This window comes from Sorex fumeus, unplaced genomic scaffold, assembly GCF_029834395.1.
Source record: "Sorex fumeus unplaced genomic scaffold, SorFum_2.1 ptg000054l, whole genome shotgun sequence".
In the NCBI taxonomy this organism is placed as follows: Eukaryota; Metazoa; Chordata; class Mammalia; order Eulipotyphla; family Soricidae; genus Sorex; species Sorex fumeus.
Window position 1 is genome coordinate 148,238 of NW_026606111.1, and position 487,587 is coordinate 635,824.

General features: G+C 62.4%; 19 protein-coding genes across 22 annotated transcripts; 7 read left to right on the plus strand and 12 right to left on the minus strand.

Moving 5' to 3' along the window:
• Positions 1-66,246: 66,246 nt before the first annotated feature.
• Positions 66,247-95,085, minus strand: NPHP4 (nephrocystin 4). Its single transcript, XM_056125398.1, has 28 exons — positions 94,936-95,085; positions 89,514-89,689; positions 88,432-88,496; positions 88,093-88,248; positions 86,498-86,634; positions 85,880-86,043; positions 84,750-84,876; positions 84,118-84,288; positions 83,376-83,499; positions 82,466-82,527; positions 81,590-81,682; positions 80,875-81,023; positions 80,611-80,802; positions 80,052-80,239; positions 78,913-79,070; positions 78,252-78,432; positions 76,059-76,184; positions 73,678-73,880; positions 72,966-73,192; positions 72,669-72,855; positions 72,247-72,336; positions 70,553-70,706; positions 70,274-70,359; positions 69,415-69,500; positions 68,538-68,709; positions 67,572-67,751; positions 67,347-67,490; positions 66,247-66,443 (listed from the first exon to the last, which is right to left on the minus strand). The coding sequence occupies exons 1-28, from the start codon at positions 95,083-95,085 to the stop codon at positions 66,264-66,266; spliced, it is 4,128 nt and encodes a 1,375-aa protein (XP_055981373.1). The 3' UTR covers positions 66,247-66,263.
• Positions 95,086-115,271: 20,186 nt separating this feature from the next.
• Positions 115,272-140,187, plus strand: KCNAB2 (potassium voltage-gated channel subfamily A regulatory beta subunit 2). Of its 2 annotated transcripts, XM_056124962.1 has the most exons (16): positions 115,272-115,389; positions 115,986-116,027; positions 120,145-120,415; positions 127,180-127,223; positions 127,860-127,897; positions 130,613-130,692; positions 132,229-132,273; positions 132,648-132,692; positions 132,992-133,035; positions 133,506-133,592; positions 136,264-136,349; positions 137,965-138,085; positions 138,580-138,674; positions 138,988-139,108; positions 139,259-139,347; positions 139,852-140,187. In XM_056124962.1, exons 2-16 carry the CDS (start codon positions 115,994-115,996, stop codon positions 139,939-139,941), a joined length of 1,290 nt encoding a protein of 429 aa, XP_055980937.1. In that variant the 5' UTR covers positions 115,272-115,389; positions 115,986-115,993; the 3' UTR covers positions 139,942-140,187. The 2 variants fall into 2 exon arrangements, with proteins under 2 accessions (XP_055980937.1, XP_055980938.1); XM_056124963.1 differs by lacking the exon at positions 120,145-120,415 and having other exon boundaries at positions 115,278-115,389; positions 139,852-140,185.
• On the plus strand, positions 118,384-418,307 carry ZBTB48 (zinc finger and BTB domain containing 48). Its single transcript, XM_056124957.1, has 11 exons — positions 118,384-118,388; positions 411,965-412,675; positions 413,108-413,304; positions 415,748-415,859; positions 416,353-416,445; positions 416,538-416,624; positions 416,717-416,871; positions 417,280-417,416; positions 417,502-417,666; positions 417,864-417,952; positions 418,047-418,307. The coding sequence occupies exons 2-11, from the start codon at positions 411,989-411,991 to the stop codon at positions 418,302-418,304; spliced, it is 1,980 nt and encodes a 659-aa protein (XP_055980932.1). The 5' UTR covers positions 118,384-118,388; positions 411,965-411,988; the 3' UTR covers positions 418,305-418,307.
• Positions 144,289-183,670, minus strand: CHD5 (chromodomain helicase DNA binding protein 5). Its single transcript, XM_056124971.1, has 41 exons — positions 183,455-183,670; positions 175,233-175,360; positions 171,224-171,403; positions 169,711-169,829; positions 169,248-169,486; positions 168,319-168,440; positions 166,788-166,911; positions 166,086-166,252; positions 165,778-165,999; positions 163,954-164,160; positions 163,127-163,338; positions 162,588-162,719; positions 162,015-162,123; positions 161,127-161,318; positions 160,838-161,038; positions 159,994-160,131; positions 159,755-159,876; positions 159,084-159,257; positions 158,830-158,971; positions 157,277-157,408; positions 155,206-155,323; positions 154,523-154,647; positions 153,743-153,974; positions 153,550-153,660; positions 152,923-153,095; positions 151,805-151,979; positions 151,351-151,443; positions 151,140-151,228; positions 150,919-151,052; positions 150,652-150,796; positions 150,329-150,488; positions 149,047-149,126; positions 148,797-148,929; positions 146,947-147,036; positions 146,506-146,643; positions 146,228-146,336; positions 145,350-145,482; positions 145,032-145,227; positions 144,613-144,776; positions 144,401-144,512; positions 144,289-144,322 (listed from the first exon to the last, which is right to left on the minus strand). The coding sequence occupies exons 1-41, from the start codon at positions 183,531-183,533 to the stop codon at positions 144,315-144,317; spliced, it is 5,859 nt and encodes a 1,952-aa protein (XP_055980946.1). The 5' UTR covers positions 183,534-183,670; the 3' UTR covers positions 144,289-144,314.
• RPL22 (ribosomal protein L22) lies at positions 189,485-202,158 on the minus strand. Of its 2 annotated transcripts, none has more exons than XM_056124969.1 (4): positions 202,084-202,158; positions 193,907-194,011; positions 191,928-192,052; positions 189,485-189,683 (listed from the first exon to the last, which is right to left on the minus strand). In XM_056124969.1, exons 1-4 carry the CDS (start codon positions 202,141-202,143, stop codon positions 189,539-189,541), a joined length of 435 nt encoding a protein of 144 aa, XP_055980944.1. In that variant the 5' UTR covers positions 202,144-202,158; the 3' UTR covers positions 189,485-189,538. The 2 variants fall into 2 exon arrangements, with proteins under 2 accessions (XP_055980944.1, XP_055980945.1); XM_056124970.1 differs by lacking the exon at positions 202,084-202,158 and adding an exon at positions 195,147-195,234.
• Positions 201,603-212,916, plus strand: RNF207 (ring finger protein 207). Its single transcript, XM_056124973.1, has 17 exons — positions 201,603-201,793; positions 202,353-202,485; positions 205,037-205,181; positions 205,264-205,345; positions 205,414-205,489; positions 205,562-205,687; positions 205,829-205,875; positions 206,291-206,363; positions 206,430-206,498; positions 207,371-207,439; positions 207,511-207,608; positions 208,477-208,663; positions 208,733-208,918; positions 209,014-209,065; positions 209,259-209,376; positions 211,480-211,560; positions 212,239-212,916. The coding sequence occupies exons 1-17, from the start codon at positions 201,603-201,605 to the stop codon at positions 212,396-212,398; spliced, it is 1,893 nt and encodes a 630-aa protein (XP_055980948.1). The 3' UTR covers positions 212,399-212,916.
• ICMT (isoprenylcysteine carboxyl methyltransferase) lies at positions 212,819-220,022 on the minus strand. Its single transcript, XM_056124965.1, has 5 exons — positions 219,788-220,022; positions 218,107-218,195; positions 217,607-217,776; positions 216,777-216,994; positions 212,819-214,882 (listed from the first exon to the last, which is right to left on the minus strand). The coding sequence occupies exons 1-5, from the start codon at positions 219,980-219,982 to the stop codon at positions 214,700-214,702; spliced, it is 855 nt and encodes a 284-aa protein (XP_055980940.1). The 5' UTR covers positions 219,983-220,022; the 3' UTR covers positions 212,819-214,699.
• Positions 224,161-228,501, plus strand: HES3 (hes family bHLH transcription factor 3). Its single transcript, XM_056124967.1, has 4 exons — positions 224,161-224,221; positions 227,710-227,805; positions 227,883-227,964; positions 228,173-228,501. Exons 2-4 carry the CDS (start codon positions 227,725-227,727, stop codon positions 228,499-228,501), a joined length of 492 nt encoding a protein of 163 aa, XP_055980942.1. The 5' UTR covers positions 224,161-224,221; positions 227,710-227,724.
• GPR153 (G protein-coupled receptor 153) lies at positions 231,179-235,306 on the minus strand. The gene is made up of 5 exons (XM_056124958.1): positions 234,939-235,306; positions 234,277-234,706; positions 233,128-233,320; positions 231,988-232,169; positions 231,179-231,883 (listed from the first exon to the last, which is right to left on the minus strand). Exons 1-5 carry the CDS (start codon positions 235,292-235,294, stop codon positions 231,230-231,232), a joined length of 1,815 nt encoding a protein of 604 aa, XP_055980933.1. The 5' UTR covers positions 235,295-235,306; the 3' UTR covers positions 231,179-231,229.
• On the minus strand, positions 241,497-279,016 carry ACOT7 (acyl-CoA thioesterase 7). The gene is given in 10 exon segments (XM_056124964.1): positions 241,497-241,630; positions 247,781-247,965; positions 251,265-251,381; positions 255,107-255,193; positions 257,202-257,316; positions 257,999-258,090; positions 258,461-258,617; positions 260,463-260,583; positions 278,851-278,924; positions 278,927-279,016. Coding segments are annotated over 10 exon segments (1,137 nt in total). The 3' UTR covers positions 241,497-241,531.
• On the minus strand, positions 303,543-310,711 carry HES2 (hes family bHLH transcription factor 2). The gene is made up of 9 exons (XM_056125399.1): positions 310,667-310,711; positions 310,476-310,562; positions 310,398-310,401; positions 310,232-310,336; positions 309,971-310,143; positions 309,799-309,874; positions 306,926-307,039; positions 304,321-304,501; positions 303,543-303,633 (listed from the first exon to the last, which is right to left on the minus strand). The coding sequence occupies exons 1-9, from the start codon at positions 310,709-310,711 to the stop codon at positions 303,543-303,545; spliced, it is 876 nt and encodes a 291-aa protein (XP_055981374.1).
• Positions 315,353-343,930, plus strand: ESPN (espin). 2 transcript variants are annotated; one of them, XM_056124955.1, is made up of 15 exons: positions 315,353-315,646; positions 317,943-318,136; positions 326,895-327,081; positions 327,184-327,366; positions 327,462-327,593; positions 329,677-329,878; positions 330,599-330,807; positions 332,571-332,732; positions 332,813-333,008; positions 334,255-334,281; positions 335,262-335,407; positions 335,489-335,761; positions 340,973-341,052; positions 341,141-341,152; positions 343,783-343,930. In XM_056124955.1, exons 1-15 carry the CDS (start codon positions 315,353-315,355, stop codon positions 343,928-343,930), a joined length of 2,445 nt encoding a protein of 814 aa, XP_055980930.1. The 2 variants fall into 2 exon arrangements, with proteins under 2 accessions (XP_055980930.1, XP_055980931.1); XM_056124956.1 differs by lacking the exon at positions 334,255-334,281.
• On the minus strand, positions 345,057-348,417 carry TNFRSF25 (TNF receptor superfamily member 25). Its single transcript, XM_056125400.1, has 9 exons — positions 348,227-348,417; positions 348,001-348,135; positions 347,399-347,569; positions 347,242-347,320; positions 346,425-346,489; positions 346,211-346,318; positions 346,030-346,067; positions 345,600-345,738; positions 345,057-345,446 (listed from the first exon to the last, which is right to left on the minus strand). The coding sequence occupies exons 2-9, from the start codon at positions 348,059-348,061 to the stop codon at positions 345,121-345,123; spliced, it is 987 nt and encodes a 328-aa protein (XP_055981375.1). The 5' UTR covers positions 348,062-348,135; positions 348,227-348,417; the 3' UTR covers positions 345,057-345,120.
• On the minus strand, positions 349,081-359,811 carry PLEKHG5 (pleckstrin homology and RhoGEF domain containing G5). Its single transcript, XM_056124954.1, has 20 exons — positions 359,709-359,811; positions 358,120-358,222; positions 357,905-357,965; positions 357,590-357,681; positions 357,369-357,505; positions 357,033-357,178; positions 355,998-356,174; positions 355,722-355,910; positions 355,221-355,316; positions 354,651-354,701; positions 354,411-354,560; positions 354,174-354,284; positions 353,424-353,573; positions 353,187-353,324; positions 352,989-353,108; positions 352,314-352,446; positions 352,111-352,226; positions 351,845-352,029; positions 350,154-350,909; positions 349,081-349,241 (listed from the first exon to the last, which is right to left on the minus strand). The coding sequence occupies exons 1-20, from the start codon at positions 359,749-359,751 to the stop codon at positions 349,232-349,234; spliced, it is 2,964 nt and encodes a 987-aa protein (XP_055980929.1). The 5' UTR covers positions 359,752-359,811; the 3' UTR covers positions 349,081-349,231.
• Positions 398,390-406,200, minus strand: NOL9 (nucleolar protein 9). Its single transcript, XM_056124972.1, has 13 exons — positions 405,889-406,200; positions 405,706-405,768; positions 405,407-405,623; positions 404,247-404,374; positions 403,766-403,910; positions 403,586-403,682; positions 402,352-402,449; positions 401,281-401,442; positions 400,904-401,204; positions 400,421-400,532; positions 399,925-400,102; positions 398,750-398,883; positions 398,390-398,603 (listed from the first exon to the last, which is right to left on the minus strand). The coding sequence occupies exons 1-13, from the start codon at positions 406,198-406,200 to the stop codon at positions 398,436-398,438; spliced, it is 2,115 nt and encodes a 704-aa protein (XP_055980947.1). The 3' UTR covers positions 398,390-398,435.
• Positions 418,308-418,966: 659 nt separating the features above from the next.
• KLHL21 (kelch like family member 21) lies at positions 418,967-428,323 on the minus strand. The gene is made up of 4 exons (XM_056124959.1): positions 427,274-428,323; positions 425,323-425,728; positions 421,495-421,567; positions 418,967-420,660 (listed from the first exon to the last, which is right to left on the minus strand). Exons 1-4 carry the CDS (start codon positions 428,292-428,294, stop codon positions 420,367-420,369), a joined length of 1,794 nt encoding a protein of 597 aa, XP_055980934.1. The 5' UTR covers positions 428,295-428,323; the 3' UTR covers positions 418,967-420,366.
• A 9,328-nt stretch (positions 428,324-437,651) lies between these two features.
• PHF13 (PHD finger protein 13) lies at positions 437,652-442,011 on the plus strand. The gene is made up of 4 exons (XM_056124966.1): positions 437,652-437,786; positions 439,417-439,518; positions 441,165-441,678; positions 441,762-442,011. The coding sequence occupies exons 1-4, from the start codon at positions 437,748-437,750 to the stop codon at positions 441,986-441,988; spliced, it is 882 nt and encodes a 293-aa protein (XP_055980941.1). The 5' UTR covers positions 437,652-437,747; the 3' UTR covers positions 441,989-442,011.
• Positions 442,012-445,893: 3,882 nt separating this feature from the next.
• Positions 445,894-448,533, plus strand: THAP3 (THAP domain containing 3). The gene is made up of 5 exons (XM_056125401.1): positions 445,894-446,029; positions 446,697-446,889; positions 447,746-447,808; positions 448,115-448,361; positions 448,469-448,533. The coding sequence occupies exons 1-5, from the start codon at positions 445,956-445,958 to the stop codon at positions 448,531-448,533; spliced, it is 642 nt and encodes a 213-aa protein (XP_055981376.1). The 5' UTR covers positions 445,894-445,955.
• A 586-nt stretch (positions 448,534-449,119) lies between these two features.
• Positions 449,120-476,303, minus strand: DNAJC11 (DnaJ heat shock protein family (Hsp40) member C11). The gene is made up of 16 exons (XM_056124961.1): positions 476,170-476,303; positions 467,893-468,022; positions 465,861-465,934; positions 463,373-463,474; positions 458,233-458,361; positions 457,375-457,497; positions 456,451-456,524; positions 455,449-455,638; positions 455,261-455,346; positions 455,071-455,187; positions 450,982-451,137; positions 450,599-450,668; positions 450,413-450,470; positions 450,187-450,329; positions 449,509-449,638; positions 449,120-449,412 (listed from the first exon to the last, which is right to left on the minus strand). The coding sequence occupies exons 1-16, from the start codon at positions 476,239-476,241 to the stop codon at positions 449,387-449,389; spliced, it is 1,680 nt and encodes a 559-aa protein (XP_055980936.1). The 5' UTR covers positions 476,242-476,303; the 3' UTR covers positions 449,120-449,386.
• Between the last annotated feature and the right edge of the window lie 11,284 nt (positions 476,304-487,587).

The window sequence follows — 487,587 nt, forward strand, 5'->3', positions numbered from 1 at the left end:
TCACGCCCAGCAATGCACAGGGGTTACTCCTGGCTCTGCACTCAGGAATTACTCCTGGCGGTGCTGGGGGGACCGTATGGGATGCTGGGAATCGAACCCAGGTCGGCCGCATGCAAGACAAACACCCTCCCCACTGTGCTATTGCTCCAGCCCCTGTAAATGTTCTAATCCATGTAAACAGAAGTAGGAAAACACAGCACTGCTAAGGCAGCTTGAGAGTAAAAATAATTCCTACTAAATGCATTCAACAACAAAACATCCCAATCACCCAACTTTCCCAGTCAAAAACCGAGGGGAGAGGAATCTGGCAAGACAGGCCATGGGTGGTAAATACGCCTTGATGCATCTGACCTGCGCTGGAACCCTGGCACCACCAGGAATGATCCCTGAGGAGGCCTGAGCACAGTTGGGCGTGGCCCAAAAGAAAACAAAAACCAACAGGAATGAGAGAGGAACAGAACGCTGAAACAGGCAGAAGGAAGGGCAGAATACAAGGGCAGAAATAAATAAAGCTGAAAACAGGAATTCAGATTATCAATGAAGCAAAATGTTGGCCTTTGAAAAGATCATTAAAATTGATAAAACCCTAACAAGATTGACTTGGAAAATATACAAAAGACACAAATTATAGGACATGAGGCATGAAACAAGGCGAGCCTTTGGAACCTGCAGGAAAAAACGGACTTTGCTCAATACACATAAATTTGCCCACTGGCGCCAAGTAGAGCCATCCATGACGAGCGTGTGCCTGTGTTTGACAGGGAAATTGGATTTGTCACTTAGAACTTTCCGAAGAAACATTTCTCCAGGCCCAGATCATTTCACTCACCAAACATTTACAGAAGAACCGAGAGCACTTCTACACAATCTGGAAAATAGAAGCAAATAGCTCCCAATGCATTTCTCAAGTCCCCAAAAAGACAGTTTATAAAAGAAAAACAACAGGCCAACTTCTCTCCTGCACACAGGCGCAAAAATCCTCAACAAAATATGCGTAACTGGCAATATGTGAACGAGAGTGAGATGCCATGGCCGGGTAGCTTATTCCGGGAGGCAAGGCTGGTTCAACATCTGAAAATAAATCACTGCGACCATATGGCACACCATATCAGCAGGTGGAAGGAAAAAAAAAATCACACGACCATGTGAACCGATACATACAAAACGCGGTGTCCGCACCCATTCCTGATGAAAACTCAGAATTTCAGGGGGAAATGCGACGTTCGTTAGCTGAGAGGCAGACATACTGGAACACTATGCTCATGTTTTGCCAGGCGGTTTTAAGACTGGATGTTTCCTTCATCTTGGCAATACTGAAATTTAAAGCATAATAAAGCCTTGGGGCTGGAGAGATAGCACGGCAGGTAGGGTGTTTGCCTTGCATGTGGTTGGCCTGGATTCGATTCCCAGCATCCCATATGGTCCCCTGAACACCACCGGTAGTGATTCCTGAGGGCATGATCAGGAGGAACCCTGAGCTTCACCAGGTATGACCCAAAAAGCAAACAACAACAACAACAAAAGCATAAAGCCTTAAACAGTCCCTGAAAACTCAAAAACTTCATTATAAGTACAAGAAAACAAGTATAGGATTTATATGTTGAAGTGGTACCACTGAGATGAAAGAAACTAAAGAATTAAGTAAAGGGGAGAGGTGGCATGTTCATGGTAGATTCAGCAAAGCAAAGCTGCTATTGCTGCGTAATTCTCCAGACTCACGAAGGGTTTAGCCCGATTCCTAGCAGAATCCCTCCAGAAGCAGGCAAAACGCTCCCATAATTCGCTTGAAAATGCTGAGGAAATAGCCAGGAAGTCACACACTTCTCAAAAAAAAAAAAAAAAGAGAACAGAATCAGAGGACCGAGTCTACCCAATTTCCAAACTTGCTGCCTAGCGCCAGTGCCAAGGACCTGGGGTGAGGGCAAGAACAGACTCACTGGTGGCCAGAACCCAGGCACAGGGTCACGCAGACAGGCCTGGTGGATTCTGTGCCAAAGTGCCGCAGAGGAGGAAGGGCCATGATCAGACATTCTTCTACCAAAAGCAACTCACAAGGCGCCAGAGGAAAAGACAAATACAGTCAGAGGAAAGATGGAGAGCATCCGGGGGCTTGGGACCAGGCGGAGGGCTTAGCCCTGCTACCAGGGCACATTCTCAGGCTGGGCAAGCTGGAGCCACACTCCAGTGGCCAAGGACAAGTGGGCAAGGGTGTCGCTCAAGTAAGAGCCTCCAGAAGAAGAAGACGACAGAGCACCAGCACACACCGCCAACCACAAATCTGACGGGCACACAGACGTCCAGCGCAGAGTCCTTGGTCCCCACGCGGGGACAAGTACCCTTCTCTGGCTTCCCCTGTGGGGCAGGTTCGAGGTTGCCTGTCACCATCCTCCACCCCTGGATAGACTCCTGTCCCGAGGCATGTTAGTGTCCTTATCTCCATGTAAGGAACCAGAGGCTTACAGACCCGCGAGGGGTCTGGGGTCTGCCCTTCAGCTAGAAACCAGGTAGGATTTACCGTGGTGGCTTCTCCTGTAGCCCCAATCCAGTGGCCACAACCCCCCGCAGAACACTTTCCATCTGCCAAACTGTCATTACGGCCCTGCTGTCCTTGGCCGTCTGTGCCAGCCTCAGCCACTGAGCAGGCGTCTTCCGGAGCTGCCACATGGTAGCAGGCATGGAACCCACTTTCCTTCCAGGCTCAATGATACACCCAAATTGGAACACACACACACACACACACACACACACACACACCCAAAAAAGGTAGCCTGCTCTCTGACAAGCCAGCCTGGCCAGGGGAGCAGCCCTCAGTATCCCAGGGACTAATGGTTCCTGCCTTACTTTTGGCAAAGCATTTGTTCTAGACGGGCCGAGAGCCCGTGGAGGGAACCTGAGCTGGGTGGGAAACTAGGGAATGCAAGAGACATTGGTCTGGGGAAAGCCACAGCCAACAGGGCCAAGAGAGAGAGGCCAGGGCCTGGGTGAGGCGGGGCAAAGGGGCTGGTGGGGATGGATGGGCTTCCGGGGTGCCTTGGGGGGCCATGCCAGCCGCATGAAGGATTCGGCAGTGCCAGCTGGGGCCCAGCCTGGGAGGGGTCTGGTGGCCGGTTTGGAAACCCCTCCTCGTCTAATTATGCGGAGCCTTTGAAGATGAAGGTCCGCGTAATCCTGAGAACAGCAGAGACCCGGGAGGCCGAAGTCCTGGTGAAGACCCATCCCCTGCGCACAGCGGGCCCGGCGCACAAAAGAACCGGCCTTTCAAAGAAAACAGCCTTTCATAACATTTCTTGGAAATCCAGCAAAGCAGGTGTGCGTGTCTCCCTCAGATAACACCGCTGTCTTGGAGGCACTTAACTGGCTCCCGGCCCCGGAAAATAAAACCCCCCCGACGAGGCGGTGTCTGGAGAGGCAGCCGCACTGCTGTGCCCGGGCAGGCTCTGGAACATTCTGCGGGGGCGGCGGTGCGTGTGAGCCCTCTCCCTTGGGGTCTGCAATGGACCCGGCAGAGGCGATGCGGCCCCGCCCACAGCCCCTGGGTGCCTTGAATAGGGCCTTGGATGAAGGGGAAAGAGGTGAGTCTGGTGCAAGGGGCATCCCCTCCTTTCCCTCCCGTCCAGGAAGGAGTGGGGGTCCCAGGAGACCCTCGAGGCCTGACCCATGTCCCCAAGAGTGTGCTGGACAATGGAACAACTCAGCAATGACCGAGGTATCTGCGGGCGGGCAGGAGGGACCTCAAGCCTGGGAAAGACCATCCCCTAGAGCCGCTGGAAAGTCTTCCCAGGAGATCCTGAAGGGATCTTTAGGGGAGCAGGCCAGTGTCCCCAACAGGCAAGGCCCCGGGGAGGCCCTGGGCAGGTGGTGACGGGGAATCTGCAGAGCCCCAGAGCGCCCAGCTCACACCGCACCCTCCTCTCCCCATCCTCAACCAGGAAGGACCCTGGTCCCCCGAGGTCCTTGACAACTGAGCCAGCACTTGGCGTGGACATAAGGGGGATGCTCTAAGTCCCTGCCAGCACCGCACGTGGGTGGTGCCTCCTGAGAAGAGCTTGTTTGCGGGGACAATCAAGGACAGGCCTTGGAGTCTGCCAAGGGGGGCTAGGCCTTCCGAGGTTGAAAGCAACGGCCACTGCAAGCAGAGGGGACAGCTCCCTGCTGACCCTGACCGCCTGCACTCCGTACCCAGATCCACGCAGGCTCCCGCGGTGAGACCGTCAGCAGATGTGGGTGAGAACGTCAGCAGATGTGACTCCGAAAACCCCGCCCACACCCTCCTCCTGGGCTTCCTGGGATACGCAACCCGCTTTCTAAGTGGGCCAAGAAGCACCCAGCTAAAAGACTACATCTCCCAGCATCCCTCATGCCGGGCATGGTCACGTGGCTTAGTCTGCCCAATGAGGCACGAGCAAAGCTTAGCACTTCCGGAAAGCCTAAGGACGACAGGAACTTAAAAGAGTGGCTGAAAGGACCAGAATCCCACCAGCCCCACCCTCAGAAGATGAGAATGCAGGCGTGCTTGGGGGGGCGAGGCAAGACTGGGAGGGGGGGGTGCTGAGACCCTCGTGTGCCTCATCTTTCCAGCCCTGCCAGCCTGGACAACGCCGGTTGGGGACAGCAGGGCTGGGTCCACTCCCTGACCTGAGTTGATGCATGCACTCTTCTGAAGCCCCTCCTGATGATGCCGGGGCAAGGGACAGGTGGTATTAGCTGGCTGCGGGGTCAACAATGTTCAGCAGGAGTGAAACCCTGAGCTGGGACCGGGCTGGGACTCCCAGGTCATGGTGTGGGGCAGCGTGTCCACCCCAGCCTGGAACGGCCCAAGGTAGTTTGGGGGGGTACATGAAACACACTGGTACTATGGTTGAAATGCATCCCCCAGAATGTCACAGGGAATTGGCCCCACTCTCCCTCCACTGCTTCTCATTATGGCCCTGGAGATAGTCGCTGCAGGTATAATTAGGAGTAAGTAGAACGATAACGCTGAGATTTAGAGGCTGGGAGAGAGGGACTTAGAGAGAGGGTGGTCCCGCCAGTGTCCCTCGCCGGCGTGGTTGTGGGGCTGTGAGACGGAGTATCTCAGTGTTGTCAGCCACTCGGGCCATTGCTTCAGCAGGGACACACAGTAAGGGCCCCCACCCTCCCGCAGTTCACATTCCAAGCAAACGTCACCCTGGCTGACACCCGGTGGGGGCTGCTGACCAGTGCAGAGATGGAAGTACTTAGATGAGTGTGGAGGCAGCTGGTGGGTAGGTGGATTCATATGTGGATAGATGAAGGGATGATGATGGATGGACAGATGGATGGATGGATAAATGGATATGTGTATGCATGGAGGGATGGCTGGGTGGATGGATGGATGTACAGACGGATGGATGGGTAAATGGATATGTGTAGCATGGAGGAATGGCTGGGTGGATGGATGGACTGATGGATGAATGGATGGTGGTCAAATATAGAAAGAAGCTACCATAAGTTGTAAGGACATTGCAAAACTCATCATGTGCCTACAAAGTGTTCGCACATCCGTCCGCCTGCGCGTGGAGACCTCACGCCTCGGTTTCCCATGGAAATCGGTGGAACTTCAACAGCAGGAGAAATAAGTCACTATTTCCTGTGCAACTGGCCCAGCAGTGCTGACTCATGGCCGCATCCATCTGTTTCACTTTCACACTATCCACTCCAATCCTCACAAACTGCAGAGAGGTCTCAAGGGAGGAAGCGGGAGCAGCGGGCACGGCTGTGCTGGGGGACCCGCGCCCCAGGGCAGGGGGGAGGGCTGGTCCCTATGAAGGGCGCCTTGCTGGCTACATGACATGAACCAGACCCGGCAAGGAGACGCCAGTCCGGGGGCACCCTCGTGGGACGCACCTGGGGACTGAAGAGCACCCCCATGTCTTATTCACCCCAAGACCCTGGGCACAGCCCCAGGAGCTAGAGAAAGAAACGCATCAGCCGCAAGCCACGCCCCCCCGCGGAGTCCCAGCATCCAGGCCACTGGCGGCATCTTCTCCGAAATAAGAAGTGCTGGGGAAAGGCCGGGTGGGCAAGAGAACTCTCTGGAAGCACTGCCAGGAGAAGCCGTTCATCTACTGCTTCTGAAGCTCGGAACTCATTTGGCTGGGCTTATGAGGCACTCCTTGCCAGCCCAGCCTCGGCTAATAAGTAATTAGGAGATAATTAACATTTGTAACATACAATGGGAAACATCTGGACCTAGTGACTTATTAAACCTAAGAACCTGATTAATCAATTGTATAGCGAGACAGGAAATAGGTCGAGGACGGGGGGGGCAGGCTTTCCTAAACTCAGTCTCCCCACACCTCCACCAGCCAAGCCGGTCAAGTCTGCGACACTAACCATGGACAGCTCTGGCTTCCTCCTGCTCCTGCGGCGCCCCCCGGATGGAGGGGCGCAGACGCCCAGCCTTCTCCCACGGACCAAGGGTCTCCTGGGACAGAGAGCAAGGCCGAGGATGCTGTGGGCGGCACCACGGCCCCACCTCTGTCTTTTCCTCCTTCCCAGTCGTCCACAGGGAGACGGGGAGCCCCACTACAGCCTCCACCTCGAGCAGCGCCACGAGTCCCGGCCCTTCCCAATGCTCGGGAGAGACAGAGAGGAAGAGAAGCTCCCACACAGGACCTCGCAGGAGACCACCCCGCCCACAGGAACTCACCACTGTAACCCCCCCGCAATGGGCCAGGTGACAGTGATTCCACTGTAGTGGGACCACGTGATGCAATAAGTCCTCCCACAGAACCACGTGATGTGGTAGCACCGCCCACAGGATTACATAATACAGTAACCACTCCCATAAGACAGTGTGACGTATAACCCCACCTACAGGACCATGTGATAAAGTAACCCCACCCACAGGACAAGCCACACAGTGAGCTTGCCCACAGGCCACGTGATACAGTAACTCCCACACCACATGATACAGTGACCCTGTGCTACAGTGACCCACACAGGACCACGTGATACAGTAACTCCCCTCCAACCACGTGATGCAGTAACTCCCCCCCACACGATACAGTGATACTGTGCTACAGTACCCCCAGAGGACCACGTGATACAGTAACTCTGCCCAACACATGATACAGTGACCCTGTGCTCAGTAACACATAGGACCACGTGATGCAGTAACTCCCCCAACCACGTGATACAGTAACTCTCCCCCCCAAAACATGATAGTGACCCTGTGCTACAGTAACACACAGGACCACGTGATACAGTAACTCCCCAACCACGTGATACAGTAACTCTCCCCCAACACATGATAGTGACCCTGTGCTACAGTAACACACAGGAACACGTGATACAGTAACTCCCCAACCACGTGATACAGTAACTCTCCCCCAACACATGATAGTGACCCTGTGCTACAGTAACACACAGGACCACGTGATACAATAACTCCCCCAACCACGTGATACAGTAACTCTTCCCCCAACACATGATACAGTGACCCTGTGCTCAGTAACACATAGGACCACGTGATGCAGTAACTCCCCCAACCACGTGATACAGTAACTCTCCCCCAAAACATGATAGTGACCCTGTGCTACAGTAACACACAGGAACACGTGATACAATAACTCCCCCAACCACGTGATACAGTAACTTCCCCCAACACATGATACAGTGACCCTGTGCTACAGTAACCCCAGAGGACCACGTGATACAGTAACACCCCCCCCACCCTGTGCTACAGTGACCGTCTCACACACCCACAGGACCACATGGGAGCCGCATCCCTTCCGCAGGCCCATGCGCGGGAAGTGCCGGCATTTCAGGGGCTCCCGGCCTGCCGCCCCCATCTGAGCAGCAGGGCAGCGGAGACAGGTGGGAATGTGTGTGTCTGATGAGCCGAGAGTGCTCCTCAAGTACTTTGGTTTCCAGCCAAAATATTAGGATGTTGCTCTACCGACTAATCATCCTCCTTCAGACGGGAGGAAGCCGAAATGAAAACCTGGGATTTCCGTGAACCTGGGGAAGAGCTAATTAGGGCTGCTACCTCTCCCGGGTGACGCCGGCGGAGTGGAAATCCTGAGGCTGTCATATGGAGCCCTCGCGCGGGAGAAATCTGGGTCCAAATCTATTTTCTCCTCAATGAGAAGCCCTAAGAGAAGTATTTCAGGCATACAAATGAGAGAGGGTCCGACGCGCTAGCCGCCTCACTCCCGTAATGTGATTGGATGGGGCAGCTGCCCATTACGGCATTTGACCTCAGAACACGCACTGATTGGTCAAGGGACAGGCATGAGCCCTGAGCTGGCCAATAGGAGGCCTGTCCTGGGATATGTTTTTCCATCCAGAGAGGGGAACAGGCTCGCTTGCAGCGGTTAGAAGTTATGCAGGGGGCCCGCAGCCTGTGTCACCGTGACTCCTGGTTTGCATGACCCGAGGTACCAGGCAACAGCACAAGGTGGGTTGTTGGCAGAGGCCAAGACGAAAATGAAGAACTTCCTCCCTTTTCCAGATTTCTACGTGTCCCATCCCCGTGAGGGAGCCACCAGGCTCCTTGCTTTATTTGAGGCAGTTTGGACCGTGCTGCTATTTCCAGCCACCGTGGACAGAGCCCACGGGGCGCCCACGTTCCCGGGAAAGTCACTCCACTAACGGACACCGCAAAAGAAGAAACAGGAAAGAACGCCAACGTGAGAAAGCCCCATTCTGCACGTTCACTGCGGTTGCAGGGGCGAGGGCGGGTTAGCCCACGGGCTGAGGACTCAGAGGCTGCCTCCGCGTGCACACCTCCCCTCCCTGGAGCTGCGTTTCTAGAAGGTTCTTTTATGAGTGGCTTTTCACCGGGCTTCCCAAAAAAGTGGATGTAACAGGTGCTTCTCTGAGAGGTGGGGGTGCACAGATCCGATGATGGAGTGGCAGAAATCCCCTACAGGGGAGACAGAAAGTGTCAAGCACACAATTTTGCACAAGCATCCTTCCTGAAACACCAAGAGCAAGGAGAAACTCCCGCACTCTGAGGTCGGAGCACCCCTCCACCCCAGGTCCAAAATTCTGGGTAAGGAGGAGAGAGCAGAGACCACGCTGGGTAAGATGAAAAACAGCTGTGCCTACACCTTGTACCCTTTATTCCCATAGTGGGTCTCTCCCCCACAAGGGGGTCTGCAGGTTGAGGTCAAAATGTGGGTCCATCTGCTTCCCAAACTGGGTTCCTTCTGCCACCCACTCTCGGTTCTTCAGATTCACCCCTTTGGGGGCCACAGAAACCCCTCAGGGAGTGGCAGGCACCCCCAGCGCCAGCTCAACAGGCAGGCACCGAGGAGTCCTCTGCCAATCCCTAGAGTGCGCGTGACCAGCGAAGAAAACTCAGACACTGAGGGACACGGACGTGGCAGGCAGCTAATTTCCAGAGAGTCGGTTCTTAGCACGGGCCCCCGGCAAGGTCGGCCCAGGGAATTTGGGTCTATCAGAGTTTAAATTATAGGCGCCGGCGTCCGCTCAGCGTCCGGCCGCGCAGCGCCGCGGTGAACGGCTCGGCTGAGTGACAGCCCCAATAAATGCATCCCTACCAGGAAAATAGCATCAGCACGCAGAGGTGCCCTGCCAGGTATTGAACCTCGGGAAGAAATAAAATAAAAATAAAACGGCTCTAGCACTCCCGGGCACTCCGTCATTACTGCTGGACGCAGTGGGCAGCGGGGAGGGAGGGAGGTACCGACCGCCAGGCGGCCTGTCGCTGTCCTTGGCAGACAAAGGCGCTGTGTCACCGTGGCGGACCGTGGTGGTGTCACGGCTGAGGAAGTTGGAAGGGGGGGGGAGATGAGAGGAGTCCCCTCGGGAGCCACCAGGGCAGCTTCCTCGTTAGCAATGGAAAGGTTTTGGGGTGAGACCGATTGGGGGGAACTATGCGGTTGGGGGCCCTCATACTGCTGTGTTGGAAACCAGGGCAGCCCCCGCCTCCTCCTGATTCCAGAACCTTCTGTGAGGGGCTGTGTTGGCACCCGAAGGCACCAGGACTTTCCTTCCCCTGCAGATCCTGGCCCGGTCCCCCAGCCTCATTGTCCCCAGGACACGAGAGCCACTGAGGCTGGTCCTGGTCCCTCCCCGCTACCAGGGACCTGGGAAACCCCAGTGACCTCAGTTCTCACACGATGCCCCCAGCCGTGGCTATGGCCAGTGGCCAGTGGTGGACATGGGAATGACAGGCCAGGACAGTCCTTGACTCATCCCTTAACTTTGTGGGGCCCTAAACCTCCAGGTGCTGCCTGTGCCCCACTCTACCCAAGGCCCAGACCAAGGGACTGGCCCCCAGTGCCCACCATGTCACCCCCAGGATAGATGAGACCCCCATTTATGGCCGGTCCCACCGTACCCCCAGGAATGGGGAGACTGTTGGGCGCCTCCTCACTCACAAGGCCGGGCCGCAAGCCCACACTGCACCCCCAAGGCTCCATGTGCCCCCTCGAGTGGCAGGTGGAGGGAGAGGAAGGCAGGGCACAGCGGGCATGCGGGGGGCTCAGGAAGCACCACCATCACACAGGGGGCACCCCACTTCTCTCCAGATCCTGCCCAGAGTCCCGTGGCCAGGAGGGGGCAGGGGGATGGGGGGCCTTGGCCTTCACTGGGCACATCCCTGCTCCAACTGCTTCTCAGGTTAGGGGGAGCCCCACCAGCCAGGCCAGCACCCCACAAACAAACCGTGGCATCTGGTCACCTCTGTGAGGGCAGCAGGTGGGTCTGCAGGGCTGACGCCTCCCGGCCCTTCATCAGCACCAGCCAGGCTGGTGCTGCTCTGCCTCCCACTTCCGACTTCACTGCCTCTTGGGGTGCCAGACAGTTCTCCATCACAGATGTCCTAGAGTCAGGGGGTCAGGGCTGGATAGGGTCCACTGCAAAGATGCCTGTCCTAGCCCGGGGCTCATTCCCCCAGAAATGACGGAGCCTCCACATCTGCAGGATCTGTGCTTGAGCCCCACCCTGCAAAGCGAGGGGTACAGAGGTGTGGCCAGCATGTCCCTGATGACCCCGGGGCAGAGGACCTCAGCGCTGGGCCTCATGTGTCTGCAGGTGTGGAGACACCCAGGTTGGTCACTGGGTATTTTCCCTGGGTGTTTGTGCAGTCCCACGCCTTGGGATACGGGGACCCTCCCCTCAGGATGCGGGGACCCTCTGATCGGAATTTGGGGCCCCTCTCCCTGGGATGCAGGGACCCTCTGCTTGGAATGCAAAGACCCTCTGCTTGGAATGTGGGGACCCTCTCCCTGGGGTGCGGGGACCCTCTCCCAGGCCAGGGGCAGCGGCAGGGGCAGATGAATGCCGCCCATTTAACAAGAGGGTCTGTGGGTGCTGCAGTTCATGTTCATTAAACTTCGTTCAAGTGATGGCAGGCGCTGGGGACAACGTGCTTCACTGCTGGTGTTCACCAGCCCCCGTGGCCTGCACGGAGAGGGGACGGGGCAGGGTGAAGAGCTGCCCTCAAGGAGTCTGGGGACTGGGGCAGGGAGTAGATTCCGGTGTCTCCAAGGTGTCCAGGGATGCAGGGGAACCCCTGATCCTGTGTTCTGGCTACTGCTTCTATCCTGGAAGGGTCCCCAGCCGACCGTGGAAGGGCTTGAGAGCTGGTCAATGAGCCCGTGGCCCCCATGGCCTGTGGTTGACAGGAGCCCTGGCAGGACCCTGTGCCACCTCCCGCCTTCCTGTCCCCATGCCAGCCGCCCCCCAGAGCCCTCCCCGCAGCACACACACGGTGACAGGTGACTCTAGAGACCTCCCTGGGGCTGGGGGTTCCCAGCCTGCGAGAACAGAGCTAAGGCTAAGCCCCACAGCCCCAGGGCCCAGAGCCCAGCACCCAGCTGCACCCCGAGAAAGGAAGGGGGTGCTAGGCCTTGCTCCCTTCCCTTCCGGGTGCCGGAAGCTGGCTTACAGGAAGTGCCCAGAGGGAAGAGGCAGGGAGGGACAGGACAGGCAGACCCTGGGCAGCTGCCAAGGGAAGAGGCCCAGGCCACCCCCGGGCGGTCACTCGAGATCCTCTTGCACTCATCGGGTCTATCGAGGCAGAGACATCATGGACAGACACTATCTCCCACCCAGCTGGCCTTTCCAGTGGGGGGAGAGGAGCCACGGCCAGCAGGCAGGCCCCCTGCAACTGCCCGGCCCTCCTTCCTGGGAGGGTGCCCTGTTCCCTTTGCTTCATTTTTAATTTGACTCGCAGTCCTGGGATGGATCCCACGTATCCCGCGGGCAAGGCCACTGTGGTACTACCGAGCCCCCTCCCTGCCCCCAGATGCCCCCAGATGCCTCCCCCCACCCCCAACCTCGCCACCAAACACATCTGCCAGGCCCCACGAAAGTCGCTTCCCTGGGTGACATCCCAGCAACCCAGAGGCAGGGGAGGAGGGGAGGACGGTCCTCCCCAACAGCCTCCCCTGCGCTGGGCCCAGCAGCTCCTGTGAAGCAGACATAAGACCGGAAATAAACTTGGCTGTTACCCACCCAGCACATGCACTGCTCAGAATTCAAGAGCCAAGTCTCCAGCCAGCCTTACATCCAGCCCCGGGGGGGGGGGGGGGGGGGGCGGGGAGGAGGCAGGACAGTCGGGGTGCCTCTGGCTCCCCCCAAGTCCTACACATGAGGAAGCAGGAACAGGCAGGATGGCGGGACATGGACAGACCGGCAGGTCCTGCAAAAGAACCGCTGCTGGGCGGCTAGCACAGCGGGGAGGGCATTTGCCTTGCACGCGGCCGACCCGGGTTCAATTCCCGGCATCCCATATGGTCCCCCTGAGCACCGCCAGGAGTAATTCCTGAGTGCAGAGCCAGGAGTAACCCCTGTGCATCGCCAGGTGTGACCCAAAAAGAAAAATAAATAAATAAACAAAAGAACCGCCGCTGGGCCTCCAGTTTCCAGAACCTTCCCTGCACCCTAAGGACCCCTCCAGCAGAGGGACCCGCCCTCCAGCCCTTCCCACTGCACACGGATTGATTTCCCAGCTCCACACGCCTCTAATTCAAGTTTTCTCTAATTTGCTCTGCAAAGAAGTGAACCGAGTCCTCGGAAACGGCCCTTGATGGCAGCTTCTGGCACCTCGAAGGTGCAGACACACCGCGCCACAGCAGCAGCAGGAGAGCAAACGCCTCACCCGCTCCGCCACCTCACGCCAATCAAACAAATGGCACCGAAAATGAGATTCCTCCCCACCTTTCAAATTGATAAAAAAAAAATCGTTTTTAATAAATGTAAAGATACCACTCCGGGCAGGTAAAAATAGCACAGGACAGATGCTCCCGAACACTGAGCAGGGGGCTGGATAGGCAGAACCATCTGGAAGGCAATCTGCTGCTTTGTATCTGTCAGCACGCCAGCCCGGGCGACGCTGCAGAAAAGCACAACCGCGAGTGTGGCCGTGGCTGGTGCCGAAGCTCGGGTTCCGATTCCATCCCCGCGTCAGGCCGGAGCTGGCGGGGACCCGCGCGACCTAATCCCGGCACCAGGACCCAGCCTGAGGAGGTCGCGGGAGCGCCTGGGCTGGCGCTTGCCAGCCTCTGGGGCAGCAGACAGGAGTGGAACGAGATGAGAAGCGTCTCCACGCCCGACCCAGCAGTTCACGCACCGCGCAGGCTTGTGCTTGACTGCTCGCCTCGAGCCATGTGCTTTGGTCACTCGCGTAGCCACGCACCAAAGGGCCGGCAAAGGAAGGGAGGCAGACGGCAGGTGGGGTGATGCACGGATGGATGGTGGGTGGAAGGAGGACGGGTGCATGCACGCGTGGACGGTGGGTGGATGGATGGATGGATGGATGGATGGATGGATGGATGGATGGATGGGTGGGTGGGTGGGTGGGTGGATGGATGGGTGGGTGGGTGGATGGATGGATGGATGGATGGATGGATGATGGATGGATGGATGGATGGATGGGTGGATGGATGGGTGGATGGAGAAAGAAGGCATGCAAGGAGGAGGGTGGATGATGGATGGATGGGTGCATGGATGGGTGGAGGGATGAGTGAAGGATGGAAGGAAGGAAGGAAGGAGGGAAGGAGGGAAGGAAGGAAGGAGGGAAGGAGGGAAGGAAGGAGGGAGAGGGAAGGAGGGAGGGATGGAGGGAAGGAAGGAGGGAGGGAGGGAGGGAGGGAGGGAGAGAGGAAAGGAAGGAAGGAAGGAAGGAAGGAAGGAAGGAAGGAAGGAAGGAGGGAGGGAAGGAGGGAGGGAGAGAGGGAGAGAGGAAAGGAAGGAAGGAAGGAGGGAGGGAAGGAAGGAAGCAGGGAGGGAGGGAGGGAGGGAGAGAGGAAAGGAAGGAAGGAAGGAAGGAAGGAAGGAAGGAAGGAAGGAAGATGGGTGGTGGATGAATGGATGGTGAATGAATGGATGAATAAACAGAGGAATGGATGGGTGGATAAATGAGTCGATGATGGGTGGGTAGATGGATGGATGGAAGGAATACAGGTGGGCGGGCAGATGATAAATGGATCCTGGGGATGGATGGAGGAATGGGCGAGTGGATTTGTGGATGAATGAGTAGATGATAGGCTGATGGATGGAAGTAGGAGGGGAGGATAGACAGATGGACTTACAGGTGGAAAGACAGATGAGCAGATGGATGCGCGTGTGTTTGGGTGGGGATGGATGAATGATGGGCTGGTGGATGATGGGTGGGTGGGTGAAGGGATGATGAATGGATGGATGGGTGGGTGGGTCGACGGATGGATGATTGATAATGGGTGAATGAATGAGCGGATGGATGGGAGGAAGAGGGGTGGGTGGGTGTATGAATAAATAACGGAGATGCGCATAAAGCGATAAACGGCTGCGTGGTCGGTGGGTGCACGAACCACGGATGAGGCGTGTGTGCCGGAAGGTACACGGGTATGCGGATGGATGGACAGACGCATAATCCATGAGAGCGTGGATTTTTGTGGGGTTTTGTTTTCATAACATTTTTTCCCTTCAGTTTTAAGCAGGACTTGGAACAGGGAACATGTTTTGAAGAGCTGATGGATGGACGAGAGGCAAGAGCAGGGCAGGAGTGAGAGCAGGTGGGAACCGCTGAGAACGCAGCCCAGGTGCGACCGAGTGCTGGGGAGGGAGGTTGCTCTCCTTTGACTTGGCTTGGGTTAGAGTTCTGGGCCTCCTCCAGCAGTGCTCAGAGTCGACTTCCAGCTCAGGGCTCACTCCTGAGGGTGCTCAGAAACCTTGCCGGGAATGAAAGGTGTCCTGTGGGCAAAGCCTGCACTCAGCCCTGAGTCCTCTCAGCAGGCCCGCGGGAAGACTGTCCCCCAGACTGTCCCCCCTGTCTGTCCCCCCAGACTGTGCCCCAGATGGTCCCCCAGACTGTCCCCCCAGACTGTCCCCACAGGTCAGGTCCAGGGAACTGGGGGTGCGTGCTCAGCGGGACTCGCCTGAGAGAAGCCAGGAAAGGGGTTCCCGGGACCCCCAGGGACAGGCAGAGGGAGAGCCAGGCAGTACCCCAAAGAGAGGTTGTAGGAAAGGGTGCGGGGCGAGGGACTGGTGGGCAGTGTAGACACGCCCAGGGGCCAGGGAGAGGGCCTGGAAGGCCGTGTAGATGCGCCTGGGCGCCCACTGGAATAGCAGCTCGGCCTTTCGGGGGTGCAGCCCTCCAACCCACAGGGCCCCCCGACCAGGCTGCTCCACTCCATGTCCTCACAGCCCCCGGCTTTGTCCAGGACAGGAAGCAGCCTCAGTTCGAGAACTGGCAGACCCCCTCACTCTGCCAGCCCCAGCGCCTCCAGGAGCGACTGTGGGCTCCTCCACATGTCGGGCAGAAAGCAAGCCTTCCAGAAGTTTCCATAGAAAGCAAGTCTTCCAGAAGTTTCCATGTGTGGGGGTCACCACCCCCACCCCCCATCTCCTCAGCCCCAGTGACCCCCACAGCTCCAGTAACCCCCCAGCCCCGGGTGACCCCCATAGCCCTGTGACCCCACAGCAGCTCTGGGGAGACCCAGCTTTCTCTCGGGCTTCCCCAAAACAGAAGCACAAACAGACCCTGGGAAGACACCCCGAGCTGATGGCGTCAGGGACAGCGGATCTGAAGTGGGTCACCAGGACACAGTACGCAGGAGCCGGGCAGGCTGTGCCCACACATTCCCAGTACCCCTCAACCTTCCCTGGAGAGAAGCCTCCCGCCCACACCCATGGGCCCCCCCCCACACACAGATCCAACACACACACACAGACACACACACAGACCTACACAGACACATATACACAGACAGAGACACACACAGATCCACACACATACACACCGACACCCACAAAGACACACACGCAGATTCCCCCCGCACACACACATAGACACACACAGCCAGACACACACAGACAGACCTCCCCCACACAAACACACACAGAGACCCACACACACACCCAGGCAGGCCCACACCCAGCCTGCGTCAGGGAGGCGAGAGGAAACCCTCCGCCAGCGCCCCCCATGAGCACAAGTGTCCCAGTGCGGCTGCGTGTGAGTGGGGGCGGGTGGGGGGTCGGAGTGTCCGTGAGAGGGGGTCAGGGTCCTTTCTCTGTGTCCTTCCCCGCTGTGCTTCCCCTTATCCCAAGTCCGGGGGTCCAGGCGGCACTGGTGCAAGCTGCTCCAACCTTAGGACTTTCCGGCGCGGAGATCGCGGGCACTGGAAGCATCTGGAATTCGGAGGCCCCGGTGGGCAGCTCATTCCTGGGCTCTCCCTGCCCTGGACCCAGCCCCGTGACCAGCCCGCGATGAGAGCCCCGGGGACAGCCTCACACACGTGTGCACATGCTAGGAAGATGCAAACCCCCGCCCGTTGCCGTGGCAACGCGAGCGGCTGCAGCAGGAGCTTTAATTGGAAGTGCTTGTTTGGCTGGAACCCCGAGAACCATCAACGGGAGATTAGGAACACGCAGACCCGCAGGAGACGCGAGAGGCCTCTCGGAGGCCTGGTGCAGAGGGGGCAGCCCAGGGCCCCCCGCACTCGGGGGCCTGCACCAGGGCCTGCCCGTGGCTGCCGCCTGCGCGCGCGAGCGGGACCCCAGCCTGGGCCCCACCCCCCTCCCAGTGCCCCTCGTCTCCAATGGAGAGAGCAAGGCACCAAGCGATTAAGGTGGGAGGCCGGGCAGAGCCATCGCACCGCAGGTGGGCTGCACGCTACCCACCTGGGCTCCATCCCCGCACCCCCCGAGCCCACCAGGAGTGACCCCCAAGTGCAGAGCCGGGAGTCAGCCCTGGGCACTGCTGCACCCCAGGTGTGGCCCCCAAACAAGCTAGAGGCAGCGTCAGCCAGCCTGGGCCGGGGTCTGGAGTCTCGGTCCGGGCAGGGTCCCTGAGCCTGCAGTGCCTGGGAGGCGCAGAGCCCCAGCGCTCCCCCAAAGTCAGCGCGACCCTCCCAGGCCCAGGTTTCCAGCACTGCCCCCGCGCCTGGCTCTGCTCGGACCACGTCCACCCTCGGCCTGCTGCGGGCCTGCTGCCCCCTAGTGGCGGCCATGGGCACTGCGCCGAAATCAGGCGTCCTCCAGCTCCGGGAAGAGCCCGTCGGAGGGGGCGCAGGTGGGACCCCCACCCAAAGGTGCCCGAGGGGCCTGAAGCCCGTGTTCACAGGACAGGCAGCAGCGAGCAGGAGAGGACAGTGAGCAGCAGCCTCGTGGGGTCCCACGGCGGGGCCTGCATCAGCCCGGGATGAGCTCCGGAGGAGGCTTGAGCCCACTGTCCCCGCAGAACCGCCCCCGCCACGTTGGCGGGCTGTGGGTCCAGGCGCTGGATCGACTCTGGCTGCAAACCCCTTAAATCCGTCCCAAGCCCCTTAAATCCCCCCATCTTAACACAGGAGGTGCCGGTGCCCAGGCAGGAGGTCCCGGGTCTGCCTACAATGGAGAGGCCTGAGCAGACCCTGGCCGCTCCCCAAGGCCCTCTCAGAGGCTGCAGGGATGCACCCCCTCAAGGACCTGATCAGGGCCTGGGGAACCGCAGCCCAAGCCCATGCAGAGTGGGAGCCCAGAGGCCCCAGGGTCCCGCTTTGGTGTCCCACGGCACCCCCACGGGGAGCAGGAGCCCAGCCGGGACCCCCGCAGCCTGCCCTGGCTCTCAGTGGCCTGGGCAGCGGGCAGGACACAGCCTCCCAGGGAGTGACCGACAGAACCTGAGGACAGGCTGCCTGGGCACTCACCAGAGCTCAGGAACCCCAAAGTCCCAAGTCAGAGCTGCCTCTCCACCATGGAAAGGTCAAGGACAGGTCAGGGGCAGGTCAGGAAGAGGTCAAGGACAGGTCAGGGGTAGGTCAGGAAGAGGTCAAGGACAGGTCAGGGGCAGGTCAAGAAGAGATCAAGGACAGGTCAGGGGCAGGTCAAGAAGAGGTCAAGGACAGGTCAGGGACAGGTCAAGAAGAGGTCAAGGACAGGTCAGGGGCAGGTCAGGGATAGACCAAAGACAGGCAGGGTAGGGGACAGACTCTCAGAGCACATGGTGGGAGAGAGGGAGGAGGGGGGAGCAGGGCCAGGCTAGGGTCCGAGCACCCTTGAGCCCTGCCCTTCTGCTCCCTCTGCCCGGGGCACGCCCCTCTGCCCCGTGAGGCCTCCCTCACCCCAGGCTGCTCCCCCTTCTCCGGGCTGCGGGCTGCAGGGCCCCCTCAGGTGGCATCAGGCTCCAGTGTGGGTGCTCAGTGCTCCCTAAGGAGCTGTCGGCAGGGTGTGGGGCTGCGGCTCTGCAGGGGGAGGGATAGTGGGGGCAGCTCCCCCAGGCCCGGGCAGGCGGCGCCGTCACACGCTGCGCTAGCACCGAAGGGGTCGGGTGTGCACTGAGGCTGTGGGGCTGCCCAGGGAGGAGGGCCTGCCCCTAGGGGAGCACGGAGGAGCCTGGGCACAGGTAGGGGAGGTAGACACAGATGGGGGCAGCTGATGCAAATGGGGGCAGCTGAGGGAAGGTAGGGTAGGTGGAGGCAGGAGGGTGGTCTGGCCTGACGCTGTAGCCAGCAGCACCTCTGACTCTGGGTCACATTCAGCAGTGGAGAAGCTCGGGTGAGAAGCTTCGAGACCCCTGGCCATGCAGGAGAGTCTTTGTCAGGGCTGCATGCGGACACCCAGGAGACCCGCAGATGGAGACCCCCCAGGTGGAGACCCCATAGTTGGGACCCCCAGATGGAGACCCATAGTTGAGATCCCCGGGTGGAGTCCCCATAGTTGAGACCCCCAAAAGGAGATCCCATAGTTGAGACCCCAGTGTTGAGACCCCCAGGTAGAGACCTAGAGTTGAGACCCCCAGGTGGAGACCCCATAGTTGGGACCCCCAGATGGAGACCCAGAGTTGAGACCCCCAGGTGGAGACCCCATAGTTGAGACCCCCAGATGGAGACCCAGAGTTGAGACCCCCAGGTGGAGACCCCATAGTTGAGACCCCCAGATGGAGACCCAGAGTTGAGACCCCCAGGTGTATATCCCCAGGTAGAAATACATAGTGAGATCCTCATGTGGAGACCCATAGTTAAGATCCCAGGTGGAGACCCATAGTTGAGACCCCCAGGTGGAGGCCCCGTAGTTGAGACCCCCAAAAGGAGATCCCAGAGTTGAGACCCCCAGGTGGAGACCCAGAGTTGAGAGCCCCAGGTGGAGACCCCAGAGTTGAGACCCCCAGGTGGATATCCCCAGGTAGAAATATAGTTGAGACCCCCAGGTGGAGACCCCAGGCAGAGGAGGGTGAACCCCCGTGGCCACACGCAGGCTGAAATCCAGCAGGCCGTAGCCTTCTGCTCTGCCCACCATGGGAATTCCACAAGGGGGCTTCTAGGAGGAAGAATGTTCTGGTAGAACTGATGCCCTATGCAGGACCTAAGGGTGCCCGTGTCTTCCCCAGAGCTGCCCAGGGAGAGCTGGATGCCACACAGCAAGGGGACCCCGGCAGAAACCTCCTGTAAAGAGGCTGTGGGGCGGGTTCCAGGGGCCCACCTGTCCCCCCCCCCGCCCCCCCCCCCCCAGCCTCCCTGCAGAGCCTCCCATGCCCCAGGCGGACTCCACCCTGACTCTGGGGCCTCCCGTGCTGAAGCCAAGATGCAGACAGGCTGCAACCCTCCCGGACATTCTAGAAGAGAATCGTGTCCTGGCATCCTCAGCTTCCAGCAGCCAGGCCTCGGAACGGAGCCCGATGGATGGGCGGCTGCTGACCACGCACGCCTCCCGCTCTCCGCCCTCTTGCCCATGACCAGGCAGCGGCCACCTCCTGCCCCTCTGGCCTAGGCGCTGGCCCAGGGTCTCCAACACACCCATCCTAGGGGTCTGAGCACAGGAAAGGCCCCGTGACCAGGACTGAGTGCCGAGAGGGCTCAGGAAACCCACGCAACCAGGAAGACAGACACGCCGAGCCCGCGGCGACGTGGAGGTGGGCGCAGGCACGGCTGCGGAAGCCCGTTATTATCTCAGCAACTGCTCGGCGCGTCCCCCGCGGGCTCGGGGGCCCGGCCCGCGGGAACATCGCACATTCCGTGGCAACTCAAAAGGCGTCCATGTAAACACTTGTCACAGCTCTGGGCCAACTGTTAAAATAACTTTGGGGTTGTTATTACAAAGTAATAGGTGTTTGTTGTAAAAAAAAAATTTTTTTAGAAAATGTGGACAAGCCAAAAGGAGGGAATAAAATTACCCCAAACCCCAAACTGCAAATGCGCCACTTGACATGCTTGAATATCCTTCCAGTAATTTCCCAACTCGCGTCTCTGTTTTTCTAAGATGAGCTCTCTAAAAATGGGCTCCGACTTCTCTGCCTGTTTGGCAAGGCGCCTTTTCTCCGGAATCTGCCGGGGACGCGGGGGAGCGGCTCTGCCTCCTGCACACGCCTCCCCCATCTCCTCCCTGCACGGAGCGCTGAGCCCAGATCTGCACCCCGGTGGGCGGGGGGGGGCTGGAGGCCACGCAAGACCTGTGTCAAGACGCCGCACACTGCCACACGTGCACATGCCTTGCACAGACAGCTGTGTGCCCATGCACATGCCTGCAATTACAGGCATATGTGGGCGTGCACGCACACATGCAAATGCACCCACGGCTACAAGTGTGTACACACACGTGCTTAGGCACACACCAGACTAAGCACCGTGCACACGTGTGTACATGCGAGCACACCCACGATTCATATGTGTGCACATTTACATAGACAAACACAGACTAAGCATTGTGCACGTGTGTGCGGTGCAAACTCACATGTAAACCCATCTATAGAGGCCTGGGTACATGCACATGCATGCGCCTGCGTGTATTACCTGTGGGTATTGCGTGTATGCATAATATATATGTATTTGTGCATGCACATGTGTGTGTTTTCGCATATGTGCAGTGCATGGCACAACCGCCTGGTACAAGTATGTGTATATGCATGTCTGTGCAACCTGAGTGTGAGAGATAGTCACCACGTGGACACGCAGACACACGTGGCTCCCTCCTCGGCACAGCTCCTGCCCACGGTGCTCCCGGGGTCTCACGGGGCAGCCTTCCTGCCCTACGTAGGCCTTCCTGCCCTACGGCTCTGCCCACTCTGGGGGTCTCCCAGCCTCCGTTTTCTCATCTGTGAAATGGGCCATCCACCTCCAGGGGCATGATGAGAGTAAATGAGAGCAGGGCCCCAGCGCCTCCAACACCTACAGGCCCCTGCCCGCCCCCAGAAGCAAGGGATAGTCCAGCTGTGACTGCCCTGCCCACCCAAGGCGCCCGGTCCGCTCCACAGCTCCAGCCCAGAGCTGGCCCTCCCGGCGCACATTCAATCAGTGAGGTAGCTTCTGGGGCAGAGGGACAGCGAGGACATTAGCAGGACACGCCCTCCTGGCCGCGGGCCTGGGCTCGGAGCAGCCAAGTGTGGTTTTGTTTTTCCAAAAAGCAAATAAATGGGTCAGAAGCCAGAGGGGGGCTGGAAGTGGTCTCGGGGGCCCTCCCAGGGCCGAGTCAGGGGCTCCACCGAGGAAGATTTAATGAGTTTAGACGGAGATCAGAAGTGGGACAAACCCGGGGTGTAAATCAAATATTAATCATAGGAAAGGCAAGGCCTGCTAAGGCATAAATCAACAGCGCCCGCTGCCTGGCAAACATCTGCCTCTCAGAGAGCGTCCGGAACTGCGGGCTGAAATGTCAAGGGACGGGCAGCTGGGCGGAGGGGGTGGACACACGGGGCGGGGGGCAGGGGGCAGTGGCCGCTGCATTATGGCCACAAAGGTGCCCCTGAAACTCAGGCACCATGTGTGGACCCTCTCTCAGGCTGGCCAGGGCCGGCCATGTGCCAGCCACCAAGGAGGGCACTCCTTTCCCTGCAGCCCTACACTGGGGGTAGGCACCCTGGCACCTCTCCTGGCCCAGGGCCCAGCCTCTGTTCCTCTGCAGAAGCAAAGGCTCGGGGCTCACCGTCCCCTGGGTGCTGGCCACCACACCCGCTCCTGCCTCCTCTGGCCGCTGGTCATGCTTGGAGCCCTGGGGGAGGAGCTGGGTGGGGCCCGACCCTGTCTCTTTCCCTTGGGGACATCCCCCCTGCAGGCCGACAAGCCCCTCTCACTTAATGGGGCACACCGGGGTGAGGGGAGTGTCGCACTTCAGCCTGTTTGGGGACCCAACCAGTCCCGACTGTGTGTGCAGGAAGCCGCATCAGCCTCACCCAGGGACCGCCCAGACCTGCTGGGATCTGCACCTCCAAGAATGGGGGACCCCGGAGTTCCCCCCATGGCACCTACAAGGCCCCCACGGGGCTCGACCAGGGCCCCAAGCCCACCCCCTCCATAGGCCCTGCGGTCAGCTTGCCTCAACCGCTTACACTCACTTTCAACCCAGCATCTGACTTGGGGGATCCCAAGGGCACACGGCTATCTCCCCGAGACCCTGGGGAAACCCTGATCAGTCCCCAGCTCCCCCAGAAGGCAGCCTCGGGCCTTTAAACTGCCCACAGGAAGCTGGGCAGTGAGGGGCCAAGAATGGGGGGAGAGGGGTCCCTCAGCCCCAGCACTGAGTGAGCTCATGCATTGGAGGTGAGTCCGGGGTGTCAGGGGTGGGGAGGCCCCAAGAGCCTGGCATCAGCCCCTGGCAAGCAGCAGGCCTTCCCCCCAGCCCCGTCTCCCCCTTTCCACAAGGTGCGTGTGGGCCTGGGAGAGCAGCCCCCGGCACCCCAGCCCTGCTCTGCTCTCTGTGGCCGTTTCCATGACGAGATCTCCTTTGCCAACCGACTCTGAACAAATAAAGGGGCTCTGATCTGCCCGCCGGGGCTCAGAGTCTGCCCCCACGGCAGCGTCCTGCCTGTCTGGAAGCTTCCGCTCACATCTCTGGCCTCTTTGAACATTGCCCAAAGTGGAGCTGACCCGGGTCACTGGCCCGTGTCTGCTCCCCGCACACGAGGAAACCCCTGTCTGAACAGGGCGAGTGTGCAGAGGCCTCCTGCCGGCGCCCGCTCCTGCCCTGCCCAAACCCGCCAAGTTTCCAAGAAATTGTCCATGGGAAGTTTTCTGATCCTCGGAGAGAGAGGCGGCTCTGCAGGTGCCACCGAGACTGGGCTGGGAACGTCAGTGTGGCCGGTGACTCCGGCCACGCGAGGAGACAGCACCTCTGAGGGGTGCTGGGGACCCAGTACTGGCAGAGTAGCAGCTGAACTGAGTCCCAGCGGGCAGGATGAGTTGATGTCCCGGATGAGGGCTGGGCTCCCGCTTGCCCAGGCTCTGCCATGGCCAGGCATGGCCTGGGGTCCAGCTCTGCACCATGGAACTCACCCTCTGAGGGTCCCAGCCTTCCCGGCGGAGAGTAGGAGCAATGCTTCTACCTCCCCTGGGAACACCAGGACAGGCTTCTGACAAGACACTCGGCCACAGGCTGACAAAGGTGCCACTGAGGCTAGTGCCTCAGTGCCGGCTTCACCTGGCAGGTCGGCCTTCTCCACCGCCAGACAGGTGGCCACCAGCCAAGTGGGAGGAACCGCTTTATGGTCACACGGCCGATGACACAAGAGGGAGCAGCGAGGGAGGAGAAGAGGAAGAAGAGAAAGAGAACCTTCATCCCTCCCCTAACTCCAGCCAAAATCCCAAGCACGCATCTGATTGGTCCTGGTCGGGTCACGTGTATCCTCCCGAGCCAATCACCGTGGCTAGGGGGCGGGGCTCTACAGTTGGCCTCGCCAGAGCACTGGGGACAGGTTAAGTGATCATTTTTCACCACGTCATCATATGGTAAATGTTCCATGCGTGTCATTGCTCTTGCATTTCCACTCCGCGTGTCTTAAACGCCTGCTGTGTGCCCGCCAACACCAGCCAAGTGCCTGTCATCAGAGCGCCAGGCACAAAAGTGACCAGAGCCATGGGTCGTGCCCACCTACCTGCCCAGGCTGCCCGTCTACTCACCCCCTACCCCCGGCCAGACCTTGGTCTGGGGTCTCCTAGGAAGCCACTGACCCCCGGCCCCTGAGCTGGAGGCTCTCCTGAGTGTGCCCGGGCTCGATGCCCCCAGACAGGTGGCAGGAGCAGGCCAGGCCATCCATGGATGGGCCTCAAGGACCCATTTCCAGGGTTTTCCCAGAGGGCTGCTGAGGTGTCAGGGCTAGTCGTGTGGTCAGGCCAGGCCCTGACACCTGTCCTGGGTTTCAGGGACAGCGCCCAGGCCCTGCACGGCTGTGGGTGAGCAGCCCCCATCCCCCAGGCTCTGTCTGTCCCCGCATGCTTGGGGACACACTTGCAGTCGGGTCCAGAGCTCCTCCAGGGGACGGACACTCACTTGCCGCTAAGCCGGGTTTGTGGGAATTGTGTCTCCGTGGACACGTGCACTGACCCATCCTCCGGAGACCGTCCCACCATGTCCCACCAGGAGCTGAGCCCGCCTGAGGCTGCCCTGAAAGAGCACCAGCTGGGAGCCGTGGGGTCAGTGAACTCTGACCCTGGAGCAGGAAGGGGAATAGACACACAAGCCAGGGTCCCCCTGAGGGACAGGTCCACGCTGGGGAGGCGGAGCCAAGGTCTGTGTCCCCGGTTGGGGCCCAAGGCCCTTGCCTCCCCTAGTTAGGAGCATGTGTGTGATGGACACGGCCATCACTGGTGTCCACTCACCTGACACCCCCTCACCTGAGGCATGAGGGACTCCCCAAACCTGTGCCCCCTCCACATGGCAGATGGAGGAGCCCAGGCTGGCAGCTGTGGTCCAGCCAGTCCCAGCAGGGCTGGTGTCCCCGCACTGGGCGCCCCTGGGCTCCCCAGCCTGGCACCGTGCCCTGGGGTGAGTTCCGGAGTGAAGGGGTGGGCGGGCATCTGACGAGACACTCAGCCACAGGGAGACTGGGACTCTCCCGCGATGCCCCTCCCTCTCCTCACACCCAGCCCCCCGCAGCAGCGGGCGCTCTGCCCCGCTTTGTTCCTGGAGAGGCGAGTTTGGATCTGAAGAAGAGGAGGAGGCTTGAAGTTCCAGCATCTGGCCCTGGGGCCGGGAGTTCTGGCCCACTGGACCGTTGTCATCTTTGTCACTGAGATGCTGGGGGACCTCTGGGGGCTGCTGGAACACAGGCCGTGAGCTCTGGGGGGCACCCAGCAGGCCCAGGACCCTAACTTCCAGAAAGGTGGCCAGCAGTCTGTCCTCAGGGGCCACCTGCCCACTGCCATGCCCAGTTGTTCTGCTTGGCCCTGGAGCCTGGCCCCGGGGGCTCCGGTTGGGGAAAGGCAGCCTGAGGGACCGGGGTGCCCCCTAGTGGTCAACAGGGCACAGTATAAAGACCCTCAGGAACCGGGAGCCTGTCACTTTAGAAGGAAATGCATCTTCCTGGGTGCTGCTGACTGATGAAGGGACCCACATCCAGGGCGATCAGAAGGCTGGAGTGTGGTGGGGGGAGGGGCCCCACCTCTAGGACTGTCCAGCCCGGAAGCAGGCCACCCTGATCCTGCTGGCCACTGGTGAGCCTACACTCTAGTTCTATCCCCTTACATATTAAAATTCATATGTTATGCTACTCTGACTTAAGTTATGTTATTACACTGTAATTATCAGATCGTTATACTGCATTATGTTTTTTAATTATTATGGTATATGTTACATTGTTATGGTATAAATTATTACATTATAGTCATCAGCTTATATTATTATAGCATAAATCATGCTGCTATAATCATAACATATAATATTGTTATTACAATGCGACGGGCAGTCAATTAAGCGATTCACGAGAATTATCAGCTCATTAATTTCTCCCCACATCCCTCAGTGTGACCCCGCCTCCCTACTTTTCAGAAGAAACACAGCCTTCGATTGGCCTTTCTTTAAATGTTTAAGCACAGAAAAACTACACGTACATGCACCGCGGTTTGCTAAATCTCCCCCGCCCCGACCTGAGGCAGCAGCCCTGCAGCGGGCAGCAGGTGCCGGGGTGGGCGGGGGAGGGTACCCGAACGCCTGCATGCCCGGAGCCCCTGGGAGCCGGCAGCAGCAGCACCAGCTCCGGGAGCCCCTGGCCTGGCGCCACCCCTCTGGGCATGAGAACCAGCAAAGGGAGAGTAGGTGGACAGAGGGTGGCGACCCCAGGGGAAGAAGCAGGAGTGGGCAGCTGCTCAGTGGCCTCCAGGGGAGCACAGTACCTACAGGTTAAACCAAGGCCCTCACAGGTTTCTTAGAAGGGAGCATGAGGAAGGCGCCACTCTGCAAACCACGCCCACTCTGCAAGCCTCTCCCACTCTGCAAGCCCCTCCTACCATACAAGCCCCTCCCATGCCGCAAGCCCCTCCCCCTCATAAGCCCCGCCCAGCACGCATGCCACGCCCACCATGCAAGCCCCTCCTACCATACAAGCCCCTCCCATGCCGCAAGCCCCTCCCCCGCATAAGCCCCGCCCAGCACGCATGCCACGCCCACCATGCAAGCCCCTCCTACCATACAAGCCCCTCCCATGCCGCAAGCCCCTCCCCCGCATAAGCCCCGCCCAGCACGCATGCCACCATGCAAGCCCCTCCAGTGCTGCAAGCCCCTCTCCTCATAAGCCCCACCCACCACGCAAGCCACGCCCACCATGCAAGTTCCTCTCATGCTCTACAAGGCCTGGACCAGCTCTGGCCTACTTGCAAGTTTCTTCCCTAAAAGCTCATCCTGTGGGAGAATTTCCCTGGGAGGGAGGGAGAGACAAAGGGAGGGAGGGAGGGAGGGAGGGAGGGAGGGAGGGAGGAAGGAAGGAAGGAAGGAAGGAAGGAAGGAAGGAAGGAAGGAAGGAAGGAAGGAAGGAAGGAAGGAAGGACCGCAGAGGGAGCCCCCACACCAGAAGGACTGGGCAGTGAAGTCAGAGGGGACCAGGGCTCCTGGCGCACCCCCCCCACCCACCACCCCACTTGTTTCTCAGGCAAGAACCAGGAAGCAGGGCCGACACGGCCCCACCTCAGCTTGGCCGCTGAGTGCCGGCCCAGAGCAGGCTCCAGGGGGCCACCCGCACCACCCGGCTCCACTGTCCTCGCTGGCCATAGCAGAGCACGTGGGAGGACCTGCCGCCACTCCCACCCGGCGGATGCTGGCCTGAGCCCCCAGACTTGCATGCAGGCTCGGACACATCTGCGGACCCTGATACACCCCGAGCTCACGCGGCCTCCTGACTTCACCTAAACAAGAAGGTCCACAGCACAGCCCAGGAGACACGGGCAGTGGAAGGCCGGTCACCCTAAACAGAAGTGCAGAGGGCCTGGCTGCAGGAACCCGGCTCCAAGAACACAGCCCTCTGCGTGTCCACCCCAGCAGGGGCCTGGGCATCAAGGCCTGGCCTTCTCCCCTGTGCCAACGATGTTCACCTGCTCAGGTACCTGCCAACCCCTCCCATAGGTCCCTGCCGTCCCCTACCCACTCAGGTCCCACCGCCCCCCACCCCCACTCAAGTACCTGCCAGCGCACCCCCCCCCCCCCCCCGCCTGCACAGTTGCTCACCTTGGTGCTGGCGTCAGTGTCCCCTGGCTAATTCTTGCTGTTCCTTCTGTCCCTGGCGTTTCTATCCTTCCGCTGCACACGTGGTGAATGATCCGTCCCCTGTTCCTCTTCTGACCTATTTTGTGGCCCCGAATCCCACTGTGTTCCCTCCACGTTGCTGCAGACGCGCCTTTTCCTGGAGGGGATCACACCCGGCGGTGCTCGGGGCTCACTCGCTCCTGTTCAGGGATCACCCTGGAGGGGGCTCACAGGACCACCTGGGGTGCCAGGGCTGCTATTGGCCAGCATGGTGCTGGGGGCAGGAGCCGACGGTTGCAGTGCCAGGTGGACTTAGACGGTCACTTTAAAACTCCCCCATGGACCAGGAAGGGATAATGGGACGGCCAGGAGGGTGGGATATGGCAGTAGATAAAAGGAGCCCCCAGCCCCATCTTTGTTTTCTCTTCTATTCTTCTAGAATTCTCTTTCTCTTCGGGTATTTTTTTCTCTCTCCTGGTATATTTCCCCCCCTCTCCCGCCCTCCGTCTCTGTCTCTCCATTTCTCTCTCTCCCTCTCCCTCTCCATCTCTCCCTCCACGAAGTGGGCCAGTGGGCAGGCCCGGTGACAGAGCTGGGCTCTCTTCTCTCCACCCCCTCGCCAACATCTGTGTCTTCATTCGTAAATCGAGCATTTGCACAGGTGTTTCGGAGCCATGATGAGAATGTCTCCATCTGCCCCTGGGGCCTCCACTTCTCATCACAGAAGTGTCCACTCGAATCTTCCGCCCATTTTTTCGCAGGGCTTGGTTTTATTGTTGGTGAGTTACATACCTTTGACATTACTTATGAGCTATTGGATGTACAAATATCTTTTCCTCAACAGGATGTCTTTCTGTTCTGCTGACTTTTTCCTTGTAGTTTTTTAGAATTTGATGTGCTCCCAATAGCTTGCCTTTGCTTCTGTTTTCCTGGTATTAGATCAAGTCCCTAAAGATCCGGCTGCTTCCAAGCTCACGGAATACAGCACCAATTGTAGGTCTTACATTCAGGCGTCTGGTCTGTTTTGAATTTGTATTTCCTCGCTTCGTGCTCTGGCGTGTGGCCGCCCAGTGCTCGCAACAGCACTTGCTGGAAAGCGTTGCCACACTGCACTAGGCGGGAGGGCTCTGTCTGAGTTAACTGTTAATATCTGCACAGTTAATTTCTGGGCTCTCCATTCCATTCATTGATCTTTGTCTATATTTATTCCAAGCACCGTGCTATTTTGACTGTTTCTTGGTTATAGAGTTTGAGGCTGGCTAATAGGACACCTCCATTTTTATTCTTCTTAGGGGTACACCTAGCAGCATTTAGGAGCATGGGTGCTGCGCCTGGCAGTCCCAGGAAACCATGTGGTACCAGGGATCGAACCTGGGTCTCCTGTTTGCCAAACATATGCTCCAGCCCAGTGAGCTATCTCGCTGACCTGTTTGAATTCTTTAGATCTGCAGATTAGATTTGAGGGGTCTCTAGGGTTTCAACTTGTGATCAGGACCGCGTCGTTTCTGTATCTAGTTTCTGGTAAAATGATCATTTTGACTCTATTAACTATTCCCATCCACGGACGTGGACTCCTCTTTGCTTCTTGTTCTAGATCTTGTCAGGCTGTCAGGAAGTTTGTATTGTAGAGCTCTTTCACCTCCTTTGTTGAATTTATGACTGAGTATTTGATTCTCTCTGATGCCATTGTAAACAGAATTCTTTCCTTAATTTTTTCTCCAGAGTTGTTTGCATATAGAAATGCAAATGGTTTCTTGTCAGTTGATTTTGCAGTCTGCCATTGCATTGTCTTCAATTATTGTTTCTAACTGTTGTGTGGAGTATTTAGGGATTCCTACTTATTATTATCACATCTGCAGATAATAATGGTTTTGCTTTCTTTTTTCCAATAGGGATTCTTTTTATTTCTCATTGTCTAATTGCCCTAAGACAGCGAAGAGTAAATTAAATATGAGCAGTGGGAACGGACAACATGTCTTTTACTTGATCTTAGAGGAAATCCTTTTACTTTTTTGCCACTGGGTCTGATGTTAGCTGAAGTTTTTGGTATTGAGCCTTTATTATGTTGATTTATGTTCTTTCTCTTTCCGTTTCATAGAGGTTTGTGTCATAAATGGGTACTTGATCTTATCAAATGCTTTCTCTGCATCTATTATATGATAATATGATTTTTGTCCTTCCTTTTGTTGATGGAATGTATTACATTAATTGACTCGCATATGTTGAATCATCCTTGCATCCCTGAAATAATCCCACTTGGTCATGGTGGATGATTCCATTAATGTGTTGTTGAATTCAATTCGAGACTGTTTTGTTAAGAATCTTTGCATCTATGTTCATCAGAGATATTGATCTATAATTTTCTTTTTCTATGATGTTCTTGTCTGGTTTGGGAATCAGGTTTGGGAATCAAGTTGCCCTCATGAAAAATATTACAAAGTATTCCTTATTAAACCTCTTGGAACATTTTGAGAAGACGAGACTTATTAAAGGCTTGTCGAATTCACTAGCCAAGTTATTTAGTTCTGGATTTTTGTTTCCCGGTAGTTTTTTATTATTGTTTTAATTTCCATACTTCGTATTGCTCCATTCATATTTTCTATTTTTCCCTGTTCATTTGGTACTTTATTCTTTTTAGTTTTCGATTTCTCCTAGACTATCAACTGTATTGATAGAGAGTCCCTGCAGTGTTCTCTCACGAACCCTTTGCCTTTGGTTGATGGGGTGTCTCCTATCATTTGTAACTGTGCTACTGGAGTTTTTGTTCTTGTCTTTGTGGGAAGAGCTAAAGGTTGGGGATTTCATTTATCTTTTGGAAAAACCAGTTTCTCGTTTCACGGGTCTCTTCTACAGCCTTGCTGGTTCCCATTTCACCTATTTCTGCTGTTTTTATTACTTCCTTTCTTCAAATAATGTTTGGCTTTGTTCTTTTTCTCACATGTCTTCCAGTGTAAGGGTGAATTGCTTACTTGATGTTTTTATTCCTTTGGGGAAGGACTCCCGAGCACTGCTAGGGAACTCTCCAGAATCCAGAGTGAGTTGCTGCTCAGGTCCCACCACTAATGGGTCATCCCGGCAATGCTTGGAGACCGCTGAGCCATCCTGGCAGTACTCAGGGACATCTAGAAACACCAAGAGGTGGTTAGGGGCCACCTGGATATACCTGAATGCACTCAAGAGCCTCCATGGCTATACCTGGAAATGTGGGGCCATGAGGTGCCAGGGATGAGTCCAGGGTCTGCTCTGCATGCGTCTCTAACCCTGAGATAGCTCCCTGGCCCTGTGCTTCTTTGAGATTATTTTCTTCTTTGGGGAGAAATCTGGGGCATCACATCCAGCAGCACTCAGGGCTTGCTCCTAGCTCTGTGCTCAGGGCTCACTCCTGGCGGGATCAGGAACCAAACAGGGTTCCGGAGATCGAACCTGGGCTGGCTGTGGGCAAGGCCAACACATTACCCATTGCACTGCAGCTCTGGCCCCGGGAGATTCTTCTTTTTTTTTTTTTATGAAAGTCTGTGTTGCCGTTTCATCCTTCTCATCCAATAATGTGTCTATTCATTTCTCTTTTCCTTATCTCCAAGTATTTTTTAATTTAGATTCTGTGATTTACAAGAGCATTAATATATCATGGATATGATGTTGTTATACCCTCGCTGCCACTGGAGAAACAGCATCACCCAACACACACACACACACACACACACACGCACACCCCTCTAGATTCTGTCTGTCCCCATCTCCTCTGTCTCTCCCCCTTCCTCTCCCTGTCTCTGCCTCTTTCTCTCTCATGCACACGCACGCACTCACACACACACACACACACACACACACACACACACACCCCTCTAGATTCTGTCTGTCCCCATCTCCGCTATCTCTGTCTCTCCCTCTCCGTCTCTCTCTCTCTCTCTCTCTCTCTCTCTCTCTCTCTCTCTCTCTCTCTCTCTCTCTCTCTCACACACACACACACACACACACACACACACACACCTGATTAACCATCCAAGTTCTCCAGGCTGACTCTCGACCTTGTTATCACTTGTCACTGCTTACTCCCTTCCTATGTTTATAGTCCCCAGCTAAGTGTCTTCTCCCTTTGAGTGCATTTGCTCACAGTGACACCCTCCAGTTCCCTCCTTGCCCTAGCAAGCTGCAGGATCTCATCTTTTCTGATGACTGCGTAGTATTCCACTTGTATTATAGCTCTATTCGCTCATCTGTTTTTGAGCACTTGGGCTGTTTTCATACCATGGCTATTGTAAATAGTGCAGCAATGAACATGGGAATGCAAAAATCTTTTCGAATTAAAATGTTTTTGCTCTCAGGGTAAATACCACAGAGAGAAATCATTGGGTCATATCAAAGGCTAATTCTTGATTTTTGAGAGGTCTCCATACTGTTTTCTGTAGAGGCTGAGCCAGAGGGTTCCTTTTTCTTTACATCTGACCAATGCTAGTTGTTTTGCATCGTGTTGATAGAGACCATTCTTAATGGTGTGAGGTGATAACTCATTTCTGTTTTTTTTATTTTCAACTCCCTGAAGAGCACTTTTCCATATACCTGTTGGCCCTCTGCAACTCTTCTTTGAGGAAGTCTAGTCACCTGTCTTTATTCCAGTTTTCGTTGCAAAAGCTTGTCAAATAAATTAGTAAGAGAAATGTCTCCCAACTTTCCCTCAACTTTCTCCCAACTTTCTCCCAGGATTGGCCTGGCCGTTTGTGGAGTTTTATCACTTCCCCTAAACCTTAGTGGTATTCTCTGAGTACTTTTTAACATCTCTGCTCTAATTCCCTCATTGCCTAATGGTCAACAGAGAAGCACGTGCTCTAGTCCTCACGTTGGCATTTTTTCATTTTGTTTCAGTGGTTAAGTTCTAGTTTTACAGAGTAATGATCAGAAGAAATTCCTAGTAGGATGCAAATCTTCAGAAGGTTATTGACAGCTACCTCGCTTCCCAGCCTCCAGGTCGTCCTTGAGAAGGCGTCAGCTGAGGAAGGCGTCAATCGCACACTCTGCCCTGGAATATTCGATAAACATCTCCGCTGCCCACGCGGCCTAGTCTGCCATCGCAGGCTGAAGAGTCCTTTGTTGCCTGTCCTGGGGGTTCATTGCCCTCTGTTCTCATACACTGCTCTCGAGGGACATTCTCCACAGTGCAACTAGGATTGCTTCCTGTACTTTGATGTCCCGTCATCAGTTGCCTGTGTATTCATAAGTGGCCTGTCTTCTGTGTGTATTATGAAGCCACCACCACTGTGTAATATCCCTCCCTTTCTGTTATGCTTTTTTTTTTCTGCTTTTTGGGTCACACCCAGCGATGCACAGGGGATACTCCTGACTCTGCACTCAGGAATTACTCCTGGTGGTGCTCAGGGGACCATATGAGATGCTGGGAATTGAACCTGGGTTGGCTGCGTGCAAGGCAAACGCCCTACCCACTGTGCTATCACTCCAGCCCCATCTGTTACCCTTTCTTACAGAAAGTCTCTCTTATCACAGAAATATCTGGCTACTGTACTTGCCTTTTTTCAGGTTATCGTTTATAAGTTTGTCTTCCAACCTTTTACTCTGAAATGAACTAGTGTTTGGGTCCATTGTGAGTTTCTAGGGCCCAGAGCAATTGTCTTGTGCACTGTTGAGCTTCCCCGGGAGGGAGGGAAGGGCTTTCTATACGTTGATTGTGCTGTCTGACTAGGCATGATTGCTACCCCCAATGCCTGGAGGTTGGACTCCAGATAAAGGGAGAGTTGCATGGGGGACCGGAGGACTCGGGAATGAGGGTCAGTGTGAGGAGGAATAGGGCACGCTCAGTGTGACTGGAACAGGCGTGCAAGGAGAATGGAATAAATGGCAACTGATCACCAACCTGGAGCGATAGCACAGCGGTAGGGCATTTGCCTTGTGCACGGCCAGCCCGGCCAAGCCGGGTTCGATTCCTCCGCCCGTCTCAGAGAGCCCAGCAAGCTACCGAGAGTATCTCGCCCTCACGGCAAAGCCTGGCAAGCTCCCCGTGACGTATTCGATATGCCAAACACAGTAACAACAAGTCTCACAATGGAGACGTTACTGGGCCCGCCCGAGAAAATCAATGAACAGGAGGAAAGTGCTACAGATCACCAACCAGTCTGGCAGCCCTATTCCCTCCCTCATGCATCTATTGGCAGTGGAAGGGTGGGGAAGTGGCTCGTGGCCACCGAACACATGTGGCAGAAAAGAATGCGGGAGAAAGCACTGAGAGCTTCTTTTATTTATTAAATACACACCATGTCCGGTTCTGTCCTCCCCAGCCATTGGGTGCGTTGCCCCCAGGTCATCCTAACAGCCCGTTTCGGCTCCACCCCGGTGCTGCATACTTTAGGGCCGTATCTCGTGGCTCCCTCTCTCCAAGTCATCCCGTTAGTGTTTATTGCCAGGCTGGCTAAGCAGTGCTGAGCGTTTTTCGTTGTTCGTCCGTAAATCTCTTTATCCCCCTTCAATTTGGAGTGATAACTTAGCAAGGCAGAGTACTCGCCTTTGAAAATCCCTTTCTTCCCAACTTTAAATACACCTGCTCTTTTCTCCCCGCCTGCGAGGTTCCCATGGAGGGTGCCCGGCTGGCAGCTCCCCGGCGCGTTCCTCCAGGTGCTCTTCGTGTTTCCTCCTTAGTGCCGTCTACACCCCTTGAATGATGAACCGTGTCGGCTGCGTCTCTCCAGACCTGGTGCTGGGTCACAGTCCTCAGGGGGTGGGGTGGGGGGGTGTCTGAATGCCCTGGTTACCCCAGACCACAGTTCTAGGGTCGTTACTCTGTTGCTTACCATAACTACAAAGGGTTACTCAGGGGGAGATGCACCCCCTGGAAAGCTGGGGTACAGTTTGGCTCGCTTTGGGGGGCTCACCTAAAAAGATCTCTCTCTGGGGAAAGATCTGTGTTCCCACACATAGCCGGTGCCACTGGCGAAGTTCCTTCCCCACAGAGCTGGAGAGTGGGGTCACCTCCTTAGAGGACAGCAGAGGTGGGGACTTGCCAGGGGCCCCCCAGCCGCGGGGACAGGACAGAGGGGACAGAGATGGGTCTGCTGGGGAGGAGATAGAACCTGCCGGCACCCCCCCGAGAGCTCGGAGGCTGTTTCGGACCTGCTCGGCCTGTTTCTCGCGTGTCCCCTTCCTCGGCCCTTCTGGAAGCTTCTGTGTAAAGCCAGAGCAGGCCCAGCAGGGCAGCCTCTGCAGTACATGCCAGAGCAGAGACATGAGCGGGAGAAGGGGGTGAGCCAGCAGGCAGGGGGCACTGCCTGCGGGGGACAAACAAGGCAGAAGGGAGTGTCCTGGTGGGGGGGGGGGCGGGGGGGGCGGGGGCGGGGTGGTGGGAAACTGGCCACGGGGCTCTGGCTGCCGGCAGGAGGGGCAGTGCCTTCCAGCCCATCCATCCTCGGGATATCATGTAGCCATTAAAATCAATGTTGTAGAAAAGCATTTAATGACATGAAATATTAAGGGGAAAAAAGGCAATTTACAAAGGACGGTTTCTAATTTTCTTCGTGAGTCCCTGCTCCGCGTCTCAGCCACTGCATAACTGCCTTTGGCGTCTGCTCCCGGGTTTGGGGGGGGGGTACCCAGTGGGCATGGTGCCTCTCGCCCCTCAGGGCCCTCGGCCAGGATGGAGGGACCCAAGGTGGGGCCATCCTGACCTGGACAGGTTCCGGTGAGCCCCCAGACCCTTGCATGGGCCTGGAGTAGAGGGTTTGGGGTGGCAGGGACCCTCATGTGGTAGAGAGCACCCCCAGAGCCACGCCCCTGTCCCCTGCAGCCCCACAGCCCCAAGGACACCAACCACGGGGCTAGGACAGTGGGGGGTTCTCAGAAGGACCCTCCAGGAAATAGACCGTCAGCCGAGAGTCCTGGAGTAGATGCCCAGTGGACTAAGTGCCCACTACACTGCACGTCCCTTACCAGAGCACCCTGCCCAGGCAGAGGAAGTGTGTTTCCCCGTGGGTCAGATGCTGTATAAGCCACACACACTGCATCCTGTGGACACCCAGAGTACGGGGTGGCCAACCTGGCGCGCTCTGCAGCTCACCCAGTTCCACTGAGGGCTCAGGCTCCTGCCGGCTTCACACACATACACACCATCGCTCAAACACTTCCCTGACACATTTCTCCATTCATCCAACCCAGAATAACCCTCCCCCTGAGGCTGGGACTTGTTGCTCTCTTAATTCTCTTCTACACTTTCTAAGGTCAGTCCCATAAGGGCAGGACTGGGTGTCACGGGGGAAGGAGGCAAACATGGCAGTGCTCAGGGATTACTCCTGGCTCTGTGCTCAGGAATCACTCCTGGAAGGGCTTGGAAGACCCCATGAGATTTCAGGGATCGAACCCCAGTCTGCTGCGCACAAAGTAAATGCCCAGCTGGCTCGACCAGTGCTCCAGCCCAGGCTGTCTTTGTTCCTTGGTGTAACCTCAGCACCGAGAACAAGGTGGGTTCTAAGAGCCTTTCCAGGTGCTCCATTGACATGGGAGAGACAGAGGGAGGGAAGGTCAGGTGGATGTGTTAGAGTATGGATGGTGATCGGATGGTTGGATAGGGGGAAGATGGGTGAGTTGATGGACAGCAAGTGAAGGCATGCATGAGTGATGGAGGAGGAGCAGAAGGAGAGATGACAGAGTGGATGCATGGACGGTGGAGAGAGGTTGGCTTAATGATGGATGATGGATGGATGATGGGTATAGGATGGATGGATGGATGGATGGATGGATGGATGGATGGATGGATGGATGGGTGGGTGGATGGGTGGATGGATGGGTGGATGGATGAGGGTTGGATGATAGATGAATGATTGATGACCAATGGATGATGGATAGATGATTGATGATGTACGGATGATGGCTGAATGAATGATGGATAGATGATGGTTGGGTTATGAATGGATGATGAATAGATGATTGATAATGGATGGGTGATGGTTGGGTTATGAATGGATGATGAATAGATGATTGATAATGGATGGGTGATGGGTGGGTGATGGGTGATCAATGATGGGTAGAGATAACGGATGATAGAAGGGTGGATATGGTTGGTGGATGGATGGATTGATGCCCATGAATTCACACTTCCCCTCAGGCATTATTTCTAAGCCTGATAAAGACAAAATTCTACCCCTATCAATGTGAACCCCATCAATTGTCTGATCTGGCCCAGGTTTTTTGATGTGAGAAGATTTTCAATCACCTATTCTCTTGAACTTTCCCTAGTGCAACACCCCAGCTTCTGTGGTCTGTCCCCTCTGTTTCTGCCTGTGTCCCCAGGGTCCCTGCGCCCATTAGGAGGGAGTCCTCAAGCCTTCCCTAAGCGCTCAGCCTGGCCCAGCTATTCTCAGCATGCTTCTCAACTCTGTGGGGAAGGACACATGTTTTATTTCCAATTTGTCATGAACCGGTACTTTGTAAAAAGGCAGTAAAAATGAATGACTAGAAAAATGAAATGGGAAGAAACACAAAATACAAGCCCAAATTTTGGTATTAAATTCAAAAGACATAAAATTACCCTGAAAATTGCTACGAAGATTTCTAAACGCTGCCTCTCAATCTCTGCACTTATCTTGTCGGAATCGGTAATCGCGGGGGCTGGCGGTGACCGCAGGGAGCTGCGATGATGGCGGGGGGGGGGGGGGCACTGTGCCGGGAGCCCATGGGGTCTCTGTGAGGTGGGGCATGAGAGTATCTGGGACCATTGAGTACCACGGGCCAGGAAAGCTGAGACGGGTCCCCGGGGCATCAGGGTCACCAGCCCATACCGCCACTGTCCCAGGCCTGGCCCTGGATGGATGGATGGATGGATGGATGGATGGATGGATGGATGGATGGATGGATGGGTGGGTGGATGACACTTCTCCAGAGCCAACAAACACAGCCCTGGTCCTGCCTTCAGGAAGTTGGCTCTGCCCTCCACGGAGAAACCAAACAGGATAAAGCTTGGAATAAAGGAGCGCGTGGACAAGCAGGTCAGAAAGCCCTGCATGGGGTTCGCCGGGCCCGGAGGGTGAGGTCGTGCCAGACTGTCCCAGTCAGTGGGAGCCGCAGATGCGGAGAGGCCCTGACCAAGAGCATGAGAGGAATGTTCCAGAAACTCTTCCCTTAAGAAGGAGGCTGTGGAAGGATCCAACCCCAGGTGTGGAGCTCAGGCTAGCATCTCTCTCCACGGGGCCCATGGGGGCAAATCACTGGCCTTCGTGAGCTCCACAGCCAGGCCCGGGGGGAAGGACCACCACAGCACTCCGAGAATGCTGCGGGGATGGAAAGAGATGCCACCAGGGCTGGCATGGAAAGGGGCCCTGTGATACTCAAATCACAGCCTCAGAAGGTCTTCAAGCCTGGTCAGCCTCTCTCCTCAGGCAGGAAAACATGCCTGAGTCCCTGGACTGAGCTGGGCTGGGCCAGAGGCGGAGGGCTGGGAGGGCAGCCAGGCACATCAGGTGGTGCGGGCATGAACTGGACCATCTCTCCCAGGAAGGAAGGAGGCCAAGGGAGAGGCCTGCAACCTGCCCAGGGGGCCTGGGGACAGGAGATTCGCTCTCTGCTGGAGGGGACAGCTGTGGGCAGCAGGCCAAGTTCTCGGCTGGCACTGAAGCCCGTGTCTCTGCCACGTTCTCTCCTCCCGGGGTCTCTCCGGCCTCACAGGTGCTCCAAGGGACACACACACTCTTCTGTGCAAAGCCCCACGTCACTGCAGTGGGGGACCCTGGGGGCAGCCTCCTGTGCCTCTCTACTTTGCCCCCCACCCGGGATCCCCACTCATCCTGTCTCAGGATCCCAGAAACCCCCAACGGCAGCAGAGCCCCCATCTGTGGCCAGGAGTCAAAGATGCCAACAGGAAGTCAAAGGCATGACAGAATGTTCCAGTCAGGACAGCCCCAAGCAGCCGCCACCCTCTGATGCGGCTCTGATAAGGGGTCCTCATCATGGGACCTCTCTTCCCACCCGCTCCCCAGGTGGGGGACCCCAGTGTTCCTCTGGCCTTTGCATCTAACTCATGGCGACCACCTACTCATGATGGCCAACAGACACACATGGTCATCCCCACACTGGCCTCCCTGCAGAAGCTGTGGGCCACACTGCAGGGACAGGCAGGTCCAGGGCAGAGAGACACAATCTGTGACCACAGCACCCAGGAAGCTGAGGGGTCAATGGAACATCATCACCTGAACCACAGAAACTGGCAGCAGCATTTAAGCCAAGCCCAGGGCCGGAGCAACAGGAGAGCAGGTAGGACATTTGCCTAGCATGCAGCTGACCAAGATTCAATCTCTGGTACCCCGTAGGGTACCCTGAGCACCACCAGGAGTGATTCCCAAATGCAAAGGTAGGGGTAACCCCTGAGCATCGCCGGGTGTGGCCCAGACATCTGAAAACAACAAACAGCCAAGACTTAACAAGCTCCAGCCTGCGGCAGCTGATTTCTAGATCTTTCTCACTGAGATATGACTGACATGTGCCACCACCCAGATTCAGGCTGCTGCAGACCAGGGGAGACCCTGTCATGTGGCATTGCGGTGGCCGCCACCACCGTGACCCCTAGTCCCACACTTGCCCTGGTGGGCTAAGGGAGCCACGGGGCACCATGGCAACCCGGCAGACACACGCAGCTGTGTGAGAAGCTGTGATCAGTGACGGGTGCGACTCACATGGCTGGAGAGAGACCTGACGCAGCAGGGTGGGGGCCTCAGGGAAGGGCAGAGCCAGGGGTCGCAGGAAGCCCCCACCCCGTGGTCTGGGGCAGAGGCGGCGACGCTTACAGGGCCCTGCTGGCCACAGGGCGGGGGACAAGCGCATGCTCCTAGTCTCTTTGATGCTGTTTCTTTCATTCTGGGGCCACACTGGGCGGTGGTCAGAGCTTGCTCCTGGCTCTGCACTCAGGAATCATCCCAAGATGGTTCGAGAGACCCCGTGGGATGTTGGCATTCCAACCCAAATTGGCAAGGCTGGCATCCTGCCCACTGTGCCATCACTCCAGCCCTTGAGGCAAACTCGGGCACCAAGGTGGAGTCATACCACCAGGAGGGATACATTAGGCCCCTGCCTCTGCCTGCCGTCAGCCCCCAGGGAGCTCAGAGCAGATATCAAAGGCACAGCACAGGCTGTTCCTAATGACAAGGAAAGAGACTGTCCCCTCTCCTGGCAGGCAGGGGAAGAGCAGAGAGGTCTGACAGCTGGTTCCAGCTTTGATGCCATCGTCTTTGGGAACAGACCTCTGCGACTTTTGTCTGGTCCGCGGGAATCCAGCCCCCCATCTCCCCCCATGCATGTGAGCGGACACGGGAGAGAAGAGGGGGCGGCGGGCGAGCACAGCCCCCTTGGAGCCACTCCAGAGAAGACCGCGGGGTGGGGGGCACTCAGCCCTGGCAGCGGGAAATGTTCTGTTAAATTACTAAAAAGAAGGATTCCGGTTTCTTTGAACCTGAAAGATAGAGTAATTACTGAACCAGAACGCACAGCGGGCGATGTTTTATGGAATCTAATTAAAGCCGAGGGGGCGGAGCTCGCCATCAGCGGTGTGAGAACACGCAGGGCGCACGCAGGGAGGGGCCAGCGCCAGGCTCTCTGCACACGTCATGCATGCACATGTGTGTGCCTGTCACGTGCATGTGCTCATATGCATGGGCTGTCACCCATGGGTGCGCACATGCCTGTGGTCATGCACACACACATGGGTCTTATGTGCACGCACTGCCTCTGTGTACAAATTTATTTGCACACATCCACGTGGACACATGTATACCCATGAGTTAGTGTATTTCCACGTGCTTTACAGATCCACTCGTCTGTGTGCTCTATGTGCACATCTACGTGCAGCTTGTGTGTGTTCACGCATGTGCACACTGCACATGTGTGCACTCACAACAGAAGGGACCTGCACCCAGGGTGCCCGTAAGCACACGCACACGTGTCCCCACACACATGAGCACATTTGTGTGCAGTTATATGCACCCATGCACACATACACTCGTACATGTATACAAACATCCATGTGCTCACGCATGCACACAGATGCAAACAGCCCCTCCCTCCATTACTTGGCTCCAGCCCGCTGCCATCCGGACACGTCCAGCAGGACCCTTGGGATCCTGGCCGGCAGCAGCGGCAGCGGGCAGAGCTGGGCAGATGGCTGATTATGCTCTGTGGACACTTGAGCGCTGGTGTGAGCCAAGAGTGTTTCCTACCAGCAGACACCGGGGAAGCTGGAGGAAAGCAAATGGGCCTGCCCCAGGCCGGCGGACAGCAGGGCACCCCACGCTCCCGCTGGCAGGGGAGGCGCGACCCCACACAGGAAGCAGAAGGTGAGAAGGGGGGGTGAGGCACACCCGAGCCCGTGCCCCACAGCCCCCGCCACGGTGCCCGCTACATACCAGCTCCTCTGAGGGAACTCGAAGCTGCGCTGGCGGGAGGGCGCCCATCGGCCAAAGGTCAACGCCAGGGCTCTGAGCCCTAACATTTTTCGCGGAATACATCAAATGCTTCATCCAGAGGCCCCGAATTGGTGGAAGAATTTGCAACGCAGGACGGAATGGGGGGACATGCCCAGAACCACGTCAAGCTTGTCCTGCAGACAACATGGTACCCAGTGCGCATGCCCATCATGTAGCCACGCCCCCAGACGGCCCACGTGGCTGGTTAATGGCCACCACTCTGCCATGCTCCCAGGCTCTGCCTCCCGAGACCCAGCACGCTGCCAGCCCAATGGACACATCAAGACCCGTCCAGAGACAGCTGGACATGCGGACGAATTTGGCACCGCCCTTCAAGAGAAAAACTCAGGTGCCCGGAGCCAGAGAATAAGCCCCTGGCCTCCCCCAGGAAGGGTGTCCCGGCCCCTGCCGCCCTGCCCAGCGGGGAGACTGGACGGGGGGAGCCCAAGGATCTGGGAGAGATCACTGCGCCGGAGCAGGAACGGACCAGCGCCCACTTCGGGTCCTCCAGTGCAGCAGGGGGCCCGCAACTCAGGCACGGGCAAAGGGAGGGAGAGAGGGAGGGAGAGAGGGAGGAAGGGAGGGAGCAGGAGGGAGGGAGGGAGGGAGGAAGGGAAGGAAGCAGGGAGAAAGGAAGGGAGGGGGCCGGAGCAATAGTACAATGGGGAGGGTGCTTGCCTTGCACACGTCAACAAGGGTTTGATCCCCAGCATCCCATATGGTGCCCCAAGCACCGCCAGGAGTAGTTCCTGAGTGCAGAGCCAGGAGGAGCCCCTGAGCACCTCTAGGTGTGACCCAAAAAGGAAAAAAAAAAGGGGGAGGGAGGGACGGAGGGAAGGAGGGAGGGAGGGGAGGAAGTAAGGAAGGGAGGAAAGGTAAGAAGAGAGGGAGGATCTCTGTCTCTGAGCTGGCATCCTGGAGGTGGACTCTGTGGGAGGTTCTGTCCCTCCCCTTCAGTCCTCTGTAGCCACTGACTGTGTGACTCAGCCCCTGCCCCCAGCCCCGGAAGTGGCTTCCCAAGCGTTTCCAAGGCCCATGTCCTCGCTTTTCCCACCAGGGGCCGGGCCTCTCCCTCCACGTCCTCCTACCAGCATCTTGGCTTTGAAAAGGCCCCCCTGAGGGGCTGGGGAGATAGCACAGTGGATAGGGCGTTTGCCTTGCACACGAGCGAGCCGTGTTTGATCCCCGGCATCCCATATGGTCTCCTGAGCATGCCAGGAGTAATTCCTGAGTGCAGAGCCAGGAGTAACCCCTGAGCATTGCTGGGTGTGACCCCAAAAAAGCAAAAAAAAAAAGAAAAGACCCTCCCCCAGCCCCCAGCCCTGCTTCATGCCCTCAGCTGCGTTCCAGACACACCCAAGAGCCACAGGGACCAAGCACACGCCTGCGATCCTGCACATCTGAGAGGGTGATAATTGGTCCTGAAGTAAGTTCTAGAAGCAATTACAGCCTGGCTGAACCCGAGGTTTAACAAGAGAGGAAGGTTTTAAAATAGAAAACCTGGAGGCATCAAAGGACCCCCACCCCACCCCCGCGGCACATGGTCAGCAGACTCTGCTGGGCTGGTATCCCCTGTGGGGACAGAGACGCCAGCCACTCTGGTGCCAAGATGCCTCTTAATTTTCTTAGCCCCCACCCCAACACACGCAAGGGGCAGGTCGGGGAGCTCATGGCTAAGGGATGTCCCTGCTCTTGTGACAGGGTCCTCAGCACGCGGCCAGGCCCCTCCACCTGCTCACCCAGGGGGCGCAGGTTAAATCTGCCTAGCTACCTCCTCGCTGTGTGACCCGGGATGTTTTGTCGCTCGCCGTGGGCTGCCCAGTTTTCACCTACGTGTGGAGGAAGGCGCTGATTGTGAATCTGTCTCGCTGACCAGTGAGCACACGTGCGCATGTCTGTGAAGTGAGAACCAAACTCTGCGTGTCTCAGCTTCTCCATCTGTACAATCATGGGATGATCATGAAGCACAAGGGAACCGGGGCCGGCTGGTGATCAACCGTCCCCGGATGCTGTCCTTGATGGAGAAACTGTCTTCACCATCATCATCATCATCATCACGGTGGCCATTACCTCATTAACAGCATCTGAGCACCAACATCACCCGCCCATCAGCCCCATTATCTTTATCCACATCACCATCCCATTGTTCCCATCGTCCTCATGGACCTCGGAGGGCTGGGGGGAGGAAGGCCAAGTTAAGGGGTACCACAAATGTACATTATTTTTAGTTTCTACGCAAAAATTGAAAAGTAAAACTTGCACACTTAAAGAAGTTTTATTTAAAAGATCCCAAATTTCTGTTGTCAGGATATTTGCTCTTCGATTCTTAGTGATCTACAACTATATTATCTCTCCCTACGCCACTACATTTCTACAAGCCCGTCTGTTCCCCAGAAACCAGGCAGAATGTCCCAGTCTTCACTCAACCAGAATCAGGGTCCCTCAAATCCCCCCCTGGGTCTTTAATCTCAGAGCACTTTACCTCACGTTTTAGCCACCAATACACGCATATGCACATATGCACGCATGCGCACACACAAGCACACACACACACCACCACCACCACCACCATCTCAGTCAAGGAATTCAGGAATGATCCCAGAAAAAGATTGGACAAACACCAAAAATCTTCCCTCCACAAAGACATCTTTTTTTTTGTTTTTTGCTCTTTGGATCACACCTGGCAATGCTCAGAGGTTATTGCACTTAGGAATTACTCGTGGCGATTCTCAGGGGACCAAATGGGATGCTGGGAATCAAATCCGGGTCGGCAGTGTGCAAGGCAAATGCCCTACCCGCTGTGCTATGCCTCCAGCCCCCCACAAAGACATCTTAAATGTTTATATTCTCACCAGCTACAGCCAAAGCCCCCCCCCCAGCCCCTCTCCACAAGACCCTCTCATTGCCGAGACAGCACAGCCTGAGGCAAACACAACAGCACTAAAGAAGCCCAGCACGACTCCTGCGGCCCCCACCTTCTCGGCCATCGGCCCCAGAGCACAGGATCCAGCCCCCGACACACACCGCCCACAGGCGGCTCAGAGCCAGAGACAGGAAGGGGATGAGAGTACCGGGCCTGGGGTGCATGTGGTCCCTGCAGACCCCCAAGAAGCCACGTATTTCTCTCCGTCTACGTGCCTGTCCTCACCACCTTGCCTCTGTCCATCTGTCCATCCTGCTGCTCACTCTGCTACTGTCCACTTATTTGCTTCACTCAAAATAATTTTTTTCTCCAAAGGGTTTTGCGTGCACACACACACACACACACACGATCCCCTGCCAGCCCTTGGAGGTCTCCCTAATGTAGACCACAATTAGGGGGGTCCAGAGGATATTTTTATATAAAGATAAAAATGTAAAACTCTGGCCTATGTGTACTGTCCTCTCTCTCTCTCTCTCTCTCTCTCTCTCTCTCTCTCTCTCTCTCTCTCATCAGAAAAGGATGGCGACTTTTTTCCCCATCTCTCAGCAATAAAGCCGTTCTTTGGATTATTCCCACTCTGGGTTCTTCTGAGGCCATCACTGTATTTGAGAGCGATCTCTTTGGGGCTGATTATTCAGGAAGAGGCTCAGCTCTGCTTAGAAACCTCATCCATTTTCCTGAAGGGGACCCTACGGACCGCGCCTTCGCGGGGGCCTTCTGCTCCGTGTCGTGGCTTCCCTCCCACGGGCCCCTTCCCCGTGCCCACGGGGCATTCCACCTCACCTCCTCACCCTCTTTGCCCCCCCCAGTGAAGCGGTAATGGGTTCTAAGAGCTCAGAGTCACTGAAACAACCCCCCCAAAAAAAACTTATTTTGCTTGAGCTTCGCCCTCCCCCGAACTTAGCAAAATGAGCTGGCCCAAATATTTTGACTACCTCCATCTCTCTTTGTGCCATGTGGATTGATTTCAAGAGCCTTTCAGAATAGATTGGGTGTAATGCTGCTGTGTTTCACTATCGATTTCAGTTCCAGCATAAAGCACCAAGTTCGTGTCCACATTTAGAACATAAACACCGCCTCGGTGGCTAATAGGAGACCTCGCTGTCCCCGCGCGACAGTGACAGTGTAAACATACTTTTAATTGACCTTCAGGCACTTACAAACCCACTTACAGTAAGTGCGATTCAGGGAGACGCCGGGGTCAGAGACTCCTTTCAGCGCGGACGCCATCTCCTCCGGCTATGCGGACACTCCAAAGCCATTTCTCATCATTAAGAGGCAGAGACGTGCAGAAGCTTCCCTGGAGAAGGGCTGCCTTGAGCAGAGGGACAGTGAGCCCAGGAACCCCTGGGGCTTTAGCACCAACAGCTCAAAACTCTCATCACTGCCAAGAAATCCTGCTCTCTCTGTGGGCTGAGGCAGCGGGCTAGTAGGCCTGCGGTTCAGGACCGCGGACAGCGCCCACTTGCTCTCCAATTCCTTTCCCCAAGGAAGAATGTTTTAATTGACCTGTCCATCTTCTCCCCCCACGTATTAAAAAGTGGGAGATGAAGTTACATCTTAATTAGACTTTTTTTTCCATCGTTGATGCTTTATATTAGGCGCCAGAGATGTGAGCCTGACAGAGACGCTGTATTTCCCCTCCAGACCCCCTCCCCCATCCCTGCCATGGCAGCACGAAGAAGCCGAGACAAGACGAGCTGAGGAGGGGGTGTGTGCCCATGGGCATACACTGCCCAAGCGGGCCGGGACACGTGGGCTATGCTAGGTGCCAGCCGCTCTGCGTCCGCTGCGAACATTCCAGAAGGACCCACAGGAATTCTCGGCGCCTCTGGCTTGGGGGCAGCTTCGGAGCCTGGTTGGGCACACCGGGATCTTCCTCCTCGCCCAGTCAGCTCCCATCCCAGCTTCTCCGCAGGGACCGAAGGGGTGTGGCGAGTGTCACAGTTCCCTGTGCCTTGACCTTCTTCTGCCTGGCCCAGAAACCTTACCGCCCGCCCGTCAGACGTGCACCCACATCTTGCCACTCTCCCATTTGACCTTCAACACCCTTGATTCCTGTTCCCTGTTAAAGCCTTCCCATTAAACCACGTGGTTTTGGTTCTCTGTCTAAAAGAAATAAAGAAGTGTGTCCCCAAGAAGGATGCTGAGCCCAGCTCGTCTCTCTGCCCACCACTCCCCTTACCTCCACCCAGGACGACTTCCTGAAGCTGAGCAGGAAGGAGGAGAGAGGGGTGAGCCCCACTCCGAGCCCAGGGACCCACACCGATGCCCCCCCACGATAAGGTGCTGTGCTCAGTGGACCAGCAAGAGACCTCTAGAACATTCTCCAGGGACGAGACACAGCCAGGGGCTGGGAAGCCCTATAGCAGCTCCCATGCTTGTAGATCTGAGCGCCGCTCACTTAACTAAACACTTCTGCAGCTAATTGGCTTCAGCAATTAAAACAAAAAAAACTAGATTCAATTTCCACTCCCTTAAAACGCAATCTAGACAATTTATGAAAAGCAACCAGATATACTGCCGTGCTGAATGGACTTTTTTTTTTTGCCATCCCCTTTCTTAAAAGCACTTGGAGAGGTAAGAATATTCTTAAATCAAAAGGAACGCTGTACTTAATAAAATGGGAGTCGGTATAATTCATTGGGTGGTGCTTTAACTCCCCGAAAGGACAAATAAAAAGATGCGTTTCTAGCTGCGAGGTTTCTTTTTCCGTGAATCCATCCAGAATGGGCAATTAAAAATGAAGATGAATCAGCCGTTGAAGCACGCTTCCGGCCCCAGTGGAAGCCCTGGATGCTCAGAAGGGTAGGTGACCTCAGCGGGGGGCAGCCACACAGAAAGCGGGTGTGAGAGGGGGTGAGGGTGGGGAGGCAGGGAGGCAGGGCACAGAACCAAGGACATGGCTGAGCCTGCATCTGAAAGAAGAAGCCGTTTGCGAGACCCCAGCCAGGGCCAGGAGCACCCCAGAGCCCCCCAGACGGGCCACGCGGATTAGTGACAGCTGAATGTGTGTGCACAGTACAGCTTAGACACATGGACCCAGACATTCCCACACACACTGCCACACGTGTACACATGTACAGACACCCATGTGTCCAATGCCCCACATGTGTACACATGTACAGACACCGTATGCCACTGCTCCCCACATGTACACGTGTACAGACACCCGTGCACACACTATCCCACATGTGTCACGTGTACACACACCCATGTGTCCAATGTCCCACATGTGTACACATATACAGACACCCGTGTTCCCAATGCCCCACACGTGTACACATGTACAGACATCATATGCCACTGCCCCCCACATGTACACATGTAGACACCCGTGCACACACTATCCCACATGTGTCACGTGTACACACACCCATGTGTCCAATGCCCCACATGTGTACACATATACAGACACCCGTGTTCCCAATGCCCCACACGTGTACACATGTACAGACACCATATGCCACTGCCCCCCCACATGTACACATGTACAGACACCCATGCACACACTGTCCCACACGTGTACATATGTACAGACACCCATGTGTCCAATGCCTCACATGTGTACACATATACAGACACCCATGTGCCCAATGCCCCGCACGTGTACACATGTACAGACACCCGTATGCCACTGCCCCCACACACGTACACATGTACAGACACCCATGCACACACTGTCCCACACGTGTACATATGTACAGACACCCATGTGCCCAATGCCCCACATGTGTATGCACATGTACAGATACCCATGTGCACACTGCCCCCACACGTGTATACACATGTACAGACACCCTTGCACACACTGCCCCTACACATGTACACATGTACAGACACCCATATGCACACTGCCCCCACATGTATACACATGTACAGACACACGTGCACACAGTGCCCCCACACATGTACACGTGTACAGATACCCATATGCACACTGCCCCCGCACATGTACACATGTACAGACACCCATGCACACACTGCCTCACACACATGCTGGGCCTGCTGTGTGACTTACCACGCCTAGGGGAGGAGGTTCTGAGACCTTCTGGAGGCTTCCATAGCAGAGCATTCAGTGGGCCCTACCCATGGCTCCACAGCCTGCAGGGCTCACCTGCACACAGAGACGATCCCTCCATCTCATGAGGACAGCCTGATGGATGCAGAGTGGCCACACGTGACAGCATGGCCAGCCCCAGGGGGCTGCCCCCTGCCCAAGCTCGTCCCTCCACCAGGACCCCATCTTGGGCCCTGTTCTTGCCCCAGGGGAGCCGTGAAGGGTGACTTCCTGTGGGCACAGGAAAGGCCACGCAGTCCGCTTGCCTCCCACCTTCCCAGTCACTCAGCGTGAGACTGGGTTCGGATCCCTCCTCCCTCTCTTGCGCATGGACTCCCCAGCTCTCTTCCAGGAAGCTCTGGGGGAAGGGGGTCCCCAGGTCTGAGGACCACCTATTCCCTGCAGCACCTGAGCAAAGTAGAAACAGCAGCAACCAGGCACCCAAAAGGGCAGAACAGGAGGGGAGAGAGCCTTGGGCTGTGGGACTCTGGGGGCCAGAACAGAGTTGGGGTGCGAAGGTCATGTCTGGGCTCGGTGGGGATCTATCCCCAACACCCCAAAACCCTGCTGAGCTCCCCAAGGGACAGGCAGAGGGAGAAAGACAGGGACAGAGATACGGAGAGTCAGAGATGGGGAGAGAGACAGAGATGGAGAGAGCAACAGGGATGGGGAGAGACATGGATGGGAGAGACAGAGATGGGGAGAGATAGAGATGGGGAGAAATAGAGATAGGGAGAGACAGGGATGGGAGAGGCAGAGATGGGGAGAGACAGAGAAAGACAGAGGTAAGGAGAGACAGAGATGAGGAGAAACTGAGACTGGGAGAGACACAGATGGAGGGAGACAGATGAGGAGAGAAACAGGGAGAGTTGGAGATGGAGAGAGACAGAGATGGGAGAGACAGAGACAGGGAGAGAGGCGGGGAGAGAGTGGGGAGAGAGAAGACAGAGACGGAGCAGGAGACGCGCCCACAGCTGTGCCGGGAGCTCGCAGATGCCCACCTCCCGCCAGCGCGTCTCCATGAATTACCTTGGGCTTGGGAAAGCGATTCTGACATCTCATTAGCGTGCGCCTGGACATTTCCCTTCTGAAATCAGCCAGGCTGGGAAGGAGTGAATTGGAGAGCAGGAAGTAGGGGAGCAGCTCCTGGGGGGAGGCAAGACGTGGGGGGCTGGTTCCCCCGCCCTCCTGCCCCTGCACTCCTGGACAAGGCGAGATGTGGAGGCTGACCCTCACACGCAGACGAGCTGCAGGAAGGAGCGTCCCTGCCAGCAGGCCCGGGGTGGGGGGACTGGACACTCCGGCCAGGACCTGAACCCTGCAAATGCTTGGCTCCTCCACTGGTCACCAGCGATGGGGGCGGCCAGTCTCCCCCTCTGTGTCCCATAAGATCACATCTCGGCCTCTTACACTGGACTCTCAGCAGTGCAGCCGGCCACTCAGCCACAGAGGCCAACAGTCCATTAGCCCTGACTGCCCTCCATATCTGCCCACCAAGATCTACTTTGTTTGAGTGCAAGAAGCGACACAACCCTAATGGAAGAACCACCCCGTAAGCTCAGGTCAAAGGGCGCAGGCAGGCCCTGAACCAGGGCGAGGGCTCCACGCATGACCCAGGGACACCACAGTGGAAGGGGATGGAAGGGGATATCTTTGAGGGGAAAGGAAAGACCACCAGCCACCCAGACCCCCCAGAATCCTCCCTGTGAGGGGACGCACTTAGTGAATTAGAAAGAATCGCCCGCAGACTACCACAGGCACCATGGGGAAATAGCACAGAAGCCCACCATGAGGTGGGAGATGCCGGAGCCCCAGTCTCAACCAGGGAAACACACAACCTCACCTTAATTCAAACAGGGGCTGGAGTGATAGCACAGTGGGTAGGGCGTTTGCCTTGCATATGACTGACCTGGATTCAATTCCCAGCATCCTATATGGTCCCCCAAGCACCACCAGTAGTAGTTCCCGAGTGCCGAGCCAGAAGTAACACCTGTGCATCGCCAGGTGTGACCCAAAAAGCAAAAAATATAAATAAATAAATTCAAACAGCAGTATGGACATCTAATAAAATACAGGAGGATGTGAGAGAAACAGTGGTATGGACAGCCAATAAAACACATGAGGAAATGAGGGCAGAAATGAGAAAAGTACGAACAAATGTCAGCGTTTAAAAACTTGGTCAGTGAAATGAAAAACTCTGTGGATGTCCTCAACAGTAGAGTAACAGCAGCTGAAGACAGAATCGGTGAGCTTGAAGACAGATGAAGAAAACCTCCAGCAACAGTGGAAGAGAGAAAAGGACCTCAAAAGAAATCAATGACAGACATGAGAACTTTGCGGTGAATTCAAGAGGTGAATTCAACATAAGAATCATTGGAGTTTCAGGAGGGCAGGAAGGCAACCCTCATGAGGAAGTAACTCTCCCCTCAGACATTATTGCCGAGAAGTTCCCAGAGCTGGAGAACACGGGCATCCGGATCCAAGAGGCCCGAAGGTTACCAGCTAAAAAAGACCCTAATCAAAAAACTCCAAGACACACTCTAAGACACATCCTAATCAGAATGACAAACACCACAGACAGATACAATCCTGAAAACAGCAAGATCAAAGAAGGAAATTACACCCAAAGGAGCATCCCTTAATGGACAGCAGACTGTCAGCGCTAGGCCAACGGTGGGATATTAAAAAAATCTTAACGAAGTGGAGGAGGCCTCACCAAGATTACTTCACCCATCTAGATTCTCATTCAGATCTAAGGAATAATACACAAATTCACAGATACACAACAGCCCAGGAACTTCATAGACCCAAATCCAACTTTTTTTAGATATCTATCCCAATTTATTTTAGTGTTCTCTATCATTTTTTCAACTTTTTTCATTGAATCACTATGAAATAGACCCTTACAAAGTTGATCATTATCAGGTTTCAGTCATACGGTGTTCCAACACCTGTCCCTCCACCAGTGCACATTTCCCAGCACCAGTGTCCCCAGGTTCCCTCCCATCACCCCCCACCCCCCCAGTCTGCCTCTATGACAAGCACTTTTCTTCTCTCTCTCTCTTTGTCTCTCTGAATATATATATATATATATATATTCCCTTTTGGGCATTGTGGTTTGAAATATTGACACTGAAAGGTTATCAGATATATCCCTTTACCTACTTCTAACACTCAGTTCTTGCCTGCTGTGATCATTCCCAGCTATTATTGTCATACTGTCAAAACCAACCTTTAAAGAACTGAAAGGGCTACGATAAGGCAAAACAAACCCCACGAACACAACAATCCTCTAAATAAAGATGGCACAAAACCCCATGATAATAATCTCTCTCAATGTCAATGGTCTAAATGCCCCAATTAAGAGACACAGAGTGTCAAAATGGATTAAAAAACTGAATCCAACATTCTGCTGCCTACAAGAAACATATTTGAATAGTTAGAGCAAACACAGTCTCAAAGTCAAAGACTGGAAAAAATTCTTCAAGCAAACAATTCCTTCAAAAAGGCTGTGGTGGGGGCTGGAGAGATAGCACAGCGGGTAGGGCGTTTGCCTTGCACACGGCCGACCCAGGTTTGATTCCCAGCATCCCATATGGTTCCCTGAGCATCTCCAGGAGTAACTCCTGAGTGCAGAGCCAGAAGTAACCCCTGTGCATAGCCAGGTGTGACCCAAAAAGCAAAAAAAAAAAAAAATCAAGGGATACAGACGTCAGAAAGAAATTACACTCCTAAATGTAAATGTACCCAATGAAGAACCAGCAAAATACTTAGTTGTTTTTTGGGGTTTTTTTGTTTTGTTTTATTTTGGGTTTTTTTTTTTTGGTGGGGGGGCTTTTTGGGTCACACCCGGCAATGCACAGGGGTTACTCCTGGCTTATGCACTCAGGAATTATTCCTGATGGTGCTCGGGGAACCCTAAGGGATTCTGGGAATCGAACCCATGTCAGCTGCATGCAAGGCAAACGCCCTACCCGCTGTGCTATCACTCCAGCCCCAAAATTGTCACTGAGTTTCTTTTTTTTTTTTTTGCTTTTTTTTTTTTGAGGGGGTTATCACATCCAGCAGCGATGCTCAGAGGTTACTCCTGGCTCATGTACTCAGGAATTATTCCTGGTGGTCCTCAGGGACCATGTAGGATGCTGGGAATCGAAGCCGGGTTGGCCACATGCAAGGCAAATGCCCTACCCACTGTGCTATTGCTCCAGCCCCCCAGAAAAATACTTAAAACAACTGCTAATCTAGACTTCAAGTGGACATTGGTAGCAACACAATAGTAACTGGAGACTTCAACACCTCTCTGTTGCCTCTTGATAGATCAACCAGAATAAATTCAGCAAGGAAATTCTGGTTTTGAGGGAATAAAAGGAACAGAGGGAGCCAGTAGATATATACAGGATTTTTCATCCCCAAAAAGCCGAATACACATTCTTACCCGATGGACATGGGACATCCTCCAAGACGGACCACATGCTGGGCCACAGACATACCTCCATCAAATCAAGAGAACAGAAATTAAATCAACTATCTCCTCAGACCACGATGCACTGAAAATAGAAGTTAATCACACACAGAAACAGAGAATTAAATGAAACACCTGGAAATTAAACAGCTCACTACTGAACAACCAGTGGCTTAGAGAGGAGATCAAAAAGGAAATCAAAAGAAATCCTGGAAACAAATGAAAATGAGGACACGAGCTAACAGAAGTTCTGGGACAGAGAAAGCAGTGTTAAAAGGAAAGTTTATAGCTCTGCACGCATTCATCGGGAAGGAAGAAAGGGCCCACATAAATAATTTGATTTCACAGTTTAAGATCTTGGAAAACAACCAACAAAAGGAGCCCAAACCAGGCAGGAGGAAGAAAATACTAAAATTTAGAGCTGAAATTAACAAACTGGAATCAAAAAATAATAGTAATAATAAAACAATCCAAAAGATCAATGAAACCAAGAGCTGGTTCTCTGAAAAAATAAACAAGATTCATAAACCACCAGGAAGACTCACAAAATAAAAGAGAAAGGGAGAGAGGGAGACCCCTAATAAACTGAATCAGAAATGAAGGGAGGAACATCACAACAGAAACCACAGAAACTCAAAGGATTATCAGAGATTACTTTGAGAATCTGTACACCACGAAACAAGAGAAACTGGAAGAAGAGGATAAATTCCTGGATTCCTCTAACCTCCCAAGGCTAAACCAAGAAGATCTGGAATTCCTGGACAAACCTATCACTATTGAGGAAACTAAAATGGTTATCAAAAGTCTTCCCAAAAACAAAAGCCCAGGCCCAGATGGAATCACTAGTGAATTCTTTCAAACCTTCAAGGATGACCTACGGCCAGTCCTTCTCAAGGTTTTCCAGAAAACTGAAGAAACAGAAACACCCCCAAGCAGTTCCTATGAAGCAAACATCACCCTGATACCAAGAGATACCACAAAAAAGAGAGTTACAGGCCGATATCCCTGATGAACCTAGATTCAAAGATCCTCAACAATACACTAGCAAATAGAATCCAACCGTTCATCAAAAAGATCATACACCATGACCAAGTGGGATTCATCCTGGGAATGTAAGGATGATTTAACATACACAAATCAATCAACATAATATCATATCTGCACTGTAGCACTGGCCTCCCATTGTTCATCGATTTGCTTGAGCGGGCACCAGTAACGTCTCCATTGTGAGACTTGTTACCGTTTTTTGCATATGGAATACACCACGGGGAGTTTTCCAGGCTCTGCCCTGCAGGCGGGATACTTTCAATAGCTTGCCGGGCTCTCTGAGAGAGACGGAGGAATCGAACCCGGGTCGGCCACGTGCAAGGCAAACGCCCTATCACTATGCTATCGCTCCAGCCCAATATCATATCAATAAGAGAAAAATTTAAAACCATACGATCAGATCAACAGATGCAGAGAAAGCATCTGACAAGATCCATCACCCACCCATGATAAAAACTCTCAACAAAAATAAGAGATGAAGGAACTTTTTTCAATATGATCAAAGCTATTTACCACAAGTCCATAGCAAGCATTATTCTCAATGAGGAAAAACTAAAAATCTTCCTTCTTCCTTCTAATCTTGGGCACAAGACAAAATTGCCCACTCTCACCACTTCTAGTCAATATAGCACTGGAAGTACTTTTTTGTTAGGCAGAAAAAGATATCAAGGGCATCCAGATAGGAAAGGAAGAAGTCAAGCTCTCACTATTTGTAGATGACATGATGCTAAATTTAGAAAATCCTGAAGACTCTACAAAAACAATCTCCTAGAAACATAGATTTATATAGCAAAGTGGTAGCTTACAAAATGAATATGCAAAAGTCCATGGCTTCTGTCTATTCAAATATTGGGGGCAAAAGTTTATTTTCTAAAAATCCCATTCACAATTATGTCTCAGAAAAATCAAGTACCTCAGAATCAGCTTAACTAAAAGGTGAAAGACTGGAGCAAAGAAAACTACAAAAAACTGCTTCAAGAAATAAAAGAGCTGTCATCTGAGTGGGGGGCCGCAGGGCCAGATGGGGTCCTGCTCCCTGACCCCTACGTCCCCACCACGTGTGTCATGTCACGCCTCTGTCTGTTTTGAAGCTTCTGGAAATGTGTCCAAATCCTCCAGAACCTACAGAGGATGCACTGAGGGCAAATTGACAAGGGAGGAACGAAACTGAACCTCAACGCGATCTCGGGTCTCTGCGCCCCTCCCCCCAGCTTCCCGGGTCCTGCACACGCGGATTCACTAACCCCGGGTGCAAACTGTCGGGACCACCTCATGAGGGTGGCGCACACCCCCACGTCTCTTCCTAAGGGGTCCCCTCCCCCCAGCGGTGAGGCCACAGTGAGGACATGGTGCCCAGGAGTGACTGCCCCCCCAGAAGGGCAAGGTCACCCTCAGAATTCCCACACGGGGGCACCTCAGGGGCAGCGAGCACTGCCTTTTCCTCTAGAAGTAGGGGCCCCAAGTGGTCACCTTGTCACCACCCATGGGTGACCTGCTGAGACACCTTCCGAGCAGGCCGTGCCTCAGTTTCCCTTGAGACTGTGGGGAGCCCAGAGGGTGGGGCTGTCAAATCTGGTAGGGGACACTGGCCCAGGATATAAGACCCCAAAGGTAGGGGGCTGGAGCGATAGCAGGTAGGGCATTTGCCTTGCACGTGGCTGACCTGGGTTCGATTCCCAGCATCCCATATGGTCCCCCAGCACCGCCAGGAGTAATTCCTGAGTGAAGAGACAGGAGTAACCCCTGTGCATCACCGGGTTTGACACAAAAAGAAAAAAAAAGACCCCAAAGGTCCACCTTACGCCACCCACCTTGGCCACCGGCCAGCATTGACCACCAGGGAGCTGGTTCTTGGCCCTGACCAGCTCGAGGTCCCTCCTGGTGAGCCCTTAATTCATTCACAAATCAAATGAACTCCAAGTTCCTCTCACTCTCCACTTCCATAAGTTCGCTTTTTTGGTAAAACACAATAGTTTTATTAAAACTTAATTACTGGTGGAGGAGGGATGGATGTTCGATCTTTGTATGACTGAAATTAAATCGTGAAAGCTTTGTAACTGTATCTCACGGTGATTCAATTAAAAAATTAATTAAAAATTTTAATCTGATTAAACAAAAAAAACCTTATTTACAAAAATGAGAAGACTCTGGGGTTTTCTTGGAGTGGGGGTAGGCAGCCTCCCCAGATGCCCACCCCAAGTCCCTGACCTCCACAGCCCAGCCTCCCACAGCCTCCGGGTGTGTATCCTTGGCAAGGAGGGTAGACCCGGGTCTCTGGGCACCTCCTAACTCCTCAACGCCCCCAACCCAGTGGGAGCCACTGAATCAGACGGGGAGCAACCCAGAGGCAGACCAGGCTCAACAAATGACAGCAGAAATGCAGAAGGTGCCCAGCCACCAACAGCTCAGTAAAACCTCAGAGGATTTGCCAAGCCCATGTTGAGATACAATCTTGCCATTAAAAAGTTGGACTTTTATACTTATTGATTTTAATATTGGAGTTTTGTTATCTAAGTTCAACTCCAGAATGGTATCAACAGTTGTGACTTACTAAAATAAAGTTTTGAATCAATTGCTTTTAACTCAAAAGAGAGAATAGTGTGTGTGTGTGTGTGTGTGTGTGTGTGTGTGTGTGTGTGTGTGGAGAGAGGGAGAGAGAGAGAGAGATGCGCGTTTGGAGAGAGGTAAGGACTTCTCCCAGTGGACTCAGGTGACCGGGACAGCCAGGAACAGGCCCAGCGATGCAGTAGCACTGAGCGTGAGAACTCTGCGTCCAGCCCAGGTTCCTGCACACTTGGTGAGGCCGGGAAACCTAAACTATAGCCGAGACCGCCCTCTGCCCAGTGCGCCGGCAGCGGACACCGTGTTCACACCCTTTACAGAACCGGCTGGGGAATGGGCCGATGCCCAGCTCGGCCCTCCAGGAGGACCTGGCCGAGACGCACGTGTGAGGTTCAACTCACGCCCTGGCGCTGAGCTGGCCGGCAGGAGCGCGCAGGGGGCAGCAGGAGCCAAGCCAAGCCCCACCACCTCGGGCTGGGCACGAGGCGATGGTGCACAGCGGGCATCGCGCATGCCACCCCATGGCAGCTGCTCAGCGCCCGGTGAGAACTACACTTCCCAGAAGCCCTTGCGGCGGGGCCCGGAAGTGGGGGTTCTCGCGCCCCTCAAGTCTTGCCCCAGGGCTCACCCTGTGCATCCAGCACCCCAAGGAGTCCGAAAACCAGTAGAGCACTACGGGATCCGTCTACACCGAGACTGAGTCCCTCTACACCGATTCTGTGCTTGCTCCTGCCAGGGCTGCGGGCACCAGGCGAGCGGGTGGGGTCTGGTCATCTTCCCTGACCTGTTCCAGGGATGGAGCTGAGGGAGCAGGATGGGGGGAGGGGTCCCAGAAAGGGGGCGGGGGTGGGGCGCCACCCATGGGACCACATGGCCACCGTGCAAGTTGGGGCTGCACCCATGGGCCGGGGACATTTGTCCAGGCTCTTGTCCCTGCTGCAGTGGGCGGGAACCCATTGAGCTTGCGGGAACCCACCAGGAGCCCCTACGGGCTGAGGGAGTAGAGGCACCCCCGAACTCAGGCCCCCCCTTAAGTGCCCAGACTCAGGGGCCCTCGGACCCCCAGGTCGGCTCTGGGCCACCCCTGAGTGTGGTGGCCACTCCAAGTTTGGGCCAGCGGGTGTCCCTCCCAGAGCTCCAGGGCAACGTAGCCCAAGTCCCTTGGGTTTGGGGGCAAAACCAGGGAGGAGACGAACTTCCTCTTCCCCAGCGGCCTGAGCCCTGCAGGAGGTGGGCAGCCCCGCCTGGAAAGGAGGGTGTCAGGTGCAGTGGCAGGAGGGGCTCACAGGAGGGGCTCAGTCAGGGGGCTGCCCTCCCCCCACACTTGGAGCTGTGGGTATGACTGTCAGGACCCACCAGGGCCACTGCAGTGCTGGGGGTCCCATAGCTGAGCCCCCAGCTGCCAGGAATGGGACCCCAACTGCTCCCGAGCCCCTGGAAGGCGTCTGAAGACTCGGGTGGGCGCGTCTCTCATGGTGAGGCCAGATCCCCAGGTGCCGTCTGAGAGAGTCGAGCACCCCACCCGGGGGTCTGGCCCCGCGAGGAGCACTCAGCCCACCCTCTCATCCTGGCCAGGCCAGCGCTGCCCACTCTGCGGTTGGACGCACCAGAAGGGGGAGGAAGTCCGATCCGGACGGAGTCCCTGTCCACCGCCCCGCCTGGAGCTGAAGGGGGGGGACCTGGGGGGGTGTGGGGGGACAGTGAGGCTGGGCAGGTGGGAGTGGGGATAGGGACAGTGAGGATGGGGTGAGGACGGGAGTGACGGGATGAGGGGGTACGGAGTAGGTAGAAAACAGGGTCCCAAGGACAGGAAATTCTCAGTCAAGATGCACAGGAGATGCAGAGACTGTGGTGGGACCACGATGAAATGTGCGGCCCTGCAAGAGAACAGAGGCCCCAGGCTGGCAGGAAGCCCCCCAGGGCTGGCAGGAACCTCCCACACACACACACACACACACACACACACACACACACAGGAAGGCCAGCCCCACTGGCTGGAAGGCCCCCAGCCCCCTGGCAGAAAGCCCCCAACTGGGCAGGAAGCCCCTACTGACCAGCAGCCCATTTTACAGCCCACTGAGGCCGCGACTAGAACATCCATGGAAGCTCCTGGCAGTGCCAGGCACAGGCCGCCAGCTCCTGGCACCTGGCAGGGACTCGCAGGCAACCTCCATGCAGGCCGGGAGCGACCCCCGAGGTGCCAGCGTGCTACGGGCCTGGGGGCCCGTGGCCACCTGCTGGGCATGGGGGCAGGTAGCGCAGGAGGTCAGACACGCAGTCAGTGGGGCCCGGGACCCCGGAGGAGGAGACCCTCGCACCTGGCTCTCTAGGCTGGCAGACCAGGCCATCAGGGCCCCCCGAGTGCCCGCTTGGGAGACACTGCAGGACGGAGCTGACGGTCACCCCGAGCCAGGCCCTCGAGCACCCGGAGGCCTCCATGGCCAGCTGCCCCCACACTCCCCGCCCTCCTGCTCCCGCCGGCTGCCCGTGAAGCCTGGCACGGGCCAACAGCGCCACCATCAGGCGTCTCCGGGGAAAGCGCTGGCTCCTGCCACAATCAGGCTCTAGTCGGGGCTGGGGGCACAGCACTGTCCCCCACCCCTCACTGCTTCCCTGAGGGTAGTGACTCCAGCTGGCCAGGAGTAGCCCCAGGGCAGCGCGTGGGCCCAGCCTGAGGGGACCGCCGACTGCTGCCCTCTCCCCGTCTGCTTCTGCTCCCTGTCCCTCTGGCCCACGAGGACAGCTGGCCAGCGTGTCCGGCAGAGGGGCGCACATAGAGAGCCCCTTGTCCCTGGCCCTCCCCCCCCCCCGGTTCCAGCCTGTTGGGGACCCTCTGGTACTGTCAGGCTGGTTCTGGTCCTGACTGGGCTCTCCTCCCCTCCCAGAGTCTCCTGGGGCCGGGGAAGCCGCTCTTATGCCCAAATCAAAAATTAAAAAGGCCGCGATTGGGACGAGGCTGTGACCCACCGTTATGTGCATCATCCCGGGAGACCTAGGGTGATGGCAGGGAGTGGGGAGCCCACGCCCAGAGAATGGGCGACCCCACAGCCCCCATGTCCCCGAGACTGGAGATCCACGTGGCTGCCTGTGTCTCCTCCAGGAGGTGTCACTGTGCGCTGGGCTGTCATCTCCCCGGGCGGAGACAGGGAAGGACAGTGGTCTCTTGGGAGGGAGCCATCACTCCTGTGGATTGTCGAGTGACTAACGGGCCGTGCCTGCACCTGGCCTCTGGGTCCCGCTGGGGCTGGCCGGGCAGCCCCAACTCTCAGAGACCCTCCTGCTGTCAGCTGAGGGACCCCGCTGGGGCCAGGACAGAGCCCCCTCCCCAGGCGCCTGCCCCCACCACTCCCCCCAGCCTGCCTTCTCCAAGAAGGGACACCAACGGCCCCTGGTCCCAGAGCTCGAGAGCCTCAGGGGCCCCCAAAGCCCTCGCCAAGATGGAATGTGCCATCAGACAGCCAGGGATCAGGGGTCAGGGGTCAGGGGTTGGGCCCAGGACTCCCCCTCCCCCTCCCTGCCAGGCCCTGATTGGGGACACAGGTGATCGCGGGCAGCAAGGGCTGTCGGGCTGCCCCTGACTGGCTTCAATACTGGCCCTGGGGGCCCAGCTCTGCCCACCTGCCCCCAGATGGGGCAGGAGCCTGTAGGCTCCGGGGCAGGGGTCTGGGTTGTCCCCTCCCCCAGGGTTCAGCAGGCTGCAATTGGGGCCTGTGTCACCCGACCACACACCCAGGAAGCCGTGGGTGGAGGGACGGTGTGCCCAGCAGTGCTCAGGACGGCGACCACCTTACCCCGCATGGAGTGGACACAGGCTGCCCCGGGGAGGAAGTCTGGGAGAGGGCTCAGGGTGCGGGCCAGGAAGTCACCCAGCTCCTGACAAGGGCCGTGGGGTCAGAGGTCAGAGGAGACAGCCCCTCCAGCACCACCCCCACATCCTCTGGGGGACCCCCGAGGGGCCACACCCATGGATCCAGAGACCCTATGTGGCGGCTGGGCCTGGGAGACCCCAAGATAGTGGGGTCAGCGGACCTGAGCACCCCGCCCACCTCTGGCTCCCAACCCAGAGCCCGGCCTCGGACATCCCCGCGGCCTGAAGCTGGGAAGTACCAGCTCACCATCATGTCCAAGGGGTGATCTCCCTGGAAAACTCTCCAGGTAATCTCCTCTTGAGCAGCCTGAGGGCCTGGAAGCTGCTGGCTGAGAGTCTCAGACATACATAGCGGCCAGTCCCGCCCCAAGCAGCGGCCAGACGCCCTGGCTGGCCAGCAGCCACATCTCCCTCCATAATCTCCCTGGGCGCTGACCGCCCGGTGCAGGGAGGGCTTGAGAAAGCTGCCGTTCCGTCCTGTCCACCAAGGCCCCTGGGTGCCTGCATCCCTGCAGCCAAGGGGGGACCCAGGGACAGCACCAACCTCAGTCACTGTAACGGGGTGAAAGGCAGCTGACCGTGTCCACGGGGAGGAAACGGGGTGGGGTGGGGGCGCAGACCCCTCCTGGCACCTCAGTGACCCCGCGTCACAGCTGCTGAACACACAGTGGACGGCAGCCAGCCGACACCCCCATCCTAGCGCTCCTGAAGGGCTGTCATGGCTGGCGGCCCCTGGGGGACTACAGGGCTGCCCCCGGAAGCCCCGGCTGAGTCTCTTGGATCTGCTGCTTCTCGGATTAACCAGTCCCCAGAGCGTCTGTCCCCAGGCCTCATCGATTCCTGTCTGTCTCCTGCCTCCTGTGACAGCAGGCTCCCAGCTGACGGATGGACCTCCCGGCCAGCCAGCCACTCACCTGCCTCTCTGGGCTGGCAGGGAAGAGGGGAGGGGAGGGGCAGGGAGAGGCGGTGGGGGAAGGGCAGGGAGGGGAGAGGAGAGGCTGGGAGGGGAGGGCGTAGGGGAGGGGGGCGTGAGACTTGCTTATCCCTCTGCAGCAGCGCCCAGTGATCTGAGCTGAGGGACGTGCTGGCCTGGTGCTGGCGGCTGAGGGGCGGCTGGAGCAATGCCTAGCTGTGGGGTTCACCCCCGGCCCCCCGCCATGAGGGCCCAGGCCTCCCACTGTGTGTGCAGAGGGGCTGCGCAACCCCTCAGAGCCCAGCCGGCCGAGAGCTGGCACTGACCGGGGAAGGGACAGTGCTCACTGAGTACTCCAACCTCTCCGGGAGCTGGAGCGGGGACCCCGCTGCCCCTGGGGGCTCCCTGACTCAGATGCCTTCCTGCCAAGGTCTTGCCCCCCCAGAGGAAGCCGAACCCCCAGAGGGCACACGGAGTGTGTGAGTGGGGGGGGGGGGGTCAGCGCCTAGGCCGGGGAGCAAAGATGGTCATTAAGGAAGCTAACGGCTGACTTCCCCCAAACCCTCAGGACCCGAGGCAAGGATTCTAAAAGGCGCCTTAATTTATTTCTAAATAGAGACAAACACAGCATTAAATCATTATCCGCGCGGAGACTGCGAGGGAATGTGCCCTCATCCGCTCCATTTCCCGCAGCCAGCCGCCTTCGCGGGCGGGCAGGGAGGAGGGAGAGAATCCTGAAGAGGCCCTGGATGGAATCTGCTCCCCGGAAGGCGGGTGCTGGCGCTGGCAGCGGCCTTTCTCAGGGAAATCATGGCCCTGGGGACGCGGGACGGCAGCTTTGAGAGGACACGTGCCCTTGGGGGGCTTCTGGCGGCAGCCCGTGCTCAAGACGAGGGGACCGAGAAGCACTCCCTCCCTCCCACACCCGTGAGAGCCAGGCGTGGGCCCCAGGACAGCCATGGTCGCCGCGTGGGTGTTTATGTAACAGATCTGTTAGCAACTGGGAGGGAACAAGAGGCAGGGGCCGGGGCCGGAGCGACAGCACAGCGGGGAGGGCGCTTGCCCTGTGCGTGGCCGACCTGGACCCGACCCTTGGCATCCCGTATGGTCCCCCCCCCCTGAGCACCCCAGGAGTGATTCCTGAGTGCAGAGGCAGGAACAACCCCTGAGCATCACCCAAAAAGAAGAGTTGGGGTCTGTGCCCAGCACGTGTATGAAGCCCAGAGCTGGACCTTCACACTGCAGGGACCCCTGGACACTGCCAGGTGTGGCCCTGCTGACCCGCGGGGAGCGGCTGGGGTGGCCCTGAGTCATGAGGGATTCTGGTTGGCCGCAGTCGGTCTCCCACCCTCCAGGTGGCACGGCGCCCAGCACCATCCCAGCAGGCGCATGCCACCTCAGCTGCCCACTCAGGCGGGCTTCCTGTCCCCCAGCCCAGCCCTGTCCCAGGGGGTGACCCCAGCACAGCACGGCTGCAGAAACAATGGGGGCAGGCACAGAAGCCCACCAGGCGGGTGGGAGGCACCGACCAGCTCATGAAGCCCAGAGAATGACAGGGGATGCTTAATGAGCACAGAGAAACGATAGCCAGGCGGGGCAAAGCTCGGGCAAGCAGGAGCGAAGGAGAGACTCAGAAGGGACAGAGATGAGCAGTGCAGTAGGTGACCCTGCACACACACACACACACGCATATACACATGTATACATACACACACATGCATGCACACCTACACACATGCATGCACACCTACACACAAGCACACAAACATATGCATGTGCACACACGTACAGACACGAATGCACCTACACACATGCATCCACGTGCACACACATACACATGCATGCACACATGCACACACAAACACGCACACACATGCACACGTGAACATATACACATGCACACTGGTGCACATACATATTCACACACACATAAATACACACATACACATATGCATACATGCACGCACGCATGTGAGCATGCACACATCCACACACACGCGCGTGCAGACACATGCATATACACAGGCGTACATGCACAGGCACACTCATACATGCACATATACACACACTATACACACATGCACATGCCCATGCACACACACACACACACACACACACACACGTGTGCGCGCGCGCGTGCGCACATGCCCAGAAGGATGCTGAGGAGGTCTATGGGCTCCGAGATGAGATGCAGGAAGCTTCTAGCAACAAAAGCACGGGAGAAGGTGGGAAGGAAATCCCCGCAGGGAAGGGCAGACGCAGCATTTGCTGAACCACCACTAGTGATGGAATCCTGGCTAAGAACTTTCCAGAGCCAAGGAGCTCAGGCTCCGAGACCAGCGGCCTGAAGGCCCAAGGAAAAGCGACCCAAACAGAAAAACTCCCAGACATATCGTGTGGGGACAATAAAGCCAGAGAGAGAAGGTTTTGGGGGTTTTGGCTTTTTTTTTTCCTTTTTGGATCACATCCAGCAATGCTCAGGGGTTCCTCCTGGCTCTGCACTCAGGAATTACTCCTGGCGCTGCTGGAGAGACCATATGGGATGCCGAGGATCGAACCTGGGTTGGCCGTGTGCAAGGCAAACGCCCTCCCCGCTGTGCTATTGCTCCGGCCCCCACTACAGAAAATTTTAACCCGACCTTTTACTTATTAATGCAGTTGCTTAAGCATCAATCACCTATCATGCTTTCTAACATCAAGTCAATCTGCCCTTCTCAGTTCCAGCACACTTGGACACTTTCATGCACCCATTGAGATGCCCCCTTTACATTTTCCTGATTCTCCTCTTCCTACATTATGTATTTGAAAGATTTATCTAGCTCGGGTCAATTTTTAAATATAGCATGAATTAGTCATACTAGGTATGAGAGTTTTTGAAACAATTTGTCAGCTTATCATTGACAAATTTCAGAATTTCAGGAGCTTTGATCATGTATATGTGTAGACGTCACCGCTCACACACACACACACACACACACACTCCAGAAAGTTCTCATGTGTGGAGTATAAGGAAACGCAGAGAGGGAAGGGTGGGAACTGGAGACTGTCTCAGAGCTGAGCCCACAGGGAGAGGGCAGGGAGGGCCTGGAACCGGCAAGGTCTGGACTGAGGGATGTGGGGGGAAAGTATTGTAAATACTTTTTTTAAAAACAGTATTGTAAATCCCGGACCTCAATAAAAAGGGTCTTAAAAAAATTTGTAGGGGCTGATGAGAGTACAGAGGCTGAAAGGTCCTATACATGTGGCTGCCCCGGGTTCAAGCCCATCCGGTTCCCTGAGCACACAGCCACGAGCAAGCCCTGAGCACTGTCAAGCGTGGCCCCCAAACAAAAGTCTAATGAAAGCATTCCGATGTTTAATTACCACAGGTTAAAATATTATTTAAGGGGCTGGAGCGATAACACAGCGGGGAGGGTGTTTGCCTTGCACGCGGCCGACCCGGGTTCGATCCCCGGCATCCCACATGGTCCCCCAAGCACCGCCAGGAGTGATTCCTGAGTGCAGAGCCAGGAGGAACCCCTGAGCATTGCTGGGTGTGACCCCCCAAAAAAAATTGTATATATATACACAATTTAAGAAAAACCTTCGACTTACTTTTCCTCTCAGTTTTTGGGCTCCAACCTGTAGTGCCTGAGGGTGACTCCCAGCTCTGCGCTCAGAATCACTCCTGGTGGGGCTCGGAGGCCCCCATGTGGCGAGGGAGGACCGCGACTTGCCTCATGCAGGCCAGCAGCCTCCCCGCTGAACTCTCTCTGGCCCTAATGGCCCCGGATCTCTAAGGAAGATAAGGGAGACCGTGGGGCCAGAAGGGTGAAGGGTCAGAAAGCAGAAGCCCCCCCACCCGGGCGTGCCCCCCCGGGCCTTCCCACCATCTCCTCTCCCTGGAGGGCACTGAGCTCCGGGCGCTGCCCGCACAGCACACTCAGGTCCCAGCTCTGAGCCAATGTCCTCAGCACCAATGGCCTCCCACTGGGCCTGAGCAGCCAGACCACGGATGGTGTCACGGGGGGCGGTTCTCTGGCTGCACTGGGTAGGGAAGTGGCCAGCAGGAGTGGACTCGGGCCACACTCTGCCGCTGGGACTCCCTGCTGGGCCCTGCCCCCTGGGGCCCCAGGCTGCTCTCACCCCAAAGGACAGGGCTTCTCAGAGCCTGCACCTGGCCAGCTGCGGCCACTTCCGCCTGTCGGACTGCACTGAGGGAACGGACAGACGCCATCCTGGGCGATGACCCCCCAATCCTGGATGCTGACCCCCAATCCTGTGTGATGACCCCCAATTCTTGGCACTAACCCCCAATCCTGGGCACTGACCCCCCCTATCCTGGGCACTGACCCCCCAGCCCTCTGTGTGAGCTCCGTCTCCCCTGGTGGCACTCGCCACGGCTGGGTCAGGGCCAGACTCTCTGTGGGGCCCTGGCATCACCCCAGGTTATTGCGGGCGGTGGGGGGGGGGGTGGTCAGTGATGGAGACAGCCTTGGCCAGGCCCCCAGCCCTGCCTATCCTTCATGCCGTGGGCAGAAAAGCCCCAAGGATGCAGCGAGCACTCAAGAAGGAGGACCATCCCCAGCAGAGTTGGTGTTTACTGTTTAGGAGCTTGAACAGGAAACAGCACCCATGGGGGGTGGACACGGCCAGCGGACAGCGCGGGCACGAGCCCCAGCCGCTCTCGCGGGAACAGTCACTGGAGCAGGGTCCATGGCACAGGCGCTGGTGCCCGGCTCCCTACAGCTCCTGCAGATGTTCTGGCCACTTTCCAGCCCAGGAGGACCCAGAGGACAGGTCTGAGGGCGTCCCTGAGCACAGCAGAGGATGGCAGCCTCTCCTCTACTGGAGGAGTCCTGGGGGGCCCTCACAGGGGGGCCACCTTGACCTGTGACTGAAGATGACCTTGACCCATGACTGAAGATGACCTTGGCCTGTCACTGGGTGTGACCTTGACCTGACACTGGGCATGACCTTGACCTGTCACTAGATGTGACCTTGACCTGTCTCTGGGTGTGACCTTGACCTGTCACTGGAGGTGACCGTGACCTGTCACTGATGATGATCTTGACCCGTTGCTGGGAGGTGCTTGATCCATCAATGGAGGTGACCTTGACCCATCACTGGACGGTGAGCTTGACCCATCACTGAAGATGATCTTGACACATCACTGACTGTGACCTTGACCCATCAATGGAGGTGACCTTGACCCGTCACTGGGGGTGACCTTGACACAGAAGGTCTCCTCGGTCTTGTCTTCATGGTCATTGATGTAGATGAGGATCTCGGCCGGGCGGGGTGTGGGCAGGAAGTGGAGGCCCATGGTGTAGGTCTCCCCAGGGCCCACCTGGAAGCATGCAGACTCTGGAGGTGCCCATGGGTCCGGGGTCCCCCGGGGAGGAGCCCACCCAGCAGCACTTCTGGGAATTGGCCCCCGTGTGGCCGTGAGCCCCAGAATGGCTGTCAGGACCTGCAAGCCCCGCTGACAGGCAGGTGGGCGGATGGACAGGTGGACAGCATCACTCCTCTCCATCCTGTCCCGAGGCCATGCGAGGCCACGGGGAGGGGGCAGGGCTGCCCCCACGGCCCACAGGGAGTTCTGAGTGCCTGCTGTCCAGGGACGCCCACCGTCCTGCTGCCTGCTGATGCCCACCCACCTCAGGTGGGCTCAAACCCGAACAAGCACAGGCCCCACATGGGTGCCCACCTCTCAGGTTCCGGGAGGGGCAGCACCTGGCAGACCCCCAGACAGCTCTCACCTGCAGCCCCTATCCCACATCTGCCACGCCACAGCCCCACACGCCCTCTGCCACCACCCACAGCCCCCTCCACGCCTGTCCTCCACGCCCAGCTCCCCACTCCTCACCCCTGCCCCATGCCTGTCCCCCACATCCAGCTCCCCACTCTTCACCCCTGCCCCTGCCCCATGCCTCTGTCCCCCAATGCCCAGCTCCCCACTCCCCACCCCTGCACCCTGCCCCTGTGGCCCCCACTCCTCACCCCTGCACCCCACCTTGCTTCATGCCCCTGTCCCCCATGCCCAGCTCCCCACTCCCCACCCCTGCCCCGTTCCCCTGTCCCCCATGCCCAGCTCCCCAATCCCCACCCCTGTCCCCCACCCCCAGCTCCCCACTCCCCACCCCTGCCCCCCATGGCCCCCCACTCCTCACCCCTGCACCTCACCCCACTCCATGCCCCTGTCCCCATGCCCAGCTTCCCACTCCCCATCCCTGCCCAGCCCCCGGCCCACCTGGAAGGAGTCCTCGCGGAACCGCAGCAGGTCGGGCCGGTCGCTGTGCAGGTGGTAGGTACGCGGGGCGGGGTAGGGGTTGGTGTAGGTGATGCGCTTGTGCACCCCCTTCCCGTCGCCCGCTGGCAGCCGGATCTCAAAGGCCTGCGAGGGAGGCACGGTCGGGAGAGGCCTCCACGCGGGGCCGGGGTGGTCTGGGCAGCCTGGGGTGGGGCACCGGCTGACCTTGGAGATGAGCGGCGGGCGGCAGGAGAGGCCCACGAGCCATGAGGCCACGAGTTGGTGCCGGTCCACATCCACCAGGTGCAGGTGCAGGAAGCGGCTGCCTGCCCTCCGGGGCCGCAGTGTCACCGCCAGCTCCAGCACCCCACGGGGCGGCAGCACAAACACACCCTGGGGGTCCGTCTGCCGGGAGAGAAGGCGCCACAGGGACTGCAGGGCCTCAGGATGACATGTCCCGGGGCCACTCAGCGGCCACCCCCGGTCAACCCTTCCTGTGACATGGGGGTCTCGGGCCAGACCCGCCTCACCATCCACCAGAGGGACCTGCACGCCCCATGTCAGTCAGGGTCACCGTGTGTCACAGCACGTCCGGCAGGTCACGTCAGTCAAGGTCATACCCTGTCATGCGTCAGTCAGGGCATGAGAGTGTGACAGCGTAGCAGAAGGTGACGATGTGTCAGTCAGGGGTCACATCCTGTCACGTGTCACACAGCGGGTCCCAGAGGTCAGTCAGGGTACCGTGACATGTCGTGGCATGGCAGGCAGGGCGGCACCGACAGCACAGCCTGGTGTTCTTCAGGACGCCACAGCGTGTGGGTCTGACCCACACGCCACAGCACGGTCAGGGTGTCACGACAGATCACAGTGCGTCACACACATCTGGATGTCACTGTCCCCACACAGTGTGGCACGTCAGGGCACAAGAGTGCCACAGGTCTGGCCTTCACAGGCTGCCACAGCATCACGGAACTGTCACGGCTGTCACGGGCTGTCAAGTATTGGGTGACACCTAGGTCATCCCGGGGTGAGGAGACCCCTCACAGCTGCACTTGGGATCAGACAGACGCCCAGGGCGGGGCAATTACAGGGGCATCACGAGGGTGTCACAGAGGCTGCAGCTCCGGCAGCACCCTGGGGTGCTCACTCCATCAGCCTTCGGGGTCCAGGCCTGGATGGGGGAGCACGCACCGTCAGCTCCTGCGGGTGTGAGGTGAAGGCCTTCACGTTCCTGGCGGCCTGTGTCCCCCGCAGGACCAGGGACAGGCGGGTGCGCTGGCCCGTGATGCAGGAGGCGTCCACTCGCTGCAGGGCGTGCACGTGCACCTCCCAGACCTGGGCGGGTGCAGCCAGCCAGCGGTCCCTGCGGGGGGGGGGGCTGCTCAGGGGCCACAGGAGCACAGGGAGACCCGCAGGGGTGCAGGAGGTGAGAGAAGGGGAGAGAGGAGCCGGGCACGGACTGGGGGACAGGGGCTGGGAGCCAGGGCAAGCCCAGCAGGGATTGAACAGCAGGAGCACCATGGTCAGAGCACACAGGGACCCTCATACCCCCCAGCACACAGGGACCCCTGATCCCCCCAGCACACAGGGACCCCTGATCCCCTCAGCACACAGAGATCCCCATACCCCACACAGCACACAGGAACCCCCAATCCCCCCAGCACACAGGGACCCCCGATGCCCACAGCACACAGAAATCCCCGTACTCCCCAGCAACAGGGACCCCCGATCCCCCCAGCAGACAGGGACTCCCATACCCCACAGCACACAGGGACCCCATACCCCACAGTCCACTGGCAGAGGTGTCCCTCCCCCAAGGGCATGCCTTCGCCCCTACCCCAATTCAGGGCTGGCGGGTGCCCCCCCAAGGAAGAAGCGGAAGGGCAGGTTCATATGGTGGCAGGAGTCAGAGGAGGGGCCTGGAACAGTCTCCAGGCATGGCGGGCACAGCTGCCCCACTCCTGGGACCCCGCCCTCCCCACCTACCCTGCTCTGCGGAGCAAGGGGAGCCCGCCCCCCCAAATGGGTCCTCCCTGCCACAGCCCAGCCCTCAGCACTGCCTACTCACGTGTAAACAGCGACAAAAAAGTCTTTGGTCTCGGGGCTGGGACCACTCGCCACCTTCAGGAACACGTCCCGAGGCTCCCCGGGGCCCTGCCAGCAGCGGGTACATCATGAGCCCCCTGCCTGTCTGACCCTTGACCCTGAACCCCAAGGTCCCAGCAACAAAGCCAAACCCAGGAAGGGGCCAGGCTGAGCGTCTGGGTTCCTGTAGAGTCAGAATTCTGGCCCTCAGGCTGGAGCAATAGCACAGCAGGGAGGGCGTTTGCCCTGCACACGGCCAGCCTGGGTTCGATTCCCAGCATCCCACAGGGTCCCCCAAGCACAGCCAGGAGTGATTCCTGAGTGCAGAGCCAGGAGTAATCCCTGTGCATCTCCGGGTGTGACCCAAAAAGAAAAAGAAAAAAAAAAGAAGTCTGGCCCTCAGATGCTGCTTCTGTTTCCAGGATGCTGGAGAGACCTGGGACCCCTGCCCAGGCAATGCCGCCCATGGCGGCCACCCTCCCCTCCCTGCACGGCTTCTCAGGGGCCTTATCCTGCTGGGCCCACCAGGCTGTGCTCAGGGCTGACTCCTGGCTCTGTGCTCAGGAGTCACTCCTGGAGGGCTTGGGGGACCATCCAGGATACCAGGGACCTGACCGTGTGCTTGGCAAAGGCCCCCTCCCCTGGCCTGCCACCCTCCTTCATGGAGCAGGTGAGAAGGCGCGAGGCCAGCTCCCTGCGAGGAACGGGGCACAGGGAAGGGGGATGGGGGAGCGGGACAGGGGCGGGGATGGGTGCAGGATGAGGGGGGACAAAGGTCAGGGACGGGGTGGGGGGCAGGATTGGGGTGGGGCGTGGACAGGGGTCGGGATGGCCCAACTCACCACACTCTGAGTCTCGCAGATGACATTGGGGTCGCTGCACCGAACGTGGACCGGGGGCTCTTCCCCGGGCATGCCCACGGGCATACCTGGTGGGGGGAGCAGACACCCTTCCTGACAGGCCCTGATGAGTGGCACAGTGGGGGCAGGAGGGGCTGGAAACCCCCTCCCCAGGGACCCTGTATGGACCCCCTCAAGGGCTCAGCAGCCCAGAGCACCCCCAACACCGGGCAGAGGCCGCAGTGCCCCCAGCCCCCAGGGGAAAGCACGGAGGGCACCTGCCTGGCAACGTATGCCAGGGGGGCAGGCGGATGGCCTTCTTCAGGAATGTGCACTCGGGCTGGTAGAAGCGGAAGATCTGGTCCACCATGTGCGGCAGGGGCATCACAGTCAGGCACAGCACAGCCAGGGGCTTGCCGCCCGCGCGGAACACGGCCTGCAGCAGGGAGGCTTCCAGAAGGATCCGCACGGCCACCCAGTGCCCGCAGTACAGCCATCCCACCGGGCAGCACGGCCATGCCACAAGCCCCGGGGACGCAGGAACTCAGGAATGGAGCCCCGGGGGGTGGGGGGGGGACACACTATCCAGACCCCGCTCACAGGCCCCTGGGGCAGCTGGGCTCAGAGCCTTCAAAGGGGACGCAGTACTCAGAGCGATCAGCATGGCCACAGGCCTGAAGTCACCATGTGGCTGGCCGGGGAAGGGGAGCAAGTCCAGCCGGAGGATGGGGGGTCGCAGAGCTGTCGCCCCCACTCCGGAGCCACCACAGGCCCCTCACAGAGCCCCCCCAGAACATGGGGCCAGAAGGACAAACATCGAATGACCCCACGCATCTGGACAGTAATGGGATGAGGGGACGCAAGGGATCCCCGGGGCTGAGCCCTGGAGCCCAGATTACAGAATAGGAGGGTCAGAGGTGAGGAGAGATGGACAGGAAATAAGGCAGGGTGGGGGGAGGTGCCCACATCACAAACTGGGGGGCGCCAAGCCCCCGGCACGGCCTGCAAGTGGGGAACCCGGACTCGAGAACATGCCTGGTAAGGTATGAGGGACAGGACGGGGGAAGGTGCTGGCCATGCACCGGGACTCAGTCCCCAGCACCCCGAACGGTCCCCCAAGCACCACCAAGAGTGACCCCGAGCACTGAGCCAGAAGTCACCCGGGCATGGCAGGGTGTGGCCCCCCACATAAAACCACCACCACAAAAATGTGCCTGTGAACGGGGCAGGATGGGGTGGGAGCCTGGGGTGGCTGCGGCGGAGGGCAGCTGGCCCTGGGGCGGGGCACGGCCCTCCTGGAACTCTATCCACAACCTCTGGCCACGACGCCTCCGTGCAGGAATAAAAACCACAAAGCAAAAAGCAAAGGCAGGGGCTGGAGCGATAGCACAGAGGGTAGGGCGTTTGCCTTGCACGCAGCTGACCCGGGTTCGAGTCCCAGCATCCCATATGGTCCCCTGAGCACCGCCAGGAGTAATTCTTGAGTGCAGAGCCAGGAAGAACCCCTGAACAGTGCCGGGTGTGACCCAAAAAGCAAATTAAAAAAAAAAAAAAAGCAAAGGCAAATGGGGCTGGAGCTATAGCACAGCGGGGAGGGTGTTTGCTTTGCACGCAGCTGACCCAGGTTCGGTTCCCATCATCCCATATGGTCCCCCGAGCACCACCAGGGGTAATTCCTGCATGCAGAGCCAGAGGAACCCCTGAGCATCACCAGGTGTGACCCAAAAAGGCAAAAAATAAAGCAAAGGCAAAGGGGTGGTGGCGTATCTCCCTGGCTGCCGCCTCCCCAAAACCTCCCCCCGGAAGGAAGCCCCCGAGGGTCGCGGAGGCCAGTCGCTCCTGGGGTGGTGCCATCAGGAACAGCCGTGCCGGGCAGCCGTGGCAGGGGGAGGCCCCAAGGCCACTGCCTAGCCAGCCCCCGAGTCCCTGAGCTTCGGGAGGCACGGGGACCTGCTGGGCGGCCATACCACACTCACCTTGGCGTGCCGGGACATGTCCGGAGAGGTCCCTGACGTCAGGGGGGACCCGGCGTCTGCGTCCTTCTCCATGCTCAGCAGGGCGGGCACCTGCAGGAGGCCCCCACTGACCAGCCGCGCTCCCCAAGCAAGCGGGGCCACACAGACCTGACCCCGGGTCCGTCTCCACTCAGAGTCACTCCGCACCATCCCCACCACGTCCCCTGCGTGCCCTGTCCTGTCCCTCCTGTCTCCCACGACCTCTGCCCGCTAACCCCCACATCCCTGAAAGACGGGGCAGATGAGTGGAGTGCAGGGGAGAGGCTGCTGGCCCCTGTGCCTGGGACTCCTCGGGAGACAGGGGCCTCGCTAGGGGGCTCCAAGCCCAGGGTGCTCAGGGGACCCCACCCTGGGCCTGGCTCCACCCTGGGAAGGCCCTGTACCTGTGCCCAGGCTGAGCAGCCCAGCGAGAAGCTCTGGAACTTGAAGGGGATGTGGGCCGCCTCCCGGGGGCGCAGGTAGAGCTGGGGCCCAAGGCCGCCCCCGACGTGGAACATGTCGTCCTCCACCGCCGAAGTCAGGCCGGCCGCGTCCTTGAAGTGCCTCCACTCCTGACCATCCACAATGACGCTGGAGGGATGTGAGTGAGATACGGTCCTGTGGGGCTGCAGGGCAGGTGCTGCCCCCTCTCCGTGCCCCCCCTGCCCTCCCCGCCCTCTCCACCCACTCCAGGGCCACACCTGAGCTCGGGGTTGTCAATCTCCACCGTCACCGTGTGCTGCGTGTTGTGGGGGTTCCTGAGCACGAACTCAAAGAACTCGGCGGTGCCCAGCGAGGCATGGAGCGTATGCCGCGTGGTGACCGCCCGGCCCAGGGCGCCTGCGATGCTCGCGGCCTTGGTGCGCTCCCGGTAGGCCGCGATCACCTGCAGGTCCCGTGCGTGCTGGGCGTGGACGCGCCGCTGGGCCTGCGGGAGTGGACGCCTGAGTGCCGGCCCCGCCCTGCGCCCCGCATCCCCCGGTGTCGCCCGAGATGTGAGTCTGCCATGAGGCGTCCCTGGCCGGGAGGTAACGGGAGCAGGAGGGTCGCGGGACAGAGGAGAGAACCGTCTCTGACCCAGGACAGTCCCGGCCAGGTGCCCCGTGTCCACTCTGGACTGCACCAGGCTGGAGAGAACAGCGGCACCGTTCCCCGCCACCTCCCTCGGGGGGCTGGCCCGCTGGCCCTGGGGGTGGGGCCTAGTCTGGCCACTCAGGGGCCCCCGAGCCCACCAAGACGAATTCTGTCGCAGAGCCCGGAGTGAGCCCTGGGCGACACTGGCCAAGGCCTGCCAGGAAGGAGGGGGCGTGGCCGAAGGCAGGCGGGGGCGGGGCCTAGGAGAGAGGGCGGGACCAGAAGAGGGTGGGGCGGGCCGAGGCGGGGCGGGGCCGAGGGCGGGGCGCGCCTCCTCACCAGCGCGCTGGCCCTTGGGCTGAGCTCCCCGCCGGCCTCCTGCACACGCACCGCCCGCATCCGGTCAAGCTTGCGCCTGCGAACGGCCTCGGCCTCGGCCAGTCGGGGGCCGGCACGCTCCTGGGGCCGGGGGCTGAAGAGCAGGGCGGCCAGCTCACCGTCCAGGTCCACCAGCTTCTGCGCCCGGACCACGTTCTTCAGGGCTGAGATCCAGGGGGGCGGAGGTCAGGGCACGGGGTCAAGGGCCACCCGTGACTCCACGGCACCCCCAGCAGCTGCAGGCCTGAGCCCTTGTGCTCCCCCATGCTCCCCACTTGCCCCCCACGTGCTCCCCCGTGCTCCCCACTTGCCCCTCCCCGTGCTCCCACATGCCTCTCCTGCTCCCTGAGTGCCCCCCATGCCCCATGCTCTGTGCCTCCCACTGACCAGCACTCAGGGCTCTCGCTGCTGCTCCCAGGCCCTGTTCTCGTCCGGGACCCCCACCCCCATGCAGCCACACCCTCCCGATGCCCAGAGCCATTCAGGGCCCTAGAGCCTGGTCCCAGCCATGCCCCCTCTGACAGCGATCAGGGATCTGTGGTGCCCGGGCCTGGCCCCCCACTGCTCCATGCCCACATCCTCCTCTGCAGCTCATGGCGTTCCCCCGCCCCCCCAGCTGAGCAGGCTGCAGGCGGGGTCGCTGCGCGCAAGGGAGATGGCCTATGGCCATCACACGCCTGGTGAGTGGTCCGTGGGCTGGCGGGGGACACCCCAATGGGGCGGGACCTTCAGGACCCTGGAACCCGGGAAGGGGGCAGGTGCCAGTTGCTTCCTGCCGGCCGGGAGCAGGCAAGCGCACGCCCCGCCCACAGTCCCCGCTGTGTCTGCACGGGGACACTGCTTGGCCACCGCGGCCACCCGGGACAGCCCCTGTGTCCTATCCCTCCACCAGGACCTGCCTCACAGATGCCCATATGGAGGACACGCAGCTCCTTGACCGGCACTGCCCAGGGGTGGTGACCCGACAGGCTGGCAGTGGGTGACTTTGGGGGTCTCAGTTCTCCGGGCAGTTTGCCAGCCCCGACCCCCTTCCCACCCAGTGCGCTGACCACCAGCCCCGGGCAGTGTCTGGGGGCCCCCCATGCACTTGTTTGGTCCCAGGGGTCCCGGGGGCCAGAGGAGCCCCGAAGTGGCAAGTCCAGATTCTCACCCTTCGGTCAACACCTTTAAATACGCCACTGGCACTGTCACCTGACTGCTCTCTGCCTCAGTTTCTCCCAGGTGACCAGAACAGACTCCAAGCTGCTGCAGGTCCCATGCCCGGGAAAGAGCGAGCACCCATGAGGTCCAGCTGGAGTTAACACATACACTCACACAGCACACATACGCACATGTGTTCACACGTGTGCTGCAGGCCACTTCCACATATCCACTACACGCATGTGCTTGTTCACATGTGCATCCTTGCACACATGCAGACACATGGGCATACACAGTTCATATTCATGCACGCACGCGCACACATCCACACGTGGATGTACACATGCACCCACACACACGTACACTGCCGTTTGCTCCCATGCGCAGTGTACACGCACATATGCACATGTGTGTACCCACATATACATGATGTGTGCAAATGTGCTGCTCACATGCACGTTCATATGTGCACAGGTGCATATCCCTGCTCATACATGTATACACACGTGCTTTCACGCATGCACGTGCTTGCAGTCAGTGCCCATACTCACATGCACACATGCTTTCAGTCACAGGTGGTGCCAAAGTGACAGTCCAGAGGGGAGGGCGCTTGCCTGGCCTGTGACCAACCTGAGTACAATTCCCGGCTCCCCATAGGGTCCCGTGAGCCCCGACAGGAGTGACCCCTGAGCGCAGAGCCAGGAGCGGCCCAAAAGCAAAACTTTTGGCATGCACACATATGTGCACACATGCTCCTAGGCACACACATGCACATATGCACAATGCTCACACTCATATGCATGCCTGTGTAAGCATATGCACTCTGCACATCTGTGCACACGCGCGTGAACTCAAATGCATGTACGTGTGCACAGATGTATACAATCACATGGCGTGTGCCCTCGTGTGGGCTCATGCATGTTAGTCACGTGCACACACTCATGCATGTGTAGGCAAATGCGCTCACATGCACAATGCTGGTGTGTGCTCACACTCACGTGCACACACACATGCACTCACAGAGGCACAGATCAATGTTCACACGTGCACTCACATGGTGCACTGGCATTTGCACACGTGTACGCAGGTGTGTGCCCGTCACTTGAGTACCTTCATATGTGCACATGTGTTGACACGTGGGTGTACACAGACATGTGTGTCCTGCCCCCCCCCACAGGGCCCAGGCCCTGGCGTCCACTCACATCTGGGGCCCGTGCTCGGGAGGAGGCCGCCTCCTGGGAAGCAGCCGGCTGCGTCGCTGTAGATCACCCGGGCCTGGGCCGGTGGCACGGCGCTGTTGCTCTTCATGCTCTGCTCACAAGGGCGGCCTGCGGGGAAGAGCCTGAGCTGAGCCCCAGGGCCCGGCCTCTCGCGCCACCCCCTGGCACCTGTCTCCCAGCTGGCCCTAACCCCACCCCCACGGGCCCTCGCTGGGAGAACCTGCTGCCTTCCTGGGGGCCCTCACAGACCCCCACGGACACTCAGAGCTTGGCAGGAGAGGGGGATGCGCGGACAGGAAATGCAGCCAGACCTGGGTCCAGTGAGAGATGCATGCTGACCACCCACCCGGCCCACACAGGACCCTGCAGTTCAATGATGGGCGGCCACTTGGGCTCTGCTCCGAGAGCAGCTGTCCCGAGACCGGGATAGGATGGACAGATGGACTGGGGTGGCTCCACAGGGACCAGCAGGTAGGCCTGGGTAGGGCAGTGCCCACAGCACTCTGCCCTCGCTGCTCTGGGCATCGTTAGACACTCAGTCGCTCATTTCAGCCGCCACCTGCAGAGCCGCTCCTGGTCCCCACATGCCCTGGAACACGCACTGGGCAGGGCACATGACCAGCGTCCTCCGATGGCCCAGGACAGTGAGTAATGTCCTCAGACAGTGATAGGCACCCTACATGGTGCCCCGTGTCCTCACACAGTGACCAGTGTCCTGGCACGGCCTGAGATAATGACATGAGTCCAGGAGCCCGTGGTCAGACCCATCGCCCCATGGGTGGGACGGGCGAGGTGGGGTCACCCCTGTGTGCTTCTGTAGCTTTGGGGCACAGGAGGCGGCTGGGCAGCAGGTTAGCCCGTGCAGGCCACGAGTGGACACTGAAGCCCTCTGACCCCTGCGGGGCTCCCCAAGGGCACGTGCTGGGTCACCTGTGTGTGGCGGGTACCCGGTGCCCTGCCAGCTGCCCGGGGAGCCTCACTGGCCGCAGAACAAGTATACAAACGTGCTTTCATGCATGCATGTGCTTGCAGGGGTGCTCGTCCCCACAGGTCTGACACCCCGTCACCTAGTGTCAGACACTTGACAAGGAAACAAAAGCTGCCGCCACGACAGAGAAAGACCAGGCCCCACGTCCGTCCTTAGGCCGTGTCCCCACACATCCTCGGAGCCCCTCGTCCCCCTGGAGCATATCACGGCAGTGAGCCGCATATGGAAGTGACAGTCCCAGGTAACATGGGGCAGGGTGGAGCTTTCTGAGATCCGATTTACAACCCGCCATCCCCAACATTGGCACGCTGGTGAGTAAAGATGAGGCGGGTCTGGCCGGGCACTGTGAGGGCTGCCCGCGGCTCCCCAAATCCTCCGGGCTTTTCTGGAACCTCAAGCTCGGTGCCAAGTCCACACTGCCTGCTTCCAAGATCCAGATCCACGTTCACAGGAAACAAGCAGGTACGCTCTACTCTAGGGAACAGCCGCACCCACACCTGCCCCTGGGTCAGTCCCAGACACCCATACCTGCCCCCGGGGTCAGCCCCTGATGCCCACACCTGCCCCCGGGGTCAGTCTCTGATACCTACACCTGCCCCCGGGTCAGTCCCAGACACCCACACCTGCCCCCTGGGGTCAGTCCCAGACACCCATACCTGCCCCCGGGGTCAGCCCCTAATGCCCACACCTGCCCCCGGGGCCAGTCCCAGACGCCCACACCTGCCCCTGGGGTTCAGTTCCAGCCCCAAACCTGCCCCCGGGGTCAGCCCCACCTCCACACCTGCCCCTCTTACTCTGACCCCAGCCATCAAACCCACCCCTTTCAGCACACGGCCCTCGTGGGTCCCAGGCAGGTGGAGGTTGGAACTTTCCCCAGTAGAGCAACAGAACCCCAAGCGCCAGCCAGGCAGATGGTTCAGCAGTGCAGAGGGCCTGAGCCCACCCAGTACCCACCCGCCCTGACCTTCCCCAGGAGGCCCAGGCTGGTCACCGGGCTGGGGCTCACTCAGGGCACACTCCATGGCTTCATGCCCCCCCCCAGCACCGATGCCCGCAGTGGACACCAGGCACTGCTCAGGCCACACCCCCAGGTGGTCCCTCCAGAGCCTGGCCCGCGCTGCCCTCAGGAGGACACTTCCCCGAGGGAGCCCCACCCGCTGGAGAGAGGAAGCGGCCAGCACACTTACCCACATTGACCAAGGTCAGGTGCAGGCGGCCCCGCACCACCGTGTGGACACCGATGGGCTGGACACCCCCGACACCAGCCACATCCCCGCTGACCACGGCCGCATCCTGCGTGTACTCAGTGGACACCACCTCGAGCTCCAGAGACACCTTCACGGCCGGGCGGCCCTGGCGGGGCAGGTGCTGCAGGGAGTGGACAGGGCTGGGAGTCGCTGGGGGGCGGGGTTGGGGGGCCACAGCCCAGGTGGGGGCTGGAGAACACGCCTCCCCCCCAAACCAGCTCACTGAAAGCCTGGCCCGGCTTCAGGGTCTCTGCCCCAGTCGAGAGAGTCCAGTCCCTGTGCTGAGGACGGGGGTCAGGCACAAGGCCCCATGGCCCCTAGGGAGTTGGCAAAGCCGGCGTCTGCACCAGGTACCCAGTGTGAGGGCAGAGCAGACGGGCTGGGCCGGCCCGACAGAACATGCAGACGGGGTGGTGAGCTGCTGGCAGCTGAAAGGGGCCCAGCCAGGGGCGGTGGGGGTGGCATGGGCCACGCGGCCCAGGGTGGGAGGCGCGTGGGCGGAGCTGAGAGCAGGACGGTTTCCCGGGGAGAGGCAGTCAGGGCTCCACGTGGCTTCCCGTGTGGGTCAGCCCCGCGGCTATGCCGGGCTGCTCGCTGCTACCTTCATGGGCGCGGCCGTGGATCCCACGAGGAGCAGCGAGTCCCCGTCCCACACGTCGATCTGTAGGCTATGTGCGGCCAGGTAGCGGGGGAGGTAGCCGTGCTCCCCAGGCAGGGCACCGGGGGCCACCAGGTACTGCAGCTGGAAACCGGGGGGCCCTGTCCGCGGGCGCGGGTGAGTCAGGCATCGCGGGCAGGCGGCCCCGCTCACACACACGCTCCTCACAACCCTGGTGGATGCTCGGGCCGAGGGTGGACGCGAGTCTGGCCACTGCATCCTGGGCACCGTCCATGCCTGGGGAGCCTCCAAGAAACCCAGAGCCCGGCCTCCCACTGCCGACCGGGCCTGTGGTCCTGCTCCGAGCAGCACCACTGGGAACTCCACATGGACAGGACACCCCGCAGTGGGGGCAGGAAGGACGCACCAGCTAGAAGCCACATGGGTCAGAATCCGTTCCGATTAGGCACGAGGTCAGCACATGCAGACACACACGTGTGCGCGTGGCTGCAGTCACACACAGCATGGACACGTGTGTGTGGAGCCAAGACCCCCTGGAGCAGAGATACCACGTGAAGGGAGACATGGGGCGGCAGCAGGGGGTCTTCAGGGTTGTCCTCTCACAGGGAAGAGGGGACAGCAGGACCCCTGCGCAGAACTGAAGGACGGAAAGGCCCTGGCACAGGCAGTTACCAGGCCTCACAGGTTCCAGAACCTTCCATGCAGGCAGCCGCAGGACCAAATGGGACAGACACCCCCAGGGGGCTCTGGAACCAGGACCCAGGCCGGGAGGTACAGCGACCACCCCAGCACGGAGCTGGGGTGCCCCACAGCCACGCCCAGACACTGCCCAACCGGGGGGGGGGGGGGGCTCATGAGGCCTCGGGGCCCCCCAAGGCGCCTCCTCACACGAGGAAACCATGGCCAGGCCAGAGCAGCAGGACAGCAGGAAGTGCTTCCTCCACACGCAGGCCACCTGGATTTAATCCCTAGCATCACCCAGGGCTCCTGACCTGTGCTGGGGGGATTCCTGGGCACAGCTGAGGGGAAGAGGGGGACGCGCCCAAATAAGAGGAGACACGCGGCGTGCAGCCGCCATCCAGAATCACGTGCATCAGTCCCGCAGGCCTGCGGGCACTCACCCGGGTCAGGGGCGCCGTCCTTCCTGACTGGCACCAGCACGTGGGTCAGGGCGTCCGGGCTGCCCTCCCCGGCCCCGGCCAGCTCCACCAGCTGCAGCCGCGGTGTGGTGGCCGGGGGGAAGCGGTAGAACTGGAAGGTGAAATACACGGTCTTCGGCCACGGCAGCCCCGGGGGGTCCTGGGAAACCCTGAAGCCGACAACAGGTCCAGGTTAGCCGGGGGCCAGGCGGGGACAGCGGGGCCCGAGGAGCTGCGTCACCCACAAGGGTGGGTCCCGGGCCACTAGCCAGTGCCGCACAGCAGCCGGCATGGGCTGGAGCCGAGACACAGGGCAGGGACGTGGGGCGGGGACACGGGCGGGGTCGCCTCCCCAGAAACGCCTGCGGAGTCCAGGAAAGGCGGCCGCAGGGGCACACAGACACTAACATTACAGACGTGGTGGGTCTGAGAGCGTGGCCAGCACAGCGGGGAGCTCCCCAAGGGTCCCCCCCCAACATAGCTGACCCGGGCGGGCGGACACAGCCACGACAGACCCCAGGGCGGGGGGCGCGCCGGGCACCTGCTGAAGGCCAGGAAGTGCAGCGCAATCTCGTTGCCCTGGAGGGGGTCGGCCGCCTCCTTCTGGGCACTGAAGCTCACGGCGGCCATGGGGTCCACCTCCTCGGCAGGCTGCTGGTGGGCATCCAGGATCGGGGGGCAGCCGGACGCCTGCAGCAGGAGCAGCGATGCCCGCGAGGGCTTCCGGCCCAGGCTGTAAGCAAGCACAGAGCCTGCTCAGTGATCGGGGGGCACCAGCCGCCTGCCCGGCCCTCCGGGGCCTCACCCGCGGCTCTGGGCTCCGGCCACGATGGGGGTGTGCAGCGGGGTGAAGGGCAGCTCCCGCAGGGGCTCAGCCAACGAGGGCCCCGGTAGCTGCGGCGTCCGGCGGAGGTCAGCCTCCAGGTGGGAGACAGCGCCCTCCCAGCGCGGCGCCTGCGACAGGATGGGCTGTGAGGTCTCGGCAGGGGCTCGGCCCGCGAACACAACCTGGCACGTCTCCCCGGCCGGGCACGGACTCAGGGCAGCCCACGGGCCCGCCCAGTATCAGGTGCCCGGCGGGGGCCGAGCCTGGTGGGACCCTGGGGTCACCCGGTCCCCCAAGCATCGCCTGTAGCTGATCTCAAACTTCAGCACCTTGCACACGGGTCACCCCCGGGAACGCGGGCGGTGGGGTGGGGGGCAGGGGACAGAGAGGAGGGGAGCCCAGTGCCAGGGACAGCAGAGCCCAAGGTGGCCGGCACCATGGTGACTGCGGGGCCAGCACTCCACAGCATCCCCACAGGGCTGAATGGCCCTCCGGGCACCGGGCAGGCACTCGCCACGTGCCTCTCTGGGGCACAGGCGTGTCCTCACCTACTCCTTCCCAGTTTCCTGGGCTTACAGTCTCCCCGACACACGTGGGGGGCTGGGGCAGGTGGAAGGAGGGGGCACCCAGGCCCACAAGGCCCAGCGGGGACTCAGGGCTGTGTCAGGGGCCGAGCAGGGTGAAGGGGACTCACCGCCTCGGGGGCCTCGGGACTCAGGAGCCGCTGTGAGAGGGGCCTGGCCGGGCGGCGCTGGTCCGGGGACACAGCCAGCTGGGACAGGGACAGCTGGGGAGGACAGCAGGAGTGAGCCGGCAGAGGGGGGGTCCCAGCAGGCCAGCCCATGCTCCATGCTGTCTGCCTCCACTGGTGGGCTGTGTGCAGGAAAGAGGGGACGCGCTCCACCCCGAGGAGGGCACCCCCCCCCAACCTCCACCGCCATCAGCCTGGGCAGCCAGAGTGACACCTCGGGGCTCCCGCCACTTCCCAGCCTGCAGGTCAGGGACAGTGAGGGTCCCCCTGGGGCAGGGCCAGGCTGAGGGGGTGCCCGGAAGGACCCAGGCCAGCAGGATGCCTGGACTTGAGGAGGTGTGTCTCGTGCCATCTGGAGGGTCTGGTGGAGGGGTTGTCTGCCCAGCCCCTGCCTTCCTGGCTGCAAGCAAGGGGCCTGCCCGGGGATCCCTCATCACTTAGGGGAGTGCCGGAGGGGAGGCGGGGACAGGCCCAGAACACCAGCTGCTGTCTCGAGGTTGACTGCCCCACTGGGCGTGGCACGGGGACACACTCCCGGGCCAGCTGGTTGTTGACACAGGACGCCCGTCCAGAGCCACGTCAGAGGACGGACAAGCAGCTCTGGGCAAGCTGACTCGGGCCAGTGCCCACAGCCAGGCACCATCCACACACAGGGTCTCTGCTGCCCGGGCTCGGGAGAGGCAGAGGACCACAGCAGCCAGGGAGCGAGGATGCCAGGATGGAGATGGTAAGGGGCTTGGGGAGGGAGGTGGGCAGCACCCCTGCACTGGCCAGCGGGCCCGCTCCCCATGACCCTGGTCACTGTGACGTGCGACTTACCCCAGGTCCCACGGGCGAGTCCTGGGGGGCAGAGGGCCGCTGGGGCGGAGGCGTGGGCGGGCCTGCGAAAAGTCCAGGATCACGGGGGCACACATCCGCTCCGGGGGGACAGAGTCCTGCCTACCCTACCCCCACTCCCACTGTGGGGGCTCTGGAAGCCCATCCTGCAAGGGACCAGGGGTGCACTGCCCCCCTGCCCCGGGGTCAGGTGGGAGCCGGGCCAGAGAACAGCACCCTCAGGTCCTGTGAGCAACCTCAGGTTGCTGAAGGGATCAGACGAGCTGCTGGAACCCCAACTCCGGGCAGGTCACCCCCAGGAACGAGCCTCTAGAAGCTGAGGGACAGGGCGGGGAGGGCATGGCCAGGGCCTGGACACTCGGTCCCCACAGCCCACAGGTGGGGGTCACCCCACACTGGGGCTGTTGCCTGACGCTGGGCAACACCCTCACACTAGGCTCTGCCCCAACACTGGGCCACACTGGACACTGGGCAACACCGCAACGCTGGCCTACGCCTGGCTACGCCCCACACTGGGCTACCCTGACACACCCCACCCTGTAGTGACCCCCCCTCCCCCCTCGTCTCCTCCTTCCCTTTCCCAGACCACAGCCCCGAGAACCTCCTCAGCTACCCTTCAGCCAGCTGCCCACTCCAGATGCCCCGTCCCTCATTCCCTGGGTGTCCCTGGAGAAACACCTACAGGCCCTGGGTCAGGGTCTGCCCGGAATGGGGGGACAGGTGCTGGCCAGGCCATCACTGCCCAGGGGGACAGGACAGGAAGCAACAACTGAACCAGCAGGTCACGTGAAAGCATCTGGGATTCCCTGGTACAGGCCCACCCTTATTCTGGGGACAGGCAGGGACCCCCGGCAGGGCTCCACCCTGACGGCCTTATTCCCACCGCGCTTACTCGGAGGCGCCCCTGAAAGTTTCTTGGATGGCCGACGCTCTAGCTGAGGGCCAGGCGTGTCCAGGTGCATGTCGGGATCCAGCGAGGCCTGGAACTGGACGGTCCCTGACTCCACCTGCTGCACCTGTGAGGGCGGGAGGGACAGTCACACAGTCCCTCCCTCCCCACCTACAATGATGGGCTCAGGGTCCCTTGGTGCCTGCCCTCCCAGGCGCGGCTAGCACCAGGGACAGTGACCCCTGAGGTCCCCTGCAGGGAGTGTAAGGAGGGGTCAGAGGCCATGAGTGGGCAAGACAGGGCCAAGGCTAGCCCCATACAGCCCGGTCGAGGGGCAAGTGTCCACCTGGGAACGGATGCCGCCCTGGAACTGTGGCTGCCGCCCACCATGGCCACCAGCAGGCAGAGACCCTACCCAGGACCGCTGGCCCTGTCCTGAGGCCTTTGAGTCTCCACCGGGTAGTTTTTGTTTAGTTTGGCTTTAGGGTATGCCACACCAGCAATGCTCAGGGTACCCTCCTGGTAGCAATGCGGACCCTAAGAGATGCTGGGCACTGAATCCAGGTTGGCCGCGGACAAGGCCAGCGCCAACCTGCTGTGCAATCACTCCTGCTCCTCTATTCAGGCTTAGAGAAAACATCTTTACCCAAAAGAGGGGCTTCAGGGCCACAGCGACAGCACAGGGAAGGATCCCCCCCCCCCCGGGCCGCACTCCAGACCACCAGGCCAGGCCCCCAGCAATTACCTCCTGGGAGCTCAGGCTGGCCGAGGGCACCTTGAACACCAGGCAACGCGCGGGGCCGGGCCGGATGCCACCCTGCAGGGGCACAGTCACCGTGCCGGAGCTCACCCCCGGACTCGGGCTCCAGGAGGCCCAGCGCACCATGTGCATGGTGGACAGTGAGGGCGCAGCGGCCTGCAGAGACAGACAGATGAGCAGCCTGGCCCTGCCCATCCACTGCAGATGGGGTGACGGCCAGACCCTGTTCTCTGCCCTGACCACCCCTGCGGAACGCAGCTTTCCACCCACACCTGCCCCTACGGCACACCGTGGGGGGGCATTTAGGGGTGGGGGACAGAGCCCAGCAGGCTCTGGGACCTTGGAGAGGCTGAGACACAGGCCCGGGAATGACACGAGGGTGCAATTGTGCCCTGACACCCACAGGCTTACTGGCTGCAGAAAGATGGGGCTTGGCTCTACAAGTCACGGCAGCAGGACTGTGTGTGTTCAAGGGCCCAGGTTGCACAAGCGCACACACACCCACACACACATGCATGCATACACACACACAAATGCACACACATGCACACCTGCGCACACGCGTGTGCACACACACATATACACACACGCACACACACGCACACCGCCTCTCTTACGTGGCCATCAACTCCTGCGGCGCTGCTCAGCACGTACTCCAGCTGAAACACGATGGCGAAGGCAGGGTGCGGGACCATCCCGGGCAGCCGCACGCAGCTCCTCGAGACCAGGGCCTGGTTGCCAGGGCTGGGGCAGACAGCGCCCGCCACGTCAGGCCAGAGGACCCTAGGGCTCGGGTGTGGTGAAGCCACTGCCCCAACCTGTGTCGGAGGCGCTCAAGGAGCCACAGGTGTTGGGCACGGAACACATGCCAGTCCCCAGCCTTACACTCCGAAAGTGCCACATCCACCCTGGGTTCAAGCCTCCAGCACCCGGCACAGGTGGGGATGGGGAAATGGGTGGGGCTAGGGAGATGTGGGGCGGGGCTTCCGGCAGTGAGGGCAGGGCTAGGGTGGTGTGGGGCGGGGCTTCCGGAGGTGAGGGCGGTGCTAGGGAGGGGCGGGGCGGGGCTTCAGGCGGTGAGGACAGGCTAGTGGGGAAGCGGGACTGGGAGGACGAGCAGTGCTTCATGCAGAGGGGGGTGGGACTGGGAGGCAAGGGGCGGGGCTTCAGACGGTGGGGCGGGGCGAGTGGGGCGGTAGGGCTCTGGGAGGGGCTAGGAAGGTGAGAGGCGGGGCTTCAGGCAGATAGGCGGGGCTGGAAAGGTGTGGGGCGGGACTAGGGAGGTGTGGGGCGGGGTCCAGGCAATGAGGGCGGGGTTAGGGAAGTGCAGGCAGGGCTTTATGCAGAGGAGCGAGAAGGCGGGGCTGGAAGGGCAATGGGGGCTTCAGGCGGCGCGGCGGGGTGGGGGCAGGTGGGGCGGGGCTTCGGGCAGAGGCGGGGGCCACAGTGAAATCTGGATGGGGAAGCCGGGGCTAGGCTGAGGGCAGGACTCAGTCTTCTCTGCCTGTCCACCCCAGGGTTGCCACGCAGGGCCCACCCGGAGGGCGGCCCCGGGCTCTCCAGAGACCCTCCGGCTACAGCCCCAGGAGCGAAGAGCAGAGTGGCGTTGGGTCCCCTGCTGAGGCCTGCCGCCCCCCACTTCGGGCCCATGGGGGGGCGGGCTCTCACCCCAGCCACCGCGTCTCCCCTGCCCCACCGCCCCCCCCCCCCCCCCCCCCCCCCCGGGCTGGGGCGTGCCGGGCACTACCTGGCCTTAACCGAGGCGCCCAGCCTCCTGCCAACGCTGGCGGAGCGCGTCAGGGCCACCTCACGCTCGGGCACCAGCACCAGCACCTGCGGCCTGTGCACGAAGCCCAGCCCGCTGTGCACGCCCACGTGCAGCCGCCGCTCCAGGATCTCCAGCGCACCACCCTAGGAAGGGGCGCTGGTGAGGGGTGAGGATCCCGCACAGCTGAGAACAGCCCCCCAACCCCCCGCCCTGAGTGGGGTTATCCTGGGACACCCCTCCGTGCCCGGGGACCCACGGTGGTGAAGGAACACGGGACCAGCCAGCTCAGGACACAGAGCTCAGAGCTCCTGCAGGGGAGGGGACGCAGGGGACAGGCCAGGCTGGGCAGCCCCGCTGCAACCGTGCCCCTCTGTCCCCCTCACCCCAGTGAGCCCACGAGTCAGGGAGCACGACCACTCAGGTGTGGACAGATGCGCAGGCGAAGGGGCCCAGCTGCAGATCAAAGCCACATGGAGCTGACAGGTCTGCGGCCCCCCCAAACGGGGAAAGGCCTTTCTCAGGAGGGCCGAGAGCCAGCGGCCACCATCCAGGATGGCAGCACGGGAAGCTGGAGGGTCCCTCCCGGCTGGCCGGTACCTCCCAAAGGTGGTCACTGGTCAGCAATTCCAGCAGCTCCTCCTCAAACTTCTCCAGGGAGGGATAGAGGGTGAAGGACACGTCATCCAGGAGCCAGGTGACCGGCTTCTGCAGGCGAGGCTTCCGGAAGGCGTCCCCTGCAGCGACAGAGGCCCTGGAGTTACCGCCTGGTTTGGCTGCTCTGGACTATGGTCAGCCGACAACACACGTGCACCCAAAATAAGCTGGAGACACCCCCAGACAGGCGCCAGGGGCCGGCTCGGGAGCCGGCTCAATAATACAGCAGGAAGGTGCCCTGGGTTCGACGCCCAGCACCCTGCATGGTCCCCTAAGCCCACCAGGAGTGATTCCTGAGTGCAGAGCTGGTGGGTGTGAGCTGGGTGTGGCCTCAAAGCCAAAGCAAAAATGCGTCTCCCTGGTGGGGCTCCTGCATCAGGCTGTCCCCGTGAGGTGCAGGGACTCGGCCTCCCGGTTCCCGAGAAGGGCCCCACGGGAGGAAGGCGGAGGCGGCCCCACGCCAGCAGCCCCCAAGGACGTCCCAGAGTTGTCACCTCCGACCTCCTCCTGAGCTCCAGGCTAATTGGCTCTGTAGGGAAGAGGCCTCACCACCAAGTCAACGGTCCTTACAAGGACAGTGACGGGATGGCCACGAGACCCAAGAGGGAGCAGCTGCCCCTGCCTGCCACCCGGGAGGCCGTGAGCCCAGGTCTGCTCCTTGTACCATGTCATCCTACTCTGCAGAACGGGGCTGAGGCCCGCCCAGGCAGGGTCTGAGGTGACCCTAGAGAAAAACCCAGAGCCCACGAGACCGGAACGGCTGTCCAGCCAGGGGAGAGGGGCCAGTCTTCCGTGGGGAGGAGAGAGGCGGGAACCAACGCCCGAGCCCTGAGCAAGCGTGTGTTTGTGCATGTATGTGCCGTGTATTTAGGCGTGCATATGTGTGTGCCTGTGTGTACATGCATGTGTGCGTGTGTGCATCTGTGTGTGTATGCGAGCAACACCTGCAGGGCTCTCCCCCTCCTCCCCAGGCATAGGTGCACGGCTCTGAGCCACTGAAGAAGCGCCTGTACTCCTGGACAGTGGCCAGCTTGGAAGCCCCAGATGGGACCCAGGCGTGGTGAGCGCAGTAGTACCCCAGGCGGCCAGAAGGTGGCGGCATGAGGCGTTTCTCGTCCCCAAAGGTGAGCTGGAAACACCCGGTCCTCACCCCCAACCCCCCACCCCGCCAACGGGCTGGGTCTGCCCTGACCATACAGCGGAGGCAGGGGTGCTGGATAGTGGAAATCACTAGAAGAAAGACCCCAATGAAGCCGGGAAGAGGGGGCACTGTGTGCTTCTGATTACGCGACAGAAAGGGACCGGGTGGGGCAGGGAGCTCTGGGTACAGTCAGGTGAGCTTCGCCTGAGAACAGTTCTGTGGGCACAGTAGGGGTGGTGTCCCCGCTTCGGGGCCCTGTGTAGAGCCCAGGGCACGCCCAGGAAATGCCGGCACACTCATGCACAAACACACACACACACACACACGGCCACAGAAAGAGGGCCAGACCCCTGCACTGCTCACACGGAGAGAACACCTGTGGGACGTGAAGCCTTACCGGAGCTGGTGGGGCCCGGGAGCAGGCCGGGGACGGGCTGCAGCCCCGACACCAGCAGGTTCTCAGGGAGCAGCGGGAAGGCGGGCTCCAGCGCGGGATGAGCCTGCAGGCTGTAACGCAGTCCGCGGCCGTCCACCAGGCTCAGGTGCCGGCTCTCTGCGGAGGAAACCAGGGCTGGGGGCTTCTCCCGACCCCCCAGCCCTCAGCCATGCCTCAGCCCGGCAGGGCATGTTCTAGAACTGCGGGGGCATCGCCTCGTGAGGACCCCTCCAGCCCTCCCACCTGGGGGCCCTATGGCTGCACCCGCAACCCAGGGCGGGTTCCAGGTTGGGGGCTTACGCTCGATGGGGTCCAGCAGCAGGGGGTGCAGCAGGGCTCTGGGGGTGCCGTGGTACAGCCTCAGCCTGCGGGGAAGGAGACGCTGCCTTACCACTAAAGCCCCCCTCCACAGCTGGGGCACACGGGACATGGGACACAGGATACGGGACACTGCTACCAGCACAGTCCCAAGGAACTCCCACACTGCCAGCTCAGGGGCTCCTACATCTCGGGGTGCAGCCAGGGGTGGAGCTCCACCTCAAAGGTCCACAGCGTCCAGCAGCAGAGCCAAACCCACTGTCCCCACCCTCGCACTGGTGCCTGTGCCCAGAGGAAGGGTCAGATTGGAGGGGATCAAGTCAGAACAGGGGGATTGAGTCAGAGGGGAAGGGATCGAGTGAGAGCAGGGGGGGTAGTCACAGGAGAAATGATCGAGTTAGAGGGGGGGAGGGATCGAGCCAGAGGGGAAGGGATCTATTCAGAGGGACCAAGCCTATGTAGAAGGGACTTAGCTAGACCAGAGGAATTGAGTCAGCAGAGGGATCGGTTCAGAGTAGGGGGATCAGGTCAGAGCAGAGGGATCAGGTCAGAGCAGAGGGATCAGGTCAGAATAGGGGGGATCAGTCAGAGCAGAGGGATCGGGTCAGCAGAGGGATTGGGCTAGAGCAAAGGGATCGGGTCAGAGCAGAGGGACTGGGTCAGCAGAGGGATCAGGTCAGAGCAAAGGCATCAGGTCAGAAGAGGAATCACGTCAGCAGTGGGATCGGATCATAGCAGAGGGATCAGGTCAGCAGCGGGATCAGGTCAGAGCAGAGGGATCGGATCAGCAGAGGGATCAGGTCAGAGCAGAGGGATCAGGTCAAAGCAGAGGGATCGGGTCAGAGCAGAGGGATCGGGTCAGAGCAGAGGGATCGGGTCAGCAGAGGGATCAGGTCAGAGCAGAGGGATAGAGTCGGCAGGAGGGGATGCGGGTGAGGAGCGCAGGGTCCCTCACCCCTGCCAACACCCAGCAATGGTGCCCCATGCCCGGCACCTCCCGTGGGGCTGTTGCGTGCCGGGCAGCTAAGGGGACCCGTGGACATTTCCCGTGGACAGTCTGGTACCATTTGTCCTGCGAGGCGGCGGGGGTGGGTGACTCCGGTTTGCTGCTGAAGAGCCGAAGTATCCCGAAGCCGCTCGCCAGGGCCCGGGAGCAGCCGTCCCGCTTCTGGCCCTCCGTGACGGCCTCTACCACGGCCACGATGTGGGGGTGCTCCAGGGACGTGTGGAAATACAGGGGCTGCAGGGCAGAGGGGTAGCTGGGTAAGACAGGAGTTGGGGGTGCCTACGGACCCCCACAGAGAGACCAGCCCCACCCCATGTGCATGCAGTTCCTGTGGGGCATCCGGTGGGGTTATCCCCTGCAGGGCCTGCGGCATCTCGGGTCCAGAACCTGGGGCACCTGGCTTCCTCTCTGGAACTTTCCACCCTCGGAAAACTGCAGCAGGTGGGGGCTGCAGAGATAGTGCAGGCGCCCAGGCAGCCAACCCCAGGCCCACCCCGGGCACTGCAGATGGTTCCCTGAGCACCGCCAGGACTGGTCCCTAAGCACAGAGCCAGGAGCAAGCCCTGAGCACCGCCTGGTGTGGTCCCAAAACAAGTTGCAGCAGACTCCAGGCTCCCAGAGAAGGTGGGAGCAGCTCACCCCTCGGTCTGTCCACCATCCCCTCCCACAGAGAACAGAACAAAGTCAGCCCCACGTGCCCACCTGGCTGGCACTCCCAGGAAGCCCATGGGGAGGCTTTATTGAAAACACAAATGGTGGGTGAGGCTGGGACAAAGGTCCGGCCACATTTGGAAGTCGAGAGAGAGCAGAGTCAGGGGGCTCAGAGGGCCCCTAGCCCCACGGTCCACAGCAGGACCCAGGGGACAGAACGGCCTGCTGAGGGCCGCGGCATGTGATCTGACCCAGACTGGTACCATTGACAAGCCACCACCGGGGCATCCCGAGGGTGCCCCAATCAGCGGGTAACAGACCCGGTACATCGGCCGTGAGGTGCCAATCATTTCGCCATATTCACTGTGAAATGATGGAGGAATCCCCTGGGCGCTGATGGGGGTCGCCCTGGTGATGCTCTGGCTCCCAAGACTCAGAGACCGTTTCTCGGCACCTGTCCTGCCGAGACTGTCACCCCCAGACGCCCGCGCCCACACTGGCCCGCACCGGGGAATGGGCCTCGGCAGTGACACGGCGCCAGGACCCCAGGGACTTGGGCTGGTGGGGGTCTGTGCAGGGGGGTGGGGGCGGGTCATCAGCAGAGGGGTCAGCCCCAGCCTTGACCTCCATCCAGCAGGGGGGGAGAGGAGACAGCAGAGAGGGCGCTGGCCTTGCACACGGCTGACCCGGACTCAATCCCCAGGCCCCATATGGTCCCCCCAGCACCGCTGGGTGTGGCCCACCCCAAAAAACAATCTCCATCCAGTGAAATCCCAGCCCCAGAAGCACACAGAGAGACGACTATGGGTCCATCTATTGCCCACCCACGTCCAGCCGAGTCCTCCATGGCTGGCCTCACTGAGTGTGGGGGATGACCACGCGCTGCTCACCAAGGGAGGAGCACAGCTGAGGACGGCCAGGCCAGCAGCCCCCAGATCTGTTTCTGATCGCAGATTCCTGATCCTGGGTCCAGGGTCCCTGTCCCGGATCTCCAGGGGCTCTGCTCACTGGCCCCCTGCTCAGGACACTGGCTGACGCACACCGGCCGGCCCTGCTCATCAGCCACCTCCTCGGGGAGTTTCCAGAAGCTTATTTCGATGGCACTCCTGTTCCTCAGCAGCCCACGTCCCCCTGCAAATGGGCACTCTGAGGAGTGGGTTTCTAGGGCTGGGGGTGGGGGCAGGTCCCATCACCCTGTCCCTTGAGGAAGGTGCCCATCTGTGACCGAAGCACTCTGGCCTGAGTCTCAGCAACAGAGATGAGCCTGGCTCCACTCACACACTCACACACACATACACACACACACTCACATACACTAACACACATATATGCTCAATCACATACACACTCACACACACGCACTCACATATACTCACACACGCACACTCACACACACACACTCTCACATATACTCACATGCAGACACACACACACTCACATATACTCACACATTCTCACATATGCTCATACACATGCGCACACTCACATATACTCACACACACACATACACTCTCACATATACTCACATGCACACACGCACACTCACACACGCACACACTCTCACATATACTCACATTCACACACACACTCACATATACTCACACACATTCTCACATATGCTCATACACATGCGCACACTCACATATACTCACACACGCATACACTCTCACATATACTCACATGCACACACGCACACTCACACACACACACTCTCACATATACTCACATTCACACACACACTCACATATACTCACACACATTCTCACATATGCTCATACACATGCGCACACTCACATATACTCACACACACACATACACTCTCACATATACTCACATGCACACACGCACACTCACACACGCACACACTCTCACATATACTCACATTCACACACACACTCACATATACTCACACACATTCTCACATATGCTCATACACATGTGCACACTCACATATACTCACACACACGCATACACTCTCACATATACTCGCATACACTCTCACATATACTCACATGCACACACACACACTCACGTATACTCACACACATTCTCACATATACTCACACACATGCACTCACACACACTCTCACATGTACTCACACACTCACACGCACACTCTCACATATACTCACACACACATATGCACACTCTCACATATACTCACACACACGCACTCACACACATATACTCACACATGCACTCACACACACATATACTCACACATGCATACTCTCACATATACTCACACACATATTTACACAAACACTCACACATGCACACTCTCACTATACTCACACACATGCACTCACACACATATACTCACACACACTCACATATATACTCACACACACACTCACACACATATACTCACACACACTCACATATATACTCACGTACTCACATGCACACTCACATATATTTACACACACACCACGCACACTCACACACTCTCACATGCACTTTCAGATTCACACATACACACACACTCATATATGTACTCCCACACTCATTCACAATATACACCTACACACATAATCATGCACGTCACTCACAGTCACATATACACTCACACACTCACATGCACACATAAGCATTTGCACATTTAAACACTCGTGTACACTGACACACTCACATTTACACACATACACTCACATTCAGACATACACACTCACATACTCACATATACACTCACCACACTCAAATACATTCGCGCAGCCCCCCACACACACACACTCTCACATACACTCGCACCCACACAGCCCCCCCCCCACACACACACCCCTATGGAGCAGGGAGGAGCGCCTGCTGGGAGCGGGCGGGGTCTGGCGTCTGGGGCTCTGCCTCCGCCTTCTGGGGATGATGAATTATTCAGGCGCTGGTGCAGGGCACCATGGGGCGGGAGCGACCGGGCAGGACGGGACTCAGAACAGGACAGACCTTCTCTCCAAGGATGAGTCAGTCTCGCCATGGCAAGGCCCCAAGTGGGGGTCCCCAGAAGCCCTCCAACCAATGAGCTGGGCAAGCAGGCAGTGGGCTCGGGGCCGCCTCCGACAGGGCACAACCGTCTCTGTCCCCATCGCCAAAGGGGTCCCTGCTGAGCCGGGCCAGCCTGGGGTGCTCACAGGCGGGACCCCGGGAACCGGGGAGAGCCCCCCAACTACAGGTGTCAATCAGCGCCCGCACACGGAGGGTCTGGCTGGCCGCCGCAGAGAGGCCTCTGACTAACTGAGCTCCCTGGGGCTGGCTGGCAGGACAGTCTGTCCCTGGGCAGTGCCCCTGGCCTTAGTGGCGGGCACAGCGCCAGGCCCGGTGTCCTCCCGTGCCTTTAGGGCGTCGATGTGCAACCTCTCTGGAAACGGGGGGACCGCGGTCCCCCCAGCAAGACAAACAGGGACAGCAGCCCAGACTTGGCAGGTCTGGGCTCTGACAGGCCCCTCTTAAGTAACTGCCTCAGTTTCCCTAAAGTGGGTCTGAATGAGAGCTCGCCCAGTTCCGGCTCCTAGTATAAAGGTTCCAATGTAGGGCCCTAGCCAGGATCCAACATGGTGGGGTCAGCGGACGAGCGAGCCAGGACAAGCATGAGGCAGCCTCCACTTGAGACCCCAGCCCCGCTCTGCTGGGTACTCTGCCTGGTACTGGGGGGCCGGGGGGCACAGAGCCCCAGGCTGGAACAAGAGCATCCTCCTTCATGCTCACCTGACACTCTGGGGGAGGGAACACGGCCCCCCTCGAAAAATGGGGGTAGAGGAAGGGCCGAGAGGCTTGCCAGAAGCCAGGCTGACGCGGGGCCCCAGAGGGCCAGTGGGGGGAGGGGAGGGGGCTCCACCGTGCTTCCCTGGGCCTGACCACAGCCTAGGAGACCAAGGCTGCGCCCACCACGGGTCACAGGACCCAGGGGCTGGAAATGCATCTGCACCCTGCCCCTCCCGGCAGCACCATCAACCCAAGACCCACGGGTAGGGAGGGATGGAAGCCCAGGCTTGCTGGTTCCCTGACCCGCTGCCTCCGTTCACCGCCCCTGCTCCGGGCACAGGAGGGCAGTGCCGCGACCCCAGGCACCCCTGGTCCCCAGAGGCCAGGGGCTCGGCTATATCCCCCCACACTGCGGCTCTCTGCAGGGCTCCACAACGCCTTCCTCAAACCCAGGCTTCAGGCACGGGGAAGGCCGGCATGTGGGGCGTCCACACTGGGCTGGGCACCTCCCGCCCGCAGCTCCCAGCGCAGTGTCCCCACCCGGGCGATTTCCAGGCTGTCCCCTACCCACCACCCTCCCACAGCTGGGCTCCCGCCTTTCTCAGAAGGGGCAGAGTGTTTGGAGCCCCTGGGTCACAGCTAACGCCACCCCCCTCGCCCGGTCCAGCTGTGACAGGTCAGCCATGCGGTGGCCCCGGAACACTGAAACGCCGCTGCAGGGGGCCGGACACGGGCGCAGTCCAGTTTCAGGTTCGGGGGTGGAGACGGGGCTTGGGGCCACACCTGGCCCTGTGCTCAGGGACCGTCCCTCCCGGTGGTGCCGGAAGCACAGAGGGTGCCCAGGGCCACCCAGGCAGGTGCTTGTCCCCACGCACTCTCCGAGGCTGCGGGAGCTGAAGAGGGCTCTTGGGATTCTTTCTGTCTGTGCCCGGCCGAGGCCTTACCGAGCAGTGTTTGGGGCTCACACCCAGGTCAGCTGCTGGCGGGAGGCCCGAGGCCTGTAGGTCTGTGGGCGAAAGGGCAGGGGTCCTGGGGAGGTGGGCGGGGGAAGGGAAGCAGGGGTCCCGGGGAGGCGGGGCTCCAAGAGGACACACACCTGCGGGGACAGTCCCTGCCCTGCCCCCATTGGCACCCACCTCATTGAAGACAATCCTGGGCGGTGACCCCGAGAGCAGCTGGACCGGCCTCTCCGCCGTCCTCCAGGTCCTCCCGAAGAAGTGCCGATAGGTGACATCAAACAGTGACACGCGCAGGTGGCAGCGCACGTCCGACAGCGCCTCCAGCATGCCCTGGGGACACAGGCCACCGCCCGCCACCACTGAGCCCCGTTGGCAGACAGACAGACAGACAGACAGATGGGCGGACAGATGGATGGTCAGGTCTGACCCCCTCCCCAGGACAGCGGCCCCACTTTCTGACCACTCAGAGCACCTTGGTCCGTGAGGGGGCCAGTGGTCACTCATGGAGCTGGGTGTGCGGTCACTCTCCAACACCCCGACAGGCGCAGGACTCATCCTAGACTCACAAGCTGACAGGCCTGGGGTCACACAGAGACTCCTCGGGGGCTTAGAAGCCACCAAGAAGCACCACTGACCGGAACCGGCAGCTCACCTGGTCCCCGACCCGGGACCCCCAAGGCCCGGGCAGACACGGCCCTCCCGGACCTGTGTACCCCCAAATCTCTCTAGGCTTCTCCCCAGGCCCCACACTGCTCCACGGGGGAGCCTCTCACACCCACTCTCGCCCCCTCATATATGTTCCCAGACCACCTTATCCATGTTCCATACCTCTCATGCATGTTCCACACCCCTCACGCATGTTCCAGACCTCTCATCCATGTTCTAGACCCCTCATGCATGTTCCAGACCCCCTCATGCATGTTCCAGACTCCCTCATGCATGTTCCAGACCCCTCATCCATGTTCCAGACCTCCTCACGCATGTTCCAGACCCCCTCACGCATGTTCTCATACCCCCTCACGCATGTTCCAGATTCCCTCATGCATGTTCCAGATTCCCTCAGGCATGTTCCAGACCCCCTCATCCACTTTCTCAGACACCCCCACACATGTTCCAGACCCCCTCACGCATGTTCCAGACCCCCTCACGCATGTTCTCAGATCCCTTCATGCATGTTCCAGATTCCCTCACGCACATTCCAGACCCCCTCACGCATGTTCCCAGACCCCCTCATCCACTTTCTCAGACCCCCTCACACGTATTCCCAGACCCCCTCATCCACTTTCTCAGACCCCCCTCACACATGTTCTCAGACCCCCATCTATATTCTTAGACCCCCTCACGTATGTTCTTGGCCTTCCTCACACCTGTTCTCGAGCCCCCCACATATGTTCTCAGGCCCATTCCCATGCACTTTCTCAGACTGCCTCAGACACGTTCTCCTCGCAGCCCCCGCAACCCGGGAGCATGAACACGTCTTCTCACCCGGAGTGGTCCTCGTCCCCAGCTCCACCCCGTGCAAGGATGGGGTCTCCAGGCAGAGACCGAGCCAGCGGGCGTGAGGGGCTGGGGCACCCGCAGCTGCTGTCCTAGGGCCTGGCTGCAGACTGGGAGCAGGGCTGCAGGGCCAGGTGGGCCCCCCCGCCACAGCCCAGCTTGGCCTCTGACCCTGCGCTGGACGCAACTGCCTGCTGAGCTGGCACGTCCCCATGCTGACGGGACACTCTGCCCGGCCCTGCCAAGGCCCGCGGGAGCCGCGGATAAACAAGCGTGAATCGATGGCGCCGCAGCGGCGCGGTCAGCGGCTCACCTGAGTGGTGGGGGGTGCCTCGAGCGACTTGAGGACGCACTGGAAGGCCCTGGACTCCCTGGGTGGTTGGCGCAGCCTCTGCGGGTGAGGGGGCACCAACACGTGCTGCTCCAGCACCCGCTGCCACTCATTCATCCTGCAGCTGGGGGTCGGGGGGGGTCGTCAGACAAACGTGGCTCCAAGGCGCCGTCCCCGCCCCCCCAGCCTGGGACCCCCAGCTCTCCCCCAGCACACGTGCCCACCTGGCACCAGGACCTCAGCCTCCTTTGGGTCAGCCAGAGTCTAGAGGTCTGGGGGCACCCGGTCTGGGCGCTGAGGCTGTCAGGGAGAGGACGATGGGGACAGCTCAGAGCCCAGGACTGTGAACCCCAACTCCCACTGGTCTGCCGGAGGGACACATGGGCCTCTGCGGACGCTGCCCATCGAGGGCTTTCCGCCAGCCCTGCCCCGAGCCCCTGCCCAGACCTGAAACAGACGGAAAGCGGAGGGAAGAAAGGCAAAAACATGCCCAGGGCACTGGCCCAGGAGACACAACGGCCAGTTGCCCAGGAAACTGAGTCCCCACAGTGTCCTGTGGTCACCACCTATTAGCTGGGTTGCATGAGGCGGCTTCCCGGCGACCAGGTTCCACAGGATACGAACCTCCAGCCAATGGGCTGAGGCCTAAGACGCTGTGCCCAGCTCCTTCCCAGCACTCCCAAACCTGGGCCCGGGCCGTGATAAGGCTGGACCCTGGGCCCGAGTAAAAACAGGCCCACCAAGGTAGCAGGTGTCGGGGGGCGGAGCAGACCTTGTAGGTCCCCAAGGCTGTTGTATCAAGGGTGCCGCCCGGGGGGAGGTCTCAAACCCAAGCAAGAGCTCAGCCCCACGCTCCAGATACATGCTTGGTCACAGATGGCGGTCACCCAGCAGTCCACAGTGCTGCCGCCACGAATACATGAGACCAAAATCGATCCCTGGTGTGAAAACAAGAACCAGGAATGCGCACCCCTCCCGGCACCTGGGCAGTGAGACAAGGGACTGTGGGAGGGGCCGCAGCTAGAGCGCTTCCCAAGGGAGCAGGGCGGGGTGAGACCCCCCAAAAGGCTCAGCTCAAGGACCCCTAAGGGAACTCAGGCCCAAAGACGCCAGCATGAGCTGAGTATATGCACGCAAACACACAAACGCACACACATGCATGCGGGCACATACGGCACACGCAAGGGTGGGAGAAACAGTACAATGTTACAATGTTACAGTCCACGGAAGAACTGTGGTTTGATCCCCGCACCACATATGCCCCCACCCCACCCCACCCCTGCCGCCTGCCGCCCAACCCTCCTGGGTAAGTCCTGGGCACCGCCAGGTGTGGCCCAAATCCTCCATGCAAAGAACACGTTTTTATATTCGCATATAACACGTTCACCAGTCACTCCTTTTACAGTTTTGGGGTCACACCCGACGATGCTCAGGGCTCATTCCTGGCGGTGCTCAGGGATGCCAAGGATCAAACACGGGTCAGCCACATGCAGGGCCAGCACCCTACCCACTGTGCTTTCTCTCTGGCCCCTCTGCTATACTTTTTCAGTGAATACTCTTGTTGACATTTTTGTTTTCATTTCTCCTGGCGTTAAACCATGAAGTTCTCCAAGTCCCTTCCAGTAAAGGGGTCTGCGGTCAAGATGCCCCGGACAGCCGTCCTATGAGGGATGGGGGAGTGAGCCGAGGCAGACAGCCCCCAGTCACAGCAGCTGGACCAGGGAATCCAGCCCCGTCCCCAGCTGCAGGAGGTCGGGGCGGGCTCAGGGGATCAGGGCGCTCTGCAGGAACGGGAATGACGGGCAGGGAGTCAGAAGACTCTGGGCTGTGGGGGAGGCATGAGGAACTCTGTACTGGGTCCTCACTGCACACCAGGTGGCCCCTGACCCCACTGGCTATTCCCACAGCGCTCTTCAAAGTAAGCCCTGCTGTCCACTTACATGAGGGACAGGCCACTCTTGAGGCACGGGGCTGGCAAGAGGCCCCTCAAGCTTGATACCAAGGCCAGGTTGGCAGGGACGGAGCCCAGCGGCCAAGGAGGGCTGAGCAGGAACCCAGAGCCCCTCTCTGGGCTCATCACCAAGTGCCCTCAGATACAAGAGAGAGTCCGTGCCCGCGCGCGGGGTGCTGCTTCTGCAGATCCACCCGCAACGGGTACCCAGAACCAGGTCCCGCCCAGGATAAACCCTGCAGTCCGGCCCTCCAGGAAAGTCCAGAGGGGGCCGGCAGGGGGCGCTGTGAGCGGACACCTCAGCAGCTCAGGAGGCTGGGCTGAAGTCTAGGGACAGCGGCTGGCCAGGGAAAGGGGCCGCCTGACCAGGAGCTGTCCCAGCGCAGATAAGTCCGCTTGCCCGCACTGCACAGGACCTGGACCGTCTGACCAAAGCCCGGGGGGGGGGGGGGGAGCATTCCGGGGACTGGGTGGGAGGAAAGCACTGACCAGGCAGGGGGCCCTGGACTCCTTCCTGAACCCAGCGGAGGTCCCAGAGCGGCCGGTGATCAGCACCGACCTGGGCACCAGGGGCGTCTGGGGAGCCTGTAGGCAGGGCACGTGCGGGAGGCCAGTCTCTGCGGCACTTGCTGCCCCCTGAACCGCTCCTGTGGGCCCGAAGCAAGCCGGGACAGTGGGCGCTGAAGTAGAGGGTCAGCGCTGGGGTGGGCAGCGGAGGCGCCTCTGAGTCAGAGGCTGTGGCCGGGCCAGCCGAGGGCAGGTGGGGACAGGCACCCCGGGAGGAGCCGGGAGCGCATCAAGTGGGGGACAGAACCACCCCCCCGGTCAGCAGAGGACGGAGTCGCAGGAGAGGCCAGACGCGAGGGGCGGGGGGACGCCGGCAGGGGGCAACGCTGAAGGGCCGGCCCAGGCTCCAGCCCCCGCGAGGACCCCCTGGGAAGGCCGCGGATCCGGCCGGGATTGCTCCGGGCGGGCGGGGGGCAGCCACGCGGGCGGGGGTCGGGCCGGGCCGCGCAGCCCGGGAGTCCCGATCCCCGGCCCCGCCCCGCGGGCCGCGTTACCTAGGAGACGGCGGTCCGGCCGCGCGCGGCCCGGCGAGGACAGGGGTCCCCGGAAGCACCCGCGACGCCGCAGGGCCGCACCGGGAGGGGCGCAGCGCGGGCCGCGGGGTCCCGCCGCCCGGAGAAGCCCCTCGGCGGCCCGGGCCGCTGCGCCCCGCCCCGCGCCCCCAGACGTCACCCCCGCGGCCAATCGGAGCCCGAGTCGGCGGCTCGGCTCTGCCGGCGCCCGCCAATCGGCGAAGCGGCGGGCCCGGCCCGATTTGCATGAGCGGCGACCGCGACAGCCAATCGGAGCCCGGCCGGCGGGCGAGCCGGCCAATGGGAAGCGGCCGGGGGCGTGGCCGCGGGCGTCCCACGAGGTGAGGCTCCTGCGGGCGGAACCTGGCGGCGCGATTCGGGGGCGCCCGGGCGGCGGGAGCGGGGCGGGAAGGAAGATCCGGAGCGGGCAGGGGATCCGGAGCCCGCGCCCCCAGGTGAGTGGCCCGCGGCCCGCCGAGCCGAGCCCCGCGACCGCGCCAGGCCCGACCCCCGCGCGCGCCGCCCCCGCGCCCCCGCGCCCCCGCGCGCCCGCCCGCCCGCCGCAGCCCACCGGGTTCCGCCCGGCCCGCGCGCCCGCCCGCTGCAGCCCGCCGGGTTCTGCCCGGCCCGCTGCCCCGTCGCCCCCCGCCCGGCTCCGCCCGTGCCGTCACCGCCCGTCGCCCCCCCCCCCCAGTCTGGTTCCGCCCGGCCCGCCCCCCGCCGCCCACCCGGTTCCGCCCGACCCGCTGCCCCGACGCCCCCCGCCCGGTTCCGCCCGGCCCGGCCGCTGCAGCCCGCCCGGTTCCGCCCGGCCCGCTAACCCCGCGGCCCCCCACCTGGCGGTGCCCCCAGGGACCTTGACCCTCCGGCCGCGCGCCCGCCGCATCCCCGCGCCCCCGACCCTGCAGCCGCGGTCCGCAGCCCCGCCGGGCCGGACCGGGCAGGGCCCCCCCCCACCCCGAGGACCCCGTAGCGCCCCTCCCGCCTCCCCCTGGCCACCGGCGCCCTCCCACCCCGCCCCCACTTCCCCTGTCAGCCTCACTTGGTGATTCAGCATTTTGGGGGGTTGGTAACTTTCTTTGCTCCCCAGCACGGCCGGGGCCGCGGGTCTGGACGCGGTGGTCAGCCGGGCGGCCCGCGGGGTGGGCTCGGGAGCGGGGCCGCGGCGGGGAGCGGGCACCTGCCGAGGGGGGATGCCCTTTGTCGCCTCCCGTGCCGTGCTAACCACATCCCGGGGGGATGGCGGGACTCGCAGCTCGGGGGAACGGCTCTCGCGGGTATGGAAATTAATGCATCACCGGGGACGCTGCGTCCAGGTCACAGCTGGCCAACCCCCCACCCCCCACCCCCCCCCCCCGCCCGTCAGCTCACCTCTCCCTGCAACTTCTCACCCCTACAGAACGCCAACCCCTCCCCGGCGTAGAGGTCTGAGGTCTGCGGTCTGCTCAGCCGGCAGCCCCCCCTGCAGCTGGGCGGCTGGGTTGGGGGGAGGGGCTGCCAGGGGGCTCTCAGCATCCCCAGCCCTGCAGTGTGGGGGCTGAGTTGGGGGCTTCTTCCTGCGTCTGCAGAATTAGTGAGAGGCCCGGGGCAGCGGGGAGGGGTAAGCAGGATAAGGGGTCCTGAGCAGGAGACCAGGTCTCTGATGCTCAAATCCCTTTTGGGTCTGGGGGCTCTGCAGCGCCCACCGGCTGGTGAGGGTAGCTGCTGGCTGGGCTGCGGGCACTGGGCATGAGGCAGCGGCTCTGCACTGTGATTTGGCACTTTGGGGCTGGGTGGAGGAGGCCCCTGAAGAGTTTCCTGTTTGTGGGTGCAGGCCCTGGTAACGGGTGCCTGGGGACACAGTGCCGGAGGTCAGGGAGCAGCTGCGGGGATGGTCCTGCAGTGCCTACGGAGGCCCAGCCCGGCCGCTCGGTGGGGGAAGGGTGGGGGGGTTCCGGGCTTGTCCCGTGTGTGTGTGTGTGTGTGTCCCCGATCTGAGGCCTCACTTGCCTACTGCTCAGCTGTCTCCCAGGGCAGGGAAAGATGCCCCCCTGAACATTCTGGGTGCTGCCCCCGCCGTAAGGACACAGCCGGCAGAGAGGGACCACTTGGAGGCCCAGGGCAGACTTAGCCCCCGGAAGCTGGAAGGGGAGATGGGGGGACTGTATCCCCAACCCCCCACAGGCACTGGCTGGAGTCTGCCTGGCTCTGAGAGTATGGGATCCCCCACTTTGTCACAGGGGGGAAGCCCGGGGGGGTCCATCCTTTCTTGGGGTGACCGGGAGGACAGAGTCCTTCCCTGCACAGACATTGGGGAGGAGAAAAAAAGGAAGAAAAAACAGGAGAAGTCTGGGGGAGATGTCCTGCCCTCCCCCCATCCTGCCTCTCCCGGTTCCGTCCTGCACCCCCTTCCTGCTCACCCCACCCCGCTGTCCTGCCCCCCACCTGTCCCACCCAGGTGCCAGGCTGTCTGCCCACTGAGCTCGGCTGCCCTCCCAGTACTACAGGACAGTGTCTAGCCCCCCGATGGCCACGGTTCACCCCCCCCCATGCCCAGCTCTGTGCCCATCTCAGCTCCTGCCCCAGCCCTGGCCACCCATAGCTTTGCCCTCCCTGCCCAGCCCCCACCCAGGTCACCTCCCTGCCCCCTCGGTCCCGGTGCTCAGCCCAGCCTGGGGGGCCCTCGCCCCAACGTGGTCTGGATCTCAGCAGCAGCCGAGACCCACTCACCGTCCCTGCGGGGCTCATGGTCCCTGGCGGGCAGTGCCCTCGGGGTGGCATCCTGAGTGCTGTCCCCCCTGCCCGGCCACATCTGCTCCCCTGTACACCAGTGCCCTCAGGTGAAGCCTGGGTCACTCCCCACCCCCCCTTCTTGCCCTAGACTGACCTCAGGTGTCACCCCCAGACAGGGCTGGGAGGGGGGGCAGGGCTCACAGGCCGGCTGGGTCTGCTTAGATGGAGCTGTCCAGTCTCCATGCACTGCCCAGCACAGAAGGATCTAGAATGCTGCTCCCTGAGTTCAAGCTAGCTGGGTCCAACTTAGGGCCTGACCCATGCGGGGGACAGGGAACCTGACCACTGCCCCCTCTCCTGTGTGCACTCGGTCGGGGAGGTGTTGTGGAGACCAGAAGGGGCACCTAGGGCCAGCACCCCCGCCGTCGGTGCTTGACACGCAGCCTAGGTGCGGTCCTTCCATGGTCAGTGCTGGACACAGGGTCCAGGTGTGCGGTCCAGCTTCGGCATGGACAGGACTGGCCGGGCCCCTTTGGGGCACCAGGTCCCCGTGTGTGGAATAGGAAGCAGGGGTCCATAGGGCATGTGGCAGGGAACAAGCAGGGACCTCCACGCGCAGAGGCCGGAGTGGCCACAGTGGCCACTCAGCTGCTTCCACTGGAAGACTCTGGGGCTCGGGGCACAGGAACCCGAGATCCCCTAATGGATGAACTTCTGGTCCCCAAGAGGTGACAGGCCGTGGGCAGCACCCTTTCTCTGTCCCTCTGTGTTCTGGGCCTCCTGCCCAGGGGCTCCCAGGGCTGAGCTCAGCGTACCCAGTGTCCACAGACATGGGGCTCCAGCTCCTCCCGCCTCTGAACTCTCCGTCCCCTGGCCTCTGCATGGACAGCCTGCGGCGTCCAGCTGGGCACCTGCCGGTGGCCCCTGTCCCTCCCATCGCCACAGTGAGGCTTTGAGTCCCTTTGAGTCCCCGCCAGCAGGGGTCCAGGCGACAGGCCAGGGCAGGACACACCAGAATCAGAGCCAGCCCCAGCCCCAAATGCCTTTCCGCAGTAGCATGGGGCCACACAGCAGAGACCCCCAGGCGGGGGCCATCACAGGCACTGAGGCTGCCACAGGCAGACATCAGGGCGTCCCCAGACAGCGAGGCTATCACAGACGTGGGGGCACTGCAGGGGGTCAGGTGCCTACCCCAGTGACATTGTCACCCTCCTGAGTGGCTCCCCTCACCAGAGCAGGGGACAGCGGCCACACAGACGAGACAGCTCTCTCCAGGGGGTGCCAGGCAGTTCCCTCTTTCACTGGCCTGAGAAGTGGGGTCCTGAAGAGCTCCCTGACCACAGGGCTCAGGTGACAGGCGAGGAGACATCGGACAGTGCCCGGTGTCCACAGACGCAGGGCAGTACCCGGTGTCCTCAAGCAAGGGGCAGTACCCAGTGTCCTCGGATGCGGGGCAGTAGCCGGTGTCCACAGACGTGGGGCAGGACCCAGTATCCACAGGCATGTGGAAGGCAGTGCCTGGTGTCCATAGGCACATGGAGAGCAGTTCCCAGTGTCCACGGGCGCGTGGGGGGCAGTACCCAGTGTCCATGGGCATGTAGAGGGCAGTGCACTATTGTTTCTGAGGAGACTCTGGGCAGTGCCCCACTTCACTGCGGCCACAGAAGTGTCCAGGCCCAGCAGATGCCCAGGAGTGGGCCCGCATGGGACAGGGGATGGTCAGGGGTCAGGCCTGAGCAGTGGTGAGCGGGTCAGGGGAAGCCGCGGGCCCCCGTGGCCGGATCAGGTTTTCCCGCGCACCTCAGGCAGGCCCACGAGAGGTCAGGGGTCACGGTGTGAGGCCTGGGTCTGTCCAACCCCCCACAGAGATGCCCTCTGCCTCCCTGGGACGGTCGGGGGCTGCGCGGGGCCCCTCCCACACCCGCTCTGCACCCCCAGCCGATTGGGGTGCAGCTGGGAGGCTTGTGGGGGAGACCGTTTCTCGCGCCCTCCCACGGCCTGGTAACCATGGCAATGGGGGAGCCGCGCGGCCCGGCCACCTGCTGGGCTTGCCATGCCTAGGCTGGCGGGCTGGTGGCAGTGGGCTGGGACAGGCTTCGCCCACGCCCCGCCTCACCCTTCGTCTCCTGAAGCCCCCCTTGGGGCCTGGGGAGGTGCTGCTAGCCTGTCACCGGCCACTGCTGTGTCCACTGTGCTTGTCCGCCCCCTTCCCACAGTGACCGTCCAGCACATGGGGCCACTCAGGATGGTGTGTGAGCCACAGCTGGCAGGCACCGCCCCCTCTGGCCAGCAGGGAGTGCTCTGCCGAGGGACCCTGGCTTGGGGTGCTCGCACCCCCGCAAGACAGTCCCCCAAAGCCACACCACCTGGACTTAACCCTTCCATGGACCCACTCCTGGCCCACTCATGGGGCCACCCCCGGCAGTGTTGGGGGACTGAACCCAGACTTCCCGCCAGCAGCGTGTTGGGTCAGCCCGTGGACTGTCCTCCGTCCCCGGTGGGTGTGAGAGGTAGGACTCCTGTCACAGCCCCGCCTCTGCTGGCCGCCTCTGGGGTCCCTCTGAGAAGCGGCCGCTCTGAGGGTCTCCACGCGCCCACCTGGGCCGTCCCCCACTCTCATCTCCCACGCAGCCACCGCCAAGGGGCCTTCTCAGACACCATCCCCGAGGCACGCTCTTGCCAACGGGCAGCGTGCAGGGGTCGCCCTGCACCCAGACCGCCAGCTGTGCCGCTCGCCAGGGGCCGGGGCCTTGGCTCTCCCGGCGCCCACCCCGCCCGGCCCCCCCACTCCGCCCGGCACTCGGGATGGCGCTTTGGCGTTCTGAGCCGCTTAATTATGCAGAGAGAATGCCTTCCCTGCCAGGCCGTCCCTGCGCCACATGGCCCGTTCCCGGGTGCAGGTGGCAGAGGGCTCGGCCCACGCTCAGATTGATTCCCAGGGAGCCGAGAATCCCCAGGGTTGGGGGGGCTCGGCTCGGGCAGGGAGGAGGCAGCCCTTCATTTGACCATTGGGTGCCACTGGTCATCACTGAGGGTGACAGTGGTGACAGCAGGTGACAGGCGGGACGGTGATGACGAAAGGTGACAGTGATGACCAAAGGTGACATGATGACAGCGGGGGTTGTGGTGATGACGGTGGGGACGGCGATGGGGACAGTGGTGGCCCGGGTGATGACGGCGGTGACCTTGGCAGCGAGGAGAACGTGGACAGCTGTCACTCATCACTGCATCGGCTGCTGCTGTTGACCAGACCCCCTACACCCCAAGTGTCTGCTCCGGGCCCAGCCCCCAACCCGCCAAGCTCCCTGTACAGGGCCTGGGGGTCTGGCCCGGCAGGACAGAGCTAGACTCGGCACCGTGTCCACGCCCGAAGCACCAGGAGTTTCCACCCCCACCGCAGGGACCCCGACTCCTGCTCCGTCCTTGGGGTCTCGGAGGACCCCGGACTTGCCCCAGAGACTGTGTACCCCAACACACAGCCTCCCCCCAGCAGGACTTTCTCAGCACCCTGAGGGCGTCTCGACGTCCGCCCTAGGCCACCTGTGCCCCGGGTCCCTTGTCTCGAGCCCACACACACCTCCACAGCGCCTGGAGGTGGCTCAGCGGTCAGAGTGTGGCTTTGCCCAATGGGAGCTCCAGTGCCAACCCAGCACCCGAGAGCAGCCCCCCAAAGGTGCCCCCGCCTCAGGGCCTGCGGGGTGCGGAGCTCCCTGCACACAATCGGGCTGCGTCCAGCCCCCGGCTCCCCATGGGGTCCCGAGCCCCACCCGGAATGACCCCTGAGCACTGCCAGACATGGCCAGTCCAGGAAAACACGAAAGAAGCCTGCCTTGCCCACAGGCCCCAGCTGCCCCTTCCGCTTCGGGGGTGGGGCCACCACTTGACCCTTTTGCCCCAGGATCCCTGCCCTGGCCCCCTTCTGGAAGCTTCCGCGTTCTCCCTCTGGTCTGATGACTTCTCGCCTTGTTGCTGGCTTGAGCGGTGGCTGGGGGCGGGCACGGGACCCCCAGAGGGTGGTTCCATCTGACCCGGGCATGGGGGCCAGGGTGGGCTCTTCTCGTCACCTGGCCCCAGGGGAGTCATGGGGCCCCAGGAGTGGTCCCAGCAAACCTGCCCGCCCCCCGGTCTCCTGATCCCCCCTCAGGGAACAGGGTGTCCCCACCTAACAGGTCACCTGGACAGCTCTTCGCATACTCAACCCAGCATCCCTGTCCAGTGCCTCCCACGCGTGAGACCAAGCACAGCATCGGGGTGGCTGACTGGCGGGAGGTGTCCCCACGGTGTGGCGTCCTGGGAGCCCTCTCCTCTCCCTTCGACTTGGGGATAGCCGTGTCTGGTTCAGCTCGGGTGTGGGCGGTCCCCAGCCCCTCTACCTGCCCACGGGCAGAGCCAGGGAGCCCCCACCCCCATCCCCCGCCGCGGCCCCGCTGCTGAGTCAGGCTTTGCCGGCTAGGCTCCGTGCCCTGTCTCTCATGCTCCCGCTCCCCCTTCTCCGTGGGTGCTCCTCCCTGCAGCCCAGTTCCAAACCGCATCGCTTTGCCGCCTCTCGCGGACGCACCCCGAGTCGCTCTCCTTTCCCTGGCCTGCCCTGGGGTCCGGGACACGGGGACGGCCAGTGCTCAGACCCCCTCGGGGAGCTGGGGTGTGGGGGGCAAGGGCTGCAGCCTGGGGGACTTCCTCGCTGGCACCGCTAGGACGGAGTCCTCACCCTGTGCCCTGTTCCCCGCTGACCACAGGCGACGGGACGGGGGGGGCTTTGTGCGAGCCCAGGGGTGGTCAGCACTGGGACAGCTCTGGCTGGCCCTGCAGGGCTGCTGGCGGCCAGGGAGCTGGGGGCATCGCCCCGTGTGACCCTGGCTCCCTTGAGCTGCCTTCCGGGTGCCTGAAGTGTGGCCGGGGTCCCTGGGGGGGCCCTGTCTGCCCCCAGGAGCAGCTGCGGCCGGGCAGCTTGTGGGGAAGTGCCAGCCAGGACTACCAGGGGCCACCATGGGCTCCGGGTCCTTTAGGGAGGGGGCACCCGGCTCTCCACCCGTCCCGCGAACACCCCTGCTCCGAGCAGCGGCCACCAGCCAGGTTTCGGGGGGAGCAGGAGGCCGTGTCCTGTGCCTGTGTCTCTGTGGGAATCAGGGTGGACGCTCATGTGTCCCTGGGCTGGCGGCCACTCTGAGCCCCTTCCTAAAGGGGAGCGAAATGCACTCTGGGACCACGCGGGGTCTAGGCGGCCCCTGCCCACCCTGTGAGCTCCTGCTGGGGGGCCCTGTCTGCCCCCAGGAGCAGCTGTGGCCGGGCAGCCTGTGGGGAAGTGCCAGCCAGGACTGTCTCGGCCACAGCCAAGTCTGCAACTCGGCCACAGACTGGCTAGCCGCCGTGTCAGAAGGACACTCGCCGCCCCCACGAGAGCGAGCAGGACACATAGCACGGGTCGGGAGCCGCCCTGCACTGGGGTCCCCGCACTGAGCCCCCGCCCAGGACCCCGAGGTGCTCTTAGCCCTGTGGGAAGACACCCCTTCAAGGAGGCAGTCTGGGGGGTGCCCGGGGCAGCTGTGGGCAGTGCTCTGCCCCGGAGCCGTGCCAGGAGGGCAGGACACGTGCAGCCCAGGCCCATGGGAAGGTGAGACAGAGGGACACCCCCCACGGTCACCCCCAACCACGGCCAGGCCTCCGCCTGGGCCCTAAGGCTGTTGAAGGTCAGGGCCACAGCAGAAGCAGCGAGCGGGACACCGGGTGTCGGGCCAGTGCCATGGGCAGTGAAGGCCCAGGGCTGGCCAGTGGCTGGGCAGCTGAGCCAGGGCTCCAGGCACGGGCTGAGGGGACAGCTGAGACTCGGGAGCGTGTGAGGGGGAAGGAACCCACCTGGGGCGAAGGAGAGGGAGGTGAGTGAAATCCTGGAGGCCACAGGAGGAGAAGGGTCTGTAGGATAACACTGTTTCGTCCTTCCTGCATAGCCTCAGGTAGTTTAGGTATGTTGGGTTGCTCCCATCACAGTGCTCCTATTCCTCTGTGTTTATTTGAACAGAGCACCAAAAAAGTTACAAATAAACACAGAGGAATGGGAGCACTGTGATGGGAGCAACCCAGCATACCTAAACTACCTGAGGCTATGCAGGAAGGACGAAACAGTGTTATCCTACAGTTGTCGGTCAGAGGCAATGGAGCAGCTACGGGCAGCAGCCATCAGAGGCAGCAGGGGCTGGGTGAAGTGGAGATGGTGGAGATGGAGATGGTAGAGATGGGGATGGAGGTGGTGACAATGGTGGAGGGTTGTTTTGTTTGTTTGTTTTTTGGGGTTTTTTTTTTGGCTTTTTGGGTCACACCCAGCGATGCTCAGGGGTTACTCCAGGCTCTGCACTTAAGAATTACTCCTGGCAGTGCTCGGGGGACCAGATGGGATGCTGGGAATCGAACCCGGGTCGGCCGCATGCACGGCAAACGCCCTCCCTGCTGTCCTATCGCTTCAGCCCCAACAATGGTGGAGTTGATGGAAGAAATAAGATGGTGGAGGTGATAAAGATGCCGGTGACGGCAGGCGAGGTGTGGGAGGTGACGGTGCTGCGTACGCGCTGGCCCAGCCTGCGGTGCCCTCGCCGGACCTGGCTCCTGGCTGAGGCTGCGGTGGGACGAGCCACTGCCCAGACAGACTCCCCCCCGCCCCTCCCCAGGGCTCTCCCCTGGGATCCAAGTGTCCCTTGTGCACGGGGGCTGCAAGGGATGGTCCCGCTGCCAGTGGGTGGGCTTGGCGCACGGCCTCTCTCATGTGAGTGGACAGGAACCCTCAGCCTGCTGCTCCCGCGCCCCCTCCCCGCCCCCTGGGGAACCGCAGCTCATCTCCGGAAACAGGGGCGGCTCCTCTCCCCCTCCCCCGCCGCCCCGCCCCCCCCTCGTGTCCAGGCCCCTCCGTGAGGGAGGCCCCCCGGGGAGCGCCCCTCTTCCGAGCAGCTTCATGCATCCTGCCACTGGCTGGCGGGGGCCCAGGGCTGCCCCCCCTTCTGTGGGAGACGGCCAGGAGGGCGGGTGCGGCGTCCTCCAGGGCCCTGAGCTCACCGGCACCTCCCGGGAGGCGGCGCCACCAGGAGCCACCAGGAGCTTACAAACACCTCGACTCCCCGGCGGGCGAGAAGGAACACGGCTGGCTCACGGCTCCTTGGCCCAAAATAAGCACGACACAAAGCCAGAAATAGCGCGGCCTCAGGGTGGGGGCAGCGACCCCGAGTCTCCAGCCCAGGACCCCCGAGTCTCCAGCCCACAGTCAGGGGCCCTCAAGGACCTCTGCCGTCCCCCTACCCCCCCCACCCCTGCTGGGCGGGGCCGGTCCTTGGGCACCTTTGACCTTGAATGCCTGCCCTTCCCCCGCCCTCCTGGGGCACGGTGCTCCTGCCGCCGGAGACCTCCCTACTGTCGCGGGCTGGGGGTGCGCTAGACCTCGGGGCCACAGTGTTCGAGGACCACCGGGGCGGTCCCAGCGTCAGACCCGCAGCTGGGCCCTGCCCTCACTCCTCTCCTCCCGGCCTGAGATCAGCTCTCAGCGCCCTGAGCCACCTTGTTCCCAACCTGCGTTCCCCCCGTCCTCCCAGGCTGCAAGCAAGCGTCCCTCGATTCCCACTGACCCTCCGAGTGCCCCACCCTGCGGGCGGCCACACTAGAGGAGCCTCGGGCTGCCTGGGAGACAAGGGGCCGTTTGGTTGGAACTGAAGGTTTGTGTGAGAAATGCTCGGGGGCCCTGTGAGAAGAGCTGAGGGTCTGCATGACAGGAGCCGAGGGTCCTGTGACAGGTCCAGCAACGGGAGCTGACAGTCTCTGATGGGAGCAGATCATGTGACAAGTGCTGAGAGTCCCTGTGACATGTGCTGGGGATCCTTTGACACTAGCTGATGGTCTGTGTGTGACAGGAGCGAAGGGTCCTTGTGATGGGAACTGAGGGTTCTGTGACAAGTGCTGAGAGTCTGTGTGACAGGAGCCGAGGTCCCCAGTGACAGGAGCTGACAGTCTGTGTGACAGGAGCTGTGAGGGTTCGCGCAACAAGTGTGGTGGTTCCTGTGACAGGAGCTGAGGGTCTGCATGACAGGGAGCTAAGAGTTGGTGTGACAGGGGCTGAGGGCCCATGGGACAGTTGCCGAGGGTCCCTCCGACAGTCGAGTGTCCCTGGGACAGGAGCTGTGCCTTCATGTGATGAGAGCTTGAGCGTCTTCATGACAGGAGCTCAGAGGCTGTGTGACAGGAACTGAGGGTTCGTGTGACAAGTGCCAAGGGTCGCTGGGACAGGAAATGGTGGGGGGGTGTTACTTTGACAGCTGAGGGTCCCTGGGACAGGAACTGAGGCTCCAGGTGACAAGAGCTGAGGGTCTTTGTGACAGGTATTCAGAGTCTGTTTGACAGGAACTGAGGTGACAAGTGCTGAGTTTCCCTGGGACGGGAGCTCATGGTCCCTGTGACCAAAGCTGAGGGTCCGTCCGTGTGACAGAAACTGAGGGTTTTTGCAACAAGTACTGAGGGTCCGAGTGATTCAAGCTGTGAGTCCCTGTGACGGTCTGTGTGACAGGAACTGAGGGTCCCCATGGCAGAAAATGAGGGTCATTGTATAGGCATCTGAGATCTCAGCCTCCATGTCTCCACGGCTGGCCACGGGGGGAGGGGAGTTGACACTGCATCCTGGTCAGGCCAGCGCTGGTCAGAGGGTGAGGCAGAGTGTCGGGCAGTGCACGGGGTGTCCAGGAGGCGGCTCCCGGCTCGGTCCCCAGAACTCTCCCGCCCACGGGACAGTGCCTGGACACTGGGGATGGCACCCTCCAGGCCACAGGGCTGTGTCCCTAGCCCTGGTTCCGGGTGTCCCCACTGTGTGCGCCCAGGGGACCCTGACTCTGTTCTCTGGACAGTGGGGAGACGTGCGTTCCACCCCCCCACACACACACCCGTGGCCTCCTCCAGCTCTGCCTGGTGCTGTCCAGCCCGGACATGGCACCGCTCACACCTGGCCCTGTCCCTCCCGGGCCAGTGGCCATGTCCAGGTCACCTCCCCGGGCAGGTTGGGGGGGTGGGCGGGGTCCCCTCCACCCTGTCATCTCTTCACCCCGACTCTCCTGTTGGGCGCCAGTCCCCCCCCATCGCCTCCCACCACACCCACCCCCGGCCCACCCCTCGGTCCCCTGCTCGCTCCGGTCTCCTTCTGGTGCCAGCCCCGCACCCGCCTTGGGAGTCGGCCCGTGAGAAATTCGAGTTCTCTCCCAACTGGGCGCCCCAGACTCAGTGCCCACCCACCGCCAGGGCCCAGAGCGCTGGCACCCACGAGGGGTTTGAGCCCCACTCTGCTCCCTCTGAGGGCCCCGCCTGTCCTGCCCCGCCCCCGCTCCCCGCCGCCCAACAGGAAGTTTGGGGTGTCTGAGGCCGGGCACGCCTGGGACGGGGGGCCACGCCCCGGCACCTCGAGGGACGCGGCCCTCCACAGTGGTCGCCGGCCCCCAACTCATGAGCAGGTATGGGGGCCTTGGGGGTGGGGGCATCTCCTCTCTTGGGGCTGGGGTGCCCCTACAGAGCCCCCAGGACCCAGCTGCACCACCACCCCAACACGATGCCCCCGCCCTGACACTTGGGGGACAGTGGGGGCCCCAGAGCCGCAGGAGACACTGTGTCTGCCCGCATGCACTTCCTGCCTTCATCCCTGTCGGGGTCCCTGTGCCCACAGCGGCAGCTCCCAGGGACCCCCACCCCCTGAGTACTGGGGAGTCCCTGGGGTGTTGGATATGGCCGTGTGCGTCCCTGGTCCCCTTGGGGGTTTTTCTCTTCCAGGAAGCCCGGGCAGCCCATCTGGGGGAGCCCCTGTGGACCCACCCTGCCCGCGCACCGTGTCTGGCAGGATGTGGCGCTGGGCGTGGTTGAGGTGGGGTCCAGCAGGCACCGTGAGCACCCGGCACCCCAGAGCCGGTGTGCAAAGCCTGGGGGTCCCCTCCGCCTGCGGCCACGTGAGACCACACACACACACCCCACCGCGTGCTGGGAAGGCCAAGGGCACTTCCAGCCTCTGTCCTCTGGCCGGGGTCTCCAGTTCCAGGGGCGCCGGGGGCTGTCAGGGCCGCGGGGCGGGTGGGGACAGAGGCCTTTCAGACTTGGGTGTGTTCTTTCTGCTGCCTGTGTGTATGTGTGTGTGTGTGTGTCTGTGAGTGAGTGAGTGTGTGTGTGTGTCAGTGAGTGAGTGTGTGTGTGTCAGTGAGTGAGTGTGTGTGTGTGTCAGTGAGTGAGTGTGTGTGTGTGTGTGTGTGTGTAGGGGGAGGTTACGCAAGCGCCTTCCGGCCTGTGGCTGGGACAGCCAGGGCTCTTCCTGTCGCTGTGTGGGCACCGGCACCCACAGGGCATGTTTGTGTCCTGGCGCTCACAGCTGCGCCGGGGCTTTCGTGGTGTCTCTGGGGCCCCTGGCCTGAGCCTGGGCTCTTGGGGAGACCTGCCACCCCAGGAGGGTCCCTTACACCCCAGGGCATCTATGGACACCATCACCTGCGGGGTCTGGACACGGTGCGCTGCCCCAGGGCACTCGCTCAGGGGCCCTTTCTGGCTCTGCACCCTCAGGAACTCATGCTCAAGGTGGCATCTGAGGGCCCAGAGACCCGGCACACCTGTGATGTCTCAGGGACCCAGGACCCTGCTCACCTGTGCAGGAGGCAGCATGAACTACACCTGGTTCTGGGAAGCTCCGCGGGACGAGGCTAGCCCACGCATCAGCCTCCCCAAAAGGCCCTGGAAGGGCCCTGAGCACTGTGCGTGGGGCTCCCCTGCTTTGGTCACCCCACTTCACGGGGGACAAACCGTTGGGAGTGAGAGGAGCCTCCCCCGGGTCGGGACCAGTCGGTGGGCGTCGGGACTCGAACCCAGAGCCACCTGTGTTCCCAGCGGACATGGGGCACCCCAGGAGGGACACGAAGCTGGTTTCAGGCGGTTTTCGCAGGCTGGTTGGGCAGCAGGAGTGAGTGTGGCCCTGGGCTGCCCCCGCCTGGCACCCCACGAGAGCCACGTGGGCGAGCCTGCCACAAGGAACCCCCAGAGGGTCACGGGTCCAACACTGCCGTGGGGACCAGCACAACCCCCAGCTAGGTGGTCTCCACAGGCCGCCAGGAGCCCAGATGGGTTTTGTCCCCAGTGAAGGCTTGTGGGTGGGTCTCTGGAGCTGGTGGTAGTGGCCTGGCCTCACTGGCGGTCAGTGTGTGTGGGTGCACGCGTGTGTGTGTGGCTGTGAGAGTGCACGCATGTGTGTGTGTGTGCGCGCACTGGGGCATGTGCTTGTGTATCTGGTGTGTAGGTGTGTGTAAGCGTAGGTGTGCATCGGGCATATGTATGTGTACTGTGAGCACACGTGATTACTATGTGGTGTGTAAGTGTGCGTGTACAGATGAGTGTGTGCTTGTATACACGCGTACAGGTTTGTGCGCACAAACAACGGGTGTGAGTCTGCGCATGTACTGATGTGTGTCTGTGCCCATATACCAGCATACGTGCATGCACAGGTGCGAGCGTGTGTGCTTATACGTGTGCATATATGTGTACAGTTGGTGCACCTGTGAGGATGTGTGCTTCTGCTGTCGTATGTGCATGTGTCCATGCACGTAGTCAGAGGGGAGGTGACCAGCAGACAGATCCGAGGGCGACAAAAGCCCTGGGCCTCCCAGCCCCAACCTCGGGGTCAGGAGCAGCCGGAGAGGCGGTGGGTGGGCTTCCCTTGGAAGGGAGACGCGGGAAGGGGCCCTGAGCCCCAAGGGTCCCGGGTTCGGGCTCCCAGACGTGTCTCTGCGGTGAAGGCGCCATCCGCTGTGGGCTACGCGGCTGGAGCCCAGACCGGGGTGTTGTCGGAGGCGCTCACTCCGCAGTCACCTTCCAGCCCGTGTGGCTGGCCCCTCACGCGCGTTGAGAGTGATTTGTGCAGTGTAGATGGTGTTTCCCCAGGAGGGCGGTGCTGCCCCTCAGGGGACAGTTGTAACCTTGGGGCATTTTCTGTCGTCCCTTATGTTCCCGGGTGCCGAGCAATGGGCTCCGAAGGGGCCTTGAGTTTGGGGGCACCTGCCGTACCACTGGGGGTGGGGTGTGTGCTGCTGTCCTGAGAGCTCTGGAGAGAGGGCCTGGGGGGCCAGTGTCCCGGGGCCATGGTGTAGGGGCATGAGATTTGCGACTGGGCCGCAGAGAGGACCCAGGGAAGTGACCTCTTCCTGTCATTCCGTTTCTTTGGTCTGGGGGCCACTCCCTGCAGTGCTCAGTGAGCACTCCTGACAGGGCTCCGGGCCCAGACCCTTGTGGGCTGCATCACGCAGGTGTTTCCTCCCTGCTGTGAGGGCCTCAGCCCCTTGCCCACTCCTGTGGGTGGGGGGTGGCGGCCGCAGGGAAGCCAGGGCGTCGCGCCATCGCCCACCCTGCCGGCTTCAGGGCTGGGTTGTCTGGGTCTGGGGGTTGGGGTTGGGCCCGGGATCTCAGCGGCCTGGTGATGCCCTTCCCTGCGGCCTGTTCTTGGGTCAGGAGCAAGGATGGGCCTGGAGGTGAGGGGCTCCCCAGGCAGGGATCTGGACAGACAGACAGACAGTCCCGGTGGAAGTCCCAGACCCACCCTGTGTGTTTGGTACGGGAAGAATGTTCTAGAGCCTCAGAGAAGAGACCGAAAGGTGTGTGGGGACCAAGAGGGCCCAGTGGAGAGGTGGGTGAGGAACAGAGGCTCCCAAGCGCTGTCCGTCCATCCGTCCGTCTGTCCATCACCCGTCTGGCCACTGAGGGCCTTTCCGATGCGCCATGGACCGGCCCTTGGGTCCCAGGGCTCCCGGCACTGTCGTTCGGGCAGGAGCCGGGTCTGGGGTCCGTTGCCGTCGCCGAGGGCCCGAGGGTCTTGTTTGTTTGGGGCTGTGCTCAGGGTTCACTCCCGGTGGGCAGGGAGCCATGCGAGGCCAGCGCCCTCCCCGCCGGCCCTGACCCTGCGCTCTGCCTCCCCCAGGACCGTCCCCTGCTGCGCGCCCGAGCGGCTCCATGTATCCGGAATCCACGACGGGCTCCCCGGCTCGGCTCTCGCTGCGGCAGACCGGCTCGCCCGGCATGATCTACAGGTGAGCTGGGACCGCGGGGGAGGGAAAGGAAAAGGGGTGATGGCTGGAACATTCTAGAACCCGTACGGTGGCCTGCCTGCTTCGTGTCTGCCCCGCACCTCTGCTCCCCACTCCCCTGGCAGGTCCCAACCCATGGGCCCACCCAGACCCGGGTGCCCCCTCGCCAAGGCCCGGGCAGGGAGGGGCACCGTGGGCTCCCAGACCTGCACCCCGGGGCCTTTCCAGACCATCGGGGGTATCTGAGGGGCCCCGGGGAAAAGGGATGTCCCACATGGGCTGGACCGGCCCCCGGGCAAGTGGCTCTTCCGTCCTCCCTCTGCCTCTCTCTGGCCCGGAGCCCCCCACTCACCCACGGGCTGTGACCTTAGCGGGGAGGACTAGGCTGAGTGCATTCCTCACCGTGGCCACTGGGTGGCGCTGCTCCTGCACCGCAGCCCCCTTTAAGGCCTGTGGGCTCTCTCCCTCTCCCCTCTCTCTCTATCCTGCCCTAACGCCTAGGGGCTCTCTCCCCCCTGCCCCCTAACACCCGCGGACCCTCTCCCCCTCCCCCCTAACGCCCGCGGGCTCTCTCCCCTCTCTCCACACGCTGTCCGCAGCACTCGCTATGGGAGCCCCAAAAGACAGCTGCAGTTCTACAGGTAACACCCCCGAGCACCCGCGTCTCCCCCACCTGCAGGCCAGAGGCCCGGACCGAGCGTGGAGGCAGCCCTGCTGCCCTGCCCACCCCGCCCCTCCCTGCTCTATTGTCTGATGCCTGGGGGGAGGAGGGGCCCAGGTGTTGTCTGATGTCTGATGCCTGGGGGGAGGAGGGGCCCAGGTGTTGGGTGCTGGGTATTGGGCAAGGGGCTGGGGTCAGTGCTGGATATGGGGTCACAGGCAGGTGCTTCATCTGTATTTAATGCTGGGTCACTGCCAGGTCTGTGCCGAATATCGGGTCGGTGCTGGGTGCTGGGTACCAAGTGTCGGGTCAGTGCTGGGTGCCGGGTGCCAGGTCGGTGCTGGGTGCTGGATGCCGGGTTGGTGCTGAGTGCTGGGTGCTGGGTCGGTGCTGGTGCCGGGTTCTGTGTCATGCCCCGCCATGTCCTCGCAAAGTCCCCATGGCACAAACAAGGAGCAGGTCCTAGTTTGGTCCCTGAGGCTCGTCCTCCCGGAGCGCGGAGGCACTGGCGTCCGTCCTCGCATTCTGCTGTGGAACTGCTGGGCCCAGACCGGGCCCCTAGCACTGCCCAGGAGGACCCTCCTGCTCACACGTGTGTGCCCGTGGCGGCGTGCGGGGGGATGTGGACAAGCGTGGTGGGTGCAGGTAGGTGTGCGCTTGTGTGGGGGGTGTGGGTACTAGTGTGTGTGCGCATGTGGGGGGTGCATGTGGGTGTGTGCAGACCATGAGAACAGCCGTGTGGTGCCGCCGCCTTGGTGCTGATCCAAGAAATTCTCGGGCCTCTCAGACCCCTGGGCCACCCCCAGGGAGGAAGCAAGTGAGGCCCCCGGACCTCCCCGGGGGTCTCCCTGAGGAGGCGTCCCCCGTGGGCATGCAGGAGCCGAGACTCCCTCGGAGCACTGGCCTCACCCCCAGCCACTGCCTGCCCTCAGGAGCCCACACCATCACCCAGTTCCACAAGGCCTTCTCGCCCAGGGCATCCATGCGGGCTCTGAGCCCCCATCCCAACCCGCAGCTGGGGGTCCTGAGCCCCCATCTCAGCCCACAGCTGGGGGTCCTGAGCAGCTGTGGCCCGTGAGTCTCTCTGTGGACCCGATGCATTCACGAAGGTCCTTCTGTGGCACCCGCTGCCGTGGCCCAAGGCGCCCATCCCTGCTGTCCCTGGGGTGTCATCGCCGGCTTAGCCCCTCTGCGGTGCAGACCCCACCTGGCTCTGGAGCTTGGCGCCGTGGGTGGTGTGGTGCGGGCGGGGACTGGTGCCCACCCAGCAGGAGCCCTCGACAGGGCAGGTACATGCCAGCCTGTGGACCCTGAGAGGGCAGGCGGCAGAAGGGCCGGCCCAGGGCCAGGAGATGGCCACAGCCAGGGCCGTGCGGGGACAGGGGGTGACTGAATCCATCTGGGCCCCAGGGTCACCCCATGGGCCTCTGAGGCCACGACCTTGTCAGCACCCCCTATCCCCAACTCTCACCCAGAGCGTTGGTTGCCCCCAGACCGGGCCAGGATGTGTCCTGCAGCCCTGCCCGGGTCCAAGTACCAGGCTTCCAGAACCTTCCGTCCATTTATAGATGCGGCAGCAGAATGCAGAGCAATCTGGGCCACCTCCCGGTGGAGGGGACGGGGCGTGGGTGTGGGCAGAGGGAGAGGTGGGGACACGGCTCCCACCTGGTAGATGCGGCCAGGAACGTGGCCGGTCCCGCACCTCCAGGGAGCCCAGAGGCGGGAAGGGTGAGCAGGGGGGGCACCGGGGACCGGCGGGACCCCCGGGGGCGGGACCCATCCGCTGGCGGCCACAGCGCAGCGCCGAGCCCGCCCCGCTCAGACTCCTGAATAATTCAGCCCTTGCGCCCGGCGCCCGAGAGGTCTAATGCACTCAGCCCGCGCCAACGCTCTCGCTCCCTAATTGAGCGGCTGCGCCAGACGCCGCCGGCCCGAGCCGCGCGCGAGCGGGAAGGCAGGTGAGTCACGCTGCTCAGGTCTGAGCACCTGGGGCACCCCGAGGTGGGAAATGAGCCCCTCGGTGTCGCCGGGAAGCAGAAAACCTCCCCCGAACGCGACCCCTGCCCACTGCACCCCTGGGCAGCGGCCGACCTGGGGGCGCTGGGGGCGTCCAGCTGCGTGGCCCGGGACGGGGACTCCGCAGGTGGACAGCGGAGGGGTGGGGGTGGGCATGACATGGCTGGCGGGGGGGCTGCTTGCCGGGGGCCTTGGCTGAGTGTGGAATGTTCTGGAAGCAGACCCCTCCTGGCTCGCTGGCCCCGCCCTGGCCGCGTGCGCCCAGTGCTGCCGCCTTCCTGGCGTCCCCGCTTCAGCCACACTGCCCGTTTCTCCGCTGCTGCCCGTGCTCGGACGTCGCCTCAGCTGGGAGGGGGACCGGCCTGGGCCCCTGCTCAGGCTCTCAGAGGGGCTGGGGGCAAGATGCCCGCTGCAGCCGAGGCTTAACGAGGCCAGCGGCACCCCCACACTCCCCCCCTCGCTCTGCCTTTCCCGGAGCTCCTGGGAGTCCCTGGGGCCCCGGGCGCTAGAATAGACTGGCCCGAGGCCGGCCGGCTGCTGGGAGCTCGGGTGGGAGCCGAGGAGGGGCCGGCCCCAGAGTGGGGCAGTGGGGACCCACCCTGATGCCCGGGCCCTCCTTCTGGATTTCTAGGCGTTTCTGATCGGCGCTTATGGCCAGGCCATGCAGGGCTGGGCCGCAGCCCCCTGGACAGCCTGGCCCTCTGGCTGCCTTCCCGGGACTCCGCAGAGGCCCTGGGCGAGCAGCACCCCTCCTCCTGGCCATGCACGACCCTCCCAGCCCGGGGACGCGCCCCAGGGCTCTGTGTGAGGGGGGGTCCCGGCCGCCCTAGTCCTGAGCTCTCTCCGGCCCCCAGACCCGCCGCACAGGTTCTCCCGAGGCTCCGCTCCACCCCACCCCCCACCGCCGCCCATGGCCTCACGGGCCTGCTGCCTGGAGTCGCGAGTGGGCTAGACGCATGAGCACGCACATGTGCCCACCACATTCTTAGAGCGCCCCCCCACCCCCACCCCTGCCGCAGCTTCTCACTGCCAGTGTCTTGAAAGCTAATGACTATCGACCGCGGGGCCCTGCTGGGGACGTGCGTGGGTGGGCGTCCGGGGCGGGTCCTGCTGTTCACGGAAAAGCCCCCAAAGCCGCAGCCTGTCCAGGCCCCCAGGGAGACCCCCGGGCCCCTCTCACCCTACCCCCTGGGAAACTGCTGCCACCGGTAGATGCGGCCTGACCGTGGCCAGTCCCGCAGGGTGAGTGGGGACCAGCGGGACCCCCAGGGGCGGGACCCACCTGGGCCAGGAACATGGAGAGTTTCCCCAGTGCAGAGGGGAGGCGGGAGGGCTCTGCCTGCTGCCCAGGACAGTCCTGGGGTGGACGGCCCCCAGCCTGCACGCCTCAGTGGGTCCGGAGACCAGAGAGGCACAAAGGCTCCAGCCTGCCTTGGTTCATGGTGCAGGGGCCCTCCCCCCCCCCAGCTCCCCAGAGGGGCAGGCCCAGGCCTGAGGGGATGACAGCACCCCTTGAGCGGGCACACAGGGAGATGTTTTCAGTGCTGGCTCCCTCGGCCCCCACTGCCTGACCTCACCCGCAGGGGTAGGCGAAGAACCCAAGTGAGGGTGGACGGACGGGGTACCCCACCCCACCTCCCTTCGGCTGCTCCTGGACCTCCGTGGGCACCTGCCTCACGGCCCATCCCTCTGTCCAGCCCGAGGACTTGCCCTCCTTACTCCCCTCTGCCCAGTCTCTGTGCTGCAGACCACGTGGCCGTGGCCCTGGAGTCCCCCGCTCCCAGGCCCAGATGCACGGGGGGCCCTGGACAGGGCTTATGACGGAGTCCCAGCGGCGGTGCCCAGCGCAGCCTGCAACGTCGGCTCCAGCTACCCCCAGATCGCTCCACGCTGAGTCCTGGGCCACGCTGTGCATGCTCTCTGCACCCATCTGCCCCAGGCCCTTGGCACATGCTCCTGGCATGCGGCTTTGCCGGGGGGGCCCCTCCGGAGGGGTTCATGTCTAGAGCCGGGGCGGGGTGGGGCGGGGCGGGGCAGGTGGGCGTCAGGGCGCTGAGGGTGGCCGCGGGCTCTCCGAGCAGGACCCTTCGGCACTTCCCGGGTGGACGCGGCGGCCGGCGGGCCAGGCTGGACCATGCTGTCCATGACGTACAGCGAGAGCCTGCGGAGTGTGAGCAGCCGGTGCCACTCGGACTGGGCGCTGCCCGCCATGCGCCAGGCTGGCACGCTGGAGCTGCAGCGGCTGCGGGATGTGCGGGCGGCCGCCCGGGCCAGGAACATGGAGAGTTTCCTGCGCACGCACGGCCTCTCCCTGGACGGCTGCACCGCCCAGCAGACGGGCATGAAGTACCGGTAAGGGCCGGGCGGCCGCGAGTGGGCGTCACCGCCCCACCAGGACGCCCCAGAGGTGGCCGTGGCCGGGAGCACGGAGAGCCCATGGGTCTGCCCCGTGGGTCACGACTCAGAGCCAAGCCATGGGGACAGCGGATGGGGTGGGCAGGGCCACTCTCCCCCGCTCCTGGGCTTGGCCCGTTTGCAGCTGGCGACCTGCAGCCTGCCCCCGTCTCTGATCCCCCAGGGGACAGGCCAGAGGTGTGAAGGGGCCTGGGACTTGTGACTGGAGACCCCGAAACCCGCCGTTCCGTGTGCTTCCAGAGAGAGCCCGGGGTAGGGAGCAGGCGGGGCTCAGACACGAGACCCACCTCCAGCCTGGGGCCCCGCTGCCCACCCAGCCCCCGCCGGCTGAGCCCTCAGTGTCCCCTGAGCACCCCCTGGCTGGGTGCCCCACCCACCTGCGTCCAGTCTGTGCCATGGGCACCTTTGGTGACTGCCGACGTGGCCCTGGCATCCTCCTCACTGTGATGGCCAGGACAGAGCCAGGCCGCCCTGTGCGACTTCCATCTCCGGGAAACAGTCTGGTCAGGTGACCCGTGTAGGCGGCGCTGACCACGCCCTCCCCAGGCTCCCAGCTATCCGGGAGTCACTTCCAGGGAAGGGCGTATTCGGTTTCTCGGCTCCTGGCACTTGCACCCCCGAAGCACTGACCCTGGTTCCATCCCCGGGCAGCCCAGAGTGTCCCCTGTGCCCACCAGGAGTGATCCCCAAGCACCACAGGCTGGTGTAGAGTCTGTGTGGTTCAACCCCAGGGCTCAGACTCAGGGCAAGAGGCCCTGCGGTAGACAGGGCCTGCCTAAGACAGGATGGAGGCAGGGGTAGGGTGAGCTGGCCCTGGGGGCAGGGGAGGGGTGAGGTGTGCTGGCCCTGGGGGCAGGGGTGAGGCGAGCTGGTCGTGGGTGCAGGGGTGGGGTGAGGTGTGCTGGCCTTGGTGGTAGGGGTGGGCCTCCCTCCAACCCGTCCGTCCCTGCGCCCCCACGGAGATCCCCCAGTCCCGTCACTCGGCCTGACAGGCCACAGTCTGGTCACTGTCCCCACAGGGGCAGGGTTGAAGTCGGCCAAGTCCAGGTGCTCAGAAATGGCTCCGAGAGTTCTCAGGATCACCCCTGTACCAGGAGGCTGCTCCCCCTCCCTCCCTCCCTCCCTCCCTCTCTCTCTCTCTCTCTCTCTCTCTTTCTCTGCCCCCCTCCCCCCCCCCCATCCCCATGGTGTCCCCACTCAGGTCCTGTGCAGACAATCTGTGTGCGACCGTGTGCTCAGGTTTTGGGCTGTGCTGTGGCTGAGCAGTGGCTTGTGGGGTGGGGTCAGCGGGGCGACTCCCTCAGGGGGGTCTCCAGGCCCTCCTTGAACTTGGAGGAAGAGGAGGCGGGTCCCCCGTGCATGTGTGTGTGGACGTGTGCTGAGGCGGGAGGAGGAAGGGGAGCACGGGGATGCTCCCCCGCGTTGCCGGGCACCCTGGGCTCTATGGGGGGTCAAACTCTGCAGGGTACAGCCCGGGCCAGGGTTTGAGCAAGGCGCTAGAGAGTCGTGCCCACCTCTGCCCGTGGCCTCCCCCCTGCAGAGTCGGGGCCAGCACCCCCCAGCCGGGCCCCCTGGCCACCTCCAAACTGTCCCCCCGGGGCCTCCGCAGCTTCCAGGTCCGGGGGCTGCCCTGGCACCGTGGGCGGGCCTGGACCCCACGACCTCCTGGGGCCCGCAGTGGCCGCCTGTCTGCAGAGGCCCGAGAGGGCAGGGTGCCCGCCCGAGAGCACCCCAGGAGGAACCCAACACCGAGCACGGCAGGCAGGAGTGATGGGGAAGCGGGTGGCCCCGGGCACTTTCTGGGGGTCCTTGTACCCCTGCTCTCCTCCACCTCCTCAGCTTCCAGGCGTCTCCTGGGCCAGCCACAGGGTCCCGCCCCCCGTGTCCCACACGCAGCCGCCCCGTGGGCCTCATTAATAACGGATCGCCGGCGCCTCCTCCCCCTCCCAAACGCGGCCAGATCCTCCGCGGCTCACCGTGGGAGCGAGCAGCAGACGCCGGGGTGCGGAGGCAGGACCCCGGCCCGCACCCGGCCAGCGACAGCCCCAGCTCCTTCTAAGGGTCCTCCAGCCCCCCGGGAAAGCCCGTCGGGGTGAGAGGGCACGAGGCCCCACAGTGGCCAGCATGCAGGTGTCCTTTGCGTGTTCCGAGCATGGCCTCAAGGGCCGGGGCTCTGCAGCCAGCAGCCCGAGTGCCCGCAGCCACTTCCGGGCAGGGGCCCTGTCGGCACGGAGCCCAGGACCACCGTCAGCGCGGAGCCCCCCGAGCGCCGGCAAGCCCAGCGGGAGATGGCAGGGGATGGTGCTTAGGTAGGAGGTGGGAACGGGGGTGGCGGGCGGGTGGGCAGTGGCCGTCCGCGCCCGGGGGAGCTGGGTGAAAACTAAGAGGGGCTGCGGCCTCCTGATTCCCGGGGCTGCAGCCCCCAGGCTGACCTCTATTTGCTGCCTCTCTCTGGGGACCCCTGGGTTCCCATGCTGGGAAGGGGGCATCTCGTCCCTGCCCAGACACACCCAGGCGCCTCTGCAGCCCGACTGACAACAGCGGCTCTCGGGGTTCAGCCCGCACCCCATCTCCCCACAGCCTGACTCCGGGGCCATCTCAGATGCCGGGGGGTGCCGCCAGCTGGGCAAGGGGGTGTGGCCCTGGGTGCAGGGGCCGTCCTGCAGGGGTCTGGCCCTTCACCAAGGTCAGGGGTCATCCTGCAGTCTGGTCTTGACCTGCCCATGCCGGCTGCTGTCCACTGCGGTCCTGCCCGGAGCTCTCTGCAGCCAGGGGGTGGGAATGGCTCTGAGGGTCTCGGCGGCTCCAGGCCTTCTGGGAAAGTGCTGCCCAAGTTTCTGGGGTCAGTGGCTGTCGCCCTGGACTTCGCCTCAGGGAAGGCCACAGGACAGGTGCTGACCAGCCGGGCTGTCTCGCAGCAGCCAAGCCGGTCCCACCTCTGAGAGGCTCCAGGCGACGTCTACCACCACTCTGTGCCCTCCTGGGCCGCGCATCCCTATCCCGGAGCCTGGGGTGGCGTCAGGAACCTGCCTCCTAGACATGCCTCTCGTGGCCCCGTGGTGACCAGACCTCTTGTGGGGGACAGACCCCCTGAGATCTGCCGCGTCACTCCCAGAGCCTGGGAATGTGTGTGTATGTGTGTGCACTTGTGCGTACTTGTGTGTTAGTGTACACGTGCGTGTATGTGCGCGCTTATGTCTGTGTGTGCACGCATGTGTCCATGTGTGTGCACGTTTGTGCGTGTGGGAGCTCTGCATGTGCTGCCGGGTGTGTACACGCCTGTGTGTGCCATGCTGAGTGTGCCCGTCTGCGGGCGTTTGACCCTCCGTCCCTGCAGCTCTGTCTGGTGCCACCCCCAGAGCCCGAGGCCTGACCCTGGCACCGATTCTTGCCCTGCCCTTTGTAGTTGATGGTTCGGGGCGCAGGGACTCAGGACGGGATGGTGCTCGCCTCGGTTTGCACACTCAGCCCTGCTGGCTTGTGCTCAGGGGTGAGCACTGGAGACCCCCAGGGGACCATGTTGGGCCCAGTAACAGGATGGGGCTTCACCCAACAGTGACCCGCGCTCATCCCAAGTCCTCTGAAGCTCACTGTTTTCGTTTGCGCGACTCTGTAGCAGTGCTCGGGGCCGTGTATCACAGGCATGAAGCCTGGGCTCCTGTGTGCACACGTGCGCTCCAGCCCGTTAAGCATCTGAGTTTCTCAGTATCTCAGGGGTCTGTGACTCCCAGGGCTGGGCTGCTGCTTGGGTCCCCTGTGCCACTGACCCGGGCCGCGTCCACACATCTCGTTAGCCACTTTCCTGAGCAAGGGCTGACCAATTCTGACTGGTTCTGTTCGGGGAGAAAACGGGGCCAGAGAGTTCCCAGAGGCAGCCCCGGAGGGACCCGTCACCCTGATGAGCAACGAGGCAGCGAAGCCTGTCAGGGCGGAGAGCCTGTCCCCCCACAGAGAGCCTGTCCCCCCCCCAGAGAGCCTGTCCCCCTCAGAGAGCCTGTCTCCCCTCAGAATGTCTGTCCCCCCTCAGAGAGCCTGTCCCCCCCAGAGAGCCTGTCCCTCTCAGAGAGCCTGACCCCTCAGAGAGCTTGTCACCCTCAGAGAGCCTGTCTCCCCTCAGAATGTCTGTCCCCCCTCAGAGAGCCTGTCCCTTCAGAAAGCCTGTCCCCCCCAGAGAGCCTGTCCCTCTCAGAGAGCCTGACCCCTCAGAGAGCTTGTCCCCCTCAGAGAGCCTGTCTCCCCTCAGAATGTCTGTCCCCCCTCAGAGAGCCTGTCCCTTCAGAGAGCCTGTCCCCCCAGAGTGCCTGTCCCTCTCAGAGAGCCTATCCCCCTCAGAGAGCCTGTCCCCCTCAGAGAGCTTGTCCCCCTCAGAGAGCCTGTCTCCCCTCAGAATGTCTGTCCCCCCTCAGAGAGCCTGTCCCTTCAGAAAGCCTGTCCCCCCCAGAGAGCCTGTCCCTCTCAGAGAGCCTGACCCCTCAGAGAGCTTGTCCCCTCAGAGAGCCTGTCTCCCCTCAGAATGTCTGTCCCCCCTCAGAGAGCCTGTCCCTCTCAGAGAGCCTGTCCCCCCAGAGAGCCTGTCCCTCTCAGAGAGCCTGTCCCCCTCAGAGAGCCTGTCTCCCCTCAGAATGTCTGTCCCCCCGCAAAGAGCCTGTCCCCCCCGGAGAGCCTGTCCCTCTCAGAGAGCCTGTCCCTCTCAGAGAGCCTGTCTCCCCTCAGAATGTCTGTTCCCCCTCAAAGAGCCTGTCCCCATCAGAGCCTGTCCTCCCCCCCCCCCCGCCCCGGAGAGGCTGTCCCTCTCAGAGCCTGCCCCCCTCAGAGAGCCTGTCCCCCTCAGAGAGCCTGTCCCCCCCCCCGGAGAGCCTGTCCCCCTCAGAGAGCCTGTCCCCCCAGAGAGCCTGTCCCCCTCAGAGAGCCTGTCTCCCCTCAGAATGTCTGTCCCCCCTCAGAGAGCCTATCCCCATCAGAGCCTGTCCCCCTCAGAGAGACTGTCCCCCTCAGAGAGCCTGTCCCCCACCTCAGAGAACCTGTCCCCCACCTCAGAGAACCTGTCCCCCACCTCAGAGAACCTGTCCCCTCTCAGAGAGCCTGTCCCCCCTCAGAATCTGTCCCCCCCTCAGAGAGCCTGTCTCCCTCATTCTGCCTGTCAGAGAACCCGTCATGTCTCCTCTGAGGCAAGGGAGTGGCCTCAGCTGGCATATGCGCCCACCAGCGCTTCCCAGTTTCATCCCAAGTAGCAGCTGAGACCTGCGCCTGGGCCCCAGCCAGTGTGTCCCCGAAGCCGCCTTATGGGGGTGTGCTGGGCAGTGACTCCAGCCTGCGGGATTGGCCAAGCTCCCTTCCTGGCCTGGATACCGTGGCAGGCGCCGGGCACCTCAGGCCGCGCAGACCCTCCCTCCCTCCCTCCATTTGGCTTCAGTATCAGGAGGCGCAAAAGAACCTTCGAGGCCCAGAGCGAGGGGACAACAGTGGGGGGGTGGGAGGGAGGGAGCTTGGGCCAGCACCCGTATGGCCCCCGGAACCCCCAGGAGGATTCCTGAGAGCAGAGCCAGGAGTCACCCCTAGCACTGTGGGGTGGGGCCCAGAAACGCAAACGAATATATTCATCGTAATAATAGAGAACATTTGACTCTGCCACCACGGAACCTTCTAGGGTGTGGGCCGGTGAGGCGGGGCCACGGGGGTTCCTCTGAATCACGGACCAGATGGGGCTGGAGCAACAGCACAGCGGGGAGGGCGTCTGCCTTGCACGCGGCTGTCCTGGGTTCGATCCCCGGCATCCCACAGGGTCCCCCGAGCACCGCCAGGAGTCATTCCTGAGTGCAGAGCCAGGAGCGACCCCTGAGCATCGCCGGGTGTGGCCCAAAAAGCAAAATAAATAATAAACCACTGACCAGAGAAGTAGCCCCTGACTCGTGTCCAGAGGCTCCACACGGGACAGGGGCCCCGGGGAGCCGAGGACAGGAGGCACGGTGGCCACCACTGCAGGGACACGCGTGCAGGCTTTGGGGGGGGGGCACTCTGCCCCCTTTAACGCGATAGCTTTCGTTCACTCTTTGGCTCACACCTGCCAGTGCTCAGGGACTGCTCCCAGTTCAGTGCTCGGGGAGCGTGCAGCGCCCGGGGTGGAAGCCCAGCCCCAGCAGGTCGTACGTGTGCAGAGACGGCAGGGGCTGCCAGGTGTGGGGCGATCCTGGTATCCCCACACTGGACATGGGTTCAGGAGCCATCCCGTGCCAGCCTCCACTGCATGCGGGGACAGGGCAACAGTGAGCAGAGGGCACCGTGGGCAAGGCCGGGGCCTCTGGGGGGGAGGCAGGGGTCACTTCTGCGTCCCTCAAAACTGACTGCGCAGGGGCCGGAGCAATAGCACAGCGGGGAGGGTGTTGGCCTTGCACGTGGCCAACCCAGGTTCAATTCCCAGCATCCCATATAGTCCCCCGGGCACTGCCAGGAGTAATTCCTGAGTGCAGAGCCAGGAGGAACCCCTGAGTGGTCCTCCCTCCAGGCGGATGGGTCTCCCCTATTCCTGCCGCAAGGCTCCCACATCCGAGCTCTTCGGGAATGGGGCGAGGGGTGGGCAGGTGGGCTGAGCACCGGACACCGAGCACTGCCCTCTGGCCCAAGTATCCCCAGGCACAGGCAGGGCTGTCCTGGGGGGCTGCTGGCGGGGGGCTGCCCGTGCGCTCACTCCGTCTGTTTTCCAGGAACCTGGGGAAGTCGGGCCTGCGGGTCTCCTGCCTGGGGCTCGGTAAGTGCTGGGGCCATGGGAGGGGCCTCCCCGGCTCTCCCCGGCACAGGCGGGGGCCAGTGACCAAGGAGGCCTGGATGGCCTGCGAGGGGCAGAGTTGCAGGCTTGGGAGGAGGGGCTGGGGAGAGAAGGTGAGTATCAGGGTCTTGGTACACAGCACACACCACGCACACGCTACACACATACATACAGGCACCTAACGTACACACACCACACACATGCCTACACTCACACACCACACACAGAGACCGCACACAGCACCCACACATACACAGCACACACACAGACCACACACAGCACACTGTACACAGTATGCACACACACCACACACACACACACCACTAACAGTGACCACACACAGGGCCGCAGACACAGCAGGGCAGGGGGTCAGTCTCCAACACACAGATAACCCCCAAGTTCCTCGGGAGGGAGCCTGAGCCCTGTCAATAGTCACACATACACTTGCACATATATCCACACACAGACACACACATACACACTGATGCACACACACTGACACACTCACACACAGTCATTCGCACACTCACATTCTGCTCTTGTCATGCACTCGCGCACCTCGGGTGGGCCCTGCGGGCAGCCCCGGGCATGGCCCCTGACGCCCGCATCCCCTTGCAGGAACATGGGTCACCTTTGGAGGCCAGATCACCGACGAGGTAAGGCGACTCTGACACCCTGCCGGGCGCGCCCACGAAAGGCCCCTGAGCCTGCCGTTTCTCCATCAGAAAGAGGGGGGAGGGACGCTGGCCACAGGGCCTGGACCCCGCCACACCCCACCCTCCCTCCCACGTGGGCCAGAAGGGGTAGAGGCCGCGCCCTGGGCTCCCACACAGCAGCGCCCGGGACAGATTCCCCTCTGCGGAGCCCAGCTCCTGGCAACTCACTCCTCCCCGCAAGCCTCCTCCCACCCCGGCCCGAGGGTGGTGGAACACCCCCCTCCCCCGCCCGCCCTGGCTGGAAAGGTGGCCTTGAAAATTTCACGAGCGCGTCCATCAGGACCTCAGCTGTGACCGCCCTTCCCTCACCTGCCCAAGGAGCTTTGCCGCCTTTCGCTGTTTCTTTCTTGGGGGTGTTGGGTCCACACCCAGCACTGCAGTGGCTCAGTCTCTGGGCCTGCCCGCCTGCGGGCGTCAGGAGCACTCAGGAGCACTCAGGCCCACTGCGTCGGGAGCACTCAGAATAGCAGCTGGTGCCCCGTGGGCCACCCGCCCCTCTCGCTGCCAGAAACTCTAGCCGGGAGCTCTCGGGGCAGTCACCACCAGCCAGACCTGTCCACTTAGATGCTCTTCACCCAAGGACACCAGGCTGGGCTCTGCCAGTCATCTCCAGGACACACTGACGTGGTGCTGGCAGGGCCAGGATGGCGACTAGACCCCCCCCATTCTGGACGGTCCCAGTGGGGGCAATGTCGGAACCAAAGAATGAGCAGGAGTTTGGGGTGGACCCTCAAGCCAGGCCAAGGAGGTGGCGTCCTGTGACCAGAGCAGGGGTGCACAGCCAGGGTCAGCCACGGGTCATGGCCACGTGTGGTCACTCAGGTAGGGCCAGATGTGGCCTTCGTGACTTTTTCCTCTTTTTTATGTTTTTTTTTTTCAAATACAAGAAGCGTAAGAACTGCCCTTCTGGGGACTTGTTCTGTTTTGGGGGACAGCACCCTGCAGTTTGGGTTCTCGGTGATCATGCCCTGCAGTGAGAGGTGTCCAGGTCCCCACGTGGCACAAGCCCTCTGGGTCGTTTCCTGGTCCCCAAGCTCACCCCTTTAGACTATTTTTATTGAGGCTCCAACAAGCCTAGAATGGCATTTGCTGTGAGACCCATTTTTGGTGAGGACCTGCGGAGCAGTGCTCAGGCCCCAGGGGCCCCCAGCAACACTCACCCAGCTTGAAGGCAGCTCAGTGCTCAGGGCTGAGGTGCTTAGAAGACTCCAGGGCTAACCCCGGTGCTGCCATTTGGGGACTGACTCGGCCTCGCAGATGCCGCCATCGCTCCAGCCTCTCAGCTACATCCCCACCTGGGCACCTTTAGCAGCCCAGCTCCCGAGCACTCAGTCCACTCACGTGCTGGGCAGTCCCCACTTCCCAGTGTCCCCTCACCCCCCGCTGGTGCTGTAAAGCTCCCTTGCCAGGCGCTGGACCCTTGACCCCATTCTCTCTCTCGCCCTGCCCTGCCTCGTGCCTTAAGAGGCTTCTGCACCAGGCCCGGCCCTCCCGCCACCCTTGGGATTCGTTTTGCTTGGGGACCACATCCGGTGGTGCTCGGGAATCCCCCAGCTCAGCTGTGTGCAGAGCAAGCGCTTTCCCCTGAGCTTTGATCTGGGCGACCCCTGAGCTGTGAGCTGGAAGACCCCTGAGCTGTGAGCTGGTCGACCCCCGATTATGAGCTGTTGACCCCTGAACTGTGAGCTGGTGACCCCTGAGCTGTGAGCTGGGTGACCTCTGATCTCTGAGCTGTGAGCTCGTGACCCCTGATCTATGAGCTGGTGACCCCTGAACTGTGAGCTGGTGAACCCTGAGCTGTGAGCTGATGACCCCTGATCTATGAGCTGGTGACCCCTGAGCTGTGAGCTGGTGAGCCCTGATCTATGAGCTGGTGACCCCTGATCTATGAGCTGGTGACCCCTGAGCTGTGAGCTGGGCGACCACTGATCTATGAGCTGGTGACCCCTGAGCTGTGAGCTGGGCGACCACTGATCTATGAGCTGGTGACCCTTGAGCTGTGAGCTGATGACCCCTGAGCTGTGAGCTGGTGACCCCTGAGCTGTGAGCTGGTGACCCTTGAGCTGTGAGCTGGTGACCCCTGAGCTGTGAGCTGGTGACCCCTGAACTGTGAGCTGGTGACCCCTGAACTGTGAGCTGTTACCCCTGAGCTGGTGACCCCTTGAGCTGTGAGCTGGGCAACTCCGTGGTCTCCGGGGGCTCCTGGTCTGCCTCGAGGTGTCTCCCGCACCCTGCCGGGTTCTGGGGCCCCCTCAGTGGTGCCTCTGCCACCCCGGCAGGCACCCGACTCCACCCCTCGGCCCAGCTGCCTCTGGCCATGTCTGCCTCTCCTCCCTGAGCGCAGGACTCGGGTGGCCTCGGGGTGGCCCTTTCCAGTACTGGGTGCTGGGGGCATTTCCCGGATTCGCCTCCCCACCTGCAAGGGTCCGAGTGTGCCCTCAGTCCTGGGTGCATGTGGATTGGAGGTGCATTTCGCCCCGGGATGGGGTGGCAGTGCTTCACCTTCATCCTTGGCAGCCCTGGTTCTGGGCTGGGCGTCGGGGCGAGCCGCGGGGGACCCCCGAATCCCTTCTGAGACCTCGCCGCTCTCCGGGGCCGTGGGGGAGGGCTGGGCACGGGGACAGCTGTCAAGACCGCCCGCCTCCCTGCTTTCAGATGGCGGAACAGCTGATGACCTTAGCCTACGACAACGGCATCAACCTCTTCGACACGGCGGAAGTGTACGCGGCGGGCAAGTAGGTGTCCAGCTCCCCGCACTGGCACCCCTGCTCTCTTGGGGGCCCTCAGATGAGCGAGCCAGTCGCAAGGCCTGGGCATTGCCACACACTGAGTCCTGCCCAGCCTCCTGAGCACCTTGGTGGTGGGGCCGGGCGAGAACCAGGACGGGCCGAGTCGGTCTGGGAGCCGCACGTCCTCATGGTGCCGTGAGGGCTGCCAGGCACCGGCGCCGGCAGCGCATCCCAGCTTGACCCTGAGCCTGCCTGGGAAAGCCAAGGCCGCCAGGCTGTGGCGCCGGCCAGAAGCAGGGACTGGACCACTCGGGCCTCTCGTGTGTCAGCCTCAAGAGTTGGCTCCGGTTGTGAAGCCATGGGTTGACTCCACACTCTGAGACATAGGGAGCCCAGCGGACAGTCCTAGGGGTCTCCTTGGGGGTCCCCACCAGGGTGACAGGTGTCTAGGGGGCTCAGGTGAGGGTCAGACACCAGCCCTGAGTGGCCCCTCCCGGTACCCCCGCCTCTTATATGCCCACCTTGGTTTTGCTTTTAGTTTGGGGGCCATCCGCATCAGTGCTCAAAGCTTACTCCTGGCTCTGTGTTCAGAGATCCCCTGGCAGGGCTGCCAGGGAGCCGCCCTCCTCAGGACAGTCACCCCAGGTGCTCACTGCCCTCCTCGGGCCCATGCCGTCCCTGGGGATGCCCGAGGCTGGCCCGCCCCACTTGGCACTTGCTAACCTGGACATGTCTCCCTTGCCGCTGGGCCGCACTGGCCATCAGCCCTTCCTCCCGGCCCTGCTCCTTGTCGGGAGTGAGGGGGACCCCCGTAGTCTGGGCCCAGCCGGGCACAGCCAGAAGCTGAACAGCGCATCCGGATAGATTCCGTGACTAAGCAACCGCTGCCCATCTGTTGGGGCTCAGATGCACTTTATGGCCAACAGATGTTGTCACGTGATCAGACACTGCAGAGCCCCAGAATACGGGGGGGAGCCTGTTTCCCCATCCTCCAAACACAGGAAACGGGGCCTATCTGCACACACCCAGCTGTGTGTGTGCTTGCTGTCACATGGGCACGTGGCACATGTTCTACATGACATGAACACACACCATCCACGCGTGTGCACACTCACATGCAGGCACACGCGTGCACCCCGATACATGAACAGCTGCCTGGCACCTCACGTGAACAGGCATGTGCATGGTACGCACGCACGTGTGAGCCTGACGTGTGTGTGTGTGTGTGTTTGTGTGCGCGCATGCGTGCTCTCATGTTGTCCTGTGTGTGTGCCCATGGTGCATGAGTCCCTGAGTGTGTGTGTACATGAGTCCAGCTAGAAACCCGACCGGGCCCAGGACACGGGTTATCTCAGAAAACAGGCCACCTGGACCCCATGAGTCACCTTCCTCCCTGGCCCTGTCACCCCACAGCAGTGCCAGGGCAGGGGCTGCCCGTGACCGTGTCCCCTGCACCGGTACATTTGTGGAGGGTCCTGCCGGGCACTTCGCCGCGGGGCCCCTGGGCTTCTCTGCTCTAGGACTCTCGTCTCTTCCTTGCAGGGCTGAAGTGGTGCTCGGCAACATCATCAAGAAGAAGGGCTGGAGGTGACCTCTGGCCCCAGCCCGAGCCCAGCGCGGACCCCTGAGAAGAGTCGGGCACACACAGGGCCGCAGCTACCGGGTCCCCTTGTCCCCAAGGGCCAAGAGCCTGGGCCGTCCCTCCTTGTCCCTCCCCTGTGGGCTCCCCAAGTCCTCCAAGTTTTCAGAACCCGGGGGGGGGGGGGCGTGCTCCCATCCCCTCTCTGCGCTGCCCCCGAGAGCCCCTCTGTCCCCCCAGCACCGTGACAGGCTCTCCGGTCCCGCAGGTGTAGCGGATCTCCCCTTTCCTGCCCCAAGTTCCTAGTTGAGAAGGACCCAGACCCTGGGGAGACCTGAACACAGGGGGCGCCCAATGACCCCCCCTTCTCTCCTGCCCATAGGCGGTCCAGCCTGGTCATCACCACCAAGATCTTCTGGGGAGGAAAGTAGGTCGAGGACAGGGGCTGGGAGGGCAACTGATTAGGGGGTCCGGGGGTGGTCGGGTGTGCAGGAGGTGGGGAGAGGCGGGGATGCAGAGGCCAGAGCCCCCGAGGGCGGAGGCGGGGTTGGGGGGCCACGGGGCCCTATGGCTCTCAACCCGAGTCCAGCATGAGCAGCAGCTGGTGCTGAGCAGTACCAACCATCTGTGTGGCGTGTCCCTAATGCTACGTTCACGCCCTGGTGCCCAGTGGCTTTTATCCCTTGGTCCAAAACGCTCCCTACAGTGCCATGCCCTGTCTTTCAGAGCAGAGACTGAGAGGGGCCTCTCCAGGAAGCACGTCATTGAAGGTGAGGAGGGCTCTCGGCTCACCCGGGCCCCTAAACCCCATCTGCCTCCTGTGGGCAGATGCAAGGCCAGCCCGCTGCCCCCCCTCCCCAGAGCAGCCCCCACTTCCCGTCCTTTCCTCTGCCCCGGCCAGGGCGCGTCCCTCGCCAGGGAGGGGCGGCAGAAGGGCCCGGTACCCTGCTGAGCTGAGTGCTAGAACATTCCCAACCCGGGGGCACCCATGTAGCCTCGTCTCCACACCCCCAGCTTCCGAGGAGGCCTTTCCGGTTTATGCGTCACATCCCCAGGCCTCCATCCCTTGCGACACCTGTGCCCCTCCCCAACCCCTAGGAGGTGCCCCTGTGGCTCACTCAGGATGCCCAGCCTAGCCCATCCACGCATCTCGCCCTGCGGCCTGGCCTTGCTCTCGCTCCCGGGCTTGGGTGGCTGTGGGGGGGCGGGGGGCAACAGTGATGGTCCCTCCCGCCCCCAGGCCTGAGGGCGTCACTGGAGCGGCTGCAGCTGGAGTACGTGGACGTGGTCTTTGCCAACCGCCCGGACCCCAACACACCCATGGAAGGTACGTTCCCAGGGCAGCGCCGTTGGCTGCCAGCATCAATGCTTCTCCGGGGGATGGAAGGTTCTGGGCCCGAGGCGGCCAGGCTGGGAAGTGGGCAGGGCAGACGCCCTCCCTGAGGACCATGCCGTCGCCTTTCTTCTGGGCCACGTGGCATCACGTGGCATGACGGGCAGCCCACCGCCCTCTGTTCTGGCACATTCTGCCAGGAGCTCTGGCCTGACGCTGGCGGTCCGTTGCTCCGTAGGGCAGGGAGCACTGCAAGTTGCCCGAGGCAGTTATTTCTTTATCCATCCTTTCTGTTCCCACTGGGGGTCCCCTTGGGCCCCCACTTCCTGCTCCAGGCGTTTTCTCATCTGCGCTTTGCTGCTTCGGGGCCCGGGGTCGCCTCTGCGGCCACGCCGCGCCCGTGGCTGTGTGCGTGTTCTGCTGTGAGAACCGCGGCCACCGGCTCCTGCCCTGTCCCCCGCCGCCCGCAGCTGTCAAACTCTGGTCTCTTTAAATCTTTCTTTTATCACCAGGGGACCCATTTAGTTCCTCCAAGTCCAGGACATTCGTCATAGAAGGTACACAGGCCCCTCACCCGACTGTTGACTCCCGGGCCCGGCTGCATTTTATGAGAGCGTTGTTATTTAAACACCGCTTTCCCGGTGACAGACTCCTCCATAAAATGCAGAGAGCAAACATAAGTGCCCCAGAGGACATCTTGCAAGTGAGGGACAAGCACGCGGTGGGGATACCCCCCCCACGCGGCTGCCCTCTCCCTCCTGCCCTCCTCTGCATGTCCCCCCGCCCGCCCGGCACCGCTGCAGCCTCGGCCTCAGCTCCCCCGGACTTGGGGGTGCCGTGATCAGCACCTGAAACCCTGACCCTGGTTGGTCTGGGAGGAGCAAGGGGGGGACCCCAGTTCCCATCGGGGCAGACAGCTCAGGGTCCCCCGACTCGTGGCCCGGCACGTCTGTGGGCACCATGCTCTCTGGCCCCTCCTGACCCGGGTACCCTCAGCCCGTGCCGGGCTGCCAGATTATTCCGTGGGGAAGCATGTCTGCCCGCCTGAGCCGAGCACTGAACACAGGGCGCCTCAGGCCAGGCTTGACCGCTGGGCGTCCATGCCAAGGGCAGGACTTGGTGCCTGGGATCTGGGCTTCCCTCCATGGGGACGGGCCTGTCTGCCAGCTGGCACTGTGATGCGACAGGAGGGACCCACCTCAGCAGCACTGAATGCCGAGGTGAAGGGCAGTCGCCCCCGACCTCCCTGTGTCAAGACCCCTGGCAGCAGGCCTGAGCAGGGGTACATAGCCGTGCACACCCCCACAGGGGCTTGCACCCCACCAGCCGCTGCTGCAGACCCTCAGGACCCAGGACCCTGCAGGCAACCCGGACCACTCCCCCTGCCTGGGAGGGGAGTGTCTTGCCCTGCCGTCTCCCTGGCATGCGGCCTGAGCCAAAGATGCCGCATGTCTCAGGCTCCGAGTCCAGGCGGGAACAGGCGGCCTCAGCGGGCGGCGGGCGCTCTCCTTCCTGCCCATGTGTGTTGGGGGGGCCAGGCAGCAGGGAATGGACTCTCCCTGCCAGCCCCCCGCGCCCTCCGCCCCAGGTGGGCAGAGTGGAGCCAGGCCTACTTCCCTGGAGGCTGGGGGCGATACGGGGGTCACCCTGCTGGGGGCCGCTCTGGGAGGCCGGGAGGGGCCGTGGTCAGTGAGAGAAGGGCCACTTTCTGCCTGAAGGTGCCTGCTGCGAGCGCAGCTCCCAGGGCCAGCCTGGCTTCCCAATCCTCCTCCCCGACTGCCCAGGCCCCGGCATCCACAGGGCTCTGAGGCAGCCCCGCGGGGCCAGCATGTCCGAGGAGGCCCATGCCCGGTCGCAGGCACTGCCGGCTTGCCCCCGCGGCCTCGGGCAGCTGCACTTGGAAGCACTGTATGGGGCCAGGCGGGCCTGGGGTGGCCTTTCCCCCCAGAAAGCGGAGATGTTCACCGGGTCCTGAGTCGAGGTCAGATTGTTTTCTAAACAACATGGGCCGTGAGGACGGCACAGGCTGCACACAGATGACCCGGGTTTGATCCCCGGCATCCCAAACCCCCCAGGGTGACTCCCGAGCCTCGTTGGCGGCTGGCGGGGGGTCAGGGGCTGCCTAGAGATCTGCTAGGGAATGGGGGACCGTCAGGGTTCATGGACAGATGGACAGTCCTGCTCCAGGCCTTTTTGAACCTGGCTGGCCCAAGAGCGGTGTGTAGCCCCCTAGGGACAGGACGCTGCGGCTCCCTGGGGGCTCCGAGGCCTCACCTTCGTCCTCACACATGCCACCGTGCCCCACCCGGCTCCCTGGAAAGAGCCTGGGCTGCCCGCCGGCAGCCTGTGGCACGGCATGCCCAGTCCTCGGCCCTCCTCCCCATCATGCACCCGGAACCAGCGGTTCCCCCCTGCCCCCAGCTCAGACACCTGCTGGGAGCACTGCCGTGGAGACCCCCTTCCAGGTCGCGGGACACATTTCCTGTCGTCCCCAAGCTCCCGCACCCCTGACGCCAGAGCCCGGGCGCACACCGCTTGCAAGCCGTCTCTGCAGCACCTGCCCTCCTGGCCTTGCTTGCGTCTGCCACAGTGTCCCCAGGCCGCGCCCCTGCCCCTACCCCCCCTGCCTGCCCCCAACCTGCAGTGTCACCTTTTCTCACGACAGAGACGGTACGAGCCATGACCCACGTCATCAACCAGGGGATGGCCATGTACTGGGGCACGTCACGCTGGAGTTCCATGGAGATCATGGTAGGGGCCACGTGCGTGTGCGCGCACATGTGGGACTTTGTACCTCTGTGCGTGCATGTGTTGTTCGTGTCTCCTTGTGTGTGTACGTGTGTGAGCACTGTGCACGTGTTCGGGCACGGCATGCACCTGTGCATACCTGAGTGTGTGTGGGCATTGTGCGTTCGTGTGTGTTGCGTGCACGTGTGCTGGTATTTGTATGCATGTCGTGTGCACATGTCTGGGCTCTGTTGAGTGTGTACATATGTGTACACAGTGGAGCATGTCCGAGTGCATGTCTGAGTGCATGCACACAGGGACCCCTTGTCCACTCTGGTGAAGGTCAGGGCCCCAGAGACTCACACTGTGACTGGGCTAAGGGGCAACACTGGGCGGGACCATATCGGGGTGGAGGTCCTAGAGGGTCCTGGTGCTGGCTGAGACGATGGGGTCCTCAGCCTTGCTCTCCTGGACCTGTGGGGCCCTAACGGGATGGGGCAAAGTCCAGAGCGCGGCCAGGCTCAGAGGTGATACCGCACTGGCACCAAGTTCAGGGAATCACAGGAGCCCTCACAAGACCCTCAAGGGCAGCACCACCGTCGCCTCTGTACAGAAGAGGCCCTCGGAGTGACCTGCCCGGGATCGTGCGACACCCCAGCCAGTTCTGACACTAGGCTCCCGCCCCCCCCCCCCCCCCCCCGTCCACACCAGACTCTCCTGCTGGTCACTTGCCACGCAGATGCCGGCAGAGGCAGAGGGTTCCTGACGCTCTGGGCAGCAGCTTCCTCAGCCCGTTCTCAGGCTGGACCCCACCCACCCAGCCCAGTCCCTGCCTCCCTCACCCTGCTCCTCAGAAGCCACTGCCCTCCCGAAGGCCTTACAGAAGATTGCCCACTGGGGGCCAGAGAGATAATATGGCGGGTCGGGTGTTTGCCTTGCACATGGCCCACTGGGTTCAATCCGCAGCATCACATATGGTCCCCTGAGCACCACCAGGAGTAATTTGTGAGTGCAGAGCCCTGAGCATCACTGGGTGTAACACAAAAAGAAAAAAAAAAGATTTTCCACTGACCACTGTACTGGCCAGCCTTAGGGGTTGGGGCAGACCAGAGAGGAAGGCAATGCCTGGCCTGCAGCTGACCCCAGATCCATCCTCTGCATCATCTGTCCCCGAGCACCTCTAGGAATGGCCCCAGCAGAGCCAGGACCAGTGCCCTGCCCCTAGCTTCTTTCCTAAACTGCCTTGAGTCAGCCCTAACCTTGTTATGCTGATGTGGAAATTGCATCCTGGCTCAAGAGATGGCAGCAGGGGGGAGGGGGGTGTCTGCCACGGCCCTGCCATGCTTGTTCCAGCCACGCCTGGCTCACTCTACCCTCAGCAATGGGGAAACCAAAGCACAAAGCAGAGATCCCTGTGCCCAAGGCCACCAGGCCAGGAGCTCCCAGAAGCTGAGTCTCAATGCTGAGTTGCCTTGGGGCCCAGGACCCAGACTGCGGGCTCACCGTGGCCTGAAGGGTCCCAGGAAGAGCGTGCGGGGGGAAGTGGGCAGGCAGGCCAGCCTTTCCCCGGGGTGCCTGGCTGCCCCCAGCACCCCTCCACGCACCCCCCAGTGCTGACCACCGCCCTCTGCGCCCGCAGGAGGCTTACTCCGTGGCCCGGCAGTTCAACCTGATCCCGCCCATCTGCGAGCAGGCCGAGTACCACATGTTTCAGCGGGAGAAGGTGGAGGTGCAGCTGCCCGAGCTCTTCCACAAGATAGGTGGGCAGGCCGGGCCCCCTCTCCACCCCCGCACTGCGCCCGCCTTCTCGCCTCGGCCACGCCCCTCCCGCTGCCCTTGGCCGCGCCCACTGTTGACCACGCCCTTTTGTTAGCCACGCCCCTCCGCCGAGCTGTTTATGTCCTGCCTCTTGTCGGACACGCCCCGTCCTGTTAGCCACGCCCATCACCCCGGCCCTGCCCTTTCTGTCAGCCACGCGGCTGTCCCGCCCTTTGGCCACGCCCCTTTACCGAGCTGCTCATGTCCCGCCCCTTGTTGGCCTTGCTCCCTCGTGGCTGCCTTTTCTTTTCGGACACGCCCCTATCTGTTGGCCACGCCCATTGCCCCGCCCCCGCCCAGCTCTTCCTGCCCTACCCACTTTTTCTTCTCTTCCCACCCTGTTCTCTGCCCACCTCTCTTGTTTGCCACGTCCCTCTGCCTGCTGCTCCCTCTGTCCCATCACCCCCTTGACCTCTCTCCGGCTGTCCACCCCCAGGGGTCGGCGCCATGACCTGGTCCCCTCTGGCCTGCGGCATCGTCTCGGGGAAATACGACAGTGGCATCCCGCCCTACTCGAGAGCCTCCTTGAAGGTGACAGCTGTGGGCATCGGGACGGCCCTGGGCCCGTCTGTGCGGTGGTGCAGGGGCCTGTCCAGGGGGGTTCCCATGCGGTCCGTGCCCAGGGGGCCCCCCCTGTCTCCAACCCTAGACCTGAACGCCTAGAGCCTCCCAGTGCCCCAGAGCTGCCCGCCCGCACATCCCCCACTGCCCACACCCCACTGGAGCGGGGACTCAGGAGGTGGCCAGACCCAAGTCGCCCTGGGGTCAGCTGGGCTGCGGGCGGCAGAAGGATTTCGGCGGAGGGGCTCAGGAGAGAGACCACCCTTTCTCCACCCCTCTCCAGGGCTACCAGTGGCTGAAGGACAAGATCCTGAGTGAGGAGGGCCGGCGCCAGCAGGCCAAGCTGAAGGAACTGCAGGCCATCTCCGAGCGGCTGGGCTGCACCCTGCCCCAGCTGGCCATAGGTGACCCTTCCCTGGGTGTCAGGGCGCCCAGTTCACGGGCGAGGGAGGGTCTCTGAGCGCCGGGTCTTTATCTCCCCTAAGGCGCCCCCCTGGACCAGGGGCTGGTTCTCCCCAGCCCCGGCAGGGCCTCACCCACCCCCGTGTCCCCAGCCTGGTGCCTGAGGAACGAAGGCGTCAGCTCCGTGCTCCTGGGCGCCTCCAGTGCAGACCAGCTGATGGAGAATATCGGGGCCATCCAGGTGAGTGACCTGCGGGACCACCCCATCCAGACGGCCAGCACAGGCTAAGGCCTTCCAAGCAGCACTCCAGGTTGCTGGGTGCAAAGCTGTCATCGTCCCATAGGTTTGAACGAGTCAGAACAGCATGGGGGGAGCGGAGAGCAGGAGATGAGCTGGGGGTGGGGTTCGGGTCCGGGGAGCCGGGGGCATGCGTACTGGGGGAGAAGAGGGCCGCGGACCCCTGGCTTTTATCACCTGAGGGCCGGTGTGCTGTCCTTTGAGGCGAGAGGGCTGGGAATTGTGGAAAGCAGACATTCTGGCCCTGTGGTTAGCCTTCTATGCCTCTGCCGTACTTTCAGAAGATTCTAGAGGCTTCTGGAGTTTGAAAGGGGAGTGCAAATCCGGGCAGCCTCCTCTGCACCAGCCTGCTGGAATCCAAGATCAGTCAGTGCCCACTGCTGCCCAGGGCCGGCTGGGGACAGCCCAGCCATGCGGCCTCTGACGAGCGTTCTTGCCTCTGTCCAGGTCCTCCCCAAACTGTCGTCCTCCATCATCCACGAGATCGACAGCATCCTGGGCAATAAACCCTACAGCAAAAAGGACTACCGGTCGTGAGCGGCCCGTGCCGGCTGGACGCTGTGCCCCCCCCCCAGTCTCTGTCCGCTTCCAGCTGTTTTGAGGCCAAGTCAGGCACGTGGCTGGCGCCCACGAGCAAACTAGCACCGAGGGCCGGGAAACTGCCCTCTGCCAGCCCCCGTCGCTGCTTCTCTGGGCCGAGGTGGGGGGCGGCCCTGAGCCCCGCATCCCCGCCAGCGCCTCTGCCCCGCCTCCAGCGCACCGCGGACCCCCCAGCACAGCCCCCCCGGTGCCCGCAGGCTGCGGACCCCCACTAGGTGGAGGAGAGCAGGTCTGGGCCTCCGGGCCCCTTCTCCGCCCCCCCTGGCCTGCCCAGCCGTCCCACCCACCCTTGCTGGCAGGGGAGGGGTCTGGGGGCAGGCTGTGCAGCGTGGGACCCACAGAAATGGTGACACCCCTCCTCACACACCAGGCGTGAGCCCCAACAGGGAGGCCAGGACCTCAGGTGGTCCGGAGGAGCAGGCTCCAGCCCAGGCCCCCTGCTGCACCCCCACAAGCCCCCCCCCAGGGAGACTCATCAGAGAGAACGTGTGGGCCCACCCTAAGCAGCACCTTCCAGACCTCACACAGGGAGACGCTCAGCTGTGGGAGCCAGAGCTTGTTACAGGGGCCGGAGGGTCAGACGCGGCCAGACTGAGGTCAGAAAGAGGGTGGGCAGCCCCTCTGTGGCCTCGGCCTGGTACGGGGGTCAGAAGGAAGGGGAGGGGTTCGAGCTGACCCCCAGCCTTGGCCGGCTGCACAGCAAAGAGGTTCAGGAGCCAGGCTTTCCTGCAGCAAAAGGGCCCATCCCCATCCAGCAGGACAAGGGCTGAGGGCCAGGTGCTCCCCGACCCTTTCTGCCCCCATAGCCTGACGCCGTCACACCCATCCCGGACAGCACCATCTATGAGTGCAGGGAGCACCCCTGCCCTGCCCCGGGGAACCTGGACCCCCGAGTCTTGCACTGATGGAGGTGGCACTGGGAAGGGGGGTCTGTCTGCAGGGAGACTGTGCCCTTGCCGTGACCTTGACAAGCTGGGGAGCCAGGCCAGTGCCTCGCCAGGACCACCATGGGGACCACTCGGGGGACACAGGGTGGAAGGGCCCCCTACTAGGGAGGCCGTGAGCAGGGGAGATGAGGGGCCTTGGACTTCGGGACTGCCCCTGGTCACTGGGGATGGTGGGGGGTGCCCAGAACTGCAGAGTAGCCCTGGGGATCTGTCTGCCTGCCCTGCCCCCAGCCCACCATCCAGCTATCGCTGTCCGAGGAAGATGTCCGGAACGGCCGCCTTCCCCCGACCCCATGTAAATAGGCGTTTCTCCCTCCCCGGCAGAGGCCAGGCCCCCAGCGACCCCACCAGACTCAGCCTCTGTATTCACGGAATGAAAATAAAACCCAAGACCCATGGGGGCTGCGGCTTCCTGTTTCCCTCCTTTGTCGGGTATAAGAGCTCTGGGGGAGGGGTCTTCCAGGGCCTGAGCCCAAAGGTGGGCCGGGAGGAATGGGCCCTGGAGGAAGCGGGTGAGGGGCAAGAAGTTCTGCACCCGTGATTCAGAAATGAAGGCCCATGTGTGTGCTCCCTTCACACATGCCACAGTACACATACACATATGCATCACACATCGGGACACAGTACTCACTTTTTTGTGAGGGGGCAGTGTGCATGCGTGTGTGCGTGGGCTGGATGGACACCCGGGCCCCAGCAACACGTGTGGGGCAGGGGTGTGGGTGGAGGGACGGCTCTGCCCCACACCCTTTTGGGGGCACCCCAGGGGCTCTCCACAGACGTCCCCGGGCAGGCGCCAGGCCCTGAGAATCAGGCACACGCTCGTCAGACTTTCCCAAAGGGTTTATTAAAACACAGAAAACCAAGACGCACACGCAGAGTACAAAGTCAGGGCCGAGTGGCCGCGGGCCCAGCCGCCCGCCTCTCCTGCAGCGCCAGCCCCCCCGCGCGCACCCGGGGGACCCCCTTTTCCAGGCGTGGGCTCGAGGCGCCCGTGCCAGGGGGGGGTCAGGACACGCACACACACATATCCCCAAAGCGCCCTTCCCGGGTCATCGCACCTAAAAAAATACTTTGTTTTAAAAAAAACCTGAAAACTAAGAAAAAATCCCCAAACACAACAATGCCAATGACTGTGGGTGGGCCGGCACACCGCAACCTGCAGCTCCAGGAGTACCAACGGGGCAGGGGTCACAGGGCCTCGGGCACCCCTGTCCACACTGGCTGAAATGATAAGGTGGCTGGAAAGAAAACGCGGCCGCTACCGGGGGTCCGCTTGCTCGAGGACCCTCGCACCACCCGCCGCGGAAAACAAAGCCAGCCAGAAAAAACGCCCACGCTGGCGACCGCCCCCCCAGCCCCGGCGGGGATAACAACCAAGGAGAACCAAGAAGAAAACGCGCCAAGATCCTTCCCTTTCCGAACCGTCTAGAGACCCCCGCCCCCCACCACCCCCTGCACGGGCCTCGCCCTCCCGGCCCACTGCGGGGGGCGGGGCAGAGGGGCGGGGCGAGCCCGGCAGGGGGCGGGACCCGGGAAGCCATGGACCAACCAGGAAGAACCCCCGGTCAGGGGCGTGGCCATAGGCCTGGGGCGTGGTCACGAGCGCTGGGCGTGGCCATGGACCGGACCCGCCCACCACACCCTCTGCTCCGTGTTGAGTGGAACACGCCGTGGGTCCTGGGGTGCAGGCGCAGTGGCCTTCACACTCCCAGTGGCACTTAACTGGACCCCACGAGGGGTCAGCAGCTGCATCAAGGCAGCTCCATCCAGGAGCCATGCCAGAGCTGACAGGCCTTGGAGCTCGTTTGGGGGACACGAAGATGGAAAGTGCCTTTGGAGGGGGTCCAGCCCACCAGGGGCGCTGAGAGCAATTACAGGCGAGGTTTCCAGGGGCTCCATGAAGGCTACCGACTGCCCAGAGTCCCCGTGAGACATGGGGACACTCGATGTGGACCGTGCCAGGAGATCAGGGTCCAAAACCTCAGGGCACCCCCACACACACCAGCCCGGGCCCCCTCAGGCAGAACACAGGGACACAGGAGGGGCTGGGCTGCAGAGTCCCAGCAGGCCAGGAGCCTCTGGCCACTCTTCCCGGGGAGGGGGCAAGGGGGGGGATCTGCCGAAGTCCAAGCTGCTCCAGGGTGGGGTACTGGGTGGTCTGGGACCCAGAATGCACTGGACATCGGGTCACACTGTGCCACGGGGACTGGGTCTGTCCCTCAGCACTCACCTCAAGTGCCACACCCCACCCCACCCCACCCCGAGCCCGGACTGGGTCTGTCCCCCATGGGCATGGCAGAGCCCAGGGCCTGCGGGGTCAGGACACGAGCTGGGCGTCGGCAGGACGGGGCTGCCCCTCGGACCCTGCTGACAGGAGCAGGGACCTGTGGGCGGGGGTCCCCAGCTGAGCAAAGTCCAAGGGGCCACGGCTGGAGGCGCTACTGGCCGGGCCCTCGGGGCGTGACTAAGGGCCACGGAGAGGAACGTGTGCAAGTGTTCAATAGAGTGCAAAGGTCGGACAGATAACCCAGACCCCGTCTGGAGCTGCTCTGGAGAAGGTGGCCAGGGGGGCACCCGCTGAGGTCGCCAGGCTGGCGGCTGCCCGGGTAGGACGTTGGTGGCACATCAGCACTCAGGCCTGGCTGGGCTGCACCGCGTCCTTCCCCCGACGGACTGTCCTTCCCGTCCCAAGGCAGCAACTTTTCTCTCCCGCAGAATCAAGGCAGGTGGCCGGCAGGTGGCGCTGCGAGGGGCAGGTGATGAGGGAGGGGAGATGGGGGTCAGGTTTCCGTGGGGGCAGGGGCCCCGAAACCTTCCAGCCCCCAGGATGAGAGCCCTGCCACCACAGGGAAGAGGAGAGGCTCGCTGTGCGGGAGGCCGGGCCCCCCCATCTGGGCCCACATGCCCCAAGGTGGCATTTCCTTCATGACACACAGGGGTGCAGCAGGAGACAGCCCAGGGCCGAGGGGGACTGTGGGCCCCTTAAGACAAGCTCCATTATGCAGTGAGCCCCTCGAATGCTCAGCCACCCTTGGGGGACCACAGGCAAGACTGGAGGTGGCGTCGTAGGGTGCGAGTGGGTGATGGGCTTGAGTCAGAACTGCAGGTATGGGTTCAAAGCTGGGGAGCTGCCTCCTGGACACATACACACCAGGAAGAATCTAGAAGGCCGGGCAGACACACTGGCCCCAAATGAAGCCAGAAAGTGAACTGCAGGGCGCTGGGTCAGACCCTCGATGCTAGGCCCCTGAGGCTTGGGGCTCGGGGCCCTGACCCTGCAGGGGACCGATGAGCTGGAGGGTCATCTGTAGGACTCACCTGGGCTGACCACGAGCACCGCGGCAGAGGGCTGTCCAGGGACGGCTAGGTATCTGCAGGAGAGAGAAGCTCGGCTCACCGGGGCCCCGCGGGCTCCTGGGTGCGCTGCCCGGGAGCAGGCGGCCACCTACCAGTCACATAGGGGCCCAGGGGCATCTGGCTGTAGTTGACGATCCCTCCCGGTCCGGGGCCCCGGAAGTTGGGCCCAAAGTTGTTGTACATCTGGGAGGAGCCGAAAGCGCCCTGGAGGCAAGGACCCGGTTTAACGGTCACATCTGGCCACCTCCTCCCTCCCCCAAGCTGCCGCCCCCAGCGACGCATGGGAGCCCGGAAGTCCCCCGACCTGCTGGATGGTGGGGTCGCCGGCCCGGTTGGTCAGGCGGCTAAGGATGCTGCGCTCCGACATCTGCAGGCGGGCGGCCACCGGGGGGATGCGCGACAGCATAGAGGGCAGGCGCGTCACGTCGGCCTTCATGTCGCTGAGCAGCTCCTCCAGCTGGTTCAGGACTGCGGGGAGAGCGGGCGGCTGGGGAAAGCGCCGGGGTCCGGCATCCCAGGAGCAGAGGGGGACCCTTGGGCAGTGTCTTCGGCCCACCTGCACTGCAGCAGACACTCGGGGTCTGCAGCCTGGGGGATCCCGGCAAGCTGGGGGTGGCCTAACTCCCCCCACTGTACCCCACCACCAGCCTGGAAGCTTCCCGGAAAAAAACAGTTCCCATGAATGCACACTCAGAGCTGGCTGCGGTTCCCTGCCACTCGCACCTTTGTGCAGGACGGCGTTGGCCGGCTTGTTCCCCGCGAGTGACTCCTTGGACAGGTGCTGGTGGCTCTCGGCCAGACACTCCACCTCGGCCAGGCGGGCGTTGAGGGCCATGGCGGGGTGGTTGGGGTCCTGGGTCATGTTGAGGTACGCGGCCCTGCGCAGCTGCTCCTCGATGACCAAGGCCTGCTCCAGCAGCTGCAGAGGGGATGGGGTGCTGAGCCTGGCCTGACCCCCCGCCAGCCACCCAGGCGGGGACCCAGCGGACAGGCCCCCTGGCGTCAGCTTGGCACCCCCCGCTCCTGCCCACCACTGCGGACCTTGAACCTGCGGGCCAGGAACTTGTTCTTCATCTCCAGATAGTTGCCCTTGTGGACCTCGGACTTGAAGGGCTCGTTGAGGATCGTGTAGCGCGGGTCGTTCTGGATGTCCTGCCAGCGCGCATAACCGTGCCTAGACTCTGTTAAGGCGAACATGACCAGAGGGTGGGGGCAGGGGGCGAGGGACCAGCCTGGACACGGTGTCCTGGTTGTGCCCCTGCTGGCACTGACCTGACGGCCACACACAGGGGCCACGGCGTGGCACTGAGGTTTTCTGGGTTGAACCACCCCGACTCCTGCCTGTGCTGGTATAGGGCCAGGCTAAACTTCCCGCCCCCCCACCCTGCCTCTGCTCTTATTTGGAAATTGGGGCCTTTGCCATTGCAGTGACATGAAGAAGGGTTTAAACGGGTTCAGGGGTCCCACTCCAGGGACTGGTGGTTTTTCTGGGGCATCTAGGGGACACGCCTGGCAAGACTAAGCACAGTTCCACAGGACACAGACCCTGCACCCTCACAGATGTCCAGAGGGTCCATCTCCATCACCACTGCCATCACTAGCACCACTTCACCATGTCACCATCACTATGACCGCCACTGTGCCCAGCATCCCTGTCCCACCATCATCACCCCAGTCCTCATCCCACCATCTCCACCGTCATCGTCCCCGGTATGTCCTCCCCACCATCCCCGGCACCATCACCGTATCACGTCACCCTCATCTCCACCATCCCCATCATCACCATCCCCAGCACCGTTACCGTATCACATCACCCTCATCCCCACCATCCCCACTCTGAGTGTCCCCATCACTGTCACTGCTACCGGGCCCAGGGAAGGTCCCCAGTGCTGCCCAGCCCCAGGACACAGCTAGGATACGTCACGATGCCCGCCAGGAGCCAGTAGTCGTGGCGTCGGTGCCAGATGTCGTAGATCTTCCCCGAGGACACGGCAGCACGCTCCTCATTCTGCCACAGCGTGTGCAGCTCTAGGGAACCCAGCGGGGAGCAGGCTGAGAGGCGCCCCTGACCTCCCACCGAGGGGGGCCCACTGGCCCCCACACCCGGTGGAGCCACCTTCAGCCTGTACCCTCACGTGTGTGACGCGGGCAGGTGCCAGGACCCTCAGCAGGACGCCCGGGCCTCCCGCCCCCGCACCTGTGAAGCCCCCGTCTGCGATGTTGAACATGAACTTGAACTTCCCGAGCCGCTCCTCCTTCCTCCCCTCGTCCTCCTCCTCCTTGTCACCGTTCTGCTGGACCTCCAGGGGCTCCTTCTCACCCACTCTGGAGTCCTCTGCGGAAAGGAAGACCCCACTTACCACTCAACGGCACTGATGGGCACATCCTAGGCCAGTGCTGGGGATCCAGGGCCAGTGGGGGACCCGCCTCCCAGTTTGGGGGCTTCATCCCCAGGAGGGAGTGGGACGGGTCCACCACACAGCCCCCGCGCCATCCCAAGAAGGGGGGGCAGGCTCCAGGCAGGGGCTGGTGGGCTGGTACCTACTGCATCAGCCCCCACCAGGGCCAGGAGGCTGCAGGAGTCCCCGCCCCCCAGGGCCCTCCAGGACACCGAGACCCAGGGCACCGGAAACCAGACCTGGCCTGAAGTCGCCGCCGTCACCCCTGCTGTGCAGGAGGCTGAGCTCCAGCTTGTCCAGGATTCTCTCCTTCTCAGGAAGCGCCTCCTCTGCAAGACACGAAGGTCCCGAGGTGGCACGGGGGGCCTCAGTTTCAGCTGCACGCGACCCCCAGCAGTCATTCCATCACCAGTCACCACCACGGAGTGCTCCCTGGGGGGACTGGGGAGGGAGCAGCAGACTCCAGGAGAGGTGGGCAGGGGGCAGCCCTCCCACATCTCTCTGCTCCCACGCCCCCAGAATGGTCAGCAGCGATCCTGGGTGGGGGGGTGGGGGGGCGAAGGGATCTCGGCCCCTGGGAACCCCAGAGACGGGAGGGACCTCTAGCCTGCAGGTGCTCAGATGCAGAAAGGGGGCTTAGGTGCTGAAGGGGAGGGATGGGAAGGGCACAGGGAGTCCCCCAGGGCCCTGGGTGGGGGTCAGCAGACTCCAGAGAGGACGGGAGGCTCAGGGCCTTGTCAGAGGGTGACGGAGGTTGCAGGCGCTGAGGAGCTGAGAAGCGGAGTCAGAGCTGCGCTCAGCCGCTCCGTGGGGCACAGCACAGAGCCCGCCTGTCTGGGGCGCAGAGGCCAGGCATGGGTGCGGCCCATGGCAAAGCAGTTTCCCAGCTCCACCCTGGCCCTGTGTGGGCCCAAGAAGCCCATTATGGTCCCCCGAGCATCACCGGGATGAACCCTGAAGCACAGAGCCAGGAATAGGCCCTGAGCACCGCGGGGTGTGGCCTCCCAAGTTAAGGAAGGGCCCAAGAGATAGTACAGTGGACAGGGCGCTTGCCTTGCTTGGCACACTGCCAGTTCAGGTTTGACCAATGGTATTCCATATGGTACCCCAGGGCCACCAGGAGCAATTCCTGATCTCGAAGCCACTGCCGGGTGTGGCCAAAATAAAGGTGGCAGGGCGGGCAGGGAAAGCTCACAGCCAAGGAACACGCAAGTATAAAGAACTCGAATACAGGGGTTGGAGCAATAGCACAGCGGGTAGCGCGTTTGCCTTGCACACAGCCGAACCAGGTTCGATTCCCAGCATCCCATATGGTTCCCCGAGTACCGCCGGGAGTGATTCCTGAGTGCAGAGCCAGGAGTAACCCCTGTGCATTGACAGGTGTGACCCCAAACAGAAAAAAAAAAAAAGAAGAACTTGTATACAGGCCCCCAGGAGACAGGGCAGGGTTACGGGGTGCTCAAGACCTGGCATTTCGGCCCCAGAACTACCTGGCACAGAGTAACATCATGGGTAAACCGGTGACACCCGGACATGTCCTAAAGGCCCCTGTGTGCTGCCCTGCCCAGTTGATCAACTTGCTGCGGGAGCAGCCCCCGCCAGCAGACAGCAAGAAATCTGACCCCTCCAGAGCGACACAACACCGAGATCTGCAAAGGCATCTCTCCAGCAGGGACACAAAGCGGGCCCAGGGCATAGAAAACACTTCCGACAAGTCAGGACACCTCTGGGCTGGAACCCAGCACAACACGGAATGCGCGAGCCCTGCCCACGGCCCACCTGGTTCCATCCCCGACACCCCCTACGGTCCCCTGAGCCTGCCAGAAGTGACCCTTGAGAGTAGAGCCAGGAGGAAGCCCTGAGCACTGTCAGGTGAGCCCGAAACCAAAGAAAGTGATGAGAGTGTGGACTCATTCAAACTCTCCATGGCTGGGGAGGGAGAGGCCGGAAACCAGGCCCACGCTGAGAAACACGCCATGCACACACAGAGATGCCCTGCCACATCCCACACGGGCGCTGGCCACTGCAGTGCCCACGGTGCCCAACCAGAAAGGGAAGGGGCTGCCCGCTCTCGACGGGGAAGCGGCACCTTTGGGCAGCGGCTCTGGGGAGGGCGGGGCCTTCTCCAGCTCTTCTGGGTGCCCCTCTCGAGCCGGGTCCTTCCCCTCGGGGCGCTCGTGCTTGTCTTCAGTCTCCGCCCTGTCCAGTGAGGTCGGCAGGGCCTGGGGGAGAGACATCGCAGCTGTGGGGGCAGCGCACGGGCCCCTCCCGGCTTCCTCCCAAAGCCTGAGCCAGGAAGCTGGGCTGCCCGGCCGCGCCCGCACCCGCATCCCACAGACCTGGGCTTCCGGAGGCTTCCTCGGCCTCTGCACCCCCAGCTCCCTCTCGTCCAGGTAGCCCAGCGGGGCCTCCATTTTGTCTGAAAGACCGAGGGAGAGGCACGGTGAGACAGGGGAGCTCAGGAGGGAGGAGGAGAAAGAAGGGCTGAGTGCAGAGCCGGCACCGCAGGGGAAAGATTGGACTCCCCCAGCGAAGAGCCCAGGAGCCAAGCGAGGGCCCCCCAGAAGCAAGGGGATGAGGGGCCCTGTGTGGTCCCTCAAAAGACCTGGGCATGACCCCAGGGTCCCACAGAGCCAGGGCACCCCAGGGGAGACTCTGGGCTGGGCAATGTCCTCCAGGCACTGGGCCTCAGGACCTCCTGTCTCGGAGGGGGGGGAGGCTGACCATGGCACGTGGGGGTCCCGAGAAGGGGCTGGAGACACACAGACACATGTACAAGCACACTCTGCTGAGACCAGGAGACCCTCCCGAGTCTGGCGGCCCGTAAGAGCCGACACAGAACCCCAAAAATACTGGGGAAAGCAGGTGGTGGGGTTGGCACCAGGGGCGCTGGAGGAGGCCCCTATGAGCTGTGGGAGGGGCCACACTCCAGCTCCAGAGAGGCACAGCATGCACACGCACACATGCACATATACACACACGTGTACATATACAGACCAATGTGTGCATAAACATAGGCACACAGACACACACCTACATACATGCGCATGCACAGACTAAACACACCCACACCTTGAGACAGGCACACCCATTGCACATACATCCATACATACACACACCCACACACTGAAACACACAAACAGGCCCAGCCCGGGGGCTGAGGTGAGACCCTGAGAGCTGGTGCCAGGTGGGGATGTGCCGTCAGGGGCTGGAGGGCTGCCAGGGAGCACGGGGCCCCGAATCTGGTGCCATTCCTCCAGCGTCTCTGCAGCACACCCGGGAGCAGCCCAGCGTCTCCCCAAAAGTTAAATGACCCTGCAGTGGACAGTCAGAACCAGCCCCCAGCCCCTGGCACGGTGGCACAGGCCTGAAGGTCCCAGAAGGTGAACCCAGACAGACACAGCTCGGCAGGGGCCGGGGATTGGCCAGCGCACATGGGACTCTGAGGGGTGCGGTGAAATGCCCTGGAGTTAGGGGTGATGTGGACCCCTCCCTAAGACACGTGCCGGAAGCCTGAGCAAGGGTTAGGGGGAGGGTGGGAGCCAGGAGTGTGGAGCTTCCTGAAACTGCCTCCGAGAGGACACTGGGCCTGGGCCGCCCTCCCCATCACCGACATCAGACCTGGCAGACCCAGCGGGCCGGGCGCGAGGTAGGCAGGGCTGGCGGGCACGGGGGTGTTGGGGTCGGAGGAGACGGCCTCGCTTGGCTTCTTGCCCTGGGGCCCTTCGGGGATCAGATCCGGGGTGCTGTACTTCCCGTTCACGTGCTCAAACTCCTGGACCTGAGGAAGGAGGGCGCAGGGGGGGAACAGATGTCCATAGCGGGGTCCACCAAGACCGCAGCTCCTTGCTGTCCCCCCGCCCCGGCCCGAACCCCTGCGCAGAGACACCCTCGGCTCCTGGCTGGGCCCCGGAGCTCTGCCCGCGAGGGCCTCACTCACCCACCTTCTTCCTGACGAGGGACATGACGCCGATCCGCGTGAGCACGTGCTGCCGGGACAGGCCCTCGCGGGGCACACCGTCGGCGAAGGACTCGGCACCGTCGGCACCTGGCTCGCACAGGTGCCGCATGAACAGGGACACGTAGGCCCTGGGGCGGGGGGGGGAGGGGACACGGCACAGCTCAGGGTGCGGCCACACACACACACACACACACACACACTAACCTCCCCGCTGGGTCTGGGGGGGCTCCCGCGGGGGCGGCCCCTTTACCTGAACTCCTTCTCGCTCTTGCCTCGCAGGTCCCTAACCAGCCAGTGGGAGTTGAAGGCGTCCTGGGGGGGCATACCCCAGCGCATGATGGCGTTCAGGAAGGCTTTGCGCTGCCGGGCATTGAAGCCCAACACCTGTGCGGGGGGACAGGGCGGTCAGCAGGCAGCATGGGCCAGTGACACAGGCCAGAGGCGACAGGAGAGTCTGGGGAGGGGCCACACCTCGATGTTGCCGCCGACACGAGCAAGGAGAGGCGGCAGTGGCTTGTCCCGGTCACTCTTCAGCTGCCGTCGGGACTGGCGCCGTCCACCTGCGGAAAGCCCAGACACTGGCCTCACTCCGTTGGGTCCGAGCAGCCGCCACCACGCCCCGGATAACCTTATTGATGAGCCCGCCCCTGGGGTACCGCAGGCTAGCCCCGTGTCCACTCACTCTGCCCTTCCGGCCTCTCCTCAAAGTCCTCATCCTCGTCCTCGGAGCCAATGGAGTACTCAGACTGGTTGTCCGAGAGCTCGTCCTGCCACTCTGGGGGCGGCAGAGGGGCCAGCCGTGAGCAGCGCGGCAGGTGGGGACCCGCGCCCACTGCCCAGAAGCCCGGCGCCCTGAAGCCCTGGAACCCCGTGCCCACCGCCCCAGAGCCCCGCGCCCTGCCACCCTGGGGCCCTGCGCCCTGCCGCCCAGAGGAGTCCCAAGCCCCACCGCCCTGGAGCCTCGAGTCTGCTGCCCTGGAGTCCACGCCCCACCCACCGCCCTGGAGCCCCGCACCCCCCAGCCCCGGAGCCCCGCGCCCGCCTCCCTCCCGCCGCCCGCCGCCCTCTCTGGCCCGCCAGGGTCCTGCCTGCCCCAGGTTGCAGCCGCAGCCGCCGCCGCCGCCGGGCGCGCGCACCCTGGTCCTCCTGCGTCGCGTCGTTGTAGTTGACCTGCTTGCGGATGCGCTTGCCCTTGCCCAGGTTGCGCGCCAGGTCCTCCTGCTGCTGCTCGTAGTGGTGCCGCAGCAGCTTCTCCCAGTAGTCGGGGTCCACGTTCTCCTCCTGCTTGATGATCTCGCGCTCCACCTCCTCCTGCGGCCACGGGCAGCGGGACGAGTGAGGGCGCGTCCCTGAGCAGTGGCCTCTGCGCCCCGTCCCTTGCCTGCCGTGGGGCATCACTCATTCTTCAGTCCCTCGCTCGCCCAGGCCCTCGCCCGCTCTGCACCCCCAGTCCTGACCGGCCACAGTGGAGAGCCAGCCCACCGCGGCGCGGACACCCAGGAGTGGAGGGTCAGTAACACCAACGTCTGCGTGCAGCATGACTGCTGGGAGAGAGGGACGAAGTGGAAGGGGCAGCCAGGAGCTGGTCTTTGGGAAAAGGGGAATCAGTCTGCGGTGGAGAAAAGGAGCAGAGGGCAGCTTGAAGTGGGCGGGGCGTGAGGGGGGGTGTTATGCACTAAAGGGGCGGGGCCTATGCCGAGGACGGTGATTGGGGGGGGACAGAGGCAGGGGCGGGGGCCTACGCTGTGGGCGGGGCTAGTGGCTAAGCAGGACCTATGTGGAGGGAGGGGGCAGGATGGGGCGGGGCCAGTGGTTAGGCAGAGGGCGGGGCCTGGGCGGGCAGGGTCAATGCGGCAGGCGGGGCCTCTAAAGGCTGGGGGCGGGGCAGGGCCTATGCGGAGGGCGGGGGCAGGGCAGGGCGGGGCCTATGCGGAGGGCAGTGCCTATGCGAAGGGTGAGGAATGGGAGGGGGCGGGGCCTATGCGGAGGGCGAAGCCTGGGTGGGGCGGGGCCAGTGGTTAAGCAGAGGGCGGGGGCGGGGCAGCGAAGGGCTTATGTGGTAGGCGGGTCCTATGCAGAGGGCGGGGCCTGGGCAGGCAGGGTGAATGCGGTGGGCGGGGCCTCTGTAAAGGCTGGTGGCGGCGGGGCGGGGCAGGGTGGGGCGGAGCCTAAGCGGAGGGCGGGGGCGGGACGGGGCAGGGCCTATGCGGAGGGCAGGGGACTGGTCCAGGCTCGCAGCAGGGGCGGGGCTTACCACTCCATCCTCTTCCCGCACCACGTACTGCGCCACCTTGAAGGAGCTCAAGTACTCGTTCATGTTCTGCAGCTCCGTGTCATCGGTGGCGTCCTGATTCCGGTCCAGCAGCTTGGAGATGGCCGCGTCGTCATAGTGGATCACACTGCTGTCCTCCACATCCTTGTTGTCACCTGGTGCAGACAGGGCACAGAGTAAGGGGACGGGAGGGGCCCAGGTCTCCAGCAGAGCCTCGTTCGTCGTGGTCATCTCCCAAGCAGAGCCCTTCAAGTCCTGCAGCCAAGGAGCACTGTGCACGTGAGCAGCTGGACCCCCACTCCCAGGTCCCCAGGCAGTCTCAGGCCCAGAAGTCAGGGGCTGTTGGGGCAGCAGGTGTAACCGTAATGCCAATCGCCTACATTGGAGCACTAAAATTGTGACGGAAACACCTTGGCCTCAGGACACAGGAGGACCTGCACTGGGCAGGGCAGGGCTGGGCAGGGCAGGGTAGTGCCGGACAGGACTGGGCAGGGCTGGGCTGACCTGAGCTGTGCTGGGCAGGGCTAGACGTGGCTGGTCAGGACAGGGCTGGGCAGGGCAGGGCAGGGCTGGGCTGACCTGAGCTAGACTGGGCAGGCTGGCTCGTACCTGGCGGGGTGCTGCCATGCTTTTTCTTGGCGCTGGCGGCCAGGGCTCCCCCTTTGGAGGACTGGAGATCAGGGATGGGCGTGACAGGCCTCTGGCCCTGAGACACCATGCCTGTGGGCACAGAGGGGCCGCGGATTGGTGGCTGCGCCTGAGAGGAAGGAAGCCCCCAGGCCCCGGTGCCCCGGACACACACCCTCCACATCGTCCTTGAAGAGCTCCTCCGTGCCGAACTTGAGGATGTCGTCCAGCTCCTGCTTGGTCATGGAGCCCGACTTGGAGCCGAGGCCGGGCCGCACCACCAGGTGCGTAAGCATCATCTTGCGCTTGGCCACCTGCGTGATGCGCTCCTCCACCGAGGCCCGCGTCACGAAACGGTAGATCATCACCTTCTTGTTCTGCCCGATGCGGTGGGCACGGCTGAAGGCCTGCGGGTGGGGTGGGTGGCAACTCAGCACCCACGACACATGGGGGCGAGGATTAGGGGGGCCGCCCACGTGCTCCAGGGCACACTCTGTGGGGCGTATCCTGCATGCAGGAGGGGTGTGGAGGTGTCCCCGAAGCAGAGGGCGCCCTGTGCTGACCTTGGAGGGACTGCGGACCTGGGCCGGGGGTTGCAGGGGACCGGGTTTGTCTACTGGACAGGATGGCCAGGGGTCAGCCCCTGTCACAGACACCAGCCCTCCCGTCCTTCCTCTCTCTGCTTCTCTCCAGCCCCCAACGGTCTTGTGCCCCCCAGTCTGTTCTCATCCCCTCTTAATAGCATCCCTGACCCTGTGCTGCTCCCCTCCATGGCTTTGGTCAGAGCTGACAGGACAGTGGCCGGCTGAAGGGCCTGGGTGCTGTGTGGCCTTGGACCTGTCCCCAGCCCCCTCTGGGCCTGTGTAAAGTTGAGCCCCAGGACACTCTGGGGGCGGGAGATGAGGAGCAGCCCAGGAAACCACCAAGGCGGCTGGCTCCGGAGGGGGACGCAGACCTGGATGTCGTTGTGGGGGTTCCAGTCTGAGTCATAGATGATGACTGTGTCTGCCGTGGCCAGGTTGATGCCCAGGCCACCGGCCCGCGTGGACAGGAGGAAGCAAAACTGCTGGGCTCCGGGGGCTGGGGAAGAGAAGACGCCCTTGAGGTGTGCGGAGGGGTGAGCGGGTGGCGGGGACACCAGAGGGAAGGGGCCCAGAAACAGGGACCCAGACACGCCGCACACATGAGCCCTGACAATGGGTCCCCACCGCATCCCCTTCCTCTCGCCTTCTCTGAGGAAGCGCCCCAGAGAGCGAGGGCTAGGCTCGTCTACACTGGGTGGCAGGCTCCATCTACACTGGGTGAAACTTAGCACTGGCAGCATCTCCGTCTACACAGGGTAACAACCGCATCTACCCAGGGCAGCATGCCCCATCTACATGGCCAGATTCTCTCCCAGCGTCCAGTCCTTTCAGTCACAGAGACTGTCACCTCCCCGCTTCCCGCCCCGTCTGTCATCCATGGGGCTCCCAGCGCCTCACTGGCTGGGGGGTTCCATGCCATGAGCCCTCTCAGCCTCTGAAATGAGGCGAAGCTACGGCCTAGGGCCAGCTCTACCGCCTCAGCCACTTTGGGTGCCCAGGGGCCAGCTGGGGGAGGCGGACGTGGTGACCTCCGAGCACAGGGCAAGGCGAGTACCGTTGAATCTGTCGATGGCCTCCTGCCGGAGTCCCCCTGTGATGCCACCATCGATCCGCTCGTACTTGTAGCCCTCGTACTCCAGGAAGTCCTCCAGGAGGTCCAGCATCTTGGTCATCTGTGGGGGACACACATGTGTGTGGTCACCACTGGGCAGGGGCCGCCATGGGACCCTGGGCCGAGCATCTAGGGTGGCTGGGAAGACAGCCCCCTCTGAGAGGGGGCATGGGGAACCCCCAGATGAGGTCTGCCTGAGGGTCTCTGGGTGAAGGTTCAGACTCCAACCTCACCCCCAAGCAAGCCGTGGCCCCCCAGCCCCTTCACACGGCGCTCACCAGGCCTCCCTTCTGCTAAGGGGGACACACACAGCACCTCTTCTTGCAGTCTTCCCTAATTTCACCCCTGAGTGCCTGGAGGTCAGCTCCGAGGCATCTCCTGCCCAGCCTTGCCAGAAGTCTGTGGAAGCCTTGCTCTTTTGAGGGCTGCGCTTCTGGCTGGCGTTTCATTAAATCAATTTTTTTCTTTTCCGATACTAACTGTGGGCGCTCTCCAGGGTGCTAGAGCAATAGCACAGTGATAGGGTGTTTGCCTTGCACACAGCCAGCCAGGCCGAGCCGGGTTCGATTCCTCTGCCCCTCTCAGAGAACCCGACAAAGCCTGCCAAGCTACCCATGACGTATTCGATATGCCAAGCACAGTAACAACAAGTCTCAAAACGAAGACGTTACTGGGCCCGCTTGAGCAAATCGATGAACAACAGGAGGACAGTGTTTGGTTTTTGTTTGTTTGATTTTTTGGTCACACTCAGCGATGCTCAGAAGTTACTCCTGGCTCTGCACCCAAAAATTACTCCTAGCGGTGCTCGAGGACCATACGGGATATGCTGGAAATCGAACCCGGGTTGGCCAAGTGCAAGGCAAACACCCTTCCCGCTGTACTATCACTCCAGCCCCTTAAATCGATTCTTTTTTTTTTTCCTTTTTGGATCACACCCGGTGATGCCCAGGGGTTACCCCTGGCTCATGCACTCAAGAATTACTCCTGGCAGTGCTCAGGGGACCATATGGGATGCTGGGAATTGAACCCAGGTTGGCCGTGTGCAAGGCAAATGTCCTACCCGCTGTGCTATCATTCCAGCCCCTAAATCAATTCTTAATTTTTGAGTTTTTTTTTCTACTGGGGTCACACCCAAGCAGTGTGTGTGTGGGGGGGGTGGTGGGAACTGAGGTCACTCCCTGAAAGATTTGACCTGGTGGCTCCATGCTCTGGCCTGGGAGTGCTAGGGATCTCCAGGGTGCTGGAAGTTGGGGTGCATGCAAGGCCAGGACCAAACTCAGGGGTATCAAACAGGCAAGGCACATGTTCTGCCACCTGAACTCTCTCCCCTGCATGCTATGCTACTTTTTAGGATCCTGGTAGTTATTTAAGTAAAAGTAAAGTAAAGGCCCTCCCGTTGATCATCGATTTGCTCGAGCGGGCCCAGTAACATCTCCATTGGAGACTTTGTTGTTACTGTGTCTGGCATATCGAATACGTCACGGGGAGCTTGCCAGGCTCTGCCGTGCGGGCGAGATACTCTCGGGAGCTTGCCGGGCTCTCCGAGAGGGGCGGAGGAATCGAACTCGGGTCGGCCATGTTGGCTGCGTGCAAGGCAAACGCCCTACCGCTGTGCTATCGCTCTAGCCCTAGTTATTTATTTATCTATTTATCAACTACAATAATAGTAGTTATTTATCAACTATTATTCTCTAGGCTATTCTACTCCCTTTCGTGTGAACTTTGCCTGCTGTTTGGGGGACCCTCTCAGAATGTGGGTGCAGGAGCATTCCAGTGGAGAGGTCTGTGTCCCTTCACTCCCGCACCTTGGGAAGGCCTCACAGGGAATCAAGTCTTACGGGGACGGGGGTGCAGGGGCCTCCCCAGCGCCAACACACACAACAGGGCAAAGCCGCACGGGCAGAGGAAGCAGCTTCTGTGCCCAGAGCAGCAGCACCCTGAGCACCTCTGGCTCCCCGCCCCCAGCCCCACGGCCATATCCCCAGGGCGGGGGGTCCCAAGAAGGGCCGCCCACCTGGGAGAAGATGAGCACGCGGTGGCCCTCGTCCCTCAGCCTCTTCAGCATCTTCTGCAGCAGCATCAACTTCCCTGACGACCTGACGAGGGAGCCACCGTCGTACGAGCCGTTGGGGAGGACTGGGGCCTCCTGCGAACACAACAGGCAGGTGGGGCCTCGGAGCTGCTGGACCCAGCAGAGGACGCGGCAAGGCCAAACTCAGCCCCATGCGCCAAGACCCCTAGATGGGTGCAGGGAGGGGAATCCCAGGTTTCCCGGGGACGTGGCCTACACCCGGCCACCAGAAGGCACACACAGGCCGGCTGATCCCCTGCTTGTCACCGGAAGGTGAGAGGCCCACTCCACTCTGCCCCAGAGCTTTTGCGGGGTTCTGGAAGCACGGTGGTCTCACACGGGGACCTTCCCAGGTCCACCCTACCCAGGTGGTGCCACAATGGCCCTCATAGAGGAATGCAGCTCAGAGCAGACCAGCATCTTCCCAGAGGGACTCAGCGCTGGCCAGGCCCCGCTCACGGGCTGCACCACAGATTCCTGCAGCCATGAGCCCTGCGACACTGGCCAGAGAGAACTGTGGGGTCACTGAGGATCAAGAAAGGAAGAGGCCGCCGGGCAGGGGTGGCACTCAGACACTTGGGGCCTGCAGACGGCAGCCACAGCAGCCAGGGACACGAGGACATCCACAAGCAGTCAGCACGGTGACCATGGGAAACTTGCCACAACCGCCAAAGGGAACCTCCCACAGCAGCCACTGGGGACCCAACCGCAATGACCATGGGGAACCTACCACAGTGACCACAGGTAACCTACTAGAGAGGCCATGGGGAACCTACCACAGTGGCCACGGGGAACCTACCATAGTGACCACAGGGAACCTACCAAGAGGCCACAGAGAACCTTAGTGACCATGGGGAACCTACCACAGAGGCCACAGGAAACTTACCACAGTGGCCACGGGGAACCTACCATAGTGACCACAGGCAACCTACCAAGAGGCCACGGGAAACCTACCAGTGACCACAGGGAACCTACCACAGAGGCCACGGGGAACCTACCATAGTGACCACAGGGAACCTACCAAGAGGCCACAGAGAACCTTAGTGACCATGGGGAACCTACCATAGTGACCACAGGGAACCTACCACAGAGGCCACAGAGAACCTTAGTGACCATGGGGAACCTACCATAGTGACCACGGGGAACCTACCACAGAGGCCACGGGGAACCTACCATAGTGACCACTGGGAACCTACCAAGAGGCCACAGGAAACCTACCAGTCAGTAACCACAGGGAACCTACCACAAAGGCAATGGGGAACCTACCACAGTGACCACAAGGAACATACCACAGTGACCACAGGGAGCCTACCAGAGGCCACGGGGAACCTACCACAGAGAACCTACTGCAGGTGCCATAGAACCTTCCCAACCACAAGGGCCCCAACCGGAGCAGCACCACAGCCCCACAGCAGCAGCCGCAGGAGTCTGTCAGTGACCACGCTCCCACGGCGGCCACAGAGAAGAGATCCTGCCACAGCAGCTACGGGACCTACCACGGCGGCCACGGGGAAGAGGTAGGGGTGGTTGCAGCACTTCTTCAGGTCCATCATGATGTTGAGCAGTGACACCTGATTCCCGCCCCCCTTGGAGTTGAGCGCCTCGAAGTTCCGCGTCAGGATGAACTTGTAGTACTTCCTGGAGGGCAGAGAGGGGCACCCACTTAGAGATGGGGGCCGGGGGGCAGAGGAGGAGCTGCAGGCCCGTGGCCCCACAGAGGCAGGTGGTGAGTGCTAGGGGCCCCTCTTACTTCTGCATCTGGCTCAGCTCCACGCGGACGATGAGCTCCGTCTTGGCCGGCATGTTCTTGAACACGTCTGCCTTGAGCCGCCGCAGCATGTGTGGCCCCAGCAGGTCATGCAGTTTCTTGATCTGATCTTCCTTGGAGATGTCGGCAAACTCTTCCAGGAAGCCCTCCAGGTTGCTGCAAGGGAGGAGAGCTGGGCTGGGGGCCAGGCGCAGGGGGGTGTGGACCCAGCCAGAACCTGGCATGGCAGAGAAGAGTGGGGAGGCGCCTGGCCTGGCCCCTGCCACCAGCCAGAGCATCACCGCAGGCCACGGGGCTGGCAGGCTAAGCCTGTGACCCCCACCCCCACCCTGTATCCTGCTGATCTCTCAAACACATGAACCATCTGGGGAAACTAGGGCTGGCTGTTGGGGCCCCAGGGGATACAGCCCAGTCAGCCCCCTTCACCTGAACTCCCGTTCAGAGCAGGGAAAGGGGGGCAGGGAGATGCTGGGACTCCCACGCGCAGGGGGTGCGCCCTCGTCACCCCATCCTGTCCCAGCTTCCCGGCCCACTGCCCACGCGGGTACTGGGGCCTCATGGAGGTTAGAAACGAGTGTCGGGGCTGGGAAGGTCACACAGCAACACCGCGTCTCCCTCCCCTCCTGGGGAAACCGAGGCCCGCCCCAGCTCACTTGAAGCGCTCGGGCGTGAGGAAGTTCAGCAGATGGAACAGTTCCTCCAGGTTATTCTGCAGTGGCGTCCCCGTCAGCAGCAGCTTGTAGTCGATCTTGTAGCTGTTCAAGACCCTGAAGAACTGGGGGGTGAGGGGGTGGGCGTCAGAGGAGAGGAGGCCAGTCAGGGGCACAGGCAATGGCTCCGGGCGGCCAAGGGGGCCATCAGAGACACAGGAAGCCGGTTCCGGGGTGCCCACCTTAGACTGGTTGTTCTTGAGCCGGTGGGCCTCGTCCACCACCAGGCAGGCCCACTCAATGGAGCCGAGGACGGCTTGGTCGATGGTGATGAGCTCGTAGGAGGTGAGCAGGACGTGGAACTTGATCTGCACCTCTTTCTGCAGGGGCGACAACTGCTCAGCCTCAGACAGGCCGTTTGCGGGGACCCCGAAGACCCCAGGGAGGCCGAAAGCGGTCACAGGTCCGAGGGGGTCAGCCAAGGCACGGCGGCCCTGCTCAGAACATGAGGGACCGTTTCCCGCAACCCTGTCTGAGTGCGCGATACTGTCACTGACCCACTCGCAGTTCCGGGGGGCTGCGGCCGCATCACCCCCACCTCACCCCAACCCACATGGCCTACAACGGCTGAGCCAGAATTCTTTTGGGGTTTGGAAAGGGTTTTGGGGGACGGGTTGGTCATACCCAGCGGTGCTCAGGTTTACTCCTGACTCCACTGAGGAAGCCCACCTGGCAATGCTCAGGGCTTACTCCTAATTCCGTGCTCAGGAATCACTCCAGGGTGGGGATTGGGGGCGCATACGGGATGCCGGCGACCAAAGCCGGATCAGCCGCAAGGGTGTAAAGCAAGAACCTTCCCTGCTGGGCTGCTGCTCCGGCCCCACAAACCAGCACTGGGTGAGAGTTTGGTGGTCTGAGTTTCATGGTCTGAGCTGCTCCCTCAGGGGCCTGGAGGTGGTTCCGGGCCCAGAGCAACCGCGTGCAAGCAAGAGGCTCTGGTTCTCTCCGGGGCGCCCCCCGCACCCAGGGCGAGCTGGGAAGCACTGCCCGTCACTGCCTGTGACCACACGCCACCGCCGCACCCACCTTCATGCGGAACACCTTCTTCCCGCTGCGGATGGCGTTGTCCTCGAAGGAGAACTCGTTCTCGCGGATCACCGAGCGGCTCTCCTTGTCCCCCGTGTAGGTGACCACGTAGAAGTCGGGCGCCCACATCTCAAACTCACGCTCCCAGTTGATGATGGTGGACAGGGGCGCGCTGACCAGGTAAGGCCCCTTGGAGTGGCCCTGGGGACGGAGCGGGGGCCAGAGACGAACGTGAGGCGGCTGCGTGCAGGCTGGCCCGGCCCCTCCACTCCCAGCCGCCGCCCCGCACCTCCTTGTACAGGGAGTAGAGGAAGACGATGGTCTGCACTGTCTTGCCCAGACCCATCTCGTCGGCCAGGATGGTGTCGGTGCCCTGGGCCCAAGAGAAGCGCAGCCAGTTGAGGCCCTCCAGCTGGTAGGGGTGCAGGGTGCCGCCCGTGGCGTCGATGTACCACGGCTGCTTGTCGAACTTGACCGTGGGCTGTGGGCGCAGAGGGGCAGACAGGCCCTGAACGTGGGGCCTGGGCACAGGCGATTCTCTCTGCCCAGGAGACGCTTCCCACAATTTCAGTCACCCTGCCAGCCTCCCTGGGAATGCCTCTTCCTGCGGGAAGCCCACCCTGACCTCCAGTCACCCCCCAACAACCGTGTCCTCCGACAGATGGCTGATCTGGCTGTCGGACAAGCGTCCCCAGTGCTTGAACCCAGGTGGTGATCAGGCCCTGGGTGCTATTCGTCACTGCTGGTCCCCAATGCCGAGAACGTGGGGGGCACTTAGCTGGTACTGGTGGCTGCATGCCTGGGGGCTTCCTCCACTAGACCCAGACCAGCCCTTGCCACCCCCGGTCATCCCCTCCCGCCCGCCTTCCCTGCCTCCCACCACCGCAGAGGGAACTCCCATATTCTGTGGGTCCCCCCCCCCCCGGGCCCTGGGAAATGGGGACTTGCTGAAATGGGACCAGGGCTATTAACCCTTGATCCTCCAGGGCCATCCTAGGGCCAGGGGCCAGCAGGCACCGCAGAGAGGCCAAATGAACCAAGGCCACCTTCCACGCCGCCATCCGTACAGGTCAGAGCGCCTGTGGTCTGCATACCAGCTCCTGCAACAGACCACTCCTCTCATAGGGCCGCCGGGGCCAGGGGAGACCCCCCCTCGGGAGCCCCCTCCCCCACTCACATCCACAATGGGGGTGTCCGTCGGCTTCTCCTGCTTCTCGTCCTTGAGCTTCTTGCTCTTCTTGGCCAGTTTCTTGGGCAGCCTGTTGTCCTCACCCAGCATCAGCTCCCTGGGGAGGGGGGCAGGGACTGGTGATCCCCCCCAAGGGGCGCACACAGCTGGGGACGGGGAGGGGGAGGGCTCAGGGGAGAGGGGGCTCAAGAGGGAGGAGCAGGTCAGAGGTGGGAGGGGCCGGTGGGGGGGCAGGCTTAAAGGGAGAGGGGCCGGATTAGGGGGAGGGGCAGGCTGGGGGAGGGGCGGGCTCAGGGGGTGGGACTGGTTGGGGGAGGGTCCTGCTGAGGGGAGGGGCCTGCTGGGGGACGGACCTGCTGGGAGAGGGCCCGGCTGGGAGAGGGTCCTGTTGGGGAGGGGCCTGCTGAGGGGAGGGGCCTGCTGGGGGAGGGGCCTGCTGAGGGGAGGGGCCTGCTGGGGGAGGAGCCGACTGGGGGCGGGCCAGGTTCAGGGGGAGGGGCCGGCTGGGGGGAAGGGCCGGTTGAGGGAGGGGCGGGCTTAGGGGGAGGCCCCGGCCGGCACCTGTGGCCCCAGTAGGCCTGCTTCAGGCTGTCGTAGTCCGGGATGTCGATGTCGTCGATCTCCCAGGTGCACTGGTCGTAGGGCAGGTCCTTCCACTTGATCAGGTAGTGCACGTCCCCCTTCTTGTCAAAGCTGTCGCCCGCAAACAGGCGCGGGAGCTCGTCAGCAGTGCCCAGGACCCCGCTGGCCCTCCCGTCCAGAGCGCTGGACTGAGGGGCCAAGTGCGGGGCTGGAAAGTTCTCCCCCACAGGCTCCTGACCTGGAGACCCCTGGACTCGTCTGAGTGGGCACGGGCACACACAGGCAGAGATCTCCCAGATAAGCCCAGAGGGGTTCAGTGCTGAGCGGGGCTGCTGGCAGAGCTGCCTCCAGGGAGGAACCAGGGCTCAAGCAGCAGAGCCAAAAGTGGGCACGCTGAGTTGCGGCCATCACACTGCCCACCCACACCATCGTCATCCACCCCAGGACAGGGCCTGCCCCCCACCCACACCCCAACAGCCGGTCCCCCTGCCCCCGACAGAGCCCTGCCCGCAGCCCACCTGTGGTTGAGGATGCGATGCACCAGCATCCACTCGGGCTTGATGCCATAGCGGTAGAAGTGCTCCTCCATCCTGGCCTGGACCGGGTCCTTGTTCTTCCTCTTCTCGCTCTTCCCATCCTCGTCCCCAGAGCCATAGTCAAAGGGTGGCGGCTCGTCCATGTCGTTCTTTCTTTGGTAGTTTCGGTACATCACCGTGTGGTACAGCTCCAGCTATTGGGGGGCAAGGGGGGCACAGAGGTCACATCCCCCCAACCAGTTTCCCTGCACTTGGCCTGGAAAATCCAGCCAGGAAAATCTTCCCCCTCAAGTTCCCCAGCACCTGCAATGCCCCACCCCAAGGAGCTGGTCAGCACCTCTGGCTCTGCCTAGTACAGCCTCACCTGCCGGGGCCTCACCTGCCAGGGCCCCACCTGCCTGAGGTCTCACCTGCCTAGGGACCCTACACACCAGGGCTGCACCTGTCCCAGATCCTCACCTGCCCAGGAGTGCCACCTGCCCGGGGACCTCACCTGCCCAGGGGTGTCACCTGTCCAGGGCTGCACCTGCTCCAGGTCCTCACCTACCCAGGGGTGTCACCTGCCCAGAGTGTAACCTGCCCAGGAGTGTCACCTGTCCAGGGCTGCACCTGTCCCAGATCCTCACCTGCCCAGGGGTGTCACCTGTACAGGGCTGCACCTGCTCCAGGTCCTCACCTACCCAGGGGTGTCACCTGCCCAGAGTGTAACCTGCACAGGAGTGTCACCTGCCTGGGGACCTCACCTGCCCAGGGGTGTCACCTGCCTGGGGGCTGCACCTGCCCAAGAACCTGACCTGCCGGCCCCTCACCTGCAGCTCCTTCACCCAGGAGCAGTGCCAGTAGGACAGCCCTGCCCACTTGACGAAGAACTCTCTCTCCGGGAGGCCCTCCAGGGCCTTGGGCGGGGGGCCACCAGGCTCCACGTCCGGCCCCGGCAGCCCCACCATGAAGGGTGCAGGGGGCTCCGTCCACCGCCAGTGCAGGATCCGCTGGACTTTGCCCTTGAGTGGGGGACACTGTGGACAGACGGGGGGGGGTCCCTAAGTGCAGGGCTTCGCAGGGCCTCACCCCTGAGCCCGCCAGGGACTGCAGCCCCCGTGGGGGCACATGTGCTGTTCACACAGCAGACGAACGGACACGCGGGACAGCACAGAGGCTCAGGGACAGCTCCAAGGCCTGCAAGGACTGGGGACTTGTGTGGGCACCCTACTCTCCCTGGGGCTCCAGCGCACTGGAGTGGCCTCAGGCTGGTCGCTGTCTCTCCCTAGGCTGTGCTCTGCTCTGGCTGCCCGGGGCTCCCGAGAGTGCTCCCAGCACCCAGGACAGGGCCAAGAAGCAGAGGAGCAAGGAGCAGGCCCGTGGGGCGGGGCCAGAGGAGACACTGGGCGTGGCCTGGGGGCATGCCAGCCGGGCCGCGCCCGAGGGGCGGGGTTTGCTGCGGCAGGAGGCGGGAAGGGCCCAGAGGGTCTCCGCCCCCACCCACCTAGGTGAGTGACAGCTGGCGGGGCGGGCCTTTGCAGACTGGGTTTGGGGATGTGGCCTCCAACCGAGGTGGAATTTGGGTGGGAGTTGCGGGTTGTGGGGGGGCCTGACGAATAGGGGTGTTTGGTGGGTGGGCAAGGGTTCATCTAGGCGGAGCTTTGTGGGAGGGCGTGGCCTTGCCTGGAGGAAGGGGGGGCTTGGGTAGAAAGTGCCCACTGAGGGAAGGCCTGCTGGGTGGGCAGCGAGACCTGCTGGGCCCGAGGGACACAGGTCAGGCCTCTCTGGGAGACTGGGAGGGGATGTCGTTTCTGTGGGCAAGGCCTGGACAGCAGGGCGTGAGCTGGTGGGGCGGAGCTTTCCAGGGGCAGGACTTTGCTGGGGCGGGTCCTGGAGGGTGCGCAGGGCTTAAGTGGGGCGGGACTCCCTGGTGGGGCCTGTGGGGGCTGGGCTTTGGTGAGGGGGATCCGGAAGGGGTGAGGATTTAGTGGGCGGGGTCTGGAGGCTCAGGGTGGGGCTTCCATGAGACGGGGCTTCTGGTGGGCGGGGTGGAGATGGGCGGGATTTCGTCTGGGCGGGGCTTCTGGGACTGACGATTTCCGAGAGGGCAGAGCCTAGTGGCATAGGGTGGGGCTTCATATAAGTGGGTAGGCGGGGCTTTGGGTGGGCGGGGCGGACTTTGGGTGGGAGGGGTCTGGCGGCACGGGGTGGGCTTCGTGTGGAATGGGGCGTGGCTTAGGGGCGTGGCTTTGGCGGGGCAGGGTTTCTATTGGGCGGGGTGGAGCAGGGCCGGGTTTGGGTGGGTGGGGTCTGTCAGCAAGGGAGAGTTTTTCAGGCAGGCAGGGCTTGGGGGTGGAGCAGGCTTTGGGTGGGCAGGGTGGGGCGGGGCTTTGTGTAGGATGGGGAATGGCTTTGGGGCATCACTTCGGCGGGGCAGGGCTTCTGTTGGGCGGGCTGGGTGGGGCTTTCAGGTGGGCGGGGCGGGCGTTGGGTGGGCTGGGTCTGGCTTTACAGGGCGGGGCTTCCTCGGGGCAGGGCTTTTGTTGGGCGGGGTGGAGCGGGGCGGGGTTCTGGTGGGCGGGGTCTGGCGGGTGGGGCTTCGGTGGGCGGGGCTTTGGGCAGGGCAGGGCTTCGGCGGGCGGCGTAACACTCACAGTACAGCGCGGGCAGAGCCATTCACCGTTTGGGATCTCGGGCAGCGGCGGGTTGAGGCAGTGCAGGTGGTAGGAGGAGGGGCAGGCGTCACAGCACAGCAGCTCGCCCCCGTCCTTGCACACGCGGCAGAACTCCATGTGGTCGTCCTCCTCCTCCTCGCCGCCGCCCTCCTCCTCCTCCTCGTCGTCCTCTTTGGGCTCCCACTGGATCCCCTCCTTCTCCTGGAGCGGGATGCATGCAGGCCGGGCGGCTCGGAGGGGGGCCCTCCCCGGCCCCCATCCCGCCCCCTGCCAGCCCTAGGCCTTACACAGTGCGGGCAGCTCCACTTGCCCTCCGGGGCCTTCTCCAGCTCGGGGTCCAGGCAGACGAGGTGGTAGGCACGCGGGCAGGTGTCGCACAGGATGATCTCGCCGCCCTGCTGGCACACTTCACAGTAGTCCTGGTGGTCTGTCTCGTAACCGTCCCCATCGTCCACTGTGGAGGGGTGGAGGGTAAAGGGGGCAGAGGTGTATGGGGGGGGTCCCAGGGAAGCCAGAAAGGTGGTGGGCAGAGGGCGGGGGGGTGATGAACAGGTGGGGGGGGCAGTGACGAGTCGGACATAAAAGGACAGAGGGCTGCAAGGGGGAAGCCTCAGTCGGAGGAGCCCCCCATGGACCCTTGGTGGCCTCCTGCCACGGGTTTCCTTCCTGAGCAGGCACCAGAGGCTGCACAGGACACCTGCAGCTGAGGCCAGGAGAGGCCAAGGCAGGAGGGAGCCCTCCCGCTGCCCACGATGCACGGGGCAGGGAAGCAGACAGGGTCAGAGGAGCAGAGGGGGGTCAGGGGCAGTTGCAACTCAGGGGGGCATTCGGAGTCAGGGGCCATTCAGGGATCAGGAGACATTCGGGGCTGGGAGTCAGGGGGCAGTCGGGGGCAGGGGCAGTCACAGATCAGAGGGCCATTTAGGGGTCATGGGGACATTTTGGGGTCAGGGGGTAGTCAGGGGCAGGGGCAGCTGGGGGGGTCCTACTCCTCTTCTTCTTGCGCCTCCTCTTGTTCTTCTTGCCCAGGGCTGCGGAGCACTCGGAGCGCATCGAGGCGCTGTGGACGCTGGCACTGTCCAGGTCGGACTCATCCCGCTCGTCCTCCTCGCTCTGCAGGGAAGGGGCGCCGTGAGCTCCATGGGGGCGAGGGCTGGGCAGGACCACGGCAGGCTCCCCAGGGATGTCCTCGCCCTGCTTCGAGCCCCTCTTCTGTCTCTGACTTCCAAGACTCCACGTCCAGTGCCCTCAGGAGACACCTCTCCCAGGGAGCCTTCCCAGATCTCTCTCCTGATGCCTATGGGCCTTGTCTCACTTACCCGCCTCCCCCCACTCCCAGGGGAGAACCCTCCTCAGGGCCGAGTCGAGACCCAGTCGCAGGCACACCAACTGGAAGATCCGCTGAGCTGGGATGGACCACAGCTCGGAGGCGGGGCCTGGCCAGTGCTCCTGCTAAACCCAGGACTGTGACCCTCCCGGCAAGGCGCAGAGATGGGTGTCCCCCATGTCTCCGCAGGGTGGGCGGGTCAGAGAAGCAGGTGCAGAAACAATGGAGAGCTCAACTCAGGGCCTGAGGCTCCAAGTCAGAACTGGTTCTGGGCAGAGAGAAGGGCCCAAGGGCTCCAGCCAGCCCTCCCCTCCGTCCCCCTGCCCATCCAACCAGGCAGCTGGTGTCACTTGCTGGGCAGATGACTGAGGGGGAGCGTGTGGGCAGGGGAGCTGGGAATCCAGTCTGGGGAAACTGAGGTAATGGGAAATGGGCTTTCAGCAAGAGGGGGTCTCAATGACCACATTAAGCACCGCATCCCAGTCGCTCTCTGGACCACCCAGTGCCCACACCCAGCACCCCCGTGAGGTGCAGCTGTCTCCAGGCTGCTCACCCACATGCTCCCACGCCTGTGCACACCCGCTCCTCCTGCCTTGTGATGTCCATTCCAGAACATTCCTTCTCATTCCTCCTCACTTACGCTCACACTCACCTTGGCTCAGCCCCACTCCCTCGCCCATTCTGTTCACTCACATGCACACACATCCACACTCTTCACCCATTCATCCCCTCCCGCTTTCGTGCTCCCTTTCCCACTGACACACCCATCCACTCACTCACCAACCCACCCACACACACCACTCACGCTTTTGTTTACACATTCGTTCAGACTTTTTTTTTCTTTTGGCTTTTTTGGGTCCCACCCGGCGATGCTCAAGGGATCCTCCTGGCTCTGTACTCAGGGATTATTACTCCTGGTGGTGCTCAGGGGACCCTATGGGATGCCGGGGATCGAATCTGCGTTGGCTGCGTGCAAGGCAAACCCCCTCCGCGCTGTGCTCTATCGCTCCAGCCCTCCCATTCATCCTTACACTCCCATCACACCCATCCTCTCACACCCCTGCCTTCCCCTATTACACGCCCACGTTCCTTCGGATTGTCACAGCTATTCACGCCCACTCCCCTCACACATATCCACTCCTGGGCCTCTCCCACGTCCATTCACACACTCACCCCACCCCTCCCCCACTCACCGAGGACCCCTTCTTCCTCTTGCCGCCCCCCCCTCCGAGGCGGAGCCGGAGCCCCTGAACCTTCTTCTTCCCTTTCTTCTTGGCATCCTTGGAGCCTTTGATCTTCTTCCTCACGCCAGGCCCTGGTGAGGACAGGCAAGAAGTGGACCCTCCTGACACCTGCCGGCAGACCCCCAGCCCAGCCTCAGGGGACAGGTGTCCTGTGAAGGAGTCCCACAGCCTGGTGTTCGTCAGGGGGAGACCAAAGCTCAGAGGTGAGGGGACCCCAGCCATGCCTGCACGGGCCAGGGAGGCCCTGCCACCAAGCCCCTCGGCCTCCTTCCCAGGAAGTCCAGCCTGAACTCATCTTAGGGCTCCTGGGGTCCCCCCTGCAGGACAAGGTTGGGACGGGCACTGCCAGCCTCCGTGATACTGGTCCGCACAGTGCTGGGCTGGCTCCAGGCGGCCCACCGAGACCCCCACAGTGCCTCTGCGTGTCACATAGAGAGGAACAGGGCTTCCACGAGGTGACCTGTGGGCCCCAGCTCCAAGTGCAGCCTCGCCGGGAGCCAGTGCCGAGATGGAGAGCGGGGGTTGGGGTGAAAGGCCGCCCCCAGGACCCTCAGACCCCTGTGAGGTGGTGGCAGAGGGGCACAACACCCCAGAAGCCAGAAGTACGGCACCCCCAGCCCCAGCAGGCACCTGGGGAGGCTGAGCTGCTACCCCCCAAGATCTAAGGCCCCCAAGATCTAAGGCCCCCACATGCCTGGTCATTGCATCTCTCTGGTCCCTTCTGTCCCCCTTCGGGTCCTTGCAGGAACCCGCCCTTCCCTCTCGGTCGCCTCACCCCACCAGTGCAGGCCGCCCCACGCCTCCCCCAGTCCCATGCTTCCCTCCACCCTCTCCCCAGATCCCGAGTGGGGACCCCGTGGGGGTCACTCGGGCCTTACCCTTCCCCTCCTTGGTCTTGGCCTTGCGGATGGGCACGGGCTGGGGCGGCTGCTGGGGGCTGATGGCCAGTGGTGGGGCGATGGTGACCGTCTCCACGGCTGCCGCCACCGCCGCCGCCGCTGCTGCCGCTGAGCTGCCCTTGAAGGGGTTGTTGGCGCTGAACTCCCGCCACTTGGCGCCCAGCACGGTCATCATCTTGGACATGGGAATCTTCGGGTTCTTCTTGGCAATGAGGGGCCTGCAGGGGAGACGCGGGGTCAGTCCCCAGGCTCGGGGCAGGCTCAGGAAACTGGGCGGAAAGGGAGGGGAGGGGACGAGGAGAGGACGAACGCCATGACGAGGGTGGTCCCCAGGCAGGGCGCCCCTCCCCACCGCTTCACGGGGCGCCACTGGCAACCTCCTCACCGGGTCCCGGGCCCAGCACCGAGTGTGCAGCCCCTCGTGGCACCCCCTGCCGCCCACCTGAGGAACTGGCTGAAGGCCTTGTAGTTGGTGAGTGTGCGGTAGTCCTCCTCCGAGAACGGGCAGTCCACGTCGTCCAGGCCCCACTCGGCCATGAGCTGCCCAGATGACTTGGGTTCCTGTCACACAGGGGTCAGGCTCACACTGACACCCGGGGGGCGGGGAGGAGGTCGCGGGAGCTATGTAGGGGCGGGACGGGCAGGGACAGGTTCTGGAGGGGGTCCCGAGATGGGGGGTTGGCAGCAGCGTGCAGTGGCATGTTCGGGAGGGAAGTGTCCTGGGATAGGCAGCAGGCCTGTGCCTGGCATGTGGGGACACCTGCTGGCCCCTGGGCAGAAAGGGGCCTGGCCAGAGAGAGGACGGGACAGAGACAGCTGGGCCTGAGCCTGCGCCTCAGTTACATCCTGCCATTGCCGCGGGGACTGGGAGTGACAGGCCCTGGGGGTGACGGGCACTGGGGATGATGGACACAGGGGGTGATGGGCCTGGGGGTGGCAGGCATTGGGGGTGACAAGCACTGGGGGGTGACAGGTGCTGAGGGTGATGGGAACTGGGGTAACAGGCACTCAGGAATGACAGGCACTGGGGGTGATGGGCCCTGGGGGGTCACGGGAACTGGGGGGGTGACAGGCCCTGGGCCATGAATTCGCATGGTCCCCCAGAGCTCCCCCTCACACCCCAAGTCCTGGCTCAGGCCCACCCAGACAGTCCCAAGCAGACACTCCCCCAGGAGAGGGAGGGGCTGATGAGGCCAAGAACTCTCCAGAGTCTTCACTTCCCCAAACTGCTCCTGGCTGAGACATGCATATGCACACACACACGCACACACACACACACACACTTGCATACAGGCACACATGAGCACACATGCACAGGTACATATGTGAGTGTACACAGGCACACTCAAGCATGCATACACTGACAAATGTGTGCACACAGGCATACTTCGGCATGCACACATGCACACAGGTATTTGACACATGCATACAGGGCACATACATGGACACAGGTATGTGTACACTGGAACACACATGTGTACATAGGTGGGTGTATACATACTCATATGTACACTGGGGCACATGCACATGTAACAGACATACATACATGTGTACACAGGTGCACGCAGATATGTAATGCTGCACACGTATACACAGGTGCTTAGGTGCATGTGTACACGGCACACATGTACATATTCACACATGTGTCTATGGGCACATGTAGACACACATGCACTGGTCACAGGTCATACGGGCACACCTGCATGTATATGTGCACAAGAACAGGCATGCATACAGGGGTGTGCATAGACAGAGGTACATGTGTACTCCAGTGCATGCAGGCACGTGTGTGTGCACACATGGTACATGCCTGTGTACACAGGAACATAGGGGCACCCATATTGATACACACACCTGACCACATACACAGCTGTGCACACTCACACTCAGTGCACATGTGCAAACCCGCTGCCCATCTGGCCCGGAGCCGGGTCCCAGGTGCGAAGTGTAGGTACCTTGAGGCCCCCGTCCTCGCCGTCCTCCTCCTCCTCCTCCTTCTTCCTGCGCTTGGCCTTCTTCTCCTTCTTCTCCTTGAGCTTCTTCTTCTTCTTCTTGGTCGGGGAGTAGTCACTGCCCTCGCTCTCAGACTTCCCTCCTGGCACCTCCTCATTCTCTGACAGCTCGTCATTGCTCCCCTGGAGGGCAGGGCCGGTCAGGAGGGGCAGGGGCCCCACAAGGCCCCAGAGTCCACTGCTCCCTTTCCTGGATCTTTCTCTGCTGTGTTCACAGCTGTGGGCTAGCCAGGACGAGGCTCTAGCGCAAAGCCTTGTTTCCGGGGCTCTGGGGGTCTTTCCAAATGTCATAGTTCACACCAAGCACATACATACACGCACGTGCATGCACGCACACACACATACACACACACCATCTCAATGTGAGACAAGGATCTCAACGCTGCTTGGTGCACCTTCTGCAGGGGCAAAAAATGGCCCTTCTATCGGGGCTGGAGTGATAGCACAGCGGGTAGGGCATTTGCCTTGCACGCAGTTGACCCAGGTTCAATTCCCAGCATCCCATAGGGTCCTCAAGCATGGCCAGGAGTCATTCCTGAGTGCATGAGCCAGGAGTGTACCCTGTGCATCACCAGGTGTGACCCAAGAAGCAAAAAAAAAAAAAACTATCTATATAGAGACCAGGGTTTAAGCAGGAGTACAGCAACCCCCAAAGGTATAACCCCTCCCCAAAAGCTGTTCGCTTGCCGCCCTTGGAGACGTCAGTGGCTGGGATGCCCTCCCAGGCCCCTCCCGGCTGGCATTCAGGCTAGCTAGAGTCTTCAGGGTGAGTAGAGAGATGGGAGGGGTGAGTAGAAAGGGGCGTGGGAGGGGTGAGAGGGCCAGAGAGAGAGGACAGGGTGGAGGGGGCAGAGGGAGGGGCATTGTGTGGGAGGGGGAGGCAGCGCCACCGTGTCCGGAATCTCAGGAGCCGCTCCACTGCATGATCCCATCAACTTCTCCCCAGCAGAAGGCACCCCCAGATACAGCTGGCAGAAGCGCCCATCCCCCCACCCCCCTGCTCCTGGCTGCCGCGCCAGCCTCCTCCCCCATCAGCCTGAGTCAGTGGCTGCTGCTGGCTGGCACACGGGCCCCGTTTCCCGGAATGCTGGCTTGGCCGCACCAGAGCCCAGAGGCCATGCAGATCCCGGTTCCCGTTCTGGCACCGGGGCCGCAGCTGCCCAGCTCTGACTGTCCCTCGAGGCAGAAGGCGGACAGCAAAGCCGTGGATCCGAGAGTGTTGCGTTCAGCACATCTTAGCGTCCCCGGCCGGAGACGGCCTCGGGATTCAGCACCACGGACAGCGGCACAGCCAGCCCAGGACTGCAGGACCTGGGGTGATGCCCGCCATGCCAAGGACGGGGAGGGGCTAGGGGCCGGAACACCCGGGGCTCTTGATTTGCCAGCCTGGGGACCAGGAATGACCCTGAGCCATCAGACCTCAGCGACTCCGTCTGCAATGAGCGTGGCAGAGCCTGGCACATTCCGAAATAAAGGACCTGACCGAGACCCCTCAGGACACCGCTCAGATGTGGTGCTTCCTGCCCGGCTGCCCTCAGCCTGGACAAGGCCCTAGAACCACCCCAGCTCCGCGTGAACACCAACCCTGCCGCCAGTCTCCACTCCGCCCCCGACGCCCGGGGCGACCTCCACACAGCCACGCCCCATGATGCCTGCAGCAGGGCTGTGACATCTGAGGGGGCTGACCTGACCATCTGGTGGGCAGCAGCTGTGCAGGAAGTGGGGCGTAGCCGGCGGGAGGGGGGAAGGGGTCGGCACTCCTCCAAGCAGCACCCGAGACTGCCCAACAGGAGGGCAAAGGCGCTGAGGAACGGTCACCAATGTCAGCCCCCAGCCTGAGACCCATGCCAGCCCCTTGGCCACCTTCTCTCTCCACCAGGTGATGCACACTGCCCACCTGCCCAGCTGGTCAGAACTCGAGGCACGTCAGGGCGGGGTGCAGGACAGGCCTCAGGGGAGGGGTTCAGGGAGACAAGGGGCGCATCTCCATGGCACATGCTATTCCCAGGTGAGGTCTGACCATTTCTAGGCCATTCCCAAACCTTTCTGGATCATTCCCAAACCCTTTCGGATCATTCCCATACCTTTCTGGATCATCCCAAACCTTTCCAGATCATTCCCAATTCTTTCCGGATCATTCTCAAACCTTTCCAGATCATTCCCAAACCTTTCCAGGACATTCCCAAACCTTTCCAGACATTCCTAAACCTTTCTGGACCATTCCCAGATCTTTCCAGACATTCCCAAATCTTTCCAGATTATTCCCAAACCTTTCCAGGTCATTCCCAAACCTTTCCAGGTCATTCCCAAACCTTTCTGGATCATTGCCAAACCTTTCTAGATCATTTCTAAACCTTTCCAGATCATTCCCAAACCTTTCCAGATCATTCCCAAACCTTTCCAGATCATTCCCAAATGTTTTTTCACAAAGAAAAGAGCAGAGATGCTTCTGAAACCCCTCCGAGAGCAGCTGCCATGACCTGGACCCGGAGGGAAGGGATGACCTGTGTTTGTACCCCGAAACTCCCGGGCACCCAGAAGAGGTGGGCAGGGTCCCTGCCGCGCTCACCCCAGGATAGAGCGTCAGAGCACTTGAAGGCCTTGACCAAGTCCCTCTGCAGAGCAGCCCACCCCCTCAGCCCACCCTGCGGGCAGCACAGGCGCGGGAAGGACCCCAGCGGGCAGTGGCGCCCGCCTCTGCAGCTCCCGCCCAGGCCACCTCCTCCACACGCAGTGCGCATGCGCACACACACACACACACTCACGCACACACGCACCCCATCAGCCTCGTGGGGGGAAAGGAGGCGTTTACACTCCAAGGGACAGACTCCGGGAGTTGGTCATTCTCGATTGGGGTCGTCCAGAATGGGAGGGAAGGAAGGAGAGAAATGCGAGCCTTCCCATTCACGAGTGTTATAAACAGTTACAATTTAGCACTGAATAATTGGTTGCCATGGGAACCACTGCGGTACAGGTTGAAACCGTTTCTCCTCCTGTGCTGGGTCTGACAAGCCGCTTCATCTACATATGCTCAGGTTCCCGGGTATTTTATGAAAATCAGAACCACAGCTTGGGGCTGTGCTCCCCAAAAGGCCCCCCCCGCCTGTGTCCCACTGCAGGGCTCATCTGCACCCCCTTCTGGGGAGCACCTGGGTAGGGATGACCAGCAAGGAGGGGTGGATCCCCCCTCCCCACGCCCCAAGGACCCACACAGCGAGGGGAGCTACAAGGCCAGGATCCTGCCTCAGGCCTTCTAAGGCCCCTAAGACCCCACAGCCAGCCAGAGCCAGGCTGGCAGGAACATGGGGCCAGGGGCGCGGTGGCCCCGGGGTGACCTTGGGGACCTGGCATATGTAGATGGCTAGAAGCTCGTCTGAAGCCTCCATCCTCCCCCATCCCAGTCTCCCCACTTCAGAACCCTGCGCTGCACCTGGGTAAAGAGTGAGGAGGAGGGACGGAAGGAGGGGAGGGAGGGGGAGAGCGATGGAGGGGAATGGGGGATGGGAGGGGTGGGGAGGGGAGGAAGGGAACATGGCGGGTGCAAATCAGGAGTCCTGAACCCCCACCCAGCCCCCATGAAACAGGGTTCCCCTGTGCAGGGGAAGGAGAGCAAAGGAAGAGCAGGTGGGGGCTCACAGGGAGCCCCTGAGCCACCCCTGCACCCCAACTCAGCACCAGTGGGTCCTGAAGGTGGACAGCAGCCCAGCGGCCAGAGCAGTGACCTGACCCAGCCCGGCTGCTCCCCGACGAGGGAAGTTCATGCTGCGTCAGCCTCAGTTTCCCTCTGTCCTCTGCTGGGCTCGTCCTTCCCCACCCATTCCCCAGGGGGATCTTGAGTGGGCACATGAGGAAGCTTCTGGAAATGGGGTCACGCCCAGGGGACCTGCCCTCCCGCCTGCCGGAGTCAAGGGTCGTGCCCAGGGAAGGGCCCCTGGGGTCCGCTGACTCTCACCTCCTTCTTCTTCCGCTTCCCCTTGGACCTGTTCTCCTTGGGTTTTCGGGCTTTCTTCTTCTTGGGGAGGCTCACGGGCTCCTCGGCAAAGAAATCCTCAAAGCCCCCCAGGATGCCGTCTTCCTCCTCTGCAGGGGAGGGGGGGCGCGGTCATCACAGGCCCGCAGCGCCCACCCTGCGGCATCACAGGGGCCACTCTGGGGGCGCCTCCCCCTCCAGGAAACCAGGGGCACAGGCCCCACCCCCACCATCTGGCAGGAAGGGGCGCCCCAAGTGGGCACCCTGGAGAGGGCCGAGGCCACATGGCGTCCAGCCCAGGAAGGCAGGGTCCCTCTGCTTCGGGGGACTGGGTGACGTGAGGCCCTAGGGCCTTTGAAGCCCCAGTCCCCACCCTAAAGGGCTGAGACGCCCAGGCAGGGAGGTGACCAGGACAGCCAGACAGGCTGTCCGCTGCGGCAAACGAGCCCAGGAAACAATTCTGCACGGAGGAGACCCAGCCGGGCCTGGGCAAAGGTGGGTTCTGGAGGGGCCCCGCCGCCCTGGACGAGAGCCGGGCCCACGTGGCACAGACCCCCAGCTCAGCAGGGCAGCATCTCAGCCCGAGGGTGACCGCAGTGGGTCCAGAGGCCAACGAGGAGGCTGGGTGGCCAGGATACGCCCCTCTGAGAATCGGTCCTTATGGGGGGGCACACCTGACCAGTGCCCCCAATCCACCCCAGGAAGGCTGACATGAGGATCCCCCCTCCTGATCACCCTCCTGAACCCCCATCCTGACCCCTCCATCCTGACCCCCCTGACCCCCCTCCTGACCCCTCCCTGAGGCGTGCACGGGGCAGTGCAGGCAGGGGCAAGTGGCCGCCCTGGTCAGCCTGGCCAGCCCCACCCTGCTGGGTACGGAGTCCAGGCGGGCAATGAGGAGAATGAGGGACACAGGGTCAGTGCTGAGGGCAGGACCGTGCTGGGCACCTCCTGGGACTGCTTGCACATGAGAGGGCAGCGGTGGGGTCCCGGAGGTGGGAGCACAGGCGCAGGAACCCCCGGGGTCGGCCAGAGGTAGCTGGTGAGGAGCAGGAGAGGGAGTCAACCCCAGGACCCCGCTCCAGGGTAGCCCCGCCCTCGTGCCCAGGCAAGGCCCAGCCCGGCTCCTGCCGTGGGCTTGGGTGGGTGCGATCCTGGGGGTCTCCCCCACCCGCCTCCCACCGTCTCCCGGCACCCCCAACCCACTGCCCAGACAACAAGGAGTGAGACAGGTGGTGGCAGAAGGTTTTGGAAGAACAGCGGTGATCTGCGGGGCAGCTGCTCCCTCATCCGTGCCTAGCGCAGGCCGGGAGGGAGGAGCAGAGCCCAGACCCCTGCCACCCCCCCAGACACACAGGCCCTTCCCAGAAGCCCTCGCGTCGGGTCCCTACCCGTGGGTGATGGACCCCAGGAAGGTCCAGCGCAGTTTGAAGCCATCACCCGTCTCCTCCCCCACAGCCCCGGGGCCCCCTGGATACCACAAGGACAGCCACCCGTGACGCTGCCCCCACCATCTGCCCTTCCCCCTCCTCTCGCAGGCTCCAGAATTCCAGAACCATCCTGGAGCCCCCCGGGCTGGGCCCCTCCTCTGGACATGGGGCGGGACCCCGCGGCCCTGCCAGCCTTGAGCAGCGCCCTCCGTGCCCAGCCCGCCCCGCACACCACCCCCCCACACCGCCAGAGTCTGCACAGAGGCGCCATCCATCCACGTCGGCTGTAATTAGGGTGCATTAGCCTGGCCGCGCTCCTACCTCCAGACAGCAGGTCGGAGTGGCCTGCGGAAGGGGGTGGGGAGGCCGTGGCCGGGCTGGGGGGCAAGGGGAGGGTCCACCAGGGCAGAGGGCACCTTCTGTGTTTTTTTCCTGAGCCCACCCCCAGCGCCTGGCTATTCCAGCACAAGCTCGGCTCGGGTCTGGGGGCTGGGGGTGGAGGGGGAAGAGTCCACAGAGGGCTGGACTGGGCAGGGTGGGGAGCTCAGCTCCCTCCCGGGGGTCCAGAGCAGCAGCAGCGGCTCAGACATACACCAGCCCCCCTGTGCAGCACGCCAACCCAGCTCTCGGCTCATTCGTTTGCACACGGCACAGTTCTCTGCTCGTTTCATTTGCACACGGCACAGTTCTGCTCAGTTTGTCTGTACACGGCAGGCAGATGAGGGTGCTGAGATTCGGGGACTCTTGCCCACAGCGCAGGCATGAGGGCCAGGAGGGGACGGAGACAAGAGAATCCCACCCCCAGGATGGGTTCCAGCCCCGCCCTTCAGGGTCAGCCCCCGCCCCCCACAAGCAAGGACATGAGCTGTGGGCACCAGCCAGGGTCTGGACGCCACACGGGGGTCCCCCCCGCAGACCACAGGAGGGTCCGGATTCTGCCTCCTCATCTGGGGAGGGTCCCTGGGCAGGAAGGAGCCAAGCCGGCAAAACCATCAGACACAAGCACGAGGACGAGAGGACAGGACTGGTGAGGAAAGGGGGGGGTTCTGGGGGCAGGGCCGGCATCAGACCCAGTCCAGGGTCCACCAGGCCCTCTGGAGGAAGGGGCCCTGTGTACCCCACACCCAGCCCTGTGTGCCCCCACAGGCCAAGGGGACGGGTGGGAGCGGGTTCTGCCCCCCTGCGCCTGCCTTCCTGGGCTGGCACGAGTTCCTTCCCTGTTGGGCTCTATTTTTTTTTTTATTTTTGTGTCACACCCAGCGATGCTCAGGGGTTCCTCCTGACTCTGCACACAGGAGTTTACTCCTGGAGGTAATCAGGGGACTATATGGGATGCTGGGAATCGAACCCGGGTTGGCTGCGTGCAAGGCAAACGCCCTACCCCCTGTGCTATCGCTCCAGTCCCTGGGCTCATTTCTTCCAAACAGCCCTTTCGGGGGTGATGGAGCGGTGAAAAAGGGAAACCGAGGTGCCACAGGGCGGCTGAGCCCTGGGCAACTCCTGGCAGAGGCAGGGGAGGGTCATGCTTGGGGCACTGCTCGGCTAGGGGTCCTCGGGATCACTCTAATGCCTGCAAGGAAGGGCACCCCTCAGTCTGTGGGATACCCCCACCCGCAGGCCTCTACTGATAATAGGGGCCAGGGTACCTGCCCGGGAGACAAGTAATAACTTATTTATAACATTTCACAAAGCCCAGACATCACCTCATTTGTATCTCATCAAAGGAGATGGTGCCGGGGGTGGAGGGGGTGACAGGGGAGTGCCCACCCTAAAGGTTCAGCCCTGTGGGCTGGGGAGGGTCGGCCTCAGGGAGGCCAGGAGGGGCGCTCATGACTGTTCAGAACACTGCAAGGAGGGAAGGAGAAACAAGGGGGCCGTGATGGCGGTCCATGCGGGGTCGAGGGAGAGAGAGAAGAGGGAGCAGAGACAGACATGAAACGTGAAGCCGGAGGGGAGAGACGTGAGGTGGTTAGAGGGATGAAGGTTCCAAGAAAAAAAAAAGTCTCCAGAGGTCGGAGAGAGACAGAGAGAGAGAGAAAGAGAGAGAGAGAGAGAGAGAGAAAGAGAGAGAGAGAGAGGGAGAGGGAGAGGGAGAGGGAGAGAGGGAGGGAGGGAGGGAGGGAGAGGGGGTACTGGAGCATAGTACAGCAGGGAGGGCATTTGCCTTGCATGCAACCGACCCGGGTTCAATCCCGGCATCCCATATGGCCCCCTTGAGCACTGCCAGGAGTGATTCCTGAGCGCAGAGCCAGGAGTAATCCCTGAGCATTTCTGGGTGTGGCTCCACCCCCCCCCCCGCCAAAAAAAAGCAGAGGCCGGAGAAATAGTACAACAGGGAAGGTGCTTGTTTTGCACCTGGCAGACCTGGGTTCGATCCCCAGCATCCCATATGGTCCCCTTGAGCACTGCCAGGAGTAACTGCTGAGTGCAGAGCCAGGAGTGACCTCTGAGCATCACCAGGTGTGGCCCCTAAATAAACAAAACCAAAGTCCCCAAAACTGCTCAGGATTGTGCTTGCGTGGGCTTCAACATCTGCCCAGAGAAGATGCTCAAGGGATCTATGAGGGGCAGCGCTGGGCACTGGGGAGACAGGACGGTGGGCCCTGGGGAGGTAGGACGGTGGGGAAGGTGCTGCCTCACATACAGCCAACTCCAGCCTGGCCCCAGCACTATATTGGCCCCCCGAGCACTGCCAGGGATCACTCCTGGGCACTGCAGGGTGTGGCCCACAAAACAATAAAGGGGATGAGAGCAATAGCACAGTGGTTAGAGAGGGTTAGAGGTTAGAGAGTAGAGAGGGGGTAGGAGGGATGGCTGGGGAGGGGGAGGGGCTGGAGAGACAGTTGTACAGGGTTCATTATTGTGCTCAGGGATCACTCTTGGTGGCACTCAGGAGACCATACTCAGTGCCAGGGAGCCAACCAAGGTTGGCTACATGCGAGGCAAGTGCCTTACCTGCTTTCTGTCTACCCAGCCTAATGGTGCCGGGGTCAAAGTGCCGACCTCACTTCCTGCTGACCCAGTTCAATTCCCTGGTACAAAATTACTACCTAGGATCCCCTGAGCAGAGCCAGGAATAGACCACGGGCTGCACCGGGATTGGCCTATAGCCCCTTCAAAAGAAGTAGGGGCCGGAGCAATAGTACAGTGGGTGGGGTATGGCCAACCCAGATTCAGTCCCCCAACCCAGATGGTACCCCGTGCCTACCAGGAGTGATTCCTGAGCACAGAACCAGGCATAAGCCCTGAGCACTGCCATGTGTGAGACAAAAGGCAAAAAAAAAAAAAAAAAAGAAAAAACATGTATAGAAATGATAGAAAGATTGGTAGATGGACCAATACCCAATAACTGGGTGGATAGATGGACAGTAGAGTGAATGAGTGGGTGGGAGGTAGGATGGATAGATGGGTGGATGGGTGGGTGGATGGATGGGAAGATGGATGGATGAATGGGAGGATGGATGGATGGATGGATGGATGGATGGATGGATGGTGAATGAATGGGTAGAGGGGTGGGTGGATGGGTGGATGGATGGGTGAATGGATGGATGAATGGGAGGATGGATGGATGGATGGAGGGGAAGGTGGATGGATGGGGAGATGGATGGATGGGTGGGTGGATGATGGATTGATGGATAGATGGGTAGATGGGTGAGTGGATGGGTGAGTGGGTGGATGGGTGGATGGATGGATGGGTGAGTCAGTGGATGAATAAATAGGTGGTCTGTGGGTAGGCAGATTGATAGATGGGTAGATGGAGAAATGAGTGGATGAATGGAAGGATGAGGGGGTCGATGGGTAGACAGATCAATGTATAGGTAGGTGATGATATAGGTGGGTGGACGGTGGATGCATGGATGGATGGATGAAATGGTGCATGGGTAGATGGGTGGGTGGGTCAATGGATGGGAGGACGGATGGGTATGTGGATGGTAGGAAGACTAGGTGGTAGAACGGATGGATAGGTGAATAGGTAGAAGGATAGTGAAGGGGGTAAATGGTCAGTGGGAGATGTTTGGGCGGGGGTGTGGCTGCAGATGTGTAGTAGTTGGTGAGTGAGCAGTTGAGTTGATGAAATGATCAATGAATCCTTGATCAATCTGAATTGAGAGGAACACCCTAAGATCCTGGGCAGAGAGGGCCGCTCGGAGAGTTCCTGCTCCCGACAGAGCCTGAGGGGCCAGGCGCCCAGACCCCATACACAGGTCCCTGAGCAGGGTCAGCTGACACGGTGCGGGGCCATCACAGCCGCCTGGAGCTGTGCCCAGTCAGGCCAAAGATGCTCCTTGGCCAAAGTCAGCCCTGGGACTCGGGGACAGGGAGGGTCACAGTCCCCAAGGGGCCACATGCTGGCAGGAGAGGAGCTGGGTGTGCCAGTCTGGGGCGTGCCGGAGACTGGGGTCCTGCCAGCACCCGAGAGAGGGTGGCCCCAGGGTGCTGCATCAAGGCCCGCCAGTGGCCTGGATACCCGTGCCCCCACTTACTGGGTGAAGGCGCAGGTCTTGGAAGCATCTCCTCAGGGAAGGAGGGCTGGGCCCCTGCACTGGGCACTGCCTGGGCCATCCCCAGATATCAGGAGCATTTCTGGACCGGGCACTGTGACTTGGACATTCCACATGCCCCATCTCCGGCCCTCACAATTACCCTCTATGACGTAGCAGGACGACAACTTCATTCCACACAGGGGACACTGAGGCAGAGGGGGCATCAGCCACCCCAAATCAGCATCTTCAGCTGCAGAACCCAGAGCCCCTGAACTCTGGAGCCTTCACGTTGCCTCCCTCCCAACCCAGAACGGGGCAACTGTGGGCCCTGAGAGGTCCCCCTGCAGTCCTCCTCCTCCAGGAAGACCTGCTGGCCTGCCTCAGCTCAGAGGGCAGGCAAGTGGCAGAGGCAGAGGACCCAAACACCAGTGCAGAGAGAGAAACGGGGGTGAATGGGGGGATGGTGGGAAGGATGAATTTGACAAGGACCCAATGCAGCTGCGGCAGATGTGAAAATTCCCGTCACTCCCAACACACCAGCTCCTCCCCCAACCCGGATGCTGGTGCCGTAGGCTGGGCTCCACACCCACCCAGGGGTGGGGGGCGGACACAGCACCTCACAGGGAGGTCGCAGCATCCAGGGCCACCTACGACCTCAGGACCCCGAGAGCCCTCAGGCTGAGACCACAACTGTCCTGTTTTCTGGTTGGGGACGAGCCCAGCAGAGTTCGGGGGTGCTGCCCGGGCCCCGCAGTGCTGCTAGTGGATGGACCTGGGGCCCAAGTGTCTCCTGCATGCCCCCTGGAAGGGGTGGAGGCTTCTGCTCAGGGTGCAGAGCCCCCGGTGGTGGGGTGGGGGGAGAGGGGGAGGAGGCCGGAGCAGGTCCAGTGCGGGGTGGGGGGCAGGGAGTCTGAGCGCTGGGCCTCTCTGGGGTCTGGCCCCTGGATGGGCGCAGGGAACGTGGACACCGGGGGGCTGTTGGGGGACTGTTAGGGGGGCTGGCTTGGGGGCCTGGCCTAGGGGCTGGTTAGGGGAACTGGTTAGGACTTAGGGGCAGAGGGAACCAGCTAGGGAGGTCGGTGAAGGGGGCTGGTGGGGGGGGCGGGGGAAGGTGGCACATAGGGTCTCCCTGCCGGCCGGAGGGACCACAGTAGGGTTTGGGGGAGAGTCCTAGAGGTCGGGGGCACCCCGGCACAGTGGTCACAAGCAGAGGGAGGATCCGAAGGGGCGGGCAGGCCACCGGAGTGGGCTCAGGGCTCCCGTGCCCACGCCCGTCCGTCTCCCATCCCCCACCGCAGGACGTGGCAGAAAGACCACGTAGTGTTCAGGAGAGGGGTCAGGGGGACCCCAGCCGAGGGGTGCGGCGCCTGGTGACCCAGGCCACGCCCTGCCCTGCCTCCTCGAAGGACATGTCCCACTGAGGGCCGCACCCTGCAAGGAGCCTGCTGGGTCTCTGGCACCCCCAGGGGCAGTGGGCCACGCGCCCTGGACATGGGGCTGGACAGTCCAGTTCGGGGACTCAACTCCTCTGCCCTGCTCCTAGGGAACTCGGCTCTGCTACGAGTTGGGGGAGCCCTGGGGGTTCTGAGTAGGGAGATGCGGGTGCCCCCGGAGGACCCTGCGCCCCAAGCTGCTGCCCTGGACTCTGGGGTGGGGTGTGCTAGGGCTCTTCCTCTCTCCCAGAGAAAAAGCGCCTGGCAGGTGTCGGGGTGGGGGGCGTGCTCCCGGGAAGGCCCATGCCCTGTTACCAAGTAGCAGCAAAGTCCCCAGAAGGCAGGGAGAGAGGTGGGGGGGGACAGGGCGCGGCCGGCCCCGCGGGCGCAGGGTGGGGGGACCCAGGGGCACCGTCCCAAACAGACGGGGAGCAAGTGGCCGGGGCGCGGCGGGAGGCCAGACCCTGGGGCGCGCGGGCCGGGGCAGGGGCGGCGGCCCCGGGTGCAGCCAAAGGTCAGCGCGCCAGGACGCCGCCCGGCCGCCAGCTCAGTGCCCGGCAGGCAGCGGCGCGGGAGGGAGGGAGGGAAGAAGGGAGGGAGAGTCCGGGCGCCGCGCCCCCGCGGCCCGCGCCGAGACCCCCGGAGCACGCCCCATCCTCGGCGGGCTCCCGGCCGGCCGCACCCAGCCCGGCGCGGGAGCCCGGGGGACCCCGGGGAGTCGCGCGGGGCGGGCGCCGGGGGCCGCGCGACGCCCGCCCCTTTCAAGGGCAGCGGGCTGACCCCGCGCCCCCGCCCCCCGCGCCCTCCGCGCCCCCCGCGCCGCCGCGCCCCCGGCGCCCCGCGCCCCCCGCGCGCACCTGACATCTCGTCCTCGTTCTCCATCTCGTCCGCGAACAGCCGCGGCGGCTCGTCCTCGGTGCCCGGCGGGCCCCGCATGCCCGGCGCGGGGTGGGGGGGGAGGGGAGGTGGGCGCCCCCCCTCCCGCCGGGCGCGGTGCCAGCCTTAACCCGTGCGCTGCCGGCCGGGCGCGGCGGGCGCGGCGGCCTCGGCGAGAAGATGGCGGCGGCGGCGCCCACCCACCCCCCCCGGACCCCCGGCGCCCCCCGCCGCCCCTGCCCACCCTGCGCTCGCCGCTGAGCCGCTCCCGCACCCGCCGCTCCGCCCGCCGCGCCCCGCAGCGCGCGTCCCGCAGCCCGCGACGGTGGCGGCGGCGGCGCCGCGGCGCGGTGGTAGGTACGGCGGGGGGCGGGGGGGGGCGCGCACGGGCCCGGATTGTGACGTCCAGTCCGGTTGCTGTGGCAACCCCATCCCATCGCTCCGGCAGGCGACTAGTTAACGGCGCGAACAAGTTGCGGGGACTAGTCCCGAGCGCCGGCCGGGCGGCTGGCGGGGGCCGCGCGCCGTCGAGGCGCGCCCCGGGCCCCCGACGGGCCGAGCGGGCACCCCGGGTCCGGCCCCGCCGCCGCCCCGGCCCCAGAGGCGCCGGGTGCCGCCGGAGTCGCCCCCACGGGGTCCCCGAGGTCCCCGAGGGCGCAGAGACCCGGGGCTCCCGCTCCCGCGCGCCCAGGCCCCCGCGCCGCCCTGCGCCCGGCCCGGACGCGCGCCGCTCCGGACACGCATCTCCCCGCGGAGCGACGCCCGGCACAGGGCAGGTGTGGGCGCGGGCCTGGGCTCCGATCTCCTCCGCTGGGAGAGCCTGCGCAGCGGCCCCGCCCTCACGCCCGCAGCTCTGAGACTCCTCTGGCCTGGACCCCAGAGGCCCACCCGACCTGCCGGTTCAGTGCCAGATGCGACACCCGTCCAGGCGGAGCCGCTGCCGCCAGCCCCCGGGGTGGAGGGAAGGTGACAGGCGACCACTGCCCCAGGGGAGGACGAAAGGAACCTCTCAGGGTGGCCAAGGCAGGCAGGGGGCCAGCCCCTGAGGGAAGGTCATCGCCCTGGCCAGTCTGGGGAGCCCCTGAAGACCCAGCGTCAGAGTGGCAGGCTGGGAAGGTCTCCTCTCTGTCACCTACCTTGGTTTTTTTTTTGGGTCACACCCAGCAATGCTCAGGGGTCACTCCTGGCTCTGCACTCAGCAATTACCCCTGGCAGTGACCATATGGGATGCTGGGAATTGAACCCGGGTCGGCCATGTACAAGGCAAATGCCCTCCCCGCTGTGCTATCGCTCCAGCCCCTCTGTCACCCACCTTGGGGTCTCAGTTGATGTCCACTCCACGTGGGCACTCAAGCCGGGCAGCGCCTGGGGGGCTCAGCTTTTCCTGAGCCTGAGGGGAAGCAGGAGGGTGGCCCCTATGAGCATGGGACCTGGGCGGGGGGAGAACAGGAGCCCCCACTGTGGCTTCCCATGCCTATTCTGGGCAGGGCGGGGCTGTTCACCTCAGGGTGGGAGAGCAGGTGGAGATCAGAGCAGTGGCGCAGAGGGAAGGGTGCTGACCTGCACCTGGTTCCTCGATTTCACCCCCACCATCCTATATGGTCCCCCAAGTCTCGCCATGAGTGATCCCTCAGTTCAGAGCCAGGAGTCGGTCCTGAGCATTGCGAGAGTCACCCCTTCCCCTCCAAAAAAGGCAGGACCCCAGGCACCCGGTTCATGCCAGATCATTTGGGGGGAACCCTCCCGAGAGGTGTTCAGGAGACCAGCATCCCCCCAGCAGCAGTGCAAGGCCTAAGGGTGTGGCACCCCATGGTGTTCGAGGGGGCCCCCCAGGGCTGCACCCTGCCAGGCTGGGGACCACATGGCACAGGGAGTAGAACCCGGGTGAGCCGTGTGCAAGGCAAATGCCCTCACTGTCCCATTAAACCAGCACAGGCATAGTCAGGGGAGGCCAGGGACAATGAGGGGCACCCAGCTGGCTGCTCGCGCCTATCTTCCAATGTCAGGCAGGAGAATCCTAGCACCACCCAGCCCAAGTCCCCGGCCCACCTCAGAGATTTCCCATCACCTAAAAATGCCCCCCATCCCGGGACACCTCTACCCCACCATTAACTTTGGCTTCAATCCCTGGGGTGAGGTTGAGTGAGCCAAGAAAGGTCTCACTCAGGAAAGAGCAGCCCATGGGACTGGAGAGAAGAACCCAGCGGGGAAGTCACTTAATTGTCTTTCACACACACATGCCCAACCTGGGGTCCATTCCCAAGCTCCGCCAAAAGAATTCCTGAGGTTAGAGCCAGGAGTGACCCCTGAGCATCGCTGGTTTGACCCAAGGGGAAAAAAAAGTTGTGGGTTGGAGAAATAGTATAGTAAGGTGAGGAGGGTGCATGCCCTGCATCCCGGGACCCCAGCACATCATATGGTCCCACAGGGATGATCCCTGAGCACAGAACCAGGAGGAAGCCCTGAGCACTGCTGGGTGTGGCTCAAGGAAGCATAAGAAAACAGAAGGGTTTTGTTTGGTTGGCTTTTTGAGTCATACCCAGTGATGCTCAGGGGCTACTCCTGGCTCTGCACTCAGGAATTACTCCTCGTGGTGCTAGGGGGACCACATGGGATGCCGGGAATCGAACCTAGGTTGGCCACATGCAAGGCAAATACCCTCCCTGCTGTATCATCACTCCAGCTCCAAGACAGAAGTTTCTGTCAGAAAAAAAAGGGGCTGAGTTGAACAGGGCCCTGAAGCACTGATGTCACACGTGATTATCATTAAACTGTTAAATGGGCTCAGAATGACAACACCCCAGCAGTGTAGACGTCTTTGAAAGCAATGCCCAAAGCCACCTAAAGCCCCAAACACACCCAAGAATCCAAGCCACACCGAGGTCACCTTCGGAGGAGACAAGTTCCTGTTTCTGTTGGTCTCAGAGCCGATCATTACACCACAGAGATCTGCATGGAACCAAGTTTTCTAGGGGCCAGAGAGATAGCCCAGTGGGTAGGACACTTGTTTTGCCTGCAGCTGACGGGAATGCCCCAAATCCCATCTGGTTCCCTGAGGCCTGCCCAAAGTATCCCCGCGTGCAGAACGTAGGTGTCACCCTTTAACAAACAACACTTTGTCAAAGGGTGGGGTAAACCCCAGCTTCCTCCCCAGCAAGCATGGGACCCCCGCCCCCAGCTCTGCTGAGTGTGGCCCCATTTCCCCGAATACATTGGCTTGGAAGCACTGAAGGGAAGGTTCTCTCGGACCTGCGCCAGCGAGCAGGGTGCATGCTTTGGGCTATCCCCTGGCCTTCGGGGGACGATCCCGCCCAGGGCCTCAAATGACAGTGGGATTCACGAGGGCTGTTTGCAGGGATGGGGCCAGGACGGGACATAGGTGCAAGAGCCCCCGCCTTGGATGGAGGAAGCCCTGGGTTTGATCCCCGAGACCACCTAGGTGCCCCAGCGTGGCTGGACATGGCCCCACAACCAACAGGAATAAACGGGAGCCCGGGCAGGGCAGGTTCCCTGTGGAATGAGAAGCAGCACCCCCACTCCGTGGGACCCCAACCCCCCTGAACCCAAGGCCAGCGAGGAGGGGCACAGGCAGGTCCCATGGGCCCAGCTGGGCACAGCCTTCATTGCTGGTCACTGGCCGCGAGCCTGAGACTAAACCAGGTTTCTCAGATGCCCCCAAAGGTGCTGGGGTCAGCCAGCCTCTCCCCATTCCTCAGAGAAGCACCATTTTGGCATCAAAAGACGCTACCAGCTGGAGACAGTGCAAGCCAGAGGTGCTCACCTGGAACCCGGCTTAGTCTCTTGACTTGTCCCAGCACCTCAGGAGTGACACCCGGGCAGTCAGGAGCGCAGCTGGGTATGGCTCCAAACCCAAGCTCTCCAGAGGCCAGAGAGGTAGTGCAGTGCGCAGCGCAGTTTCTAGTTCTGGCCTGCACTCCCCAGCCTCCCGTTTCCTCTTGGGAAAGTTGCCGCCCAGGAGAACTACCAGTGGCCCACCCTGCTGGCGGGCAGACCCCAGCCTCCCACCATGACCAAGCCTGGGCCCCTACCCGAGACCCGAGCTCACCCACCCCCACCCCACACTTGGGAACCTCTGGGCAGCCCCCAGGGCAGGAGTGAAGGCAGCACCCCAGCCACTTCTGGTGGGCTTCCAACTTCCCAGGGCACCATCAGCGACCCCCAGTTGGACTCACTGGGCTGCTGTCCACTGCCAGCCACCCCCGGCTGTGCTCAGGGGTCACTCCCGGAGGCACTGGGGACTGAACCGGGTCTGCGCACACGTGGAAGGTGCCTTCCTGTCCATCCCTCCAGCCCCGCCTGGCCCCGGCTAAGAGATCAAGGACCCCCTTAACAAGTTGGCACAGGGTGTGGAACCAGGGTCTGTCGTGGGCAAGGCAAGCACCCTAATCCCGTGGGACACCTCTGCCTGCCTACCTTTGGCCATTAGCCCTTCCGGTAGCCTAAAAGCCTCCCCCAACCCCACCCCGAATCCCAGAGGTTATGGAGGGTGGACGAGTAAGTCAGGCCTCCAGCTGGTGCAGATCTCAGCTCCAGCCCAAGCATGCCCAGTACTCAGCACCTCCCCAGCTCTGGCCTGGGACATGAGACACAAGACAGGCCAACACAGCTCTGAGGTGGGCGGGGGAGGCTTGGGTGTCCCTGTGGAACGAGGGTCCCGGGACCCAATTTCACATTCCATATCCCCTACAGAAAATGAGGTTTGCTGATTTTTCTCCTAGCTCTGGATCAAGAAATCTCCTAATGTGAAGAAGACAGAAGCAAAGGCCCCATTTCCTTCCTACGCTGACCAAGGCAATGGTCACTGGCAGCCAGGACCGGAAGGAGCCCAGGCTCGGTTGCCAAACTCACGCCAACTTTCATAACCACAAAAAAAAAAAACACAAAAAAACCAAAATAACAAAAACCAGCCTGGTACAGCAAGAGTAGGCACGCGTCAGCCGCTTTAATAGAAACCACCAAAGCCCGTGCTTTACAAGAGTTCAGAGAGAATAAAGAGTCACAGTTTTATTACAAGTTTTAAAGACTGAGTTTAAAAATTCTTGAAAAAGGTTCATTATTGACTTTGTACAATCAGACTGACAGCTACAGGGGACAGACACCACATCCTACCAGCAGCGGCTGCTGTTAAGGGGCATCAGGGGACTGATGCCAGCTTGGGCGACAGAAGCCACCGCTGGCGGGCAGAGGGGTGGCCAGCATCCCCAGACAGTCACAGGACAGGAAACACTGGTCTTAACTGCCAATCAAAGGGCAAAGCCTCAACCTGGGTGCGGTCACTGCTGAGTCTCCAGCTCAGCAGCTGAGGGCCATGCACATTTCAGCGGCCGTGCCGGCTTCCGAAACGTGAATGTGGCACATGGGAACCGGAAGACAACAGTGAATCCTGAAGCACGTGACGATTTTGGAAGGGAAGCAGGAAGCAGCAGACTGCAAAATTCACATCAACAGTCATGTGGCTCAGGCCCATCAGCCCACCCCGAGCTCCTGCACAGGCATGATCGCAGGTGGGCAGAGGGCAGAGGGGCCTGGGCCCTGCCTCATGCCACACCATTGGCGCCAGGGCGGAGACCAGCCACACCCTGGACCCGCCAAGCCTGTCCTGGACTCCAGCGCCCCCTGCTGGGTGCAAAGAGCACTGCAAAGAGGTGGGGCGGGGGAGGAGGGGGGGGTTCCCTGACCAGAGCTCCTGGTTAGGTGCAGGGCACACTACCAGCTCTCCAACCCTCGCTCAGGGGCTTGAACAGGCAGGGGTAGGGCCCTGTGACAGAGACAGGGCCCAGAGCCCATACTGGCTCTGCCAGGAACCCCAGCTGCATCCCCACCATTGAGCGCAAATAAGGGTCCATCCAGGAGCGCCCATCTCCGCCCCGGCCCCCAAAGGGCACGACCCCTTAAGTCTGCCCGGGCGGGGTAAACCGTTCTGGCAGGACAGCCTGGTCAACGAGGGCGTGAGCGGGTGCCCACGGCAGGCACACAAGGAAAACCACCGCTTTGGTTCCCAAGTTTTATTCAAGAACTCATACAAAACATTCCAGATAAAGGAGCTAATCCTCGTCCTCCTCCTCCTCCTCGTCCTGGTTGATCTGGAAGTAGCGCAGCTCGTAGCTCTCCTTGCTGTTGGCCACGACGCGCAGCCAATCGCGCAGGTTATTCTTCTTCAAATATTTTTTGGTGAGATATTTCAAATACCTGCAGAGAAAGCAGATTTCAGGACTGGGGACGCCACAGCGCCTTCCTGTGCCCCTCCCTGCACCCACCCCTGCGGGAAGGAGAGGCCCAGCCGGCGGCCCACAGGCTTCCCGCCTCAGTGCAGGGTCCTGAAGGGCAGCTGCTGGGCACTGGCAGCCGGGCCTGGGCGAGAGCCACTCATCCTCTGGGCACTCGCTGTGGAGAGACGGAGCCCCCGCGCCTTTCATGACTCGGGCCCCCCAAGTCTTCACGGATCCCAAGACGCCGCCGCACAGCCGTGCTAGCAGGACCAACCAAGGCCGCATCTCCCAGTCCCGACCCCAACGGGCCCCAGGCTGCCGTCCGGCCCTGCCAGCTCCCCCCATGGGTCACGCAAGGCCAAGTGCTGCGTCCACAGAGCTGTCTCAGGACGGGGCACGGCTAAGCAGAACACACGGCACAAGAACCCGGGGAGAACAGTAACATCCAGGGGAGGGAAACATCTTTGCTGGGAATGGAGGAGAAATGCTCAGAGATGCAGCAGCTCAGGAATACTAAGGCTGTTCACACGAATATGCCCCCTCCCCAATCGGCGTGCAATAGAGACAGCACATAAGGCGTCTGCCTTGCAAACTCCTCTGCTGGGTTCGAGCCCTGAAGGAAGAACCAGCAGTAAGCCCCGACGCTCATGAACCCCCCCCAAAACACAAAAACCTTACAGGAAAAAGCAAGTGGGGGTGGAGAGGTAGCACAGTGGAGGGCGCTTGCCTTGCATGCAGCCAACCCGGGTTCCACCCCCTGCCAAGAGTGAGCCCTGAGCACAGAGCCAGGAGTCAGCCCGGAGCACCACCGGGTGTGGCCCATAAATGAAGCACTGGGACACAGGACCTGCTCCCGGACCCGGACTCAGCCTGCTCCCACCCCAGCAGATTGGCTCAGCATGGCCAGTTACGGCAACACAGCAGGGACAGGGAACCGGGGGGCTCCCGAGAGCACGGGAGAGAAGGTGCAGGGGTCCTTCTCGGAATCCCAGCGCTCAGCCACCAGCCCCTCCGTCACCCGGCCAGGCCGCTCCTGGGCTCCACTACAGTTCGCCTGCACCTGCCATCAAGGACCCGGTCAAGGCTCGGCCTCAGTCATCGGGCCAACGGCTGCATGTTAACTGCTGAGCAGTGCCTCTCACATGGGCTCTGCGCTGGGGCCAACTCCACAGTTTTGGGGGTGGCTAGCTCAGTGGGTAGGATAGCTCGGTGGGTAGGGATCTGCCTGCAGTCAGTCCAGGCTCAGTCCCTGCAGCCTGGAGCACTGCCAGAGACAATCCCTCAGAAAAGAGTAAGTGCTAGCACTGCCCAGAGCAGCACCGACATAAATAACAACAACAACAACAATAATAATAATGAAGAAATGAAAAACAGAAACGGGGGTGGGGGTTAGGCCACACCTGGCAGTGCCCAGATGATGATGGCATGTGGTGCCAGACCGAATAGATGGCTCCAAGGGCAAACATGCATGGGGAGGACACAGGCGGGCTCGGAACCCAGCGTCACTGGGCCAGTGCCGCCCGGCCCCGCCTCCCCCAAACCCTGGGTGCAGGGGCTGGGGCTTCTCTGGAACTCGGAAACGCCCTGGGCGACTCCAGAGAGATGAGACTCCAAGTCCCTGTCCAGCGCCTGGGGGAAGCCAGCAGACCCAGGGAGCCCTTGGCAGGGCCTCACGTCAGAGCTTTGTCGGGGCCATGCTGAGCACGGAGGGCCGGAGCGATAGCACAGCGGGTAGTCTTGCAAGAGGCCAACATGGCCGACCCGAGCTCGATTCCTCCGCCCCACTTGGAGAGCCCGGCAAGCTACCGAGAGTATCTCGCCCGCAGGGCAGAGCCTGGCAAAATACCGGTGACAGGTGACATATTCGATATGCAAAAAAAAACAGTAATAAGTCTCACAATTTGTTGTGAGATGTTACTGGTACCCGCTGGAGCACATCGAGGAACAACGGAAGGACAGTGGACAGTGCTAATGCTGAGTACGTCAGGCTGCGTCTCGGTGGAAACAAACCACTTTCTTTTGTTTGACTTTTGGGCCACATCTGGCAGGTGCTCAGGGCTCACACGAGGGTCGGCTGTGGGCAAGGCCAGTGCCTCCCGGGAAACAAACCACCTGAAACCACCAATTTCCCTCCCTCCCGCCCACCCGGCCCGCCCGCTCCACCGCCTTCCAGGAGGAGAAGACGCCCCTGGGTGGGCCACAAGAGCCAGCACCCCTCCCGCACCTTTTGGAGAAAGGCACCTCCGATGTGACCGTGATCTTGCTCTTGCTCCGCTCGATGGTCACGGCACCGCCCCCCAGATTCCCAGCCTTGCCGTTCACCTTGATTCGCTCATGAAGAAACTGCTCCTGCGGAGAGAGGGGGGCCCGGTCAGCCACGCACCGCCTCAGCTGCTCACAGCACTTTCCACTCCAAACCTGGGTGAGGGGGACGAGCAGGGCCACGGACAGGAGGGCCCCGGGGCTTCCTCCTGCTCCAGGAACCTGCACTAGCTCCCCAGCCCCACCGGCTCTCCAACGTCTCTGCGGCAACCGTAGCTCAGGCCTGAGCTCTGGGAAAGGCCAGCGCCAAGGCCTGGAGTATTGCGGAGGGCAGTGGAACAGCCGCCACTGCCACGCGTCTGCATGGGCCTGAGTACAAAGACGGACGGGAAGTCCAGCCCGACCCACGGGCCAGGAGACAGCATCTCTCGGCTCCCAGGGGCCCCAAGAGGGCCCCTCGCAGCCGTGGCCTCAGCAAAAGCACAGCGGGGTGGGTGCCTGCCTTGCACACAACCGACCCTGGTTGGATCCCCGGCACCCCAGATGGTCCCCGAGTGCAGAGCCAGGAGTAAGCCCTGAGCATTGCCAGGTGTGCCCCAAACCCTAAGACTTTAAAAAAAAATGGGGTGGGTGGGGGTGCAGGCAGGCTTTCTGGTTTCAATTCTCACAACCTCCCCTTTCTGCTTTTTGGGTCTCAGCGGCGTTGCTCAGGACTTACTCGGCTCTGGGCGCAGTAACTGCTCCTGCCAGTGCTTGGGGGACCATAAGAGGTGCCGGGCGTTACTCACAGGTTGGCCACAAGCCCTCCCAGCTATTACTGTGGCCCCTAATAACACATGGACCGCCCCAAATCAGCCAACCAGAACCCTCTGAACACCCACAAACTGGAGACGCCATCAGTCTGGCCTTTCACGTCTCGAACCCAGCATGCTCCACACCTGCAGGCTTCTGTTGGGAGAGCCAGTCCCACAGGCCAGGGCACAGGCTGCGGTGGGAGGCGTCTTCTATCCCGGCCTGAAGCACCACAAGGCGTGGCCCTGGCCCGGGAGTGGGGAAAAGCAGCCCAAAATCACGGAGACGCGGCTGGAGGAGAGATAACCCGGCAAGAGCCCAGGAGGCGGGGGCCAGGACCGAGGCGTCCAGCTGCCCTTCAGCGCTAGGTGAGGTTAGTCATAGGCAGACGCGGCCCTTACCTCAGGGCAGGCCACCGAGCCGGGCCCAGGAAGGCACTTGTCTCCCGGACCGCGAGCAAGCCAGGGCTCAGGCGAGGCTAAAGGAAGAGGCCAGAGGAGGACAGCACAGCAGGGAGGGGACCGTCCCCAACCCCACCAGGTCAGAGTCAGGAGCAGGGCCTGAGCACTGCCAGCGAGCCCCCAAAGCAACACAAAAATGGAAAGAAATCAGCAGCAAAGGGGCCGGAGCACAGCGGAGCGGGGAGGGCGCCTGCCTTGTACACAGCTGCCCCGGGGTTCGATCCCCAACAGCCCATACTGTCCCCAGCCCAGAGTGATCCCCTCAGCCGACGGCCAGGAGTGAAGTCCTGAGCATGGCTGCATGTGGCTCAAAAACCGAAACGAGAAAAGCAGCAGCCCTGCAGTGACGGGGAAGGCACGTGCCACAGCCCTGGGGTCACCCCTCAGCTACTACACAACATCACAAACAAAACCAGCTCGGGGCCCAGAATTCAGGAAGACCCACACGCAGGGCTCAGGGGCACGTGGCACGTGCTCCCGAGGCCAGCTCCACCCGCAGTGAACCCATCGGGTTAAGGCCAGTTTCACCGGGAATGGCCCCTGCAACCCCTCAAAGCACTGTTCGGGGCACCCCTCCCCATCCCAAACACCCGGGGACCGGAAGTGCCAGCAGAGACGGGCCCCAACACGCCAGACGGGCATGGTCAGACGAGCACGGTCGCAGGGGGGCCACCAGGGTGTGACTTACGAAATTCGCAGCGTCCATGATCCCATCTTCCACAGGGTGGGTGCAGTCCAGGGTGAACTTAAGAACTTGCTTCTTTTTTTTGCCTCCTTTGGCCACGAGTTTTTTCTAGGAAAAGCAGAAAAGGAACAGATTGAGGCGCGGTCCCTGGAGAGAGTGGAGGACTCCAACCACGCCAAGGGCACACGAGAGGTGGGCACCTAAGGGGCCGCTCCAGGCTGGGGGGAGGTGGGGGACGGGTCTGGTCTGGACACACTCCCAGGTTCCGGAGCAGACCCGGTGGCCTGGAAGGAAGCAGGGAAGGGTCCTTCGGCCTCGGGTGGCCCACGGGGCTAGCCGTGGCCGCCGGTTCTCCGGAGCTGCAGCCAGCAAGCCCCGAGCTTCCGGATGGCCAAGCCCTACCCGGGGCCTGCTGGGGGTGGGGTGGGGTGGGGTGGACTGGCCTGGCCTCCGACCCACCCCCGAGAAGTGGCCCCGGGCAGCACGCGGGTCACGACCCAGAGCGCGCACGGACCCGGCGAGCGCGCGGCCGGGTCTAGCAGGAAGCCAAAGAGAAACGAACCCGGTCCACCAAGGAACTGCACACGCGGGACACGGAAAACTTAAATCCGGGATCGTTCCCGGGGAGCTCCAAGCCGGGTTTGGCGGAAAAGACGCTGGCGAGGCCCGATCCCGGCTGCACCGGGCTGCGCTCCCAGCACACGGCCCGGCCCGCTGCCGGGCTCGCCCCGGCCCCCAGCCCGGCTCTCCCGACATGATCGGCCCCGGGGGCAGCTCCCGGGCTGCACCCCGGCCCCCAGGACCCCCCGCGGGCTGCACCCCGGCCCCCGATCCGGCTCTGCCCAAAAGCACACGGGAAGGCCTTGGGGGGGCACGGACGGCTCGGCCCGGGGCAGCTCCTGGGCTGCGCGCCCCCCCGCCCCGGCCCGGTGCCCCCCACACGCCCGGCCCTGGGGCAGCCCCGGGCCGCGCCCCCGTCCCCGCCCGGCGCGCCCCCCCGCGCGCGCGGCCCGACCCTCCCCGGCCCGGCCCGGCCCGGCCCAGCCCGGCCCTCCCCGGCGGGGCGTCCCGGCCGCGTCCTCGCGGCGGCCCCGGCGCCCGCCCGGCCCCGGCAGCCCCAGACCCGCGGCGGCGGCGGCCGGGCCAGACCCCGCTGCAGCCGGGCGGGCCGCGCGCTGGCCGGGGCCGGAGCCCGCGGCGCACGTGGGCGCGGGGCGCGGGCCTCGCGCGGAGCCGCACTCACCACGGGCGCCATGGCGGCGGCGGCGGAGGCAGAAAGGGCGGCGGGCGCAGCGCGCAGGCGCCAAGAGCCGCGGCCGGGCGCGCGCCGGCCCAGACCCGCGCAGTCGCTCGGCCGCGCCTCCCCGCCGCCCGCGCGGCGCCCCGCGCCCGGCGCTCGGCGCGCGATTGCTCTTCCCTGCGCGCTCCCTGCCGGGGGCGGGGCCGAGCGCGGCGCGTACCACTTGCGCCGGGGCGCGCGGGGGGGACGCCCGCCGGGGCGAGCCCAAAGGCGAGGCGGGGGTGCCCCGCGCCCCAGGGCGTCCGCCCCCCACAAGGCGAGGGTGAGGGGCTGCACTGACCCCCGGTTACCGGCCAGCGGGCTGGGGCGTGGGCGCGCCTCACGGGGAGCCGGGTCCGTCCCGGGACCCCCGCGCGCACGCGGCGCCTTCCGGTTCCCACCGGGCAGCTGGGACCCGGGCCCACGTTTCCGCTGGGTTTCCTGCCAGGGGGCTCGCGTTGGGGTCCCGCCAGCACGCCCCGAGCGTCCCCTGTCCCGGCTCCGGACGCGGCCCCCGCCAACCCCGCCGCGCCGGGCGAGCCCCCGGCCGGGCACGTGGCAGCCCTGGCCTGGCGCCCGCACGCGGGTCCCGACCCCCGAGTTGGCATTTCCTCCAAACTGCCAGGCGAGGGGGCCAGTGCCTGCCAACAGCGGGCAGGCCGGCCCGGGTTCGAGCCTGGGCATCCCATATGGTCCCCCCCCGCGCACCGCCAGGAGTAAACCCTGAGTTTGCCGTTTGAGGCCCACACGACACAACCATAAAGAAGAACCTAATTCTCAGGTTCATCGGGCCCATGGACCGTATGTGGATGGGCTGCTTGTCCCCCACCCCAGTCTGGACCGGTTCTATTTTTTTTGTTGTTGTTGCTTTTTTGGGGTCACACCCGGCGATGCACAGGGGTTACTCCTGGCTCTGCACGCAGGAATTGCTCCTGGTGGTGCTCGGGGTACCATATGGGATGCTGGGAATCGAACTTGGGTCGGCTGCGTGCAAAGCAAACACACCCTACTCACTGTGCTATTGCTTCAGCCCCTGGACCGGTTCTATCTCTGCTCATCACTTAGTTGCAGACTAAATTTTTTTTGGGGGGCCACACCCAATATCCAGGAGTTACTCCTGGCGGTGCTTGGGGGACCATATGGGATGCTGGGGATTGAACCCGGGTCTGCCACATGCAAGGCAAATGTTCTCCCCGCTGTACTTTCGCTCCAGCCCTTAGTTGCACAAGTTCTTCACTACCTGTTACCTGACTTTAAAGTATTCACTTAGGGGCCAGAGCCACCCGGGGTCCATCCCCAGCATCTCATCTGGTCCCCTGAGCACTGCCAGGAAGGATTCCTGAGTTCAGAGCCAGGGGTAAGCCCTGAGCATCACCAGGTGTGAGTTCCCCTCTTCCCCCCCCCAAAAAAAATACAGCATTCATCTTGCAGAGTCTTCCAGTCCCTGACAGTGGAAGGACACAGCCTACCCTGGCCCAGGTGTGTCTTCATACGTGCCCACTGACCAAGCCCTCCGCTACCGCGTGTGTTTTGGGGGACTGTACCTGGCCGTGCTCAGACTCCTGGCTCTGCTCCAGTCACTCTCGGCAGTGCTCTGGGAGCCTATGCAGTAGTGGTCAAACCAAGGTTGCTGCCTACAAGGCAAGTGCCTTAACCGCTGTCCTTTCTCTCAGACCCCTGTGATTCTGGACTGCAGACCACATGTTTGCTCTGCCAGCTGCTCCTGGCTAGATTCTTGGTGCTCGTGGGTCACTTCAGCAATGCTCATATGACCGTGTCATGCCAGAAATGGAACCAGGGCATCCCACATGTGCTTCAGCCACGAAACAGCAGCCTGTTTTTGGCTCTTCCTGCTGGATTCCTGCTTATTCCATTGTCAGCATCACCTACTCTTGTTTCTTCATCTTGCTAAGTGGTCCCTGGAACATTCCAGAAGCAACAAGTGAAAATGATTCAGAGAGATAGGGCAGCAGGTAGGCGTTTACCTTGCACATGACTGACCAGGGTTCAATTCCCAGCATTCCACATAGTTCCCCCCCACCCCCGCAAGCATTGCTGGGTATGGCCAAAAAAAAAAAAAAAATCCAAGTCTTGGGGGTCTGGAGCGACAGTTGAGAGCTGGGTTCGATCCCCAGCATCCCAAATGATCCCCACCTGGAGTAACCCCCCAAGCACAGAGCCAGGAGTCAGCCCTGAACACCACCAGCTGTGGTCTCCAAACCAAAATTAATCTCTGGCAGCAGCGAACAGCAAGCAGCCCCCGTGGCAGGGTAGTGTGTGGCGTGTGCGGACGGCCCTGAAGGACCCAGGAGACCGTCCATGTCAGTGGACACTCCTACCTGCTGTCATGCCAGCCACGGTCCTCGGCTCCCAACTGTGTGGTGGCCTTTGGAAAGTTCCAGGACATGTGACCAAGTCATGTCCATCCCAGCAAACTGTAGAGCCACGTGCATCTGAGGCTGCCCTGGGCCCGGTCAGGGTCCCTGGACATGGTGAAAACCCGTGCCTGCAGGAAGCAGGGATTTGCCTGGTCTTCACATCAGGGATGGATGTGAAGGCGCCGGGGCCGGACACTCACCTCAGATGACGGTGGGGCCAAGTACACCCACAACTGTGGGCGTCAGGCAAAATGGGGGACTGCACCCCCAAGAGCCTCCAACTGTCCCCGCCCCACCCCTTGGACCCCTTCCCTACCCTGGTACCCAATCCCATAAATCATACCTCCTAATCAAAAATAAATACAAAGGGACCGGAGCAATAGCACAGCGGGGAGGGCATTTGCCTTGCAACAGCCGACCTGGGTTCAATCCCCAGCATCCCATATGGTCCTCTAAGCACTGCCAGGAGGAATTCCTGAGCACAGAGCCAGGAGTAACCCCTGAGCATCGCTGGGTGTGACCCAAAAAGCAAAATAAATAAGTAAATAAATACAAATAAATAGCCACCCACCAGGTTGGGCACATGCTGCATGTTCAGAAGACCCAGCTTAGATGCCCAGCACCACAGGTGAGCCTGGCACTGCCGTGGGCAACCCCAGGGCAGCAAGCCGGGAGCAGCCTCTGGGCACTGCTCATGTGGTCTAAGAAGAAGTGGAAGAAAATAAACCCCAAAAAGTGGAGTTTCCCCTGGCTGGCAGACCTGCCAACCTCACACACGCTCTTGGGGCTGCGTCGGACCTTAAACTCATATCCCAGTTTCCCTCAGGCCAAAGGGCTGGTCACCAGCCCTCCCTCCCTGATCTCCTCACCTGGTGGGTCGGCCCATCCCGCAGCATCTCCGTCCTGGCCCCCACGTGTCCCCATGGGAGTCAGGTCACCTCTGGACCCTCACCCACACCTACCCCGATCCCCTGTTTCCTCTCTCTCTCTGGGACACTGTGTGTGGAGGTGCCTGACCCCCTGGGGGTATTTGGGAGGGGCTGGGGGGGGGGCTTGGGTGTAGACGCCACTGATGGCCGAGGTAAGAAGTCTCTAGCTGGGGCCAGGGCCGTAGGACAGCGGGGACGCATTTGCCTTGCACATGGCTGCCCCGGGCTCATTCCCCAGCATCCTATAGGGTCCCCCGAGCACTGCCCGGGGGAGCCCTGCGGGATGAGACAGGAGTGAGTGAGCTCTGAGCACTGCCTAGTGTTCAGAAAGGAAAGCCTCCACCTTTCCCCAGCCCACAGGCAGCCTGCCCCCGTGGGGACTGTTCCCTCCTGTGCTGTCAAGCCCACTCTGGGCAAGCCCTGACCCCCAACCACCGGTTCACAGGAAGGTCGGTGCGATGCCCCCATGTCTAAGCCCAGAGGTGCCACCCTCTTCCCTCCTCCTCCAGGCTGGCCTTTCTCTCCTGGACCCATCAGCTATGGAAACAGAGCTCCACCCCCCGGCTCATGCCTATGTGGCCGGGCTCGTGCCAGCAAATGTGACGCCCAGACTGAGCAGCCCACCCCCCTGCAGCAGTCCCCCTGACAGCTGTTCCCCTCTGCATGACAGGCCACACATCCCCTCTCACCTTCCCACTCCACCCCCAACCCTGGCCCCATCTTCATCCCGATCCCACGCACCCTCATCCCCACTCTCCACATCCTCAGCACACTCTGAGTTCCTCTGTCTCCACCCACGTCTTCCTCTTTATTCTTCTTCTTATTTTGGCCTTTTGGATCACACCCAGCAATGCTCAGGGGTTACTCGAGGGACCATATGGGATGCCGCGGATCAAACCCAGGTTGGCCACATGCAAGGCAAATGCCCCACCCCCTGCTGTACTGTCGCTCCTTTATTTTTTATTTTTATTTTTTTGCTTTTTGGGTCACACCCAGCGATGCTCAGGAGTTACTCCTGGCTCATGCACTCAGGAATCACTCCTGGCGTTGCTCGGGGGACCATATGGGATGCTGGGAATCGAACCTGTGTCGGCCATGTTGGCTGTGTGCAAGGCAAATGCCCTACCCGCTGTGCTATCGCTCCAGCACCTCCTTTATTATTTTTTTTAATTAAAAAGTTTTTTTTTGCTTTTTGGGTCACACCCGGCGTTGCACAGGGGTTACTCATGGCTCTGCACTCAGGGATTATTCCTGGTGGTGCTCGGGGGACCAAATGGGATGCTGGGAATCAAACCCAGGTCAGCCGCGTGCAAGGCAAACACCCTTCCCACTATGCTATCTCTCCAACCCCACTGTCCCTCTTTTAAACGGTCTCAGCTGGGCTGGAGCATTGCACGCGGCCGACCCAGGTTCGATTCCCAGCATCCCATATGGTTCCCTGAGCAATGCCAGGGGTGATTCCCGAGTGCAGCGTCAGTAGTAACCCCTGTGCATTGCTGGGTGTGACCCAAAAAAAGCAAAAAATAAATAAATTTAAAAAATGAGGTGAGCACGATGCCACTTCCTCAGCCGCCAGGTGAGGGCGCCAGAGAGCAAAAGGACGCGGGGGGGGGGGGGGGGGGGGGGGGTGCTGGCATGACAGCAGGTAGGAGTGTCCACCGCCATGGACGGTCTCCTGGGCCCTTCAGGACCGTCTGCACATGCTACACACTTCAGCTCCTGGGACTGTGAACCAGCTGTTCCTCTGCTTTAGGTCTCTCTGTCACGGGACTAATCTTGGGCGGCTGTTCCGGGCTCCAGCCCTGGCCCATGGCAGGTGCTCACTGCACGCTACTCCCTACTCGGAGCAATGAGGATAGGAATGGACCGAGTGTCCGAGTGGCAAAACCAGCGAGGAGCGAAGGCAGAGCCCAGCTCCAGAGTCCAGTTAGTTGGCTGCCGCGTCTGCCCTGTCCCCTCGGGAGACCATCTGGAGTAGATGAATCGGTAGCGTAAAGGGCTTCACTTGGCCGCCAACACTGGCCAGGACGGCTCTGAACCCAGACAGAGGGACTGTAGACAGCACAGCGGGGCAGGGGTTTGCCATGAGCGCACCTGACCCAGGCTGGATCCCGGCAATCCGGGTGGTCCCTGAGCCTGCCAGGAATGATCCCTGAGCACAGAGCCAGGAGTCAGCCCTTGTGCAGCGTTGGGTGTGGCCCCCCAAACCCTAAATACCCCCATCCCCAAATTAATCCATTTTTGTTGTTGTGTTTGGGTCACCCAGAGTTCGATTCCTCCACCCCTCTCGAAGAGCCCAGCAAGCTACCGAGAGTATCTCGCCTGCGTGGCAAAGCCTGGCAACGCTCCCCGTGGCGTATTCAATTTGCCAAACACAGTAACAATTGTCACAATGGAGACGTTACTGGGCCCGCTTGAGCCAATCGATGGACAACGGGAGGACAGTGACAGCGATAGTGTTTGGGTCACACCCGGTGATGCTCAGGGGTCACTCCCAGCTCTGCATTCAGAGATTCCTGCTGGCGTGCTGGGGGTGGGCGGGAGGTCCATATGGGATGCCAGGGATCGATCCTAGTTGGCTGTGAAAAGCAATGCCCTCCCCTGAGGTGCCTGAGGTGGGAATTGGAACACCCCCCCCCCGCCCCCCCCCCCCTTGGGCCTCCTGATGCTCTCTGGCGCCCCCATCTGGCGGCTGAGGAAGTGTCATCGTGCTCACCTCTGCTGTCGGCACCCGAGTCCCGGCTCCTGCTACGCGTCCAGACTCCAGCTCTGCCCTCCCAGCGGGTCAGCTTTTCCGCCTCCCAGCCCAGCGAGGCCCCCGGGGAAGAGGTGTCATCTGGGGGTCACCCAGAGGACAGGGGAGAGAATTCCTGGGGTGGGGTGAGGCCAGGTGGGAGAAGCGTGGAGCTGGCTGGGTGTCCTTGGCACGCCCTGGACAGCCTGACCTTCCGGGCTGCGGAATGCCAGGAGGCCAGGGGCGGGCCCACAGCGGCCCCTCCTTGCCCACTCCCCCTGCACCCCAGCCCTGGCCGCTCATCCCTGCCACCGCCAGAGGTCGGAGGGGCGCAGGGTGCTGGCCGGCCTGATCCCAACCCCGTGCTGTGTCCCGGCAGATGTCCGGAGCGATCTTCACACCCCTCGAGGGCCCCGGCGCCCTGGATGCGGCCAGCGGCCACCCGCTGGTGTGCCCTTTGTGCCACTCGCAGTACGAGCGCCCCTGCCTGCTGGATTGTTTCCACGGCTTCTGCAGCAGCTGCCTGCGGGGTCGCACGGTCGACGGCCGCCTTACCTGCCCGTTGTGCCAGTGAGTGACCGCCTGGTTGGGGTGTGGGGCGGGGTGGGCCACAGGGCGCCCCCACCCCCAGCCCTGGTTGCTCCAGGGGGCGTGGGCTCAGGTCTAGGGCCCACTTGGGGGGTCGGCAGGGACGGCGGGTAAGGAGCTGGCCTTGCATGTGGCCGACCCCGGGTAGATCCCCCACACCACAGAGGATCCCCCAAGCACCCCCAGGAGTGATCCCTGAGCACAGAGTCAGGAGTCAGCCTGGAGCACCGCCAAAGGTGGCCCCCCAAACAAAAAAAAAAACAAGGACCCACCCATGTGGGGCTCTGACATCCCAGCCACCGTGCGTGTGGATTCTGAAAGTGAGGGGTCATCCGCTGCTCCCTAGGGCGGTCAGAAAGGTGTGGGGGGGGGGGCCTTTGTCCCTCAGGGCTCCAGGATGTGCCCAGCGCCCGTGGCAGGAACAGGGCTGGGGTATTTATAGCGCCCCACACCTCTGGCACTATTCTTAGTTCCAGTAGAGGGTGGGAGGCAATCATGGGCCGGTCTGGGGCATCTGGGTCCTGGCTCCCGTCTCCCGCAGGCATCCGACGGTGGTGAAGGGCCCTGGAGGGCTCCCCCCAGTGGACCGGCTACTGCAGTTCCTGGTGGACAGCTCGGGGGATGGCCTGGAGTTGGTGCGCTGCGCCAACTGTGACCGGGAGTGCAGCGAGCAGGCAGGGAGGGCCGCTGGGGGCAGGCACCGGGGGTGGAGGGCTTCCTTCTCCACACTTGGTGGGGGTGGGGGTGGGGGTGGAGACATGGACGCTGACCTACAACTCCTCGGCTCCTCCCAAATGCAGGTCCCATTTCATAGGTGGGGACACTGAGGTCCAGAGCAAGTGGCGGGCGCTGCTGGGCAGACAGGCCATTCTTTTTTTTTTTTTTTTAATTTATTTATTGAATCACTGTGGGAAAGGTTACAAAGCTTTCAGGTTTAGGTCTCAGTCATGCAAATATCAAACACATTTCCCTTTACCAATACTTATTTTTTACCCCGAAGAACCCCAATAAAATCCCACCCCCCACCCCTCCCAGTGCCTGCGAGGCAGATGAATTCTAGTTAACACTCTATCTGCTTTGATTAGATTCATTGTTTCAATAAAAGATTCACCACTATTATTTAGAGTTTACCCCCCCACAAATCAGACATGCTGAAAAAGCATTGTGACGTGATTTGCTTTCTACAGCTGGGTTCAAGAATTAAATATTGGTTTTGGATTTCTGCTATTTTACCTATTGACCCTGGAAGTATTTCTACTGAAAGTCAGATAGTTAAGAAATTGGTTTCTGTGCTCTGGAGTCGTGGCCGTACTGGAGAGCCGCTCGTGGGGGGCAACTGGTGGCCTCGGTAGGGCGTGAAGGGCGGACCGAAACGCCCCCCTTCCCATGAGGTTTTAGTCGCCCCCACACCCCCGGCTCATACCTGCCAGACAGGTCATTCTGAGTGGGGCCAGCTCACTGCTGGTGCTGGCCCGTGAACAGCGGCTGGTAGCTCAGGGGGAGTGGGGGGCCGTAGACTGTCACGGAGTGGGTGGCATTCTGCCGGGGAGTCTGGACAGGAGGCCGGAGGGCATGGGGGTCTCTGGCTTATGGGGGTTCCGAGCCCCACGAGGCGGAAATCTGGAGAGAAACTGGGGCCTGTACAAGTGCTGGGTTCCCAGTCTGGAGCCCACCAAGGATCAGCGAGTGACTGGGTGGGGAGGGCCGGGGCTGACCCGGGGAGGGGTGTGTGCTCTGTCTGGCCGAGGTCCCGAGTTGCACCCTACACGTAACAACACTAATGCCTGATCAACAACGGGGAGCGGTGGAGAAGCTGGCTCTGCGTGTGGCCGGCCCAGCTTCCATCCCCAACACGGGGTTGGTGTCCAGCACTGCTCCCCTGCACCCCCCCCATGTTAGTATAGAGCAGCGTGCAGTAAGGCGTGCAGTGTGCAGCTGCCAGGTGTGGCTCCAGATATGGCACCACCGTTGGTGACAAGGGGCATCTGGGAGGCTCAGCCAGCTTCTCCACTGCTCCCCGCTTGGTGACTGGACGTTAGTGTTGTTACTCAACTTTTTTTTTTTTTTTTGCTTTTTGGGTCACAAGGGCTGGAGCGATAGCACAGCGGTAGGGCGTTTGCCTTGCACGCAGCCAACAAGGCCTACCCGAGTTCGATTCCTCCGCCCCTCTTGGAGAGCCCGGCAAGCTACCGAGAGTATCTCGCCCACACGGCAGAGCCTGGCAAGCTCCCCGTGACGTATTCGATATGCCAGACACAGTAACAACAAAGTCTCCAATGGAGACGTTACTGGGCCCGCTCGAGCAAATCGATGAACAACGGGAGGGCCTTTACCTTACCTTACCTTTACCTTTGGGTCACACCCGGCTATGCACAGGAGTTACGCCTGGCTCTGCACTCAGGAGTTACTCCTGGCGGTGCTCAGGGGACCATATGGGATGCTGGGAATTGAACCCGGGTCGGCTGTGTGCAAGGCAAACGCCCTACCCGCTATGCTATCTCTCCAACCCTACTCAACATTTTTTATTTAATTTTTTAAAAAATTTTTATTAGTGAAACACCATGAGGTACAGTTGTAAACTTACAAGTTTTTGTACTTGGGCTTCAGTTATACAATGATCAAGTACCCATCCCTCCACCAGTGCCCATTCTCCACCACCACTGATCCCAGTATCCCTCCCACCTCCTCCATACCGCCTTTGTGGCAGGGCATTCCCTTTTGTTCTCTCTCTCCTTTTGGGTGCTGTGGTTCGCATTGAACACTCAACATTTGGGGGGGCAGAGTCAGATCAGGGGTTAAGGCTCTTGCCTTGCACATGGCTGGCGCCAGCCCAATCCCGGGCTCTGCATTTATTCCCCTGAGCAATGCCAGGAGCGACCCCGAAGAAGTCTCTAAGCACAGTGCCAGGAACACCAACACTGCACGCGTGGTCCCAAGCCCCCCCACACTCAACATCAGATGGGTCAAACTGTGAACAGCTCCTGCCCTTTCCTCCCACCCCTGAAACAGCCTCTTCGAGCTCATTGGGAGCATCTGCCCCTCACTGGGCGTGCTTTCAGCCTCAGTGTTCCTACCTGTGAAACAGGCAGACCGGGCACCCTCCAGAACTGTGCGAGGGAATCTCAGAGAGTGACTCGAGAATGAGCGGAGGCTGCAACGCGGAGGACACCGGGTGGGGCTCGGCACCCCGCGTTGAGGGAGGCTGAGCCCCCGTTCTACCCGCAGGATGCCGACACCACGTATTTCTGCAACACGTGCGGGCAGCCGCTGTGCGCGCGCTGCCGGGAGGAGACGCACCGGGCGCGCATGTTCGCGCGCCACGACGTCGTGGTTCTGGGTCAGCGCAGCCCCGACGTGCTCCCCAAATGTGGTGAGTGGGGCGCAGGCTGGGGTCCGACGCGGGGTGGGGCGGGGCCGCCGCGGGCCCTGATGCTTCTCCCCGCAATCCTCAGCCTTGCACGCGGAACCTTACATCATGTTCTCCACCGACAAAAAGTCTCTGCTGTGTATCCGCTGCTTCCGGGACATGCAGGGGTGAGTGAAGGCAGCACGGGGGGTCGGGTCTGGGGGGCAGGCGCAGGGCTCACTGCGGGTTCCCGCAGGGAAAGTCGCGCGCACTGCGTGGACCTGGAATCAGCCTACGTGCAGGGCTGTGAGCGGCTGGAGCAGGCCGTGCTGGTGAGTGCAGGGGTCTGCCCGGGTCGGGGGTGCCCGTGCCTACCTCTCTGAGGCCACCTGTCCTGTCCCCAGGCGGTGAAGGCCCTGCAGACGGCCACCCGCGAGGCCATCGCACTGCTGCAGGCCATGGTCGAGGAGGTGCGGCGGAGCGCAGCGGACGAGGAGGCTGCTATCCATGCCCTGTTCAGCAGCATGCAGGTGAGAGGGGCCGTGGGACCTGCTCCTGCCAGCAGGGACTGACCCTGGGCTGGGGTGTCAGGGAAGATGCCCTGGGGGAGCTCTTGGGAGAATGCCTGAGCCTCTGGGCAGTGGTGCCTCAGCAGCCCGTGGTCCCCGCAGGAAAAGCTGGCAGAGAGGAAGGCGCTGCTGCTCCAGGCTGTGCAGAGGTGAGTAGGGGTGGGTTCCCTTCCAGGCTGTGCAGAGGTGAGGGGGCGGGCACCAAGCTGTGCAGAGGTGAAGGGGGTGGGCTCCTCCTCCAGGCTGTGCAGAGGTGAGGGGAGTGGGCACTCCCTTCAGGCTGTGCAGAGATGAGGGGGGCAGGCACTAGGCTGTGCAAAGGTGAGGGGGGCAAGCACCCCCTCCAGGCTGTGCAGAGGTGAGGGGGGACAGGCTCCCCTTCCAGGCTGTGCAGAGGTGAGGGGGCGACACCCCCTTGCCCATCCCTGGCTCCTAGTTGGGCAGGTTCTACTGCCCACATCCAGGTGTCTGTTCCGTGAGAGGAGACAGGGACACAGGGAAGTGGGTATCATGAATGGGGCTGGGTAGTCCTGAGCTGGAGATAAGACCGTCTGTACCCCCCAGTCAGTATGAAGAGAAGGACAAGGCTTTCAAGGAACAGCTGACCCACCTGGCCACTCTGCTGCCCACCCTGCAGGTACGTGGGGGGGGTGGGGGGGCAGCACCCCCTGCTGGCACTGAGCTGCTTCCCCCACCCCTGCAGGTCCACCTGGTCATCTGCTCCTCCTTCCTCAGCTTGGCCAACAAAGCGGAGTTCCTGGACCTGGGCTATGTGAGTTCCTGCTCCAGTGGGGGCCAGAATAGTGGTCCCTGCTTCCCCTTCTTCCCCCTCCCTGCCCTGTTTGGAGGCAGCTGATTGTCCCCCCTCCCCCCTGCTCCTGGGGCTTCCCAAACCTCACTGCACAGCAAGTGCTCTGACCGTTCACAAACCAACCAGTCTCTGGAGATGGCCCCAAGTGCAGAGCACAGGCACAAACTCCAGTCCCCAGTTCAGTCACCAGCTTCTCTCGGCATTGCCACCCCCAGCACCCTTGGGGTCTCCCTGGGGTCCCCCAGTAATACATCCAAACACCTAGGTCTGATGGTCCAGCCTGATTAGTGGAATTTGTATCAGCGGAAGTGAACCCCCCCCAATTTTCTGAAAAAGAAAAAGAAAAGAAAAGCACACCAGGGGCTGGAGAGATAGCACAGCAGGGAGGGCGTTTACCTTGCAGCGGCTGACCCTGGTTCGATTCCCAGCATTCCATATGGTCCCCTGAGCACCACCAGGAGTAACTCCTGAGTGCAGAGCCAGGAGTAACCCCTGTGCATCGCTAGGTGTGACCCCAAAAGCCAAAAAAATAAAAAGAAAAGAAAAGCACACCAAGGGCCAGAGTTTTCCTACAGCAGGAAGGGTCTTTGCCCTGCAGGAGGCCACCAGGGCTTCGCTGGTAGTGATCCCTGAGCAAAGAACCAGGGGTAACCCCAAGCACCGCAAAAACCAGCCCCCGCCCCAGTTCACGCAAAGCAGCTCTGCTCCCCAGGGTGCCGTCCTCCGGAGCGCCACCCGCAGCACCGGCCTGTGTGTGGGGGGGGGTCCCCGTGGAGGGGGCTGAGGCTCCCGCCGACGCGGCCCCCGCTGTCCCCGCCCCTGACCGCCCGCAGGAGCTGATAGAGCGGCTGCAGGGCATCGTGACGCGGCCGCACCGGCTCCGGCCCGCGCAGAGCAGTAAGGTGCGCCCGGGGCCGGGCGGGGAGCGCGGGTGGGCCGGCGCGCGGGGCCCTCACCCCGCCTCGCTGCCCAGATCGCCAGCGACCACCGCGCCGAGTTCGCGCGCTGCCTGGAGCCGCTGCTGCTGCTGGGACCACGGCGGGCGGCAGGGGCCGGGGTCGCCCCCAACACGTGAGTAGCGGGGACGGGGTGTGGCGGCCGCCCGCGAGCTATGCGGGCCGCTCTGCAAGGAGGCTCAGTCCGACTCCGAAGCGGGAGTGGAGCCGGCGGGAGAGGAGCCTTGTGGGCGGGGCCTGAGATGCGGCACCTGGAGGGTGGAGCCTTGGTGGGCGGAGCCTAAACTAGTGGAGCCTGAGGGGGTTAGAGCCGGGGTGGGTGGAGTCTAAGACGGGGTTGGGCCGGGGTGGGTGGAGCCTTGGTGGGTGGAGTTGAGATGGTTGGAGCCCAAATGGGTGGAGCCTGAGATGGGAGGAGCCTAAGGTGGAGGGGGGGCCTGGGTGGGTGGAACCTGAGATGGGTGGAGCCTGAGATGGGTGGAGCCTTGTGGGTGGAGTCGGGCATGGGGTGGAGCCTGAAATGGGTGGAGCCCTGGTGGGTGGAGTCTGAGATGGGCGGAGCCTGGTGGGTGGGGCCTGGGTGGGGTGGGGCCTGGTGGGAGGAGCGTGAGATGGGTGGAACCGTGGATGGGTGTGGTGCCTGGTATGGGGTGGGGCCTGGGGTGGCGCCTGATGGAGAGTCCCACCTGGAGCTGCTTGGCTATGGGCGGGCCGGGAGCCCGGGAAGCTGGGAGAAACCCCTATGCGGTGCGCTCAGAGTAGTCTCAGTGGCCAGTCCTGGGGCACCGGGGTCCTACAGAGAACAGACTCTTTCCGGGGCGTCGGGCACATGGACATCTCCCTCGCTCATGTGAAAACCCCGTGCTGATGTCCTTGCCGGGGCTCCCGGTGGTTCCGGGGTCCAGTGCGGAGCCCTGAGTGGCAGGTTGGGCAGGGGAGGCCATTCCCGCCGGGCATCTGCGTCCCCGCGGTCTCTCTCCCAGGCTGGCCGGGGGCGCAGGCCCCAAGGCGCTAACGGGGCCCAGCTGCCCGTCCCCGGTGGGCAAGGCGCTGGGCTCGCCGGTCCAGAAGCCCACGCTGCACCGCTCCATCAGCACCAAGGTGCTGCTGTCGGCCGGCGAGGACTCGCCCTTCGCGGAGCACTGCCGCCACTACGAGGCCTCCTACCGGGTGAGCGCCTGGAGGGAGCCCTGAGGCGCCGCCCCCGGGCAGCCCTGCGCTCACCGCCTCTCCGCGCAGCGCCTGCAGGCTGAGATGCAGAACCTGAAGGACCAGGTCCAGGAGCTGCACCGGGACCTCACCAAGCACCACTCGCTCATCAAGGCCGAGATCATGGGGGACATTCTGCACAAGGCCCTGCAGGTGGACGCGCAGATCGCCGCGGAGTACGCCTGCGTGCAGGGCATGCGCGCCGTCTTCCAGGAGGTAGCCCACCCGCCCCGCTGGGGTTCTGGCTGGCTCACGTGGCTGCAGGGAACTCCAACTTGGCAGCACCTGCCACAAGCCCTTTTCTCTTTCAGATCTGGGAGGAATCCTACCAGCGCGTGGCTAATGAGCAGGAGATTTATGAAGGTCCCGGCGGGGGCTGCACAGCCTGAACCCCTGGGCTGACCCTAACCCACACGGCCTCAGGCGCAGGGAGCCAGCACCCCACTAACCAGGGCCCCCTTGCGGCTCCCCTTAGCACCTCCCTCCCTCCAGCCTGCAGAGTCCCGCCTGGCCCCAGCTGGTGAGCTGAGTGAGGCCCCGGCCTTGGCCCTCGCAGCCCAGCTCCATGACCTGGTGCAGCTGAAGCAGGAGAACAAGTGCCTGACCACCATCACCATGCAGATCACGCCCTACGTGCGCTCCATCGCCAAGGTGAAGGAGCGGCTGGAGCCCAGGTGAGTGGGGACCGGGCCCAGGCGAGACACTTCCTTCCCAAGGGCTCTGACCAGCGCTGGAAGGAGCAACCTCTGGTGCAGAGGCAGGAGTGATCCCCAAGCACTGCTCGGTGTGACCCCAAAACAAAACCCGGAGAGCCTCTGGCGGGGATCCCACTGGGCCAGAGCACTGCAGTTTATTTGATGTTGTTTATAGGTCACACCTGGCGGTGCTCAGGGCTGACTCCTGGCTCTGTGCTCAGGGCTGACTCCCGGCTCAGGGCTCAGGGATGACTCCCAGCTCTGTGCTCAGGGCTCACTCCTGACTCTGTGCTCAGGGGTATCCTGTTAGGATTCAAGACTTACTCCTGGCTCTGTGCTCAGGGCTGACTCCTGGTGGGGCTCAGGGCTGACTCTTGGCTCCTTCCTCAGGGCTTACTCCTGGCTCTGTGCGCAGGGCTCTCATTAGCGGTGCTCAGGGCTCACTCCTGGTGGGACTCAGGGGACCCCACAGTGCTGAGATTGAACCTGGCTCGGGTATATGCAAGGCCAGTGCCTAAACCCCTGTCCAGTATCTCTGGCTAGCGGAAGAGCCCCGTTTGGGGGGTCAGTGAGCAGGTTAGGGGGCTTGAGCCAGGGCAGGTATATGGGCTGCTGTGAATTTGAGGCGCATTGCACCCCTGGGGGCCTGAGGAGTGGGTTGAAGCAGAAGACACTTCTTGGTGGGCATCATGAGAACGCCAGGCTGTTCCGGGACTCTGGACTCAGAGGAGTTTCCTTGGCCACATTTCCAGAGAGCTAGGGTTCTCAAAACTGTGCGCAGGAGGTGTTAAGAGTGACAAGACCACGTCTTAGCCATGGGCAGACGTGCTGCAGGGACCAGTCCATGGCAGAACTGGCCCGGCCTTCTGGCACTGTGCTGGCACCCGCAGCTCTGCGGAAAAGGCACGGCCTCAGGTGTCTGGGCAGGGGAGGGGCAGGAGCTGGCCTGGACACGGCTGCTCACGCCCCAGCCACTGCACCCTACTGGCCGGCCACGCCTTACACCTGCTCAGTGACCTCTGAGCCGCCGGCGGCCCCCACTCCGCCTACCCCGAATCTCCCCGGGCTCCACGCACCACCCCTAGACAGACAGACCTGGAGTCCCCGTCCCCCCACCTCCCCAGCTAAAGGTCCAGACTAGGTCCAGAAGCTTCTTTGGGTGGTTTGTGCTGCCCACACCTCCCCCACCTCAAAACTTGTTTTGGGGTCACACCCGGCAATGCTCAGGTCCCTGTGTAGGGATCACTCCGGGTGGGGCTTGGGGCACCAGGTGGGATGCTGGAGGTCAAACCCTGGTCGGAGAGGGCAAGGCAGCCGCCCTCCCCGCTGTGCTACTGCTCCAGCTCTTCACTTCAAAACTGGCTTTCCCAGGCTTTTGTCTTGCAGGCAGCCGACCTCAATCCTCAACACAGAATAAGGTGCTCTGAGCTCACTCCCATCAGGAGTAATCCCTGAGCACAGGGAGCCGGGGAAAACCCGAGCACCACTGGGTGTGCTCAGAAACCACACACACACACACACCACTAAAAATAACACAAAAAACTGGTTTCCAGGTCACTCCAAGCTCCATAAACTGCCCAACTCCTAGGGCTGGAGAGAAAGTACAAAGGGCAGAGCATTTGCCTGGCACATGGCGACCCGGGTTCTATCTCTGACATCACATATGACCCCTGAGCACCGCCAGGAGCAATTCCTAAGTACAAACCCACCAAACCACGAAAATCCAAAAATACTGTGGGTCTCCTTCCTGTCCCCACTCCCCCCAGCTCCATCAGCAGGGTGGGTCTCCCGCCTTTCCCAGCCCTATCCTGATGACCTTTGTATCCTAATGAAGTGGGCCTGGCTCCTTCTGGAACCTTCCTGCCGCCTCTGACGGCTGGTAGACACTGTGCTGTCAGCTTGAGTGTCCACAGGAGTCCACTGCCCAGGCACCTGGTTGGCACAGCACTGCCCAGCCCTCAGCCTGTCCCCAGGGGTACAGCCTGACCCTGAGCCCCGGGCAGGCCCTGCAGTGTCCACGGGTACTGGGCTTGTGCGTGGCCTCCGCAGGCCGCCGGACCCCAATGCTGGCTTCTCTCACAGGCTCCAGGCCCCTGTGGATGAGCAGGCAGAACACCTCCAAAGCATGGACGAGGAGGGTGTAGATGGCGAGGCCCTGCCCAGGTAAGCAGGTCCTGCCCATCCCAGGAGCCACGAGTCCCTCACACAGCAGAGACAGGCCAGACGGCGCGCCCCTCCCCTCCCCGCCATGGCCTGTCTCTCTCCTGTCCTGTTAGTAAGATACGGGCTACAGCAGGTGAGGCACTGGGTTTGATCCCCATCACCAAATCCTGTGTACAGGGCCAGGGATCAGCCCTGAGCACTGCTGGGGTGACCCTGAACAACACATACGGGGTCAGAGGTTCTGACTGGAAAGACATGGCCCATGGCTGGGACTGGATGGGGGGGGCGGTCCCTGTGCCCGTCTGTCATTCTCAGGATTCCAGGTCAGCCTGAGCCCCACCTGGGAAGCCCCGGCAACAGATAAGCACCATCTGGGTCCCAGCCGAGGCTTGCCCCGGTGAACTGAGTTAATCCTGGGATGAGGGGTGCTGTGCGAGGACCCTGTGAACTTGGGGGGCAGTCCCTTTCTCCATGGCTCCTGGAGGGCCTCAGGGTTCTGCGGTCAGTCGAGTTCAGTGTTACACCCTCACTGAGGCTGCTGGTCTCCGGTGATCACCAGCAACACTTGGCCTGTCCGTGACGCCACCTCTCCCCCTGAAGCCCTGGTGGGCAGCAGAGGGCCATGGAGGACCCAGGGAAGGGTTTCAGCAGGCAGAGCCCAGGGGCATTCTCCCTTAGGAATGACCTGGGGTGCATCCCGGAGAAGACTGCGGAGCCGAGAGGGACCGGCTGGAGCCCGAGCTGCCTCGCTGAAGAGCCGCTGAAAAATAAAGAGCATCAGAGACCAAAGCAGAAGGTGGTGGGCGATGTGCCCGCGCGGAGAGACCTGCCTGCATAGAGCGCCGGGCCGGCAACCTGCATGCATGCAACATACATGCAGTCACACAGTCCCACTCAGCACACAATTCACACGCAAGTATATACGCACTCAACCTCACTCATGCACACCCGCACACACAAACACCCCTACCCATATACATGCCCAGTCTTACACACATGCAAAGTTCGCATGTGCACACGTCTCTCAGCGCTCGCAGTGTATCGACATGTGCTCACTCTGCAAGCCCGGCCACTCAGCACCAAAGTGAGTGCCTCCCTGCCACCTTTCCAGCCGCTGGCAGGCCTGCCCAAGGCCCCACCCTGGGACCTTCAGCACAAAAGCTCGTCTTCGTTTATGGCGTGGGGGAGAGTCTGAGTGTTTCTTCGCCAAAGCAACAGGATCCCGGATACCTTGGGCAGCCAGCCCATCAGCACAAAGTGAAATCAAGTACATTTTATTTTAAGAATTGGAAAGAATAGTCAGTATCTGTGAAAGAAAATTCCATTTAAAATATTTAAATAAACATTTCTGCATGTAAAAAGAAGAGTAGAAGAATTACTCCATTAACTGTTACTCTCCTAGCTATGGGGCAGCTTCCTCAAAAGCAAGCGCTTGGGACCCCCATGGGGGTGGCCTGGCCACCGCAGTGCGCTAAGGCCGCAGGGAAGTGCCTGGGGGTCAGCGGCCCCTGGGGCAGGAGCAGGGACCCGGGGACTCTAATCTAACCGCGCTGTGGAGGGGCCCGGGATGCGCAGACCAGGAAGGGGGTGCGGGGCGTTGCGTCTCTGCTCCGAGCTGCGCTGGTGCGAACCCCCCGCCCCCCCCCGTAGTCTGGTTCTGGGCAGGGCCTACAGTGCAGAAAACTCTCAAGAGACGGTTTCCCGTGAGGTAAACAGGCAAAGCAGCTCCTGGGTGTACCCCCAAAGCCTGTACCTCGTTAGCCCGATTCTCTGCTTTACAAGTAACCTGAAGATTTCAGTACCAGAAGTGCCCTGCCCGGAGGGACCCCAGTGCCCCGCTTCCCGCCCTGAGCTCCCACCCTCGTGGCCCGCTCCTCGCCTGGTGCCCAGCAGCATGCCCGCAGCCCCGTGACCCTCTTTGGTATGCACAACGAAGGAGGAAGCCACACAAGCGCTGTCGCCGCGTCCAAGGAAACGCAGACACAGTCCAGCCGGCCCGGGCGGCCTCCCACGGGCCCCGGCTTTGGGGTCACAGCCTGGACACTGTCCTTCCGAGTCTTCGCAACACCCTGTGAGGTAGGTGGTATCACCCCCATCCCGCAGATGGGGACGTGTAGGCACGGAAAGGTAAGTGGCTCTCCTGGTGGCGGCCCCGCGGGGCTCCGGCCAGAGTGCTTGCCCGGCACGCAGGAGTCGCCGGGGGGCCCGCCTGGTCCTCTCCGGTCCACAGCTAGAGCCGCTCTCAGAGCGCCAGCCACGCCCCCCGGCTCGAGACCCCCCCCCACCTCGATTCCCTGCACTAGTGGGGCTCGTATCGCACGCGGGGATGCTGGAGAGGGCCCCCCCACGGACCCCGACACCTTCCCTCGCAAAACCAAACCAAACCCAACTCAGCCCCAAACTGGAAAACAGAACCAAAGATGCCGGCAGACCTGCGGGGTGCGGCTGCAAACGCCAGGATCCCTTTGGGAGAGCGAGCGCGCAGGAGGGTACGCGGATGGCTGGAAAACGCATCAAAACGCATCGTGTATGAGGGCGGGGGGCATGGGGGAGGGGTGCAGCACAGCAGGGGCTCCTAAGCTTTGCTCGGGAAAGGGAGGAGGGTGTTTGCCGTGCCGGAGACCCCCTCACAACGGAGTCTCCGTGGGCACTGCCCTCGGGCCGGCTGACCCCGTGGCGTTTACGGTCTTTCTCCGGACAGAGCGGCATGTTCTGAAATGTGGCGTCCACGTGCATCCGTGCTGCTACTGATATAAACCGGATGAGTAAACGCGCTGGGAACGGGGGAGCCGCGTGGCTCTGCCGAGGACGCGCCCGTCCCCAGACCACGGCCCGCTGTGCGTGAGGATGAGCCGTGAGGGGAGAGCCGCCATGTGGGGGGGACGCGAGTGTCGTGCGCCTCGTGCCCGCGGGCAGGGGGGTCAGTCGGCAGCACACAGTGGCTCAGGAGTGCGGGGGCCGGGGCACCCGGGGCCCCGAGGCTATTGCTACGTTTGCTCCGGGCCACCTGGGATCCCGGCCCTGCAGACGGCCCGGCCGCGCCTCTCTCGGACCCTGGCCTCTAGGTGGTTCCTCAGGAGAGCAGGGGGTGGCACGGCAGATGGGTGGTCCTCGGAAGGGTGGGGCCCGCCCTCGTGGGTCAGAGGTCCACCTTGACACCCCGGATGAAGGGCAGGCCCGTGGGCACCCGCCGCTTGTATTCCAGGTACTCGTCCCCGAAGAAGTGTATGAGCGAGATCTCTTCCTCCTCTGTGCGGTCCCGGAAGAAGCGCCACACGGTGAGCGCGTAGGCCACGCCGCACAGCGGGTTGCACAGCACCACCTGCAGGGGGGAACGCCGGGTCATGCACGCCGGGCACCACAGCATCGAACCCGGCCCTCCGTGCAGCATGGCTCCTCTTCTCCATGAGGCGAGAGCAGGAAGGCGATGCGCCAGGGACCCCGCAGCCAGGGCTCCACCCGGCATCCCTCCTGCCCAGGGTCCCCTCTTCTCCGACGCCCACCCGACACCCCCTCATGGCCCCACCCAGGGCGCCAGCGACTCTCAGAAGTGTCCAGGCCATGGAGGGGCACCGGAAGCCCTCTGCTGCCTACCACGTGTCCCCCAAGGGGGATGACTCTGGCCGCCAGGGTCAGATTCTGGCCCCCAACCCCACCCTCTGCCACTGTCCAGGCAGCCGGCAGCGCCTGACCCCCACAGGAATCCCTGCTCTGGGTGGGGGCCGAGGTCCACCCCAGCCTTAAGGAAGACGCCACATGGTCCCCGGCGGTGGCTGGACCCGATGACCCCCACCAGCACCAGGGGCCAGCACCCTCAAGTGGCCCTTCCAGATGGTTCTGCCCAGCCTGGCAGTGAGGCTCCAGTGAGTCCAGTTCTCAGGGTCAGTGCTCCGGACCTGGTTTCTCAGACCACGCTGTCACCTTCGGGGCCAGGCACACACAGGAACCCGCCTGCTAGCCCCCCAAGGTGGTCAGGGAGCCCCCAGGGCCCGGGCCTGGGAGGCCCCGAGGCTCAGTGTGTGCTAAGCTCGGTTCAGTCTCGGCCCAAAAGCAGATTCAAGAGACAAAGAGACAGGAAGCAAGGCTGAGGCTGGGAAGGGGCACCTGGCGGGCCGCAGTCAGCACAGACACGCGCTCACCCTGGGTCTCACAAGCACTGCCCAGGGAGCAGTCGTGAGCACCTCCAGGTGAGGTCAAAAGGAAAAGATCAGATCTGAAGAGTGGGAGAGGCAGCTCGCCCTCCACAGGGCCCACCACTGGCACCCCACATGATCCCCTGAGCACTCCCCAAAATCCTGAGCACAGAGCCAGGAGTCAGCCCTGGGCATTCCTGGGTGAGGCCCCAAAATAAAAATAAAAACGAAAATAACAAGCTAGGCTGGGCCTGCAGCCGAGAGATGGCCGGGCGAGCGCGCATGCCTGTCCCAGAGCTGAGATGGCAGGGTGAGCACACACTCCTGCTGTCCCTGGGTGCCAGGCCCTCGGCCCCACAGGACGGGAAGCCCTGAGCTCCCAGCCGCAGGGTCAGGGCTTCCTGTTCTCTGCCCTCACCCACCCATACCCAGGTCTGAGGGAAGAGGCAGAGGGCGCAGGCAGCAGGAGCCGACAGTTAGCAACGCCCTGGCAGAGGGCACCTGGCCATTCTTAGGGCTCAGTCCTGGTGGGCTCAGGGCACTGGGTGGGGCCTAAGGATCGAACCCAGGCCATGCACGTGCAAGGCAAGTGCCCACCCGCCCTGCTATCTCTTTGGCCTAAGCTCCCACTTTATTTATTTTTGGCTTTTTGGGTCACACCCGGCGATGCACAGGGGTTACTCCTGGCTCTGCACTCAGGAACCACTCCTGGCAGTGCTCAGGGGACCATATGGGATGCTGGGAATCAAACCCGGGTTGGCTGCGTGCAAGTCAGACGACCTACCCGCTGTGCTATTGCTCCAGCCCCTAAGCCCCCTCTTTAAAGGAGACCCCAGAACCTGGACACCCACAGGAACCAGTGCACCGCTCCCTCAGAAATGGGGCGTGTAGGGTCCGTGTACCTCAGGTCAGTTCCAGAGTGTGAAAGAACAAGTCTGGCAACCGGGCAGCATGGCATGAGGGCACCTGTCCTGCGGGGAGCCAGTTCTCACGCCCAGCCCAGCGGGTGGGCCCCAAACCTGCTGCCCGAGGAAGCCCTGAGCACTGCTCCCGAGCGCAGAGCAGAGGAAAGCGGCCCGGTACCTGCGTGCCGATGCTCCAGTAGAACCAGCCGACGTAGGAGGGGTGCCGGCACCACGCGTACACGCCGCTGGTCACCAGCGTGTGGGTCTCGGACTTCTCGTTCTGCACCACGTGGTTGAAGTTGGAGCCCGCCGTGAACATGGCAGCCTTCCGCAGACACTCCCCAAACACCACCATCAGCAGCCCCGTGATGCTCAGCCAGCTGATCTGCTTCAGCTCTGCGGGACACGCGGGACAGTCGGGAAGGGCCCAGCCCTGGCCCTCCCCTGGCGCCTAACTGACGGTGTGTTCTCCTGAGCACCCCCAGGAGTGATTCCCGCGTGCAGAGCTGGGAGTAACTCCTGAGCACCAAAACCGGAAAGCAAGGATGGAGCTGTCCTGAGCTGCACCTTCCCAGGGCCTGGGCACCGCACGCGGGTGTGCGCTCCTCTGCTGCGACTATTGAGTTTGGCTGGGGTCACCCCCGACAGCACCCTGGGCTCTGCATGCATAGGTCGTTCCTGGTGGGCTCAGGGACCCCGCCGTGTGCTGGAACCTGCATGGCCGCGGGCAAGAGCCCTCCCGCTGTCTCTCCAGACCCTGCGGACGGTCTAACTCAGACCGGACCCCAACCCTAAAGGGCTTTGGTGACAGTTGCCGGCCAGTAAGTTCTCAAGTCCTGGAAAACGGACAGCGGCCACTCGCCTCTGTCGTCTGGCCGTAGTGCGGCTGCCGGCTGACACAGGCGGTCACCAGGCAAAGGTCAGCCCACGAGAGCCCAGCCCTGCCTGTCCTCGGGCCCCCATGCCACCCCCGGGCCCACTCCAGGGCGGACAGCAGGGCACACTCACCCGGCCAGAAGATGTTCTCCAGGGTGAACTCAATCCAGGAAGACAGGGCGGCCACCGTGTACTCCAGGCTGTGGTTGAGGAGGAAGGAGTCCAGTGACAGGCTCTTGGGGTTGTTGACGGCCGTGACCAAGTACTCGGAGTAGTGGAACAGAGACAGAGAGCACATGTACCTGCTCGGAGTCAAAGAGGGCGGCGGTGGGGCTGGGCCTCGCGGGAAGGGCTGGGGTGGACACAAAGCTCACAGGGTCGAACTAACCCAACCCAAGCCCGGCAGCAGCTAACAGGGTCCCTGGGCAACATCACACCCAGGAAGGGGGCCGCAGGAGAGAGGGCTCAGTGCACGGACCACAGCAAACCATGCCCTTCCCTTGAGCCACTATTACTGTCCAGGTCGGGGATGCTGAGGGGCACCACAGGGAGAGGCCCAGCCCCTTCTCAGCCTGCACCCTGAGCAGCCCAGGGCCTCACCACCCGCCCCGCGCAGCCCAAGGACCCCTTACCAGCCAAAATGGTTCCAGGAAGACTGGCTAAAACTCAGCAGCAGGCCACAGCCAAACACGAAGCCCAGGAAGCAGGCGCGGATGGCGATCTGAAAGGCACCGTGACTCAGGCGGGCGCTCCCACCAGGCGGGGGGCACCCACCCAGCCGCCCACCCACCCTGCTGTGGTGTTTAGTTCACAGCTGGCAGTACTCGGGGGACCAGCTGGGATACCACGGATAGAACCCGGGTCAGCTGCGTGTGTAAGGCCACTGCCCTCCCCACTATCTCATCACTCAGGCCCCGGGCCCGTCCTTCTGTGGCGGTATGACCTTGGGCAAATCGCTTAACCTCTTAGGGCCCCTGGGGTTTCTCCATCCACCCAACAGGAATGGCAGGACGGGGTGAGGCTGCTCCTGCCGGCAAAAGACCCCAAGTCTGAGCTGCAGTTACCACTCTGATGGCTATTACCAGTAGGGCTGCAGTCTGGGCTAATGGTCCGTTCGCCCCAAGTCCATCTGGCTAATCTGGGCCAGGGGGGAGCTCCGTGCCAGCCAGGACACATTCCCTCCACCAGCGCCCACCCTTTCACCTGCAGCGGGCAGGGCTCCCCCACGCCCTGAATTATATAAAGGAACGTGGGCTCACGGCTCCCCTCCCCACACGCAGGTGCCATGGCTGCTGAACCATTTCACACCCCCCCACACACCACACTGCGGGCCGACGGCCTGGCCACCTCTTTGCCCTGTCCAGGGCGCGGGATCCCGCCCACCACGTGCGCTCGGGGGCTCCAGCACATGCCCTGGGGAGGTCAGGTCGCCCCTGCTGGAGTCCCCACCCGGGCCCACCCCGACCGGCTGGGCGGTGAGTCCACGCAAGGCGTCCAGACCCCACCCTGCCCCGGACTCTGCCCCGGGCTGGCTGGGCGTCCACGCGAGACGTCCAGCTCGGGCCCCGAGCCTAACGGTGACCCCGAGACCGGGCGCGCATCCGGCCCCCGCGCCCCCCCACCCCCCCATGCTCGGCTGAGGCGTGTCCAGCGCCCAGCCCAGCGTCCCCCGCCCCGTCCTGCCCCACGACCCTTGCTCCGTCCTGCCCGGCCCTGCCCCGTCCAGCCCCGCGACCCCCACCCAGTCCTGCCACTCCCAGTCCCGCGACCCCAGTCCCAACCCTGCCCGGTACCGTCCTGCCCCTGCCCCGCGCCCAGCCCAGCCCATCGCCCCCCCCGCCCCCACGACCCCCGCCCTGTCCTGCCTCGCCTCGTCCGGCCCCGCCCGGCCCCGAGACCCCCCCAGTCCCGCGCCCTCCGCCCCGTCCTGCCTCGCCCCGTCCCCCGCGACCCCTGCCCCGTCCTGCCACTCCCAGTCCCGCGCCCCCAGCCCCGCGCCCTCCGCCCCGTCCTGCCTCGCCCCGTCCGGTTCCGCCCGGCCTCGAGACCCCCACCCCCAGTCCCGCGACCCCCACCCCGTCCTGCCTCGCCCCGTCCTGCCCGGTCCGGCCCCGCCGGACCCCGCGACCCCTGCCCCGTCCTGCCACTCCCAGTCCCGCGCCCCCAGCCCCGTCCCCGCCCGGTCCAGCCCCGCGCCCTCCGCCCCGTCCTGCCTCGCCCCGTCCTGCCCGGTCCGGCCCGGCCCGGCCCCCGCGCCCCCCACCCCTCCTGCCTCGCCGCGTCCGGCCCCGCCGCGCCCCGCGCCCCCCGCACCTGGTAGCGCGGCGGCCGGTAGAGCAGCAGCAGCAGCGCGTTGAGCCCCGCCACGTAGAGCGCCAGCCCCGTGCGGCCCTGCAGGCCGGCGCGCGTGAGCAGCGGCAGCGCGAGCACCGACGCGCCCAGCAGGAAGGCGGCCAGGCTGAGGCGCGCCTCGGGGCCCCGCGGAGCCCGCGCCCCGCCGCCCGCCATGGCGCACGGCGGCCCCGGGAGCCGGGACCAGCGCGGCGCCTGCGCCCCGCGCCGCCGACGCCGGCCGCGAAGGGCAGCCGCCCGCACCGCGCTCTCGCGAGAACGCCGCGCAGCGCCGCGGGGACCCGGCTTTGGCCGGCGCGCCCCGCCCCCGCCCGGGCCACGCCCTTTCCGGCCACGCCCCGCGCCCGAGGCCACGCCCCCTCCGCCGCCGTCCGGAGCTGGCGCCGGACTCCGAGCGTGCAGGCTTTGCAGGCTACCCCCGGGGTAGCCCCCTCTGAACCCCAGCCGGGCGCACGCTGTCCCATGATGTCACTGCTACTCGTGTTCTATCGGGCCTTTAAAAAGGCAGCCCTGGGGGGGCTGGAGAGATAGCCCAGAGGGGAGGGCGTTTGCCTTGCACGCGGCCGACCCTAGTCTAGTTCTAGTTCGACTCCCAGCATCCCATAGGGTCCCCTGAGCACCGCCAGGAGTCATTCCTGAGCTCAGAGCCAGGAGGAACTTTTGAGCATCGCCAAGTGTGACCCCCTCCCCCCCAAAAAAAGCAAAAATAAATTAATTAAAAATACAATAAGAGGGGCTGGAGCAATTGCACAGCGGGTAGGGCGTTTGCCTTTTACGCGTACGACCCAGGTTCGATTCCCAGCATCCCATATGGTCCCCTGAGCACTGCCAGGGGTGGTTCCTGAGTGCAGAGCCAGGAGTAACCCCTGTGCATCGCCAGGTGTGACCCAAAAAGCAAAAAAAAAAAATACAATAAGGAAATTGTTTTTAGGGGCTGGAGTGATAGCACAGCAGGGAGGGCGTTTGCCTTGCACGCGGCCGACCAGGGTTCGATTCCCAGCATCCCATAGGGTCCCCCGAGCACCACCAGGAGTAATTCCTGAGCGCAGAGCTAGGAGTAACTCCTGAGTGCAGAACCAGGAGGAGCCCCTGTGCATCGCCAGGTGTGACCCAAAAAGCAAAAATAAATAAATAAAAAGGCACCCTGCACCTTCATCATGTGGGCCTGACTTCACCCGGGAAAATAAAGCAACGTGTGACCCTGACAGGGTGTTGGAAATAGAAGCGCACTCTCTCGGTGGCGTTGTCTTCAGTGGGAGAACTGGCTGGTGCTGGTTTTGTACTGGCTCTCTTGTCTAAAATCAACATTGTTTGTTGCGGGAGGGGGTGGGGCCCGCTCGAAGCTGTGCTCAAGGATCACTCCCGGTGGTGCCGGGGATCCAACCATCCTGAGTAAGGCAGAGCCTTCACCTCTGTTCTGTGTTTCTGGCCTCTATGATTTTCTTTTTGTTTGTTTGGGGGCCACTGGCAGCAGTGCTGGGAGATCACTCCTGCCTGTGATTGAGGGGGGTGCATTTCTGGCTGGGCTCAAGGGACCATGCAATGCTGGGGGTCGAACCTGAGCTCAGAGCCAGGTTCTCTGTGTCTCTGTGTCTCTGGGCCCCCGACATTGGTGTCATAATCAGAACCTGTTCTTGGGCTGGGGTGCAGGCTTTGCAGGAAGCCCAGACCCAGACCTCCGTGCCCCCAGGAGCAATGACCTGGTACCAGCCCCTTCAGTAGCCCAAACACATAAACAGAAATTCCTCTCTGCCTCTTTTTAGGGGGAAAGGCATTCCTGGTACTACTTGGGCAAACCAATCCTGAGACTCTCACTGGCCCCTTCTTTACTTTGGTTTGTTTTTTGGCCTAACCAGGTGATGCTCAAGGTTTACTCCTGGCATCGCTCAGGGGACTGTATGGGAAGCCGGGGATCAAACTAGGTTTGACTAGGTGCAAGGCAAACGGACCCCCCAACCCCCCACAAACACACAGACCGTTCTTGTTGTGGGTTCATACTCCCACCTTGGGGGTCACGGTACAATGATGAAAGAGAAAAGCAAGTGATGAGAATAACCCTGGTGGAGCCAAAGAGGGATGGACAGACGCTAGAAGGACCCCAGGAAAGGGGAAGAAATGGGAGGTCGGGACAGCAGGGCTCTCTAGGGCAAGGCCACAGGAGCTAGGTCTTGTCTCTGGGCCCTGAGGGCCAGCAGCTCCTGGAAATGAGAGCAAGGGCAAGGAGGAGGAGGGAGGGAGTCTGCGAAGGCCCAGAGGCAGGAGGGAGGAAGCCCAAGGCAGGATAGGGGACAGGCCACCAGGGAGCCCGGTGTGCTGGGGCAGAAAGTGAGCCAGCAGCAACCTCTGTGCTGCCGGCAGAAAGGCCTGGCGTCCGGGCACAGGGAGGGGTAGAAGGGCCAGGCTGGACTCAGCCCATGAACTCAGCACCGACCGGGGCCATTCTGAAGCCCTATGGAAGTGAAGCTCAAGAAGGTGCTTGCTGGGCTCTGCTGATGGCGGAAAGTCACTGCTTTGACCTGCCAGTCAGGGGCCAGAGGGAGAGTGGGGGGGGGGCAGGGGGGAGGGGGCTGGGGGTGTGAGTCACTTGCCTTGAGATTAATTCCCCGGCACCCCAGATGCCCCTCTCCCCCCGCCCCTGAGCACCACAGGCGCGATCCCCGAGCACAGAGCCAGGAGCAAGCCCTGAGCACCTCCAAGTGTGACCCGCAAGCCAAAAAAAGATACAATGATAAAAATAATGCCCAGTTAGGTCGGGGAGATTAAAGGTGCAAAGTCAGAGTTAGCAAGATAGTTCTGGGGTGAGGACCAGCTTCTATCCCTGGCACTGCCAACCCTTCTGCAGCCTCTGGAGGCCCCCAGATGCAGTGGGAGAGGACGCGGCATTACTGGGGGGGGGTGTCTCTGCCACTAGCCCCCAGTTTCTCAAGATCACAAACTCAGGACGTGGCTCTCGGTGTCCGGACCCCTTGTGGCCACTAGAGGGCGCAGGTTGCAGAACCCCTAGGTGCCGCCGAATCCCCGCAGCTCAGCCTCTAAATAAGCATTTGAATGTGTTTTGTTCTAGGCCCTGCGAGTATAGCACAAAAGGGGTGGGCCTTTCTCACACCGGAAGCCCTCCTCACCCTCTCTCCAGGCCATCCCCAGCTCTCAGGAGCCCTCCTGTTTTATTTTGCTTGATTTTTGGTTTGGTGGCGGGGGCGGTCATACCGGGTCATGCTTGGGGGTTACTCCGAGTTATTCCTACTACACCAGGAATTACTCCTGACAGGCTCAGGGGACCCTCTGAGAGACCAGGATTTGAACCGGGGTTGGCCCTGCGCAAGGCCAGTGCCCCACACACTGTGCTAACACTCTGGCCCCAGGTCTCTCCTGCTTTAAAGGGGCTGGGGAGATGTTACAGTAGGTAGGTCGACCTGTGTTCAATAACCAGCCCCCCCCCATAGGGTCCCCAGAGCCCCGCGAGGTACCAAGCATAATCCCTGAGCACAGAATCAGAAGTAATCCCTGAGCACCCGCCAGGTGTGGCGCAGAAAACAAGGACAAAAAAAACCCAAGCAGGGCTGGAGCGATAGCACAGCGGGTAGGACGTTTGCCTTGCACGCAGCCAACATGGCCAACACAGGGTCGATTCCCAGCACCCCATATGGTCCCCTGAGCATCGCCGCCAGGAGCAATTCCTGAGTGCATAAGCCAGGAGTAACCCGTGAGCATTGGCGGGTGTGACCCAAAATGCAAAAAAAAAAAAACACCCAAGCAGACCCCAACAGAAGCACCTGATATTTCCAGCTCTAACAGGCTGAGATGAAGGTGGGGTTCCTTTCCCTCCACCCTACCCACCTTTTGGGAGGGCCACGATCGCTGTGCCCGGGGGCTACTCCCACAGCGGTGCCAGGGATCAGGATGGAACTGAGCAAACCCTGCAGATTGTCCCCCGCCCCCTAATCTCTACACTAGCTTCCTCTGATGAAATGGCTGGTCACCACTTACTGGACCAAGAAAGTGCTGGGGGGAGGGGGGGAGGGAAGAGTAAGGGGGTGGTCACCAAACACCTCAACCCACACCAGCTTGGCCTGCAAAAAAGTTTGCCGCCTGCTCCAGCCTGATGCCAAGCAAGAACAAGTCCTGAATCTCGCCCCTTCTTCCAGAGGCCGCTGCAACCAGATCGGTGGTCAGCCCGTCCTCCCTGGAGCTCCTCGTCCCTCACAGGCTTTTGCCCGGGCAGTTCCCACCAGCGGCGGCAGCTCTGCAGGAAAGGAAACTTCGCTTTTCCCTCTTCGGCCATTCCAAGTTCCAGGCGCGCAAGCTACGCTCTGTCCGGTCTGGAAGCGGGGAAGTGACGTGGAATTTATGAGCACATAGCCCAGTGCATAAGTCATATGTGCACAAAAGGACCGGGTAAATATTTAAAGATTAGAGCCAGCTGGGGAGAAACACAAAAGGCCCGGACAATGGGGGTCTCCCTGGATTCACTCTCCCCGGGCCGGGCCAGCCCGGTTCAGCGTTGATGCACTCGCTGGAGTACCCGCCTTTGTCCCCTGGAGGGCCCTCAGTGGCCCGGCTATTGGGAGCCCCAACACGGCCAAAGAGAGTTAAACAATCGGCCTCTCCAACCCCATCTGTAGACAATTGGCTGAGTCATTTCGGGGCTTTTGCTGTGTCCGGATAGTTAATTACACGCAGCGATCACTTCATTCCACTTTGAAATGCATCTGTGGAGGGACTGGCTTTTTCTGCTCCAATCACCACTCGCTGGGGCAGATGCCTTCACAGCCCTAAGCTGCTTTTGGGGGGGATGGGGAGGCTTCAGGCCCAGCAGGGTCTGGGGCCATTAGTGCTCAGGGACCCTGCAGGGCCAGAGGCAGAACCCCTGTGGGCCTTGCATTTGTATGGCGTGTGCTACCTCCCTGGAACTCCGTCAGCTCCTAGGCCCCGGGAGAAACACTGCTAAAGGCCAGACAGTGGCTGGGAACCCCTCAAAGGCTGGCATGAAGGCAGAGCTTGCACAGGGCCACCGCAGGAGCATTCTGAAGGCGACCCCCCCAAAACAAAATCAGCATGAAAAATAGCTGGTTGCCACCCTGCAGGGAGTAACCCTTCCCACAGCGGGTGGCGCACCCCTTCTAGGAGGGCTTTGTTTGTCCTTTGTTTGGGGGCTGGCCGCATCTAGGGGTGCTCAGAGATGGTGCAGGGCTGGGGTCACGAGCCTCTGGCACTCTGGCGGCTGCAAACCCTCTCCCCAGCTTGGTCCCAGACCTGCCCCTGCAGAGTGAAGAAGGGAGAAGGGACCGAGGATGACGGTCATTTCCACCTTAAGTCCCCCATTCTGGGACGCAGAGGGAAGCCCGGAGCCCTCCAGGCCAGAGAGAAAAACTTTGTCCTTCGCGGAGAAAGGGCCTCCCGAGCTGCTGCTGCCCTTGGCCAGGCCTTGTGCTCTTTTCTGGCCCCCCTGAGGACCCCAGATGCTAAAGAAGGAAAAGCCCGTGGCCTACATCCCCGCTTGCATAAGCTGGTTTCTAAGTCGGTTCGCGTCCTTCCCGCAGCCTGGGAGCACGTTGTCCTGTTTGCTCTGAGGACAGGGTGACCCGGCGGCTGTGCCTGGCTCTCTGGGGGCCCCGGGAGCTCCGACAGCCAGGGAGCTATGGACACCATCCCCCTTGCATCCCCCAGAAGTCCCTCGGTGGGGACGTTTCATGCTCTCCCCGTCCTTGTTCGAGGGTTTAACTTTAGTGGAGGGAACCAGGATGAGGGGTACGTGGGGGTTGGGGTTGGGGTGTTCTTGGGCACCGCAAGGAAGGGGCGATGGAACTTGCACGGGGGGCGGGGGCGAGCCACCCGGGAGGGGTGAAAGGCCGGGGAGGAGAGGGGAGACGGGTTAAGATGCGGGAAGCGGGTGAGCGGGCCGCGGGCCGGGGCGAGGCGGGGCGGGCCGGAGCCGCAGGGCCGAGGAGCCCGTCGTCGGGGCGCGCTCGGCCGCGCGCGCCGCCCAAGCGGAACGTGGCGAATGAGCGCATTTGGCGGTCCATTTCCCACCGCTTAAGAGACCCTCGAAGCGCGCACGTGAGCAGCGCGTCTCGCGCGGCCCGGCCCGGGGTCCCGGGAGCGGCCGGCGGGGCCCCTTTATGGCCCGAGTCCTGGAGAGGGGGCGGGCCCCGGCTCCCCCGCCTCGGCTCTGCCCGGGGCCCCGTCTGAAAGGCGCGGGCGGGGGTCCTTGGGGGGAGGGGTCGTCATTAGCCGACAAATTGCCCCGCTGGCCGCCGGAGAGCTGGGGCCCGCGGGGGGCCGGGGCCGGCCGGCGCGCGCCCGCCTGGCTGCAGATGTGCAGATGGGCAGCTGGACGGCCGCGCGCCGCGGGGCGCCAGGGTTTGGCCCCGAGGGGGCGGGCGCGGGCCCGGCTTTGTGGGGGTCGTCACAATGCCCGCCACACTCGGCTGCCCCCTTTGTGCCCGCCGAGCCTTTGTACGGGCCGCCCGCGCCGCGCCGTGGGCTCGCCCGCCCGCCGCTTGGCCCGGCCGGTTCGGGCGCTTCAAAGCTGCCGGGCGCGTGCCAGCCTCGCCAATCCCGCTCGGTCCCCGCGAGGAGGGCGGGCAGGGGTTCGCCCGCTGCGTGGGGGTTCATCCCCGCTTCCACGGAGCTGGAGAGCCACCCGGCCCTTCCCCCTTCTCCCCCCCACTCTGAGGGCCTTCCCCCCTTAGGTGGGGGGCTTTTGCGTCTCTGCTTGCTGGGGGCACATAGCTCCCGATGCCTTTCCCAATCTCCACTCACGGTGTCTGCGTCTGAATCAGGCCCCTGCACATCTGGCTCCAAAGTGGTGGCATCCACTGGGGTCCAGCCTCCTGGACATCCACCCTGGACTGCCCCTGACCCAGCTGTGGGCCCTGACTACTCCAGGGCAGGCCCCTGCCCCCAGCAGAGAGCCCACCAACCCCGTCTCTAGCCTCATGGAGGTTGTGAAGGGTGGGTCAGGCTCCCAAAGCCCAGGTGGCCATTCGGAGAGTGCCAGGCCCTCAGGAAAGTCCCCGGGTGCTCCCCGGAGGTGGGTCCTCAGAGCTGAGGTCGGGTGCCCGGAGCTGCCAGGGCAGGATGGAGCCAGGCCCCCCCACCAGGGAGGCTCCTCCCAGCCCCGCAACCCCCACACGCAGGAGGCCGGGCGGGTGGGCTGCACGCTTTAATGGGACACATGTCGCTGCGTGGTCCCTGCGGGCCCGGCCTGCGTCCGGCTTTCAGCAGCCACAGGCAGAAAATCGCTGCATTGTCCCGACATTAGGGCGAGTAATTCGGCGTTGCGGTCGCGGCAGGAACATGAAGCCCCCAGAAAGGCTCCACGCTGGGTACTCGGTCCCGTGTCTTCATCAGGCCCAGGAGGCCAGGCTGGGCCCTCCGGCTCCTCAGCCAGGCTCCTGGGGGCCCCACGACAGCCGGGGCCAGAGGCAAAGCAAAAGGGGAGGCCGGGGTAGGGGGCTGGCAGGCAGGAGGCAACCCCCGCGGGGAGAGCCGAGGGCTGATGGAGCCCGTGGGTGACTGAGGAAGGGTCCCAGCTCCTGGGGAGGGCAGAGCAGAAGGGGGTCGGGCAAAGAGGTGGGCAGCGGCGGCCCCCTCTTCTCCCCTCCCCCAGGGGTTCCAGAAGTCCAGCCACACTTCATTGACATGTAAACGAGGCGCCCCTATAAAGGCCGCCCACTTCCCGCGGCCAGAGACTCCACGACATGGGCACGGAGCCCCGGGCGCAAGGCGGCCCCGAAGGCGCCTCCGGCAGCTTCCGCAAGGTGTGGGGGTCTGCAGGGGGCCTGGGAGGGGGTGTCCAGACCGGGCAGCAGGGGTAGAGGAAGTGCTGGCCGCATCCACGACCTCCACATCTCACTTCCCCCCCCCCCCACCCCCCGCAGATCTCCAAGCCGCTGATGGAGAAAAAGCGCCGGGCGCGCATCAACAGGTGCCTGGAGCAGCTCCGGGCGCTGCTGGAGAAGCATTACTCGCACCAGGTGAGGTCCGGCCCGCCCGCGGCCCCCCACCCCCCGCGCCCGGCCCTGCCCCTCAACGGCCCTCCCCGCACCCCTAGATCCGCAAACGCAAGCTGGAGAAGGCAGACATCCTGGAGCTGAGCGTCAAGTACATGAAGAGCCTCCAGAGCTCCGCACAAGGTAGGGGAGACCCCGGGGTGGCGGGACCTGGGGGCTAGGAGCCAGGGGAGGTGGGGTGGGGGGAGCAGGTCCGGACCCGGGGAGAGAAGGGCGGTGTCCACTCCCCCTTCCGCGCCTCTCCGCTGTGCCCCTCCCCTCTTCCCTCCTCTCCCTCCCCCGCCGCGCCCCACCCCTCCACAACGTTTCCCCGTCCGCTCCCCTCCCCCAGGGCTCTGGCCGCTGCCCAGCGCAGCCGATTACGTGTCGGGCCTCCGCGGCTGTCCGCCCGGCGGCGTTCACCCGCTGCTGCCGCGCCGAGAGGAGGCCGGCGGCGGCCCGCGCTGTCCCCTGGCGCACGGGCGCGCGGGCGGCAGCACCATGGACAGCGCCGGCGCCCGCGCCCCCGCCCGCTGGGGCCCCGCTCCGGCCGCCGGCGGCTCCCGGGCGCCGCCCGCCCGGCTCCCCGGCGCCCTCCCCGGCGCCCCCGCCCCGCCGCCCGCTCCCGTCCGCTGCTCCGGGAGCCCCGGGCCTGGGCTGCGCGTCTGGAGGCCTTGGTGAGGGCCGGGCCGCGCGGCCTCGGACTGCAGGCGACCCCGTGCGCTCGGGCACCCGGGACTTGCGCGCCGGGCGGGGGCCAGCCGCGGCTCCTCCAGGGCGGCTAAGCGCAGAGCCGGCTCTCCACGCCACGGTCACCCCCGGCCCAGCCCGGATCCCCGCTTCCCCCTCCCACCCCCCGAAACGGGGCTGCGCCCTTTTCCCAGGGGCCCCGAGCCCGCGGCCCGCCCCCGCCCCCGCCCCCCGGCCGCGCCACGGTGGGAAGGTCGCCGCCGGCGGCGGCGCTGGCGGACCCCTGGCAGCGAGGAGAATCGCTGCCCCGCCCCAGCCCATTCAGCCGGCCCGGGACGCCCGGTTCCCACCGGCACAAAGCGCGCAGGCTCCGCCCCGCCGACGGGGTCGGGGGCTCTCCGGGCTTCCACGGACCCCCACCCCTTCCGCACGCGGCGCGGGGCACCACCCGTCTCCAAGCCCCGACGCCCCCACAATGATGCCCCCGCTCGAGTGAGAGGCAGGTGTCCTGCCCCGCCCGACTCCCAGGCGCGTTCCGCGCAGGGTGCCAACCGTTTGGGGGCAGCTCCGGACGCTGGGAGTACCACATAGGATGGTTTATTCACGCCTGGACTGGGTGGTGGAGACCCCGGTGCCTTTCTTCCCTGGGACCCCTAATCTAGAGGTTCGGGCCCACGAGGGACAAGTGGGGAGGGTCCCAGTTTTGTTCGTCTGGGGGCCACACCCGGGGGTGCGCAGGGCTTAACTCCCGGCGATGCTGGGGGGACCACACGGGATGCCAGAGGCAAGCGCCCTCCCTCTGTACTCTCCCACGGGGCAGGGTGGGGGAGGTCCCCAGCCTGTCCAGCACGACACATCCCCTGTCCTGCTTGAAACTCGGAATAAATAAAGACAGTGTGAATCTGTGAAAGGGGCCGAGACCACCAAGGTGCCTTCCTCGCGCGCAGCTGGGCGTGTCCTTGGGAACTAGATAACGCTATAGAAACGATCCTCCTTTGGGGCTCCCGCGGCGCTGTATCCGTCCTGGGCCAGGCTTTGGGGACAGGGACCGTCCCACACAGCTCGGGCGGGGCCGGGGTCCCAGCGGTAGGTAGCGATCTGGGGCCTCCTCTGGGGGACACGGGGGGGGGGGGGGGGGAAGGAGAGTGGCTCGGCAGTACCCCTGCTAGCCACCAGGTGGCGACCTTACACCGTGGACTCAGGGCGTGGCCTCAAATCCCCACTCAAATCCCCAGAGGGAGCGGGCGGGTGGGCCTCCAAACTCGGCCCCCCCCCCCCCGCCAGCCCTGCCCTTCTGAATCAGCCTCCTTAAAATGGGCGCCCTTGAAGCCCCCCACTCCCCGCGGGCACCTCCTGTTGGCAAGCCTTAAGTCCCAACACCTGCGCTCCAGCCTGGCTTGATCCTCTCCCGGGCGCCGTTGCAGTATTTGCACCCAGGACAGACTGATTCTGGGGGAAGTCAGGACCCAGAGGGACAGACTGTCTGGGGCCGCTGGGGCTGTTAGTTTCCACGAAACCAGCTTGTGAATGCCGGGTGCAAATCATTAGGAGGTTTTATTGGATTCTGTACAGAAGGAAAATGCTCAGTTGTTTAAAACATGGTCGTGGTGGGTGGGGGAGGAAGTGACCCTTTCTCTTCTGTAAAAACCAGGATGGGGTGGGGGGAGGGTCCTGGGGGGGGCCTGTAAATATTGCCTGCAAATATTGCCATTGGATAAGAAACGCAGAGTGAAAACCCAAAGTGACAGGTGGGCCTGCCTGATTGGAGGTGAACTGGCTGGTGACTGCCCTGACGTCTCATGTGTCCTAGAAGGCACGGCAGCGGAGGCCAGGGCTGGACAGCAGTCCACAGCCTTGCTCCTCTGTGACCCCACAGAGCCACTGGAGGGACCTCGCAGGGGAGTGCAGGCTGGGCAGTGGCTGGCCGCTCCCTGCCACTGGAGTGGGTCGTGGGTGGAGCCGGCAGGGACTGTGCCCCTCTGAGTGTGATGAAACAGACAAGAGCTTCAGCCCTATAGTGGCTGTCCCTCCCCCTCCCGGTGACAGTGATCCCCTGCAAAGAGGGGGCCAGAGAAGCCCTCCCCCAACCCCAGGGGAGGGGGGTACTGCCAGGGACTGAAACCCAGAGGCAGAAATTTGAAGCCTGTTCCCGACCAGGAATCAGGCCCCGGGATAGGGCTGTCCACCAGCCCTGCTGCCCACTCTTCTCGCCTGGCCCAGGATGGCCGGACTCTGGTCATGGCTGGTGCAGGGGCCGGAAGCAAGAGGGAGCTGCCTGTGTGTGCAGGGGTCTGCTGTATTTGTGCTTTATCTGGGGTGGGGTGGGGTATGGGTGCCCACGGGGCAGAGGGACACTCAGTGGGGGCCTCGTTAGTGGGTGCACAGCGGGCAGACTCTGGTGACCTAAAGATCCCACTGAGGTCCTGGGACGCAGCATACTGCCCACTCAGTGGCTCACGGACCAGTGGACTTCCGCCCATGACCCTGAGTTAACACTGGTTATTTGCTCACGGGCGACGGGGAAACTGAGGCAGCACGCCGCGCCCCCGGCTCTGAAGTGTGCTAGCGTGCAGAGGGGGGGTAACTGGATGTAGCTCGATGCCCCCACTTCTCCAGGGCCAGTCCTTGACCCTGCGGAAGGTGGCCCTGCCCCTGGGCATCCCTCCCACCCGGCCCAGTTGGCTGACGCAAGGGGCCCAGAGGTGCGCCAGGGCAGCCCCTAGGACGCGGAGCCCAGCGACTCCGAATGCAGCGTGACGTACCCCGAGGACTCGGAGGGCGAGCTGAGGAAGCTGCTGGTGCTGCTGTCGGCGCCCAAGCCCGCCGCCTGCAGCGCCCGCAGCGCCCGCAGCGCCCCGGGCTCGGCCCACGACGCGCTCAGGCAGGTCCGCAGGGGCGCGGCGGGCGCGGGACGGGGCGGCCCGGGGATGCGCTGCGCGCCGCCGCCGCCAGGGGGCGCCGCGTCCTCGCCGTGGGCGGCGCGCGCGGGGAAGGGCCGGGGCGCGGCGGGCGGGCGGCGCAGCGCCCGGGGCTCGCGCTCGAAGGTGGTCAGCGCGAAGGTGGTCAGCGCCAGGGCGTCGGGCAGCCGCGAGGCCGAGGCGGAGCGCGCGCCGGGCGCGAGGCGGCGGCCCGCGCCGTCCGGGGCCGGCGCCCGCGGGGACAGCAGGCTCTCGGCCGAGCGGCGGCGCGCGCGGAACGGGGGCGCGTCCCCCACGGGGGCCCGCGGGCCGCCACCGCCGCGCCGCCCCGGCCCCGCGGGCAGCGCCAGCCCTGCCGGCTCCTCGGCCGAGCCCCAGCGCGGCGGGAAGGCGGGCAGCGAGACGGCGGCCCACATGTCCGTGTCGTCGTGGGAGAAGCGCCGCGTGGCCGGCACCTGCGGGGCGGCCCGGAGGAGGGCCGTGAGGGGCAGCGCGTGGGGGCGGGGCACAGGCACCCACCCACCCCACCCCCGCCGGCTCGGAGAGGGACGCTCCCTACCTGCAGGTACTGCATCCGCTCCTCCTGCAAGGCGCCCAGCGGGAAGATCGGGGACAGCGCCCCGTCCAGGGCCGAGAGCTCATACGTGGCCACCGGGTCCAGGCTCACCAAGTCCCCGTAGCTGGAGTTCAAAGAGCGCCCCGACAGCAGTTCCAGAGGGACCCCACCGTCCAGGCTGGCATCTGCAGGGAAGGCAGAGGTGTAGGGCCTTGGAGGCCCAGGAGGCGTGGGGGGGGGCTGCAGTTTCAGTCAAGATTCCCTAGGACACCGGGTGGAAGGGGCGGGGCTTAGTGGCGGGCGGGGCTTAAATTGCAGCCAGGCAGTGGCTGGAGACAGAAGGGGCGGGACTCATGGGCGTGGCTGAAGACAGATGGGCGGAGCTTAAATTGGAGCGAAGGCCTGGCTGGAGACAGATGCAGGGCAGGGCTGAAAAATATGAGGGGGCGGGGCTTGGTGGTAGGCGGGGCTTAAATTGCAGCCAGGGAGTGGCTGGAGACAGGAGAAGGGGCGGGGCGTGACTGAAGACAGATGAGCGGAGCTTAAATTGGAGCGAGGGCCTGGCTGGAGCCAGATGCAGGGCGGGGCTAGGTGGTGGGCGGGGCTGAAGAGGCGGAGGGGCGGGGCTAGTGATGGGGCATGGCTTGGAGACAGGTGCAGGGCGGGGCTTGGTGGTGGGCGAGGCTGAAAACAGGAGGGGGCGGGGCTAGTGGTGGGGTGGGGATCCGACTTTGCTGGGACTGTGGGGCAGGACATCAGGTTACTATAGGGAGACTAGAAGCAGGACATGAGATTGAAGGACTTCGGAATAGCTAGACACTCACCTGGAGTTAACAGTGGTTGGCACATGGCAAGGGCCCAGTCTAAAGTGACCCTGTCCTCGCTGGCTGAGCAGGACAGGGTCAGGTGTCTGCAGGGCCATTCATTTAAGACCCTTGAGGTTGGAAGCTGGGGGGGGATTCAGTCTGGTGTCTGCAGCCGCCTACCAGCGTGGGGCAAGCTGACCAGAATGGCCCCAGGACAATGGGCTTGGGGCCCTTAGGAGCTCAAGAGCATGGGGGGCTGAGGGGTGTCTGGTCCTTATGGCTGGGATGACCCCACGCCCTGGGCACAGCCCTGGCTCCTCCGGCCCGGCGTGCTCACCATCGTCCGAGTCCTCATCGCTGGCCATGAGGGCAGCACACTTCTCCCAGATGGCCCTGAGGTCAGCGCGGTACCGGTCACAGGCCCAGAGAGACACGGGCAGCAGCAGCGCCTGGGTCACGGAGCACCACAGCACACACAGCGCCATCCACGGGGCCGCGGCGTCCGCCCGCAGGCTGCGGAGAGTCACCGCCTGTGGGCACAGGCTCCCTGGCACCTGACACAGCCCCCGCCCTGCTCAGCCCTGCAGGGAGGTGGCGCTGGGGTCCTGAGGGCACGCTCCCCAGATGAGATGTGGGTTCCCTGCTGCGCCCACGTATGCCTAGCACCCCAGGAGCCATGTCCACGCACAGAGCTAGGAAGAGCCCCCTAGATCAGCCGGTGTGACCCCCCAACAAGTCAGTATTGGCACTTTCACAGCATGCGGGGAGCACTGGGCTCTGGAGCCCTGTGCACACGGCCCTTCCCATCTATGGCAACAGCGCCCCTGGTGGGAGGACCTGGCAGGGCTGGGGGACCATAGGGAGGGTCAGGGCATTGAATCGGGCTCAGCCATGGGTCAGGCAGGTGTCCTACCCACTGTCCCCTCACTGATCTCTTCAGCTCCTTTTCTGAAGAGGAAAGAGCTCAGAAAATCTGGTCTCGAGCCACATGGTCCGGAACCTTCTGTACCTGCCCCCGCCCCCACTAAATAAATGCACGAGCCTTGGACTCAGAGAAGCCCAAGGGCAGTTTCTGAGGGTTAGTGGCTCCAGTCAGGTGACCACTAGGTCACTGCCCAGGTACCCTCATTCCCCTCCATCCACTGGGGCTGGGGGGCAGGACACCAGGTTACTGGAGGGTGACTAGAAGCAGGACATGAGGCTGAAGCACTTCAACCGGGCAAGGGGCACCTCTCTCAGTCCCCCAGTGGACAGGCTGTGCAGCCCTCAGCAAGACCGTGGTCTCTCTGAGCTCAGCCTTTAAGAAGGGGGCAAAGGCCACCCTATGGGCTCATGAAGGGCACCCCCTGCCCTCCCTCCATCCTTCTGGGGCCCAGACCCTCTGTCCTCGGTGGGCAGCAAGCCTGGCTTTGTAGCATCAGGTTGAGCCCCCCGAGGCAGAGGCCATGTCCATGCACGGAGCCCACATCCCGCCGGCTGCACCCACCAGCACGGGCAAGCCCATGAAGCAGTCGTAGGCGGCGACGATGGCGGCCACCAGGCCCGTGATCTGCAGCGAGGTCTTGGCAGGTTCGGAGCCGTCCATGGAGGAGCGGCGCTTGCCCTGGGCATCCTCCACCACGATGGCGGGCACGGTGAAGGCGCGGCGGGGGGCCCGGCGTCCCCCCTGTCCGGCCAGCGTCTGGAACAGGGCGATGGCCGTGCACACCACGCCCATGGCCACGCTGCCGCCCACCAGCAGCAGGAAGCAGACGCTGAAGCCCAGGCCGATCTCGGCCACCAGGAAGCGGCAGCCATGGGCGTAGAAGCGCTGGGTGGTGTCGTGCCAGCCGACGGCGGGCAGGGCCGACAGGATGAAGGACACCATCCAGATGCCCATGACCGTATGCACGGCCTGCTTCTTGGCGTTGCTCAGCCTGGCGCAGAAGGGGCAAGGTTGGTCACTCCCTGCTGGGGTCCCCAAACCTCCCCACCAGGGGCACGCCCACCTGGGAGAGCTGTGTACTTCCACCAGAGGGGCTTCCCGAGCCCACTGCCACAGGGAAGGTCCCCTCCAAAGCCCCCCAGGTGGGATGCCGGCACACCGCGGCCACCCTGCCCTGCCTCTGAGCCCGCCCAGCGGGCCCCGAGCGCCCCTGTACCCCTCACCGGTAGCTGACGGGCCAGCGGACCATCCACATGCGATGGTAGGAGAGGGAGGTGACGGAGAAGCAGGTGGCCAGGGAGAGGGTGTAGAAGGTGGACACGAAGACCTTGCAGAGCCCCTCGTTCCACGCGTCATCGGGCCGGCGGTGGCGCAGCTGCATCACGGCGTAGGTGGCGATGGGCCCGGCCACGTTGAGCATGTGCGTGGCAGCCAGGGCGCACAGCAGGAACTCCAGCGCCTTCCACCTCTTCTGCCGGGTGCCCACGCTCAGGATGCCCCAGGCGTTGGCCAGCAGGGAGAGGCCCCCGCACGCCAGCCAGCCCACCGCGCTGCCGGGGGGCCGCCACGGCTCGCTCATGGCGCACACGGGGCCGCAGGGGGCCTCCAGGGGCCGGCAGTGTCTGTGGGGGGACAGGGAGGACGTGGTGGCTGCAGCATGTGGGCTGCTGGGGCTGGCGGGAGATGGAGGGGCTCAGCCTCGTCCTCGCGCCTGCCCAGTCCAGGCCCAAGAGGGGGATCCCAGCCCTGCTGGGCCCCTGTGTCCCCAGGGAGGTAGCCAGGCCAGCCAGAGGGACACTCGGCCCTGTGCCCTGGAGGACAGGTGAGCTGAGGACAACCCTGGGCAAAGGCTGCCAGTCACTGAGACAGCCCAGGTTGCTGGCCTAGACTCTAGAGGAAGGGTCAGGCAGTGCAGGTGAGGGTGCTGGCTACAGACAAGTGCATGGGGCCCATACTCCCAGCAGCTGGGCCGTGGGTGCTGCACCCCACTCCTCACTCCCCTGCCCCGCCACCCTCACCTGCAGCCCGCATGCAGCCGCTGCACCTCTGAGTGGACAAGGGTGGCTTCTGGCTGACCCAGCGGCAGGTGGGTGAGTCACATGAAACCCACAGAGGGCCAGGAGACTTTGTCTCTGCTGCAGTGAGCTGAGCTTGTGGCCACATGGACCGAAGGCCACATGGACTGAAACCCCCAGATCTCACGGCTGGAACCCCCAGATCTCACGGCTGGAATCTGATCTCACGGCTGGAACCCCTAGGTCTTAGAGTTGGAACCCCCAGATCTCACAGATGGAACCTCAAATCTCACAGCTGGAACCCCCAAACCTCATGGCTGGAACCCCCAGATCTCACAGCTGGGAACCCCCAGATCTCACAGCTGGAACCCCCAGATCTCACGGCTGGAAACCCCAGATCTCACACTGAAGCCCCCAGATCTCATGGCTAGAACCACCAGATCTCACGACTGGAACCTCAGATCTCACGGCTGGAACCCCCAGATCTTAGAATTAGAACCCCAGATCTTAGAGCTGGAACCTGATCTCACAGCTGAAACCCCCAGATCTTAGAGGTAGAACCCCAGATCTCATGGCTGGAACCCCAGATCTTAGAGCTAGAACCCCAGATCTTAGAGCTAGAACCCCAGATCTCACGGCTGGAACCCCCAGACCTTGGAGCTGGAACCCCCAGATCTCACAGCGGGATGCTCTAGTCTCAGCCTTGGGAGCCCAGCAGAGCGTCAAGTCCCCCAGAGGGGTCTGCAGCCCTGTGAACAGGCCCCGGCTCTCAGGGTAAGTGACCACCACAGCCTGGCCAGCTGGCAGGCACCTCTACTCATCCCAGTTGTGCTGGCCTGTCCATTGCAGGCCCCCAACCTCTGAGAACAAGGACTATTCATCGGGGTGCTTCTGCCCTGAGCCCCAGGGCTGGGAACACCGACAGAGTGGCCCCTGCCCCCCACTCTGACCCAGCAGCACCACAAGATGCCAGAGCAGCTGTTCTAGTATCCCCCAAACTTCCCCCACACCTGCACAGAGACACACGGCAAGGGGACCCCAGACCCCTGCAGGACCCCTGCTGCCCCTTCTGGAAGCCATGATGTCCCGTGGGAGAAGCATCTGGCTAGTGGCCGGCCTGGTGCCCTGGACAGAGCAGTCGGTGCTCAGCGAGGCCAGCTTGGAGTCTGGGAAGGGGGCCTGTGAGTGGTCAATGAGGGTGGCCTGATGGGCCGGGGATGAAGCACTGTGGGTGGTCAGTGGACTCAGCCTGACAGTGCTCTGCTCACAAAGTGTCTGGCTCCAACCTCACGGGTACCTGCCGGGTTTGCATCTCTGAGTCTGAGGTCAGTCTGTATTTCCCCCCTACCAGAACCAAGATTTGGGGAGGACCCCAGGGTTTCCAGGCTGTCTGCTGGGGTCTGGATGGGCAGAGGGTGGGTGACAGTGGAAAAGAAAAGGGAATTCAGTGGTACTAGGGAGGGTTGGGGGGGCAGAGGACATGGTCCCCCAGACTCTGCATGCAGGAGGTTCCACCCCAGCACTGCACGGTCCCCTGAGGCCCGCCTGTGGCAGCTCTGGAGCACAGAACCAGGGAGCACTACAGGTGTGGCTCCAAAACCAACATGGAAATCCAGGGTGCTGAGGAAAGAGCGTAGGGCCAGCAGGGCGCTTGTGTTGCACACGGCTGACCCAGGTTTGATCCCCGCCATCCCCCATGGTCCCCTGAGCCCCAGCAGGAGTGATTTCCTGAGTGCAGAGCCAGGACTAAGCCCTGAGCACCCAGATGGGGCCCAAAGCAAATTAAAGCCCGCTCTTCACCAGGTACCAAGCAGTTATGTGTCCCTGCACGCCCCCAGCTGCCACCTGTCCACCTGCTGATCGCATAAGGTGTGGGGTTTGTGCATTATTCCTGCAGAGGGAGGTGGGAGAAGGGCTTTGGGGGGGGACAGCATCTGGGGGCAGGTCCTCAGCTCCTGCAGCTGGTCACCCTTGCCAACATCGCTTCAACTCTGATGACCAGGGCCAGGGTTAGGGACAAACAGGCATCGCAGGGAGCAGGCCGCGGCAACCCTGCCCACAAACCCTCCCAGCGCTCAGAAACAAGCCCCAGAAAACCGTCTTTTGTTTTCCTTTATTTTTCTTTCTTTCTTTTGGCCACATCTGGCAGTGCTCAGGGCTTACTCCGGGCTCTGTGCTCAGGGATCACTCCCGATGACTGGGGGGAACCACCCTGGGAGGCCCCGGGGACCAAACCCGGGCCAGCGGCCAGGCAAAGCCAGTGCCCTAGGGGCTGAGCGCTTACTCTGGCCGGCCCAGGCCTGGCCCTGGCCAGGGCGACCTGGGAGGACATGGGGCGGCAGGGTGGGGGGTCTCAGACTCCTGAGCCTGCTGGGGTTGGGGGGGGATGTCTGAGATGGGGCCGGGAGTGGACACCGTCTGCAGGAGTGTGTGTGTGGGGGGCCTGAGTGGGGGCTGGGGCCCCGCCCCCCTGCATGGCACATTTGCAGTCCTTCTCCAAGGAGCCGAGAACAGGCAGGACCCTGGCCAGGGCGCCCGGTCCTCACCCCCCACCCCGCCCGTGCGGCCGCCCCCACCCACCCCCCGCTGGGAAGTTTCTCCCCAACTCCCTCCAAAGTGCCCGCGGCGGCAGCACCGGCTCCCCCTCCCCAGGCCCCAGAGGCGCTCCACCCGCCCCCCGAGCTTGCGTTAGCTTCGGACCCTCCCGGGGCGAGTCCACCCGGGGCCGCGGGGCCGGAACGGACCCGGCGTGACGTCACGGGCCCCGGCCAATGAGGCCGCGCGGCCCCTGGGCGCTATTGCGCAACAAAGAGAAGCGGCACTTGAAAGGGTTCCGGGGACCCGCCCGCGCCCCGCGCCCCGCGCCCCACGCCCCCGCGCCCCCCGCCAGGGCGGGGCCGGCAGCTCCAAGCCCGCGGCCCCGGCACGCCCCCCGCCCCCGCGGGCCCCTCTCCGCTCCGGGGCGCCCCGCCCGCCGCGCTGCCCACCCCGGGCGCCCGCCGCGCCGGGCAGGGAAGGGTCGGGGACCCCCCCCACGAGGAACTGCCCCGGGAGGTCACCCCGCAGGGGCCCGGTCCCTTCCCCGTGCTCACCCTGCGTGCGGGCGCCCCGGGCTCCGGCTCGCCGCTCCCGCCGGGGGCCGCGGGGGCGGGGGGCTGCGGGGCGGTCCGCGGGCGGGGGCATCGCAGCGGCGACCCCCGTGGCCAGGCGCTCCGTCAGCCCCGCGTCCTCCCGCGCCGCGGCCACACCGCGCCCGGCTCCCGCCGTCGGCCGCGCCTGGGGGCGGGGGGCGGAGCGGGGCGCACGTCCCCGCGGGCTCTCAGCGCCGCCCCGCGCCCCGCCCCGCGCTGCCCCCCAGCCCGCTCCCCACGCCGCCTCCGGGCCTCATCTCCTCCCGGGACGGTCAGCGTGAGCATCCCTGCTGAGAGGCGCAGCGCGGGGCAGGTCTAGTGGCCGCTGGAAAGGGGGTGGGCGGTGGCCTGGGATGGGGAGAGGCGGGCGGGCCCCCGGGGAGGAGGATAGGATTTGGACTTGGGGGGGGGGCTTGCAGCTGAGCAGGTGGGTCTCACCGCCCCAGGGCCCGGAGCAGGCCACACAGCTGGAGAGGGACAGACCTCAGGGACGGCCACCTTTCGGTGCTCCTGGCGGCCGCGGGTGGGGAAAACCATCCATCACCTAGGTAACCGGGGGACCTGCGGAGACCCCGCCCGCCACAGTCCTTCCTGGGGCTTTTAGGAAGTGCATGCCACAGGGTCACTTGGGGTGGCAGGTCACAGCCCATCTGCTTCTGGGGGGCTTTGTGAGTGACAGCCTTGGGCAGGAAGGAAGGAGGGTCCCTGGCCCGCTGGGCCCTCCAGAAGCAGCCTCCCAGTGCAGCCCAGCCCAGGTGGGGGCTCCTGTGTGGTCTGGGTGTCACCCTCAGAGTCCCCTCGAGCCCTTTGCGGACAGGCCAGTTAGATACAAGCTTCCAGGAAGCCACGGCAGCTGGCATTCAAGTGTGGCATTTCCAAGGCAAACAAGTCAGCCAGCCAGGACTTGGGCCCTGGAGGCATCTAGCTGGCAGAGAGGCTGCACACCAGTGGTTGTGAGCACCCTGCACGGAGCACCCTGCCGTCAGCTCTGTGGCTCCTGGCCCTGTTTTCAGAGGACTTGGGCTGGGGGTGAGAGCAGCTCAGCCTGATCTCCGCCTTGAGTGCTGATGCCCAGAGCCTGCTGGCGTGGGCTCCTTCCAGCCGGGACAGGTGCCAGGCTTGCCCTCAGCAGATGTGTGGCTGCCTCAACAAACTGGGAGTGAACTGGGAAAACCTGACTCACAAAGGCCAGATACCCTCTGGGTCTGTCCCCTGGAGGCCCCTGATGCTGGCACTGCCGTGGCTGGTGACCCCTGGGTTGGGCCTCTTGTGCACCCCCATCCAGGACACCTCCTGTGGCCTTGGGGAGGTTGGAGGGGCATGTTTCTGCTCCCTGCAGGGAAAGAGGCTTTGAAACCAGGACCCCCCGCTGTCGATGCCAAGGCTCTTGGCGGGCGTCGGCCCATCTGGAGCCCTGCTGGACCGGGAGAGGGAGCCCCACGCGAGGCTGCAGCTGGTGGAGCAGCTCCGTCTGCAGCCTGCTGGGAGCTGCCTGAGTCCAGAACGTTCTCTCGGGGGCTAGCATCGGAGGTGTGGTTGGAGGGGGGCATCTTTCTCAACCACGGCGGGGCGGGGCCTTGGCCACTGCTGGGACTGTGGTGATTTGCTCAGAGCCGCTGGACCAGGTGCGAATATTCACATGCACCTGTGCACACAGGGATGGTGTCTGTGCACACACGACACGTGTGTGCAGAGATGGGTGCATGTGTATGCAGGGCCAGATCTGTACACGGTGCATGGCAGGGATGGGTGTCTATGCACACGACCAGACACACATGTGCACACCAGGGATGGGCGTGCGCACACATGACCTTATGCACACATACGCACATGCATACCGGGGATGGACATGTGCACACAACCGTATGCATACACACACGCGCACCAGGGTCAGATGAATGTGCACTCATGACTATACACATACGTGGGCACAATGGGATGAACACATGCACACATGACATGCACACACATGCACAGCAGGAATGGACTATGCAATGTAACTATATGTGTACATACACATGCAGATGTACATACAAAAAGACCAGAGCACAAACGTGCACACGGATGGACATGTGTGCACGTGTGACTGGATACACACAAGCACACGCAAGGGATGGACATGTGTACACATAACTGGACATACACGTGCACAGTAGGGATTGACAAAGTGTGCACATGTAGCCACACGTGCACCCCAGGGACAGATGTCTGTGCACTCATGACTGCACACATACATGGGCACACGGCAGGGACAGGCATGTGCATAGAGCACTGGGTGCATACACACGTGCACAAAGCCCCCGCGGCCATCCCAGCACTGGCCGTGTGTGGGTGGAGGCCACGGTGTGGCAGTCCCGCACTGGGTGGGCTTTCGCTTCCCCTCAGCTCCCCCGCGGTGGGACCCCAATGTGCCAGGCGAGAGGACCCCGGGATGATCACCACTCAGGACCCAGATCCAGCCAAACAGCAGCTTTATTAGCGAGGCGGATTCTTCTCAAGCAGACAGCTGCAGGGGCCCCCCAGGACCCCCGAACGCCTCGGGCCGTCGGGGCCAACACTGGAAGGGTATAAATAAAGCTTTGGTGTACGGGCTTCAGGAGTAAGTTAATACTGAGAGTCGAACACTTGATACAACAGCTCTCAACATGAACGGGGGGAGGGAGGGGGGGTCTAGGCCTGAGGCTGTCCTTGGCCCACGCGCTTGGCCTTCATCTGCAGGTACCGCCCTTTGCCCTCCTCAAACCGCTTCTTCTCATCCTCGGTCTCGGGCTGTGGGCACAGAAACAGTCGGTCAGGGGCGTGCCCCGAGGGTCAGCCAGAGGGCACCAAGCCCAGAGCCTCCGGTGACACGCGTGGATGGGAAGGAGAAGGCTGAGGTCCCCAGGGTGCCCTGTGCCCCCAGAAACGCCCACACTCGGGTCTTGAACCCGCGCTGGGCCCAGCCCGAGCCTCTGTCACTGGGGGTGGGGTGGGGTGGGCACTGAGCCCCGTCAGGCCCTGCGAGTGCCTTGGGGACCCACCGCCTTGATGGTGCCGGAATGTCCAAGAAACAGGCCAGTGGCCTTCATCTGCAATGACAGGAGCCCAAGCGGCTATTTTTGGGCCCAGTGTTTGAGGACAAATGGAACAGTGGCAAGGACGGTCAGCTAGAGGATGTCATGTCAGGCTCGCCACGAGCACACTGCCCTTCGCCTTCCCCGAAAGCCCCCCCAAATGTCACCGGTGTGAGCGTCCATATGTCACCCCCCAAATGTCACAGGTATGAGGGTCCAAAGCTCACGTCTTGGTGCTCATGTGGACAGGCACTGGGAGCACAGAGCACGGAACCAGGACAGAGCCAGGAGCAGGGGTCAGAGGGGCAAGCAGCGCCCCCACCCCCACTGTCTCTGGCTGACTTTGCCAGGGATGGGCGGTGATGCCCGCTGAGGGGGCACAGCCAGGGACCTGAGCTACTGCCGAGCCCCCATTGCTGAGATGCCCCCGCAGGGGCTGGGGTTGAGGTCGAGCTGAGACCAACAAGCGTGGGGGGTGGCCGGGTGCGGGGTTTCAAGGCAGGCTGAGGGGCAGGAGGGGAGGGGAGGATCACAGATACCCCGGACGGAGACTTCTGCCAGCTGGTGGCCACCAGGCCTGTCCCACAGGGCCTCAGGGAGCTTCATCCAGCAACCCCTTCATGGGAAGCCACTTTTCTCCTGGGGCTGACGATGGCGCTTCCCCCCGCCACCTACCCGAGCACTGTTGATGGAGTTGGGCCTCCCGCGGCCTGGAGCATCCTGGCCACCTGCCCAGGAGCCCCAAGGTCTCATGCCGCAACCAGACCCCCCAATAGTTCAGTCCTACACACGGGGCCCCCAGGGGGGAAGCTTCCAGAACAGACCGGACACTCATGCCTGCCGTGGTAGGGCACGGTGTGCCAGGGAAATGAGAACGCAGTGTGACCGGCTGCAGTGCCCACCTGAGCACTGCCCATGGGCACCGAGGTGGGCAGCCTCTACCGGCCCTGGCCCACCATCCCCTCTGGGGCCTCTGAGGTGGGGATTTGGGAGCCCCTGGGCACCCCTACCACATGGCGCGGGGATCAGCCTGGCTGACCTTCTGCTCCCTCTGATTCTTTTTAACAAGCTGGGGGGGGGGGGGTTGAGGTGAGGCCCTGTGGTGCGTAGGGCCTGGGGCCCCAGGCATACAAAACCCGAGCCCAGCTTCTCTGTGGCTCCCTGGACGGTTCTTTCTTGCTGGTGGGGGTCACATCCCTGGGATTTCCTCCTGGCTCTGTGCTCAGGGATCACTCTTGGCAGGCCTCAGGGGACCATATGGGGTGCCGGGGATTGAACCCGAGTCCGCTGTGCACAAGACAAATGGCCCCCCCTTTGTACTCTCTTTGCTGCCCCCCCCCACTCAAATTCTGTCTTTTGATATTTTTTGGGTCACATCTGGCGATGCTCAGGGTCCTCCTGGCCCTGCCCTGAGGAATCACTCCTGCCAGCGCTTGGGGACCCTGTGGGGTGCCGGGAATCAAACCTGGGTCGCGGCATATTAAGGCAAGTGCCCCCCACACCCCCACACCCCCGGTATCTTCTCTCCAGCTCCTCCTTAAATTCTAGCGGGACTCAATTCTGAGGGAGTTCCCGGCCCAGAACAGCTGCCAGGAGCCAGGCCGGGCCTGGGGCCAGACTGCGGCTGGGCTGTCCGAGGCCCAAGGCTGTCCTGCTGTCGAGGAACAAGGAGGCGTGGAGCCCTGGGCTGTGGGGTGCTGGGCAGCAGAGGTGCCCCCTCAGCCCTGTGCCCACTCCCCCTCTTCTGAGCCAAGGGCACCCGAGGGCAGTGAGGGAGGGGACGGCTGAGGGAGGCCCCGTCTCCCCACTGGTACCTAGCTCAGAAACTGGACGTAGTTCCCAAGGGGGCTCAGGGTTGCTCATGGCCACCCCACCCCGGGGCCTGGGCGCAGCGTGGCCATCAGGGCCACCCAGAGGCTGGGCTCTGAAAGGTCTGTCCATGGCCTGGTGTACTCCTGGCCACATGGTCTTCTCTCAGTGGAGGGGACTGGCCAGGGGCACTTGGGGATCCCAGGCAGAGCACCCTGCCCACCCCACCCTGTTTCCCCCACGGAGCCACGTCAGCCACCAGGGCACCAAATCCATCTGTCCCAGCTTGGCACCAGACTGCAGACTCCCAGACACCAGGATGGCTAGGGCCTCGGGCCGCACCCCAAGGTCCCTCAGGAATCCTCTGCAGGTCCCCAACTCCGGTGCGGCTGGGGCAGGGGCAGTTCACAGAGACCCCGTGTCAGGGCAGGTAGCCCTGGGCGGGGGCACTGGACACTGGGCCCCAGAAGGCAGGGTGGGTGGGACAGGGGGACACTATGGCCAGGTCCCTCCTATCCCTGGCCTGTGCACAAGGTGTGGGGCCGGATGGGGCCGCCAGGCCAGAGCGGGCTCATGTTTGGGGTCGCAGCCCGCCCCTGAGATGGCGGTACACGAGTGCTGAGGATAAGGAGGCTTCGGGGCGCTCTGGGGCAACGCCCGGGTCTGGTGGGGACTCTCCCCAGCCCTAATAAGCAGCAGCCCCAGTCACGTGACTAAGAGGGGGCCCCCTCCTTCGGGCTGGGGCTGACATGCTAGACAGATGGCGCCAGCCCCGCCCACCTCCCAGCTGCCACCCTGGCAGCCTCCTGCCTCCAGCCGGCAAAGTAAACAAAGGCAGGAGTTGTTGGCTGTGGCGCTGCTGGCGGGCTCTGGTGGGGAGGGAGATCTTCCTCCAGCGCTGGGTCAGTGCAGGGTGTGTGCGTGCGCACATGTGCATGCATGTGTGTGTGTGTGCATCTGTGTGTCTGTGAGGGTGTGTGTGCATGTGTATGCGGGTGTGTGTGTATGTCTGTGCATGTGTGAGTGTGTGTGTCTGTGCATGTGTGTCTGTGTGCCTGCAAGTGTCTGAGTCTGTGTGTGCACGCATGTGTGAGTGTGCGTGTGTGCGTTTGTGCCTGTGAGTGTGTGCGTGTGAATGTGTCTGTGCATGTGTAAGTGTGTGTCTGTGCGTGTGTGTGTGTCTGTGTGTGTGCACGTGTGTGTGGGTTTGTGTGTGTGCGTGTGGTCTCGGGAGCTCTAACACAGCAGCTTCACAGTCGGAGGGTGCATGACATGGGGAGCCCTGAGGTGGGGTCTGGAGTCCCGGCCAGCCCCAGGGATACCAGGGTCACACTGGGGCCCCCGGGCCGGCCGCCTGTGTGAACTCAGCTGCCAGGGTCTTTGGGCTCGAAGAACACCACTGGCACCGAGTGAACGTGTGTATGCCAGCCCAGGGAATCCAGAGCTTGTCCTTACGTGACACCTGTGTTTCTGGTGCTGTGAGGAGGCTGTCCAGGCGACATGAACTTCTGGGGGCCAGAGGCAGCCCCTGCCCGCTGCACCCGCTGTCCCTACCCCGCCCAGCCGCCAGGGGGCGCCCTCTTGCGCCGGCCCCACTGTCAATCCCTGCAGGGCTGGGCACCGCTGGGGGAGGCTCAGGGAGGGGCTGCCCCCTTTGAGGGTCCCCAGGGGCCACTGTAGTGACCTTGGAGGATGCTTGGGTAGGCTGGACTGGGACCCACACACGCACTCAGGGCCAGAGGGCTGCCCGCCTGAACAGGGGGGCGGGGTCCATGGCCTCTGACCCCCCTGAGTTTTGAGTGTGGGCTCAGAGGGGACCCGGCAGGTCCTCTGGGTGGGAAGCAGATGGCTCAGTTGTACTCTGGGGCCCCACGCAGCAAGGCACTAGGGAGACATGGGGTGCTTGGGAGCCAGCTGGGACAGGGGACAAAGTCGCAACAGCCTTGGACAGAGGTGGCAGGAGGCCCAGAGGGGGTCCCTTCCCTGGGGGTCGCATGCCCAGAGCCTGCGAAGATGCCGGCGCGGCCCGAGATCCTGCCGAGACTGAGTACGGACGGCCCTGTCAGCCCTGGGGGTGCTGGGGCCTCCCTGACTAACGTGGTCCCCCTAGGAACCCTTGGCCTGTCCTGGCACAGAAGTCGGGGCTGCCAGTCAGGGTGGGCACAGCTGGTGACCCTCCCCAGGGTTTGAAGGCCAACACGTGGCCCGTGGCCAGGACTGTGCATGGGGTGTCCCTCATGGCACGGGGGATCCAGCCCAGGGTCCTGCGCCCCAGCTTGGGTGGGCCGGGGGTGGCACCCTAACACTGGCCTGGCAGAGTTCAGTCCCACAAGCCTGGGAGCCTGGAGGCTGGGCTTCCTCTCCGGGACGAAGGGGCTGCCACCCTGTCAGCGCCCCCCGCAGGAGGGACACAGCCCAGGGCATGGCGTTGGCTGGGGGGGGTCTGTTGGGGAAGGACCCCAGGCCACGGTGGGGAAGTGCATTAGGGCGGGCTCAGGGGGCCTGCTGGGACTGCCCCCAACACCCCGCATGGGACCCCCCGTCCCGGTCCCTTGGGTCACTGTCGGGGTCAGGCCCGGCAGTGTAGGGGGAAGCTGGGTGTCCCAGGCTGGGTCTGTGTGATCATCTGCCCTGGCTCAGCAGAGAAACAGCGGGACCCCCAGGCCTGTGGGCACACCTTGATGTGACCCCGGGGCTGAGGGGCACGGGAGGTGACAGCTAACCCACACCTGCTGCTCCCGGACGGCGGCTGGGTGTGGAGGGCACGACTGTGGGACCCCCCCAAGTACCTGGACCCCCATGTACTGGGATCGCCATGTACCGGGATCCAACTGTATCCCTAGGGGCCCCACTTTTGGGGGTCGCTTGGGGCCAGGCAGGTGCAGGGGCTCCCGGCGAGGCTGGAGGGGACCAGGTGGGGCTCAGGAGCTTCTGGCTCAGAGGCGCAGCGAGGGTCTGAGAAGGGGGCGCAGAGGGGAGGCGGGAGGAGTCAAGGCAGCGGCCCAGCGAGGGAGGGAGCGTGGGGTGTATGAAGGCGTGCAGGCATGAAGGTGTGCGCATGTGAGCTGTGTGTACACATGAACGGCGTGTGCATGTGAGGTGCGTATACACACAAAGGGCGTGTGCATGTGAGCTGCGTGCACGCATGAAAGTGTGCACATGTGAGGTGCGTGCACACATGAAGGGCTGCACATGTGCATGCGTGTGTGAGACAGGGTGGGAATGAGGGACCATCCTGCAAGTCAGGGGGTGCTTTGTGGCTAACGGGGCTGGGGAGGGGAGGCGGGGACAATGCCTTCAGCCCCCTGGGGACACCCCCACACCCGCCTCCCCTGCAGACGGCTGCTCTGGGGTGGCCCCGTGTGTGTGGGCAGCAGCTGTGGTCAGTGTGGGGCTTGTCCGCCTCCCCCGCCCTTTACCCCCGCCTCCCGGCTCCCAGCTCAGGGAGGCCTCAAGGAACCCTCAGGGCAGCACCCAGGGGCTGCTGGGGGGAGGTCCAGGGCTCTCAGCTTGTGCCCTGACTGCAGGCTGAGTGAGCCAGGCGCCCCTCACCACCCAAACCCCAGAGCTCCACCAAGGCCCCCCCAGCACCTAGACCAGCGCCCCCTGCCAGGCAGAGCCAGGACCCCTGCTCTGCGCCTCATTCCCTTGGCCACTTCACCTCCCACAGAGACCCCCACCATCAGGCCGCAAATGGAGCCTCTCGGCGGGGACTGGGGTCCCTCAGGGCACCCGGGGGCCACAGCGGCTCCACTAAAGGGTCAGAGTCATGCCCAAGGCCCCGTCCAGCAGGACACAGCAGGACACAGAGGGACAGAGCAGGACACGGCGGGGCATGGTAGGATGTCGAACAGAGAGGAACACAGGTCATGGGGGGCCACGGGCGAAGCCTCAATGTCCCCAGGAGGCACAGGAGGGGCAGGAGGGTGGCTGTGGCCCCCGGGAGGGGGGACACACAAATCTGAAATCTGGGCCCAGAGGTCCCTGGGTCCCGGAAGGCCCTTTCCTCCCCCACCTGACCTGGGGGCTCCTCGAGGCCCAGAGCGCGGCCACTCACCACGAGCTGCGGCACGGGCAGCGGCCGGCCCTCCTCACTCAGGGACACGTAGGTGAAGAAGGCGCTGGCCGCCCGGTAGCGCTTCTGCGAGTCGTTCACCACGGGGTCAGCGTCCACCAGGACCTCGATCTCCATAGACTTGTTGCTGGTGAAGGTCATGCGGCCCGAGATGGTGATGACGCAGCCTGTGTGGGGGGCAGGGTCAGCGGGGCCCAGCCAGCCTTCCGGCTCCAGCACCCCCTGCTCCCAGGATGAGGAGGGGAGCTCAGTGGGGTGCTGAGGGTTTGCGTCCCTGCAGGGGGCATGTCCTGCATCCCCCCCACGGCCCCTGAGTGCCTCCAACCACTGCAACCGGGTTACACCCCTACAGCCTGGCTTGCCTGGGGCCGACTCTCAACGTCCCCCCAGCTTGGGACCCTCCCCATCTGGGCCATGACCTCAGCCCTGCAGAGGGGGACGTGGGCGTCTCATCCTCATGCCAGTCCTTGAGCCGTCCCCTGCTCCCGTGACCGGGTCCCACACCCCCAGGAAAGCCCCAGAGGTCAAGTACGGCCGGACTTGCTCCCAGGGTCCGGTGGAGACAGGCTAAGGCTGTGTGGGGACATGAGTCCAGGGTGTAGCGCAGGGGGCCAGCACCACAGGGCACACTTGGCCGCTTCGGGGGTGGGGTGGGAGAGGCCACGCGGTCAGTCGCGGGTAGAGGGACAGGCCCAGGGGACAGCTGGCAGGGCGTCCTGCGGGCCTCCAGGGGCCCGGGGCGGCAAGATTGGGGAGCAGCCCTGCCCAGCAGCCGACGTCCGGTTAGAGGCCCAGAGACGGGGGCAGCAGGCACCGACCAGTCATGCCCCGGCAGAGTGGGGGTTCCTGTGGGGTCCCCAGCCCGTGGCTGGGATAGGCTTTCTCAAGCAAACGCTCCCACGCCCATTGTGGGTGCCCAGACCACCCTGAGCACGCATGTGGGAATGTGGCCCTTCCGTGTCTGGGCAGACATGTGCGTTTTGGGCTGTGTGGGGCGTCACCCGTGTGACCTGAGGCCTCGAGTGATTGTCACCGGGCCCACGTGGTTCCCAGGACCTCGGGGTCGGGGCCGCTTCCCGGCCCCCAACCCCCTCACCCATCACCCCCACTGCTCGCAGGCACTGTCCACCCTCCCGGAACCCCGGGCCTGCAGATGCCCCCACTGAGGAAAGACCGGAGGGGGACACACAGGGCCCAAGTCCACGTGGAGCACAGGACTCACATGGGCAGGTGCATGGCTTGTGGTAGGGGTACCTGATGGCCCTGCTGGGGGCCAGTCGGGCGGTCTTGGTGCGCAGCCACGTAGCTGGCCCCAAGAAGCTCGGGGTGCGGAGCCTGTTCCGGTGGCAGGACCAGCCCTGGCTCTTCTCCGTGAGGGACCCAGAAGCCCCCAACAAGCTCATGGGGGTCCGCTGGGGTCGCACAGCCCCCGGGGGCCGAGGGACACGTTTAGTGACCAGCTCAGGGACATGAGAGGGCTGGGAGCCAAGTGCCTACCTAGAAAGGCGGGTGTCGGGGTCACTCTCTCCAGCAGCCCTGAGTCGGGGGACATGAGCCAAGGGCCCCAGCAAGGAGGCCCTGAGGCCCAAGCAGCCCCAGATGGGTGCCAGGGAGGGGCCATCTCCGCCTCAGCTGCCATCGGTGGAAGGGTAGGTGAGGGCACAAGAGTTCACCAACCCGGTCACCAGGCCGCGTGGACCAGAGCATGGGCAGTGACATGCTCACAGCCCCTCTGGGTCTGCAGGGGTAAGGGCGGTGCCAGCCCACCAGGGGGCACCGAAACCGGCCACCCCAACATTCTCTCCAGAGGCTCCCGTGTGGGCATGGCCAAGTGGGCTGGGCCACTCTGTCCCCAAAGCCCCCTGTGCCTCCAGGAGATGGGCAGCCCTGTGGGAAGTGGGCAGGAGCCTGGTCACACCCGTCCTGTCCTGACCTGTCCTGTCCTGTCCTGTCCGGGAGACGGGCAGGCGCCTGGCCATGTCCAGTCTCGAGGGCGTGGTGGGAAGGTCAGTGGAGGGGCCAGTAACTGTGGCCAGTATCCACCCAGCAGAGGGACGTGGCAGTGGACATAGGCCACGCTGGCGGCTACGCCGGGGGCTCCATCTGGCCCTGACCCGGCCTGACTGCCGGCCCAGGAAAAGCAGCAGCGGTTTCAAGTCCAAGCCCAGCACGGGGCTTGGGTCCATCCGGGAACCTGCCTGCCCACACCTGCGGGTGCTGCGGGTCCCTGTGTGTGGCCCCAGGGTCCCATTAGGGTACGGCGAAGACCCTGTATGGATGGCACTGCCTGGGCAGACACAGCCACCAATGCCTCTGAGAGGCCCAGTCTGCCCGTAGCCGGGGTCTGGCGGCCTCTGAGGGAGTCACAGCCTGCTGGGGGCCGCAGACAGGTGGGCAGGAGGGCGCTACTGGCTGAGCACTGAGTCCACGGGAGAAGGGGCCCAGGACGGGGCAGCGCAGGTACACAGGGCAACAGGTACAGAGCAGAGGGCACACGGGGTGGGGCACTCACGGGGGGGGGCGGTGTACACAGGGCGGGGGTCACCTCCCAGAATGCACCCTCTAGCCTGGACAGGAGGTTCCTGGGGTTCTGCGGATCCCGCGGGGCCCCTCGCCGACCTGCCTGGTATGCCGGCCCCATGCGATGCCCAGGAAGCTCCTTGAAGCCTCGGGGTCTGCGGTTTCCTGCAGGGGGGTGCACTGGATTTGGGGTGCCAGTGCTGCAGGGCAGGGTCCGAGAGACCGCCGACCGCTGAGCGTGGCGAGGCCCGGAGCCAGGCGGCCACGTGGCTCGGACGTGGAGCCGGCACAGACTTGGGTCGTGACAGTCCTGTCCTGCCCTCTTAGCAGGGGTTGGGTCACCATCCCAGTTCTGCCCGCCTGTGTGCCCAGTGGCTCTGCCTTCGGGGGCTCCGGGCCAAGCATGTGTCCTTGGCAGCAGGGAGGGAGGGAGAGAGGGAGGGAGCCGCAGCTGGCTGGCGGCCGGCACCCAGCCCAGGGCACCCAGCTTTCCCCATGTTGCCCACACACCACGATGCAGGGTCCCAGGGGCCTTGAACGGGCTCACGTGCTGCCCAGGCCTCGCCACAGGGCAACTGGACACCCCCAAAGGCCCCCGGAGCAGGGTGTGGAGGGTCCTGGAGGCAGAGGACAGGAGCCTGAGCTGCAGGGCAGGTGACCCGGATGCCCTCGGAGGCAGGCGGATCCTCGCCTCTGCCTCTTGCTTCTGGGTGCGCTGGGGACAGTGCTGTGGGCTGGAACTGCCCCTGAAGAAGCAGCACCCGGGTGTGGTCACTACACTCTCGCCATCCTCCATATGTGCCCTCTGGGTCCCAGGTGGGAATCCCTATCTCTGCGGCGGGTCAGTTCCCCCGGGTCCGTGCGCAGGGAGCCTGCCCTCATCCACAGCGGGGCACCCTCAGAGGTGAGGTCGGGCCACTCCCGGGGCCAAGACAGGCAATCTCACCCTTCCGGATCTTGTCGTGGAAGTTGATGGCGTCCACCGAGGCCGTCACGATGTTGGTCTTGCAATGGCGTGCAGCCACGATGCCGGCCACCTCGTCCATGAGCTTCATGGTGACCCCTGCAGCGGGAAACCGGGGTCAGGGGCGGGGCAGGGGCTGGCACCAGAGTTGGGGACGTGCAGGAGGGGTCGGGCTGACGGAGCCGAGGATAGAGCCGGGGACAGGCACGTGCGAGGTGAGTGCCTGGCCCGAGCCCCCTCCCCCCTGCCCCTCCTGATGGCTGCGGGTGGATAAGGACCTTCTCCCGAGGCTGACAGGCAGCCCACACACAGCCGCCCAATCTCCTCTGCTCCCCGTCTCCTCTGGCACCTATTCCGCCTCCTCTGACCAGCAGCAGAGACCAACGTGCTCGGGGGCCCGGGAAAGGCCGTCAGTGAACAGGGCCCAAAACTGGGAGCGGGGCCAGTTGGGGACAAGCAGCTTCCAGGTATCAGGGCACAAGAGACAGCAGCAGGACACCTGCCTCAGTGAGTCCAGCCTGGGCTCCATCCCCGAGGCCCTCTGGTCCCCGAGCAGAGCCAGGAGTAACCCCCAAGTACCGCCAGGGTGGCCCAAAAACAAAAACCAAACCCCAGCAAAAGGCCCAGTGTGACAGTGCAGCAGGGAGGGCGTTTGCCTTGCACGAAGGCGACCCGGGTTCAATCTCTGACATCACACAGGGGGGTCCCTGAGCACCGCCAGGAGGGATCCCTGAGTGCAGGGCCAGGACTAAGCCCTGGGTCAGTCCCTGAGCACCACTGGGGCGGCCCCACGCCAGCAGAAACCCGCCTGCCCACGTGGCAGCCGTGGCTCCGTGGCCGTCCCTGCAGACCGGAGCCGGCCTGCTGAGTATCCGGCAGGAAGCGGAAGGCATCAGGCACTAAGCTGGCTGCGACTCCTCCCTTCCCCTGCCCCCCCACCCCAGGGCCACCCGCCCCCTGGGTCACGCTTCCGTGGAGCCTGGTGTGTCAGGGCGGCTGTGACGTGCCCCCGTTCCTGTATTTACCGGCAGCTGCCGCGTGTGGGGGCGGCCGCTATATCAGGAAACCATAGTAAGCCCGTCTCCTCTGAGCCGCCCCCAACCCTCTGCCAGCCAGGGGCGGGGTGGGGGGGGTTTGCCCTCCAGACTGCCGGCTCCCACGCCGGCCCCAGGCGTGAAGGGCCCTGTGCCTCCCCCCGGGGCAGGAGGAACTGCAGATCGAGGGACGGTCTGGGGAAACTCAGGCTCTGCGTATTTGGGATTTCGGGTTTCTACCATCAGATGCTAAGGGTGGGTGCCGGGTGCTGCCGGGGAGCTGTGAGGTGACCCCCAAGGCCAGCTGCCAGGCCCAAGCGCCTCCCTTTTGTCCCCCCCCCACCCCTCAGCTTAAAGTGGGGTTCCTGGGGGGTTTGGCACCGCCAGCCCGGCCGCAGTGACCCCACGGCCAGACACTCGTGGCAGCTGGCTGAGCTCTGAACCCGCAGACCCCCGGCCCCACTCTGCCCCGTAAGAGCCCCTGTGAGTGCCGAGGGGGGCAGAGGGAGCCAGGGGACGTGGCCCCATAGGCAACAGCCAATGCTGAGCCGACGAACACCAAAACCCGAGCCCCGGGAGACCGGGAGAGGGCCCTTCGGCCAAGGGGGAGCCGGCACCCCCCTGCTGCCTTCCCTTCAAGAAAGGGGGGGGACCTGGGCTCAGGGCTGCCTGTGACCCCCACCACGCCCAGAATCGTGCCAGGTACTGTGGGCGCCACCCTGCCCGGAGGAGGTGGCCAGCGCCCGGTAAAGGGGGATGCAGGGATGCCCACCCATGGCACCTGTACCTTGGGGTGTCCCCAGAGCCCACCCCTACCCACCCCTCCCGTCCCCTGCCTGTCCCTGCCCCCCCGCTCTGGGAAGAGCCTCAGTGTGGCGGGAGGAGGCGAGGCCCCGGCATGCCCGCTGCGCCCACTCGCTCTCTCTCCCGACTGTGTGGCGGAGAAACCAGGTCACTGCACGGAGCCAGCTGCCGGCGGGCAGCTTCGGGGACAGCAGCTCCTCCCACAGGTGCCACCAGCGCCCCCAGCCTGTGCCAGCCCCCAGCCCCCAGCCCAGCTGCCGCGCTGTGTCCCCCAGGGCGTCACAGGGAGGCCACGTGTCGGGGCAGCTGTCCACACCCTGTCACTTTCCCGGTGTCTCTGGGGTCTGCGCCCACCCAGAGGGTGTCCTGGTCAGTAGGGGACGGGGGGTTACCTGAGTGAGCCTTGTAGAGGGGAACTGGGGACCCCTGGACAGAGCAGGGAAGGGGCCCAGGGTGATGGGGAGGGGAGGGGCTCTCCTGGGGGGCGGGCGGGCTTTACACCCAGACTGCGGCTCCCTCCTGGGGGCGGGTCCTGACGCTCCTTTTTCTGGTGCCGACACTGGGGTGTTTATTTTTAACTTTTCCTTTTAAGTATCTCGGCTCCAAGCTGCCCGCGTTTTCTCTGAGAATAGCTTGAGGCTGGTCTGTGGGGGGTCAGTGCTGTCCCCGAGGGCCCCCGGAAAGAGCAGTGCCCGGCTTTCCCGTTTTCGGGCAGGACAGGGCCAAGTGATGCCAGTGACGCTCTGGGAAACGGTCACTAAATGCGTCCTGGGGCAGCCCCAGCCGTACCCCACAGGTGCCGGGGAGCCGGGCCAGCCAGGGCAGCTGTCTTGCACATGCTGTGGCCGGGTCCCGATGTGGACCCCAGCGGGGCCTGGCACCATGTCTGAGCACAGAGCCAGGCCAGTCCCGAGCCGCCGGGCGTGGTCCCTCCGTTCTGGCCCAGTGCTGGTGGCTATGCATGAGGGGCCCAACAGACAGAAGGAACCGCACAGTCTCTGCCCCTGACCTAGACGGTCACGGTCACGGTCCTCCCGTTGTTCATCGATTTGCTCGAGCGGGCCCAGTAACATCTCCATGGGAGACTTTGTTGTTACTGTGTCTGGCATATCGAATACTCTCGGTAGCATGCTGGGCTCTCCGAGAGGGGCGGAGGAATTGAACTCGGGTCGGCCATGTTGGCTGCGTGCAAGGCAAACGCCCTACCGCTGTGCTATCACTCCAGTCCCTGACCTAGACACCCACCCCCAATTCACTGTCTTTTTTTTTTCTCTCTTTTTATCTTGCGGCCACACCTGGCGATGCTCAGGGCTGCCTCCTGGATCCTATGGGGTGCCAGGCCCCTGCTCCCCAGAGTCAGGGAGCAGAGCCAAGGGGTGTGGCGCGCTGGGCCATCGGAGATCCCCCCCCCCTTCCCACCAGCACCGCCAGGAGTGACCCCTGAGCAGGACAGCGGCCGCCGGGTGCCCAGGTCTAAGGCCTCCCTCCGGGGCTCTGAGGGATGAGACCCGGGAGGTGGCCAGGACCGACGTCCAGCCCCAGGGCACGGTCGCCAACGCCCACCCACTGCTTCTTCCTTACGCCCAGGGAGGTATGTGCCACCAGTGGCTCGCACCCGGATGCCAAATGAGACTGTGCCCACAGGAACGGTCACAGTAGCCCAAATCCCACACTGCCCTTGAGTTCCACACAGTCCGCCGAGGCTGACCGCTACAAAGGAAGCTGAGAGCTGCAGGAAACGGGCCCCAATGCCAGCCCCACCTGGCCCTCGCTCCCGAGTCTCCGAAAGGGCCACGCCTGATGTGGCTCGTCCCCAGGACGGGCACAGGCCGCGAGCCCCAACCTCCAGGCCACAGGACCCCCAGAGGCACAGCCCTGCGGCGCCCCCCCCCCCCAGTGTCCCCAGAGGTGCCCCGTGGGGACAGGCCCCCGAGCAGGACACTCCTCCCTCTGTCATCACGTGGGGACGGACAGGCCCCCCCTTACCTCCGTGAACAAAGCCGTGCAGCGTGCAGTCCGAGGGGCCCACCAGGTGGATCAGGCTGGACTGGCTATAGCTGACCGTGTTGGGCTCTGGAATGGCAGGACAGTGAGTTGGGGTGCGGCCACTAGGACTTCTCCAGAGGGCCCGGCTGCGGCACACCAGGGTCCCCGGGGGCTGCAGCGCCCCCCACTGGACTCTCGCATCTCTACCCCGCAGCGTCTAACTCCCTTTCTCCTCCCTGCAAAGCTGCAGGGGGGCCGGACACAGACCCACACACGCCAGGCAGGCACCCCCCCCCCCACCCCGCTCCCATCTCAGGGAACCCTCGACGGACCAACATGGAGCAAGTGGGACTGGAAACTGGACAGGCCACTCCTCAGACAGGCTTGCAGAGTGTGTGTGTGTGTGTGCGCGTGCGCGCGTGTGCAGAGACTGTGTGTATGTGTGCAGAGACTACATGTGTGTATGCAAACTGTGTGTATGTATGTGCAGAGACTATGTGTGTGTGTGTGTGTGTGTGCAGAAAATGGGGATGTGTGTGACTCTGTGTGCAAGACTGCAGAGACTGGGTGTGTGTGCACATGTGTGCAGAGACTGGGTGTGTATGTGCAAAGTCTATGTGTGTGCATATGTGTGTGTAGACTCCCTGCACAGAGAATGGGGATGTGTGTGTGACTCTGTGTGCAAGACTATAAAGAGACTGGTGTGTGTGTGTATGCACAGACTGTGTGCATGTGTGCAGAGACTGTGTGTGCAGAGACTGTGTGTGTATGTGTGCGTGCGTGCCACGGACACGCAGGGAAGTGTCCAAAGACCCTGCACTGTCGCGCCAACAGAGAGGAGGAGACAGGGCGCCACGCAGCCCTGGCAGGAAGGGGCTCGGGGCGCTTTGCGTGAGGCTGACCGGGCTTTGCCCCCCCCCCCACCACATGGTCCTGAGCACTACCAGGAGTGACCCCAACACTTGAAAAAAATGAATCAATTAAAAAAAAAAATAAACAATTTCTCTATTTCCTGAGGACAGCCAGTGGCCAGGCTGTGGTCCAGGGTTGCTACGCAACAGGGAGGGTGGGCTGGTTTCCATGGTCGCTGCAGGCTCAGGGGACTGGCAGGCATGAGGGCACAAGGGCTAAGAAGGTGGCTGGCCTTGGGCCCGGCCAGCTGTACAGGGCAGGGAGGGATGCCAGGCCTTGCCCACACTGCCCTTTCCTGCGCATTGTGGCTCCTACTAAGAGTGCCACACGCGCCACGCCCAGCCACGGGCCACGGCACGGGTCACGGCGCCAAGGCACAGGCCACGGTGCCATGGTACAGGCCACAGGGCCACTGCACAGCCCCAGAGGCCATGGGAGAGGGAGGCGTGCCCGGGGGGTCACCGGGCGCGCCGCTGCACAGAAGACACTTGCAGATTCCAAGCAGCCCTGCGCCTCCTTCCGGAATCTAAAGGGCGGCCGAGTCCGGCACGGCCGGCGTGTGGGGAAGCAGCCGAGACTCAGCACTTCTCCCTTCCTCCCCCAGGAGTGGGTGCACCGGGGAACATCACAGCCCCGGGCGACACACCTGGGGTGCAACGGGGTCTCCCCGGGACAGGCTGACGTGGGCCGGGAGGTGGGGCTGGGCCCGTCTCCGGAGCCGCCCTGCGCTGCAAAGCTCTCCCCTCTCCGAGCCCCCCGATGCCTGAGCACCGGGGCGGCCTGGCTGCCCCCGACCCGGCACCCCCAGAGGCCAACGGGAAACGGCCACGGCCGGGCAGCTCTTCCCTGACAGGGACCGGGGGGGGCCTGGACCCCCTAGCCTGAAAGCCGGGGTGCCCTCCTTGCCCTCCCCCCACGAGGCTGCCCAGACACACAGACCTTCCACGGGCTGGGCCACAGGAAGCCCCCCCCAGGCCCTGGGGTCTGGGTGCACAGGAGGGGGGGGTCCAAACCAATGGGGGTCCCCAGTCTGAACACTGAGGCCTCCAGCCCCCCGGGACATTCTGCAGGCCTCTGTGTCCCTGCCCACCGGGGCCTGGGTCACTGTCCCCCCAGCCCCAGCCGTCAGGCCCGGACCCCACTCCGGGCTGGCAATGTCCCGTCCCCTCCCCCCGGCACCCACCGGGGTTCGGCACGGGCTGTGCGATGTCCCCGTCCCGCCACTTGGTCTCCATGCGCTCCAGCTTCTGGGCCTCGTACCGCTTGCGACCCTCCTCCTCCTGCTCCTGCCGCGAGTACTAGGGTGCAGGGGGTGGGGGGGTGCGTCAGGCTGGGCCGGCCCCTTCCTGAGCCCACCCCCAGGGGGCCCAGGCTCCCCTCCCACCCCAGGCCCCAGGTTCTCCTCCCAGGGAGCCCAGCCTGATCTCTGCGAGGGCCCAGAGGGTACCCCAAGGGGGGAAAAGGAGCATGAGTGTGGGGGATCCCCGGGATGGGGTGACGGTCAGTAGGGAATGGACAGGGCGGGGTGCCCGCAGCAGCCGTCAGGGCCGGGAGGAAGCTGCACCCCTTGTACGTTGCCCACTCTCCGATCAGACAAGTGGCCCGTGGTCTCCAGGCAGTGTCCCTGGCCGGGGTGCCCGGGGGCAGTGGACACCCAGCCCCTCTGCTGTCCCAGTGCTGAGGGTGGGAGCTCGGCTCAGCCTGGCCAAGGCTCCGCTCAGCGCCCCCTGGGACCCCTCGGGGCCATTCCAGGCAGGCACACAGCAGTGTGGGACATCAGTGCCTGGTGCTTCCCCCTGGGGCCACTTGTCCATCCGTGTCCCGGCCACGGGACTATATAGCTCAGCGGCAGCGCCTCCGGGAGAGAGCGGGGGACTCGGAGGGCCGAGGGGCGGGGTGAGCACGTGGGGTGTGCAGTGGCCAGGAAGAGGCCTGTGTCCACTCAGGTCATCGCTCACGGGCAGGGGCGGGGCTCCTCACCACGACGGGCGGCACCTCCAGGACCTTGTCCACGTTCCTCAGGGACAGGGGCACGTACCACAGGGTGGCCTTGTTGGTCAGCTTCTTGGTCCCTGTGGGGGGAGGGAGGCAGCTGAGGGGTCTCCTAGCATCCGGGTTTGCCTTTCCTGGGGCAGTTTGGGGGACCACAGGTACCAGGGTCTCGCGAGCAGAGCAAGAGCCTCTCCCCGGCCTCAGCCTGGGGCACAGACCCCAGCACGGGGCCCCCAGCCTGCCAGGCTGCTGCGGCCACAGGAATGTTCTGGAAGCCCGAGCCGGGTAGGGCTGCTGGGTGTCGCAGGTGGCGGGAGCCGCTCCCACTCTCACGCCCAGTTATGAAGAGCCAGGGGAGGGCGGGGCGAGAGCAGGGCGGGACAGGCAGACGGGAGGAGAAGGCAGACGGACAGACAGACGGATGGATGGCCCCTGTGCGTGGGCTCCTACCCGTGAGGATGTTCTCGGACATGACGTGCACCTGGACCTCCACGGAGTGCCGGGACGTGTAGGTGATCTCGGCGCTCACGTGCGCCACCTCCCCGATGCACATGGGCGACAGGAAGTCCGTGCGCTCCACGCGCGCCAGGGCTGCCACGCAGCGCTCCTGAGGAGCAGGGTGCAGGGGTGAGAGGCGGCGGGCAGCAGCAGCTGCAGCCCTCTGCCTGGGCCACACTGCCCACGGCCCTCACTGCCCTCGGCCCCCACTGACCCAGAGCCCCACTGCCCACAGCTCTCACTGACCAGGCCCCCTACTGCCCACAGACCCCCACTGCCCAGGGCCCCTGGAAGATCCAGCTCACAGACTTGCCCCCACTTGTCCATCAAGGACTTCGCCCACGTGCTGACCAGCTGAGAAGTAGCTCGGGCCGTCCACCCTGCCCGGGACTGTCTTCAGAAGAGGCCCGGGGCTCAAGCCCGCGGGAGGGTCTGTGTGGCACTGTGCCACTCTCCTGGCTCCCCGCCCAGGGCACAGGACCATGGTCAGCTGTGTCCCCTCCCACCACGGGGCTGCCCACAGGCGCACAGGGCACTGGCGCCCCCTCCACACACACACAAGAGGCGCCAAGTGTGCAGACGTGTGCACAGCCTGTGTGCGCATTCACGTTATTTCTCACACAGGTGCACACACTGTACATGTGCCTGTTCACATGGACATAGGTGCACACGAACACGCAGATGAACACACCTCATACACACCCAGACACGGCTTCTGTGTGAGAGGGAAGCAAGTGGCTGTGCAGTCCCTGAAGACATCGGCGTGACTCTAGCGCCACCCACTGGCAGAACATGGGAAGGACCAGGAGGGAGGCATGCCCCCGGAATTTCCTGGCCCCCCCCCCCCCCCCCCCCCGTGGCTCCCTCCCACCGGTTCCGTGGGTCTCTCACCCCCACCATCCCGCCCTGCAGGGACCCGAGCCCTTTGGCTAGGGCTCGGTTAATGCCCCCACCCTGGCACTGGCACTAGCAGGGCTGGGGCTTGGTGAGGGGAGCGTAGTGTGTGGGGCTCAGATGGGGGGGGGCAGGCGGCAGCTCTGAGGGGGGCGCCACCCATGGGGGGAGCAGGGCGGTGGGACCAGGGCTGGTGGGTGAGGATCGGGCAGGGGGCGTCTGAGGAGCCACAGCTGGACCCCTGGCTTTAGGGCGCCGCTGGGTGGGAGCCCCCAGACTGGGAAGCACCCAGTCAGCTCTCCAGCCTTCGCTGCCAGGGAAGCACATGGTGCGTGAGGGTCCCCGTGGGGGTCTGAGCCCCAGCCCGAGGGCAGCCTGGGAGGCGGGGCGCAGGAAAGAAGGTATGGGCCCCAGACCACCCTGGACACACAGACACACACAGACGGACGGACAGGACACAGCACCTCCCAGGATTCACGGGAGCTGCGTGTGCATGGAGAGGAAAAGGGTTGAGCCCCCGCACAGGACTTGCAGAAGGATGTGAGGGGGCACGGGCTCCTGGGCAGCCCCTGCAGGACCCTCACCCTCAGGGCGCCCTCCCGCCCCAATGCAGCTGGGGCCCTTCCAGGCAGCCCCAGGCTCTGCCTCGCTCCCCCCATGGCCAGCAGGGGGCGCCATGGGCTGTCTTTGGGCCCTCACACCCTCCAGGCCTCCCCAGCCATCCACGCCTGCTCATGGACACACAGACACACACACACAGACACACACACACACACACACACATGCACGCACGCTGCATACATACTCGCTGCACATACACATACATGACACACATGGTGTGCACACACACACACACACACACACTGCACGCCCACAGCCCAGACTCTCCGCCCCCAGCTCTGAGAGGGGGAGATCCAAAAGGCCAACACGAACGACCCTCTGGGTCTCTACTGACCAGGCGGCAGCTGTGGGAAGACGACCAAACCCAGTACCCACCTGCCCCCCTTATCTGTTAGGACCCCCACTCACCCCGTCGTCCTGCTAGAGCCCCCCCACTCACCCCATTCTGCGGGCTGTTGCAGTGGCGGGTGCTGATGATGGCGCCCGCCTCCTCGATCATCTTCAGGATGGTGCCCCCGTGCACGTTGCCCGCCACGTTGGCGTCGTCAGGCCGCATGATCCTGCGGGGGTGGGGTGGGGGAGAGGGGGCTGATGTCTCGGAGAGGGCCCCCTCCCTCCAAACCTCATCCATCCCAGAACCTTCCTGGACTCTTCTCAGGATGGGCTGGGGCGGGGGGGTGGGGGGGTGGGGGGGTTTTGACTTGCTGGGCGGGGGAGGAGCTGATGGGGGATGGCTCGGTTTCCGGGGGGGGGGGGCGCGACGTGACGCTGGGACCCCACGAAGGCCTTGTGTGTGGCAGGAAGGGGGGCCCGGCGCTGGGGGCCCAGCCCCACTACTGGACTCTAGAAATGCGTCCTGGTGTCAAGACCCCCGCCAGGCCCGACCTCCGCCACCGGGGTCTGCGAACAACGTGCTGGGGAAGCTGCGGGCACCCCCGGGCAGGTGGGGCCTCCCCCTGCTGGGGGTTAGGACAGCCCCCACCCGAAGGAGCATGGGGGGGCGTCCCAAGGCCCAGCGGCCAGCCCCACCCCATCCACCAGGGCCCCAAGGCCCGACACGCTCGATCCACAGGAGGTGTGAGCGAAGATTCAGGGGCAACAACCACGCTGGTGGACTTGAGGCCCCGATGGAAGCGTGTGAGCCAGCCCTCTGGGCGCCCCGGGCCCGCGGACAAACCTGCTCCCGTGCCAAGTATTTCCAAGTCTGGGGCCAAGCGCAGTACAGCGGGGAGGGCGCCCGCCACACAGGCAGCCAAAAAGCAGCCACCCCAGGCCTGACCCCGGCATCCCAGGTGGCCCCAAGCCCACCGGGAGTGACTGCTGAGTGCTGAGCCAGGAGGAACCCCCGAGCACCGCCGAGTGTGATCCAAGATTCAGAAAAAAAAAAAAGTATTTCCAATTTAGTTTTGGCGCTTATACCCCGTGGAGGTGGGGGCTGACTGGCATCTGAAGCCATTCAACAGTGCAACGCTGAGGGCGCCAGCTCTGCGTGCAGCTGACTCGGTTTACCCACGGCACCCCACAGGTTCTCATGTCCTGCCGGGAGTGACCCCTGAGCACAGAGTGAGGGGTCAGTCAGCCTCGAGCACCACCAGATGTGGCCCCCAAGCGAAGGAAAACTAGGAACAGATAACGGAACAGCAGCAACCAGCCTTGTTGCTCTGTCCTCTGGGGAGCACTGGTCTGGGAGCGGGGCTGGCGGGGCCAAGGGGATCAGAAGCTGGGATCAGAAGCAGAGTCTGGGGCCACCTGCCGTGCGGGGGTCCCCAGGAAGCCCACCCTCTGCACACTGCCTGTCCCAGGACCCAGACCATTGCAACCACGCGTGTTCGCTGTCACATATGTGCACCCCCACCCGCCAGCCTCTGCCCGTGACCCCGACGGCAGCATGGGCTGTGCAGCCTGGGGAGACCTGAGGGGTCCGTGGGGGGTCCCCGTAACTGAAGAAAGCAGGAAAGGGGGACTGAGGACGCACCAAGCCCAGTCTGACAGACAAGAGCAAGACACGCACCAGGGCCTCGGGAACAGAGCCCAGAGTGACACTGACCCAGTGACACTGACCCAGTGACACCTGACCCAGTGTGACACCACAACCAGTGACACACCTGCTGCCACCAACCCTGTGCCACACTCAGTGTGAGCGAGCCGACTGACACACCCAGGAGACGCGACGCCCAGTGTGGGACCCACGAGGCCGCCGGCGGGAGACCAGCCCAGGATGGGCCAGAGCTGGGGTTCCCCCCCCACGACATGACACGGCGCCACCTGTCCCGGGGGGGTCCTGGGGCTGCTTTGGGGAAGGCCTCGCCCGCCCCCCACTCCCCGGGGCCTGGCCTCGGTCCCCCACACCTACCCCAGAGCTCAGTTCGTTGTCCCCATCCCTGGACGCTGAGTGGGAACCAGATGGTGACACGCCTGACAAGGGCCAATCAGGGCCACACCCAGAAAGTGCCCACCTGGACTCAGGAAAGCTCCAGCAGGAAGTGGCTCCCGGGCTGGCCAGAGGGGGTGGGTGGGGAGGGGTGAGGGAGGGGCTGGGTGGGGAGGGGAAGGAGGAAGGGGTGGGGTGTCCCAAGGAGGGGGAACAGAAACCTGCCCAGGACAGGGTGGGGGTGTGAAGGGAGGGGCCTGGCACCCCCCCCCCCCCCCCCGCTCCAGCCCCAGCCAGCCCACAGCCTCGGGTTCGAATCCCGCCCTGCACTGGAAGCCTGGGCAGGCACACAAGAATCTAGAACACTCCAGCCTCTCTGGCTCCGAGCTGCTGAAAGGGGCATCGATCACAGGCAGGATGACAGAGGGGCTTGGCCTCAACTGCCCCCAGGAACAGCCCGGGGGGCCTCGCGTGTTCTGAGCCGCTGGACACTGCACAGACAGGGACAGTCGCTCACCCAGGGCCAGCACTGGGCTGGGGGCACAGCCGGCCCCCGGCAGAGGCAGGAGGGGGGACGCAGAGTCCTGGGCTGGTGCCCGGCGGTCGGCGGGGGCACAGGCCACTGAAAGGTGGCGGGGTCCCAGGCCCGGAGAGGCAGGACAGGGGGTTGGCTCCTGCCCCCACTGTTCACCTGAGACCACCCCCTGCCCCCGAAGGGTCCTGAGCCCCCTTGCAGGTGCCCCCCCCTCCCGCCTTCAGAGCAGCATGGGGGGGTGGAAACAATGTCAACAAAAGGCTGGAGGGGGCCCGAGGAGGGAGGGGGAGGGCCCGGGCGTGGGGCGCTGGGCAGGACCAACCTGGCGGGGTCACCCCAGGACAAACCAACGCAGGCAGCAGGCGGCCTCAGGACCAGGCTCTGCCGAGCCCCTGGACCTGCTCGGGGACGCCCCAGACCCGTGTCCACGGCCGCACCCACACTGGCAGGCGGGGGGTGGGGTGGGGGGTGGGCTGCGGCTGCACCCCTGCAGCCCTGTGGGGCGGGACGAGCCCTCACCCCCATGGGCCTCCAGGGGCACCGCTGGCCTGGGCTGGACGCCACACGCACCCCTGACACGGCCTGTGAGGACCAGCGCGGAAACGGCTAACGCTAGGGAGTGCCCGAAGGACAGAAGAACAGACAGCAGACAGACAGACAGACAGACAGCCGAACAGGGCTGCCGTCCCTCTTCCGGGAGGGGCTACACCGCTGGCGCTTGCTCTGCCCAGCCTGGCTCGTGGAACAGTCCTCCAGGCTCCCGGGGCCACAGAGACACTTTCTGGGACGGCGGGTGATGGCACCCACCCCCCCCCAGGACCCCACCCTTGTCTGGGGGCCCCACCCCCCGCCAGCCCCGGGAACGCTTTCTCTGTCTGGCTGAGATCCTGGCGCCCCCACCCCAGGAAAGGAAGGGGCAGGGGAGGGTGGGGAGCAGCCCACCAGGGGTGGGGGGTGGGGGCGGGCGGCCGAGCCGGGTGGGCAGCTGGACCAGGTCAAAGGGCAGCAGGGCAGAAGCATCCTGGCCGCCCGCCACGGCCGCACCCCACCTCACGCGGGACCGCGAGCGGGGTACCTGCTCAGCTGCCAGGCCATGCCAGGGGGTCCTCGGGAGGGAGGCGAGTGCGCCGTTGACTCCAGCCACGCCGGGTCTGAGGGAGCATCCCACTTCCGGGGCTGCCCCCCCTCACCAGGAAGGGGACCGCCAGCTGCCCGTTGCCAGGGAAACCTCGTCATAAATAATGACAGTGGAAGGCTCTGGGAGCTGAAAGATAACGATCGCGGGGAGAGCGCAGCTCCCCGGCTGGAGAGGGGTCAGGTGCCCCCGCCCCCGGCAGGCAGCGCGCCAGCGGCCCAGCAATGGCCCCGCCCAGAGGACAGGAGGACAAACATCTGGTGCTGCGTATGTCCTCAGTCCTCACTGACCACACCCGGACCCCAGGGGCCGCCGTGCTGGGGACCTGCAGCCTCCAGGTGGAGAACGGGCAGGAAGGGGGGTCCAGCACGGCCCCTTCCTTCCTGCCCCGGGGCCCGGGACGGGCGGACAGAAGGCAGCGGGCACATGCGGTGGGGGAGCCCCTTATCTGCACCCACACTTCCGCCGCCCGTCGCCGCCGCCGTTTGGCCGCAGGCCTCCCTGCACTGCAGTCCCACCAGCAGCCGGCAGACGCCACCTTCCCGCCACAGCAGAGAACATTCCAGAACGAGCAGCGCACCATCTGCCAGCTCAGGACCGCGCGGGGACACCGGCAGGGGAGCCGCGTCCTGGTCACCCCCACGGATCCCGCAGAGCCCTGCTGGACGAGGCCCCAGGACTGCCACGGCCCGCCAGGCCTGGGGAGCACAAGAACAGGGTCGGGGGGCTGCACCCCGAGGCCAGTGGACATGTCCACCTCCTACCTGGGGGAGCCTCTGCGGCCGCGGCCCCCCACCCTGGGGCCAGCGTGGCGCAGACGCAGCGTTGTGGTCCCCTGAGCTCCCTCCTGGACGGTGGGCAGCAGGGACTCCCCCGCACCCCCCTCCCGCCTCCACGGGGTCACTCCTGGGGACACTGCCGGCTCCCATGGGGTTTTCCAGCTCATCAAAACATCTTTGTTCTCTGGAGGCAGCTCCAGGGTGGGAGGTGCCCAGGCCCCCCACCCAGTCCCACACCAGGGCTGGGGGTGACGGGCAGACAGTGTCCCCAGACCGCTGACGCCCCTGGGCCTGGCCCTGCATCTCCCTCCTATGACGGCACTGCTGGGGGCCCACGTGCCCTGGCGCAGGGCACCTCTGGGTGCGCCCGGCCACCACAGGGAAGGGCACTGCTGAGCCGGCCGCCCTGACAGGCACCCAGGAGCCAGTTCCGGCCACCCCGGCCATTTTTTTCCTCTTTTCTGAGGTGGGTCAGGACAGTTCCAGCAGTGCTCAGGGCTGCTCATGGCTCAGTGCTCCAGAGTATGTCTTGCCAAGTGTTGGAGATGGAATCGAAGGATCCCTGTGGGAAGCCTGGCTACCCCCAGGCATGTCTGCGGCATGAGCCCTGGTGCAGGGTCCTGGGGTGCGGGTGCCCGTGTCTGCGCAGGACCATACCGGGGAGGCCCCGGGTGGGCCAAGAGACACCGGTGACCCAAACACCCCCCGCCAGCCCTGCCGCTCAGCGGAGCAGTGCTCGGGCCTGGGGTGTCCCCATCTCCACACCAGAGGAGCGCCTGCTCCCTGCCTGCCCAGGTGCCCCTGGTGGTCAGAGCCACCGCCCAGGAGGGGGCAGAGGGACAGCAGAGCGGGGAGGGCGCTTGCCTTGCACGTGGCCAACCCAGGTTTGATCCCTGACATCGTAGGGTCCCCTGAGCACTGCTGGGTGTGGCCCCAAAATCAGCACTGTGGGACCAGCACTGTCCTCCCGTCGTTCCATCGATTTGCTCGAGCGGGCCCAGTAACGTCTCCATCGTGAGACTTGTTGTTACTGTGTTTGGCAGATCGAATATGTCAGGGGGAGCTTGCCAGGCTTTGCCGTGTGGGCGAGATACTCTCGGCAGCTTGCCGGGCTCTCCGAGAGGGGCGGAGAAATCGAACTCTGGTCAGCTGCGTGGGCCATGTACAAGGCAAATGCCCTACCCACTGTGCAATCGCTCCAGGCCCCCAAACCCTCTGAGCACCGCTGCAAACACTCCCCCACACCTGACAGAAAAACAGCAAAGTCCTGAGGGCAGGCCTAGGGCGCCTGCTAACAGGCTTCCTGAGCCAAAGGGCAGCGGCCGGGCACTTGCTTTGCATGCAGCTGACCCGGGTTCGATCCCTGGCACCACACGGGGTCCCCCCCAAGCACCTTCAGGAGCGACCCCTGAGCACTGCCAGGTGTGGCCCCCTCAAAAAAAAAAATATCCCAGGTGGAAGCTGAGTCCCAACAGAGGCCGCAACAAGGCTCTGGACCCCACTAAAGGTACGGGGCGGGGGCGGGACACAACAGCAATGAACTTGGGGCCCCGCAGGGTCAGGCCACCCCGCCCCACCCGACACCAACGGCCTCTGCTAGGTCAGGTCACACCACGTGGGGTGCAGCCCGAGGACAGCGTCCCCCACTTTCCTCCTGGTGCCCGGCTGTCCCGGGTGGGGGCTCCCACAGACTCAGGAGCAAGATGAGGCAGACCACCGCGACTGTCTGCCTGGGGCCCGCCCACCCCGCCGAGGGTCTTGGGGACCTCGTTCCACGCCACGACAGGCTCCATTGCTGGTCACCAGCGACCGATTCAGCCGAGCCGCAGCTCCTGCCTCCTGGGAATTCTCCACCCTCTGTCCCTGAGGTAGTCCCAGGCCAGCCCCTTCCTCAGGCGGGGGTGCCCCGAAGCCATCTGACCTCGCACCCAGATTTGGGCGGTGACTTTTATAGCCCTCCATGCCTAGGATGCCCTCTGTGGGAGCTGGCTGTGCGCCAGGGGTGGGCACAAAGCCTGAGTGCGAGTCTTGGCAGGAGGCCACAACACAGCCGCACCCGGGATCTCGGGGCCTCACCCGCCCAGCCCTGCCCTGCCCAGCCCGCCCGGCACGACACACCCCTGGCTGGTGCTCTGTCTATGGGTTCCGGACACGCATGCTGGAACCCAGGAAGCCCAGGGCTGCCCTGGCCACAAGGCCAGCACCAACCAGGCCCCTTCCGGCCCAGGAGCCTCAAGGGTCAGCAGCGCAGGACAGGTGGGCAGCGGCACCCCCGGGGCTCCCATGCTCACAGGGGGTCTGCGATGGACCTCACGTGGCCTCGACAATCCCCAAAGGACCCAGAAGGCTGGCACGGGGAGCCTCCTGCCCCTCCCCCACGCTGGCCCCTGACAGCCGCTCTGCCCAAAACACACGAGGGAGAGAAACTGAGTCATGGAGGTGCTTCAGTCCCCCCAGTCCACGAACAACCCCTGGGCCTCAGAAATCCCCACAGCAGCTCGGGAGCAAGACCCCCTGCAGGAGTGGACAGGCAACAGAGTGCCTGGACCGGACAGCCATGACACCTGCAGCATTTGGGATCCAAGTGGTGTGGGACCAGGCAGGGGGCTGGCCACGCCCTTGTGAGCCCAGGAATGTCCAGACTAGGCAGGTGTGTTGGGTGGAGGGTGTATGTGACGAACGAGACTTGGACATCAAAGGCAGCCCCCTGGCAGGGAGCCCTTCCAGGAGGACATGGGTAGGCGGCCTGCAATGCAACCGGCAGAGGGGACCCCACACTGGCCGCGAGTGTGGAGAGCAGGAGGGGTCTGTCCTGCAGCTGCCTCGGTTTGGGTCTCCTGAGCCCCACCGGGAGTGACCCCTGAGCACAGAGCCAGCAGGAAGTGTGCCTCGCTGGGTGTGGCCCAGACCCTATTACTGTCACGGGAGAGAATCCCAGGAGGGGGCAGGGGTCTGGGCACCCCCCAGATCCAGCATCACCCCAGCCAGGGGCCCACCTGCCACCCGAACTCTAAGGCTCTGAGGCCCTGCCAGGAAACGCAGCCCCCCCGGGGGGGGGCAGCCCCTCATGAGGCAGCACGGACGCATGCGCGTAGACGCCACCCCTGTCACAACAGACGCTCAGGATTCAGAGCCAGGAGTCGGCGCGGAAGACCCAGGTTCGAGTCCTGCCCGGCACCGCCAGGCCAAGTCCCACCCCCCCAAGCAGGGCCAGAAACGGCCCCTGGCCCGAGTCCCACCAGCTGTGGCTTAAAACAACCAAAAGACAAAATGAAACAACTTTGGAGCTTCAAGAAACAACAGCAGAGGCGAGAAAGTCAGTACGGGAGCCAGAGGGACAGGAAGGCCGGCCCGGTCGATCTTCTGAGCACTGCCTGGAGTGACTCCTGGGCGCAGAGCCGGACGCAAGCCCTGAGCACCGTCCACGTGGTTGGAAAACCAGAAGAGAGACACAAGAACACGAGCGTGGGGCTAAGACGCCCGCCCGGCAACCCCTGGCCCCTGCCCCATGGAACCCAGGTGACGCACTCAGGAAAACGGCCACGGACGAGGGGCGTCCACCCGCCTGCCCTCTACACAGGGACCCCCACTCGAGGTCTCTGGTGCCACGCTGCTCCCCCGAAGAGCAAAGCTGAAGTCACCGGCACCCCCCCTGAGTGAGCAGCGGGCCCACAGGGGACCGGGCAGGCCTACCCAGGGCTGAGGAGCCAAGAGGCCTGGAGTGGCCCAGGGGTGCTCTGGGGGTGAGCACAAGGGGTCGGGGTGCAGGGTGGGGGGCTCTCAGAGAACCCTCTCCAAGCAGACGGGGTTCAGGGCCCTTGTAAGGCCCCGGATGAAAAACCCCTCATTCAACAGGGGCTCCCTGGTAGCCAGGGCGGGATGCTGGGCAGATGGGAGATCGCAGGAGCGGAGGGGGGGTGGGGTCTCCAGCAGGCACTGCGACGATCACTCAACACCCACGCATGGCCCCCGGCAGTGATGAAGGAAGAGACCAGGGCAGTGGACACAGGAACCCGCCCAGCATATGCCCACAGGGCGGGAGAACAGTGGTCAGGGGGTGGGAGTGGGGGTGCGTCCTGGCCATGGGGCCTGGGGAGTTCTGGAGTCAGACAGGGCCCCGGGGGAGGGTCCCGAGGCCTGAACCCCAGACCCATCCTCAATGGCCTTCGGGGAAGGCCTACAGCTCTGGGCGCCTCTGTCTCCTGACCTTTCAGCCTGGCTGACCGGAGCGAGTACCAGGCGCCCACGGCATTCCCTGCCCCCTCCCACAGGCCTCCGGGACAAAGCTGCTTTGGCTTCTCGTCTCCGCCAGAGATTCTTCCCCGCAGGTCTCCAAGAGCCTGGGAAAGCTGGGCAGAGGCATCAGGGCTACCTGGAGCCTCTGGACACCCCCTCAGGGACACCTCCTGTTGGGGGGGGGGGGGACTACGGAAGCAGAGGGACAAGGACAATGGCAGGAGGGCAGGAGTCCACACACAGAGGGGCTCCCCCCAGGGCCCACCCACCCCAAACTACAAAGAGCAGGAAACTGCAGGCGGCCAGGAGGCCTCAGAGCCCAGCCATGCCCTCCCCGGAGTGAACCGGTGGCGGCGGGGTCAGAGCCGCTTGGGGGTCTGCGTGGGGCTCGAGCTGCCACCCGCGTTTCTGCTCAGCGGGAAAATGTGGGACCACCATGCACTGAGCACAGGTCAGGAAGGGGGGCCCCCGGCCTGGGCTGCCCCCCCCCATCTGCGCTCCTGGCCTGGCTTCTCCCCCCCCACTCCGCATTCCTTGTTTCTGGGCAGCACCCAGGTCTCGTGTCCCCCTCTGAGGACCAGGGATGGCGCCCAGACCTCCCGCTGGCAGCTGCCGGCCCCCCTTCCTCCTTCCAGCAAACCTCTGTCGGGGTAGGGAGGGCGGAGGGAGGCGCTGGCCGGGCCGCGGCCCACCTGGGTTTGATCCCAGCATCCCGAGGGCACCCTGAGAGCACGTAGGGGAGTCGGCCCTGAGCACGGCCAGGCGTGAGCCCCCAACTAAACAGCAGAAGGTGGATTTGCAGGGGCAGGGGGCTGATGGCCCACCTAAGGGACGAGTCTCTCTCCTAAGGGCTCCCGTGGGGACAGGGGCAGGGGCAGAGAGCGGCCAAGGCCCCCAGGCAGGGTCACTCACAGCCGAGCCCTCACCCACAGAACAGAGGCCCAAGTGGGGTGCTGGTGGGGTGCTGGTGGGGTGCTGGTGGACACTCCCCTTGCAGACGCCAGCAATGACCTTTGCAGGGGCTGCGGGGGCTCCCCCTTCATTAGCATACAAAGGCCACCTCAGCACCCTCGGCAGCAGGCAGGGGAAGGCAGGGGAAGGCCGAGGACACCTTCCCCCTCAGGAAACATCCAAGGTGAGGGGCACTGAGTCACGAGTCAGCAAGAGAGAGAGAGAGACGGAAGGAAGGAGTACAGGAGAGCAGACCCTGGGCCAGCTCATGGGTCCTGGCACCCAGGGTGGTCCCCAGTGTCCAACAGAAGGAAGCCCTGAGCACTGCTGCATGAGACCCGGGGAAGCCACGCAGACCCGCGCACGGGGTGGGCAGCCTCCAGGCCAGGGGACTGCGGACTGCTCTGGAAAGGCAGCAGAGAGCACGGTGCCCACAGCGGCCCTGGCTGGACACAGCCCAGCAAGCAGCGTTCAGCGGGGGCTCGAAACGTGGGCAGGGGCAGGAGGCCACAGGGGGACGCCACGGGTCAAGCTCTGGGAAGCCATGAGCTGAGAGAACCATCGCAGGTGGATGGGAATGGTGCTGCATGGCACGGAGGGGCCGGGAGGGGCTCAGCACGAGAGCACTGTCTGGCAGGAGTGAGGGAGCACTGTCTGGCAGGGGTGAGGTGAGCACTGTCTGGTGGAGTGAGGGAGCACTGTCTGGCATGGGTGAGAGACTGGCAGGAGTGAGGTGAGCACCATCTGGCAGGGGTGAGAGAGCACTATCTGGCAGGGGTGAGGCGAGCACTGTCTGGTGGGGTGAGGGAGCACTATCTGGTGGGGTGAGGGAGCACTGCCTGGCAGGGGTGAGGTAAGCACTGTCTGGCAGGGGTGAGGTGAGCACTGTCTGGCACGCAAGGCCCCGGTTTCAATCCCAGACACCGCCGCCACAGTGCACTACCGCACAGCCCAAGGGACACAGTTCAGTACCAGTGGCCGGAAGGGGAGCCCCTGCCCCTCAGGAGTCCACTGGGCGGGTCAGAATCGAGCTCAGTGGCCCCTCCCCCCAGCCCCCATCTCCTGGGACTCCTGCGGGGGTGCAGGGGGGAGGAGGCCCCGCCCGGTACCACCCCGACCTGTCCTACCTGGACGTCACGCAGGGTGGCGATGGCACCTCACCGCTGACGCCCCTGGCCTGGACGCTGGCCCAGCCCGGAGCCTCGAGCCGCTTGGGCATCGGGGGCCCCCCGCCGCGGGGGGTGGCGGGCCGGGCAAGCGCGGCCAGGCGCAGGGCACGGGCGGTGGCCAGCAGCCGCATGGCGAGGCGTGAGCGGGCGGGCCGGCTGTGAGTGCGGCCCCGGCGGCTGCGGAATGAATGAGCCACTGGGCCCGGGCCCGGCCCGCCCCTCCGGCCCCTCCCGGCAGCCTCAGGAGGCTCGACTTCCGAGCCGGGGGCCGGCCCCTTCCCCCCGCGCCGCGGCGGAGCAGGGCCTGCCGGGGAGGCCAGGATGGTGAGTCAGAGGCAGGCGGGAGAGCCCGTGCAGGCCTGCCGCCCAGGGCGCAGGGTCGCAGGCACGGCCACTCCACTCGGGCCGCCGGCCACCCGCCAACTGGCACAGAGGTCCCGGGATGGGACGGGACGGGACGGGACGGAGGACAAAGTCCCGCCCCGCGGCGGGCACACACATTCCTGGGCCCTGTCCCGGTAAGAGGAAGAAGATCAGCGCTGGGCTGGGGACTCTACACCCCATTTGAGCTCCCTGCTTTTGGGGGTGCGCCGTCCCCGGCGCCGATCCGGCCAGGAGCAACCCCTGGGCCCTGCCTGGGCAGCATCCGCCTCTGTTTATTCTCTGTTGTGGCAGTTTAAAGGAACATCAAAGGCTTCCAGGCCAGAGTCACAGAACAGCCCTGACCAACCGTCTGCTCCTGGCCTGCTCCCCAGAGCACAAAACAGCCCAGGCCTGCCGCACGGCATCCCGGGAACCTGCCCGCCGTTCCCGGGGAGGCACAGAGCCCCAGGAGCTGTGCCCGGCGGGCATGCAGGCCCTCTGACCACAGTGACATTCACATTCCTTACCGGGCACAAAGGAGTCCCCAGTGCCTGGGCTGACGGCAGGGCTCATTGGAGATGAGACCCTGAGAGCCGGAACAACAGCACGGCAGGGAGGGCCCCGGCCTGGCAGGAGAGGACCGGGCTCCATGCCCTGAGCACTGCAGGAGCGATGCCCGCCCGGGAGGCAGGGTGGGTGGGGGGGGAACTAGAGCAGCAGGCCGTAGCCACATGCCCTCAAAAGAGATAAATCTGGGGCTGGAGCAATAGCACTGCGGGTAGGGCACCTGCCTTGCATGCAGCCAACCGGGGTTCGATTCCCAGCATCCCACATGGTCCTCTGAGCACCGCCAGGAAGAATTCCTGAGTGCAGAGCCGGGAGGAAGGGCTGAGCATCGCTGGGCGTGACCCAAAAGGCAAAGATAAATCTGAATTTGCATTTGTTGTTGGTGTGTGGGTCACACCCAGTGTTGTTCAGGGCTCAGGGACGATCCTGGCGAGGCTTGAGGCTTGAGGGGTGGTGCCAACCACACTGGGGCCAGCGCCCACCCACTGTACAATCACTCCGCCCCCTCTTAAAAAAAAAAATCCAAACAAGAGAGAGGCAAGCCGAGACCGGAACAGCTCATGGGGCTGGAGGTGCTGCCCAGTCCTGGGGGCACAGAGGACTCGGCACAAGGGAACAGGCATCTGTCAGAGGTCAGGGACCGTATTATTAAAACCCTGCTTTTTAGGGGCCGGAGCACAGCCGGCAGGGCACTTGCCTGGCTCAGAGCTGACCAAAGTTCAATGCCCAGTAACGTGATCCCAGAGTGCCTATGGGTGTCCCTCCCCCCGCCAAAAAAGCTGCATTTTAGGGACCAGAGGGATAGTCCAGCAGGAAGGGCTGACCTGGGTTCGAGTCCCGGCATCCTGTATGGCCCCCTGAGCCCTACCAGGAGAATTCTTAAGTGCAGAGCCAGGAATAAACCTTGAGCAGCGCCAGGTGTGGCCCAAAAACAAGCAAACAAACCCAAAAAAGCTGTTTTAGCCCATGAAGCCTCTCCTAAGTCTTTATAAAACACAACTCAAATGAACACACCTAAAAAAAGAGGGCGGAGGGGCTGGAGTAATAGCACAGTGGGTAGGGCATTTGCCTTACACACAGGCAACCTGGGTTCAATTCCCAGCATCCCATATGGTTCCCTGAGTACCGCCAGGTGTAATTCCTGAGTGCAGAGCCAGGAGTAACCCCTGTGCATCACCGGGTGTGACCCAAAAAGCAAAATAAAATAAAATAAAATAAAGAGGGTGGAAGAGAAGGTTCACAGAGGGCAGCTTTGGGGGCTGGAGTGATGGCACCGCGGGTAGGGCATTTGCCTTGCACGCGGCCGACCCAGGTTCGACTCCCAGCATCCCATATGGTCCCCTGAGCACCGCCAGGAGTAACTCCTGAGTGCAGAGCCAGGAGTAACCCCTGTGCACTGCCGGGTGTGACCCAAAAAGGAATAAAAAAAAGAAACACCACACACACAGAGGGCAGCTTTGCGTGTGGGAGGTGCGAACTGAGCATCGGAGCGTCCAGCCCTGGGAGGGAGACGGCCAAGCCCAGAGGAGCCAGCTAACACCCATCAAAAACCCTGGATGCGCTTTTATCTCTAGTCATCAGAAACCCTTCACATGCCCCCAGGCACCGCATAAATGTTTCAGTGCCTCACAAGAGAGACAGCACAGGCTCTAAGGCACCAGGCTGACAGCCCCCTCCCTCCCCAGCACACGTGGTCCCCAAGCCCGGGCAGGGGTCACAAGAACAGCTCCTGGGCACCAGGTGTGACCAAGGAAAGCGCCCACGAAAAAGCCTGACTAGCACCATCTGCATCCCTCTCCAACAAGCTCCCGACCTCTGAGGTCTGGTATCAGTGCCCTGGGGGTGACAAGGGACCTGGAGTGCAGGGAGGAGCGGGAAGGAGCACTGGCCCTATTTGGACCAGGGCACTGGCCAGTGGCAGTGCCAAGGCTTCCTGGCCCACTGGCAGGACACTGGACAGCGGAACTGAGCTCCCCCTGCAGACTGCGTCCTCCCCTGCGTGCCAAGACCCCACCCGGCATGCAGGGCCAGCCCCGCGCACGTTCTGGAGAAGGTACCGGAACACAAGTTCTGAGTGCGCTTCCCACAAGTCAGACCCTGCGTTTTCGTTCCTCTCTGCCCCGAGACCAAAGATCCATGCCTCGGGAGAAAGAGTCGCCACGCCACGGAAGAGACGCCTTCTCTCGAACGTGTAGCACCTGTGGCCAGGTGCCAGCACGTCAGGAGGTGCTCACGGCACCCCACAATATTCCAGAAGAACACAGCAAGCGAGAGAAGGACTCACAGGGGCTAGAGCGATGGCACAGCGGGGTGGGCACGCGCCTTGCTCGCGGCTGACCCAGGTGCGATCCCGGGCAGCAGCCCACCTGGTCTTCTGAGCCCACCAGGAGTGATTCCCGAGCACAGAGCCAGGAGTAAACCCTTGAGCATTGCTGGGTGTGACCTCAAAACCAGAAAACAAAAGGAAGGAACGACGGACGGCAGACAGGCAGGCAGACTTGAGCTGAGGGCCTATAAGTCAAGGTTGCAGTCTGTGGGCATGGGAGGGTCTGCATGGGCCTCTCCAGACCTCCCGACTCCCCCTGTGACAGACCCTCCCGGCAAGGCCCGCCTAGACGCTGGTTCTACATTCCTCTGCATACTGACTCACAGATATCTACGTTTAAATCAAAACCAGGGGCCGTGGAGAAAGCTTCAGGCGAGAGTGGGAGGCCTGGGTTTGGTCCTTGGCACCACCTGGTCCCCCAAGCCCTGCCCAGTACCACCTGAGCACTAATGGGCATGGCCCCCAAACCAAAAAACACAATTAACTGAGGGACAGCACAGCGGGGAGGGCATTGGCCTTGCATGTGTCCATGCCCGGGTTCGATCCCCAGCATCCAGTAGGGTTTCCCAAGCACTGCTAGGAGTAATTCCTGAGTGCAGAGCCAGGAGTAACCCCTGAGCATCCCTGGGTCTGGCCCAAAAAGCTAAAAAATAAATAAATTTTAAATGGGGGGGGGGCTGGAGTGACAGCACAGCTGATAGGGTGTTTGCCTTGCACACAGCCGACCCGGGTTCAATTACCAGCATCCCATATGGTCCCCTGAGCACTGCCAGGAGTGATTCCTGAGTGCAAAGCCAGGAGTAATCCCTGAGCAACACCAGGTGTGACCCGAAAAGCAAAAAAAAAAAAAAAAAAAAGGGGGTGTGTGCCCAGAGAAATAGCATAGGAGTGAGGCATCTGTCCCTGCATGCAGCCGGCTCAGGTCTGCGCCCCACGTGCCACCAGGGGTCGCTCCTGAGCACAGGGCCAAGAAAGACCAGCCCCGCACAATCCTGAGGCCCAGCCCAACCCACCTCTGCAAATCAGTTGTTTTTTTTTTTTTCTTTTTGGGTCACACCCGGCAATGCACAGGGGTTACTCCTGGATCTGCGCTCAGGAATTACCCCTGGCGTGCTCAGGGGACCATATGGGAAGCTGGGAATCGAACCCGGGAAAATCAGTATTTTTTAAAGACATGCCATTAAAAATTCACTTCTGGGTGCGTTGCACAAGGCTGGCCGCAGTTCAATTCCAGCACCATCCTGAATCCCGCCAGGAGCGCTCCCTGAGCACTGGCCCAGAGACGAACACCCAGAACAACATCAAAAGTTCCGTGTCGGGGCTGGAGAGATAGCACAGCGGGTAGGGCGTTTGCCTTGCACGCAGCTGACCCAGGTTCGATTCTCGGCATCCCATATGGTCCCCTGAGCACCGCCAGGAGTGATTTCTGAGTGCAGAGCTAGGAGTAACCCCTGTGCATCACCGGGTGTGACCCAAAAAGAAAAAGAAAAAAGTTCCATGTCTGGGGCCAGAGTGAGGGTCGGAATAGAGCTCGTATGTTCCAGGTGGGGTCCTGGCTGGTCTCCCAATCCCCCCCGGGATCAGCCCCGAGGACTGCTGGGTGTGGCCTAGTCACAGCATCCTTTCAGCTGCCTGCCGCCTGGGGGGCTCCCAGCCCCCGCCCCGCTCATCCACAGTTCCATACCAGGCCCTTCAACTCCGCTTCCCGGCACCCACCTAGAGCCGCGTTTAGGGGCGTGCCTGACGGTCACCTCAGCCAGGGCCCTTGGAGACTCAGCTTCCCACCTCTGTAACGACCAGGCCAGGCCAGGGCTCAGTGTCCTTCCGGCCTGACCACAGGGCCACCGGCAAGCCCTGTGGTTGGGAGTGTGGTGCCGTCCCCCCCTGCAGTGCACACCGGGCTGGGCTCACACATCCTGCCTCCCCACCTGGGGTCACAGGGACAGGACAGTGGGGGGGACACTTGCCTTCCTTGAGGCCACTGGGGTTCGATCCCAGCAACCCACAGGGTCCCTCAAGCTCCACCAGGAGTAATTCCTGGGTACAGAGCCAGGAGTCACCCTGAGCATCACCGGGTGTGGCCAAAAACAATGACAGTGGAAAAGAGCTCCCCACCTGGCAAGGCTTGCTTGAGACCAAGTGCTCAGGCTGGGCGTCAGAGCCCCTGGCCCACGCCATGGCACCAGGCACCCTGCCCACAGGCCCCCCGGACAGCAGCCACTCAGGGACAACAGGCAACTGTCAAAGTACAGGACAGCAGCCTGCACAGTGACAAGGGAACACACACACACTCACAAAGACACTCATACAAACACACACAGACACTGACAGACACACAGACACTCACACAGACACACAAACACACACACTCACAAAGACACTCATACAAACACACACAGACACACAGACACTGACACACAGATACACACATACATACACTCACATAGACACACACTGACAGACACGCACACATTCACAGACATAAAGAGACGCAGACACTGACACACAGACACACACAGAGGCACACAGACACTGACACACAGACACACTCACAAAGAGACACATACAGAGACACACAGACACATTCAGACACAGAGACACTAATTCACACACAAACACACACTCACTTGCACACACTCACACAGACACACACAGAGACACACAGACACAAACTCTTACACACTCACACTCACACGACACAGAGACACATTTACACAGAGACAAGCTCACGCACACACTCACTGACACATTCACGGAACCACACACACTCTCACAGATACACACACATTCACACACAGAGACACAGACACAGACACACTCACAAACACAAAACACACACATACAACTGACACACAGACACATACAGACACTCAAAGACACACACAAAGACACCCCTCACACACATATGCACAGACACACACAGGCACACACATTTACACTCACACACATTTACACACAGACATGCTCACAGAAACACACACAGACACACTCACACGCAGACACACAGGCACACACATTCTCATACACAGACCCTCACGCAGATCCACTAACACACAGACACAGACACACACACATACATACACATACACATACACAAACACACACACTCCCTGTGTGCCCAGAGCCACCCAAACCCAGGCCTGTTAGAATCTACTGGAACAAAGCGACAATCGTGTGCCAGAGGAAACTAGGAAAGCCGGCCTGGACCCTGGGGGCTGAACTCAGGTCTCAATTCCGGAGCGAGCACAGATGCACAGCACCAGAGGGGGAGAACACGCCATCCGATGCCCCCCCCCCATGGGACTCACGGCCCCCTGCAGACAAGGACCCCAAGGACAGCCACCTGAACACCCCCAGGGAAGGGATGACAGTCCCCTTCAGGCAGAATCCCAAGGCCAGCGGCCCCACGCCCCCAGGGAAAGGACGACAGTCCCTGCAGACGAGGACTCCAAGGACAGTGGCCGCATGCCCCCAGGGATGGGACGACGCACAGGCCCTTGCACACAAGGACCCCAAGGCCAGCCACCCGAAGCCCCAGGGATGGGAGACGCCCCCTGGGACTGGACACACAGCCCTCTGCAGACGAGGACTCCAAGGACAGGAGGCCAGTGGGAGGCCACTGGGCGCATCTCAGGTTGCGGCCACTGTCCGAGATCGGTTACTCCTATTATTCTGCCGGGAAGGAGGAGGGGGTGGGGCCGGCCCAGGACTCACCCCCAGCCGCACATCAGCCCCCCAAAGCTCCTCTCCCCAGAGAAGTCAGAGTGACCTTGAGGTCAGGCCAGCAGAGGGCGAAGGTGGGGCTGGCCCCCATCTCCCGGACGCCCAGACGCGGGGAGTCCAGCCCGGCGAGCTGCCCGACGCAGGTGTCAGCGGGCACCTGGCAGGTGCCGAAGGTCAGAGTGATGCCCAGCGCCCGGCCCAGGGCCTTGCGCCCGGACGGGCGGGGCTGTCCCTGGGGAGGGGGTCCGCGGGCTGTCCGGCCGGCCTCTCGCCCGTCCGTCCCGGGCGCCGGGGACGGGGCAGCGAGCGGGGCCTGCTGGGCCAGGCCCGTAACCTTGAGGAGGGCCCCCCTGGAGCGGAGAGGCCGGCGCCCCCCGGGCCGGGCGGCGGCAGGAGCCGTGGAGGGGTGGGGGGAAGCCCTGATTGTGGCCCCTCATTGTGTGCGGGCTGCAGGCCGGAGGGCCGTCCCCGCCCGGGCATCCTCCGCGGCGGCCGGGCAGGTGGCGGGGCCCCCGGTCGCAGCCCCTCGCGGCCCGCCCTGCCCGCGCGCCCCCCGCCCGGCCGCGCCCCGAAAGCCGGCGGGCGGGCGAGAGGCTGCGGGCGGCGCGGGGGGCGCGGAGGCCGCGGCGGGCGGGCGCGGGCACGGGCACGGGCGCGGGCGGAGCGGCCTACCGGCAGATCTGGATGGCCGACGGCGGCTCGGTGGCGGGGCCCGACATGGTGGCGGCGGCGGCGGCGGCGGCGGCGGCAGCGGCGACGGCGGCGGCAGCGGGGCCCGGAGGAGCGCGCAGGTGGACGGCCGGGCAGGCGCGGAATGAATGAGCCCGGGCGGCGCCATGGAGGGGGCGGGCGGGGCGGGGCCGGGCTCGGGGGCGGGGCGAGCGCGCCGCCGGCCAATCGCGCGCCGTGCCGCCGGGGCCCCGCCCCTGAGGCCCCGCCCGGCCCCGCCCCCGCGCCCGCCGCGGGCCCTGCCGGCGGCCCGACCCGCAGGCCGCCCGCGCCGCTCCCGGGCGCCGCTTCCAGAAGCTTCGGCGGCGGTTGGGCGGCGCCGGCGCTGGCCGGGCGGGGCCCCGTGCGGCGCACGTTGCGGGGAGCGGGCGGGAAGCGGCGCTCGGCGCGGGCACGTGGGTGCGCGGGAGTCCCCGGGCCCGCGCCCGCCGCCCGCGCGCGCCCCTCGGCCGCTCGAGGTGCCCCCTGCAGCCCTCCGGGACCCCTGCCTCGGCGTCCAGGACGCGTCCAGGCCGCAGAACCCCCCCCCCCCCCCGCCAAGACAAAGCCCCCGGAATTGCAGCACCGTCTCCAGCAGCCGGAGATGGGATTTTCCAAATATTTACAATGAACGGAAACCGCCTCTCGAGACGGGCAGCGCCGGGAACACGGTGTCGCCAGGCGCTGCGCCAGGACGTGCGCGGGTCGGGGGCGGGCTGGGGCGTGGGCCCCCGGTCTCTCCGACCTCAAGATCGTCGCCCCCAGAGAACTCTCATTTCTTAGCAGGAACTAAGCCGCAGCAAACATAAAGGGACCCCGCACCCATCTATCTGAAGCCCACCGCCAGCCACCCACGACCAGCTGAGCCCACCCTGGGCCGCCTGGGCACGTGCATGCGCACCGGTCAATGGCAGAATCCGAGATGGCACCCCGAGAAGTTTTGGAGGAGCTAAAAAAGAGGGCGGGGGTCAGTTCTGTAAGGGGCTGGCCTTGCACGCAGCCACACCGAATTCCCCAGCAGCACCAGGAATGATTCCCGAGCACAGGTGCTGCCCAAAAGTAAATAGCCCACCCACCTTCCCATCCCCGGTACCACATATGCCCCCTCCCCCACCCACAACCAGGTGTGACCCCTGAGTGTAGAGCCAGGAGAAAGCCCTGAACACCCAGCTGTGCTACCCTCCCAAAATAAACACAGCCGGAGGTGCGGCAGAGAGCACAGTGGTTAGGGCATTTGCCTGGCCTGTGGCCAACCTGGGTTGGATCACTAGAACCCCATCTGATCCCCTGAGTTTCCCAGGATTGATTTCTGAGTATGGAGTAACCCCTGAACACTTGACACCCCCCCCAAAAAAAAATGATGCATAAGGCTGGACGGAAAGCCAAGCGGGTAGGGCGTTTGCTTTGCACATGGCCAACCCAGCTGACCCAGTTTCGATTCCTCCACCCCTCTGGGAGAGCCCGGCAACCTACCGAGAGTATCTCACCCCCACGGCAGAGCCTGGCAAGCTGCCTGTGATGTATTCACTTTGCCAAACACAGTAACAAGTCTCACAATGGAGACGTTACTGGACCCGCTCGAGCAAATCAAGGAACAAGGGAGGACAGTGCTACAGTGCATAATAAGGCTGGGGGTGTTTCTTGCATACATGGGGTCCTGGATTCTATTCCTGGCACCAGACAAAAACCCCGGGGTCAACTGGGTCCTGCCCTCCATCCCTGCCTCCCTCTCCCCCCGGAGTGAGCTTCCTATAAAGCCTCATTCATTCATAAGGGGTCTCTGAGTGTCTCTGGGAGCACCAAGGCCTGATTTTGCAGGGCAGAGCCGCTTCCTTACCCGTGAAATAGTCACCTGCCTCGCTTTGGGAGGACTGCACGTTCCTTACTCGAACATTCTTTCTCTCTGAACAGCCCTTCTGGCCATGCGGAACCAGCATCAAGGATTGACTGGGGCCCTGCCCGGCTTAAGCATGTGTGTCCTCAAGATCCCTGGGAACATTTTGTTCTTAAAAACCCCAAACTCTGGGGGTCTGGAGAAGATTGTGCAATGAGGGGCAAAGAGGAACAAGGAAGGAGCCAGAGAGATAGTACAGTGGGGGTGGCGGGGGGGGGGGGGGACGACAAAGACGTGACTGGAGAGATAGCATCTTAGCATCTGGAGCAGGGCACTTGCCTTTCTCAAAGCATACCCAGGTTACATCTTGCATCTCACATGGTTGCCCTGAGCACCCCAGGAGCGATCCCTGAGATTAGAGCCAAAAACAAGCGCCTGGTGGGGCCCAAAAGTGAAACCAAAATTTAGGTTTTTTTGGGGTTTTTTGTTTTGTTTTGTTTTGCTGGGTTTTTTTTTTTTTTTTTTAATTTAGGGTTTTGGTGGTTTTTTTTTTTTTTCCTTTAAGGTTTTGAGTTACACCCAGCGATGCTCAGGAGTTACCCAGGAATCACTCCAGGAGGTGCTCAGGGTACTCTATGGGATGCTGGGGGTCGAACCCAGGTCGGCCACGTGCAAGGGAAGCACCTTACCACTGCACTATCTCACCAGGCCCCTTTGCTGGGTTCTGTGTTTCCGTTTGTATGGCTGGCCGACATACAATGTTTGCTGCTGACCACACGAGAAGCTCCTGGACTGGCCAAGAGGTTTGAACGGTTTCAGACTGACTAACCTCATCCTCGAGGGGAGCAGAAGAGTGATGTGGAACATGAGTTGTCTGTGTCCTGGAGTGCCTGTCACCTCGGCTGGACATTCGTCAGCTCCAGGTGACCCTGTGCAGGTGCCGGAGGAGGGGGCCGGCTGCCACTGGCCAGGATTCTGGGCAGGAATGTGCAGGGCTTGGCCCAGGCTTGCAGCCTCTGTTCGCTTCCTGTTGCGAGCGGAGGGGTGAGACCCTTAGCGGACACCCCACCTCTCCTGCCTCTCCCGGCTTCTCTCTACTTTCCCCTCCAGCTTCTGGGCTGTTGCTCTCCCTCTGCACAAAACGGCTCCCAGGAGCTATTTATAGCTCACCCCTCTCTCTCCCTGCGTCCCCCGGAGCTGCTCTGGGTTTTGTCTCTGCAGTTCCATTAACCAAGCTTGCTCCATCCTTCCCCGTTGCTTCATCCCGTGAGCCGAGCTTGGGCGTCACCTTACGTGGCCTCTGCAGGGCTAAGCCAGAGGAGGCCCATTTCTTTCTCTTCGTCTTGGGGTTTGGGACCACCCTGGACAGTGCTCAGGGATCATTCCTGATGGGGCCCAGTAGAGCATATGGGGTTATGGGGATTGAACCCGGGTTGGCCGTGTACCAGGCAAACACCCGCTGGACGGTCCCTCCTGCCTCAGAATGTCCCTTTTCTTGAAAGGTTTCTCCTGGACCTCCGGGACACACCCTCGAGACCCCCACCTCCTTGTCCCCCGCACTCAGCTCTTTGAGGACACCCCCCCAGGCCTCCTGAGCCTGACTTGGACCAAGCCACCCAGAGGGGTCATCCCCTATCCAGCTTCATTGATCCCCATATTATTCTGTGTGTGTGCGTGTATATTTGCGTGTGCATGTGTGTGCATATGTGTGTGCATGTGTGTGCATGTTGTGGTGTGTGTGAGCATGTGCGTGCATGTGCGTATGCATGTATGTGCATGTGTGTGTGCGTGCATGTGTGTGCATGTGTGCACGCACATGTGTGTGATGTGTGTAAGCATGTGTGTGCATTGCATGTGTATGTGCATGTCTGTGGTGTGTGAACATGTGTGTGCATGTGTGTGCGCGTGTGCATGTGTGTGCACATGTGTTTGCACGTGTGTGTGGTGTGTACGTGCATGTGTGTGTGCGTGTGTGTGTGTGCGTGTGCATGTGTGTGTGCGCTGGGCTTCTGGGCCACACACAGCAATGCTTCGGGGCTGTTCTCGGGATGGTACCCGGAGAACCATCAGTGCCAGGGTCAGGCCAGCACCCACCACACACAGCCTGTGCTCTGTTCTGTCGTCACTGTGGAGAGGCTGATTCCAACACAAACTCGTGTCTCCCCAGTGCCCATCCTCTGTAGAGAAAAAGCAAGCAGGACAGGCAACAGGGTCTTAAGTCTCTCTCTTTGTTCTGGGGCCACACCCTAAGTGCTCAGGGCTTCCTCCTGGCTCTGCACTCAGGAATCACTCCTGGTAGTGCTCAGGGGACCATATATATCACACCCAGGTTGGGCGCATTCAAGACAAGCGCCTGGGGCCAGAGAGATAGCACAGCGGGTGGGGCATTTGCCTTGCACATGGCCGACCAGAGTTCAATCCCCAGCATCCCATATAGTCCCCCGGGCACCGCCAGGAGTAACCCCTGAGCATTGCTGGGTGTGACCCCCCCCAAAAAAAAAGACAAGCGCCCTCCCCTCTACACCATCTGTCCAGCCCCAAATCTTAATTTTCATACTGGATTGTTCTTCAAATAGTTGCCTGTGGATTTCAACTTACAAATTCATCTTAGGGTTTTTTTCAAAGGCCGACCGACTCTCCTTGGACCCCCTTAACCTTTGATCCCACCCCCCCAACCACTTCCCCTCCACTCACCTCAGTTGTTGCCAAATATTTATTTTTATCATCGGGTGTTTTTCTTCCGCCCGCTGTTTCCTTATACTGCACACGTGGGTGAAATTGTCCAATATTTGTCTTTCTCCTTCCAACTCATTTCACTGCACAGGACCCCTTCAGCTCCTTCCACTTTGCCGTGCAGGACCCATTTCATCCTTGTTGGCCAAACTGCGTGACGCTCCAGCCACAGACCCTTTGGGGACAGGCATGTGGCTGTCTCCAGCTTAGCCACGTGAAGAACGCTGAGTGACATTGAGTGGGGGCGCTCAAGAGTCCATGGGGGGGCGGGTGGCACTGGCCTAGCACATCACAGGTACAAGCCCGGCACCGTCAGGCGTGACCCTGAGCACTGCCAGGTGTGGCAAAAAATAACCGAGTTCACAACATTTTCTCTCTTAGAGCCAGAAGTGGGATCAAGCCCTGCAGGTGGCTCCTCCCCACCCGGGGGTCACTGTTCCTTCCTCTTTGACTTTCTTTTTTTGTTTCTTTTCTTTTTTTTTTTTTTTGGCTTTTTAGGTAGCACCCGGCAATGCACAGGGTCACTCCTGGCTCTGCACTCAGGAATCATTCCTGGCGGTGCTCGGGGGACCATATGGGATGCCGGGGATTGAATCCGGGTTGGCTGCGTGCAGGGCAAATGCCCTACCCACTGTGCTATCGCTCCGGCCTCCTCCTCTTTGACTTTCCAATAGATTTTTCTACTTTCCCGAAAAAGAAAACAAGTGTGATTGCTTGAGCCTATGGTAGTCGGCATCGAAGTCTTTGAAGGACCATCTGACAACATGTGGCAGCCCTTGATATTGCCCCAATATTTGTCTTGAGTTCAAGGACCCCCTTCCCCAGACTTGGCGTTTGTTTCATGGTTTTTAATTTGTTTTTATTTGGGGGCCACACCCGGCGGTGCTCGGGGCTCACTCCTAGCTCGGTGCTTAGGAATCACTCCTGGCGGTGCTCGGGGGACCTAGAGGGGCTGGGGGCTGACCCTGGGCTGGCCAGATGCAAGGCAAACGCCCTCCCCGCTGTGCCATCTCTCCATCCCCAGATTGGGCATCGGCTCGTTACTACACACCCCGTCCGAACCCCAGCTCCCTGCGCGCGTGACTCACACCTGCCCTCACTTTGCGGTTCGGCCCCCCCCTGCCCAGACCCACTGCCCATCCAGTTTGTCCATTTCGCTCTCCCCGTAACTCAAGCCAGCAACCGGGAAGCCTCCACTGGTTCCTGCCCCCATCCAGCCCATTGGAAATGCAGAGTCGATGTCCTGGCATTTCTTTGGCAGATCAGTCACCCTCCGCACACGGGCACCTCACGCCACCCTCTGCTGACCTTCTGCTTCCCCCAAATGCCCCACAATGACTCACGTGCCTTCTGGGCACTCCAGATCTCTTCCTCAGGGGCCCAGGCCACAGTACAGCGGGTAGGGCGCTTGCCTTGCAGGCAGGGGGCCTGGGTTTGATCACCAACATCCCATACGGTCCCCCCGAGCCCTGCCAGGAGTGAACCCTGAGCAGAGTCAGGAGTGAGCCTTGGGCACAGAACCAGAAGTGAGCCCTGAGCACAGAGCCAGAAGTGAGCTCTGAGCACCGCCAGGAGCCAGCCCTGAGCACAGAACTGGGAGCCAGAACTGAGCACAGAGCCAGGAATGAGCCCTGAGCACAGAGCCAGGAGTCAGCCCTGAGCACAGAGCCGGGAGTCAGCCCTGAGCACAGAGCCAGGAGTCAGCCCTGCACATCGCCAGGTGTGACCCCAAAACAAAAATAAAAAGTGTCTATCACCTCCTGCTGAACTTCCCGGGTCAAGCTGTGTTCCCTTGCCGTGCTTCGCGGCCCTGGGACTGCGCGCACATTTCACTCGGGTCCCTGTTTCGGCTACCTCAGCGAGGACATGCTCCTCCGGCCGCTTTATTTACTGCCAGGACCTAGTTCCTAGAAGAGCATCTCGAGGAATCGGAGGTTCTCAGTACTTCAGGAGCCCTGGGCAATCCGTGGGCTGTGTGGCAGCAGGGAACTCAACCCGGCTATTTCGCCTCCAGGCTCTTTTGTGGATCAGCAGAATTCGCCAGAATTCGGAGCCTGGAGGCACGGCAGGGGTGAAGATGCTGCTTCGCTCAGTGCTGGCACGGGTTCGATCCCCGGCACCACATATGGGGCCCCAGCGCCCTGCCAGGAGTTGGTCCCCCGCACCACCAAGGCGTGGAGCAAAACAAAAGATCCGTAACGGGGCTGGAGCGATAGCACAGCAGGGAGGGCGTTTGCCTTGCACACGGCCAAACGGGTTCTAACCCCGGCATCCCATATGGTTCCCCGAGCACCGCCAGGAGTAATTGATTCCTGAGTGCGGAGCCAGGAGTAACCCCTGAGCATCGCCGGGTGCGACCCCAAGAGCAAAACAAAAACAAATTACCCATGACTGACCTTCGGTAACAGGGGCAGTTCGGGGAGTCCAGGCCCCCTGTGGAGTCACGCGACAGAATGTGGAGGTAGCGGAAGTTTGGCAATACTGAAAGGTGTTTCTTGCACAGCCACGCAAACGGAACTGAGAATCAGCCGTATGAGGCGTCCAGAGCTTTCTAGGTGCTGCCAGAGCTGTGCTTGTTGGGTGAAAGGGGCCAGGGGCCTGGGGATGAGCTCCCTCGGCTGAGCACAAGTCTGGCATGTGGGAGATCCAAGTTCGATCCTGCCACTGCACAGTCCCCCGAGAACACTACAAACAACCATCACTGAGCCAGGAGTAGCCCCTGAGCACGTCTGGACATGGCTGAAGAGGCAGAGACTGGATAGGGAGTCAGGCGCTGATATTACACGCCGCCAACTCTTTTTTTTTTTTCCACGTTTTGGGTCACACCCGGCGATGCACAGGGATTGCTCCTGGCTTTGCACTCAGGAATTACTCCTGGTGGTGCTCAGGGGACCGCATGGGATGCTGGAAATCAAACCCGAGTCGGCCGTGTACCAGGCAAATGCCCTACCCGCTGTGCTATGGCTCCAGCCCCATGCCACCAAACTCTTGTTCAATCCTCAGCACCACACACGGTCCCCGAGCCCCACCAGGAGTGGCCTCCTGAGCACCACCAAGTCAGGAGTCAGCACTGAGCATCGCTGTGAGTGGCCGCCAAGACCCCCAAATCAACACGTACGTGATATATAAATAGTTTCTCCTAAAAGTGACACCGGTGACCTTTTGGGGGCGGGGGAGAAACCAGAGATCTGAGGGGGCTGCTTTTCCATTCTGTCACCACCTGGACACTCCCCTCTCTCACCACCCCCTCGGCCTTCCTTGTGGTTGCTCTGGGTTGTGGTTCCCAGGTCTCAAAGGCAGGCAGGAACTGAGTGTGACTCAGCTTGGGGCGCGCTGGCCGCCTGCCTCACTCGCGCCAGACGCTCCACCCCCAGTTACCCACTGGCCTCCACCCGCCTCCTTAATTTCCCCCACGTTGGGAGAGGCACGACAGAGAACAATCGCATGGACTGGCAGCTGGGACGGCAACAGGCCTGGCCTCCCAGAGAAGCAGAAGTAAATAATCACTCAGGCAAAAGTCACCGGTTCTCTTGGGCCTGGAAATTTCTATCCTACCTGTTGAAACTGGGAGAGTTCGGATAAGCTTAAAAACTGGGGATGCCGCTCGAGGGTTTCACAGCTTTCAAAAGCATGAGGTGGGGGGTTGGAGCCATGGCACAGTGGGGAAGGCATTTGCCTTGCACGCGGCCCACCTGGGTTTGATGCCCAGCATCCCATATGGTCCTCTGAGCACCGCCGGGAGTGATTCCTGAGTGCAGAGCCAGGAGAAACCCCTATGCATCACTGGTGTGACCCAAAAAGGAAAAAAAAAAACATGAGGCCTGGTTCAATCCCTGGCAGGTGTGGCCCCCTCAAAAAAGGGATACACAAACAAGTCCTTTGTAGTAAGTTGAAACCGAAAGTAGAAGGAAGTTGAAACCAAATGCCCACCAACAGCAGAGTGGACGGGGGAATTGCCCTGATCACTGAGAGAAGCACAACAGCCCTGTGTGAGGGGGACCCCAAATGTGCCAGTGACCCATGAGGCTGGGACCCCGAGCCAGGAAACACACAGGGAAGAGAGGCCTGTGTGCTGGGGTCTGCGCTGTGACCGCCACACCTGCCACGTGCAAGGCCCCCGGATGGACCCCCAGCATGGGGCACGGGTGGTGCCAAATCCAGCCAGGCCCCGCCTGGCACAGGCATCTCAGGAGTGGGGATGGGGGATGGGTCTGCCTGCTAGACCACATGGGGGACACCCAGGTCTGAGGTCCGGGACTGCATGGTCCCCCCAACACAAAAGCGGTCCCTCAAACGCCACCGGATGTGGCCCCAAACCAAAATAGAAGGGGCGGGAGCGATAGCACAGCAGGGAGGGCTTTTGCCTTTCACGCGGCCAACCCGGGTTCGATTCCCAGCGTCCCATATGGTTCCCTGAGCACTGCCAGGAGTAATTCCTGAGTGCAGAGCCAGGAGTCAGCCCTGAGCATCACTGAGTGTGACCCAAAAAGCAAAATATATATATATATATATATATATGGGAACTAACTAACAGCCAGGGGTGAAACATCATGGCAAAGCACTTATCTGGCCTGTGTAGGCTCTGAGTTCGATTCCCAGCACTGCAAAAAAACAAAAGAGAAAGAAAAGAGAAAAGAAAAGAAAAGAAATATAAATGAATTACAAAATTCTATTTGTTAGAAAAATCTAGGTAAGTGGTGACAAAGGACAAAGACAAGGGACAAGACAATGACCACAAAGGCAGGACATGGGGACCCTGTCAGCAGGGGCGGGGACCCTCCAATAAGGAGACTCTGTGGGGGCAAAAAGTGTATCCAGGCCTGCCCTGGCTTACAGAACTCGTGGTTCCTTCCGACACTCACCTCAATGTTTTGTGCATCTTTCTATGTTTTAAGCATAATAACTTTTCATAACAAAGGTGGTTTTTTGTTGTTGTTTTGTTTACAAAGGCGTTTCTTGAGGCCAGAGAGACAGAACAAGGTTTACAGCATTTCCCTTGCACGTGCTGACCCAAGCTCCATCCTGGCACCCTATGTGGTCCGATGAGCCCTGCCAGGAGGGACCCTGAGCACAGAGCCAGGAGTCAGTCCCGACTGCTGCCAGGAGTCAGCCCTGAGCACAGAGCCAGGAGTTGAGTCAGCCTCGAGTCCTGCCAGGAGTGATCCCTGAGCACAGAGCCAGGAGTCATCCCCGAGCGCTGCCAGGAGTCAGCCTTGAGCAAGGGTGCTGCACGAAACCCCAAGCAAACAAAAACTAAGGGTATCCCTAGAAGTGGAGTGACAGCCCCCGCTGTGGTTTTCAGTCCCTTCCTCTGATGTTGGGGTGACCCAAGTTCACGATGCAGGGACCCCCACACAGCAGAGCCGCTGGGCCACAGGTGGCATGTGGAGAGAGAAAGGGATCAGACTCGAAGCCTCGCTGGCCTCCCGCTGCAAGGCAGGTGCCCCAGAGCTGGCCTTGGCGGCCCTTTTCTTTACATGCTCGGGGAAGAGGTGACCCGGGCATTAGGGTTCGACAAAATGTGGGCACCCCGTGCCTTCACCACTTGCCTCTGCTCCCAGCGTGGTCCAGGTGAGTGAGCTGCACACAGGACGTGTGGGCGTCTGAGTAACGTCCCCGTCCCGTGATGCATTTGGGACAGATAAGGGATGAGAAACAAACGCAGTCTAAAATATTAACTCGAGTGGAGGGAGAGCACAGCGGGAGGTATGCATGCCTTGCGTGCAGCCGACCAGGGTTGGGCCCCCCCTAGGGTCCCGCAAGCCCTGCCAGGGAGATCCCTGAGCACAGAGCCAGGAGTAAGCCCTAAGCACAGCGGGTTATGGCCCAGAAACTAAAAGCAATAAAAGTAATAATAATCATAATTAATAATAATAATAACTCTTCACAAACCTGACTCCATTAAGCCTAATATTTTTTAGACTCAAAAGACATAGTTACTTTTTGTTTGTTTGTTTTGTTTTTTGGGTCACACCTGGAGGTGCTCGGGGTTGCTCCTGGCTCTGCACTCAGGAACTACTCTGGGCAGTGTTCGAGGGACCATATGGGATCAGACCCAGGACTGCTGCATACAAGGAAAACGCCCTCCCCGCTGTCCTCTCTCTCCAGCCCTGAGTTGTATCACTCCCGATAGTTTAACTAAATGTTAAGGCATAGTCTGTGTGTGTGTGTGTGTGTGTGTGTGTGTGTGTGTTTTCTTTAATTTTTATTAATGAGGGCTGGAGCAATAGCACAGCGGTAGGGCATTTGCCTTGTGCACAGCCAGCCCGGCTGAGCCGGATTCGATTCCTCCGCCCCTCTCGGAGAGCCCCGCAAGCTACAAAGAGTATCTTGCCCGCACGGCAAAGCCTGGCAAGCTCCCCGTGACGTATTGGATATGCCAAACACAGTAACAACAAGTCTCAAAATGGAGACATTTCTGGGCCCGCTCAAGCAAATTGATGAACAATGGGAGGACAGTGTTTGTTTTTGCTTTTTTATTAGTGAAACACCATGAGGTACAGTTGTAGACTTACAAATTTTTGTGCTTGGGTTTCAATTATACAATGATCAAGTACCCATCCCTCCACCAGTGCCCATTCTCCACCACCAATGATCCCAGTAGCCCTCCCACCCCTCTTTCCCCCCCATCCCACCCCGCCTCTGTTGCAAGGCATTCCCTTTTGTTCTCTCTCTCCTTTTGGGTGTTCTGGTTTGCAAAAGAGCCATTAAGTGGCAATCATGTTTGGTCTATAGTCTACTTTCAGCATGCTTCTCCCATCCTGGGAGGATCCTCCCAACACCCTTTATTTGGTGCTCCCTTCTCTATCTGAGTTGCCTTTCCCCCTAGCATGTGCGGCTGGCCTCCAAGCCATGGAGTAAACCTCCTGGTACTAAGGCATAGTCTTGAGTCAATAACTTAGTTACAGGGCAGGGCGAGGACTCCCAGGGTTAGAGCGCCATGAGCACTGAGCCAGGAGTAACCCCTGAGCCCTGCCTGGCGTGAGGGAGTGACCCACCGACAAAAAAAAAGAGGGGGCTGGAGACATAGTATAGTGAGTAGCGCATTGCCTTGAATGTGACTGACCCGGGTATAGCCGGGGTTCAATTCCCGGCACCATGTATGGTCCCCTAAGCGCAGAGCCAGGAGTAAACCCTGGGCATCGCTGAGTGTGGCCCCAGAAACACACACACACACACAAAGCAAAAAATAAAAAAGAAATAAAGAAATAGACTCACAAGGGCCTTTAGTACAGTGGGCAGGGCACTTGTCGTGTATGCTGACCCATGTTCAATGCCCAGCACCCCATATGGTCCCCTGAGTTTGCCAGGAGTGATGCCAGGAGTGCAGAGCCAGGAGTGAGCCCTGAGCACTGCCGGGTGTGGCCCCCAAAATAAATAAACAAATAAAAATAGAGTCAGAGTGGGAGAACAGAGCATGAGAGTCCCGGAGCCTGTGGCCCCAGGGGCCAGCTGGAGGCTAGGTTCCCCCTGGGCTGGCTGGGCACAGAGGTCACTAGCGGCTGAGACACTCCAGGTCCCAAGTTCATGGCTCTGTTCTCTGCACCTGTGGTCCCCAAACACCCCAGGACATTCCAGCAAGTCTGGCCCAGCCTCGGGGAGGCCCTGCAGAGTCAGGGATGGGGAGGTGGGGCGAGGCTGCCTGGCCAGTCTGTGAGCAGAGTTGCCTCAGCCCGAGGCAGAAGCCTCACTCCCGGACGGGCCTCCCCCAGAGCAAGAGCTCTCCGCTCTGCTCCACCCACCCACCCCACCAACGCCTGGCAGTGCTCAGCCTGACTCCTGGCTCTGTGCTTGGGAATCACTCCCAGTGGGGCTCAGGGGTCTGTGTGCAGGGTCATGAGGCTCGAACCCTGGCTGACCGCAGCAAAGCAAGCGTCCCTCCCACTGTGCTCGCTCAGACTCCAGGACCTTCTTTGTTTTTTCAAATTAATTTGTTTATTTTGTCTTGGGGGCCACACCTGGTGGCTCTCAGGGCTTACTGCTGGCTCAGTACTCAGGGGTCCCTCTGGGGGTGCTCAGAGCATCACATGGGGTGCCGGGATCAGACCCAGGTCAGCTACCCGCGCTATACTACTGCTCCAGTCCCCAGAATCTTTTCTTGTTTTTCCAGTTTTAAAGTTTTGATTAATTTACTTGTTTATTTGTAATCCTGGGCCCACACTTGGCCAGGCCCTATGGCCACTCTGACCTGCTTCTTGGGTCACTCCCAGTGGTGCTCTGGGGACTGGTTAGGACCGGGGGTGCCCGTGACCCCTTTTCCTCATTCCCAGGAGGACTCTTTCTTTTTTTTTAAAAGAAATTTTGTGTAAATGGGTCTTTCTTTTTTTTTTTTTTTTTTTTGCCTTTTGGGTCACACCCAGCAATGCATAGGGGTCACTCCTGGCTCTGTATTCAGGAATTATCCCTGGCGATGCTCAGGCGACCATATGGGATGCTGGGAATTGAACCTGGGTTGGCCACAGGCAAGGCAAACGCCCTACCCGCTGTGCTATCGCTCCAGCCCCTAAATGGGTCTTTTTAAAATTTTATTTTTAATTGAATCATGGTGAGATACACAGTTACAAAGTTGTGGGCCAGAGTGAGTACAGTGGGGAGGGCATTTGCCTTGCACACAACTGACCCAGGATTGATGCCAGCATCCCATAGGGTCCCCCAAGCACTGCCAGGAGTAGTTCCTGAGTGCAGAGCCAGGAGTCAGCCCTGAGCATCGCTGGGTATGGCCCAAAGAGTAAAAAACAACTAAAAAATAAATAAAAAATAGGGGCTGGAGCCATAGCATAGTGAGTAGGGCGTTTGCCTTGTGCACAGCTGACCCGGGTTCGATTCCCAGCATCCCATATGGTCCCCTGAGCACTGCCAGGAGTAACTCCTGAGTGCAGAGCCAGGAGTAACCCCTGTGCATCGCCGGGTGTGACGCAAAAATAAATAAATAAATAAATAATAAATTAAAATTAAAAATATTAAAAAAAAACAAAGTTGTTTTTTTTGGTTGGGTTTCGGCCACACGATGTTCCAACACCCGTCCCTTCACCAGTGCCCATCTCCCACCACCAATGTCCCCAGGTTCCCTCCCCCCCCCACACTCCACCTCTATGGCAAACACTTTTCTGAAAAGTGCCAGGAGCACACTTAAGACAGCTGTGTCCTCTGCCCTTATCAGGAAAATGGGACACACACACACACACACACACACACACACACAACCGCTTCCCACTGGGGCTTTGTTTTATTTTGGAATCCCACCGGACGGATTACGGATTCACTACCAGAATCTCACCATTCTACAAGGAAGTGACCATCCATGTGAAGAGAGGGGTTCGGCAGGGTGATACCATTTCACCGAAACTCTTCAGTGCCACCCTCGAGAACGTCACACAACGACTGGAACGGGCAGAAATGAGAGCAACGACACCACCTCTGCTTTGCTGATGATATCGTTCCAATAACACAAAAATTAGCCAAGTGGCACAAATGCTGGCCAACTTTGACCGTGAGTGTGGAAAGGTCAGACTACAACTGAATCTCACGAAGACAATGTTTATGAGAAACAGTCTCGTTCCTGACACCCCATTCACTCTCAATGGAACGAACATCTCCGAATGCAACAGTTATGTATACCTAGGTCGAGAAGTCAACATGACGAATGACCTGGCATCTGAGTTGCGCAGGAGGAAGAGAGCAGCTTGGAACGCCTTCAAGAGTGTCAAAGAAATAGCTAAGAGGATGAAATCTCTGGCTCCAGGCACATCTCTTCAATTCCACTGTTCTTCCTGCATTAACATACACCTCAGAGACCTGGGCCCTATGAAAACAGGATGAGAACGCTATTCGGGTCTCCCAAAGAGGAATCAAAAGAGCTATGCTTGGAGTATCACGCTTCACTGAAATGAGAGGAAGAATACGGTGTTCTGACCTCCATCAACGAACAAGAATCAGGGATGCTGACTCGTTCGCCAAGGTGTCAAAAATCAGATGGGCTGGACACATAATGAGATTTGGCGACGACTGCTGGACTAGAGCCGTTACCGACTGGATTCCCCGGGACGTCAAAAGACCGCATCGCCACCTACCCACGAGATGGTCAGACTTCTTCGTCAAGACCCTGATCGATCGTGTTGAGGCTTTTCGTGTTCCTAGAACGAGCAGACGCCATTGGGCTACACTAGCACGCGACAGGGATGAATGGAGACGTTACTGGAACCTGCTCGAGCAAATCGATGAGTAACGGGATGTCAAGTGATCAAGTGATCCCACCGGACAGTGCTCAGGGTTTACTCCTGGTTCTGCATCTGGGGGATCACTCCAGGCGGAGCTGGGGAGACCATGTGGGGTGCTGGGGATCGAACCCAGTGAGAGGCAAGCATCCTGTTGTCACTCTGACCCCCAGGGACTTTGGGCAGGGACAGTCCCAGGAATGCCCTGCTTTCGTTCTCCCTGTTTCGGTCTGGATGACCCATCTGTATTTGGGCCACTGGTCCTGGCGTGCAGCTGAGGACCCGTCCAGGGCTCCTCCATCCACAGCCCGCGCCAGCCACCCACACCAGCCTTCGGGGCCAGCAACCCACACCAGCCACCTGTGCTCGCCTGCCTCATGCTTGGAGCTGTGCCTGATGTGGGCAAAGGTTTGGGAGCTCCAGAACTCATGGCCTGAGTAACCGCAGGGCTGAGCCCCCCCACCCCCAGGTGCAGATGCCGTTATCCAAGTCAGGGTCCCATGCGGGAGGGTTCCCCATGTCCCCTGCGGGGTCAGGCACGGGGCACTGCCAGGACAGGGAACCTGGCCCCTCTGCACAGAAACGCGGCTCTGTCCACAGTCCAAGCGTTTTGTTCTTGGACCAAACCCACGCGCGCTCTCTCGTAAGCGCCCCGAGCTCTTGTTCCGAGTCCCGTGTGCGCTGCAGGGACCATAGACAAATACTCCAGAGTGTGGGGTTGGAGCGATAGCACAGCGGAAAGGGTGTTTGCCTGGCATGCGGCTGACCTGGGTTCGATCACCGTCATCCCATATGGTCCACTGAGCACTGCCAGGAGTGATTCCCGAATGCAGAGCCAGGAGGAAACCCTGAGGATGGCTGGGTGTGACCAAAAAAGCAAAAACAAACAAACAAACAAACAAACAAACCCAACTCCAGAGCATTTGCAGAGCTGCTGGCAGAGAGGCCCGACTCTGAGGGGCCTCCAGGACCTCCCATGCCCGCTCCTGTCAGTCTTTAAAGCCCAGTTCTGGGTGCTTGACCATGCGTCGCTAAGGGTCTTGCCTTGCATGCAGCCCATTACAGTTTGGTCCCTCACACCACACAGGGTCCCCTGAGCTCTGCCAGGGGTGACTCCTGAACACTCAGCCAGGAGAAGCTCCCTCAGCAATGCCTGGGGTGGCCCCCAAGCCCCCCAATAAATAAATGAATAAAAGAAATAAAATCCAGCCCTGAGGCAGGACGCCGGGGTGGCCTCAACCGTCCTCCCAGCAAATAAATCAAAGCTTGTCCTGGGAGTCTGACTCCAGAATCAAGAGCCGGAGCCCCATCAAGGGCCCATTGGAAAATAGCCTGATGGCAGGGCAAGCCTCAAACAAACAGATCACTCCCCCACCCCCCACCCCAAGCGGCCGGAGCCTGTCTGCGGGAGTCAGGCATTCATGTTCCAGAAGCAGCCTGAGACTAAGTAGGTCAGACTCCATCTCAGGTGACAGCCGGCCCCTGGCCACACCTTATTTTTTTTCCTTCAGCTTTTTGGGCCACTCCTGGCAGTGCCCAAGGCTTTCTCCGGGGGCTCAGAGACCTTGTGGGGTGCAGGGGATATAGGAGCCGGGTCAGCTGCCTGCAAGACCAGCAACCCATTGCCCTAAGACTCCAGGACATGCTCGCCTGACCTTAACGGGGTTCCCCAGCCAGCATCTGAGTCTCCCGCTTGCTGAGCCAATGCGGAGCCTGAGTCTGTGGCTCAGGGGCGCCACCTGGTGGCCCAACGAGCTCCCAGCGCGCCAGCCTCCCTCCTCCCTGGCGCCGAGCCCACTGAAACACACAGTAAACTGTCCTGTCCTCTGGCACACATCGGCGGACCCCCGTAATGACAGCCCAAACCAGGCGGACAGGGCCGTGCATTCTTCTCACACAGAACAATCAAAAGCATAATTAAAGGTTGCCTGAGAGAGCGGGGCGGAAACCAAGGTGGGTTTCATGCCCTGATGAGCTCTTGGAAGCGCCAAAAAGGCTTCAGTGGCCAGAAGCTTCAATGGTTGCTCCATGGCCCGCGGGCCCGGGAACCTATTCAAAAGTCACTCTGTCCCCTGCTGGCCCGCAGGCTCCCAAGAGAAAGGACGTGGGGGGACTCGAGGAATTGGCGGTTAGATCAAGGGTGCATTTTCTTGCAGCTGGCTGACCCTGGGCCCCGAAATTACTTCACTGACCTCTCAGAGCCCCGGTTTCCTTATCCACAGAGTGAGACTCTGGGGTCAGGGGGGATTGCCCCGGGCTGCAGCCCTTGCCCTGCGGGTGGCTGTCTCTGAGCCCCAAGTGCAGAGCCAGGAGTCACCCCCAAGCACTGCGGGGTGTGGCCGACTCGCCAGCACCCAAAGAGGGCTACCTCCCGCTGTGGCTCCCAGCATCTGGCAGGATTTCATAGCTCCCACCACAGTCACCAGACCCCATGCCCTGTCCTGGGCCGAGCGCGGCGGGGGGTGGAGATGCTGATACCGTGAGTGACTCAATCCAGTCCTGCCCACACTCGTCCAGCAAGTGTCCCCGAGATCTGGACAGGGGCCAGGTTAAGTGCAGGTCGGCCTTCCCACCCTACCCACAGGGCCTGGAGGCCGCAAGCACGGAGACACCACGCTGGGGACGGCGACACAGCAGGACGCACAGTCTGGGGCAGCACACACTCACCCCCTGCGGGAGCCCACCAAGAAGTTAGGCCCAGCAGAGACCCCTGGGTCAGGCGGTGCTCAAAGATTCCTCAGCATCGAGCCCCTTCTGGGGTCAGAGCGATAGGACAGGGGTTAAGAGGTGCACTGGACAGGTGCTGAGTGATAAAGTAGATAAAGGGATATACGTGATAACCTTTCAGTCTCTGTACTGCAAATCACAATGGCCAAAAGGAGGGGCGGAGGGGGAGGGAGGGAGAGAGAGAGAGCGAGAGAGAGAGAGAGAGAGATGCCTGCCATAGAGATAGAGGCAGGCTGATGAGGGGGGTTGGGGGAGGGAATCTGTGTACACTGGTGCTGGGAAATGTGCACTGGTGGAGGGATGAGTGTTGGAATGACTGAGACCCAATTATGAACAGCTCTGTAAAGATCGATCTCACAGTGATTCAATAATAAAATCTTGAAAAACAAACAAACAAAAATGACTTCTGTCTTGCACGTGGCTAACACTCTTTTGATCCTGGAAACCCATAAGATCCCCTGAGCCCACCAGGAGTGATTCCTGAGTGATCAGCCAGGAGCCAGCCCTGAGCACCACCGGGTATGGCTCCAAAATTAAAACCAACAACAAGGGCCGGACTGATAGTAAAGCCGGGAGGGCATTTGCACCCGGATCCCCCGAGCACCGAGCACTGCCAGGAGTAATTACTGTGTGCAGAGCCAGGAGTATAATCCTGAGTATCGCTGGGTACAATGCAAACAAACAAACAAAACCAAACACTAGCTTCCCTTTCTTGTGTGCCCAGCACAGTGTGTCTCCAAAGGGTGTCCCTGAGAGCCCTTAGTATCCCTAGTCCGCAGCAAATACCCCAGCTTGGAGCAGAGAATTAGTGTATGATCTGCACACGGGGGGGTGTGGGCTGGCGCCTGGCGCTAGACATCCCTCAGTTTTGCCAGGAGTAAAGCCTGAGCCCTGGGTGCGCGAGCAAATGGATCAGAGTGGGGTGGGTCATACTGGCTCAGTAAGGAAAAAGCCCCACTTTTTATTTAATTTTAGATTTGGGAGCCATACCTGGTGGTAGTCAGGGTTGACTCCTGGCTCTGCATTTAAGGCTCACTTTTGGTGGGCTCAGGGGACTGTGTGGGGTGCCAGGATCAAATCCAAGTCGGCTGCGTTCAAGACAAATGCCCTCCCCACTGTACTAGCACTCTAGCACCCAGCCTGAGTTTTAAATATATATATAATTTTTTGCTTTTTGGGTCATATCCCTCCCGTTGATCATCGATTTGCTCGAGCGGGCCCAGTAACGCCTCCATTGGAGACTTTGTTGTTACTGTGTCTGGCATATCGAATACTCTCGGTAGCTTGCCGGGCTCTCCGAGAGGGGCGGAGGAATCGAACTCGGGTCGGCCATGTTGGGTCATATCCGGTGATGCACATGGGCTACTCCTGGCTCTGCACTCAGGAATTACTCCTGGCAGTGCTCAGGAAACCATATGGGACACTGGGAATCAAACCCAGGTCAGTCACGTGCAAGGCAAATGCCCTACCCACTGTGCTATCTCTCCAGCACCCTGAGTTTTATTTAATTTTTTTTTTTTGCTTTTTGGGTAGTGGAAGTAGTGTGAGCAAGCAGGGTTCCGCAAAGGATTCAGCACCATCGACCATATCCACACGATAACCAAACTCATTGAGGTTTCTCGGGAGTTCAAGATGCCGCTCTGCTTAACGTTCATTGATTTAAAGAAGGCCTTTGATTCTGTTGAGACGGAAGCGGTCATTGAAGCCCTAGCCAATCAGGGCATTCAAGCCCAATACATCAGGATCCTCCGTGAGCTGTATTGCGGATTCACTACCAGGATCTCACCATTCTACAAAGAAGTGATCGTTGATGTCAAGAGAGGGGTGCGGCAGGGTGATACCATTTCACCAAAACTCTTCAGTGCCACCCTCGAGAACATCATGCGACGACTGGAATGGGAAGGAATGGGAGTGAAGATAGATGGTCGGCAACTACACCACCTCCGCTTTGCTGATGACATTGTTTTAATAACACCAAACATCAGCCAAGCGGCACAAATGCTGGCCGACTTTGACCGTGAGTGTGGAAAGGTAGGACTACAGCTGAATCTTACGAAGACAATGTTTGTGAGAAACAGCCTTGTTCCTGATGCCCCATTCGCTCTCAATGGAACGACCATCTCCGAATGCAACAGCTATGTGTACCTAGGTCGAGAGGTCAACATGACAAATGACCTGGCACCCGAGCTGCGCAGGAGGAAGAGAGCGGCTTGGAACGCCTTCAAGAACGTCGAAGAAATAGCTAAGAGGACGAAGAACCTCCGGCTCCGGGCACATCTCTTTGATTCCACTGTTCTTCCTGCATTAACATATGCCTCAGAGACCTGGGCCCTACGCAAACAAGATGAGAACGCCATTCAGGTCTCCCAAAGAAGAATAGAAAGAGCTATGCTTGGAATATCACGTTTCACTCAAATGAGAGAACGAATCCGGAGTTCTGACATCCGTCGACGATCAAGGATCAGGGACGCTGTCTCATTTGCCAAGGTGTCTAAAATCAGATGGGCTGGTCACGTAATGAGATTTAAAGACGACCGTTGGACTAGAGCTGTTACTGATTGGATTCCACGGGATGTCAAGAGACCGCGTGGCCGCCCACCTACCAGATGGTCAGACTTCTTTGTCAAGGTCATGAACGATCGGTTTGAGGCCCTCCATGTTCCCGGAGCGAAAAGATGCCATTGGGCTACACTAGCACGTGACAGGGACAAATGGAGACGTTACTGGCGCCCGCTCGAGCAAATCGACGACTAACGGGAAGTTAAGTGATTAAGTGAAGTGCTTTTTGGGTGACACCCGGGGATGCATGGGAGTCACTCCTGGTTCATGCATTCAGGAATTATTCCTGGCGGTGCTCGGGGGACCATATGGGATGCTGGGATTCGAACCTAGGTCGGCTGCATTCAAGGCAAATGCCCTACCTGCTGTGCTGTTGCTCCAGCCCCCTGAGTTTTAAATATTAATAAAAGTTTTGCATTCCTAGACCTGAGGGGCAGATCAAAAGGCCAAAAGAGCATGCTGGGAACTCATGTTTAATGCCTGCACACAGAATCCCTGAGCACTAGGCTTGGAGTAGCCCCTGGGCACTGCCAGCTATGACCAAGACCAAACAGACAGGCAAGAAGCAAGCAATCCTGGGGCCAGAGCAATAGCACAGCAGGTAGGGCATTTGCCATTAGGCGGCAGACCCGGGTTCAATCCCTGGAAGCCCATATGGTCCCCCAAGCACTGCCAGGAGTAATTTCTGAGTGCAGAGCCAGGAGGAACCCCTGAACATCGCTGGGTGTGACCCAAAAAGCAGGGGGGAAAAAAAAAGAAAAAAAGAAAGCAATTCTGCATTCCTGATGTAACCCCACTGGCCATGAAAGAGTATCCTTTCTACATGCTGTTGGATCTTACTGATTTTTTTTTGTTTGTTTTATGTAGGAGTACTGCTATTTATTCAGCCACTGATTAGCTGATTGAATTAGGCATGAACTCCACCTTACTTTTTTTTTTCATAATTTTATTTTTTTCCTCATATCTATTTATTACTGAACCACTGTGGGAAAAGTTACTAAGCTTTCAGGTTTAAGTCTCGGTCATACAATGATCAAACACCTTTCCCTTCACCAGTACTCATTTTTCACCACCAAGAACCCCAATATACCCCCCCTCCCTTACTGCTTTATTAAAAAAAAAATCTGCATCTGGGGCCAGAGAGACAGCACAGTGAGGAGAGCACTAATCTTCCACGTGGCTGAGCTAGGTTTGATCCCCAGCATCCCATATGGGCCCCCAAGCCCTGCCAGAAGTGATCCCTGAGCACAGATCCAGGAATCAACCCTGAGGACCCCCCCCCCCGCAAAAAAAAAGAATCACGTGTTCAAGAGAAAGACCCTATGCGTAGTTTTATTTTCTTATCATTTTCCCTTGTCAGGTTAAAGCAGGACTCAAAATGTTTCTCTACTGAAAGCCGCAAAATAGTGGTTGTAACAGTAGCCCGACAGGAATAGTAATAGTAGTAATTTTAGTAGCAATAACAGTAGCGGCTGGTGCTGGCTACATTAGCAGCAAGCAGCTCTACTTACTGCTGAACTTCATCCCTAACCCCCAGGTTGGCATTATTTACTTCTTAAATATTCACTGTATCGCTGTCATCCTGTTGTTCATCAATTGCCTCAAGCAGGCCCTAGTAACATCTCCTCCATCCTAGCTCTGAGATTTTAAAAAACCGCCACATTCGAGGCTCTTTCAGGGTCAGGAGAATGAGACCCATCATTGTTACTGGTTTTTGGCATAGTGAGTATGGCACGGGGAGTTTGCCAGACTCTGCCGTGTGGGTGGGATACTTTTGGTAGCCTGCCAGGTTCTCCAGAGTAAGAACTTGATAATAAGATAGATGTCCGGGAGCCGGGTTTTATAGTCTCTGGGTCTTGGCCATTGATGGGATTACACTGCACCCGGGGGCAGTTGATGGGTGTAATGCCTACATACTGGAAGATGGGGGATCTGGGTGGAGGAGGCCCAGTCCCGATCCGAGCAGGCTTGGAGATCTACATCCCGGGTCCCGCACACCTGGGTTCCTCTGCCGGTTCCTTCATGTGTGAGGCTCGTCTGAACGTGTGGAGAGTAGTCTTAAGCATGGCTGTGGCTGGAACCGGAGGTCTTCAGCTGCCGGGGCTCTGCTCGGGGTGGGGAGGGAAACTCAACCCACCCTCCTCCAAGGGGCCCAGGTGAGGACAGCCAGGCGTGGAGGCAGGAGACTCTGCGGGAAAGGTGGCTGGGGGCGGAGGGGGGGCTGGCCCTCTCGGGGGTCGGGTCCCACCTCCCCGAGTGTTACAGCCCCCCGGCAAGACCACTTCTTAAATATTAGATTAGAGTTTTCCAATGAGAAGTTGCCTTTCCAGCACAAGAGTATGACTCCCCCCGGAACACCATGGGGCGGGGCCCAGCTCCTCCCAAGTGACTGGTGCAAGTAGGGATATAGCTTGGAGCTTGAGACCCCGACTTTGATCCCCCGCTCTGCCCCACACAAGTGCCCCCCAGCACAGGGTTCCTTGTGCAGCACCTCAGCCAACATGCAAGGGCCAGCAGGAAACAGCCAAGGAAGGAAATGGGATGAACAGTGAATATCTGAATTACTAGGGCAGCCAACCGGAACTTGCTCATAGGGAGTTTTTTTTTTTTTTTTATGTGTTTACTTTGATTCTGTTGAGACGGAAGCGGTCATTGAAGCCCTAGCCAATCAGGGCATTCAAGCCCAATACATCAAGATCCTCCGTGAGCTGTATTGCGGATTCACTACCAGGATCTCACCATTCTACAAAGAAGTGATCGTTGATGTCAAGAGAGGGGTGCGGCAGGGTGATACCATTTCACCGAAACTCTTCAGTGCCACCCTCGAGAACATCATGCGACGACTGGAATGGGAAGGAATGGGAGTGAAGATAGATGGTCGGCAACTACACCACCTCCGCTTTGCTGATGACATTGTTTTAATAACACCAAACATCAGCCAAGCGGCACAAATGCTGGCCGACTTTGACCGTGAGTGTGGAAAGGTAGGACTACAGCTGAATCTTATGAAGACAATGTTTATGAGAAACAGCCTCGTTCCTGACGCCCCATTCGCTCTCAATGGAACAACCATCTCCGAATGCAACAGCTATGTGTACCTAGGTCGAGAGGTCAACATGACAAATGACCTGGCACCCGAGCTGCACAGGAGGAAGAGAGCAGCTTGGAAAGCCTTCAAGAACGTCGAAGAAATAGCTAAGAGGACGAAGAACCTCCGGCTCCGGGCACATCTCTTTGATTCCACTGTTCTTCCTGCATTAACATATGCCTCAGAGACCTGGGCCCTACGCAAACAGGATGAGAACGCTATTCAGGTCTCCCAAAGAAGAACAGAAAGAGCTACGCTTGGAATATCACGGTTCACTCAAATGAGAGAAAAAATCCGGAGTTCCGACATCCGTCGATGATCAAGAATCAGGGACACTGTCTCATTTGCCAAGGTGTCGAAAATCAGATGGGCTGGTCACGTAATGAGATTTAAAGACGACCCCTGGACTAGAGCTGTTATCGACTGGATTCCACGGGATGTCAAAAGACCGCGTGGCCGCCCACCTACCAGATGGTCAGACTTCTTCGTCAAGATCATGAATGATCGGTTTGAGGCTCTTCATGTTCCCGGAGCCAACAGATGCCATTGGGCTACACTAGCACACGACAGGGACAAATGGAGACGTTACTGGCGTCCGCTCGAGCAAATCGATGACTAACAGGAAGTTAAGTGATTAAGTGTTTACTTATTTGTTTTTTTGGTTTTTAGGCCACACCCGGTGATGTTCAGAGATTACTCCTGGCCCTGTGCTCAGGGATGACTCCTGGACGGTGCTGAGGGGACTATTTGGGTATTGAACCCTGTTGCACCTGGGTCGGCCGTGTGCAAGACAAGTGTCCTCCCCACTGCACTATTGCCTCAGCCCCCATTTCTTTTTATTGTTGTTGTTTCGGGTTCTGTTGGTGGTGTTATTGTTTTGTTTGGGCCATACCTGGCAGTGTTCGAGTCTTACTCCTGTATCTGAGCTCAGGGATCACTCCTGGTTGGGTCTGGGGGACCGTAGGGGGTGTTGGGACTTGAACCCAGGTCAGTAACATGCAAGGCAGACACCCTTCCCACTGTGCTACTATCCTATCTCTTTATCCCCTTTCTTTCTTTTTTTAATTTTTTTTAAGGCCACACCTAGTGATGCTCAGGGGTTACTCCTGACTCTGTACTCAGGAATCACTGCTGGCAATGCTCAGGGGACCAGAGGGGGTGCTGGGAATCGAACCCAGGTTGGCCGCGTGCAAGGCAAACACCCACCTGCTATGTTTTCTCTCCAGCCCCACATTTTTGTTTTTTTGCTTTTGGCCTCCAGTGGCAGTGCTCAGGCACACCTATCGTATTTCTAGACCCCACGAGTCCATTCCCATGAGAACATCTGAGAACGCTCACAGTTTCCTCCACCAAACTGGACGAGCTTTCCAGAAGACTCACTCGGCCTCTACCCCTGTCTTCAGTAGAAGGAAACACCCAGCCGAGAGCATGGAAATAAAAGAGAGGAGCGAGGCCCGAGGAACCGGCTGCAGGGGCTGAGACTGCGGGACCCCGCCTCTCCTCACCTCTGCCTGACACCAGGGTCCAGGCCGAACTCGATCCAGCAGGACACGCTCGCCTTGTAGCTGAGGTCAGAGACACAGCAGGCGGGACTGCAGGGTTAGGAGGGGACATGTGGGACTGGAACCACAGGACAGCTGGGAGGGCACCTGTCTTGCTTGAGGCCAACCTGGGTTCGATTCCTGGCACCCCATATGGCCCTCTGAGCACCACTAGGAGTAATTCCTGAGTGCAGAGCCAGGAGGAACCCCAAGCATCGCAGGTGTGACATCCACACCTTCCTTGCAAGCGTAAGGCCATAAGTTTGAGCCCCAGCGCTGCCCACCTGCACCGAGCATGATCCCAGCAGCTCAGCTCTGTGGGACGCCCGGTGCTCCCAGCCCCTGACGTCTCCGGCACACAGCTGAGCATGCGTAAGCATTGCAAGTGGGGTGTGCAAGCCCTCCCCCCTGTGAGCAGCCCAAGTAAAGAGGTATGAGCACTGCAGTCAGAAGTCAGCTCCCAGCAAGCACGACCACCAGAACCTGTGCAAGTGTGGACCCCAGGGACTGTGCAGGCCGGCACAGTGATCCCCCTAGGACAGCTTGGTCAGGTGTGTGAGCAGCACAAGCAGATGCCAACCATCCCCCCCACCCAGTCACAGCCCCCAGGCACCCCGCAGCAGGAAAGGGAAGGAGTAGAGTAAGGTACACGGTGCCCAGGGACCCTACCTCAGTGTCCTGGGCGTAGGCAGAGCACAGGAATGGTATAAACCCGCTGCTGCTAAGGTGGGTCCCAACCCTGGGGTTGCCACAGTCATGGAGCTGCCCCGGGGCTTAGCAGGGGCCAGTGACAAGCTGGAGAAGGTGGGATGCCACAGCAGCTCGGGCAGCACAAGGCAGCTCCACAGAGAGCAGGACCACTCGCTCGGCAGCGCGTCCTGGGCAGCCTGGGACGATAGGCAGAGAGACACGGAGGCAGCTGCCAAGAGAACGGACACTGGCAGCCAGGCTGGGAGCATCCAGGGGAGCCCGCCCCCTTGGCGCCTGTCAGGGGCAGCCTTGCAAGTGTCTTACGCATGCTCGGCTATGTGCTGGAGACTTCAGGGGCTGGGAGCACTGGGCTTCCCACACAGCTGAGCTGCTGGGATCATGCTCGGTGCAGGCGGGCAGCGCTGGGGCTCAAACTCATGACTTCACGCTTGCAAGGAAGGTGGTGATGTCACACCCCACAATGCTCAGGGTTCCTCCTGGCTCTGCACTTAGGAATTATTCCTGGTGGTGCTCAGAGCACTATATGGGGTGCTGGGGATCAAACTTCCAGTCCTATGTGTCCCCTCCTAACCCTGCAGTCCCTCCTGCCGTGTCTTTGATCTCAGAGACACTGGGGTCCCCCGGGCAGAGGAAGCAGAAGCTGCAAGCACCAAGGGATGCCTGAGGGTCCCCAAAGGAGCCTTGGGTGCGTTTGGAGTCTGTGCCCGGGAGTGGGGGGGGTGCAGACATGTGGGACTCTAGGAGGGGGACCATGGAGGGGTCCGGGTTCACTCTGATCTTCAGGGCTCTGAAGGGGCTTCACATGTCCCCCCACCCCCCAAAAGAGCACGGACAGATGGAGCCTTCTAGGGAAAGGGGGTGCCAGGCCCACTTTCCATATGGCACCTGGGCAAGCTGCCTCTGGCCGTGTTGGGGCCCCAAGTGTGTGGCTGGAACAGGGGACTCGATCTTGGCACAAAGGGGTGGTGGGGAAGCCAGAGTACAGGGAAGGCATTTGCCCTGCACGCAACCAACCCAGGTTCGATCCCTGGCTTCCCATAGGGTCCCCCGAGCAGCGTCAGGAGTAACTCCTGAGTGCAGAGCCGGGGGTCAGCCCTGAACATCAGTGCGTATGATGCAAAACTCAACAAAACAGCCAAACAGAGCTGCTGGGCCCCAACAGCACCATATCCCCGGGTCTGAGCATGGAACCTTGCAGACGACTGCTCTGAGTCCTGTCACAAGTGGCCCCAGGCCTGGAGCACCACTAGGGAGTCATCCCCACTCCCCCAAACACACAAAAGAAGCCGCAGACTGGGCCCTCCCTGGGAGCACCTCTAGGTGGGCGTCGGCCAGACTGACCCCTCCATTCCCAGATTCTCACACTGAATCCAGTCAGCTTCCTGCTGCCTTCAAGGGCCTGGAGCCTGGGCCCACCTGCTTCAGGGCCTCTGGCCTTTGGGGTCTCTGAACACTTGCTTCAGAGCCCAGGATGTGGCTTCAATGCATGGGTAGGCAGTTTTGTTGGTTTGTTTTTCCTTTTTGGGTCACACCCAGCCATGCATAGGATAACTCCTGGCTCTGCACTCAGGAATTACTCCTGGTGGTACTCAGGGGACCCTCTGGGATGCTGGGCATCAAACCCAGGTCGGCCACGTGCAAGGCAAACGCCCTCCCCACTGTACTATCGCTCTGGCCCCTCGGGTAGGCATTTGAGGCATTTCTCTCTGCCAGGGATGGCCCTGTGCCCACACTTGCTTATGAGCAGATTTTTTTGTGTGTGTTTTTTTTTTTTGTCATCCTACAGTTTTATTTACACAGCCAGTGGAGTGTAATGCCAGCTCTAATCCTTTTCAAACATATCAATGTAAGAAGGCAAATTGTAATGACACAGCAAACAAGGCCACTGGTGTTTATACAGGTAGCAAAGGTCCACATCCGGGCGATGCTGACATCAGAGAAACTTCCAAAACCAGTGGCTGCTAAGAGCGGTTGCCACCGACGAAGCTTGAAACCACTTGTTATTCCTCGGGGGTCCGGGCAGCTCATACACACCCCGGCAGGTCACATCCTGTCTGAGATTTATCTGCAATGTCATCGTTCCGGGGGGTCCCAGACAACTGATGTGCAGGGGGGCCCCCGGGAATCAGACTCAGGGGCTTGGAGCAGGAGGGAAAGTTTGGTGAGCAGGGGATCTGCCTTGCACGTGGCCACCCTGGGCTTGGACCCAACACTCTGTAGGGTCCCCCGAGCCCCGAGTGAGTCCTGAGTACCGCCGGATGTGGCCCCCAAAACAGTAACCAAAAGCTCAGGTCCTCATGACCCCTCATCAAACCCGGGTCAGCTGCATGCAAGGCCTTCCTCAGCCCTCCCTGCCGTTGCTACTGCCTCTAAAATGGGGACAGCTGGCAGCGAGCACAGGTCAGCTTGGGGGTCCTTTCATCGCCCCCAGAGAGGGGAAACAAACCAACCCCCAAAGCCGAGTCCACCCACGAGCCGCCTGGCCCTGATCTCTGCTGCCCCCTCGTGGATTCTGGGTGTCAAGACCCTAATGTGAGTGCCTCGGGCCTCTGAAACCACTCAGGATTTGAACTAGGTTTGGTGGCTCAGGTGTCCCCCCGCCTCTGAACCCCAAGTGACAACAGCTGCTCACTGGAACCGTCGCTGGGAAGCCGCATCCCCTCGCTGTGGCCGGCTGAGCTCTGCAGGACCGTCAGCCACAGCAGACACCCAGGCCGCCAGTTGGTTCCCTGGGCAGCATTGGGGGCTAGGGGGAGGACACAGGGCAGGGCTAGGGCCACTCCCCCTGTGTCCAGGGTCACTCCCTGCTGTGCTCGGAGAATCCTACAGTGTCCAGGACCCAAACCCAGCTCCCGCCCAGGTCCCACAGTGCCCAAGTTTCTGCCCACATTTCTGTCCCGACAGCTGCTCTTCTCTCTTGGTCTTGGATTGGGGGCCACACCCAGTGGTGCTCAGGGCTGACTCCCAGATTTGTGCTCAGGGACCACTCCCGGCAGGGCCTAGGGAACCATATGGGGTGCCAGGGATTGAACCCGGGTCAGCCGCATGAAAGGCCAGCGCCCTCCCACCCTTTCTCTCCAGTTTTATTTTTTTCTCCTGGTTTTATTTTTTCTTTTTGGGTCACATCTGGCGATGCACAGGGGTCACTCCTGGCTCTGCACTCAGGAATTACCCCTTGGCAGTGCTCAGGGGACCATATGGGATGCTGGGAATCGAGCCCAGGTCAGCCGCATGCAAGGCAAAAGCCGCATGCAAGGCCCTCCCCGCTGTGCTATCGCTCCAGCCCCTCCAACCCATGCTGATCCATGCTCACAGGCAGAGCTTTCCTCTCTGGGGGACAGAGGGGCCAGTCAGCTGGACACCCTGGAAGGTTGTTTCGGCAGGGGCGACCCAGACAGCCCAGGGCTCCGGCCGTGAGGGTCATGAAATGCCTGTGACCACCCATGAGACACCATCATGGACCAGCTGGCCCTTGGGAGGGGAGAAGCAGGAGACGCCCCTCTGGGTAACACAGTCCCCTCCTATCTGTGCTCACCTAAGGCCACCAGACACTAAGGTCACCCAGGCGGCAGCCAGGAGGTTTCCACAGACGCCCCGTGGAGGAGGGTGCTGGCCTCAATTCCACAAACCCAGCTTGCGTGGGACCAGCCCATGTTTGGGGCAGGGTGGCACACGGCCCTGCTGGGAAGCTGGCTCCCTGCCTGGAGCCAGTACCGCTCTGCCAGGCCAGCCAGCTGCCAGTTCAACCTCCCATGAGTGGACCCGGAGAGGTGTGCCCAAGTGCACACCCCCTTCCCCAGCGGGCATGACTCACTGGACATGGGCACAGTGCTTCTGAGCAAGAGACAGACATCGTTGGAAGTGGGGCTCCCCAGATAAGCTCCCCTAAGTTGCAACTGTGCATCCCGAAGGGACCCTGGCCCCTGACCCTCTCCCGCTGGTTGGACCCGTGTTCTCTGCCATTGCCCCTCCACTGCTCTAGAAAGCCCCCCTGCCCCCCGCACTCCATCCTGCCCCTGCGACTGCTGAAGCTGTGAGTGGGTGGGCCGGGCGCACTGCCCACTGTCCCTGCAGTCTGACCACCAGCCACACGCCACTGGCGGCGGGCGCTGTCCCTGCGTCAGGCATGGTTTCTCTCTGTGTATGAAATCACAGAAAAACACAGGTGGGTAACAGCAGAAAAGGTTCTTGGCACGGTGGAAATTGGCAGTTTGGTCCGAGGAGCTTGGGGGAGCTGCGGCTGTCGGTGGCGGGGGTGGGGGGGACATGAAGCAGGAGGTGGGATCGGGGAAGTGTGAGCGGGGACACTCATGAAGTGCTCACGGGAAATCCAGGACTCGCCACCAGTCTGGCTCCGCAGAAGACACTGAGCAACCCTGCAGAACTAGATGAACCGACGAGTGAGGACGCAGGAGAAATCCACCGGGGCAGACGGAACCCCGAAGCAGCCAGAAGAAAGCCAAGAAACGGGTCCCCAGCCCGCAGCATGGGGGACAGCCGGGGGGACTGCCCTCTGCTCGCCAAGCTCCCCCCACTCAACCGGGAAACAGAGAGACAAAGGGACTTGGGGGGCTCAGGGTGAAGCCAGGCTGTCTGGGGGTCAGCGCGGTCACTTACATCACCACGCGGGCAGGACTGCCCCTTCCGCCCCACCGAACTAGGATGGACAGCAAAGCCTTATGGGGACTCAGGCAGGGGGTCTGTCCACAGCCCCCTCCCATCTCGCCACAACCTGCGTCTGCCAGGTCAGGGCTCTGTCCACTGGGTTCACAGGCGTGAGACCTGCGCGGCCATCAGTGTTTTGAGCCCTCAGCTGAGCACAACCTGTGAGGCTGGGGAGAGGGGGAGGAGCCCCCCACAGAGTCCTCAAAAAGGGTCCCCGTGGTTGGCAGGGGCACGGACTCTCGCTCCGGAGGCTTCCAAGGCTGGGGCAGAAGAAGAAAGGGGTCTGGGCTGCTTCTGAGCCGGCAGCCCCCCAAGACTTCCACGGCACCCCCCTCTCTGCTCCTCCAAAGCAACACACTTCGTGGGGTGCTCCGCAGGCCCCTCCCTCCTCCTGCCCCTCACCCTCCTCACACTGGGAGACCCCCAAGGCCAGAACCCTGCCGCCTCTCAGTCTTGGTGGCCTGTGGCAGGAGAGCCGGGCATGGAGAGGACCGTCCCCTGCCAGAGCCATCGGGCGTGGCACCTGTGCCCGGTGGTACCCAAACAGGGCAGGCGGGAAGCGACCTTGCCCCAGGTGGCCGCACCTGCTCAGGTGAGCTGCATCTGGCCCAGCTCGCGGCCTGGGCAGCTGTGTGTGTGGTCAGTCCCCACTGCCAGCAGCTGGGTGGGGCGTGGGCTCGTCCTGACCCTGCGCCCTGGGGACACCTGGCCTTCCTCCACTGTCCACACTCCCTCGGCCGCCGCCCTCGGAGGTGAGGCAGGTCCTCCCCCTTTTATGCCCTGCCGCGCAGACCAACCCCCCAACATCCTGCTTCCAGCCTCGATGCGGAGCTGGGCTACTGCGTTTATGTTGGGGACAGGCCTGGCCTCCACCACCAGTTTCCTCGGTGGCCAGGCCCCCAGGGCCGTCGCGGGGCTGTAGAGGGGGCAAGGTCGTGATCCGGACGCGAGGCTACCAGGGCCGCCAGAGGCAGGGCTGGGCGGGCGGGCCGGGCGGTGCGGGGGCGGGCACATCGCGGGGGACCCCCGTGAGCTTGCCGTCGGGGGTGGCGCGGGTCGCACTCAGCTGCAGGTGCTCCAGCAGGCGCGCGCTCGCGGCGGGCTCTAGGACGCGGCGGGTCCACAGCAAGCGGCTCAGGCGCGCCAGGCAAGCGCGATAGCCCTCGCGGTAGCCGTCGGGGGACGCTGAGGCGGGGAGGGGAGGAGAAGGACGTGAAGGACATGAAGCGCCGGGGCCGCGCCAGGGCAGGGTGGGCGGGGCGCGCTCACTCACCGGGCGCCGCAGCGGGGCCGGGGGCCGCGGACAGCCCCCGCAGGAAGCGCACGGTCATTTCCAGGACGTCGGCCTTGTCCAGCTTCGAGGGGCGGGAGTCGAGCCCTCGGCCGCAGGGAGAGAGAGAGAGGCGGGGACGCATCCCCGCAGGCTGCCGGCACCACGCGCCCCTCACTGCGGCGGGGAGCCAGGGGCCGGGTACCGGGGACACTTCCGCGGGGGCGCCCCTGCCGGCCGGCCTCACCTCCCGCGGCCCGAGGAGTCCCCGGAGCCGGCTCAGGCTCTCGTTGATGCGCGCGCGCCGTCGCCTCTCCAGCAGCGGCTTCAGGTTCTGGGGAGGGGGCGGGGGGCGCAGAGGACGCGCGTGGTTACGCGGGACGCACCGTCCACCACGACAGGCCTCCCGGACCCCAGCCCCCAGGCCCCGGATCCTACCTTGCGGAGCTCCGCCCGATCTCCCGCCCTCGGAGGCAGTCCCATGGTCCTGCTGGACGCGGCGGGAAGGCAATGCGCCCCGCGGGCTGCCGACTTTAAGGCTCTGCGTAGCTCGCCCCGCCCCGCCCCGCCCCGCGGAGTCCACCCAAGCGCAGGTTGTTCCAGCGCAGTCCAGGGCGCGAGGCGGGGCTGGCCGAACCCCCAAATCCCGCTCCGGGCCTTCTCTTCCCTTCTGCGAGCCCAGGGCACCCCGCGTCTGCAGGAGTGTGGGTGTGTGTGTGGTGGGGGACGGTGGGAGCCGTGGATGTGCCCTGAGCTCACGGACAGGAGAGCCGAGGGTGGACGTTTGGCCCCGCCTCCGGCCCGCCCTCCTTCATTCATTCCGAACCCCACCCCCTTGCGGTTCGGGACGCAGGACTCGAGGCGGCCTTTCACTCCCCAGCGCCGGGAGGGCTCAGCTCCTGCGGCTCACGCCACTGGCCGTCAGAACACAACAGTACTAGGCCTGGACGTCCGGGGCTCCAGGGACCCCGCAAACTCGCGCTCCAGCGGTCCCCTGCGCCTATGTTTTGTTTGGCGGTCGCCAGGGACCACACGGGACGCCGGGGAGGCGAGCGCCCTCCCCGCTGGACTGTCGCTCCGGCCCCTGCGCCCGAGTTTTGCACCGGGAAACTGAAGCCCAGAGAAGCCGAGGCCGGCCAGGCGACCCCAGCCCGTGCTCCAGCTCCCGAGTGGGAAACTCCTGCGCCCCGCGGGCGGCGCGGGGCGGGTCACCAAGCAGCATCCGGGCCCGCCCCGCCCCCCGCGCCCTGGGACCGCCTTCGACGCGTGGCGGTTGCTGCAAGAAGCTGGCGGGGCGTCCCCCGCCCATCTGCTAGGAGCTACCCGCCCCCAAAGGACCGCGGGGGCAACCGCCAGCAGGCCAGTGCCGGTATCGAAAACTGGACCCTACAGCAGTGGCGGGGGGGGGGGGGGGGGGGGGGGGGAGGGCGCTGACGCTGTCCAGGGTGCTGGAAGGCCTCCGTGTGCACCCCCAGGCCCCTCCCCTGACCCTCCCCCGTTGCTTGAACGCAGTCTTCTGGGACGGAAGGGGCAGCCTGGGGGCGATGCTGGACCTGTCCCCAGTGACAGCCGCCGGCTTCCCCCAGATCTCACAGTAGTCCTATTTCTGAGGATAAGTTACGCCACGCAGTGTGGGCACAGATCCTGGGGTGTCCCTGTCCCCCTTGACATGCTAATCCCAGGGCAACTATTACTCCAAAGGAATTAGCATTAAAAGAAATTTCTGTCAGCAATAGAAAACAAATTGTCTACTGTTGCCTTTTCAGCAGATCTGAGTGTTGGGGTAAAATCCCAAATAATAATGGTGGGTCTGGTGTCAAAATATTGAATGTGATCAAAGTAGAGAGAGAGTAATGCGGAAATCATCTGCCCCACAGGTAGGGGGAGGGTGTAGGATGGGGGGTCTACTGGGGCTTTTGGTGGTGGAGAATGGGCACTGGTGAAGGTACGGGTGCTTCATTGTATAACCGAGACTTAGACCCAAAGGCCCTCCCGTTAGATCATCGATTTGCTCGAGCGGGCCCAGTAACGTCTCCATTGGAGACTTTGTTGTTACTGTGTTTGGCATATCGAATACTCTCGGTAGCTTGCCGGGCTCTCCGAGAGGGGCGGAGGAATCGAACTCGGGTCGGCCATGTTGGCTGCGTGCAAGGCAGACGCCCTACCCGCTGTGCTATCGCTCCCGCCCAAAAGCTTTGTAACTGTTCTCACGGTGATTCAATAAATAAAATTATAAAAAATGAAAAAAAAAGTAAGGTGGAGTTTATGCCCAATTCTATCAGCTAATCAGTGGCTGAATAAATAGCAGTACTCCTACATAAAAAAAAAAAAATTTTGGTCGAGCTGGAGTGATAACACAGTGGATAGGGCGTTCACCTTGCACACGGCCAACCTGGGTTCAATTCCCAGCATCCCATATGATCCCTGAACACCACCAGGAGTAATTCCTGAGTTGCAGAGCCAGGAGTAACCCCTGTGCATCGCTGGGTGTGACCCAAAAAGAAAAAAAATTAAAAAATAGAATAGGTCACTTCCTGCTGTGTTCCAGGCTTACTCCTGGGAGACTCAGGGACCCAGGAGGGATGCGGGGGTTCTACCAAGGTCAGAGCCTGCCAGGCAAGTACCCTCCCGGCTGTCCCATCTCTCAGCCTCCTCTCTTTTGTTTGCTCCTGGGACACCCCCAGCCGTGCTCGGGAGTCATTCCCACTTGATGCTAGGGACCCGCTGTCAGGCGTGCGATGTCAGGGATTGAATCTGGGTGTCCTGATGCAAAGCCGCACGCCAGCTCACGGAGCCCTCCCCCGACCCTGATTTCAATAACTGATTTCTCATTAATTAAGTAGTTGGAGGGGGTGTTCGGCGATGCTTGAAGCCCGCGGTTCCGGCTTGCTCAGGCATGAAGCAGCCCCGTGCACGGCAGTGGTGGGTCTCCTCAGCCGTCTCTCCAGCCCACCAGTGACAGATTCCTTCAGGGCTCAGAAAAGAATGTTGTGGTCACTCATTGAGGTCCTTCCCCACTCACCCGCCAACGCCATGTGCCCACATGTCCCCCTGCCCTGCCTCTGAATCCTGCATGGTCCCCAGCACCAGCTTCATCTCCAAGACCACCCCCAGGCCTCAGGACGCCCCTTGGGAGACTCAAAGGCCAGGAAACTGGTCACCCCAGACTGTAACTCTCTCCTGTGCTGTCAAGGACTGGCTGTTCCCTTCAGATTTGGGTTTCAGATTTGGATTTTTTTTTGAGAGATGGCTCTGTGTTTTCAGTTTGTTTTGCTCTGTTTTGGATCACACCCGGCGATGCTCAGGGGTCCCTCCTGGCTCTAGACTCAGGAATCATTCCTGTGGGGCTGGAGCGATAGCACAGCGGGGAGGGCGACCCGTGTTGCATGCGGCCGACCCGAGTTCAATTCCCAGGATACCCTATGGTCCCCCGAGAACAGCCAGGAGTAATTCCTGAGTGCATGAGCCAGGAGTAACCCCTATGCATTGCCAGGTGTAACCCCCCAAAAAAGAAAAAAAAAGGAATCACTCCTGGTGGTGCTTGGGGGACCCTATGGTAAGCCAGGGATGGAACTCGTTGAAGGCAAACGCCCTCCCCGCTGCATTCTGCTCTGCTCCAGAGACACCTCTGTGATAGTGAGGGGTCCCAGGCTGCAGAAGCACCCCAGACTCCCTGTTGCAGGGGTTTTATTCCAGAGAAAGCCAGGTTTTTGCACTTTTCCGGCTCACTATTGCTCAGGCATCCGCCAAGGCTGCTGGGTGAGCGAGAGGACGTAGGGAACAGCTGCGGCCCAAAGGCCCCAGGTAACACTCCTCTGGAGACCCCTGGAGGGGTCCCAGTAGCCTCAGGTCCCAGGATGGCAGAGATGTCCAGTGAGGTGTGCGCCACCAGGGGGCGCCTCGATGGTCGCGGCTGGGCCCCTCGCAGTAGTGCTCAGGCCTTGCTCCTGATCAGTGCTCAGGAATCGCTCTTGGCATCATGTGCTGGGGGATGACACGCGGGCGTGGGGGATCGAGCCGAGTGACCGCGTCCACGTGCCTTCCCCGCTGCGCTATCTCTCCCGCCCCGGGACCTGGCTGTTCTGGAAGAAATTTCGTTTCGCTTCGGTGGCTGCCCTGCGCGGGCGGGCGGGATGAGGCACAGGGTGCACCGGCCAGCACGGGGTGCCCAGCGCAGCAACAGAGCGTGGGGGGCGCGGGAACAGAGCGGCTGCTTCAAGGTTGCTGGAGGCGCTGGCTGCGCGCCCAGCCTCACCCGCTCCCGGCAGCAGCCACAGGGTCCAGCGCCCGCGCCTCCTGCGCGCCCCCGCGGGTCCCCCCCACCCCACTTAGGGGGCTTGGGCCACGCGTGTGCCCGGTCCACGCCTTCCCGGGGCCGCCCGCCGCCTGGACCAGGGGTCCTGACAATCCCCCATGCCCCCAGCCAGTCCTGCCCTGTTCAGAGCCCCGGGGAACCCTCTGTGGTGTGGGGGCTCGAACCCGGGTCAGCCGCGCCCAGGCAAGCGCCCTTCTCCTGTACTAAGAGCTCAAGGATGACTCCGCGCCGTTGCCTGGCCTCTCTGGGTCTTTGCTGAGCCGCAGCCTCCGCGCGCAGAGACCCGCGCACCCCAGGCACCCCCGAGCTAGCTCCCAGGGCAGGTTTTGGGGTGCAGAGGGTCCCAGGTTGGAGGAGGGCACGCCCAGGGGCAATAAGACCCGCCAGGCCTCTTTCTGCTGTAGAGCCTTTGTCCTTGCAGGGTCTCCTGCCTGGGACACCCCCTTCTTATTTGGGGAGGGGGCTGGAATGGAAGCCAGGGCGGCCCCCCCGCAAGGCACGTCCCTGCTCCAGCTCAGGAGACGCGTCAGTTCGTCCAGGGACGGCGATTTAGGCGAGAAACGCTGGCGACCGCGGGCCCGGGGGCGGGGCGGGCCGGGGCGGGCCGGGGCGGGCCGGGGCGGGCCCGACGGTTAAGCCGAGCGCCCGCGGGTCCCCGCCCAGAGCGCGGAGCAGAGCCCAGCGGTCCAGCCGCTCCCCGACGCGCCGCGCCCCGACGGCCACGCCGCCCGCGGTCGCAGCAGCTCCGGGACACGCGTATGGGGCCCCGGGGGACGCGCTGAGCGCGGGGGACGGGCCCCGGCCGTACCATGGCCCTGGAGCAGGCGCTGCAAGCGGCGCGGCTGGGCGAGCTGGACGTGCTCCGGTCCCTGCACGCCGCCGGCCTGCTGGCGCCCTCGCTGCGGGACCCGCTGGACGCGCTCCCCGTGCACCACGCGGCCCGCGCCGGCAAGCTCCACTGCCTGCGCTTCCTGGTGGAGGAGGCCGCCCTGCCCGCCGCGGCCCGCGCGCGCAACGGCGCCACGCCGGCCCACGACGCGGCCGCCACCGGCCACCTGTCCTGTCTGCAGTGGCTGCTCTCGGCCGGCCGCTGCTGCGTGCAGGTGAGTCCGCGCTCCGGGGAGCCCCCTGCCTTCCCGGGGTGGGGGTGGGGGACAGCGCTGGCCCCCAGCCCCCTGTTCCGTGGCTCCAGGGCTGGTGGGGTTGGGCACCCCCCCACCGAGCCCCCCACTCTGGGGGTTTGTGGCGTCTGTGTGGGGTGGGTTGAGGGTACTCAGATGACTCTGGCCAGTGCTCGCAGGAGGACCTGGACTGGGGAGGAGAGGGGCTGAACCGGAGAGCGAGGGAGCACTGAGCATTGAGTCCGGAAGTGGTGGGAGGGTACGCAGAGTCTGAGCACTTGGCGGCTGCCCAGACTGGTGAGAAATGGAGGGTTTGGGGAGGAGGGGGGAGACTCCCCTGGGCCTGAGCTGACCCTGGGCGGGGCATTTTGTGGACCCCCAGTTCCCATGGATTCTTCAGCTCCGCCTAATCTTGTTGGGCGAGACCCCCACTCACTCACCCAGTGCTCCCTGGCTGGTCTCACATCTCAGGATCAGAAGTTCTTTTCTTTCTTTTTTTTTTTTGCTTTTTGGGTCACATCCGGCGATGCACAGGGGCTACTCCTGGCTCATGCACTCAGGAATTACTCCTGGCAGTACTCGGGGGTCCATGTGGGATGCTGGGAATCAAACCCGGGTTGGTCGCGTGCAAGGCAAATGCCCTAGCCGCTGTGCTATCACTCCAGCCTCCAGAATCAGAAGTTCTTTGTAGGCTGAGAAGCAAACCAGGGACACGGGTCCCACTGGGCCCTTGGAGTAGGGTGTGTTGGGACCTGGCCGTGGAGGACCCTCAGAGGTGGGATCCTGGCCACCAAGGAGGAGGCAACCAGCCTTGCAAGAGAGGGCTGGCATTGGCACAGGGAGACTGGACGGGGCAGTGTCCCCTCTCCCCCCCCCCCCCCCGCCCCCAGCTGGCCAGTCCTGGCCCTCTCCCTCAGGGTTCAGGCTGTATCTGCAGGCAGGGTGCTATCTGGGCACGCCCACTGGGCCCTGCGGGGGAGTGGGCCGCATCCCGGCAGGCCACTGTCCAGCCTTGGCCAAGCCGGTCCGCCTCTGCAGGGGAGCTGGAGATTATCAGGTGCCCGCCGGGCTGACAGGGGCGGGGGGGGGGGGGGGCGGCGGGGGGTCGCCCTGGATCCCAGCCACTCAGCCTGCAGAGATAAGCGGCCGGGTACGGCCTCAGCACTCGCCTCCCTGGCCTTCAGAGCCGCCTCGGGACAGGAAGCCCACCCGAGACCAGGCCAGCAGAACCCCAGGGCCGACTTCCCTGGGCCCTGAGTCCCCGCCAGGCTCTGGCTCAGACGACCCGATTCCAGCCCCAGCCGCCCGTGATCCTCAGCATGCAGGAGGGCCCGCGCCCACCCCTTATCCCGGCTTCTCTCCTGCATCTTGCACCTCCAAGGTCCAGCTGCCCCTCTTCCTTGCCCTGAGCCTCTCGCGCCCCCGCAGTGCCCAGGGGCAGTGGCCATGCATGGCCAGCAGGCCGGACCACCTCTCCTGCCGCCCTGGGGCTAGGCTGACTGATTCTCTTCAGCTCTCAGACGCCCCCTCCCCCAGCATCTCCCCATCTGGGGACGGCCTTCGTCCATACCCACCACCCTCACTGGCGGCCCGCACCCCACCTCCCAGTGTCTAGAATCTTCCTCTCCCAAGGGGCAAGAACAGGGGACAAGAAACCTCTTTTTAGGCCCAGAGCAATAGCACAGCAGGGAGGGCGTTTGCCTTGCATGCGGCCGACCCAGGTTCGATGCCGGGCATCCCATATGATCCCTTGAGCACCGGCAGGAATGATTCCTGAGTGCAGAGCCAAGAGTGACCCCTAAGCATGGCTGGGTGTGACCCAAACACCAAAAAAAAAGAAAGAAAAGAAAAGAAGCTTGTTTCCTCCATGGCCGGGAGCAGAGGCCTGGGGGGGGACAAGGTCTGGGGGCGGGGCCTGGGGCGAGGCCTGGGGCGGGTCTGGGGGCGGGGCCTGGGGGAGGTTGGGGGGTGTCTACCGGAGAGCAGGGTCTACAGGAGTGGGGAGCGTTAGCCTCCGGCACGTGGTGGGGGTTCAGGCCTGTCCCTTGCAGGGGGAGCCCTGAGCGGAGGGGAGGGACCCGTTGGGCTCAGGTGGTGCCTACAGCCCTGATGTCACCTGGCGAGTCTCCCCCTCAGCCGCCCAGGGTCCCCGCTGCTTGCGGTCCTGAGAGCCTGGCTGGGCGCCTGGCGGGCTTGGGGCGGACGGGACCGTGGGCGTGTGGGACAGCGAGGGCGGCGCTGAGCCAGGCGTCAGGAATCTGACCACTGCCCCCCACAGGACAGAGACAATTCTGGTGCCACAGTTCTGCATCTGGCCGCCCGCTTCGGCCACCCCGAGGTCGTGGACTGGCTGCTGAGACTCGGGGGCGGGGACCCCACCATGGCCACGGACACCGGGGCCCTGGCCATCCACTATGCCGCTGCCAAAGGAGACTTCCCTTCCTTGAGGCTGCTCGTCAGGCACTTCCCCGGGTAAGCGCTGGTCTGCTGCCCCCACCCCCTGCCCAGGCATCCGTGCCATCCTCAGCCGCAGACCCTCCTGGCGGCCCCGTGGCAGGCGCCTGGATTTGGGGGGCCAGGTTCACAGGTCAAGACCACTGAGCCGACTCCTGAGGCCGTGGCAGTGGGGGTGGGGAGACTTCCGCACCACCCCCCTCAGTCCCCAAGCAGCGTGGGGGGCAGGGGGCACTCCAGCCAACCCTGGCCTGCTGTCTGGAGAATGGCCTGGCATTGCCTGTGGCCCCAGCCGCGCTCCCCTGCTGTCGGGGTCCCAGATCTCCCTGGGCCCCCGCCCAAGTGGGCTGGGGAGCAGATCCAGACCCCACAGGCAGTGGACACTGGCCCATGCAGGGATTCCCAGGGCAGAACCACCACCAAGCTCCAGCCTTGTCTCATTCCAGGGGTGGTCCAGCAGGCAGATGGGGGGCTTTGGCTCCGTGGCACCCAGCCAGGGGTCTGGGGTTGGGTTGGTGGGGTCACCTCCCTGCGGGGGGGCATAGGAGCATCTGTGTGTGACCCTCATCCTAGGGAGGCATGTGGGGTAGGCGTCCCCAGAGATCCCACTAGCACCCGGTTCCAGACCCCAACCCCGGATCCCGGTGCCCTGCCCCCAGAGGACAGTGCAGGACTGGAAGGGGCCCGCCTGGCCCCCATCTCATACCCCACAGTGCCAGGCGGTGTTTCTGGAAATGGGCATGTCACCAGTTTCCCCTTAAGGCCAACTTCACTCAGACCCCACCCAGGCCTCAGGGACCCGCCCCCCGCCCAGGCCACTCCAGGTGCTGCTGGGAGGGTCCCCGAGACTGTCCCCCGTGCAGTAGGTACCTTGGGGGGCCGGGGAGGAGGGGCCAGGCCCACAGCACCAGGGGAGGCCGGAAATGGGTGGGTCATGGTGGGCAGGGGGTGTCAGCCCACGGCCACTTGGCCTCTGCCCTTGGGGTGGGGCCTCAGGAGCCCTCAGTGCAGGACCCCAGGATGGTGGCACGATGGGCAGGGTCTGGCTCCCGGCTGTGAGACATCAGGGGGCTCAGGGCCCAGCCTGAGGCTGGCGCTCTCGTGAGCTGCCCCAGCCGGTTGCTGGAGCCCTGAATTATTCACGACTGCTCAGCTGGGGTGGCGGGCAAGGGAGGGCGGGCTCCAGGACCACGGCGAAACCCAATCCCAGCAGCGAGGTGGTGGCGTGGCCGTGGCTGGGCAGGAGAGCTGCCAGGGTGGAGGGGCCAGGTGTGCGGGGGTCGGGGGGGGGGTGTCCTGGAACCATCCCCAGCACCTGGATGTGAGAAAGAACAGGAGCGGCTGGAGCGGGAGCACTGCAGGGCGGGCGCTGACCCGGGTTCCATCCCTGGCAACCACATAAGGTCCCCCGAGCCCTGCCAGGGGTCACCCCTGAGCACAGAGGCAGGAGTCAGCCCTGAGCACTGCCAGGAGTCAGCCCTGAGCACTTCCAAAAGCAAGCAAAAAAAGACAGAAGATGTCAGGAACGTCCTGCACCCCACTTCCCCCGTCTATTTTAGGGGGGCCCTCCTGCAGCCCCCAGGGGAGAGGTAGGGTCCCCAAGCAGGAGCCATCTGGACTGAGCTGTGTTGTGGGTTTTATTTGTTTTGGGGGCCACACCCTGTGGTGCTCAGGGATCACTCCTGCTGGGGCTCGGGCACCCTCAGGGATGCTGAGGACCAAACGCGAACCATCAACATGCAAGGCGCCCTCCCCGGTGGACTATCCTTTCAGTTCCTGGGCTGGATTTATTTTTGGGGGGGTCACACCTGACGATGCACAGGGTTACTCCTGACTCTGCACACAGGAATTACTCCTGGAGGTGCTTGGGGGACCCTATGGGATGCTGGGAATCAAACCCGGGTCAGCCGCATGCAAGGCAAATGCCCACCCCGCTGTGCAATCGCTCCAGCCCTATGGGCTGGATTTTTGAGGGAGATAGAGTTGGAACCGCAGTGACTGGTGGGAGGGAACCGGGGGTCCCCAGCCCCAATTAGGGCCATGAGAAGGGTTTGGAGTTTCCTGCCCACCTGCCCACCCAGCTCAGGCTGGGCAGTACTGAGGGGACCCCCGGAGCAGGCGGCATCGGGGATTGAACCTGGGGCCTCCCATGCAGGCTCTGGTGCCTGAGCCAGCAGAAGGCAAGAAATCCAGGACCCCCTAAGCTCCCTGTGGACCCCCACTGATGCCCCTCCCAGGCAGATGCAGGAAAGTGCCCTGGGGGGCTGGAGCTATAGTACAGTGGGGAGGGCATTTGCCTTGCATGTGGCCAACCTGGGTTCGATTCCCAGCATCCCATAGGGTCCCCTGAGCACCGCCAGGACTGATTCCCAATTGCAGAGCCAGGAGGAACCCCTGTGCATGTGTGATCCAAAAAGCAAAAGGCAAAAACAAAAACTGCCCTGGGCAAGGCAAATGCCCTACCTGCTGTGCTATTGCTGTGCTATTGCTCCAGCCCCTGGGTGTGGGCCCTTTAATTGCTGCAGTCAGGGATCAGGGATGTTGCTCACGGGGAGAGCACAGCCTTGCCTGTGTACGGGCCTGGGTTCAACCCCTGCTCCAGAGGAAACAAATCAATTACGAATTAAAATAGGTCCAGAGGGGCTGGAGTGATAGCACAATGGGTAGGGTGTTTGCCTTGCACGCGGCCAACCCGGGTTCGATTTCCAGCATCCCATATGGTTCCCTGAGCACTGCCAGGAGTGATTCCTGAGCTCAGAGCCAGGAGGAACCCCTGCGCATCGCTGGGTGTGAGCCCCCCAAAAAAACAAACAAGCAAACAAACAAAAAAAGAATTCAAAGTAGGGTCCAAAGAGATAGTACAGGGTTGCATGACGTGATCGATCAATCGGTCGGAGGCATGGAGATAGAACACCCGAGAGGAATGTAGAGAGCACTGAGGGCCGAGGCTCGTTCTGGCTCGAGGCCAGGAGCGACTGCCAGAGGCCTCCTTTTATTCAATTTTTATCAGTTACACCCTAATGGCTTCATCACAGAGAAAGACTCACTAGCGAGAGTACAGACAGTTATAGGCTGAGCATTCGTCAAAGGAGCATCAGGGTAGGCATTTGTTTTGTCAAAGCGATGACGTCAAAGCTATGTTGTCATGATTGACATGTCAGAGGACATGCAGGCTCTATAGGTTGAGGTAGTCCCACATTCCTGTGGTCGGTTACACACAGGGCGAAGAGAAGGCTCATGCTGATACTTGAAGGTCAGTCCAGATTAAGGATGTGTGAGAGAGGGGGAAACTCCTGCCTTGTGCTGCCGAGATAGTGTATGACCAAGCGGGCATATGGGAGCATGCTGTATCCTCCAGGTCATCGGACTCACAAGGTGTTCGCTTGCCCCCTCAGTGAGAAGTGGGGCCTCGGCTCTGCTTCCTGCTTGCAGGGCAACGTCCAGAGGCTCGTCCTGATGTCCTGGCTTAGCACCAACAGTACAGTGGGTAGGGCATTTTCCTTGCACGCAGCTGACCCGGGTTCAATCCCTGGCACCTGATGTGGTCCCCCAAGTCCTCCAGGAGTGATCCCTGAGCAGAGCCAGATGTGGTCCCCAAATAAAAAAACGGGGGCTGGAGTGATAGCACAGCAGTTAGGGCGTTTGCCTTGCACACGGCCAACCTGGGTTCGATCCCCGGCATCCCATATGGTCCCCTGAGCACTGTCAGGAGTAATTCCTGAGTGCAAAGCAAGGAGTAACCCCTGAGCATTGATGGGTGTGACCCAAAAAGAAAAAAAAAAGAACCAAAGGTGTTAAAGGAAATCTTGGATGCCGGAAGGTGCCTCTAGGGGGGTAGGAAGGGTGGCCTGTGTGAGGTGGGTCTAGATGGCGTCGGGGATGGGAGGTCAAGGCTGGGCTTTGAGGTTGGGAGCCGCAGGGGTCCGAGGAGACCTTGGAAATTCCACATTGGGCATGGGCAAAGCTGTCTGTTCTAGAACGTAGCATGGGACCCCCCAGGACGCCGTTTCATGTAAGATTCTTCCTGCTCCCTCCGCCCTGTTGTTGGGGCTTCAGTGACCTGGGGGCGGGTCACACCTGCCCAGGCTATGGGGTTCACACACATCAGCGAAGGCCCACATGCACCCACCGTGGGCTCTGCTCTTAGTGGGCACACAGGGGCTGGGAGGCCACTAGGTGACATGCCCAGCTGCAGTGAGGCCAGAGATCAGCAGGGCTCAGACGGTTTTGACCCACCAGCACATAAGTGACTCCAGAGACTGAAACTGGTGACCATTGGGGCTGGAGCCATAGCACAGCAGGGAGGGCATTTACCTTGCATGTAGCCGACACAGGTTCCATTCCCAGCATCCCGTAGGGTCCCTCGAGCATCGCCGGGAGTGATTCCTGAGTACAGAGCCAGGAGGAACCCCTGTGCATCACCGGGTGTGACCCAAAAAGAAAAAAAAAAAACTGGTGACCGTTTGCTCATGGGGTCCGGCTCTTGTTCTCCTGCCCAAGGTCACTGCGATGGGACAGGGCTCAGGGGACCATCCGGATGTGGGGGATTGAACCAGGGTTGGCCAAGTGCAAGGCAAATGCCCTCTTTGCTGCACTATGACTCAGGCCTCATTAATTTGGTTTTGGTTTGGGGCCACACACGACAGTGCTCAGGGCTGACTTCTGCCTCTGTGCTCAGGGGTCACTCCTGGCTGGCTCAGGGGACCAAATAGGGTATTGACTACCAAAGCTGGGCTACCACGTGCCCTCCCCGCCTTGCTATGGCTCTGACTCCCTGCATGTGCGCTTATTTTTATTTCCTTTCCTTGTTTTTGCTGTTGTGGGCTGGAGTGATAGCACAGCGGGTAGGGGCGTTTGCCTTGCAAGTGGCCAACACGGCCGAGCTGGGTTCAATTCCTCTGCCCTTCTCGGAGAGCCCGGCAAGCTACCAAGAGTATCTCGCCCGCATGGCAAAGCCTGGCAAGCTACTCGTGACACATTCGATATGCCAAACACAGTAACAATTGTCACAATGGAGATGTTACTGGGCCCGCTCGAGCAAAATCCATGAACAATGGGAGGACAGTGACAGTGACAGTGTTTTTGCTGTTGCTACTGTTCTTTGGGGTTTGGGATGGTACCCAGGGAGGACGGGAGGGATGCTCATGCTCCTCCCAGTGCTGCTTGCGGGGGCAGTGAAGGGTGGGAGCCGGGGTCAGCTACACTCAAGGCGCTGCATCACCTGCGTCTGGGTCTGACTGTGGGGACTGTGGTGATGAGCTTGTGTCCGGCTGGATCATGTGCTTGCCCCTCGGCCATGGTGCTCACGCACCCCACACTGTGCCGGGGGTCCCCTCTGGGCACACAGGGGGCTGAGTGTCCAACTCGCAGCCTCACGTCTGCAAGGCAAGAGCTTGGCCACACAGTCGTCCTGAGTTGGTGCCACAGAGCCAGGTGTCAGGGTGCAGCCTCCAGGGCTCCCCGGGGCATGGGCTGGAGAGAGGACAGCTGGGAGGGCACGGGCCTTGCATGCAGCAGCTGACCCGGGTTTGATGACCAGCACCACATATGATTCCCTGAGCCCTGCCAGGAGTGATCCCTGAGCACAGAGTCAGGAGTCAGCCCTGAGCACAAAGCCAGGAGTCCTGAGCACAGCCAGGAGTGATCCCTGAGCACAGAGCTGGAAGTGAGCCCCAAGCAAGAGCTGGGAGTGAGCCCTGAGCATAGAGCCAGGAGTCAGCCCTGAGCACCGAGGTAAGAGTCAGCCCTGAGCACTGAGACAGGAGTCAGATCTGGGCACAGACCAGGAGTCAGCCCTGAGTACAGAGCCGAGAGTCAGCCCTGAGCACTGATACAGGAGTCAGCCTGAGCACTGCCAGGGATAGCTCAGAGCACCCCAGTGCCCCGCAAAGCCCTTATTGGTCAGGGTGGGGGAGCTGGAGGGCGCACTCCTTGGGCCTGCCTCTGTGGGCAGCCGCTGGCCTGCACCTCAGCGGGCACCGGCTGCCTGGAAGGCGCCACCCCCGTCCCACACCCTGCTGCCCTGCGCCATCACAGCGTCCAGCTAATAGTTCCGCTCTATCCACATCCTCTCTCCTCCCCGGAGAAAGGGACGAAATCCAGGTTTGGGGGCCTGGCTCAGCCTCCATCCCGGCACCCCACAGGGTCCCGGAGTCGGTCCTGAGCACCCCAGCGTGGAAGAGCAAACAAAACAGATCATGTGCTATCACGGAGCGATAGCACAGCGGGGAGGTCGTTTGCCTTGCACACGGTCGACCCGGGTTCAATCCCCAGCATCCCATAGGGTCCCCCAAGCACCGTGAGGAGTAACTCCTGAGTGCAGAGCCAGGAGGAACCCCTGAGCATCGCAGGGTGTGACCCAAAAAAGAAAAAAAAAAGCATGGCCTTTCCCACCCGTGACCGTTGGCCTCTGTTCCTCAGTTTATCGTCTCTGATAGAGGGATGGTGCCAACGCCACCATGAGGTCATTCCGATGGTGGCAGGATATGGCTGGTTGACCGTGGTGCCTTCGTGGGGTCCATCGGGGCTGGTGGTGTCAGTGGCACCTTTGCCCAGCGAGGGGGGGGGTGAGCAGGCTGGTGCCATCTGCCATCTCCGTCGGTCTGGGCAGAGTGCACGGCGGGGACCCCTTTCCGCCAGGATGCCCATAAGCAGGTCTGCCATTTCCCCCAGGCTGACAGCCCGCTGTGGGGGGCCGTGGGCACAGCCCGGGCACGGCTATCCACCTGTGCGGCCTCTTCCTGGGCCGAAGTCTCCGCGTCCAGGGCACCCTGGGGTCATGAATTACTGCCAAGTGGCGTGCTGGGGTGGGCCAGGGCTCGCAGCGGATCTGGACTCCCCCCTGCATCTTACAAGCGACCACAGCGTCCCAGACGGAGCCCCAGGACCCTCACTCAGCGGGGCTCGGTGACAGGGTGAATAGCTCGGGCCATGAAATATTCAGCGGGCTGTGACCGACGTGGGGGCGAGTCAGCACTGGAGCGTGGAGGCTGGTGGCTGCCGGCCAGCCTGGCCAGGAGCAGAGTGGCCGTCTGCGCCGCCCACCAGGCCCCAGGGGGTGGGGAAGCTCACGGCCAGACCCGCCCTCACGCAGGTGCGCGGAATCACGTGGTCAGTGGCGCTGAGCAGCCCGGGGCGGGGGTCTGCGGACCCAGGATGGGCTCTGGTGCCCTTGACCTGGACAAGGGGGCCTAAGGGTTTGGGGAGCAGGGAAGGCCAGCGGGGTGGGTGGGAGGTGCGATAGGGAGGGGCCGAGTCTCTGGGGTGGCAGGAGCGTGGGGAGTGGGCCTGGGGGAGGGGCGTGTGGTTCGTGATGCTTCCGATGGACAGGCCAGCTGGGCAACTGGGTGGGGGTGGAGAGCTGTGGGACTGGTTGGGGCGTAGCCTGTGACTGAAGCCAGAGCGAGAGGGAGGGGATAGGTGGGGGGGGGGGGGTTGTGGGCGGGTTACCTGCCCTTCCAGCCTCTCAGCAGGGAGGACACAGCCCCTGGCCTGGCCCCTGCTGAGGCCTCTGCGGGCGCGCCTGTATTGTGGCGCCACCTGGTGCTTAGCACTGGTAACTGCACCCACCGTGACCGGCCAGTTCCGGAAAACCTCTCTGCGCGCCTTGGGGAGCTTGTGTGCAGTGACAGACGCCAGCTAGGGCCAGGGAGCCCCAAGGAGTGAAGGTGCTGGCAGCCCCTCCTCTGCTTTCACGCAGACAGAAGCGCTCAGATGCACAACAGCGGTGAGGACACCCCGCCCCGGCCCCGCGGGTTAGAGCCTGGCACCACGTGGGACTGGGACCAGTGACCGTGGGACTCCCTCTCCACGTGGGCTGTGATAGCACGGACAGCGGGGCCCTCAGTGACAGCTGCCTGTGGCCACGGAAAGTGAACGGAGCCACTGCCTGGAAGATCCGCGTTATAGAATATATCATGAATAATGCTTATTTATTTATTTATTTGCACTCAGGAATTACTCCTGGCTGTGCTCGGGGGGACCATATGGGATGCCAGGGATCGAACCCGGGTCGGCCGGGCTAGCACAGCGGTATGGCGTTTCCCATGCACGCGGCTGACTTGGCCGACTTGAGTTCGATTCCTCTGCCCCTCTCAGAGAGCCTGGCAAGCCACCTGTGACGAATTCGATAAGCCAAACACAGTAACGAGTCTCACAAGGGAGACGTTACTGGGCCCGCTCGAGCAAATTGATGAACAACGGGAGGAACAGTGCTTTATTTATTTATTATTGGGGGGTTGGGGCACCCCCTGGCGGTGCTCGGGGCTTCCCCTGGCGGGATTGGGGAATCAGACGAGGTGCCGGACATCGTGCCTGCACTGAACAAGAGCAAGGCCAGCGCCCCAGCAAGGGGTGTGTGTGGCTTGGGTCCCCTCCCACGATGGCCCCTGGTGGGCCCCCGCCTGTCTTTGCAGGTTTTGGCATCAAAGAGTCAGTTTCGGGGCTGGAGCAATAGCACAGCGGGGAGGGCGTTTGCCTTGCACGCGGCCAACCCGAGTTTGATCCCCAGTATCCCATATGGTCCCCTGAGCACTGCCAGGGGTGATTCCTGAGTGCAGAACCAGGAGTAACCTCTGTGCATCGCTGGGTGTGACCCAAAAAACAAACCAAACAAACAAAAAAACAAAGGGGCAGTTTCTCAGGTGCAGGTGCTGCGCGCAGAGCCGGGAGCGCCAGGGTCCACGGGTCAGAGCCAGGGCCCAGGGGCTTCCCGAGCGTGAGGGGCAGAGAGCACCGGAGAGTGGCCCTAAGAGCCCGCGGCGCTGCTTCTCCGCAGAGGGGTCAATGCCCAGACCAAGAACGGTGCCACGCCCCTGTACCTGGCGTGCCAGGAGGGCCACCTGGAGGTGACGCAGTACCTGGTGCAGGAGTGTGGCGCGGACCCGCACGCGTGCGCGCACGACGGCATGACGCCCCTGCACGCGGCGGCGCAGATGGGCCACAGCTCGGTCATCGTGTGGCTGGTGAGCTGGGGGCCGGGAGGGGGGTGGCCCTGGGGGAGGGGCCCGCGCCCAGCCCCGCCCTCCCGTTCCGTCCCGACTGCCGCTGCTGCTACCGCCGCCCAGGTGAGCTGCACCAGTGTGAGCCTGTCGGAGCGCGACAAGGACGGCGCCACGGCCATGCACTTCGCGGCGAGCCGCGGCCACGCCAAGGTGCTCAGCTGGCTCTTGCTGCACGGGGGCGAGATCGCGGCCGACCTGTGGGGCGGGACCCCCCTGCACGACGCGGCCGAGAACGGGGAGCTGGAGGTAGGCCGGGCGGCCGGGGCAGGAGGGGGCCACACCGGCTGCGCCTCCCCCATCCCCCGCGGCTCCGGGCCGGGTCCTCACGGCCCACCCCGCAGTGCTGCCAGATCCTGGTGGTCAACGGCGCCGAGCTGGACGTCCGTGATCGCGACGGGTACACGGCCGCAGACCTCTCGGACTACAACGGCCACACCCACTGCACCCGCTACCTGCGCACCGTGGAGAATCTGGTAGGCCCGGTGAGGTGGAGTCAGAGAGGAGGAAGGGGGCAGGAGATACCCAGGGCGGAGTGCCCGAGGCAGCAGGTCCACTCACCTGCTGCCCTGCGTGGCCAGAGCAAATGCACGAGGCTGACCTAGGTTCGAACCCTGGCATCCCACATTGGTCTCCTGAGCACCACCAGGAGTGATCTCTCAGCACAGAGCCAGGAGTAACCCCTGACCGTAGCCGGGTGTGGACCCCCAGCCCCCCAAAGAAATCACCTGCCTGCAGGCATGAGGCACTGGTGACCCATTTCCTAAGTGGGTAAGTGGAGTCTTTGGTAGACCCACAGGCACACAGCTGCTGCGGGGTGGTGTCTAGTGCCTGTAGCGCTCATTCTGTAGCTACTTCAATTCCAGAAACTGGTGCCACGCTTCCTAAACTGTGCGGTTAGGGTGCCCCACCCCCGAAGAAGGTGCAAGTCTGGGGTCTTGGCAGACTCTGCAGGAGGGAGGACGGGGGAGAGGTCTTGCAGGACTTCAGGCTGCTGGCCCTGTGGGGGCTGCGGGTGCCAGCTGGGACCAGGGGTGGGTGACCGAGCGTCCTACACACCCTGGGGCTGGCCCTGCAGCTGAACCCCCCAGGGTGGGTCTCCTTAGCAACCCCCCTCAGTGAGCACCCAGCAGGCAGTCAACACATAGGGCAGGTGCAGTGGAAGGCTCCAGCTAGCTGCTCTGGGGACTGTCCAAGATTCACCCCCCAGAGCCTCACACTGCAAGGGCTGCTCACAACAAGTCTCACCCCTGGGCTTCGGAGGCCCAAAGGTGCCAGCCCAGTGCAGGCTTGACATTGGCTTGGCCTCACCCCCCCACAGCCTGGCAGGGTGACGACACTGGTCTCCCCACTCACTGACACGGAGACTCAGCGGAGCAATTCCCACGCTCCTGGGGGTAACGTGTGCATCAGTGGGGAAGTGACCTCTGATCCAGGGTCAGGAGACCACTGCGCCCTCCCAGCCCGGGTCCTGTGGGTGCCCTCGGCCTGGGTTAGGGAACATGCACACACACGCACACACACATGTGCACGCACACATGTGTACACGCACACACATGCACGCACATACACACGCGCACACATGCATGCACACATGCACATATACACACACACATGGACACATGGGGCACACTCATGCACACACGTGCACACACATGCATGCACACACACACATATATATGCACACACACATGCGCACACATGTGTACGCACACCTGTGCACGCACACGCATGCACACGCACATACACACAGACACACACGACAGCTGTGGCAGCCAGACTGAAGCGGCAGGAGGCTGGCCCAGAAAGACAAACCCGCCCCCAGAGCCCCTAATTACAGGGCCAATGAGCGTGGCCGCCGAGCTGTTCCCTGGTGCTGCCTCCCTCTCTGTCCCGGGGGGCCTGTGACACTTCTCAAGCCGGGAGGGGGCACGGGCACGGAGGCCTGGGCAGGAGGCAGCGGCAGCGAGTGGGCGAGCGGGCAGCATGGGCAACGTAAGCAGGGTCCCCGGAGCCCACACAGAGGGTCGGGCCCCAGGGTGGGCACTGACGGGGTGGGGGCGGGGGGGGGGTCAGTGGCCGAGCCCAGGAGGCTCAGCCCAGCTCAGCAGGGCACCCCAGGGCGTGCCCGCTCCCCAGGGCTGCCCAGCTGGAGTGTTGGGGTTGCTGGGGGCCAGGCCAGAGAGGGGCCACTGCCAGGCGCAGGAACTTGGGGCTTCTCCCCTCATGTCTTCGACACCGATACCCCCACCCCCAGGACCTCTGGAGTCTCCCCCGCCCAGTGGGGAGGCGCAGGGCTCTCAGGGTCTCCTCTGCTGGCCCAGGGCTGGGGGCTCAGATGTGGCAGTTTCCGGGATCCACGGAAACTGAGTTTGGGTCTTAGCCTGGAAAGATGCTGAGGGACCCCAGGTGGGGGCAGGTGGGGCCGGAAGGGGCAGCTGGCTGGGCTCTGGTCACTCAGCTCGGAGACGCCTGGGTCAGACACTAGCCGGGCATCACAGGGCCGCGGGGCGGGGCGGGAGGGGTCGTCCTGCCCCCCCATATGCACTCTCCGCTCAGAGTGTGGAGCACCGCGTGCTGTCCCGGGACCCGTCCGCGGAGATGGACACGAAGCAGCTGGACTCGGGCATGTCGTCCCCCAACACCACCGCATCCATGCAGCCGCTGAACTTTGACCTCGGCTCGCCCACCAGCACCCTCTCCAACTATGACTCCGGGTCCTCCGGCCACTCCAGCGTCAAGGACCAGCGGTCCCAGCGAGGTGAGTGGACAGGGAGAGCTGCCTCTGGGAGGGGCACACACAGCTGACACACATACACACACAGCTGACACTGCAGTTCCCCGGGGCACCAGAAGGGGGCACAGTTCCTGGCGAGAAACTGGGGGTGGGCACAGGCTTGTGAACATGAGACCCACCCCCCGCTGGGTCCCCCCCAAATCCACCGGCGCCTGCTCGCAGCTCATTGGCCCTGCCCACACTTGAACTGAGTGGACCCCAGAACACATATGCTCTCCCATAGCGAGTGCCAGCCCGAACATGGGCAGGGCACAGACACACAGACCAAACACAGGCTTCCGGCCACAACCCCTTTCCCCTGGCATGCAGGGCCCCCCTCAATGGCCACCCGCGGAGGCAAGCAACTCAGAGGCAGGTTTCCATGGGCCACACCCTGGCACAGGTGCCCAGCGCCTGCGGTGCCTGCCTGTGCCACCAGGTGGAACCCTGCAGAGCTGGCAGGGCCACTCCTGCCCCCGACACCACTGCCCTCCGCCCGCCAGTGGCCCTGCCCCAGGGACACGCCCTGGAGCCCAGTGGCCCTCCTTCAGTCCCCGCATGCCGGGACTCCGGAACTCTCTCCGCTGTGCGCTGGGGGAGGGCACCCCGCGCTGCTTCCCTGGACCCCTCCGCGCCCCTTGGCACACGATTGCCGGGCAGCAGAGTGTGGGGCCCGGCTGGTCAGCTGATCCTGCACCTGCCCAGGGCTGCCCAGCGCGGGTGCCGCAGGGCTAGAAACCTACATGGACATGCTGGAACCCCGGACCGGCCTGCTGCGGACAGCGGAGTGCGTTCCCCCGCCCCCGCCTGGCTACCCGGCTCCCGGGCCCCCACGGGGGCTCCCCGCTGCCGACATCTACATGCACACGAAGAGCAAGCTCCGTCATGTGGAGCCCAACACCGCCAGGAAGGAGGTAGAGTCCCGGGCCAGCTGACGGGACAGCAGGGCTGGGTGCTGGAGTCCGGGCAGGGAGATGAGTCGGACAGAGCCCAGTGTCCTGGGGAGCCGGCGGGCAGGACAGAGGGGGCAGCAACGTCACCCCAACCTGCCCTGCGGTGCCCGGAGTAGCCCACCTCCTCCTGGCTGGCCACATGGTGGAGCAGGCGTGGTTGTGCCCTGAGACCCCTGCTGAGCTGTCCAAGTGGCAGGTGGCAGGTGGGAGCATGGCTTGGCCACAGGGATGCAGAGGGCATTGCAATCCCCATTCGGGCATTGCCAGTGGGCGCTGGGGGCAGGCAGACACCGTGTCCATGTGGGGTGTAGCCAGGGCAGGGACCCAGGGCCCAAGAGAGTCCTGGGAACGGCTGGCTAGAGTCGGGGCTGGGGCCAGTTGATCTAGAAGGGGCAGCCTAAGCTGGCCGGAGGGAAGTGCTGGCCTGTGGTGCTGAGTGACCGTTCCCTTAGGTGACCTGGTCACAAGGCCATGCAGCCCCTCCCCTTGAGGCCAGGCGCTCAGAGGCGCTCCCGTTTGTCTCCACGTGGTTCTGTGTGCCCATCCCTGCGGAGCCCCAGGCCACACAGCTGCTGCCCTGCTCCACTCCCCGCTGTGTGCCCATGCGCAGGGCTGCAGGCACCCGGCTCCCCACAAAGGGTTCTTTGTCCTTCTGAGGCGCCCCCCGCCCTGCCCGCGGGCCCAGGGTCCTGGCTTGTGTGTGTGTGTGTGTGTGTGTGTGTGTGTGTGCGCGTGCGCGCCTGGGGGCTGCAGGGGGCAAGTGGCCCAGAAAGCAAACCCGAGGTGTCTCGTTCCCCCACCCCCGCAACGTGAGCCCAGTGGGGTGGGGGTCGGGGGCAGGGCAGGGGACAGGCCGGGTGACGCGGCCTTGGGCCCCCCGCGGGGCGGCCGTGCTCCCCGTGGCCCGCGCGGTGGTGGGGCGCTGAGGTGGGGCGGTCGCCGCTGTCACCTGAGTCCGCCGTTCGGGCCCTGAAACCCGAGGCTGGGGCGCGGTGTCGCTTACTTGGAAGATGCAGAAGGGTGTGACCCTCCGCCCTGGGCCCGGGAGGGGCCGCGGGCCGGGGGTCTCCCCGGCGCGCCCCAAGCCTGCGCGCGCGGCCGCTCGAGGGCCGATGCGCGGGTTGGGGCCGGGCGCGTAGAGCGGGGGCCCGCGGTGGGGTGTGGCCGCGCCCCTGGACACCGCCCGCCGCGGGGGGCTCGCGCCGGGATTGGCGGGTCCCGGGTGATGTCAGGCGACAGGGCTCCGGGCGCGGGCGGGCCGCGCTGCGCGTAACCTGAGCGGCGGGATCGGGTGGCAGGTGTCGGGTCCCCGCCGCCCCCGCGGCCAGGTGCACAGCGGGGCCGCGGGATCCGCCAGGTAGGAGCAGCGCCGGCCGCGCGAGGGTCCCCGGCACGCCGGACCCCGCGGGAGCCGGGCTCCGAGGGAGCTCCCTGGGGGCCCACCCTCCCCGCCCCCCGACAGGGTTCGCGGGGGCGCCGGGCACCGATGGGCAGGGCGGCGGGTGGGCCCAGGCGCGCGCGAATCCGGGAGCTGCCCCAGTTCCGGCTCCCCCTGGTGTCTGGACGGGCCACCCCGCCCCCGGGCCCGCCCCCTGGAGCCTCAATGGGGACCCGGGCCCGCGCCCAGCACCCCCCACCCCCACCCCGGGCCGGCGGGGATGCGAACGGGGAGGCGGCGCCGGGGCGCCAAGAACCGACGGCTCCCCCCCGTGTGCCCGCTGCAGGGCGACCGCGACGGCCACTGCGGGCCGCCTCCGCCGGACCCGGGCCGCCAGCCCCGCGCCGTAGCCAAGCAGCCCAGCACGGGGGACTCCTGCCACCGGCAGCTGGGCCGCGGACCCCCGCAGCCGCCGGCCGCGCGTCCGCCCATGGCGCACAGCGGGGAGGTGCGTGTTCCCCGGCCCGGCCCGCCGTCCGCGCCCGCCGCCGCAGCCGCCGCGGCTCACCGCCCGCCCCCTCCCCGCAGGCGGCGCTGCCCCCCCGCAGCCACGTGCACAACGGCTGCGCAGCGGACCCCAAGGCGCCCCGGGACCTGCCCCCGCCGCCGCCGCCGCCGCCGCCGCCGCCCCTGCCCGAGGCCCTAAGCTCGCCGCGGCCCGCTCCGCCGCTGCCCCCCGAGGGCCCCGTCTGCGGGCAGCGCCGTGCCTCCTCCTCCACTGGCAGTGAGTGGGCACGGGGGTGGGGTCGGGAGGCGGGCGGAGGGCCCCGGGGACCCCGCCCCCGTCCCGGCTGCAGCTGGACCGGATCCCGCGCTCCCTCCGTCCACCCAGATGCGCTGTGCGGGGTGACTCCTACCCTCTCCCGGCGGCCCAGAGCGCGGGTGGGTACCAGAGGGAGGCCAGCACCCCGGCCAGCTCCCCATCGCAGGCTCCAGGCTCCGCAGCTGTCCTGACGCACCGCCACCTTTGGCTTTTTTTGAATTGTGTTTCATTACTTTATTTGAGGGCCACACCCGGTGATGTTCAGGGATCAGTCCTGGCCGGGTCGGGGAAGTGCGTGGGGTGCCGGGGATTGAACCCTGGTCGACTGTGTGCAAGGCAAGCGCCCTTCCCCCTGTACTCTCTCTCCCTCTCCCTCTCTCTCTTTCTCTCTCTTGCTCCTCCATACCATCTTGGGCCCTTCCCTGATGCACTAGGGCTGCCTGCCCCAACCTGCCGAGTGGCCAGGGCTGCTGGCCACTGCTGCCTCTGCGGGACACTCATTCCTGCTTCCCCTTTCTCTGGGTGTGTCCCGCAGGCCAGGCTCAGTGGGTACTGGTGCTGAGGCCTCCCCTCACAGCCCCGGGCCAGTGCACACTGACCCTCTCAAAGCTCCATCACCCCAACTCAGAGGGCAGAGTCCTGGAGGATTGGGGTCTCCAGGAGTCCTGGGGCTCGCCCACACTCTCAGTTCTCGTCAGCTTCTCTGGTCAACAGTTGCGCATGGCCGGCCAGATGTCGGAACCAAAGAAAATGAGATGCTGGGCGCCCCAAGACGTCCCCTTTGCAGCACAGCTCGGGGCTGGGTTGGCCCGACCACAGCTAAGACCAAGGCTGACCCTCCCCCTCCGTGGCCAGAGGCAGCGCAGGCATTAAGGGGCTGACCCCGTTCCGTCCACAACCTGAGTAGGGGGTCCCCAAGCATCACCGGGAGTGATCTCAGAGCATCGAGCCAAGAGAAAGCTCCGAGCACTGCAGGGTGTGGCCCCAAGCAAGTGAATGAGGCTTTGGTGCAGGCAGCCGGGAGAGTGTGCCCAGGCCTGGGGGCACCATGCATGCCCGAGGCTGGGGGACCTGGGCAGGGCGGCCAGGGGCAGTGGGGGGCGGGCTCTGAAGTTCCTCCTGTCCTCTCTCCTCTGCGCCTCTTCCTGCCCGCTGACCCTGGCCTCTCGCTGTCCCCTGCCCTTCCTTCTCTGCTCTCGGTCCCTAGAAGTGAGAGTCCTCAGACACAGAAAGAGTGAGTAGCTGCGCGCTTGCCTGCTGAGGCAGGGGGTGGGCGCTCGGCCCTCAGGAAAACCAGCCCACCATCCGGGTGGCGGGAGGCAGAGCGGGAGGGAGGGGTGTCCCGCAAGCCTCAAGCCACAGGCGGGGTCTCCCACCTCCGGGACCCGCACCACACCCACAGGTGCTGCTGCGCATGCGTGTCTGGCTTTGGCATGTTGGGCCTCCCGGACCCCCTCGTTTCCTTGCCCCTGGCTGCGGCTGTGCCCAGGGACCGCCCCCCCCAGTCCGCAAACCCTGCTCTGCCCCACTTCCCCACAGCCCCGCAGACCCCTCCCCCAGTCCCTGGTCTTCTGGGCCTGTCCGGGTCGGAAAATGCAAACTTGCTGCAGACATTTGCATACGATGCTCCCGGCCCCTCTTCCTGGCCCCCCCCTCATGTCCTTAGAAAGGGGCCCCGCCTTCCTGGATCCCTGGCTTTCTCCGGGCTCGCAGCCGAGTGCAGCCAGGGGCATCTGTCTGTGGGTGTGGGGTGGAGCTGGGAGGGCCGGGGGCTGGCGTCCAGGGTCCTGGACCCAGGTCCTAGAGTCGAGAAGGCTGCGGGTGACTCGGTCCAAGGGTCACTGGGCTGTGCTGATGCAGAGAAAGGCCTACGGCCGACTCCACCCGGCCAGGGCAGAGCCAAGGGACCCAGGACAAAGGTCAGGTGCCCAGCCCCAGGTAGTATTCTGAGCCGGTTGGTCAGTGTGCCGGGCAGAACATTCGCTAAGTCCCCGGGGGCGAGCCGAGAGCCAGCATGGACTCCCCGGGGGCCCCAGGGGGGGCCCCCACTCCTCCCTGTGAGTAGAACCGGGAGCTGGTGGGGGCCGGTGCCCCACAGCGCCGCCTCCTGTGGGCTTGGCAGGTCCCGACTCAAGCGGGAGCTGGCCAGCGGGCAGCGGTGGGGCCCTGCCCCGGGAGGCGCCCGCACTGACACCTGTCTCCGCCTCCCCGCAGGCACCAAATCCTTCAACATGATGTCCCCGACGGGGGATAACTCGGAGCTGCTGGCCGAGATCAAGGCCGGCAAGAGCCTGAAGCCCACTCCTCAGAGCAAGGGGCTGACCACTGTCTTCTCGGGCAGCGGGCTGCCAGCCTTCCAGGTACACCGCCAGGCGGCCGCACCCGGCTCCCCGCGCGGCGGCCGGCCCGGTGCTCAGTCCTGCCGCTTCTCCCCGCAGCAGACGGACTCGCCGGGGCCAACGTCGCCCTCGGCTTCCACCGCCAGCTCGCGGGCGCGGAGCCCCACCCCGCCGGCCACGGGGCCCCAGCCCCTACTCAACGGCAGCCTGGCGCCAGCGCCGCCCGCCACCCCAGCGCCCGGGGTGCAGCTGGATGTGGAGGCGCTGGTCCCCACCCACGACGAGCAGGGCCGGCCCATCCCCGAGTGGAAGCGGCAGGTGATGGTGCGGAAGCTGCAGCTGAAGATGCAAGAGGAGGAGGAGCAGCGGCGGAAGGTGGGTGGGGCTGGGGCGGGTCTCGGGAGCCCCCAGCCTCCCTCCGCCGTCTGGCCGCGCTGCCCTGTCCTGGTTCTTGGGGTTCTGGTAGCTCTCCTTCCCCGTCGAGGGGGAGAGAGCAGGGCTCAAGGCTGTTCCCAGCGGAGCCCAGCAGCCTGTCCTTGGTGCCCGGGTGATGCTTAGCTGGCCGAGATGCCCTTCCCAGCGCCTGGCATCCGAATCCTAAACTGCAGCGGTGGGCAGAACTTCAGCAGGTGCGACTAGCTTCTGCGAAGACTGACCTGACAGGGGCGAGGGCGGGGTGGGCTGCAGGGCCAAGAAGCAGAGGTCTGGCCCGGGCTACTTCCCTGTACGGCTCCTCCACTGTCGGGTGGGGTGACTATCACTGACCAACAGGAGGGGACGTTGTCTGGGTCTCTGGGCACTGCCTTAAGTGCTCCGGAGTGTCTGTGGCTTTTCGGGGGTTCGTAAAAGCCTCCAGGTCTGCGGCACAGAGGCTAGGATATCAGGCAGGGAGCAGGGGGAGCGGGGGGAGGGCCTTTGTAGCAGGGTCAGTGCCCCCAGATGGCTGGGCAGTCACTAGAGTGGCCTACGGGATGGCAGCAAGAGTGAACACGGGGGCCGGAACAACTGGACAGTGGGGAGAGCACTTGTCTTTGCACACGGCAGACCCAGGCTCCATCCTGGCATCCCATATGGTCCCTGAGCCCCACAGGACTAACTCCTTGATGCAGAGCCAGGAGTAACCCACATTGCTGTTCGTGCCCCCCCCCAAAAGTGAATACACTGCTTTCTGGGTTTTGGGGGGTTATTATTATTATTATTTAGTGGGCTGAGGGAGAGGGTGGTGACTCCAAGACAGAAGAGAAGGAGACCAAGAAGTGACAGAAAATGAGTTGGGTTGGGGCTGGAGCGATAGCACAGTGGGTAGGGTGTTTGCATGTGGCCAACCTGGGTTCGATTCCCAGCATCCCATATGGTCCCCTGGGCACCACTAGGAGTAATTCCTGAGTGCAAAACCAGGAGTAACCCCTGAGCATCACCAGGTGTGACCAAAAAAAAAAGAGAAAGAAAAAAAATGAGTTGGGGACCGAACACAGTAGTATAGTGAGAAGGGTGCTTGCTTTGCACATGGCTGACCTGGGTTTGATCCCCAGCACCCCATATGGTCCCCCAAGCCCCACTAGGAGTGATCCTTGAGCACAGAGTAAGCCCTTAAACACAGGCCACAGGTGTGGCCAAAGAAATGAAAAGAAAAGAAATGTAAAGAAAATGAGTTGGACTGGGATTGGAGAGAGGACCTCAGGTTGGCGTTTGCCCTGCATGTGGCCGCCCTGGGTTCAACCCCCGGCATCCCATATGGTCCCCTGAGCACCACCAGGAGTCATTCCTGAGTAAGAGGCAGGAGGAGCCCCTGAGCATCACCGGTTGTTCCCCACCCCCCAAAAAATTAATAAATAAAATGAGTTGGGCAGAGGCAACAAAATCGGACTGGAGGAAATGTGCTAGGAGGCAGATGGGGCAGGGCCGGCTGCAGCTGGGCCTGAGGGTGAAGTCCGAGCTGTCAGAGGGGGTCAGAGCCACAGGCCTGGCCAGTCTCCGAGAAGAAAATGAACTTCCCAGGCTGGGGACTTGTCTCACAACGCTGAGCACTTGCCTTGCAGACACGAGGCTCTGGCACCACATGGCCAGCTAGGGATAGCCCTAGTGACCTCCACAACGAGAAAAAAAAAATCTAAAAAGAAAGAAAGCAGGGGCTGGAGTGATAGCACAGCGGGTAGGGCGTTTGCCTTGCAAGTGGCCGACCTGGGTTCGATTCTCAGCATCCCATAGGGTCCCCCAAGCACCGCCAGGAGTAATTCCTGAGTGCATGAGCCAGGAGTAACCTCTGTGTATTGCTGGATGTGACCCAAAAAGCAAAAAAAAAAAAAAAAAACAGACTTTCTGCTGCAGCAGTGAGAAGCTCGAGAGGGGGTGAGGCAGGGAGTGGCATCGTGGTATTTGTTTGTGGACCAATGATGACGGGCATGGAGGCTGCAGGAGGTGGTGGGACCCAGCGGGAAGAGCTGGAACTCAAATAACAGGCCGGAGGTGGGGTGTGGTTCAGCACGAGAGCACTTGCTTTGCATGCTTGAGGCCCTGGGTGAGATCCCAGCTCCCAGAGCAAACAGAAAGGCACCTGACGGTCCAGCTCTTTCAATTATATTATAATTATGCCCTTGAGAGGGGGGAGGGAGAAAGCCGCAAGCGCCTTCAAACCGGACAGGAGGCAGTGGAGCCAGAGCGGCTGAAGGCGGCAGGGGTGTCTGCGGAAGGGACCCTGTGACCAGGAGCCCGGAACCTCTAGCTGGGGTGGGAGAGGGCCCGTGAGTCGCAGCTGCACACCTTTTGCACGTCCCTTGGGTGGTGTAATGAGCCATCGGGCGTGGAGATGGGCCGCTTACCCGTCCCAGCGCTCAGCAGCGCCCGACGATCTATCTGCCTGCCAGCAACCCAAGTGGACACTGCCCAGCGCCCTGAGAAACGGCCCGGCCGAAGCTTCTTCCCGACGTCAGTTGCCCTCCCAACCCCCCACGTCGGCCAGGCCTGGCCCACCCCTGCACCCGCGGCGCTGCGAGAGCCATTACACCACCCACCGGGGGCTTGCAAAGGGCTCCCGGGGTCGCGGCGCCGGCCGGCCGGCCGGGGCGGAGCTAGAGGGAGACCCGCCTCCCTCCCCTGTCTTGTCTTCCCTGCCTTAGCTGACGGCCGCCAGCGCCTGCTGCTACCCGCGCGAGGGCTGGAGGTACTCTCAGCAGCACGACGCCATCCTCGGGCCCTTCGGCGAGCTCATGACCGAGGCCGACGTCCTGCGCATCGAGCAGCAAATCGAGAACCTGCAGGTGCTGCACAAGGCGCAGAGGCTGGAGGCGCACCTGGCGCAGCTGGAGCGGGAGCTGGAGCAGCTGCTCCCCGCCTCGGCCGCGCTCTCGGCACCGCGCTTCACCGTGGACCCGCGCCGCATGCACGGCCGCGCCGCCAGCCTGCCCGCCTGGTGCAGCAAGATCGCCGCGCTGCTCAAGAGCTTGGCCTCGCTGCTGACCGCCCTGGGCGGCCGCCCCGCGCACCTGGCCGAGCTGCTGGCCGCCGACACGGGCCAGCCGCTGGCGCCGTTGCCCGACGCGCCCTGGCGGCCGGGGCCGCTGTGCCTGGGCCGCTCCCACGCGCTGAGCTGGTGCCGCGAGGCCGTGGCGCGCGAGATCCTGGAGTGCGGCGTGTCGGTGCGGCAGCTCCGCGCCTGCTACGAGCTGCGCGCCCGGGACCCCGAGCCCGGCCCGCGCGCCCCGCGCCGCCGCCGCCTCTCCCTGCCGGCCGGCGCCCCGGACCGCGAGCCCATTCTGGAGGAGGACTACGTGGCGGCCGGCCCCGGCCAGCCGAGCGCCCGGGACCCGCCCGGAGCGCCGGGGCACCACCCGGTGGAGCCGGACGCGCCACACTCGGGCGCGCTGCTCGGCGTCCAGGACTACCTCGACATGCGCAAGGAGCGCATCGTTTACCTCTTCCTGGAGCACTGGCGCAAGTGGACCTTCGGCGGCGCGGGACGCCACGTCCAGGCGCGCCTGCGCAGGCTGCTGCCCCGGGTGGTGGCCGCCGGAGCGGGGCCGGACCCAGAGGCCAGCGACCCCGCGCCCCAGGAGCCCGCCGTTTCTAAGCCCGACGAGCGGCTGCGGCGCCTGCTGAAGCAGCGGCAGGTGGTGGGACAGCTCCTGGGACGCTGGCGCCGCTTGGCCCGGCGGGTGGCTGCGTGTCCACCGCGCGGCCCGGGCCTGGCGCACGGCCTGTACTGGCCCGAGCACTTCCTGCCGCCCCTGGACGGCGCTGCGCCGCCGCGCTACGACAGCCTCACGCTCGACCTGTTCATGCTGGGCTACTTTCAGCTGCTCGAGATGGGCCTGAGCCGTGAGGAGCGCAAGTTCCGCCACCTGCTGTGCTACGAGATGTTCGACCGGCTGGGAAGCCACCCCTGGGAGCGGATCCGCGACTTCCACCGCGCCGTGCTCCAGGAGGTGGAGGCCGGCCGGCGCGGCTGGAGCGACGGCTTCGACGACCTCAGGCGCCAGTTCTTCGGAGACAGCCTGGAGGCTGAGCCAGCGCTGGACCAAGTGGGTTGGAAGGCACTGGGGCAGGAGGAGGAGGAGGAGCACCAGGAGGAGGAGGAGGAGGAGCACCAGGAGGAAGAGGAGGAACAGGAAGAGGAGGAGGAGGAGCAGGAGCTGCCTGCAGAGACCTCTCCAGTTCCCATAGACGACAGCCCAGAGGGGCAACCTGATGCCCGGGACCTTCCACTGCAACTTCCTTCTCCACCCGCACCCCCGCCAGCCGCACCTCCCCCCACGGAGGACCCCCGGGCTGCAGACCCCCCTGCAGAAGACCCCCTGGGGCTGCTGTCCGAGATGGGGGAATTCAGCAACGAGGACATCTGCCGTTACATCGACCGCAGCTTCTCGTTCTGGAAAGAGAAGGAAGCTGAGCTCTTCGACATCTGAGCGGCCGAAGTGTCCTTGTCGCGGGGAGCCGCTGGCAGAGGAGGAATCCAGAGGGCTGGCCTGGTCGTGCAGGGGGGAAGCCTAGGTGTTCCTCGGGGCCTGCAGCCTTGCCTGGCTCTGCGGCCCAGGGCAGAGGCAGGGCTGTGAGCGGGGCTCACGGTGCGCCCCTTTCCTTTCTGTAATGTGCAGGTAATAACAACTGTGCTCTGAGCTGCAGTGCTGAGTCGCCCCAGCCCATGGGAGTACCCGGGCCCATGGGAGTACCCAGGCAGAGGCACAGCACCCTTTCGAGAGCAGGACCAGGGACACGGGGGCATGGCCTGGGGTCTTCTACCAGCCTGCCCTGTGGAGAGTCTTGTTCTCTGACTCTCCCTCCCCCCAACCTACTTTTTTAACCGCTTCCCCTCCATCTCATTTTGGTTTCTTTGGTGCCGGGGATTGAACCCAGTCCAGTGCGTCTCATATGCAAAGCAAGAATTCTCCCACTGAGTCTCACTCCGGGCCGACACTCACTCTCACCTTAAGACCAGGGGTCTGAGAGATGGGGGCGTGGCAGGAGGGCCCCCCTCAGCTGCTGTGTCGAGCCACATCCATGGGCCTGTAGAAGGGCCTCCGGAGAGCATGGCCCTGGCTGGGCAGGACCCCTCTGGCCCCTGCTGGCCCTGAGCCTCTGCCTGTGTTTCAGGAGGAGGAGGAGGAGGCCCGACTGGCCAGCATGCCCGCCTGGAGGCGGGAAATCCTGCGGAAGAAGCTGGAAGAGGAAAGGTGAGCTGGGTCCGGGAGACATGGGGTCTCGCGGTGGTCCTGTTGAATGTTGTGAATATTAATGAATGTTTTCTCTTTTTCCTTCCAGGGAGCAGAAGCGGTGAGTAAGAGGCTGGCTGGCCTCCCTTCCTCCCCCCAGCCCCTGCCACCACTGGGCCGTTCGTTACCCGGTCCCGGTCCCGGTCCCTTCTGGAGCGCTCCTCTAACCAGCCTCTCAATGTCCAGTACTGCCACCACACACCTCTCCCCTCAGAACTTTTTTTTTTTGGTCACATCCAGCGATGCTCAGGAGTTACTCCTGGCTCTGCACTCCTGGCGGTGCTTGGGGGACCACGTGGGTTTTTTTGTTTGTTTGTTTTCTTTTTGGGTCATACCCAGTGATGCATGAGGCTGGAGTGATAGCACAGTGGGTAAGGCATTTGCCTTGCATGCAGCCGACCCGGGTTCGATTTCTCCGCCCCTCTCGGAGAATCTGGCAAGCTACCAAGAGTATCTCACCCGCACGGCAGAGCCTGGCAAGCTCCCCGTGACATATTCGATATGCCAAACACAGTAACAACAAGTCTCATAATTTGTTGTGAGACGTTACTGGTGCCTACTCGAGCAAATCAATGAACAATGGGAGGACAGTGCTACAGTGCAGTGCTACCCAGCGATGCACAGGGGTTACTCCTGGTTCATGCTATCACTCCAGCCCCTCGGGGGAGCACATGGGATGCTGAGAATCAAACCTGGGTTGGCTGCGTGCAAGGCAAACGCCCTCCCCGCTGTGCTATCGCTCCAGCCCCTCTCTCCCCTCAGAACTTAGCCCTGGCCCCTGGGCCTAGCTCTTTGTATTGGGGGTGGCGAGAACAGGTAGCACCTGTTGATGCTCAGGGATGACTCCTGGCTCAGCACTCGGGAATTACTCCTGGGGGTACCCGGGGGACCACAGGGGACGTGGGGGGTCGAACCCAGGTCAGCCATGTGCAAAGCCAGTGTCCTATGGACTGTACTATCTCTCCAGCCTCCTGAGCCTGCACTGAGGACCTGGTCTCTGTTACCCAGTCCTGCCTTCCATTAGTATAGCCATTCTGGCCTACGCATCACCAGGGCCCAGTACTAAAAATCTGAGAATATCGGGGCTGAAGCAATAGCACAGCGGGTAGGGCGTTTGCCTTGCACACAGCCGACCTGGGTTCGATTCCCAGCATCCCACATGGTCCCCTGAGCACCGCCAGGAGTAACTCCTGAGTGCAGAGCCAGGAGTAACCCCTGTGCATCGCCAGGTGTGACCCAAAAAGAAAAAAAAAAACTCAAAAAAAAAATCTGAGAATATCTAGAGAAACTCAATTTTTATCTTTTGGGACCGGAGATAGCACTGGAGGTAAAGCTCTTAGCTTGCATGCAGCCAAAACAAGTTCTCCATCACTGTACCAGGTCCCCTGAGTTCTGCAAGGGTCACCTTTTTTTTTCGGGTCACACGGCAATGCACAGGGGTTACTTCTGGCTCTGCATTCAGGAATTACTCCTGGTGATGCTTGGGGGGAACCATATGGGATGCTGGGAATCGAACCCGGGTCAACCATGTGCAAGGCAAATGTCCTACCTGCTATGCTATCACTCCAGCCCTGCAAGGGTCATCTTGAGCAGATGAATATCCCCTGAGCACCACGGGGTACAGCCTACCCCCCAAATGATAATGTTTGGGGGGTTTACACCTTACGGTGCTGGGAGCTACTTTCGTCTCAGTGCTCTGGGGGCTACTCCCACGTTAGTGCTCAGGGGACAGTTCTGTGCCAGGGTGCCAACACTGGGCCCTACGTGGCAAAGGATGTCATGCTGGCAGCCCGGCGAGCCATCGCCCAGTCCTTTCACTGAACCAGCCCTGTGAAAACGCAGTGATCGAGTCCAATAGGCAGCAATATGAAAGTGACGAAGCAGAGGCCAGAACAATAATACAGCCAAGAAAGCGTTTGCCTTACAGCCAGCCTGGGTGGGGTCCTGGGGTCCCATAAGGTCCTGTAAGCCCACCTGGATTGATTCCTGAGCACAGAACCAGGAGTAAGCCCCGAGCATAGCGGCGTGTGCCCCCCCCCCCGAAACAAAACCAAACCAGAAAATGACAAAGCAGATATTCCTGCTGTAAACTGCAGCCTAGGTGAGAGGGAGCTTGGGACCCACGTTTCTGCCACTTGGCGGGGCTCCTTTGGCTGTGACGACTCACATGCTTCAGGCTTAGCTGAGATCTTGCCAGGACAATTAGCCTGGCCCTGCATGCTGGCATCTGGCCCCTAAAGACTAGCCGCCGCTGCCCAGAATGTGCCCTGCTCCCCAGTGCCCAGAACTCAGGGCTCCTGGCAGCTCCCAGTAACACTCTGGGGCTACGGTACAGCGAGGACGGCGTGTGCCTTGCACGAGGACGACCTGGGTTTTGCCACTGACCTCCCATATGACTCCCAGAGCACCGCCAGGAGTAATTCCTGCATGTAGAGCCAGGGGTAACCCTTGAGCATCACCAGGTATGACGCAAAAGAAAAAAAAATCTAGTAACACCCTCTGGCGCCCGTGACCCATTTCCAGCCGAGGGTGGCACTGGGCGACCCCCACCATGCCCGGGGCTCCAAGGGCCCTGCCTACTCCGAATTCCACCCCTTGTCCTCCCACCTTACTTAGCATCCTGTCATGCCCTTTGTGGGCCTCTCGGGGGCTGCTTGTCCCCGATTCCCCAAACTCCCCACCCCTCCCCAGGAGAGAGGAGGAGCGCCAGAAGCAGGAGTTGCTGAAGCGGCAGAAGGAGCAGTCGGAGCTGCTGCGGACGCTGGGCTACGACGAGACCAAGCTGGCGCCCTGGCAGCGGCAGATCATCCTGAAGAAGGGGGACATCGCTAAGTACTAGACGCCAGAGCTGGGGGGATCCCTAGGCCCCGGGCGGAACCCTCCCAGACCTCCACCCCGCCGCACACCCCGCCCTGGGCGCACGGCCCTCTCCGCGCGCGCATGTTCCCTGGACGCCCGTGGGCGGGGCCGCCTCCCCCGCATCCCGGAACCCGAGAAGCTGCCGCATCCTGGGCCGGGCCAGCACCCCCCCGCCCCCCCCCCCCCCCCCCCCGCGCTCGGGACGGGGCTTTCCCGCCTCCCTGACCCAGATCTGCGCCCTGCCCGGCCGCGTTTCCCACCCCGCCAGGGGTTTCCTCTCAGTCATTTGTTTACCAGAAACGACGCAAACTGCCCGTCAAACTGCCCGTCGTCGGGCGAGCTGCCCCCACCTCCCTAGCCAGGCTCCCCGCCCCGGGCATTGTCACACCCTGGTGCGGGGGATGGAAACGGAGGTCCCGACCTGTTCTCCCTCCCCCCCACTGCTGTCCCCCTGCCCTCGCCCGCCAGCTCACACCTCTATTAAAACACTCGTCCGCCCGGGGCTCATATATACCGACAACCGCTCGCGTGGCCTCTGACTTCCCCTCTCCCCGCGCGCGGGCTCCCGGGCACCCCTGGGCCTCCCGCGGCACAGCGGAAGGGGCCGGCTTGCCGGCGCTAAGAACCACGCGCTTCCCCGACCCGGGCCAGCGAGACGCACAGCCCTTTCCATGGAAACCAAGGCTGGGCCAACGCACACACCCCCCCCCCTTCCACAGAAACGCAGACAGCATATAAAAAACTTAACAGGTTTTTTTTTTTCTTTTTGGGTCACATCCGGCTTTGCACAGGGGTTTCTCCTGACTCATGCACTCAGGAATCACTCCTGGCGGTGCTCCGGGGACCATATGGGATGCTGGGAATAGAACTCGGGTTGGCTATGTGCAAGGCAAACGCCCTCCCCGCTGTGCTATCGCTCCAGCCCCAAAACTTCATAGGTTTTAATACCCAGGCCTTGGTGGGCCTCAGAGGGACCCGGAGTGAGCGCCACCGCCGCCCTCCCGACCCCCTCCCGCGCAGCCCCCCTGCACCCCGGCGGGAGCGGGGCTGTGATGCTGGTGGGCACTGCTACGCAGGGCCGTGCCAGGGGCTTCCTAAGTGACATAACATGTCTACGTGCATAAGTAACTGTACTTAAGGCTCTGCCAGGGCCGCGCCCCGGCACCCGCGTCACGCGCCGCGCTGCAAGCGTCCGCGCAGGTCCTCGGCGCAGCCGTCCAGCCCCATGCGCTCCAGCGCCCGGTACACGGCGCCCAGCCCCGCCGACTCCTGCTGCCGCCAGCGCTTGAGCATCTCATACTGCTGGTCACGGAAGCGGTCCACCTCCACCTCCACCGCCTCGATCTCCGCCTCGCGCAGCCCCAGCGTGCGCACAAACTCCTTCCAGCGCCGCGCGGGCACCGCGTCGATCACGTCATATAGCTGCGGGCCCGGCTGGAGCACGACCTCCCGGCCTGCAGCGGGCATAGGCGGCCGCGGTGGCGTGGACGGATGGCCTGGGGGCCGGACAGAGAGCAGCGCTGGGGCGGATGCGGTCCCAGGCCCCGGCCGGGAGCAGCAGCTCCTGGTCAGGACCAAGGACAGGAAGTGGCTTCCCCCAACCCCGCAGGAAGTCCCACCCCTGGCCTCAGGTCACCCAGGCCCCTTACGGAGAGGCGGGCTGGGCAGCCAGTCCTTGACCCAAGGGACGGCAGGGCAAGGCGCCTCCTGGGTCTGGAGGGGGCCAGAATTCCAGTTGTTGGCTGCCAGGCGGCTGTTGGGGAGCTTCAGGAGGGTGTGGGCACTGTCCTGGAGTAAGAGGGCGGAGTCCTGGAACCGGGAGAGGCTCCAGTTGGCCCCTTGCTGCTCAGCAAGGGCCCGGCCTGGGGTCTCTGCTGGATCTCCCTCCGTTTTGCCCCCTGGGTGAGCCCACTCCACTCAACTGAGCCGGGTGTGGCACCAGGGCAGCTGTCTTGCTCACCAGTAGCTGAGCTGGATGGCCCACCCCGGGTGCCCCCCCCCCCCCCGCCCCGCCCCGAGTGTTGGAGCTCCAGGAAGGCCAACCTGAGTGGCTGAGGCTGGAGTCCCGGAGAGTCTTACCTGGAGGGGCAGCAGAGTCTCCGTCCGCGCTTCCTCTGCTGAAAGACGGGGTCCAGTGAATAAGCCGCCAGGCTCCTCAGGTCCCTCTGCACAGCCCCTGCAGTCCCTGCCTCCACATCCCCTTCCTTGTCAGGGCCCGGGCCTGGCCGTTGCGTGTTGGTGTGTACACGCGCACACTCACCAGACACCACAGGGCGGGCGGCCTGGCGGCGACGGGACGTGTAGATCAAGGTGGCACCGAGAAGGAGTGCGACCACCAGTGCTGCCAGGAGCACCTGGACCCAGAACACTAAAAAGAGCAGCTGGTGGGTGGGAGATGGGCGCCCCTGGACACCCCCCCTACACACACACACACCCCCGGGGGCAGGCCTGCTTGTACGGCCAGCACCACCTACTCGGTCTCCAGCCACACACTGCCGCACAGGGTTTGGGACAGCTCCCCGGGGTGATCAGGGTGATCCTGCAAGGGGAGCATCAGGTGGGTGGGAAGGGGGGGATGCACCCGGGCCTCTCCCCTGGGGCCCTCACAACCCCTAGGAAGTTGGCCAGTAGTGCTGACATGTGCCTGGAGTCCAAAATAACGGCATCAGTCACACTCTGCAGCCGCCAGTGACAGGGGCAAAGAGGTCAGCCCTGGAGAGGTTGGAGCGACAGCACAGCGGGAAGAGCATTTGCCTTGCACGCGGCCAACCCGGGTTCGATTCCCAGCATCCAATAGGATCCCCTGAGCACTGCCAGGGGTAATTCCTGAGTGCAGAGCCAGGAGGAACCCCTGAGCATCGCTAGGTGTGACCCGAAAATACAAAAATAAATAAATAAAAGAGGTCAGCCCTGGAGCTGGGCTGTGAACTTTGTCGAGGCAGGGCTGGAAATGGACCCGGCCCCTCACCTGAGTGAGGCAAGTGCTCCCCACTGGCCCACACCCTGGCTCTGGGGTCCTGCTGTTCCCTGGAGAACAGCACCTGAAACAGGGCAGCTGCCCATGATGGCCCTGTATGTCCAGAGACCCCCCCCCCCACAGTTACAGACGGGAGGTGATGCCAGGATTCCCCTGGAGAAAAGCAAGAGGTTCAGCGTTTTAGCTCCAATCTGGAACTATAATCAGAGGCACCGCGGCTTCCTTTTCCCGTATAAGAGTGGCCCGGGTCCCTCCCTGTCTCCCCGCTGACCCCAGCCTCTTGTCCCCGGGGCCCAGGGCGGCCAGGCAGTTACTTGGGGCAGGACACGCATTCCTTATTGTGTTCGTAGAAGCCGTCCAGGCAGGCCCCACATTCCTCCTGTCCTTGGGAACCTGCAGGCAACAGATGGTGTGGGGGACCTGGAGTGGGGGACGCGGGGCGCGGCCGGAGGGCGTCAAGGGGGTCCTCACAGGCTGCTGGTGGGCGGCGGTTCAGGCTCCCACAGTCCGTGCAGGGTCTGCAGAGGAGATGCTCCTGTATGTCCTTACAGGGATGGTCCCAGCAGCCCCGGAAGAAGCCGGGCTTACAGTCACAGACGGTGTTGGCCACCGCCGAGCAGTTCTGCACGGTCATCTGCAAGGCTGGGCAGGGATGGGGACCACAATGAAGAGAGGGATGGGAGCGGGGGAGCCAAGAAAGGGCTCCTCAAAAGGAAGGGACTGGAGGGAGAGGGGTGGAGTGATAGTACAATGGGTAGGGTGTTAGCCTTGCATGCAGCCGACCAGGGTTAGATCCCACGCATCCCATAGGGTCCCCCAAGCACGGCCAGGAGTAATTCCTGAGTGCAGAGCCAGGGGTAAACCCTGAGCATTGGTGTGACCCAAAAAGCCAAAAAAAAAAAAAAAGGAAGAGATGGGTAGGAATGAGTAGGGATGGGTAGGGGTCCCTGTTCCCCAGGTTAAGTCATGGACACACAGGAGGCTCTCAGGGATGGGGGGGTGTAGGGTGGGAGGCAGGAGGAGAGGCATCCCTCGTGCCTCAGGGTGCCCCAGCCTGGTGCCGGAAGCCTCACCCTCCTCATCACAGAACCGGCAGCGGACACAGTGCTCATAACGGTGGTTCTCCTGGTCCATGTAGGTGCCAGGCTGACACGGAGTGCAGGTGGGGATGTCGCAGGGCGGGCCGCAGGGCCCCTGCAGGAAGTGTCCTAGAGAACGGGCACTGGGCTTGGTTGGGGGGGTCCCCTCTTCCAGTCTCCCCTGCCGCCCGCCGCCACGCACCCTGACCCCCCCGCGCACCTGCTGGGCAACCCTCGCTCAAGGGGCCACTCTGGTGGGCGCAGTCGCTGCAGGTGGCGCTGGCAGCGCCCAGGGCACGCAGCAGCAGCACAGCCTGGGGGACAGGTGGGGGCTCTCCCTGCAAGTCTCCCCCACCGCAGGGCCCACACCTGCACCCCGGTGCTCGCGGGTTCGTGGGCCGAAGGGGCGCCCGGGGGAGGGTCCCCACTCCCCCAGGCCCAGGCCAGGATCCGGGCTGCACCCCGTCCGAGGCGTTCGTTGCCGGCCCCGCCCGCCCAGGAGGCTTCTCAGGAAGGGCGCAGCCTCCGGGCACCGCCAACCGGGTCGGAGGGACGGACCGGCCCAGCCCCAGCCCGGCTAACCCGCCAGCGGGGACCCCCACTCACCGCCGCCAGCGCCGCGCGGACCCTGGGCCGTGGCTCCATGGGCGCGCCACCCGCACACGCGGGCCTGCCCGGGGCTCCCGCTCCCGGCCGCCCGCCCGCCCGCGGCCTCGGGCCCCGCCCCGCAGGGGAGTCGCCGGGGGCGGAGCCCCGCGGTTCTCGGGAAACCCCCACCCCCTCGGCCGCTCACCTGGGCACGGCGGCGGCGTGCGGCGACGTCCCCACCCCCCGCGGGCCGTCACCCGCGGCCACAGCGGCCCCGCCCCGCGCAGCCTTGGGGGGCTCCGGCGGGCCCCTCGCCCCTCCGCTCACGGCCCCGCCCGCCCGCCAGCAAAGGACTCTCGGAGCCGTACGAACAAGTCTTTATAAAACAACGGAAGCTCAATAAATACGCAGCGCGGCCCGCGCCGGAGGGGAGGGCGGCACGGGAGGGTCGCTCGGGCCGGGGGGCGGCGCGCCCGGGGTTCCCGCCTGGCGGCCCGCGGAGGGGTCAGGGCCGGCCAGCTGGGCCGAGAGGTCGGGGTCAGCGGCCGAGCCTCCTCCGCGTCCGTCCGCTGGCAAAGTGCGATCCGGCCGGAAGGTGGCAGCGGGGGCTCCCCGGGGGGCTGCTCGGGACCCGGGCTCAGACCTCCCTGCAGGGGGCGGGGGAGGCTTTCAGGGGCCACGCTCAGGGGCCACCGGACTTCCTCCCGCGCCCGCCGCAGGCTGAGACTCCCAGGCTCTGGGATCTGGGGCCCCGCCCCTTCCCGCACCTCGCCTGGGGTCTGACTCAAACCCCCTGTCCCCCCAACCCCCGCCCCAAGGCCCAGCCCCGTCTAGGTATGAGATTACCCCGCCCCCCCACAGCTGACTCAGCCCCGTACCAGGGTCTGACTCTACCCCGCCCACCCACACTAGGGTCCGCCCACCTTGGGTCTGACGCTGCCTCGCCCCTCGAGGTTGACAATCCCGCCCCTCGGCCCCGCCCACCTTGGGGTCTTACGCTGCCCCGCCCCTCACACTAGGGCCCCCCCTTGAGGCTGACTATCCCGCCCTACGAGGCCCCGCCCACCTTGGGGTCTGACGCTGTCCCGCCCCTCACACTAGGCCCCGCCCCTTGAAGCTGACGATCCCGTCCCCACTAGGCCCCACCCACCTTGGGTCTGATACTGCCCCGCCCCTCAAGGCTGACTATCCCGCCCTCACTAGGCCCCACCCACCTTGGGGTCTGCTGCTGCCCCGCCCCTCACACTAGGCCCCGCCCCTCGAGGATGACTATCCCGCCCCCACTAGTCCCCGCCCACCTTGGGTCTGATACTGCCCCGCCCCTCAAGGCTGACTATCCCGCCCTCACTAGGCCCCACCCACCTTGGGGTCCGCTGCTGCCCCGCCCCTCACACTAGGCTCCGCCCCCTGATTCTGACTGTCCCGCCCCCACACGCTAGGTCCCATCCGCTGACCTGGGGTCCGGGGTTCCTCCCTGCCCACCCTTGCGCCTACTAGTCTGGCCTGGCCCTCCCGCTCCTCTGGGGTCTGGGGCTGCCCGGCCCCGCCCGCCCACTCACGAGGCAGTGAGCGTGGAGTTGAGCAGCAGCGTGGTTCGGATGCGGTAGAGTTGGGCCAGCGTCAGCTTCCGGTGCTGGGGAGAGATCCCTGCGGGGGGCTCCGGCTGGGCCCGGGGAAGGGCCCCCCGCGGCAGCCCTCCGAGTCCGTCTGAGCAGCTGGCTCCACCCTCTAGCTCCGCCAACGGGGCGCCGCTGTCGGGGCTCCGTGTCCCCTGGCCGTGCCAGCCGGACTCCGCTCCCGGGGAGCCCTGAGTCCTGGTGCCGGGGCCGGTGGGCGCCAAGCACAGTTCCGACAAGCTGCGGCTGGGGCCGGGGGGTGCCCCGCGGGCGGCCGCCCCGCTCAGCAGCTGGAGCAGGCTGGCCTCGGACTTGGACTTGAGCAGGTGGGGCGGGCAAGGCGGCGGCAACTGGACAGGGGGGCGGCGGCGGCAGCGGCGGGGCGACGGGGGCGGGGAAGGGGCCTGGGGGAGCTCGGGGCGCACGGAGGCTGGCTCCGCCCCGGGGGCTGTGGCCCCAAAGTCTTGCAGGGAAGAGGGGGAGAGGGTGCCGTAGGCCGAGTCCATGGAGCAGGAGCGCCCGTCGGTGGACCCCAGCGGCAGCAGCTCGCTGGTGGGCGTGATGGACGAAGCGGTGGTCCCCAGGGAGGTCTCGTCGGACTGGGAGCTGAAGGGGCCGCCCTCGAATTCCGGAGTCGATGGGGTCGCCCCAGGCTCCACCACTACCATGGCCAGGGTCTCCGTGGAGCCGTCGGAGCCACTGCGGGTGGGAGAAAGTCAGAGTTGGGCCCAGGAAAGCGGCCCGGCCTGGACAAAGTGACAGGACTGGCGGGACCCCTGTGTGGCCCCCAGCTGCTGGCAGGGAGCGCAGGGGCTGGCAAGTTCTCTCAGCTCTGGGACTGGAGTGACAGGACAGCGGGGAGGGTGCTCGCCTTGTACACTGGCAACCCGGCACCCCAGATGGCCCCTCAAGCCTGCCAGGAGAGGTCACTGAGCAAGCCAGCATGGGCTCTGCACACCACTGGGCGTGGCCCCCAAGCGAAACCAAAATAAAAGAAAGTTCTCTCAGCTCTTGGGCCATAGTCACCGGGATAGGCCGAGAAGACTTTCCTGGCAGAACGGTGACAGGCTGGCACCTGCCACCCGGCGGCAGCGCCAAGGCAGCCAAGTGGGCACCCACGTTCAGAAGCCTGCATGTCCCGGGCCAAGTCCCCTCCAGGCGCTTCACATCCGGAGACCCTTTATTTTGGTTTCTGGGCCCACCTGGCGGATTCAGGACTTACTCCTGGCTCTGTGCTCAGGGCTCACTCCTGGTGGTTCTCAGAGGACCGTATGGGATGGGGGCGATCGGAAAGGAGTTGGCCTTCCGAGCACGGCGAGCATCAAAGGCCTGCACTACCTCTTGGGCCGCAGGGGGATACGGCCACACCTGCCCCCATCAGTGGCCTCGGAGTCAGAGGTCCTGGGCTGGCCTGCTGGGGACGCTGGGCGTGTGTACCAGTGCTGGGCATGCTAAATGGGTGTACCGGGGTGGGAACTCTGGGGGCTGTACCAGTGCTGGGAATTCTGGGAGATTCTATTAGCGCTGGGATGTGGGTATACCTAATGCTGGGGTGCTGAGAGTTCTGGGTGGGTATAATTCCAGGGGTATAATCCCATCAGTGTTGGGGTTGTGGGGGTGTGAGGCGGCCGTACCAGTGTTGGGAGTCTAGGCTGTGGGTGCTTTTGCGCAGGATGGTGGGGGAACTGGCAGCTGAGGCGCTGCTCTCTCCGCCGTCCTCCTCTTCCTCCTCCTCCTCGTCTTCCTCCTCCTCCTCCAGGCTTTGCAGGCTGGGCTGGCCCCCCGGCTGCTCCTGCGCGCGCAGCTGCTGCAGCTGGTTCTACAAGCGGGGGAGGGCGGGCTGTGAGCCACCGCTGCCTGGGGGGGGTGCCCCACCCGGCTGCCCACACCCGGCCCCCACCTGGGCATTGTAAATGGCCTCCACCCAGCCTCGGCACAGAGCCTGGCTGCTGGCTTGGAACGTGTAGGCCCCCACGGCACTGTGGAACTCATTCAGGTGGATGAGGAGGAAGGAGCCTGCGTGGAAGGTGGCCATGTCAGTGTGCCCCATGGCCCGGAGCCGCCTGCCTGCCCACCGCCCACCTGGGCATGGGGCCACCTCACCGGGGTCCCGGAGCTCCCGGCACACGAGCCTGTCCACCAGCAGTGGTGGCCGGATGACCTTGGTCCTCTCGGCCTTCTTCACTGCCTTGGTCACCAGGAGCAGGTCCGTGAAGAGGAAGCAGTACACGTCCATCTGGGGGGAAGCCCATGGGGAGGGCCAGGGACTCAGGCCAGCCTGTCTGCTGCCCGCCTTCCCCTGGGGGTACTCAGACTTGGACACCAGCCCTCTGCCCGGAGTGGAAGAAAAAGGAGGCGGGGTGGCTGCTTCACGGACTTCCACTAAGTCTCCATGCAAGGGAAGAGAAGGGGTGACTGCCAGCAGGGGTGATCTGAGCACAGAACCACAAGTAACCCCTGCGCATCGCCCGGTGCGGGCCCCATTTCAAAACAACAAAACCAGGTGCCTCTGGGGCCTCCAGCGGGTCCTGCAGCAGCTGATGGGCGAACAACTCAGGAGTGGGGGTCTGGCCTTCCTCGACCTACTCAGGGATTGGCCCTGCCCTCTGGGAGCACAGATGGCCTCTCTGGGCAGTGCCCCAGCTCTGCCATCAGGGCCTGGTGAGACGCACACAGCAGCGGGCCACCCTTCCTTCAGCACACTCCAGCCTGACGCGTGCTCACGTGCAGAGGGGGCAGGGACCAAGCCCCAGGGGAAGGTCGGAGCCCTGGACACACCTTGCTGTCCTTTCCCTCCTTCATCCGCAGGCTTCCTTCCAGCAACAGCTGACGTGTCTCCTCCGGGGAGGCACCAGGGATGGGCGCCGTCAGGTCCAGACGCAGGAATTCCTTCAGGAGCTGGGGATGGGGCCCGTAAGCTCAGGGCTGCCCAGAGTCACGGGGTAGGAGCAACCCTGCGCCGCGGTCGGCACACACCTTGTCCACCTCGTCATTGCTGCCCTCCACCACCTCGTAGGCGTCGATGCGGCTCCCCACAGCCGCCAGCCGCTGGCGCTCCTGGCGCTGCCGCATGCACGCGTTCACGTGGTGGATGAAGCGCTCCACCGAGTCGATCTGGGCAAGGGGCCGCGGGGCCACGGAGAGTTCAGGCCTGGGGTCAGTGCCTGCGTCTGGGGGCACCACCACCCTGCCAGCTCCCGCTGCCCTGATTACCATGGTGACCACAGCCTCCTTGGTGCGCGGCTCATCCGTCTTCCTCAGCACTGACTTGAGCAGCAGCGGGTACTTGGTGAGCCGCTGGTGGGGCTTGGCCAGCATGTCGCTCAGTTTCAGCCGCTGGCACTGCTGATGCTTCTCGGCCCACTGCAGCGGGGAGGGGTGGGCGGAGCTCAGGAAAGGCCACGCCCAGAGCAGGCCACGCCCAGAGCAGAGATACAGGCAGGCTCACCATAGGCCCTCGCCTAACATGCCACACCCACAACAGGAGAGCAGGCAGGCTCAAGATAGACCCCACCCTCACGACCCCACACAGGGCAGGGGATGGGCGAGCTCACGATAAGCCCCGCCCCAATGTGCCACGCCCACCGCGGCTGCAGGAGAAGTGGGCAGTCTCACACTAGGCCCCACCCACGCCTGTCCCGCCCAAGGCAGGGGGGGGAATGGGCGGGTTTGCAATAGGCCCCGCCCCACCCAGGGAATGGGCAGGCTCGCGATAGGCCCGCCCAGGGCAGCACGGGGGGGGGGGGGGGGGAATGGGCAGGCTCACAATAGGCCCCGCCCCACACAAGCCCCGCCCAGGGGGCAGGGAATGAGCGGGCTCGCGATAGGCCCGCCCCGCGTATGTCCCGCCCAGGGCAGCAGGGGAATGGGCGGGCTCGCAATAGGCCCCGCCCCAGCACGGCGTGTGGGCGGGGCTCCTTAGACCATTCCCGCCCCTTCCGCACCACCCTCCGCAGCCCTCACCGTGACGTAGGCCCGGAAGAGGTCGTTGTCGCGCAGCAGGCCCCGCATGTACTCCATGCAGCCTTCCTCCTCCATGCAATACCGGGTGTAGGGTTTGAAGAGCGAGCCGAACTGCGCGGGCACAGCACGTGGGCTCGCTGCAGCGCCGCCCTTCCTCCCGCTCCCACCCCATCTGGGTGCTGGGTCCGCAGGGGCACAGACCGACACCCCCGCCTTCGCGTCCCGGGGCCACCGTACCATTTTGAAGCCCTTGAGGAAGTCGCAGGGTTGCATCAAGGCCCGCGTGCGCCGCGCCTTCTCCAGCACCGGTGCCATCACGCTGGCCCACAGCCGCCGGTGCAGCCGCGCGATCTCCGGGATGTTGCTGAACAGTCGCTCCGCCTCCACCTGGGGCCGGCAGGTACGATGGGCCCCTCCCTCCCGCAGCCCCGCCCTGTCCACTCCGCCCGCGGCCCCCGCCCCCCGTCCCCTGGGCACCTCGCACAGCAGCCCGGACTCTTGCAGGTTCAGAAGACAGCACAGGAACAGCTGTGGGGCGCAGAGAGCTGCCGTGTGCATGGGGGCGCCAGCCGCCAGACCCCGCCCCACCCGAGCCCAGACCCCTTGTCCGAACTCCGGCTCCCAGGAGGCGCTGGAGAGAGCCAAGCCTCCTGAAAGGAGAGCCCACCTGCCTTGCCTCACCCAGGAGGATGCTCTCGGGGCCCTCACGTCAAGCAGTCCTGCCTCGGTTTGGTTCCATCGGACTTTTTTGGCCATGCCAGGGCGCCCAGTGCCACTTTCTCCCCCACCTTGGCTGGTCCTCCCTTCATGTTTTCATCTGAGGGGCGCCCTCCCTGATCCCCCAGGCTCAAGCCAGGGATAGACGCTTCCCCCGGGAACAAGGTCGCTGCACACGACCTGGTCAGCGTGCCCAGCAGGTGTCAGGCCTCACTGAGGAGTGGACGGGCCAAAGCCTGAGGCCTGAGCTCCTGCAGCCGGGGGCCCTCTCCCTTACCCTCCCACCCCGGGGCCTCTGCAGACACCTGGGCGCTGTGGCGTGGCACTCACGTTGGTGATGACCCGCAGTTTCTTGATGTAGGAGGCTTCGGTGTGCAGGAGCTCCCAGATGGCCTCCTGCTGGTGGCTCTGTCGCCGGCTCAGCTTCTGCAAGGAACAGGCGCCCGCGTGGGTGCAAGGCGCGGGGAGCAGCCTACACTGGATATTTGTTCTGGCGGGGACCCAGTGGTCCCCCCAAGTTCTGGCCCTTCCTTTCCCACCAAAACAGCTAACGAGGGCCAGAGCGACACAGTCCAGCGGGGAGGGCATTTGCCTTGCAAGTACGTAACCAACCCGGGTTCAGTTCCCAGCATCCCATATGGGACCCTAAGCACTGCCAGGTGTGATTCCTGAGTGCTTAGCCAGGAGTGACCCCTGAGCATCGCCAGGTTTCGCCCCAAAACCGAATAAGTCAAGAAATGAACAGTGGAATGCCCTACGATTGTTTCAGCTGGCCTGTTCCCCAGCCTGGGCAGGGCTGCGGAGGGAAGGGCGGGCACGGGCAGCACCCACCTCGTGCCCGTCAATGAGCTCCCGCCAGCTGTCCTCCAGTCGCAGGCAGGCCTCGTCCTCCTCCTCGTCCTCATCCTCCTCCTCCTCCCACGAGTCGTGGTCGAAGCGTAGCCGCCGGGGCAGTCGCGGCAGCCCGAAGAGCCCGTAGGCATGCAGCTTGCCTTCCAGCTGCTCCAGCTTGTCCACCTCCTGCCAGGAGGCCGGAGGGTCAGGGGCCAGGTCCGGGTCAGGATCCAGCTGCCCGCCCACCCACCCACGGCCCATGGGAGCACGTACCCGGCCGAAGGCGCCGGCGCTGGGGCTGGAGCTGAAGAAGCCGCTGAAGCGACTGGCCGCCCGGTTCTTCCAGCTGTCACTGGGCAGAGAGCAGCTGGACGGCACGGGGGGCTCCTGCCCAGGGATGCTCGCCTCCCCCAGGAACTCGGACATGTTCTTGCGCCGGCGGCCCGGAGCCTGGGCAGAGGGTGGGCATGGTCAAGCCTCCCAGCGCCCCCTGGTGGGCTCGGGGAGCTCAGCCAGCCTGGGCAGACGGCGGGCATGGTCAAGGCCCACAGTGCCCCCTGGTGGACTTTGGGAGTGGACGGGTGGACAGGTGGGCATGGTCAAGGCCGACAGCACCCCTACCCTCCTATCTCCACCACCCCCCCCCCCGTGGGCTCCCGGAGCTCAGCCAGCCTGGGGGACAGGAGGGTTTCAAGGGCAAGACCCTGGAAAGATGGCTCCCAGCACACAGCCCAAACTGCTGCCCAAGGGGGTGTCACTGTCACTGTCCTCCCGTTGTTCATCGATTTGCTCGAGCGGGCCCAGTAACGCCTCCATACTCAGACTTCTTGTTACTGTGTATGGCGTATCGAATACGTCACGGGGAGCTTGCCAGGCTTTGCCGTGTGGGCAAGATACTCTCGGTGGCTTGCCGGGCTCTCCGAGAGGGGCGGAGGAATCGAACCCGGGTCGGCCGGTGATGGCATTCAAATGCTCAGCTACCAATGGATCATGACACGGGGGCACTTACACAGCAAGGGACCCAGTGTCCCCAAGATGAAATGGTCACATACACACTTACTGCACACACTCTCTTTCTCTCACATACAAACACACACACACACACACACACACACCATACACACACCATACACAATCCCTGGGCACTAGAAGGTTCCAAGACCAGACCCTCTCTGGAGTCCAGCTGGTTCCAGAGACGGTCCCTGCTTCCCCAAACTGGCCCCATGCCCAGAAGGGGAGACCAGCACCCCAGGAGCGGGCGGCCAGGGGCTGACTCCACCCCCACCCCCACCCCGAGCCCCTCCTCACCAGGATGTCCAGGCTCTCCCGGCGGCTCTGGGGGTCCATGCGCTCTGGGGCAGGGGGCCCTGCCCCGGCTGGTCGCAGGATTGGCAGGCTCAGGGACTTGGCGTCCTTCACGCCCTGGTCCACTTTCCCCTCGTCCCCTGGCTTGGCTGGGGTAGCAGCAGGAGAAACAAGGAGAGGCTGAAGGGACCCTGATCCCTGTCCTGCGGCTGCAATCCCGCCCACCGTGCCCCCCCCCCCCGACCCGCAGGTGGCAAGGCTGCCCAATGGGCCCCATCCAAGGCACAAGCCCTCTGTGTGCCCGGCCCGCCCTCCCTGCCTGACCCGCTGGCAGCTCACCTTTGACCCGCAGGTAGTGCCCCCCGAATCTGTAGGCCTCGAAGGTGAGGGACAGTGGGGTGTTGGACTGGTCCAGGTAGATGTCCGTCTTGCCCAGCGAAAGGCCTTTTCTCTCGAAGACTGGCTGCAGCACCTCCCTGACCCAGGACATGGGTGAGGAGGCTGGGGGGGGAGGGGGCGCCCCGTGACCCCGACAGCCCCTGGCTCCCCCAGGCCCCTACCCCAGAGACTTCTTCCTCATGGCCGGCACGATCTCCGTCTCCACGGCCACGCTCAGGTCAAACTTCAGGGTGAAGCATTCCTTGCTTGGGTCCTGGACAACGACGTGGCTCTCGTCGGCCGTCCCACACCCCCCACCCCCGCCACCCTCAGTCCCAGGCTCCAGATCGGGGACCCTGGCAGGGGAGGGAACTGAACACAGGGGTCTCCCTGGCACTCTGGAGACCCCCGACACGTCCCAGGCGGGCAGGGTGCCCCTAAGGGCCCCCCCCCCGCCTTCCTGAGAATCCTGCCCGCTGGCCGGGGAGGGGTCTTACATCTGTGTGTCTCCTCCTCGCCTTCTTCTTGGACAGCTTCAGGCCCGTGCCCCTCCGATCCCTGCCAATGAGAGCAGGCAGAGGTGGGTGCCCTGGCAGAGGCCTCGGGAGCCGCGGGCCGTGCGCCCCCTGCTGGCCGGTGCCAGAGTCACACTCCACGGCTCCACACCTGCCTGGGCCACCTTTGCTGTCACCCACCCATTTGCATCACCCACCCTTTGCCATCCACGCAGACTTCTTCCTCCTCCTCCAAGTCCACTGCGGGGCTGGTGCGGGGGGGACACGAGCGTGTGGACACGTTCCGGGCCAGGACGGAGCCTGTGGGGTGAAGCGGGAGGGAGGGTCTCCGTCAGTCCCCTCCCCCCTCTCAGACCATTCTAGCTTTCTAGCAAGGCCAACCCTGGCACCTCCTACGGTCCCCAAGGCACCCCCAAGGGCCACTACTGAGCATGGCCTCGCGTGGCCAGGAGTCCGGGAGGGGGCAGAAAAAAAGGCCCCGGGTAGTGTCTGGCCCCGTCTCAGTCCCTGGCTCAGTCCTCTCACTGGGATCCGAAACCCCCACCTCTGGGCCTGTGGGGGAAGGAACCCGAGTCCTCGGCTCCCCGTCCCCCACTCTGCCACCACACCCGACGTCCCACGCTCCCCTCCCCCCCTCCCCCGCAGAGGAGACAGTCCTTTTGTCCCTCTGACCAGCTGGGAAACGAGCCCAAAACTTGACATTTCCTGCCGAGCCCGGGGTCCCGGGAGGCGGGCCTGGGTCAGGCCCCACTCACCAGGAAAGGCTCCCTCTGCCCTGCCCCGCCCCTCCCCCACCCAGTGGAAGGGTCCCCACTGTCCCCCACCCTGGGGCTCTCCCCTGCAGGCAGCAGCCCTCGGAGACGGTGCCCAAGACACCAGCACGATGGTCCCGAGTGTTTTCTCACGAAACTCTCGCCGGTCGGTCGAGAGTGACAGCATAGCAGGGAGGGTGGGTGCTCGCCTTGCATGGGGCTGAGCCCAGGCACCCACTGTGCCCCCCCCCCCCCCACCGAGCCCCATCGGCAGTGACCTCTGGGTGCAGAGCCAGAAGGAAGCCCGGAGCACTGCTGGGCGTGGCTCAACAATAAATAGATGATTAAAAAATAAAGTACAGGTCAAAAACCAGGCGGCTGGTCGGCGCTGGGCCTTGGGTGCGAGAACGGATTAGGAGGGGCGGGGGGAGGGGAGGGGAAGGAAGCGGCGGATGGAGGTGACGTGGGGAGGTGACGTGGGGACAATGGCTGAGGGTCCTGGATATGGGGACAATGGCTGAGGCGCTTTGGCGGCAGGTGGAGTAATTAACCATCAGTGCCAAAGCTGCCACCCCCATGCTATCTAAACCATCATTTTGGTTTGGCTTCCTCGGGGCTCTGTGCTCGGGGGTCTTTCCTGGTGGTGAAAGGGGCCAGGAACTGAGACCTAGCCAGCCACAGCAAGCATCCCGCCCTCTGCTGCTGTCTCTCCAGCCCTGCCTAAACTGTAAATTTTGGTTTGTTTGGTTTTTGGGGCCACGGCCAGCAGTGCTCAGGACTTACTCCTGGCTCAGTGCTCAGGATCACTGCTGGGAGGGCTTGGGGACCATAATGGGGGGTCAGGGATCGAACCTGGGTCGGCTGTGCTCGAGGAGGGTGCCCTACCTGCTGTGCTAGCACCCTAATGGTAAGTTCTTTTCAAATAAACCAAGAGTGGGCCGAGAGGGCCAGGAAGCCCTCGGTGACGGGGTGGCCAGTGCCAGGAGCCCAGCTAGTGGGGAGGGGGCCTGGGGGCCCAGCGGCTCTGCACTCACCTTGGGGGGGCAGGTCGAAGCGGACATGGCCGTCATAGTGCATGGCGCTGTGGAACCTGTCGTCACAGACCTGGCAGAGGCTGCGGGGGCCCTGGTGGTGCAGCTGGCAGTCGACGTGGTGGCATTCCTGCGGGGGTAGGGTAGAGTGGGGGTCGGGCTGGGCCCGCCAGGGGGCACCACCTGCCCCCCCAGTCATCCATGTCCTTCTCCTGGCTGTCCGGGGCCCATCCAAGCACCAGGTCAGTGTGTGCCAAGCAGGAGAACGTGTCCCCTCTGAGGGACACGGAGTCAAGTCAAGCTCTGCCCAAGGGGTGCAGAGAGAGGAAGTGACCGGGAGAAAGCCGGGGCACCTGAGTGTCAGGGCAGGACTCCTGAGCCGTAGAGAGGCACCCCACCATGCCACCCCACCCTAGGGGTCACCACCTCTCCCCTCTCCTTCCTTCAGCGCCCCCTGTTCTGTCCACACTGCCCCGCACCTGTGCCATCTGGGGATTCTCACGTCCCATTCCCCCGATCCCGCAGGAACCCTCCTTGCGGGGTGACAGGGTGGAGTGGAACTGGCGTGGCGGCGGTGGGCGGGGCTGAGTGGGCCAGGGGGCGGGGCTGAATGGAAGAGGCGGGGCCTAACGAGTCAGGGATGGGGGGCCTGGTGGGTGGGGCCGAGCAAAGCAAGGGGTGGGGCCTAATGAGTCAGGGGCGGGCCTGGTGGCTGGTGTTGAGTCCATCAGGGGGCGGGGCAGGCAGTGACTGGGCGGGGCCTGATGAGCCTGGGGCGGGGCCTGGTGGCTGGTGCGGAATGGCAGGGGGCGGGGCAGGCGGTGAGTGGGCGTGGCAGAACTCCCGAGGCTCAGGGGGTGCACCCACCTTCCAGGGATCTGCAGCCTCAGGCGCCTGGGGTGGGCGGGACAGGGGTGCAAGGACCCGGCGTCTCAATCCCAGACTGCCACTCCCACGTCCTCCCCCTCCCCTCTTCTTCTCCCACAGTGCCCCCCAAACATTGGCCGGGGATTCCCCACAGTGGGTTTTTTTTTTCAGTGTTTTGGGCCACACCTGGAGATGCTTCCTCCTGAATCCTCCTGGGGAGGGGGGGATGTCTCAGGGCCAAACCCGGGTCTGTCATGTGCAAGGCAAGTATCCCTCATCCTAACCCTCAGCCCCTGACTTTAAAAATATATATACAGATATTTCAAGGCAGGGGCCAAGGCGAGAAAGCTCAGTGTTAGAGCACGTGTGACACTGGCATGGAAAAACTAAAAAGGAAGATAAAAATGACACAATCAGGGGCTGGACAGAGAGGACAGTGGGGAGGGCGCTTGCTTGGTACACACCCAGCCGGGTTCGATCCCGGCATCCCATAAGATCCCCTGAGCGCCATCTGGAGTGATTCCTACGTACAGGGCCAGGAGCATCGCTGGGTGTGGCCCCCAAACAACTAAACAAAATGCCACCCAAGACAGAAAGCCCTGGTGGAGCTCGGAGGTGTCACATAGGCAATGACTGGGCACACTGACCCTGCCAGTCTCTCAGTGTTCACACTCCCCTCCCTGGTGCAGAAACGTGCCCCATCTCAGAGTGGGGACCCCTCCTGCAGGCATTCTGTGGTGCTTGAGGGGTGCTGTCTGATGGCGCAGAGGCCTCTGCAAGCCCACCAGGTGACTGGGGTGTTGCCTGCCCCTGAACGTAGGACCCCCACCATCACGGGGCTTCCTGGCCCAGACTATCAAGTCTCTGAGCGGGGAGTCCACCGTGAAGACCCTCAGTGTGGACATGAGTGAGGGCCTTGGGGGTTTTAGGGACGTGGAGTGCTGCAGGCCAGGACAGACTCCGTGAAGTCCCCTTCTTCTACATGTCTGTTGGCAGTAACACAGGATGTCCTGGCGCCCGCCCCCCCCCATCCCTCCCCAAGGGTTGGAGTGTCCACCGATGGCCTAGCCTAAAGGTGAGAGTTTCTTCTCCTGTTCCCAACCACTGACCCCCAGTCCCTCTCAGACTCTGCTGGCCTTTACCTCCGGTTCCAGCCCTCATCGCACACCACCTCCATGCTGGGGACCCCACGATGTGGCATCCGGCAGGGATGTGGCCTGGGTCACCATGGGTCACTGCCTCCTCCCCGCAGGTTTTGCCGAGCATCCTGAACCTCAGCCAAATGAGGAGATGCTCTGAGCTTCCCCAGGCTGACCCGAAGCTCCACAGATCGTGTGCTGTGTGGGATATAACAGCACACAGGGCCAGGGAGTAGATGAGGTGAAGGTCAGCTGGCGCAGAGAAGAGGGCCAGAGGCAGCGCCACCGGGCAGAACCCTGTTCCAGAGGGAGGTGGCAGCACCCATCTCCAAGCCGGGGAAGCAACAAGCATCCAAGCACATGGGCTCAGACAGGACCGGGAAGGCTCCCAGTGCCCCGAGAGGGACAGATGTGTGCTGGTCACACCCCACCCCGAGTGGTGTTCAGTAGTTACAGTAAAAAACGAAACAAAGGGCGGGGAGCGATAGTATAGCAGGGAGGATGTTTGCCTTGCCTGCAGCCGACCCGGGTTGGATCACTGGCACCGCATATGGTCCCCAGAGCACGGCCAGGAATAATTCCTGAGTGCAGAGGCAGGAGAAACCCTGAGCACCACCGGGTGTGGTCCCCATATCCCCAAAAATGAGACACAAAAAAGGTGTCATTTTTTGTCACTTCCTGGAAATTGATCCGGTTCAGTCTTGGTGCTGGGGACGGAACTCGGGGTCTCCCTTTTGAGGTTTGCAGCTCTACCTGAGCCCCATCCCGGGTCCTGTGGGGTCACCTTGACTCTTTCTGCCGCCGCACCCCACTGGGCCAGCCGTTCTGAACATTCCATTCCCCCCCCCCACTTCCATCTCTGTCGCTCTCACCAGCCCTCCAGCCCAGCTCAATCACCATGACTCAGAGCCGGGTGGCTGTCCCCACCTTACCCGCACTAGAGGACCCTGTTAGGAGTCACACCTCCACCCGCTGGCGCCTCCCACCCTGAAGTTCGGTGAATCTCAACGGCGCACGCCACGCCCGCCCCCACTTCTGACTCACCTGGCTTCACCCACTCACCTCCTGTTCCCGCCCGATTCACTCAGGCCCGCCCCCTTCCGGTTGGTACCAGTCACCAGACCCCGCCCCTGGCTCATCAGGCCACGCCCACTCACCGCCTGCCCCGCCCCCTGATTGACTAACCACCAGTCACCAGACCCGCCCCTGATTCATTAGGCCCCGCCTGTTCACCACCTGCCCCACCCCTTGCTTCGCTCGGCCCCACCCACCAGCCACCAGACCCCGCCCCAGACTCGTTAGGCCCCGCCCCTCCCACTCAGCCCCGCCCACCACCGCCAATCCCACTCCACCCAGTCACCTCGGGAGGAGGAGGGTTCCTGCAGGGGGAGTGGGACGTGAGAGTCTCCAGATGGCACAGGTGCGGGGCAGTGTGGACAGAGCAGGGGGCTGAAGGAAGGAGAGGGGAGAGGTGGTGACCCCAGGGTGGGGTGGCATGGCAGGAGTGCCTCTCTGCGTCTTTCTCACGGGGCCCTGACTCCTTGCTAAGGCCCCTGCCGCTGTGATGGAGCCTCGAGCCCCATCCCGCACCGCTCCTCCCTGCCCCTGTGCTCTCGGGGGCTCTGTGACCTGGGGACCCCAGCACCCAGCCACACTGGGTCGTGTCCTCAGTGCTGCGACCAAGTGGGTGAGCGCTGGAGCCCCTGAGGAAAGAAGGGTTCCCGCCTCCCTGTCCCCTGGGGGCTCCCCGCTCACGGGGCAGAGGGTCCCAGCCAGGACCACGGGCTCCTCCTAGGAGGCGAGGAGGAATCGGGTCATCCCTGCCGGCCAGTGGACGTGAGGCTTTGTTTTGGATCACACAGCCAGTGACCAACCGGGGCTGTCAGATCCCAGACCCTCCTCACATCCTCCCCATGACTTGGCAGCCGAGGGGGAGGAAATCAAACCGGCCATGCTCGATGCTCGGACCCCTGTGGGACCCAGCAGATGAAATGGGCATGCAGGGGGGGGGGGGGTAGCCAGGAGAGTCCGGTTAGAGGAGCTGGGCCCTGGGCAGGCCACTGTGGGCATCACAGCCTGTGCCCCCTGATTCCAGGGCGCCTGCACTGCACCCAGGGGTGGGGGGGGAGGTTGAGGGAGGGGACCCCTTCACAGGCCAACGGGGGCTGTCCATCCCATCACGCTGCCCACAGTGGGTCTGGCCTTGCAGATCCTGGGACAGCCGCCCCCCCCCACGCCTCCTCGGGCCAGTACCTCAGGGAAGGTCCGGTCCCCATCTGCCAGCGCCACTTGGTGGCCCGCCCCTCCCCCAGGCTGGCAGCCCTCGCGGCACCAGCCCCTCCCCCGTCCAGGCGCCTCAGGATGTCCCCAAGGGCCTCAGAAGCTGGTGCCAAGCTGGCGCTGCTGAACCACGGTGTGGGGGATCTCACCGGGTCCTGGGGGTGGCCTGGCTCATCCCGAACATGTCCCTTCTATTCCCTGGGCCGGCGCTCAGAGGGCACACAGGGAGCCGAAGCCCACAACCATGTAAGCAAGAGCCCTGAGACAGGCAGGGACGGGACCCCCGCCGCGACAGCGCCCTTCCTGTCCCTTCTACACTCCAGCAGCCACTCACAGCCCCAGACCCCACCAGCCAGCCCTGGGCGCCTCCTCCCCTCCTGTCATCATGACACCCATCAGTGCCATCACCACTGTCACTGCCGCTCGCTGCCCAGGACCCGGCTGACCTCCGCTACGGCCACCCACCCCCCAACCTCAGGACACCCAGTGGCTGGGGGCTACTCACTGAATGCAGCAGGCCTGTTGGAGAATGATCCAGAACCCCCCTGACGGCACCCACCGGCAGAAGCTGGGGTGGGCAGACTCCCTGTGTCCCCACCCCTCCCCGAGGGCTGGGCAGCGCGGCTAGGGGGGCTGCCCCGGACCACCCCCTGGTTCTGCACCCCAGCGGCGGGACCAGCCCGGGAACGGGCAGGAGGGGCCGCCAGAACGCCACCTCCACGGCCAGGAAGGACCCCGACTCTCGGGGGAGGGCCCCCTCCCCCCGGGATCCCCCACCGGCGGTTTCTGGGCCCTCCCCGGGAAGCAGGGGCGGGGGGCGGAGACCCCCAGCCCGGGCGGCGGCGCGGGCGCCCCTCCCCGCCTACCTGGGCTCCCCCGCGGCGGGCGCGACCCCCGGCGGCGCAGGGCGGCGGCGCGGGGCCGGGCCTGGACACGCCGGGGCCGGTGCCCATGGCGGCCGGAGGGAGGGGCCGGCGGGGCCGCCCGCGGACACCGCGCCGGCCGCTTCCTGCCATTGTGCGGCCGCGCCCGCCGGACACCGGGCCCGGGGCCCCCGCCCGCCCCGCGCAGGCTCCGGGGGCGCCCCCTCCCCGGCGGCAGGAAACGCATCTTAGGCCCGCCCCTTCGGCCTGGACCCCCGCCCCACCCCCACCCCGCCGGGAGGGGTCCCACGGACGGACGTGGGAGGGGTGGCCCCACATCCAGCCCGGGACCCTCCCCCTTCTTCCACCACGGACTTCCCCCACTCCGGCCGCACATCCGGCGCGCAGTCACCCTGGCCCCTGCAGGGCAGGAGCACACACGAGCACACGCACACGCACACACGCATGCACAAGCGTACACGCACACGTACACACACGCACATGCATACACGCACAAGTACACACACATGCGCACACGCACACACGCACAAGCACGTGCACACGCACATGCACACACACGCACAAGCACGCACACACGCACAAGTACACGCACATGCGCACACGCACACATGCGCACACGCACACATGCGCACACGCACACATACACACACGCGCACACATGCACAAGCACATGCACACACGCACAAGCACACACAAGCACACGTACACACACAAGCACATGTACGCACATGCGCACGTGTACACAAACACATGTACACGCACAAACACACGTACGTGCGCACACGCACACATGTATACACACACACACATGCACACACAGGCGTGCGCACAGTATAACCGGGAGGACTCAGGACCCCTCCCCTTGCAGACACACACGCACACATGCGGTGTAACTTCGACAGGCCCCCCACACACACAGTCTAACCCCGACCCCTCGCCCTGCCTTCTGGAGCCCAGGAGACACACCCCCACAAGCAGCCTCCCTGTCCTCCTGCCTCCCCGTGGCCTGGGCACTCCAAGTTCAGGTCCACTCCAGAGTTCCAGTGGCGGGAGCCGAGACCGCCACCAGGGGGCGCTGGAGAGAGGCCACCGGGGCTGGGACCTGGGGGAGTGTCTCAAACCCCTCTCAGAGAGCGGGCGCTGGGCCCCCACCCAGGGCATGTGGGTACAGCGACAGGCAGGACCAAGACCCAGCCACCTGACCCGGCCACTCGCCGGGAGAGAGGGGGACAGGCTGCCATCAGCCACTCCCCCAGGCTGGTTGCAGGCCAGGGGACCTGAGGATGGTTGGGGGGTTTGGGGGGCAGCAGTCAATTAGGGCACATCCACTGTCCACCTGCAGACCCTTGGAAAGCAAACCCGTAAGGGCTGGAAGGACAGCAGAGAAGCGAGGGGACCCCATGGACCCCCCTGAGCACCTCCAGGAGTGAGCCCTGACCGCAGAGCCAGGAGTAAGCCCTGAGCATCACCTGATGTCACCCAAATTAAAAAAATAAATAAAGTGACTGTGGTGCTGTCGGCCACCTAAAGGCCCCAGAGCAAGGTCCCCACCAAGTCTGCCTCCTGGCTGGTAGGCTGGCCTTTAGCCCCACAGCCCTACCCCAAAGCCCACTCCACAGAGAAACCTCACCCCTGCATCTCTGAACGCTCTGACTGGAACCCCAGGTCCCCCAAAGTTTGGCAGGTTAGAAGCCACAGCTACCTCCCTGGGGCTCGATAGACAGGACAGGGGGGAGGCACTGGTCTTGCACACAGCATCACATAGGGTCGATCCCCGGCATGACACAGGGTCATCCAAGCACCGCCAGGAGTGATTCCAGAGCACAGAGCCAGGGGTGAGCCCCGAGTACAACCCGTGTGGCTCAAACACCCATAAATAAAAATTAGCAATAAATAAAAGCTACCTCCTGGGGCCAGAGAGACAGTCCAGCGGAGAGGGCACTTGCCTGGCACTCGATCCACCTGGGTTCAATCCCATACTGTCCCCTGAGCACTGCCAGGAGCAATTCCTGAGCGCAGGGCCAGGAGTGAGCCCTGAGCATCGCCGGGTGCGGTTCCGAAATAAAAACAAACCATAAAAAAGCTGCCTCCCAAGGAGACCTTCTCCCCACCCACCAAAGCAGCAGCCCCCCCTCATGCTAAGTCCCCTTCAAGTAGTGCCAGAAATGACTTCAGCTGGGCTGTCCCCGGCGCCCGGCACGCTGTGTCCCTGCTCACCGTGGCGTCCTGTGCCCACTGCAGGGTGAAAGCACGTACCTGGGCAGAGGAAGGGGTGTTCCCCCTCCCACAGAACCCCCAGAGAGGCCAGGAAGATCTGGGCCAGCACGTGACCCCATGGCCGGCAGGCAACATCCCCAACGGTCCTTTGGCTCTGAGCCACCTGGGGCAAGGCCTATTGTCCTCAAACAGTGCCCACCTCCAGTCTGGAGGGAGGAGGGGCTCCCCCAAACCCACAGGGAAGCAACCCCAGTGCCTGGGTCCAGGTTTGAACTCCCTGGGGAACTGTTACTAGCCCCAATGAACAGACGGAGAAACTGAGGCTCCGAAGGAGTTGGTGGGATGGAAATGTGGGCACTGGACATCTCCCGGTGTGCTTTGGGGGGTCTGGGGGCATAAAGGCCAGCTCAGTGTTGGTCTGGGGAGCAAGCCTTGGGGTCAGGGAAGATCCCGGAGTTAGCTTACAGGGGTGCCCCCAGACTAGAATATCCAGGTCACCTCGAGACCATCGGGGCTGAGCCGGGTGGGCCACTGCAGGTGGACTGAGTGACAAGGCCTGGCAGGGGGGCTGTTGCCCAGGATGTGAGCCCAGACCCACCCAGTGGTCCCTGGACCGAGGGAGGGGGGGTTCTGTCCTCTCTAGGGGCAGGGTGGGGGCACTGAGCCCCTCCCAGCCCAGCCCAGCCCCAGCCCCAGGCCCGTGAGTCAGGACCAGCTTGTTGAAACGGATTCCCGGAAACCAGATGCCGGGAGTGATGAATAATGGAGTCTCGAAGGCAGGACCCCCTCTGGCTCCCCCCAGCGCCCCCCACGTGGGAGAGTGTGTGGGCACCCTCGCCAGGAGCCCGGCCCCACCCAGCCTGCAAAGGGAGCACCCACCTTGGGGCCCTGGAGCCTGGCATCGGGGTTCCTTGGCTGGAGGGCACCCCGCCCTGGGGATCCCCACCCAGCTCCACACCCGGGAGCCGGCCAGCCCTGAGGCTCCATCTGGCACCTTGGAAGGCAGGGTGGCGGCTGCGGGCGTACAAGCGTGGGCAGGCTGGCCGGGCGCGGCTGCTCCGCCAGGCTGAGCCTCCCTCAGGCCCACAGGCCCCGCCCTGCCCTCCCAGTCGCCTGGGGGTCCTGCCCGCGTGGGAACGGGAGGGTGGAGGCGCCTCTCCCTGCCTGCCCGCTGGCCTGGGAGTGTGACCGGGTCAGAGCCAGGCTCTGCCACCCGCTGTGGGAGGGTCCCAGAAGGGACCAGAGGGGGAGGGGCAGGCCTGGACTCCCCCCCCCCCAACTTTCCCTCTGGGCCTCAGTCTCCCCCAGTGGAGGGAAGCTGCAGGTGGCTCTCTAGAATTTTCTAAACAGGGAGTCGTCTGGGTCCTTACAAGTCCCTGGCCTGAGACCCAAAGGCACAGTAAAACCAGAACCACCCCCGGACCCTGCCCTCTCCCCTTCCCGGGGCAGGTGCCCCCCCTCCAGTGCAGGCCTGCCCAAGTGTAAGCTCACGACCCCTGCCGGCCTCCAGAGGGCTGCGGAACCCATACAGTGCCTCCCCTGGGATCCCCACGCCCCCACATCCCCGGCCATGCCGGGGCAGGAGGGTCCACATTCTGCTCATGGCCTCTGCCACCCAGCCGGCCCTGCCCAGGGGTCTGCGCTCCCAAGAGACACGGCTGCGTGCGGGGCCAGCCGGGGCCCATCCCCGCCGAGCTCCAGATAGTGCTTCCTTTTCCTTGCAAGGCTCCCGAGGAACTGGGGTCTCGGGCAGCCGGGGCCTGGGCAGGGGGTCATGGCACGGGGCGCAGAGAATTGCGGCAGGGCGGGTGCGCACTACCCCCTGGGCACCCAGGGCCGTACCATGGGCGCCGCCACAGAATGAACCCCCACCCCTGGACTCCGTCTCTCCCTGCCTTCCCCATCTCCTAAGTCACTCTCAGTGTGCCCTGAACACCCGGTGGGGACGGGAGGAGGCCAGGGCTGGGTTCCGCACTGCACCCAGTCTGGGGAGTCCCTTTCTGGGCCGCCTGAAGGTACTCCCGCCGCCCCAGCCCCTGTGCTCAGGCCTGGAAGCGCATGAGGATACTGGGATTTGCCCCAAAACAACTCCTGAGCGATGGTCAAGACCCCACCGTCCGGGGGGGGGGCGGCCCCCAAGAGCCAGAGGCCTGGGAGCCCAGACCCACCTGCGTTTCCCTGGAGACCCACCGGGAGCCCCTTACCACTCCTGGCGGGCACCAGGGGGGCCGCTGCCGGGGCCTCACCCCTACCCCCATTACTTGGCCTACGTCCAGGATCCCCCCCCCAACCTGCCGCTCTGGCCTGTCCCCTTTGTCCAGCCGCGGCATCTGTCCACAGCCGGCCAGCATCGGGAAGGTCAGTCACCTCCGGGGAGCCCCCGACTCTGCCATTCTCAAGGCCACCCCCCGAAACTACCCAGACAAAGGTGTCACCTTCTCCCCTCATGCCACGTCCTGCCTGGACCTCAGCCTCCCTCTGCTTCTGCCCTCCTGTCCACTCCCCTCCTCTCCCAGCTGGACGGGCATGAATGATTCCAGGACGGGGTGCTCCCTACCCAGCTCCTGCTGGCTTTATGGCTCCTTGGGTCCCTGAAGGGGAGGTGCTCTCCAGGATAAACGCGGTGATGCCCAGGGCCGGGGCGCAGCGCTGAGCCCCGTGTCTGAGGTCCTGGGTTTGGTCCTGAGCACTGCCGGATGTAGCCAAAACCCAAATTCAAGGGGCTGGAATGCCCGTCCAGCAGTAGGGCATTCACCTTATGTGCCGCCGACCCCGGCCCAACCCCCGCTCCCTCAAGCCCACCAGGGGTGATCCCTGAGCACAGCACCAGGGGTGGCCCAAGAAACAAACCCCACAACGAGACCCGGGTGTCCGTGCAGACTCAGCAAGCTCGGGGCTCAGACTGTGGAGCCCAGACACAGTCTCTGTCCCCGGCTGTCCAGAGGGAGGTGGCACACCCCACAGTCGCACCTGGCCCTCTGTGAGGGATGCCGGAACCCCAGGCCCAGCCAGCATACCCAGGTGATGGATCTGACTGGTGATGGACCAATGACCCAGGTCTCGGACTCGGCTGGTGGGCAGGGCAGGAGCCCCAGGACATCTGGGGGGGGGGTCATGCCCAAAGCCTCAGAGCGAAGCCCTCCCTGAATCCTCTCCAGAACTCCAGATGGGGAAACTGAGGCCACAAGGTCTACAGCAGAGTGGCCAGGGGGGCGCGACGGGGCCAGCAAGTCCAGCCGCCCCACCCCCGTCCACTCAGCTCCGGCTCCCTCTCCGCTCCCCACCCCTCGTGGCCCCAACACCTCCCTCCCCCGTCACTCAGCAATGCCCATCGTCTCAGTACCTCCTCACCCTTCAGGACGCCAGCTGCCTCCTTCAGGAAGTCTGCCCTGGTTATCCTCCTTCCCTCCCCAAGTGAATGCCAAGGGCAAGAGGAAGGAGGAGGCTGAGTCACTCCAGAAGCCCCAGCTCCCGGAGAGACTCCCGCAGAACCACGAGTCGGCCCAGAAGGGAAGTGCCCAGCGCCTCTGGAGGCTGACCCAGGGCAGGCCACCCGATGCCGATGCCGACTGGGAGACCGACCCCCCGCCAGCTTCCTGGAGAGCCCCCGCACCCCCAAGGGGGCCTGGCAGGCCAGACGTTCACGGCTGGTTGGGTGATGGACCAATGACGTCATCCCCAGAGGCCAGCCACGGCCCACCAGGCCCCCTGCCAGGCACGCCATGGACACACACGGTGGGGGGGAAGGCAGGGGGACACACTGAGAGCCTCAGCTTCCCCATTGTGGGGTCCCGGGGGAGGGGCACCCGACAGGAAGGCCACCCTCAGGACCGGCTTGGGCAGCTCTCATTTCTCTCCGCCCTCATCCTCCGCCTTTGCGAGACGAGCCTGCGGGCCCCCTTCCCTGCCGCTGTCCTTGTGTGCGTGGACCCCCTCCCTGGACCGCCCCAACTCCTACTCTGCCCCTTCAGGCTTTCCTTCCCCCAGAAGTCACCTCCTCCAGGGATGCTCCCTGATACGCCTCTCCCGTCCCCAATGGCCCAGGCCGTGCCGACCGCCCGTGCAGTGAGTGCCACTGACTCTGGGTTCTGCACTGGGTGACCCCCTCCGCCCGTACTCCCACTGGGCTGCCCGCCCCTTTTCTGCAGGGTCGGGTCCTCACCGCCCAGCTGTAGGCTGGGGGTCCCCCGGCTGGTCATCGGGGCTGGCGCTGAAAGGGGAAGGGGGGTCCGTGGTCTCGTGACTGCAGCCGCGTGAGGGGGGCTTCTGGGGCTCGGGCACCCGGAACGGCAGAGACAGTGATCACTGCCCCCCACCCCGAGAAAAGCCAAGTCCAGGACTCTGCAGGCGTCTGCAGCGTGTACAACGGGAGGCTGAGGCAGGCCAGCTGCACGCCAACAGCCCCCCATCTGGGCACGCGGCAGCCGGCCAACAGCAGAACCCCCACGCCAGAAGAAGCTCGTGTGACATCACAGCCTCCCCCTCACCAGGTGACCGCGGCAGCTGGGCGCCTCCGGCTCCGAGGCCACCCCCGGAACAGTTCCCTCCACACTGCCGGCTTCCTGTGCAGGACGATGAGTAAGACCCCTGCTGGGGGCTGGGCGGGGGGGGGGTGGATGCGGGGGACAAGGGCGGAGCCCCCAGGGAGAAGAGAGAACAGTGGCGGGCACTGGACGAACCCCCGGAAGCACTACGGGGTGTGACCCCAGAACAGAGAGCCAGAAGCAGCCCCTGAGCAGTGCTGGGAGTAACACAAACCCGCCACACACAAAGACACACACACACACACACACACACACACACACCAATAAAAACCCACTGAGATGCCTCAGTGGGCTGCTGGGCAGGTCGCATCCCAGACACTGCACGGCCACCAAGCACTACCGGGGACCTCTCCTGGCCCCTGCGCCCGGCCAAGAAACCAAGCCCAAGAACAAAAAGAACAAGAGCCCCAGCTTGGCCAGGACAGGCCGAGGCGGGGGGTGGGGCGGGGGAGGTCTGTGTACCCCCCTGATCTCCCAAATGATAAAATAACCACCAAAGAAGCAAGAAGAGGCTGGAGCAGCAGTCCAGCAGGTCATGTGATTGCCTGGCGCGTGCGGACCCGGGTTCCATCCCCAGCACCTGAGGGTCCCCTGAACCCTGCCAGGAGTGATCCCTGAGCACAGAGCCAGGAGTAAGTCCAGAACACTGCCGGGGTGTGATCCCCAAACAAAACAATGAAAATTAAAAAAAAAAAAAAAAAACAAACAACACGAGGGGGAAGGGGCACAGAGAGGCAGGACAGGGGCAAGGCGCTTGCCCTGCATGAAGCCAACCCCAGTTGGGTCCCCCCCTGGCCACACATAAGGTCTCCCGAGCCAGGGGTCACTCCTGAGCACAGAGGCAGGAAGAGCCTCTGCCCCCCCAAATATCCAATGTTAACGTGATGGCATCAGAGCTTAAAAATAGAAACTCTGGAAAGCGAGGGTCTGGGTACTGGGTGCCCAGCAGGCCACGTCCCACCTGAGCTGTCCAAGGGGGTAGGGACAGGACAGGGCAGACCCGAAGGCCCGAGGGTGGAGACGAGGCAAGTGGTGGGGCTAGGTGTGGCCTCTGATACACGCCAGGAGGGCCGGACGCGGCAGTCACAGGCCAGGCCAAGCCGCACGACCCTCTCGCCCTCTCGGCCTTCATCTGGAAGCCGGGCACAGTGCCCGGCCCGAGCTCAGCCCCTGAGGTAGGACGCCCATCCCAGTGCTGAGCCTGGCACCCAGGACCCACCCGTGTGTGTGTGTGTGTGTGCGTGTGTGCGTGTGTGTGTGTGTGTGTGTGTGTGTGTGTGGCCACCCTCAGGGCCCATCTTTCCCCAAAGCGCGCCTGGTCCCCGTCTGGACCTGAGCTGTGGGCTGGCACTGGGAAAGGTGACCTGTTGGACCCTGGCACAGCCCTTGAGTGTGTGTTGGGGGGTGGGTCTCAGCTCATCCATGAACGGGGCTGTCGCAGGGAAGGACAGGGTTCCGCTGGCCCTGCCCAGTGCCCGTGCCCGGAGCCCCTCTGCCCCATGAGCCCTGCCAGGCCCCTGCCAGTGCCCGGATGAAGGGGCACTTGGACCGGGTCCCCCCTGCCCCGCTCCTACCTTGGCTCCCTGCCCCTTCTCTGCGCAGCCAGGGTCCTCACTGCCCAGTCCCTGCTCCTGAGCCAGGCTCCCAGCGTCTGCAAAGGAAAGGGTTATCAGTGGGGTGGGGCCGGGGCTCCCAGGCTCCCGGGAACGGACGGAGAGGTGGGGCAGCTCCTGGTCCGCCTTCAAAGGAGGTCAGTGTCCCTTTCTCTTTCAAATGCCAACTTATCTGCTCGGGATCTGTTTGCCCAGGGCTGGGTTCCCCAGGGGAACCACAGATTCCAAACGGCTCTGGGTACCGGCTGCCCCCCCTTTGTCCACTTGTGGGGGGGTGGAGACGAGACCGTGACCTTGGGGGGACCCGGAGTTCCTGGGGACCCCCTGCAGGGCTGCGGGGAGGCGTCCAGCCCCTCGGCTGCCCCTCCCTGCACATCGCCCCTAGGGCCGGGTCCCCCCCAGGCGGGGAGGGGCCTCGCCCGCCGCAGTCTCGGACCTGGAATTCGCGGCCTCGCTTCCGAGGCGGGGGAGCAGCCGCGGGGGCGGCGGGGCCGGGGCGCGGGGTCTCCCGAGCCCCCCGTGTGGACCTCCCGGTGGCCGCCCCGCACCCCGCGCGGGTCCGCGCCCGCGGAGGGGGCGCCGGGGCCTCCCCGAGCGGGGGAAGCTGCAGGACCCGCGCCCCCCGCCCCTCAAGCGCCGGCGCGGCCTGCACGGCGGGGCGCCGGGACCCCCACTCACCCATGGGGCGGGCGCCGCGGCCGGGACGGGGGCGCCGTGGGGGGCGGCGGGGAGGCCCGAGCGCCGCGGCGGCGGGAGGCGGGGCGGGGCAGGTGGGCGGCGGGAGGAGCCCGAGGGGCGGCCTCGGCGGCCGGCGCCTGCACAACGCGGCCCGCCCCCCCCCGCCGCGCCCCGCCCCCAGGTCGCGCCCCTCCCCCGCTCTGCCGCCGCGCCCCGCCCCCTCGGCACCCCGCCCCCTCCAGGCCGCCGCGCCACGCCCCCAGGCTGCCCCAAGGCCCGCCCATAGGCCTCGCCCCGCCCCGCCCACAGGCGTCGTCCCGCCCCTCCCAGTCGTTGGCCACGCCCCCGCTCTCCCGCCGCGCCTTGCCCCTAATCCGCGCCACTCCCGCCCAGCGCCAAGCCACGCCCCCAATACAAGCCACGCCTCCAACCCGCACCACGCTCCCGCCCCGATCCAAGCCACGCCCCCACGCCGCGCCACGCCCCCCACTCCGGGACCCGCCTCCCCAGCCCTGCAGAGCTCTGGGCTGGCTCGCCCTAGCCGCGTACCCCTCGACTCGCGCCGCCGCCACCCCGCGGAAGGTGACCCTCCCCCCGAGAGCTCCCGTCCAGGCCCTACCCCCCCCTCGTCCCTGCCAAGTTGCGGGGCACGGGCGGGGCTCATCCCTGCGCACCGCGCTCCCAAGCCGCCTCCCGTGAGGGGATGTGTCCGGATACAGTTGCCCCGGAAAGGTGGCCTTTAAACAAGCTGGGGAACTCTCTTTGGGGTGAAGGTACTGTGGGCGCGACCCCCAGCGGGATAGCTGGTCTCCGCGCCCCAACCTCCTACCTCTGGCGGTCCAGCTTGGGAGGTTCCCTGAGCGGAGAAGCTGGGCGCTGCCGTATCAGCTTTTTAATTTTTAATTTTTTCTTTTTGGGCCACACCTGGCCCACTTCTCTGGGGAAGGACAGCTGGCCCCATCTTCCCAGGGACTCAGCGTTCCCAGCCTGACCACTCCTGCCCCACTCACAGTTGGGGCCCACAGAGGGGCCTCAGGCCCACTCAGGAACAGATGAGCCAGTTCCAGGGGTCAGGCCCCTCTGCCAAATGCCCACTGACCCTTGCCCGAGTGGTGCCCACCTTCCTGCACGTGTGCCCACACACGCAGCCTGAAGACCTGCCCGTGCCCAGCACCCGGTGTCTGCACGAAGCCCATGCACCGGGGTGGGGGACTGTGGTGGTCCCAGGCCATCCCACTCTCTACCCTCATTCAGCAGACAAACATCAGGGGTTCCCCAGGGGTACACCATGAGCCAAGTCCCGGGCTGGGCATGAAGATCCCCAATTAACCCCCAAGCCTTGAAGAGCTCGCCTGGGGCCCAGCAGCCCTGAGGGGCCTGAACCTAAAGGGGCCCTTGGCATCAGTCTTCCCTGGGGCAGCTGGAGCAGGGACAGTCTTGGGGGGTGTCCAGGGACTTTTGAGGAGACCCAACTAGACGAAACCCGCTCTTGGCTCTGTTCCTGATGCTCTCTGGTCTAAGACAGGGTTTGAGTTAAATATTCCCCACCCCCACCCAGCTGGCTCAGAATTCTTTTTTTTTCTTTCCTTTTATTTATTTATTTTGAGTAACACCCCACAGTGCTCAGGGCTGACTCCTGGCTCTGTGCTCAGGAATCATTCCTGACCAGGCTTGGTGGACCTCTGCGGTGCCACAATCGAACCCAGTTTGGCTACATGCAAGGCCAGAACCTTCCCTGCTGTCCTCTCTCCAGCCCAGCTTCTTTCTTGTAGGTTGTTTCGGGGCTGGGAATTGAAGCGGCCTCACGCGTGGGCACTTGGTGCCCATTGGCAGAGCCGTCGCCCAGGCCCCCACGTGCCCCTCCCTCTCAGCCTTCTGGTCAGTGTCTGTCCCAGGCCCCAGGCGGCCGAGCTGTTGACCTGCTGGTCTGGATTTCTTGGTCCTGTTCATTCCAGCCGCAATTCCAGGGTCAAGTTCTCTGACCCCGAGAGGACGGCTGCCCAGGGCCTCTACCGCTTCGGGTCCCTGTTCCCTGAGAACCAGCTCTCTCGGGCTCCCCTGGTCGCCTTTCCTCTCCTGATGACTCCCAAGACCAGGGAACCTGGTGGGACCCCAGGGAGGCTCCCCTGGGGTGCAGACAGGCTTCCCCGAATCCTTCCACATTTTCCCCTTCAGGGCAACCTCCCCTTGGGTGGACCCACAGGCCAGGAGCTTCCCTGTCCTGGGGCCACTAGCCACCTGTATTCATCCAGCATGCCCTGGAGAGTGTCCAGTGACTTCTATGGGACCCTGGGGCGCAGAGGGCAGGGGTACCACTCCAGATGGGGGGTCAGCCCCACAGCTGCTGACCAACTTGCTGAAGAAGCTGCCGGCCTGGTGGAGGGTTTTGAGCAGAGAGACGAGGGTCTCCAGGCTGGGGCAGTCTTCCCTGCTTGCTCGTGACTTCTCCAGGGTCCCCCTCCTGCTGTGGCCCTGCTGCTTTGGGTGGGCACCACCAGACACAGGTCAGCCTGGAGCCCCCCACACTCCCCGTCCTCCCCCCACAGCCCCATCCTGGATGCCCGAGATGTCTTCTGGGGTCCCGCAGAATCCTGCCAGCTGTCACGGCCGGGGAGAAGCAGGGTCCCTGGCACTGGCCAGGCAGACGGCCCCCCTCCTCAGCCCCCCACCCCGTCATCGGGACCCGGTTCAGCCCCTGCCCCCAGTAGAAGGGCGCCCGGGCAGAAGCTGCCGGCGGACATGTTTTGTTTGGCCAGGCACAGCGCTTCAAAAGAATTTGAAGTGGTTGCCAACTTTCAAAAGCCATTTTCACATAAAAATCCAGATTTCTGGCTTCTCCGGACAAACCCGAGGTGCCTGGCAATTCTGAACCAGTGCTCCCAACGGCCCGGGTTCCCCGAGGCTGCCTTAGACCCCAGGCCCCTCAACCGGGCCCTTCACCCCACCTTTCAGTCCCCACCTGCCCCCTGAGGTTGGACTCGGTCCAACCCTGGACAACACCCCCTGGGCTCACCCCTCTGCCCAGGACTATCCCCTCGTCCCATACACCATCCCAGACTTCAGTTGCACTCCTGGAAGCGCCCTGGCTCTGGGCACCCAAGCCTGAAAGGGAACTCGCTCCCCGCGGGTCCTGAAAATGACCTTGTTTCTGATCTATCTTCCCTGACCCCCCGGGGACAACTGCCAACTGCCTCCTGGCTCCCCTGGCCCCGGCCAGGCATCTCACTGTCCGCCAACGCTGTTTCCCGGGGTCCCCGTTGCAGCCCCCCTTGCCTGGGACAACCACGCGTGGAGGAAACGTCTCACTGAGACGTCAGCCGGGGAAGGATCACTGGGTCCTAAAGACGGTGCAAAAAGAAAGAAAAACTGGCGGAGATGCCTGCAGCAGGACACCCTCTGAAACAGAAACGTGCAAATAGATTGTGCGAATAAAGAGTACGATTAACAACTACTATTTTTACTGTATAGGGGGCACCCTGTGAGGTAACAGGATGAAACCTGGTCGGCTGGACGCCAAAACGAACACCTCACTCGCTGGACTATCCTCTGACCTCATCAGTAGCATTATTAAAATGAACTTTCCTGGGCTGGAGCGATAACGGGGTAGGGCGTTTGCCTTGCACGCAGCCAACCTGGGTTCGATTCCTAGCATCCCATATGGTCCCCTGAGCACCACCAGGAGTAATTCCTGAGTGCAGAGCCAGGAGTAACCCCTGTGCATCGCCGGGTGTGACCCAAAAAGCAAAAAAGGAAAAAAATAAAATAAAAATAAAATGAAATTCCCATGTTGGGGAGACAGCTTCAAAGGGCAAGAGCAGGGTGCCTGGGCTTGATCCTGAGCACTTCATGCCCCCAAGTACCCGAGAGTGACCCCAGAACACCTGAAGGCAGCTACAGGCACCATGCCTACTTTCAGCAGTGGAGGAAGCGGCGACCTTGAGGGTTCCGTCTTTTTTTTTTTTTTTTTTTTTTTTGCTTTTTGGGTCACACGCAGCAATGCTCAGGGGTTACTCCTGGCTCTGCACTCAGGAGGTGCTCAGGGGACCATATGGGACGCTGGGAATCGAACCCCGGGTCGGCCGCGTGCAAGGCAAAACGCCCTACCCTCTGGGCTATTGCTCCAGCCCCTTGAGGGTTCCGTCTTAGCCTTAGCCGAAAGGATGCGCTGTTCAGTGATGCTCAGCCCCAGGTCCCGGGCTGGGCCTGCCTGTGCTTCTCACGGCCAGGTGTGTACCACCCCGCATTCAGGGCTCCTGCAAAGCTCAGTGCTGGGCAACGTGCACTGAAGCCCCAGTCTCATTTCACACCCCCTAAATCCAACTGGCAGGACCAAGTGAGCGGACAGCAGGGAGGGCGCTTGCCTTGCACACGGCCAGCCCAGTTCCAACTCCCATAGCCCAGTGTGGTGCCCTGAGCCCCACCGGAAGTGATCCCTGAGCACTGCTGGGAGGGGCCCCAAACCCTCTAAACCTTCCTAAGGGGAGCGGGGGAGCCCCACTGCAGTGAATCCTTGTGCCACCAGAAGGCAAGGCTCCCTGCCCACCCCCTCCCTAGCTGGGGCTGGCGGTGGCGGCCGCCCGCGCCTGTCCCGGGAAGCAGCTGTGACCTCGGATGCCCCCTCCCACGCACACCCAGCGACCCAGAGGCTGCTCTGCGTGCAATTGTCCAGCCAGTACGCCGGCCCTCACCAGGGGGGTTTGACCCAAACTCGGACAAAAGCCAGAATGGCCAATTCTGGCTAGTGGCCCAGGAAGCACGGACCCTCCCCCATCGTCATCCCACCACCCCATCTCACGCTGGACACAGTCAGAGGCAAGAGTAGACCCCTGTCCTCAGGCCCCAGGCTCTGGGTAGAGGCAGGCGGGAGGAGCAGGTCCACGGATGATGGTCTCTGAAACCCGTCTGGAACATCTCCCCCAAGGCACCTGCCCCTGAGGCCAGGGCCCCCCGCCAAGGCCCTGCCTGCACCCCAGCCCCGCTCAGCAAGGAGAGGACACACTCTGCATCCGTCCCTGGGCACTAGGCCTTGACCAATGGCCTCTCACAGAGGCTACAGAAGGTACATGCCCACTTGGCCAGCATGAGCTTCCTCCCGCGGCCCCTCAGAAGCATTGAGAGTGACCAAGGGGTGGGGGCTGCAGAGACAGGTCCCTCGGGAGCACTGCCCTGCCCGGGGGCCCAGCCGAGCCTGCATAGCCAGCCGCGTGCCCACTGCCCAGTGCCCCCCACACCCTGACCCTGGCAGGGCACAAGGAGCCTACAGGAGAGGGGCCAGAGCCCACAGCTGGTGTCTGAGGTGGGTGGGCACTGCCACCCGCCCACACCCTCCCTGGGCCTTTCCTTCCGAAGGGCCTGTCGAGAAGCCTCTGTGTCAGTGGTGGTGGACGCGCAGTGACCGGAGCTGAGGTTAGAACAGATGCTGGGCACGGCACAGCACAGCCCTCTCTGAGTCGTCCATCTCCTGGCGGTCCCTGGGCGGCCGGCCGGGAGTCCCTGGCCAAGGACGCTGTGTGCAGGGCCAGGGCCACCAGCTCTGCCTCCCCTGGGGAAGCCCCTGGCCAGCAGGACAGTGTGGTCCAGCACCCGGTCGTATGCCCCCAAGCGTACCAGCCCCTGGGCAGACTTTTCCAGCCACCCAGCCTGGCCTGGCCCTGCCCAGCCGGCTGCCCTATGGCCCGGCCTCCTCCCCACAAGGCCTAATCCGGTGCTCTCCTCCAGGTGCTCATGGAACTCCCACCTCCCACCGCAGAGGTGGGACAGGAAGCAGGCGGGCACTCGTCAGCCACGGGACCCCTGTCACTGGCACCCACTGGGTGCCTGCGCCCTTGGGGGTCACCCATGATTATTCAGTCCCTCGGCTAGGGCCGGGCTGGGCCAGGCTGGGAAGCTGGTCTTGAAGGAGTCCAGAGTCGGGGCAAACGGAGAATCCAAGCGAGGTGGCGCCCGTACAGCCCACACAGGGCCAGACTCGGAGTTGCCAGGCACAGAGTTCCCTGTCCTTGGCAGGGTGGGCGCCCACCCGAGTCTGATCTACAGGACTGAGAGTCAAGGCAAGAACGACAGCTGGTTGGGGCTGGAGCGACAGTCCAGCAGGGAAAGCATTTGCCTTGCACGCGGCTGACCTGGGTTCGATTCTCGGCACCCCATAGGGTCCCCTGAGCCCAGCAGGAGTGACTCCTGAGTGAAGAGCCAGGGGTAAAGCCTGACACCCCCACCCCCCAAAAAAACAAAGCAAAAAAGTAGGAAGAATAACAGTTGTTTGGGGTTGGAATGATAGGATGGCAGGTAGGGCGTTTGCTTTGTACGGGGCCAACCCAGGTACAATTCCCTGGTGTTCCATAGGGTCCCCTGAGCACCACCAGGAGTGATTCCTGAGTGTAGAGCCAGGAGTAACCCCTGAGCATCGCTGGAAGTGGCCCCCAAACAAACAAACAAACAAACAGAGTAACAGCTGGAGCAGGAGCCGTAGTGCAGACACAGCAATCGCCTGGCACAGGGCCGACCCTAACTGCATCCCCCTGCACGGCAGTGGGTCCCCCTCATGGCCAGGAGGGATTCCTGGGAGCAGAGCCGGGAAAAAGCCCTCTGAGCACCGCCAGGTCTGGCCCCCAAACCCCAACCAACCAAGCAAACCCAGAGGAGGACCCCGCTGTAAAGTAGGTTCCCTGGCATGCGTGAGGCCCCTGTGCTGCTCCCAACACCACAGAAGCAAAAACAAAAACAGCAACAAAACAGCAGCCTCGCTGGGAGGAGTCAGCCCTATGTGCTGCGTGCGGGCGGGCGCTGAATATGAGAAGCCCAGGGTGCATCCCCACGCCGCATGGTCCCCGGGTGCCGCCAGGAGTATCCTCTGAATACCACAAGGTGTGACCTCCCCAAAACACAACCCCTGCTCCCCCGACAATGAATGGCCGTGTGTGCCCACGGCATGAGCAGGGTCCGGCTCTCCGTGCACCCACAGCACCCACAACTCATGCCCAGGAAATGCTTCCAAAGCCCCAAGCCCGGGCCCAAGGGCCAGAATCCCCCTCGTATTTCCCTGCCTCTGGAGTGGACATCTCTGCTCTGTCCACTCAGTGGGGCCTGGGCCCGAAGCGCGCATGTTCTGGAAGTGCTTGGCCCATCCCATGGTCCTGAGAAGCCTGGGCCAGCTCTCAGAGGCTGGTGGGTCAGAGGCCAGGGCAGGCCTGGAGCCCAGCGCCCCACCCCTGCCAGCCTAGCCAGGAGACCCCGTGGGAGATGAGGCTCGTCACCTGCCCACTGCCCCCGTGCCCCAAACCTTCCGGGTTCTCGTGCTCGGGAGGGGGACAGAAGGAAGAGGCGTTGTCAGGGTTCTGGCCCGAGGGAGGCGGCAGGTAGACCAGATGACCGGCACCCCACGGGCCTTGTGGGTAGGAGGGAGTCAGCACCTACCCCCTGGGTCACCGACGATGTCCAGGCCAGAGCTCCATGAGAAGCGCTCCACGGCCCCCAGCTCCAGCTCTGCCAGGGCCCCAGGCAGGGACCCCAGCTCATAGGCGCCGCGCTTCTTCCAGTACAGGAACATGTTCGAGGCCAGGCAGCCTTCCCGCCAGCTGGGGGGTCTGTGGAGGCTGGGTGGCCCCGGGGAGCCGGCTCCCCGAGGCCCAGAGCACGGAGGGTGGCGGGGCCCCGGGCGCTGGCCCCGCCAGCATGGGCCCCCCCGGGAGGGGAGCATTCTGGGAACCCCGGGGGCCTGCAGGCTGGCCAATGGCGGGGCCCTGGCCCCACACAAAGCGCCTTTCTTCCCCTCCTACAGACATTTTACAAATTTCGACTTCCCGGCCCCTCGGAGCCCCCACTGAAGGGCTGGGCTGGCGTCTGGGGACCACAGCGGCCCGGAAAGAGCGCGATTGTTCCGCCGTCTCCCAGCTAAGATAAGTTTTCAGAGGAGAAAAATGTGCAGCCCAGGATCATCCAGCCCCCAGCGCTGACCTCCGCCTGGGCCCAGCCCTCTGCGGCCAACAGGAGTTCTCAATGAGGCATGGAAGCACCCCCTGCAGGGAGTGGGGGCGAGCCCCCCAACAGGAAGTTGAGGCCTGTCTGCCAACACCCGAGACCCAGGGTCAGAGGGCACTTGCTGCCTGGAGGCCAGAGCTGCCCTATCCAGACCTCACCCCCATGCCACCGCCACGGGCCTCCCTCCTCACCTGCCTCCCACGTGGCATCCCTGACCCAGGACCACCACCACAGGCTGCCAGATTCATCCAGGAGTTTCTTTTTTTTTTTTTTTTTGCTTTTTGGGTCACACTCAGCGATGCTCAGGGGTTACCCCTGGCTCTGCACTCAGGAATCACTCCTAGCGGTGCTTGGGGGACCCTATGAGATGCTAGGGATCGAACCCCACTCGGCCGTGTGCAAGGCAAACGCCCTCCCCGCTGTGCTATCGTTCCGGCCCCGACATTGGGAGTTTCTTGGCTCCTCCCTGGTGGGTGCTGGGGGTCGAGGGGTGAGAGGCTGAGTCAGGGGAGCTGGACAGGCAGCGGCACCTACCTGAGGCCCTCAGGAAGGATGGAGCCAGTAAGGAGACTGTGGGGCCCGCATCTCCCCACCAGGGCTCAGACCACGGCTGTGCTCGTGCACTGTGGGGGCTCAGGAGGTCAGCCCAGCACCAAGAAGCAGCAGAATTAGGGGCTGGGGACATAGCACAGCGGGGAGGGTGTTTGCCTTGCATGCAGCCAACCTGGGTCTAATTCCCAGCATCCCATAGGGTCCCTCTGAGCACCGCCAGGAGTAATTCCTGAGTGCAGAGCCAGGAGTGACCCCTGAGCATCACTGGGTTTGGCCACCCCCCAAAAGACAAAATTCAAGGAGCAGAATTAGAGAAATAGCACAGAGGGGAAGCAACTCTTTTGCAGTCAGGGCTCAATGCCCAGCACTTCCTGTGGCTCCCCCATCCCTACCAGGGGTCACTCCTGCCCGAAGTGAGCACTGCCAGTGTGATCCAAACTGTCTCCCCTGACCCTGCAGTACAAGCCATTGATCAGGGCCTGGAGGGGCAGCGTGGCAGGCCGGGTGCTGGCCTTGCATGTGGCCGATTCACGTTGGATCCCCCACAGTCCATGGGGTCCTCTGAGCTCTCCGGAAATTAACCCTGAGCACTGAGCCAGGAGTAATCCCTGAGCATTACAAGGTGTGAACCTCCCCCCCCAAATAAAAACTGGATTAGACCCAAGGCCACCAGCTTCAGAGTCCAGGTGGGCTCTGGTCAGAGAGCTGGGTCAGAGGCATCCGAGGTCATGCAGGGGCCCCCAGCCCCCTCTGTCCGGGTGTCTAGCCTTGTGTGCCCCCCACAGCCCACCAGGGCCCAGCAGAGCCAGCCTGGGGGGAGGGGCAGGGCCGGGCAAACCGAGAGCCACCACAGAGGCTGGCAGCAGGAGGCTCAGTTTTCCAGGGGTGGGGGTCACCCCAGGCTGTGGCGGGGAGGGTGGTCGGGATGGTCCGGGCAGCTCGCGCGCCCCCAGCTGAGGGCTGAGGTGCCAAGAGGCGGCTGGAGTAACTCAAACCAGATGCCCGACCGCCCGCCCTCCCGGGCTCCAGGCGGAGCCGGCTGCAGCCCTCATCCTGGGCACCACGTGACCTGGACCTGAACCCATGGGGCTCAGGGGTGCCCCTTGCCAGTGTTCTTGGCACACGGCCAGCATGGGGGGGGGGTGAGACCCCCGCTTGCCCCTGCGCCAAGGCGGGAGTGTGTCCATGCAGAGTGAGGGGTCTCTGTGCCCACCTTGGGTTGAGGTTTCAGAATCTGAGCCCCCCACCACAGGCTGGCAGAGTGGGCCAGGAGCACCCCCGACCCAGGCACACCAGCCCCTCCCCAGGGGTCCCAGCCCCCCCAGAAGTTCCCCATGCTTCCCCTCCCCCCTGCCTGCCCTGGGCCTTGCTCCGCCACCCCAGGGGAGCGACTGCAGAGGCCAGGCACGGCCCCATCACCGCTGGGCCAGGGGGTCCAGGGGAGGCACAGCCAGGTGCTCGCTGACCGGGCAAGGCCCACGACCTGGGTGGGCACAGTTTCCGGGGGGGACCTCAGGATCTGAGCTCTAGAGAGCACCTCTTCAGGGCCCTCTCACCCTCACCTTGGCCGGCCACAGCCTGTCCAGGGCTGCGAGGGCTGAGCCCCAGAGCCTGCTCTCACCACTGCACCATACTGCCTTGCTGTGGGCATCACCGACCGGCTCTGAGACCAGGAAAGTGGGTTTGCACAGAGTGCCCGTTCCCCCTGCCCTCAGGGCAGAGACCAGCGCCCCTTCCCCCCCACCCCCCCGGGACTATCCCCAGAGCCTGGCCTTTCTGCCCCGTGACCCTGAGCTCCAGAGCCAGGCTGGGGCTGACAGAGCCGCAGTGGCTGGAGAGTCTGACCTGTGCCCAGCACGAGGGGTGGGGGCTGGAATCTGGGCCTTCTGCTGGACCCACGAGCTGTGCCAACTCCACTGGGACCCTGCAGGTCCTGCCCTGCCCTCGCTGACTCCCTTTCCAGTGCTCCTGCCCTAGGGAGTGGCGCTGGCTCTGGGGTCTGCCTCTGTGGAAGGGCCCCACGAGGCCTGGGAAGGAGGCCTGGGGTCTCCCTTCCCTACCCGGTGCCCCGCCCCCCACTCCTCACGTGCGGTTCTGGCTCTCAGCCCCCGCCCCCCGCCGGGCCCCAGGGAGGAAGCAGCCACACCTCCCCCACTTTCTGGTGCGAGGGGACCCCCAGGGCCGCTGGGAGAGAGGCCACGTGAGTAGCCAGGGGAGCAGTCGGGAACCAGGCTGGCACTGCCAGCAGCTGCCCCACTCACGTGCCCACCCGCCTCCCCGCCAGGCTGCAGCCGTCTGGAATAGAGTGCTGGCAGCCAGCCAGGGCCGTCCGGGAACCCACCAGCCGCTCAGGGCCGCAGACAAGGACCCTGCAGGACGGTGGCTGAGGGCGGCCTCGTGGGGGGCCTGGATGGGGATTAGCAGGAGCTGTCTGTGGGACAGGACACAGAGGGTCCCTTCTGCGGTGACACATGGGCCAAGCCGAGCCACACCAGCCCCTTCCCCATTTGGTCAAACCACTCTGATCTTTGATTTTGGGTTTGGTTTTGTTTCGGGGTCACAGCCGTTGAAGTTCAGGGGTTCCTCCCCGCTCTGCATCAGGAATCACTCCTGGCGGTGCTCAGGGGACCAGATGGGGTGACGGGGATCGAACCCAGGTCAGCTGTGTGCAAGGCCAGCGCCCTCCCGCTGTGCCATCTCTCCAGTCTTCTCTGCCCTTTGAGACACTAGCTGCCGGCTGTGGGGAAAGTGGGTCCCCTCCTGGTCTCTGTAGGGGGGACAGCAGGCAGGGTGGACAATAGCCTTCAGGCCTGGGCAGTTACCCAGGGGCAGCGGGGGAGGAGAGACCAGTCACTGTCTGGCCTGACCATTGTCACCCACCCATCCACCCACCTCAGCTAGGGGACAGCATGGCCTGGAGCCTGCTGGCCACTGACCAGCAGCCCACACCATCCTAAGCTCGGCCTCTCCTATGCCTCGGCCCCTCCCAGCCACGGCCAGCCTGTCTGGCCTTCTGGATGTCTCCTCCAGGATGGCCTCCAGGATGCAGCCTGGCTCCCTGCCTCCTGACCCCCTGCCCCGGTAACCCAGCCAAACAGCTTGTCCTCTCGGGATCATTTCTTCAGCGACAGCATGGGTGGGCACCCCAGACAATGGTTGACATGCAAATCCTCTACTACTCTGAGGACTGTCCCTGTCCACTGCAGGCCCTGCCAAGGCCATCAGACCCCTGGGGTCCAGCCCCACCCATAGCTACCAGGGACAGCGTCACCCCTCAGGCCTCCCCTGCAGCATGCAATGGAGAATGAGGGCCACCCTGGTGGTGTTGGGGTACTCCTGGCTCTGTGCTCAGGGACCGCAGCCCCAGCAGTGCCCACTCACTGCTTGGGGACCCTGAGCTCTTTCCAGCCCCTGCTCCTTCCTGCTGGGATGCCCAGTGGGCAGTTGCGTGTTTCTCTCTGCACAGCCTGGGCGGCCTGAGAGGGCAGGGCTTGAGTGTGGATCCAACCCCCGCTGGCCCGTCTCAGGGGCCCCCTTGCCCAGCCCAGGGAGTGGGGGAGCATGGGCCTTTGTGTCAGGGCTGTCTGTGGTCACGTTCCAGTCTCGCTGCTGGCCGCTGGCCACTGCAGGCCTTTAAACCTGGCCAGACAGACCAAGGGGCCGGGCCTGCCAAGGGCCAAGTCTGTCCAGGGAACAAAGGCTGTTGGGCCAAGCCTGCAACCTAGGAAGGACAGCCCTACCATCCAGCCGGGAGCACCGAGCAGGGGGACTGAGGCTTCCCCGACTGTCCTCTAGAACAGGCCCCGCAGAAACCTGGGCTCTCCCACACTCGGCCTGGGGCCCTGCGGCCCCTCCGTCCTGCCCAGAAGCTGCTGACGGCCTGCAGCGTTCTGCCTGTATCCTCTTCGTCTCGTCTGAAAAAACAATCAGCTTCCCAGAAAATGAGGTGGAGGAGCTGTGAGGATCTGCGGAGACACCAGGTGCTGTGCATCACACTTGAGAGTGTGGCCCTCGAGGAGAGGTCCAGGCGCTGAGGCCAGTGGTATCTGGAGGGCGGTGAGAGAGGACAGTGCGGAGGGCACTCGCATTGCATGCACCCAACCTGGGGTCAATCGATCCCCAGCACGCCATAGGTTCCCCTGAGCACAGAGCCAGGAGTAATCCCTGAGCACAGAGCCAGGAGTCAGCCCTGAGCACAGAGCCAGGAATGACCCTGAGCACAGAGCCAGGAGTCAGTCCTGAGCACAGAGCCAGGAATGACCCTGAGCACAGAGCCAGGAGTCAGCCCTGAGCACAGAGCCAGGAGTGTCCCTGAGCACAGAGCCAAGAGTGACCCTGAGCACAGAGCCGGGAGTCAGCCCTGAGGAGTGTTTGAGGAGCTGAGCACAGAAGCTTTTGCTCCTGGGGTATTTACAATCCCGAAAGAGAGAGCTGGGAAAGTCCCCTTAGGTTGGTTTTGTTGTTACTTTGGGGGCCACACCCCAAGAGTTCAGGTCTTAGTGCTGGCTCTATGCTTGGCGATGGCTCCGGGTGTTGAAAAAGTGCTGGGCATGAACCCAGGACAGCCTGTGTTGGGCAAGTGCCTTCCCTGCTGTGGGACCTCCCTGGGCCCATTTGCTTTTGCTTCTGGGCCACACTGGGGTTGCTGGAGCGGGCGGGGGGGGGGGGGGGTTGTCATGGAGGGGCTGAAGGGACATGAGGTATGGGGGATGGAGCTGGGGCATCTACGTGCAGAGCCTGCACTCCAACCCTGGGGGCCATCTCCGAGGCCCCACTCAGCCTCCTTTTCACTCTTCAATCTGATGGCCACTGGAATGAAGTTCAAAGTTTGGCGCCAAAGACTCGAATATGGAGGAAGATCAGCCTGGGCTGGCAGCGTGGCCAGGCTGACGGCAAAAGCAACGTGAATATCCTCCATCCTGAAAGGTCTCACGTTGTTCCTGCAGGTGGTGACTAAACCCAAATTCGGTACAGAGCCAAACAACAAGGAACCCGGGAATGAAAACCTATAGAAATCATGACAGGGGCCAGAGCGATAGCACAGCGGGTAGGGCGTTGGTCTTGCACGTGGCCGAGCCGGGTTCGATATCCGGAATCCCATATGGTCCCCTGAGCACCGCCAGGAGTGGTTCCTGAGTGCAGAGCCAGGCGTGACCCCTGAGCATCGCTGGGTGTGACCCCCCAAAAAAAGAAATCACGACAATACACACACACACACACACACACACACACACACACACACACACTCGAGGCTGGAGCTGACCCAGGTTCAATTCCTAGCACCCCAGAAGGTCTCCCAGCCCCGTCAAGAGTGATTTCTGAACAGTGAGCTGCAGGTGAGCCCTGAGCACCACTTGGGTGTGACCCAACACCCCACCCAAGAGAGATTGGAAACACCTCCCCTCCGCCCCAGCGCTGGCGTCAGCACTGCCATTATCTTCACAGCAAAGATAATGGAAAGCTGGTGCTTTGCCTAAGGTCACACGGCTGGCAAGAGCTGTAATTGAGGGTCGTTGAGTCTGTAATCTGTGCTACGAAGAGCTCACCGTGTGTTTAGAGATGCCTGATGGACACAGATGCGACATTCACAGTCACGTCCACACCGTGTTCAAAGCATCAGACACGAGGCCAGAGCCGCCATCCAGTGGGAGGGCGTTTGCCTTGCACAGAGCTGACTCAGGTTCAATCCCCCGCGCCACCAGAAGTGACCCCTGAGCTTCCCCTGAGCATCACTGGGTGTGGACCAAAACCCAAACCCAAACCAAAAGGGCTCACACACCAGAGTTGGGCAGATACAAGTTCACCCCCACAGGCAAGGACGGCTCAACCCCCACAAACAGACGTAGTAAAGGGCTGGAGTGCCTGGCATCTTACAGGTACAAGATAAAAAAGGCAGGTGATGGGGCAGCTCTAAGTGAGGCTCTGAGGTGCGAGCCCCCAGGGAACCCACACAGGTGGGCGGTGACCCTGGTGGCTCTGCTCTCTGGGGCTCACTGTCTCACGGTCACTCCACAATGGACTGTGTTGTGCCCTGCGGGTGGGGTGAGTGCCACAAAGACAGACAGGTGAGCACAACAGCCAGCAGGGCCACCCCGGGCCAGGGTGTGACCGTAGGGTGTGAGCAGGACACACAAAATGCGAGTGAGTCCCCAGCGGAGTGTGCGGGCACCATCACCAAGCAGGGTGGACCCCAGTTAGGCAATAGGGAAACTAGGGGACCGTGGAATGTTTGATGCCACTCAGGGCCTGCTGACCATCAAGGGGCCCGTGACCAGGTGGGAGAGAGGTCGCAGTGCAGCGTGCGGACCACTTGGGCTACGCTAACACCATGCTTGGGGGTAGGAATCCAAAGCTTCCCCTCAGAGACTAGGAGGCAAAGGCACCTGCACTCACCACCTGCATTCAAGGTGTTTGCTGTCCAGCCCAAGCAATGAGGCAAGGAGAGAGAGAGAGAGAGAGAGAGAGAGAGAGAGAGAGAGAGAGAGAGAGAGAGAGAGAGAGACCAACTAGGAAAGGAAATGAGAAATTTCTGGAGGGAAGGACAGCAGGGAGGGTACCTGCCTTGCACACAGCTGACCCCAGCTTGTTTCCCAGCACCCCCCAGGAGTGATGCCTGAGGGCAGGGCTGGGAGTAAACCCTGAGCACCATCAGGTATGGCCCCCAAACAAATAAAATACCTGGGCTGAATGTTTGCCTTGTACGCGGCCAACCCGGGTTCAATTCCCAGCATCCCATAGTGGTCCCTTGAGCACCACCACCACCACCACTCAGGAGTAATTCCTGAGTGCAAAGCCAGGAGTAACCCTTGAGCATCACCGGGTGTGACCCAAAAAGCAAGGAAACAATACAAAACCAAACCAAACAAAATATCTGAGGTTAGGGACCCAATTCAGTGGCAGGGCGCTTGCCTTGCGTGTGCTAACCCCATTCCCAGCTACACACACACACACACACACACACACACACACACACACACACACACAGAGTCAGCTCACACCAAGTCAGAAGACTTCAACTCTTTTGTTTTAGTTTGGGGCTGCACGTGGCTGTGCAGAGGGTCTACTCCCGGCCCTATGCTCATGGATCATCCCTGGCTATGTCAGGGATGTAAATTCAGGTTGGCCTCATGTAGGGCAAATGCCTTAATCCTGTACTATCTCTGCAGCACCAGAGAAATTAAACTGTTTTCTTTCTTTCTTTCTTTCTTTCTTTTCTTTCTTTCGTTTTTTTGGTCACACCCAGTGATGCTCAGGGGTTACTCCTGGCTCTGCATTTGGTAATTACTCTTGGTGGTGCATGGGAGACCATATAGGATGCTGGGGATCGAACCTAGATTGGCCATGTGCAAGGCAAGAACCCTCCCAGCTATACTATCTCTTCACCCCTGGGACTTGGGGACTGGAGCAATAGCACAGTGGGTAGGGCGTTTGCCTTGCAAGTGGCCGACCCGGGTTTGATTCCCAGCATCCCATATGGTCCCCTGAGCACTGCCAGGGGTAATTCCTGAGTGCAGAAGCAGGAGTAACCCCTGTGCATCATCGGGTATGACCCAAAAAACAAAAATAAATAAATAAATAAATAAACTTCTTGAAGGTTATACCGAAGCCATAAACGTCCCAGTAGAAATCAAGCAATGAGCTACGGGATGCTGAACTGACATTTTAGAATTAACAGTGAAAGCAACAAAAGAGAAAATAAGCAAATGGAACGCCATCTGAACCCAGAAGCTTCTCACAGCACAGGAAGCCACCAGCCAGGCCAGCAAGAAGAGAGAATATTTGCAAGTCAAACACCTGATAAGGAGTTGCCATTGGAAACAGATGAACCCAGCCGACCCAACAGCAAATCAAGCCAAGCCACCCGAGGAAAAAACTGGGCAGAGCATCTGAAAAGACATTTTCCCAAAGAAGCCCTGGGCTGGATGGCAGGTGGGTATACAGAGACCCCCAGCGGGCACATCACCAGGGAAACGCAAAAAAGGCCTGTGGGTCTCCTGAGAGACTCAGGAGCGGGGAAAATCAGGCACGGCAGGAACTCCAGAGAGGTGACCCTTCGCACGGTTGGGAATTAAAAACTCAGGACGACCATGTGGAATATAGGATGGAGATTTCGTAGGAAAGGAAAGGGAAACCGTAGGGCCGGGAGGGGCTGGACCCATAGGAGAGCGGGGAAGGGTTTGCCTTGCACGTGGCCAACCTGGACTTGATTCCCAGCATCCCACATGGTCCCCTCGTGTACCGCCAGGGTGTGGCACAAAAAGGAAAAATAAATAGGGGCGGGGATGTGGACGTGGCAAAGCACCTGCCTTGGATGTATGAGACTCGGGATCCCGACACTGCAGGAAAAAGGGGGGAAGCAGAGAGTGAATGTGGAGTGGGCCCAGATGGTGTGAGGACACCCCGCTTCTCCTCAGCTCTGGGTGCCGGTGGTGTGAGAACTCCCTGCTTCTCCTCAGCTCTGAGCACCCTCTGCCATCTCCGCAAAAACCCCAAGAGGCTGCAGAGATGGCAGCCATAAGGGTGGAGGTCACACCCTAAGGGTGGAGGCACTTACCTTGTCCATGGCTGACCCAGGCTTGACAGCACCAGGTGTGATCTCTGAGAAGACCCAGGTGTGACCCCCCAACCCCCCAAAAATTAAAAAAAAAACAACCTAAAAACCCCACTTACCCCCCGGCTGCAACAGCAGTATTTGTGACACACACTCACTCACATGGGTCCATGCACACACATCCATGCGTACACACACGAGTGCACAACGAGTGTACACACCCAGTCACAAGGATTGTGCACATACCCACAGGTGCGCTCACACATGCACTCTTACAAAGACACTATGTACGTATGCCTAGTCAGACACGTGCACACACAGACTCACACCCTCTGGAATGTTCTCCAGCCGTAGGCAGGAGGGCTGCTGAGCAGTGGTGTGCGGGAGTCCATCAGGAGGGATCGTGGCCTGAGTGAAGATGATCGACGCCCTCCATCTCACCTGTTTGTGGCGTGTGGAAGAATGGAAAGGCAGGCTGGAGAGAGAACAGTGGGCAGCGTGCTTGCCTTACACGCCAGACCCAGATTCCATTCCCAGCACCCAATATTGTCCCCCAAACTCATTAGGAGTGAGCCCTGTGCACCCCCAGGTGTGGCCCCAAACAAAAGAGAACAAGCTCAGTCAGGCATGCGCAGGAAACATGTCTGCTCTGTCCCCTGCGGGGGTGTTGGGGGACCCTCCAAAGGGCACGGCAGCCCCCCGCCCCCGCAGCCACCCTGCCACCAGGCCTCAGGTGCTGCGGGTTGAAGTGAGGTGCACCCTTGCAGGAGCCAGCCCTCAGCGGGTGGGAACACTCAGGTGTCTCTGGCGTGTGCCCTGGAACTGTGGAACTGAGGGCCCCCTGCAAGGAAAATCAAGCAGACGAGATAAATGTGTGTGTCAGTAGTTTCAGAGGTGGCGGTGAGGCCCTATGGCGGCCTCGATTCATGCCAGCATCAGTGCCAGTGGTGTGAGGACTCCCCGCTTCTCCTCAGCTCTGGGTGCTGAGGGTGTGAGGACACTCTGCTTCTCCTCAATTCGGGTGCAGATGGTGTAAGAACACCCCGCTTCTCCTCAGCTCTGGCCGCTGAGGGTGCGAGAACACCCCACTTCTCCTCAGCTCTGGGCACTGAGGGTGTGAGGACACCCCGCTTCTCCTCAGCTCTGGGCGCTGAGGGTGTGAGGACTCCCCGCTTCTCCTCAGTTCTGGGTGCAGATGGTGTAAGAACACCCTACTTTACTCCTCAACTTGGTGCTGGCATTGGTGCTGAGGGTGTGAGGACGCCCTGCTTCTCCTCAGCTCTGGATGCTGAGGGTGTGAGGATGCCCTGGTTCTCCTCAGCTCTGGGTGAACAGGAGCTACTTAGGTAGCCGCCCGCTGCTCTGACGTGTTGATCTGAACAATCCTTTCTGGGGTATTTGTTCACGCGGAAGCTTTATGATGAGGATCAGGAAGAAATGAGATTGACACGGAATCCCGCCATGGCCGTGGTAAAACCACGGATTTGCGGAATCGCATTGGTGCTTGCAAAGGGAGCAAAACGCTTTGATGGGGAGTGGGGGGGGGGGCGGGTAATAGCACAACACAGCATGCGACCGACCCGGATTCATCCCTGGTAGCACCCTGTATGGTTGTATAGCACCCTGAGCCTGCCAGGGGAGACCCCTGAGCACAGAGCCAGGAGCAACTCTGAGCACCGCCAGGTGTGGCCCCCAAACAGAAAAAAAAAAAAAGAATTCAATGGTCTGGGAGGAATTTCGGGCCCTCCCTGAGAGCTGACGGTAGTCTGGATGCTGTGTGTGGCGTTGTGACAATGGGACACCCTTTAATGGAAGCTCCAGTGTGACGGCTGAAGGCTGGGGGCACCTCGCCAGCCCTGCCCCTCCCTCGCAGGCTGATGGAGCGGCCCCAGGCCTCCCTCCAACCACCGAGCTGCACCGGGGCTTCTTCCCTTTCAGGCGCAGGAGAGCTCACTGCCTCCCTGCACGCACAGGGCCAGCAAAGCTGATATCAGAACTCTCCAGAACTCTCCAGAACTGATTTCCCAGCCTCTCCCTTCAGCAGGTCACAGATCACGGGGCAGAGCTAATGCCTCCAGAAGGGACTTTCCGAGGGTCCTAGTTCACAGGCAAGGGATCCCCCAAATCTCCCTTTTCTACATCGACCCTCCATCCCGGGCAAGTCAGGTAGATGGATTCTCAGTTTCCTCAATGAGGCGAGCTGGGGGTGGGGGTCCCGGATACGTCAGGACTGGCCTCGTGCCTGGACACTGGGCTGGGGCGCCCCCGCGACCTTTCCCATATGCTAGGTCCAGGGCTCACTCTGCTTCGACGGGGCTGGGCACCCCTGCTGGGCTGGCCCTGTCCTGGATGTGGAGGGCTCCGACTGTTTGGCTGTCAAACCGGGGTGCCCACAGCACCCCGTGCCCGTGAAAGCTGCAGCCGCAACTCTGAGGTCTGTGGCAAAGCGCTGGGGTTCAATGGCCAGTCACATGGGCTGTCCGGGTTTTCCTGCTTCCATGTTCCCCCCTCTGGGGATCCCACAGCAGACCCCTCCCACTCTGGCTCCTGGCAGGTTACCTTCCCCTCTATAATCCCTGACCTCCCAGGCTGGTTCCTCAGCCAGGAGGGTCTGAAATGTTAAGCATTTTTCCTTGCTGCACCGCCATGGGCAGCTGGGGACCCCGGCACATCCCAAGGCCCCAGTTGGTCTCCGCGGACACTGCCCCCAACACCGAGTGAGCTCCCAGCCTCCCAGCTTGCCCGGGCCACCCCTGGCCCGGAAACCCCTCGGCCACTCTTGCGAAGCCTCCTGTGACCCACCCTGGGAGTCAGTACCACTCACGGCACCGCTCAGGCCCACTAAGCCCCATCCTGGACCCAGGCGGGAGCGCAAGCCCCTGGCCATTCCTTACTGAGTCTTTGGGGGCCACGCTCTGAGGGGCTCAGCGTTCACTTCTGCTGGAGCCCGGGGGACCCTATGGGATGCCGGGGACGGAACTGTGCTTGGCCTCTTTACTCTCTCCTGCCCCATTTATTTTTTGCTTTTGGGGTCACACCTGGCGATGCACAGGGGTTACTCCTGGCTCTGCACTCAGGAATTACTCCTGGCGGTGCTGGGGGACCCTATGGGATTCTGGGAATCGAACCCGGGTCGGCCGCGTGCAAGGCAAATGCCCTACTCACTGTACTATGACTCCAGCCCCTCTCCTGCCCCTTTTGACCTGAAACTTTGTGGAGGATACAGTTTTTCCCTCAAGCCATACCTGGTGATGCTCAGGGTTTACCTCTGGAGGGGATTCGGGGACCATCGAGGGTGTTGGGGACTGAATGAGGGTCATTCACATGCAAGGCAAGTAGCGCACTCTGTATTCTCCCTGGGCCCCCCTTCCCTTCTGTTATTCTCTTGGAACGGTCTGGGAAAGATGGAACACTAGCACCCCTCTTTCAGTACTGCACCCCAACCAAGGCAGCGCCTGCTGTGCTCAGTCCTGAAGTGGGCAGAGATCTGGGGGTGCCCCTGTGTTCCCTCTTTGCCATCATTTCTCCCAAGCCTTTAGATAACCACCTGGAACCAAATGGCCTGACCAGATCCTTGAGATGACGCAAATTCAGTCTCCGAAGCGCCACACGAGTCAGACCCTGGAGTGATGGCGTGGTGTCGGCCAGAGGCTCTCTGTGGTGGAGTATCTCGACCACTTCAGTGTGGGGGGGCAGGAGACGGCTCCGCCCACACCCCGTGGTCGTCTTAGCACTGAGTGGCCCAACCCCTAGAACAAGCATCAGGTCAAGACTAGCAGGGCCCTGTTGGGGTGGACATGAACCGGGTGACTCTCAGCCCTTCGGGGGTGCTTGGGGTTCAGGCGAGGGTGGCTGTGGGGTTTTGCTTGGGGCCACACCTGGCAGTGCTCAGGAGTCACTCCTAGGAGGGATAGGGGACCATACAGGGGACCAGAGACTGAACCCAGGTCTGCTGCGTGCAAAGTAAGCGCCTTACCTGGTCTGTCATGTTTTATTTTTTTTTCTTCTTCTTTTTGGGTCTTACCCGGTGGTGCTGAGGGGTTACTCCTGGCAGTGCTTGGGGGACCACAAGGGATGGTGGGAATTGAACCCGGGTTGGCTGCATGCAAGGCAAACGCCCTACCCACTGTGCTATCGCTCCAGCCCTGGTCTGTCATCTCTGGCCTGGCTGTGGGCACTGTACTGTCCAGTGGGTGTCTCTGGCCTCCCAGGACGAGGTTCCCAGCCAGCCCACAGTGGCGTCTGCGCCTCTGACAGAAGGGCCTTGGGGTGACCTCATCACCGGGAAGGACTGTCACCCCATCATCCTGGACGGACCAGCCACAGGGTTTGAACGGACTCTGCTGGTCAGGCTTCACTGGCACCTGCAGGCCCCAAAGGCCTCGGTGCCCTCCAAGCAGCCAGCCCGTCTGCATGGCCACAGGCCCTTGTGAGGCAGGGCGGGGGAGGAAGAAGATGGAAATGTGCTTTTGGCTCTTCTAAGGTGGGAACAGGGACGGGAGGGAGACGAAAACGTGACTTTTTTTCATTTTGGGCCCTTCCGGCATCCTGACCAATACGCGGCCATTCCCGCCCACCACAAACGCACCAGCCCTCCCAAAACGCGTCAAGAGTTCTTGGTTCTTTTGGTGCCGTGCCTGGTGGCACTTGGGAGTCACTCCCAGCTGAGTCAGGTGTGCTGCCAGGGCTGTGCCTAGGGTCTCCCACATACAGGCCAAGCGCTCTACCACTGGGCCACTGGCTTATGCAGGGTGGAGTGCTTCAGGGAACGAGACACGGCGCCTGGGATTGAACTGGAGGGCCACATCCAAGGCCAGCGCCTGAATCATCTCTCTGGTCCCCCAGGGCATTTTTAGAAAGGTCACATCAGGAGGCCGGAGAGAAAGTATGACAGGTAAGGCATCTGTCTTGCTCAGGACCCACCAGGGTTCGATCCCCAGCATCCCACAGGGTCCCCCACCAGGAGTAATTCCTGATGCAGAGCCAGGAGTCAGCCCTGAGCACCCCTGGGTGTGGTCCCCCCATCTGCCCCAGCCCCCCAGTTGGCCCTCACCCTGCCACCCTGGCAGCCGACTGGCGTGGTGAATGCCTGAGCGCCGCGGGTTAGCCTGGGCCTCTGAGCTAGCCTGGGCCTCCCGGCCCGCGCCTGCTCCCGCCCCCGGCCAGGCGGACTCCCCCAGAGGCTGCAGCGAGGACAGACAGGAGTAATGTCTGTTTACAGAACAGGAGGCAGACGCTATCATTTGAGGATCCTGTCATTTATTTTTATATCTGCCCTTCCTCTAAGCGGATCCAAGAGAAGTGATTTTGAAGTACAAAAACTGGGAACAAAAAAACACCCAGGGGCTACTTTAAAAGTCACACACAAAGACAAAAAGGTTTGTGGGAGCCTGTCTGGGGGACCCTGCGTGCCCACTCAAAACTGGCAGCCACAAAGGCCAGCTGTGCGGGGGAGAGGCAGCGCCCCCTTACCCCCCAGGCCTTACCATGGAGCCTGCAGCGCCCCCTGGTGACCAGGCCTGTTTCCTGCCGAGGACAGACCTCTGGCTGCACCCAGACCGGGGATGGGCAGCAGTGCCGGGCCCAAAGCCCACCAGAGCACTGGGCAGGGGGCCCCAGAGGGGAAGGGGGTGCTGGCCAGGGAGATGCCCATCGCAGTCACACTAACAGATCGTGGACAAGCTAAACCAACGGGGTATAAACGGGCCCCTAGGGAACCTGGCCTCAGTGCTGACTTCAGCTACCTGCGGTAAGGGGCAGGAGACCTTGTGCAGATCCGCATGGGCCCTGCACATGTTCATGGAGCATTTCAGGCGGAACCGGCCTTGGCCAGTCTGGAGCAAGCACCCCCGCGGGTGCGTGAGGCCACTGGGGCCCCCCTGGCCTGCTGTGCCCTGCTGGTGAGCCCACTCAGTCCTAACTTCACACCCACAGAAGCGTTCAGACGCAGCTTACCTTCTCTTCGACCCCGGGGCTCAGAGAAACAGAACGGCAGGTAGGGCGCTTGCCTGGCACACGGCCGATTGGGAATCGATCCCATATGGTCCCAGAGCACCCCCAGGAGTGCCTGAGTGCAAAGCCTGGAGCAAACGGGTACTGCCAGGTGTGCCCCCACCCAGGAAGCATCCTGAGCTGTGCCTTGCCTTTGGTCCACATCTGCCCGACACTTGCTCCCCTACTTCAGGGTGCATTCCAAGGAAATGCTCTCTAGGTATGTCTTTACCTCCCCCAGTCCTTTTACTGTCCGAGTAAACTGGTTTTACTTAAAAAAAAAAAAAAAAATTCCCGGGGCTGGAGCGAGTGTGAGTTGGGCTTGGCCAAGCCCAGTCCGACACCCAACATGGTCTCCAAGTCCTGCCAGTGGAATCCGTGAATGCTAAGACAGGAGTGCCCTGACTGTTGCCGGGGGTGGCCACAAGCCCAAAATCAAACCTATTTTGCTGGGACACCTGGAGAGGGCTCCTGTCTCTGTCCTCAGGGCGTGTGGAGCTGGGGATGGAGCTCAGCCATGCTCTCCCGGGCCCCTGGGCCGGGAGCTCCCAAGCCCAGTCTGAACTGCAGCACACACACCACTGGGCCCGAGGTCCAGCCCCCCAATCCTGCATGGTTCCCTGGGGACACCAAAGACCTGAGTGCTGCTGGCTGCGGCCCCAGGCATACCCGTGACACACTGACTCGATGTCTCACCGTCTGAAACCAGGAATGATGGGTGGCCTGAACATCACGCAGCCCTAACCCTCCCCGGCCTGGCTGCTGTGAACTGTCTTCCAGAGAAATCCTGCATTGGTCCTAGAGCCCGCAGGCACATGGCCAGGCCCAGCTGCCACAGGCTGCTCCCCATACGGCCAGGGCCGGGGCCGCCCGATCCAGAAGAGAACAGTCCTGACTGACTAGGAAAGAGGGTCCAGGAGATTCAAACTGGTAGCAACTTTTTCAGCATAAAGCCAAATACAAAGTTGGGGCTGGTGACTGGGCGTGGGGCAAGTGCCGATCTTGCATGCAGCTGACCCCGTTTCAGTCCCCAGCACTCCATAGGTCCAAGAGCGTCACCAGGAGTGACGTGAGCGCAGAGCGCAGAGCCAGGAGTGCCCCTCAGCATCACCGGGTGTGGCTTGAAAGTAAAATAAAAAAACCCGAGAGCGCCTTGAAGGTGTGCTGAGTGCGGCCTGGCCCGCCAGCGAGCCCGCCTTGGTACTGTTCCCTTCCCGGGACACGTGGCCAGCACACATGGCCTCCCTCCAGAGGCCTGCGGTCACCTGCCCTCGCCAAGCGACTTGGGAGCCAGCCCCCATTGGCTTCAGGCCCCTGTGCCGCGCAGAGTGCACCAGCCCACAACGTCCATGTCCCAGCCATGTCCCTTGTGTCCAAAGGACAGCGGCAGGCACCACTTGGGGGCCAAGTCCCGAGGAGTGTGGCCCCCGCGGCCCCTCACAAGGGCCCCAGCAACGACTTCTTCTGGCGCGGGGGTCTCTGTCGGGGCGGCAGCTTGTCCTCCTCTCCGTCCTCCAATTCTCTGCCTCCGATTTTCTCCGAGGCGCCCGGGAGTTTGAAGTTATAATCTGAGGTGACGTAGGGGATGGTCCCTTCCGGGCCGTTCTACAACAGAGGACAGATGACACCAATGGGCCCGCCTGTCCCCTCCGGGCAGTCAGCCCAGAGACATGCTCACAGGCCGCATCTGGTAGATGGGTCGGACCTTCCTGCGGGAGCCCTGGACATGGCCCCCCGGGGTCGTCCCGTACCTGATACTTCACGACGCAGCTGGGGAGGGAGATGGCACCGAGCAGGAGGCAGTTAACGGTGCGGAGCTGCTCCGGAGCCACAGGCGTGAGGATGTGGTAGAGCTTCTTCTCCATGTCGACGCCCCGGCAGATGCCTTGACACACGGAAGCCGCGGTCAGGCACAGCTCACTGCGCCTGGCCCTGTCTCTCTCACTCTCTGCGATCACCAGGGAAGGGTCTGGGCCCCACCCAGTGGTGCTCAGGGACCCACCCCTGGTCGGCTTGGGGAACCATGTGCAGGACCGGAGACGGACCCGAGTCGCCCTGTGCGAGGCTGCTTCCCCCTGCAGCCCCCACCCCGCCCTCTCTCTGGCCCCTTGTGTTTGATTCTGAGTACACTTTTATGGTGTTGCTTTTGGGCCACAGCTGCTGAAGCCCAGGGCTTACTCCTGGCTCTGCACTCAGGAATTACTCCTAGTGATGCTCGGGGGACCCTAGGGGACGTTGGGGATCGAACCCAAGTCAGCCACGTGTGAGGCAAATGACCCTGCTGTCCTATTTCCCCGGCCCCAGCTCATACTTTCACTTTTCTCTCTCGTTTCATAGTTTCAAAATATACCCAGGGTGCCTCACACACAGAAATAATTTAGAGTCTGAGGCCAGGGCTGTGGCCCAGTGGAAGGAGACAGACATGCAGGGAGCAGGGCCCCAAGTCCAGCCTCCAAGCCCCAATAAAGGGGGCTTTGGAGGTGAGGACTGAGTGCAGGTGGGTCCAGGCTCTGCGAGCGGGGGCGGGGCGCGGGGGGCGGGGGGGCATGGCCCTGAGCCCCAACACTGACCTCCCATCCCCCCGAAGAGTTTCCGAGCAGATACAGCTCAAAGAGCAGAAGCCAGCCCTGCCCCGGTGCCCTTCAGGGTGTTGCGGACATGGACGGGGACACTCGCTCGCATGGTGCCATGAGGGCAGGGCCGGGCCCCAGGCCACACTGGAGGAGGACGGAGTCCAGGGGTGCTGGCGGACGGAGAAGCCCGGAGAGGAGGAGGGCACGATGCACTCCTGGCACACGGGAGCCCCGAGCACGGCCAGGCAGGACCCAAATGCCAGAAAACGGGCAGAAAGGAAGGAGGCTGGGGCCGAGGGAGGGCAGGTGGGCGGCGGGCCCTGGCCGGGACACAGGGTCCTCCGGCCACTCACCGAAGCCCAGGCAGTCACAGAGCGGGTTCTGGGCCAGAAGGATTGGGCCGTCCGTGTACCCGCGCACTTCGTCCGCCAACCGGCACAGGCCCAGCCAGCTGGCATTCACCGCGTACATGATGTGGGTGGGGGCCACGTCGGCATGCAGGACCCGCAGCGCCACGGCGTTGAAAGGGACCTGGAGGGCAGGTGGGCCCGTGAGCACCGACCCCTGCCGGGTCAGCCCCAGCAGGAGGGAGAGAGAATGACGCCACGGGGGGGCTCGAGCGAGGTGGGGACTCGGACACTGCGGGGGGCTGGCCTGCAGGCCAGCTCTGCCCCTGCACTGGACCAGGCCCTCAATTCTGCATCTGCGAACTGGAGGCAGTGAGCCAGGTGGCCTGAGGATAGAACGGGCGAGTGCGGGTGCTGGATCTCGGCAGAGAGTGTTGTGTCACGTCAGTGCTGGGAAAGCAGAGAAAGGAGACGGGGACCCCCGACCCAGAGCCCAGGGTACCTGGTAGGGCGTCATTGCCTGCAGGGGCCGGAGGGGCTGGGGCGCGGGCGGGTGAAGCTGGCTCAGGTAGCCCAGCAGGGCCAGGTCCCGCAGGACCTTGTTGAACGGCTCCCTGCCAAGTCAATGTGGGGAAGAAGCGTCAGCCAGACCGTGGCCCCCGCAGGGCACCTCACTGCACCCCGAGGTCTGGCTGCTCGGTGCAGAGACCTGCAGAGGTCCCGGGGTGCTCCCTGCAGCCACACCTGGACACTTGCAGTGGGCAGGTGACAACTCTGCGTAACCCGAAGGAAAAGGGACTCCTTGGAGACTGGGAGGGAGGGGCTGGCAAGGCCACAGACCCAGCAGTGCAGGAGGCCAGGCTTGGTCCACGGCGCCACCCAGAGGACAGGGAACCCGGGACAGTCGGGTGTGGCCCCGAAACCGAAGAAAAGCAACCCCTAGAGCTACAGAAGGCACCACACCGGGCCAGGCCCGGGGCGTCACCTGTTGCGCGTGTGTCTCCGGATCGTGAACGCAGATCTGACGTGGATGAGCTTGTGCGCGGTGGTGAGCGCGGGGCCCACCCGCTCGTCCTCAGGCAGCTCCGGCTCGGGCAGGTCAGGCAGAAAGCTTGAGCCCCGGGCCCGCGCCCTGGCCGGGCTCTTGGTGTACAGCCCGTCCGTGTCGTCCACGTAGGCAGCCGTGAGGTCCGGGATGAGCTTGCTGCGCATCTCGAAGGAGAACTGCACCACATGGCTGGGCGCCAGGACGCGGATGAGGTCGACGAGCAGCAGCGGCCCCTTGTCTGCGGCCGAGGAGGCGCGGTGGGTCAGGCTGCCCGGAGGCGCGCCTACCCTCCCTCAGCTCTGCGTGGGGCTTACCTGTCATCCAGCCCATGGTGTTGATGATCAGCGGAGCCTCCTTCTTGTAGGCAGCAAACACATACTTCACCGTCTCGATGTAGCTGTCGATGAGGTCGTGGCATGTCGTCCTCCCGAAGTACACCATCTTCTGGGGCGTCCTCTGGTGGGTGTAAGGGGGCCCTGGGAATATGGGAGATCGGGCTGTCCAGCTCTCCTGGGGGGGAGAGAAGGGGAGCGCGCCACGACCAGGAGCCGAGACGGACCGGGCTGGGCAAAGGGCACATCGGAGCACAGGCTGGAGGCGCTGGCCTTGCAGGGGGGGCCCAACCGCGTTCCAACCTGACAGCACACAGGGTCCCTCGGGCATGGCACGGAGGAAGGTTCGAGCACTGCAGAGCATGGCCGGGCCCCAATACAAGACGAAACAAGGAGGCCAAGTGCAGGCCTGGCCACACCTGAGCCCACACCAGCTGTCGCCCCCAAACCTAACCAACTGAAACTAGAGTGGAACCGAGACTGTCCTCACTGGGCCTGGAGCCAGGGGAAGCAGGGAGGTCACCGGCCTCACACACGGCTGACCCTGGTGGCTCAATCCCCAGCGCCCAGTGTCCTCCAAGGATTCCAGGAGGGATCCCCAAGTGCACAGCCAGGAGTAAGACCTGCGCACCACTGCGTATGCCCTATCTCTGCAGGCCAGGGCAGAGATGCACACCAGGCCCTTAGTCTGGCAGGTGGCAGCTTCCACCTTCTTTGGTGTCTATTTTTTTTTTTTTTTTTTGCTTTTTGGGTCACTCCTGGCTCTGCACTCAGGAATTACTCCTGGCGGTGCTCGGGGCACCATATGGGATGCTGGGAATCAAACCTGGGTCGGCCACGTGCAAGGCAAACGCCCCACCCGCTGTGCTATCGCTCCAGCCGCCCCTCCCACAAAGTAAAATTTAATAGAAACAACATCCCTTCACTCTTCCTGCCAGTACCAGCAGCAGTTGCCCGGGACTGCGCCGGGGAAAGGGAGCGGGGCGGGAGCTCTGACACTCGCTTTAAAGCGCAGGAGGCCTAGCAAGGCGCGAAGAAACGCTGAGTACATACCAAGGACTGGCTCCGTGAGGTTAAGTAAAGAAATGCAGCCGGGAGGGGTGAACTCCGTCTGTCCGAGGTCACACTCCAGATAGTCCACGCACGGGAGGCTGGAAACGTGGAGGAAAAGGGTGGCCCATGTGGTACTGGGGCAGGGGACATCGGACCACAGGGCCCAGGGGTATGGGCAGGGGGCGGTGGCCGGCAGGGCCCAGGGGTACAGTGGGCGTCGGCCTGCAGCGTCCAGGGATATGAGCAGTGGGCATTGGCCTTCGGAGCCACAGCTGAGGCAGGCTGCAAGATGGGGCGCTCAGGACAATGCTGCTCTTGGGGGCAACGGTGGGGTTTGGGGTCACGGCCTGCTGTGCTCAGGGGTCACGCTCCTGCAGTGACATGCCGTGCATCAAACAGGCATGCCGTGTGCGAGGCAAACATACCCACTGTACTACCTCTCCAGCCTCGGGACGATGCTGCGTCAGAAGGTGGCAGGTGGAGAGAGGTGTGCCCAGCGCGAGGTCACCCAGGTCTGACCCTGGCACCACAGATGGCCCAGAGCCAGAAGGAAGCCCTGAGTATGGCCCCCCAAAAAACCACAGAGACAGGAGAGCTGCCAATAGGCCGAGAGGCCCCTGGAAGCAGCCCCCAAGCAGAGTAGGGATCCCCGCTCCCCCCAAAGCCTTATTGTGTTGAGACCTTTGGGGCAGGAGCGCCCAGGAGGTGGGCCCTGCTTGGCCCCTTAGAGCTGCATGGTCCCTCAAACACGGGAGGGAGGGAAGAAGAGAAGGAAGGAAAGAAGCCCCAGGGGACACAGGAGGAGAAACGGAAGGCGGAGGAAACTCACAGGGCGCACAGCTGTCCTGAGAGGTCCCCTTTAAAACGGAGAGCAAGGGGCTGGAGTAATAGCACAGCGAGTGGGGTGTCTGCCTTGCACGCAGCTGACCCGGGTTCGATTCCCAGCATCCCATAGGGTCCCCCGAGCACCGCCAGGAGCAATTCCTGAGTGCATGAGCCAAGAGTAACACCCTGTGCATCGCTGGGTGTGACCCAAAAAGCAAAAAAAAAAAAACCAAAAAACCCAGAGCTGGGGCCTTGCGCCTGAGACCCTGTGCCTGAGCTCCCCGGCCCCCCAAAGACAAATGACTTAAACGAAACCAAAGTTGCCTATTCCCTGATCCTCTGGTTCTGAACCAACATATCCACTCCAGGGGGCCAGAGGTCGCCCTGGGCTAAGAAGGCGCCCTCGCACCTGTTCAGCAGCTGGTTGATGAGGTATCTGTTGAACGTCGACTTCCCGATGTCCTGCTGCCCGCACACCAAGATGACAGGGCAGCCGTCGACCTCCTCTGGGGGGACAGACAGACAGAAACCCCGTGAGGCCCATCCCGAGGGGCTCCCCCTCCCAGTGCGCCCCGAGGCCCTGGCTCACCGCAGGAGAGGCTGACCAGCTCCTCCAGGGCCGAGAGGGCGCTCTCGGACATCTCCAGGCCACTCTTCATTTTTTCCTTTTTGATCCCGACATCCTGCAGCTCTTGAGTTGTTTTTTCGGTGGCCGAGGTAACTAGGCTGGTGGACTGAGAGCTTAAGGTGAGAACCTGCCGTTCCGCGCCCATGGACAGCAGAGGTTGGGGTGCTTGCCTGGAGACACCCACCGTGGGCCGACCAACTCCCACATGCCATGTGGACCTCTGGACCACCCCCTCCCGCCCCCAAAGAGCCACATCACCCCTGCAGCTGGTGACACCTCACGCACGCGTGAGTCCCATCTCTGCACCAGGCACCCTGCCGACCTCCATGTTCCCCGGGCCTGGCACAGGATCCAACAGGACAGCCACCAAGGTCTCAGGGGACAGCGCAAGCCGACCGGTGGGGCAGACGTGAGTGTGACCCTGAAGGTGCACTTGCTTTACCTCCTGGGAGAAGACCATGGACAGGCCCGGGTGGCTGACTATGTAGTTCACCATGTTGCTTTTCACGGGTTCCAGCAAGACAACGGAACACAGGTGGGAGTACTTCTGTATCACCCAGTTCCGGTCCTCTGCAGAGGCAAAGACGTGCTCCCTTAGAGGCGGCACCACCTATCAAGCCCACTCCCTCTGCGCTGATGTGCCCAGCCACCTGCAAGCGCCAGTTGTAGGGACACTGCCTGCCCGAGGGCCTCCTGATGATCCAGGAAAGAGGAGCACACACAGGCCGGAAGTCCACCGGTTGCCCTGACCAGCTGTGCCCACCATTTGGACTGTTTCGTTCATGTGTAGAATGGCGAGAGCCAGCCTGGCACTTGCCTTGTGACTCACTGACCCTGGCTCAAAAGCCAGCCATGAGGCTGGAGCAATAGCACAGCGGGGAGGACATTTGCCTTGCACGCGGCCGACCCGGGTTCGATTCCCAGCATCCCATAGGGTCCCCCGACCACCGCCAGGAGGAACGCCTGAGTGCATGCGCCAAGAGGAACCCCTGTGAAACTCTGGCTGTGACCCAAAAAGCACTGTAGCACTGTCCTCCCGTTGTTCATCGATTTGCTCGAGCAGGCCCAGTAACGTCTCCATTTTGAGACTCGTTACTGTGTTTGGCATATCAAATCCGTCATGGGGAGCTTGACCTGCTTTGCTGTGTTCTCGGCGAGATGCTCTCGGTAGCTTGCTGGGCTCTCCGAGGGGGGCGGAGGAATCGAACCTGGCGAGGCCGGGCTGGCTGCGCACAAGGCAAACAAACACCCTACCGCTGTGCTATCGCTCCAACCCGGCCCAAACATCGAAGACAAAAAATAAAATAAAATAAAAAAACCAGCCACTATGTATGCGCCCCTGAGCACAAGAATCCCCAAAAATGCAATTCAGGGGCTTTGGAAGGCACTTGTCTTACTCAAGCAGGCCTGGGGCTGGGTCCCCAGCACCTTCGAGGGTGCCACGAGCACAGAGCCAGGAGTAAACCCTGAGTGTGCCCCCACCCAAACCAACCAACCACAAAGGGGGGGGTCACACACAAAAAGGGAGAAGACGTGGGGCTCTGGGGAGCCAGGAGGGTCTCCCGTGGCGAGCCCCCGGACGCGGTGGGCTCCCCGGCTCACCCAGCTTGATGTAGGGCCTGAGCGAGGCCCGCAGGTCCCTCCTGGTGTCCTTGTCGCTGCGCTCGGGCGCCGGGTAGTGGACGGCGCTGATGGTCAGGCGCGCGTGGGTGTAGGGCGAGAACAAGTCGCGGGCGTGGCCGCGGCCCAGGGTGAAGCCCAGCACTTGCACCTGCCCGTGGACGCAGGTGAGCCTGCAGGTGCCGCTGAAGGTGTAGCCCTGCGGGGGGGGTGGAGGGTGGGCGGCTCGGTCACGCGCGCGGTCCCCACGGCCCCTCCCCCGCCCCGCCGTGCCCACCCACCTGCTCGAGCGGCAGCAGCAGCAGGACGCGGCCCCGGCTCACGGGGCGCGGCACGGGGATGTGCTGCAGGTGGGCGAGGATCGGGTTCGGGTTCCGGGCGGGGGCCGCGGGCGGGTTCCGGGCGGGGGCCGCGGCCGGGGTCGGGTCCGGGGTCCGGGCGGGGGTCGGGTCCGGGGTCCGGGCGGGGGTCGGGGCGGGGGCCGGGTCCGGGTCCGGGGTCGGAGTCGGGGCCGGGGTCGGGGTCGGGCTGGAGGCCGGGCTGGGGGCCGGGGTCGGGCCGGGCTCGGCGCCGCGCGGCCCCTCAGGGCACGCGCCCTCCAGCCAGTCGGCGCCCGCCGCGAGCGCCTGCAGCACCCGCCGCCGCAGGCGCTTCCGGCCCCCCCCGCGACCTGTCTCGACGCGGCGGCGGCGCCGGCGGCCCAGCGCGGGCTGGGGTCGCGCCTTGCGCGCCCGCACCCACGAGCCCCGCTTCCCGCGCCGCGGAGAGTCCGCCATGCTGGGCCCGCGCCGTCCCGCCGACTCTCGCGAGAAGGCGGCGCCCCGCCCCCTTCCGGCCGGCCCCTCCCCTGCCGCCCCGCCCCTTTCCGGCCGGCCCCGCCCACGGCGGGCGCGGGCGCCCCCTGCCGGCTCCTCGCGGCTGGCCGCCGCCTCTGCCTTTCCCGCGGAGCGAGGTGCAGTCGAGTTGGCCTTTCTCGGGAATCCCGCTGCACCCCACTCAGCAGCGACCCCCACCCCCGGAGAAGGAAAGCCGATATGCCAAGCGCGGGCCGCAGGGATATAGCTCTGAGGGATTGTTTTCCCTGCAGAAGCAGCGCCAGGATTGGCAGTTTATTATTTTATTTATGTATTTGCTTTTTGGGTCACACCCAATGATGCACAGGGGGTTACTCCTGGCTCTGCAGTCAGGAATTACTCCTGGTGGTGCTCAGGGGACCTATGAGATGCTGGGAATCACCCCGGGTGGGCCAGGTGCAAGGCAAACGCCCTACCCACTGTGCTATCCCTCCAGCCCCAGGATTGGCAGTTTAAGCGGAACCAGACTGTCTGCATCTGCCTGCTGGCTTGCAGGCATCTGTCTCAGGCTAAAGGGAGTAATCCCGCTGGTAATGCACATCTGCAAGGATTGCCTTAGAATGTCAGTGTCGGAAAACTAGACTGGGGGGGCGGTCCGTGTGAGGGGAAGAGTGTTGACTCACAGCCTCTGCTCCGTCTGTGGAGAGGTCCAGGAAAAGATCCTACAGTCAGCACCCCACTACACCTTTGTCCCTCGGGGCCACCTAGAAACTGTCCTTTGGGCCAGGCTGGACAGCTAGTACAGATGTTAAGGGGCTTACTTTGCATGCAACATTACCTGGGTTCTGTCTCTGGTACCCCGTGGGGGTCCCCCAAGCCCTGCCAGGAGTGATCAGGAGTAAGCTCTGATCAAACGAAAGAGTAAAAGAAGGAGAAAGAGAAGGGAGAGGAAGAAGAGGAGGAGGGGGGGGGAGGTGTCCTTTCCTTCCTCTCTCCCTACCACCAATGCCAGTTAAAGCAATAGGCACCAGAGAGGGGCTGGAGCTATAGCACAGCGAGTAGGGCGTTTGCCTTGCACTCGCCGACCCGGGTTCAATTCCCAGCATCCCATACGGTCCCCTGAGCACCACCAGGAGTAATTCCTCAGTGCGTGAGCCAGGAGTAACCCCTGTGCATCACCGGGTGTGACCCAAAAAGAAAAGAAAAATACACATCAAAGAAGGTGGAAGCCTCCACCTGCCCTGGCCTGCAGAGATGACCACAGGCCCCAGAGGCAAAGGCAGATTCCTAAAAGCCACCTCCTTGCAGGCCACCCTTTTGCCCTTCCGTGGGCATGCGGGTGGGCAGCTCCGCCCACCTGGACCATTTATCAGGGCCGCTGGCTAGTAGCCTCCAGGACCCCCCCCCCATCTGTTTCAGATGTGAGTCTCCCTGGGGATTATCTTGGGGGGCTATTTCCCGGCTCCCCCCCAGAGCCCTCTTTGAGACTGACACTGAGCAGAATCATTGCCGAGTGGACGTGCCTGCAGGACCCTGCTGGCGCCCCTGCCAGGGCACTGCCCTTCCTGCCACCGCTCCTGGCGCTGACTCTGACCCTTTTCCACGCAACAGTTCGGTCCCCTGTGTGCTGGCTTGGGCCCTCCCTGGCTCATTCCGGGTCTACTTTTTGTATATTGCCCCTCCCCACCAGTCATTCTGCAAGGTCCTAAAAGGAAAACAACAAAAATAACACAGTTACATCTTGGCATCTGAGGAGCTCTGTGTTATTTACTGGCAGGATCTAGCAAGCGTGGCCTTTCTTCTGCAGAGTTCGGAGCTCCCAGACAACAGACAGAGCTGTTGTTCTGGAAGGCCCACCCCAGGGAGGTGTGGTTGCTTCCCCTGTCAGGGAGATGGGGCCAGGTCCAATGGTTAGGGAGTCAGCCCTGCACGCCCCCTACGTGGGTTCCATCCTTGGCCCCAACCAACCCATGCCAACTGAGCAGGCCCCCAAGTACCAGCAGGTAGTCCCTGGACGTGGATGGGCCTGCGTCCTGGGACCCTCGAACTGAGCCCCCCATGTCACCACTGGAGTGATCCCCAGACCCCTGAGCACCACTTGGGAGCCCACCCCCAACACAAAGCACATGACAGTGGGCCCCGGGGGAAAGTTCTGAATTTTATTTTAGTCAAAAAAAATTTTTTTTAATGTAGGAGTACTGCTATTTATTCAGCCACTGATTAGCTGATTGAATTGTGCATGAACTCCACCTTACTATTTTTTTTTCATTTTTTATAATTTTATTTATTGAATCACTGAGAGAGCTGTTACTAAGCTTTCGGGTTTAAGTCTCGGTCATACAATGAAACACCCGTACCTTCACCAGTGCCCATTCTCCACCACCAAAACTCCCAGTATACCCCTATCCCAAACCCTCCCCTTACCTGTGGGGCAGATGATTTCCACGTTTCTCTCTCTCTACTTTGTTTAATCAAAAATTTTTGGGCCATTGTGGGGCATCCAATACAAGTCTCCTGCATGCAAAGTGTCTGAGCTTCATTCCTGGCCAGAGGAGGAAGGTTCCGGAAAGGCTGCTGTGTCTCAGTAACTGTGGGTCACACCCACAGGCATGGGAAGAAAACAGCATGTGGAGTACCCCTCATCTGGGGAGAACCCAGTTCCACCCTGGCCACTAGGAAGAAGGTTCTGGAAAGGCTGGTGTCTCAGTGATTCATACACGCTTAGCACGGGGGCCCCCAACCCTGGCTAGCAGAGCCCAGTCTTTGCACCCTACTTGCATAATCAGGGGCTTCTCATCAGCCTGCACCCCTCTAGCATTAGGGGTGTCCTGGAACGCAGAGGGGAGCAGAGAGGGCCCTGGAAAGCCAGACCTCCCCCCACCACTCTGAGGCTTTCTGACTAGGTAGGTGCGTGCTCATCTGAATACACCGAGGCCGCTGGGACAGCTGGCACCCGGGACTGGGTTGCAACATCTTGGGTGTGTGTGGGCAGCCCAGCTGCTGTGCACAGCTGCCCAGGGAGCGTCTTTGCCCTGGGGCTGGTATCTCTCTGTCCTCCTGACAATCGCTCCTTCCAACTAGTCATCTTTCTGCCAGAGTGTCCACACTCCACCGTGCCCGGATGCACCCTCAGGCACCGGCGTGTCTGAGGCCCAGGTGTTTAGCTCATAGAGGGGGATGTGGGCCCACAGGTCACCTGAGACACCAGGCTTTCCTCCCGGCAAAAACCTCCGTCTGCAGCTGCGGGTCTAGGAACCTCTTGGTCTCTCGGCAGGATCAGGAAATTATCACAAAAACACAAGTGGGAAATTAATACAGGGCGCCCTGTTCCCACAACAAAGGCCTCGAAGCACCTGTTTTTAGGATGGGGCCTGAGTAATTACGCTGTGACCAGGTTGGCTTGGAGGATGCAAGATTCACTAACTTAGCTCTACTTTCTGGCTTCTTGCAACCTGCGTACTTAAGTGAAATTCCAGGCTACAAGTTGCCTTACATTTTGCTCTCAATACTGCTTCTCTCGCCCGGCTGGGCTTGAGAGCTGTCGCTGGCCAGCTAATAAATGCCTGCTCCATTTGAAACAGGCAACTGTGATTAGAGGTCACCCCAAAAGCCTCTATACCTCTCGGAAAGACTGGCAAGCTACCGAGAGTATTCCGCCCGCACGGAAGAGCCTGGCAAGCTATCCGCTGTGTATTCGATATGCCAAAACCAGTAACTACAACTGGTCTCATTCACCTGACCCTGAAGGCTTCACCGACATGGCAGCACTGAGAAGGATGAGAAAGGAGAGGCCGACAAAATCTCAAGGCCGACCTAGGCTGCCACAACGAAGGAAGACAAAAATGATCGTCTGTACTTTCAATGCACGTACGCTAGCATCAGATGCATCCATGGAGGACCTGATGGTACAAGCGCGAATGATCAAGTACGACATCATTGGTCTGACCGAGACAAGAAGGCACGAATCTCACCATGCCGTTTTCGACACCGGAGAAGAATTGTTCCTCGGAACATGCGATAAAAGAGGTGTTGGAGGCGTCGGTGTCCTTGTCAACACAAACTTGGCCAAGAGCATTGATTCATTGATTCATTGATTCATTCATGAGAGAACGAATCCGGAGTTCTGACATCCGTCGACGATCAAGGATCAGGGACGCTGTCTCATATGCCAAGGTGTCGAAAATCAGATGGGCTGGTCACGTAATGAGATTTAAAGACGACCGTTGGACTAGAGCTGTTACTGATTGGATTCCACGGGATGTCAAGAGACCGCGTGGCCGCCCACCTACCAGATGGTCAGACTTCTTTGTCAAGATCATGAACGATCGGTTTGAGGCCCTCCATGTTCCCGGAGCGAAGAGATGCCATTGGGCTACACTAGCACGCGACAGGGACAAATGGAGACGTTACTGGCGCCCGCTCGAGCAAATCGACGACTAACGGGAAGTTAAGTGATAAGTGATTTGAAACAAAACTGACTCTGGAACATTTTAAGGATGCTTGCCTAGCCTTTAATATATATATATACCTCCTGCAGCCTGCCCCCCTGCTCGAGTCCTGGTCCCGGATGCCCCACTTCAGATGAGTGTCCACTGCACAGGGGCGGGGGCCCATGCGCGGGCAGCGATGGGCAGAGGGTGGCTCTGTAAATTCATCATCGCCTGATGATGCTCCGCCCCCACGACCAGTGCGGGCGGAGTGCTCAGGCCCCCCACTCAGGGCCACATGTGCATCTCCTGCTCCGCCTGACCCCTGTTCTGCAGGGCCAAATCCGGACTGGGCCTTGATGGTCAGAGACCGGACGAAGAAGTTAGTGGGGGCTGGGGAGGTCTCTGTGGCCCTTACATTTCCTCAGGCTTGGGAAGGGTAAGCTCACGAGGACACCCCCGGGCTCCCAGTTGCCAATAAATAAGCGAACCGTGGACCTCAGCGCCGCCAGCCCTCCTGGCTAGGGCGCAGAGCTGGGCGACCGGGAGCACCGCGGAGAAAGCGGCGTCCTCTTCGGCGTCGCTAGGCAACCCCAGAAGGCGGGCCCGCGGCGCGAGGCATGGCCACGCCTACCCGCCGGATCCGACACGCTATTGGCCGTGGTCGCTGCGGCCCCGCCCCCAGAAGCCTCCGGCCTCGGCGGCGCCCCGCCCCGCCGGGCGCCCTGACGTCACGTCCGGCGGCGGCCGCGAAGGCGTCTCGGCCGCGGACTGCGGGCGCGTCCGGCCCGGGCAGTTAGGTGGGGGGAGGTGCCGGCGGGGTCGCGGGGCCGCCGCGGGCAGGAGCGGCGCGGGGCTGGGGGGAGGCGCGGGTCGGGGGGAAGGGAGAGAGAGCGGCGAGGTGCTGCGGCGGCTGACAGCGGCCGCCCCTTCCGCTCACCTGTCGGCCGCCGGGCCCGGGCGCGCCGGGGCGCTCAGTGCATGCTCGCCCCTCCTCCCGGACTGGGGTTGCAAGCCCTGCACCCCTCCACCGCCCTCTCCTATGCTGGCCGTCCATGCAATCTGCCCTGCCCTGCCCGCTGGCCCCGTTGCTGCCTGCCAATCCGCCTGCGCTGCGCCCTACGTGCTCCCCGCGCTCCTCGCCAAGTCTTCCGGGGGGGTTGCGCCCCCTCCCCCAGGGGCCTTGCACCCCGGTGCTGGCCGCCGCCTCGTGCATGCTCTAACCTTGACCCGAGCCCTGGTCCAGCCCGGTGTGACGGTGCAGAGGCCACGTCGCACCTTTTCCTTCTGCTCCCTTGCAGGATTTGCCCTCGGCGCAGTGGCTGCTGCCTCCCCCAGGGACCATGGATGGCTCCTTCGTGCAGCATAGTGTGAGGGTCCTGCAGGAGCTCAACAAACAGCGGGAGAAGGGCCAGTACTGCGACGCCACCCTGGACGTGGGGGGCCTGGTGTTCAAAGCCCACTGGAGTGTGCTGGCCTGCTGCAGCCACTTCTTCCAGAGCCTGTCCGGGGAGGGCGCGGGGGGCAGTGTCGTACTCCCAGCCGTCTTCGCGGAGATCTTCGGCCTCCTACTGGACTTTTTCTACACGGGCCACTTGGCCCTCACCTCCGGGAACCGGGACCAGGTGCTGCTGGCGGCCAGGGAGCTGCGGGTGCCCGAGGTGGTGGAACTGTGTCAGAGCTTCAAGCCCCACGCGACTGCAGGCCAGGCAGCTGGTGGGCTGGGCAGACCTGTGCCCCGTGGTGGCGGGCACAGCCATCTCCAGGAGCCGGCAGGCCTGGAGGAGGAGGAGGAGGAGGAGGAAGTGGCCAGGACTCTGGGTCATGTCCCCAAGGAGCAGGAGTTGGGTGGCAGCCGGGCTCCACCTGGCGTCTCCACGCAGAGTGAGAACCCCACCTTCCTCCGCGGGAAACTCAAGTCGGCCCTGAAGCTGTGTCCCCCCGATGGCGACAAGGAGCCTGAGGATTGCAAAGTGGCCCCGCGGCCCTTTGAGGCAGAGGATGCCCCGCTGCAGGGCGGTAGCAATGAGGTAAGGGGCCGGAGTTGGGGGGGTGCCATTGCCGAGGTTGTCCCAGGGTTGGTTGGTTGGTTTGGGGCCACACCCTGCAGTGCTCAGGGCTCACCCCTGCCTCTGCTCTTGGGGGAACCATATGGGCTGCCAGGAATTGAACCTGCCTGCTGTACCATCGCCCTGGACCTCCGTAGAACCCTGCTGGGTGGGCTTAGAAAGCGGTTTCCGCAGTATCGGGGAGCCTCAGGCCAGCCTTCTGCGGCTCCCAGCTCTGTGCTGTCAAATTTTGGATCGAGTGGGCCAGTGTTCCCCTGGGGCGTGAAAGCCAGCCAGACTTACCCCCCATCAAACCCGGGCCACAATCTTCGAGGGACAGGCTGGGGAAGTGTCCGCCCACTGCCTGCCAATGACTGGGTGGCCTTGGCGCTTGACCCGACTCTTCTACCCTAGTGGGAAGTGGTGGTCCAGGTGGAGGACGACGATGGGGACTATGTGTCCGAGACGGAGCCCGAGATGGTGCCTGCCCGGAGGAAGGCGGAAGCCTTCCGTCAGCCCGGGGACAGCAGCAGAGGTGCCACCGTGCCGGTTGAGTGCCCCACGTGTCATAAGAAGTTCCTCAGCAAATACTACCTGAAGGTCCACAACAGGTAATCCTGCTCTTTCTGTCTGCTGCGTCCCCACGGGGGCAGCGGGGAGGGGGGTTGGTGGCCAGGACCGGCTGGTCCGAGTGGGCCTGACGGTCAGGCTGTCTGGCTCCACCCCCGGGGACCTTGGCCTCTGCTGTCTTCTGCGCCTGTGGGTGGCGCGAGGTCCTGGGTTCCCATGTGGGACCAGCTGTGACTTTGGCACTTCCTAAGCTCTGGGCGATGCCTTGGGTGCAGGGTCCGAGCCGGCTCTTGGTTGGTGCCACTCGTGTTTGTGGGAGAAGGGAGGGGCAGGCGGAGGGCGGACCGTGGCCGCTCGGCTGCTCTTCGAGGCTGGCACGGGGTGCGGTTGCCTGGCACGTGGTCGGGTGCCTGGCCTCAGCCCTGCACATCCCTTGTGTGCCCCTTCAAAAGGGCAAAAATCATATTGTTGAAAGTCGGAAGGTACAGCCTTGCCTTCTCATGGGGGAAGTACCCACTGGTGCTCAGGGATCACTCTCGACAGGCTTGGGCAGCCAAATCGGGTGCCAGGGATGGAACCCGGGTCAGCGGTGTGCAAGGTGAGCTCCTTGACTGCTGTGCTATATGTCTGGCCCCGGGAACCAGTGTCTGGGCCAGGCAGCTGATGCCTGGGAAGGCTCCGTGTCGCTGACTCAGGGCTGCTCGTGGCTCAGCTGCTGAGAGAGTCGCCCTTCGGGGTGAGCGGGAGACCAGGCGGTGCTGGGTTGAACCCCGGCCCCCCTGCTTGCGGCGGTTGCCTGTAACGGCGGTGAGGCTGAGGCCTGGGGCTTTCTGTGTGGTCACCGCTTTCCCGCCGAGGGGGACAGGCAGGGACAGATTGTTTCTGAGACTGCATCCCCCGGGACGCCACTGTTCCAGGCAAGGCCTGTCAGGGCAGTGGGCAGGCAAGCGGCCAGCTGGAAGGCCAGGCCAGCGTGTGAGAAGGAGCAGGCGCTGGGGTCCGGCGTGTCGGCCCCTGAGCAGGGCAGGCCCGGACGCCCTCAGCGTGCCAGTCTCGGGGCTCCACCGCCTCCGCGCTGCCCTGGCTGTGGGTCACAGGCCAGGGGTCACCTGTCGACGAGGCCTGTGAGTGGCCCCCTGGACCGGGAGGCAGGTGCTTGGTGCAGTGGCCGAGGCCGTGCTGTTGGTAAGAGCCGCTGTCGGGGCTGACGGCTGTTTGCCGGTGAGCTGCCTGCCAGCTGGCCCACAGTTCCACGGGGACGCGGTGATGACCAGAGCGGCGCTGGCCTGGGCCCACGGGCTCAGCAGGCAGGAGCGGGGCAGGTGGTGGCCGTGCAGTGGGAGGGAGAGAGTGGGGGGTGGGGGGGAGACCTGGGAGCAGGGCAAGGGGCCTGCCGTCCTCAGGGTGCAGGGGGAGCTGGCAGGGAGCGTGTCCCAGAGGCCATGATCCTGCAGGTGGAGGGTCTGCTGCGCTTGTTTAGGTTTTGATTCAGGGGCCACACTTGGTGCCCAGGGGAACTGCATTAGGTGCTGAGATGGAGCCCTGGTCAGCCATGTGGGAGGCAGGTGCCCTGCCTGAGTAACAGCACACGGGTAGGGCATTTCCTTCCCTGAGGCCCACCCTGACACCCCAGGGTTCTCCGAGTTCCCCCAGGAGTAGCCCCAAGTGTGTGTGCCCCACCCCCTGCGTAAGATAAAATCACCTGTGCCTTTGAAAATTTTTTTTTCTTTCTGGGTCACACCTGGCGATGTACAGGGGTTACTCCTGGCTTTGCACTCAGTAGTTACTCCTGGCAGTGCTCAGGGGACCATATGCGATGCTGGGAATCGAACCCGGGTCAGCTGCATGCAAGACGCTGTGCTATCTCTCCAACCCTTGAAATATTTTTCTTTACTGTCTTACTGGACTGGAGCGATAGCACAGCGGTAGGGCGTTTGCCTTGCACGCAGCCAACATGGCCGACCCGAGTTCGATTCCTCCGCCCCTCTCGGAGAGCCCGGCAAGCTACCGAGAGTATCTCGCCCGTACGGCAGAGCCTGGCAAGCTCCCCGTGACGTATTCGATATGCCAGACACAGTAACAACAAAGTCTCCAATGGAGACGTTACTGGGCCCGCTCGAGCAAATCGACGATCAACGGGAGGACCGTGACAGTGACTGTCTTACTACTTTGCTTTTGGGGCCACACCTGGTGGTGCTCAGGCCCTCCTGGCCCTGTGCCTAGGGGTCACTCCTGCTAGACTTGGGGACCCTTTGGGGTCCGGGGGCTAGGCCCGGGTTGGCCGTGTGTAGAGCAAGCGCCCTCCCCGCGGTGCTGTTGCTCCAGCCCTGACCCTTTTTCGTTATTATGTTGCCCTGGCTTTCCCACAGAAGGCCCGGGGCTCTCTGATGGATCGTGGGGAGTTCCCAGTGAGTGGGGCGGGGGGGTGGGGGCAGCGGGTCCTCTGTGCAACCCCCCCCACCAGACTGCCTGTGGCTTCGACAGGAAACACACTGGGGAGAAGCCCTTCGAATGCCCCAAATGCGGCAAGTGTTACTTCCGGAAGGAGAACCTCCTGGAACACGAAGCCCGGAATTGCGTGAACCGCTCAGAACAGGTATGGGGGCCGAGATCCCCCCCCCCCGTGGGCCTGACCCATCTCAGGGGATGGGGACCCCGAGAGCTGCAAGCCAGCGAGTTCATTCCTGCTATGACAAGTGGATGCAGGCCCCGGCACGAAGGAACGGGCCCAGGTGGGGTGTTGTGGGTAGTCGCCCCTCCTGCCAGGCAGCTTGGTCGGGCCGGGGTGGGGGGGGTTCCTCTCCTGCCCCCGGGACTTTGCTTTGGGGAAGGGGTGGGGGAGGCTGGCGAGAAAGGCCACAAGGGACTGGAGCGATAGCACAGCGGGTAGGGCGTTTGCCTTGCATGCGGCTGACCCAGGTTCGATTCCCAGCATCCCATATGGTCCCCTGAGCATCACCGGGGGTAATTCCTGAGCGCAGAGCCAGGAGTAACCCCTGTGCATTGCCAGGTGTGACCCAAAAAGCAAAAAAAAAAAAGGCCACAGGGTGGCTGGAGGTGCTGCCCCACTCGTCCTGTGTCCCCGCCAGGTCTTCTCGTGCTCCGTGTGCCAGGAGTCCTTCCGCCGGCGGATGGAGCTGCGGCTGCACATGGTGTCGCACACAGGCGAGATGCCCTACAAGGTGGGGCAGGCAGTCCCGCCTCCCGGGCTTGGGGGCAGGGGTGGGGGGCGGCACAGGAGGCTGACGGGGCTGATGGCAGGGCTGTCCCGCAGTGCTCGTCCTGCTCCCAGCAGTTCATGCAGAAGAAGGACCTGCAGAGCCACATGATCAAGCTGCACGGCGCGCCCAAGCCCCACGCCGTAAGCACCCGCCGCCCCTGGTGGGGGTCCCGGTCCCCCCCACCTCTCCCCCCCCCCACCGCCCCGGTGCTCATGGCCCCTCTCTGCCACAGTGTCCCGCCTGCGCCAAGTGCTTCCTGTCGCGCACGGAGCTGCAGCTGCACGAGGCCTTCAAGCACCGCGGGGAGAAGCTGTTCGTGTGTGAGGAGTGTGGGCACCGGGCCTCGAGCCGCAACGGCCTGCAGATGCACATTAAGGCCAAGCACAGGTGGGCCTGAGGGCGGATGGGTGGCCGGGGGTGCTGGTCAGGGACGGGCTCCAGGCTGACTCCGGCGCTAGGTCTCCCGGGAGGATTTGGGGTTTTGTTTTGGGGCCTTGTCCAGCGGTGCTCAGGGCTGACTCAGGGATCACTCTGGGGGGATGGGGGCTCAGGACCACTGGGGGGGGTGGGGTGGGGACCTAACCTGGGCCGGCTGTATGCACTAAGGCTCTCGCACTTTGGGACAAGTTTTGCTCCCCGGGACCCCCAGGCGATCACCGACCCTGTCCAGTCCTTGGCCCCGACAGGCGGCCGGCACAGCCCCGGACATAGTGCCCAGGAGGGTGTGGGCTTCCTGGGGCAGGTGTGCTTCCGGCCGCCTCAGCGGGTGACGGCCCGTGTCCCTTCCCCGGGCAGGAACGAGAGGCCGTACGTCTGCGAGTTCTGCAGCCACGCGTTCACCCAGAAGGCCAACCTCAACATGCACCTGCGCACGCACACGGGCGAGAAGCCCTTCCAGTGCCACCTGTGTGGCAAGACCTTCCGCACCCAAGGTGAGGCCGGGCCCCCGCCATGTCCCCTTCCTGGGTCCGGTGTCCCCCCCAGGACCTAGGCTGAGCCCCCACCCCGCCCCCACAGCCAGCCTGGACAAGCACAACCGCACCCACACGGGCGAGCGGCCCTTCAGCTGCGAGTTCTGCGAGCAGCGCTTCACGGAGAAGGGGCCGCTGCTGCGGCACGTGGCCAGCCGCCACCAGGAGGGCCGCCCGCACTTCTGCCAGATCTGCGGGAAGACCTTCAAAGGTGAGGCCACGGCTGCCCCGGCCCCTCCGGGCCTCGGTGGCCGTCAGGCTACACAGCTGGCCTGGCTGCCGTGGCCGCTGTGGGGGGGGACGGCTCCCGGGGGCCAGGACAGCCTGGCAGCGTGGCTGGCCCTGGACGCGGGATACTTTGCCTTGCTGCCCCGTCCTGCCGCCTCATGTGGGCATTTCCCTCCCCAGCCGTGGAACAGCTGCGTGTCCATGTCCGGCGGCACAAAGGGGTCAGGAAGTTCGAGTGCACCGAGTGCGGCTACAAGTTCACCCGCCAGGTATACCCTGCAGCCCCCCGATTCCTCCCAGTACCCCCTCCCCTGCCTCCCCATAGCCCTTGCCCGGACCCTCACCCCTCACCCCTCGCCCCAGGCGCACCTGCGGAGGCACATGGAGATCCACGACCGCGTGGAGAACTACAACCCGCGCCAGCGCAAGCTCCGCAACCTGGTCATCGAGGACGAGAAGGTGGTGGTGGCCCTGCAGCCGCCCGCCGAGCTGGAGGTGGGCTCGGCCGAGGTCATCGTGGAGTCCCTGGCTCAGGGTGGCCTGGCCCAGCTGCCCGAGCCCGGCGTCCCCGTGCCCCCCCTCCTTATCACTGCCACCATCCCCGAGGACTGTGACACGTAGCCCCCCCCCCCAATAAATCCGTGGCTCCCGCTCAGCAGTGGCCTTAGTCCCAAACCCAGGCTCCCCCGAGGTGGGGTCCTGCCGCCGGGCGCGTTCGGGGAGCTGTCTCTGCACAGACCGGGACTAAGGGGTTTGAAACCTTGTCACTGCCACCCAGTGCCCAGGGCCGGCTCCCTCGGAGGGCTGGGCATGGCCTGGGCAGTGCCTTCTCTGCCCAGGCACCCTTCCAGGGCTGGCATGCCCGGAAGAGCTAATGTCCCGGAACTCAGCCCAGGACAGCTGCTCTATGTCTCTTGGGAAATGGGGAGCAGAGGGGGCCGTGAGGAGCAGCTGCTGCAACCCTGCCTGCCCACTAGGGCAGCTGCAGGGGCTCTCAGGCCAAGGAGCACCCCCCCCCCCACCCCCGCGAGGACACATATCATTCCCAGGCCCACCACCAGCTCCCCCGTGGGGAGGGCCACCTTGTGTGCGCTTGGCCAGGTGCCTCCCTGAGCATTCCGGGGTGGCTCAAAGACAACAAAGGATCCCCCATATGCTCCCTGGAGCCTTGCCCCAGAGTAGCCCCCCCGCAGCCAACTGGGGCAGCTACCTGGTAACTTTCGAGTCTCCCCTCCAAGGGGCCCCCCACAGTGTGCAGGAAGGTGTTCAGACCAGACCCAGGGTCTAGGAAATTGCTTTATTTCAAAAAGTGTCTAAGGTGCCCCGTGGCCTTGAGCTGGAGACGGGCCCTGCAGTGGGACCCGCCAGCACCGCCCTGGGCCGGGCACATAAATACAGAATCCACTAGAGACCACTTAAATACGCGTCACCATTTCATAACTTAGTGTGTCCTAACTCCTCCCCGAGTGCCAGTGGAGGGCGGCCAGGGCCGAGGTGCGGGGCTGGGCCTGGAGCCCACTTCCTACGTGATGTTCTGGTGTGTGTCCAGACTCGGGCTGTGGCCAGCCAGCCTGGAGGGAAGAGGCCCCCAGCCTGGACCCAGGTGCTGGTCACCAGCCGATTCCCATCCATACCTGTGGAACCTCTGCAACTGCCCACAGAGGGGGCCTCCTGGTTACCCCACAACCAACTCAGCCAGCTGGGAAGCAAAGCGATTCCTGTGGCTTGAGCAGAGACCTGGGGGGGGGGGGGGAGGGTAGGGTCTGAGGGGTTTTGGGGGAGCCTGAGAGCAGGAGGCGTAATCTCAGCTACGCCACCCAAGAGGGGTGGGCAGAGGGGGCAAATGGCCCCACAGCCAGGCGTCCCGGAGAGGGGCAGCTCGTATTCCCCACAACCACCCCCGTGGAGGAATGCGCCTAGGACAAGATTTCTCCTTTCTCGGGGCAGCGGTGGCATACCCGGCAGTGCTCAGACACTAGCGCCAGGGACCAGGCCTGGGCGAGCTGCATGCAAGCGTCTTCTCTTAGGCGCTCTGCGGCTCCCAAGTGCCAGTTTTAAGAGATGACACCAAAACTGGCTGCCAAGAGTTCTGAAACAGCGACATGTATTTCTGTGCCCAGCCCAGGGCAGTGCTGGCGGATCCCCTGGTCACAAACTCTGCCCACTCCCATGTGGGGCAGCTCGGCCCTCACCTGCTTCCACCCAGTGTGGAGACGCTACTTGGGGGGAACAAGACCTCCCCAAGGCATAGACATGCTGCACCTCCTGGAGAACACGAAGACCTCTGGAAGCTGTGGGGCCGTTTGGCAGTCTCCATCTGCAGGAACCCCAAGCACCTCAGATGGAGGCGGCCTAGGCGGGCCCCTGTGGCTTAGCCGGTCTCCAGGCCAGAATCTCAGCAGGTCCTCGAGGCCCTTGGGCTGTGTCCTGGCTCGGTCATGGCCCCCTCGCAGCCCAGGACAGGGGGCGGGCGTGTGGGCCCCTCCGGCCGCAGGGAGCTGAGGAGGGCTTGCTGGCTGGCCAGCACGGGGTCCAGTTCCTCCTCGACCCAGGGAGGGCACGGGCAGCCGGCCAGGCGCCGGCTGGGCAGGGACGCCCCCGGCCTTGAGCACCGGAGATAGGGCTCACTGTGCCCCAGGGGTGCCCGTCGCCTGCTCAAGGCCCTCCCTGGGCCATACCGGGGCTAGTGTGGCTCGTGCGGGTTCCGGGGCAGCCCTGGCCGGCCGGGGTCCAGGTCACTGCGGCCACTGTCCAGCTCGAAGCCACGTCCACCCGACGGCGTCTGGGGCATAAACTGGCGGAAGATACTGACGCTGCCATGCCAGAAGGTGGGTTCGGGGAGGCGGCCCACCACGCTCCAGGCCCGCGTCTCGGGGTCATAAGCCTCCACCACGTCCGAGAGTTCAAAGGTGTTGTCATAGCCTCCCGAGACGTATAGCTTCCCTCCGAGCACGGCCAGGCTGCCCCCCACGTGCACCTGCGGACAGACGGACAGAGGGTGAGCGGGACGGGGTCAGGAGGCGGCCGGGGAACCCCCCGGGAGTCATCGCTCCCCACAGCCCCAGAGGGGCGGCCCAGAAGTGCTTCCTGGGGGCAGGGCTGTGACCTGAGCTTGAGGCTTCCCAGGGGGTTGCGGGCTGGGCAGGCCAGTGGCAGCCCCACCCACATCCCAGCTAGGAAAAGGGGCGGCCCTGGGCCTGAGCCATAGCACAGCGAGGAGGGGTTCTCCTTGCATGTGTCCAACCCGGGTTCGATTGCCAGCATCCCATATGGTCCCCCAAGCACCGCCAGGAGAAAATCCTGAGTGCAGAGTCAGGAGTAATCCCTGAGCATTGCCAAAAAGCCAAAAAAAAAAAAAAAAAAGGGTGGCCTGGGTGCCCCCTAAGCACATAGGTCCCGTAAGTGCAGGGAACTGAGTGGGACTCAACTCCCTGCCTCCAGTTGGGGTGTTCTTTGTTTTATTTGGGGGCCACACCGGCTGTGCTAAGGGCTGACTCTTGGCTCTGCACTCAGGGATCACTCCTGGCGAACTGTGGCAGGACCACTGCCCGGGGGTGGGGGTTCTATTCGGAGCAAGGCAGGTAACTCACCGAGCCTATTTCCAGGTTATCCCCCGGGACCATCTGTGAGCTGGACTGGCCACATCCCTGCCCCAGGCCCTTTGCACCTGCCAACATGCCCAGTGTAACGTGGCTCATGAAGCCTGGGCCTTGGGCTGTGGCCGCTACACTGGGTGGCCCCAGGGGCACAGGTCTGTCTGTGGCCCTCCCTCTAGGCTCTCCCCGGTGAGCAGTGGCAGTGCGGTACTCACCTGGTTCATGGCTGGGATGGTGCTCCACTCATTCTTGGCAGGGCTATACACGTCCACTTCGGCCGAGTCATCCCTAGGGGTGGGGAGTAGGTCAAGTGGGCATCTAGCAAATGCCCTCTCCTGAGGCCCCCGCCAGCCCTGCCCAGCTCAGCCCAGCCCAGGCCTTACTCCCCTCAACCCTGCGCGGGGGCCACACTGATGCCCTGGACCCCCACGGCCCCCCGTAGCTGATTGCCAGGTATCCTGCCCTACTGCCCCTCACAGGTCCACATGCTCCTGTCCCGGGGGGTCCCTGCCCCCCACTTTCTGTCTCATCCACTGCCATGTCCTTGGTCACTGGCAGAAAAACAATCAGTCAGGGTCAGAGTGATAGCATGCGGCTGACCTGGGTTCGATCCCCAGCATCCCATACAGTCCCCCAAATGCTGCCAGGAGTTATTCCTGAGCATCGCTGGGTGTGACCCAAAAAGCAAAAAAAAAAAAAGAAAAACCATCAGTCACAGAATGGAGAGACCCTCCCTCTGGGCGCAGGCTTCACCCTCCAAGCATGGATAGCAACCCAAAACTGCAACAGGACAAGGGGTGCAGCGTGGCGAGACCCCAAGTTCAATCACGGCCCTCCAGCACCCCGCAAAATACAAAAGAGAGGAAGAGCGAGGTCAGTCAGCAGGCAGCACCTCGGGGTACGAGGGGACGGAGGCGCAGGGGGCCAGGGCACCAAGCCCGCGGTCCCTGCAGGTACAGACATAGAACAGCAGCTATTGGGGCCCCAGCCAACGTCACTGCAGAAACGGGGGCTGACCTAAACATCCGTGTGCCGGGAAACAGAAGCCCACCCTGTCGCTCCAAAATACGCCCCCAGAGAAAATGGAAGCCTGGCCCGGAGAGGGTCAAGCTGCTGAAGGGAGCGGAGCAAGTGCCATTGGACAGGAACCCCACAGGGCCCTAAGGTGGTGTGACAGTCCCACCCTGGGGTGCACTCAAACCAAAACCCGAACCAAAGAACCTTCAAAAGCAGAGGGCTGGAGACAGTACAGCAGGCGAGGTGCTTGCCTGGCGTGTGGCTGACACGGGTTTGACGCCCAGCATCCCAGACGGTCTCCCGAGCCCGCTGGGAGTGACACCTGATGAGAGCGCCCAGAGGCAGTTCTGGGTAGCGCCGGATGTGGCCACCCACCCCTCACCAAGGGGCCGGAGACAGTGGATGAAGAAGCCGTACACAGGGGCTGGAGCGATAGCACAACGGGTAGGGCATCTGCCTTGCATGTGGCAGACCTGAGTTCGAATCCCAACATCCCATATGGTCCCCCGAGCACCACCAGGAGTAATTCCTGAGTGCAGAGCCAGGAGTAACCCCTGAGCATCACTGGGTGTGACCCAAAAAAGCAAAAAAAAAAAAAAAAAAAAAAAAGAAGCTATACACAGCTCACCCAGTCTACAAGACACGGGCCCCCCCAAGCCCCCCGAGAAAGGCGTCTCCTGAGCCCAGAGCCAGGAAGAGGCACCAGAAATCGCAGCACCTGTCAGAGAGGAGGCCCACCGCTGCCAGCCCCTCTCTGCCCACCTGCACTGGGGGGTCTGGGGAGGTGAGATCCAGCAGGAGGTCCTGGGGTCACGGCCAAGGAGAGGGCTCTGCCCCAGGCGGCTCAGGGTGGCCGGGTAGGAGACAAGGGAGCAGGCCAGGGCCCTTCTCACAGGGGCAGAGGACCATGGGGACTGCTATTTATAGCCGGAGGGAGATACCCGCCGCTTGGGGGAGGGGCGTGCGTGGTTCAGCAGATGGGGCACTGCCTGGGAGCCGACCCTCGGGACGAGACCTTCTGTTCCACCCCCCTCTAGACCTGGGATGGAGCACTGAGTGCGCGCGCGGGGGCAGCGAGGCCAAGGGGGTCAGGGGGCAAAGGTGGAGCCACAGTTCTCAGCACACCACCCCTCCCGGACCAGACTCGGGCAGGCTCAGATGGGCAGTGGGGACAATGCTTGTTCCACCCCCGGCACCCCATAGGGTCCCCCAAAGTACTGCCAGGAGTAACTCCCGGGCGTAGAGCCATGAGTAACCCCTGTGCCGGGTGTGGCCCCAAACCCAACACACACACACACACGCACACGCACACGCACACATAATATACATGCACACAAACATGCAGGCTCTGGACAGGGCATTCCGAGCAGACCTGGGTCCTGGAGATGCCCCTCTACTGCAGGCTGCAGTCTGGGGACAGAATGACCTTGCCCAGAGGACTGGGCGGTTGTCCTGGTTCCAGCCCTGCCCCCAAACCATCCTGGACAGGCAGCACGAGCTACTGGCCCTGTCCACGGGGCCTTGGATTCACTCAAAAAGGCTCCTGACCCCCGCCCAGCTGGCCTGGGCACAGGTGTGAACAGCAGGGGCGACCCTGCCAAGGTCGTCTCCACAGAAAGCTCCCACCTGGCAGGGGTCCGCATGGACAGGCCCCTCCCAAAGGCCGAGAGCTCCCAGTGGAGTGTCCAGGCTCAGCCAGGGGCCATGCTGTAACTTGGTTGAGGAGCCCAGTTTTGATCTCCTAAATGAAGCCAAGATGAGCAGCCAAGGGGCTGGAGTGATAGCACAGCGGGGAGGGCGTTTGCCTTGTACGTGGTCGACTCAGGTTCGATTCCCAGCATCCCATAGGGTCCCCTGAGCACGGCCAGGGATAATTCCTGAGTGTAGAGCCATGAGTAACCCCCGTACATCGCCAGATGTCACCCATAAAGGAAAAAAAAAAAAAAAAGAAGAGCAACCAGACACCTTCATTATAAGAAACCAAACCCAAACCCAAACCAGGCGAGAGGCGGCTGGAGCGGCAGAGGGCAGAGCTGAGCCAGCATCATTCAGGAGCCCCGGCCTGCCAACAAATGACCCAACCCCTCGGGCGGACCCAGGCTCAATCCCAGGCACCACACAGGGTCCCCTGGGCCCACCAGGAGTGATTCCCGAGCACCGCTGAGTGTGCTCCAACCTCCCACCCTCAGGACAGCTGCCTCCAGCACCATCAGGCTGGATACCTCCCACCCCTGGGAACTACTCGGGGGGCACCCACAGCCCCCTAAAAATGAGAGCAGCTCCAAGCATCATTGTAGGCTCGACCTCCCAGAAAAGAAATGGGAGTTGGGCCAGAGAGATAGTAGAGTGGTAGGGGGCTTGCCCTGCATGTGGCCAAGCCGGGTTTGATCCCCACAAGGTCCCCCAAGGCTGGAACGATAGCAGAGCGGGTAGGCGTTTGCCCTGCACACGGCCAACATGCCCCAACCCGAGTTCGATTCCTCCGCCCCTATCGGAGAGCCCGGCACGCTGCCGAGAGTATCTCGCCTGCACGGCAAAGCCTGGCAAGCAGCTCCCCATGATGTATTCGATATGCCAAACGCAGTAACAAGTCTCACAATGTTATTGGGCCCACTCGAGCAAATCGATGAACAACGGGAGGACAGTGACAGGTCCCCCGAGCACTGCCAGGAGTGAGCTCAGAGCCTGGAGTAACCCCTGAACACCACTGGGTGTGTCTCAAAGAGAAATGGGGGTGGGGGAGTGGGGTCCAGGGTGATAGCACAGTGGGGAGGGTATCTGCCTCACACGAGGCAGACCCAGGTTCAGTCCCCAACATCCCATATGGTCCCCCCAGAACCGCCAGGAGTAATTCCTGAGCTCAGAGCCAGGAGTGACCTTGAGCATCACCGGGTGTGACCCAAAAAGCAAAAGAGAAACGGGGGTGCAGGAAACCCTCCAGGCCCACCAAGGCCGTGCGTTCCGGGCCCCGGGGCCTCGTCCGAGCAGCCGGGAGACCAGGGTTGCGCGTTGTCACCGGGACTCACCTGATGAAGTACATGAGTCCGTTGAGTGTCACCGTCTTGGGGGCGAAGGACCAGGGAGGGAGTGGGCCGCAGTCCACCAGGGACCAGAGGTCGACGTCGGGGTCGTAGCACTGCATCACCATGGCCTCCTTGCCGGCCAGCGAGCCGATGGCGTAGAGGCGGCCGCGGCAGGCAGTGGTGGAGCAGTTGTCCAGCGGGTAGGTCATGGGCTGCAGCGCCTCCCAAGAGTCGGCGGTGTGGTCGTAGCGCTCGGTGCTATCGGCGGCCACCACGTACAGCAGCCCATCCAGCACCGCCGAGCTGTGGTACTCGCGGGCCCTCAGCATGGGCGCCACCTCCGTCCACTCGTTCACGCTCGAGTTGTATCGCCACGTGCAGTCGTAGAGCCGGGAGCCGTCGGACCCGCCTGCGGAAAGGTTCACAAGGTCCACATCAGTTCACATCCCCTGGGGCACCCCAGACCCGCACCCCAGGAAATGGGAGGAACATCCCACCTCTGCAACCGAGCAAAGGCCCTGAGGCCAGATCTAAGCAAACAGCAGTCTGGAGCAAGGACCCTGCACACGCTGACCAGCGTCCACTAGGACAGCAGGTCCCACCCAGCGCCAGAGCACAGGGATAGCCCCCCTTCACACACACACAGCCCCCGGCCAACGAGAGCCAGAAAGCAAAGTAGGGAAAGGGCTATAGGCCAGGCCCCGCCACCAGGGGTCCTTTCCGGATCCAGCCGCTGGCCGCCTCAAGCTCAGTTCGGAAAGAGGCCAGCTGGCCCCGGACGAGGGACACTCGGTCACCTCCCTGAATACGTCACACCAAGAAGGGCTGCAGGGAGTCACACTCGTTCAGCCTCCTGCCCGGCCTGTGGTCAGCACTTGGCCTTGGCCACCAGCCGTCCTTCACCTTCCAGTCTGGTTTAGAGAGCCCTAGAGCAGGGGAGTGGGGAACCCGCAGGGAGGTGGGATGGGACCAGCCCTCCATGCTCTGCCAGAGGGAGCCCGGGGTGGGGGAGGGGGGGAGACAGACAGAGGGACTGCTGGAAGTGTAAACGTAGCCAGGCTGAGCTAGGGTGTCAGAACCCCAAGGATCCTCCGGGGAGGCCGCATTCCTAGACCCCCGGCTGGCGCCACAGGCCAGAGCAGACTGGACACGCTCTAAGTCGCTGCAAAGTCCTGGGGCAAGCACCTGTCCCCGCGCCAAGCACAGCTGCTGGGACACCAGTTTGGGGTGCTCGACTCTCTGAATGCGGGTCCCCGAGGGGAGCCCAGCCAGGCCCTGGCCAGCTCCGAGAAGCCGCAGCATCTCCAGAGCAGGCCACCGGGGGCACCCCTGCAGATAAGAGCCCCCGCCAGGGCCCCAGGCGCTCACACAGTTCTCTCCTTATATAGCTGCAGGAGCGCCCGCCCAGGCGCCCGGGGAAGGAGGCGGCCGCCAGCCCCCAAGAGGGATTTCTGTGCAATCAAAAATGTGGGAGAAGCAGCCGGGTGGGGTGCGGGGGACCCGCCCCGCGTGACTCGGCAGGGCTTTGGGGGCTGGGGCCAAGTCCCGGGAAGATCAACCTCAGCATGTGACTCTGTTTACAGTACCGGTCGTCCATGTGACACCTCCCCCCTCCCGCCCCCCCAAAAAAAGCGGCTTGTCACCGGCAGAGGATGACCAAACGAGTGTGGGCTGGATGGCTCACGGGGCTGGCCAACCCGGGGCTGTCCCTGGATTCCTTCGGGATGAAAAGCGCCCATTGTGTGACTGTCCCCGGGCGGGCGGGCCGGCTGGCTGGCGCCGCCACCCAGGGTGGCAGCACCCGCTCGCTCCCCGGGCAGGTTCTGCTCGGGGCTGCGCGCACACGCGCGCGCGCGCCTACCCGGGGTTCGACTCCAAGGGCAGGGAGGGGTCCCCCGCACCCCCCACTCACCCGACACGGAGATGATGTCGTCGCCCACCCCCACACACTCACCCGTCACGTAGATGTCGTTGCCCAGCGCCGCGACGCTGTAGCCGCCGCCCAGGTGGTCGGGGAACTCGGCCAGGTAGCGCCACTGGCCCGTCTGCGGGTTGTAGCAGTCGACCGTGACCAGCTCGTCGCAGTCCTGGTCGCAGCCGCCCACCAGCACCAGGATCTCGGCCAGGCCCGTGGAGGGCCGCGGGCGCATGCGGGGGCACGGGCCGCGGTCGTGGCGGTCGTAGCGCGCCGCCTGGAAGTCGCGCGCCTCGCGCAGCAGCCGCAGGCAGGGCGGGCAGCGCGCCACGAGCGGCTCGGCCTCGACGTGCGCCAGCAGGTAGAAGCGGCGCACGAAGGGCAGGCGCACGGCCTCGAGCAGCTGCGGCCAGTGCGCGGCGCGGCGCGGCGCGTCGGCGCGCACCCAGCGCAGCGCCAGCTGGTAGGCGGCCTCCTCCTTGGGCACGCAGAGCCCGTCGTCGCGCAGGTAGCGCAGCAGGCGCGCCAGCGGCAGGCGCTCCAGCTGCTCGGCGCCCAGCTCGCCCACGTGGCGCAGGATGAAGCGCTGCGCCGCGCTCGCCAGCCCCGCGCAGCTGAAGGCCTCGGCGAAGTCCTGCATGTCCAGGCAGTTGGCCAGGTCGAGCTGCTGCTGCAGGAAGGCGCCGCACGCCTCCTTCACGGCCGGGAACTGCAGCAGGTCGGCGGCGCGCAGCAGCGGCTCGGCGTTGTCGCCGCTCACCGCCACGCGGCCCGTGTAGCTGAAGTCCAGCAGCAGCTGCAGCGTGTCGGGCGCCACCCCGTGCAGGCGCACCCGCTCGGCGCGGCTCTCGCGCAGCTGGCCCGCGAACATGGCGCGGAAGTAGGGGCTGGCGGCCGCCAGCACGGCGCGGTGCGCGGGGAAGTCGCGCCCGCCCGCCGCCTCCAGCGTCACGTCGAGGAACTTGCGCTCGGCGCGCAGCTGGCTCAGGCCGCGCAGCAGGCTCAGCGCGTGCGCGGGGTCCGAGAAGGGCAGCACGGCCAGGGGCGCCGGCCGCTCCATGGCGCGCTGGGGCGGGCGGGACGCACGCCGCGGCCCGGGCCGGCGGGACAGGACGCGCCGCGCCCGGCCCCGCCGCGCTAAATACGGCCGCCGCGGGCGCGCCGCGGCCTCCGGGGGGCGGGCGCGGCGGGCGGGGCGGGCGGGGGGCGGGCCCCGCGGCGCCGCCCACTTAACCCCTGCGGGCCCGGCCGCCCGCCGCCCCCGCGCCTGAGTCACGCCGCCGCCCCGCCGCCCTTCCGGGGCTTCCCGGGCCCCCCGCGCCGGCGTCCGCGTCCGCGCCCGGCGCGCGGCACGGGCACCGGGGCGGCGGGGGTGAGGGCGGGCTGGGCGCGGATCCCCTCGGTGGGGAGGGGGAGGGGCGTCTCCCGGGGCGGGTTCGGAGGCGGCGGGGCTCGCGGGTGCGTTCTGTTTCTGGTCCCCACCCCCCACCCTCCCCGATCCCGGCCCCCCGGGCCCCAGACTCGGGCGCGCGTGGACTTGACTCAGCAGCGCACCGGGCGCGGCGCTGCGTCGCGGCTGATTCACCGACCGACGACGGGCGCGGGTCCCCCCCGCCCCTCCCCGGGAGGGGGGCTTCTCCGCCTCCTCCTCCCGGGGCCGGGGAAACGCGAAAGGCCCGAGAACAGGGCCCCCCCACGCCCCCTCCAGCACTTGGTAAGGAGCCCTAGGTTGGAGCCCCGGCCCCCCAGGAGTGAGGGTTCAGCCGGGTTCGCCCCACCCCCAACACCCACGCAAAAAAAAAAAATCAACATAAAAATGCATCTGGAGGGAGAGCCTTGTCCCTTTCCCGTGAAAGGCACTCTGGGGACGTGCCTCGGGCTCAAGGTCAGGCTGGACCCCTGCAAAACCAGGCCAGATGGCCCTTCAAGGCCCTGGAGGGAGGGAGGCGGCCAAGACCCAGCGGTGATGTCAGCGGGCCTGTCAAGCCGACCCGGAAGGAAGCTTGTTCCCCGTGTTTGCTCTATTACTGTGCGGGCTCAGGCCAGGCCCTCTCCCGCACCTGCAGTGCGTTCGCGCGCTTGGACTTTGCAGATGAAACCTGGGCCTCGGAGCCCGGCCTGGGTGACGGGCGCGTCTGCACCCTGCCTGGCACGCTGGCAACGCACGCGTGTCCCTGGGCAGACTGGGGAGCAAAGGCTTGTTTGTGCTGGGCGCTGGAATGAGCTGCAGGCGGTCCCTCCCGGGGAGACCCGCGGGGTCCCGGGGCAGCCGGCCTGCAGCCTGGGAGCTCAGGCAAGGAGGAGGAGGAGGAGGAGGACGCGCAGGTGCCCGGCGGCCGCCTGTTGCCCATAGATGGACTGTTCGCGCAGCTGCTGAGGGCAGAGGCAGCATTCCTGGGCCCAGGAGCTGGGCCAATAGCTTCCTTGCGCAGGCTGAGTGACAGGAAGGCCTGAGCAGCCCGGAAGTGGAATGAGGGTAGGGAAAGGTCTCACTAGAACCTTCAGCTACCTTGCAGGCACAGCTTTTTAAATCAGAGTCCCGGGCCAGGAAAGGTCGCTTAAGGGGTGCCCCAGGCCAGGGCCCATCCTCTGGCCTGCATGAGCCTCCGGCGCCGACACCAAGGACCAGTGAGCGCTCAGCCAGGTGTGTGATTCCAAAGCCAAAGGGACCAGACTTGGAGTCCAGTTTTGTCGTTTGGATCTGCTCAGCAGTGCTCACTCCTAGCAGGCTCAGGGCCCTATGAGGTCTGGGGACGGGACCCTCGTCAGCTGCATGCAAGGCAAGTGACTCCCCTGCTGTACTGTCACTCGGGCCCCAGCGTCCTGTTCTGAGTTCAAACAAGGCTTTCTTGGAAGAAACCGAGTTTCGGCCCTGAAGAATGTGTTTACTAGAACAGAAGGGATCCTCCTACAGTGGCAAGCGAAAAATTGGATTATCTGTAGTATGACCCAATTTGTTAGATGTGTTTTTGTGTCAGAAAAAAAAGCATGAGGTTGGCATTTTTTTTTTCCTCCTAGGCGGTTAGGCTGGCTTTGTTTGCTGGCCTGTGTTTCCTGCATTCCATACTAAACCTACAAAACCGGTGCATTGAACAATGCACAACTCAGGGAGCCGGGGGTCAGGACAGGGGCCAGGGTGCTTGCCTCACGTGTGACCCATCTGGGCTTGGCACCCCACACAGTCCCCTGAGTACAGCGTCTGAGTGTAGAGCCAGGAGTGAGCCCTAGGCACTGCCGGGTGTGGCCCCAAAACAAGCAAACAAAAGCATGATCCAAATAAAATGGAGGGTTCGGTTCTGGAGAAAAGGTTCATTGTGCAGGGCCGCGGGTATGGGCCGGAGTTGATAAAGGAATGTGGTCAGCAAGAAAGCCGACTCAGACCTGTTAGTCCCTATGAGTTTGGAATACCTTCGCGACCCAGCAGGCTTTTTCATTCAATCTCCAGACTTCCAAACATGAGTGGATCCCATCCACCCACCGAGGGACCTCGTGACCCATCTTGAGCTCGCTGCATTGGTGGGAGGCCCTGGGCTCAGGTACCGCTCGCACACCTCAAGGTGGGAGCTAGTGTTCAGAAAGGAAGATGTTAACTGTGGCTCACCAGCTAGAAGCGGTGCCAAGGGCCTGTACTTTCAGGTCAGCCTCTGCCAAGGCAATCTTCCAAGCTCACCTCTTCTACTTTTTAAATTCTTCAACGATTGGTTTGGGGACCATACCTAGCAGTGCTCAGGGCTTGCTCCGGTGCTGTGCTCAGGTCTCATTCCTGGAGGCTTGGGAGACCACATGGGGTGCTGGGGATTAAATCTGGTTCCCGTGTACAAGACAAACTCAGTACCTGCCAGACTATGGCTCTGGTCCCATGTTCATCTCATCTAAAATCACCTGGGTTCCATCCCGGGCATCCCATATGGTCCCTTGAGCCCCCGCCCCCCCACAGGTAACCCCTGAGCATCATAGGGTGTGATTCAAGAAGCAAATGAAGAAAAAAAAATTTTTTGACTTTTTTTTTTTCTGGCCCTCCCGTTGATCGTCGATTTGCTCGAGCGGGCCCAGTAATGTCTCCATTGGAGACTTTGTTGTTACTGTGTTTGGCATATCGAATACATCACGGGTAGCTTCCCAGGCTCTGCTGAGTGGGGAGTGACACCTGGCGATGCACAGGGGTTACTCCTGACTCTGCACTCAGGAACTACTCCTGGCAGTGCTGGGAGACCATATGGGATGCTGGGAATCGAACCCGGGTTGGCCGTGTGCAAGGCAAATGCCCTACCTGCTGTGCTATCACTCCAGCCCTCAATAAAAAAAATTTTTTTTTAAATCACAAAAGTAAAAAAAAAAAATCACAAAAGTGACCCTTTCCTAAAGTGCTTTATGATAGTAGGATGATTAAGGCTGTTGTTAATCCTTTTTCTTTTGAGAACCTTTTTGTAACGCCTACCTTAGTCCCAGTCCTGTCAAAAATAAAGCATTTTTTTGGTCCTAAAACACAGATTTTTTTTCAATTTTTAATTTATTTTTGCTTCTTGGGTCACACCCGGCTTTGCACAGGGGTTACTCCTGGCTCATGCACTCAGGAATTACTCCTGGCGGTGCTCGGGGGACCATGTGGGATGCTGGGAATCAAACCCGGGTCTGCTGCATGCAAAGCAAATGCCCTACCTGCTGTGCTATCGCTCTAGCCCCAAACACAGATTTTTTTTAAGTTTTTTTTTTTAAATATTTTATATCAGTGTCCATTTCCCACCACCATGGATCCCAGTATCCCTCCCACGCCCCCTACCCCCCAATCCAAACACAGATTTTTTTTGTTGTTGTTTGTTGTTGAAATGATGCCAGGCAATTTAAGGTATGGTTGTAATGTAAACATTTCTTTTTTCTTTTTGTGTTTTGGGCCACACCTGGCAGTGCTCGAACTCTTGAAGGTGCTCCGGGGACTTAAGTGGGATCAGGATCAAATGTGGGTCAGAGTATTCAAGAAGGGCCCACCCTCTGTACTATTTCCCTGGCCCTGTATGTTTTAAAACTATTATGTACAAACTTTTCCCCCTTGGGATATTCCAGTATTAAGTTCGGTTACATGTAAATGACATGCTGAAAGTAAAACCTGTGTATAGTGTTAGCTATCGTCTTTACATTTTTGGTTTTGGGGCCACACCTAGGCCTCGGGGGTCATGTATGGCGCTGGATTGAGCCCAGGGCTGGCTGTGTGCAAGGCTGTTCTATCTTATCTCGCTCCAGCCCCCACTTAATCTTTTTTTTGTCTATGTAAACCATTACATAAGAAATTTATATGGCTGGAGCAATAGCACAGCGGGGAGGGCGTTTGCCTTGCATGTGGCCGACCTGGGTTCAATTCCCAGCATCCCATAGGGTCCCCTAAGCACGGCCAGGGGTGGTTCCTGAGTGCAGAGCCAGGAGTGGCCCCTGTGCATCGCTGGGTGTGACCCGAGAAGCAAAAATAAATAAATATTTAAAAAAAAAAAAGGTTTCGTTGAGACATGAAAATTCTCCCTGTTTTGAACTCTGCATGCTGTTTCCACAGAGAGGGGTTGGGGGTCAGGCCCCGGACAGTGGACGCGGCCTCCCCCTCCTCCCCCTCCCCGCGTTGATCATGGACATTTTGACCTGTTTCTCACTGACGGTATCTGTGTGCCTTTTCTCCCGTGTCGGCCATCTGCGTGTCTGTTGGCTTTCGAGAAAGTTCTTTGTGGATCAGATTCCTGTATTCCGGGTGGTGTTCTTTATATATATTCTTTGTGTTCCAGAGATAGTACATAGCAGTCACTCACGTACACACATTCTGGATATAGCATAGATATGCCAGACCAAATCCTCCTCATAGATACTTACGTGTGTATGTATTCTAGGTGGAGTAAATACATTCTACGTGGGGTCCTTTCTCCAGCTTCTTGATATTCTGGGGACTGTAGGTATCTCTCAATAGAATTATTTATATACATTTCTTACACACATATTCTGTATATAGCTTGAATATAGAGCAAGATTCTAGAAGGCTCTTCATATCATAGCCTTTATTTTATCTCTGGGCCGGAGCAATAGCACAGTGGGTAGGGCATTTTTGCCTTGTACACAGCCAACTTGGCTGACCCGAGTTCGATTCCTCTGTCCCTCTCAGAGAGAGAACCCGGCAAGCTACCGAGTGTCTCACCCGCACGGCAAAGCCTGGCAAGCTCCCCGTGACGTATTCGATATGCCAAACACAGTAACAAGAAGTCTCACAATGTTGCTGGGCCCGCTCGAGCAAATCGATGAACATTGGGAGGACAGTGACATCTAGCCATGGGTTATGTTCCTCACCATGTCAAGAGTCGATGATACTCAACGTAGAAAATTTTTTGGTGGGGAAGGAGCTTGGCCCACAGGGACTTACTCCAGGCTCTGTGCTCAGGGATCACTTCTGCCATGTTCAAGAGCCCTTGAACCCGGATCAGCTGTGTGCAAAGCAAACACCCTAGCTGCTGTGCTCTCCCGGCCCTATGAGACTCCCTCTCTCCCTCCCCTTTGGGCCACACCTGGTGGTGCTTAGGCCTTACTCCTGCCTCTGTGCTCAGGGGACCACTCCTGATGGGCTTGGGGGACCAGAGGAGTGCTAGGTCAGGTCTCGATCCCGGTCAGCTGTGTGCAAAGCAAAACACCTACGTGCTGGATTATCGCTCTGGCCCTCTCATAAAAGATTCTTAATAGTTCAAAGCTATGCACGCACATATTCAGCAGTCAGGTGTTGAAAGTTTAAAAGAATACAAGATACTGGGTCAGAGAGAGCGTACAGGAGTTAAGGTGCTTGCCTTGCACGCAGCCAACCAGAGTTTGATCCCTGACACGGCATCCGGTTTCCTGAGCACCTCCAAGAGTGACCTCTTAGACACAGAGCTAGCTGCAGACCCTGAGCGGGTACCACGGGTTGTGGGCCAGACCTTCTAACAAACTAATAGAATATTGTGGAATTTTCACTACCCCCTCCCCCCCACCAGCTCCTGGAAATGGAAGTGAGGAAAAACAAAAAAAAAACATTGAAGATAAGAAAAAGTCATAACATAAAACTGAGGGCCGGGTCGATAGTATAGCAGGGAGGGTGCTTGCCTTGTATACAGCCAACCTGGGTTTGATCCCTGGCATCCCATAGGGTCTCCGGAGCACAACCAGGACTGGTTCCTGAGTGCAGAGGCAGGGGTAAATCCTGAACTTTGCCAGGCATGGCCCCAAAACTTAAAAAAAAAAAAAAAAGTTGAAGCTGAAACACCAGTCACAGCTCTGGAAAAAACAAACTGTTGGGTTCTGTTTATATACACTTAAAGGCAGAGTTAGCAGAGGGGACAGATTTTCTTGAATGTTCTCTGCATGAATGGAGGGTAGCCAGTGAGATTTAGGAAGGTGAAGCTATATTTGGTAACGCAATTAAAATAACTACATTCTCAAGTTACTTACTGGGAAACCATGGTATTCTTAGTATTTTTAGACTTGTCACAACCTGTGCTGTGTTTTTTTTTCTTTCCCTCTTTCTTAACTATAATCATTTGTGAATTAACATTCAGCAGCAGGTTGTTGGTTTTTTTTCCCCCCTCTTAAACAGAAAACAAAGACTCACAGACTCTTAAGACTTTCCTGTGGTTGAGGCCTTAATCCTGGGATCAGAGGCTACCAGTGGGGCTGAGGGGCCCAGGAGGAGGTTCAGGAAACCTCAGCTGGTCACCGGAGAGCCCGGCACCCTGCCCCCCTCCTCCTCGGGCTCCTCCTCAGGCCTGTGACTTTGCGGGCTGTTGCTTTTTGTTTGGGGGCGGCACCTTGCAGTGCTCAAGGATTACCCTCAGCTCTGCAAGTCAGGAGTCACTTGTAACCGGCTTGGGGGACGACCGGAGAGGGGCGGCTGCGTGCAGGGCCAGCGCCCTCTGGGCTGTACTACACTTAGGTCCCCGTTGGCATTTTTTTTTTTTTTTGGAGTCCAGAGAAAGGGCTGGCAAATATTTTTTTTTTTTGGCTTTTAATTTATGCTGTTTAATACACAGTTGACAAAGGGCTGGCAAATATTGATGTCTCTATGTCTTCTTATTCACCCCTACTTACTTTTTGATTTGCTTCCTAAAGGAAATCATAGGACGGACAGACAAAGGTCTTCTGTGTCCCCCAGATAGGCAGGCAAGGGACAGGCCAGCAGCTTGGCAGTACTGCATCCTGAGCACTGCTGAGAAGGGAGACAAGAGTCCTGCCTGGTGGGACTGAGTTTTCGGGGACGGTGACTGCACTGCATTGATCATGGTGTCCCTATCCCCCCGCCCAGAGGCCAAGAGAACACCTAGGGGCTCAGGCAGGCGGCCCAGGATCAATACCTGGCACTAGTCGGGGGCTCGGGCACCCCAGGCCCCTGAGCACTTGTGTGTGTGGGGGTGTCAGCTAGTCCCCAGCACTACCTCCAGACCCACCAGCACGGTGGGCACGAACCTGCGGACAGGAGCCCCTTGAAGATGATTTGGAGACCTCTTATCCCCTAGCTCTGAATGCTCAGCTGTTTGGTCACCAAGTCCAGTACCCGGAGCACATTCTTCATTTGAAATGTGAGTCCGGGAGCTGGAGCGATAGCACAGCGGGTAGGACGTTTGCCTTGCACGCGGCCGACCCGGGTTCGAGTCTCAGCATCCCATATGGTCCCCCGAGCACTGCCAGGAGTAACTCCTGAGTGCAGAGCCTGGAGTAACCCCTGAGCATCGCCAGTGTGACCCAAAAAGCAAAAAAAACAAAAACAAAAACAAAAACAAATCTGAGTCCGTTTATAGGGGCAAGAAAATCAGCCTTTATTAAGGGAAGGACGTGCCGCGGGGAGCGACAATAAATAAATGAGTTAGCCAGGAAAAGTCCCCTTCTTTCGCTCGCTTTCGGCAGATTCCCCTTTACTTGACCTGAGCACCTCCAGAAGTATTCCCCCGACTGACCTCTGGACCGAGACGGGTGTGAAGGCACCTGCCCGGGGTGTTTGCAGAAGCCAAGATCCGCCGGGGAACGTGACCCCCCGAGAAAAAGAACGTTAACAGCAAACTGCTGTTCCGGAGGCAGAGAGAAGCGTTTCTGAGCAAAGTCCCGTTTGCCCACCTCTCGGTGCTCGCACGGTGGCGGCCACGGCGACCCCCGCGGCGGGGCACCCCAGCGCCACCCGGCGCTCCCGTCGGGGCAGGGTGGTCGCCGGGATCGGAGCTCGACCCTCGCCGGCTCCTTTGTCCTCGCGGCCGCAGAGGTGCTGCTGGCCGCCCCCCCCCACCCCCCGGGGTCCTCTGCGCGGCCCGGCCGGCCTCGCCCCCGCGGCGCCCCCAGCAAACCGCGCGCAACCGACCCGCGCGCGCGCGCCCAGCGGGGGCAACGCCGCGCGCCCCTCGCCCCAACAGCCACCCCGCCGAGCCGCGTCGGCGCCGGGGTCGCCCCGTCGGGGGTCGCCCCCGTCCCCGCCCCCCCTCCCGCCCGAGGCCGGCCGGGCGCGTTTCCAGGGAAGAATTCGAGGCGGGACAGCCGGCGGGGCGGGGCCGGCGTGCGGGCGGGTGGGCGACCCGACCCCCGGTTCCGGCTCCGGCTCCGGTTCCGGCTCCGGCTCGGCGGGCCCCGCCGCTCCGAAAACCCGCGGCCGCCGCGACAAGTTCGCTCCGCCCGGCCCGAGGCGCGGGAAGCCGAGACGGGGGCGGGGGGCGCGGCCGCGACGTCAAGGCCAGTGGAACCCGCCGCCCCCGCGCCCGCTCGGGCGGCGGCGGCGGCGGCGGGGACCCCCCCCCGCCCTGGGCCCACAAAGGGGCGCGGAGCCCCCGTGTCCCCGAAGGAGAAAGGGAGGGCGCCGCACACCCCCGCTCCCGCCTGGCGGCCCCGCCCCCGCCCAGCCAAGCCCCAGGCGCGACCGCCCGGGCCGCCCCTCCCCCACCGCCCAGCCAGCGCGAGCCTCCGCACCTCCCCCGCGCCCGCGGCCTTGGGTCCCCGCTACACCGCCCCCGCACCCCGGGCGGCCGGCCCCAGCGCCCTCTGGGAACTGTAGTCCGCGCGGAGACTCCCGCGCGCGCCGGTCGCGGCGCAGGGAACTACGGCTCCCACAATGCCCCGCGCCACGCCCCCGCGCCGGCGGCCCCGGCGGCCCCCAGACTACATTTCCCGGCAGCCCTCGCGGCGCTCCCGCCCTCCCTCCCGAGACACGAGCCGAACTGGGCGTCAGGTCGGGGAGCCGGTCGGGTTCCCGCTCGCCGCCGCCGCCGCCGCCCCCCGCAGCGACTCTCCCGCCTCTCCCGCCGCGCCGGCCGCGGCCGCTGCATCGCCCACTCCGCTCGGCCGCGGCGCCGCCGGCCCGGGGACGGGGAGCCGGGACGCGACACGCCGAGCCCCCCATCAGCTCCGGCCGGGGCGACCCCCCACCCCCACCCGCGGGTCCGCCCTCGCCCCTGCGCGGCCGCCGGCGCCCGCAGCCCCGAGCCGGCCCCGCGGCCGCCGCCCGCCGCCCGCACTCCCGCGGCCGCCGCCCCCCGCCCCGAACATGGACTCCGACTCCTGCGCCGCCGCCTTCCACCCCGAGGTGAGTGGGGGCTGCGCCCCGATCGCCCCCGGCCCGGCGCCCCCACCCCCCCACCGCCCCCGGCGGCCGGACCCCCGCGGCCCAGCGTCGTCCTCCCCGCGCTGCCCCTCCCCCAGGCCAACCCCGCCCCCCACTCGGGCCCGCGCCCCGCCGGCGCTCCCGCGGTCGTCCGCGCCCACCCGGACCCCGGGCCCCGGCCGCCGCGCCCACCGTCCCCCCGGCCTCGCGTCGCTCGGGTACCTGTCTGCGCGCTCGGCCGCTCCCCGCCCCCGGGCCGAGTCGCCGTCCCCCTCCCCCGCCCCCTGGGGGCTCGCGGGCCCCCTCGGACCCGGACTCGGGCCCCCCCCGAACCCCGCGCCCCGCCCCCCAGCTCCCGCGCCGGCCGCGCGGCCCCCGCCCCCCTCCGGCGCGTCCCGGGGGGCTCCGCTCGCTCCCCCGCGGGGCCCCCGCCCCCCGCCCGCGGCGCCGGTCACCGCGCCCGCCCCGCCTCCGCCCGCTTCCGGGGATCGGCTCGGGGGCCTCCCGGCCGCCCCCCGGGGTCTCGGCAGCGCCGGGCCCCGCGCCCCCTCCCTGCGGGCCGGCCGCGCACCTTCCGGGCGACGCGCGGGGCCGGGCGGGGCGCGGCGCGGGGGGTCTCGGGGCCGGGCGCCGCCGCCGCCGCGACCCCCGCCGTCCCGCTCCCGCGCCTCCGCCGCCCACGGAAAAGTTGTGCGGGAGAGTTGGAGGTCGAGCCCCGCGCCCCCGTCCCCGGCCCCCGCCTCTCGGCCACCTGCGTGCCACGCGGGGTCTCGGCGCGCGCGGGGGGTCGGCGGGGGCGCGGGCCCCGGCGGGAGGAGCGCGGGGAGCGGGGAGTCCCGCGGGGGAAGGCGGCGGGGGCCGGCCCCGACCCACCCGCCCCCAGCCCGTCCCCAGCCCGTCCCCCGCCGGGGCCCGCCGCGGGGTTCCGGGGGTAGCGGCGCCCCTCGGGGGTGGGGCGATCAGGCGCTTAAAGGAAACTCGGTCCGGGTGTTCGCCGAGTCCCAACCCCCACCCCCTCCCGCTCGCCCCGCGAGGCCGAGGGGGGCGCGGCGACCCCGCGGGGGCTTGGGCAGGGGAGAAGTCCCCGTGCGGCCGGGCCCGAGTGGCCTCCGACCGAGGGGCGGCGCGCGGAGGAGGGGCGGGCGCAGCCCTGCGCGGCCCCAGGCTTTGGAAATCGCTTCCAATCTGCGGTTCGCGCCGGTGCAGGGGTTTGTTTTCGAAACGGCAAATCTGTTGCAAAGGTGGTCGGAGCCCCCGCGAGGCCCGCGCCGGCGGCTCGATAACCCCCAGGGCGCTCCCGCCGCCGCTCGGAAAGAAGTTTCTGCCTTGGCTTTTCGCTGGCATCTGCTGCCCAGCAGTTTTCGGCTTTACCCTTCTCCTCCTCCTCCTCTTTCTCCTCCTCCTCCTCCTCTTTCTCCTCCTCCTCCTCCTCCTCCTCCTCCTCCTCCTCCTCCTCCTCTTTGTCTTCTGGAGGCCGATTTCTGACCCTGCTCCCCTTATCTCGGTCGCGGGTGCAAGTCCTGCAGGGTGTTCTCGGGGAGGAGTAGCAAGCCGGGGAGGAGGACCCAAGGGCGAGTCCGCCCGCCAACCCGCCCCGTCTCGCTCTTCGCAGGAGTACTCCCCCGGCTACAAGAGGCGCAGGACCGTGGAGGATTTCAACAAGTTCTGCACTTTTGTCCTGGCCTACGCAGGCTACATCCCCTATCCGCAGGAGGTAATGCGCTTCGGATGCTGGGGGATGCTGGGCCGGCCTGGGTCACCCATTCCCCGGGGGTTCCCCGGGGGTTCGAGTGGGGCGCAGGTGGGAAGCTGCCCTGGAAACTGGCGCCCCTTGGGGGGGTGCGGCAGGCGAGGAGAGTGTTCCGGGCCTGAGGGGCCGGTCCGGGGTGCCCGTGGAGTAGCCCATGAGCACTTTTGTGGGCAGATGCGGTTTATTGGCGGTTCAGGGTTAACTTGGCGTTGGCAGCTCCGCCCCTGACTGCCGCCACCTGCCCCATTCTTGGCCCTTCCTGGGCATGGGCTGGTGCGCTTATGTGTTTCCGTTTAATTTTTTTTTGTTTTGGGGGGCTGTATCTGGCTATGCTCAGGGCTTATTCTTGACTCTGAACTCAGGGATCACTTCTGGGGGGTTTGGGGGAACCTCCGGGGAGCAGGGCTTGAACCTGGGTGGACCTTGAGCAAGGCAAATCCCACTCTGCTGTCATGTGTGGTGACCCTCCGCTTTTTTTTTTTTTCAAACTTTTTGGTTTTGGGGCTACATCCGGTTGTACTTGAGGGTACTCCCGGCTCTGCTCAGAGGGTCAACCAGGTGCAGTGTGCCCGAGGCGCGGCTGGCACCAAGCTGTGTGCAGGCCCCTTGCTGATGGCGGCACGCCCTCTGGCCCCTTGTCCCCAGTGGAGACTCAAGTGTTTGTTTTTGTTGGTGGCCTGTACCCAGCAGAACTGGGCCTCCTGCTCTCGGGTGTGGTGGCCCTTGAAGTCCTTTCTGCACGCTAGTCCTTCTGAGTTAGGCCCAGGCTCCAGGCTCAGCATGGCCATGCCTGGCCTGGTCGCCCGCAGCCTTCTGCTTATACAGGAGTGTCCACGTTTTCCCAAGAGCAGGGCCCAGGGCCTCCATCTAGGAGCCCAGTGCTCCGGGGAGCAGTTTGCAGCTTGCCCGTCCCTGCTGCAGTGGGGGCAGAACAGCGGTTTCATGGTGACAGTGTGGCCATCAGCATGTGCCTGACCGCCCCTGAGGCCTGGCCTTCCATATACTTGGAGAGGCTTTGGGGTTTTTGTTCAGTTAAGTTTTTGGTGGGGGGGGGTGGGGCCCACACCTGGTGTTGCTCAGGGGTGACTCCTGGCTCTGAGCTCAGGAATCCCTCCCTCCAGGGAAGTGGGGTCCTTTGGGATGCGGCGAGTGAGCCCGGGTTGGCCGCATGCAAGGCGTGCAATCTGTACGATTGCTCCGGCCTTGTATTGGGTTTTTAAAAGAGCATCAGGGAATTCTCCAGGTGATTCAAATTTGTTTAATTAAGGCCACAGCTCCCCTGGGAGGACCCAGAGAGACGCAGGGACCAGCGGCAGCTCAGGCTCCTGGCTGCAGGCTGCACAGAGGCGGTGGCTGCTGGGAAAGGCCTGCTCAGAGGCCTGGTGACCCCAGGCCCTTTCTCTCCTGCCTTGGTTTTGGGCCACACCTGGCGGTGCTCAGGGGTTACTCCTGCCTTCAACTCAGGAGTTACTCGTAGTGGTGCTTGGGGGCCACATGGGGCTCGAACCTGGGTCGGCCCGGTGCGGTGCAGATGCTGTGCCTGCCGTCCTATCGTTCCGGCCCAGCGAAGACCCCCGTCCTGACACTGGGGTGTCCACCTGTCCTTTTAGGAGCTGCCTCTGCGGAGCAGCCCCAGCCCTGCCACCAGCACCGCGGGCACCGTCGACAGCGACAGCTGGGACCCGGGCTTCCCCGACATCCCCGCTGCCGTGTCCCTGCCGGTCTCAGACCGCTGCTTCGGGCACCTGCCACGCGCCAAGCCCGGTGACTTCCTGCTGGACAGAAAGAAGCCGGACAAGCTGAAGAAGAAGAAGAAGAGGAAGCGCCGGGCCAGTGACGTGGCCGTGCAGGAGGGGTTCATGGGGGGCCTGCTGAACCTGGAGGCCGCCGATCCCTACGTGGAGCCACCCCGGACCCCGCAGGACAGCCCCCCGGCCCCCGGCGACCCCTGCTCGGGCTGGGACTCGGACACGCCCTCCAGCGGCTCCGGAGTCGCCGAGTCCCCTGATCAGGCCAAAGAGATCCAAACTGAAGGCAAACGGACTATCGTCCGGCAGGGCAAGCAGGTGGTGTTCCGGGACGAGGACAGCACCGGCAACGATGAGGACATCATGGTGGACTCAGGTGCGTGTGTGGGCCGGGCTGGGGGCGGGGCGGGGGGGGTTCCGCAGCCATTCTCCCCTGCTGACGGTCTCCTCGCCATGCAGATGACGACTCCTGGGACCTGGTCACCTGCTTCTGCATGAAGCCTTTCGCCGGCCGCCCCATGATCGAGTGCAACGAGTGCCACACCTGGATCCACCTGTCCTGCGCCAAGATCCGCAAGTCCAACGTGCCCGAAGTGTTTGTATGCCAGAAGTGCCGGGACTCTAAGTTCGACATCCGCCGCTCCAGCCGCTCCCGCATGGGCTCCCGGAAGCTCTTCCTGGACTGACGCGGCCGGGAGCGGCGGGGCCCCGTGCCGGGCCGGACTCAGCCAGGCTGTGGGCCCGCCCTGCCTTCAGGTGCCTACTCGGGACAGGCTGTTGGCGCCACCAACTGAATAAACCTCCCTTGGCCGGGGCCGCTCTGGGCAGCGGCCGCCTTGGCCTCTGTGTGGCAGGGGTTGGCGGTGGTCTGCATTCTGGCTCGTGGTGAAATTCCTGCCGGTGGGAACCAGTGCTCGTCGCCTCGTCACTCTGCTTCTGCCGTGTTGTTGGGGACAGACCTGTCCCGTGTCCCCGGCCCATCCACGAACAGCCATACCTGTGAGCTTTTTCTCGAGTGTCAGTCTTTTGCCATAAGTGTCTGTACCGCGGCCACAGGGCTGCCCTGAGCACCCCCCACCTCCGTTATCCCCTCCACCCCCACCCCTGCCTGCCTCCGTCCTGGGGACGTGCTCAGACGCCCCAGCTTCCCTCTCGGTGACGGGACAGGTTGGCCGCCTCTCTGGAAAAGGGGGTGGATGGGAGGGAGGGCGGAGGGGCCCCGTGTTGTTCATAACTCAGTTTCCTGTTTTGCACGATGTAAAAAAAAAACTGTCTTTTTGCACGATACAGCCAAAAGTATTGGCAGATTTCTGCCTGGTGCCCCTTCACCCCCGTGGCAGAGGCTGAGCGGGGCCCGGTAGGCGGTTTGCGAGCGAGAGGAGCACTTTAGCACCCTTTGCCTCCCTCCTTCCGTCCGGGAGGTCAGGCCTCTGCTGGGGTGGGGGGGGCCTGCTCCCCTCAGCCAGACACCCATGGCACAAGTTGGAGCCGGTGAGTTTTGGGAGCGCCTTGGCCTTGGTGGGGGCCGTTGGACTGGGTTGTGTTCTTCCTGCCCAGACATGTCCCAGGGCTGGTTGTGAAGCCCCCTCTCCCCTGCAGGGTACCCCTGGACACAGGTGGTTCTGGGGCCCGGAAGGTTTTGGGGTTCCTCGTTCCTCAAGCCGCTGCTCTCCAGCGGCGCGAATGCCGTTCTCAGAAGTATTTTTCTTGTAGAATCAGTAGGTGTGTTTTCCTCGACACTTGTTCTTTGTATCTCGTGGGAAGGGAAGAAAGCCCGAGGGACTCCCTCAATTTCAGCCAGAGGGGACCCCCCCAAGTCTCCCTGCAGGGTGGGGGCTTCTTGAGGCACCGGTACTGGGCGTCCCCCTCACCAGCGCACTGGGAATGGACCTGCCTTTCAGCCCATCACAGTCCAGCTTGGGCGTCTGTCCTCCAGGTCTGGCCGGCCAACTGGCCTTTTTCGATTTTGGTTTTAATTCCAGTCCTTTGAACACGAAAGTCGTCCCTGAGGCCTCGTGCATCGTGAGGCCCCTTTGAGCGAGCTTGGGGGAGGCTGGGGAGTGGCAAACCCCGGGGAGAAGTCGGAGAGGAATTTGCCAAAGATTCGCTCGTGCCATTGCTCGTCCTGAGAGTAGCCAAGGTTCCCGGTGGTTTTCTTTTTCTTTTTGTAAAACCTCGATACGGTTTCCCCAGTGTGTTTTAAGAAGCCGCGTGATTTTGTTGGGGGGGGGGTCCCTGTGTGCTGTTGAGGGGTTCGCTGCCTGGTGCCGCCTCTGGAAGGTGGCCAAATGCCTTTCCCTTTCCTGATCTTTGGGTTCTGGCACACGTGCCCCTGGGGTGACGGCTGAGCAGTGGGGGCACCTCGGGGTCTCGTTGGGTGAGGCGGGCAGCTGCAATTAGCTGCTTTATGCAAATCGGGATGGTTCCGCCAGGGCTCCAGGTTGGTGGCTAGTGACGCCAGGGGACGAATGAGGTGGGGGGAGGTGGTCAGTCACCCGAGTCGGTCCCTGGCTCTGGCTAGGCCAGACACTTAACATCGTTTACATGGGTCCGTGTAATTATAAGGTTTATGTGTATAAAGCGCAGCTGTTTCTGTGAAACTGTATATTTTGTAAATAAACATATTGCTACTTTGAGATTCACGTCCTGCTTGGGGTGATATCCTTGTCCCTTCGTCACCCACACCCCCGGAACTGAGGCTTGGGATGCCAAGCCTGCCTTTGCGCGGGGGAAAGTGCTCTCCGTCAATGTCTCTCTTTCTCCTGTGTGGTAGCTGGGATCAACCCAGGGGCTCACACTCAAGGCCAGAGCTCTGCAGAGCTGTGTCACTGGCGCCAGGATATTTTTCGTGTAACAAAACATAGTCTGAATGGAAATGAACAGCATAATTTCACTGAAAAACTGTTTTCACTTAAACCCAGTGATCGGGTTGACTGAGGTTCTGCAAGCCCAGGCTTGTTTTTTCATTTGACAGTGGAGGGATCACAGTGCTCAAGGGGTCATCCCTGGAGGTGCTCCTGGGAGTGCTGCCCGGGATGGAATCTTATGGAGCGCGCAAATCCGGCACTGAACGGGTAAGATCTGAGCAGCCTAGCTTTAGGAAGTCATCTCTCTGGGGTGCTCTTGTCCTTTACACTTGGGGTCCCACAGAGCCCGAGCCGTTTCTGTCAGTCACCCATCTGTACAGTCGTCTGTACAGCTGCAGTCTACAGCCAGTCCGTGGCCAACTATCTCCAGCAGTGACATTTAAGCAGCCAAGATCTAAGAACGAACACCTTTACAGTGGAAGCCGGCAGGGACTTTTATTTTATCTTGGGCTATTCCCAGCGGCGCTCAGGGCTTAGTCAGGGTGCCACTTGGGGGCCTGTCGGGGATGCCCGGGATCAAACCTGGGTCGACAGCATTCGAGGCAAGCACCATCCGTGCCGTAGCCCTCTGCTTTCTGAGGGCGTCAACCTTCAGGGAGCCCCAAAGCAAGGTGAGAGGAGCCGGCTTCAGCGAACTGTAGTGAAACATGTTGGCAACACTATTAGGGGTCTGAGTTGGGCCTAGCGCACAGCTTGCTAGGGCACCCAAGGGTCCTGCAGACTTAAGACCTGGAGCAACACAGGAGCTTGGCATCCTCATGGCCCTGCCTCATCGTACGGCGCCGCCCAAGGCCACACCCCGGACCCCGCCCGCCCAAGGACACGCCGTCCAGCGTCCCCGCCCCGCCCCCAGCCCGTGCCCGCCAAGGAACCGTCCCTTGCGGCCCGCCACGCCCCCAGCAGCCAAGGCCCCGCCCCCGCCCAGCCAGTGTCCGCTACGGCCCCGCCTCCCGTGGCCCGCCCCGCCCCCAAGAGGCCGAGCCCTGTGTTCGCGGCCTGCCCACTAAGGCCCCGCCCCCAGCAGCCAAGGTCCCGCCCCAGCCCGTGTCCGCCATGGCCCCGCCCCTCGCGGCCCGTCCCTCCCCCAAGCAGCTTAGCCCTGTCCCCGGGCCCGCCCCGCCCCAGCCCGCGCCCACTAAGGCCCCGCCCCCAGCAGCCAAGGCCCCGCCCCAGCCCGTGTCCGCCATGGCCCCGCCCATCGCGGCCCGCCCCGTCCCCCAGCAGCCAAGCCCTGCGGCTCGCCCCGCTCCCGGCCGTGCCCACTAAGGCCCCGCCCCCAGCAGCCATGGCCCCGCTCCGCGGCCCGCCCCGCCGCGGCCCGTGCCCACTAAGGTCCCGCTCCCAGCAGCAATCGCCCCGCCCTGCGGCCCGCTTCGCCCCAGACCGTGCCCACTGAGGCCCCGCCCCCAGCAGCCAAGGCTCCACCCCCCCAGCAGCCAAGGCCCCGCCCCAGCCCGTGTCCGCCATGGCCCCGCCCATCGCGGCCCGCCCCGTCCCCCAGCAGCCAAGCCCTGCGGCTCGCCCCGCTCCCGGCCGTGCCCACTAAGGCCCCGCCCCCAGCAGCCATGGCCCCGCTCCGCGGCCCGCCCCGCCGCGGCCCGTGCCCACTAAGGTCCCGCTCCCAGCAGCAATCGCCCCGCCCTGCGGCCCGCCTCGCCCCAGACCGTGCCCACTGAGGCCCCGCCCCCAGCAGCCAAAGCCCCGCCCCGCAGCCATGGCCCCGCCCCGGCCCGCGCCCGCCACGGCCCCGCCATCTTTGTTGGGGGCAGCGGGGCAGCGTGCAGCGATGCCGAAGTCGTGCGCGGCCCGGCAGTGCTGCAACCGCTACAGCAGCCGCAGGAAGCAGCTCACCTTCCACCGGTGAGGCGGGGCGGCGGGGGCTGGGGCCGCGTGCGTGGGCGACGGGCGGGGGCGGCGCGGGGGACGCCGCGCTTATCCCGCGCCCCTGCTCGGGTCACTCGGGCCGGCGGGGCAGTGACCAGCACGGCGGCCCGCGCCGGCAGGGCCCCGCCTCCCCGGAGAGGGCCGGGCGGTGGTCGCCCCGCGCTCCCTCCCGCCCGCCCGTCGGGGCCGGCTGCCCGGGGCCCGGGGGCGTGGCAGCCCCCCGCGCCCACCCCGCCCAGACGCTGCTCGGCCCCTCTGCCCGCCGCGATCAGCACGCGGACGCGGAGTGACCCGCGCGGCTCCCGCGGGCCGGGACCCCCCCAGCCCCGCCCGGGCCCGTCCCCGGCCGGGCCCCCCGCGCTTCCTTCGGCCCCCCCTCCCGTGGCCCGCCCGGATGCCCCCTCCTGGGGGCCCTCCCTGGCCGGTCGCACTATCCGGCGCGGGCCGTGGGCTCTGCCGCCCTGTTCCTGCTTTCCTGCTCTCCAGGAGGCAGTTGTCCACGACAGAAGCTTCCAGAAAGCTGGGCTGGGTCGAACCCAGCATTTGCTCCGCAAGCCGTCCCGTGGGGGGCCGGGCCCCTGGGCCAGGGCAGCCGCGGGAGGGGCCGGGCCGCTGCCCGCTGACCCCCGCCGCCCGCCCGCAGCTTCCCCTTCAGCCGGCCCGAGCTGCTGCGCCAGTGGGTCCGCAACATGGGCCGCGGCAACTTCCAGCCCAAGCAGCACACGGTGCTCTGCTCCGAGCACTTCCGGCCCGAGTGCTTCAGCGCCTTCGGCAACCGCAAGAACCTCAAGCACAACGCCGTGCCCACCGAGTTCGCCTCCCCGCACCCCCCGCAGGTGAGCGCGGCTCCCAGCGCTCCAGGCTTGGCTTGGGGGCTGGCTGGCCGACTGTTGGCGGGCGCCCCCACCCCTATACAGCTGCTTGGGAAATCGGGGTACGTGGGGGGGCCCCACACAGTCCCGAGAGGGTGGGGTGCGGATGCCATCCGGGGTCCTGCTGGGCCCTGAGCACCCACGCTGAGTGCCTACACCTTTCTGCTGGGCCCTGCTGGATGTGGGGAGCACCTCTGTCCCCCAGAGGAAGGAGTCTGGGGGGTTAGGGGGCTGGACCCCAGGGGCTGCAGCTGAATGACTGGGGGCCAGGTGGGCTTCAGGGGGAGACTGGGCCCCAGGGGGGGCTGGAGGCCAGTGTTCCCGGTGGGTGTATCCAGCTGCAGGACACTGGCAGCTGCCCCAGATGTGCAGAGGGTTGCACCGAGTCCCCTGTTGGGAAGCGTGTCCAGAGTCTCAGGAGGCCCGCAGGCAGGTTCTGCCGCGCCTGGGAGTCCCAGGCCCTCTGCTCAGGTGGCCGCCACTCTGCCACTGTCCCCGATCCTGCGGCCTGCAGCCCCCAGCCCCGTCCCGGCAGAGAGACTCCAGCACGCTCCTGTGCTGTGTCCGACAGCTTTGGGTTTGGCCCGTCTTCGGACATGGCCCCTTCTGGCAAATCTCAGCTCACAGGATCGGCAGCTGGTGCTTGGGCCCTGGGGTGCCAGGTGGCCCGGCCTCCGTGAACCCTGCAGTGGCCCCTGTGGGTGATCGCTGCCACCCCCGTTGCCCCCAGGGACAAGGGTCCTCAGCCCGGGATGGGGGAGCCCGGCCTCTGTCACGTGGGGGTGGGCCTGGGCACAGCTGAGCAGCTCTATCTTTGCAGCTGGCCTTGGACAGCAGGGACGGCACCAGCGAGGGCGGAAAGCCCAGCTCTGAGGACGGGCAGGTGAGTGCCGCGGGGCCCGGCAGAAGCGAAGGTCCTGGAAGCATGCGGGTTCTCCTCTTCCTCCCTGGTCTGCTGCCCAGAGTCCCTGTCCCACAGACTCTGTGCTCCGGGGGCTGCACCCCAGCCTCTGCTCCCAGCAGAGCAGCTACGGTTTCCGGGGGAGGGGGTGCCAGGATCCCCCGAGGGTGCCCTGGAGTGCCACCTGCAACCAGGGGCATGGTTGGTGTTGCTGCCCTCCGGCGAGGATGGGTCCCGAGCACTGTGGCCGGAGCCCAGAGCGTCTCCTCACCAGCCACCCATTGTCAGGTCCCGCCGTGCCCCGAGGCGGCCGAGCTCCCCACCCCAAGACATGCCCACCCTGCACAGCCCTCGGACCACAGCTACGCCCTCCTGGACGCGGCCACCCTCAAGCAGAGGCTCTTCCGGGCGCTTCGGGACAACGAGCGGCTGCACCGGCGCCTGCGGGCCCAGAGGCTCCTGCTGTGGCGGCTGAGCCGCCGGCTCCGGGGCCGCCGTGGGGTTGGGGAGGGCCCGGGCGCGGGGCCTAATAAAAGTGTCCTGCCCTGCTCTCGCCTCGTCCCTGACCCTCTCGAAGGTTCTGTCAGGCAGGCGGCCGCGGCCGCTCTGCCCCAGGCACTGACGACACCAGCCCGGTTTCAGGAAAGGTTTATTGGGTACAGTCCTTCCGAGTGGGCCCCCGCGGACACGCGTGTCCAGCCGCCTGACAGCTTCACGGCACGATTCACATTCACGGCGGCGGCTCGGGGTGGCTCGCGAGTGGAGACAGACAGCGCAGGATTGGGGTACTCTGTCCACAAATGTTACGGCTTGGCCCGAGCTGAGGAGGGGGCGTCAAGAGCGGCCCCCGGGGAGCGAAGGAGCAGGGACGTGGGCGTGAGGTGGCCGGGGAGCCCCGAAGGGCTGGGATTCGGACCCCCTCTACCTGCCCGCTGCTGCCACACATCCCGCTGCGCTCCGAGGGGGGCTGGCGGGAGAGCCGCGGCTGGCACTCGCCCTCGGCCCGCAGGAAGGAAGCGCCTGGGAGGGCACTGGCACGGCCCCGTCCCAGTGGAATGGTCTGAGAAGTTCTAGGAGGGGAAAGAGACCAACTTCCGAAACCACTCATCTCAGATAAAAAGCAGATTTATAAACCCACACAATCCTCTCCAGGTTCACGTGGCGTCTCAGCAGGAAAAGGCCGTTTGGGAGCTGGGCCCGGGGACCCGGCTCTTGGCTGGGCCCGCGTCGCTGGCTCCCACCCCCTGCTGGACGTGCGCTTCTGGGGGGGAGGGGCTGCAGCCCCGTGAGGGTGGGCGGGGGCTGCGCGGCGGCCTGCCCGGGACATCATGATCCTCGGGAGGACGGACAGACAGACACGGGCCAGGCGGGGCCTCCATCCTCCCCGGGCACCCGAGAGAGCGGGGGTCTGAGTCCCTTCACATAATTGATACGGTACCACCTGCTACAGGAATAATAGAAAATAAACACATCTGATGTTGGGGGTCGCCCGGCGTCCAGGTCCTGCAGACCCCCAGGAGAGTCTGCACAGCCTCTTTGGAATCTGGCTTCCCGGGGGGCTTATCCGTCTGTGTCGATCCTGTGAGCTGTGAGGGGCACAGGCAGCTCAGAGGGCAGGCCCTGGGCTGCTGGATGCCCCCTGCCCCCTCCTCCTCACCCCGGCCCCGAGGCAGGCCACTCACACTGCTTGGGTATCCGCAGCGCCTCGCTATCCTGGGCCATGACCTGGTGCAGGACGCCCCGGAACTGGTAGAGCACTTTGAGGTTCTTCTCCTCCCCCACACACGGGTCGTAAAACCCGGGCAGCCCGGCCTGGAACACAGGACGGGGTGAGTCAGGGCGGGATGTGGGGCTGCCTGGGCGGGGGGGACACCACCCCCCCAACACACACACACACACACACAGCTCGGCTCGAGAGCAAGTTTCTGGCCCCCTGCGCACCCCAAACCAAACCACCACAGGGAAGCGCACACATCTAGTCTTCTTCTCCCTGTCTGCTCGTAACCTGCCTGGCTGCCCCCCTGCCCCGTTCCTTACTGGGGGGGAGAGGGGGGAGAAGGGGGCTCAGGCTGCACCCCCCCTCCCACGCGGGGCTCTGTGCCAGGACTTGGCTACAGACCGTGGGACAGGCTGCCAACAGAGCAGAGTGGCCGCCAGGAGCCTCTTTTCCCACCAGAGTTCAACAGAAACCACGGGGTTGGAGTGAGCTCGCGGGTGGGGCCCAGGCCCCCTGCCCATCTCCAGGGCCTTCCACATGCGAGTCTCAACGGCGGCCCCCGGTCCCCAAGCCAAACCTCCGCGAAAGGACAAACAGTTCTCGAGACACAGCCCCTGCCCGAGATGAGGAGACGCGGCGACACCTTGGAGGCCTCGGTGAGGATGAGCTTCGAGTCCTTGACCAGGCACTGCAGGGGCACCGTCACGTCGATCACCTTCACCCGCTCGTTCTTCCTGCTCTTGTCGTTCACGAACTTCCCGTACCAGGCGTTCACGATGATGAGGCCTGAGGACGAGTCGAGAGGAAGGTGGGTGCTGCCGCCCACCACCCGGGGCCCTGCCCAGAGACCCATCCCCATCCCCACTTACCCATCCTGGACTCCTCCGCCTCGATGATTCTCCGCACAGACTCCTGCATCAGCCGCACCTGGGGGGCCAGGGGGCAGGGGGAGCACTCAGGGAGCACTCTGGGAGCACACCGCCCCGCCCCTGAAAGGCGAGGTGGGGTGCCGCAGCCCACGGGGAAAGCGAAGGCCCGAGGCAAGCCATGCTTACCGCGGCCTCAGCCTCCTGCTTCTTCTGTAGGATGTCGCTGGCCGTGCTCTCCCGATGCTTCTCCAGCTCCCTGCGAGACATGGTGGCTGAGCCCGGTGCCAGCCGCCACCCAGCGAACAGCCGGCTCGGGGCTCCAGCTGGCACCTCGCAGAGTATTCCCGAGCGTCTCCGGCCCAGCTGCTACCCTGCGGTTCTGCTCTTTCCTGGGGGGGCTGCCCTGCCAGCGTACCCCCCGCCCCCCCCCCCCCCACTGCAGGTGGTAGACATTCATCCCTCCCGGCACCTCAGGGGTCTCACATGGGTCACGCACCCCCGGCCTGCACCCCCCAGACCAGGGCAGAGCGGCGGGTGGAGAGCGGTGCTGGGGCCCGGCGGGGACTCACTTCTCCTTCTGGGCCCGGAGGTAGGGCTTGATGATGAGGCGGTGCATGGCGAAGTAGAGCACGAGGGGGCCCGCGGTGGCGTAGAACACGGCGCTGGGCAGCAGCTGGTCCGTCAGGTGGATGGGGAAGAAGTAGGTCTGGCTGGCCCGGTTCAGCCTGCAGGAGCAGATGACGCCCCTGAAGGAGGCCCCGCCACCGGGGCCCCAGGGCCATGCCCACCTGGGCCCCCCAGCCCTGTGAGTCTGGACCAGGGGGAAGCAGGGCCCCGGCCAAAGCGGGATGCCCGGGGGTGTCTGCACGGCAGAGCCAGGCCAGGCGCAGCGCCTGGCGAAGACTGGGTTCCGAGGTGGTGACAAACCTGCCACCTGACTTCGCCCGAGTCATCACCCCCTGGGGAGACCAACAGACCCATCTCCAGAAGTCCCCAGACACTCAAACTGCCCCCCGCCCCGAGCTGGAGTGAGAGGAGCAGGCCAGTCACCGGGAGGCCTGGAGGTCGGCTGGCACAGAGTGCCCGCACACAACTGTCCTTTTCGTTTCGTTTTTGGATTCTGGGCCACACCGAGTAGGGTTCGGGGACCGCGTGTGGCCTGGGCCTGAATCCCGTCTGCTGTGAGTAGGGCCCAGGCCTTGCCTGCCAGATATCAATCTGGCCGACAGATTTGATGCTCTGGGCTGGGGGACCTGCTGGGGCGCTGGGAGTGAACCCAGGTCGGACCAGGTGAGGCGAGTGTCCCTCCTACTGTGCTGTTGCTCTGGCCCCGGGTTCTCCTTCGGAAACTATGTGGGTCCCGAAAGCGCCGAGAGCCCCACCACTAAGGCCTTTGCCATGCAGGACAGCGCAGAGCAAATGCTGTTCCGCTGAGTGCTGGCCCCAGCTAAAGCATCTCATCCTGCTGACGGTGACACAGCAGGCGGACAGCAGGGGGGCAGAGGGCGCGAGACCCCACCAGACCAAGTGCAGCTCTGCACGCTGAATCCATGGTCGCTCCCCGGGACCACCACAAATGGCCCCCAAATAACCGGGTGGGAGGTACCTCCAAGCACCAGGGGATGTGAAAGAAAAAGGAGAGAGGGAGGGAGAGGGAGGGAGAGGGAGGGAAGGAGAAAGAGCGAGGGAGAGATGGTGGGAGGGAGGAAAAGAGGGAGGGAGAGGGAGAAAGAGGGAGGGAGCATGTGTTCCAGGGAGAGAGGTAGAGAGAGAAGAGAGGATGAGGACACACACAGTGGCCAGTCTGAAGACAGGCAGCAGGGAAGGGCCCGGCTGGGCTGTGGATGCCGGGCAGGAGAGTGGCCTGTGCTTTAGGGTCACACCCGCAGGACTCGGCTACTGTCTGGAGTCAAGGCTGGAAGGCCCGGCTGGGTGAGGACAAGGACAGCATGAGGGGAGGGGAAGGAAGGGAAGGGACCTGCCTGCGCCGGGCGCTCCCGGGCAAAGCCGCGTGTGGGCGCCCAAGTCCACGGCAGGAGGTGAGTGGCACAGACTACTGCGGAGGGACCCCATAGCTGGGGAGTAGCCAGTGGATGGGGGTCTCCGCGGGGACCCAAGCCCATGTTGATCAGAGTGATAACCAGTCACAGGGCAAGTGACTCCAGGCCTGATGGCAGAACCACAGAGCCAGGACTCAGGCCGGCTGGCTGGTTCCCAAGTGAAACCAAGTCGCGGGTGAGACAGACGAGACGACCCTGGAACTCCTGCCAAAGGGCAGCGACCTGGCTGACCCCACCACTCACACGAGCCTCATCCAGAAATTCATCTGTTGAAAAACTCAGGGACGCGAGTTCTGTGACTGAAATCTCCAGGCTCTCACGGGGTTTCGAAAGGGAGACCTTCCTCCACCTCCTTGTCCTTCAGGGAAGGCCCGGCAGCCAGAGACTCATCAAGTCTCAAAAGAGGTCAACAAGTCGCATCATTTCTTTTGGACCCTGTGCCAGGCTGAGTCTGGGGCGGGTGGGCCCAGGACCCGCCCAAACGGAGCCCCAGCAGCTGAAAACTTCCACACACCACACGAGCCCCTGCTCATACGAGCCTCATCCAGAAAGCAACATGCTGGTAAGCGGGTCTTTTGACCGAAACCTCCAGGCTCTCACGGAGTCTTGGGGGCTCCCTCATCTCCCCCGATCACCCCATTAAAAGTTCTGTGCTTCCTGGGGCGGCACCTCAAACTCTGCAACACTGATAAACCAGGGGCAGCACCTCGGATTGGATGGGATGCAGAGTGGAAGGCAACCAGCGCTCAGTTAACAAGACAGAAACACCAAAGGCTTAACCTGTGACAGCTCAGTAATCTTTTATACGAGAACCATACAGTGGCTCCATGGCGAGACACAACAATTTTTGCTGACTTCTAAGAAATGTTTCTGATCATTCTTTCAGCAAATTATTGATAATAAGCAACAGAAAACAAACTACTGAGAGCCTGCTATGGGGGCAGGCTTAAGGGGTGGCTGGAAAACTGGAGAGGTGGCGTGGTTGGTGCTGGGATACTGAATGCCTGTAACAGATCCTCAGGGACAACTTTTGTGTTTTTGTGTTTTTTTTTTTTTGCTTTTTGGGTCACACCCAGCGATGCACAGGGGTTACTCCTGGTTCATGCACTCAGGAATTACTCCTGGCCATGCTTGGGGGGACCATATGGGATGCTGGGAATCGAACCCAGTCGGCCGCATGCATGGCAAACGCCCTACCCGCTGTGCTATCACTCCAGGCCCTAAAGCTCATTATTTTTTGTCTTTTTTGGGTCACACTTGGCGATGCTCAGGGGTTACTCCTGGCTCTACACTCAGGAATGACTCCTGGTGGTGCTCAGGGGAACCATATGAAATGCTGGGAATCGAACCTGTGTTGGCCACATGCAAGGCAAATGCCCTACCCGTTGTGCTATCACGGACAACTTTGTGAACCACAGTGTTCATAAGTGTAAGGGGAAGGGAAAAACTGAAAAAGTAGGAAGGGAGGGAGGGAAGGAGGGAAGAAGGATGGGAGAGAGGAAGGGAGGGAGAGAGGAAGGGCAGGCTGGAAATCAATAGGGTCTGTGGCCACCAGAGCCCAGAGGGACACAGTGCCACCTGCTGGGAGGCTGGAAGTGCTGGGTGGGCAGGGCCAGCTCTGGAGTGGCCACCTGCAGTGACCCAGACTGACCAGGACAGGCCCGGGGGGTTCTCAAGCCTGCCTGTGGGCGTCAGTGTGGAGCCATCAGCCTGGCATCTCTCCTCCACTGGGCCAGGCTGGCACGGAGGCGCAGCTCACCCTGGCCCCCAGGAGGAGCGCGGTCCCACAGGAGGTTGGAGTAGGGGACCTGAGCACAGGCGGGCGGGGGGGAGACACACAGCGACTGGCCCAGGTGAGCGCTAATGCCCGGAGCAGCCAGGGAGAAGGCTGAAGTCAGCGGCGACAGTTCCAGCCCAGGAGCGCGGTTCTGAGGGGCAGCGTGAGGCCCTGGGTATGAAGGCGCCCGCTAGTCAGCGCGGCGCAGGAATGGGAACCTCCTCACTTCATCTATGTGTCCGCCATGAGCGGGTGGGGGGGCAGGCCCGGCGGTGCAGGAGGGGAGAGACCTGGGCCAGGAGGGACCGGAAGGTCTCCACGGCAGGTGACACTCATGCCGCCACGTCCCGCAGGGGGCAGGCGAGGGGCACATGTCCGTCTTACATGGAATGAAGGGGGGGTCCAGCAGCGAGGGAATCAGGGTGGGGGTGGGGGGATAGGCCAAGGGCTGCCCAGGAGGGCCGGCCACAAAGGCCCCCAAAGCGCTGCCCTGCAGTGGGGCCACAAGCCGTGGAGGGGTGTGGGGACACGAGCAGCCTGGAGACAGAGGAGGTGGGAGGGGCTGAGCCCCCTGAGGGAGGCAGTGAGCTGCTATGGAAACGCTCCGGGACCCAGGCAGGGACCAGTGAGAGCCACAGCCCGGGGCGCAGACTATAAGCCGGTCGACTGCTCCCCCAGCCGAGTGAGCCGGGGTCAGGGCCCGGGCAGGAAGAGGGCCAGAGAGGCAGGGGACAGGAAACGGGGCAGGCACTAGGGATGGCCCCAGCAGGTCCCGCTCACAGGTCACGGTCTGCACGTGCCTGGGCCCGGGCCCCACTTACTTGATCTTCAGAGAGACGCCCTGCGGGACCCCCACGCTGACGGCGGCCCCCAGCACGCTGTGCCTGGAGATCTTCCTCTCGGCGCCATATTCCACCACCGTCCCGAAGAAGCCGGCCCTGCACACAAACCCGTGTCAGCAAGGCACGGCCACCCCCACCCCCCCACCCGCGCCCCTCGCCCGTCACTCACTTCAGGGAGCCCTTGAGGCGCGTCTGCTCGTCGTCCTGGAACTTGTGCTGATAGCTGATCAGGGCGAAGGAGTGGGGGACCCCGAGCTGATGGGGGAGACGGGGACAGGCCGCTGGCTCCGAGGGGCCTCAGCTAGGCCCCGGCAGCCCGGGCCGCCCCGCGCCCGCGCCCGCCCGGCCCCGGCTCACCTGCAGGGCCAGGGTGAAGTGGCTGGTCTTGGTGTCGCGGACGATGCTCGTGTTCATGGCCGACTGGATGCCCCAGCGCCACTGCAGGTAGCCCACCGTGTTCTTGTCCAGGTTGCGGGCCAGCACGGTGGTGAGGCCCGGCCGCACGCCCCGCGCCGAGAGCTGCAGCGCACAGCTGGTCGTCACAAAGCTGGGGGCAGAGGCGGGCTGCTCACTGCTCCCCGCCGGCCCGGGCTCCCGTGCTGCCCAGAGCCTTATCCAGAGCCTTATTTAGAACCCCTTATCCAGAGCCTTATCCAGAGCCCCTTGTCTGGAGCCCCTTGTCCAGAGCCTTATGCAGAGGAGGGCTGGCAGGGGGCCCTGGAGGCGGCTTCCCTGGGAGCGCGCGCCACCTGCTGGTGAGAAGGAGTGGTGCCCGGCACAGCCCAGCAGCCGCAGCCCTGGGGGCCACTTTCCTCCCAACGTGTCATCACCCCTAAGCTCCGTTTTCCCACCCCCTCCCTCTGCCCGCAGCACCCAAGGACGGGGGCAGAGCCAGCCCCGAGCCTGTCCATCAGAGGAGCAGACCCAAGGCCCCCAGAAGGCGCCTCCCACCGTGCCCGGGAGCTACCAAGGAGCTGGGTGCAAGCACAGGCTGAGCTCGGGCGGGACGGATGGACAGTGACTCACTCCCACCACCATCACCCCGTGCTCTGCTGTGATCCCTAATTACTGCGGGGAGGAGTGAGAAGGGGTGCAGGGCCAGGGGCCCCCCTCACCCCCACCTGCACGGGCTGCACCCGCACCCACTGTCCACAGACTGGAGGGTAGGGCCCCGTGTCCCCCAGCCCCTGGGCAGCGAGGGGGCAGCTGCACATCCTGAGACAGAAGGTGAGGCCCTGGCAGCATCCCCTGTGTCCCCACGTCTCAGCAACCCACCAGGCACGGCCGGGCTGCGTGCGGAGGGGGCCGCTGGCTGCCCCCCACCCCCACCCCGAGGCACAGGGGTTCCCTCACACTTACCATCTGGGCGTGAGATTCCGGAAGAGCTTGAGACCAAACAAAGGTCCCTGGAGATCCCCGGCCCCAAATTCCAACTGTTGCAAAGAGGAAAGGAAAAGGAATGAGTGGAGGGAGGGGGACGAGCAGGAAGGGGTCTGGCGGGGGTCTCAGCACAGGGCTGGACACTGCCCAGCACAGTCAGAGGGCTGTGCTGCTCCTTGCAGAGCTGGGCATCCCTGGCCCCAGGTCCCCTGGGTGATGAAGCGTCATGGGAACCGTGGTTGGGCCCACTGGCCGCGGAGACTGGGCCTGAGCGGCTGTGCTCGGGCTTTTCTAGGGCTTTCTATCGCAAGCAGGTGCGAGTCCTATGCCACCATCTTCGCAGCGCCTTGACTGGATCCAGGGCCCCAGAGTGAGTTTGTTTTGTTTTGTTGCTGTTTGGGGGCCGTACCCAGCGGTGCTCGGGGTGACCCTTGGATACAGTGCCAGGAACTGAACCTGAGCAAGCTGTCGGTGAGGCTGGGCATCTCTGCCGTCCTCTCTGGCCCCGACATTTTTTTTTTTTTTTTTTTACATTTTTGGGTCACACCCAGCGATCAGGGGTTACTCCTGGCTCTGCACTCAGCAACCACTCCTGGCGGTGCTCAGGGGACTATATGGGATGCCGGGAATTGAAGTTGGGTCGGCCGATGCAAGGCAAACGCCCTCCCCAATGTACTATCGCTCCCCTGCCCTACGATTTGCTTCTTAATAATATTTTGATGATAAGGTGGTGTGGCCCAGAAGCACTGCCCTGATTGGCTGACCCTGAATGCTGAGCCGTGAGCAGATGCAGCCTCTCTGTCAGTTAATCCCTTGGGACTGTGAGCCGACAGCAACCAGGGCCGGCCCAGGGCCCAGCCATTGCACGATGACGGGCACTGGCCCTGGTCTCGATGTCCTTACCTCTCCCCAGCCCTTGGCTGAGGTGACCCGCCGGATGGCCAAGTTGATGGAGCCTCCGCCATTGCCGTTCTGGGTGGACAGGCTTCCCGACAGGATGGCTGTGTCGGTGGCGGTTAGGGGCGCCTGGGGATACAGGGGCTGCATGAGGGCGGGAAGGGCAGGAGGCGGCGCCCATGTCCTGCCCGGTGGAAGTGTTCACATTTTTCTTTGGGGGGTGGGGGGCACCAGCAATGCTCAGGGCTTACTCCTGGCCTCCCGGTGGTGCTCAGGGGACTGTATGAGATGCCAGGATCAAACCTCGGGTGGCTGAGTGCGAGACAAGCGCCCCCCCAAGCTGTGCGATTGATCCAGCCCCGGGTCTAAAGTTTTAAGAGCACGTTTCAGAGCCACAGTGTAACCGGGGTGACGCTGGCTGTGCGTGGTCGGGGTCCCCACTGGGGCTACCCAGGTGGCATGTGAGGCTCCAGGCCGATGCACTTGAGAATGAACAAGGCCAGGGGGGCGGCTCAGGAGAAGGCGACCACCAGGGCATCGAGCGGCTTCCCAGAGACCCTGCTGGAAACCACCCGCGGAGCCCTGCTGCTCCCCAGACCCCGACACACATGCAGGCTGCGAGAGGACATGGAGGCTGAAGGGCTGACAGCACACAGACGCCCTTAGGCCCTCAGCCCTGCACCCACAGGCGTGCTTAGCCCTCAGCCCTGCACCTACAGGTGCGCTCAGGCCCTCAAGCCCTGCACCCACAGACACCCTCAGGCCCCCAGCCCTGCATGGACAGACGCCCTCAGGCCCTCAGCCCTGCACCCACAGGCGCACTCAGGCCCTCAGCCCTGCATGCACAGATGGTGCCAGCCTCACCTCGATGGACTGGGAGATGTGCATCTTGTTGATCTCGATCTGCGGCAGGCCGCTCCCGGACACGTCCTCGTATTCCTCCTCGTATCGATCAAACAGGTCCGTGGCATCGACGCCGACACTGATGGTCCCCTGCACAGGAAACCAACTGTCAGCAGCCGTGGGGCACAGAGCACCGCCAGACCCCATAGCCAACCCAACTCTGGGCCAGGGGTCCCAACAGTTGGCAAGAAGGGCCGCCAGCCGCACACGCGCGGGACAGGCCGGGGAACGGCTGTGACATGCCCTGTGGGGCGGGCCGTGTGCAGGGACGGAGCCAAGGTTGGCTGTGTGCAGGCGAGTCCCTGCCCACTGCACCGCCTCTCTGGCCTCCGCGCACCTGTATCCCTCTCAGGCCCTGCTCCCTTCCAGTGGGCGGCACTGGACGGGTGACACAGGACGCTGATGAGGCACCACTGTCGCATGAGAGGCACAAGAAGACGGGGCTGGTGCCGGGGCTGAATCTGGGATCCCCCGTCTGCGTCTCGCATGGGGCTGCAGGTTGGTTCCCACACACACGCCCATTTCTGGGAGGAAACAGTTTTTTAATTTTGATGTATTTTTCCTTTTTGGGTCACCCCTGGCAATACTCAGGTGACTCCTGGCTCTGCACTCAGGAGTTACTCCTGGCGGTGCTCAGGGGACCATATGGGATGCTGGGAATCAAACCCAGGTTGGCTGCACGCAAGGCAAACACCATACCCGCTGTGCTATTGCTCCAGCCCCATTCTCACAAATCACAAATCATCCTGTTAATCATCGATTGCCTCGAGCAGGCCCCAGTAACGTCTCCTCCCTTTTTGGGTCACCCCCCCAGCCCCATTCTAAACGGTTTTATTTGTTTCTGGGTTTTTTCTTTTTTGGCTTTTTGGGTCACACCCGCCGATGCACAGGGGTTACTCCTGGCTCTGCACTCAGGAATTACCCCTGGTGGTGCTCAGGGGACCATATGGGATGCTGGGAATCGAACCCGGGTTGGCCACGTACAAGGCAAACGCCCTCCCCGCTGTGCTGTTACTCCAACATCATGGGAGAAAAGTTTACCTTTTTTTTGTTTTGTTTTTAACTCTGGGTCACTCAACCAGTGGTGCTTAGGGCTTACCCTTGGCTCTGCACTCAGGGGACCATATGGAAGCTGGAGGTCAAACCCAGTTAGTTGCAAAGCCAGTGACCTTTTTGCGTATAAGGCCAGCCCTGAAAGTATTTTCTCTTTGAGGAAGTTGGTAAATAAACTTCTGAGAGGTTTTCAGCATAATATTTCTCACGCAGGAGTGAAGTCCCATGGAACCCAGGTAATGCGGAACTTTGTGACCTTGAACTCTGGGCTCAACGGACCCGGGAGCAGAGATCCTCTGCCTGCTTTCCCTAGTCTCCGGTGACCCAGGAGTCACACCCATAAAGCACCAGGTAATTAGCACAGCGGGTAGGGCATTCGCCTTACACACGGCCAACATGGCTGACCCGAGTTCGATTCCTCCGCCCCTCTCGGAGAGCCCGGCAAGCTACCGAGAGTATTCGATATGCCAGACACAGTAACAACAAAGTCTCCAATGGAGACGTTACTGGGCCCGCTCGAGCAAAATTTTCTCATTGACCACTCTCCAGAACTCATGGCTGCTCCTCCCAGATGGAAGTATAAAATTAGGTCCCCATAACCATGCCACCGGACTCTGAGCCAGGCACCCCGGGGGGGGGGGGGATGCGGGTTAGAGCCCTCCCCACCCCAAGGGACCCAGCCCCAGCAGCCGACCTCCAGTACCCAACGGCCGCCACGTTCCAGGCCGCTTTCCTGACTGTCTGGCCGCGAAGCATCAAAAGACACTTCTACACAATTTTCCATAATTACCACACCATGTCTGATGGAGTTCAGACAGTAGGCAACAAATCATAGAGGGAAATATATAAATATATGCTTCTCGGAGAGCCCAGCAAGATACTGAGAGTATCCCGCCCACATAGGTAGAGCCTGGCAAGCTCCCTGGGGCGCATTCGATATACCAAAACTAACAGGTCTCATTCCCGACCCTGAAAAAGCCTCCAATCGTTGGGAAAGACAAGTAAGGAGAGGCTGCTAAAATCTCAGGGCTGGGATGAGTAGAGACATTACTGGTGCCCGCTCAAGTAAATCGACAAACAATGGGATGACAGTGATCCGGTGACATAGTACGGATCAGCAAGCAGTTGGGAAAACCACGTGATTTTAGCTTTCTGGGTGGCATTTTGGGTCATACCCGGCGATGCTCAGGGGTTTCTCCTGGCTCTGCACTCAGGAATTACTCCTGGTGGTGCTCAGGGGACCATATGGGATGCCGGGCTTCAAACCCAGGTCGAAGGCAAACAGCTAACCCACTGCAGTATCGCTACAGCCTGATTTTAGCTACTTTATTTTCTTTTATTTTTGCTTTTTGCTTTTTGGGTCACACCCAGCAATGCACAGGGGTTACTCCTGGCTCTGCACTCAGGAGTTACTCCTGGTGGTGCTCAAGGGACCACATGGGATGCTGGGAATCGAACCTGGGTTGGCCGCGTGCAAGGCAAACGCCCTCCCTGCTGTGCTCTTGCTCCAGCCTGATTTTAGCTACTTTTAACAGTGTCGTGCTCCAGAAGTCAGGCTGGAGGAGCTAACAGCACGGCCCCGTGGGCAAGACAGCACAGCAGAGAGTGGCCTGGCCCGGGTGGGTGGGCACAGCAAGCAGGGTGGTGGGCGCGGGGGAGCGTCCCTGCTTCCCTGCTGAGTTCTCAATGGGACACACCACTGTCACCTGCCATCGGCCGAAACTTCAGGGTGCCTCGCTGCGTGGTCTGACTTTCCTGTCTCAGAAAGTCCTGGAAGCAGTAAATACTCAGCAGGGTCCCTGGCACGCCGGTGACTAGCCTCAGGAGGAGCCGCCCCTTAGAAGCTGCCCCAGGACCGTGGGGAGGCACCTGCCTGGCGCACAGCCCACCCGGGTTCCACCCCCAGCCCCCACACTGTAAGCCCCGAGCACAGCCAAGCACGGCTCCCAAACAAGCCAAGAAAGGCTGGAGGCCCGTGAGCCCCGAAGCAGAGCAGGGTGGCTGCCGGGGATGGGCGCAGGCCGCCAGCCACCGAGCTGACGGGGCGTTTCTGGGCACATTTCCGAGGAGTCACGGATGGAGGCCCACAGCCGCTCTACCTCTACAAGGAAATGACCTTGGGAACATGCTCTGCCCAGGCACAGCGTTTCTTCTCTATGTGCCAAGACGGGTTTGGCTCTTAACTGCGCCTCACTGCCCCCTTCAAGTAAAAGGCTCCCCTGGGATGGGGGGATAACTGGGGACACTGGTGGTGGAGAATGTGCACTGGTGTAAGGTGGGTGTTCGATCACTGTATGGCTGAACCTCAAACATGAAAATTCTGTAACTGTAGCTCATGGCGATTCAACACAATAATAATAACAATAATAATAATAATAATAATAATAAGCTCCTAGAAGAGGCAAGTCCAGCTTCTAGAGGAAGGCTGGTCACACGGGAACTTGGCAGGAAAAGCAGAGGAACCTGGCGAGGACCCTGAGACGGTTCCCGGCTGCCGGGATCCTGGGCTCGAAGGCCTCCTCGGAGGGACCCGCACCGCAGCCACCCCCAGACAAAATCACTAGAGGCAAGAGCAACCCCGGGTCCGGGCGTCACCCACTCCCGAGCCTGCGTCTCTCCAGCACTGCACACCTCGCTCTCCTACTCAAGGTGCCAGGCTCCTTGGAGGGCAAGAGATGGGATGCCCAGGGTCCACGGGGAGCACCAGGGCTGGACCCCGACACTGACCACACGGTGCCAGGCCTACGTGGTAAGGGCTGGACACTGACCATGCGGTAAGGGCCCCTCTTAGCGCTGTATCGCCCCTGCCTGCCTGACACTGATTCCTGTCCTGCCCAACAGGGACTGTCTGTGCCAGGTCGGGGCCGGTTCACAGGGTGAGGGCCAAGTCGACTCGAGCCCAGCACTGTGGCAACTCCCTCGGTTTCTCGGTCACAAATGACAGTGGGTGAGGGGTACCAAGGCAGGAGAGACAGGACAGGTGAGGCGCTGGCCCCCAGAAGGCTGACCGAGGTCCACCCCTGGCACCGTGCACCAGAAGTACCCCAGAAGGACCCCTGGGCAGTTCCCCCCCCCCGCCCCCAATGACTTTCCTAACTGGACCTTCAGTTGCCAAGACTAGAGCGTTGGTTAAACCGATTGAACCAGAAACCAGCGGGCGTGGTGGGCGGGCACGGTGGGTGAGAGCTGGCTGCCCACGCCTGGAGGAGCCCCTGGGCACCCCCCCCCAGCAGCTGGCCCGGTCACCTTCACGCATAGCAGCACTAATGGATGCCAGAGGCTGCCTCTGGCCCGGGAGACCAGGACACTTGCCGTCACCCCCGGGGCCTGTCCCCGCCAGCCCAGGCGCCCACAAAGCCCTGTGGCTCTGCCTCTTCCCTCCCCTCCGGGGCACCCCATTGTCGCAGGACCCCAGCCAAGCCAGGCCCCCACGTCCCACCCAGGGGTGCTGCAGCTCAGGAAGCCACCAGGTGTGAGGCAGGAACGGCAAGATCCTGCCCACACGGAGAGCACCTGCTGCATCCTCTCGCTACCCAGACAGACGAGCACCTTCTGATGAGCACCTGGGCCCGGCGGCCGCTGGACGCTCACGTGGCAAGTTTCCCCACAGACCAAAGGGGAAAGGCAAGGCTTGTGTCCCAGGGGTTGGGGAGTTTGAGGGTCACCTCACTGTGCCATAGTTCCTGGGATTGTCCCACAGCCTTGCCGTCTCAGGTAACAGAGACCCCGGAGACCCTGTTCAAGGCCGAGAAGACAGCGTCGTCCCATCGTCACAGCAGCCAGGGCCTCTGTGCTCCGGGTGAAAGGCTGGGTCCCCTCAGGGCTCAGAAGTTTCCGGCACATTGTGGTTAGCACACGCTTTCCAGACCAGGGCAGCAGCCTGCTGGCCGCCCTGGGACGGATACTCCAGACCCCGACCACTGTCACCCGGCATTGCTGCCACCACCTCACGGGAGCGCTGCCCATCTGGGGGCATTACCCATCTAGGGGTGCTGATCGGCTAGGGCGCTGCCACCTGGGGGGTTGGTGCCAACCGGGCGCCACTCACCTTGGGGTTGGTGCGCTGCTGTAGGCGTCTCTCCTCCCGCTCTCTCTGCAGACGCTCGAACTCCTCCCTGATCTCTGCGGGCGTCCTCCTCCGCTCCACCACCTGCGGGCAGTCGGGGAGAACATGCTCAGGCCCCTCGGGCCTCGGAATCTCGCCCCCCTGCCGCCCCTCAGCCCAGTGGGCAACTGCAAGAGTCCGGGAGGCCCCATGAGGGGCCTGTTGAGGGGAGAGATGGGAAGAGGCTGCAGGGACCCAGCCCTGAGCGTCCCCAGGGTCCCTAGTGTCCAGGACGGCCAGCTGACTGCAGGGGCCACACACTGGCCCAGCTGGGCTTCCCCCAACTCGCAGGGCCGGCACTGAGCCTTTATCGGGGACCCCGACTCCACGGCACGTCAGCACCTCGCAAGGCGGCTTCCATCCCACCCGAGCTCTCGGCATCCCTGCCCGGGGCCACCAGGAGCCGAAGGCTTCTGACCACAGTGGACGGCACACAGGAGGACAGAAGCCTGGGCGCAGGCGAGAGCCTCCAGGTCCTGATGTCAGGCTGAACAATCCTGAAGTCTGAGCCAGTCTTCTTTTTTTTTTTTTTGCTTTTTGGGTCACACCCGGCGATGTTCAGGGGTTACTCCTGGCGGTGCTCGGGGACCATAGGGGATGCTGGGAATCGAACCTGGGTCGGCTGCGTGCAAGGCAAACGCCCACTCCGCTGTGCTATCGCTCTGGCCCACCAGTCTCTATTTTGAACTAACCTCAGAAACGTTCGCACTGCACTGCCCAAGAGTCACTGCAGGTGCTATGGGCATGTGTCCCATGGGTCACCCGTCACACTGGGAACCCGCCTGACTTTGGCACCGAGAGACCGAGAGGCAGAGCAGACTTGGGATCTGCCCCGTGCCACCTCTATCCTGAGGGTTGGGCCACCTGCTGCTGCCATCCCAGCCCGACCATATGAGAGCCCCCAAAGTAGGTGGCGCCCTGAGACGGGTCAAGGGGTGGAGACACGTGAAGGATGGGCGTGTGCACTGGCCGGGGGCCCAGGCCTGCCCATTCACTGCTACCCACTCGGACACCACACGGCAGGTGCCAGGCTGGACATGGGGCCATCTCAGCCTTGGTGACCCTGCCAGAGAAAATCAAAGGGTCTTGATGGTGAGAAAAAAAAAAAAGGCAGGAAACACGGCCAGTGTTTGACGAAATCTGGGAAGTACTTTGCCTCCAGCACCGGGACAGCTGGGCCCGTGGCGGCTGGGGGCAGGGAGTGGTCACTAGCGCTGCCCCATGGGGCAGGATTTCACAGAAGAGCCGCATGCAGCGGCAGCTAAGCGCCGTCAGCTAAGACCTGAGGCGTCTCATCAAGATCTGGGGAGACAGCGTTTGCTTCTGCCACTTGGGGGTCACCCCTAGTGGAGCCGGGATGGAACCCCGGCCCCCTGCACGGAAGTCCTGTGCTTGGGGGGGCTCTTCTCGCAGCCCCTCCTGGGAAGCTTCAGTGACAGACAGAAGACAGAGTGCTGTGCCACCGTGCTGCCTGGCGAGTCCTACGGGGGCCACTTGACTGTCACAGGGCTGCCGTGGGGTGCGGGGGCAGAGGCCGTCCCTCCCCGCGCCCTCAGAATCAAGCGCACAGACTCTGCAAAGAGTGTTGGGGAGAGGCAGGGATGCAGGGGTCCCAATAGGACACCAGGCTCCTTGATGGGCGCACAAATGCTTAGCACTAATGGGTCACAAGGGGGTCGGGTGGGGGCTGCTCCCAGAGGCCCGAGGTATGGGGCGAGATAGGGGCGGGCCAGGAGTCGGTGCCAAGGGCTGGCTCCTCGGATGCAGCTGGGCACCTCATGGGACTCAGCCATGCCACCACATCTGAGCTCTCAAGACTGGACTTCTGGGGCCTGGAGTGATAGTACAGTGGGGAGGGCATTTGCCTTGCACGCGGCCGGCCCCGGTTCGATTCCCAGCATCCCATAGGATTCCCTGAGCACCGCCAGGAGTAATTCCTGAGTGCATGAGCCAGGAGTAACCCCTGTGCATCGTCAGGTGTGACCCAAAAAAAAAAGACTGGACTTCTGTGCAATGAGACTGCCTGCCTTTTGCTGGCCACAGCCCCACGGTGGCCAGAACTGGAGGGGACGTGGGGACAGGCCTGTCTTGAGGTGCCAGGACCCAGTGAATGCCGACGGGAAGGCGAATCGCCCACGGAAACGCCGTGGGCAGAAGCAGTGAGGGAGATTTGGTGACAGGGCTGAGACTGCGGGTCTGCCCGTGACAAAGTGAGTCTCACGACCTCAACCCCGAGGCGCCCACCATGCCCGCCATCACATGGCACATCTTTGTGGGGGCCCGGGAGGGCATAGCCTGGCCCAGTGGAACCCGATCACCCACCTCCCCCACAGGAAGCCCAGATGCTGCGACCACTGAAGGTCCCAGGCCATGCCCACCCCCACGCCCAGGACACCACAGGCCGTGACTCCCTCAACAGCTCGGCGCTTACCTCCCACCCTTCCATCTCCAGGCCTCTCTTCCCGTAGATGTCATAGATGGCCCTGGTCTGGGGGTCACTGAGCACTGCCAAGAGAAACCAGACATGAGCGTGACATGAGCAGCCAATGGTCCCCTCCTGGCTCAGCCAGCCTCCCCCAGAGTGGGGACGGGGCTTTCTCCTGTCTAAGTGACAGGAGGACAGAGGTTCTGAAGGGGACCCAGACTGGGGCTGGAGTATACAGCAGGGAGGGAACTTGTCCTGGCCACAGGGCACAGGTCCCAGGCAGTGGCCCGAGCTGGCTGGGCAGTGAAAACGCCCTCTGGTGAAAAGCCGCGGCAGAGCACTGGCCCTCACATTAAGATGGCTCTTTATTCGGTAAAGAAACCTATTATCTAAAGTTTGGTCTTTAATTGGGGGTTACTTACTCCTGGTAGTGCTCGGGGGACCTTAGGGGATGCAGGGGATTGAACCCAGTTTGGCCATGTGCCAGAGCCCCGCCCCCTTAAATGCTGTTGCTGAGTCACAGCAAGGGGGACCTGGAGAAGCGAGTGCGAGGTTGGACTTCAGTGACACACGGGACGGCACCGTGACCTCTGCGTTCTCGCTCCAGCCTCGCACAATCATTGTCACTGTCCTCCTGCTGTTCATCAATTTGCCCGAGCAGCACCAGTAACATTGTGAGACTTGTTGTTACTGTGTTTGGCATATCGAATATGCCACGGGGAGCTTGCCAGGCTTTGCCGTGCGGGCGAGATACTCTCGGTAGCTTGCCGGGCTCTCCGAGAGGGGTGGAGGAATCGAACTCGGTTCGGCCTGGTCCGCCCCTCACATTAAAAATGTCTTATTAAAAAAGCAGTGGCGATGGGCCTGGAGGGACAGCACAGTGGGGAGGGCGTCTGCCCTGCACACAACTGACCTGGGATCGATCCCCGACATCCCATATGGTGCCCGAACACTGCCAGGAGTGATTCCTGAGCGCAGAGCCAAGAGGAAGCCCTGAGCATCACTGGGTGTGACCCAGAAAGCTAAAATACAAACAAAAACAAACCAAAAAAACACCCGTGACTGCAGGAGACAGCTTGGCAGTCAGGGTGCGTGCCGGGTGCCGTCTGATCCCGAGCACCTGAGGAACCCCAGCACTCCTGGGCAGCAGCACCTCAGCAGGCCCGGCCGGCTGAGTCATCAGGGCCCCCCTCAGAGCTCCCAAGCACCCCTGGCAGGGCCCCTCAAAAGAAACACACCCAAGTGCCACTGCGGTCCAACATTCATAACCTAAAAGCATCAGGAGTCTCAGTCCACAGCACAGAGGCACCCCAGGAGCTCATGACTCACTGGCGCCACCACTGGCTGTTTCTGGAACTTCCACCCAACAAGCTCGGGCTGACTCCTGGCTCTGGGCAGGGTCCACCAGGATGGCCATATGGGATGCTGGGCATTAAACCCGGGTCAAACGCCCTACCCACTGTACTATCTCTCTAGCCTCTATTTCTCGAACTTTTAGACGTCCCAGACACACTGGACCTAAGTGATTCTTAGTGTCTAATAAACAACAGATCATAAAACTTTCTTTCTCAAACATAAGGGCATAAAAATTGAGATTCTTTAACTCTACCTCCTATTTAGTGTTCTGAAAATCTTTTTTCTATGGCAAGATAGAACTTTTTCCTACCCGGAGGCAACAGAACTGGCAACATCATGTTCAGATTAAAAAACAAAAAAAAAACAAAACAAAAAAACCCGAATGGGGCCAGAGTGATATGCGGGGGGGGCGGGAGGGGTGTCGGGCCTTTGATGGGGTTTGACTCCGAGCACCACCGGGAGTGATTCCTGAGGACAGAGCCGGGAGCCAGTTCTGAGCACTGCCGGGTGTGGTCCCCAAACCAACATCCCCCAACAACAGAACAACTGCTCTCGTGCCCAGTCCCGAGAGGGGGCAGCTCCTCTGTGCCTGGGGTCTCTAACCCCGTTGCCCCACCCCGCTGAGAGCTGGTCCCTGCATGGCCAGAGACCAGGACCCCGCGACGCGCCCCCCCATGCGCACCCTCATAGGCCTGGTGCACGGCGGTGAAGAGGCGCTCGGCCTGGCTCTTGAGCTCGGGGTCCCGGTGCTTGTCGGGGTGGTAGAGCATGCACAGCCGGCGGTAGGCGGCCTTCAGCTCCTCGGAGGTGGCCTGCGGAGACACAAACCCGATTAGAGAGACTCGGGGTCACTGAAATCCTGTCACTCTGCCACTTGCACTGCATCTGCTCTCTCCCTCCGGGACACGACAGAGCCCCGCGTTAGTACTTGCGCACGGCCTCTCCCCCCGATTAGGTGACCGATGCTGCACAGGGACAGCTGTGGGTCTGGCTGGGAAATGCTGCTGCCGGCGCTGGCGACGGGAAGGACGTCAGGAGACGTCGCCACAGAGAGCGCGGAGACAAGAACACTCTGTATTGGAAACGCCGGGCGCCGAACCGGCTGCTGACGAAGGACACACCGTCGATGCCCGGCCTTTCAAATCGGAGACAGGAAAACTTTGAACAACGAGACACCGGGCCGGGAAACGGCTGGACATATGGGAGCCTGGGTGAGTGCCCAGCACCGCAGGGGGCCCCTGAGCAACGCCAGCAGGAGGCCAGCACCCCACCCCCTGCCCAGCACCAGCCAGAGGGGGAACCCAGAGAAGATGAAGCTGACAATCCCAGACCATCAGAAAACCAACGCACGCCTCTAGCTCAACTTTTAAACGGTACCAGGGGGGCCGGCGATGTGGGGAGGGCGCTGGTCTCGCCACGGCCCGTCAGGTCCCGAGCCCTGCCAGGAGTGCTCCCTGAGGGGCTGGAGCAATAGCACAGCAGGTAGGGCATTTGCCTTGCACGCGGCTGACACGGGTTCGATTCCCAGCATCCCATAGGGTCCCCTGAGTACTGCCAGGAGCGATTCCTGAGTGCAGAGCCAGGAGTAACCTCTGTGCATCACCGGGCGTGACCCAAAAAGAAAAAAATAAAAAAGAGTGCTCCTTGAGCTTGGAGCCAGGAGTGCTCCCTGAGCACCACCTGGTGTGGCCCCAAACAAAGAGACTTATCATGCCTGTACACACTCGGGCTACTGAGCCGCGCTGGTGCAGGCAAGACCCACGCCAGGAAATCCAAGTGTCGCCACCAGCAGGGAGAAGGCATGGGGCAGTTCTGCGGGGACAGGGTTTCGCGGCCCGCGCCAAGGTGCAGGGGGCCAGACTCACCCAGCGCCCCACCCCCTCCAGGCCCTGAATCTCTTAATTTTCACTTTCATGAAGGTTTTCTCACTCTCATGTCCCAGCGGGATACAAAATTTTTGCTTCCTTATTTTTTTCTTGGTGGTGCTGAGGGGGATGTTGGGTCACACCCCAGTGAGGCTCAGGGCGAACTCCTGGCCCTGCACTCAGGAATTGCTCCTGGCGGGGCTCGGGGGACCACACGGGGAGCCAGGGATCAAACCCAGGTCGGCCGTGTGCAAGGCCAGCGCCCACCCGGCTGTGCTATCGCTTGGGGTCCAGACCCCGATTCTGAACTGCTGACTTTTCCTTCTGGTCTCCTCTTCCAAGTATCCCCTCCTTCCTCCAGGCCTGTCTGGCTGGGACCCCCCCGGCCCGGGCACTGCACTGTCTGTGGGGTCCAGCAGCTCCCCCACTGACCAAGGCGATGGAATCGCGGCATGTGAACGGGCCTCGAAGTTTCCTCTGGAGCGTGTGCATGCGTGTGCACACGGGTGTGTGTGTGGGTGCCTGAGGTTTCACTGGCTGGTTCTCTGATGAATTGCTTCTGCGAGAGCCCAGCGAGCAGAGAAGCGCGAGGCTGTGAGGCCGGGACCGTCCACGTGGCCAGGGCCACCGGCACTTCCCCCCGAGTCCAGGCTCAGAGCCTTCCCGGTTCACTCTGGCCAGAGAGAACCCTCCTGGGTCGAGACCAACACCAAGTCCCAGTGATGCTCAGGGGTGTTACTCCCGGCTCTGGGACTCGGACCCTGGAGGGCGGCAGCCAAGACAAGCGTCCCCACGGTGCCATCCCGCCTGCTGCTTCCGGGCCTGAGCTAACTGGCTGAGCTCTGCCTGTCCCATTTGCCCATCACTTCACAGAGGTCGGACACATGCTCCCTTTCCTGGAAGGCCGACGGCGACCTTGTGCCCGTGCTGTCCAGGAAAGAGACACGGCCAGGGCTGGCACTGGGCAGCTCGTCTGTGGCCATTCCAGGTCAGACCCCAACAGTGACTTAAGCCACACGCAGAAAAGCGCTCTGGAGCCCGATTCACGGAAAGGCATGAAGGGGCGACACCCCATGACACCCTGATGTGATGTCAGGGGGCCTGTCCCCGGGGCCGGTTGGGCAGCACCCTCGAGCCCTCCTCTTCCATCCCTGGCAGAGTTGGGCGCGGAGGGTCAGGCCCAGCCGGAGACGCCGTGAGCCCGCTGACACCAGACTGCAGAGCTCCGCACCGCCCCTTCTCTTAATTTGACTTTTATGGTTTCCGGGACACGCCCAGCGGTGCTCAGGGGACCACAGCAGGGTCTGCTGGTGCCAGGCGAGTGCCCCGCCTTGGGCTGCATCCCCCTGTCCCCAAGGCTGACCATGCGCCCGGCACCTACCAACCTGAAAGGGGTCTCTCAGGACACGGTGCCCCCCTCACCTCAGAGCCAAAAGAGCAGAGCCCGGCCACCAACTCACTGGGCATTGAGCGGGACGTTTCTCCCAACGCCCCCCGAGGTGCTCGAGGCCTGAACTCACTCTCCAGCCGGACGGGCTTGCTCTGAAACTATGGGCACAGCCAAACGTGGGGGGGGGGGGGTGACAAATGCTAAAAAATTACATCGAAGAGGGCTGGAACGACAGTTCGGTGGCAGGCCCTTCCTGCACACAGCTGACCACACTCGGTGCCCCGCATCCCGTATGCTGTTCACTCACTCATCTCTCTTTTCCTTAAAATTCGGAGCCACACCGAGCAGTGCTCAGGGGTTTCTCTTTGCTAAGCACTCAGGAATCACTCCTGGAGGGCTTGGGGTGCCGGGGACTGAACCCGGGTCAGCAGGCTGCGAGGTGAGTGTCCCCTGCTGTCTTATTACCGCTCCAGGTCCCCGTTCACTCGTCTCTGAGCTGTCTTAAATCCTAACCCCTTTTCTGGTTTATGGGCTACACCCAGGGGTTATCCAGGCTCTGCACTCAGGAAATTACTTACTCCATCCAGGCGGTGCTCAGGGGACCATATGGGATGCCGGGGATCAAACCTGGGTCGGCCGTGCAAGGCTAGCACCCTAGTCACTGTACTATCTCCCCAGCTCCTTACGTCCTTTCTCAAACAAGGTCGGGTTCAGTAAAATACAAAAGCGAAGAGGAAAGCGAAGTGTAGTCAAAGGCAACAGTGAAATTCTGCAGCCAAGCCAAACCTTCACTGCTCTGCTTCTGAACTTAAGGCAATGCAAGCACTTTCAATTCAGCTCTCTCTGCGAGAAGAAAACACCCAACGGTCTTCTGGCCAGTAGCGCGGAAGCGGGCATTCCACGTTCAAGAAGGAGCATCGGCCGGGAATGCCCAAATGCCCGAAGCTGACAGGCAGCAATTACCTAGAGCTCCTTCAAGAAAACTCAGTTTCACCTCCAACATCGTGGTGCTGGCCAGTCACGACCCTGGAGCTGGCCAGGGGTCTGGAGCACAGCACAGTCATCCCCCAGCACCCCACAAAGCCGCCTGCATCCCAGACACCGCTGTCCCAGGGTCTTCCTGGGCCCTGCTCCAGCCCTCCACTCAGATCCAGCTCCCAGGGGTGGGGCTCAGGACAGAAACTGTCCTTTGGCAGGGAACTAGCCCAGAACTACAGATTCTGAACCCAAAGCAGTGTGCCGGGAAGGCAGACGCAAACGTCCACCCGTGATCTGGGACTCAGGTGATGCCCGAGCAGGCAGGACGCCGTCCCCAAGGGCCACACCTGCACCTTTTTTGCTTACGATTTGCTTATGATTTGCCCAAGGAAGAGCACTGGTCAGTGCGGGCAGGATGCCAACCTCCGGCATTACTTCCTCCCCCTCCCAACACCCTGCCCCCCAGCAGGGCCTGTCCCCACATGGGCCTGGGGGTGCTGATGTGCCCCAGAACCAGCCCCGAGGGTGGCACCGCCAATGGTCTGAAAATCCTGCTTTGAACGGCGGCCACGCAGCCTTCCCGGACACCCTGGGATGGGACAGCTGTTCCGTGTTGCACTTTGGGGGGTCACACCTTACAGTGCTGGGTTTGCAGCCTGGGCCCATGCATCCTGCTGCACACACAGGCCCCAGACTGATGGGTGAGACCCCCCAGCTCGGAACGGGGCTGCTGACCCGCCTTCATGCTCCAGTTAAGCCTGAACAGAAGAGGGGAGGGAGAAGGTGGACCTGGGTTCAATCCCAGCATCCCACGGGATTCCCTGAGCACCGAGCCAGCAGCCAGCCCTGAGCACCTCTGGGTGTGGCCCCAAAACAAAAACAAGGCCCGGAGGTGGCTCAGCAAGACAGGACTTGCCTGTCTTGGCAAGGCCCTGGGTTCCAGCTCACTCGCTTGCTCTCTCTCTCACACTCAATTCGCAGCCATCAGGCATCAGCTGAGCAACGCCCAAGCACACAGCTCCACGCCCGGGGGTGAGCCCACAGGCCAGGGCTCCTTGCCCTCTCCCAACGCTGACGAAGCACAGATGGACCGACCGACCAACCAACCGACCGACCGACAGACAGACAGACAGACACACACACACACACACACACACACACACACACACACAGATACACGCTGGGAACAGGAACAGCAGCTGGCACCAGGCGGGCACCACGCCGCTCCCTGGGGAGGCGTCACAGCGCTGGCACTGCTGATGTGTACGGCAGGATGGCTGTTTGGGGGTGATAAGACCAGGCGCACACGGCGCAGCCACCACAGGCGAGAAAAACACAACTGCCAGGTCTGGGCTCTTGAGGGGCCGGGGATCGAACCCTGACCTCACGCATGCAAGGCGGACACTTGGCCACCCAAGCCGCAGCCCCGGCAAAACCCCAGATGTTCTCCCGAAATTTGCTTTTGCACTTGCTTCCCCAGAAGAGCAGAATCCGAGGCAGGACACAAGAAGGCTGACCGCCTGGGCCGAGGGGCCCTGCTTGGGGCAGCGAGCACGAAACCCGGAGCCCCCACAAAGGTGCGGCCAGAGATGGAAAAGGAGCCAGCAACTGAGAGATAGTACAGCGAGGAGGGCGTCCGCCTTGCCTGTAGCTGACACCCTGCACCCCATATGGTCCCCCGAGCCCTGCCAGGAGTGAGCACTGAGCTCAGCCCCGAAAGCGCTGGTAGCCCCAAACCAAAACGAAAGAAAACAAGAATCCATAGAAAGTACGAAGATTCTTCTATACTCTCTATGCAGAGTATGAAGTATAAAAATTTCCTCTGACCTATGTGACGAAATCTCCAAATACATTTTTAGGGTTTTATGGGGGGGGGGGGCTGGGAAGGATGGGGGCACACCTGGCAAAACTCAGGGCTAACTCCTGGCTCTGCGCTCAGGGATCACTCCTGGTGGCCGCCAGGGGAACACATGGGATGCCAGGGACCTGAACCCAGGCCAGCCACCCGAAGGCCCCGGTCGCTGTACTCTCTCTCCAGCCCACCAAGTACATTTTTGGAAATCTCTGATGAATTCGATTTTGAAACCCTGATATGCACCTGACTAGGCTCCATTAGACGCCCATGACCCCACCCAGCAGGGGACAGACGGCCCCCTGCTTCGAGATTCCTGCTTCCGGCGGAACCAGGGGTCCTGCCCAGTTAGTTCCTTAAGGAAGAGGATTCGACTGGACATGAGAAGATTTAGAGGCCGCTGGGGCGATCCGGCCTTGCTCAGGGTTGAGGGGGGACTTCGTGCTGTGGGGAACAGAGCTGGGCTCGCACGGGCACGACCTGGCCTCCTGCTCTGCCCGCCCTCACCCCGGCCAACGCCAATCTTTATTTCTGTTTTGCTTTTGTAGGCCATATCTGGTGGTGGGTGCTCAGGGATCACTTGTGGCTGACTCGAGACCGTATGCGGTGCCGGGGATCAAACCTCAGACAGCGTGGGCAAGGCAAGCGGCCCCAACTCATCATCTCTGACGACCCGTGTCACTCCGCCACTACAGCGCCGTCATGCTCCTCACTTAAGCCACGTCAAGTGGAATCCCTGCTTCCGTGACAGATCTCAGCTCCCACGCATGGAGTTCTGCAGGAACCTGCGCATTCCAGCGGCGAGGACCGGGCACCTCCGGTCACTCTCGCAGAGCCCCTGCCGGGGACAGCGGCCACACAGCACTCTCCGGAGCCCTTCTTTGACTCGACCCAACCAGGCCTTTTGTTCTTTGCCTTGGGGCCACTCAGGGCTCATTCCTGGCTCTGCTTAGGGATCACTCCCGGCGGGGTTCAGAGAACTCGAGGGGACACTGCAGGCCCCAAAGCTGGTTGGCCGCAGACAAGACACGCAGACTAAGCCGCGTCAGGAGCTTCTGGAGAGGTGAAACAGGGCGCCATCCCGGCCAGGCAAGGAAGGCATTGGCACAAGGGACAATTCCTCGGGATTTCACCTCGGACCACATCGTGGATGGGGTTTGGTCACCGCCCAGGGCAACACTCCTAAAACCCCAGCCCCGTCAGTGTGCGCCTCTGGCAGGCCTTGCCGGGGGCTTCGGCCAACACAAGCCAAGCCACTCGGGAACTTTCCAAACATTCACAGATGTTTAAGGCCCTACGGGAACCCAGCTAACCACATGGTATGGGGGTGGGGGAGACAGACACGGGCTGGCTTCTGTGGAGTGCCTCCTTCCTGCCAAGGATGTGCCCCACATGGTCTGGGACCGGAATGCCAAGGCCCGGGTTCCATCAGCCGCCCCTCCTGGGCCCTGGGGTCGCCAGGAATGACCCCTCTCCCCAACTCCACAGAACTGTTAGTGCTTTACATAGCCGCATCCCGAGCAGTTGGGAGTTTTTTTTTTTGGGGGGGGGTGTCAGTGCTGGGACCCACTCAGAGCCTCGCCCTCACACAGTGGACCATGGTGTTCAGGGGTCATCCAGCGCTGGGGCTCGAACCCAGGGCCTGGCCCAGAACCTGCATTGCTCTGCCACGGGACCCTGGAGCACCCCTCCTAGAGCTGGCTGGGAAGTGCAGGGGGCTCCGTGGCCAGCCCCCAAAACCAGAACAGCGGGAGGGAGTGGACTTCACTGGGGGGAGGGGGGGAGGCGAGGCGAGGATGTAAGGAAGGACCCCCGCCTCCACCCTTACCGAGGGAGGGGTTCTGCACGACCAGCCCTCCCGGACTCTCCTCTGCCCCGCCCGGCCCACCTGGGAGCTTCAGGGCCCCTCAGGCCAGGGGGGCGGCAGGAAAAGCGAGGGGGGCCACACGCGCGCCCCAGAGGTCAGGGCTGGGCTCCGGGGTCAGGCCGGCTCCTGCTGTCCCGAGTGGCCTCTGTCTGGGCGCGTCACTTCCTGGCGCTGTGCCTCAGTTTCCTCGGCTGCACGTTAGGGACGGCAGAGACCGCCCAGGCTGGGGAGGGGCGGGCGCCTGGGCCAGCCTCGGACCAGTGTCCACTCGGCCCCGCACGGGGGTGGGGGGGGGAAGCGCCGGCTGCTTTCCACGCGCGCGGAACCGGCGCTCCCGAGCCCCGCACGCCGGCGGCCGGGGGCGTGCGGGCAGCGGCGGGCTAGGGAGGGCCGGGGCCGCGCTGCCCGCCCAGCTGACCTTGGAAGCCTCCCTGCCCTTCAGGCGCCCGCCCGGCGGCGTGGCTGGCCCGGCCAGGGCGCCCCGAGCCCGCCGTCCCGCGCGCCAGGCGTGGGGTGGGGGACGGGACCCCCGCGCTCCGGCCGCGCCCGGGGCGCCCCGCGGCTTCCCCGGCCGGCCGTGGGCGCCGGCCCCGGAGGCGGCCGCGGACAGCGGCTCGGGCCGGACCGGACTCCCGCGGCCGAGGCCCCGGGCGGGTCTCCGGGGGGCGCCGCGCGCCGGGCGGCCTTGACCTTGATGCCCAGACTCAGTTTCCCGAGGTCAGCCGACGCCGCGGCCCGAGCCTCCCGCGGCCCCCGGCGCGCGGCCGCCGGGCGCAGCGGACAGCGGGCAGCGAGCAGCGGGCCGGGCCGGGCCGGACCGGGCCGGGGGTGCGGGCGGGGGCCGCGCGCTCGGCGGCGGCGGCGGCGGCGGCCGCGCACGTCGGGCGGGGTCACGCGGCCCCGCGGCCCGGCCCGGCCGCCCGGAGCCGCCCCCGCCACCCGCGCCCGGCCCGGCCGCACCCCCCGGCCCGGCCCGAGCCCCGCCCGCCGCCCGCCGCCGCCCTCACCTCCCTCCGCACGTTCAGCAGCGAGTAATAGTCCTCATTGTCCAGCTCCTCCTCGCTCAAGGCCGTCGCCATCTTCGCGACCTTTCACCCCGCCAAACCGGCGAGGCCGCGCTCAAGAGGGCCCGGCGCGCCGCCCTCCCCGCCCGCGCGGCCCGGCGCCGCGGCGCCACAGCGGCCCCTGGCGGCCGGAGGGCGCCGCCGCCCGCGCCCGCGCCTGCGCCGTGCGCCCTGCGCCCCGCGCCCCCGTGCGGCCTTGGCGGGAAGCGGCACCGGCCTCCGCCACGTGCTGCCCCGCCGGCCGGCTGTCGCGACCCCAGCGCTGGGGATCCGAGGGTCGGGGGCTGTCCGGGCTCGTGCGCAGGCTGCGTGGCACCCCCGGGCCCCTCCCCCGTGAGCCTGCAGATGCTGCGGAACCTGTTCGGTCCCGGGGCCTGTGAGGTGCCCTTCCTCGGGGGTCTAGGGGGCCCGAACACCTGCCTGTGGGGTGCCCTTCCTTGGTGGTCAGAACACCTGTCTGTGCACCTGAGAAGTGTCCACTTCTCCCTTCCTGGTCTCTGCCAGATGTGCACCACCTGGGCCTTTGCACACCCGCTCTCTGATCCCCGCGCGGCTGCAGACAGGCTGGCAGCCCTGGGAGTAAATTAAGAGCCGCTTCTTCTCTGGCTGTCCAGACTCTCCGTCCATCAGCCAGGGACATTTTTCGTTTCCTTATTCTCCTCCTTGGCAGCGCGGTGATTAGGGCTAAGCTGCCGCCTGACAGTTGCTGGTCTTTGGGAATTTCTTAGGGAGAGGCATGTGGGACGGACGAGCACCAACATTTCTTTCTTCCCTTGTCCGTGGGCATTAATTGGGCCTTAACGCCCTGGTAGGGAAGTAACTTTTTCTTTTCTTTCTATTTTTTGCCTGCTTTCAACTGCTTTGGAAAACACTGTCGTGAGGAATCACATCAACAGAACAGAGCGCACGTGGAACAACATCCAGGTGTGTGCCTGGTTTATGTCACTGCCCAGGCAACATGAGCCAGGACTGGGCACTGCCCTGGCCACAGTGCCCATGGAATCACGTCTGACAGTTCCTGGAAAGTGAATCCGATACACGGAAAATGAGCCCAGACACCCTCAGGCCTGAGAACACCCCTCTCCGGAGGTTGATTCCCATCCCCCCCAAACCTTTGGCCACAGTAGCCGGACCATGGGGGCATGCATCCACGATCCACGTCCCTAATGCGCTGCCCAGAGCTCAACCACTTCCGCCACGCTTCACACGACCTTATTATTATTATTATTTTTGCTTTTTGGGTCACACCCGGCATGGCACAGGGGTTAATCCTGGCTCATGCACTCAGGAATTACTCCTGGTGGTGCTCAGGGGACCATATGGGATGTTGGGAATTGAACCCGGGTCAGCTGCGTGCAAGGCAAACGCCCTACCCTCTATGCTATCGCTCCAGCCCCATGACCTTATTTTTAGTTTGGGGGCCACACCCCACGATGCTCAGGGCTTACTCCCTGGCTCTGCTCTCAGGGAATCTCTCCTGACCATGCAATGGGATGCTGGGGATCCAACCTGGGTTGGCCAAGTGTAAAGCAAACGCCCTAACCACTGTACCATCTCTCTGGCCCAGACATATCTGATATTTTACTTTCTGTATCTGGCAACCCCAACAGCATCCTCTCCCATGCTTTCCTTCTCTCAAACATTCCCAAGGGCTGAAGGAGCCCCAGAGTGGGGTGTTGGGGGGAGTCACAGCCTCCTCCCACGTGAAGGAGAGCCACTCGCCTGTCGGGGGAGGGGCGCAGTGGGCTTCAGTGCTAAGTGCTGTCCCCTGCCTCTGCCCCCTCCAGAGAGGCAGGGGGACCCTTAGCAAAGACAGTTTTGGTCGGGCCACAGACATCATCTCTCAGTAGGTTGGTGACTTGTGCTCTTTGCCAAGCTTGGTCCCTGGTGGGGGCCGGAATGATAGTCCAGTGCGGAGGGCGTTTGCCTTGCACGCAGCCGACCCGGGTTCAACCCCTGGCACTTCATACGGTCCCTGAGCACCTCCAGGAGGCGGCCCCCAGGCAGGGCGTGCAGACGGCTAGAACTAAACCAAGGCAGCAGCCAGGGAGCCCGCAGGCCCCACCCCAGAAGCTGCTCACCTGCTGACCTCGCCCACACTCCTCACCTGGCCTGCCGGCTCCCATCGCTCTTGGTCTTCGAACTGTCCCTCCAGGACAGCTGGAAAGGCCCAGAAGGCCAGAACTGCTGCGTCTCAGCTGAGCCCTGTGCCTGGCAGCCCCCCGCCCGCCCTATCTTAGGGGCAACTAGCTGAGTCCCGTGTTCGAGACCGCATCCAGCCCCGGGGAGGTGCAGGTAAGTCGCGAGAGGGCGTGATTTCTGCTCCGGCAGGACAAACAAGCCGGCCACGGCGGTTAGAGGGGTGCCGACAGACCCCATGAGCTCATGGCGGGGACCCTCAGGGACCAAGTGCTCCACGGAGCACCTAGCACAGACTTGGTCTTGAGGGGCCGGGTGGGGGGCTCGGCAGCATGCGTGGCTGCCCAGGTAACACGCTTTGTTTTTCCATGTTCGGGCCACACCTGGCAGTGCTCAGGGATGTGGGGTCGCATCCAGGGGTCTCAGGGACCATGCACAGGCAGGGCCCAGACCAGGCCCGCCTGGTGCCTGTTACTGGTGGGAAGTAGGAGCTGTTCTGGGGCGGTGGGTCCCTCAGTCAGACCCTGCGGCGCGGCCTCGGCTGTCCCTCCCGCTGACCTCTCTGGGTCTAGCACAGAGCACTGTCTTCAGACCTTCCGTAGAGGGCTGGAGCGATCATCCCGCCAGTGCACTGCACGCCGCATGCTGGGTTCATTCCCTGGGGCCCTGCAGAGCAATCCCTGAGCGTTACCAGGTCTGGTCTGGTCTGCACCCTACCCCCAGCACCCCGGGAAAAGCGTCTTCTCGAGGTCTCCTGCAACTTTCCAGCCGCTGGTTCCAGTCGTTTGTCGGACAGCTGTCTGCGGGACATCCTTCCATATGTAGGACCGTGTGGTGCACCTGTTTTTCATTTTTTTGGGGGGGTTATCTTTTTGTTTGTGTTGGGGCCACCCCTGGTAGTAGTGCTCAGGGGTTACTCCTGGCTCTGTGCTCAGGGATCATTCATGGTAGGGATTGGGGGACTCTATGGGCTGCCAGGGATGGAACTTAAACTGGCTGGGTACAGGGGACAGTGAGTGTCCTCCCCGCTGGGCTCTGTCTCCTTCCTTCCATTCTCTTTTCTTTTCTTTTTTAATTTTTATTAGTGAAACACCATGAGGTACAGTTGTAGACCTTACAAAAAAATTTTTTTAGACTTATAAATTTTTGTGCTTGGGTTTCAGTTATACAATGATCGAGTACCCATCCCTCCACCAGTGTCCATTCTCCACCACCACTAATCCCAGTGTCCCTCCCACCCCTCACCCCCCCCCATCCCACCCTGCCTCTGTGGCAGGGCATTCCCTTTTGTTCTCTCTCTCCTTTTGTCCCTCACCCTCTTTTTTTTTTATTTTTGGGTCACACCCGGTGATGCACAAGGGTTACTCCTGGCTCTGCACTCAGAAATCACTCCTGGCAGTGCTCAGGGGACCATATGGGATGCTGGGAATCGAACCTGGGTCTGCTGCGTGCAAGGCAAACGCCCCACCCGCTGTGCTATCTCTCCAGCCCCCACCCCTTTTCAACCTTCCTTTTCTGTCCCTCCCTCCTCTTCCCTTTCCCTCCTGTCTCCTCTGTCCCTCCATATCTTGGGGCACACGTGGTGCTCAGGGGTCACTTCTGGCAGTGCCTGGGCAACCACATGGGATGCCAGGGATCGAGCCTGGGTCGGCCTCTGGGCACAGGCCCTCCCCAATGTGCTCTCCAGCCCCCCCCCTTCGTATTCACACGTGACTTGCTCCCCCTCCGGGCCTTCAGCTCCTGCTTGATCAGGGCCCACAGTGCTCTCCCTCCGTCTTAAACCTTTCCCTTCCCTTCCCCAACCTTCTCGGCTCTCCAGAAGGAAACGGTGATTGTTCTCGAATCCTCCAGACCTTGACCATGCTCCTCCTCCCTCACTGTGCCTCTGAGCTTCCGGGAAGAAGGTCCCTGACATCAAGGACACTGATGGCATTTCTGGGGCTGAACGCTCGGCTCTCGTGCTTCTGGAAATGTCTCTGCCTTCATTAATATTACAGGGCAGAGCTGCCCAGGGCAGGGAAGTGGAGTCTGGCACTTCCTTTGCTTTCCTGTTGGCAAAGGTCTTTCACTTTCCTGGCTTCCGTTGTTGCCTTTTTTCTTTTTCTTTTTTCTTTCTTGCTTTTTGGGTCACACCCAGCGATGCTCAGGGGTGACTCCTGGCTCTGCACTCAGGAATCACTCCTGGCGGTGGTGCTCGGGGGACCCTATGGGATATTAACCCTTTTTCAGGTGAGTGATGGGCAGATGGTTTCTCCCAGTGTGTGGCTGCCTCTGTATCCTGGTCTGCGTCTCCTTGGAGGCGCAGAAGCTTCTGAGACAAATGCAGGCCCACGCGCTTGGTCAGCATTTCGTTTTGGAGCGGGGCACACTGGCTGTGCTTAGGACTGACTCCTGACTCTGTGCTCAGGGATCGCTCCCGTGGACCCAGAGGTCCATAGGCCATGCTGGGCTCAAACCCCGGTCAGCTGCGTGAAAGGCAAGTGCCTTCACCCCAAACTATCTCTCTGACTTCTCTTCTCCTCCTCTTCCTCCTGGCTCTGCACTCAGGAATCACTCCTGGCAGTGCTTAGACACCCTATGGGACTCTGGGGATCGAACCCGGGTTGGCCGTTTGCCAGGCAAATGCCCTCCCCGCTGCACTACCGCTCCGTCCTCCGGTCTGTTTCTTCTTGCTGTCCCCGTGTTATTTCTGGTTCTACTCACTAAGTCTCATTAGCCTACACCCTCCTGCTTTGTCAAGCTGTAGCCTCTGCTGGAGAGACATATTTCCAATGGACAGCTGTATGGCTTCACAGATGCATGACATTGTGAGTCTGGGCCAGAGACAGTACGGGGGGCTAAGACGCGGCCATCCCTGGTTGGAATTCCCGACACCACCTATTGTGGCCTGAGCACTGCAGGGTTCAGTCCTGAGCACAGGGCCAGAAATAGCTCCTGATTACCAGCTGGGCTGGTGTAACCCAGCTTCTGCCAACACCCCTGAAAGAGAAAAATGAATCTTCCCCTCACCCCTAAGTTTTCCACATGTCCTGTTATGGTCTTTTCTCTACAATCTTAACACCAGACAAATTGATTTTTTTGTTTTGTTTTGCTTTTTGGGTCACACCTGGCAATGCACAGGGGTTACACCTGGCTCTGTACTCAGGAATTATCCCTGGCAGTGCTCAGGGGACCATACGGGATGCTGGGAATAGAATCCGGGTCGGCTGCGTGCAAAGCAAATGCCCTACCCGCTGTGCTATCGCTCCAGCCCCAACACCAAGCAAATTGAGATCCACTTTCTAACCTGATAGGTTAGGGGCATTTTTCTAGAAGTCTGTATGGAATCTTTCAGCCTGTGCCCAAGTTCCCGCCGGGCACCTTCCCTGCACCCCCTGTAACACCCCTTCTTTTCCTCTCTCCCAGGGGCAGCTGGAGGGGCACCCTACTTCCTGCATCTGTTTTATTCTTTCATGTAGCTGGACCAAGTCTTCCTAAAGCTCATGCCCCCTCCCCCAGGTGCTAGCCGTGACTGCACTGGGCAGGCAGCCTGCCTGGGCATCAGAGTTGGGTTCGCAGGGTGTTTACCTCTGTTTCCAAGGCACAATTTTATCATCTTCAGTTTCCACAATTCGGGTCTCCCAAAGAGGAATCCAAAGAGCTATGCTTGGAGTATCACGTTTCGCTCAAATGAGAGAAAGATACAGGAGTTCTGACCTCCATCGACGGTGGAGAATCAGGGACGCCGTCTCGTTTGCCAAGGCATCGAAAATCAGATGGGCTGGACAATGAGATTTGGAAACGACCACTGAACTAGAGCCGTTACCGACTGGATTCCACGGGATGTCAAAAGACTGCGTGGCCGCCCACCTACAAGGAGGTCAGACTTCTTCGTCAAGACCCTGCACGATCGGTTTGGGGCTCTACGTGTTCCTAGAATGAACAGACGCCACTGGGCTACACTAGCACGCGACAGGGATGAATGGAGACGTGACTGGCGCCCGCTTGAGCAAATCAGTGAGTAACGGGAAGTGATCAGTTTCCACAATGAAGTTCTGTACCTAGTGCCCGAGGTCGATCCTTTTAACTGTATTGTGCGGGGCCAGAGAGATCATTCAGGGCTGCGGTGCACACGGCATCCCTGGTTTGATCCCTGGCACTCCATCTGGTCCCCTGGGTACTTCCAGGAGTGATCTCTGAGCACGGCCAGGAGTGAGCCCTGAGTCAGAGCACCGCCTGGTGTGGCCTAAAACAGATAAAAAATGAGAGTCCAGACCGGATGGTCTAACTCAAGGCAGACGCCTGGGTGGCGGTGACCATTGTCCCCAGGCTTGTAGGGGTCCCCGGGGGTCCTGCTCTGCCCTACCTTGCACTGGGCTTGTGACTCAGTGTTCTTAATATTTCTTTTTTTTTAAAATTTTTATAAAGTGAAACACCATGAGGTACTAGTTGTAGACTTACAAATTTTTGTGCTTGGGTTTCAATTATACAATGATCAAATACCCATCCCTCCCTCCACCAGTGCCCATTTCCCACCACCACGGATCCCAGTATCTCTCCCATCCCCCATCCCCCCCATCCCACCCTGCCTCTGTGGCAGGGCATTCCCTTTTGTTCTCTCTCTCCTTTTGGGTGTTGTGGTCTGCAAAAGAGGCGTTGAGTGGCAATCATGTTTGGTCTATAGTCTACTTTCAGCATGCTTCTCCCATCCTGGGAGGAAGAGTTCTTAATATTCCTTAAGAAGTTCTTTTTTAATTTTTTTAATTTTTTAATAACGTTGTCCACAATATTTGATTGCATTCAATATGCGAACACCAATCCCACCACCATTACAGCTTCCCACCACATTTCCATCCCAAACCCCAAGCGCTGCCCCCAAAGCTGAACTGAAATCATTTATTTTGTATTGCTTGTAATGAATCCAAACTGTCAAAACATTGTTCTCCCGTTGTTCATCGATTTGCTCGAGCGGGCCCAGTAACGTCTCCATCGTGAGACTTGTTGTTACTGTGTTTGGCATATTGAATACGTCACGGGTGGCTTGCCAGGCTCTGCCGTGCGGGTGAGATACTCTCAGCAGCTTGCTGGGCTCTCCGAGAGGGGCGGAGGAATCGAACCCGGCTCAGCCGGGCTGACTGCATGCAAGGCAGATGCCCTACTGCTGTGCTATCGCTCCAGACCTTGTCATGAATAATCCACTATAAAGGGGACAAAAATGTTTCTTAGAGGAAAGTGGTGAAGATTGTTGTGTTTCACCCAGGAGCCGTTAAGCCCTTCTGTTAGAGATTTGTTAGAGATCAGTAACGTGTTGTTAAAGGTTAGCCTTGTGTGCGTATACCTATATCTGTATTAACGTATTTCCACCTGGGATTAATTGCCTTCCCAATCAAATGTGGAGTGCCGTTCTTGGTGCATCGGTGCTGTAAAGTCTGAGCTGCCCAGGAGTAGGTTCACTTGTGGGTGAGGCCCGTCCCAGCGTGTGGAGAGCAGCTGTGAGCGTGGCGGCCGTTGAGTTCTGGAGGTTTTCAGCTGCCGAGCTGGTCCTTGGGGCAGGGAGGGGCCTCACCCGCCCCCTCCGGGTTGCCCTGGAATGAAACAGCCTGATCTAGGGTCTGGAGGCTTGGCTATGGCCTATTGTTCTGTACTCTCTTCCCGAGATTTATTTTGAGTAATGTTTCATTTTTTATTATTCTTTTTATTATTTATTGTGGCATTTTAGACACAAATGCACACGCATGGGCTTACACATGCACGCATGAACATGCATGCACGCACACACGCATGCATAAAAATACATGCACACACGGACGCACGCACACTATTTTATGAAAGCGAGTCACCAAGCAAGCAGGGACTCAGGAGCGGGAAACTGAGGCAGAGAAGGGCGAGCAGGACGGAGAGCAGCCCGAGGAGGGGGTGATTCTGGAAGGCAGAGGGGCGTCGGGAGGGACAGCTGAGGGGGGCGCCCTTGGGTGGGGGCTCTGATGGGGTCACTCCGGGACAGCCGCATCCACGGCTTTTGGGCCTCCCGCAGAGCAGAGAACGGGCCAAAGCTCTGGGGAACCGAGCCGAGGGCCTGAGTCACTGGGGTGCAGACAGGCAGGCGGGTTTGGGGGTGCCAAGGGGAGCAGAGTGAGGGGTATGGGGCCCTTTCCTGGGGACACAGCGCCCAGAGTGGCAGGGGTCAAGGTGTCCCCACTTAAATGCACAAGTTTTCTGAGGGTCTCTGGAGGCGGGGAAGCAGGTTAGGGTGGGTTTAGGGCTTCTGGGCACAGGTGGTCGCTTGTTGAAAGTGTGGGTCTGTGTGTGTCCGTGTGTGTGTGTGTGTGTGTGTGCAGCCCCGGAAGGAACCCGGGGGTCACTCGCTGAGCCAGCCCCTGGGCCCTGGAGACGGTGCCCTAGGAAGAGAACCCCACAGAACTTCCTCCGCGAGGCCCTGAAGTGGGCCCGTTTTGGTCCGTCTTAGTGGCTGGAACGCAGAATGACATGACTCTGGGCCTGGCCTCTGACCCGGGGCCGCTCTGCCCCAGGTTTCTTGGACAGCCGGGTGGAAAGTTCCAGAGCAGGCAGGTCCTGTTTCCTGAAGCCTGGCACACAGCGAGTGCCCAGAACTTGCTTTCTGAATTGTCCAGGTTGGCGGGTACCTTGGGCATTTGGTGAAATGCAAAAACATTGCAGAAAGTTCCAGAAAGGCCGGAGCCAAGTTTGTTTTTGTTTTTGGCTCCACCCGGTGGTGCTCAGAGGCCACTTCCAGCACGTTGCTTGGGGGTCACTCTTGGGGGTGCTGAGGGAGATGCCAGGTGGGCTCTCCAGCCCACAAAGCGCACAGGGTCGGGGAGATGGGACGGGGTGGGGGGCATTTGCCTTGCAGGAGGCTGACCCAGACTCAGTCCCCAGCACCCCACAAGCCAGCCTCTGAGCGCAGAGCCAGGGACAACCCCCTGAGCACCAGGTGTGATCTCTGCTCCCCCCCCCACACACACACATGAAAGGGGCATGTTTTGGCCAGATCCACAGTACAACAGTTAAGACGTTTGCCTTGCGCCCGGCTGAACCGGGTTTGATCCCAGCACCTTGTATGATCCCCGAGCTCACTGGGAGGGATTCCTGAGTGCAGAGCCAGGAGTCAGCCCTGAGCACCACTCGTGTGGTTCAAAAACAAACAAACACCTAAAAACAAAAGCACCGAGCCCACAACGCAGCCCTTGTGTGTGCGTGAGCCCAAACTTAGCAGGTGAATCCACTTATTTCAAACCTTTAAATCAGTCCTGCGGGCCTGGAGCCATAGCACAGTGGGCAGGGCGTTTGCCTTGCATGCGGGCAACCCAGGTTCGATTCCCAGCATCCCATAGGGTCCCCTGAGTACTGCCAGGAGTAATTCCTGAGTGCACGAACCAGGAGTAACTCCTGTGCATTGCCGGGCGTGACATAAAAAGCAAAATAAATAAATAAATAAAAATAAAAATCAGTCCTGCGATGGCTCTTCCTTCTTTCTGCAGAACTGACACTCTGATGTTGAGTTCCACCCCACAGCCCCTTTCCTTCCAGGTTCTATTTTTTGGGGGGAGGGGGGCAGGGTACTCAGGGCCCTGGTGGTGCCAGGGAACAGAGTTTGGGTTTGAACCATTGTCACGGCCACGGTCACCTGCGGGTGAGTGCCTCATGCCCCGCGCCGTCTCTACATCCTGCACCATGTTCATTTGCTCCTTTGTTTCGGGGCCGTGGCTTGCAGTACTGGGCGGTTGCTCCCAGCTTCGTGCTCAGGAGTTATTTTTTCTTGGTGTCCGGGGACAGCTGCAGGCCAGGCGAGTCCTTCACCTGTCCTCTCTGTCCTCCTGATTCTAGCATTTTGAGTTCTGACATTCTGGCATTTTGGGCCACACCTGGCCATGCTCAGGGCTTGCTCGGGGCCTCATAAGGTGTCATCTGCGGTGCTGGGTTGCAGCTGGCTTGGCCACATGCAAGGCGAGTGCTTTCACCTGTCCTGTCTCTAGCCCAGCATGAAATAAATCGGGGAAAAAAAAAAACCAAAAATGATGATTTCGGGGCTGGAGCAATAGTACAGCGGTGAGGATGTTCGTCCTGCACGCGGCCGCCCTGGGTTTGATCCCCGGCATCCCACATGGTCCCCCGAGCACTGCCAGCAGTGATTCCTGAGTGCAGAGCCAGGAATAGCCCCTGAGCATCACCGGGTGTGACTCAAATAGCCAGAACAAACAAACAAAAATAAACCACCTGATTTCAAGAACTAGAGAACATGATTACAAGGACCATGATTTTGTGGTCTATGGTTTCAAGGACCATGTTTATGCCTTGCACGTGGCCACCCCTGGTTTGATCCCTGACCCTACATGATCCCTCTCCCCGCACTCCTTACTCCCAGGGTGCATCTGTGGGGGCTCCTGAGCACCGCCTGGGGAGGACCAGGGAATTCCCAGCACCACAGGGACCAGGCAACACCGAATTCTCGGGGTGCCCCAGGTTGCCCCGAGAGCACGACTTTAGCTGCCGCTCGTGGACCAGTGAGCAGATGCGCTGGCTCAGTCCATCCCAGTTCTCGGAGGCATCAGCTACAGAAGGGAGCTGGTTTTGAGGGTGGTTGGCCCAGGGAGCCCCTAGGGAAGCCGGGTCCTGGCCGTCCTTTCTCAGCTGCCCTGACCCTGGTCCTGGTTGTCTCTTCAGGCTTACGCATGGGAGGCGGTTCTGGGGGCTGCATGCGGGGGGGGGGGGGGGGGAAGGAGGCTTCTTCCAGCCTCTCTTCCGTGTGTTTAGCAGAGGTGGCGGGGGTGGGGTGGAGCGGGGGGTTCCGCTCTGCCCGGTACTTGGCTCTGCCAGGCAGGAGTTTCTGCTCTCTCCCGTTGGGGGCTCCCCATTGGCCCCCTTGCAGGTTGGAGAGTGCACCCCTGTTCCTCCGCCAGCAGAGGGCAGAGCTGGGCGCTTGGCCATGCACCGGAGCCCGCAGAAGGTCCTGGAAGCGCTGGCTGGAGCTGAGGATTGGGAAGGGGCGGGGGGGCACGCGCCTGGCCCCTGCGTGGCAGAGGAGCTGCTGTTGTGTGTCTGTGACAGTGGCCAGTTCAGGCCCTGCTTTCCCAGAAGTGTACCCCCACCCCGAAGAGTGACAGAGGGGCGTGACGGAGGGGCGGGAGACACAACCCAGGGCAGAGGCACGAGCCCGGCGGCCGGTCCCGGCTGCACCCCCAGCATCCGGTGGGTGCCCTGCGTCACCCCAGCACCTCTGATCTG

Bases quoted from the DNA above. Each gene is read 5' to 3' on its own strand.
- NPHP4 (XM_056125398.1), bottom strand. From the start codon at position 95,085: ATGCTGGAGGCGCTGTCGGACGTGCGCTGCCACCTGCGCGTGTCACTG. The intron at 84,877-85,879 runs GTAGTGCCCGGC...TGTCTGCCCCAG, and splicing joins GGCGCCTCGGTTAAGGCCAG to CCCTGGCAACCAGGCCCTGG. The intron at 79,071-80,051 runs GTGAGTGCCCGC...GCCCGCGGACAG, and splicing joins GGACGGCGCCCCTGACCCGG to GGCCCCCCGGTTTCCAGCTG.
- KCNAB2 (XM_056124962.1), top strand. From the start codon at position 115,994: ATGGGAGCCCCAAAAGACAGCTGCAGTTCTACAG. The intron at 133,036-133,505 runs GTGAGGAGGGCT...TCCCGCCCCCAG, and splicing joins CAGGAAGCACGTCATTGAAG to GCCTGAGGGCGTCACTGGAG. The intron at 138,086-138,579 runs GTGGGCAGGCCG...GTCCACCCCCAG, and splicing joins CGAGCTCTTCCACAAGATAG to GGGTCGGCGCCATGACCTGG.
- CHD5 (XM_056124971.1), bottom strand. From the start codon at position 183,533: ATGCGGGGCCCGCCGGGCACCGAGGACGAGCCGCCGCGGCTGTTCGCG. The intron at 151,053-151,139 runs GTGTGGCCCCTC...CCCCCCGCACAG, and splicing joins GTGTCGGCGGCAACATCGAG to GTGTTGGGCTTCAATGCCCG. The intron at 144,513-144,612 runs GTCGGGGGACTT...CCTTGCCTCCAG, and splicing joins GCGACCCCACCATCCAGCAG to GGCGCTTTCGGCTCCTCCCA.
- RNF207 (XM_056124973.1), top strand. From the start codon at position 201,603: ATGTCCGGAGCGATCTTCACACCCCTCGAGGGCCCCGGCGCCCTGGAT. The intron at 205,490-205,561 runs GTGAGTGCAGGG...TCCTGTCCCCAG, and splicing joins GGCTGGAGCAGGCCGTGCTG to GCGGTGAAGGCCCTGCAGAC. The intron at 208,919-209,013 runs GTAGCCCACCCG...TTTCTCTTTCAG, and splicing joins TGCGCGCCGTCTTCCAGGAG to ATCTGGGAGGAATCCTACCA.
- RPL22 (XM_056124969.1), bottom strand. From the start codon at position 202,143: ATGACCCCTCACTTTCAGAATCCACACGCACGGTGGCTGGGATGTCAG. The intron at 192,053-193,906 runs GTAAGTCACACC...CTCTCTCCGCAG, and splicing joins TCATGGACGCTGCGAATTTC to GAGCAGTTTCTTCATGAGCG. The intron at 189,684-191,927 runs GTGCGGGAGGGG...CTTTCTCTGCAG, and splicing joins GAGGTGCCTTTCTCCAAAAG to GTATTTGAAATATCTCACCA.
- ICMT (XM_056124965.1), bottom strand. From the start codon at position 219,982: ATGGCGGGCGGCGGGGCGCGGGCTCCGCGGGGCCCCGAGGCGCGCCTC. The intron at 218,196-219,787 runs GTGCGGGGGGCG...GGTGCCTTTCAG, and splicing joins ACCGGCCGCCGCGCTACCAG to ATCGCCATCCGCGCCTGCTT. The intron at 216,995-217,606 runs GTGAGTGTGCCC...CGTGTCCCGCAG, and splicing joins GGAGAACATCTTCTGGCCGG to AGCTGAAGCAGATCAGCTGG.
- HES3 (XM_056124967.1), top strand. From the start codon at position 227,725: ATGGAGAAAAAGCGCCGGGCGCGCATCAACAGGTGCCTGGAGCAGCTC. The intron at 227,806-227,882 runs GTGAGGTCCGGC...CCGCACCCCTAG, and splicing joins AGAAGCATTACTCGCACCAG to ATCCGCAAACGCAAGCTGGA. The intron at 227,965-228,172 runs GTAGGGGAGACC...CCCCTCCCCCAG, and splicing joins CCTCCAGAGCTCCGCACAAG to GGCTCTGGCCGCTGCCCAGC.
- GPR153 (XM_056124958.1), bottom strand. From the start codon at position 235,294: ATGAGCGAGCCGTGGCGGCCCCCCGGCAGCGCGGTGGGCTGGCTGGCG. The intron at 234,707-234,938 runs GTGAGGGGTACA...CTTCTGCGCCAG, and splicing joins CGCTGGCCCGTCAGCTACCG to GCTGAGCAACGCCAAGAAGC. The intron at 232,170-233,127 runs GTGAGCACGCCG...CCTTCCCTGCAG, and splicing joins CGATGAGGACTCGGACGATG to ATGCCAGCCTGGACGGTGGG.
- HES2 (XM_056125399.1), bottom strand. From the start codon at position 310,711: ATGGGACTGCCTCCGAGGGCGGGAGATCGGGCGGAGCTCCGCAAG. The intron at 309,875-309,970 runs GTGCCCGCCCCC...CCCCCTCTACAG, and splicing joins TCACGGGGGTCCCCCGCGAT to CCCCGCGACGGCCCTGGGGG. The intron at 303,634-304,320 runs GTTGGGACCCAC...CTAACCCTGCAG, and splicing joins ATGACTGTGGCAACCCCAGG to TCCCGCCTGCTGTGTCTCTG.
- ESPN (XM_056124955.1), top strand. From the start codon at position 315,353: ATGGCCCTGGAGCAGGCGCTGCAAGCGGCGCGGCTGGGCGAGCTGGAC. The intron at 315,647-317,942 runs GTGAGTCCGCGC...TGCCCCCCACAG, and splicing joins CCGGCCGCTGCTGCGTGCAG to GACAGAGACAATTCTGGTGC. The intron at 329,879-330,598 runs GTGAGTGGACAG...GCACCTGCCCAG, and splicing joins GGACCAGCGGTCCCAGCGAG to GGCTGCCCAGCGCGGGTGCC.
- TNFRSF25 (XM_056125400.1), bottom strand. From the start codon at position 348,061: ATGGACCAGGAGAACCACCGTTATGAGCACTGTGTCCGCTGCCGGTTC. The intron at 346,490-347,241 runs GTAACTGCCTGG...CTCCCCTTGCAG, and splicing joins GAATGCGTGTCCTGCCCCAA to GATCACCCTGATCACCCCGG. The intron at 345,447-345,599 runs GTAAGGGGCCTG...TCCGGCCCCCAG, and splicing joins GCTGCCCAGCCCGCCTCTCC to GCCATCCGTCCACGCCACCG.
- PLEKHG5 (XM_056124954.1), bottom strand. From the start codon at position 359,751: ATGCACTATGACGGCCATGTCCGCTTCGACCTGCCCCCCCAAG. The intron at 354,561-354,650 runs GTGCCCAGGGGA...TGCCGGCCCCAG, and splicing joins AGTCCGGGCTGCTGTGCGAG to GTGGAGGCGGAGCGACTGTT. The intron at 352,227-352,313 runs GTGAGGTGGCCC...CCTTCCACGCAG, and splicing joins CCGGGAGCTCCGGGACCCCG to GCTCCTTCCTCCTCATCCAC.
- NOL9 (XM_056124972.1), bottom strand. From the start codon at position 406,200: ATGGCGGACTCTCCGCGGCGCGGGAAGCGGGGCTCGTGGGTGCGGGCG. The intron at 402,450-403,585 runs GTGCGAGGGCGC...CCACGTTTCCAG, and splicing joins ATCAACCAGCTGCTGAACAG to CCTCCCGTGCGTGGACTATC. The intron at 400,533-400,903 runs GTGACGCCCCGG...TTGACTTGGCAG, and splicing joins CGGAGACACACGCGCAACAG to GGAGCCGTTCAACAAGGTCC.
- ZBTB48 (XM_056124957.1), top strand. From the start codon at position 411,989: ATGGATGGCTCCTTCGTGCAGCATAGTGTGAGGGTCCTGCAGGAGCTC. The intron at 416,446-416,537 runs GTGGGGCAGGCA...GCTGTCCCGCAG, and splicing joins CAGGCGAGATGCCCTACAAG to TGCTCGTCCTGCTCCCAGCA. The intron at 417,667-417,863 runs GTGAGGCCACGG...TTCCCTCCCCAG, and splicing joins CTGCGGGAAGACCTTCAAAG to CCGTGGAACAGCTGCGTGTC.
- KLHL21 (XM_056124959.1), bottom strand. From the start codon at position 428,294: ATGGAGCGGCCGGCGCCCCTGGCCGTGCTGCCCTTCTCGGACCCCGCG. The intron at 425,729-427,273 runs GTGAGTGTGTGG...ACCTTTCCGCAG, and splicing joins CAACGACATCTACGTGACGG to GCGGGTCCGACGGCTCCCGG. The intron at 420,661-421,494 runs GTGAGTACCGCA...GTCTGTCCGCAG, and splicing joins CCATCCCAGCCATGAACCAG to GTGCACGTGGGGGGCAGCCT.
- PHF13 (XM_056124966.1), top strand. From the start codon at position 437,748: ATGGACTCCGACTCCTGCGCCGCCGCCTTCCACCCCGAG. The intron at 437,787-439,416 runs GTGAGTGGGGGC...CGCTCTTCGCAG, and splicing joins CCGCCGCCTTCCACCCCGAG to GAGTACTCCCCCGGCTACAA. The intron at 439,519-441,164 runs GTAATGCGCTTC...CTGTCCTTTTAG, and splicing joins ACATCCCCTATCCGCAGGAG to GAGCTGCCTCTGCGGAGCAG.
- THAP3 (XM_056125401.1), top strand. From the start codon at position 445,956: ATGCCGAAGTCGTGCGCGGCCCGGCAGTGCTGCAACCGCTACAGCAGC. The intron at 446,890-447,745 runs GTGAGCGCGGCT...CTATCTTTGCAG, and splicing joins CCTCCCCGCACCCCCCGCAG to CTGGCCTTGGACAGCAGGGA. The intron at 448,362-448,468 runs GTGTCCTGCCCT...GCCCGGTTTCAG, and splicing joins GGGCGCGGGGCCTAATAAAA to GAAAGGTTTATTGGGTACAG.
- DNAJC11 (XM_056124961.1), bottom strand. From the start codon at position 476,241: ATGGCGACGGCCTTGAGCGAGGAGGAGCTGGACAATGAGGACTATTAC. The intron at 450,471-450,598 runs GTAAGCATGGCT...CTGGCCCCCCAG, and splicing joins AGCAGGAGGCTGAGGCCGCG to GTGCGGCTGATGCAGGAGTC. The intron at 450,330-450,412 runs GTAAGTGGGGAT...ACTCGTCCTCAG, and splicing joins GGCGGAGGAGTCCAGGATGG to GCCTCATCATCGTGAACGCC.